Source organism: Accipiter gentilis, chromosome 6 (assembly GCF_929443795.1).
Source record: "Accipiter gentilis chromosome 6, bAccGen1.1, whole genome shotgun sequence".
NCBI lineage: Eukaryota > Metazoa > Chordata > Aves > Accipitriformes > Accipitridae > Astur > Astur gentilis.
This window is the reverse complement of record NC_064885.1, coordinates 32,763,632-33,331,514: the sequence shown is the minus strand read 5'-3', so window position 1 is coordinate 33,331,514 and position 567,883 is coordinate 32,763,632. Positions and strand designations below refer to the sequence as shown.

The following is a 567,883-nucleotide window of genomic DNA, read 5'->3' as shown; positions in this document are numbered from 1 at the left end:
CCATCAGCGTTTCAGACACGGAGACCTGGAGGTGAAGCAGGCACTGGTGCTGCCACAGTGCCTCAGGAGCATCGCACCCTGGCGTGCAGAGCCACACGGTCCCCATGATGGCCTGGTGGCTGCCTGGGCCCTGGGGCTATTGGTGGCCATGTCTGAGCCCCCAGCCGGTGCTCCTGCCCTCGGGGGCTATAGGGTTATTGCCCAGAAAATCTTGCTTCAAAGCATCCTCAGGAGGCATATGGCCTGCTGCATCCTGCCACAGCAGTGGGACCAGATGGTCCCCTGCCACCACATGCACTGGGGGCTGCTCATCCATCCCTGCAACCAAAACTGAAATCCACCGCCAAACTGCTTCTTGCTCAGCCTGCTATCACCAGATCCCTAAAGAGGTACTCTAAAACCAGTAAAAAAAGCGTAAACTAAAAAGCTCCTGTTGTGGCACGTCAAAACCTCAGTGGCATTCTCTTGGCAAACACCAGCACACATCTTGTTCCTGGGGACTGGTAGTTGGTAGCTGTGCTGGAGGGGAAGTAGCTCCTCCATCCTTGTACCTCCTTGTACCTCCTCCATCCTTGTACCTGCTCTGTCCTTGTACCTGCTCCGTCCTTGTACCTGCTCCATCCTCATACCTGCTCCACTACCCTGGCTCTGCCCCAGGTGGGTACCGAGCAACGCAAGCAGGATGAGCAAAGAGCAGCAATGTTTTGGGGCTTGTTCCAAAGCCACTGGTGGACTTCGGGACAGTGCTTAACCAACAGCTCCTTGGGTTGGCCACTGGTTGTGGGAAAATGTTGGCCACTCCAGCATCTCCACTGAATGCATGCAGCCTTCTGATGTCTCTTTTTGCAAAGGGACAACCAGCGGTCACACAGCATCAGCTGAAAATCCTCACAGTACAGTTATCCATCACTCTGTTGGGAAATGTTCCCTGGCCCATGGCAGCAGAAGAGACATAAGTCCAGGGGATTTCCCCAAATCATACAGAAACACGCTCCCTAATGAAGAGCAAGTAGAATTAAAAGGGGACAGATTGCTGGCTGTTTGCTGCTGTGGCACAGCTTTCTTCAGGCTAGAGTCCACATTTCTGTCCTGTAAACCTCGTTGGGGTCATCCTCTGGAAGGTGCCCAGAACCTGGCTCCTGACTTCAGCTGAGAGAGCCAGGGCCCCAGCGCTGCCCAGCCAGGATCCAGCCTCACCCGCAGGCATCGCTCACCCCTCCCTTGTGATGGGGCCAAAACACCCCGTGCTGCTGTCACACGTACCCCCATGACCCATCTCCTCCCACCCTCCAAATCATGCTGGCACCAGTCACACTTTGATGAATCCCTCTTCATCCTCAGGCTTGGGGACCTGTGTGCCCTCTTGCACACACACACGTACCGCTCCCTTCCCCAGTCCCTACACACTGACAGTCCCCCCGAGTCCCCCTTCTCAGAGGTCACCCCCACTTTGGTAAGCTTAGTAAGCTTTGGTAAGCTTTGGTAAGCTTTGGTAAGCTGGTATCTCCCCTAAAAATAGCCATACAGCAGTGATGTTCTGCATCCGGGCAGTATTTGTCAAATGCAGTTTCCCACCCCGCCCCAGGAGTGGGGCTTTCTGGAGGGCAGGATACATCCTGACTTTGGGTGATGCCCAGCAGGACACAAAGGGGTGAGAGGCTCAAATCCAGGCTGGACAGAGCCAGGACCTCTGCCACCATACAGACACTTCTGAACAGCCCTTAGTCTGCTGTCACATGGGGAAGTGTGCTGGGGACATTATGTGACATGATGAGCAGTCAAATATGGATTTTCACACCTTTCTTAGGTCATCCCGAGCCACCCCCCTCACCAAACACATCTCAGTCTGCCTCCCCATAACCCCTAGGTCAATGCTGGTATTCATCAGGGGCAGACCAGCCCTGGAGCCCCTCTCTTCCCCCCAGCTCTCTTTGGGTCTGTGGGTGTGATGGGAAGGGGTGGTGCCCCCTCCAGCCTGGCCCTCTGTGCGGGATCCCCCTTGTTCTCCAACTCCCAGGAGAAGCCCCCAGTGAGTGCAGCCCTTTTTGCCCCATGCTCTCAGCTTCCACACATGCTTCGAGCTTGCCAGTTCTCAGCCTGGGCAAGCATCCTGCAGGGCCCTGGGCTAAGGAAGGCACATCCCTTCAAGGGTTAAAAACTTGCCCCAATCCCATGAAGCAAAAGGGTTTCATGCTCTTAACCCCTTCCTGGCCACCTCTTCTCCCCCCCTCTGAGCTTTTGCCACCCTGGTGGATCTGATCTGGTTTGAGTTAAGAGAAGGGCTTTGTGTGCGCCAGGCTCTGACTCCAGCGACTTTCAGCAGAAAAGGCAGAGTAATTTGAATAACAAGACTAATTGGATTTATAAAGAACAGCCCCCCCCAAACCCGAGGCTCTGCACAGTGTGACAAAGAAAACACACTAATGAAAACCACGCTGGTGAAAGCAGAGGGACGAGCCTCCTGCGGGCAGGCGCTGGCTGAGACCTGACCGCAGTGTGGCATTTGTGGCAACACTCTAATGCTCCGGGGCCAGGGGCTGGTGGAGAAGCTGTGATACAGCTCCCGACCCCGCATCCCGCAGTGTGCGGGGGGGCTGGTGGCAAGCAAGGCAGCTCTTCCTCCCCACACCATGACATTTCCCCCCAGCCATCCACCCCGTCTTCTTCCCCATCCCGGGTCCCCCTGGGAGAAGCCGCAGGACAGGGCAGGAGCCAGCACAACCAGGACGGTGACGGCAGGACCCTGTGTCAGCTGCTGTGCCACTGGTGACATTGGGCACCCCAACAGCCCCAGGTTGCGGAGACGGAGGGCTCGGCTGCCTGCTGCTCCCCTTTCCCCTGCGCAAGCCCTGCCGAAGGGACTAGTGCTGCAGACCCCCCTCCTTGCACCCCAGCGAGGCTGGATGTCACATCTCAGCTATACTTTCGGTGGGACGAGAGCTGAACCCCAAGAGAAGGGGCCTCTCTCTGCTCCTCGCCTGCACCCACACCTCCCTGGCACCTGGGGTCAGTTCTAATCCCGACTCCATCACCTCGCTCTGCCTGCACGCAGACAAATGCCCAAGCACAACTTTACACTCCAAAAAGTCCAAGTTGTCTCCACCTGGCAGGCACGATGGAAAAACCACCGAGACCTTCTCCTTCCAGCTCCCGTTCACATGGAGCTGAAAAGCCAATCTCCTTTGAAGTGTCCCGTGCCCAGTAGCCCAGGCTGTGGAGGAGGAAACATCTCCCTGCTCCCGAGCAGGAAAACCACAGACCCCCAAAGAGCCATGGCTCCCCAGCGGGCGCAGCTCCCCAGGGATCTGGGGATAAGCAGAGCCCAGAAAGGGCAAGAAAAGGAGCAGGAGGAAGGGACCAGCCTGGAGCTGACCCTGGGGAGAGGGGGAAGAACAGAGAATTTCCCTGGTCCCAGGGAAGGGATTTAGGGTGCAAATCCAGCCTGGTGCAATCCAGCCCTGCATGCTTCTGCAAAGAGAGGTGTCTTTCCTCTGGCCTGATCCCAGTAAGAGCATCCCCCCTGGCGGGGGTGCCAGGGATGGTGCCAGCTCCACGGGCAAAAAAGCAACGGGAGCCCCAGAGCTGCCTGGTGCCAGGCACACCAGTAGCAGCAGCACAAATCCTTCCCTTCCGGCTGCTGGAGGGGAAGGGTGAGGCAGGGGGAGCCCCCACCGAGTCCCCAGAGCTCCTGCAAGCCACAGGGATCACATCCTTCTCCCGCACACCCTCCAGCTCCAGGAGGAGGAGGAGGCCAGGATGCACAGCCCTGCAGTGGCTCAGCCCTTGGGATCCTGTCCCCAGCAGGGACCCTGTGACACTGACTGTGCCCTGCAGAGTACGTCCCCAGGGTGTGTGGAAAGTCCCATCTCCCAGACCAGGGACACCATCCAGCCCTCCCAGGAGAGCAGAGGGAGCAGGTCACCCCCTCCAAGCTGAGGAACCCACCTAGGTGCCCTCAAACAGTGCCACTGCCCCCTGCATCCCTGTGTCCCCAGCATCCCTGCCAGGGAGGGCAGTGTCCCCCCTCCTGCCGAGCAGGGACCTGGGAGAGGAGTTGGGGGACAGACAGGTTCAGATTTAATCCTGGATGTGAAAAAAAGTGCTTTTTGCGCTCATTCCTGTCTGTTGGGCTTAAGCCCCCACTGGGACATCCCCCCCCCCCCCCCCAGCCTGCAACAGCCACCCCAGGCTGGCCCATGTTCTTCCGTGGGGGGGTCACCAGGGACGTGGGGGGGAGTGGAGGGGCTGTGGGGTGGCCGGGCAAGAGGAGGGCAGACAGCTTGCAGGGGGGTCTGGGGGTGGGGGGCATGAAGCCAAATGCCCCCCGCTTTCCCTTTCTGCTTTCCAACTCCCCGAGCCGGTTGCCTTGGGCTGATGTGTCATTTGTTCCTGCCAGGGAAGAGGGGACACCCCCCACCCCCCCCCCTTTAAATTCCTGCTATTGTGGAGTGGGAGGCCGGGTTGGACCTGGTTGTTTAGATGACATCACCGAGCAGGTTGGGTTATAAAATGAATGAAGCAGAAAGCCCAAGTTCACTAGCTCGGCACTTCGCAGGCGGCAGGAGGGACCTCGGGGCTCCGCTCTGAACTTTGACTCCCGTCGGTCCCAGCCTCTCCCCGGGGCTCCCCTTGGCTTCCCACTGCCCCCCCCCCCCCCCGGCCCCCCTCTCGCTCGGCCTCGCAGGATGCAGATCTCACCCTTGCTGGCTGGTGGACTTTTACTCGCTCTGCTCTCCGTCAGGCTGGAGGCGAAGCCGGCATCTCAGCTCCCACAGAAGGTATGGCTGGAACTGCCCCCCGGCTCTCCCTCCTCTCCCCGTCCCGCTGAGGGTCCTAATGGCACAGGGGGGAGATGTGGGGTGACTTTGGGGTGGCAGAGTCAGTGCAAAGTGGGGTCCTTCTTCCCCGTGGGCTTTTTGAGTTGCTAGGGGACCCCCCTGCTTCTTCTCCAGCCTGTCCCAAGTGTGCGCGTCCCAGGGATGTCAGCCCCAAACCAGGGGCTGGAGGGGAACGCCGTGTGCCCCGTACCCTGCGGGATCGGGGCCGGGGAGGGCGGTAGTCTGCTCCCCGGTGTCACCCCGGGACCCCACTCCTGGCTGGGCACTGGGGAAGGGAAGCAGACCTGGAGTGGGACGGGCAGCAGGTGCACGGCGGGCAGGGTGGCGAGGCCAGAGCCCTCCTGGCAGCCCTGCCCAAACAGGCCAGGCAGGGGCACCCGGGGGATCCCCCGGGGAAGGGGCAACCCCAAATGGGGGTGTCCCAGGGAGCTGGGTGTCCTGCGATGCTGAGGAGGAGGGATGCACCGGAGGCCACCGACACCGGGTGGCACTGCCCCGAGGGCTGGGCGCAGAGACAGGGACACGGACTGAGGGGTGCCCCAGGACAGCGGTGGGACAGGACTGGTGGTGTCCCTGTAAGGAACTGGGGTGCAGGCTGCAGAGAAAGGGGTGATACAGGGGATTTGGGGAGATGAATGGGGGTGAGTATCCCCAGGGCTTGGTGGGCAGCAGCCCCGAGCAGGGACAGAGATGGGGGGCCTGTGCCCCCTGTAATTGTGGGTCAGAACTGGAGGAGTGGGGGGACCCAGAGAGCATTAATTAGGGGAGTGGGCATTAATTAGGGGAGGGGGCAGCAGGGAAGGGGAGCCCTGATCTCCCCACTGCTGCTGGGGACACGCTGCAAGGCAGGGATGTGGGGAAGGCTGCTCATAGTATCACTCTCCCGGAGCTGGGCTGGGGGCAGGAACTCCCCCCCCATAACTTGAAGTGGCCTGAAAGATGGCAGGGGACGCAGTGCCCCCCCCCCCCCCAAATGGTCACTGCGTCCCCTGCCAGCTTTCAAGCCCCTTCAGATTATCGGGGGGGGGGGGAGGCGGGGGGCGTGTGCAGTGACAGCAGCACGGCTGGGGGTGTTGCACCAACCAGCCCTTTTTTTTGGGGGGGGGGGTGCGGTGACCCCAGGCGGGATGGACACGCAGTGACCGGGACAGTGCCGCGGGGGGGGGGGGGGGGGAAGGCACCGCTCCGGTGTGGGCTGAGGGGATGCTGCAACCCCAGAGCAAGGAGCATGGATTTGAGGAGGGGGGAGGATGCCCTGGGCACAGTCGCGGGGTGCTGGTTTACACTGGCGGGGCGGGGGGGGGGGGGGGGGGGCGACGTGCGCACAGACCCCAATCCCGGCCGTGCATCGCGGGGGGGGGGGGGGGGGGAATAAACCGACCCCGCTGCGCGTCCCTAACGGCGGGGTCCCCGCCCCTAACGCGGGGGGGCTATCCTGAGGGGGGCGGCGGGGGGCGCTGTGGGGCGGCGGCTTTCTGACCCTCTCCCCCCCCCCCCCCCCCAGGCCTCCCGCGGCTCGACGGCAGCGGCGGCAGGTCCGCCCGAGGCGGCGGCGGCGGAGCGGGAGAAGGAGCGGGACAAGGAGCGGGACAAGGAGCGCGGCAGCAGCAGCAGCGGCGGCGGCGGCGGCGGCGGGTCGGGCCCACGGGAGGCGCGGGAGGCGCGGGCCGAGACGCGGCCGCGGGCGGGCTGGGCGCGGCTGCTGCAGGACCCGCCGGGCCGCCGCCACAAGGGCCTCCATAAGAAGGGCCTGGGCAAGGGCTGCTTCGGCCTCAAGCTGGACCGCATCGGCGCCATGAGCGGCCTCGGCTGCTGAGGGACCCCTGGCGGTGAGCGCACGGACGGGACGGGACGGGACGGGACGGGACGGGACGGTGGGTGGGTGGGTGCTGCGGGGCGCTCGGGGAAGGATGCGCCGCTCCGCCGTACGCGAGATGCCAGCCGGTAGGGTTGCAAGTAGTCAGCCCGCTGAGCCGCCTGCAGACCCCGGCGTTGCTCTTGGGTAGAGAGGAGGACCCCAAAGTCGGCCTCGGTTGCGCTCCCACCCTTCCAACAATGCTCCCGCCGCGCGGCTTGCCTGCCACTGCAAAGGGTCAGAGCCCCCGGCCGTAGTTCATTGCTCCCGCAGCAGCTCAGGCTAGATTCCCCTTTCTGCGTGAGCTAGACCCGCAGGCTCCGAGGGGGATGCAGAAGGAGCTCCAGTGCAGCCATACATTCCCAGTTGCTGCCTATGCTTGACAGACACAGGTGACCTATGGACGCATGTTAGGAGGGCAGGGTACCCCCTACTCGCCTGTGATGGGAGGATTAGTGAGGCACCTGTCTCGGCTATGCTCCAGTTCCCTTAATTTAAGGAAAAACAATACACACGTGCCCCAGGTGTCTCCTAGTTGTGGTGACAGCCAAGGGTAGCACTTTCCTGACTCAGACTTACATCTGAGCAAGTTACAGGACGCTGGGACAAGTTCTTCCCACAGCGCTCCACAGCCACTGTGCTTAGGGGCCAGTGGGCAAGAAGCATCATTTCCCTGCAGTGACCAGTTTAGGAGGAACACAGCAGCTCCTCCCCTGCCAGCTCTTCCCAGAGGTGATGGGGGGAAGCCAGGCAGCGAGGCACCGGTCTGGCCTGGTCCCTGCCAGCAGGTCACAGGCAGATGAACTCACACCTGGGGAAGCGCTTCCCCACTGCAGCCCAGGCCACTCACTCTTCTCCCCACGGCACAGTACTGCCCCACCCACAGGGACATGCCTTGACCCTGCAGTAACGCAATCAGGCACAGAGGGGACCAGATCCAGGCATCCTGCTGCTCTGCAGAGCAATGGGAAGAACAGGGCCCAACGGTGCCCACAGGACGCCAGTGCTGGTCTATGGCCCTGCCTGGAGGGATGGGTGCTGCTCCTCTGCTCCCTCATGTAGTGGCTCCTCAGTACTCCCAAGGAATCACCCAACTCAGGGCTCTAAGAAGCACACACACCGTGCAGCCAGCTCGCACCCATCCTCTCTTTTTAAAGTCTCATCAGAAAAAAAAAAAAAGAAAGAGATCTCTGCTAGACCCTGGGCCAGGAGGAACAGCATGCTTCCCTCAGCCTCTCCGCTAAATACCAAATAGCCAGAAAGCAAAGAGTGAGCTTCAGCTTGAGCAAAAAAGCTGAAAGGTCTTCTGTTGACTTCAGCATTCCCTGACCCCATGCTAGAATTATTCTCGCAGGGGTTTCAGCTTGGGACGGGTAAAGGTGTTGTATGGCAAGGACTAACAGGCACTTTGTTCTCATTCCTCACAGGGCTTTGAATCCATAGTCCATTTTCTCCTACCGTGGCCAGGCAGGGCCATCCCCCAGGCAACGCCTAGAAAAGCAGAGACCCCCCCTGGAATGGACAAAAGATGTGGCTGTGTTTTTCTTTTTGGTACGAGGAGTCATGGCACCAGCTGTTTTGGTTTTGTTATTTTTTAAAAAAGTGCTCTCTATCTTATATATATTATATATACAAACACTCACCAAGACAAGGGACAGTGCTTTTTCCAAGAGACTGATGAAGCCAGCTGTATAACGTTGCTGTTTGTAAATTCATGTCATGCATAAATGTATTTATGTTGTAAAGCTATTTATATATTGTTTATAAAGAGATATTTATAAAAAAATTATTTATGTAACTAAATGAAAAGTCAAGCATTGTAACATTTTTTGTCCCAAGTAGTTGAAAAACTTAAAAAAAAGTCATTCCATGTGGCATTTTGTAACCTGTCTTTATTTATCAAATTCACATACAATTTAAATGTCAGATTGATTGATTTTAACAGAGTTAACGAAGAAATTGTTCAGATGTTTTAGAAAAGTCAGGAGCGAGAGAAAGGCCAGCTGATATTTTAAGCTTTGATCCCATTTGCAAAAGTAAACTTGCACCCAATCCTGTGATGCTCTGACAGACCAAATCCTGCCTGGTGCTGCGTGCAGCTGCAAGCCTCTGCAGAACACAGCTGAGCTCCCTGAGAGAGCACGTGGCCTCAGGCAACTCATTTATGCCCAGATCCTGAAGAGCACCAGTGGAAATAAGCCCATCATGTTCAATAGCCTAGATCCAGACTAATAGCAGCGCAACAAGAGCAGCGTTTGGCCTAGACGCATTTTAAACACTTCCAGTCTGCAGGTTTGGGTCCAAATTTTGTCCCGTAACTACAGCTTTATCACTGGGCACCGTACGGAGACGCAGTCCCTGCTGACAGCAACAAAAAGACCACGCTGGATCTGGCCCCCAGCTGCGCTAACGGAAGCAGAGCTTTATGCCAGAGGTGCTGTTACTCTAGAATCCAGCAGCTCACTAAGTATCTTGTTGACATTCCCATTCACCAAACCTTTGCCACTAAGCTGTAAAGTCCCTTCCTCCAGCAGAGATTTATTTAACTGTGCCTGGGACAATACATAGACAGACCAAAATATACTGAGGGCTGTCTGGTAAGGATTCACGGACACAGCTGTTGCTACAGCTTCTTGCTATGTAAAGTGCATGAAATAAATCGTTAAAATGACTTGGAGCTCTAAAGGAAACAGCAAGTGAGGGGGTGGGAAGCGCAGCAAACACACAAACTCCTGCATGAAGGCTCTTTGGTCTCATTCTTCAAAGAGGCCTTAGAAGAAGGAAAAAAAAAAAAGAAAAAAAAAAAGAAAAAGGAAAAAGAGTGGCAGGCACCCAGCCCAGCCGTGACAGGAGTCACAAATTATGCCCTGACCATTGTAGTGGGCTGGGAAACAACAAGTATTAAGTTCTGCTGGGCTCCGGTGCCTAGGATAGGGCAAAAAGAAAGTCACCAAGACCTAGAGGCAGAGAGGTCCTTTTCTGTAGCAACCACCAGGAAACCATAGAAACCTCCAGCCAGACTCTCCCCAACTATTACAGAACATTAAAGTTTACAGAACAAGTAGATTCATCCAGACACCCGACAGGTCAATCAGGTTAGGAGCACGCACGTGACATTTCTAGCCTCATACGAGCAAAGCCTCCATCACAGAGAGGTACCCACCTCGCAGTGCCCACAGAGTCCAGCTGGACGGGGAGCAGCAGCTGACAGACGACGAAAGACGTTGCCTATGGGGAACAAAATCAAGACCCTGGGAGGCTGGGAGGGAGGCAGGCAGGACAGGCAGCTGGCAGCTCATGCCCTGACTGAAGGTCAGCTAGAACCCTCCAGAGATGTCTGTAGGTAACGACAACCTGCTGTCAGGGCTCTGTGAGGCAAATATAACACCCATGAAGGTTTACCAGCTCTGCACACCTTTAGAGGGAAGGAGAGGCTGTACCAGGAGCTCCTAAAGAGATGCCCATTAAAGGGGACTGTCCACTGTCACCCAGCACACCTAAGGGGCAATACGGAATCACTTACTGTGCAGACCTTGCATGTCAGGTCTGAACAGTGGTGTAAGAAGATGTTATGCAGGTCCCCCTCAGGGTCCTGGTCCTTGAGCATGAAGCCAGAGTTGTGAGCGCAACAGAGTACCAGGCTGGGACCAAGGTGGGGCCAATTCCTCTTCCAGTTTTGGCTTTTTGCTGCAAAGCCAGAGCTGGAATGAAACCATCTGCCTGGTGACAGAGGGCCTCTCCTCGACAGAGCAGAGGGAACTCAGTCTCAGGAATTCAATCCACAAAATATGACCACCAAAGTGAGGCACAACCTGAGTTTAGGTTGGGGGAGATCCGAGATCACAGCCTGGGGTTGCGTACAGTCTGGATTCCCGTTTCTCCTCTGCAGCGTAGTCCAAAGGGAAAAGCGCAGCCCCACAGCACGGGTTCCTTCTGTCCACTGGGCTTCCTGGAAAAGAGCAAGCCCAAGGAAAAGGACAAAGCTGCATTGCAAAAGGACACAGTTTGGCAGAAGAGGAGCGATCAGAGCAAGAGCTCCCTGTGCAGAGGGATGGGATAACAGCTTGGCTCCTTGCTTTGCTGCTTCCACTCTGACCAGGGATAAGTCACCCTGTCCCTCAGCATGCTGGTCTCCCACCTGCAGGACAGGAACACTGTGCCCATGGCAGGGGTGTGAGCTGATGTGCAAGAGCACTCAGGGGTGAAAGAGCACTTGGGAAAACTTTCAGATCCACTCAACCTTAGCATCCACGTGGCACAGCCAGACCGGTGGATCTGATGGGCAGAGAGTGGCATTGCGAGTACAGGTCAGTTTTCAGAGTGCTGACAAGCACTTTCCTCGGTTCGGTGGACAGGCCAGAATGGGAAATGGAAACGGCTCATTAGAGCACAGCAAGCACCTGATAAGGCCACAGTTGGGTCTCCCTGACAAGGCTCAGTAGGAAACAAGGCCAGCAGGAAAGAGGGGCCACAGGAATCTAATTAAGAGGGGAGGAGGCATCACGTGCAGCATAAACAAATTGACCTCACGTCACTGCCTCCCTTGCGGGCCAGCTAGGTCAAATCCTCATGACATCCAGTAAAAGGATCCAGGGCTGGCACTGGAAAACTCCCTTGCCACTTCCCAGCCCAGAGACAGCATAAATGAACAGCAAGAGCCGTCCTGGATGCAAGCTGCAGCCTCACAGGAGTGGCATCTGACACCTCAACAGCAGGCTCAGAGAACGGCATTTAACAGAGGTGTATACACACACCTGGAGGCGAGGGTAGCAGGAGTCCCAAGCTCCTCTGTCCACACTTAGGTCAAACTAGCACCCATGGGACCTACAAGTTTTCTGCATTACCAGCTGAACAAGCAGTAGCCACATTCAGCTTCCAAGTGGGAGCACTTGTGACACAACATAGGAACAGTCTTGATTTCTCCTCTCCAGGAGCTATTCCTAGCATGAGATGAGCCATAGGCCCCCAGCCTGACAAAGCACACTGCTCTTTAGTGAAAAAGAACAAGAGCTTTCTCCAGCACTGTTGTACAAGTGCCTTGCAAAGCCCAAACAGGCCAGAGTAGACCTTGGAGCCCCCACAACAGGGACACAGCTGCCCTCTTAATGTGTGGGAAATCAGTTCTGTTCCCCCAGCCCACATTGCATGTTCTTCCCTGGTACCATTAATGCAGCCTTTCCAAGGCATTTGTTGCTGAAAGGTTACAAAGCCTAGCTCAGGTGACAGCAAATCCCAAACCAACAAAGAAAAAAGAAAAGCCCAGAGCCCCAGAGCAGGAGAGCAGTGGAATTTTCCAGCTGGAAAGGGACTTCAGGCATTGAGCAGGGAGTGCCGGGGCAGCAGCACACATGCCCCTGCCACTTGCTCTAGGACTTCTATAAGCATGGGCTGCTTCCCTCAGAATGCAGAAAAACAAAGGGAAGGGATCACAGGGCAGCTTCCAGAGGGAGCCTGCGCTTGACACAAGCGCAAGTTGAAAACAAGAAGGGAATTGAATTCAGGCACCTTCCTGTCAGTCAGCAACTAACCTTGTCAGAAGGGATGGCAGCACTAACCGAATCAGGCAATTCATTAGGTTGGGGCACACAGCAAAAGCCCACGCTCTCTGGAGCAGAACTACAGTGAAAATCCAGGGTAATGAGTTGCAAACTGCCTTTGTAAATGACACTTCTGCAGTGACTCTGGCAGGCTGGGAAAAGAGCTAATAGGAAAATCATTAGGTAGCATCCCTTTGATATTGTTGAAAACAGCACAGGCTATTTTTCCTGCCCCCTCCATAATTAACCTGGTATATTACCCATAATACTCCAGGCCTATAGTCCCACAGTGGACCACCTCATTTGCATCAGGGAAAAGAATGGTATGGTATATAGGAGGAAGATGACTTCTAGAAAAGCTTAAAAAGCTTTAAGATTCCCCTCCTCCTGTACATACGCATCTTCAATTCCATTAACAATGAACCTCTGCCCAGCCAGGAGACCAAAGCACTTTACAAATCTCTGTCACAAAGTCAGCATGCAAGAGAGAGGCTGTCCTGGGAAATGCAGCTGAGGAGCTTATTTGCCCAAGGTTGCTTTCTGCAGCTGTAGCAGAGCTGGAATAGAACAGAGCTCTGTGCTTTGCCCCTTATTTGTAACACTGTCCTTGTCCTTGATTTCCATTATGCTAAACCAGGCAACAGCCTCCGCCTCCCTAGATGCAGAACAGCTCTGAGGAGCAATGCCTACCCACCTGGCTTGTCTGCCAGCAAGGAGAGGTGTCATCTCACAGTCGTGATGTAAAAGGAATAGCATCACAGCTGGCGGGTGATCCTGTAGGAACTGGTGCTCTCTAACAGCTGCGAAGGTGACAATGAAACACCAAGACATTACTTATTGCATCAGTGCAAGGCACCCTTAGGACTGTGCTGATCATGAGACAGCAAGTGAAACATTAGGGCTGGTGAGATAAACAGCATCTTCAGGAAGAGTCTGGAGGGCTAGACAGCACAACTGCCAAACTTCATACCCATGAAGATACAACCCTACAGTCAGAGAAGCTCAAAATATTGGCAAAAAGGCCAATCTCTGACGGACCAAGGCTTCACTCACCCACCACAATCAGCTGTTCTGGAAACACAGAGGTATCACGTGTGCACAAGCATTTGAAAAATGCCCTAATGATACTGAGATTTACAAGTCTTTCTATAGGAGACCTGGAGCTGTGGAAGGATGTCCTATCTTCTACTAAAACTACTTGAAGCAAGGACTACTGGCACAAATTATTTTGCGCTCTGTGGGGAAATACACATTTCAGGACTGTTAAATGACCTTATGGCATCGTACTACTACCTAGAATTTCCAGTGTGCATGCTCATTCACCAGAGCAGGGACATCCTGTCTTCTTCTTGACAAGAAAAAGCCATGGTCACAGCTATCACACTCATGCAATTTGTAGCCTGTAGCAAATACATCAGAGCATCTCACGAGGTCTACACACTGTGGGAAGAAGCAGCATGTGTGCCTGTGTATTTGAAGACAGGGAGCAAAGTGCTGCTCTGCCCAATCCTTTGCCTGGTTCACTAATCAGAGATGGAGGCACCACCACAGTGCCACTAAGAAGCAGGGTACAGCAAGTCAGGCTATGGGGTAAATACGCTTTCTTTACAGTACACCTCTCTAGCTTCAATCACTTACCTCTGGTAGCTCTGTGGTAGGGCCAAACTTGATGGAATATCAGCAAAATGTCAACAGTCCCTGAGAGACACCGACCTTCGCCATGGAGCAGAGTGAAACAATGACATATTTCTAAAAACTCTGCCGAGAAATTCAATCAGACTGTCAGGTTAAAATTCCATAATAAAAACACAAGGTTGAGGTTACAAGTAGGAACTGAGATCACTCTAAACTTTAATTTACATTTCCTGATGCCCCTAGGTTACTCTCTCTCAGATAACAAAAAAATAAACTAGACAGATTCAGGTTTTGGTTCCCTCGCATTAGGTCAGATGCTATAAAGGACTTAGCGGGGCGGGGCAGGGCAGGGAACCAACAGAAAACTTCGTATGGGAGTAGGTGTCAGAGATCTGGCTAGCTCAGTCCTTATACTTGTGAGGCAGGTTCTTTACTTTCACCATTTGCCCATTATTCAGAATAACAAAGAGCAACACTTTCTCCCCATTGCAAAGTTTGCAACACTCTCAGATACTGAAGTAACAAACAGCAGCACCAACACACCTAGGAATGCATAAGCTTTGACTGTTTTACCCCAGCAGGAAGTGGGCTTTATGTGGTTTTAAAAATCGGAGGCCTCTCTAAACAGCTTAGATGCACTCCTATAAACCCGTACAGAACTGAAAGTTTAGGAAAAGTCTGGTGCACCCATGCAATTTGTTACATTCTGATACAGTTATCAAAGCTGATGGCACTCTTCCTTCTGCCTCCCCTGCAATGAGCAAGCCCAACTTCCTTTCTGCACATACGGACCAATGCATTTGCATTTTCTCTTCATAGGATAAGCAGAACACTACAAGCAAACACAAAGACACCCACTGGGTTCTTTATCATTTTCCATTCTTCCAGGAAGAGAAAGCTGTTCAGCAAAATCCACTTTGCAGTGCTGGCGGGAAAATGGCCATCTCTTAGCACCACTCTCTTCTATAGGAACAAAACCTTCACTTTCCCCAGCTTCACCCTGTAGAGCAGCTCTGCAGGTCCTACTCCTGTAGCCAATCCATGGAGAGAGACCTGCAAGCCTGCATGCAGCTTCACAAGCACCCATGGGATTTCAGAAGTCTGCACAAGACTGATTGCAGGATGGGTCTCAAATCTGAACACAAAAGGGTCTGTCAGCATCACTGATTTTCCCTCCTGCTCTCGACAGAAGACTAAGCTAGCATTCAACTTATCTAAGGAGGTGAGGAGGGAAATAAAAGTACAATAGATTTCAAGCCAAAACTTTTTTCTGTAAAAAGATTTGACATCAGCACTGCTTTATCATGTTCCAGAATTGCCTGATGTTAGCTGGTATCAACTGAGTCACAGCAGGAATGCCAGGGACATTTGTTAGCATGAGGCACAGCTTTAGGGCTAGGGCAGTCTACCAGCACTGCAATCAGCTGAGATCCTCTCTTCCATTTTCCAGCTCAGTGCTCAATTCCATATTAAACAAGCACTAGTACAAGTGGAGCTGCAGAACACGAAGCTAGACAATAAAGCCCTGAAGAGCAGAGGGAAGGCAGCTCCATCTACTTTGTCTCCCTCCGGGTGGAGGCTGCAAACAGAAGTTCAATAGCTCAACTCTGTCCTGCTGCAATCTTGAAGTGAGCTGCAGCTGGAGCAGCCCACTGCTGCCATAAAACAAAGTAGGGCAGGATGCTCTCCCCACATCAGGGAGCAGTGTCCAGCAGTGCTCAGACAAACGACGGTAGCTGCCTCCAGCAGGCACAAGCAATACATGGGAGTTTGCATCAAATCCACCTCTGCTTCCATCTCCCTCTTGTCCCTATAGCACAGTTAGGCTCCCCAGGCACTTCCCACTTGAAATTTTCCACAGTTTAGCCCCCACCAGCCCCTAATTCACACAACTCCACTCCGAGCTGCTGCCCTCCCTGCACTCACAGGGAGTCAATGTAGTCTTTATCTGTTGTCCTTCTCAAACAGCATAGCACCTCCTGCATCCTTCCCTGTTAACAACTATGCCTTCTGCTTCATTCCTGGAATAGCTTCTAACTCTTTCCTTCAAGCCAGATTCATTAACCAGCTGCTGCAGAGCTGTTTGCCTCCCCCAGGTACTCTGTGCATGTCATTTGTTAATGACTCATCTCAGACTGGGCTTATTGCAAAGACACCCCCCTCCTTTTGCGGCACCAAGCGCATTGCTGGCACACCAGGAAAGCCAAACATGCAAACAGCTCAGTTCCCTCCAATACCCCATTCCCTTCTCTGTCCTCTATCGCTGTCAAGCATGGGACAGCTCTTTATTGAAAGTGCTATTTCCTCCCTTGCTTCTTTGCTGATCAAAGGCAATGTGTACCGAAGCATAAATAAGATCTTCACCCCCAGCCAGGCTTTGAGAACAGCAAAAACGTAAGAACAAACTCAGAAACTTCCAACACTAAAGAAGCTTCAGCAAACTAATGTGACTCCTGTAACTGGCAGGGAATAAACACCAAGGATGCCAAATTCACATCTATTTCCCCAGCAGACTGCGGCTTGCTGAGGAGCTAAAATGACTTCCAATGGCATTTGTATTCCTCCTGTCTCTTTGCAGGACTGATACTAAAAATGGGAAGGAAAGAAAACAGCTAGTGAGGACCACAGAACCCCTCCTCACTAGTCAAATCTAGTGAAGAACTGGATGACCAGTACACTGCAGCTGTTCACGCAGGAAGCCAGAAACAGACTTAGTTCATTTCCATCACACAGATCTATTAGACTTGGGTACAAAAAGTCGACCTACACCTCCTGAGAAGCTGTCAGCTAAACACTGGGAGAAGCTAGTACAGAAACTAGTACTGCCACTGCTTGAGAAACAGTTCCCTTAAGATATAGGGGAAGGCTTCGTGCTCTGGGTTTATTCACTTAACATCCTTCCCTAGGAATTTTTTGGCTAGTATTTCTAGGGGGAGAGAGAGTTGGCAGAGAATCAGAAACCAAGGGACTTGACCCAGAGGCAACTGGATGGGAGGTATTTAGATCCACCTCCCAAGATTAGAAGCTGGTGTGCCTGCACTGCAGAAGAAAAGGAGAGGAATTTACTTTCACAAGTGTACAAGTCCTGTGACTGAGGACTAAAAACACACAGATGGCAAAGAATTCTGGTAGCAATAAGAGGAAGGCATGTGCATTGCACAAGCAAGTGCAGGTGACAGCTGGCTGCAGGACTGGAGCATTGTCACAGTCCTTTGCTTAAACAGCTCTCCTGCCTGCTCATGGAAAGCCCTTCTCTTTACAGCATGGAGTGAAGTGAAATGCAGGGGCTGAACTACAAAGCAGTGCTCTGCTAGATCTAGAGGAAGGAATCGATTGGCCTAAGACAGAGCACAACTACAAACCTTCCACAATCAGGCATCAAAGGTGTTCAGGCTCAGGACATTGGGCTCAGCTACTGGCTTTGCCACAGATCCTTCTGCACAAATTTGGACTAACTAGTGACAAAATGGGAGGAGCAATTCCCTGCCTCCCGACTGCACCAGGGAGATTAGTCAGACCTTCTGATACCATAACATCAAGAACCAAGTAAATGTTCAAGTGAACATGTGCTGTTGGACTACGAGCCTAAAGCAGCCTCAAAGCCAAGACTCCACACTCTGACGTTAAATCAGAATTTTTAATTTTTTTCTAAAATGTGCTTTTTTGTGAATTGCTGTTTCAATGCCAACCCCATCCTCCCCCCTAAAAAAAAAACCCCACACCTTGCCAAACTAGGTGCAAATCATCTGAAGTTAGTCTGTAACAAATAAAAAACACAAAACAAAGGCTGAAATGCTTTAGAATCACAACAACGTACAAAAAAAGGGAGGAAAATACAACCTGAAAGTGTTCAAAATTCAGAAAGCCTAGTCAAGTCCATTGCTTCAGCAAGGGGATGCTGCTGCGACCCCTGCCAGTGGGTCCTGGGCCACTAGCCTGCCACAATGCTAAACGGGCTCTTCTCCCATGCAGACCACTGTCGCTAGCATCCAAGGAAGAGCAAATGCATTACCCTTTGAAGATATAAATAGGGGAAACAACTCACAAGCAGCTCTGGGAGGTCACATCACATTCAGAAGGAACACAGTTTCTAGTATGCCCCTAACCACCTGCAAGAAGGAAGGCTTGAAAGAGCAGCCTGCTTCCTCCTTATAGTATTGATGCCTCAGAGATGCAGAACAGTGCTTTAAATCTGTGAGAGATTAAAGGGCTTAGTAAGGGCAGTAAACAAACAGTTAAGTAAACAGCCCAGCACTGGATCTCATCTTCACAGGGCGAGGTAGTGTGAATTTCACCCCAGTTTAAAATAGACAGGGGTAGTGGAAAGGCTGAAGACTTCCTTGTAAAGCAGTTCCTGGCCTAGAAACCTTTCTGCGGTCCCTTTGGGAATGAAAAGATCTGTGTTGATGGCTTCCTCACTCCCAGCCTGGCTTTGGTAGCCACACTTCAACCCTGGGATTCAGACACTTGCTACAGAAGTTCTCCCAGGATCTGATTTAGTACAGCATAGTAGAGCAGCTTCCTCAAGGTTAAGCAGCAATGAGACTGGCTGGGAGGGAGCAAAACTGTTCACAGATTTCTTTTTTTTTTCCTGCCCCTTTTCATTAGTCCCTCTCTTTAGAAGTCCCTCTTTACAGGGCCAGAACAGGGACACCCTGGAAATTAATAGAGGCTGCACAGTGTAACTTAGCCAGGTGCTGCTAACTGGGAGCTGTAATCAAACAGGGCTTTTATTTGCCAGCCTGGAAGTGACTGGCCCAGAACCCACTGAAAAAGGAGACACAGGCCCTTTTTTGCTCCTCCTGTTGTCATTCCTAGCTGAATGACATTTAGATGGTATGTTCTAGTGACGGCTGGAGACCAGCCCTTTGACTTTGGACATCTTCTTTGTGGGCTGCCTTTGTTCTGTGTGTGGAGGGCATTCTCGCTCTACCAGCTGCTGTTCCATCTCCTGTGCCGACGACGAGGCTGTAGCTTTTAATGTTTTCTTTATGTTTGTGACCTGGCCAAGAAGAGACAGTGAATCAGCACCTGCTTCTTCCTCCCCTCGCAGTAGAAACTCTGTCCATAAACACATTGAAAAAACCCTGGAGTATAGAGTGGAGATTATGAAATAAACTCTCCCACCAGAAACACGCTCTGTACTTGAGTTTATCAAAGGTAATGTTTCATCCTCAGTTAGAGCCAGGAGTTGCTAATATTTCCAGTCTGGGTCCAATATGGAATAACTAGAGATCACTGTTTTGTTGGTTTTGTGGGTTTTTTTTTAACTAAGGGACAATGGCACAATATTGTACCACCTTTCTGGCTGCCTGCAGGGACATACTGCTGCCTTGGTGCAGAGGGCAGCCACCCTACCATTACGTTGGCCAGAAGCAGGAAGGACAAAGGAGATTGTGAAAAAAACAAACTTACACTTAGGACAGCACTTGAAAAGGGAGAATGCCATTTGGCCTAGCTGGCTGTCTGAGCCACAGATATTTGCTAGAAGCAGGAACAGAAATTGGTTTTGTGGGAGGCAGCAGTAAAGCTTCTACTACTCTAGCTGAAAAGGAGAGATACAGCACCAGGCACCACACTCTGTCCCCTGGAACCCTGTAGGGCTCACCAGAAATACAATGAGCAAACCTTAAAAAACAAACAAACAAACAACCCCCCCCACACACCAAACAAACAAAAAAACCACAGGCCAAAACAAGTTTAGGAGTCAGGTGTGCCAAGCCAGGGCAAAGGCATCTGGCAAACCAAATGCACTATGGATGCCAATCAAGCCACCAAGCATATGCTGCTTCAGAAGGCAAACATAAACCTGCAGGGATGCAGCACTCTGCAAGAAATAAACCCTGAGCAAGTGTCTCGGGAGGACCATTTTCACCTTTACAGCTGTATTAGCCAAGATTTGTTCTCACAAGTAAATACACATCAGCAGGGGCTAAAATCATGTGCCCGTGCTGCCATCTACTGCCTAGCTGCATATCCAGCAGAGGCAGGAGCGCTCCCAGGTCATGCTTTTGAAGACAGCATGTCAAAGCCCTGTCTGGGTGCTCAACTTGACCCCAAGAGAAAGATCCCAAAGGAAGCTGTTGAGAGCACTTTTTGCAAAAGCAATGAGACTCGAGAGATTTTGTTAATTACACTTTCAGGTTTAAAACAAAAAGAACTGGTTTTTCCTTCCTGCCTTGTACAAAAGGAACAGAATTGCATCAAAGCTCTGTGTTAAAAAGCACACTTTTCCTAACAAATCAATTCAGGAAACCACAGCTAGTGCAGCCACCTAGCCTAAATTTATAAAAATTTATAAAGAAAAGTACCAACCTTCTCGGAGTGGGCAAGTTTGATGTTTGTGGTGTTACTAACAAAAAGAAGCAGATGTGTTTTCTTCCTACCCCAAACTACCACATCTGATTTGCATGATTGCTAGCCTACTTCAGAGAAGCCATGACCATTAACCAGGTGTTACCAGCTTATTTTCTTCAGTAAACAAACATTTATCAAAAAGGATAGACCAGTATGAAGTGACTCTGTACCCACCTCCATCTCTACCTGCTGTTGAGTTCGGTGATGGTTCTCTTTGTATTGGTTGGCTCTAAGTACTTGCTGCTCAATTCCTAGAAGAACTGCTTCACAACCATCGCACCTGCAAGATACAAACAATGTCAGTGTTTACGAGTCCTCTCTGGAGCAGCTCAATCTGGCAATCTGAAAAGTCATGATCAAAAGTTTAGGAGATTATTAAATTTATACTTCCTGCTTAAAGATTAGAGTTCCAAAAAGCTGGCAAGAAAAAGCTTTGCTGTTTACTCAAGGTATTTCACAGCATTCTTCAGCTAGTCTATGTTAGTCTTACCTGCCCATCAAAAAGTGCAGGTTCAATGCACTTTCAACGTCCTTTTCAATCAGAATTACTGCTTAACAGGGACGCAATGCATTTTTCAAAAGCAAGTAAAATTTTAAAATTAAACAAAAAAGTCAGATTGAGAGAATCCCCCTGCCTGTTAAGTGTTCAAAAGACAAGAGCACTCCTCCAACACAGAACTCGTAACTGGAGAGGACAGAAAAGAAATTGGCAGTGGGTTCACTGTTAACCTTCCAAACAATGCTGTAAGGCCCTGGAAGCTGCCAGAGCCCTCCCGCCGTGAGGGGATTGAGGGAATTGGAGTAGAGAAGCAAAAAACCTGCCCCCACCTCAGGACAGCATATTTTCCCAGCAGTTTAATTACTTTTCATGCACTCATTACCACAGCAACTAGGAAGCACTTCCCAGTCAGCTCAGAACCTGCCACAGCTCCACAGTCTACAGGGGAATTTGGGTGAGAAGGGAATCCCACAAAAAGATGAGAAGCAGCTTCCTGGCAAAGGTACAAAAAGATAGTACCACAGTCCCAACACGGTTGCATGCAGCCTGCATTTGCAGGAACAAACAAAAGGCAAACAAAGGTATCTGAAACTTCAAACTTGAAGAGACATCCCCTCCAAAGAACTGTGGTTCTCTAGAATTAGCCCATGCAGTTCTCATCACAGTGAAAAAGGCTGAAAAGTAACAGACAGTTCTGTTTCCCTTATCAAGTATAACAGCAGAAAGGAGAGTGGCTCCCTCCATAAGACCATGAGTCCAGTTTGGCACATCTGTTTGTAAAGGCCTTGACTCCTTGCTAGGGTTCTGCCATGTAAAAACTACATACAGTGAAAGCAGAATCTCAAGACCTAGTATAGTTTGGCTTGATACGTAACACAAATCAAACCCTAGATGGGATCTTGGAAAACTTGCCCAATAGACTCCTCCTCCAAGTGCCTACTTAAAACATAAGACTCCTGATTAATGGAACATGGTGAAATTGATCCAGCACTTGAAACCTTGAGGAATAAGAAAAAAATAGGACAAGCTATGTACAAGGAAGGTGAAGAGACTGACTTACCATTCCTGGAGCGTTTTGACAATGTTACTGATGTCCTTCTTCTGAATGTCTCTGCCAATACAAAAATCCACCTCTAGCACCTGGTTTCGTTGATCCAACTTCCCCTGGATAATATCTGTATAAACTGCTTCAATAATCAGATCTTCCAACTCCCTCAGATTCCTCATATCCAGGTCCTTCAGCAACACAGAATAGGGAATGCACTAAAAACAGCAAGTCCAAGAATAAGTTAACAGTCCTAGAGCCAAAATGAACAGCTAAGTCTCAGAAGGTCAAAATACAAATGTTTATGGTATCCTACACTTTAACCTGCAAATACAGCAGTAACTGATTGTGGCAGAACAAACGCCTGCTACTAGGCTACATAATATTCTGACACAACCTTGGTAATTCCTGAAGCTTTGGCATAACACGTTCTGAAGGAAAAAAAGGTAATGGGATTGTGGAAGAAATTAAGAGTATTGCTTAGTTTTCTCTGAACAAAAAGTCAGTGTTTTTAAGAATGATTCTACATTTCCAGCAGTGAAAGAAGCCATACAAAGTTTCCCAGGCCTTTCTGACCAATTTGCATGGCAGTTCAGACACCCCCACATCTCATCCATGGAAGTCCATTAAGTTAATGTCCCAAATGCCCCATGAGAGGACACTGTACATTACAGGTACTTTCCTAGTTGCAGGATTTTTTCATGAGTACTCACGCAGTCCGATACAACTTCAACGCTGTGGAATTGATGCCATTTTCAAAACCAAAACCAAACAAGAAGACAACTGCTATCATACACAGTGTACTTTACCTTCATTCTAGAAGCCAGGCTTACAATCGTCAAGTGTTTGAGCTTGTTCTTCTGAGTCACTGTTAATTCAGGCAGGTTATCTTTGTTTGCTGTTAATGTTAAAAAGACAAGATTCAGGACTTTCCTTCAAGAATTATGTAATCCAGGCTGCAGAACTTCAGGCTAGTTATACTACACTAAACCCTGAAAGGCTGAATTCCTCCAGCTACTGTGGTGAGCAGAGAGAGCTGCTGATGATGACAGATTAGCACACCCAGGGACAGAGGGGAAAAGTTAAAAACAAGTTGGCAATTCCATTCTTCTCTGCTTCTTTAGTAATTCTAGTTTTGGAATTAGAACATACTTCACATCTACACAAGTGATGTCCTACCAAAACAGTTGGTCAATGCTTTGTTTCTACCACCAAGTCATTTTTATTTCATTAACGAGCTGACAGAATAAAATCTTGCCCCTTTGCTCATCTGGTTGTAAATACAGTAAACATTTTATTTCTCTGAAGAGCTGCAGAATTTAGGGTTGAAAGTGTAAAGTACCAGGCAGAGGAAGAGAGGAGAAATTATTAATCTAGATGGCCTCACTGTCATCCATGTGCCTCATGAATATTTAAAAACAGAAAGGAAACTGGCAGCTTTCCAAAGCAAAGAAACTCTTTAAAATATCTGCTTTAATGGAAATCAGTGTTTCAGGGCCACTTCTTCCATCCATCCCACCTCAATGCTCTACATTTTGACTACTTTTCCCCCTTTCTCTTTCTTCACTAGAAAAGGAAGAATGAACTGCATTGTCACATGCTGGGACGCAAGACTCATCCACAGCAAACATGCTCTAATCAGTCACAGAATTCATGAGGCTCATATTGTTCCACAGCCACTGGAATTTCCAGTCCTTGCACTTACAGATGCCATTTCTCCTTACAGGAACTAGATAGCTTATCCACCACAGTGATAGCCAGCAGTATGACAGAATTATTTGTTACACTCTGTAATGGTTTGGATTAGGCTGCTACTCACAAATGAAGTATTCAATTGTAGCAGAATGGAAACATAAGCACCAGAGATAAAAGCACACCTTGACAGATAGTAAGATGATTCACACATAGTCCTTCTGAAGCTGTATAAAAGTCATTATTTCGATTTGTATTCTAGCTAAGAAATGCTTCATTTTGTTTCAGCAATGCCATCACAAAATAAAAGGTTATCCCATAAACTATGTAGGTTTTTATAAATAATGCAGAACAATTTTGTCTAAGTTTTCTGCAGCTTTCATAACCGGTGTCATCTAAATTTCAAAACGGATGTCTGAAATTGCACTCTGCAGAGGTAAGTGGCCTGTGAACATCAATGAACCCTGCTACAGACCAATTCAATCCAGTGCTGCAGTCCAATCCAAACCAGTAAAACACCATAGTCTCTAGCCCTTCCTCCACATTTCAGCAATTAAAAAACACATATGACCCAGAGAACCCCTATGAACAATTCTCCTCCCAGGCAAATTCTGTTCTTCGACACTTTCACCCAGCCACACTACACCAGGTACCACAGAAAGCAAAGAACTCCTCTGACAATTCTAAAAGGCAAAGCAGTCTTGTACTCTGCAAACAGGCAGCAGTCTCTTACCGACATAGTCTGGGTATGTTCCATATGCAAACAGGTTCAGCAACTGGAAATAAGCAGCATTAGACCCTTCAGCAAGCTGGATAGGAAGAAAACAAAAGAAATTCCATGTAACGCGGTAACAGCCAACACAACCCCGGTAGGCAACTTCTCCAGAGAAAGTTTTAAGTCTACATAGGGCAAGCAGTACCCAGAAGAGCAATTATGTCCCCATCTTAAAGAGCTGAACCCTTTGCGAGGCCTCTTGAGCAGCAGCAAATTTCAGCAGTTTTAGAGTCAAGACGATCCAGCCATTTCTATGCACCAGAACTTAACTACAGTTTGGACTGTCGACTGCTTTGCGCGGTACCTTAGGAGGTAAAAGAAAAAGGCAACTCTTAATTTCAGCTGACATCCTACAGGGCCAGCTCTTCTCATCAAGTGACAAGGAAGCAGGCAATGGTGTTGGTTGGTTAAGCATCCTTGCCATTACTGGGAAAACTGAGACAGCTTACCTGCAGAGGCACAAAAACTTCAAAGCAAAGCAAGCTAGAATATTTTAAGTGGAGTGTATTTGAAAGTAATAGCACTCCTCTCACATGCAAACACTTCACTGGAATAACTGCAGCACCAAGCAGTGATTTTTATTGAGTGTTGGTGGTTTTTTTTAATACCATTTGCTGCACACAGATGCAGGAGAAAAAACAGTACTTGCAAGTTGATGCTGAATAACCATAGAGGCATTTTTCGGCATATCTAAGAGCCCGTTTGGAAAGCAAGACTTGCTGTAAGTCACATTACCCCAGCTGCAGAGACACTCAACCTAGATTCCCTCTTTGTAGTAGAGGGGGGTGCTGGCGAGGCATTCTCAGTAAAAGCTCTGGAACTCACTTTCCACCTTGGTTTGAAATGGTTTGGATTTGGTTACCACCCAGGCCTGATACACTAGACGTCTATTCATGAAGGCTTTTGGAGAGCATTGAAGTTATGCTTTCCAGGACATCGAAGCAGTAGAAAGAGATTTTTTTTTGTTGTTGGCTGGCTAGGTGCCTTCTAAAAATTGTTACTGTGCTGCTGCCAGGTTTTTGCTGTATTAGCAATTGCATTAAGGTAGCAATGCTTTATATAGAGGCAAAAGCAACGTCAGTCTCTCATACACAAACATCTCAGAGCCAGGGTAAGTTGTACCAGGCCCTTCCTAGCACAGAAATTTCATGCACAAGCTGTCTGTGGAAACTTCTAGGGATTCCTTATACTGGGAGTGCAGAAGGGGTATTAGGATAGAAACGCATCTCTTACCTCTCGCACATTTGTTAACTCCAATAGTTCTCCAAAGACGTAAACCCCAGGAGCCTCCAGCACTTGATTTATAAGAGCAGTCAGAGCTGAGCCACTTGTACCTTTGGCTAGTAAAATAAACTGCTCTAGAAGATTGCAGGACGGTTTCTGCTCTCCTGCCATTCTAGGTTTTCAATCTGTCAATAAAAGAACATGATATTAATACATCCTTTCTCTGCTAAATTCTGTCTGGCAGTGGATGAGAAGGTACACTCAGCATAGTAACATTTTGGTGTCAGCAGAGCCAGGTTTTTCTTCAGCATTCAGAGGGCAGGCCAGGAACCCAGCAGGTTCAACTGCTGATTTACCTGGGGAGCAATAATGATTCACACAGTATCTGAGCAAAATTTCTGCAGACTGTCTGGTCAATTCCCTAAAAGGATCTACTCCTGGCTAGCAGGAAAGGAGTTTAGATTCCATGTTGTTTTCAGACTATTCCTTCTACTGATGCTGCCAAATAATGCCAATTGCAAAGGTGTTTATTATTACACCTATTAGAGGCCAGCTAAGACTTCCTCCTTCCTCATCACACAGCTTCAAACCAGCAACTAACTTAATTCTCTATGAAGAACTGATCCACCTTGCAGGCCCATACATCGTACCTTTTCCTTTGACATCAGCTATAGACAAAGCGTACATATATAATTCCTGTTGCTTTCTGATCCTAAAAGGCAAAAAGAACTGTGGCCTCTAAGTAGCTTACCAGTCTACATTGTACAGTTAAAGTGTTCTGGGTTAACTGGAAAGCTTACGTGATAAAAATACCCTTTCTACAAAGGCTCTATTTCAGTCCCTGTAAAGAGAGGTTCTTTGTCTTTAGCTGTTGCCTGACATTTCTGGTGTGCATGTTGTCTCCCAGCACCCAAATGTTGCTTTTGAAATGCAAAACACTGTTTATTAACAAATTCAACAAAACAAGTTGTTTGTTTACAAACAACTAAGAAAAAATTTCTGAAGTGTATTATTCAGACGCCAAATAATTTAGCAGACAAGGGGTTTTTTGTGTTATATTTGTATGGGATAATTATCAAGTATAGCATGTAACCTTTACTCTGGTGAAGAAAACCAAACACCAGAGAACCTGTCTCATTCTGTGTGACCACTGGGGCAACATCTGTCTTTGTGGGGGTAGTATAGTCACACAGGTGTTTGCACTGTTTTACCATGCCTAACCAAATCAAGACTTGCGAAGGCAACGCAGCCAGCTTCCTGTATTAGTCAGCTTCTAAAAATACAAGTTAGTCTATTCCATTACACCTGCAGGTACAAACGGTCCCAACCTGAGCAGGCAATCTTTTGCACTCTCTACACAAAGATTTCTAGGTTCTCAGCGTAAAGTCTCTTCGGGATTCTTTTCATCAAAGGCACATGTACAGCCTGACTGAAGAGTACCTCAGTTTGGACCGAGAAATTCCTGCAATACACTAAGACTCACTGTGGCTTCCTAAGGATACCTGAGGATACATCAGTACTGATCTCCCAGCTCACAGATAAGGAACAGACACAGAGGACTGACAATTTTCGCAAGAGAGCGCATGAAGTGACTGAGCTGGTAATGAAATCCAGATTTCACGGTTCCCGAGTTATTGTCCTCCCTGACAGGTAATCAAAACACATGCTGGTGTATGAGGTTACAAAAGACTGGGTGACTTTATCCATGCCCTGCTAGGAAAGGAATGCCAGTTCTTTGCCCCCTTCCAAGTTAACGTTCAGACAACTGCGTTGCAATTGCAACCGGTCTGCACAACCGTGTTCACCGGCACTACCTCGCTGCTCTTTCCACAACCGACTCATCCTGGTGAGAAGCGACTGAAATACAAACGCAAGACACTTCAACGAAGCTTGCCCAAAGGCTACAACCACCCACACACGGGGATAAACCGGGTTTCTCCCCTCAGTCACGCCTTGCTACCGCCTTTCTAAGGTACCTGAAGGGCTTTCAGGGCGGGAAGCTTCACGCAGACCCCACAGGAGGGAGGGAGGCGGGCTGCAGGGCACGGAGGGAGGCAGCCAGGCCCCGGCGACCCTCCCGTCCCCACAGACCCCCGGCAGGGCCCTGGGGCCCCGCCGGGCCGGGAGCCGTGCCCCGCCGCAGGGGGTGATTTACCCGAGGTCCCGCCGCGGGGCCCTCTCGTCCGTCACCGCCCACCCCGGTCCCCGCTCGCCTCTCAGGGCTCGGGGAGCCGCACGCCCGAGCAGCGCCGGGACGCGGCCGAGGAGCGGGGAAGGGTCGGTGCGCGGAAGGGCGGGCTGGCGGCTCCTCCCTTCCCCCGGCGTTACCTCTCAGCTCACGGCCTCCCCGCCTGGCCTCCCGCCCTGCGGCTCCCGGCGCCGTGCCCGCCGCGCCTCAGGCCGCCATGATGGCGGCGCCGGTGTCCCGCGCGCGGCTCCTTCCCCCGGAACGCGCGGCCGCGGGCGGAGCGTTCCGTCCCCGGGCGGCCACAGGGCCCGAGCACCGCGCCCCGGCATCCCTCGGCAACCGGGCGGCTGTGGCCGGTGCACGCCCGTTCGCGGCGGGGTTGAGGCTGGCTGGGCCCCCCCTCTCCCCCGGAGCAGGGCACGGCAGGCTGGCTGTGCTGGCGGCGGCTCCCGCGGAGCTTTGGCACGGCAAATGCCTGAGCAAATGCCACCTCTCCGCCTCCACCGCGTGCCGAGGAGCTGTTTTCATGACAAGCAAGCGAAGTTTCTGCCCCTCTCTCTTGGGCACGTGAGGTGCCGTGGCAGCGTCGTGGGGTTTTGGCACTCCAAAACGGCCTGTGCGAAGGGCCGCCGTTGTAAGGCCACGCTGTAGCGCGTTCTTTGTTCTGATGGCGTGGCAGCGCGGGTCTGTTTCACAGGTACGGGTCCCATTCCTCTTTCGAGTCCTTGCATAGGCCACAGCCTTCAGAGAGGATTACGCTTCCATTTTACAGCAAGAACCGGGCAATGTCAGAGAAGCTGAAGCGGGGCCGTTACTAGATTGAACAGTTGCGCGGGGCAGGACGATGGAGGCTACGAGCTGAGCCCCTTGGGCCAGTCCTCCAGGGGTGTGAATGGAAAAATGCCAAGAGATGGGGTGAAAGACCACAAGGTGCTAGAACGGATTTTAAACTCCATAGAAAAATGGCTCATACAAATGACAAACCAAAGGCCAGAGCTCGGTCTGTGATGTGGGGGAGCAGGGAGCTGGAGGGGTTGAGGTCCTCTCCAGGACACAGATCTTGACGGTGTAGAAGACCAGGGGTAGAAACAAGAGGGCTTTTGGCGTTGTTACTGTCCCTGAGGTCTGTACACTCATCTGTGCCACGCTGTGAATAAAGTGTGCTTCTGTTAAAAATCCTTTAGCTGAGAGCAAAGCGCTTCTGGCTTTCAGTCAGCTAGTCCCTGAAGATCAAACCATGGACCAGCACTGTCAGAAGGGGAGAGCTTTCAGGGAATGCACATCAGAAACTATTAGGAAAACTGATGGGGCTTAGCCTGTGCCTCAGAGCCATCCGCAGTGGGTCCCTGGGGTCCCATCTTCCAGAGAAGGGGTGTCAGGCAAGCACAGAGATGCAGGTGTCGGGATGCTGTTGTGACACTCTGGGCTTCAAAGCAAATTGGATGTAAAAAAACAGGCCCCGCGCAGCAAGGGAACGCAGCCAGGGCTATAACAAGCCATTCAGTAATTTACTTAAGCCACGCTTAGATCTCATCTGCACAGGGAGGGAGAATTACCTCTTTAATCACATCCTAAACAGGCCCTCCACCACACTTCGTGTCACCCTACAGACATGCTGGAATAGTTGCCTTGGGCAAGCAGTGCGTGGCCTCGTTTGTCTCAAGAGTCGTTAAAGCTGAAATCCCAAGCTGAACTAGAAATGGAAATATATGATTGTGAGCTATTTCCCATGGATCACTTTTGCAATGTCTCGCTTGAGCCTGCAGGTGAAAATCAGCTGCGTTATAGCCCTGTGTAGGTCAGCCAGGAGGGTCTGTTAGTCAGGCTGTCCTTACACCTCCTGACTGCGGACAGCCGGCCTGGCTGACTGATGTGGACTTTGGAGGATAGCGTCAGCTAAGCTCAGCTTTTGGGATGGATTTCTTTTTTTTAACAGAAAAATACGAGGATGCCCAGCTGTCTCATCCCCTTTTAAACTGCTATTGCAACCTCTTGCTCCACCCACGCAGCTTTCTGCGTGCAGAGAGATGTTAATCCATTTTATCTTTTAATGTTGGCATTATCTCTTGACTCACCCCGTCTCTTCCCCTTGTGATTCTGCAATCCAGGTCCCTTTTAGGCAGCAGATAATGCACCTTATTTCCCTGCATTGCCCAAGAAAAGAAACTGTAAATCCAGAGTAATCTCCCCAAGCAGTGGGGTCGTGCAGCCCCAGAGAGAGACTTTGAGAACATGGTTTCTCTCAGTCAGAAGCCAAGGCACGAGGCTGCAAAGTCACCTGTAAGGGACAGAGACAGGGAAAGGGTGTGATTAACAGCACAATGACACCCCTCTGTCCTGTAGTTTCTATCATACTGAGTTCAGTGTCTGGTTCTTCAGGCTCTTGTGCACCCTGTAACTCCAGCTGCTCAGTCTGTCAGTGTCTGCACCCGGCCTTGTGTCTGCCTCCTGCCTGCCAGGCCAGCAGCACTAGCTTCACCCCTTGTAGGTGTGCACCTCCCAGCGCTCTGGGACATGATTCCAGGGCTAGTTTTTCCCCTCCTGAAGTCCCAATTCTGATGTGTCATTGGCAAGAAAATTACCACCTGGCCTTACCAAGGAGAGGGCTGACAGTGAAAGGGGGTACTTTTGTGTTTCTTACCTTCTTCCTTAGCTTTCATAAATAAGGCAGTTTAAATCAAAAACTCTTGTGAAAAGAGGTACATTAGGACAACATAGGACCTTACCAATAACCCAGATAATACACATTACATTGAGAAATCATACACTAGGCTAGATTTAGCTGCCAGGATTAGGATCTGGTTCCTAAAGTGTCTGTAATAATTTTACTTCCCAACGACTCCAAGCAAAATAAAATCAACTGTTGGCACCATGGTCATGTTAAAGCAGGAGCAGGTGCATCTGCACATAACTGAATGGCCTGTAGCTCTAGGGGTAAGCTAGGCTGCGTAAATGCTAACACAGTCCTGGATGCAGTTTTGTTCCTCATCTGTGCATGCTTTCACTGTACTTCATCCATTTATCTTCTCTCCTTCCAGGCTTCCGACCCCTACAGCTGCCAGCACACATCTCCAGAGCACAGGGTGATGGAAGTACCCACGCTCTGCTGAAGAAGCTGTCAGGCTCTCTGCATTTCCCAGGATCCAGAGACTAAGCTGCTTGCTGGACTCTCATCTTGCACCTTGGCCAGGCGAGGAGTGATGTGTGTGTCTGGGTGGTTGCAGATATGCAGTTGTACAACCCCTTCCATCAAATGTGGGGTGGGATGAAGCCCCAGTTTATGAAACTATCTCCCAATTACACTGATCTGCAGAAACACCAGCTCCTTTATCTGCACCTTGAGAGAACAGCTTCTGGGGAAGCAGAAAGCAGGCTGGATGTGTCTTCTCACCTGCAATGGCATCTCAGAAACTGTCACACCTGCCAGAGATGTGAAAGCAAAGGTGAAATTTTCAGTACAAAGTGGCACCAAGGGATAGTGATACTTGCAGCAACTTTCTTGCAAGTAGATTGGAAAGACGATGTGCTCAAGGGTGGTGTTTGTGTTAAAGCAGCTAAAGGATTTTGAGAGGAGAGATCCCAGGGCTTCTGTCACTGAGTTACGGTGTCACATGTTCCACTGTTGCTCGTGCCCAGAGCAGTCACAAGGACTTCACTCTTCCGCCATGAGCTCTTCTGTAATTTTCAGAAATTAAAAAATGCGAGGCCTGTGCTTCCCTGCACAGCAAGGTGAATTCTGAGATTTGGCCAGAAAACACAAAGGCCCCAAATTCTGGAAACACTCCTACCCCCGTGCTAGAGAAGCCCTTCAATGCTGCAATTGTTCCTTGCTGGGAGATCCATTTGGTCTCTGTCTCTTTCATCTCTGAGGAGCCTGAACAGAGGCAGGATTGAGTGCCTTATGTCTTGTGGGAACTGGCATGTCATACTGCTACCAGGCAGGCTCTTCCCCCCCCCCACACAACCATTTGTTTCTGCCTTCTTCAGGTCTGCTTTTTTTCTTGCTTGCCTTTTCTCCCTGTCAGTCTTTTTTGTTGGGTGATCTTCAGTCTCTCTTCCTTAAATAGGCTGTGTAATTGCATGCTATCTAAAACCCAGGAAGGACTCTTAATAAAAGATAGATATATATTAGCATAGCGTACCCTGGCACTCTGCCCAGATTCAAAATGATCTGTTCATACACTTTTAAACTGATGGTGTGGAACTGAGCATGGATCACATACATCAGGGAAATAAATGCTACCTATTTTTATTATTAAGATCTCTTATTGGTTATACTGGCAGTGGCCTTGTCCTTATGCAGTAAATGCAACCTTTATTAATGTTCATGTTCTCATTTGTACAGTGGCTGATCTGGAGGCAAGCAGAGCCATGAACGTATTGATGGCACCCTGATTATTCACTGTTCTTGTTCTGAGCCTGGATTACAACTGCTGCCTTTATTTTTCTCATGACTTATTAATTATTTGTATTAGCTGCGCTCAGATTGTTAATGGAGGACTTAATTTGTCGTGCTCATATTAAAGAACAGCCTGGCTTCTGGGGTGCACTAACGAACCAGAGACTTTCCCCAACAAGCTACTTTGCTACACAAACACAAAGCCCAAATTTCCGCAGCACCAAGGCGGCTGCTTTTGTCCGAGGGAAAACCAACTATTTATTTTAAACTTTCTCCATAATGCTGGTCCTGTCAGCTCCGGCCTAGGCACGCACAGAAGTTGCTCTGGGTCTGAACGCAGCAAGCACCCCGGTCCCCAGTACTACCCAAACTCACGACTGGAGCTCGGCTCCTCACCGCGGGAGGAGAAACGCCAACCGAGCTCCGGCAGCTCGGGCACAGCCCAGGCGGCGTTCGCCCGCTCGCTACCCGAGCCCTGAGGGCTGGCGTCGGCCGGGTGCTGACCAGGCCTGGGGGGGCTTCTCGCCCCCTCGACTACACCCCCCCACCCCCGGAGGCCCCCCCTCCCCTCGCCTCGCCCGGGCCGCCGCCGCTGCCTGCGGGGGCGCCCGCTCCCTCCGCCGCTCCCGGCCCGCGCCCCCCCGTGGCCCAGCCTCACAACGGCGGAGCGGAGCGGCCGGGAGAGGTTTGTCCTGCGGCGACTCCCGTCCCCCGGCGACGTCAGGCTCGGCCGGGGAGTACGCCTTAACGACCGCTGCGCAGCCGCCCTTGAATGGGGGGGAGGGGGAGCGGAGGGCGCGAACGCGCCGTCTGAATGGACAGCCGCGCCGTCCTTCATGCGCCAGAAGGCGGGGCGGCGAGGCGGCGGCAGCGGATGATTGGCCGGAGAGGCGGGCCGGGGGGCGGGGCGGCGGGAGGCCGCTCGGGTTGGTTGCGCCGGCCAGTGGCGGGTGCGAGGGAGTGAGGGGGGAGGGGTGGGGGGGGGTCCTGAGGCGCCGCTGTCACCGCCGCCTTCCCGCCCAGGCCCGCGCAGCCAGGCCAGCCCGGCCCAGCCCCGTCCGCCCGCGGCGCGGCAGGACCATGTCGGCCACGGACGAGCGGGCCAAGGAGATCCTCCGGGGCTTCAAGCTGTATCCTCCCGACGGGGGCCGTGAGGCGGGCGGGAGCCGGCCGGGAGGGATTGAGGCGGCGGGGGGGGTGGGGTGGGGTGGCGGTACGGGGATGGTCGCCCCCCTGTGGCGAGGGCGGGTGCAGGGCCCCCGGGGCGGGAAGGGGGTTGTCATGGAAACGCCTCCCCGGCTGTGCTGTTCCCAATGGCGTCCTCCCCCTCCGGTGGTGGTGGGGCGGGTGTCCCTCCCCCTGGAAGCGGCTGCACCCCCGCGGGGCTGGGACAGGTCCTGAGCCGGCTGGGGAGGGACGGGCGGAGGACGGGGAAGGACCCCCCCCGTAGCGCTGGGTGCCGCTGCGAGGAGCGGGGGGGTGGGGGTCCCCACCGGGGCGGCGGCGGCAGATGGCCAGAGCCCCCACCAGGCTGACGGCGGCCGCCGCCTCCCCGGAGCTGTCCGCCCGGCGGCTGCTGATGGGTGGCCGGAGAAGAGGGGCTGGGCTGGAAGGCGGGGGCACCGGAGCAGGGGGAGCCCCCCGCCTCGGCCAGCGAGGACAGCTTACAGAGGGCAGGTGAAGCAGCTCGGCACCCGGTGCCCTCGGTCCCAGGAGGATCTGATCCCTTCCCCTCCAGTCTGCACTTAGGCACCTCAGTTTGGAAAGGAAATACCTGGTCTTCAGGTCCAGAAGCAACTAAATATCTTGTTCCTTTTCATACCGTGAGGTACTGGCACACGTTGTGTTGGTCATACAGTGTCTTTTATGGCTAATGCAATTAGCATTCTAGGCGTTAATGCCTTTCTGTGCAGTTAATTTTAAAACTTTTCATGTTGTGGCTTTCAAAAAGCATTCTCATTTCCTATCTGTGTTTCTGAATATCAGTTTAACGCTGAGGACATGAAATAGATCTGAGCTCGGAAGCAAAGTGAGATCCTGCATGCACCCTTCCAACCCCGAATTTCAGTGGAGAAAGGCTGAACCTAAAGGCCCATTTGCAATCTAAGGGTGGGAAAAATATGTCACATGTAAAATAAAACTACTATAGTAGATTCTTCTAAGCTTGGAAGACAAATGCAAGCTTGCTAGTTTGACCTTTAGACAGCAGAAAATTGTTGTGCCTTGGTTGGTGTGGGGTTTTTTTTTTTTGGTTTTACAATGAAACAGAGAGAAGTGAACAGAATAACCTCTTCATCTAATACTATTATTTCTAAACAGGGGTTTTTGTCCAGTAAGATGCTCATGATCTCTATGCCAGCTGTAGCAGGATCTAATTTTCTAGGTTGGATTTAGACAGATAGCTGCTATCAAACTAGGCAGATGCTTTTCTTAACTTTTGAACCATTGTCCCCTCCCCCAGCTTTTAGTACTGCATCTGGTTCCTTTGCTTCTGCACTAGTGCTATTGACAGTTCTTTTTATTTATGAAGATGTAATATTTCAGCTGTCAAAACATGATTTAAGAACCTTTTGTGCCAGCAATTAGAAAAAGAATAAGCTTCTGACAAGACAAGTCTAAGCTGTTGGTAGAAGTGAGGAGTGCTTGGAAAGTTAAGCCTAGGGAATAAACTTTCAAGTGCTTTTTGCATGCATTTGTATATAGTCTTTCCTGGGTAGCAGAATTTACATGAAGGTCTTTGTCCAACTTTAGATGAAATAACCCATTTTATTGTCTGTTGGCTTAAGAAGAAAATGCTTTTTGCCCTTTAAGAGGAAGGATGTTAGACAAACCTAAGGTAAACTTCTATTATCTCAAGCATCCATAGCACAGGCAAGAAGCTCTAGTAGAAATACTCTGGAGTTCCAGGTTGAAGTACCTCAAGTTTAGTCTTCCTTTGCTTGTCCTTGCAAAACACCAATATAAACTTTACTTCTGACAGGACAGTTCTAGGCAAAAAACCATGACTGCTCTCCGAAAACATGCTAGAGTAGTTCAGTAGTTGCCATAGGGGCCAAGTAGTATAGAGTCTGAGAAACAGGAAGGTTTGGAGAAACATGTCACAATTGGAACTTTTAGCAAGTTAAAAATAGCTGAAAAACATCTACATATGCCTTTAGTAAACCAGAAGAGCAGCTGAACAGACATTCCTCATTTATGAGGGGAAGCCTTGAGACACTATGCCATCCACACAGGAAACGACTCATGCCCAGCTGTGACCATGCTCTCTGCAAGGCAGCCATCAGCTCAGACTTCTACTGTGTGTGTATTCTGGAAAGAATTACATTTTAAAGAGATTCTTTATCTCCCATCCACTCTACTGCTGTGTGTGCTAATTTAATTTACTTAATAGAAAGGAAGAGAGAAACATGTTCCAAAAAGCTGTTGAGTTAATAATTTGAGTACTTGAAAACTTTCTCCTCTCCTTCCAAGAGGGAGGGAGTTCAACTCCACCAACTTAAGCACACCCTGCAAGCTTGGCACTTCAAACTGAACTTGGTTTTAGCACAAGAAACTAGCACAGTATTACACCTAGGTTCTGTATGTATCAGATTCCTTGTGTGGCAAGATCAGCCAATAGGGCAGAAAGCATCATTGAGGAAGCAGACTTCCACAATACTTACTTAAACACAGGAACAGGCACTCTAGCTGGAAATCCAGTTCGCATTGGGTAATCACAGTTTCCTCAAACAAATTCTGTTTACTTGTGGTTCCCAAGAAGAGGTTAATTACAAGCTTTCCAACTCATTGGGACATGCTGCTGTGGGAATTAAATAATAGCCCAAATTCACCCTCTAACTTTAAAGCAGATATGCTTTCCTTCCTCTATGACACTAGTGCAGAAACATGTTGTGGCTAGTGTCCTGAAATTCAAGCCAGAAACATTTACTGCCTCTTCCCATAGATTTTGCTATTTTAAAATGACTAAAACCAAAGGAGAAATATTTGATGCTTGCAGGCAAATGAGGATTTTCATTATACTTTATGACACTTGCTGTAAGAATTTTTACAGCACCAGTTAAAAATTGAACACTGACAGTCCAGTAAATATGGTGCAGTGGAAGATTGAAAGCAGACAACAAAAACTTTTATAGCTTGTCACTTCTTCAGGGACAGTATTTGTTAACAGAGCTTGTAAGTACATTCATCAACTCCCTGTTTTGAAGGCACTCACCTGAACAGCAGTTGTTCACACTTAATATCTACAGGTAGTCTAGTACTATGAAAATACAGACTTGTCATTTGACTATAAGCAATATCAGTTCAGTTGTAACTGAAGATTCATTCCTCTGGAATATTAGCCAAGTCTTATTTCCACAAGTATTTATGCACAGCTGGTCCTATAATCTCAAATGCATGAAATTTGATTATGCCTTTTTTCTCCAGAAGATGGGACGGTTACTCTGTCAAGCTACAGACTAGCATTTTACTTGACCCTCACTTCCCCTTTCAATACATTCTTCAGGTTTCATTCTGTCATTTTATCTTTAGACTTAGTGTGAACTATTACATATATGCATTTAGCATCCTTTTTCAGAAAAGTAACACCGATAATGTATTTCCCCAACAGTCAAGACTCGGGGCAGGGGGGGTGTTGATGGCTTATCCCCACCAGCCCCCTTGATAATTTGTGGGTTGCCTGTTTATCTTTGTTCTGATATGGACTAGCACAAAATGTTTTTTTTGTGCACTATATTCACTAGAATAAGGACACTGTAGACAGTTACCCTATTTAATTTGGTGTGCCAGCATTTGGAAAGCATACATGCTTTGCTTTCTTATATAGCATCCATGCTGTAGATTAGAAATATCCAGTCATGGTTTGCAACAACAGATTCACATCCAGCTTTTGAGGCGCCACAGTTCAACTTCTTTATGCACTTCTTCCTGTAATGTTTCAGCCAGAACAGCAAGGAAGAGAAAACCCGAACAAATCAGTTGGGTCTCACAGCATAGTTAGGTGCCAAGTCTAACCTCTCAACATATGAGTAAGCACATCCATTTTCTATTTTAAGTCTTACAAGTCAAACAAGATATCACCTATTTTATTTGCTTCTGTACAGAGGAGTCATCGGATTTGGATCTCCATAGTGTTAGTTGCCCTATAGATATTTATCAGTTTAAGGTAAGCTTCTCCATGAACTTCCATTAAGGCTATGCAGTATAGCTTGCTGTACTTCTGAAGTCTCCTGAAACAAATTAATATGGTTAACATAAGCATGAAGAGGCAATATTAACTGTAGGTCAGAATAATTATGGAGTTATGAAACTAGTATTTGTGGTCAGTATAAACATATATCCGTAGCTCAGGCACTCCAACATTCACAAGTAAAACTTTATATGTCAAAGGCTGTCCTACTTTCTGGGATCCTCAAAGTTCCCTGTGCCACATCCTCCTAGCTCTCAGAGCTGCTTCCAATCCTCCTCTCACTATTGTCTTTCTGTCTAGAAAATAATTCTAGCAGAGCATTAACCTCTTAGAAAGATAGAGCTGTAATGAAAATATAGTTATACCAGAAACCATTAAGAGCATCTATGAACTTTATATTACTCTGCAGAGACTTCCATTTCCAACTTCTGCCTGGTTTCTGCTATACACACAGAAACTGTAGTCAATGGCAATCTTGCCTATCAATTCCTAGAATAGTCACTGAAGTTTTGAACTAGTTTGATGCAGCATTCAAAAGTTGAGAAATCCAAATGGAAGCTCCATCAAATTGAGTTTCCAATTTAGTTGGTAGGCCAGTAGATCCTTAACTGCTTATTCATTTAAAATGCTTATCTGTTTCAGTGTTTACAAAACTAACAAGGTAGCAGCTTTAATTGGCTTAAAAGTTCCCCTTTGTTTTGAGGTTTCCTCTGTGCACTTCCCTCAGATCTCAGTGTGTTTAGATTTCTTGCAATGGAATAGAAAGATGAATCACCAAATTCATGGGTTAAAAGGAGACACTGGCCAGATAAGAGGGAACAGGGCTGCCCAGAAGCTGGGCAACACACTCTATAGACAGCCAATGCAATTTTAGAACACTCTAGAAAACATGACTTTATGGTCCCTCATCCATGTTTCTGGTTTCTAAAAACTGGACTGTTCTTCCACCTAATGCATATAATTCATTATTTATATCATATGAAAAATTAGTCTTCTTTTGTTCTTGAACTTTCATTATTGCTTTCCTGTCTACAAACCTTAGAGTACTTTACAAGCAAGAGCTGTACACATTCCCAGTTAGTCTGACTGCAGAACAAGTTCCCAGCCTGGCAGTGTCAAGAGATCTTTGGTTCAAAGAGGCCAGAGTTTTGCAGAGAAGCTTTAGCCAGGTTGTACTTGGTAGTTAAGTAAGTGTCACTGTGGTCAAGGTACCTTTACCATATGAGAATTGTTTTCAGCATTGACACAAGTTCCACAGTATTCAATGATCTATAGTTCTGGCATGCTAAATACAGACTCATCATGTTTCTTATGCATAAGTCATGAGGCATACCTGCAAATAAAGCAGGAGCAATTTTACCAGGTTTGGTTTGTCAGTGAACACCAAAAAACTTCATGTTCTCTCTTTGTTAACTTTAATTGAAAAAAGTGTACATATTTAATTATGCTTAAACTAGTGATTTGCATTAACTTTATACCCGAGTGAGCTGCAGTCAGTTTTCTGCATTTCAGATTCAATGCAATCCACTTGTAGTGTTGGAAGTAGTGCTTTGTGCCCTTGACAGTGGAAAGGGCATCAAGAGCTCCACCATCACAGGAAACAAATGAGTTGCCAGGTGCTACAGAGGATACATCTAACTAACACTGATTTAAAAATGTAAGTTGACATTGACATTTGGGTTTTTCTTTTTAGTCAGCAATATTACTTTAGCACCTTGTGGTTAGAATTTTATTTCTAAGATTTATCCTTTCATCTCTCCAAAGCTTACCCATCCAGCATTTCACTGGAATTATGGTTTCAGTATTTTTAATTGCTTGCTTAGTGCTGACCTAACAAGGTACTTAAAATAATGCAGTTGTCATTAGAAAAATTATTCCCCCTTATTTCCTTTATATCATGTTAAGATAATATCAGTTACTCTTTGCATCCTTGGAAGTCATTGGTGCTTCAGCTGTTGTTACAGTATTTTGATTTTCACACAGGAGAAGACAGTTATTTAATCCATCAAGTGAGAATTGATACAGCTTCTTCCCCCACCATACATCTTCACAGCCAACACGTAGGAAAAAAGCCAAGCTTACGCAGATGTAGACAAGCAGGGAAGGCAGCTAAAAATCTTCAAATTAAACAGATACTGTTCAGAGTAGGGTTTTTTTTTTTTTATATACAGACATCTGATGTGTCTCCCATGTCTCTGAAAAAAGTAGTTTTCTTTTAGCTAAAGCACTTAGTGTGGAAGCAGATTCAACTTGCTGTTACACATGTTTATCTCTGAATTTAAGTTGAACTGGAAAAAATGTTGAATCAAAATTTTACATGAAGTTCATAAGATAGCAGGCCACTGTACTTCAACTTCTGCCTTTGACTTCCACATGTATTTACACTTGATGTGCAAAAAATTACAGTAGTGAGTACTAAATACTAAAAACCATTCTCAGGGGCTGCCTTTTTATCCTGAGACTACATCAGGAGCACCCACAGAAACAAGAGGTTTGGCATCTGTGTAGCATCACTCCCAGACCAGCATTAAGAGTAGATGACAGTTTTTGAGGAAACACCCCCATACATTCATTGGGCATTACTATGAAGTTTTCAAAGCCATTTGACATCATGTCAAAGTAGACACAGTAGGACTGTTGGGATGCCATGTCCAGAAGACACCTCACAGTAACCAAGGTTCTCATGAGCAACAGTAGGAACGACTTCTCAGCTGCATATTGCTAAATCCTGATTGACAGCCAGGATTTTCAGTTGTGAATATGAACTTGAGATTCAATTGTCAGATTTCTCCTGACCAGAGTTCTCACTGTGACAGAAATGTTAGGTATAGAAGAGACTTAAGGGAAACAGTATCAGATTAATTCAGCCACGAGTGAAACTGAGTTGATTGTGTTCATGACTAGAATATCAGGCAACATTCTTCTGGAAAAATGACAGGCTTAGGTAAAAAGCAAGAGAAGTAATTTTTTATTTTCAGTCAGCCTTTGGGATAACAGTGCACAAAAGCATCATGTTATTAAATTTATCCACTCCTGTATTGAAAGAATTGCTTAACTAACTAGGAGCAACATTTCCTTCCATTAGAGGAAATCAGAGTGCAGGGGATTTTACTTTAGTAATTCTATAGAGGAGTATTTGTATGGGTCAGTCTGTATGCTACACTGCATACATAAACCTTATCTACCCTGTAGTCAGAAGCTCATTTGGTCCTTGGGGCAGCTGATTATATCCATCTTTTCCTATGTATTTTATCAAGACAATGGGGGGATTTTACACTTTAATCACCAATGAAAGTATACCCCACCTAAGCAGATCATCTGCCTGCATGCCTCTTTCCTCCACATTTCAGATTACTTGATTTAAGCTTTTCCAAAAGGAAGGTTACACATGCTTGGAACCAAAAAATCCATCTGATGTTTTATTAAGAGTATCAGAACCTTCTGTTTGGGGACAGCCTGCCAGGCAAGTGAGAGTTAACATCAAGTCACTTTGGTTTGGAAAGCTAAAGGAAATTCTATTTTCTGTTCATCTGTTGGCATGGACTGTTGCTAGCTCTGTGCTTGAAGGGAGTTCTGCAGCAACCCCAACTCCTCTTGAAGGAAGAGGTTTGCAGAGAGAGGGTAGAACCACCACCATTGTCCCCATTAGCGTACTGCCATGTGGTGGAATAGACCAACTTATCTGGAAACTGGACACCAAGAAATACCTACTGACCTTTAACACAGGGGGATCTTCTGGAGATACTTTAGACATTTGACTTCCAGTTTAAGTCTTTAGGGTAGACTCTTTAGTACATTAGAATACTCACCCTTCAGTCCCAGTCCTACTGACAAGACTTCATTGTTTCTCTAGTAAAGTTATTTTCCCAGAAGCTGAGATAAGGAGGAAAAAAGTCCTCCTGATTGTTATGTCACTTGAACTTTATTAGCCTTTAAGTGACATTTAAAAATGCTCAGTCCAGGAAGTGGTATAGGTTTGTTGCATCTGAGGGAAGATTACATCTGAAAAATATCTGCCCTTACATTCTTCTTGATGTGTGCTTCTGTCACAGCAGCTGTGCAGAGCACAGATTACCATCCCCAGCTGCTTGTTACCTCATTTTCAGATTTACTAGCTGAGCTGCTCAGATGAGCACTGCAACCTCCTGTTTCAGTCAGAATAAGGCATGCTAGCTTAAACAGCTTAAGCAATAGGTTAAGGAGCAGAGACCTGTGCTGGTCAAGTAGATCAGGTTAGCAGTTTTACAAACAGCTCAGCTGTTAGATTTGAGGGAGAAAGTAAGAAGCAGCTGGGAAGGGCTGTAAACAGCAGTCTTCTCCAACCACTGCTGCTGTTAGGTGTCATGCCCACAGCCTTAGTCTTAGATCAGATGAACTTGTTCTCAACATAGCTTCATGCGGTCTTCTCCAGCACTCACCACCAACTCACCTGAGGGGGCTTCTCACATTACCATGCTTAATTACCCTTGCAGCACTAATTCTATAATCCTAGCATAGCATTATTAGTTGAACATTTTAGCTTCACGTCACTAGGTCTGTGGTCACATCTTTTAAGAAAGAGAAATGCATTTGAGATGACTTCAGTACGGTAGTCATCTTCTTTCCCCTTGTTCCATGCAAGGGGTCTTTAGCATTACTGTACTTAGTGACAAGTTACCAGGCAAACACACAAACAGGGTCTGGGACCACGTAGCAAGTGCCATTAGAGACTCTATTCTCCTGCAGCTCTCAATGAGCCAGACATAGGAAATCATTGGCTGAAAATCCCATGCAGCCTTGGGGAGCAGATGCACATTATTTTTAAGATATTTTTTCCAGAAAGAGAGAGAAGAGCCAATAAGTTTCTCAATCCAGTTTGGGCTGTTCATGTATGGCACCCTCATTAATCCACAAGGAATCATTACAGTTACACTGTTGCCATAAAAATGCGCTATTTAAACAGCTCCAGGAAAGAGTTGGTTTATGTGCTTCCCCCTATAATTCCTTCAAAGGGAACTGCATTATATTAGTATAACACTGACCCTAAGCTCAGCTTCTGCAGAGAAACATTTAACTTCATAGAAAGAAAGAAAAAATGGTTTCCCTGGTTCTCCTAGAATCTTCCATTCTGCCATTTGAATAAGTTCCTTAGCATTTTAAGCAAAAAACCTCCACAAACCTATACATGTATTTTGAAGTAGCCTGAAGTACTACTTACAAAATAAAAAACAAATTCCCCAAGGAAAGTTGTAAGCTTACCTCTTCACAGCTCTGGTCTATTCCTCAGAGAAGGTTAAAGCCCCCTTCTTGCCACTGGCAGTCACACCCTGACCTTCTCCCTGCCTATACAAAGCAGAGGTGAGGCATTAATCAGGCAGCTGTAGAGCAAACCTTAACTCCTCTAAGACCTCTAGCCATACTGCCCTCAGTAAGGCCCTCTTTCTCATTTAAATACAGCCCTGCCAGTGGCCAGGTGGAGTTGTTTCTTGGTTCGTGATGGTCTCTTGCATTTGTTTCACTGATAAAACAGTAGTTCCTTGTTTTCCTGCTTTATAATGTTGTTTGCACAAGTTCCAGTTTTGCCAGTTCTTAAATAGTAAATGCAGTGAATGAGGCAGATGAATGCTTGAAAAGGTGCAAATGTAAATAAATAAAGACTGTATTTTAATGTAGGCACACCTGTAAATGGTGCAGATAATGCTAATTACAGCATTTTTTTGCATGTAACTTAAAAAACATTAGCATTCAACTTAGCATAAATGCTTATGAAGTTCACACTTTGAAACACCAAAATAATATTTTAAAAACATATTTGTATCAGCTGTAAGTCTAGCTTTTTAATAACTAAATTTTTATTGTTTTGTTATTATTAACTAAATTGCAAGAATCCACTTGTGAACTGCAGCTGATCGTATTATTTATACATGCTCTTCTTTTTTGCAGCAGGAATAAGATTTTCCACTGCTTTAGCTGAAAAACATATTAATAAATTTTGATTAAAATTATAAAAAATGTATTTCATATACTCTGAAAATTTAACATACAGCTACAAGCTTGTTAAAATAATAAAATTTAAAACAGTATAAACAACTATATTTTATTGACAATGAAAGCTATAGGAGCTGCTTGGAATTAATAGAGGTCATTGCATTTTTGTCATTTCACTGGAGATTTTGTTATTGTATCCCCACAGTGATGTTTTTCATCTGAATTCCAATGTGTGCTAAAGCAGGGAGATGCTGTTTTGGGCACGGACCCTACATCTTCAAGAGATCTTCTAATGACATGCTCAGAGGTTCACATCAGTATAATTCATATTAGTATATCTGTAGAGGCTGATTAAAGTACAGCATTCAGAACCAAATATTAGTATTTTACCTATTCTAAACTAGTTTGGAACAGAATTTTTTACTTGTGATTTCTGTGTTTTGCTGTAGTGCTTTTCCAAACAGTTTACTCTCTTTTCAGACTGCTATACTGTCTAACACTGTAAAATGTTGGGATGGTTAAATTGTCAAATCACTAATCCACACTGCAAATTTAAACACTTGTCATATTCTAGTAGGTTCCTAAAAAAAGCACAGTAATTCTGATATGGAGTCCTTGTTTTTTGAGAGCTCTGCCTCAATCTGCATAAATCCCCCTTTATTCCTCCTCTCTGCCTCCGCTTTCAACAGACTCTGGTCCATTTACAAGATTAGTTTCCTCATGCAACTGCCAGTCATTCCCTCCTGACTGTATTTTCAATTTTGTTTTGATTCTCCACTTGGTCTGTGTGCTCTAAGCTTTCCTCCTTTCCTCAGAAGAGACAAGATAATGAACTTGTTTTCCTTGAATAATCTTAGTCCTGTCAGTTTTCACTGGAAAACCAGAAAACTGTTTGATTGATATTGTAGCATGTGGTCCTGTCTGCGTAGTGCTCCAGAGATAAAACTACTTTAGTGGCTCAGATCCATGACCTATTTTTCTCTTGTCCCTTTGAGAACTACATCTGATTCTCACTGTGGTCTTGTCCTTTGAGTCTAGAGGGCCACTGACATCCACCTAAGTATTCACATCGTTACTTAATCCCTCAGCTTGGTGTTGAGAATGTTCATAGTCATGTTTTGCCAGTTCATCCATGAAAAAATAGGGTATCTGGCAGTGAAGATGCTCTTCATGTTTAGTCATGGAGGTCCTGGCTGTAAGGGTTGTACTGTTTGCAAGGCTAAAGCAATGCCCATTTCTCATGCACACATAGCCTAACTTAAGAAAAACAACAACCCCATACTGAAGTATTTGTAGCTCCAGTGAAATTCAGGTCACTACTGTCCCTATGGATTGTATATCCGAGGTATCATTTAAGCTAATGCCAGGAAAACGGTGGCTTGTTCCCCTGGTGTGCCGTGTCAGCAATTAGGAGATTGGCATTTGTCATTGTGGACTTTTTGAAAGTGCTTGTCATAGCTGTTTCTCTAGCTGATTTGAATTTTTATTTTGTTTATTAGGTGGAGAGTGTTAGTGCCAGGGCTAAATACTGTTTTACTATAAAATCTCAATAAGATTAAATCCCCTTGTGATTCTCTAATTACATTTCAAGGATACTGAGTTGCTTTCCCAGAGAACCTGTGGTGATCTCTAGACGTATCCCTGGTTACAGAACAACACTGGATTGAATCAGTGAAAGATACACTGTGTGTGAGGTATTGTGAGACAGTTAAAGGTGCAGAGGTTCAAAAAAGCCTGAAGTGCTTTGAATAAACCACTTTTAGTAGAACTGAGTGACTTCTGCCCTACAAACTCCAGTGTCACATTCATGCTGGTGCAGATGTGCTGAGTATCGCTATGAGATTGAACAAAACAGTAGAACTGTGTTCAGCTGGTATTACTTCTGCTGCAATAGTTAGTTTTCACTCTTGTCATAAACACAAATCCTTATAGACTAATTAACAGATATACTGCAGCAGCAGCACTTGTTTCACCTTTTCCCTGAAGGCCGTAATTGGCATTTGCTTTCAAAGCTATGTAAAGAGTCTCTTTTCAGGTTTTCATTCATTTTTGCCATTTTTTAGCATTACTTGTGAGAGAGGGCATATGAGCACACCTGGAAAAGAAAATTCAATTGTCTGGCCTATTTTTCTGAATAGCACACAGAGCTGTAACCCCACCCTGAGGGAATACACACCATCTTTATGCCAACTGGCTTGGGCAATATGGAGCTTTTCAGTGCCAGGAGTTTTTGAATGGATGTAGCTACACTATGTAAATGTACTGCACTGAGATAAAGCAGTGTCTATGGTTTTCTTCCCTAGTGTCAAAGAAGAGGTGGCTATGCTGTTGCAAAAAGCTCTAATCTAGATAAAACCATATGGTTTGTATGCTTAAAATTTACTCCAGCTTAACTATTTCTGCTTGATTTCTCCACTGTGCATACCTTTATCCCAAGATAAATGTGTCCAGTTCCAAATCACAGAAGTCACTTCAAAGCTTTGGAATTGGGACTCTCTTGATGCAGAACAAGAACATCCAGGCAAAGGTTAAATAAGGGATAGTTAGCTCAACTCTAAATTCACTCCATGCCTTAATCTGGATTGGCTCCTATGCATTGACAAACTCCTAATTAATTCAATTGCTGATAAAAGGTACTGCTTAAAAATTAAAATTGTGTTGATAAAGTATTGAGGTACAGAGTCTCTTTTGGTAGAGCAAGGGGAGTTTAGACAGAATCAGTGTGTGAATGCAAGAGAAATTCAGTGCTTGACCTTTTATTCATACCTTCTCTGAGACTGCCAACAAGAATCTCTGAGTGCTCCCATTACAGTTGACTTTGGTGGTGTGAACACCTGCCTATTAACAGGTAGAATAAAACTCACAAGCTCATTTCCTGGAGGGTAGGAGCTATTGGACATAATGACTGCAGGCTTTATTGATCTGATGGGGATTTGGAATGCTAACAGACAACCTAAACTTTCCATGGCCAAATAAAAATCCCTGAGTCCCTGAGGTCCCTTGCACAAATGAATTCTTCCTCTTTTACAGACCCCTCTGAAATCAAGACATATCGCTGTGAAGACTGAGCTACAGATTTTCCCTGAAAGTTTTTTGCAAACAGTCTTTTTCAATAGTGATTTTTTGCTTTGTTCTGTATGGGTAGATACCTCACTTAATAGTAACTCTGAAGTCTCCCCTGGCCTAGGTTCTGTTCTGAGCAGCACAAGTTAAAGTATGCTCTTGACAACAGTTTTATTTCTGCTCTTTCCTGATTCCCTGGAAGAGCAAGAGGCTAAGCAACATCAACATTGTCAGAAATATAAAAAAATCAAGGGCAGGACTTTCTCCCTAGGGACAACTATCTGTCCCTCATGTGAAAGAGGTGGGTGAACAGCTCTTGATATGAAAGATGCCTACTTTCATGTACCAAACATTGACCAATTATATCAGATTGCTGGAGAACAACAAACTACCACCTGAGATAAACTTATGGCTCTTGAAGGCTTTTGTGGTAGCTGTTGTTCCTTAGATGTCCAGAGTTAAGGATAGCTGCCCTCCTCTGCATGGAGGAGAGTTTTAAGGGCCAGCTCAGAACAGGATCTCTCCTCAGTAATAATGCAGCATGCTTATAGCCTCTTCTAGTCTTTGGGCAGTTAACCAGAAGTAAGAAATCTTTAAAATGTACAAAATCTGTACTCCTAGACTGCCCTGGCCAGTCTTTCTGCTGCAGAAGATTTTAAAAAATTACAGTCCCTCCCAGTTGCTAGAGTCGGTGTTCAAGGACCTGTGTCACAGTCCTTGCTAATACTGCTCTACACCTTGACTTGTCATGTCATATACACAAATTCTAATTTGCTCCTTTTTTCTCCTAACATCTTATTGTCCAGTGATAGCACCATTTTGGTGTGGGGTTCTCTTTGCCAAGGTGGGTATTTTAGAATATCTAGGAGTCCAAGTCCAGGGAGTCTGAGTCTTTTGGAAGTCAGAGCAAAGTTGTGGACCTTTTGTTCTATGAAGGAAGTACCCAGAGACTGCACCTTCCCACACACTGTGTAGAGAAGAGAGGAGTGTGTTTCAAGAAGACATAAAACTGTACGTATAGCACATTCATTAACAGATCCATTTAGTACCCTCCAAAAGAGAAGGTGAAGGCAAACCTGCTTATCAGAGCCCTTAGGATATACAGAAGCAGTTCTTCAAGCTAACATCATCAGTACCATCTTTTATAGATAAGCCATCAAGTTAACAGACCTTGTTGTGTCCAAACAAAATCGCAGGTGTTGAGGTACAGAAGCAGGTGGATATCACTTTCTCATCTCTTTCTGTTGGGATGTAATCAGTGTCTGAACCATAAGGAAAATTGACCCAGCAGAGTAAATGTTCTTGTAAGTCCCAGGGAGGCCTTAACAGTTATTTCTGAGCCTCTGTATTCACTGCCCTGGCTTCAGATTTCTTCATGCTGCTTGCTACTGAGAGAAGAAATTAGTGTTCATCAACATTGATTAGGATTGCTTTTCCAATAAGTTAATATTATTTATTTTGTCTATAGTAGTTTTTATCAGCTTGTCATGGTTTAACCCCAACTGGCAACTAAGCACCATGCAGCCACTTGCTCATTCCTCTCCCCCCCAGTGGGATGGAGAGGAGAATCAGGGAAAAAAAAGTAAAACGCATGGGTTGAGATAAGAACATTTTAATAATTTAAATAAAATATTATTGTAATAGTAGTAGTAGTAATAATAATATCAACAACAATAATTGTAATGAAAAGGAAGATAACAAATAGAGTGAAATATAACCCAAGAAAGACAAGTGATGCACAATACAATTGCTCACCACCCACTGACCGATGCCCAGTCTCCAAGCAGCGATCAGCCCCTCCCAGCCAACTCCCCCCAGTTTATATACTGAGCATGATGTCCTATGGTATGGAATATCCCTTTGGCTAGTTTGGGTCACCTGTCCTGGCTGTACTCCCTCCCAGCTTCTTGTGCACCTCCTCGCTTGCAGAGCATGGGAAACTGAAAAATCCTTGACTTAGGATAAGCATTGCTTAGCAACAACTAAAACATCAGTGTGTTACCAACATTATTCTACTAAATCCAGAATACAGCACTGTACCAGCTACTAAGAAGAAAATGTAACTTTGTCCCAGCCAACACAGCTGGGACAAGCTACAGCTTGTCACAAGCTACAGCTACAGACAAGACACAGCTACACGAATGTTTGTGGACATAGTGCTGAACTTCAGAAGAAAAAGTATCCCAATAGTCTTTGTAGATGTGCATATGTGATCTAGTTCTTCTTGCACATCTGAAGAAATGCTTTAATTTTAGTCCAGAGAGGATGACTGAAGAAAGATTTATTTAAAACAGGTGACAGAATAGTCTTAGTATTGAAGCTGTTAAATTCTGGAATTTACAATTAAGGAGTCTCCTGGAATCTCAGGAGTTCTGCAGGAAGCTTCTTAGATTGCCTTCAAAATCTGTTATTTTTCTTCATAGGTGGAAGCATTGCTTCTTGTTAAGGCTTTATTGGTTTAGTTATAGCTCCAACAAGTAGAATCCTTTTCTTTCCATTTTAACAGGATGAATCAATTTACTGCCCTACACCAAAAATTTAACAGGAAGCAATGTTCCCACTGATACCTTGAATAAAGATTAAGTATAAAACTTGATCTGAAATTTATAGGTAACACTAACTAACAGTTATTCTGGAAGCTAAGAAGGTTTCACACTTAAAGCATAGCTAAGTCAGCTAGGGTTAAAATAATGTGTTCTGTTTTCAAGACCCATCTCCTTTAGGACATGTTCAAATTATGTGAATCTGTCACTTGACAAACTTGCTGCACTCCCTTCATCATTGAATTAAAGTAGGATTGTAAAGAGATTTGGTCTCGAGATTAGCTCTTTTTAATTATTTAGAGTTTGAATGGCCAAGTTGTTTAGTTCAACTGAGAAGAATGCTGGGACTAAACTATTGCAGACAACTGCTGATTTTCCTATCCAGATTTCCACTATCTCACATGTTAATCCTCTATATCAATAGGGTTACTTTGGTAGAGAGGAGAGAGGTGGCTGCTTCTGCAGTAAATAATCTGTTTCTTCTCTCTTCTCTTAGTACATGCATCTGTGTGAGAACATTTTCATGGCAGGCACCTTATTTCTCTTACCAATAGTTCTCTGCAGAACAGTGTTTCTCCAAGGGATATTTAAGGGGCATACAGTTCAGTCTGGGAGGACTCACATGTATCTCCCCTTTATTTTGCAGAATTTGTGTGTCTGCAGCTGGTACAAGTTTGGTTTTTTGTTTGTTTGGGGTTTTTTCCTTTTGTGAGTGTGTGTGTTTGTGAAGACTGAGAAAAAGGATTCCACTAAAAGATAGAATATATATTTGTGGAATATTTTTTGCCAACAGGGATTACAGTAAAATTCTTGAGTAAACAGTATCCATCTGAGAGAAGTAACCAAGCTAGCAGACTGTTTCCTTTGTGAACACTCTAATCACCTATTTCATGTTAATTTATGGCACTACAGGAATGATTAGTAGGAGGCTTTATAAACATAGATGTCGAGGTAGTATATGCATCTGTATGTGTGAGCTATGTGGTGCTGATCTTTGACATGGGCAGCAGTCCAAAGGAATGGTAGTATGAAGAACCAGATGTTATTGAACTGCTAGACATTCAGTGATGCTACCATACTGTGCCTTTTTTATCCTTGGAAATGGAATAAATAAATGTTCTCCAAAGAGAAGAAGCCCAGTTGAGTTCCTTGGAGTACAGGCACAAAGAATCCAGAAGAATTGTTGCACTGTTGAGGACGGCAGCATAGTAAAATACTGGGGTTTGAAATTAGAGCTCTTTTGGATTAATAAGGGAAGCCTTTATGCAAAATATTACTGTAATTGCAGGCTCATATTCTGATTGCCTTATCAGGGGAGATGCATCCTCAATGGCATCTTTGTTTGTCTTGCAATGGGAAAAGATAGAAAATAAGCAATTAAAGCAGACTTATTTAAATGAAAGGCTGTTCAGATGGCACAAATCTGAGCATTCAGCTATGCACTTCTAGCTAGGATTGTTGGTTAGTTTTTCTATTTAAAAAACCCTAATTTATTGCTGCTGTGTGTACATGCTTTGTAGTGTGGCCAGACTACTGACAAGAGATAAATTTTTTCTTTTTGTTTCAACTGTGATCTTTTCTCTCCTCCTGCTTCTTACCCTAAAGCCGTCTCTTATGAATGTGAACACAGAAATGAGAGGTTAATTACTTCCATTATGTTCCTGGGATCCTTGTTATACCAATGAAACTTGTAAAGAAATACTACAAAATCTGGTACTGGTAATTTCAAAAATAGATGGACTTTGCTCTGAATGTATATCAGTTGACATTCTAGTAGCGAATAGTGTATTTATCGGCTTTATGAAAATGAAAACCAAACCCCTTGCTCCCTAGCTTGTGGTCTAAGTGCCAGCTAGGCATGAGGAAGTCCACCATTAAATTCGTATCTCCCAGGAACAGAAGATACCCTAGGGAAAATCAGCAAACATCTTTTATATAGCGATAAAGAAATATATTTTCAAAAGGAAATGGTTTGTTTTGTCCTGTAATACCTATTCATAACAGCAGTCTAATATTAGTGGAAGATTAACATTATTCAGTCATTTAAACATCAAATCTTTATGGCAAACCAGCGTAGATTTTGAGTTAAATCTCAAAGACTCTTGCTTTCTCGTTTTTTTTTGTGTGTGTATGCTGCTTAATCTCCCTGGCCAGTATAGAGGATGTTGTGATCTCCTCGGTAAAGACGTCACACTGAGAAGATTGTGGTAGAGGAATAAATAGAACAAGTGTTAGGAAGCCAAGCAGCTCATCTTGGTTGAACTAAAATGCACTCCAGACAAACTGGCTGCCATAGGTTTGTTTCTTCTAACTTTAAGTAAGATTCAGTTACTATTTCGCAAAGTTCCTAGGTAGCTCATTTGAGGCTCTTCTAAGTACATTTGTATCCTTTTCTGAAATGGTTGTTTTACCTATTTGTGCAACTAAGTAACCAGTATTTTTTACAAGAAGTTACTCCTCTGGTAGTAAGAGCAGAGAAAGGCAATGGCTCCCAAAGTGTGAAGAGCCTCAAAATTTTACAGGTGAGGTTCAGCAGGGAGCTTGACCATTTAAAGTTCTGCTGTATCTGGACTGGCTGTGTGCAGGCCTATCTTGTTATCATTAGCTTAGTATCCCTGGCCTATGGCGCTGAAGTGTACAGCGCTAAAACACTGGAGTCATTCTGGGTAGGGGCTGCCAGACCCATCCAAGCTGATTCTCTCTTTGTGGGTGCCAGCTGTATAGTCACAGTGTACATCTTTGCAAACTGGTCTGCTCTTTCTCCTTATAATTGGCCTATGTGGAGCAATCTGATGGAATGGGGCTATCAAATGTTCAGACATCCTTCATGAATAGATGAGATCCATCAAAACAAATATACATGTTTCTGCATGCCCTTTTGTGGAAGGAAAAATGGCAGCCCAATGTTTAGGAGTTCAACTACAGGTAGATATCTAAGATTTGAAAGATTTCCCACTAAAATGTTAAACCGTATATGTTAATACATTACATAAAAACAATACAAGAATGAGTGAAAATCAAGTCCTGGCCCATTCTCAGCTGGATCTGGTGAGGCTGGAAGTACTGGAAACTTTTTCAATCAAAGTTAAGTTAGGAAAAGCTTACTGCTTGAACTTACTGCTTTTTTCCATTTTTTTATTCTGGGACTGTGCTCAGACTTTGTTTTGCTCTGATCCCAACATATTCTGAAAGAATGTAATGAAAAAAGGAAACAAGGCAAGATGCAACAGGGTGGACACTTCCCCATAGTGTCTGCCTGCTTGGAATCCAACTCTGGGAAGCTTCAATGGATATGGAAACAGCTAATCCCAAAATTCAGTTCCATTACAATACAGTGTAAGGGAATATCTCAGTGTTACAGGTCCATTTGTGGATCCTTGTAACAGAGCTGGTCAGGTGGCATTCATTTTGGAAGCACAATTCTGCCTAGCACAGAGAGTTTATTTTTAGTTTATTTTAACCAAACAGCTTCAAAATTGGCATTTTCTCTGAAATTTAGACTAATGGCTTGACCACTGACTGCCCATGTTCAAGGAATCTAACTCTGAGAATGCTGATGGAGTGAAGTGGTATCAGGCTGTTTGGACTTACTTAAGCAAAATGTGTTTATATTGGTTCAGCTCTTAAGAGTCCTTTAGATAGTAATCTCTGAATGTCATTCTGTACAAATGGATGGTCACTTTGTACAAAATGGTGCCTGCCTGTCCCTGCCAGCAATGAACAGCCATAGCATTTGTCCTAAGACTTTGTCCTTTCAGATTAACTGCTGACTACATTTTACAAAATTATTGCTACAGTTCCCAGAGCTGGCAATTTTGAGGACAATTTGAATACATGAAAATGCGCTGTGTTTCCATTCATTCATTACACCTAATGAAATTTTGTGGAAGGAAACCTTGTACATTAAAGGATGTTAGAAACTGTGTATCAGGGGCATCTATAAGTTTTAGAGTGGGTGAGATTTTCTAACTTAGCTGATTATTTGTCTTAAATGAACAAAGAAACAACCTGTGATATTAAGCATGACCCACATACGGACTTCACTGAAGCACTTTGTCTGAGCTCAAAATACACTTGAGTGTCCAGAGTTAAAAAGGAAAAAGAAAAGGAAATTGAGCATTTTCACAGGAACTGTTTGAATTAATATGAACCAAGAAAGGAACAAATGCGGTATTTTCCCCCATGAAAAGCTCTCCTGTTTTGTATTTCTGGTGTTTTTAAGTTGTCTTAATGAACAAGAACATTATTGGTAAGTTTCAGAGGTTTACTCATTTTTCTAGCTAGAAGCATTTTGCTTCTATTGTCAGAGGTAATACATCTATTTTTTGTCCTGCTTTAATATGCCATTTTAGACACTAAAAAGTACTTCTAATTCTGCAAGTAGTCATCTTTATTTCCTTCCTGCCCCCCACTTCCATTAGTAATGCTTGGCAGTGATTCAGAACCACCCTGCTTTCTAGTTAGGGTGAATGAGAAACCACCAAAAGCAAGAAAAACACGGAGTGAAGGGAACCACTGGCACCCGCTCCATAGCATGATTGCAGCAATCTGTGCTACTGCACAGTGACTCCAAGTTAGAGTAAGTTTCCGTTAGCCAGAGAGCACAGTTCCTGGCTGTGTAAAGAGAGAGGCAGTATTGTTTATTGAAGCACGAGACTTGAAGCCAAACACCTCCTGAGACGTCTTTCCTCTTCTTTTACTGATTCATTGTGTGACTGTGGGCAAGTCTTCATGCTTATTTCCCAGTCTCTACAACATGCAGTTATTAAAAAGCTACTTTGAGAACATTATTTGAAGTTTTTGAAGCACAGCGTAATACTAGGAATTGTTTAAGTTATTAGTCGCTGAGCTGTAGTGTATTGCCCATTCAGTGGGACATCCAATCTTTCTAGTTAAATTATAGGATTCATCTCCTTTCTGGGGTAGCCCAAGGTAGATGGTAGTGACAGTGTGAAGCTGTGCAAACTGGTAGCGCAGGGAATGAGTTCCTGCCAAAGCCCTGTCTGCCGTCAATTTCCAGCCTGCAGATCTCTTCTTAGAAGTACATGGTATATTAATACCTCCAGTAAATTACATATTCTTCTAAAATACATGAATCTAATAAATCTGTGGATTATCGGAAGTAGTCTTTGGAGCTCAATAGGCTGGTATGCTAGAGAGCTCTGTAAGAAGAGACATGAGGTGAAGGAGAAAAAAAAGAAATTAAACATTAATGGATGAAAAAGCACATAGTCACAACATACGCACTGGCAGTTGGAAGTCATCTAGGCTTTTTGTGTTGTCAGTTGCTTATTTTACCAGGGGGACACTTTCAGACCAAGATGTTGCTTGGAGTTCAGAGGATAGATAAACCAAACAGCAGGGGAACCTGCTGATGCTCAGCTGTGCCATTTTCAATAAACATCACTTAGCTCAATAGAGAAATTACTGCAGAGGCCTTCAAGGAACAAAGGCATTGACTGGCCACAAACAGTGCTGTATAAAACTGCCTTTTGAAAGCCTTTTAGGTTTGGGGGCTTTTTTTCACTCTTCGCACAAGGCTACAGGTCATTCAAGTGAAACTATATGAAAATGCCAGCTAAGCAGCCATGTTTATCCCATTTAAAAATTTGGTCAAAGAAGTCTTTGTTCCTGTGCTCAGGTCTGTGCCCTCTCAGTATGGGGAAGTGTGAAGATCCTTTTAGACATGTAAAAAAAAAATCGACTCCTTACAGTGTTGCAAAAATAACATGAAATTAAGCCAAGCTTTCTTTTATAAGCAAGCCAATATAATGCATATTTTAAAACAACTGAATAAAGATATAAAATAAAGAGGCACATCAAGGTTCAAAATACCTCATTCCATTAAAGCTAATATTGTTGCATGACTGTCATGACATCCTGCGTTTCAACTCTGTAAGGAACAATAGGCCATAATGATTTACAGGGAGGTAAATTCCTCTGAGGTCTTCTGGTTACAACCTTATCTATGAAAATGAAGTTATTCACCAGAACCCTGTGATAGATTATTTCCATGAAACTCCCTCTAGTTCACTTATTGCTGAGAACCTTGAAATATTATCATAATAGTTCAGCTGTGTTGAAATGATTGAATGTTCTGAAGTAGTTAAGATGAAATGAAGTTGTTTCAATTGCTGAATCACTTTTAGCATTCACTTGCAGAAGGGAAAATTGTTTGATATGCTAAAATAAAAAAGTGGGCAAACTTATTCCAAATTGTTTGGGGGTTTAAAGCATTTAACTTAGTTTTAAGCATTCTGGATTAAAAAAATCTCTATCCAGCCAGATTTGAATTGCAGGAATGTTCTTTTAATTGCCTTTCCCTCATCATAGCATTCCTTGGAGTGGGTTCTCAAGCTGTCCTGCTAGCTGCCTCACCTTTTGATATAGGTGAGGCATCTTCTGTAAGGAGGTCCCAGTGTTTTATGTTTCAGTTGTATTTTTAGTTTCCCTGGTATATGTGGTGTCTCTATTAGCTTTCTCCTTAGTTACATTCAGTTTTGTTCTTTCCACTGAGCTACAAGCAACCCACTTTAAAATTGCGTTCTGATAAAGCCCTATGGATTTTAAAGGTCACATTCTTTTCTCAGATGAATACATCATTCCCATTGATTCACCTGCTGTTTCTGCAAACTCAGAGTATTACTGATGACATTAATTATGTTAATATTCAAAGGGTTCTTAGCATGAGCTCAAGCTTTTCTAACATGCTAATTTTTGAGATCCATTTAAAATGAAGGGAAGATGGGGAGGAGTTGAGTGTGATCACACTGGAAAACAGAAAATAATTTTCTTTGTGCGATTCATGCTTCCAAGATGGTTCTGCAAGCAATGATGAGTTTTTCTAAGTTATTGATTGTTTTACTACCTAGGATGTAAAGCCATCTCCAGATGTGATTGCATGTTGTTTTTCCTGCTGAGGCATTGGTATAAAGGAATTCAAGCCTATTCAGAGAAGCCAAAGAAAAACCTAAAAAACATAGGCAACAGAAAGCGACATAAAACCACTACATTGCTTCAGCTTGCTTTTATTTTGACACTGTTATCTGGTTCTAGGAACCATTTTAACCTCTGTTTCTAGAGGAAACAATACACATTTCTAATAGTAGAAAACAAAGCGCTTCCACAGATCTGGCATAGAAAACAGCTTGCTCCCTCTGACAGGAGAACCTGCCCCATAAGCTGGCAATCTGTGTGTGTAGATTTGATTTGGAGCTTATTCCCACTTTAAAGAACATCTTATTCTGTGTACCACAAATGCATTTTGGTTTTTGCTTTAACTTTGATTATTAGGAATCTCAAATCTTAGGTATTTTCTTTTGGAGCTTAGAAGTGGTTAGTTTTTTTAGGTTGAGCTCAGTTCCTAGAGAAGTGCCTAGCACATGCTCTGGAAGTGTTGTCTATGTGGTCTTTGCTGGTACATCGGGGTAAAAAGGCAGTCTTCTCATCTGATGCAGGCAGGGGCTGCTGGGGGAACATCACATATTGCTGCTTTTGTCTGAAGAAATCAAAGGTTACTTGCAAATGCCTAAATTGGCTCCTATTGCTCAGCAGTGACAAAAATTGCTGGAATTTCTGAGAGTTAAGCTTCTACAAGACTAAACTCATCTGGACAGAGAAATAAATCCTGAAACGATAGTGTCTACATCTGTCCCTAGTTCAGCTGTTTGCAAACCACAGTAATTTACTCTTTTTTACCTTTTTCCCTCCTGATGACCCTTAGCTTCATCTCAATAGGTCTATAACTCTCTCCTTCAAAGTGTACATCCATTTGTTTCTTGCTTCTTTGGTTTGAGGAAGAGAGAACAAGTCAGTGAAATGGAAGCCTGGCTTAATTTGCAATATTGCTGTGTTTTACTGAAGAAACAAAACACATTCTCCCACCCTGCCTGCCCATGCTGGACACGTCTCTTTCCAAAGCCTAGGAGCTCTCCATCTTCATTGTTTTTATACAGGTACCTGCTTTTGTCAAGCCTACTACAGGTATCACCAATCTTGATTTAATTATTTAAGATTTGGAGAGATTTCACTCTGAATATTTTTGGACAGTAAATTGATAAGAGTGAAATTTAAACATAAACTAACTGAAAGCAAACTCTGCCTTATTCTGCTACATGATGTCACCAGGATGCTATGGCATAGAGAGGTATGCTAATTGTTCATTTTGATGAAAATACTGAATAGTAACTGTATTATTCAACCTAAATGGTTTGAAAGGCACAGATATTAAACTGGATAGTCTGCATAAAATTTTTATTAACAAATGTTGGACATGGTTTTACTGCACTTCCAAAGCATGCAGAGTTAAATGGCTTCTGTATTTCTCTAGTTTGATTAGCATCTCTTTGCAGCCAATCTGACTATGAATTGACCTGTGCTGCATTTTTGTTCTAGACTTCTGCAGTGTGCCTCAACATGAGCCCTGTTAATATATATTCAGGGGTTCAAGCAGGAAATACTTCGTGGTGGGAACATAGCTCATCTTCAAAACAGTTACCCAAGGTACAGGGAGAACGTGACAAATAGCAATGAATGCTGTAGCTTAACAACAGGACCAACCTTACTGCATAGCAGAAATTATCTGAGGTCTACTTAATACAATACAATATAATGTAGCAATATTAACTTCTGCCCTATTAGCATAATTTTCTATTACAATTAGGGTAAAGTTGACATGGTATTCAGTAATATGTGTGACTGTCTTTCCAAGTGTGGGCCAAGAACAGGTTAATCCAGGACTGTTTGATGGATGTTAGATGAAAATGTGTTGTGGTGATATAAGATCCATATAGGCAGCATCTGCAAGCAAAGATGTAAGGCGGAAAGTAAAAAGGAAAGTACAAAGTACACCAGTATATGATGTTGTGTTGATTTTTTTGCTATGATGCTATAGCTGTTAAATATATCCCTCTGATTACATAATTTGCTGTGAAATGACTTTGTTGGTTGCTGAGGATTTTTGCTGCATTTTGTCATGTGGTTCACATTAATCTGTGGATCTCCCTAGCTTCTGTTGCACAGCAATTTGTTCTGTGCAGGAGACTTTAAAAGTAGGCTCTTTTACAGTGAGTACAGGAGTGTCAGGAGTGCTTTGAAGGGATAATTGGCTTCCTTCCATTTGAGGATTTAATAGAGCACCTTTCCAGTCCCCAGCACCTCCCATCATTTGGAGAAGCACAGTAACCCATATCTTGTGCGTCACTCCAGGAAAGTTGTTTTATAATAGTGGAGTTTTACAAAATACCTGCTCCTGTAAGAGCTGTCATAGCACGCTTTCTGACTAATCAGGAACCCAAGAGAGTGTACTGCTGTCTGAAAGCAGGAGAATTTGACAGTCCTATACCCAAAGGCTCCAGTAATGTTTGAGGAATAGCTTCCAGTTTGTGTGTTTGTTCTGGTACTTCTGTTACTAGACAGAATGGATGGACGCTCATTCAGTTCCTTCAGATATGATTTTGCACTGAATTTCACTCTTAGACTAGGAGGAAACACTTCTTTTCTCTTAACACACTGTCGACATGTATGCTTGTGGTTTATTAAACACCAAAACCAGCAGCATTTCTCTTGATTGCGAACAGAGTGAACTCAAAGACCTGATTCAGCAGAATGTCTGTGCATATGCTTAAATTTAAGCACATGATTAAGAGTTCTGTGGAAGAGAGATTTGGGAGTTGTAATAAAAAGTGAGATTAGAGATTGAAAAGATTAGAGGATGAATGGCATGAGTGGAGTAGAAGCATAAGGCCATTTGGGTGGTCTACTTCGTAATCCTGTAGTTTGGTAGCGATTTTGTGTAACTTATTTTGGCCCTTACCCCTCAGATTGGATTGAAACAACTGAGATGCAAATATTCTTCTGGGAAAATATGTCTGATAAAAATATAACCCCTAAAGGTTGATCTTTACTTACCTATAGCATTCTTTAAAGTAACATGCTCACTCAGGTCATGAGTGCCTGGTTGTGTCTGCTTTTCACGACAGATGACAGACAATGTAAAATCAAGAGTGGAAGTTGGGCAGTCCAGATCGGAAGCTTTTCTGGGTCTGCAACAGAGATATAAGTCTGAATTGTTCAGGGCTTTCAGCTCTACCTTCTCTTACCTTCTCTCTGTCATTTGTCTCATAGGACAATTCTTATTAACACATTAATTGTTGAGATCCTGTTTGCACCTGGCATGTAGTGAACTGTTCTTAATGTTGCATTTCATGTAGAAAAAAACAAAAAAACGAACAACAAAAAAAAAGCTGGCAAAGATGATGAAAGTCCTTCCCTTCCAGAAGTGGTTATGAACATTAGGTTTGCTTTTATTATGAAAGATAGGAGTGCAGCAGTTCCTAAGGTTTTAACATGGTGTAGACAGCAAGGAATAAAGTTAAAAATGGACCATTTTAATGGAAGAAATTACACATACTGTTTGCTGCAGCCTTTGAGATATTCAAGAAGTGCTAAAAATTACAATATACAAATAATAGTCAGGGAGATTAGGGCAGAACTTCTTTAACTCCATACTACTTTAATGATTCATTTTGTTTATACTCATTCTCTTCCTTCAAGGTTATTCTTAATTACCACTGTGGTAATACATTGGAATCTTTTGCAATGCTAAAGCACTTAAAGATAAGTTTGTATATTTTCATTTGTTTGAACAAAGTGATCTCTGTGACAGATACAAAAAAGAAAGAATTTCTGTTCTGAGATCAGAGGTATTCAGGACAACAAAACTTGGATTTAGAAATGCACAAACCATTTCCCTTCATCAGGCTAAGCAAAGTAGGTCTGTGAGGAAGCTAATTCATGTCATGTATATAAAGCAAGTCAAATTCCAGCTACTACAAAGCTTTTATGTAAGACTTTACTGACCCAATAGGTGGTGGAATATAAATAGATCAACAGTACACCCTTCCTTCTGCTGTTCTACCTAATCCTTCCTTGCCTTCAGGATTGAAGAGTATTTGATCTATTGAGTCTTAAATCAGACATTGTTTCCTACAAAAAAAAAACCCAAACCACAAAACCCCCCCAAATCCAGGAGAAAATTTAATAGTAAGATGGTGTTCTTGTGATTTTAGAATGAGAAGCTGAATTAGGAATATACTATTGTTCTTCCTTTTTTTTCATATATATTAGCTTCACAAAGCTGTAACTGCCTGGCTCTCTACTTGCTCTCCTTAGTTACCCCTGCCAGGTGGTTTGACATGAACCTCTTCAAAAAGAGTAATTGTGTTAAACCTATATTAATTTACTTTCTCCTTTTGAATAATACTTAAAATGCCCTCTTCATCCTGCCTGCAGGTCTCCACTGCTGCTCAGAAGATGGAGCACTTTTTATTTTTAGTAACAATATCTCTCATGCTGGGATGGAAGAATCTTAAACCAATTAAACACATTAGAAGATAACAGTGTGTGTGGGTTTGGTTCAAGATCTCCATTTTCTTCACTCTGGGGTATGTTCTAGTACCAGTCTTTCTATCCAAGATGACAGAAATAGTGTGATAAGCTGCTAACTAGGTAACAGTACAGCTGCTGCTTTGTCAGGTATTCCCTTGCCAAGAAATCACTTGTGATGGGGTTTGGGGTTTTTTTGGGTTTTTTTAATTCCTTTACACTAAAGTTTTATAAATTATCTCAATTTTGACTTAGGAAATTTTTTTCAGATCCCTTTTTCTTTTTAAACATTTATTTTTTAAAAAGAATTAATTTCTTGAACATGAAGTATTTTTTCCAATAGAAGAGGATTGTGTGTGTGCACTTTCAAGATTTGGTGATTTATTCTTCCCTTTTAATAGTGCTTAGTTACTGGGAGAAAGGTTGTGAACTGGCTAGACTATTCTGATCCCTTAATATATGTCTGGATACACATATTTTAACTCTGCATATACACTCTGAATAGCAGGTTTTCATTTTTTTATTTGCAGAAGTTAGAAAAGCATGTCCTGAACCTGTACATAGGCCAGAAAGCCTTTGGCTACACTGATGCTAAACCTTTATTCATTTGACATGGAATTTATGTGGGTTAGCAATGTCCAGATTGTTTAAATACAAGATATTTCCTAGGAACTGTGGCATGCATTGCTGACCTGCATGCTTTCATCAGCAGAGATAAAGTCTTGAGCTTTTTATTTATTCTTCATCTTTAATTTGACAGTCAGAATACAAAGCATGGTGCAGGCTGTCCTGCATGGATTTACTCTTACAGTGGAACATCAATACAGAACAAAGTCTGATAGCACTTTATAGAAGTCTAACACCCCAAATGTTAACATGTCTAGCATTGTTCAGCATGGCAACGTAACGTATCATCTCTCTTGGACTACATTGAGAGATAAATCCTTATAAGGAGAAGAAACAGAGGTCAGTAGTCTACAGTAGTGTTTTCTCTCACCAGAAATAGTAGATCACTCTATAACTACCTATTTCAAGTAAGGATAACAATTAAGCTGTGAGACTACATATACTCTTTGAACGGCACTTCCAATGTAATACTTCTGAAAATGGTGAACGTGATTTCAAAGTACTCCAGAAATTGATAAGGGAAGAGGGGCAGGAAGGTAAGGTGAGGCAAGGCAAGGGATGGCAAGGAAAAAGGAAGATAGTGCATTAGTTAGAGTACTGGTATAGCACTTGGGAGGCTGTATCAGTTGCTGTGCAGTGCTGGGTTTGCTGTTCTGGTTAGTGTTTCATCTCCAGTTCAGAGGAACTTGTCTACTCCTCAGTTTGTCACTACACAACCTATAGCCAGACCTGTGAGCTCCTAACTCCCACTGATATTGATAGTGAACAAATAGCAAGTAAATATTTCTGAAGGGATTAATTTTTTAAAGGTAATACAGGTTTTTGATAATCAAGTGCCCAATTTACTGAATTACTGTAGAGCTAATAGTCAAGAGTGTTTGCATCACAGGGTGTTGTGAAGATAAATGAATTTGTCAGTGAGATGCTCAGATTGTCTCATTTGTTATTTTTTCCCTCATACATGGCATTTGATAGATTGCACACTGCTCTGTATGCAAATAGCTTCACCTTGGCTAGTTTGTATGTTTGTCTGTGGGAAGAGGTATCGAAAAATGGTGGATTTTTTTTGACATTTTAAATTATGGTTGGGGTGGTTCCATCCTGCAGGTTGTGTTGGCTGGGGACTTGGAGTCTTCCAGCCAGCACCACATGAAGTGCCTAGCCCTGCTGCAGGTTCTTCTTGCCATGCTGCTGCTCATTTTCTCTCTCTGACTTGCCTGCCTACAGTCCCCATCTCCCTTGGTTTGCTAGCTGGGGAGAGATCTCCACTTTCCAGCTTTCTGCCAGGATATGGAGGTGGCATATGGGGACCCCCAAGGATGATGCTTTCCATCTTCTCCCTTTCACTTTTGGCTTAATCCCAAAACAAGTGGTAGATATTATGTGTTTTAGAACAAGTCCAGAAGGATGTGAGCAGGCTGCCCTACACTCCCTCTTCCTGTGCTCCAAGTTGTTGCTAAGTTTTGGAAGCTGTAAGGCCATGTCTGTGTAAACGGACTCTGTGCACACACTCCCACCTTTCTCCTCCCTCTTGTCTTTTCAGTGGGACATGAAAAGTCTGGCCAGCCTTCAGGAAGGGAAAGGCTCCTCACATCTGCGCTGAAGCAGCCATCTTCCCTTTCCTCCTCCACACATGTAATTTTAAAACAAATGTTACCCTGTAATGCAAAATTTGCTAAAGCATCTGTTTCTTCCCTGGAGCTCTGGGAAAATTTGATCAATGTGACGAGTTTGTGTGAGTCTGCCTGGAAACTGTGTATGTTAGAGGATGAGTTCAATATGCCTATCTCTGACAGCTCCTATTTATACCTACATCAAGGTCCATATTGTCCCTCTTCTGTTTCTCTACCTCCCCAGTCAGTTCCTTGAGCAGTTCATCTCTCCCCTTCTCCCAGATAGTTTCCAGTCTCTTGGCTAGGAAGTACTGAGTACAAAGGGTGCATTGCCATAAACCAGCAGAAGGAAACACCTGGAAAGGCACTGGTTTGCATGGCCTTATCTCACCGATCCCGCTCTAGTCTGGCTGCTTGTCTTTATGCTGGTGACTCCTTGGAGCCACCCTGATGGGCTGTGGAGCAGGAGACTGCTGAGGGCCTTGGGCTTACTGATGGCTGTATCCCTGTTCAAAATGACATCGGGCAGGTGTGCAGGCTCCTTGTTCTGATGTGTCGATGTCTGAGTTATGCTGTGAGAGACATTTTTCAAAGGTGTACTTAAGATCATTATTAATTGTCCCTTTGAAAATATGCGTATTTCATACTTGCCTATAACTTTAATGGCTAATTCACCTCTCTGGGCTTTTTGAAAGCTGGCACATCCTCACTTGCTGAGAGTGAAAAGAGATGGTCTCTCTTTGCTTAGCACTCGGCAGCTGAAGAATTCCTGTGAGTGGCAGTGGGTCAACAGCAATAGCAGAACCTTTGATATTAATATTTTGTAAATGAGGAAAACAAGCTCAATCGGGTGTTATTCTTTTTCTAATGTTATATAGGAAGCACTTCTTTTTCTAGCATTTTTCAAATGCTGGAGAACAGCAATTGTTTGTGTAGAATTATCTGTTATTGTTAGCAAAGTTCTTGCTTCTCTGCAGCACAGTGACATTGCCTTTATCCTTTAGAAGCAATGGAAAATGATAAATGAGGTTAACAAGCTTCAGTCTAAAGTGAAAACTAAATCTGTGACTATACAACTCTTGTTGCATTCATTCTGGTCAAGGGTTGGTTTGTTCATTTATTTTCTGGGAAAAAGCATCCCTTTTCCTTGACCTCCTGAGAACCAGAAAACATGATTGAAACTCAGCTGAAGTAGGCTATTTCAGGGCTTAGCAAAGAATGCTAGGCACAGCATTTAGGGATGTAGATAGCTTGTTTTCCTTAATTGCTTCCCAATCAGAAATTGGATGAACCTTCGGGATGCAGAAACAGGGAAAATCCTCTGGCAAGGAACAGAAGATCTGTCTGTACCTGGAGTCGAGCATGAAGGTACTGTGTGGCCTTATTGTGCATTTTGGGGTTGGGTGGTGCTGCATGTCTAGGTCACCAGAGTTGCAAGCATACCCATGCTTTGAAGGACAGATGTCCTAGCTGTGACTTCACACCTTCAGAGGCTTCCACCACAATGACCTGGGGACATGTGGAGAAGGGTGGGAGTGGATCAGTGGCTGGCAAAGGGGACAAGTTAAACAATGCTAAGCAGGGAGCTCAGCTGGGTAAGGAATGAGTGGCCGATCTTTGCTAGGTTGAGTGTTAGTTCCAAAATGAATAGTATAAAAATATATTGACTTTTCTCGGTATAACAACAGGGTTTACTCAAGGTAGAGGTCAAATGGAGAACCAGTGGAGTAGAAGCATACACAGTTACCTTGCCTGACCACAACAGTCCTTATATTCTCCTGCACTAAATTTGACCTCTGCTTTCAAGTGGCATACATAGCACATTTGCTCTGCTCTCCTGTCCCCCTACCATCGATAGGAAGGCCTGTTGCCTTTCCACTGCTGTCCTCGCTGAGTAGCAAAGGACTTCACTGTCCCTTGCTCATCCCCATTTGTGACAAAGCACTGTGATAGGTAATGTCCCTTGCCAAGAGCTTTGCTTTGGCTCTGTGAAGAGTCTGACCTCACTGAATTAATTTTGAAGGCTTTTCTATTATGTGAGTACCATAGCTGATCTCCAGCAAATGGAGTGAACTTGATCATTTAATTGTGCTGGTGACATTGATGTATTTTTGGTTAAACATCAAGGACTGAGTTCTGCCTGTCACTACTAGGACTTATCTCTCCCATACATTGGAAAATCCATTGTGTCCAAAGGAAGCAACCAGCATATAAAGATTCTCCTCTGCCCAGCGAGCGTACGGAAGATCTGTGGCAAAACACCGAGTCCAGTAGTCTTCCAGCAATATACCTGGTTTCAAAGCCAATTTAAGGCACAAGAGAAACAAGTTGCCTTCTCTTCATTTGGCCCCCAGTCAACATTCATCTGCTTTAATGACAAGAGTTCATTAATAGGACCACTAGTAGGTTATCTCAACTTAAGAGGAGCCTGATGCCAGGAATAGAGGATGCAGGTCAGAGTTAGAGGAAAGCAAAGCTGTGACTTGGTGATTACCAAAAGCATTTTCCAAGCTTTGTCTCCTTCAGTCTTGCTAACCTGTACTGCCATTATCATACCAGTGCTAACAGCAAACAGTTCTGCCAATAGGCCTTAACAGATATTTACTCATGCCTATCATACAAGATACCTATATTAAAGAAAAGCATTCCAGCACATTCATATACAACTGTAGGAAAGCAATTGAAATACAACTTTCAAAAGAAATGTGGTAATTCATCAGTGTAATACTAAATTTCTTAAACTCCAGGTTAGTGATGCTTTGCTTTCTTGAAATAACTGTGTAAGAGGAGACCTAGGAGAAATGAGGAATCAGACTTTAAAAAGCAGAAGAAAATCAGCTAAAAATATTCAGTCTTCCCAGATTTTGTGCTGTTAAAGCTTCTCCTTGGACACATGACTAGTCTTTGAATCCTTTTCACTCTGTCTCAACAGACTGTTGCACTGCTGTGGTTCAGTGTAAACTGCAGAAAGGTGGGCTTTGGGGCAAAGAGGACAGCTGGACCTGTGTCTCAGGAGGGTTTGTTGTGTTGCCCCATTTCCATCCTGCCATCTTTCTCGCTTTGGCAAATCATATCACCTCACTGTGACTCAGATTTTCCTCACATACAGAACAGGAACCCTCACCTCCATCAGAGGAGCTTGGGGAATTAATTAAAACATACTCTGGCATGAGATTAATGCCCATTGTACAAGGAATTGTTAAGACCTTATCTGGTGTGCAGTTCAGTCATCCATCTTCTAGATGGATGCAAACTGGAACAGGTGCAGAGAAGAGCTATTAGGAGAAGCCACTGAAAATATTACAGGTCGGAGGATGGTCTTCCTTAGGAGAAGAGGAAAAAAGCTGTTCTTGTATGGCTTAGCAAGAAAAGAAGGCTGTGGTGGATAGATTATTCTCACTAAATAGGCTAAGAAAGGGGAGAGCTGTCCAACAAAGGATAACCTGACTCTGTATTAAAAGAAGGTGTGGGGAAATGCAGTTCTGGTACAGTCCTGCAACAGAAACAGTGAGGGCAAACAGGCAGAATAATTGTTTTGAAACGAAGGCCATGTGTGTCTCAATGTCATTATATAGTACTTGTGTGTGTGTGTGTTGTGTGGCCATTCAGGGCAAATCACAGTCTAGACATAGCAAACAAAGAATCAAATATATAGGAGAGTAAATAAAACATATTTTCTTTAAACAGGACTTCTATGTGATTTAAGTACCAGTTTCTTTAAAAAAATGAACTCTTATGTTTCAAATCACGATACTGCATCACTACCTAAACTTACCATTACCACTTAGGTTAAACAAAAATATTAATGTGGTATTGGATTGCTGCTGAAGTCTTAACCTTAAACTGCTAAAAGTAGTGAAGATCACTGCCTGAGCACCTGCAACTGGAATTAACCATCTAAACCAGCTTTTGACAGCTGGAGCTTTTCCATGTAACCAGTCAGCTCAATCCAGTAACAGTGCATTCAAAACTGGGAGGCAGTCTGGGAGATGCAAATCCATAAAGTTTGGTTTCTTCCAATATACAAGCAAATCTTGGAGTAAGCTGCTAAGGTCTAGCACTTGTAGAATCCCCAGTGTTGTTTCCAGTCACCACAGCCAGTTTTCATTCAAGAAATACAAATAATCCTTTCATTATCTAAGAAAAGATGTAGTTTGAAATATAAAATAAGTTTGGCTAAGATGGCTTGCTTTCTTACATGTTGCAAATATTTAAGGTAATTTTCTTAAACTATATGAAAACATAATGATACGGATATTTTAATTGCATTTCAGTTTCTAACTAAATGCAGTTGGACCCAAAATTACTTGCTTAGTAAATAAGAAATGTGTCTTTCATCACTTTCTAATCTAATCAGAATTATGTATCTGACTAAATGTATGTTAGCTATATAAGTGCTTAAATAAATGTGCAGGTATAGTATATCCTCAAGTTAACAAAAAGCAGTAGTAAATTTAGGATAAAGTCTATGCTTACCTGCATTTCGGTATGTTTTAAAATGGACCTAACTGACAGGAGTCAACCTTCTTTCTCTTCTGTCTTTTTAATGGAAAAAAAGAGGTATAAAATTAAAATGAGTTTAAAATAAATAATTTCAATTAAAATTTTCTGCTTGATGATATCAATTAAAATCTCTTAGATCAGGAGTTTAAAGACTACACAGTCCTACTTTTATTAAAAGTAACCTTTTATTTTGTAGTTTTGCAATATTAAAGCAAACATTCTCGGCAGTCTGTTTTGGGGATGAAAGAAATGTAATTACTAAATTGCAGAATAGCTTTAACAAGTCACTTTACACTTAACTGCAAAGGGATGTTTATTCACAACAGGCTGTAGTCTGTACTTGTGAGGGCAGTAAAGGATGGTGCCATGCAGATTTCTAGCTGAGAAAACCCTCAAACCTAAAAATAATTAGAGCGCCTTTACATTTAAAACTCTTCCCTTTCACTTTTAACTTTCTTTTTTACCTTTTTTTTTTTAAAACAAACTGTGGCTGTGTACTTCTCCATGGGACAGGATGGTAGCTTACATTCTCTAACCCTCCAGCTCTCTAGATTGATTTCATTTCAAAGTCCTACTCCATTAAACTGTTCTACATTAGATGGATTTGCCTGGGGTTTGGTAGACTCTTCCTTTTATTAAATAGTAGCCTGCTGTCTGCTCGTGGATGTTTTGATAACGCTTCCCATTTAGGAACAGTTTGGCTCCTAAAGCACATGCCAGCTGTATTCTCTCCCCTCTTTATTTCTAATAAATTTACATGAAACATTTTCTAAAATGCAGGAAGGATTATGTACAATCACACCACCAAAGTATGACGGGCTTGGGAGATTTTTTAGTATATTGACTCCCCTCCTCATTCTCCTGATTAGGACTTTTCAGCATATTAATCAGTGCTCCCAAACTGTCCCTTCTGTTACTCCTCCACCTCTAAAAAAAGCCTTATGAAATATCTACCAGGTACAGTTTGCCACTTGCTGTTGGTGTCTCACCCATTGCAAGAGGCCAGAAACTCTGGACTGCCAAATTACTCTCTCTCCTAAACTCTCCAGTTTGATACTGACTTTACTGCCTGTGTGGGTCTCAATGTTTAGGGAACAGACATTTTGTATACTTTTACAGGATGGCTTACCAGAGCTATGCGAGATGGCTGAAACAGTGCTGCTGGGCTGAGAAATAGCCGTTTGTGGTTTGCTGGGGATGCACAGTCTGAAAGGGAAGGAGAAGTGAGAAGAGCTAACACGCTTGGTGTACTAAGCAGCCCTTCAGCTGTTTGTGATCTTCAGCACACTTCCTAAAGTAAAAATTTAAGTTGTGCCTCATATTTCGACATGAATAATTGTGGGGTTTAGCAATAAACAGCTAAGAACCAGGAGTCTGAGAGATCAGTGTTGTATCCCTGTTTCTGTCACAAGTTTCATTCCTGGCTCTGGGCAAGATACTTAACCTATTTGCATTTTGGATTTCACTCCTGCAAATGTGAAAACAAAGTCCTTTGTGTTTGCATTTCTCCTGCTACTATGTTCTTGTACTAGCACTAATCATTATTTGAAGTATATTATAATAGCACCTGAAGCAGCTGAGTTGTTTTATTGTGTCCAAATAATGCTTCTTTATCTGTTTCACAGCTCGAGTTCCTAAAAAAATCCTGAAATGCAAAGCAGTGTCTCGGGAATTAAACTTTTCCTCAGCAGAACAAATGGAAAAATTCCGACTGGAACAGAAAGTTTATTTCAAAGGGCAGTGTCTAGAAGGTATGCATCTGCTCTGTGTGCAGTCCTGCTGCAGTGCAGGGAGTGACCCCCAGTGCTGCAGGGATTAGGGAAACTAAAATGGGTTGAATGTGGTGATTTTAATTTTTCAGAGTAGCACTGAAGCAGTCATCCTGTCAGGACTAATGGGCCACAGTATTAGGGATAGCATTTCATAAGTGTATTAACACTTTGTTATGTAAGCAAAAAGTCTGGGTAATCATGCTTCAGGGCATAAATCCACCGCAGGCTGCCTGAGGCAAGGAAACAGGTTGTTTTAGAGTCACCCATTATGAGGATTCATGCACCTTCCTCAGAAGCACATAGAGCTGGCCACTGCCAGACTGGAGGCTGGACTAAAGGAGCCTCTGGTTTACCTTGGTTACAGCAGTGCCACTGAGTATTGTCCGTGTGACTCCATAGCTGCACATATGACCTCCCTCACTGCAGTATTACTCGTAATCTGGAGCAGAGGAGGGGCAGATAAAACATTGAGCTCCTTGTCTTTTGGGCAACCAGTTGTATACTTCATCTCAACTGGATCTGGGGGATGTCTGCAAGAAGTGGAGTGTGATTTCCCTGTTCCCAGTTAGGTGTGGTGAAATTTTCCACTGAATGCTAAGGAAGTGGTGTGACTATCATTACCATCAGCTATTTTAGAAAGGGAGTATCTGCTTTAAGAGAAGGGCAGGGTTCAGTGCAGTTTAAGCTGTACAAAGTAATTTCAATGTAAAACACATTGGCAGCATGGCAGGACAGTTTAGGGAGTTCCCCAGCCTGTCAGGTGAAAAGCAAAAGGACCATTTGTGGATTTTATCTTCTTTCAAATGCCTCTGGATCTTCTTTTTACTTTGCAGAATGGTTCTTTGAATTCGGTTTTGTGATTCCTAACTCCACAAACACTTGGCAGTCCTTGATAGAGGCAGCACCTGAATCACAGATGATGCCAGCTAACGTTTTAACGTGAGTGCCTTGGGCTTACAGAATCTGAGAGCAGGCAAAGAAAAAGCAGTGTGTGGCATTTTCTTGGGGGCCACAGTGGGAACGAAGAGAGGGAGCTGCTACCAACTCTGAATCACCCTCACTACTGTTAGCTGTTGAGAGATAAAAGGGGCTAAACCAACCTCATTACCTTCTTTCCCATAGGTCCAATTTGCATTAATATAGCAATAAAAGTTTGGAGAAAGTGGAACTGATCCTTTATTAGAGTTGCGTAATTTTTTTTGAAAGGTGAACGGTGAAAGGATTTCAAAATGCTTTGCAGCTTAATACCCAGGAAAAAAAAAAAAAAAGAAAAAAAAGAGATGTTTAGGCCATTTTCAAATCCAGCTATTGATCACTGACTTTTGACCAAGGTGGTTGTTTTTCATGCAATATATCACCCATAAGAGCTGTTCTGGCATTTGTTTCATCTCTGTACCATTTTGCTAAGCTCTGCATCTTTTACATTGGCTTATAAACTATGCATTTAGTCACACGGAATTGTATCTGGGGATAAAATATCCTTAACAGGTAGGAAACAGTCATCTGTAGTGGGATTCACACACCTTCCTCAGAAACATCTCGTCCTGGCCACTGTTGGCACATTGACTTCTGAGTAGATCACTGATTTCTAGGACTTGTCCTGGAATAATGCATGCTGGGCGTTGCTCCGAGTGTGGACAGCAAGGCACAAGCTTTGGTGGGATGACAGAAAAGGCTCCTTGAGGGAGGCCCTGGGAAGCTGTAATCACTGACAAAAAGCCACCCTCCCTGCAGTGCTAGATGGGTGCTGGCAAGCACATGAGGAGCACGTTGCCAGCAGAGACAGAAGGGTATGGGGACCCTCCTGCCAACAAGAGGCAGACAGGGAGCAGCCAGTCTCACTGCAAGGTCACTGTGTCCTCTGGAAGACCTCCCTCTCCAGTGTTTTCCCTCTTGTTCCCTGTCTGGAGGAAAGCCAGTCGCATAGAGAAGGCACTGGGATGGGAACTACCGTCACTGATTTCTATTCACAGCACATTTCAGAGAGAGCAGACTCAGAAGAGAGCATCAGTGTTCAAATAGTGCTCCCTGACACAATCTGCTCAGAACTTTGTAAGTACTACACATGTCCTCGGCTCCCAGAGCTGGTGGCTTTCAGTCAGTACAGGAGGAGCCAGATTTGGGAATCAAAGAAAGAAATAAAGACATCTGACAAGTTGGTTTTGACCATCTTGGAAAATCAAGGCCCTTTCAGGACTGGGAGTTGTGAGAGTCCAGTTCTCAAGTGACCTTGAGGATTTTCTAGTGTTCTATTCTTTCCCTGGAGTCTGTCCACTTGTCAAGGGCAGCCCAGATCTCTCTCCTATTCATGGAGGTGTCCTAAAGTCATTCTTGAGGCTTTTCAGTAGAATCACCAGCTCAAAGAAATCCAAAAGTTTTTTGTGGCCCAAAGAAATCAGCTTTTTTCAGCTGCCAAGACTTGGAGAGCCCCTCACTTTCTGATACTCCGAAAGGCCTCGTGTTTGTCTTGGTGTTTCCATAGCAGGAGAGAATGGAGATGTGGTATTTGGTTCAGCTTTGCCAGTGTTACAGATACCAAGAGCCACAGTGGAAACGGAACAGCTGCTTTGATTTTCAAGAGCCAGGTTATTTAGACATGGTCCGATCACACTGCTCAGGTCCCCAGATGTTGTAATGGCCCCAAAGTTCTTACTTTCATCTACCAAAATCTCCAAGTCAGCAACTTAAATCATCAGAGCTTTGTCACACCCAAATCTATGTTTCCATTGCAGTTTGTATAAAATATGCTTGTTCGTTTGCATTTAAGCACTTCTTGAGGGAAGTGACATGTTAAGTTGGTTGAAGTAGCTTGCTCAGCACTAGAGGACAGAGATGGGAAATAAAAAAAGAATTCCCATCAGTTTTCACAATGCACTGCAAGAGAGAGGGGCCTGAAGGTGCTGGGACTGCTAGTTTAATTTTAGCCAGAGAATTGAGCAGAATTTGCTGTTCGTGAACATTCTCTGCAGCCTGCGTGGTACTGTGCCCAGAAAGGGGGCAACAAGGGAGGGATGGGGGGGAACTGCTCCATGTAGGAATGCAGTGGAGAGATCCTTCAGCCCTGATGGCTCCCGGATGAGTACACAGTGCTCAGTGCATGCAGCTCCAAACCAAAGCTCGTGTTGCATGGGGTAAGGTGTCAGCCTAGGCTTGTGAGAGCATTGAGAGGGGCAGTTGTTTTCTACTGTTCATGAACTTTTCTAATATCTCTTTTTTCTCCTCTTTTCCTTCCACAGTGGTAATGTTATTATAGAAACCAAATTCTATGATGACGATCTTCTCGTAAGCACTTCCAGAGTGAGACTTTTCTACGTTTGAGATGGGGCTTTTTGGAGCTGTTTTAGTTTTCCTCCATGCAGTTCTTGGTGCAGAACCCCCCGACTATCCAGTGGAAGACACTACTCCTGTAGGCGGTGACCCTGGGGACCAGCTCAACGTGGGTTGTGACCTTTGCCCATCAGTTATTTTGCTTTCTCCTCTGACAAGACCAGACCAAACCCTCAGAGACAGGACCATCTGCTCAGCGATGCACTGGGGAATAGAGGCTGTCTCTGAACATGGGCAAACGATGGTCAGGCAGAACCAATACTGTAAATTACATTAGTCTCATCCTTTGTACTTCTCTGGATCCTGGTGTAATCTCCCTTTTCCACTCACACCAAACTCTCAATGCATTTCATTTTTGGGGGATTAAGTTAACCTTTTCATTTTTCTCATGTTGTAGGTTTTTATCCTTTCACTGGATTTCTGTGTAACTGGTCCACACATCCTCTTACCCTGAACTTGTAAAATAGACTGTGATATCACCTAATGTAATTAAAACAAATTTCTCAATTAAAACATTCCTACCGTCCAAAGAAGGGAAGAAATGTTAGTTCTGTGCGTTTTCCTTTCTGTTATAAAAACGCCTCGCAGCAGGCACAAACTCCTATCACTCAAGCCAGCAGCAGAACAGGGCTGTCCACAGCCCTGCTTCTTCTACAGCCCCCATATCCTTGTTAAATTTCTCTTCCTCCAGATGACCACGTAGGAAATGTTTCCTGACTGCTCTGATCAACGCTTCTTCTTGGCCTCATTTCTGTCCGTTAATCCCTCAGGGCAGTTTGTCGTGTTTGCCCAGCGACTGGTTTCTTGAGCAGGACTGCACACTTCTGCTTTTCTAAGTTCCTGGGGGACACTCAAACCCCTCCAGAAAACCTGTGTTCCCCTGAGCCCACCAGTATCAGTCCTGTGCTGGGCTGAGCTCCCTGAAGCACAGCTGTGGCTGCAGTTGCTGCTACCAACAATCCCCAAGTGTGCGTGGCTTTAATGACACACAGCAGCAATTTTGCTATGACGGGCTTCTCGAGCCCCACCGCTACTCTTTCCCCTTGTCCTTTCTAATTAGCTCTAGCAAGTGCAAATCTTGGGAAAGGGGCATCTCCAGTTTCTGCTCTTAAACATCATGGGCAGCTTTATGATCGCTCAACACCTTTGTCAGCCTGTCCTGTGGCTGGCATTGAGATTCTCGGGAGAGTCACAGGGAAACAAAATGCATCATTTCAGATCCTGGATTGAGCCACTGGGTGTATGTGGGAGGGATACAGCATAATTATTTTTTAGGTGAATTGAAATTTGACCATTAATCCCCATGGGAAGAGCATTAGCCATTGTAGCAGCTTTCTCATGAGACCTCACTGATGGATTTCAGCCTCCTGGAGCCACAGGGCAGAGTCTTCTCAGCAGCGTGACCCATCCTAGGCCAGCCTTTATACAAAGGGATCCACCAAAACCACCTTCTGCACCCAGCATGAACGAAACCCAGTGATGGTGATCTCCATCAAAGAGGAGAGACAAAAGCTATCCAAAAAGGAAAAAAATGAAATGTTGAGGGTCTTGAGAGCAGGTACCTCTATGTTCTAGGACAGATGCTCTGCTAGACACACACACACGAGGTATCTAGCAGAGACAGGCAGAAGACGTCTCCTCTTGCCAAGCTGAGCTACAACCAAGTGCTGGGGAGCCTCTGGCCCCGTAGCAGAGGGATGCTCCCAGCGGGACTCAACCTAACCTGGATGCCTTTTCTTCTAATGGCAAACTCCGAATTCTCGCACCCACTTAACCTTATCGGCAAGGATGGCGCCCGGGGGGGTTGCCCTCCCTGCAGAGCCGCACACCCTAAGGGTCTCCATGGGGGTTTTGGCTGCGGCTCCCGCGGGGTGAGCTGCCCTGGGTAATGGCCCTGGAGGGACGCGGATCCTGAGGCGGCCCGGGGGAAAATCTGGAGCCCCTTTCCTCCCCGCCTGCCTGGCCCGGGCTGTCCCCAGTTCGCCCAGTTCACCCAGTTGGAGCTGGCCGGTCCCGCGGCGGCGGCTCTGCGGCGGGTCATTGCCGCCCTCAAGTGGCACCGTGGGAAATAGCTGGCAGCTCACCCGCTCCTGTCCCTTGACCAGGCCTCTCCCAGTACCCCCCCCCCCAGCCTCTCCCAGTCCCCCCCAGCATCCCTTAAAGAACGGATGAAGCAAACGCCGGAGCCCGGTGAGAGCAGAGGGCCAGATCCAGCCAGCAGAAAGGCCCCGGTAGGGCAGCGGGGTCTGGCTAGACACCACCCAAAATCCAGGCAAAGGGCCCCCAGGGGCTCAGAGCAGGAGCCCGTGCTTGGTCCAGGCAGCTGCAGGCCCCCTCCCCGTGGGGCTGACAGGGATTTGGGACCCCTGGGAGAAGAGGCAGGAGACACTGCCAAGGCGCTGCCCTCACCACATCCCATCCCCAGGGCCCGAGCGTGGTGCGGGCAGCTCTCGGCTCCCTTGCATGGGGTCACCGGCACTGGGGCACCAAAGGGAAAAGTGGGGCTGGAAAGGGCGAGAGCAGAGCAGGAGGTCCGGGATGTGTGTCACCACTGCCACCACCCATCCATGTGCCCAGGGTGGTTCTGGCCACGGCCCGAGGGCAGCCCCATGCCACCCTCTGTGCAAAGGCAGGTGGGGGGTGGAGAAGTGGGAGTGGGGAGCAACAGAGCAATCCCCCCTTTTATTTAACAAAAAAGTTCCCACCTGGAAACTCCCAGCTTTGGTAGGCATCTCTGGGGCAGGGAAACATCCCCCAGCCTGGTCCACATGCCAGGTTCTGCATGAGGGGAGGGCCCCATGGTGGCGAGAGGGGCATTTTTTGGGGGGGTTGGACCTGGCTGGGCCAGACAAGAAGCTTCTCACCACACAGGGCCCTTCCCAGAGCCCAACTGCTTGCAAAAACCCTGGCTCACCTGGAGCTGCTGCCTCCCGGTGCTTGCTGGAGCTGTTGGCATCTGACTAGCCAAGTGGCACTTTGGGAGAGGGAACCGGCCGCATTCAGCAGCGGCAGCCACCACAGGTGAATCCCAGCCAACAGCCACGGCTTTCCCCAGCTTATTGTTCACAGCCATGGTGTTTTGGCCTCGGCAGCTCCCGTGGCAGGCACGAGTGCCTTCCAGCTGCCAGCATGCAGAGGGCATTTGTTTCTGCAAGAGCCTCAGGGCAGGGATCGTGCTCGGGAGGCTGCTCCCCACCAGCCAGACAGCTGCCACATGGGGGTTCACCCCCCCACGTTGAGAGGGCTGTGAGCCACCCCAGCAGCCTGCAGAAACCTGGCAGCAAGGGCAGGACAGCCCTGCAGAGCCCAGACATGCAGTCAGAGGCCACAGAGGCGCATCGGGAAGCAGAAGGAGGGAGGGAGAAGTAGGTGAGGGCCAGGGCTGTGCACAGCCTGGGAGGCTGCCATGGAGAGATTTAGGGTGAAGCTTGTAAAAAGCAAGCTTAACCCTCACTGCCCTTCAGCCATGTCTTCACTTGGGAGCCCTCCAAGCTGGGGTCTTGCACAGCCACTGGGTAAAAGTGGCAAGGTAGCACAGGAGGGCAATACAGAAGACGCTTTTGGCTTTAGGTAGCTCTCTGCGTGATTTTGGGGTCCATCACACCACAGAGGTTCCCTGAAGCACAGGCATCACTTATGGCAACGAAAACCACCCATCACTGGGATGCAGGGCTGGCTGCGAAGCGGGACTCTGACGCTGGGTGCATTGGGCTCTTGCCTGCATGCTGCGATGGGGAAACAGGGCCAGCTTCTCTCTACCATACAGCAAGCACCAGGCTCTCACACCCTTGCTGCTGCCCATTGTCAGCACTCCATCAGGGTGTTACTTACCCCAGCTGATGCCCAGGCACCTTCCACGGCCACCGCAGGGGCTCTCAGCTGCCTGACCGCCTGGCAAAGCCGACCGGGGCTTCCGCTGGCGCGCTGCCCCAGATCTGCCCTGCCCAATAACGCTCAGGCAGGGAAGCAGAGCCGTCCTAATGCGGTTAATTAGCTGATTCACGAAGGTTACTGGCGAACAAAAGGCGCACAAACAGCCCAGGGCCACGTTATGTTCGGTGCCTGCTTCGCTACTCTTACCTTCCCATGGGTGCAGGCAGCACGGGCAGGCAGCAGGCAGCGCGTGGCAGCAGGCAGCATGTGGCAGCCTGTGGAGTCAGCACCTTCTCATCCCACTTCACCCAGCTCCATCCTCCCCCAGCAGCCCTGGGAGGGGGACAGGAGGGCTGGGAAGGTTCAGGTCCCTCTGTCCCTTTTGGGGGGCACCGATCCCACTCCTGGGTTGCAGGGACAGTGCAGAGTCCCAACCAGGCATTGGAATGCTCGGACACCAGGACTTCAGGGCTGCCAGGTGACTTGGGGACAGCCCCATCCATCCCCAAAGACAGTTGGGCAGCCAGGGCAGAGGCAGGACCCAAAGGGTCCCTTATCAGTCCAAGGTGCTCAACTCCTCCTGCCCTAGTGAGCCTCCGGCCAGCAGTCCCTCGGTGCTGTGGGACCTGGGTGCAAACTCTGTTGGGGCTCAGCACCCACCTCACCCCCCTGCACACCTGACATCCACGTCTATGGCAGTGCTCCCCACCAGCATGGCCCGCTGCGGGAGGGGAACGGGCCCAGCCATTGCCACAGCCCCTCTTGCAGAGCATCCCGTTATGGCATCCAGTTCCGTGCCAAAATCCTGCCTGCACCATTCTCCCCATGCCAAAATCCTTTCTGCTTCCCCAACACTCGACATCCAGGCAGGGTAGGGAGTGTGGCAGGCACCCAGAAGGGATGATGAGCTGAGAGGGGACAAGCTGGGGACATGTAGAAAGGGGAGGAGGGGACAGCAGGATGGTGCTGCAGAAAGCTCTCCTAGTGTCCCAAAATCCATGCTGGAAAAGGCTGGCATTGCCCCGGGTGTGCAAAAGGGGAACAGTGACAAGTTGTGGGAAGGGACCACACTCACACCAGCTATGGAAGATGGATACCAAGAAACCGCCAGGGATGCAAGGAGGAAGCCACAAGAGTGATGGGAAGACCCTGATGGTGAGGGACTTACAGAGCTGGGGTCACCTGGCTGATAGAGAAGCAAAAGTCGCCAGAGGAGAGGGCAGAGGCCCAATTTCCACGGGAGAAGGTGGCAAAACCAGCAGCTGAGGCCAGATACGTTTGGCTCAGGAACTGGGAATGTCTACACCCCTGATGCTTCCCAGGATCCTCGCAGGAAATTCCCTGGCATGGAACAGTGGCATGGGGAGCGGGGATAGCTCTGGCTGCTCCAGGCCAGCAGACACGCTGTGCTGCCTGCTCATCCCCATCACCAGCAGCCTGTTTGGGTTTCCTGGCAGGTTGGCCTTGGCAGCAAGACCTACGGACACCGGACAGCCATGGCCTGTCCGCTCTCGAGGGGAGCGTTGGGGTGCTGGGCTTCCCCATCCCACAGCACTAGATGGTGCTGCAATACAGCAATATTGCCTGGACTGCACAGTGCCGGCAGCCGAACGGGGAGGACGCTGGTTTGGGTCACCCTGTCGGCTGGGGACACCCGGAGAGCCATCGAGGGCCAGCTCGATGCCAGGTAGGCTGGCGGGCCACCCGGGATGGGACGTGCCACCAGCTCTACCCCAAGAGAGAAGTGGCCCTTACACTGGGCTGGACTCGCCGAGCCCCGTGCCAGCCTGGAGCCCCCGGGGATACCGACGGGCACATGGTTAGGACCGGGGCTGCTCCCGCCAGGGGAGCGAGGTGTCCCAGCATCTCCCACAGGAACCAACGCCTCCATGCCACGTGCTTGCCTTCGTCCCTCCTTCGGCCCTACCCTTGCCAAGCTGGGGGATGCACAAGAAGCCCCAAGAGCCTGAGGCCAAGGCTAACAGGTCAGTGGGGCTCCCCACGGCTGAACGCAGCCCCCGGCCTTTGCTGGGGACCAGCCTGCTCTGTGGGGTGCCCCACAGCCAAGCCATGGTGCAGCATGGGGGGCAAGGAGCAGCAGCTCTAGCGCCTGCTTGGGGGCAGGTGCCCCTCACGTGCCCCTCACTTGCCCCCTCCCACCACAGAGCCCCACAGCCCCGCTCCTGCCTGCTGCTCACCCCACCAGGACATCACCCCAGAGCTGCAGCCTTGCTCCCGCCGTCCGTCCCAGGGACTGGCCTTTGCGCTGGGGGGAGCGGGTGTCCCCAGGGAAGCAGCACATCCTTGCCTTGGGGGGATAAGCAGGGCTAAGGGGGATTTGCCTCAGGGTAGGGAGCCAGCCCCTGCAACGGCCAAGGTTTGGCTCGCCAGGGGTCTGGGCTGCTGGCTCTGCACCCCACCACTGCGCCCATCCCTGTGGGGCAGGCGCACCCCACGGCAGCCGCTCTGAGACCCCATGCTGCCTTTGGGGCCTTGGTTGGCAGCAGAGCCAACCCCAGGCAGGCTCAGCAGGCTCCCCAGCCCCACACAGGACCACACTCCCTGCCACTCCAGCCAGACAATTTGGAGCCATGTCCCTTCTTGGCCTGTGGATCTGGAGGCTGGCAGTGCCCGGGGCTGCCAACTGGGGAGTGGGTGGCTCATACTTGCTATGGGTTGTCCTCCTCAGCATTGCCCATGGGTCATGCACCAACTGAGCATCCAGGTCTCTGGCTTCAGGAACAAGCTGCATCAACCCTCACACCTTCTGCCCTAAGCCATGAAAGAGGGGTGCTGGTTTCCAGCCCCCTAACAGACCAGGGCCAGGAGCCTGCTCTGCCTGCAGCAAAGGAGAAGGGGCCAGAGAGGTGCCCACAGAGCCCAGGGCACCCCCATACCCAAAGCGAGCTGGAGGACCCACACACCTTCACGACACCCAGCTGGCATGCAGGGAGAAGCAGAGCCCCTCACCTTCAGGCCTCCCTCCTGGGCAGGAAAGGACATATGCAAAGGCCCCATCTGTGATGATTTACAGCCCGAGGTCTCCATCCCTGTGGATTCTCCAAGGGCAAATTGGGTTGACCTTTCTCATCCCCAAGCTGCCTCCCTTGCACTGTGCTTTCTATGAAAGCAATGCAAGAGCCTTGTCAGGTCCCCATGTGCTCTGAAGTGCAGCACTTGCCGCTTCCTCTGAGCCCACCACCCTGGCCACCCCCCACCCTTCCCTCTGGGGCTCCCCAACCAGCCATGAACAGGAGCCATGGCCCTCCTTGGGGTATGCAAAGCTGAAGATCCTCTGCAGCCCTTCCTCCTGCTCTCCTGCCCTTTGGAGAGAATCAGCTCAGTCAGAAAAGACAGAGCAGCCATCAGCACAGGGAAGGATGGAGAATTCCCAGTGTCTGTGCAGGAGGAGCCACAGGCACCCCACCCCTGCTCCCTCTCCAAGGCTTCCACCCCAGAGCGGGGAAGGATTGGGATGGTGGCCCCAAGGAGACCTGGCAGCAGCGGTTAGCATCCAGCTGGGTTTCAGATCTCAAGGACCTCCACTGAGCTGGGGACTGCAAAGTCAGGGTCCAGGACCAGACCTGCCCTGGCTCACCGAGGGGGAACAGGCTGTGGTGCATGTGGCAGCCAGGGATGAGACACAAACCAAATCTCCCACATCTGCTCTTCAGCATGGGCTGGGCTTTCCTGCCCACACCAGACAGCTCTCAGGGCAATCACACAGACATCCCTACACCATTTAGGAGGTGCATCTTTGCTACATGGGATGAGCCAAGACTGGCCAAAGGCCCTGGGCTTCCCCAGCCTGCTCCCAAGAGATCTGCCACCTGGTTCAGGGAGCAAGCTGTCCCAGGGGAGCAACTGCTCTGCTAGAGAAACAGCTCTTCATGTCTATTTTCAACAGCAACGCCCCAGAATTGCTTCTATGTTTGTGATCTTGAGGAGTCGTGCCTGGAAGGCAGTTTCACTCATCAGACTCTTAAGTAGATGCCAATTATTTACCCAGACGCAAACTGCACCAGTAACCCCAGCCCATGTCTCATTTGGAGTCCAAGTCCTGCATTCCCCCCAGGCAGGTTCTCCACAAAGCCCTCAAGGTGCTCCAAATTTCAGGAAGGTTGTCAAAATGCAACAAGAAGAGTTTTGAATGAGGCTGACCAAAAGCTACAGCTGGTGCAGGACAAGCATGAGCTAGTGAAACAAGTCCTAACCTACTACAGGCAGGAGGTCAGGACTGGAGAGAGGTCCGCTGGTCCAGACCCAGTCCAGTTGCCCACAGGGCATGGGCTCAGCCCCACTGGTTACGCTGGCTGTGACCTTTGTCAGCACAGCTCCACTGGTGCATTGCATTTCAGGCCAACCACGTGGAAGTTGCTCTCAATTCACCTCCTTGTTCAGCCACATGTAGGACACCATCGATCCAGCTGAGGTTCAGCCACAGCAGAGTCCTTGGGAAGGGCTGCCCTTGGTCCAAGCGGCCACCTGTACACACCAGCACAGCCTAAGTCCTTCCAGGCTCATACGAGGCACCCTGCAGCTCTCCTGATGGCTACATTTGGGAGCTACCTGGGCTACCTTCAGCAGTCAGCAAGCACACACCAGAACAGCTTCAGCCCTTCACCTCCACGGTCTCCAGGACCAGCGTGATCAGCAGTCCAACCAGGAGTCAAATCACCCGTGACACATGGGTCATGTCTGCAGGCAAGGGGCACCACAAGCAGTACTTCTGCTCCACAGATTACAGCAGAACATGTCACCTGTGAAGCTCTGTGAGGGATCCAGCAGCATGACACGATGCCTGAAGGCACAGAATGGCCACGCACGTACTCTTCACCTCCAGTCCCATGGCACCAGCCCCCCCCAGAGTCTTACTCTGGTCACCAGGCAGTGGTGGAGATCATCTTCTGTGCATCAGAGGTAGGTGGGACTCCCCAGGTCCCAGCTGTCAGCCCCTGGCACAAGGCCAGCTCACCAGGGAGACCATTTCTAAGGTCCTTGAAGGCACCTTCAGCTGGCATGACTCCTGCAAGCCCTCTCTCACTGAGGGGGACCTGCTGCTCCCGGTCCCCATCTCAAGACATCATCCAGGTGAACGATCCCTGTAGCATATTGGATTCACCCAGAAGGCCCTGTGTGGCATCAGGCACCAAATAAGATGAAGAGCCACCTTCAAGCCTACACACACCCCAGGACCTTAAAGGCAGGAGACTCTTACAAAAGACCATCATCTCCCCAAGCATAGGAGAGCCCCAGCACAGAGGGCCTTTTATACCCCTTGGGAGGCTGTGTCTGCCCCTGATTGGCTGGGACAGCTGATAGGTGGCAGCTCTGGATTGGCTCAGAATGGTCCCCCTCTCCCTGCAATTGGTGAGCTGCTGCTGCGAAGGTTGAGACAGCAGCAGGGACAGGTGGCGGCACATGGTTGGCTGGGGGGAAGCGCTAGGTGGCAGACCATGATTGGTCAGGCCTGGGTATTGCTTGATTGTGGTTGGTGGAAGCAGCATGAGGGCGGGAGGGAGGTGGAGGGGCATGGGAGGGACAAGTGGCAGTGTGGGATTGGTTGGTAGGCTGTGCTGGTGTGCGGGGATTGGCTGTGGCTGGGTGGCTGGGCAGCAGGGCTGAGGCTGGGTTCCCTGCAGTGGCCCATGCACTGAGCTGTGCCTGGTCTCAGCCCCCAGTGCTGGGACCAGCCCGTCCCCTCCCTGCTCCGCGCCCGTGGCAGCATCTGCCCTCTCTGTGCTGAAGACACAGCAGCACGTCCAGGGGGCATGGGGTGGCAGGGGGCTGCCAGACCCCCCAGAACCCAGCCACAGAGGGGTAGAGACAGGGTGCAGGAACACCAGGGCTGCCCTGCACAGCTGGAGGTGATGGAGCGGGGCTGCCCCTCTCCATCACCAGTGGCCACGGGGATCATAGCAACCCGGTGAGGACCAACAGCTGTGGGGCTGAGGGGTCCCCCAGGCCTCCCCTCTCCTCCCACCCAGCTGCTCCGTGCCCTATCCATCACCAGCCTGTCTGGCTGGGAACAGCCTCCAGTTTCACCCCACACCCCAGACCAAAGAGGACCCTACTACACAAGACCCCCAGGTTTTGGGGGGCTGCAGGCCATAGGACTGGTCCTGCTCTGCAGTGGGGGGCAGTAAGGCCACTGCTCCCCCAAAATCTCCCCCTGGGGGCCTCGCGCCAGCTGTGTGTGCAGGGTCCCCATGTTTCGGTGACTGACAGAGCCTGCTCTCACCAGCTCTTCAGCTGCAGAAACTTATTTGAATAATTTGCCTCGCAAATCTGCAACCACCAGCTCGAATCGCACGTCAGAGTCCATCACGTCGTCGGAGTCCATCGCGGCGCACGAGCCACGCACGAGGCAGCTGCGGCAGGGACACAGGCACAGCTGCCGGCACTGCACAAAAAAAGCGCCACCCAGCCGTACGGTGACACTCGGCAACAACACTCAGCAGTGCTGTTTGCCGCTCCCATGTCGTCCATCCCATCAGGGACATCAGAGCACCTGCTAATCAAATCTAGCTCTGGCCTCCAGCCCTGCCATGAGCACCCCATCACCCTGGCGGGCAAGAGGCAGGGCTGGATATGGCCTGTAAATCGAGGTGGTAAATCTGATAAGCTATCAGCTAGCACCATGATTAGTTGGATAATTAAGGACAAGGAGCCAGATTTTGAGCTTATTTGCCACCAGTGTAAATACAGAGTAAGTGACCTGGTTGCTCCCAGAGATCAGGAGGAGCTGTGATCCTCACAGCCAGCATACTAAATGCACGACGGTTCCTCTTCTTTTTTAAAAATAAAAAAAATAAAAAAATAAAGAATAAAAATCACCCCCCAGCATCTCAGTACTAACTGCCCGGATTGCAAGGCGAGAGGAGGAAATAAGGCCATCTGGCAGGACTTCAGCGGGGGAAAGGGGACTCGCCAGAGCCAGGGCAAGGGTTTGGGAGGCACAGATACAAGGTGGGTTCCTGCAAACATGTCTCCGCATACCTGGAAGAGCAGGCTGAGCTATTCTGAGCTCCAACACCCTAGAGGAGGGAGGAAAAATAAGTTGGAGGAAGGTTAGGAGCAAAGCAGCAGAGGTCTAGGCTAAATTACAGCATTTTGATTTGGTTAAAGTGGACAGACAAACTCCAGCCTGCCTCCCGGGGTCCCACCACCAAACCTCTGCTAACCTGTCACCCCAGAAACTGCTGGATGGCCAGTGCAGGCTGGAGCATCCCTCAGGGATCAGTTCTGGGTGAATTCAATCCCTGCTGAACACTGCCTCCTCCAGCACACACATTCTAGCCCACTGCCAGTGATGCTGTAAACAAGCCCCATGCTGCCTCACACAGCCTGAAGGAACTGAGGCATTTGCACAGCCTCAGCACCCACCATCCCACAACCAGGGGGTCACCCACCCACAGCAGACAGCGCGAGGAAGGATTTTTGGGATGGGTTTCCTCAACCCCGCACTAGCCACACACAATTCCCAACGAGATTGTAGAGGGACAGCAGGATTGCTGAGCACCCCATACCCACACACCCCAGCTTGCCTTCATTTAGCCTCTCTCTGATGGTTTCCCAGCCTAACCTGTCCCTACCGATCCCAGAAGCAGCCAGGCCATGCAGGATCATGCAGAGACCATGCTGGGGGCACAGCTGCAGCTCTCCACGGAGTACAGCCGTGAGAACTTGCTGCCTCGCCTGCCCTGACAACAGCAGCAGGGGGGTGGCACTGCGCTGCAGACACCAGCTGGGACCACAGCCTCCAGACCCTCCCCGTCAACACCCTGCACCCCTCTACTCCCTCTCCAACTCTCTTCCCAGCCCAAGTCCAAAGCAAAGAAAGAAAGGAAGGAGAGAAAGGAAGGAGAGAAAGAAATAAAAAAAACTAAAACAAATCAAAACTAAAATAAAAAGCAGCAGTTGGGAGGCAGCCTTGTTAGGACAACTCAGCAAAATAAAATTCCGGTTTATTGTTGGACAACATTGTTTCACACATACATCAAACAGGCCAAAAAAAAAGAAAAAAATAAAAATAAACAGCAACTTCATAGACAGAAAAAAAAAAAAAAGAAAACCTTTTTATCTTTGGCCTTGCCACCTCATACAAACCACGATCTATGGTACAGCTAAAGTACATACACAAAAAAAGTTACTGGAATGCTCAGAATAAGATTGTAAATTTTTTTTTTGCATTTTTGTCTTTTTTTTTTTTTAATTTTTTTACAAGGTTTTGTTTTATTCTCCTTTGAGATAATGGTTTGGGCCTGGTCACACCACAAGTAAAGTCAGAGATAGGTAACAAGAGAGATATACACTTCAAAGCCCCCCTTTTGGTCAATCCGAGATCACTTAAAAATGGCGGACCTCCTAACAATATGTACAAAAATATAAAATGTAAATAAAAAATACAAACAAATTCTCCTTTAAAGTACTTTTAAGAAAGAAAGCAGGGCCTTGAAGTTTTGGTGCTTGGGGGGAGGGGGTCTGTGGGGGAAGGGGGGGGTTTCTCTCCCCGCTAACAGGCGAATCGTTTCGTATGTTCGTTGAGTGGCAGCGCCGCGCCGGGGGGCCGGGAACGGGGTTCACTCTACTTGGTGAGGATGACCACGGCGGAGGGGGGAGGAAGGGGGTGCGTGTGTGTGTGGGGAGGGGGTTGCAACGGGAGGGAAGGGGGGGTCCCAAGGGTGAAGAGGACGCGCTGGCCTTTTTTGTTGGTTTGTTTTCCTCCTTATTTAAAAAAAAAAATAATAATAATTTGCTGCCTAGTCATCTTCATCGGTTTTCTGCTTCTTGGGATCGACGTCGTCGTCCTGGGGGGAAAGCAAAGCCATCAGGAGAGGGGACAGGGAGTGGGGCTGCTCGTGAGAGCCACGCCAAGGCAGGCAGCAAGGCAGGAGGGTTTTGGGTTGCTCTCCTGCCTCAGAGAGAAGGACAGAGCAACACAAGTGGTTCCCCCCTCATGCAAAATCCTCTTGCAGCCAGCTCGGGGAGCCCCTGAGCGCCTCTGCCCTGGCCAGCCATGAGCACCCCGGGGTTCCCCAACCCAGGGCCAGTGGTGGAGCCGGAGCAGACACCCTGCTAACCAGGCCAGTGTATAAACAGAACTGGGCCACGTCCCCAGAGAGGCACAGGGAGCGCACAGGCAGGGCGTTCCAGCCCCAGAGCCCAGCCCACCCTCTCCAGCCCCACCGATGCTCCCTCCAAGCCCTCTGGGGACACGGGTGGCTCTGAAGGGCTGGTTGCTCTTCCTACCTCGTCATCCTCGGCTGCCCGTTTGCCTGTGGCTCCCTCAGCTTCGTCGTCTTCATCGCCATCCTCTTCCTCACCTGCATGGAGGACAAGGGGAGGAATGTGAGACCCTCTCAGAGGGTTACAGCACCATACACCTCTCTGCTGGGTTTAATTCTGGCTCAGCCCCACACTGCAATGTCCGGTGTCCTGTCTCCCCAGCTGGCATGGCCGCTGCTCAGGACAGCAGGTGCCCAAGGATATGGGGGCTTTCAGGGCATCCCCCAACTGGCTTGACCCACCAAAGAGGAAATAAGGATTGGCAGCATTGATTCTGGCTCACACCACATTTGTAGTGCGGACAACAGGACGGCAAAATGAGCAGCCACTGCGAGCACTGAAATCACAGCAAAAAGTTGGGGGGGGGGGGGGGGGGGGGAAAGGGAGAGGAAAAAACTCTTTCTAGTGGCTGCTCCACCTAACCGCTCCAGATTACTTCTGCTTCCCTTCGCAGCTATTAGTCCATCTTTAATGAGTTAAGAGAGCCAGAACGCATTAGTTCTGAGTCAGAACACTTTCTAATTATCAGAACGGCAAACAAATGCTACCAACTTATCTTACAGCCAGAGGAGGATGAACAGAGAGCTCTGGGCTTTGACCCACTTTGAGCTCAAATAGGCCAGTGGATCAGAACGACTGAGTCCATTGCCTTTGGCCAGTTTTGGGGGGTCGGGGGCAAGACTGGAGGCTCCAGGGGAAGAACAACCTCTTGGCTGCCAAGACGAGTCTCTTGTGTAACAGGAGACCCTACTAAAACTTAGAGTGTTAAGGCCAGTAAGCTGGCTTTAAACCACTGCCACAAGCCACACGTATAGACAGCCAAGGGGATTAAGGTCAGCCCATCCTCCCTTCCCCTCTCTTCTCCCCAGCGTGTGTCCAGCCATGGCATGTCCCAGGCGGCGGGAAGGGCCGAGATTAGCTCCCAGCGATGGATCAACACACCGGCAGCCATCACATGCACCAGGCTGGCCGGCGGGTCAGGTGACAGCGCCAAGCTGATTGGGAGCATTTTTAGTTCTCTGAGCTGCTTTAAGCAAAGCAAATAATGAGATGGGATGGGGAGAAGGGTGAGAAAAATATACCCTCAAGCTCTCCTCCGCTGTCAAACTCCAGGATGGAGTTTGGAAACAAGTGTTGGAAAAAAAGCTGATGCAAGCTGCTCTTGCTACCTTTAAATCTCTCTCCTGCAGCGTTCGGCTGCTCAGGTGCAGCTCTCAGGCAGGGATCACCTGAGGGCAGCAGGCACGGACAGACAGAGCCCATGCAGAATCCCTGCAAGCACTGCATGCCAAATCGTGCCTGTGCTCAGCACGCTGGAAGAGCAGTGCTGGCACTGCGGGACCAAAGCTCCCCGGGCTTGTCACAGCAGTATCCAAGCAACACTTCCACCCCACACACATACGCCTGTGGCACACACATCCCCCTCCTGCCCAAGGGGAGCAGGGAGAGGGAAGTATTCCCCCCTCTTCCACCCCAAAGCAGGGCTGGATGTAGATGGGCTCATGACAGCACATGGCAGCACTGCACTCTGTCCCCAAGGGTTAAAATCCCAAGCATGAAGAGGGCCACGATTCCCAGTTTTTCCTAGTGAACCAGTTCCTACCAAAGGGCACAGCAGACAGCAGGCTGCCGAGAGCAGAATGCTACCCCAAAGGGGGCTGCTGTCCCTGCTTACACTGTCTGAATAGGCGCTGGCCTAATGGTCATTAAATTTCCAGCCTTGTCCCTGTCTCCCAAAACTAACCAACAGGTTAGTAGGTCAGCACATAAACTGAAAATTCACAGGGGATTAACCTAGTAACAGCTATCAAGGGCCCTGAGTTCATTTCAGCGTAACAAGAATGGTTTTCTCCCAGCCTTAACAAGCGATAAAAATAAACAATGTTATTCATCCAAGCAGATCTTGGGAAAAAAATAATAGCGGGGAGGGTGAGAAGTGATTCGGCAAGTCACTGCTGGATTTCTGGTCGCTGCTGCCAAAACCCACTTCCAGGCTGGGTCAGGTCAGGAAGCAGGGGAGGGCAGGGAGATGCGGGACACTGCAGACAGAGAAGGTTGAAAACAAGCCTGTCTGCTCCCATTGGGAGGAGGAGGGAAGAGCCGCAGGTTCCTCTGCCTGCTTTCACACGGCATCCAGCCCGGGAAAGGCCCAGGAGAGGGGACCACATCAGCCTCTCGGCATTCTGCTCCACAAACAAGGATGATGACCTATCCTCTGTGCCTGGGCCAAGGCATGGCCATCCAGGGCTGTCCCCGTCCCACTGGTCGGCACTCACGTCTGCAGCAGCCGTTGTGATCACAAGAGTCAAGGGCAGATTTTACTACTCGCACGGAAGGGCTAATGCGCTTATTCAGCGCCACGGTATAGTGCCGTCTGGCTGGAGGAGGGAGGAAGGAAGGAATCTGTCCTCAACCTGCTGGAAGGGATTCAAGGCTGACTTCACTCCCAGCACTGGTGGCCCAGGCGAGCAAGGAAGGACTGAGTCTGGCTGGCGAGAGCCGCCTGGCCGCAGCCGCGAGGGGGAGATGCTGCTCTCTGCTCTCCTCTGCTTCTCAGGAGTCTGCTGTCCAGGGCAGGACAGCAGCCATGGGATGGGGGTGGGGGGAACAAAGAAAGTTACCATCACCCTCTTCCTCCTCGTCCTCTTCCTCACCACCTTCCTCTTCCTCTTCGTCTACTTCGTTGTCAGCCTCCTGCTCTCCGTTTTCCTCGTTCTCCTTGGCAAGACAAAACATCACTTAAAAAAATACACTGGGGAAGGGAGGAGGGGGAAGAGATGTTCAGCAGAAGTGCGCGTCCCCACCTTTCCTGCCTTAAGCAAAGCACCAGCCCAGCGGAGCCCCAGGTACGTGCCCTGCTTCCTGCCTGCCTCCACACGACACGGACAGCCCAGGCACGAAGGATCAAGTCTAGAGTAACTTGGGGCTGCAGCTTTGGGGCGAGGACAAAGACTGCAAAGGCTCTTGTGACACACTGAAATGCAGCAGAGTGAATTTTCCCCAGCATGTTAAAAATAGGAAACCAACCGGTTTATTTGTACACAATGTGTTTCCCCACTCAACTGACTGTAATGCTGTAAATCTGGGGTTACTTCCCCCCCCCCCCCCCCCCCCCCCCGCCTTTTCCAGTGCCTAGGGAGGTGGCAGCACAGGACACAATCTCACACGGCTTTCGGGGAGCAGATCCAAGCCCAGCCCTTCCTTTCTGCACACACATGAGCTGCCCACAGGCTTGGGAGCATCTGTTGAACCTGGAGCCCTAAAGGCTTGAGGGCTCTCTGCACAGCGCAGTGCTGCCACTTGGAAGGGTCCCCTCCGAGCAGGGCTGGGGACAAGATCGCAGCAAAAGCAAGAAGGGAGAGGAAAATTAAAAGGTGTTGGCATAAGGGCTGCCTCTCCCTGCAGATTGTAGCCATACTCACAGCATTGCCGTTGGCCGGTGCATCTCTGCCATTTTCTGTTTCTTCAACAACTTCCTTCTTCTCTTTTAGATCCTGGAAGGAGCAGAAAAGCAGAGAAGTCACCCCAATTCCAGGTGCCTGGGTCACAGAAGCTGCAGATCAGGTGTGAAAAACACGGTCCAAGACAGAGCGGGAGCTGGTTTCTCTTCACACCGATTTGCTCTGCAATTTGGTCGCCACATTCTGGCTCCTCCTTGGGAACGGGAGAGCGTGGGGGTGAATCTCAATTCAAGTCAGCCTTGCCAGAGAGCAGCTATCTAAAAAAGAGACTGCTCTGTTTCACCTCTGAGCTCCCAAACAGAGAGAGCTGGCCGTCTGCATATGCTCAACAGCAGCAGAGCTGGCTGATTGCCCATCTTAGCACAGTCCACGCAAGCTCCTGCAATGCCACGGAGAGCCAGCAGCCCTGTCCAACGTAAGAGCTCCGCCGCCCCAGGGCTGCAGACATCCACGGCTGCTCGGTACCTTCGCAGCAGGAACAAATCCCAGGAACTCATTAGCAGAGACTGTGGTCTCTGCCCTGCCTGGGGAAAATCATACGGCAAATATTACATGCCTGGTCTTTCTCGCAGCGGCAGAGGAGACTCCAGTATCCAGCTCGCAGCTTTAAGTGTAACAGGATGGGGTGGGGGAAGAAGTCTATTTTTATACTGCTCCAAGAGCCGTGCCTGGCTAGTTCGGTTCAAATCTCCACTGCGAGCAGAGCGAGAGGAGAGCGGGAGTTTGTGTGTTTTTGCTATTGATCACTGTCAAAATGTCATGCCAAGGCGCTCGGCAAACAGGCTGAAAGGATCCAACTTTATGTTCCTGCATAAAGAACACTTGGATTTAACACTGGCATCTCTGCTTGCATCCTCCTCCCCTTCTGTTCCTCCATCAGCTGGAGCGAGATCCTTCAGCACAAGGAGCGTTACCCCAGCCAAGGAAAGCAGAGAGGCCCTTCCCCGGGGCCAGCAGCACAGCCACACAGCCGGCTTCGGCAGCGACCACGAGGTGTTTCAAAGTTGCTGGCAGCTCCCTGCTTCGCTGCAGCAGCAAGCAGCCTTGCCCCCCTCCCACCTGCCCTTTGCGGCTGCCTCGCAGCCCACAGCGAGCGGGCACTTTCACTCCTGCTGAGCCACTGTCACTTCCTCGTGGAAACACCAGTGGGTAAGAGCATGGCCATGGCCCTGGCCCTGCTAGCGTGGCCGCTGCTCCTATTTCAGGAGGGTTTCTACTACCCTGCAAGCTGCTTCAGCGAGACAGCGCGGGGGTTTTAGGCCACCAGGTTACCTAAACCACTCAGACCCGGACAGGCACACACAGATGCCGTTAGCGGAGGCACCCAGGCTGCCAGTGCAGCGAGGAAAGACTTTCTTTGGAAGCAAGCTTTGGGGCAGCTACACCTGTTGATCGAACCTCACCTAATCAAACCAGCATCCCAGGAGCCTAGGGTAAAACAAAAACACAAGCTCCCTCCTCCTTTCACTGCTGACATACAACTCCCAGGCCATCTCCTCCACACTGCCCAATTCCAGCACAGTTTTACACTGCCAGCGGCTCCCGCTATTCCCTGGAGGCTGATCGCAACCACTTAACTGCTCACGCACCATCGCGCTGCTGCCTTCTGCAGCCACTGCCTCACATCAGGCACATGGGCATGAGGGCGACAAAAGCATTTCCTAAGTTAAACACGGAGCAGATCGAGCAGTCAGAGTTTCCACATCTCACTAAGCCCGACGGTTCTTTTCAAAAGGAGTCGTTCACAAAACGTAAGCAATCCTCCCGGCAAAGGAGCAACGCATTCTTGGGGATTTTAGCTGGACGGATCTCCAGCCCTGACCTTTCCCGCACCACTGAAGACGCTCTCAGTTTAACGACCATCAGGATGCCAGGTCATGAAGTCTGTGCTAGCAACAGGGTTGCAGAGAGGACCACAGCTTCTCCCTTTCCCCAGGCCCAGTCCAATACAAACAGACGGATGTCTACAGCAGCCTCCAGACCAGGAGTCCATGCAGCAGGACTGCTTTAGCTCCAAAGCTTTGACAGAGCCTCTAATTATAGGTGTGGCGAGGCTGTTTGTCCATAAAATAGCAATGGTGTTTAGTCATACACCAACTGCCCGGGAAGCTCTACCTTCGCTCCTGCTCAGCTCCCGGGGCGCCAGCGCCGGCAACTGCCCGCGCAGCAGCTGCTCCCGACGGGGAGGGACCGCGGCAGAGGGCAGGATCCCGGCAGAAAGGACCGGCAGCCCGCTGCTCGCTCCCCCAGCAAAGACCCCCGGCCGTCCCGCGGAGGAGCCGCCGCAGCCCGCGCCTCCCGCCGGCAGGGGGCACCCCCATTCCCCCACCCCATCCACCCCCTCCCCCGCGCCGCCACGCGCCCGGCCGCCGTTCAAACCGCGCGCCACTCTCCGCGCCCCTCTCATTGGCCGTCCGCCAGCGCGCCGGCCCGGCGCCCCGCGGGTTGCCGGGAAGTGTAGTCCCGGTGGGGGCGGCGAGGCGGACTCCAGCTCCCAGGGGGCGGCGCGGGCAGGGCCGCACGTGGTGGGCGCCCAGCGGCACGGCGGCGGCGGCGGCGGCCGGGGGCGGCGCTCGGCGCGGAGCCGCCGCCCGGGCGGGGCGGGAGACACCACCCCCTGCCCCCCCCTCCCCCCGCCCGCCCGCCACCGCCTCCCGGGAGCGCTCCGGACGGCGAGGCAGGACGAGGGCGAACGGCCCCGGTGCCTTCGCGCTTCCCCCCTCCGCCTACCGGGTGTGTGCGTTTGGGGGGAAAGGGGGAGGGGGTCACCTTGCCGCCGTGCGCGCCTCCGCCCGCCCCGCAGCACGGACCCCCGTTCCTCCCCGGGAGGACGAGCCGGGGACGAGGCCCCCTTCCGCCACGCTGTAAAGGGCAGGGGAAGGTTAACGGCAAACTTGGCCCCGTTCCCCCAGCGAGGGATGGGGATCGACCCGTCTCGCCGCTTCCCGGCTCCGGGGACCGAGCCGCGGCCCCGGAGCGGAGGCAGGGCGGGCGGGCGGGGGGGGGGGGGGGGGGTACGGCTGCGGGAGCGGGAAACAGAAGTGAAATCGAAATCTGCCAGAAACGGCGTTTCGTTGGTTGTTTTTTGTAAACCCTCCTCCCTGTCGGATTTTTTTTTTTTTCTTCCCCTCCAGCCCGCTTCCCCCGGGAGCGGCACGACCTGGTGCCGGCCGGGGCGCAGGGTGAGGAGGCCCCCGGGCACGGCTGCCCCATCCCCCGCCGCCTTCCCACGCACCCGCCCGGGTCGGGTCGGGTCCCCCCGCAACTTTCCCGGCCGCGGGTCCGGACTCGACGGGGCGCATCGCCGCCCACGGCCCGGCGGGGAGCGCAGCCCGCCCCGGTGCCCGGCGCCCCCGGGGGACGCTCCGCCGCGTCTCACAGACAAAGGCGGGAGCCGGGAGCCGCAGCGGGGACTCCCGAGAGAGCCTCTCCCGGCCGGTACCGGCGATCCCCAACCGCTCCCCATCACCCCCGGCACCGACTCGCAAAGTTATCCCGCTGCGAGGAGCTCGGCCCGCGACCGGAGTCCCCAGCCCCCCGCCGCCCCAGCGCACCCGGGGCAGCTCCGCCGTGGGGGCTACCCCCGCCGGGGCAACTCCAAAAATAGCAATCGCGACCCCCGCCCCCACCCCCCACCCCTCCCCCCAGGGGTGCAGCTCCGGCGTACCCCTCTGCGCCCCCCCCCCCCCCCCCCCCCCCGTCTCCGGGGTCGACTCCAAAATAGCAAACCCAGCTCCCTCCACCCCATCCGGGGCAGCTCCGAGACAGCAATTACCCCCCCCCCCCTTCCGGGGGGAGCAACACTGAAATAGCAACGGCCCCCCCTTCCTTCGGGGGTAACACCGACACAGCAATTGCCCCCCCCCCCCACCCCCCCCCGCATCAAGCGGGCGCAACTCCGAAACAGCAACCGCCACCCCCAAACACCCCCCCCCTTCCCCCCTTTTCGGGATCAACTCCACAACAGTCACTTGCCCCCCCCTCCGGTGCATGTTCCGGAGCGCGCTACCCGCCCCCCCCCCCCCCCCCCCCGCAGGGACGGGGCCGAGCGGGACCCAAGTTTGACGGGGCTGTCAAGCTCCCGCAGCGGATTGAATGAGACGATCGCTGCCCGCCGCCGCCATCCCCCCCGCCGCAGACGGGTGCCGAGGCGCAACCGTGCTTCCCCCACACACACTCCCCGAGCCCCTCCACGGCGGGACGGCCCCGCAGACCGCCGCTGCTGCTGCTACTGCTGTCCCCAGGAAGGCGGGAGGCAGCGGGCCGCGGAAGCCGGCGCGGCACGGCGGGGCTCGCAGCACCGGCGAGGGCGGCGAGCACGTTTCCCGCACGCTGTAGACAAAGAAACGGCGCAGGCAGCTCCGCACGGCGAGAGCGGCGGCGGCAGCGGCCCCGCACCGATCCCCACCGCGAACTTCCAACGGGAAGGGGTTGGGGACGAGGGACGGGCGGGAAGGTGGGGGAGCAAAAAAAAAAAAAAAAAAAAAAAAAAAAAAAAAAAAATTTAAAAAAGAGAAAAAGATAAAAAGCCGCAAAAAAAATCGCTTGGGGAAAAAAAAAAATTACAGCCGGAAAAAAGCGGCGAGCGGGGTGTCGGGGGGTGGGGAGAGTGGCGGGGCGGCGGCTCACCTTGGCGGAGATCTCGGCGCTGGTGTCCACGGCCGTGTCGGACATGGCGGGGGCGTGCGGGGCTGTGGCGGGGCTGTGGCGGCGCGGGCGGCGGCGCGGGCAGAACAATGCCAAGATGGCTTTGCGCGAGCCAGTGGGGACTCACGCGGCGCCACGGCCCCTCTTATAGAGCCGGGGGCGGCGCGCGCGCTGCCCCGCGCCGCGCCCATTGGCCGCGCGCGCCGCGGCCGCCGGCGCCCATTGGCCGCGGCGCAAACAATGGGCACGGCCGCTTAAAGGGGCAGGCGCCGGCGCCGCCGACACTGCGGCGATGAGTTCGGGCTCGGCCTCAGCGTGGGCGAGGCGCGGGGCGGTGGGCGGCAGAGCCCCGCCCCCTTTCCTCCCCTCCCTTCCCGCTGCCTCCGCCCCCGCCGCCTCCGCCCCGCCCCGCCGTGTGAGGCGGCGGGCGGGCGGGCGGCCCCCCCCACTCCTCCCTTCCCCCCCCCCCCCTCCGTTCCCCGCCGCAGCCAGCCCGCATGCTTGCGGAGGGGCGGGAGGCGTGCGCGCCCGCCCGCGGAGGGGAGGAAAAATAATAAGAGTTAAAAATAATAATAGTAATAGTAATGCGGGAGAACCGGCGCTGCCCCCCCCCCCCCCCAGCTCCCCCGGGGCCTCCCCGCGCCCGGGGATGCGGCGCCCGCCCGGGGCGGCCGGTGGTGCCGGAGACGGCGGGTGGTAGCGGGGAGCCCCGTCCCCTCGGTCGCCGCCGGGGTAACCCGTCCCCCCTCCCCCGCGCAACCTGCGCCCCGTTCTGAGCGCCGCGGAAACTTTTTTTGCCACAACAACAACCGCCGCCCCCGGCGGGGAGCGGGGGAGGGGCGGCCAGCCGGGGGTGCCGGCCGCCGGGTAGAAATGCGGGATTCCCACCCATTTGCTTATTTTACAGTTAAAAAAAAAAAAAAAAAAAACCAACAAAAAACCCACAAACGCATCCAGGCGGCCTCACCGCCCTTCTGCCCCCACACACACACACCTTTCGCGAGCTCACGCCTTGGCAGGCACCGGGAGCTTCCCCACACTCCCCTCTCCGCAGCCCGCCGTTACACCAGGCCGTGCCCCCCCCTCCCATGCCCGCGAGCACCGGGGCCACCTCTGCCACCCCACCCCCCCACCCCCACCCCGGTAACGGGGCACCGACGCGGCGAGTGAGGGGGCTCTGCCACACTCAAGATGGCGCCGAGAGCCCTTCGTGGGGCAACCACACGGTTTTGCCACCCCCCGGGAGCCGCTCCCCAGGCCGCAACTGCCCCGCGAGTGATGCAGCGCCGCGCGTAAGCGTGCCCGGGTGCGGAAGGCGATAGGGAAGCGGCGAGAGAGTGAAGAAAAGCACCCCCAGACGGAGCAGCACCTCTGCCACACTCAATATGGCCGCCAGGCTACGGCAATAGTCGGCAGAACCTGTCCTCGGAGGGCGGGATATAGGGATCGAGCGATGCGGATTGGTCGACAACACTGAGCGAACGCTGTGCTGACGCTTTGCGGCTTCTTAGTGGCTGAAGCCCCTGTCTGTCTAAAGCGGAGTGGTTTTGAAAACCCGGAGCGGGCGTGGGGCGGCGCGTTGGAGTGGAGCTGGGGCCACCTGGCTGGGCGTACGGGGCACTCTGCGGGGAGGGGCGCGACCCCCGGCGGGGTAGGCTGCTGCGGGCGGAGGGTGCCCTTCTCTCGGCCGCTTGGAACCGGGCTCCTCCCGTCCCCCAGCTTTTCAGGAGAGCTGCAGAGCAGCAATGGCAGCCTCTGCACTGCCTGGCACCAGGCCTGGCAGCACGAGGCGTCATGGCGCCGGCCTCCCTCACCCCATCCCCACATGCGCCCAGCAGCTGGACACCAAGGCCACAGGGCCCTGTTTCCAGGACAGAATGTTCCTTCCACAAAACGTAGTAGCACCACAAACAGGCTGCTCTGTGCCTGGTCACACCATGGAACACTTTTCTCCTCAGACTCAAGTGTCCTGCCCCTCCTGGGAGCAGCCCTGAGGTGATGAAGATGGGGGGGGGGGGGGGTGTCAGGGCCTCAGGGTTGTGGCAGGAGCGGGAAGCACCGTGGCGGCTGAGACCTCGTGTCAGGCACTGACCGTCCGACTGACCTCGTGCCGGGGCTGGCCGTCCCCTGCCCTGACTGTCCTCCAGCCCCAGGGGCCACCTCACCGTCCGTGAGCGCTGCCACAGAAAACTCTCGCTTCGCGTCAGAGCTGCTCTCGGCACAAGGGTGCCCCGCTCGCGGCTTTCGGGCGCCAGCGGCGAGCCGGTGTTTAGTCAGGAGGGGCCTTTTGGGGACAACGAATTTCTCACGTTGGATGTCCCGCTCTGACCTGGCGGTGGGAGCAGGGAGAGAGCCTCTCCACCCGCTCGGGGGGAAGGACAGGGCTGTGGAAACCGGGATTTCTGGTCGCTGCTGGCTACGCCTCTCGCTTGGTGCGTTCAAGACAAGGGCAGCTGCTGTCTATTCCTGGAGACCACACTCAACAGCGGCTGTGGGTTTGGGGCAGGTTGCTTACAGGGCTGGAGGCAGGAGCGCCCTCTGCCACTGCCGAGCCCGGGGCTGGCGGGGACGGTGAGTCTAAATGCGTCCGAAAGAGGAAAAAAAACAACAAACCAGCAAACCAAGCCCAGCCCTAAAATAAAACACTTCTGGTGTAACTTGGCTTTAATGTGTGCCTTCTCCTCAAACCAGGGATGTTCCTTTGAGCTTGGGGTTCCCACGTTTCATGAACAGTTAAAAAAAGAAAAAGAGATGTGGGATATTTGGGGAAGAAAATTAGGAATCCTCAAGGGATGGTCACACTAGGATCCCACAGAAGACAGAGAGAGGGGGGAGATGAAAAAAACTGAGCCTGGAGTGGAAGCAAAACTGCCTTAAACCACTCTGCGTCGGAAATCCATGTATAGTCCTTGCCGTCATCCCTCCGTCCAGCGGGATGACCCGGCTGGTGAGTGCCCCTGCGTGTAAGGCAGAGAGAAACTGGCTCAGCTTAGCGTTTCATGCCTCAGCAGTCCAAAAAGAAACAACAACAAAAAACTGTTGCCTGTAAAAGGCAGCTGCCGCTTTACCTCTTCTCCACCCCTCCCGCCGGCCGGGCTGGGGAGCGGTTCCACAGGGAGCAGCAAGAGGAGGGTGGAAGGGGACTTTGCAAAAGTGTCCGAGCATCAGGCATAGAAGTTTCCAGGGCTGAGCTCTGCCTAGGATCTCGCTCCGTCTGCAGCAGGCGATCACTTTGGCAAGGGAGTCAAGGTGCTAGAGGAGGCAGTAGGACTTCTCCCTCCTCGTCGGCTGTTTCCCTAGCTCAGCAAGTAGCAGCCTCTCTAATCCCCAGCGAAGATCCTGCTGCTCGGGCGATTATTTCATCGCAGCAAGCTGCTCCTCGGAGGAAATTCTCATTACGCTCTTCGGAGAGGCAGGGGAGGGGCGACTGTCACTCAGCTGCTCTGGAAAAAACAGAGGGATGAGCCTGCAGCATCCGCGGGCTTCGGCGCACGAGACGCGGTAGTGTTTCTAGGTCAGGCTGCTGATGCGGGACATGAAGCCGGCAGAGATGACATCCTGGCTGTTTCACCTTCTGTTCCTCGATGGGCAAGGGTTCCACGCGGGGGCTGTGGCTTTGTGGATGTTTGCTCTGTGGGGCCGGGAGGATCACTTTCGGGTGGGGGCTGGAGGGCGATGGGAAGGTGGGAAGGAGCTTCATGTGCGCTCACAGGAAGAAGTGGAGGCGTGTAGAGCACTGGGGCCGGCTCATGGGTCCAAAAAGCATCTTTGTGAGACTGTGGGGCCAAGGCTGAGACCTCATCGCAGGAGACAGAGACTGCCCTTGGAGAGCACTAGCCACCCCAGCCCACAGAAGGGCCAATGACACTGTCCTCCTCCTCACGTCCCAGGCTGCTGCTCTTCTGTCCATCCCCACGAACCACGTAAACAGGAGGGAGCGGGTCCCTGTGGTGCACTTTAATTAAGGGATGGATACAGTGACTTCGCCTTTCCCCAGAGGATTGCAAAAGGCCCAGGCGGGCCCCACACTTCAGCTCACGGCCATCCCTGCTCCGACACGCGCTCTGCCCCCTGCGTTACAAAACAGGGCTCTGACTCACTGGCCTTTCCCAGCCTGCTGCTCACTGAGCCTGGAGACATTTGCAGGGATCCCTCAGAGGGATGAAGGGAGTCTGGCTGCTCTGCACCCTGCTGCCAGCACCCAGAGCGGGGCATGGCAGGCAGGACATGGCATTGTCACACCAATGTCCTCTTCAGGCTTCTGCCTGGAGCCCCAGGGCGAGGACAGCTTTCTAGGGAGGTTAACCCCCATGACTGGAGAACACAGAAAAGAGAGTGTGACCTCTCCAGGTCCCCTGACCCCAGCAGGCAATGACACCATGGTCCCTTGATGTCCAAGATGCTTGCTGGCTTCTCTCCAGCTCTGCAAAGCCACTGCCCCGGCTAGCCAAGAGGTGGTGACAAGGGAGGACCCTTTTTCTGCCTCCCTCTGCTGGGTGCTGACAGGAGCCAGGGCCAGGTTGAGGGCAGCAATACACCCCAACACTGCTGCTAATCCTGCCCCTGCCTATGAGCAGGGTGATGACACGATGGAGGGACGAGGGAAGCCTCCGGTTTGGGATGCTGGCTTTTCCAGGGAGCCCAGCATCACCTTCCTGGCTGCAGAGGGCCAGCGCCGGTGATGCCATGGTCCTGGAGCCAGCACTCAAATTCCTGTCCTTCCCTGCCTTCGTGCCAGGACGACACTGGCTTGCCCCCGGCAGGCTGCCAGGGCCCCACAGCTGGGTTTAAGACAGCAAAGCTGATTATTGCCTTTCTCTCAAGTGAAGGGTGAGGAGGGCTTCGGGGCAACCTGCCCCAGAGGCAGGGGAGACAGACCTGTGCCCCAGGGCGCGAGCTTGGTGAAGTTGGAAACCAGTTGTTTCTCTCTTTTAATTATTTTTCTGTTTTTTCACCCCCTGGTTTGAAGGTTGGTTGTGACCATGAGCCCGAGTGAACAACGCCGTGGATCCGACTCAGGGCAAGGGCCCATCACACAGAGATTACACACCCACACCCTGCCCCAGGCCTGGGCCTTGGGCCAGAGACGTGGTTTCACTCCTCAGGGCTCTGTCCCACTGCTAGAAGTGATGCGCGGAAGAGATTTAAAATGAGAGAGAGAGGAAGGTGGGAGGGAGGAGGCGAGGCCAGATTCTCTTCCCTCCCTGCCTCTCCCAGCGCTTTGCAAACACAATGTCTTTGCAATGTCCTCAGGAGGAGGGAAACCCCCCCTGCCGCACGTGCCCGAGGCTGGATGCGTGTTGGGGCAGGGATTGCTGCATGGTGTGGCCAGCCCTGGGCACATGACCCCGATCGTGCCCTGCTCTCCGTCCTCCTTCCTCCTGCTGTCCCCAGCAGGATACCCCCCAGAGCCACTCCATGGGGGTCTCCACATGACCAGGGCCCCGCTCCTACCCCATGGGGTGCTGATGACCATCATCCTGCAGGGACAACAGCATGGAGAGCCACCACTCCTTGGTCTCATCCCTCCTTGCCGCGTCGGCACACCTGGGAGAAGATGGACATACAACGCGCACGCACACACTCACAAAACCAACCCTAAATCTGGATCAGTATCAGAGAGAATTAATTACTGGCTCATGCATATTCAGATGAGAAACTCAGCTGAACCTGGCGGCAGTTCGGCGCCTGGGGCGGCCCTGGAAAGGAGAATTCCTCTGGAGAGATATAAATCACCGCTCCCCTCTATCGCTTCCCCCGTGGAGCGCTACCTCCTGGGGAAGACTGAACCTTGATTTCCTTTTTTTCCTCCTTCTTCTTCGTTTTCAATCTGCGCGGGGCCCCTGTAATTACAATGGGCTGCTTTAGGGCTTGAGTTATTTATTGGGTAACAGTGACACACCTACCCGGCTCCAGCGCCTGCCTGCCCGCGTGTTGTGGCTTGTCCTGCCTACCCAGCAGCGCCCGCCATGCCGTGCCGTGCCTTGCTGCTTTACCTCGAGACGGCACAGGCAGCGGCAGCGAACAGGGACCGCCAGCCTTAAGCAATCCACTAAAGACACATCCATGGTGGTGTAGCCCCTGCGAGCAGGGGCGAGAGCCACACTCTTGTTTTATTGCAAAACACCATCTCTCACACACATTTGTGTGCTGCTGTGGTGGTCAGTGGATGCCACCGAAGCTCACACTGGCTGTGAAATCTTTGGCCCCATTTTACAGGTGGGGAAAGTGAGGCATGGAGCAGGGAGATGATTTGCCTGGAGTCATTCTGGAAGATCAGCAGAAGAACCCGCGCCTCCGGCCAACATGCAGCTGGGCAAGAAGATGCTGGCCAAAGCGCTCAGCTCAACACTTCAGCTGGCAGAACCCGTCCCCCAAGCCTCTGCTTTGCTTCCCGATGGGGGTCCTCTGCCCAGCCTCGGCTCCACATCCCCCTGCCCAGCCCTGCTCCCCCCACATGCAGGCTTGTGCGGAGGAGGTGAGCACTTAGGGCTGGAGACCACATGGCTGGAGGGAGTTAAATAATTGATGGGCCAGAAGTCTCGAGCAGCTACTGAATCTCCAGGGACAGCATTTGAGAAGCAAAGCAGAACCCCAGACAAGCCCCTTCTCTCTGATACGATGCCAATGTGTGTCACTCCTTCCTGGGGCTTCTGGTGGGCTGAAGATGTGGAGTGCTGGGGATGGGAGCGCTCCTCCGCTCACCTCGCCTCCCAGCTCGACCCCTGCACTGCTGGAGAGCTGGAGGGACTGGCCGCCTTCCAGCCAGGCGGGAAGGAAGCCGCTGCTTCCAGGCTGAAACTCTCCTGTATGGGATGGTTCCCATTGAGCAGCACCCTTGGAAAGAGCGGGCTGAGTGGGGAGAAGGAAAAAAGCCTACAAAATCAAGCCAGGTGCCCAGCTCCTCCCTGTACAAGAGCGTGAGGCCACAAGGAAGCAGCAAGCTCCACACCAGTGGAAGGGACAGCGCTTCTGCCATTGCCAACCTGCAGCCTTCTTGCTGTGGGAGCATGGAGAATGGCTTTAAAATTTACAGGAGAAAAGCAACTGGATAAATTCAGCATAGAAATCGGAAGGAATTAAATCCAATGGTCCTGCTCCCCGCTCTGGAGGTCCCTTGGCTCCAAAGCTTCAGCAACTGGGAGAGGGTCACTGCCGCACGGCCCCATTCCTGCTCCCTGCCCTGAGCATCAGGACAGAGGGGATGGTCACGCACTGCTGGCACAGCCACACCTGGGCATCGGGGGTTCCCAAGGCAAGAGGGGTAGCCCCTGTGCGATGGCCACGGCCACGTGGATCCCAGGCATCAGCCTTGCAGGGTCTCAGCGTCAGGAGGAAGAGGTTTTCCCACCTGAAGCGTTGATGCAGAGCTGCCATGGGATTTGTCAGGCGACGGCATGAAGCATGTCCCTGCGCTAGACATATTTGTCAATATTTAATCCACCAATAAAAGTGGTGCATGACCAAATTGAATATTTAATTTAATATACGCTAACCAGGAGCTGGTTGGCATTTCATCCGATGGAAAATGTTTACTGCCCTCTCTCTCTTTTTAACAGATTTTTCATTAAAAGTTGTTGATTTTTTTTTTCCTTGGGATTTATTCACATCTTTTTTTCTTTTAGGTGATGCTGTTGTGATCTGAAAATGACGATTTTCATTTACCAGCTCAGGAGTTTAATGAACAAGCTATTTGAATAACCATTTGGACAAGTATTAAAAAAAAAAAAGAGAGAAAAAAAGAATCCATTTGAAATCCTCAGAAATAGCCCCCCCTACACCAACTTCAGTAATTTGCAGAAGAGCAGTTTCTTCAATTTTTTTCCCCAGTATACTAGATGAAACAGTTGAAAGTGTTTGAAGCTGGCAAGAAAAGCATTTCTAGCTACTGATGTCATGAAAATATAAATTGGCAGATTTTTCACGCTGGGTCAACGTGTAGCGATAAGCACAATACCATACCTTTAGGAGCAGTATTTGTTGGTAAACAGATGGGAAGCAGCCTATAATGTCCGTAGTCAATAATATACAGCCAATGCGCATTGGCAGGGTTGCTGTTGGAGCAATAAATCACACATCTTCCTGGCCGAGCCTGGACCATCCTGTGTGCAGACACCATTGAGCCTGTTGTGGGTAAAACACACAACGTGGAGAATCACAGTGAATAATTTAGAGAGCACCCTTGTTCATCTCTCTTAAACTGCCCATTGAGTCATTTCTGCTGCTCCCATTTCAAGCGGCCAGAGGAATCCTTCCTATTTTCCATGCCAAATATAGCAGTTTTTCCAGAAATGCTCAAACACACAAGCCAGGAAGTTTCCCTTCTCCGGGTGAGTCACTGGAAGTTCAGGCTGCACTTTCACGATTGCTTCAAGCTGATCGAAATCTGTGCCACTGCCAAAAGGAGCCATCCAGCCCTGCCTGGTGAGCGACCTCACTCCCTCCTTGTGCAATGAGTCAGATTAGGGAACGGATCAGGCTGAAAACAAATCCTGCTGTTTTGTTGGGGTTTTTTTTAGAGGAACGTTGATTGTCAACCAAATCATTTGGCCAATTCATCTCATGGCTGTGCAGGCTTGAGAGGAGTTTTGTCTCATCTGAGAGGTGTGTTATAAGGATGTTCCTTACATCAGAGTGACTAAAGGCAGAGGCAAAGGGGATATTGGCAGAAATGCCGTGACCGTGGGATCACAGATGGGTGCGTCCCCTGTGTCATGCAGCTCAGCTGCAGAGCTGATGGGGGCTTTGCTCACACCCTAACCCCAGGATGGGAACACAGGGAAGATCCCTGCCTAGAAGGGATTTTCTTGGGTGCCATTTCTCAAATCCAGGACAAGCATGTGATTGGGGACATCGGCACCAATCTGTATCTCTTGACTGTCCCCTGCTAGGCCAGGATGCTCAGGCATCCTACTTCAGTGGAGATACCTGTGATATGCAGGATTTCAGAGAGGAGGGATATGTCAAAAACTCCTCATTTAGGAGCAGGACCACTCTCTTCCTACTTCTCTCCCTTCCACCCTCCCGCATCCCCCAGCACTTTTTCTAGCTACTTTCCACATTGCTTTCCAAAGAAAGGGAGCCTTCCTCCCGTTTTTGCTGCCCATTCCCTTCTAATTGTTGCAAACCCATGGGACCAATTTTAAACAAATTTGATGGGGAGGCAAGAGGGAGGTCCTAGATCTTCTTGCAAGTGTCCTGGAAACAAGTGGCTAAGTAGAGGGAGGACGCTCACTAGCACCCTTGCCAAGAGACTGGCCGCCACAAATACAGGGTTTTTATTAGTAACCAGAGAATCCACACCAAGCACCAAGTCTGAAGCATGGTTTTGAAGCTGCAATTTCCCCAGCGCTGCTCATCCCTGGGGGTGCACCTCAGCTTCTCCCAGCTTCACTGGGCAACCTCCTGCCCCCTTCTTTAGTGGCTGTGGGGCAAGCATCTCTCTTGCAAAGGCTGTGCCCTGGCAGGCCTGGGGTTTTGGGGCTGCAATCTGCTTCATGGGGCTCCTGCATGGGTAAACCAGCCTGGTTTGTTTGTTATGTGTTTCCAGTGCTCTCGAGAGCTGCAGCTTTCGTGGCTGGGGGATCCCCGTGGCTCCATGGACTGCTTTTAAGGAAGGGCAACTGAGGCCAGCAAGCATCTTGCCAGGTGGTGTTGGTTTGCTACAAAGGAACTTGCATCTCTAGTGGGATATTTTTGGAGATCAGCAAAGCAGAACAGGTTGAAAATCCCTGCTCTAGAAACCTGCATTATTTTTTTCCTCCTCCCAGTGTTTGTTCCGTTATTTCTCAAAGACAATGCTCGCCTCTTACCGGAGCAGCCTTGCTGACGGGCAATTTCTCTGCCTGCTTTGGAAAGGCATCCCTACTCGCCTCCAGTCTCTCCCTCCCTCCTCCGAGGGAGCCTCATGGCCAGAGTTTCCTCCTGCTGGCCCTGATCCAGGCAGGCACTTACGCAGGTCACTGCTCCAACTCGGAAGCTAGTGGATCGCTCCCAGGCTGCCCCGGGGACTAACAGGTTTTCCTGCTCCATCTCTTGGAGAAGCTGAGGAAGGGAGAGGGGGGTCCGAGCTAGGGCCAGAGCTAGGGCTCCGGTGCCCATCTCTGGGTGAGCTCTCGCAGGCGCTGGGGTAGTTCTTCCCTACCATACATGACACTGCTGTCCTCAGGTGCTGGCACTGCACTGCAGGGTGGCAAAGCCACCAGAGTGGGACATGACACCTCCTGGGCAGGGCGGGCTGGAAGGGTGCCTGGCAGGGCAGGCTGGAAGGGTGCCTGCGGGCAGTGGCAGGCACCTGGGCAGCCCCAGCGCCAGGCGGGACAGCCCCGTCACGGACTGCTGGCTGCCACCAAGGAAAGTTCTTTCTTCCAAGGGCTATGCTTCCTATCTCCAGCATTTTCCATCTGCCAGGGGAGAGCAGGGCCAGGACTCACCCTTGCTATGAAAGCCTCTAGGCAGGATTTGCCACCACACCTGCCTGCCCGCCTTCTCCCCAGGGTCCCTGGGAGATATGGCAGTGAGCAGCCATGCTCAGACTGCGACTCTCTTGGATCCCTACAGCTCCTGCCCTGCCATGGGGATGCCTCCCCACGCAGGGAGCCAGGCAGGCGCTGGGACACTGATGGTCCCTCCCCAGATCCAAGTGACTCAGGGTATGGGGACACAGTTTGAAGGGGCCACCCCGCAGTGCTCCCCTCTCCACTGCTCCCCTGCAGCAGGACCCAGCAGCTTAGCTCAAGCAGGCACCTTGGCTGCACTGGTGCAACAGGGACCAGCCCCTTCGTGTCCCCCTGCAATGGGGGCCTGGGTGAGATGCACAAATCGCTCAGGCTAGACACCTTGCGACAGCCAAAATCCACGGCTGAGAGCAGCGACGGGTGTCTGCTTCGAAAGGACACAGCGGGAGCCAGGAGCAAGCAGGACCAAAAGGCACTGCTGGGGGATGAGACCGCTCAGCACGTGCTGAGCACATTGCAGCCCTCACCCTGCTGTCTCTCCTCTCTGACCTGTGCCATCCCCCCATGGGACAAACCTTCCCAAGACCACAGCAGCCGGGACTTAGCCACCCACGTGCACAAGCCAGGGAGGCTTTGGCACACGCGATGCTTCAAAAACCCATCAGGAGGAGGGGACGGGGGGGGGAAGACAGGGGAGCAGGATGGTTCTGAGTGCTTGGAGGTCAGCCCGTGCGGATGAATTCAAGGGGTGCTAAGCCATTCCACTGCATCCTTGTGGCAGATGCCCCTGGGTCGAACAGGCTCTGCCCGTGCCGGCGGTGGTGGGGTCCCCGTGCAGACCCTCCGGCTGCGGCGCGGATCTGCCTCGTCCCTGGCTCCACGGCTGCCCCTGGCAGATCAGTCACGGGCTGGGCAGTGGGTGCCGCGGGACGGAGCGGAAATGAGGCAGCTGAGGCCCTGCGGATCTGCTGTTTATCTCCACGCCACTCGCACACCCTCGGTTGGGCTCCGGAAGAGTAAATCACCCCGGCCTTCCCCAGCCGTGTCGTTTCCATCCCCGGCTGGGACAACGGGGTCCCCGCCAGTGCTTCCCGCACCCCACGCATCCCACAGCCAGCAAGCTCGGGCTGAGATCTGCTCCCTTAGCACGGCTGGGACTCCGTTCCCATTCCCATTCCCGTTCCCTGGCTGAGCTGCACGGGCTTTGCCCCAGGATGTGAATTTGGGTGCTGGAATTTATCCGCGGCTGTTTTGGCTGTGGCTGAACTCCACCTCCGGGCAATGACATGTTGTTTCCATAGTAGCTAATGGACTGGAGATGGAAGGGGGGAAACACATACCGACACTAAAAAGGGAGTCGTGAGTAATGTGGTTGCTCCCAGCACAGAGTAGGAACAACTTTCTAGCACTCGACGGAGCCCCTCCTTCGCCCGGCGCCTGTGAAGTGTCAGGAGGAGAGTGTGTGTGTACAGAGCTGTGCAGGAGCGGGCACGGGGTGGGAGGAAAAGGGGATGGATCCCTGCGGGTGCTGGCGGGTTTGGGGTACACAGCGCTGGGGAGGGGGTGCGTGGCAGCTGTGCAGAGGCAGCCTGTGCGAGGAGAGCGGGGACATGGCGAGCACGAGAGCCTGTGGGGAGGGTGCAGCGCAGGTGCTGGGGACACGCATGGGTGGCACATGTCTGCAGGGGTGTCCGCACCCTTTTGCGTGCAGAGGGCAGTTGCCGGAGGGAGGATGGAGCAGCCCTGGGCAGGCTCACACCGTGGTGGTCCCCCGGAGCAGAGGCTGTCACGGGCAGTAGCACGGATGGGACAAGGCAGGCCATGGGTGTCTGAAGGCTATGCTCACCCATGGGACAATAAAGGGTGACAAGGACAAAATCTGGAAGGTGCAAAGAGGCAATGAGGGGATGTCAGGACTCTTCGTCCCTGCTGGACCCCCTGTGCAGGCACTGGGTGGGTCTCGGTGCAAGAGCAGGGGGCAGCCCCGGCTCTGCTGCCAACCCGCTCACAGCCCCCTGACCAGCCCTGAGTCCGACAGCTCTCCAGGAGCAGGCAGGACTGGATTTTCCTCCCATGCTGCAGCCCTGGGCTCCCCCCTGGCCAGCCGGGCATGGCACTGTGGGGCTACCACCTTTTGACATTTCCATTGCATTCAGCTCCGCAGTGAGCCAAATCTGCCCTCAGGGGAGGACAGCTCCGATACTCCACGTGCAAACTGAGGGTAGCTCCTGGGGACATCCTCGTGCCCATCTTTGGCAGGCAGCCCTGGCCGGATCCCTGCACCCCGGCTGCTGTTAGCATTTTTCTTCCACTTGCACGTTCCCCAGCTTGTTTGGTTGCGTAGCTCCCGCCGTGTCCGGCTCTTTGTGTTGTTTGCTGTTAAGTAAATCACTGGCAGCTCCCCAGAGCGCTGGGTAATGGCAGGATAATTCCCAGCAAGACCCTGGTAATTCACTTGAAGGAAAGCAGAGCAGAGGAAAACAGCACTATTAACCATTATCCCGGCCTCTCAAAGGCCTCCTCGCCTGCAGAAACGCGGCGTGGTGCAGCAGGCATGCCTGCCACGGCTCCCAGACGCTGCGGGTCGTGGGAGGGCCACAAGCAGCAGAGAAGGCCAGGTTTCAGCCTTCTCTTGCCAGCCTGAACCAGCAGACGAAATGCAGGCGGGCACTTCTGCCTGCCGTGGGCACGAGCAGGTTGGTGTCAGTCCCAGGAAAAGCACCCTGAGGACAAGAGTCAAGCAATGCAGAAGTGCCCATCAGGCAGCGCAGACCTGCAGGATGCTTCCTGGCTTTGGTCTCCTACTGAGCGCACGGGACGCATAGCAGGGCTGAGGTCTTGAGCTGCAAGAATGACCTCTTGGCCAAAAGCCCCAGGCACCTGCCCTGCTGCTGGTAGAGGGCTGACAGCCAGAGCAGGAAGGAGGGTGGTCACGATTCTGCTGGTGGCTCATCTGGACCTGGGGGAGCTTTGCCACCTGCATCAGCAAAGATAACGTCCCTTCCAGAAAGCCTCAGCACCTTTCGCAGCTCCCTATTGATGGGACACCCCGATCCTGGCTGGGCCTCACTGGTGACCAAGAATGGGGTTTCTGTCGGGGGTTTGCCAAGGACAACTCAAGCACCTACCCTGCCCCACTGAGCCACTCCATGCCCACTGGTTCTGCATCTGTGTGTGGATGTCAATGCCAAACAGCTTCACCTGGGCTCTCCAAAGAGCTCCCATCTGTGTTTCTGAGTTGCACAGGTGTATGGCATGGTGGGGGGACACTGGGAGGGCAGACCCTCCAAAGAGCTTGGAGGGGGACTTGAGGTGACAGGCTCCCTGCAGAAGCCACCCGCTTCCTTCCAGCTCTGCAACGGGGCGCTGAGCTCCTTCGCAAACCTGCCCCTGAAGTGGCTGTCGGTGTTTCTGAGAGAGGCCTGTGTTTGTAGAAGTGCTGAACTTCCCCCCTGAGCCTCCTGGCAGTAGGAGAGAGCCTGCAGCCGCTGGCGGCAGCCCCCCACCTGGCTCCCCACACCGGCACCCGGGGAGGGCGAGGTGTGCTCCCGCTCCACCCAAACCCATGCTCACACCCCTCGGCATGCTCACACACACACGGACACCCACACACAGAGGAATGCGTACACAAAGGTGCAAGCACACTTATATATATAGGCGCAGGTTTTCTGATGCTTCTCGTTGGTTGGCGTTAGAGCAAAGTCCCGGCTTCGTCAGGAGCAATAAAGGCTTCCAGGCCAGGCTAGTAGTAAAAGTAGTAAACTTTAAGGGGAAAAGGGTTCTCTGACTGTTTCCGCAGTGGCTGTTGCCGTTGCCTGACAAAGGCTTTCCCTCTCTTCACTTTATGCACATGCACATTTGGTGCTGATTAAGTGTGGGGGACTGCAACTCCAAGTGCGTGGGGCAGCTCTGCTCCCAAGCACCCGCAGATGCACCCACACCCACCCTGCACATTTGCTCCCATCCAAGTTTCCCTTCCCAGCAGCCAAGTGGGATCTGGGAGACCCTCCCCAAAGTGCCATGGCTTTGGTTACTCTCCCACGTGCTCCCCAGGAGTGGCAAATCCGCGGAGGAGAGTTGTGTTTTGATAGTCAATGCCTGCACGTGTTTCAATGGCCCTTGCTCTGTGCTCGTGTAGCAAGAAATGAATGGCCCAGGAAAAAGAGGGGGTTGCAGGGACATTGGGAGCAGCCTGTCCCTCTTCGAGAAGTGGGTTCCACCGTTTTGGGCTGTCTGCTGGGGAGGTCCTAGGAGCACTATGGTTGCCCTTGAATGTTTTGTGTCAAAGGAACACATAATGGCCCTAACCTTGGCTTTCAAGCTCTACCACAGCCTCACACCATGGAGCACCCAAAGACATGGAGAGCTTGAACTTGCCTCAGTAAAGATGTTGGAAGTCCATCCATTTGGAAACCAAGGGCTTTCTTCCATTTCAAAGATGCAACGATCATTTCCATAACAGCCTCAAGGGCAAAGCATTCACCCTCATCAGCTCCTGTGGCCTCCAACCATGAGATACCAGCATGCAAAGCATAGGACAGGTTTGATGTACTTTGCATGAGTTCCTGGAGATAAATATGGCAATGCCATGTGCTGACTGCTGTCTCCTCAGGGCAAAAGTCCTCATGTCCAGGGTACTATGCTGTTGTGGGGCAGCCAGACATGGTGGTGAGAAAGGGAGAAGATGGCAGACATGTGGCAATGTCCAGAGGGACCAGATGAAGTCTGCCAGCTGCAGCAAAGCTTTTCTGAGGAATGCTTCAAGGTGATAGCTGAAGGTGGGATTTTACCACACCTAGTATAACCATCTAATACTGGGATGCCCACTATCATCAAGCAGGACGGAGAACAACCTTCAGTGCACAGTTCAACCTCCCACCTTTCACCCATCCCATTGTGTTAGTGGCCTTCCACCAAGTAGCAAGGAAAAGGAGGTGCTCTGTGTCCAGAAGTACCTCTCAGTTAATAAGTCATCACAAGACAACGTGTTGGGTCACTTGTGAGAAGACAATAGCTGCCGTAAGGCATATGAGCAGCTCTGATCTAACAGGACTTCCCTCCAGCACCATGATCTGTGGGTTCAGCCTCAGGCTGAGGGCTAGGATTTTGAGAAGGAACAAGTTCTCCAAGCTGAGACCTCCGAGGAAGGCCCTGTTCAGTCTTTCGGGTTGGTGGCAGTTCCAGACACGTGCCTAAGATTTACGTGTCAGAGAGGCTCCCAGGCCTTTGCTGACTCTGGGCTGGGGTTAGCCACACTTTGGCTTTCTGCCCTTGACTGTTTTACACTGCATATTAAGGGATCCCTTGAAGGTAGAGAGGAGGGCAGGCTAGATGAGCTGTCTCCTCAGCCTTGATTTCAGGGAGCCCATTTGCTCACCTCCAGGTCTTGGTGAAGCAGATGGAGGTACATTGCGTTTGGGAGGATCAGAACAGAAAGAGTGGCCATCCCTCCCATGTGGCCTTTACACCACAGGCCATTGCATTTTGCTCACTTACTCCTACAAAGGATGCCAAATCAAACACCTCTTCCAGAAGGGAACCGATTCTTGATCTGGAGATAAAACCATAGGGTCTCGGTCTCTCATGAACTGGTTGGTTCTGATGATTAACCATGCTTCTTGTTGAAGAAGCCTGATCATTTCTAATGTGGGTTTACCCTGGCTTTGGAATTTAGGCATTGGTTTGTTGCCTATGTTAAAGCATTTAGCATTGAAATGGAGGCAGTTAGGATCCTGAGAGCATTTTTAATTTAAAAAACTTTAACTCCTAGTTAAGGGTTTTGTCAGTTAGTATAAAGAAGAGAGTCATAGGACCTCAGATGAAGACTAAGGCGGATGATTTTGTTACTGGAGCAGTAAAACAATAAATCAATGTGTAAAGGTGCTAGATTAAAATGGGCGTAGATGGAGCAATAAGGATATTTTAGCATCAGCTATCCTTATAAGACATTAACAAAGTCAGACTGTATGAACCCCACCTTCTTAAGACACTTGTGAGATCAAGCACCAATAATGAAACATTAAGTGGCCCTAATGCTTCAACTAATGCGGAACTGATAGGAATATGATGTTAGCCAGCAGAGGTAAGTATCCCAGGTATGTGCTGTGGGATACCTGCTTGGGGTATGTTGAGATGAATATGTACGTTTGGATTGCTGTAGGGGATCAAAGGGCGTGTCTGAGGCTTTTGTTTCCCAGGGTGAGGTCTCCGACACCTGTGGTGCATCTTCCTTCTGCCAAGCCAGAGAGATTGGGAACACGATGAGAAACGGCTGGAGGTTTTACTTTGTTAGAACGCGTCCTTAATGTCGGCAACAGGCTGTAGAGTTTGTGTTTTGTTGGTTTCTGCTCTGTAAATGTTCGGTGTTACCTACAACAACTGAAATTAGCTTTCCCGTGGCCTTAGGAAAACACTCATACACCTCTTAATCTCTGTTTCATTTAGATAACCAGACTAGGCATGTGTGCTCTCGTTCTCTCCCATGCTCAGACTTCCTTGCAGTGACTCTTTTCTACATCTTCTCCCATATTTCATCACCATTAAAAACAAAACAAAACAAAACAAAACAAAACTGAAAAGCATAGGCAGGACTTCTGCATCAGCCATGTCATTGCTCTCTACTTAAACATCCCAAAATTGTGCTGCTCCTTTTAGTCCCATATCGCAGTAGGAGCTCTGGTTAAGTTGGTTGCTCTGAACATTTCCACCCTCCCACTCAGTACGTGAAGTCCACAATCTGCTCCTTGCATTTGACTTGCTAAGATGTTTGGTTTGAACAGGTTGAGTTCACCAAAGGAGCAAACCACTGCGCAGGACTATGATGCCCTGATCTCATTACCCGTCCTTCTGCCATGTGCCAGCATTATCAGTGGTAAGAAGGATTCAGGAGCATCCACCTTCTAGGGGAAGCCTGTGGGGAAGACTCCTGTGTGTCAACAGAGGTCAACTATTTCTGAGGCCCACCTGTAGCTGGCTCCTGTAGGAAATACTTTATTGTGTTGTATCACAGAGTTCTCAGTCAAAAAATTCATGAGAACAATGTTGTGGTCATGAAGTGACCTTCATTTACCAAATCCAGGATTGTTTTTGTGTACCAAACCTCATTGCCACAAAAACAGGGCAATTCATTATTTATATTCTTGCCTGTTAGTTCTGTGTTGGTTAAAGCTCAGATTCTCTTCCACTCTTTTGCATGATGCCAGGTTAACAGGTCTGATTTATCCAGTGATCTCATTTGCCTTTTTTAGAAATTCTGGCAAAACATTAGCATTTCTCTGATCTTCTTGCAAATAAAGATTAGTAAGGCAGGACACCTCTGCCAGCTCTCTAAGGACTCTTCTGGGCTTGTGAGTTTACCCTTGTATGTGCTCTAATATCTTTCCAAGATTCCAGTGGTCTGTATGATATCTCATCTGATACGAGTATATCCCCCCTCCTGCTTTCCAAATGGAATTACTTACCAAGCACAACAACTTTTACATATCATTGTTAGTTTTATCATCTCCGTGGTGTTAGGTGGAGACTGTATCAATGCTGTCACTTTTGTTCTCTATCTACCTGCAAGTATCTCCTGTCATCCTCATCCCTGCCCAACGTGGATTTTTTTCCTTGTTCTTTTTTAGCTTTCTTAATCAATATCTTAAGTTTCCATTTTACTGACTGATTTTTAGTGTCCTCCCTCCTCTCCAGTTGTGATGTGTAGCTCTTTGGTTTCCAATTCACCACTGAATCAGAATGGGCTTGTAGCCAAACCCGTTTCCTCTCTGTTTGCACTGTGACCTGCCAGCTATCAAAAACTCTTTCTGAAGAGCTCACAAAATTTTCTCACATTTTTTCTAAATTATTCCTCCCAACGAGCTTCTCTCCTACTTTCTCTCAGCTTTGGAAAAATTAACCCTGTGGAGCATCACATGTAAACTGCCCTTTTTGCCCAGAAAAAGCAGAATCAGGTCATGCTGACTAGTCCCCAGGCAACCACTGCCTTCCAGCCCAGAAATGAATGTATCTGTATCTGTCATAATGAGGTCTGGAGTCATGTTATTTTGTGTCCTGTGTGGTTCCTTTATGTCAGATTATTACCTACAGTTTTGGCAACCTTCATTCTTTGTTTTTTAACTAGTGGATGTGTCATACCTTCAGGATGGTCTTCACCGAGGTGTAATTTCTCTGAACCCAGTGTTTTATCCCGGTTCCCCCGATGGCAGGCCAAGGAATAGTGAACCTCTCCTGCTCTCTGGTTCAGCTGCCTGGTGCAGAGCCTGGCAGGCAGGACTGCTCTTGGATGTTGGCGTTAGCACATTGCTCCATGTGCGGTCCAGATCTTGCACTTCACAGTTATCAATAATTCTAAACCAAGGAAACAGCCCATTCATAAAGCGTTCCCTCCCATGCGACTCTCACGCAGGCCATCCTTCTTAAACAGTTCCCCTCATGTGAACCATACCAGTGGCTTTTTTTCCTGCCAATGGCATCAAGTTTCTCCTCATCAGGGAGGGCTTCCCATTCCTTTGGCTTGGTAAGCACACATCTAACCCGGGTGTCTATGTGACCAAGATCTCTTCCAGCCATGTCCTCTGCCACATGGCCTCATTCTGTTGATAACACATTGTGTTTCAACTGCTTTTATCTCCTCAGCATCTTTGCCTTGCACTGTCAGCCCAATCCTTCCCCAGACTGTCACCAGCTCATCTCAAAGCCATGGCAGTTGCCAGCAGAGCCCCAGTCTACATGTAGCTCTGCCTCCTGCACAGCCCAGGGCTTCATCTGACAAAACCAACGCAGCCGGTCATGTCTGACACCTTCCTTTTCTTTTGGGGCTGGAAGAGTCTCCACGAATCCCCCTTGGACTTTCTTCCATAGGATGTTCACCATACTGGTGTGTGTTAACACCAACAAAGACTTGTCAGATGACTTCAAAATCCCACCCTGCCTCACTGCTACATCTTCCATCCTTTCTTCCAGGAGCAGGCACAGCATGTCCTGTAGCTCCTGGGCTATTTAAACATCTCTGTTTACTTTTCACCTCTCAGCCCCAGACTTTAATTCTCCTTCTCCAGTGTATAATCCTTCTCCTCCAAATGCCTGTGGCACCACTTGTCTGGGTGCCCAGAGGGTCTCTGTGGTGGCTCCAGCCTTTCCCCAACGCCGTACCTGCTGGCCTGAGGCAGCACTGGGGGACAGGCACCTCCAGGTCTGGAGCTTCTTCCCCTTTCCCTGGGCTGTTTGAGGGATTCTCAAATTCATGAGCTCCCCGGAGTGTCTCAGTGCTGGACCAGACACCATGAGCACCTCCTGGCATAGCAAGCGTGGGATGTTTGTTGTACTTAACAGCCACCTAGCCAGACTGTGCAGCAAGAAAAGGGGCAAGAAAAAGGCAGGGGGGTGTCATTTCCAGAGCAAATCACTCGGCCTCAGGCTGACAAAGCGTGTGTGGGAACCTCCCAGCCCTGCAGCCAAGAGGCCAAGGTGATGGACTTTCACATGAAGCTGCAGGCAGCCAGCTGTGGGGGGAAAGACTAGGGAGAGGAAAAGCCTGAAGCATCTCCTAGCAGCTCAGGGAGACCAGGGGAGCACAGAGAGGAGCAAAGCAGCATCCTCCGCTCTTCCCGTGTGCGCAGGCAGCGGGGAGGCTGTTGTGATTCAGATCACAGCCCAGCCAGGCTCGGTGTGCCTTGGCTTGCTGGAAGAGGCTGGCAGCCCCGGGGCAGCGGGTTGTCTTCTGCAAACAGAGATGGCAGCCTGGGGCACCAGACCCCACACGCAGGGCAGTCTGCTTGGCCTTCCATGGACTCCTTCCTCTTTGGGGCCAAACAGCCCCCAGGAGGGACGTCCTTCACTCCTCCCTGCCCCCTCCAGTGTGTCCCCAAGGGCTTTTGCAAAGTTTCCTGCCTGGCAAAATTTTCTGCCAACAGTCCTGCAAGGAAAACTGCAACAAATCTTTTCTGTGTCCCAGCCCTGGGAGGGGGACAGGAGGACAAAGGGGATCCAGAGCAGAGCGGGCTCTTGCTCGGAGGGGACACACAGTCCGTGTTCGAGTCTGTCGGCTCCCTCACCATGATGCCAGCCGTTGTCCTCCCAAGTGCTGCCTTCTGCAAAGTGGCTTTTCCTGTGGTGTCCTCTGTCACCCCAGTCCTGTCCCCAGGGGACCTTTCTCACTCCTGAGCAATGCTTGTAACTCCTGGCCTTCAGGCTGCTGGCCAAAGGCTTGCCGGCGCGCCTGGGCAGCATGGGCTGGCAGGGGAGGGTGGCTTAGCACGAAGCTTTCTCTTTCCCTGCCCTGTGCACTTCATTGCCGGGGAAGGTGAGAAACACAATGCACAGCCAGCAAAGCCAAGCTGGAAACAACTGCATCCATAAAAGCAGGCAGCCGGCTGTACCGACTCCCCCCGGGCAGCCCTGTGTGGGCACCAGGCTGCAGTGTTAGAGGAAAGATCAAGCTGCTGGTAATCAGCTCAGGACTCAGGCCATCAGGATCAGGCCAGAGTCCGAGGGCACAGTGCCTGTTCCTCGGCCACTTCTTTTGGTTTCTTCCCCAGCCTTTCCCTCCCTTAGGCAGCGGGGACTGATCGCATCACATAGCACCAGCAGCAGCTACGACAGGCTGCCGGAGGGTACCATGCCAGGACGCCGATCCATCTCACTACAATCTGGAGCTAATTCTTAATCTGGCGATGAGCTTCGGGGATTTCCCAGCACTGACACACTCTGCAATTGCAAGAGCATCTGAATTACAGCACCGATCCTCCCTCTGTGCGAATGCGGGCCTCTGTCCCTGCAGCAGAAGGAGGTGGTTTATAGTCTAGATCCTATGACACCGGCGTCCCCTAAAGCCACCTCCTTTGTGTATCCAGGCTTCCCAGAGAGGTTCAGCTGCAGGCAGTTATTTTTATGGTCTATTTCTTGGTCCTTTGCTCATGCAATGAAAACGAGCGACACAGAAGCCATATGGGACAGGTATTCTCGGGTAGGAGCAACTGGCCTCTTTTAGGGGCAAAAAAAAAAATAGCCCAGAAAATTACATTAGCTTTTAATGTGGAGGGAGTCTTGGTAGGACATAGTGCAGCATGAAATACAGCCTGTGCAAGAAGGAAACAGAGGTCCATCTCCACCACTGCCCCATGGTAGCCAGCCTGGATGTCTCCCAGATGCACAGGGAGCTGTGCAGGAGCAGGAACTGCAGGGTGGGATTGACCAGGTGGTCCTTTAGCCTCTGGCCACCAGCAGCACAGGGACATCGGAGCTTTCATATCTAACAGACTTCTATGGATATTTCTTCCATGACTTTGTCCTCTTTTTCATCAGCCATGTGCAAACCTCCGAGTGCCCAAGGCCTCCTGCAGTGAGGAATCCTGTGGGGAGTCCTTGCATGACCTACGCTGGCATCTCTACCTTCAGTCTCCGTTTGCTGCCCCAGTTGTTCTTCTGTTACAGGTGGCAGGAACAGTCACCCCTCCTCACCTTTTCCTTGCTGCTTGGGATATTTTAACTGTCTATCATCTCCCCTTGGTGTCTTTTCATCCATGTCAGCATCGCAGCCGTTCCCTGCACAGAACATCCTTGAAGCGCCACTCCGAGCCTCATCCAGCTCTAGGAAATCCTTAGGAAATGGGAGGACTGGAGCAGTAGGGGCAGGACCTGCCATGGCAGGGATGCAGGCTGCAAACCACCTCACCCTCCATGGAGCAGGGATACAAGGATGCAGGGATTCAGGCTGCAGACCACCTCGTCCTCCCCGGGGCAGGAATGCAGAGGTGCAGGGATGCAGGGATGCAAGGATGCAGGGATGCAAGGATGCAGGGATGCAGGGATACAGGCTGCAAACCACCTCGCCCTCCGCGGGGCAGGAGCTGAGGCCCGGCCGGGGTCCCTCTTTCGGGAAGCAGTGGGGTTTGCTCGGAGCTTTGGGAACCGGCCGCCCCCCTTCACCCCGTCCCCGTCGCCCCCACGCGTTGTCGCGACTCGCAAGCGTGGAGCAGGGCGCCCTCTGCCGTGGGAGAGTGGGGCTGCCGGGAGCGGGGCCAGCGGTTTTGGGGGCGGCGGGGGGGAACCCCCCCCGCCGCCCCCAAACCCGCTGGCCCCGCTCCCGGCAGCCCCTTTACGACGGGATGGTGGGCAGAAAGGCAGACCCCCCCCCCCCCCTTGCCTCCACCGCAGCAACCACTTGGAGAGACTGGACCCCCCCACTTAGCCCCCTCCTCATGCTCAATCCCGGTCCCGCATTCCCAACGAAGGATGCTGTGACAAGCCCCCCCCCCCCCCCCGCCACGAGTGTCTTCCTCCACGCGGGGTGCAGCACCCTGCCGTGGAGTGGGACCTTTCCCCCCCCCAGGGAAAGGAGGAGAAACATGTTTGTGCTCCCCAGCTTTTCCTCAAAGGCTCTTTTCAAGCCGCGGCTCCCAGCGAGAGATGCTTTGCGGCGTGTCTGGGCTAGTGAGTTTGGCTGCTGAGAACTTTTCCGAGTGCTTTTTGTCTCGTGCGGCTCTTTCCTTTGCGCCCCGCCGTCTCCTGACCCTCCCTGCACATCCCATCTCTCTCAGGTGCCTCCTCAGAGGGAGCCGTGCATCCTTCTGAGCATCCCCAAGTTACTTTATGCACCCTGGTTTAACAAACCAGCTGCAGCAGCGGTGGCTGCAGCGGTGAGCTGAGACATCACAGCGGCCAACTGGTTCCTCTCCTCCCCTGCCGGAGGGCTCTGCGTGTCCCCAGTCCCATTTTTCAACCTGAACATGGCCGTGGATTTGTACTCAGGCCCCAAGCTGCAAACTCGGGCTATGGAGAAACATCCCCTGCGGCTGCCTCCACTTCCCCAGGGGAACGTCTGGCAGAGCCCGACACCAGCCACAGGCTGATTTATGCCGCCGCCTGAAATAAAGTGTTGCCCGTCCTGCTCTTCACGCTGGGTGAGCTGAGCTGGGTGAGCTGAGCCCGTTCAAAAACCAGTTTCAGGAGGAAACTTCCGTGATCCCATGGTGTGAACCAGGCCTACACAGACAGGTATGGGGGCACGCTGTACCCCGCGGGCAGGGCGTGGGAGGGGTGTTCACAGCAGGCGCAGCAGGGATGCAGGCAGCTGTGGGGGCAGATGCCCTGATTCTGCAAGTGACCATGGGCAGGGGGTCCTCACAGCTGGCTTAGAAGAAAGGGAATGAAGGGGCTTTTACTAAGTCCCCAGGTCCCCTTCATCTAGGCGGATCGGGGTGTCAGCGCTCTGGGGGCACAGCATCCCGCAGCACCTGGTGGGAAGTGGTGTGGGGCACCGGGCAGCACCTACCCCACTCTTGCCATGCACTGGGTGCACGGGGACAGGGACACAGCTGGCCCCACATCACAGCCGGGACCTGTGTGACTGTCCTGTTCACAATTACATCCTCCAAGTGATGTGCGCTGCCTCCCCAGCAATGTCTTGCCCTCTTCCCCCTCCAACCCCAGGTCCAAAACTGCACTTTGGGGAAGGAAGAGGTGGTCTTTGTGCGCCTTTAAGACACGGCGATGCTTTGCCAATGCCAGCTGCTCCCCAGCCCCACACGCTCCCCTACAATGCCCTTTTCATGCGCAGCGGCCGTCTGAGCAGTGAAATGCCCCTTCAGAGCAGTGCCGTGCCCGTGCCAGCTGTGACTCTCGCAATGCGGGTGCTCTCTCAGCATGGCACAGCGTCCTTGCCAGCTCTGGCGTGAGCGATGCCAGTGAATACCCCTGGACTGCGGGAGCCCGCTCTCACTCGGTGCAAACACGGCGTCGGCAAAGGTCACTGGGCATCGCAGCTGGCCAGTCCTCCCAGCATCCCCAGGGATGTGGGTACTGGTCTCTTTTCCTCTGCACTAAATGCCTGTCTCTGCTCCAGGTTACCCGGCAGCACTGCAGTCATAAATCCCGGCCACCTGCCCTCAAGGGCCGGCACAAACGCTGCCTCGTTAGGTTTAGCTAATAAAGCAACAACAACAACAACAAAAAAGAGCTAATCCCCCAGCGCTGGCGCTGGGCAGCGAGGTACCATATTGCACCGGGGAGGAGCCGCAAAGCAGCCGGGTTGGGCAGGCTGTGAGCAGGGCGGAGGGGAGCCCGCGGCCATATGGAGCCGACCTTGGCTCTGCTGGGAATTACAGCAGCGATGTTTCCAGGGACGAAGCTGGTATCCCAGGCCTGGTGGATTTATTTGCAGCCTCCAGAGAGGCAACGCATCCTCGGGTGCAGGGAAGGGGAGGAAATGGGTTCAGGAAGAGAAGCAGCATCATGGAGGATGCTCGCAGGGTTGGAGGGGTGGGTGTGAGCCCCCACCAGCCCCGTGGGGCTGCTGCTGTGGGCAGAGGGGTATAAAACCCAGCACCAGGCATCTGTAAGGGCCTATCTCGAAATGTAGAGTGTGGCTGTCCTTGTTGCCTCTCTCAGCCCACTTTTGCCCCCATTAGGACCCCTCTCAGCCCCAACGCCAAAGCACTTCCAGCCCGACGCGCCCCAGCACTGCGTCTCTTCCCAGCCCCAGTCCCCTCTGCAGTGTGGTGGCATCACGTCAAGTGCCATAGCGAGCGGATGTCCCATGGGTCACCCAGCTGCCTCCTGTTCCAAGGGATGCCTGCAGTGGTGGGGAGCAGGTCCCACGGGTGATGCTGCTGTCACACCACTGCCCCTCGCTGCCCTGACTGCAGCTCCCCTGGACAGCTGGGCTGAAGCTGGTGTGAATGTCGTGCCCCACTGGAAGGGGACCTGGCTCTCAGAGAAACCCTGGCTGGCCAGGGATGGGCTTTCCAGGTGCTTTGGTTGCTTGGACATTTTGAGAGGAAGGTCTCTTTCTTGGTATCCTCCCCAAAGCCTTCCAGAAGCGATCAGCTCTGGGGACCGCATCCACCTCGGGCTGTGACTTCTATGCTGAATCACGCCTGATGTGAAGCCATGCAGATGTCCTCATCGTGTGCCCCTGCCTTCTTCTCTGTCACCCTTCCCTTCTCTCAGGAAAGTCTGATGTGGCCCACATCCCTTGCTGCTGAGCGTCGTGCTCACATCCAGGCTAGGAAGCAGAGTATCCTTAACTTGCTGGTCAAGATGGAGCATCACTTTCAAATGAGCCACATGTGCTTGCAACAAGGACTGGGGTGTCCCAGCAAGGAGAAGCTGCTCTACCCTTACAGAGAGCAATGTTGGATCAAAACACTCCCCAGTGTGATGCACCGTTGGGTGCTGGGACTCACCCACTGGCCAGTCTTAGGTGCCATGAGCATTAGTGGATTTGGACAAGAAAAGCCAAAATGAAGCTGGTACACCATGACAGCCTACCAGGGTGTTTGATGAGCTGGAGCTCATTCTGCTGCAACGCTTTGCAGCGCTGAGGCTGTCTCCCCTTCCTTACCATGGACAGACCTGGCCACCACACTCCATCCCTGGCTTGCTGCAGGCAGCCGGCCTGAGGAGGTGTTGCAGAAGAATGAGATGTTCAGCATCTTGGCTTCTCCCTCAAAATGCCACCAGCCTCAGATGGGGGCTTTTCAGCTCTCACAGGCATATTTCCCAAGAAGTGCGTGCTCACCACTTTCTCCTGAGCTGCAGCCCGGGTTGGTCATGAATAATGTATCGGATGCCTCCGATCAATGTGCCTCACCCAGACGGACTCACCTCCTCTCCGCCAGCCTTTCCCCAGCACCTTTCTCATTCTGCACAGCTGGACCAGCTACTACTTGTCACTTGTTTGATGGTGGCATCATGCAAGGACGGTTGGGACTCACACCTGGTGGATGAGTGGAGTCAGAGGTGCCAGTGACCATGGCCAAGCCAGGGACTGGCTCCATAGATCATTTCATATCCTATTTCCAGTGGGAAATTTAGCAGATCCAGGATCTTCCACCGCAGAAGGGGTTTCCCTGTGAGGCAGAGCTTGGCAGCAGCAGTAGGTAACTCTCCCCTCCACAGCAGCAGGAACAGGAGATTCATATCCAGTGGCCTCAGCTGGAGGAGAACATGGACCTGGGGATGCAGGACCAGCTCCATCAAGAGAGAAGGCAGGATCAGTCCCTGAGGAGCTGCATGCGCTTAATGAATTGGAGATCAGCCTCTTGCCACCACCAAGCCATTTGCTGTGAGGACAAATGGGTGATTTTTATTGCACATCCCCCTTGGATGCTCTGTCACCAGGCAGAACTCCCCAGGTGAGAGGGGAATGGAGCACAAGCCTTCTGAAAAGCCATCTGAGAGGACGCTGCTGAAGCCCAATGGGATTTGAAGCTAAGGGAGCTGAGCCAGGAGCAGGAGCGAGGGCTGAGACAACCTTGAGCAAAGGGGGATCAGCAGAGGTGGATATGGATAAGGAATGGCCTCTCCTAGGGGTGCGTGTCTGAGCACACGCACAGCCGCTTGCCTGGGGTTTGCAAATCCAGACTGATTTATCCTGCCTCCAGGACTTTGGCCAAATAATGTCTTGGCAGGAATTTCTTGGACAGACATAGAGACAGCTCTGGCCTTGGCAAGGCCAATGCTGAACCTTTTAGAGAGGCCAGGACCAAGAAAGCCTCCAATCGCCTTAGACTTCCAGTGGGATGCAGGTACCAGGGCTCCAGTCGTCCCTCTTAACTGGGCTGTGCCCAAGCATCCTCCTCCTCTGCAGCAGCCCGTTCATGGGGCTTGTGCAGCACCTCTCAGGTAGGTCCCAGCCAGCGAGGACAGCAGAGGGATGCTCTCAAGGCTCGGATTGCTGCAATTCGGCTGGCTCCCATTGCATTTCCATGTCGTTTTGCATCGTGGTCACCTCTGTCTACCGCCCACCCAGTCACCACCTTCACCGGCTGAATTGCAGCCTCCAGCCTCACCTGGATGCGGTCAGACCCCTGTCCCTTGCTCCACCCTGTCTTCTCCTGGAGCTCAGTGGCTGGCTCAGCATCTCAAGTTCTCTGTTCCCAAAATGTTTTGGGATCACACCATTACCAGCAGGGCCAAGACTTGATCTCTTGGCGATGCTGGAGATTAGCTCCAAGGCCTTGAGTTGGCAACAGAAAGAGAAGCAGAGGCTGCTTGGGGCTGTTTCCAACTGGGCCAGGCACACAGTCAGTGGTAGAGGTAATCCCTCCCCAGAAGTGCCACTGACCCAAGCTTGGGCAGCTGCGCTGGCCTGTCGCTCCTGAGCGCTTCCTGGGGTATCGAAGTTGTGAGAGGATGTTCCTCCATCCAGGTGATGCTGTCCAATGACGGTACCATATCCCCACCAATTCACAGCCAGGAGCAAACCCCACAGGCGCTCTCCTTCCCAGGGAGTTAACCTGCCTCATCCCACCGTGCCTGCACAATTTAACCCACTGCCTGCTTTTCCCAGCTGACACTGCTTCACTCCATCTTTCTGAGAGCTTCGGCTCCCTCCCTTTCCTCCTCCTGTCTCAGGGGAAAGTGGTTCCCAAGGTGCTCAGAGCAGTGAGACCAGAAAACCAGGGCACTTCTCCAGCTCACCTAATTGTTGGTTACTGTCCCTCTCCCTCAGTGCCTAATTAAATAGAGCAGGAGGAAAGCCCAGGAGAAGCTGCTGAAGGCACAGGAGCGCGTGTGCATGTTACGGAGAGGCTGGCGGGGACCCTCATCTAGACAGGCTGCTTCAAAAACAACAGGAGGTGAGTGATGCCAGGGAAGAAGCAGGAGCAGAGACCAGACCTAGTGTCCAGACCTGGACGTGCACATATGACACGATGCGCGCTTCACACACACTTGCTCCTAAGTGATCCGTGAGACAGCTGTTAGGTTAATGAGAGCCGAGAAGAGAGATCATCCTAGAGGTGATACAGTAGGGATGAGCATGTCCAGGGCTGGTGGTCAGGCTCTCTGCTGGGCTCCCAGCTCCTGGGCGGAGTGTCACCTTGCTTGTGTCCCACCCCAAACTTCAAGCCAACCCTTTCCTATTGAATTTTCATCATGGCTGGCTTGAACCCAATCCCAGGAGCGCATGGGACATGAAAGACCTTCTCCAAACTGATTTCCTGGCTGCCTCAGCCTTGTAATCCCTCAGAACCGTGGGTGGACTTGGGCACTGGCCCAGGGTCTGGCTGAAGAGCCCTGAACAGATCTGACTCCTTCTCCCATTGCTTTGGGAGGATTTCAAAAGACCCATTTCAGCTTTGAATGCTTGACTCAAATTTGCTGCAAGCCAGGGCTGCCCAGCCCAGCTGCCCGGCTGAGGTGTGTTGAAGGGGAGGAATCCCTCTCCATCAGTGCAATAACTGCAAAGTTGGGGTCCTTGAGAAGATGTCGCTGCAGGCAGAGGAAGAGCCCAGCTGGTATTACAGAGGAGTCTGTCCCAAACACGATGCCAGCCCCAGCTCCTTGCTGGGTCACTGCATTCCCATGGCCAAACCGGCTCTGGTGTAGTTCCCGCTCTTGGCTGGATGAAGATAAGCAGCCAGACTGCTGAATTCACCCACGGCGTCCCGATGGAGGTGGTGCACGTGCGCGCGTGTCGCTGCATGCAGGCAGAGCCTTACCCCACACACGCCCAAGCTGCACAAGAGCAGTGAAGGCAGGAGCCCAAGCGCAGGCAGGACTCCGTGCTGGGAGGCTGGAGTCCTGCCTGCACTCAGTCACGCCTCCCTGCCTGCTCGCCGGCGAGCACGGGACTGGCTGCCTCTTGCTTTTCTGCAGCTTTTGGCTCTCCTCCTGCCTCCTGCCAGTGACATCACGTGCATTTTTCCTGATGACAAATAGTCCCTCAATGTCACCAAGGGTCGCGATGCTCTTACACTTCTTGCTGAAAGAAGCACTAAGGTCCTGGGTGGGGTCAGGCCTTTCTGGCTCCGCGTCTCCCTCCTGCAGCCAGGCTGGCCCCCCAGGGATGCTCCGATGGGCGGCAAAGCAAACTTGTCAGGACCCCATTTAATAAAAAAGGGGTCTTCGCACGAAAGCTGGAACAAACGCTAGCGGGAGCGTTTGCTTTGCCAGGATGCTCTAGCCAGCTCCAGCCAAACTTTCCCTGCTCAGTATTTGTGTTTGTTTTCTCCTCGTTGCCTGGGCTATTGTGGGAGATTTATCTTCAGGAGAGAAAAGGCAGCTGGGTTTGGTGGCATCCCTCTCCTTCAGGCTCCAGCCCATTTTGGGCCATGCACGGATGAGGGTGAACCTCATGTGCGTGGCCTGGGCTGGGCAGTGACTTTCATCATCCTCGGAAGGGTTTAACCAGTGAGGTGAGTCCCAAGGATGGACAGGGCATCCCAAAGCATTATGCTGCCCTTCCCTGCCTCCATCCCTACCCAAGCAGGGCTCAGGACCCTTCAAACTCCTGCTACCCACCTTGCCTTGTCCCACTTGTGCCAGTGCTGGCAGCCTGGACGCCTGCCATAGCCACCAAAGGGACTTTTCAGAAGCGCTTCTGAGCAGGTCTGGTTTCACACATGGGCGCTGCGGCAGGGCTGTGTGGTTTTATATACATGGTGATCTCGTTAAAGTCTGGGTTTTAACGAGTCTTGAAGGTGATGCTGTGTCATCATTAGCAATGTCTGATGGGGTGCCCCGAGCACTGCTAACCCAGACAGTTCAGCTCCAGAGTTAATTCCGGCCCCCAAAAAGCCAGCCTGATCAAAATCCCTCTATGGCTTTACGTACCTGCAAAGTAGCAGCAGAAATCCAGATCCGGGTCAGGTTCCCTATAGGAAAAGAAAAAAAGAAATCAAAGAAACAGAGCCTGGACACAGCCTGTGTACAATGTGGCCTTATGGTTTTTGACTGTATAGCCACTGATCTTCAAGGTGGACTCGCCACAGATGGGTCCGTCCCTCTGTCAGCAGCCGCAGGAGCCAGCTTGCCCTTAGCTTAGATCCCTCGCAGCGTGGGGATGAGCCCTGCTTTGGGAACCAGTACAGGGGCTGGAGGGGAAGAGCAGTGGGGATGGCTCCTGGGTCACTGCTTTGAATTAAAATCTGGGGCTTTTTTGTAGGTGAGCAGGCTCCACTCAAGTTGGCTGGTGCCAGCCTGGCTTCTGTTTCTTGGTTTCCCTCCCCTGGAGGATACCAGCTGCTCAGGCAGAGCTACCCATGAGTCCAACAGAAGACGCACGGAGAGGGGAAGAGGCCACAGCATCCAACTCCATCTCCGTTGGCATTGCCCAGGGAAATTCTTCATGAGGACATGAAATGACAGCCACATAGCACAATATCGACAGGAATATAGCACAATATCGAGAGAAGAGTCACTGAGTTAATTTGGCTGCCCAGTTAACAACAAGGGGAGTCTGAACAGTTCGTGGCCCTCCATCCCGGCATGCTGCTGCCCAGGGCCCAGGGAGGTGAGCAGAACTCAGCAGCAGAGCAAAGAGGATGTGTCGGGGGTCCCGGCGAGGCATTTGCCCCTTGCCCCATGAACAAATCCCAGTGCAAGCGCTGCCACTGCAGAAATTCAAAGCAAAAGAGGGGCTTGGGATTGGTGTTCCCAGTGGCACCCACCCTCCTGCCTGCACCGAGACCCCTCACTTCCCCAGCAAGTCCTCCCCTTCCTGCGGCCATCCCCAGAGCATCCATCCTGCCTGAGCAGGGCCTTGGAGTTCCTCTGCCCTGCATGCATCTGCACACATACACACACGCGTGTGCACATGCTTTCTGGCTGCACATGGACACCTCTTGATGCTTCCCCTGTAGCTTTGCTCCTGCTGGAAGGCGCCCGGCACCAAGGGGTGGTGCTCCACATGCAAACCCCAGAAATTATTAAAAGAAAACAGGTCATGAACACCTCAGACTCAAGCCTGGGACACTTTTTAAAGTACCCAGGCTGAAGCACAGTGGGTCCAGATACTTTTCCCATCAGGGTGGGATTTTGCAAGGTTTTGGACACTGGAAAAGACCCATTTGGTTTTCCACCCCTGCTCTTCCTCTCTGCACAGTTGCAGGTCAGGACCCAGGGGATAGGAGGGGTAAAAAAGGCCCCAACCCTGCTGCTGGGATGAACACCCCAAAACTCTTTGGTTCATCCCTGGAGAGCCAAGGCTGGTGGCCGGCACTGCTTGGAACTTGATGTGTGCTGGTGCCGGAGGCTCAGCAGTAAGAGGTTGGTTAAAGCGGGGAACACAGTGTTGGAGGTCTGTGAGAAGTGCAGCTCTGCTCTGAGGCACTCCGGGCTGGGGACAGGGATGGCAACAGGGGCCTGGGGCTGTCCTGGGCTGTCTCTGCATAAAATTTTCCCTGTGCCTCAGTTTCCCTCTCTGTAGCTGGGTCAATAATGTGCCCAGAGCCTGTGAAGCCAAAATAACCCTTGGCCAAACATACGGCTACTGAAAAAGTGTGATGCACCAATACAGGCATCCCTGACTGTACCTGGTGCAGCTCGGGACTGTGCTCTGTCTCCCTGCAGCAGCCAGAGCTATCCTGCCACCCTAAGCACTAAATGTGCTCCATCCAGGCCACCGAGCCCCAAAACATCCCTCTCATGCCCAGTGCCCTTCGTAGCAGCTCCAGCGGGGTGGGCGGCACCTTCCCACGGGTGGGACAGGGTGAAGAGGATTGCTCTGCTCGCCCATCACCCGCTGGGGTGCACCCAGCAGCAGCTCAGCTCCTCCGTGCCGGTGCTGGTGTCGGTAAGGGCAGGTTCTCCACCGACCCCGGGGTCTGGCAGCTCGCAGGGCTCCTGCCTGCCCGCAGCCCCGAGGAGCCGGCAGGAGGGGGACAGGGATGGGGGCCAGCATCCTGGACAAAAGGGCTGGATTATTCGGTACAAGCATACCCCCTGCCGACGAGCCGGAAAAACACAGCTCCCCGGACATCCCCCCCCCCCCCCCCTCCCAAAAAAACCTAAAACCAGAGGATAAAACGCGGGGGGGAGGGGGGGGGGCGGCCCCGGGGTGAAGGCCAGCGACTGGAGAGGGGCCGGGCGCAGGCGAGGGGCTGGAGCCGGGCGTCGCCGGCAACACGCGTGAACACCCGCCCATCCCCGCTTCGCCAGGCCCGGCATTAGCAAGTTTTTTTTCCGCAGGAGGTTTGCGGTTTCCAGCCTTTCCCGCCCGGTCCCTCCACGCAACAGACGGGCCCCCCTGCGAGCCCCCCAGCAGGCAGCGGGGGGGGGGCGGTGCCCGGCGGTGCCCTGCCAAGCCTTGGTTTTTCCGGTGCTTGGGGTTGGTTTGCACTTTCCCCTCCGGTGTTTGCTTTTTTGTTTCCTTTTTTTTTATTTTTTTCTTTTTTTTTTAATTATGCCCCCCCCCACCCCCCCCCCTCCCAGCGTGGGGGGGGGGGGGTGCCCCACCGGCAGCGCTGCCCCGGCCCAACCAATCAGGGCCCTGTGGGGTTGGGGGAATCGGGCCGTGGGCTTTAAAAGCGGAGCCCTTTGTGCGGCAGAGCCCGGCCGGGTCCCCGCACCGGCAGCCGGCGAGGCTGGGATGGGATGCGGGGCCGGGATGCGCCGTCGCCCGCAGCCGCCGCCGGGAGGAGCCCTGGACCACGCTGCACCGGCGGCTTCAGGACCCCAGCTTCCCCCCTCTGCAGGTATTTCTTCCCCCCCTCCCCTGCACCAAAATAAATGTGCGGCAGCCCGGCTTGCCCTGCTCACAGTTTTGCCGGGTCTGGGGTGGCTGGTTTTTTTTGTTTGTTTCTTTTTTTTTTTTTTTGGTTGGTTTTTGGTTGGGTTGCTTTTTTTTTTTTTTTTTTTAACCGTCTTGTTTCCTTCCTCCTTTGCACCTGCTGGTTTGTTATGGTAGGGTCTACCGGGTGGGGCTGGGTGTGTTGTGCTGGTGGCGCAAAGGCCAGAGCAGGCTGGGGGGGGCCGTTGGTGGAGCCGGGGGTGCTGCCCGCTGGTGGAGGTGTTGGGGCCAACTTGGTATCACCGGCTGCTTGCGGGGATGGGGTGAGTGTAGAGCTGCTCCCTGGGGCCTGTCTGTTATTGTAGGGTCACTCGAGGGGGTGGGATCAGCACTGCCTATCCCTGCTGCCCCAGGCCGGGTGCTGTATGTGCACCTACAGGCTCTCCTCCCAGTGTCCTTGGGCAGACCCCCCCAAACCCTTTGAAATTTGGCCCTGAACCAGCAGCCCAACTCAGCCTCTTCCCAGGTATCAGCTTTGGGGGGGCTCTAACCTGACCTCAGATGTCCCTGCAGTGGCGCTACCTAGTAACAAGGCAACGAGTGGTGGCCCCGGGCAGCGGCCACAGCCCTGCTCTGTCCCCAGCCAGACCCACTGCAGTGGGACCTGCCTGCATCCCCCCCCCCCAGCTCAGCCTTGGCCCCCCTCTGCATTTTGGCCAAAGCCTTGCTGCAGTCCCAGAGCCATACCATGTCCTTGATGGCAGAAAAGTTCCCTCCTGGGCTGAGCGGTGACAGGTACGTGGTGGTTAGCCATCCCACCTGGGTTTGCTCTTTGCTCCTGGTGGGGACCCAGGAGTGGTGAGGAACCGGCAGGCTTGGCTGGGAAGCACAAGGGGCCTCAACCTTTGCACCGTGGGAAGTCACCCAGCGAACCACCGGTGAACTTGGATGCCAGAGCTGCGCTTCTGTGCCAAAGCCACTGGCCTTGTGCAAGCAAAGACGTCGGTCACAGCCACCCCACGGAGCTACCTCTCCTCACCCCTCTTGTTACAGGGATGCGACCACCCCGATTGCTGGCTGGAGTGTGGCTGAGCACCCACGCAGCCCAATGCACCCTGGTGGGGCTTGCAGTCTCCCCCCACGGCACTTGAGATGGGGACAAGCCCTGGCTGGGGACCAAGGGCAGGCGCTCGCAAGCCCCCACGTGCAGGCAGCTGTTTGCATGAGCAAGAATGAGAGCTGGGGCTGACCGCAGGATCTTGTGGTGGCTGCGGGGGGCCTGGTTGCTGCGGGGGGCCTGCTGGCCCCAGGGAGAAGCTCAGGGGCTGTTACGCAAATCGAGAGGAGCCAGGAAACCGGTCGAAGGGCTGCAGGGGAGTGAGTCTGAATTTCCTTTCTTGTCTCTAAGTCACTGCAGCTGACTTCCCTGGCTCTGAGATGCTGTGGCAGTGCTTGCTGAGAGCCTTGGCTGCGTTCCTTCCAGCATGGCATCACTCTTGCACCTGGGCACCAGCTGGTCCTTGTCCCTGTGGCTAGGCAGGGCTGGGCACTGAGGGTCTCCCTGCTCCCAGACTCTGTCCGCATGTAAGGCACAGCCCCATGCTCTCCACAATGGATCCGCAGCTGCTGCAGCCATGACCAAGACCATTTTGGGAAGGGTCTGGGAGCCATGTGCAGTGGTGACTGGCTGGGGGTCTGGTGGTGAGACAGAGTGGGGGCAGTTTGGGGAAAGGACCAATTCTGGCTGTTCTTGGCTCAATCATTGTTCCTGGGGTCCTTCCACACATGGCTCTGTAACAGCCTCTGGGGACAGTGGGACTGCTGCAGGATGCTGATGGAGGGGACACCCCTGTGGCACCTCTAACCATGGGATGCAAATGGACAGATAAGCTCTTTGGAAACAGAGAGGCTGGAAAATGGGCACTAGTGGCTGCAAGCATGAGATGTCCAAGGATTTGGCCCTGGTATGGTCTCCTGGAAGTCACCCTGGTTCCTTCTTTGTGGCATATCCCTGGGGGTACAGGGGGTTAGCAGTGGGTTTGGGGAGGCTGCTGTCCCCCAGGAGGACAGGGGCCGGTTCCCCTCTGCTCTGTCCCAGGACGGTCCTCTTGCACAGTGTCCTTTGTCACAGCCACCTTGGCAACAGCAGGGGATGGATGTCCTTGACATCCCAGGCTTGCCAGAGAAACCCCACAGCCCCACACATCCCCAGGTACCATCACAGCAGCACTGCCACACTTCCCCCTGCTGTTTGCACCCTGGTGGCACAAGCAGTGGCCATCCCCTGCAAATCAGGTGCTGGGGACACTGATTTCACATGCAAGTGGTGGCTGGGCTGGAGGCAGCTGCCTCCTGTCAGATACAAAAGGTGTTGCTTTGCCTGCCACAAAGGAGGAAGAGTGCGTGTGTGCGTGCATGTGAACAAGAGTGGCCAGCAGCAGAGCACGCCCAGGCTTCTGCCGCTTCCTTGCCCCACAGGAGGGACACGATGTCCAGGTTCTGAGGGATGGCCACCACCAAGCACACCACCCCCGTGTGGCCAGCTCAGCAGCATCCCTCCTCCCTGCAGGCCAAGCCACAGGTGAGCACAGGGGATGTCACCTGCCTAACACAGAGGAGCAGAGCCCAGACCTTGGAGCAGCTCCTGGTATGTTGGAAGGGGACAAGTTCACCCAGAGCCTGGCCTGGCCTGGGGAAGAAAATCGGTTCATGGCAGTTGAAGGTCCCTATTGCCACGCACTCTGCCCCACTGCCTGCTGGAAGCGCCCTGGCAGGCAGATTTCCTCTGGCACAAGCAAAACACCAGGGGGTAAATGCCCTTGTGCCAGGGGAGAGGAGCATCCCAGCAGGATGGGGCTCTGCAGGAGAAATGCCCCGTAATGATCCTGAAAGCGGCTTTGGGTGACGTGGCCCTGGGATGCTGCCCCCAGACTGGCACTGTTGCTGCAGTGGGACGTGGTGACCAGTTTTGCCACCCTGAGGCGAGGTGTGCAGGATGAGCCCCTGTGTCACGCTCTGGGCTCTGGCTCCTGCTGCAGCCATTTGCCCTGTGCCTTCCTTCCCAGCTGCCTTCCCGCGCTGCAGGGAGGCAGAGCACAGCTGAAAATACACCCACCGGGTCCCCCCCTTTCCTGCCAGTTTGCTTCCTCCCCTCCTGGCCTTGCTTTTCAGTGCAGCTTCCTAAGAAAACAAAGGTCGTGCTGTCACGCTTTGCCTATATATACACACAAACACGTGTATGTGCGGCTGGCGCCCTTCTAATAAACTTTGACCACATTTCCATCCCGGTGGACAGAGGGGCGGCAATCTGCAAACATGCTTAGGTCAACAGGGCTGGCAAAAATGAGCAACTGGGGGAGGGAGAGGCTTTCCTTTCCCTTAGCACAGAGGCAGGCTGCTCTGCAGCTCAACCCCTTATTAGACAGTGGAGAAGTCACACATGGGGCACCCAGCATACTCCGCCTGCAGGAAGGGCTTTGATCTGGGTTCACACCTGAACCATGCTGCTGTGTGAGCTCCCTGGGGACCGATGGCACGACTGCCAGCCCCACTCATCCAGGCTGAGCCCTGACAGACTCATTCCACAGCTGGAGAGGAACTGAGGTGTTGGATGTAGGTATAAAAAGATGCTTTTTTTTCTCTGAGGGTCATCTGCTGGTATCTAAAAATGCTGGTTTTCTTTTGTTCAGAATAGGAACGTGTCCCTCTTTGGTCACCGTCTGAGTCCTCCCTGCCTGCACCAAGAGCCTGTCCTCTCCCCACACGTCTCCTTGGATGTGTTCTAAGCACTGGCAGGGCAGGAGTACTGGGGGGCCGTCCCCCTGTCCAGCCTGATACAGAAAATCCCCATATCAGACTCTGGCTGGGAACAGGGCAATGGGGTACAGGCTCTGGCTCCAAACCCCCTGGCAGCCCAAGCCTGTACCCCATGTGCCCCAGAGATGCTGCTGGGGCAAGCTGAGCTCTACCAACCCAGAGGCAGCAAGCTACCACCAAAGGCGCTTGTCCTGCAGCTCCATGCTCCATCTTACCTCCAGAAAAGCCCCAACTGCCTAAAACCCACTGCAAAATCCACCCATCAGTATTGGGGTTGAGAGCGCAGGGGCTACAGTGACTTATCTGCTGTAGTTTTCCAGAAACTTCCATGCTGGACTTGGCATTACCACAGTGTTTCCGTGCTGTCTCAGCAGCGGGCTGCCAGCAGGGATGGTGGCTTCAGCCTGCACCATGCTCGGCAGAGCTGGGGACAGCGCCAGAGCTGCCCGCAGGCTGGGGACAAGTGGGTAACCTGTGATGACCCGCGGGCTGTGCTTCCTTTGCCCCTTTCAGTCTAAAAAGTAGTTTAATTATTAAAATACACTTTGGGAAGAGCTTTAGCTTGAGCAGGCAAGGACAAAACCCTCCCAGGCTGCATGGCAATGGTGAGTCTGGAGCATCAAAGCACCCTCACTGCTTGGTGGAAGTGTGACTGCTGGGCATGGCTTGGGACAAGTGTCCCTTTCTGTCCCCAGGCTGCAGCCGGTGCTCAGGGGGAGGCATTCAACGGGGGCCAAGCTCCTCTTCCCGGGATGCGGCTCTTCCAGGGCTGTTGCCTCCCAGTCCTGGGTGAGCAAGGGCTCCTGGGCATGGGGAGACAGGGCAGCCATGTGCTGAGCTCCAGACCCCCAAACGCACCACTCCATGCTGCCGGCAGCTGCTGCGTTGCCCCACGCCTCCCTCCGCGGCACGGCTGCCACGCGTGCTGCCCACAGCTCGACACGCAGGCGTCTGCTACCCCGCAGCAGCCGCCCGGCGCGAACCAGCCATTCCCTCCGCCCTTCCCCATCATCACACGGGCTCCAAATGGGGTTTTATTGCATCCTGGTTTGCAACGGCAGCAGGAACGGGCCCATCATGGGGCTCCGGCAAGTCGTGTGCCTTCAACCCCGGCAGGACTGGCTGAGCTGGGGTGGGAGGGGAGGCTGCAGCTCTGCCGGCTCCCAGCTTTGGCCGCTGACCGTTAAAGCTGCTTTTTTTTTACACTCAGTATCACCAGGATGTGGTTTATTCCCAGGAAGGAAGCTGGGCAAAAGCACACTCTTAAAATGCTCTGGTGGCCTTTGCAGTGGGAAGTCCTCAGGCTTCGCCAAGCAACCGACTCAAATTAGGGTAGGGGGATGCAAGGTAGTGGCCTTTGAGCACTGCGAGGCTGCCCCAGTGCCCCCCCTCACCTCCCTCCCCACTCACCCCAGCCTGGGGGTTCCTCTGGGCTGAGCAAGGGGAGGCTCGGCAGCCCCCCTCACCCCAGTGCATGGAGGCAGGAGGGGGCAGATTGAGTTATCTCCTCTGCCGGGGGGGGGGGGCTGAAGGCAGGCGCTGCTCTGGCACCCAGCCCAGCGGCAATTATTCCAGCGGCATCGTGCGCAACGATGATGCCACGCTGCAGGAATGGCAGGGGTGGCTCGCCTCTGCTCCTGGAGCTCGCCGGAGCCGCCGGGCTGGGACGGGGTTCATCCGGCCATGCTCCACTTTGGGTTCGCCCAGCCCTTGTGGGGGGTGCCAAATCTTCCCGGCTATGACCCCCCAGTCTGGTGCTGCCCTGGATGTTTCCCTTCCCGGCTGCAAACAGGGCACTTCTGCCTCGCAGCAAGCGGGTACATGGGGTGCGCCCCATGGGGACGTTCCCATTACCTGGTGTCCTGGTCCCCTACATGCTTTGGGCCCGTGAGCAGGTTTCGGGCTCTCATTTTGACCATGCCCAGCACATTCCTGGTCTCTGCAGTCACAGAGAGAAGCTTGAAAATGGACCTGAAGGCAAAAAGTAAAGGAGCCCCTTGGGCTGGTGCTTTTTCCCAGGGGTTTTGAAGACAGCGTGGTGACGGAACCTGGCGTGGTGCTTTCCGGCCTCCCCTCAGCCAGAATTCACTTCTCTTTGCCCAGCTATAACATTTGTTTCTCTCTGAAAAACATCCCTGCTGCCGTTGTCACCCTTGGCCCCGCCGTGCACCCAGGCAGCAGGACGTGGTCCCTGCCCCACTGCAACAGCTGCTTCTTCCCACCGCCCTCCCTCTGTCCCTGTTCAGCACTGACGCCCCGGGCTCCCAGTTGCACTGTTGGATACTGGAATTATGGCTCTTGACCAGCTTCCCTCCGTCGCAGCCCGGGGTGCTCGCTCAGGCTCCCAAGGCTGGGGGTGCTCACACCCAATCTCCCTTCATCCATGGGCACCCACTCCCTGTTTCTCTCTCCAGCCTTGGCTCTGGGTCAGAGTTTACTGCTGCTCTGCCCCGGAGAAGGGACCCCAAACCCCAGCATTTGTCTAGCACTCAGGGCTGACCCCCCCCAAAATAATATTTCTCCCCTTGCAGACCCCCACTAGCTTTGCTCCCTATGCCTGCGGGCCAACTCACAGGATCTTGGTGGGGGCACAGCCACCCACCGCTTAGCCCACTCCCACTATGGCACGCAGGGAGCCCCCACCCCTGTGTGACCTTGTTTGGGGCCCAATGGTTATTAATCCCAGCTCAATAGGCGACTTTTCTTGGTCAATAGGCCAGCTGGTACTTGAGGGGTGGAGGTGAATGAGGGTAGCAAAGAGGGAGCAGCTCCTGGCCAGATCCAAACCTAGGAGTGAGATGCACGGAGAGCTGAATCCCGTGTCACAGCAGCAGATGCACAGGAGAGCAGTCGGGGGGAGGTGGGGGGGAAGGTGACCCTGGTCCCCAGGGCCATTGCTCGGCCGTGTGCTGGGGGATGTGGCTCTCCTCTGCTCCCAGCTGCTTCTGCAGGAGGCTGGCACACAGCACCCTCACAGACACATCCCGCCAGGGCATGAGCAGGCCAGCAGGTTCATTGCGATGCTGAACTCCTTTGCAGGGAGGGGATGGAGAAGGGAACTGAATATTTAATGCCAGCAAAGTGCCTTGATGCTGGTGGCTGGAAGGCACCGGGGAGGGGATGGGAGCCGTGATCGGAGTGCTGCTCACCACAGGCAGCTCGCATGGGATAGCGAGCCACTGCCCGGGGCAAGGTGGCACCAGGGCACCCGCCGTGTCTTCTGCCCTGGCTTTTTGGTCCCTCTGCTGCTGAAGGCATGGGCTGACAGCCCTGCTTGGCACCCAGCAAAAGCACCGTGGGGTAGAGGAGGGGAGGCACAACAGGGGCTGGGGGCTTGTACGTGCAAAAGCAGGGGCTGTGAGGCTGAGGACGGCACCGGGCTCTGGTCCCAGCCCGTTTGTAGGTTTAAAGGTTGGGTGGTGCCGAAAGCCAGGAATAGCAGGGCAAGGCTTGTGTGCAGAGGGAGACAGAAGAGATGGGGCTGTCATTGCCGGGACAAGATAAACCTGAACGGGGGAAGGGAATCAAAGGCGGGTGGAAGATGAACGAAGGAGCCGGGAACAGCGCCTGCAGCAGGGTTTCGGGGGGGGGGGGGGGCAGGATGAAGCCCTTGCAGGCGGGTCCCCGGGCCGTGGCGGGGAGGACAGGGCAGGGGCTGGGAGCCGCATCCCAGCCGCCACCCCTCATTCCCCGATTCCCAGCCGCCTCCCCTCATTGCCCGGCCTCGCACGCCCTCCAGCGCCGCCCGCTCCCTCCTCTTCCTCTTCCCGGCAGCGGCTGGGAGCCGCCTCCGGCCCGGCCCCGCCGTTCCCCCGCAGGCACCGGGGAGCAGGACGGGGCAGCGGAGACCCCAAGCTCCTCTCCCCCCCTCCCCGTTCCTGATGCTGGTTTCTGTGGGATCAGCAACGGGGGGGGGGGGGGCACGGCTGGGATCGGGCTGTCCACCCGGGAGGGGTCGGCGGCGGGAGGGACGCTGCTCCCTTAGCACCCCGCTCTGCCCGGAGACCCCGCTGCCTGTCCCCACGGGGTGAGGGGGCCAGCCTGTTCTCCCCCCACCCCGGGCACCTTCCCCGCCGGGTGGGGGGCAGAGCACCCCCTCAGGTTGCACCCCCTAAAACAGCGCCCCCCACTGGTTGCCCCCCCCAGCACAGTGCCCTTGCTGGCTGCCCCCGGAACAGCACCGCGGGGAGGGCTGGGGGGGTCACGGCTCCTGCCTTGGGGAGGCGGGGGGGTGGGAGTGTCGGAGCAGCCTTTGCAGCACCCCAAACCCTGCCTGGGGTGTCCTTCGATCAGCCACCTCCCCTTGGGGGTGCAGACACACACACACACTTGCACACAGACACACATGCACACCCACTTCTGCGCCCTCACACCGAGCCCTTGCTCGCACGCTGGGGAGGAAACGGAGGGCACAGCATGGACATACAGTATGGGTGCCAAACATGTGCCCCCACATGCACGCTCGCCCCACCCCCACCCCCAAGCCACACGCAGACTCCCATGTACACCCCCCTGATACTTGTGTGCACACTCACACACGCTCTTGCTGTCGCACCCCCACAGCCTGGCACACAGCCATGTGAGCACACACAATGCCATGTGTGCAGACACATGTGCACTGTCACACATGAGCACACACGGTGCTGTGGGTGCGGCCGGTCGTGTGTGCATGCACCTATGTGCAGGCTGTCACACATCAGCAGTGTCCCATGTGCAGAATGTGTATACACAGCGTCACACGTGCACATACAGTGTCGTGCGTGCAGAATGTGTACTCAGTCACACGTGTGCACAGTGTCATGTGCAGAATGTGTAGTGTCACTCTGTGAAGTGTCACATGTGCAGACTGCCGAGTGTGCACAGACACATGCACGGCCACACATGAGCACATGGTTGTGTGTGCTCTCACGTCATCACACACCCGTACACGCAACTCACATGTGCACACACTCTCCCATGTGCACCACCACATGTGCACAAACCGTCACACGAGTGCCCAAGTCATGGACACACACGGTCACATGTGCACGCATCACCTGTGCACCTCTCTCCTGTGCACACGCAGCATCCCTCTGTGCCTCCCTTCCATGTCCCTCGGTGCCAGCTCAGCCCTAGGGCAGTGCCCCGTGCTGGGCTGCGGTGCCGGGGCAGGATCAGACCGGGGTGGGGGGGGGGGGGGGTGGGTACTGGGGTGAGGAGGACCGGCAGCACGGCCCCAGTGTGGCTTCCACCAGGCTGAGGCCGGAACAAACTCATCACACGTGGGCGTGAGCCAGGCCTGAAATAACGCGCCTTTTCAAATACAACACGCACATAGCGGGGGGGCGGCCGTGGCGCGGGAGGGGCCGGAGGGACACACGCGTGTCCCCAGCCGCGGGGCACGGGGCGGGTGGGCGCTCTTTGTTCCTCCCGCCGCTGGTCCTCCATGATGTGGAGAGGGCGCGGGCGAGGCCGGCGCTGCGAAATGGCGGCCGGGGGGGGGCGGGGACCGGGAAGAGGAGGAGGAGGAGGAGAAGGCCGGGCGCCCTCCCCGCGCACGCCGCCGCGCACACAAAAGGCTGCAGGGAAAACACGGAGGGCAGCGGGGCGTCGTGCGGAGCGGCCTCCCCGGGCCCCCGCCCGGTACGGGGCTGCCCCCCCCTCCCCCCCCCCCCGCCTCCCCGAACCCTCACCCGGGGGTGCGCCCGGTCCCGCGGCGGGGCCGCCCCTTCCCGCACAGGTGTGTGTGTCCCTCGCCCCCCCCGCGGCACGCACACCCGTGGAGGGTGAGCCCCCCCGCTCGGGACAGCCCCGAGTGAGGGATGGGGCGGCGGGAGCGGAGGGGCAGGTGGATGGACGGATGGATGGACGGAAGGATAGGGGAGTTGCTCCATTCCCCTAACCGGTGCTGGCAGAGTGCCCCCCACAGCCCCCGTCTCTGGGCTCATCCCTTGGCCCCCCAAGGGGAAAAGAGGGATGCCCAGCTGGCGGGTGTCCCATGCCCGGTGCGATGGCTGGGCGAGCACCACGGGGAGCAGGATCTTGTTGCAGGTCCTGCATCCCAACCCAGTGGGAAACCGCGGTTCCTGTGCCCAGCACTCCATCCCCATGCCCACGGGTCTGTCTCGCTGGGGAGGGCTGCAGGCCCAGCACCGGCGGCACATTGTGGCAGCACAGCCTTCGAGCGGCTGCCGCTGGGCACTGGGACACGCTTCTGCCCATACATGCCCCGGCTTCTCCCGGGACAAAGCCGTGCTCCAGCAGGCAGGGAAAACTCAGCAAGTCCGGGCACAAAGCAGCTTTGTGCCGGGCTCTTTGTCTGAAGGGGTGTAATGGCTCTCCCCTGGGTGGCCAAAAAATGTCCCATGGCTGGCACCCCATGGGCAGCGCATCCCCTTCCAGCCCCAGGTAAGGAGGACGCGTGTTGCTGCAGAGGCTGGTCCCTTTGCTTTTTGGGATGGCACCCTTCCTGGGAGAGAGGCTGGTGGCAGGGAAGGAGGGAGGAAACCCAAAGGAGGGAGGAAACCCGCCAAGCAGGGAAGCCTGGGTCTCCCAGCAGGTCTGGCCTCCTCGGCAGGTTGGGCCGGTTCGGAGGAGCCGGGGGGCCCAGGTGCCTCCTGGGCGGCCCTGAGCCTCCTGCCCAGCCCGATGACAGCTCCTGGGGGCTCACGGCATCCACAGCAGGGAGCTGGTGGGGTGGCTGAGAGTGACTCACGTGCATGGGGTAGACTGGCGGGGGGGGGGGACGGGACACGACTGAAGCCCATAGAGCTGGGAGGGTGATGGATCAGAAATTGCGACTCCCACCCCCCCCTTAGTCGTCCCCTTCTTCTCTGCTGCGCCCACATGTGATGAGTTTGTTCAGGTCTCAGCCTCATGGAAATGAGAATGGGGGCAGGCTGCAGCCCCTATCCCATGCATGCGGGTGTGAGTCGAGCATCTCCTGCTCTGGGCAGGTTTGGAGTCGCTGCGGGCTGGGGGCCATCAACACCCAAAAATGCCACGTGTGGCTAAGCCACTGGCAGGGCTGTACACAGTAGGGGAGGGGGGGAGCTGCCCACCCACCCAAACCACGTACAGACCCCGCAGCTTCCCCAAGCTCTGCTTGATTCCCTACCACGAGGGCTCCCCCTGCAGCAAGGTCCCCTCCTCCAGTGCCACCAAGGGGCTGATCCACCACCCTGATCATATCCATAGACAGCGTCCGCACTGGCAGGTGTCACCACAGCTGTCACCCTCCCCTGGCTGTGGTGGGGGACTCTGCCTGGCTGGAGAGGCCAAACACCTATGGGCCAGGACCGGGCAATGTCATTAGCCCACAGAGGGCAATGTCACCCTCCATGCACCCTCCATGTCCTTCCACAGGGTGCAGGTTTGGGTCCCCAAAAGGTGACATGGAGGCAGGGCACCATCTGGTGGTGCCTGGGCACAGCACATGCCGCCTGGCATGCACGCTGCCCACCCACACGCTCCCACACCCACTTACACAGTGGGGCCCCCGCGCGCTTGTGGATGCACGCGTGTGCGCACCCTGCTACCCGTACACTCGTGTGCATGTGCACACGTGTGTGCTGAGCACACATACACAACCCCACACGTAAACACACACCTCTGTATTTGCACACCCAGTTGCACACATCCATGCTGCACACATGTTCACCCACGCAGGAGTGTGCACAGCTGCAGGCACACGCAGGTGGGTGCACGGGCGAGCCCACGGTTGCACATGCAGGCACGCGGTGAGCGTGAGGCTCAGTGGGACACCTGGACCCACACATGGGCTGTGTGTGTGAGCACGCACAAACATGCAGGGTGATGGTGCGTGCACACAGGCAAATGGTGCCGCACTCTCCAATTTTCAGCCAGGTGGGCAGTGCCGATGAAGTGAGCACATGTGCACGGCATGCCTGCAGAATTCCCCTCTCCTCCAGGGGAGCAGAGCTGGACAGGGATTTTATTTCTTGAGCCCAGCAGGGATTTTCCTCCTTGAGCCTGCGGTCATTTTCAGCTCTGCAACAGCTTCCCGGGGAGGGGGAGATGGAGACGACCTTGGGCATGTCACTTAACCCTTCTCATCCCCTCCTGCTTGCCCAGGGCAGGGGCTGGGGTCGCTGCAGGTGTGGGACATTGCGGTGCTGGGGGAGCAGCTACAGGGAGCAAGGACAGGGCACAGGTCCTTCCCAGGACCCCAAAGCCCCCCAGTGCAGGTGGCTGCTCTCCAAAGGGTGCGTACAGCTGCAGAGGTTTTGGCCACCGGCCTGGCTCACACAACCAGAGACGGAAGAAGAGCTAAATATAAAGACATCAGGGCAGGGGGGGCAGGAGAGGCCAGCTGGCACAGGGCTTCTCTGCGGCCCCCTGCACGGGAGACGTGGGGCATAGGCATGTTTTCGGCCGCCGCACCCTTTTTTTCACTCTGGAGTTACAGGCCTGGCAGGGAGAAGCGCCTGTTTCATCGGTGGGAAACGATGCTGGGGGCCGAGCTCGAGTGGTGCTGCATGCCCCAGTGGGGATGTCCCTTCCCCTGCGTGGCCCCAACATGTTCACAGGATGCACCCACAGATGCCCGTGCCCTCCAGCAGCCCTACTGCGCACACCCAGACACACACACACACACAGCCAGACATGCGTGCACATGCACAGCTGGACACGCGGACACAGCTGGACACATACAGCCCCCAGACCCTCTCACCCAGGGCCAACCACTCTCCCATCGCAGGCACTGGGTGCACACGCACCCCCCCATGCCCCCCACAGCCCCAGCCCTTCACCCCCCACAGCATTTTGGGGTAATAAAAGTACCATTTGAAGGTGCTTACAACTTTTATTAAAAAAATCCCTTTCCAAGATAATTTTCAGGGCTGCGAGCCAGGCACAAAGAGCATGTGTGAGCCTCTTGCAGGCAGGGTGGGGAGTTAAAAAAAACCCCACAGCTGAAAAGTGGGGGCTGCATCGAGCCCGGAAAGCTGCCTTCAGCTGTGCTGGCCGCCAAAGCTAGGAAGCCCTGGGGTCAGCGGGAGCACCCGTGTTTTGGGGAGCAGGAAGGCATGAAGCTGCTGGGATGCCCACAATGCCCCCCCAGCACCTGCGGGTACTGAGGCAGCTACATGGGTGCTCCTGTCCCCTGCCCCCCCACCAGACCCAGGACCCAGCAGACACCGCAGGCTTGGAGTTGGCTAAAATGAAAATAGGAGAAAAAAAAGCCTGGGACGCCATCCAAAACTGCTTAGCGTTAATTAATTCGTACCCACGACGTGATCTGCCCTCAGCCCCAGAACATCCTAACATAGTCACGGCCACGGCTGCCCGCCCCAGCCCAGCTGCTGGCCACTGCCTTATTTTAGGGAGGAGATGGTGCGGCTGCTCTCCTGGCCCTTGAACATAAATTGCTGCTTCCCATCGGGTAGGTTTCTGGTGGGTGCCGGGGGCTTTTGGACGTGGGTGGTGGAGGGTAGGCAGCCATCCCAGTGCGCACGGCCCCAGCTATGGGGCTACAGCCCTGGTTATGGGGCTACAGCCCCACTTGTCCTATGGCAGCCTGCCAACTCCCCGAAAACCACTCCAAAAACCCCGAGGGGGCTGGGGCAACACAGCAGTGGTGCCGCAGTGGGACACCCCATCACCCCTGGGAGGTGGGAAAGGGTCCCGTTCATCCCTTGTTCTCCCATGAGATGGGATGAAGGGCACTGATGTGCTGAGTCTGGCAGGCACCCGGTGTTGACACCTCCCTCACGGGCAGAGCAGAGCTGCCTCACTTCCCCATGCCCCACCACTGCTATTACCCCAAAACCCCCTTCCCCTGCTCATACACCCCGTTCCCCTTCGATGGGATGAAGGCGTCGGGTACAGCACCCCAAGCCTGGCCCTCGCCACAGGGTGTGAAGAAGCTTTTTCTGCCTCTGCCTACTCCTGCCCAGCTATTTTTATCCCCGGCAGTGGGCAGGGGCTGTGCCAGACCCACAGCCGCCGGCACGTCGGGGGGCGAGGGATGGGGCCGTGCTGGCGAGCCAGGCACCGCTCGGGGTCTGCTTCTCTGCAGTGGGGAAGCAAGGGGACATCCCGGTGTCATGGGGTTGAGGACAGCGATGCCACTCAGCAGAGTTTAGTCCATAAATCTCCAACTACTGGAGTCCCGGGATGGGGGAAAGCGACACCAACCCCGAGCCTGGCCCTGTGAGAAGCAATCCCCCATAAGCGGGAGAAGCTGGCTCGGGGGACACCAGCTCCCGCTTTTGGGGCCAAGGGGTGGGAGGGAGGGAGGGGGAGGCAGGGGCGAGGGGAGCAGGCAGCGCCGTGACTCAGCCGGGGGTGGCAGCCGGTGAGGTGTTTGTATTTAGTTTCTAACGTTACCGTTTCCACAGCACCGGGAAGCAGCCACGGGGGGCCACGGGGGGCCTGGCGGCACCGAGGGAGGGATGGGGCAGCAGTGGGATCAGAGGAGCCGCTCTGCCGCTAACGCCACAACAGCTAAAAATACTGCGGGCTATTGTCGCCGGCAACAAAGCGGCTGGCGTATTTTTAGCGTTATCTTCTCCGCCATCGGTTCTGCCGCCCTCCCGGGAAGCGCCGTGCCCGCTCCACCCAGGCACTGCCCTCCGGAGAGCCGGGGCAGAGCTTCCCACCTGCCCCCGGGCGCAGCCCCCGCAGCCGCCGTGCCTCAGTTTCCCTCCTGCTCACTGCGCTACGGTGCCGCCCCCCATCCCGCTGCTGTCACCCAACTCCCTCCACCCCACAAATGGCCCAGAGGTGCCACCCTCATCCCCTGCATGTCTACAGTATCCCCTGCCCCTAACAAGTGCCCGGGGACGCGTGGCTTGCAGGGCAGCCATCTCAGGCCGGGCAGCTCCAGTCCAGCCCAGGCAGCTGGAGGGGAAGGGCAGAGACCGGATGCAATGAGTTGGCCAAGTGTCACCAGGAGACCGGTGACGGTCCCTCCTCCCTGCCGGCACACCAGCCCTCCTCCTCCTCCGCTCATTCCAGCAGGCAAAGCCAAGCGAGGCTGCTAAGCAGCCCCGTCCAGCCCTGCTCAGCAGGGAGCTGTCATTGCTTGCCCTGGGTGAAACGAGTTGGCGCGGTCTCAGCGCCGCGGCCGGGTGGCCAGAGAGGCAGCAGGGCGGGCTGTGCCAGGCTCTGCCAGGAGCTGGACACAGCCCCAGCCCCAAAGCACCAGGATAACACTGGATTTGTGCAGATTTCCCCATCAAAACAGGGAGGGAGGGAGGTTTAACTTGCCTTTTCCCTGCCAGAGCAGCTCAGCTTTCCGTCCTTCCGGCGAGTCCTTCTCCGCCATGGAGAGCAGATCGGAGTGGCTCGTCCTCAGCAGCTCTGGGGCAGGGACAGGGTGGCTGCGATGACCCAGAACTGGGCTCGGGATGTGGGTGGCCAGAGACAGGTTGGATCCATGGGTGGGCTGCGGCTGCCAGCATGGCTGCCCGCGGGCGCTTTGTCGGGCACGGGCACAGACAAGGCAAGCAACCAGCCCGTCTGGTCGTGCTTGGATTTCACAGCACAGCCTGGAGCTGGGGCTGCTGTGGACCCGCTGTGATCCCTCCCCAACCAGCTGGCTGCACCCCCCTCATTGCCCACGTAGGAAACTCGGGACCAGGGGACTGCTCTCAGGACGGCACCGGGCAATTAATAACTCCCCCAACGCAAAGCAGGAGGGATCGGTCACCCCTTCCCTCTGCTCCTCGAGTACCTGCTGCTCCCCCCTGTCCCCGGGACAGACCCAGCATGTCCCTTACTGCACACCAGGAGACCCTGCTGGTTTGCATGGGGGGGGTGGCTCTGTGCCCCCCTCCCCTGCCCCGTGCTCCCTTGGCATCCTGCCCCGCTCTCAGCTTGGGGTCCTGCTTGCTCCAGCTGCAGAGCCCCGGGCAGAGCAACCTCTTCCCACAGCACAGATGGTCGGGGCGGGGAAGGGGGGGGGGGGGGGGGGGGGGAGTCCTTATTGCAAAGGGAAAGGGAGGTGAAAACTGCTTCGGAGGGGCAGGGAGTCCCCCTTCCCCGGGGGGTTGGACGGCCGACGGATGGGGCTGTGTCTCTGCCGTGGGACTGAATGCTGCTGATGGGGCATCTATGGCGGGAGGGGGGGTCATCTACATCCCGGAAAGGGGAGAGCTGGGGGGGGGGGGGGCAGCCTGCCAGCAGCACCCCTGGAAGCAGAGATTGTAGGGCGGGTGGTAAGAGCTCTGGTAAGAGCAGAGCTGTGCACGTAGGTGCAGAGGGGTGCTGGGGAGTGGAGATCGGGGATACAGGAGACAGCAACACCCACAGGAGAAAAGGCGGGGGGGGGGGGGGGCAGACCTTGCAGGAGCAGAGATTTGGGGCGGGTGGGGGAGGATTGCAGCGGCGGGGTGGGCTGGGGGGGGATGAGACCAGATCCCCCACTGCAGCAGGGATTAGGGGCCGGGGGGGGGGGGGATCGGGGTCCTTCCCCAACCGCAGTCCTGGTCCCCGTCCCCCCGGCAGCGGGGCGGGGAGCACGCAGCCAGCCCCCCCCCCCCCCCCCCCGGCCGGGCCCCGCGGTGGCGGCCCGGGGGAGCGGGAGGCAGCGGCTCAGGGCGGGGAGAAGCGGAGAGCGGCGGCGCCGAGACCGGCTCCGGCGGCCCCGGCACCGCGGCGGGTCGGTACCCGGGCGGGCTCCGGGGGCTCCGGCAGCGCGGCGGCTCCGGTACCCCTGGGCGGCTCGGTACCCCATGGCGGCTCCGCACCCCGGCGGCTCCGACGCAGGGCAGAGGCGAAGGAGGCAGCGGCCGCAGCCAGGCAAGCGGGCGGGGACGGCCGGGCCGGGGCTCAGCTCCCCCCCCCCCCCCCCCGCCCCGGTACCCCCCCGCCCGCGCCCCCGCCGAGGGCAGCGGGGCACCCCGGGGGGGATTCGCCGGGGGAGGGAGAGATGTGAATCTTCGGGGGGCTAGGGGGGTGCATGCAACCCCCTTGCCGGGAAGGGGGCCGGATCCGGGATTTGCAAAGAACAAAGGACCGAGGGCGGGGGGTGGAAAAATACCGGCCGGAGGGGAGGGTTGTTCGGTTGCAAACCGGGCTGGGGGCGACGGTGCGTCGTGCGAGGGCTGGGGGGTGTCAGGGCACCCTGCCCGCTGCGTCCCCCCAGGCTGGGGGGCTGCTCGGAGCTGGGGGCTCTGCAGGAGACAGGGGATGCAGCCATCCCGATGGGTGGGGTGAGGGGGCTCTGCCCCTCCCAGCCATCCTACCACAGGTTTTGGGGTACGGAGGGTCTGCAGGATTTGCACATGGGTTGGGGGGCACAGAGCGCCCAGAGTGCGGCAGGGAGGGGTGAATATGTGTGTGGGCATGGGGGTGCCATGCGGGGGCTTGGCAGCTCTGTACGAGGTGGGTTTAGGGGTGTTGTGCTTGTAAAGGAAGGTGGGGGTGGCAATGGGGAAAAAGGGTGGCTGGGGGGCAGATGTGGGATTCGTGGGTCTGCCATTGCCCCCTCCTTGTGCTGGTGACAGAAGTGCCGCCTGCGCTTGCTCGCACGGTCCGCCCACTGCTCTGCCAGCCACCTTGCCGCTCTGCACCCCAATGCCCTCGCCGTGAACCTGGAGATGGGGGGACTCCGGGAGAGCGGGCTGTGCTGCGCAGGCACCGAGGCTGCAGAGGACCTGCAGGAGGGCAGCGCTTCCCCTTACATGATCTCGGCTGCGTGACCGAGTCTCGCAAAAGGAGATATTTATAGTGCTGCTCCACTGGCCTGAGGTTTGCATCGCCTGGAACGGGGCTGGCAGCTGCCGTCCCCCCACCCAGAAGCCTCTGGATGCAGCTGAGCCGTTTTCCCGGCGGGGCTGGGGTGGGTGGGAGCCTGCCCAGTTAAATAGGTTGCATGGAACACACCAGGGCTTGCTGCCAGACTACAGGTCCCGGCATGCTCTGCTGCCTGCTCTGCTGCCTTCGTGCTGGGTGCTGCGGAGGCCTCGCAGGGAGGGTGCATGGAGCACCTTTTCCTTTGGCTTGGGCCAGGCAGGCTCTGGCAAAGGAGGACAATGCTGTGTGAGGATGGGGACAAGGGGGAGAGGCCGTGTTTTGGTTTTGCTGTGAGATACAGATTGGCCAGAGCTATTGCAGCCTGTGGGAGAAGGTGAGAAGACAGGCTGGACTACATGTCTGGGAGTGTTTGCCACATGCTTTGTCCCTGTGGCTCCAAACACCACGGGTGCCCAGGCCCCAGCAAAGGGAAATGGGAGGTCTGGGAAACGCCCCGAGTCCATCCGTGCCGTCCTGTGCTCTGTGTCTGGAGCAGCCTTCTCTTGGGTCCTTCCAGAGCCACCAGCACGTGAGGATGGCCAGAGCTGGAGCCGTGCTCCCTCTTTGTGTCAGATGGTCCTACAGATGTGGTTCTTTCCTGACGGGGCATCTACTCTGCTGATGTCTCTGGGCTCTTCCCTCCCCTGGCTCAATGCCCCGCAGTATGCGGCGACGCTTCTCTGCGTGGCCAGGCTCAGAAGAGCCCTAGGCCCCCGATCTGCACAGTTTGCATGTGCCAGCCAGATGCCATCGCTGTGCTGCTTTCGCCACCCCATCCCGGACCCCCCCCCCCCTGTTTTTTACCCCCTCCACCCTAGCAATGCTGGCACCAGGCTGGCAGCTGTTTTCCACCCTCCTGCCATGCTCGCTGGGTGGGTGGCATCTGCTCGCCCTTGGGTGGGGGGGAGGAGTGGGGCAGGGCGAGGCGGGAGCAGGAAATCAGGGCGAGGGATAAAGCCGGGCCTATTTTTATACTGCAAAGTAATTACCAGAGCTTTCCAATCCTTAATCTGCCGAGAGCACCCCGGTGCGATTGGATCCCTCCCCGAGCCTGGCAACAATTCTCCCATCACACGTCTCCTGCGTCAAAGCCCCGTAAACTCCCACACTTGGGCTCACGCTGGGATATATGTGCTGCGGAGCTGCCAGCACGTCTGCCCCCTGCCCCCCAGCAGCCCCCGGCCCAGGAACAGGGATGGGGATCCCATTTGGGACCCCGGGTTGTGGCTGGGAGGGGGTATCTTACCGCCAACCCCAGCGGGGAGGGTTGCAGCCTTGGCCACCTTGCTCAGCTGCTGTGGACATCTTTGTCGCTGTACCTTGTCTGGACCTGGTGGGTAGATTTGGATCCCAACCCTGTGAACACACTAAATCCACGTTTTCCCCTAACAGCTGCCTCCTGAGGGTTTTTGGCCAAGGTTAGTGACCCACACAGCATCCTCCAGCACCCATCCAGCTCAGCTTCCCGCCAGCATGGCCGGGGTCCAGGGTGCCCCTCTCCTGTCGGCACGCAGGGCGACTCTGACCAGCAGTACCAAGTCTCAGCTGGCACCTTTCCCGGCCTGTCCCTGTCCTGTCATCGTGCCAGGGGGTTGCTGAAGAACCTGTTCTATAGCTCCCGCCACGGAGGAGGAAATGACGGGTGGTGTTTGTGGCAACACCTTTCATCCCTGGGGCTGGGGGACTTCTCTGCCTCTGCCTGTGTACAGCCGGCTCCTGGGGTGGAGCACAGGAGCTTGTCAGCCCCGGGGATGGAGGTGAGGGCTTGGGATGGCTCTCGTCTTCCTCCACCCACCCTGTCCCTGGTGCCCACCATCTCCCTGGCACCTTGCCCCAAAGGCAGGCTGGGCTGTTCAGCCCTGCTCCATGAGGGGGCGTGGGGGGGCGAGGGCTTTTTGTGCCACAATTCCTCCACTCGGGACCCTGTGGAGTTCACAACACTCTTGCTGAATATTGGGGAGTATCCCTCGATTCATCTATCTCAGTGCACGGCAGCAGGCACAAAGTAAACTTGGCAGCGTACTGGACGTGGTGCCCCCCAAAATGCTGCTGTTCCATGGCAGAACCCAATGTCTGGGATTGCGGAGGGTGAGGCGCCTTCAGGCCATCCCCGGGTGACCCCACCAGTGTCCCTTCCCCCTGCCTGGCAGGGACCCAGCAGGCTGGGAAGCCACTCCGGCTGCCGCTTTGCCGGAGCCGATGGCCATAAAAGGTCCTGAAATGGAGGAGCTGGGCAGGGGGCTGGGCTGTTCCTTGAGCCTGAGCGGGATCATACTGTCTGCCCACGCGGGCCAGGCTTGCCAGGATGTGGGAATGGGGGGCTGGATGGGGGAGAGTGGCCCCGGCAGCCTAGAGTGGGGTCAGGGGGCTGGGGTGCACCATGCTCCCCTCTGCTTTCCCCTGCTTCTCGGGGAGGCATGTTTGGGCTGTGCCCCAAGATGCCGGGGATCTGCATCGCCTCCCACGGGGGGGCTAGAAGCCGGGGGGGATAAAGCTGCCTTTTCATCTGGCACCTGAGCTGCGGGGCGGCAGGGGCCGGGGGGGGCTGAGGGGCACGCAGCGGGCTCCCCCGCCAGCCCCCCACCGCCTCTCCTCAGACAATGGCCGCCCTTTGTTGGGGTTTTACGCGCCCGGCCCCCTTCTCCGCGGCCCAGCTGGTGACATTTTACCACCTCCACATTCACATGGGGATTCAAAGGGCACAGATGCACCGTGAAACCACAAAGCGCAGCCTCCCCCCACCACCGCTCCCCCTCCCTCAGCATCCCCAGGGAGGCAGGGCTGGGATGCAGGGCCAGGATACATGCACCAGGAACCTCCCTCAGGGGCTATTTCAAGGGCAACCCGCCAGCCCTTGGGGCTCTCTCCACCCGCCTGCCCTTCCCCTGCCATCAGCCCTCAGTCCCTTTGCGACTCTGTTGAGGTCCTTCCCCACCACCCCTGGCCCAAGGGGGCTTGGCATGCCAGAGAGCCACTGATGGGAGATGAAGGGAGGCAGCATGGGCACCATTTCCAGGCTGGTGATGCTTGACCTTTTGGAGATGGAGCCATGTGGGTGGTATCACCTTCTGCCCCACAGGCGCCCGGCTGCCAGCCCCGGCATTGCCCCGGACTCCTGGTTGTAGCCAGTCTGTGGGTGTAGTTGGTCTGTGGGATACGCAGTGGCCTCTGTCCCTTTGGAGAGGTGCCAGCATGCAGGTGTCTGACTCCTGCCCCTTCCCTCCTACTCCCAGACCTCCGGGGGCTTTCCCTCAAGGACTTGGGCAAGCAGCCCAGTTCTTCCCAACCGGTCATTGCCTCCGCAGGGACCTTGGGAAAACAGCCTGTAAACAGGCAGACGGAGAGCGTGAGTCACAGCGACCGAGAGGGAAATAAATGCACGAGGGGAATTTGCAGCGTGCATTGGGTCATGGGGATGGATCCAGCCTCTCCCAGGGGTGATGAGTGGCTGGCACATAGGAGCTCTCCTGTGGAGACGGCTGTCCCAGGAAGGGGTGGTTATCTCACTGACAGGACTGTGTCCAGGTGAGCTGCAAAACGGAGCTCTAGCCCTCTCCCCCACCCAAAGCATCCCCTGATCCTTGCCGCTTTCATCCTAAGGGATGAGAAGTCACCGCCCCGGAGGCAGCTGCGTTTCAGCGCGCAGTACCCTGCCCCTACAGTCATGCAGATCGCTTCCCCGCTGAAAGTCACCCTGCCATGGTTATTTTTGGCTGGCGGTGGGGCTGGAGGAGCTGGCTTTCTCCCAGCTGCTGCAGCACACCCCGTTTGGGATTATGTCTTGCGTGGTGGGTAGCGCTTGGGTGAACAGGCTGCCTTCAGCATCCCCTCTCCCTGCTGCCAAATACCTGCCAGCTCCCTCGCCCGTGTGTAAAGCAAGAGTGCTATCTAGTGGCTAATCCCACTGGGGACACCAGTGACACTGGGAATTAACTTCTGCAAAGGTCTCCGGTGACGCCGGTCACCCCTCTCTGAGCCATCCCAGTTTGGGGACTGGTAGCCCAAGGTGGTGAGAGCTTTAGGCCTCCCTTGAGGCTGAAGGGACATCCAGGGCTCGGAGCCACGGGAGAGGGTGCGCAGGGCCCGGGGAGCGTGTTTGCCGGGGTGAGGGGTGCCCACATGAGGTGGGGGGAAGGATGCACCTTAGGAGGGATGAAGGGTGCGCATTGGGGGGGCAGGAAGCATCTCACGCCAGATGCTTCGTCCGGGACACGCTCTTACCCGGCTGCACCCTGAGGAGCACCCGGCCTAAACCTTTTCCGTGCTTCTCCTTCAAGAGCTGCCGATGCGGTGTCCCCCACGGTGCGTGGACCCCCGTCCCCCTCCCCAGCAGGGCGGGGGGAGCCGTGTCGGGGTTGGGGTTGGTGCCCCCCGCCCGGGGAGGGTTGGGGTGCGGCTGGGTGATACTGAGGGGTTGGGGGGGGGGGGGATGCACTGCCCCTTTTTACCCCCCCAAAACCCCCGTGAGGGCCGGCCGGGGCTCATTTCCTTATCCACACACACCCCCCCCCCGCAGTTGACTGCAGCGGGGCCCCGCGGCTGACGTCACTAAGATATGCTGATTTATGCTCGTTAACCCTTTTCCCGCCGGGCTCGGGACGGGAGGCGGCGGCTGCGGGACGGGGGGGGACCCCGCCTCTGCCCCGGCCCCCCCCCCCCAAAAGCCTGGGGTCCCCCCCGCGAACGGCCCCCGCCTTCCTCCCTGCCCCGCGGGTTTCCGTGGGAACCGGACCGGGCTTCTGATGTCACCGGGACGGTTGCTACGCGACCGGTCCGCTCGCCCGTCCCCGCGTGAGGTCACTGTCGCCATGGCGACGGGCCGGTGCGGCGCGGGAGGGGGAGATGCGGGGCCTCCCGGGGGGCGGCCGGGGGCCGGGCGGGGCGGTCTGCGGCGGGAGGGCGGTCTCCGGGGCCGGCGCCGCTCGGCGGGGGGAGCCGCTGCCCCCCCCCCCCCCTCCCGACACGGACCCCGGCGCCCCCTCCACGCCGGGCGGGGGACAGGCACGGCGGGGCGGGGGGGTGGGGTGGGGTGGGTCTGCCCCCGGGGGAACAGTAAAAGCTTCGTTAAAACAGTGAAAAAAGGAAAATAAAGATTTTTTTTGGTTTTTTTGCTCGGCTTGAGTTGCTATTTTTAGAAATCCTGCCGGAAAAAGCTGCCCGCGTCGGGAACGATTTCTCATTCCACGGGAAACACACTTCCCCGTGGAAACAGGCAGCGGTGGGGCCGTGGGGAGCGGGGCATGGGTGGGCCGGGGCAGGCTGGGGGCGGTGGGGCCTGCCGGGGTGGCATTGGCCACGTACCGCTTCTAAAGCCACAGCCCAGTTAGTTTCCGCTCTGGTCCCAGTCCCCGTGGCTGCTGGGAGGCCGTGGGTTTTACATTTCCCCCAGCTTGCATTCCTGCTGGAGGCGATTTATTCCTAAGCCCTGACATCTGCTTCGTGGAAAGTGACGGAGCTGCTCCTTCCGAGGCACAAATCCCTGCTCCCCTCCTGCCGCTGGCTTTGGGACTCCAGCTGGGCCGCACAGCGTCACAGCCGTATGGCTTTGGTCCGCCGGGCTGGCAGCAGTGGACCCGCGGGCATGCCCGCTTGCTGCCCCTTTTCCCTGGGGACCTGTCCTGTCCCTCCGTCGTGCCATCCCCAAGCCTGCTGCCCGCTCCGGCGCTGCCAGTGATCCAGCTGGCCACGAAGCCATGGGGATTAGTAGCTTCCTCCGGCTGGGGATTTAGCTAAAGCTACTTAGAGCCGTGCGGGGCGGGCAGCGGCCAGCTTGGTTAGATAAAGGGAGATGGGGAAAGCCGGGATGTGCAGCCTGAGCCCTCCTAAGGATGCTGAGTGGGAAAGGGGTTGCCCAGGGTTAATAGCCCAGAGTCTCTTGGTGAAACCCTGGGTTCGGCCAAACTGCGTGTCCTGCAGTGTCTTCCTTGGCACCAGTGAGCCCCCAGCCTCTGTGTTATTTCCAAAGCCTTGTAGAGACCTTTGAGCCAAATCTCCATCCCACACAGGCAAGATGGAGGGATGGGGAAAGGGCAGACCCCGCTCGCAGGGCACTGCCAGTTGAGATGTAGGACAAGAGCCGGCAGATGGAGGCAGGCAGACGGAGGAGCACGAGGGTGGGCCCAGACGCTGTTGGCTGTGACTGGATCTTGGCTCGTTGCTGGTTAAACAGCTGCTGAGCTTATTGGGGCTGAGGGGCTCTGGGGCTCCTGGGGGAGGAAGGGGATGGGGACAGGGACAGAGATGGGGATGGGGAGCTCGGATGACTTTCCAGCGTGAGGGGCAGCTAGGGAGAGCAGGGAAGAGCTTGTCTGCTAAAATCATGGAGATGACAGGTCTGGCTGGAGCTATGGCTGGGGGATGGAGCAGGGGGTGGAGGGGTCTTGCAGCCCTGTCCAGGGGATGCGCCTGTCCTGCTGATGGCACAGGGAGCGCTGCGTGCATCGCTGCTGTGTTGGACCCCCTGGACTGCTGCAAAGACCTACAAGGAAAACTCCCCACTGAGCCTATGCAAACTTGACGGCAGGCAAAGTTGTGAGCAGCAGAAAGCCCCCACCCTGCTGAAGCACATGGGCAAAGGGGGAGCTCCATCAGAGGGACCCCTGAGCCTGTTCTGGGCTCCCCAATGTCCCCTCTGGGGCCTCATCCCCTATTGATGCACATTGCCTTATGGGGAAGGGCTCAGGGGAAAAAATCTGGCTGCAGTGGGGCAAGAGGAGGGCCTGCATATCCCTTGGGAAGAGTTCAGGTGGAAGAGCTGGGGGGGATCCTGGCCCACAGCCACCAGCCCGAGGCACAGGGCTGCGCTGGGGATGGATGAAAGCCTGGCTGTCTGCTGAGAGGTTTGGGGTCTAATCCTGCTGGCACTGGGCCCATGCAGGATCACTTGGGACCCTTGCATGGAATGCGGTTTAACCCAGGTGATCTGTAGGGATGCCATCAGCGCAGTCATCACGCTCCCAAGCCCTCTGCGGTGGCCTCCAGCCTGGCCCCTTCTCCTTGCCCAGGCTACCGTGGGATGGGACAGGATGGTCAAAACCGTCATCTGCCAAATCCAGAGCAACGAATCCTGGTCGCCTCCATGTGTCCTGCCAGCTGCTCAAGCACGGGGCAGGATCCGTCCCTCTGGCCCCTGCTCCCTTGCATCCACCTCGCCCACCCGCTGCCTCCCTCCTTCCCAGGGGAGGGGGTTCTGGTTTGTCTGGTAGGGTGGGGAGGTGGGAGGCTCTGTCCCTGCCGCGGGGAGGTGTGTGCCAGGCTGAGTGGCTCTGTGCACACCTGAGCCAGGTGAGCTTTGTAGAGAGAAGTGACGGCAGATGAGACCAGGCAACGGAGCAGAGAAACAAGGACCAGGTTTTAGATGCTTCCCTCCAGTTTTACACCCGGAGCAAAAGCAGGAGCATCCAAAGCTGGAGGGATGCTGAGAGGAGCTGCTGGCAGGCAGCTGTTGCGCAGCCCTTACCCTAAACCCCCTCCGCGAGTGGGGCACTGCCAAAAAAAGCCATCGTCTCCCCCAGGTGCGATGTCACACAGCCCTGAGGCCCGGGAACAGGGTCCTGCCGTGCCACCCCGGCTGGGGACACCGCTCCGGGTCTGGTGCCATCGTGTGGACACACGACACTTCCACAAACCCCTCGTTCCTGTCCCTGCGCTCCACAGCCTTCCCCGGCCGGAGGGACCGGACTTGGCAGCGCTGCTTTCCCAGGCTGTCCTGAACACCAACTGGGTTTATGTCCCCCTCCCACCACCCCATGTCCCCCAAAACCTTGCCCACTGCCTGCCTCTCCCCCTCAGCCACCGGTGCTGTTCCTTTCCTCCCCACCTCGTCACCCCACTGCTGTACCCCACCTGCTCTGGCCACCCCCAAACTGCGACTGCATTAAGAAGTCAAGCTCCTGCTGATCTGGTGAGGACACCACCACCACCCCACCCCCCAAGTCCCCTGGGCAAGGGAAAGGGGGAAAATAAATGACCACAAGTGGCCAGACATTGAAGGATGGGATGGGGCTGGGGGGATCTGCTCTGCTCCCCCCATCCCCAAGAGAGGCTCTCCCCTGTATGCAAACTTTCTCTCTCCATTTTACACCCCTTCTCCCCCCATTTCATGTTCTTTCTTCCCCATTTCATGTTCCTCCTTCCCCATTTTCCAGCAAATCCCCCACACCTCTCCGTGGACAAGCCCAGACCTGCTCCAGGCCCCCCTTTCCCCAGGGGGTCACCATGCCAGCATGTCCCCAGTGTGCCCCCATCACCAGCTGCACCCACGCCCAGCCATGTGGGCATTGCTATCCCGATCCCTGACACACGGCCACCCCCCCACGCCACCCCCCCCAGCCCACCACGGCGGTGCAGCGGGGATGCAGGCAAATGCCTGCCCTGCCCGGGAGCCTCACATCAGCGGGGCCAGCTGGTGGCCTGTGGTGGCCCGTGGTGGCCCGTGGCTGTGGGACACGCCGGAGCTCCCACGTGTTTCCACCAGAGGGAGCCAAAATGCCACGAATCGTGGTGGCGGCACGGTCGCGGCCGCCCGTCATTGCAGCGTCGGGGCGCCGGGCCACGCCACAGCCCTGGGAGGCCAAACGGGCACTGTCACCCCTTCATGTGGCTTGCAAAGCCAACCTGCCAGGAAACCCCTTTCCAGCCGCCACAGGCTCCAGGGAGAAAACCTGCATGTCTGTCCCTGCGTGGGCTGGCCGGGGGAATTTGCAGCCCCCCGTCCTGGGGGGCCGTACCCCACTGCCAGCGCTCTGCTCCAGCCCAGCTGCCTGTGCAGTGAATTTGAGACCGGTCATGTCTGGAAACAGCAACTGCAGCAGCAAAGAGGCTGTTCCCCGCACCTTGGGGCTGCCCTGCATTGCCTCTCTGACAAGTGGGTTTCTCCCAGTTCAAATCATCACCCAGCACCACATCCAAACCCAGAGCAGGGATGAAGAAACTCTGCTCTGATTACTTTGTAGTGGATATAATCAGTCTAAATTAATGCAGATGTAAAACACCAGAAAGGGAGGGTTTTAAATGATGCTTCCTGTGCTCTTGGAACGGCAGCTCGTGGCGTCGCACCAGCAGCTCTTTCCCGTTCACACCTTTCCGTTCCCCAGGTTTGGGTAGTGTCAGACACATTATTGGTGGGAAAAGGGAATGGGATGGAAATAACCTGCCAGATGGGGACGGGATGTGGGCGGAGGAAGAGTCAGAGAAGAAATATTGCAGCCAATGCTGCATGGTGCCAGAGGAAAATCTCTCCCAGTTGCCAAGCATTTGCTCGTTTATTTAAAGCCTATCATTAGCAGCAGCCACATGGGATGGGATTCACACCATTCCTGAGTGAATCAGGTGCCACATTTTGGCCATGTGTCTAATCCACCAAAGTCCTCTCCAAATTCCTGCTTTCCACAGAAAACTGGCGCTTTCTGCAGCGGCCGGGAGGTCTGGGGGTCCCAGCCCCTCACCTGCATGAGGGAAATTTGGGACACATTAGAGGCTGGGACTGAGAGCAGGAAGCTGCCACGGTGTTGGCAAGAAGGAGAGAGGCCGTGGGCCAGGGAAAATCATGGGATAAATGGGATCTGGGCCAAATCCAGACAGGCAGCGCCAGGCTGCCACCCAGCACTGCTGCCAGAGCAGCCTGGCATGGCTGGGGAGAGGAAATCCCAGCCAGCTCCGGCATTTAATCCTGTCTTCCTGGTGGAGCGGCTGGAAATGGCCAGCTCCTGGGGTCTTTGGGCCATGGGAAGCAACCAGAGGCCAAGATGCTTCTGGGACGCCACTAAGCTTGGCTGGAAAGCCCCATCCGAGAGCTGCAAGTTGGGGAGGGAAAACCTTTTATGGGCTGAGTTTGTGCCCCAGACCCTTCACACCAGTCCCGGAGATGCTGGAAGCAAGGTGTGCATGCTGCAAGTCTTGTGGCAGGCTAGCTGGGATGGCGAAAGATGCCTGTCTGGGAAACACCTGAAGGAGGGAAAAGAGGAGAAAACAGGAATTTCCTCAGAACCGCAGTGACAGGCAGGAACACAGAGGAAACTGAGGCACGGGAGAGTGGACTGGTGGGATGGGATGGGACAGGCCAGTTGAAACTGTGGATGCACAACTGTCCCCAACCCTTTCCTCTAGAGCTGCTGCTGCTGAGGGCAGTGTTAGGCTGGTGGCTGGTGAGCACAGGGTTAACTCAGCCCATCCCCTCACCCAGGTGTTGCCCAGCCTGGCCCAGCTGCAGGTGCTTCCCAGGGCTATAAAGGAGCTGAGGATGGATGGGACTGGTTCCCTGGGTGGTTTGGGGAGAGGCTGTAGGAAGGGCTAATAGGGCAGCAGGGGATGCTACTGCCTCTGGGTTTGGAGTGGGGGGTAGCAGCAGGTCCAGGCAGAAGTGGAGGTGCATGCAGTCACCCCAGAGCCTGTTGCCTGGTTTGGGAGCCTGTTGTACTGGACAGCACTGGGAGTTTCCTGCAGTGAGGCTGTGCCAGCCTGACGGCTTTCACCCACTGACTGCCATCCTGTTGGAGAGGGGAACTGGATGGGCTGGATCTGCTGTGCTTGTAAGATATGGGTTTGGGGTTATCCTCAGTGCTTGCAGGTGGGACGTTTAGTTATTCATTCTGGTTTCTTTCTGAGTGTGGAAATCAGGTTGAGAGTCTCTCATCTCTATCCCTCCACTTAAAGAGAATTATCATCCCTAATCTTCTTCCATTCCTTGGGTGTCCCCAAGGTCTCAGCTAACGGCAGGGTGATTTTGGTGTCTTGATGTGGTCCCCCAGGGTGAGTATCATCCAGACCTGCTACCCTGCACATGTCCACTTAACCTGCTAGTGCCCATGTCCCCAACTCTGGCTTTACTTCATCGCCATACATGTCACACCATAATTAAGCTAATGTGACTTGGCCCTGTGGTTTCTCATTTAGCCCCTCCTGTGCCACACTGAGTGGGTGTGTTTGCCAGCATCCCTGGGTATGGTTACTATGTGTTTTATCTTGGTGGTAGACAGAGGTTGGATCTTCTCCCTGTGCCCCTTCCTGAATGAATGTGGCCAAAGAGGGGCTGGTGAGGGTTGCAGAGGCAGGGAGGAGGCAGTGGGTGGTGGGGTTGTGGCTTTGGGCTGAGGGAGGTGTGTTACAGCACTGAGGGGCTTGGTGGGATGGGCAGGCTATGGAAAGCAGTGTTGGCCAAAGGCAGTTTCATCTCAGAGGGATGATCCGCTGGCCTGAGATGTGGTGAGCTGTCACCCTTGGAGGCCATTGATAGAGGCAACTTTTGCCTGTCCACCTTGGTGACCTCTGCTTGCTGCCAGAGGAGGTGAGGTGATGCCAATAGCCCTGGGAAGTGCAGGTGAGCCCTCTGGAAGGCCCAGGTTGTGGCATTTCTCCTATTTCTGCTTCTTGCCCATCCTGACATGATATAGCTGATCCATCCCAGAGCAGAAATCAGATTTTCTGGATTCTTCAGTCTCCCAGGCCTCCCCGATGGTCCCTTAACCCTGAACACCCCAAGGGAACAGGCAGGCAGGTTATACAAGGAGCTGGGAGCTTGCCCTAGAGCTCTCCTTGTATCAAGCTCCAATTTGCTGGCAGCAAAACACTACATGTTTCTGAAGGGGCGGGGTCTGCCATCCTCATCCTCCCCGGTGGAGCCTGAGCATACTCTGCTCTCTAGCAGGCAGCGCTGCCAGCAGCTGTCTTGCAAATTGAGGTGCTGTTTGCTGCCTCTGCTCAGAGGTGAACCCTGCCAGCTCCCCCAATTTGCTAGATTTCTTCTCAGTGGGCAGAAGTATTTCAGGCTGTTTGTTCACATTTGTGGGTTTTATCCCTCCTGGGGCTCAGGCCACTTTCATGCTAAAGTTGCCACATAGGCATCCCTGAGAACTCGTGGTATGCTTTAAGTTTTGATTCTCTCTAGCTGAAGCACAAGATTGCTGCTGGAAAAAATGAAAGCGTTTGCATGTGTATTGGCTTTGTGTGGCAAGGTTTTGGTGGTGGTGGAGGTGGTTACAGGCGTGGCTTCTGTAAGAAGCTTCTGGAAGCTTCCCCCTTGCCCGACAGAGCCAATACCAGCTGGCTCCAAGACGGACCTGCTGCCGGCCAAGGCCAAGCCAATCAGCAATAGTGGTAGTGCCTTTGTGATAACATATTTAAGAAGGAAAAAAAAGTTGCTGGGATGGACAAAAACAGCAGCCAGAGAGAGGAGTGAGAACATGTAAGAGAAACAACCCTGCAGTCACCAAGGTCAGTGAAGAAGGAGGGGGAGGAGATGCTCCAGGCACTGGAGCAGAGATTCTCCCGCAGCCCGTGGGGAAGACCATGGTGAGGCAGGCTGTCCCCCTCCAGTCCATGGAGGTCCACGGTGGAGCAGATATCCACTTGCAGCCCGTGGAGGACCCCACGCCAGAGCAGGTGGATGCCCGAAGGAGCCTGTGACCCCATGGGAAGCCTGTGCTGGAGCAGGTTCCTGGCAGGACCTGCGGATCTGTGGAGAGAGGAGCCCATGGAGCAGGTTTTCTGGCAGGACTTGTTACCCTGGGGGGGACTCCGGCTGGAGCAGTGTGCTCCTGAAGGACTGCACGCCATGGAAAGGACCCATGCTGGAGCAGTTCATGAAGACCTGCAACCCATGGGAAGGACCCACATTGGAGAAGTTCATGGAGAACTGTCTCCCGTGGGAGGGACCCCATGCTGGAGTGGGGGAAAAAATGTGATGAGTCCTGCCCCTGAGAAGGATGAAGCAGCAGAAATAACATGTGATGAACTGACAGTAAACCCCAATCCCTGTCCCCCTGTGCTGCTGGTGGGGGGTAGGTAGAGAATCTGGGAGTGAAGTTATGCCTGGGAAGGAGGGGGGGGTGGAGGGAAGGTGTTCTGAGATTTGGTTTTATTTCTCATTACCCTAATCTGGTTGATTGGTACTAAATTGAGTTAATTTTGCTCAAGTTGAGTCTGTCTGGCCTGTGGTGCTAATTGGTGAGTGATCTCTCTCCTGTCCTTATCTTGACCCACAAGCCTTTTGTTATATTTTCTCTTCCCCCTCCAGCTGAGGAGGGGGAAGTGATAGAATGGCTCTGATGGGCACCTGGTGTTCAGCCAGGATCAACTGGCCACAGCATGTGTCTGACTTTTTTTTGAGCTGAATTTATCTTTTGAATGTAGAACAAGCCTGGAAAAGTCCAGCCCTGAAGTTTATCAGTGCCTGGAAAGTGAGTAAAAACCTGTCCCAGGACCTGGAGCAGAGCCTCATACTTCTTGCATAGAGAAGATGCAGGAGAGCATCTTGTCCCATGCCTGGCAGCCGGGCTTTGTGGCTGTGTGAAAAGGGCTTTGAATGTGGCATGTGGCACAGGCGGGTCTGTAGGGAGGGTTGGCAGCACCCTTGGCTGCCAGCTGGGTAGGGAGGTGCTGGGGCCTTACTGGGCACCCTAAGACAGGAGATCCCCCCACTTTACCATCAGCACCAGGGTCCATACTTGGTTGAAATGCCGTGTCTGGGACTGCTGTGATGTTTCAGGTCACAGAGTGGCCATCAGGTCAGTGTGACCCTCTCTGCAGCCTTCTCACCTCTCTCACCTGCCCCATGCAACTTTTCCTGTGCCCTGGGAGAGGATACTGTGGATGCAGGGAGGGCTCCCTGCTCCTCTCCCCGAAGCAACAACCCTCTCACGCACAGCCCTTTTTTTCTCCCAGTGAACCAGTAAAGGTGCCAGCAACCAGTGTAAGATGCTCCCACCCTCCCCAGTTACCAGCAGTCACGCTCCAAAGGCACAAAGCAATAAGGAAAATTGCGGTGCCGTTAAATTATTAAATCGGTGTCTGGGGGTGAGAGCGAGAAGAACAAGGCACTTGCAGCAGACCCTGTCCCTCAGCCCTGACCCATGCCAGCCCTGGGAGATGCTCATTTGCAAATGAATTCAGGGGTAAGCACTGCAGACCCTGTGATGAGTTTCCCTCTTTCTAGCCTACATCTCTATTTGCTGCCATGTTTGTGTTTCACTGGGGTGGTGGTGTAGCTGGTTGGGGTTCTTTTTATGGCTGGAGGGTTTGATCTTGACTCGGAGAGTGAGTCACTATGTGGCAAATAGAACCCCATCACAGAGACGTTATTTCCTTGCCTGGTGTTTTTTGCAAACAGGGTTTTGTGGAACTTGAGCAGCTGTTTTTTCCTTCCAGCTGAAAGCCTCTTCCTAGTCAATTTAAAGGCTTATGAATTGGTGCCGAGAGCCACGTATAGGCAGGGAATGAATATCTACCATGAGTCAGGTGGGAGAGGTAATAAAAGTCCTGGCAATCAATCCTGGGAGACCTAGGGGACACCTCAAATCAACCTGCAAATGCAAAGTGGCTCTGAACCAAGGGTAGGAGAGAAAGACTGTCCCTCTGCTGTGCCATGTAGTTATCTATTTTTGATAACTGGCGAAGGAGGAGGAGGTTTGGAAAGGAATAAATAGAGCCCATAAAGTGACTTCTTGGTGCTTGGGAAGATGTCCTGGATCCATGCTACATTTAAATGTGCTTCAGGGAAGGTCTTTCTGTAGCTGAGGTGATCCCAAGCTCATTATGGGTTGGCTAGGATATTTTCAGCTGGTGAAATCCTCCTTTGGGTGTCCCCTGGCTTGGCTGTGTTGCTGAGCAAAAGCAGAGCTGGTTTGGCCAGGTGCCGAGTCCCTCCTGCCCACTGAGCGTGCTGCAGCCTTTGCCATAGACCAGATTGCAGCCAGATCAAGGGATTTTCATCACAGCTTGTTTGCTGCCCCTTGGGCCCACAAAGTGCTCTGCTGCAGCTCTGGGACCTGCTATGGGCTGCCTCTCATCCTCCCTAATGTGGGATTTCCCCAGTTAAGGAAAACACGGTGGTAGCTGTGCCCCGAGCATGGGGCTGGCAGCTGTAGGACTCCCTGTCTTGCAGCTGCACCCCTCCTCTCCAGGTACAAAATGCCATCTCCATTGCTGGTCGTGATGCCAGCATCTGCTCTGCCACCTCTGCTGACTCTGTGTGGAGTCATGGGGCAGCGTCAGACAGGAGCCGAAGGAGGCAGCGAGGGGGAGGCAGGAAAACAGCATGTTGTTAGCAAAGCCCTGGCCAACGGATGTGTCTGCAGCTCGGGGAGAAATAACCTGATGCTTTTCTGATCTTGGGTGATTCATCCTGGCCTCGGTAGAAAAACACGGTCTCCAGCCTCGTGATGGATGGGGGATGCAGTGTTGGGGCTGTGTGACTTCTCATCGGGATGCCCTGGCTGCAGCCAGCCCTTGTCCTGCTCTATCACTGCAGGGGACACAGCTGAGACAGCACCCCTGGGCAACTCGGCCTGATGGGGACCTGCAAAAGCCTAGTACTTCTGCCAGGTGAAAAAGCACTTTTTGTCTGATCCAGTCCTGATTAGCAAAATTACGGTTGCCATGGAGCCCGAATACCTGCTTGGAGAGTGCCTGCTTTCCTCGTCCCCCCAGCAGACCTGGGGGACACACGCTGTGGAGCAAAGGCCAATTTTGTTGCTTCTTAGAAAGCTGATTGCTTTTATCCCAGTGAACATTGAAATGGTCTCTCCCCCCCCCCCCCCCCCTTTCTTTTTTCCTTTCAGCCTAGTTTGGGTTGGAGGAGAAATGCCCCTTCCCAGCAATTTCTCAAATAACCTGTGGGGCTTTAGGTACAGCAGTTGCTGCAGGGAGAAACCCTAGGCTGAGAGGGGGCTTGTGGGGTGACTGTTGTGAGCAGCACCCTGGCCCCCTGTTCCCACACCCGGGGGCAGAACATCCCAAGGTACCAGCCCTGCATCCACAGGGATACAGTTACCTGTCCTGGTAAGGCTCCTTGCTGGCTCCTTTGCCAGGTGCCTACACCCTGGAAATGGTGCTGGCAAGTTATGTCCAGCTCAGAAAGGGGGACTTGGAAATCTAGAAAAAGCTGCTACTACTGGGAGAGGTTAAGTTGCCTGCTTTGACTGCACAAGAGGGGAGAGGGAGGTAGTGATGCTGAGATAAGATTTTTGGGAGCAGGAACAGCTTTTGCACAGTGGTAGAAGGCCTCTAGAAAGTTAGTGGCTGGAAATGCAGAGTGGCAATGGCCAAAAAATTACTAGAGGAGTGTGTTCCACACCAGACAAGGATGTGTGGGTAGGCTCTGCTGGGTAACTGACAGCAGCCCTGCTTTGGAAAGGCCACCCCACTGACCTGCATTCACCCCCAGCTACCGTACTGCAAAATTACCCAGATCCAGGTCTCGGTTTGGTGTCTTGTGTGTCTGAGTGGCCATTCCTGGCCTTGGGAACCAAAAGGAGTATCCTCCTGCTCTGTGAGATGCACCCTCTGGACATGTCACCTCCAGGTGACCGAAGAGGTTCACCTTTGAGCAGGCAGCTCCCAGCAGGGAGACAAACCCTCTTACATCCCTGTGGCCAGCGGTTTGCTTGCTCTCCAAAGGGAGAGGGTTTATTCCTGTCCCAAAACTTCATAACCCTGGTCTGTCTGTCTGTGCTGGCTATCCCTGGCTGGGCAGATTTGTTGCAGCAATACCCTGCAAAGGGTCTGCTCATCCGCTTGCTTCAGTGGCAGTGAGGAATGCACCCAGGGGGCTCTTGCCTGCTGGAAGGTGGCACAGAGGGGACAAGTGACTGTCCGTGCCTCAGTTTCCGTCTCAGATGCAGTGTCACTCTGTGTGTTGGTGGCTTTTTGTGCTCAGGACCAGAGGGTGTTAATTAAAACTGCAAGGTAGGGGGAGAAATGGGGGGATGGAGAACAGACAGCTCTGTAAAAGGCTGCACTGGTCTGCCCTGCAATTACTGTGAGTGATGTGCCCTTGAAAAGGGCTGGGAGTGGATGTAGTTGGTTATTAGGGCTGCAGCTTTCAAGCTTCGATGCTGCTGTTTGTCTTCTCTTTTGGCCTCTTAATTCTCCTGGCAATGCTGCAGAGCTGGCTTTGCTCAACCTCTCTGTGCCAGCCTTAACCTGCTTGTGGAGGGACTTGGCCATGGGCAGGGATAGCTCCTGCACCAGCTGGCTCGTGGGGTGGGATGGATGTGTAGCGGGGAGTGGGAGGAAGATCAAGGAGATTCCTTGGGCTGGGGTTATGTAGGGAGCCTTGTGGGTGTCCCTGGCTTGCCAACTTGCTGCTGAAATTTCCAGCCCAGCCGAGACATGCTCCAGCCATGGAGACAGCCGGGCTGTGGCTGACATGTTGTGATGAGGAGCAGGTTTTGGTGTGCTGCTGGCCATCCCCCGCAGGCAGCATTAATGTAATAAAGGGCCTGATAAGGAGAATAGGCTGAAGGGTCATGCTCCCATGTGCAGTTTGCCCTCTTTAAGTGGCAGGGGAGCAGTAGTGGAAGATGGTTGCCATCTCCTGGTTATTTGGTTTATCAGAAAATTGAAAACCAGGATGGATTGCTCTGAAGCACTGTCAGGCCTGTCAGGACTTGGGGGGATAGCAATAAACAGACATGCCGAGGGAAAGAAGTGATGTGCAGTCCCTGAGAGCCACCAACTCTTCCCAAAGAGACAAGACAGCAGGTAGGGTGGGAGCAGCTGTTGAGGCCCCAGTTACGGGGGATGCTCCAGCAGGCTGATGCGAACAGTGGAGGAAAAGGGGAAGCAAAGGCAAAAGGACCCCTGGTCCATTGGTTCTGGTGTCCCGGCAAAACTGGGGCTGGGAGAGCTGGACCATGGGCAAGCAGGACAGAGAGGTCTGTTGCCACCTGGAAGCCAGGATCTGGCAACTTGAAGGGGATGGGTGGACCCATGGTTCACCTCTGAGTGAACCAAGCTCTGCCCAGTCTTTGCTCCTTGCATACCATACTTAGCATGTGCCTGTTGTCTTCAGCTAGGAAAGGAAACTTCAGGGAAACAGATGTAGAAGTTTGGTTTGAGCTTGGCAGTGTCTCTGTTGCTTCGCCCCAACACCAGCAACCTCCAAACACCACAGTTCCAGCAGACATCCCCTCGTCCCCATGGGAGTGCAGAACAAATAAGCCACGAGGGTCCCTGCAGGGACAAGATGCAGGTGTAGAACTCCAGGGGCTCTCCAGGGGCTGCCCTGCAGCAAAGCCCGGGCAGAGGTAAGGAATGGGACAGGGGTGGGAGGCATCATCGCTGCATGCAGGCAACAGCCTCTGCTCCAAGGATGAGGGAGATGGCTGTGCCACAGTGCACAGAGCCTGGGGAGCAGCTGGGACTGTGCTGGGAGCCAGCTATGTGTGTGTGCTAAGCACGGTGGCCAGAAAATGAAGGGAGGCAGATGAGGGTTGGAAGGGAGAGAGAAAGGATGGAGAATGAGAGAGATATTTCCAGGAATGCTTCGTCCCCTGATGCAATTTCTCAAGTGGGCTTTTGCTCAGGCTCCTGACACCTCAGCGGTATGGTACAACCTGCCTCTGCACCAGCACAGACCTGCGCCCTGCCTTGGGCATCCCCCAGGGAAAAAGCAGCCTGCGCACCATCCGGAGGCAGCGACTGACATCCATGCCCGTCAGCTACCATTTCTGGCTCCACCACCCAGGTGCTGTGGCCTGCAATGTGCCAGCACCATCGCTCATCCTGGTGTCCACTGAAACCAGGACACCTGGCATCTGCCAAAGCAGCCCTACCAAATCCCTGTCAGCATCGCCTGGCTGCTGTCCCTGGGTCCTGTCCCTGCTGTCACCAGCACTGCAACCCCCGTGTTTTAGCATGTCTCCATCCCCAGAAGGGATGAGGTTTCGTTGCCTTTGTCACTCCTGTAGGAGCAGGCAGCACCTCTTCTCCCTCCCAGTTTCTGATGCTATTTCCAGCTTGTTGGGTTTTTTTTCCCTCGTGTAATGTCTTGTTTACACCCATTTACCCTCCAGCCCTTTGACTTCAGTAGCATCTCTCCTCTGCTGTGGGAGATGATTTACTGAGAAAGTCTCATCTCAGGGCAGCCCTGGACCTTTCCTGCCCTCTGTGTGTTTGCTCTGCCAGCTCCCCTCTGTTTGCAGCCAGTTTGCTGCTGGGAGCAGGGGCAGGGCCAGCTTAGGGCTACCAAGCTGGCCCAGAGCTTTGCTGGTCTTGTCCTATGAGCCCTCGCCTGCTATGAAATTTCTTTGAGCAAAAGCATCGAGTTCCACTACAGACCTGGACACGTGGCCCTTTGGGGCTGGCACTGGTGTGCAGTGCCATAGTGATGGCTCCATTGGCATCCTCATGGCCTTCTTGCCTGCCCCCCCCATCACTGTCCCCCAGCAGGGACAGAGCTGGGCATGGATCCATTGCTCCAGCACAGCGGGCCATGGGTCAGGGAGGCTGTGGACCGTTTTTGCCTTTGCTGCCAGCCCATGCAGAGGAGCAGGGTGTGCAGAGGCCAGGCCAGCCACTCTCAAAGATTTTAGGGTCTTTGTGTCTTATTAAACTGGGGAGGAAAAATGTCTCCAGGGCTTTGGGGGATCACTTGGGCTGGTCTGAGCACATTGTCCCCATCTGCTACCCCTTTCTCCCTGGGCACTGTCCCCTGCTGCTCTCCTTTGGCTTTATTTCACCAGCCAGCAGGGAAATGGGGTGCCATGTCCCCCACAGCCAGCACCCCACAGCCCAAGGGTGCTCTGGGGCGGTGTGCCAGGGTGTGCGGTCCACATGGGTGGCTCCTGAGCAGGAGCTGTGCTCAGTGCTCTGCCCCAGTGCCAGGCTGTGCCTGGTGACCTTGGGGATGTTTGTGCCCAGCCACATGCTGCCAACCATCTCTGATTGCAGCCAGGCCCTATTTGCTTTCCTCTGCAACACCGGTGAGGCAGTGCTCCTGCGGGCACTGAGCCTCCCGGGAAGGAGGGTACCACTGGGAACTTGGTGCCTCAGTTTCCCCCTCGGGCCATGGGAGGGAACAGGAGTGAGCTGTGCTGCTCCTGACTGCTGTGTGCTCTGGCATCAGGAGGGGAATTTGGGGGTGCAGGACCCCAGGGGCAGTGTCCTGGTGCTGGAGGCCACTGGATCCAGGCAGCTCCTCACAGCCCAGCTGCAGGTGCAGTGCTCGGTGGTGCAGTGAGCTGTGCCAGGGCTCAGCCTGGGTGGGAGTGGGCACAGACCTGGAGGCAGGCATCTCCCGGCAGGTCTCTCCAGGCTCTTTCTCCAAGCTCCCTGTCCCACCTACTTGAATCCAGCCCTGCCGGAGCCTCTTCCAGCTCCATCCTGCCTGGCTCAGCCAAACACCTCTGTGCACGATGAGGATGGCGCTGGGACAGGCTGAATGGAGGAGGGTCCCGGGGATGCCAGACCCCTTCAAGGTGTCATCTCCAGAGAGAGGAGGACTGGGTCCCCCCGGGCCCTGTCACCTTCGGAGGGAGTGAAGGGACCGATGCCTGTACCCGTGCCCACGGGTGCCTGCCCGTCCCGCGGGGTGGCCGTGCCCTCTGCCGTCTCACAGAGCTGCGGAGCGATGTGCAGCCGCCTCCCCCCTTACTCCGACCCCTTCCCCGCCAGGCACAGCCCCCCCCCCCCCCCCCCCCCCCGGTATCACCCCGGGGTGCCGGGGCGGGCTGGAAATCCCGGTCGTGGCGGAGCCACGGAGCCCCCCGCCGCGCTCCGCGGCCGTCAGCCCTTCTCCTCCGCAGGCGGGGGAGGCGAGGAGGGGCCGCCCGCGGGATGCGGGCTCGGGGGCGGGAGTGGGAGTGGGCGCCCGTGGGCTCCGCCGGCTCCAGGCTGGGCTCGGACCGGGAAAGTACGTGTTGGAGGAGAGAGGAGCCGCGGGTGGAGCGGGGACACGCCGCCCTGCCACGCGTCCGTGGGGCTCAGGAACGCGTGAGTGTGTGTGTGTGTGTGCATCTGCGTGCATGCATAGGTGTGGGCATGTCTGTGGGCATGGAAGTGCATGTGTGCATACACGCGTGGGTGTGTATGCGTGTATGCATGGGTCTGTGCACAGCTACGGAGCAGGAGCGTTGCCCTGAGAGCGGCGGGGGGGGGGGGGGGGGGGGTATCAGCAGGACCGGGTGCCGGTGCAGAGGACAGGCGGGAGTGCAGACAGACAGACACACAGACAGACACCGGGTGCAGGGAGGGAGCAGACCCCGGTGCAGAGCGAGGGGTGATGCTGGGAGCACAGCAACTTTCTTGCACCAAAGTGGGACGGGAGCCGGCTGGAGCCACCTGCTCCACGGGGGAGTGATTCGGGTGACCCAGGGGTTGCACATCTGGAAGCAGGGAGACCCCAGGAAGCCGCTGGGTCTATCTGCAACTCCCCCAGATGAGCCCAGACAACTGGGCGCTGCGTGGGCCCCCACGCCTGGCAGGGACAGGATGGCAGCAGGGCTGATCGATGCTTTACCACGGAGGCCACGCAAGTGGCAAATCCCTTCATTGCGAAGGCTGCTGGTGGAGCTGGAGATGGCCGCGCCGCTCTAGCCCGGGACTCTCTTAGAGAGTTAATGGAGTTTATTACTTAAACATTTCTTCTCTCTTTCTGAAGAGCATCTTTTCAGCAGTGCTGCTTTGCGAACGAGGAGCCAGCCCCCGGCAGGGGTAGGGTCTCAGCACCGGCTTTGTTTGCCCTACAGTGGGAAAGGAAGCCCCCGGCACCCCCCGGCTCACCTGCCAGCCTCTCCGCTAACAGAGGACGAGAGGGAGAAGGTGGATAAGGGGAGGAGGCTTCTCTGAGCTGAGCTCCGAGGGACAACAGCAGCAGGATTTCATTAGTCTGCCTCTTAAGGCAGTGAAGTCTCCATCCCCTCCCACACTCCCTCCCCAGTCATACCCTGTCTGGTGCAGGGCTGGTGGGATCTCAGCCTTCATCTGGAGCTTCCCCAAAAGCCGTAAGTCCTTCTTGGGTTGGAAAATCAGTTTTCCCTTTGGCTGTTTTACTGTCACTCCATCAGTCCCTCTGCATGGCTGGTGGAGTTGGAGCTGGGATCAATTTTGGGGGTTGGCTTTGGGGCTGTGTCCTGCTCTGCTTCAGGAGCAGGGAGAGGGGACACTCCTGCTGGCACCCCCCGGATGGTGGAGTGAGAGGGCCAAGGTGGGCTGGGGACTTGCCAGGGCTGTTTGTGGATGGGAAATGAGGCAAGGGGTTCTTGGGAACCCCGGAGGGATGTTAGGGGGAGATTTTGGGTGGTTTCCCAAAGGAAAGGCTGTGGCTGGGGCAGGATGGGTGCAAGGATGCAGAGCTGCATCAGCAGCATCCTGACACCCTGACACCAATAAGGAGAGGGGCAGAGGGAGCAGGGGCAGCAGAAGGGTTGGGAAAGCATCTTGCAAACCTCCCCATCTCTCTGCAGCCATGCATCCTTACGTCAACTGCTCTGGCCCCGAGTTCCCCGTGCCCCAGCAAGACTTTGTTGTGGAGCCCATCAGCCCTGATCTGTGCAACAGAACTCACCCAGAGACCTTCTTCGACCCCAAGGATGCCAACCTGACAGAGGAGCAGCTGCGGGATAAGTACCTGGGACCTCGACGGTCCAACTTCTTTGTCCCTGTCTGTGTCATCTACCTGCTGATCTTCGTGGTGGGGGCTGTGGGCAACACGCTCACCTGCATCGTCATCCTCCGGCACCGGTTCATGAGGACGCCCACCAACTACTACCTGTTCAGCCTGGCTGTGTCCGACCTGCTGGTGCTGCTGCTGGGGATGCCGCTGGAGCTGTACGACATGTGGAGCAACTACCCCTTCCTGCTGGGCGCCAGCGGCTGCTATTTCAAGACACTGCTCTTTGAGGCTGTCTGCTTTGCCTCCATCCTCAACGTCACGGCCCTGAGCGTGGAACGCTATATTGCCGTGGTGCACCCGCTCAAGGCCAAGTACGTGGTGACCAGGAACCATGCCAAGAGGGTCATCGTCACCATCTGGGTCTTGTCAGTTGTCTGCTCCATCCCCAACACCAGCCTCCATGGGTTGCAGCCTCTCTATGTGCCCGGCCGAGGGTGGGTGCCTGATTCAGAGATCTGCACCCTGGTGAAGCCACGCTTGACCTACAACCTCATCATCCAGATCACCACTGTCGTCTTCTTCTTCCTGCCCATGGGGACCATCACCATCCTCTACCTGCTCATCGGCCTGCAGCTCAAGAAAGAAAAGATGCTGGAGGCCTTGGGAGCCAAGTCCAGCAGTGACCGCGACTGCCACAACCCCCGGGGGCAGAAGAAAGTCAAGAGGAGGCAGGTCACAAAGATGCTGTGTGAGTCCAATGCTGGGAATTCCGATGCTGGGGATGGGCGGAGCCAGGGGCTATCTCCCAAGGCTGTGTTGGGAGGGTGCTGGGGGGAAACTGAGGCACGGCCAGTCCAGAGCACTAAGGCTAGGTCGTCCTGGAGGAAGGCTGCAGGGCTCACTCATGGGGTGTCGGGGCAAAGGCAGATCTGGTGGCTCTGGTCCAGTGGTGGGGATTGCTCATGCCAGCTCCCTCCCAGACACGAGATCTCCCCTCCTCCAGGAAAGTGCTGGCTGAGAAAGGGAAAGGAGCTGGGATGGGATGGGGGAACCTGTCCCCCAACCCAGACCTCATGTGCTATTGGTGGCGGTGGGATTTCCCAAAGACGGACCAGTTCCTACCCCGCCCTGCAACTGCTGTGACTGTCCTGGGGCAGTGATGTACTGACCCAAGGCTTGACTGGAGCATCCCTCTGTCCCACTGCTCTGCACCCTTGTCCCCCTCCCCAGCTCCAGCCCTGCAGCCTCTGGCCCCCTTCCTGGCAGCAGGAGCTGGCTGCCCCTGGGTAGCCATCTCTCCCCGGCACGCTGACCTCCGTGTGCTCCCAGCCCCGTGACTGCACAGCGATGGCGGGTTGCCCAGCCTAGTCCATTGGCAGGGCCAGGGCTGCTTCCCCGCCACGTCCCAGAAAAGTGGTAACTCTGCTTCTCCTGGCACCGGGGCTGGGAAGGGGATGAGGGAAGTCCTGTCCCCGCGTGCCACAGACATGCAGCGTGTTACAGGTATGGCAAGGCTGGTGACCCCAGGACCACCTATACATCACCCCCCTTCCTTTCCATCAGCAGAGCTGGATTATAAAAAAAACCACAAGCCAGAGCACAGGGAGAGGGTGCAAATAGCTCTTACTCCTTGGACTTTGCCGGCAAAGGTGGCGGGGTGCCAAGAGCCTGGATGCCCACAGGGGCATCCCCCCAGCCGTGCTGTGTGGATGCGGGGCTGTGGCAGTGCCAGCCACCTGCCGATGGGGAGCAGAGACGCGCGGTGCAGCAGTACCTGGAGCAGCCCTGGCAGGAGATGGAGGGAGGAAGATCCTGTCCAGACCTCCAGCCCCTCCATGGCGAGTCAAAAAGGCACTGGGGGGGCCCTTCCCCTCTCTCCTGTGCTTTTTTGGCTATTCTTTGCTATGGCTAAAGCCAAAACGGCAGTGCTTGGCCAGGGACTGGAGGTCCCTGAGGGGGTGAGCCCTATCCCCCCCAGTAACACCAACTCCTCGGCTCCCCACAGTTGTGCTGGTGGTGGTGTTCGGGATCTGCTGGGCCCCCTTCCACACTGACCGCCTCGTCTGGAGCTTCATCTCCACCTGGACCAGCCACATGCTCCACATGTTCCAGTACGTCCACATCATCTCAGGCGTCTTCTTCTACCTGAGCTCAGCTGCCAACCCCATCCTCTACAACCTGATGTCCACCCGCTTCCGGGAGATGTTCAAGGAGGTGATGTGCCACCCTGGCCACAGCCCGCCGTGGTCACGGAAATACTCACCCAGCGTCACCCACGCCACCACCCGCAGCACTGAGTGCGAGCCCATGCCCAGTGCCAATGGGCTGCCCTTCTCCTATGCCGAGGAGTATGAGCTGGAGGAGGTAGAGGCAGGCCAGGCCACCACCCACGCGACATCCCTCTGCTGAAGAGTGGGAGGATACAGGGGGACTGGGACCAGCTTTCCTCACCACCAGCATCCATCTGACCGTGGCACCCATCCCATGATGGGCAGTGGGGCAGGAGCGATGGAGGGGTCCCCGCCTGTCTGTGCTGCCCGCTGGGATGCAAAGGCTGGTTTTCTCAGCAGTACTGCTCCAGGGACACGGTGGTGGTGGCCGTGTTGTCCCCTGGATGCATTGCACCCACTGTGTTCAGCATCAGGACTGGCCAAGGCTAGGGCATCCCTCGTGGTGTGAGGATGGCTGGCTTCTATGTCAGGGATGTGCCAGCAATCCCCCAAAACATCCCATCCCTCCCTGCCCATGGGTGGATCCACGGGTGTGGGTGTTGAGTGTGTGAGACACCGAGGCTGTTTTGGGACTCTGTGCTGGATGGGTGCCCTGAGAGGTGCTTGCACCCAGGCTGAGACCCACAGGGGTGGGAGAGGTTTGCACAGGATGGTGTGGGAAAAAAAGGGTCTGTGGGTGCCTTCTCCCTCGAGATCTCCCCAGGGCCCTCTGGCACCAATGCGCCCCTGATTTTCTTGCACATCCCTTCAGTGGTGCCAGCCGGTGTCCAGCTGCAGAATGCTGGTACAGCTCCTTGCTCCCAGCCTTCCTCCCAACCCAGCCCCGCCAAGAGCAAGGGAAGGAGCATGGCTGCTCCCTCCAGAGCTGGAGCCTGCAGGGGAAAATACAGGACAACAGGAGCCCTAGGCTGCCTGTAGTGTCGAGGCACAGCTCTGCGCCTTCCCTGTGCCCCACAAACACGCCCCACTCTCCCCCCTCCAACCCATCTGGTGGGTGCCACCCTTCTCTTCCTCAACCCGCTGTGGCCCCCTGCACCACCGGGGAATGCGGGAAGCCCTCCTCTATCCCTGCCCTGCCTGGGCCAAGCCTCACTGAGAATTAAAAAAAGCCGTTGGACTGATTTGTGCTCCGGTTGCCTCCCCCAGGACCCAGCTCTGTTCCCAGCACAGGACTGAACCTGGGCCACCCTTCTGGGGGGTGGTGGGCAGGCCATGTGCCAGGGTGATGGGCACCAGGGGTGTCCCACCGGCTCTGCCTGCGGGCTCTGCTGCTGCGGCCGGTCTGCAGGGCTGGGAGGGCTCAGGGCACGGCATGGCAGGGAAGGCATGAACGGCATGCACGCAGCCTCCCGTATCTCTGGGATGCTGAGGCCGAGCTGGGGCTGGGGCCATTGCAGAGGGGGAGCTGCCTTCGGAGCAGTGGTGATCAATCTGTCCCCAGACACGCAGCTCGGTAAATGTCACGAAAATGCCAGGGAGCATGGGCTGGCTGGTCACACTCCCCCAGGCTGGAAGGACCCATCGATTTACTGTCTGAGATCGATGCCACTGACTTCCCGGCACACGCCAGGTCCTATCACAGGATGAAATATCGAGGCTCCAAAATGCCACCTGAGGGGCTGTCCGAGCAGCTTGAGCTCTTGCCTCGCATGCCTTCCCCAAGCCCCAGTTCCCCACAGCCAGTCGGGAAGGTTCCCCTGGCTCGGCATCCCGCGGCTGTGCCCCTGGGCAGCATGGATGTGCCAGCGGGGTTCGCCTGGGCACCTGAGCAGAAATACCAGAGGAGCAAGCCCCAGGCAGAGCTCTGGCAGGGACATCTCTGCCTGCTGCTGCTCTGCTTCCAGCCCCTCCTAAGCACATCACACGGGCCACGGCCAGGCTAGCAAACAAGAATGGGCAGGATTTGGGACTTGCAAACTCTCCTGCCCACATCGACCCAGTCCCTGGCTTGGGGGCAGTGTGGACAGCTGCCCTCCCCACTCCCCATCCCCACAGCAGGGTCTGCCGTGGGCAAAGCCCTTCTTTGGCCCTTGTGGGTTGCTGCTGGTGAGGGTGGGCGTGGGGCTGCACTTCAGGGTCCTGCCAGCTGCTCGTAGCCTCTCTCCAGAGGAAGTCAGCGTGGCCAAGGGCATCAAGAACTATCTATTTCCTTCCCTCTCCAGCTCCCATCACTGATAGTCCTGGCAGGGGACAACACCCTGGCAGCCATGTGGGGTCCCTCACCACTGCTGTGCATGTGGATGTGACTGATGCCTTCTTGAAGGCTGTTATTGCACCATCTCACTTCACCTGGCCGCTTCCCCGGCCGCAAATCTCCAGGGAATGGCTTTTTAATAGACAGCCAATAGCCTTTTATTATGCAGCAACAGGCGCTTGCATGGAGCTTCTCGGTCCCTCATGCCATGAGTCAGGAGGACTTGTCCCCGTGCTTGTGAGGAGCCAGGCTGTGCAAGGGTATAGCTGTGGCTGCTCCAGCTCAAGCTTCTTGGTCAGTGCCAGAGGACAGTGTGCGGCCCCCTGAGTTTTTCTGGGGGTCCTGGGGCTCAGTGGAGCTGAAGTGGAGTTCAGAGCAGCCAGAAAGTTGAGGCATTGGCTTTGCCTTCATCCAGCCTTGTGTCCCCAGCTGCCCTGCCATCCCCTGATCTGGGACTCCCCGTCCTCCTCGGTTACCCCAAATTCCCCTGTCTGAGATGCAGGAGGGGAATGTGCTGCTGAGGCCCCGGTGAGTTGGGCGGCGATGCTGGGGGCTGCCCCACCTCCTGCCCCCCATGCACAGCTGGGCCAGGGATCACCCTAAAAATCATCCCGAAGGCTCACCAAAGGCGCAGCTGGAGCACGGCCGGTGGCACCTCCTGGGTGGAGATCTGCAGGGAAACTTTGCTCCCCTGGCCCAGGTTTTGTGACAGCATGTGGAGACAATCCCAAGTCCCTGGGTACCCCATGCCAGCCAGGCTCAAGAGAGATGCTGCAATCAAAGGTTCCCAGGCAAGTCCTTTAACCCCATAATTAATTTTAGTAAAAGCTGCAGTCAGGGCATGAAACCTAATAAAAAAGGAACGGATCTCCAGGGAGAGAATGGTTTCACGGAGAGGGTTTTACACCTCTCCATCACTGAGAAGGCAGTGGCTGCCGGCTCCTGCCTGCCTTGGGCTCATTGCAGCCCCCGGGAAGGGAATTACAGAGCCTGTTAGCTCCAAGGATGATGGTCCCCACTGCCCTTTGCCCTCAGGGTCTGCCTTGTCCCCTGCCACCTTCCCAGTATAAATTAGAGGGGTTATTCCTGCTGGTGAGGTGGTACAGAAGCAAAGAGCCCTGGGTGGGGGAGGCAGCAGAAGACAGGAATGGGGCAAGTTGCTTCCACTGCTCCCACCCATGTAACTGGCTGGGGGGGGGGGGGGCGCCCAGCACTTCAGGATGGCTGTGGGGGAAGGAGAATCCCAAAGCACTGCCTAGGAGTTCTCACCAACTAAATGATCCTTTCAGGACCCAAGGGAGTCCAGAAGGGACAGAGCAGAGGGACATTGGGGGTCCTGGAGCTGGGGGGAGTGTGCGGATGCTGTTGCTCCAAGTCTTTCCTCAGAGCTGGGGGAAGCATCTCTCTGTCCCTGCAATACAGAGCACGCGGCCAGGTCGGGCTCCACGCCACCATCTCCTCTCCAAACATTTTCTTTCCAAAGAGCTGTTCCCCCAAAGTCGTCCATCTGTCCTCCTGGATATAGAGCAGTGTCCGTCCAACAGCCAGTTCCTGCCTAACCACCCGCTCCCAGCCCCGGGGGAACCCTCCTGCCACCCCCACACCCATTCAGCACCCCCACGGTGAGCACCCATCCCTCCTCCATCACCTCCGACCCAGCTCCCAGGAGACTCCCTCCCTCCCAGCAGCTCACGGAGCTGTTTTCGCCCCGCACTGCCGCACGCCCTGAGTGACACAGTATCTCTGGAGCTTCCAGTAAAAAGATTTATCACTGTAGCTTTGGGGATTAAAAAGCAATCCATCTATGAGGCTGCCCCAGCCTTGTAAGGCTTTTTTTTTTGTGCTGTGGTTGTTTGCAACAGGCATGGGGTGCGTTTTTTTCCTTTACAGAGCCAAACTCAAGTTTTACAGCGATTGCCTCATATATTTGGAGCCATGATAGACGGCTCCAGAGAATGCCAGCAGATTTTTTGCCGCCCCTCTTCAATAAACCAAGGAAAGGGTTGTTTTTTGCTTCCTTCACACAGCCATGGTATGGGGAAAATTCATACAGCGTGAATTTGGCAAAGCCCTTGCGTGCCTGGGAGGGAGCGATCCCTGGCTGGGGCCGGGCGGTGGGGTGGATTTGGGCTGCCCGGCAATGGATGTGGCGCAGCAGCCTTTCCCACTGAGATCCCGGCTTTCGTGAGGGGAGCAGGGAAGCAGGAAAATATAAATGTCAGGAAATCGCAGGGATGTGCTGGGTTTGGGCTCGGCACTGATTTAAGCTGCTTTTCGAACCACATTTAAATTCTTTCTCTTACTCCAGGATACTGATGGTGGTGAAAAGCTAACACCTAGTGCCTACAGGCTGCTGATAGGCAGCATAGGGGTAGGCAGGAGATCAAACGGACAGTGAGAGAAATATATATAGGATTTGATTCTGTTCCTCAGGGACACCCATGGGCTCAGTTTTTAGCCACACACCAAAGGCAGCCCATCTTCCCACCCAGCTCCCCAGTGGCTTCCCAAAGAACCAGGGCTCACGTAGGAACCAGTTTTCCAGGCAAGCTGCGTGCTGCGGGGAGGTGAGCGGGAGGCTGGGAAGAGGCGGCGTGGGAAGCACAGCCCACCCCAAGGGCCTGGATGGAGGAGCTCAGCCACGGCTCTGGATGCTCGGGCTGACTCAGCTGCGGTGCGGTGTGACTGTCACCTGCGCTGGGGACGGTCTTCTCCACGTCACAGCAAACCCGACAGCCCTGGAGGGGCCAGGCCACGTGCAGGGAAGGGATGGGCTCCCTGTACCCCACCTCTCCCCACCTTAGAGCACACAGGGAGGTGACACTGTGGGGCTAGATCTGCAAAGGGCATCTGCAAGAAGTGAAGGTCTGTGTGGTATTTAAGGACCTCCCTGCCTGAAATCCCACCGTCCCCATGGCAGGGTGACAGAAAGGACAGAGGTGCGATGCACAGTGCCCTTTCCCACAGCCTAGCAGCAACGTACAGGGACAATTTCGGGGACAAAGTGGCGCATAAAAGCCACCGGGCACCTTCACAAGCATCACCTATGCAGAGTTAAAACCCCACCGCAACGGGTTAGAAGAGACAGACTGGCTGGTTAGCTCACACCTTCTCCCGTTGCAACGTGTTGCTGCTAAAGATGACAGAATTTATGTTAGAGGAGCCTGTGTGATGCTTAATTTGGTTCATGGGAACACTCTGGTTAAGAAATGAAAGTGATGCATAATTAGCACGGCAGTAAGTGGTTTAAAGCTGGCTGGGTGGCAGAGCTCCGGGGCAAGCAGAGGCTGCTAACAACTGGCTGCCATTGCCAGCAGGGCTGGGGGGATTGGGCTCAGCCCAAGACCCCCACATCATCCCTGAGCAGGTCCCCAGGGCTTGGGGACTGCAAGTGGAGGACCCCAAGACTGACCTGGATGTAAACAGTCTGCAAGGGGCTTCCCCACAGCCCACAAAAGCCATGCTTAGGGTCCCCAGCATACATGTCCCAGGAGGCTGCCCTAGTCCCCTGTGGGGGATGTGGGGGATGAGGGGACAACAGCACTCCAGTCCTCTTTGGGGTAGAACAGAATTCCAGCATGAAGAGGAAGGCTGGGATGCCCAGAACTGGAAAAGCTAACTTTTTTCTAGTTTTATGTATATTTAGGACCAAGTGAAATGTGAGAACAAGTTCCCCAGGGTGGTGGTGGAGTCCCTCAAGGGAAAATGCCTCCCCACGGATTGGGTGCTTTTCTATAAGCTCAGCTCCTCTTAAAATGTGGTTTTGAGGGTATTTGCTTCTGCTAAGGCCCCAGTTTGCATTACAGAGTCAGGAAGGGAACAACAGCCCTTGCTCCTCCACCATGCCCAAAGAGCATCTTCCCCTCCCTCCTGGCACCCAAAGCACCTGGCAGTACCTGGGCTGACCCTCTCCAAAATGAGTTTGCAATGAAAACAAGTAAAAATCCAAGACATGGACCCATGCTCAGGGCTAGACCCCAGCTGTCTCTGCTGCAACATTGTTATAGCAGCAGACTTTAATTACAGGGTTTTATCGCTCTTTGTGCTTATCACAGCAGCCAGGGCAAGTTTGCCTTCTCAGTTCAGGACTATTTAATGTGGCACATTGGAGAAAGCTGTCTGAGAGGCATCCAGAGGCCAAACACATCTTTTTTGTTATCTTTCCTGGGCAGGTAGAGTGACTGTCTCACATGAACAACCATCTCACGTTAATGATGCTGAGACCAAGCTTGAGACATCCCCTCCCACTCCCAGAACTCGCATCATGCACAGGATGGTCCCAGCTGGCCCTGGGGCTAAAAGCCAGGCCAAAAGCTGTGTTTCACAGAGGAATCAGCCTGGGGCTACCAGGAGGGGAGGACACAGGTCCCCAGCAGATATTTGGCAGAGATGGGACAGAGCAGCTTCCCCAAGCAAGCCCCTCTCCACACCCTGGCAGGCAGGCAGGTGCAGGAGCTGTCAACAGGCAGCAGAAAATAAAGACACAGAAATAAATCCAGTTTTCTTCAGCTCCTGTGCCTGACCTCTGCAGGGATGGCTGATAAAAAACCTTTGCTGCCTGACACTTGCCTGTGCAGGCTCAGAAAGGAGTTCAGCAGCACTTGCCAGGTCACGCTCCTGGGAGGAGGAAATCCCAGGGGGACTGCAGGTTTATGGCAAGTGGTGGACAAGGTCCTGCTTTCTTTAGGGTGGGCTTTTGGCTTGTTGGTTCAAGTTGATTTCAGGCAACTTTCACCCCCAAAACATCCCTACATGTTGCAACCTGTGTCTCTTGGCTGGGCCAGACTCCACGACCCATCAGTCTCCACGTGTCCTGTTCCAAGGCTGTGGCCTCAGCAAACACATGGGTGTCCCCTCCCTGGTCAGACCCCACTGTGGCAGGCGCTTGCTTTTCAGTGTCCTGCCTGCAGTGAGAAATGTAAGCCCTGACCCCACTTCTCCCTTCCTGGCATCTCCCACTGCCCCCATTACTGCAGCCCTCAGATTATCACTAGCCCAAAGCACACTCCCCCTCTCCCCTACACATCAACCCCTCCAACACTTGGCTTGGTTTAATTCCTTTTTAATTTCTAATCCTATGCTCAGAACAGCTGGGACCAATTCGCTGCTGCTGTCACTAGAAAGAAATCAAGTTAATGACAAGAAAGTCATTATAATTTAGGAGACCCATCAAGCCTTACTGCTGTTTTAATGAGGAACAGGGGAGGGTAGTACTGCTGCCTGCCCTGCTCTTCTCTCCCACACCTACAGCTCCTAGCTATCCTAGGGGCCTGTTAGCAATCCCAAACTCAAGATGCCTTTTTCCAGGTACTGCCTGATATTTGCAACATAGTCTGGGCCCCTCTGTTTGAGAGCTCTTTGCTCTTCCCGGTGTCTTCAAGTGATTTCTGCTACAGTTAAAGTAAGATCCACATCTCTCTCCAGCTCTTCACTTGTCCAAACTAATCCTGGCCCCAACTCCAAACCTCTCTGCTGGGGCTGATTTAAACAACCGCCTTGCACAGATGGAAAAGCAAATGGTTTGAGCTGGGTTTCATTTCTATTTTTCTGCGGCAATCCTAGCTCACAGGTGGTGAGTCCATCTGGCAGGAGCCCGAAACACAACAGCAGCAAGTGCCACGCAAAAGCATCATCTGCGTAAGCTGGGAGCCCCGCAAGATGAAGGCTGGGTGAGGATTTCTTCAGCCCCCTGCCATGGAGGAAGGGAGATAGATGAGAATGATTTCTACTGATTGTGTGGTGGGTAGCTGAATTAAATATACAACAGCAAAAAGCTAAAAGAAAGAAAACACAGTGAATGGTGATAATGTGACTGAAAAGCACCTGTTTGCACCCCGTCAGGATGGGTGAGTGTGGCAATTGAAACGTTTAAAGGTTTTTCCTCCTGGAAAGAGGATTTGTGCGTCTCTGCTGATCGTCCCTGTGCAGATGTAACTGGGAGATGCAACAGAGTTTAACCCTGCTCCAGAAGCCATGGGTTGCAGTAGGAAACCACCCATCCTTGGAGCTGAGATTGGTCTGATGGGTCATATCTGCAAGCATCGCCTCCCTTGCTGGGAGCACCAGCCTTCCAGAGGTCTCTGCGTCTGCCTGCTGTTCCTCTCAGCTCCTGGCCTGCTTCCTTGCCCCAAAAGTTTACCATCCCCCTGGCACAACAGCTCAAGGGCTCCCTTGGGCCTTTGGCCAACACTTGCGCAATTTTATTGTGCACGTGTAGGTTGGGAGAGGCTCGGGTCAGCAGTGAGACACTCTGTGATTCCTTCATGATTTTCCCCCAAAACCTACTAGAAACAGGTATGGGGATCTGCAGCTCCATTCAGGAGGTTCCAATGCCCGGCTTTTCTGTGCCAGTGATAATTCTGGTCACAGACTGTGACTGTGCTTGAGCCAGGAATTGGGAGAACAATTTAAAACAATAGGAAAGACCAGGCCAAGCAATGTGGTATCCTTTCAATTTAGCACCCGAAGGGAGCTGGAGCATCTCCAACCACAAGCTGCAGGGAGACCTGGTCACACCACAGCCCTGCTCTGCCAAGGGGCTTGCTTTGGCCACGTCCCCTCCTTGCCACTGAGGATGGGTCCTCTCCTGTGCTGTGGCACCAGTGGGTGCAAATTCACAAGTCACCCCAGGGTAACTGTTTTTAGCAGCTGGAACGCTCATGGGTGTGATGTGGCCGACGGGCACTTGCCGGCACCTTCAGGATCTTCTGGTTTAATTTTCCCTCATCCAGGAAGTTGCTCTGTGCCCGGTGCCATCCCCGCAGAAACAGGCTCATCCCCCAGGAGAAGGATTTAATGTTTTTTTACAGAAAACAGCCGGGTGCTTTCCCACAAGCCACCACGTTGCTGCTGTCCCATCTGAACACCCCCCCAGTTTGCTGCCTTCGCTCCAGCCTCAGCGGTAGCAGGAGGAGGATCTCCTTTCTGCAGGTGAGAGAAAGGCAGAAACAGAGGTAGAAAAACAGATTCTGATTTTGTGCAAATACCCCCTTGGGTCTGAGGCACTGGGGGAAAAGAGAGAGGGCTGAATCTGAGTGAGCAAAGCGGGACTCTCCCTGCTTGGTGCATTTTTGCACCCTCTGGTCCTTTCAGTGCTAAATGCACCTTTTAATACCTATAGGGTGAAGGTTTATGCTACTCAGCACTGCACAAATCCTGCACTAATGACAGTGTAAGTACAGCTCGGTGCTCTTTTAGACCCATTAAGGTTTGCCTTTAGCTAGTTTTCCAGCAAAGCCAGTGTCCAGGGCAGGGACCTGGGATGCGCTCGTGTCCCCTGCCTTTAACTGGGGGGGAGCAGCTCTCAGTCCCCCATGCTTGACCGATGATCTGCAGGATCATTTCATTAGCCCCAGGGAGGTTTTTGGCCAAAGCTTTGGCAGAAGCTGAATGGTGAGACCAGGCTCCGTGTTAACCCTTGCGCTGCCACTGCCCTGGTGTGCAGGAGGGCTCTGGCCAGTCCCATACAGAAACTGCCTGTCCTCTCTCTGTGCACAGGCAGCCTTCACCTGCAGTGTGATGGAGCTGCTTGAAAACTGAAGGCCAAGGAAAACCCATTTAAATAAAGAAACCTAGCACTGCTGTGGCTGGAGACGTTTGGGCTTTCCTTGAAATTCCCCCTTTCCCTTCTGGACCTTTCTCCCAGCACAATCTCCTTTCACAGACAGGTTTAGCCCCCTCCCAGGCTGTGGCTCACCTGCCAGGGGTGTTTTATCACCTTCAAGGTCTGGGTGATGTTGGCCCCGCCAACAAGGGAAGTGCCTTGTGCGGAGGAGCTCATTTTCCCCAGGACCGATGCCCCGAGCCAGGGTGAGGATGCAGGCGCAGGGTGAGCCCCAGCAAGGCGGCAGGACTGGTTTGGGTGCTCCTCAGCTGAAAGGCGCAGAATGATGCTACCCACCTTGCAAGAGCCCCAACCGATTTCAGCAAGTTTAGGCACGAGGCTATAAGGCTCACAGCCCAGAGGGTGCTGGGTTTGGCACCCATAGCAGTGATGATTCATTCTGCTCCGGAAAATGTGTGCAGAATGAGCACTGCTCCATGGCACAGACCCCGACCTCTGCCCATTGCTGCACAGGCACGTCCTGAAGCCTCAGAGCAAAGGGCTGCCAAGACCCAGCAACAGCAACGTGCTTCCCTTACCGGCCCAGCCTCCTCAGAAAGCACGTCTTGCTCCTGATATCCCCAAAACCCCTTAGCAAGGCTTTTATACACGCATACGTACCAACATTGGTATGTATTTAGCCTAACCTTGGACTCAGAAAGACTTTTCTAGAGGAAATGCGGCAGCTCACTGAGTCAGGGCTGCCTTACCTGGTGAGGTGGGAGACTGGGAGCATCATGCGTTCTTCCTCCCCTGACTCAGTGTCCCCCTTTGGCCATTCCCAAAGAGCTGGAGGCACCTTCTTCCTCATCCCGGGAGGCTGTAGGAAAGCATCTTCCCTTCTCTTTCTTTCCAGCCTTCTTTTTTTTTTTTTTTTCCCAAGACTCTTTAAAGGAATACACTTAAAGAGGCTGGATTTCAAGCCATGAATCAAATCTTTGGAAGAAATGTAACTTTACGAAGCTAAATCAGGCAATAAACAGTGCTTGGAGGTTACTTATCCTGCTCAGAATAACTGTAAAAACAACCCCTTTTTCCAAGCAACAGCGTACCTAAGGAGTCCATTCTCCCAGGCAAGGCAGAAAGTGCCAGCTACTTGTAAATTATATTAATGGACCTTTTATTGGACAGCTGCTACATTATTGGACTATCGCATGGGGCAGAGAAAGCAATGAAGGCAAATGGTGCAGAGCCACCAGAGAAACAAATAAAATAAGGGTTTGACAGCATGATCTGCACTTGTGTTTGCTCAGAGAAAATTGCAAGTGCTTTTGGTCTTCATGCTGGAGGTCAGGAAGAGCTATGCCGTCTCTCCTGATCCTTAGGCAAGGAGATGCTGACATGGATTTGAGAGCTTGGATGGAAATTGTGCTTCTGGTGGCTTTTGGGGCCATGTCTGCTTTGTCCCTCGAAGGGGTTGCAGGTGAGGTGCGGGGTTAATCCAGCATGTTGTGGCTGGAGGGGCGATGCTTCACTCATGGGGATGTGGGAAAAAACTCAGCAGAGGATGGTGTTGAGAAGGGTCCCCTCTTCATGCTGCTGTGGGTCCTTCCTTCCTTCCTCCACATTCTGTAAATGGGGCTTATCCAGCCTGCTTGGCCATGGGAGATGAGAGTCCTTCCACATGCTGGGCTCTGAAAGTCCCTGCAGGTGGGATGCTGTGAAGCCGCCACAGCAACCTCTATCCTTTGCTGGGTGAGACCCTTCGGGAGTGCACGGTACCTACCAGTACGCCATGCTCCGAGGGTCAACGCTACCTTTCCCAGCGAGGAAATCGCCCTCTCTGGCTTGGAGCAGTGCCCGCTCGGCCACGTTTTGATGTGGTTAATCCCAGGCAGCGTGCAGGCTCTGCCCTGTGCTCCACGTAGTCTGCATAATAAATATGCTAAAGCAGCCAACTAATTATTGGAAATACAGAGCCTGGCAGGAGGTGGGCAGACCCTTCTCATGTTTGCGCCGTGGCTTTTTATAAAAGGGTTGTGCTGCTCAGATTTATCTTCCTTATCCCATGGCTGACAACATCTCATAGCTGTGCCAGGGGCAGCACTGGTGCTTGGAGCCCAGACCCCCATCCTCACTGCCCATCCATCACAGGGCTGGGGGGCCTTCCCTGGGGTAGGGGCTGCCTGCCCCCTCCATGGTCCTTCTAGCCCTTCCTTGGCCCCAGGCTCCCCAGGAGAAACTCTTGCTCCTGCAGGTCATCACGGCACTAATTCAGGTCCTAAGGATTTTCACTGTGAGCTCCCATTCTGCCTAACTACCATGTGCCTGGGGAGCAGCTCGTGCCCCTTCCTCACCATGATATAAGTGATTATTAATGCATTAGTGTTTGGCTGCTGAACTATAATGTCTTTATAGTCAATAGCATTAAGTATTTAATTACCCAGCGGGATGAATCGATGGGCTTCTTTCTTTGCTCTACAATTAAAACTGAGCAGGAGAGATGCAGTGTAATTTTCAGTCTGCCTTAAGCTTCCTCTGCTGTTTTGTGCACAGGGAGATGAGCTGACAGCTAGCAAGGAATGGGAAGGAGAGGACTTTTCCCCAAGAAACCATGTTCTCGCCTCCCTCCCAGGATGCAGACGTCATAATCGCACGCTCATCCAGCTTAATGAGACACCACTGGGTTGTTCAGGACCAGGTTTTGGGTCTAACACCACCAACAGTGGGAAAATTATTCCTCTGAGTCTTATTTTTAACTACAGTCATTGCAAGTTTGAAAGCAGTGGTTTTAACTCACACCCTGCCAGTGGGAATTTCCACTGCAAGAGCTGGTAAGTGAAACAGCCCGACGTGCTGCTGGGATGAGGCACAAACAGCTTGAGAGCGGTCCGGGCTGGGGAAGTACTTCCAGCCCTTATTTTTAACCTCCTTTTAATGGAGCTTGCTGCAGAGACCATGGCAGGCGGAGGGTGAAAGCTGGGTGGCCTCAGCGTCCCTTGTGCTGTGTTGGTGAATCCCAAGCTCTGACCTTCCCCGGGGTTTTGGGGTGGTCTGCACAGCTCGATGCCAGCCTGGGTCGCTTGAGCTCTGCACATACAGTCAAGTTCAAAGTGACCTTTTGCAAAAAGCTCAGCTCGTGGCTGGACCTCCCGATGCAACCAGGAAAGCCCTTGGGGTGGCCGGTCCCTCATGCTGGCAAGTTGGGGCAGGAGCTTTGCAAACCTCATGGATGGGGCTCAGCAGGCAACTTTTGCTGGGACAACACAGCATGGGAGCTCCAGGGGAAACATCAGACCATTTCCCACTAAGATAAAGAAGCCACCGGAGCCAATTCCTGTTTCCAAGGGCAGTTTTGACTTGGCTCTGATGGCAGGGACCTGCCAGCTCCCCTGGCAGAGGCTGGGACACGTTATGTTGGGGACACGTGTGTGTGTGTGCCTGGGGGCTGCAAGGGGGGCCCTGAGATCAGTGTCGTACCGTGGGTCCGCTCTCCCCAGTTGCATTTAGCTATGTCCTGGTTTTAGCGATAAGGCCACAGGGAAGCCCCGGGTCTGCTGTGCCATGCTGCTCACTGTCTTTGCTGAGCGGTGGGTGCATGCAGCTCCCAAGGCAGGGCTGTGCTCACCCCGTTGCTCGGATACAAACACAAAAATGGGGGGAGTGGAGGGAGACTCCTGCTTTTCCAGTTTGGACTCAACAAAGATTCAGTTTTTTGTTTGAGAAGGTTAAAAAAAAAGAAAAAAAAAATCCCCTGGTTTGGGTTTGTTCCAGGCAGAGCGTCTGCCTTCTGCTGGCCCCATGCCCAGGAGCTGCTGTGAAATGGAAATAGGCCAACACAAGGCTGTGAGCAGAGGGAGCTTCCAGCAGGTAAAATGTGAGTGAGCGGAGGCGGATCCCCAGGTCACTGCACCGTGGGCTTGTGCCAAGGGGCAGATGTGCTGAGCCACAAGCAGTTTGCAGATGTTTTACTTGAATCTCTCAACAGTCATCCCCAGGGACGTGGCACTTGTCTGGATCCTGTTCACTATTGCTCCGTCTCTGGGAGACGAATAGGATGCACAGAAACGCCTTGTGCAAAGAGGAGCTTCCCACTCTGGGCTGTCTCCACAGAAGTCCTGCAAAACCTTCCCAAGCGCTGCGGAGCAGCGCAGGGAGATGTGCAATTGTGTGGGGCCGTGACATGTGCTGGCTGCTGGCCTGGAATCACCTGTAACTTCTCCCCAGGTTGGCCTCCCCATGGGTTATAAAGGCATTTGCATGTATTGGTTTGAAATGCCTCCCTGTTCCCATCTCACCAACTTTCTCTGTCCTGATGGAGGAGAGGAGGGTGCTCCCAAGCTCCCCTCTCACCACCCGAATTGCTCCACATATCCCTAGCCCGGTCTCTTTATCTCACACCTAATGCAAGTCCTCTTTGTTTCAGTCCTACTTCTCTCCTTCTTGCACCATTATTTCCAGGGCTGCACTTGTTCCTCCTGCTAAGCAGAGCTGGAGGGGAGTCCTTCCTGGCCCAGAGTCTCTGGGAGGCTGCATGGTGCTGCTGGGGGCTCACAGGCAGGCTGCAAGGTGCTGCTGCTCACTCCAGGCAAGGGGTGTTAGGGAGAGGAATGGGGCTGGCAGAAGGGACATCTCAGGGGAATCAGCTTCTTCTGGAAATAGAAAAGCCCTTTTTCTCTGCAGGGTACCAGAAATGATCGCTTTGAGGGATCCTCAGAGGTCACAGAGAGACTAAATGCTGCATATATGAAACTCCCCATGTGAGTGACCAGGACATTTCCTTGTCACAAACCTCAGCAAATGGCACAGCCTCATCCCGGAGGGATGTGCTGGGTTAGCACCCACCATCAGCTGGAGGGGCAGAGGGTGTGTCTGGCTCCAGGCACCCATGCCAAGCCCTGCTGCATCCCACCTCCAGAAAGGGTGCTCTCCAGAGAAGAAATCCCATACTCTGCCAGGCACCATTGACTTTCATCCTTGCAGCCCACCCACCAGGTCCCGAGCTGCCCATTTCAAGCCACAGGACATGGGCTGGCATGCGGCTGCTCAGATTAAATGCCATTTCTCATGGCAAACCTTGTGCCCACTTCACACTCATCATCCTTGAGGGCTCTCCCATTGGCACAGCCAGGTGGGTAATGAAGAAAAGGCTTAATTAGTGTACAACACAGACCTCTCTCATTTGATGCCCTGCATTAATCAGAGCAAGGGGAGAGTTTTCTCCACCCTCCAGGTATTTAGGTGAGGTGTGTGGTTGGGAAGTGAGAGGATGGGTCTTGTGTGCCTGGTCCTGCTGTGTTACCATCCATCAGCTGCTCTGCAGTACCTGCTGGGGTGGCTCTGGCTGGCAGCAGGCGATGGGTAGGGGAGCAGCGGGATGGGGTGAGGTGGGCACTGGTGGCAGGGGAAGGGGCTTTGCTGGTGGGACATTGGGATGCTCAAGAGTTTTTAAGCAGTGCCTAGGCCCGAGATGAGTAAATTTGCGTTGCTTTTGTGTGTTGTTTTTTTTTGTTTTTGGTTTTGGTTTTGGTTTTTTGGGGTTTTTTTTGCTGTCACTGTTGCCATGCCATGACGCCAGGGAAACTAGGCTGGGGCTGGGCAACTCAGGGCCGCATTTGATGGCTTTTCTAGCCCGTTTCTCCCCTCTCTGGGCACCTGCATGATGTTTGGTTGGAGGTCCCTGACCGTGTTCTGGCACCAGATGCCTGCACAAGCCACAGGTAAAATATTCCCTCTCCCAGCCGTGCTTGGCTGCTGCTTTTATCTGATGGGTACCAAATGCAAGGCTCGTCTCAAACCCTCCTCCGCGTTCTGACATCTCCTGGGAGACATGCAGCAGGCAGGGCAGGATGTCCTGCTCAGCTGCACCCACGGAGGGGTGTTTCGGGGAGCCAGGGTAACCCCGCGGACTCCCACTCGGGACAGGCACTGCGGCCTTTTGTCACCATCTAGTGGAAACGCGCAGCTGCGACCGGGCACAGGCTGAACAGGACGTCTGGGGACACTCACTCCCCTCACCTAGGGTCTCTATGGGGCTGTCACTCCCTCCCCGGGCTGGTCACCCGTCTTGCCTGGTTTTGGGGAGCTGCCTTTGCCTCGCAGCCCAGGTCCCTCCCAGCCCTGGGCAGCAGCAGCCGGGCAAGGCGTCCCCAGCGCTGCTAGGTTTGGGGGGAAGCACGGGGGATGAGTCTCTCCTGTGCGAGAAACTGTGAATCCTTGGCATATCCCTCCTGGGGTCTCCATTAAACCAGCTAAATTCCCTTTAACTGTGGAGTTAGATCAATGCTCCCAAGCTGCAGACATGCTACAACAAGAGACAGCCATAAAGGCACCTAAAATACATTTACTCTACAAAAAGAACTGTTAAACCTGCTCTTTTGGCCGAATTACTCCTCACTGATGCTGTTTTGCAGACCTCCCTTGGCCCTGAAATTTCTGGTGGTGCCTGCAGAGGAGCAGGGCTGTGCCGTGCTGCTGGGACAGCCTTGCAATGTGGTGTGTCCACAGAAAAAGGCTGGTCTTGCTGCTGCTTCGGCAGCCTCCTGCCCGCTGCTAGGGCTGCCAGGAGGTCCTGACCGCAGGTGGGATACAGGGAACAGCCCGGCCTAAATGCTGGCATCTGCCGTGCCCCAGCTACCTTCCTCCCTGTGGCATCCCTGGCCCTTTACAGTCACAGCAGTGGCTGGCAGCGTAAGACTGTATCTGGACCTGTTCAACGGTGTGTGGATTAACACGGTGCGTGGATTAATGCAGTGCCGCGGGCAGCGTTGGTTCTCGCTCCTCTGCACATGGGTGCTGCGCTCCTCCGCCCAAACGCTGGGTCCTGCTGCAGCCTTAGAGGTGCCAGCGCCGAGGACAACCTGCCAGCTGAGCATGCTGCTGGGAGAAGAGATGGAGCACAGACCACAACAAGATGTCCTCTGCCAGGGTACCGAGGCTGGCCAGCTGCCAGCCCAACCCTTTGCTGATCCCACCGCTGGCACCGTGTTATTAGACACGTGCAGTGTCCTGGCTGCCAAAACTGCCCCTGGCTGAAGCAACAGTTGTCCCTTCCCCATGGCAAACCAGTCCTCCCGCTGCATGGAGAGGAACCAAGGCCAGCCCCAGCACTGGCAGCACAGCTGTATGAGCAATGATAATACGGGATTTTGTTGTACCACATGACGGCACGGTAAGGACCGTACAGCTCTTGCTTCAGACAGTTAAAAATTCCTGCCAGGCCTCTACTTCCTCCACCTCTATCACCCTGCGTCCCCATGGGCCACCCTGAGTCTGTGTCGCTGCGTCATCTGGGGATGGCTCCTGCAGCACGCAGTGGGACATGAGCCAGACGTTGCAGTTTCAAATGCAGAGTCCAGCTGCCCTGTACAAGGGGTTTCTCCACCTGCCTGTGTGTGTGACCAGGGCTGGGACATGGGCAGTGTCCCCCTCTGATCCCATCACCTCTCTGTGAGCGAGTGCCCTCAGCTGTGGCTCTGCCTGCTTAGAAGCTGCCTCTCCTCACCCGGCAGAGGAGAAAGAGGCACCAGGACACCCAGGTATGTTGCCTCACCCGCCGTGTGTCCCTTGCTTTCAGATGGCACTGAACAACCTAGGCGTGTCCCCTCAAGGCCATCAGGGTTCTGCAGGACTACATTCACTGAAAGTCTGGGGATTTGTTTTTTTTTCTTTAGGGCTCCCTAGGATCGTGTTCCCCAAGTTAAGGGCTTCTCTCAAGCAAACTGCTACAGTCACACGTGCGTGAGTCAGGAGCCCGAGGAGCTGGCCAGACACCCAGTTTGAAGTGGGAGGGGATGTAGGGCAGTGGGGAAACCCCATCAACAGACATCACCCAGGTCCTTGAGGAACAGTGTGTCAGGCAGGGGCAAGACAGCCCCCAGCCCTGCCAGCAGACTGGCACATTAAACAGGGGTGCTGTACACTGCCCTGGGGTCGTTCCTACCCCGACTTTACAGCCACTGGGGTAAAACCCCACAGGGAGAAAGCTGGTGTCTTCTTTCAATGAATGAAGTCAAAAGCATTCACCAGGCAAGCACAGGTTTATTTTTTTCCCCCAGCGCTGGGCCTTTTCTCCCCACCGGGAGCTAGTGGAGTGTGGCAGCTGCATGGCACGCCGGTGCCAACTGCAACCCCAGCAGCTGCACGCCGACCAGCTCCTGGGGATGCGGCTTCAAGCTGTCCGAGGGGGCTTAGTGCCTCCCGAGGGTCGGGGAGGGGATGTCGGGGGACGGTGCGGAGGGGAGTGGCAGAAGCAGCGCTGGGGGAGGGGGGCGTTTCCCGGCGCCGGTCCCTTTGCCAAGGCCAAAGGAAAAGGCAGAAGCGTGCTCAGGCCGAGCTCCATCTCCGGAGCCGAGCTGCCGCAGGGCAGGCCTGGGAAGCCGGCCCCGGCACCCCGCTCCCGACCCCGGGACCGCCGGGACCCCCGGACCCCCCGCCCGGCCCCGGCCCGGCTCCACCACGTGGCCCGCCGATCGCCACGTGCTCTCCCGCCGTCCCGGCCACGCCCACCCTCCGTTAAGCCCCGCCGCCCAATCAGGGCGCAGGCGCCGAGCTGCCGCCCTCTCATTGGCTAACGCCGATTCCTCCGGGACGGGCAGCGCGTCCCCCCGGCTCTCGCCCCCCCACCTCACAGACTCTCTCTCGCCGGCGGCTGTAACGCGCTTTCCCGTTGGCTGATCGCAAGGCGCCGGAGATTGGCGGAGGGGCTCGAGGGGCGGGGGCGGCCATTGGCCGGGCGGCGCGGCGCGCGCGGCGATTGGCCGAAGCGGGGGCGGAGGGGGCGTGGCGCGGCGGAGGGCTAGGCAAGCGAGCGGAAGGGGCCCGCGCTCGCTCTTTCGTTTCAGTCCCCGGTCCGGGTCGCCAGCGCCTCGCCGCCGCTCCCGCCGACCGCCCGGGGCCCGCTCCGCTCCTCGCCTCCGCCCCGCCGGACGTGCCCACCCCTCTCCCGAGACAGCTCGGCCGCCGCCCCTGCGCCGCCAGGCACCGCCGCCATCATGGTGAAGATCGCCAAGGTGAGGGCGCCGGGCGGGGCTGCGCTCAGCCGCCAGGCGGGAAGCGAGCGGCCGCCGCCATGGCGGGGCGGACGGATGGCGATGGCGGGGGACGGGGGGGTGGGCAGCGGGGGCGGAGAGCCGAGCCGCCTTCCTGCTGCTGTCTCCACAGGCCGTGCGATCGCTTCCAGGCCTCCGCTCTCTCACCGTGAAGATGGCGGCGAGGGGAGGGGCCGCGCGGTCGGTGGGAGCGGTTTCGGGGCCTCGTCCCGTCCCGTTCTCCCCCGTGTTGCCGCTCGCGGGGGCCCGGCCGCGGGAGGGGGAGCGGGGCGGGGGCGGGAGGTGTGAAGGGGGGGGTGGGGGGGGGAAGGGGGCGCACCTCGGCGCGCGCCGCGTGGGAGCGCGCGCGGCCCGGGGAGGGGCGGGGCTACGCCGCCGGCGCGGCCACGTGGTGCGCCGGGGAGAGCGAGCACGTGGGAGCGCGGGGAGCCCCCCGCCCGTCCCGGGAACGTCCCGCCGAGGCGGGGGGGGGGGGGGGGGGGGGGCGGTGGGAGAGCACCCCCGGGTCCGTCCGTCCGTCTGTCCGTGGCCCCCGCCGCAGCAGGGCTGCCCCGGCCCGGCGGGGGCCGCCACGTGGTGGGGCCCGATTGTCCGCCGGTGCGAGCGGTCGCAGGTGTGCGGAGTGCCTCAGTTAAGCGTGCTGCTCGCTGCCCAGCAGAGAAAGGAAGGTCGCCTCACAGCTCGCTGTCTCTTTCAGACTCCCAAGAATCAGATCAAACAGAAAAAAATGGCTCCTCCCCCCAAAAAGGTCGAGGACAGCGAGGAAGAAGAGTCCTCTGACCTAGAGGAAAGCAGCGGAGAAGAGGTGATCGGTCTAAAAATGAAGTCAAAAGCGTGCACGTGTTTACTGAAGTGTCATGACGGTTGGGGGGGTAACATAGTACGTGACAGAGAATCAGCATTAATAAAACAATGGGTGTCTGTCAGTTAACTGTGGCTGAAGAATAAACTGGATTTCCTAAGAGAAAAGCAGCATGGGGAAAACTAGCTTAGCTGCTAAGTCTGTACTTCCAGGCTTTGGAAGGACTGCTGGGATCTTAAGGCTGTCCTAGTACCGATGAGCAAATGGATGATTAATTACTCTAGTAGAGCATCAGCAATAGGTGATTTATCACGCAAAAATACTGTGCAAGACTGAAAATTTCAAGCTACTGAATGCTACTAGAGAGATCACTGGTCTTGCTTCAGGACGGGGGAGCTTGGAGATGCTTCAATGTTCCATAAGTAGTCTGTTAAAAGTATGAAAAAAAACTGGCTCTGAGCTTCACTAATTCAACAGAATAGGCAATTAACGTCATTCAACATAAACTAAGTCTGTCAGAAGGATGTGCTGTAGATTGCAGTTGCTATATATTTGTCTGACATTGGAGTAATAGTAGTTAAAAGGCCATGATAAAAGTCTTACACTAATGCGTATTTCAGATGATCCCTCAGAAGAAACAACAAAAAGCAGCAGTGACACCAGCCAAGAAGGCAGCTACTCCTGCAAAGAAGGCCGCTATTCCTGCAAAAAAGGCAATTACACCTGCTAAGAAGACTGTGGCTACTCCAGCTAAAAAGGCTGTTGCTCCGTCACCTAAAAAGGCTGCTGTCCTAACCAAAGGAGCGAAAAATGGAAAGAATGCCAAGAAAGAAGAGAGTGAGGAGGAGGATGAAGATGACGAGGAAGATGAGGAGGAGGAAGATGAGGAGGAGGAGGAGGAAGAAGAGGAAGAAGATTCTGGTAAGTTAATTTTGAAATACTTATTCATCCTTGTATAAGTTGACTAAAGCTGTTCCAATCAAGTCACTGAATTTGAGTACCTTTGGAATTGAAAGTTTAGTATGATTTAATACTTGTAAGAGGGGGGTTCATTGATTAAAAGGTGGTGAGGAAGGAAAGGTGGGGAATTGGTGAAGTTTGGAGGAGAACTTGGGCTGCAGCTGCATTACATGCAGCATGTGAAGCATCTTCTAGTTTCCTGATCATTCTTTCCTGAACTTTGCCAAAATCTTGTGAAACAAAGTACTTTACTAGTAAAGTTTGAAGGCCGAGTGGTATGGGTAAACACTTGCTGTACTGTTGGTGCAGATGAGGAAGAGGAACCAGCAATGCCTGTAAAGCCTGCAGCCAAAAAGCCTGCAGCAGTACCAGCCAAAAAGCCTGCAGTTGTGCCAGCAAAGCAAGAATCTGAAGAGGAGGAGGATGATGATGAGGAGGAGGATGAGGAAGAAGATGATGGTATGTGGGATTTAGGAAAACTTTGCCTGACGCGCTTTTTTTATTAGATGTTAAACCAATAAACACAGGGAGCTAGAGGGGGTGTGACTTAATGGATTAGTCAAGTGATGCAGAGTGTGTGTCTGTCTCCATTCAGTGCCCACCTGATTTTAGCTGGCTACTATTGTCCATCAGATGTGGCTGACTGGGTGATTATTTCCCTATTGCTAGTAAAACTTTTTACTCTTGGGGAACAGGTATTGTTTTTTAATGCAGTAAAACTTGAGGGAGAGCCAGCTTTTGTAAACACTATAAATATATATATTAAATGCCTTTCCTAAGAACATAAAAACTTAAGGAGGCATGAAAAACACTATTTTTCTTCATAAGATTTTATTTTCTTAAGTCTTAGAAGGGGCTTAATCTTGAACATGTCTGAAATCTTGTGCTCAACTTGTTTCAGAATCTGAAGATGAAGCCATGGACACGACCCCTGTTCAGGTGAAGAAACCTACTCCAGCAAAGGCCGCACCAGTGAAAGCCAAGGCAGACTCTGAAGATGAGGAAGATGAGGAGGATGATGATGATGAGGATGACGATGAAGAGGAGGAGGATGAAGAGGATGCCGAAGAGGAAAGTGAGGATGAAAGTGAGTTTAAATGTTTTTGAGACCATAACTCTATAATAGCAGGAAAGATGCCTGAGTGAAATTTTTGTCCTGTCATGGTCTTTTGGGCTGAGGAACAGTTGCTGTAGTGACAAGAGAAGGTCTTGTGTATGACTGGTGTAAAGATCAATGCTCCTGTATTGATCCAGTATAGAAAAAGTTGTTTTGTACTTATATTTCAATCTTGTTGCTTTTTCTTTATTACAGAACCTGTCAAGGAAGCACCTGGAAAGAGGAAGAAAGAAATGGCCAACAAAAGTGCACCAGAGGCCAAGAAAAAGAAAACTGACGGTAGGTGGTGTGGGATCATCAGACAATGCTTGTTTGATGGACTGTTACTGGACTGTTGGGCAAGGCATATAACTGTGAAGGGACAGGATGCTGAGTGGGGTTTTTTCCAGCACAAATGATGATTATAAGGGACTTAATACTGAAGTATGATGTCACTTTTGAGCAGAAACTGATGTGCTAAATAAAGTTGCCTGGAGTCTGGCTTCTAGTTCTTTTAACTGCCTTTAAAAAACTTTACTACCTTTTAATTTAAAGGGCCCACTTCAGCGTTCTCCCTCTTTGTGGGAAATTTGGTCCCCACCAAGGAGTACGAAGAACTGAAGACTGGCATCAAAGAATTCTTCGGGAAGAAGAATATTGAAGTTTTAGATGTCAGAATTGGTGCTTCCAAGTGAGTTCATCAGTAGAATTTTGCTGCTTATTTCTTTTAATTGGTAGTAACTTGTTTGGAGAGGTATAACTGTGCTGATGCTGGTTCGCATCAGGATGCTGGGATGGTTGCTTGATAGCGTATGGAAACTGGAAGAGGCATGGTATTGATACGGGTACAATACTTGCCTGGCTTGCAGCTTTTTCAGACAGTATCTCCCTAAAGGGAGAGTTGGCACTTCAGTACAGAGCTGTTGTTCTCTACTATTGTTTTGGTTATGTGGACCAGTTAGCATTTATTTTATTAAGTCTAACTTGACCAGTGGGGACCTCCCTGGTTCTGGGTTTCTCTTTGTGTTCTCTGCTACAAGAGATAGATCAGCTTAAATAGTAAGGTTACTCTTCTTTCAGGCGATTCGGCTATGTAGACTTTTCATCTGCTGAAGATCTGGATAAAGCTCTCCAACTGAATGGAAAGAAGTTAATGGGTTTGGAAATCAAACTGGAAAAAGCAAAGAGCAAGGAAACGATGAAAGAAAATAAGAAAGGTACGGCCCATAACTCTGAATACCTGTGCATGTCAAAGAAGTTGTCATAATTGGGCCATGGAGCAGGCTTGCAGTGTTACTGATGGCTGCTATTCTGCTCTTCTAAGGCAGATCTTCCTGGTTTGGGCTCTGTATCATAAACAGTTTCTCAAATGCTAATGGATATGCAAGTTCAGACTGGAATATCTGGAGATGTGATCCCAAGAAATAGTGCGTGCTGGGGTGGCTGAGGAGGAAGTGGCTCTTCTGAAGCTTTAGGACTTGTTTTTTGAACTTGGTGCCCTTAAAAGAAGTACAGTGGCAGCCTAACTAACTTTCATAATATTTGCTTTTTCAGCTTTTGAAAATGTGAATGCTTATTGTCGTTTATTTTCTCACTGATTCTCACTGAACTGGCAGTGTAGACGAGAAGGGATTTTTAGCTGGCAATGTGAAAGTAACTGTTCTCTCTTTGCAGAGAGAGATGCTAGAACACTGTTTGTGAAGAATCTGCCCTACCGCTTAACTGAAGATGAAATGAGAGAGGTGTTTGAAAATGCACTAGAAATCCGAATAGTAATGAACAAGGAGGGGAACAGCAAAGGGTATGTAGCTGAGAGGACTGTTCAACGTTTGCTGTTCCTCAAACTCTTGGCATATTTTGATAAGCTCATGTGTCCTTTAGCTACCTTAACGAACCTGCAGCATTAGGTGTACTGAAAATGCTAATTTTTAAAGCATTTTCCTTCCACTTCCTTTCCCCCACCATTCATGAACTTAGTTGTTCCTGGAAGGAGGCATTTGCTTATGTGCTTTTCTGTGCTGTAGGATGGCCTATATTGAATTTAAAACAGAAGCTGAGGCAAACAAAGCTCTGGAGGAGAAGCAGGGCACAGAGATTGATGGTCGTGCCATGGTCATTGACTTCACTGGTGAGAAGAGCCATCAAGAACATCAGAAAGGTACTTTTCTAGATCAATAACATCCATACAATTGACGTTCAGGATTTAATTCCACTTGTTTCAGAAGGTTGCTAGGGATAGAGCAACTTGAAGCACTGCAGGAAAACTAAGTTAGCAGGAAGGGACCTTTTGCCTAACTTGTCCTCTGCATCCTGTGCATTTCATGTCTCTACTGCATGTTTTGGATAAGGGTGGGGCAACTAGTCTAGGTGGCCAAAACAGTGTTGCACTTAGCCTTGTGCCTCACCTTGAGGGTGGGGAGGGGGCAACAACTACTCTCACCCTAAAGAAGGTCCTGTGACTAGAGGAAGAGAGCTTTCCTTCTCCAAACTTGCACTTACAGCACTGCGTTTTCTCCATAGGAGGTGGAGAGAGGGAGTCAAAGACCCTAATTGTCAACAACCTCTCATACGCTGCTTCAGAAGAGACTCTCCAAGAACTGTTCAAGAAAGCTTCTTCCATCAAGATGCCACAGACCAACCAGGGCAGGCCTAAAGGGTATGTTGTGCCTTTCTTCCAGTTCCTGAGTTGGCATTGCAAATGACTTACTTCCACAGATCGCTTGTGCTCCCAGGCTGACTGAAGTCTTTCTCTCCAAATAGGTACGCGTTTGTAGAATTTCCCACAACCGAGGATGCCAGAGAGGCATTGAATTCCTGTAACAACACAGAGATTGAAGGCAGAGCAATCAGATTGGAATTCAGTTCACCGGCATGGCAGAAAGGGAACATGAACGCAAGAGGAGGATTTAATCGTAAGTGTTCCATATTTGACCACTTGATCTTGAGACAGCTGTGGCAAGAGTGTACCATTCATGCTAACTTAGGGCTGCTTTTTAAAAAAAAAAAAAAGTGCTTGTGGAGTGAAAGACTCGCATCATAAGCAAGCGTGCTGGATATGATGACTGATTATCTGAAATGCTGATGAAACTATTGCCGAAGTCCTCTAGATAGTCAAGTGCTGATCCAGCAGTGTCTGTCCAGTTAGCATCCCTATTGATAAGATGCAAGCATCTATTTAAAAAAAAATTACTTTGACAGTGTACCAGGTTGGCTGATGGAGATACTTTGATGTCAGGTTGTAACTGCAGTCTGGAAAAAGTTTTCAAGGACTTCTTCAGGTGCCTGAGCTGTTACTTCAAAACAAACCCCTTAGCCCTGTGAGCTGTTCTAGAAGCCAGTAGTGCAAGCTGGGTGTGATGTTAAGAAACTGATGGTTGCCTTGCTCTCAGACGTGGTGATCTCTGAATGTATTCTCTTCCCATAGAACAAAGCAAAACATTGTTTGTCAGAGGCCTTTCTGAGGACACCACAGAGGAGACGCTAAGAGAATCATTTGAAGGCTCCATAAGTGCTAGAATAGTCACAGACAGAGACACTGGATCATCTAAAGGGTATGTTAAACTTCAACTGGGATTAGTTCAGTTGCTACAAAAAGTCTCGCTTTAACTGATGTATGCAGTGCAGGGTGTTTCTAATGCTCGTGCAGGTGATTCTTTGAAGCTAGTAAACTGCACAGAATCAGAACAAGCTTACAGCTTTGGGTCTGTTTGTAGAGGGCAGCGCGTGCTCACTTCTCAATGAGCTCCTTCCTGCCGACAAATCCGTGGCAGCCTATGGATTCGCACGAGAAGAATATTAACTGTTCAGTACTGGCAAACTCACAATGGGGCTCCATCGATTGTGATTAGCCACTGCTGTTCTACAAGTAGCATGGTCCTGATACCTGTGTGGTTGCAGAAGTGCAGTTGTTTGTTTCTGAAGGGACTGGGATCGAGTACCTGTAGGTGGTGCTACAGCTTGTGGAGTTTGACTGTCTTTTGTTTAACCCGTTTCCTAGGTTTGGGTTTGTGGACTTCAGCTCCCCAGAAGATGCCAAAGCAGCTAAAGAAGCCATGGAGGATGGAGAGATAGATGGAAACAAAGTGATCCTTGATTTTGCCAAGCCAAAGGGTGAATTTCAACGTGGCGGTGGATTTGGTGGTCGTGGCGGCAGAGGAGGAGGCAGAGGAGGAAGAGGTGGATTTGGTGGCAGAGGTGGTGGCAGAGGATTTGGAGGTAAGAAGAGGCAAATGCTGCTGTTCTAAGGGGGCATGTTCAATAATTAACCCAAAGCTGTTCTTGGGATTATCATGTGGTGCCACCACAGAGTGCTTGATGTGAATCTATTTTCTGTCCTGTGGCAGGATGGGTTTGGAAGGGCAGTGGTATCTGTGCAGGGATACCTGTAACTCTGCTTTTTGTAATAATTTTCTTTCTAGGTAGAGGAGGTGGCTTCCGAGGAGGCAGAGGAGGAGGTGGAGATCACAAGCCACAAGGGAAGAAGATAAAGTTTGAATAAACTTCCCCTTTCCTTTCCCTTCTCCTGCTCTCTGAGACTATCTGAAAGGACTCCGGGGGTTTTTATTCTCCTTTGATCTTGGCGGAGCCTTCGGAGGACATTCCAAGATGCAAAGCAGTACTGTGAGCCACTTGGAAGATACAATTTTCATTTCAAGGAAGAGAGAGCAAGCCATTTTGACTGCTTGCCTATTCAAATGAACTTTTTAAAAAACGAGCGATAGATGTGGGAATTTACCCCTTGTCTGTGAGTTGTCTTGAATTTATAATGTTTTACCCATGTACAAAAATATTTTTTTTTCCTATAAACTTCTGTAGCATTTTTGCTGTAAAAATGCAGAATGTTTTATCATTTGTGCTTCAGCACCCTGTCTTGGACAGATTAAAGGACCTAAACTGGTTCGTGTTACTCCTGTGCTGCTAAGTGAAGCAGGGCTGTGAGAAGTTGTCTTGAGTCTTCTCTTAAGGTCATTAACGTCACAGGCAGCAGCTAGTGTCCTGCTTCGCTCTAGCCTACATCAGCTCCCAACAATGTATGTGTGCTATGCTTAGAGTGTTTGTGTGTAGGAAGGAATAGGGGAGAAGGACTACGATGGCTGAGGTAACATGCCTACAACCCTACTTTTAACTGAAGATGTATGTAATGTTATATAGTAGCCAAATGCTTTTTTTACTTTCATTTGTTAAAAAAGAGTAAGTGGGATCTTGCACTAAGGCCCTGCAGCTTGATAACACTCTTGTACAGCTATTGCCTCTTGTGCTTCATTCCAAATTGTCTCCTCTTGAGTTGTACTGAACTGTGAAGCAAATATATTGAAACATGGGGTTAGGGAAAGTAACTGCTTGCTACCTTGACCAAACACAGGCTTGGCAAAGGTGATTGCCTCTACCAGAGTGGGGATGAAGGCGCTTGGTCCTGGCCCAGTCCCATAGCAGTAGTTACTGGTCTCTCTTTCCAGCCATGCACTTGGCTGGTGTCCTGCAGTGGCAGCTATTAGGGGACAAGGCTCCTTTTGAGTGACTGCAGCACGTGGGTACAAAAAGCGGGGGGGGGGGGCGGGGGGGTAGCTGCTGTTTTGGTTTAACTCGGGCAGTATTGGCTGCAGGGCTGCGTAGCTGTCAGTTCAAGCCTCCCCTGGGCACAGGTACCCGCAGGCTCAAATGTCAAGTGCCCGTGTCCTGCTGGATGGTTCTTCTGCCAGCCTGTCCGCTGGGGGCTTATCTTCCTGGTTAGTGGGCAATGACCTCCAGCCTCAGCTCTGGCTGTGGTTGCAGACAGTTCCACCTTTCTTGCATGTTGTAGCTATGCTGGGATTTTTTTATTTATTTTTTTTTAAAAATCCTTGTGGCCCCTTGTGTGCTGATGCAGTCATTTCTTTACAACATACAGCCCCCTGGAGGGGGGAAAAAAGGGGTTCTCTACAGATAAAATATTTTATATTAAACCCGTGGGAGAGCGGTTGCTTTTGGCTTGAGGGTCCTGCTTCTGCTGGAGACCTGAGGACGGGTCTGTGGGTCATTTCCCCCCGTCCCTTGAGCAAGGGTTCCTCCTCTCCAGCCCTTTGGGCATCAGCCATTTTGGAGCCGCCACCCGAGCCCCGCCGGCAAATGGTCGGGAGGGCGGTGGCGGCGGGGCCGGCCGCCAGGGGGCGGTACAGGCCCGCGCTCGGGCGGCGCGCCCGGGTCCGGCGGGCTGAGGGGTCCGCACTGGCCGCCAGCCCCGCGGGGCGAGGAGCCGAGGCGGGCCCGGCGGGACGGTCACCCCCCTGGGGGGGGTGGGGGGGGAGATTTCCCGCGAAGAGCTCGGAGACCTCCCCCGCTTACGTGTGAAAGAGGATGAACAAAGGGATTTGGGGGCTGCGGCGTCCTTCTCCCCCCCCCCCATCTCCCTGCTGTAACTCGCCTCCTCATCCTGCAGTCGACCTCAGACCTGCCCGTGGGACCCAGACCCACTTTCACATCGGAACGCGGGACACTGGATCCCTGGCTGGAGCATTTGCTCGCACCCTGGTACCCTGCGGAGTCCCACGGCCGGAGGAGACAGCCCTGGGTCACACCTGGGGGGAGAAAGAGCAAGCATCTGCTGGGCATTTGCCTTTTGTCCTCACCTGTGAAATTTTTGAAATTTTTGGCCCAGCCTGCCAAGTCCAGCATATCCTGGTCCCCTTTGCTAGCCTCTCCGCTCCCCATCTCTATGTCAAGCAGCCAAGCTGGGTGCCAGCCCCAGAAACCCCCAGTCAGTACCCAAACGCCTGGCTTTCCTCCTCTTTACTCCAGCCAGGTTCAAACCTGATGCAGGTCCTGCAGACACGGCTCACTCTGATCTGGGGTTGCTGCTGGCCCTGTGGCCTGTGTATCCCATTGCGGTATGGCCAGGGGATGTGTCACCCTGGGGTGGTGCTTTGGTTGGGGGGGAAAAAAGGCAGTGAGCGGCGTCCTGCCATGGAGAGGGTGACAGGGACAGCGAGGTGGCGACCTCCTTCAGCACGAGGAGAGGGTGTTCGACAAAACAGGTGAGTTTCCAAACCTGCCAAAGTGTCTCTTCCCACAGAGGGCGAGGTGAAGAGCTTGTTGCTGCGAGGTGCCAGGACAATCTGAAGTTTAGCTGGGTTTGAAATGCAGCTGGAGGAGTGCATGGAAGAGAGAAAAATATCCACCGGCCCTTGTTAAACACCATGCCAGGCTCCGCGAGGAAGCCATGCCAAGCCAGAGCAGGGCAGCCACAGCCCCCAAATGCCCACTCCAAGCAGCAGTTTTGCCACTGTAGCCCATTACCAGATTTCATTCCCAAACAGCCTGACTGTCTTGGCCAGCAGAAATCCTCTAGCAGTGACACAAAGTGAGGGCTTGTTTGTTTGTTTGTTTTTAAATTCTCCTTCTTCTTTTAACCTTTATTTAGAAACTAGAATATTCACCAAATCTACAAGGTTTCTCTGTACAGGTCCCACCAGGTGAAGAGCAACACTGAGAGATTTCTGCACGCAGCCCTGGCTCGCCATGTGCATTCCTACAGAGAGCGAGAGCTGTCCCTGCATATAGGATTAATATACAGCCTAATGTACTGTACCTGACATAAATTACAGAGGTGTCAATTTGGAAAGTATTTCTGAACTCTCTCCCGTTGGAAGGAGGGAGGGGACGGGAAAATGAAGGAGTGTTCTGTACTGCCTAAGCCCAGCAGGCACCAAAAATGCCCTTGGGGCTCTGCCCTGTGCTGCCAGGACTTGCCCCAGGGACACGGTGCCGCTGGGTGCTTCATAAATCAAAGTTCACAGTATCGCTGCCAGCCCTGGTACCAAGAGCTCAGCCCTGGGCAGCAATGGGCTTTCTCTTCCTCCTCTTCAAATCTGCGTCTTGTCTGAGCAGACAAGGGACATTTGCCGAGAAGCGGCATGGCTTGGCATGAGGGTGCCTATTTTGGCTGGTTTATGCCCTTTTTTGTTTGTTTTCTAACCTGGGGAACATACAGACTTGGAGTACATGAAATGGGCCTGTTTCCAAAACACATTAAGAAAAAGAAAGAAAAAAAAGGCACTGCACAGGGGGACCTTTGAGGTAGTCGAAATTTTTTCCTTTCAACGTCTGGCACCAGAGAGGGAGAGAGAGAGAGAGAGAGCATATGTGCCTGTGTTTCACTGCGCGTGGTCAGGGCCATGGATGTGGCTGTGTGTGTGTCCACCCGCACGCAGGGACAACTGGACATGCAAGCCCTATGCACGGGGACATCTGCGTGTGCAGCGCCTGTGCCTGCGAGCTGGCACGCCAGTGCCCGTGCACGCGTGTGGCTTTGTACATGCCTTTGGCTTTCCTCACGCCTGCAGTCGGTGGCTGGAGAGCAGCCGTGGCCCCTGCATGGCCGCATGTCTCTCTGTGTTGGGGGGGGGGGTCCATCATGGCAGCTGGCTCGAGGCTCCCCTCGACAGCTCCAGTAGCCCTTTCAGCCCAAAGAAAAAGGGCCATGTCTCGTGATACCGCTCCCTGTCATGCTCCTGGGCTTCACCCTGTAGAATAAACACTGCAACAACCCCGAGAGGAGCAGACGTGGTGTGAAACACCAGCCCTCCTTCACCTTGTCCCCTCGTCCCCTGCTCTGCGTGCCAGGGCGGGACCGATGCTCTCCAACCTGCCCTGGAGCATTGGGCTCGCTGCAAAACTGGGGCTGAGCCTGAAGTGGCCATGCATGGGGTCTTTGGAGTCTGTGGTCCCCTCTGAGGCAACCCCACCAGGGCAGCCCTGCTGCAAGGAGAGGGTCTCCCCGCAGCAAGCCCCTGGGATGCCTGCACCCGAGTTGGGGTCCCAGATGTGATAAGCCCCTGGGCCGCTCCAGCTGGGGCCAACCATGTTTCTCTGCTGCTTCCTTGGCCGTGGGCAAGGGCAGCCCGCCTCCTCCCTTCCCTTTTCTGCCAGGAGGAACAAATCCCTGAGGAATTTCGCCTGGGTGCATTCCTCTGAGTGCACGCACAGCGAGGCTGGCAGAGGGGCTGGGGAGCCAAGCACAGCCCGGCCTGGTGCTGGGAGCCACCATCGTCTGGGACCCTCTAGCAGGGACAAAGACTCCCATCCCCCAATTGCCTCACTGAAACCCTAATGGGGGCTTGGGGCTGGCGAGGTCCAGCCTCGGAGGAGACCTCCTTTACCCAGCTGCATAGTGGGGACACAGAGAGGACTTTGGTAGGGAGTTGAACCAAACGCACAGAGGGTCAATGTCACTAAAACCTTGCATGGAGGAGAAATTCAAAATGACAAGTAAAATCCCCTTGACTTTTGAGTCATGGGGGGCTCACGCACTTGTAAACCGCTCAACTCCCTTGAAGCAGCTTCCCTGGATAGCCAGCCCCTGAACGTCTTCCAAAAATGCCTGTGCCGCATCCCTCCCTGCCTCCCCCCCACCCTGCCATTCATCATGCTCCGGTGGACGTGGTACCTAAAGCAGAGCACAAACCCCTTTGTCCTCTCTCTCTCTCCCTCTCCCTTTTGTGCTAGATTTGTTGTGGTTTGTTTTTGTTTTTTTTCTCTCTTCTTTTTCAGCAACCCCCAACCCAGCTGGAGATAAGCGAACCACATTACAGTACAAGAACAAACATTATCGCAAACCCTGCCCGCGAGCGCAGTGTCTCTGCCCTCCTCGTCCCGGAGGGAGAAGCCCCCAAAGGACTTGTGTGCCACCAGCAGAAGCTCACCCCATCCCGGAGCAGGGATCAGTTGTCCTGGCCCCTCCAGTCCCAGCTCTCCAGAGAGACTGAGCTAAAGGATGTTGAGTTTTCTCGAGCACGTCAAGTTACTATGGACCAAGTCCCACATTTGGAGCAGCTCTGGAGGCAGCAGTTTATGAACCACCAACATACTCCGGAAAAAACATGGCTCCTTGTTCATCTTGCTGTTCTTGTTCTTCACAATGCCAAAAGTTTTGAAGCCCTCGTGCCCAACAGGTGATACTTTAAGAACCTCCAAGCACATCCCTAGGAAGACATCGTCGATGGGGTACAGCTCCAGTGTCTCCGAGGTCTTGTGCAGCCTCTTGGCCAGGGGTCCATCCATGATGAAGCCCCCACCCCCTGCATAGGGCGGGTAGTTGCTTTTGTTGTAGAGGGCGCTGGGGATGTAGTACTTGTTCTCCTTCTTCCGGATTGGCTTGGCCTTGTAGAGGACATCCCCCACAAAGAGGTCCTCTCCCTCCTTCTTGTCCTCCAGGAACTCCAGGATGTTGCTGGGACTCACAAACACGTCATCATCACCTTTGAAAATGAAGCGGACGTTGTCGCAGTAGATGTTCAGCCACTTCAGGAAATGGACCTCTTTGAGGGTGAGGTTGAAGAAGCTGTCCAGGAAATCCCACTGCAAGATGTCCCCATAGATGTGGTTCTCGTAATCCAGCAGTTTCTGGTAGTTGGCTCTTTCCTCCTCCTTGGAGGCTGTGCCCAGCAAAAACAGGGTCTTGATCCTCTTACCCTCCACCTCCTTCTCCTGGCCCCAGGTCCTCCGGATGGCCTCACGGCGGTCGTGCTGCGTGATGATAGACTTGACCACAATGAGCAGGTAGACGTCCCCGCTGCATTTCTCAGGGTGGTTGATCAGCATGGGGAAGTAGCGGCAGTGTCGGTAGAGCAGGAACTGCTGGAAATTGGGCTCCAGCCCTTTGAACCAGTCCACCTTGCTGAAGTTCTGGTTGGCTGAGCAGTTGGTAGTGGTGATGTCCCAGGATTTTGCTTGCTTTGCCATCATGCTCTCCTCCTCTTTCACAGGAGCTTTCTCCTTCTTGCTCTTCCAGAAAGTGCTGGTGATGGAGAAGGCGTTGTCTCTCTTCTGTGTTTTTAGAGGCTCCGGAAGGGGCAGCTCTTTCTGCTGCTGGCCCTGCATGAAATGGCTGGGGGCCATTCCCCGTTGCAGCACCGTCACCGTGATCACCAGCAAGAAGGAGAGGCAAACCGTTTTGTAGATGGTCTTCTTCCTAAAGGGACAAGACAGGGGGTTAAGGAGAGGAAACAGCAGGCTGCAAGATGCTCGTCTGTAAAACCATCTGCTGGAGAGGTCATGGGATGCTCACAATCTGCGTCCCATCACCTTTTGATGGGCAGCAGCCTTGTGGGAAGATCTGTGGGACAACTCCACCCACACTCTTCCCACCTGCATCCCGTTTGTGGGGCGGGTCTGGGGCCACACTTAGTGGCAGGGACAGGCACAAGGCAGGTGGCAGGTGGCTGTGGTGTCATCTGGTAACCCCATATCTGCACAAAGAGCTGGAAAAGGTTCATGGGAAAGAAGAAAATGGGTCGAGCGAGAGAGATGAAGTCAGGATGAGAGCTTCAGTATAGCAGCTGTTTTGGAGGAAAGCCCCAAGGGAAACCCCTGTTTCAGCCATCTGAAAATTGCAGTTTAGGACAATAGCAGAAGGAAGTTATCTTTTCCATGGAAGCGTTAGCTCCAAAACACAGACGTACTGCTCACGGCCCTAGATTGGCATCACAGGTTACACAACACTGAGAAGCTGGAGCCAGGAAGACCACGGGAGTTGACATGAAACAGGCATTGCCTTTTCATTTTGAAATGGCAGATCAGGACAAAAAAATTGCAATTTGAGACGAATTTCAAGGTTCAGTGGGAAAAAGACACTCCTAACCCTGCAATGACCTCTGGAAACAGCATTTCTGGGAGCACTGCTGGGCGTTTTGGCCAGCTCTTGGGACCCATCAGTTCTCGAGACCCATCGCTTCGCTTTGTGGTGACAAGGATAAGGCCGGTGGGTGCACCACTGGGGATTGGCACCACTGGGGATTTGCACCACTGCAAAGCTTAGGTTTGGAAGCAGATTTTTTTCCCAGCCTGCAGCAAATCCGATATTGGCATGTCCAGGGTGCACAGGGGACTGGGGGTGGTAGATCAAACACAGCCTCTTGCGGGGCCATCCTGCTGCTCTCCTGCTCTGCAGACCCATCACCTGGGGAAGTCACTGGCTCGTGGGACAAACTGTGGAGCACACCGAGGGCTCGAGAGGCATCCTGCGGTGGTCCTTGGGACAGCGGGAAGGCTGCACACAGAGATTACCGATGCACGAAATACCCCTCCCCGCCCCCCACTTTTCCACACGGTTTAAGGTGGGTTTCTCACCCTGCTGCTGTGGGAGAGGAACTGCCCACTCTGCCCATCTGCGCTGTTGCCCCCAAGTGCCCTTCTCCCCCCCCCCCCAGCTAGCACATCTGCACCAATTTCCTCCTGCCGCAGTCTTGCTTGCTCCAGCTGCCTTGGGCCATCTTCCACTGGAAATAAGCACGGGGCACTGGGGGCGGCAGCTGGGCTCCACGTGCCTACCAAGGTTCTGACCAAGGTGCCTTCCCCAGGGCAGCCCCGACTCTGGCTGCTCCCACGCAGGAGGGGACACGTGAGATGCTCGGTGGCCCCTGGAGCCCCTTTCCCTGCCGGCGGTCGAAAGGGACCTCCTCTGGGAAGCTGAAGGAGACAGATGTGGCATGGGATTCACAGCTCCCCTGTGCACGTCCTCTCGGTGACAGAAAGCACGTCCCAGCCTGGGTGCCACCCATCGGGGACAGCCTTCAGCCTCCCGCTCTCCATTAGATCCAAGATCATCTCTAGCGGGCAGATGGCACCTTCACTTTGGGGTAGTCCAGAGAAGGAGCTTGGGGCTGAAATCTGAAACATTTAACCCAAGTAATTTCCAGATGGCCAAAACCCAAAAAGAAGCCTTGAAACTCTCCTGGCTCTGGTGGCCAGATTGTGATCAGCACTTCCAGGAAGCTACTGGGGTTTGGGGGCACAGGCTGCACCACAGCACCTGCTTGGTGGGACACCCCAATGCCCCTCGGGCTCCCCAGAGCAGGGGGCAGCATTGCTTTTGGAGACTCCGGCCACCCTGAAACGCAGAAGCCCCAACTGCAAACTGGGGGAACCAGGAGATTTCAGGAGCTCCTTTCTCTGGCTTTGCCCTCAAGCACAAAGAACTTTTCAGCCCCACATTTACGTGGGAAAACTGTGATCGCTAGCGTGGACTGTGAGAGCGAGCGTGGAAATAAGTAATTACGGGTAAATGGGTAGATATTCCCCATCCGGTTTTATATGTGGCCACTCATCTGAGACTGATGAGGGAGCAGTTCTGATTAGATCTCACCATTCCCTTAACCCTCTCCAGCCCCAGCCACACGGCTCTGAGCTTATTCTTAGAAACCCTTCGTCCCAATACAACTTTAACCCCTGCACAGCCAAGCAATGGGTTTAAAATCTCTCATTTCTGGCACTATAGCAGAAATAACCCCAGTCACCCCTGTATAGTAACCCCAGTTGCACCAATCCCATCCTGACAGCCCAGCCTTGCTCCCACCCCATCCCACCCTTGCACTCCCCACCACCCCAAGGGCAACACGTGATAAAATACCCAGCCTGAAGCGTGGCCAGAACTTCCCCAGAAGCCATGGGCAGGGAATTACTGATATAATTTAAAAAAAAAATTGCATAGATAGGACTGTCGCTAACTGGCACGGATGGGTCCCACCCTTGGCGGGCTCTGCCCACCACAGATGGGAGCTGCACAGAGCTGCTCATCCCTGTTACCCTCCTTGGGTCACTGCTTTTTATTTCAGCCCAGGCAGAAGACACAGCTCTGGGGCTGAGGGGAGAGCTCTGTCCTTTAGTAAGAGGCGGACGGTTGGGTAGCCCAGCTACATCTAGGTATATCAGTGAGGTATTGCACAACAGCACAGAAACTTATTCCTCCTTCCTTCAGCAGACAGCATTTCCCAACTCTCACTGGCAACGTGCTACTTTTGCTTTATTACAAAAATCTCTTTGAGATTTTTCCTATAGGTCTGACTTTGCAAATCATGAATGGGGCCACCACCTGGTCCAGCAGGAGCCAAGAGACCCACGGCTGGCTTCTGCCCCACAGAAATCCTGTCCCTGCACTGGCAGGAAAGCAATGGGGGGCCCTGACCCTCAACCGCAGGTGATTCCCACATCAAACCAAGGATTTTGGGGGCAAAAGCACGGCCATCGTGCACTTTTCTGATCTTGAGTCTTTCTGCTCTGTGGTCTCCTCAGCAGGGAAGTACTTTAGGGGGGGGAGAAACCAGGTCCCGCTCTCTGGAGACCCCAAGAACCTCCTGCTTTGCAGGAGGCAAGGGCGAGGGAGGTGCTTCAGGTTCAATACCATCACAGAGAAATCACCCTGCTGAGCCCCACAACCCTCAGCCTGTCCCTGGCAGCATCCCCAAGAGCCCGGGGCACCCGCTGCTGCGGGGCCCAAGAACGGCAGCAACCCGTGCCCATCCCGGCTGGGCTCCCACTGGCGCCAGCCAGGACCGGCTGCCCCAACCACCGGTGTCGGTGCCACCGAGAGAGCTTTGAAAGGGTACCAACCTGCTCCTCCTCTTCCCTTTTCTCCAGCAGGAAAAGCTGAAAAGCCTCCCTGTGAGACGGCCACACCACCACCAGCTCTGCCCCAGGTAGATAAATATAAATCCCCAAATTAGAGGTGGGCAGTTTTCCTTTCAGGTGGTGATGCTGTAGGGCAGGCGAGGCCCCAGGAGACTGGGGCTCTCCATCCCTGGTCCCCGGAGAGGCACACAGCCACTTTTGATCCGCATGAAAACCTCTTTGATCGGCCGGGGCTATCTATTTATTTGGATTTTTCTGGCTTCTCAATTAGACCCAGTCACTGAGCCGGCGGAGGCACCACCAGTATAGAGCCCTTTCTGTTGGCGGTGCCAAGGGCTTGGGAGAGGGGATCTTATCTAGGAGCAGATGCTGGGCGAAAAGCACCCAAATGTCTCCCAAAGCAGCCTGCGCCGGCTGGCTGCAAGCGCCAAGCGGGCCCCAGCTCACGACGGTTGTCCCCACTGCCGGGGTGTCCGGGGACACGTCCCCTTCTTATAAAAGACATCTGGTTTAAATACAAGGCGGTAAAACCACAGGGCTGGGGAAGAGGCAAGAGCCCAAACCCTGGACGGTTCCTCCCCACCACCCCACTCCCCCCACCGTGGGCATCTGCCCCCCAGGCTGGCGCTGCCGAGGGACAGGGACCCCACGGGCAGGTCTGGCTGCCCTCCTGCCCGCGCTCTCCCCGGCCCCGCCACACACAGCAGCCTTTTCCAGGGAAGGGCTGGGAAAGGCATCCCCCGGGGAAGCGCGGAGGGCGGACACGGACGACACCGACTGCCAGCCCCTGCCCGCTGCTCCCGGCCCGGCCGGAGCTCCGGTGCCCCGGGATGGGGCGAGGTTTGCGCTGGGAGCGGACACCCCGGGAGAGCCTTCCCCGGGGTACCCCGGCCCGGGGGTGGTGGGAGAGGACCCCCGCCTGGGAGCCCTCAGCAGAGCCGGGGAGTGGGGTGAGGGAGAGTCGCTCCTGGGACGGGGAACAGACGGACAGGGGTCAGACGGACAGGGGGACACGGCGTCTTCCTTTGTCCCTTCCCCATGCGCACCCTCCCCACCACAGCCGCCCCCGGGGCAGCCCCCCGGGAGGGAGCCGGTGGGGAGGGAACCTCGCAGCCCCCCCCCCCCCCCCCCCCGCCGCTCCCCAGGCCCCGGGCAGGGCGCAGCGCCGGGACGGCGGTGCCGAGCGGCGGGAGCGGAGGGCAGGGGACACGGGGAGTGGGACGGTGCTGGAGCGGGGCAGGAGCGGGGGTCGGGCTCCCCCGCTCCCCGGCGGTCACTCACCACTGGAACATGCTGGGAGTGGGACGGGGCGGCCGCTCCGCTGCTGGCCGGGGCTGCCCGCGGTCCGGGCGCTTCTCTCTGCCCTCCTCCTCTTCCTCCCCCTATTATTTTTTTTTTTTTTTTTTTTTTTTTTTCCCTACTTTTTCCCTTTTCCCTCCCCTCGGTCTCCGAGGTGGAGCCAAGAGGGATGGCAGAGCAGGTAGGTTAACTCTTGCCCTGCCCCTCCGTCCCCCCCCCCCAGCCGCATCAGCAGACTGAGGCATTCCCAGTGCTGCCAGGGGAAGGGGTTTAAGGTTGACACCCCACACTCCCCCCCGGGGATCCTCCCCGCTGCTGATGGGACACCCACCAGGAGCTGGGAGCTCGGGGGCTTCCCACCCGGGGGGGGTCCCACCCCACGGGGTCTTCTACACCCCAGGCACAGTTCCCTCTCTGGGGTGTGTTAGCCCTGCCCCTTAGCTGTTAACTGTAAAGGATCCCAGTTATGGAAATGGGATTCCAGTGCTCACCAGGAGAGGTGCTTTTGGCAGCTAGGATTCGATCTCTGGTAAAGGAACGTGGGTCTCTTCTGCCGTCCTAACACAAGCGGGTCACTTTGGGCTGATTCCCAAAAGGGAGCTGGGGCCCAACACCAGTTCCTCATGGGGACACTGAGATCCCAGCTTCGCCTCTGTGCACAGCATGGTTTGGGATCCCTGGAGCAATGGAGCCACACCTCCCCTGGGACCCAGACCTTACCTAGGACCCCCACCTCTCTTTGCCCCCCCCCCCTCTCCTGGGACCCACACTTCTCCCAGGACCCACATCTCACTCAGGATCCACACTTTGTTGGGAACCAACACTCTGCCTGGGACTCCCACCTCACCAGGCACCCACGCTCTGTCCAGGACCCACACATCTCCTGGGACCCACACCTCACCTGGGGGCGCAGGGAGTTGAGAGGAAGGGTTGCTGCAGCAGGAAGGTGCCTGCTCAACATGCCAGGACCTGTCTTAACGAGTCAAATTTCCACCGGCACCACACGCAGTGAGGTTTCCTTCCAAACTCTTCCTTCAGCCTTGGTTTGGAGCAGTGTTTCACCAGCATCCCTGCTGCAGCCATATCAGCATGGGACATCCCATTGCCCATTGAGAAGCAGATTTAAGACCTTCTTTTCCTCTTAAACATAGCATTTCAGTTGAGGGTCTTTTTCAGCCACAAAAATCAGTCCCCATCATTTCTGATGTCTCCCTTTTTGTCATCCTCCCATCCCCACCAGCCACTCGTGTCAACCACGAAGCCAGACTGGGAAGCCTGCAGGAAATCCTTTGGGATATTTCCTTTCCTGCCCAGCAGAGATATCCCAGTCCCTTTCCCACAGGCCCTCTGCATTTTGCACGAGTTCTGAGAGTCAGCATCTCCCACAGCCCCTCAGACACACTGCGCTTGTCATGGAAGAGGCTCTTCTGTTCTGAAGCTGGACACATGATGGGACCCACACAAACTCTGCTACTCAAATAGCATTTGGTCCTGCTCCAAGAAAACCCAAAGTCCAGCTCAGTTTGGGGGAGGGAAGTTGCATTGCTTTCTCCAGACCCGCTTCTCTCTCTCCTTATCTCAGTTTATCGCTTTCCCAGATGCCCGGCAGCTCCATGTCCTGGGGGCTCTGAAAGCTCCCCAGGAAAGACTGCCCAAACAGGCTGCACCAGCTCTGCAGCACCCCACAACCTTATCACCACCAAAGGTCCCTATGCACCTTCCCTGATTCCTTTTTAGTTTGTTCCCACTGCCCATAGGAAAGTCTATATCTGCTGAATTCATTGCCCCAAGAAAATCATGGCCGTGAGATACACAGAGGAGGGGTGTCAGAGGTACAATGAAGAGCCACGCTGAGTATCAGCTTGACCAGAGCGGGGTGTGAGAAGGACTCACCTCATCCCTGTGGCACAGGAATGGTAGGTGCATGCCAGCCCACGGCTGGGAATTCACCCCACTCTGCAAAGAGGGGCTCACAGTGGAGGGGGACCCCACTGGAGAACCTCCCCTTCACAAAGAGGCACAAAGGGGTGAGAACAGCAAAGCCGCAAAAGCACGGCCACCATCTCCTCCTTCCAATGTGCCCTGGGACCATGATGGAGACAGGAACTGCAGCATCCCTGCTATGGGGAGCTGGAGTAAAACCCAAAACACAGTCCTGGAGCAGCTGCTGCAGCCGCAGGGGATACCCAGATGCTGTGGGCGTGCGGCAGGCTCCTGGGGCACTCGATCCCCCGGTATCAGCACGTCCACCCGGCAAGCCCCGGGCTGGCTGCGGTGCAACGTGCCTGAGGGCTGTGCTGCTGTAGCATGGAAGTGGCACTGCTGTGGGACGAGAAGGGCTCCTGGCAGCCTGCCGCAGGGAGCTCTGCCAGCCATGCACCCAGGCTCCCACTTCTCCGATGGCTGCTTCTGTGCAGGAAAGCGGCAGGGCTGCGAGCGCGCGGACTTCCCGGATGCTCCCGTGCTGCTGTGCAGGGTTTCAGCTCAAATAAGCCCCTCTGTGCAGGCAGACCCCACTCCCACCTCCCCCTGCGTGGGAGAGATGCATGTCCAGCTGTGTGAGAGCATTGCAGACCTGGGGCGTGATGGCTGTGCAGAGCTTTACTTCTGATATTCATTAAAGACTCAAACAGTGTCAGGTCCGGGACTACTAATGACAGAGATAAACACTGTCCTAGGCACTCCTGGCACTGCCAGCTCCTGTTTCAAAGCTGAATCTTAAGATGAAGCAGCATTTTTTTACATTTGTTTCACCATTACATAGAAATGTTTAGAACAAACCCAAGTTTTCACACTCTCCGGATTCACCCTGGGAAAGCAGAAAGGTGGCAGGAAGGCTAAAACCAAACCGAAAGCATTTTTTTTATAAAGAAGTTCTCCTCCACACACCTCCTCCTTGCCCCTTTCCAGTGCCTAGCAAAAACAGGTTTTACCCGGGCAGCCACAACCCCTCTGCTGAGAGCGAAACCTGAAAAAGAGAAATCTGAATTTTTTTGTTTGCCCAAAACCAGAGACGGGGGGCAGCATCACTTTGCCACGAGCAGACCCAGCCACCAGCAGATCCCTGCTACTCCTGCCCGGCCTTGCCTTCAGCAAAGCAGCTGGATCCATCGCCCTGCTCCTCCTTCGCTGCAGCACCCAGTACCCTTATTTCTTAGGTCATTAGACTGAAATTTGGAGGCACCAGGTGCCTTTTTAGCACCATTGACAGAGCTGCAGGTGTCTGAAGAAAGGCTCTTGGGTGGCAGGTGCTGCTCAGGCATGGAAAAGCCAAGCTCCTTTGCCTTGCGCAATACCGATGATATTTCGAGGTGCACCGAGCCACCGCAGTCCCATGAGAGCTGGCAGGGGACCTGCAAGAAATAACACTCGGGCACGTTATCATTGCATTGTATGGAGAATGCAGAAAGGGCGGTAATATACTGACCTTCCCAGGTGACATCCGAGTCACAGCTGGGGTGACATCAGCTCCTGGCAGCAGCAGCCACCTCTGCAGCCACTGGCTCCCGGGACCCATTTGGAGATGGCCGCTTCCAGTGTATCGTGGTTTAACCCCAGCCAACAACTAAGCACCACACAGCCGCTCACTCACTCCCCAGTGGGATGGGGGAGAAAAATTGGGAAAAGAAGTAAAACTCGTGGGTTGAGATAAGAACAGTTTAATAGAACACATAAGTAGAAACTACTAATGATAACACTAATAAAATGACAACAGTAATGATAAAAGGATTGGAACGTACAAATGATGTGCAGTGCAATTGCTCACCACCCGTTGGTCAACACTCAGTTAGTCCCCAAGCGGCGATCCCCCCACCCCCACTCCCCCCAGCTCCTATACTAGGCATGACATCACATGCTATGGAATACCCCCTTGGCCACTTTGGGTCAGCTGTCCTGGCTGTGTCCTGTGCCAGCTTCTTGTGCCCCTCCAGCTTTCTCACTGGCTGGGCATGAGAAGCTGAAAAATCCTCGACTTTAGACTAAACACTACTGAGCAACAACTGAAAACATCAGCATTATCAACATTCTTTGCATACTGAACTCAAAACATAGCACTGTACCAGCTACTAGGAAGACAATTAATTCTATCCCAGCTGAAACCAGGACACAGTGCGACACACTCGCCTCCCACCCAAGCACCCCTCCTGGAGACGAGGGCAAGTGACCTGTGTGGACACGAGGCTTTGGAGCTGGCATCTAACAGGGCTGTGGGGCATCGTTTGGTCAAAGGGAAAGGGCGAGGACTGGCGCAATGCCGAAGGGGCTCATTTAGATGTTCTCAAAGCAAACCACAATGCTTTTTTTGTTTCAAGAAGCCTCTTTTCATTTTGAAGTGGACCTGAATTAAAATGTTTTATAAAAAAATAAGTACAAAGAAAGAAGTGAGCTTTTTTTATGAAGTTTATGCAATCCCAGAAGACTGACTTGTGGCAGGTTGACCCAGCCAATGTTTTCTCACTGATGGTTTGGATTTTGTTTCACTGGGAAAAGCTGCCCTGGTTTCTTTGGTACAGTTTTTTGGGGGTTGTTTTCTTATTTCTTTCTATTCCAGCAAATTATACGTACACAGAAAAAAAAGTCTCATCTCTCCTCCCGGCGACTGTCATACCTCCCAGCCACTCGTGCCAGCGCCGCTGTCCCCGGGCTGTGTTTCCCACCCAAGCCAAGGTCCCGTTGCCCCGCGACCTGCAGGGACACCCAAACCATCCCTCTCCTCCCCAAACCTCTGAGCGCCTAGAATGGGACCAAGGGCTCAGCTTGACCCGAGACCAGCCTGGGGTGGTCACACATTTAGATTTTTCGTCATTAAACCACTCACCTGTGACATACCCTGAGGTGGGGAGGGAGGCCAAGGCTGCTATTTGTTTTAGCTGAGCCAGACTCACACCACGTCAGGACTTTGCACGCACTTGCAGGCAAACATCCTGAATGCGATAGGACAAGGAATGTCCCTTTCTCCTTGCAAATTTATTTTCTAAGCACCTTTTGTGATGCTGCTTGGGCTGTGCCAGCAGGTAGAGTAACCCTGGGAGGTTCACCGCTGCTCCCACGTGGGATGCTGGGGGCTATGGCCAGGGACTGGCACTGCCTCCCTCCCAGCCCTTGCTCTGAGAAAGCCCCCTGGGTAGTTAGGATTAATTATTACCCTGGTTTATTGCTAAGCGAACACCACCAGCCTGGAAGCTGGGGCAGATGTCATGTAACCACCGGGTCTGACGTGGGATGACAGGAAAGACAGCCACCCCCCCCCCCCGAAAGCTCCCTCTGCTTGCCCATCTTTATCACAGCCATAAACCAGACCCTCAGAGTGGGGTGGTTTATTTTACACATTAACCCCAGGGCCCCACGGCCATTTCCATCCCAGTGCCTCTGCCAGGGCTGGTTGTGCTGGCTCCTGGGCAGAGGCGGGAGGAGATTTTCTGCCTTCCAAAGCCGGGCTCTCCCTCCCGCTCCATCAGCCTCGGCAGCTCACGCCGAAACACCTCAAGCCACAGCCAAAAGCAATGCCTGCTGCCCTGCTTGCAATCAAACCCCCTGGGATCCGCATGATTTCTTCCAAAAATGGGGGCAGGAGGGGAAGTTGCTTTCCAGGGCAATTGCCAGGCCAGGCCCCCCAGCTGCAATGTTGGGGAATAGGAGGAATGTTGGGGTGAGACTTGAGTGCCGCGGGCTTGCGAAAAGGCAGGGGACAGGGTGGTGGGATGGTGTTGGTGGAGGTGATGCTGTTGCAGGTAGGACACGAGCCGGGGCTGGCAGGGAAGCGCTGCCCCAGCCTTTGTGCCAGGAGCCGCAGGAGCAGGGCAGGGGGAAGTGCTGAGCAAACCTGGGGGCTGGATCCACCCAAGTGTTTGCCTCCTTGGGCTGCCCCTTCCTCAGTTTCCCCAGCAAAAAGGCCCCCATCTAGCTTCGGGGCTGCTGCCCGGCAGGAATGCTGCCTTCTCTCCCAGGGGATCTGTGCCCCTGGGACACCTGGGTCTCCTGGGGAGCCCGGTGTGGCCGTGCTGTTGCTTTAAATCAGCAGCTGGATCCAGCTGTGACTGCGAGTAACCCTCACCGCAGCCTTGCCCAGGCCTTTTATGCATTTTCCAGCGGTTCCAGAGGCGCTTGGCGGCAGCGCGCAGGGGAAACCGGACTCATGCTGGCGAGCAGGGAAGGGAGGGGAAAGGGAAAACATTTCCCTTCCCAAAGGAGCAGAGGGAGCCCAATGCTGCAGCTCTGGCAGCAGGCACAGGGGGAGCAGACAGCTTGCGGGGCTGCCTCTGTGGCATGATGCAAACAGCCTTGTGGTTGGACACAGTGAGCCAGAGGCCATGGCTTGTCTCTCCGAGCCCAGCGTGCCCCTGTGAGAAGTGCTTACCCCAGCGTGCCTCAGTTTCCCCCTCTCTACTCACCTCAACCAGCCTCACACAGAAAGCCCCAAGGTCTAGGTTTGTCCTGTGAATTCATGGCAGGATAGCATCCAGGCACCGAAGAAAACAAGCCCATGAGGATGGAGGATAGAGAAAGCCTAGAGGGATGGGAATGCAGGGTTGAGAAGGGAGACATTCATGCTGCCCAGATCCAGAAAGGAGGGAGGAGGATGTTGGTGTGCTTGGCTCCGGGAGGGGAAGGTCCCTGGGAGGGGACCCATCCTGCCACTGGAGGGGTCCGCTCACATCCCAGACCCTCCTAAAGAGCAAAGCTGGAGGAGAGGGAACCAGGAGGGAGAAGTACCCAGGTTGTAGGGTTGGGAAAGCAATGTCATGCCAGCGCTGAAGCCAGCAGCCCTGCCCGTAGAGACACTCCTGCCCATCGCAGGGACCATGGGCCTGTCCTGCTCAGCCTTGCTGCCCTGACCATCCTGCAAAGCCGGCCACGGGCACAGGCTAACGGCGAAGCCCCGGTTGGGCATCAGCCCACAGAAACCGCTCTCCAAGCTCCAGCCTGGGAAGGGCTGGGCTCGGGGTGCCAGCATGCTGCGCTTGCAGCCCCGGGAAGTCCTGCTGCCCTCAGGGACTGGCACAGACCCAGAAGCCACAAACTGCAAGGCGACGTGTTTTCCGTCGGGCAGAAGAGTGCTCGCGACGTCTCTCATGAGTCAGATGGAAAGGGCGGCTCAGGAGTCACCTGAGCCCGGCGGCTGCCTGCCCGCGGCCCCTCTCCAGCCCAAGTGGAAAAACATACGGCCCCGGTGCAGCGCATGCCTGCTGAGACCCCGAGCTCCGGCCGGGCCCCCTCCTGGGCCGACATACACAGAAACGCTCACGTTAGCCTTTTTTGGCCAAATCGGTTTGGGAGGGAGGCAGAGGCGACTCAGACATCCCTGGCCCTGTGGCTCTGCTTGTCATTAATCATTGCTCCACTGCTGCTCATCGCCTGTGCCAAAACCTGGGCTCTGCTACAGCCACTGGTGGGTCTGTCTCCAGCAAAACATGGAGAGAGGGAGAAAGAGGGTATGCAGAGTACCAGTTTCCCCCTCTTTGGCTGGGGCTACTGGACTAAAGCCAGGGCAAAGCTTCCCGCTTCTGCACGCACAAGAAGGGAGGGCAGCACCCATGGTACCACCTCCGGGCAGGCACCCGCCCAGCGCAGGGGATGACCCTTTCATGGGCATTGCTCCCCAGCCCAGCTCAGGGAGCTGGTAGGAGAGGTGGCAACAGCAATTTGCTAGCCTGGGAGTATTTTAGCCATGCAAGAGTCCTCCAGAGGGAAGAGGAGAGCCGGCACACCCAGCTGCATTCCTGAGGTTTGGTTTCCATGGTGGGATGTTCACCCGACGGTGAAGTCATGCTGTGGGCTGAGATGGCCAGTGAGTTAATGCATGGATCCAGCTCCTTCCCTGATTCACAGCAAGCGCAGCTACAGCCCCGTGCCATCCATTGGGCTGATGGTTCTGCCATGCTGCCATGGCTCTGGTGTTTCTAGCATCTTTGTCCGGGAAGGCTTCAGACACCGTTGCTGTGTTGATCCCTGTCTCACCATGGGAATCAGCTCCTGCCACAGGGTGGAGGGACAAACTGATGGCTCTCATGGGTCCTTCCAGCCCATTTGTATCATCACACTGTGCTCCCAATAATGTTTTACTTTCCTTCATCCTACTGCTGCCACTGGTGACAACAGGATAGAAAAGCACCACCCTAAGAGGTCGTTCCTGTAGGGCCAAAGCCTTGAAGATCTGCCCAGTGTTAGGGAGAGGTGGGGAAGGATGGAGAGCTGGACAACATGGAAAGAGGAGGATGGAAAGCCCATCGGTCCTCGGGGTGAGGTAGCAGGGACTCTCCCTGGCACCAGCAGCTCACAGTGCCAACACAGGGCACGTGGCCATAGAGTTTGTCTGTGGGGCCCCATGGATCAACAAACCAGAGATCTGGTGGAGGAACTGGTCCTGGGATGGCAGCCAATAAACTGATAAGATTATTTCCAGCCTCTGGAGTGGTTTTCTGTAGGTCTGGAGGCACAGGAATGTGGCCGGGCTGTCCAGGACCATCAGCCACCCTCCCCGTTTGCTCAGCTGGTGAGACACAGTGCTTTTGGGTTGTGGTTATTTGTGCTAGAAAGAAATGTCTTAATGGGATTTTTCAGTAAAGTTGGACTTTTTTTGCAGTTCAGTCAACTAAAACCCCATAAAAAAGCAACCTGCTTAGGATACATTTCCTGATCAACCACCACTGGAGTGCTTTCTGAGCACACCCTTTCCACATCAGTCCCAGCCTCCAGCTGTACCCAGCAGCCATGGGCCTGTGGAGGGGGCAAGCTGAAGCTCAAGGGACTCTTTCTGTCCTCTTGCACACATGCTGGTGTCTCACATGAGCACATGATGCCTCTGGAAGACAGTAGGACATGGCTAACCCTCAGACATGTCAGAGAGGACGTCTCTGAGTGCTGACACTCCTGTGAGCAGGGGTGTTTGCTTTTGAGATGGACCTAGACCTTCCCAAGTGTGCTTGTGTTCAAGGTAAACCAGAAAACCCTCCCTACTTCTCATCTCACATGCAGCCAGACATGGAGGTCCTAGCTGGGAAGTCACCAAGAAGCCAAGATCCCTTTAGGGGCCAGCACCAAGCCACCAGCAATGACCCTTGCTCCAGGAGGGGACAAGCCACCTTCTGAGCCTGCCACAGCAGGTGACATCCCTGGGGACCAGGGAGATGATGTTGAGGATGTGTAAGGGGCTGGCACAGCCCCGCAGCCGCCTGGGTGTGTATCGACCAGTCCGGGAAGTGTGCAGCCAAACTGAGCCTGAGCTACAGCCAAAGAAAACCGGCGTTTCCAGGGCTGTTTTGCACCAGCCAGGATGGAGCACCAGCCTTGCAAGCTGGCGCTCAAGGCACCGAACGTGACAGAAGGCAGCTCCCTGTCTCGAGGACAGCTTTCCTGGGCTCTCCCAGCTCTTCTCCAGGCTCCACTTCAGTTTGACACCCAGAACCACATGAAGGTTAAGTTACATACCTGGAGGCCGACAGACCCAGCCCCTGCTACCCCCTCCCCGTTCCCATCCCTGACCCCACGCACACACCCAGCTGCGACGCGAGGGCCCCTCAAACCCCTCTGCCCCTGGAAACGCTGCCTCCCAGCCTCTCTCTTTCCTCAGGCCCTTCTGCCTCCACTCCACACTAATGATATTCATTTTGCCGCCTTTTCCTGGGGCGCCGGCCCCTCCTGTAGCAGCTCTCTGCTGCTCTCCTCCACCGGCTCCCAGCTGCCCTCCAGCCTGGGTGACTCACGCTCAGCACACACTGAGCCCTTTCAGCAGCCCTCAGCCCCGAACACTGCCCCAGTCTTCCCAGTGCCGGTGTGCCGAGCCCCCCCCCCGCCAGAGCCCACTGCCGGCACAGGCTCCTGGCCAAGGGGAGACATCCGTGCCTTCGCTAAGAGAGCGGCTTTCATGGCCGAGAAGCCAAAGCCCTTCCCGGTGTGATCTGGGCCAGGATGAGGCGAAAGCAAGCGGTCGACCGGCTGGGATGGACTCGCAGCCTGGGTCCCTTTGAGCAACGGCCAGCAGTCTAAAAAAAATAAATAGATGTATTTGAAAAGAAGAAAAAGGATCACAAGCTCCTAACGGGACCGTTCTTGGCTCTGACAGACGAAACCTGCCAGGAGCCTTTCCCTCCCTTCTGCCTTCACCAAACTTCCTCTGACCAACAGCGGGGCTCTGTCTGCTGTGCGGGGACAGGGGCAGAGAAGGGGCTTCTCTGTTCCCCAGCCCCCAGCTGGCAGCAGGGTGGGCACTGCCATACAAACTGCCCCTTTGCCTGGAAACATTGCAAAATCCTCCATCAGAGAAGCCACTGAAAAATCCATTTGCAGGAGTTCCTCCGGGCCAGGGCTGCACAGAGAGCGGGCCAGAGGCACACTGCCTGTGGGGCAGCACCATTCCCTGCACTGCACCGGGTCCTGCTTGTGCAAGGGGACTCGTTGCCCTCCTCAGGGACTTGTGTCTCATGGCCTGGGGTGAAGTGCTGGAGCCTGGGAAAATCCATGCATGGCATTGCAGGGGAGGATGGGGCTCAGGTGCACCTCAGAAAGAGCCTTACCCACCTGCCACAGCCTAACATCAGGGCTTTTCAGCTGTCACAGCCTCTCCAGCAAGGTGCATGTGCCCCCAAGGGACACAAAGAGAAGGATGAACTTTTGTGACCATGGGTGACACGGTGGGGATGCACACAAACCCAGGGGAAACCTCCATGCGTGAGGCTGCACGAGTCCTCTCTTTCCTTCCCACGTCTCACTGCCTTTTTTGCCTGTGCTTTTCTGATCACTTTGCCAAAATACCCAAACTACCTGAAAAAAACAGTCACAAACTCCTCTATGGCAGAGGCAGAAATGTGTGCGTGTGTCTATCCATCTGTCCGTCATCGTTATCACAGTTCTAAGTGCAGACCAGATGAAGGGGCTGACCCTTGCACCCTGGGCAGCACTGCAGGATCACCCCTGTTGCTGAAGCTGTGCCGATTTACACTTGCAGAGCATGTGGACCTGCATGAAGCCGAGCTCTGGGCTAGGGAACAAGGCTAAGAAAAAGGGGAAAAACCTACAACTCTGTGAAAAACCACAAGAGGCAAGCAGCCAGACTTGAAGGGAATCCCCGCCCGGGTTTGCTACCAGCTCTCTGATGAGCCTCCGCTCTCGCCCAGGGATCTCTCCTTGGAGGCGACAGCAGTAGGATGCTGCCCAGGGGCCAGGCTTGTTTGTTCTCTTCCAGTAGGGCCAGAGACGTGAAATCTCAAAATCTTGGTGGGAGGAATGCAGTATCTGAAGTGCTGAGATGTGCATTGCAGCTGCCCTGCCCTCTGGGTGTTTGCCAAGTTTCGGTAGCAAAGTCCCTCTTCAGCTATCTCCAGTGAAACTGCTACAACTCAAATGAAGTTGAGTTTTATAAGCCCAGAGAGAGGTGTGAGGGTTTTGCAAGCTGTTCTTAACCCAGGAAAGGTCACCCAGAAGCCACTCTCCTGCCCATGAGGTCAAGCCACCAGTGTGCAAACACAACTGCCAGCCACCAGCAGCCACAGAGAGCCCTGCGACCGGTGGCAATAGTCCCACAGCCCCAGTGTGGGGGAATGATGTGGCTCATCACCAGCCCCCTGCATGTTGCAGCATTGAGTGCAGCCCATGGGGCCGAGCTGCCTTGGAGCAGAGAACAAGTACTGCTGCATCAGGCTGTGGCAGAGCATGCAAAACTTTCTTCCGCTCCCTCCCTCCCCAGTTGTCCTTCTACCATCACCTGGTTTTGTTAAGTTGCTGGGGGATGGATTCCAGGGAGTGTGTGGGGAGGACAAGACCCACCATTGGGGGGCAATGGCAGCTGTGCCAGATGTTATGATGCCAAAGAGGGGTGATGGCAGCTACAGGGGAACAGCTGATGGATAAGGCTTCAATATATACAGACCCCTGGGAGTCCTAGAACGCAGAGGGACCCCATTTCCCAGGCCCAGTGTTGCAGAAGTGGGGAAAGGGCTAGTGCACATCTCCCACACCCCAGCTCTTCAGGGCACTGGGTGCTGGGGTGGGCAGGGAAGGAGGGGAACCCTGCCCCTGCAGGCAGCTCCATCCCAGGCTGGTCCTCCATCCCAGGTGGCTCCCAGTCCACTGGAGCAACCTGGAGGCACCTGCCACCCGCTCACAGGGCTGAGGACAGTATCGCTGCTCCTCCCATCAGCCTTGGGATCAGCCATCCAGTGGCAGAGCACTGAGCCAAGCCGCAGCGCTGCCAACAAAATATTCTTCATTGCTTGCAAAGGGAGAACCAATATGTTTCACGCCCAGAAAATACAGAGATTCTTTTCTCAATAATCTGGAAAAGCAACTGATATGTGTGTGGAGAAAGGGGAGAGGCATAAGAATGTACACTGTATTTATGGAGCTTTTATTTGTCACTGGTTCCTGCACGGCCAGGCCAGACAGCTCTAACCTGCTCTAACCCACTCCCTCCTTTGTGCTGGAATAAATTGTCTGAATAATACTCAGCAAATGCACTGAAGCAACAGAAACCTGACCAGATGCCGCCTGCATAAAACTGCGGCAGGAAAAAGTAAAATTCAGGCTGCGAGTAAAAGGGCAGTGCATAAGACCATGCAAGGAAGAGACGTGTTGCACTGTTACTTTGCACCCCATTAACTGTGGGTGGTATAACAAAGCAAAATCTGGGCTGGGTTTATGCAGCCCCAACCTTTGGCATAGGTTGCATGTTCAGTGGGTGTGGAGGAAAAGCCAGATGGCGTGTAACAGCCTTAGCTGATGCAGGTACAGCATCGGCCAAGTTTATGCTGATGCAAGATCAAAAGTTTTGCAATTTCACTGTGAAACTACTAGGATGTAGGAGCTATCCCCCTCTGCCTCCCCCCTGAACCACACAAGTGGGGGAGACGTGGTTGTCCTGACAAAAACTATTTCTAGCCCTCAGGGTCACAAACAGTAGCTTCAAACTGCCTGGAAAAGAAAATAAGCATAAGCTGGTACTGATAATGTTAATATTTTAAGTTTCCAGGCAATCTCCAGCTGCAGCCCCCTAAGCACAACATTGCAGGTCTCCCAGTGCAGCAGCTCTGGTTACTCAGCTGCACCCTCCCTACGTGCAGAGCAACCCTGGCACCTTCGCCTCGCACAAACCGTTTTACCCTGCTGCAAGAACACGTGACAACACTAAGGGACCACAAGAGTCACCCCTACCAACAACAGATGGGAACCTCAGATTAAATAATAAAGTAGGACTATCCCTAAAACTCACTCTACATTTTTGCAGAGCTCCTACCCAGAACTCTGCCCAGTCCCAGCTGCCCACACTCCAACAAGGCTCAGAGGCAGTCCTACACCTCCCCTGCTCTGTCTTTTCCAATCTCCCTATCTACCCTGAGGCAGATGCAAAGTTCTCTCAGGCTGGAAGGACTTAAATAAGGAGACATTTTTAAGCTACTATATTTGCATTTGAGACAACCACCTAGCACTGGAGCTACAACCCTATTTAACTTCTTTGTGATGTTTGAGGAGGTCTGAAAGTGGGTGTGGTGGTAAAGATTCCATTCCTGATTCTTACCTTATCAGGAACAACCTCAATTTCATATTGATTCAATCCTTACTGCACCTAGACTATCATACAACCTTTGCCATGGTTAAGAGCCTAGCAGAAACTGATCTGTGCATATATGCTTAAAGGTGTGCAGCTCAAACTCCAGATTTGAGCTGCTGTAAGAGAATCCATGCATAAAAACAGCACTGGGTAATAAGCAGTTTTCTTGCTAATCTGGTGTTACGTTAGGGCGCTATAGCCCTGCACCAGCCCCTGCTGCCATCCACCCAGTTCTGCTGGTGCACAGCTGGGCTCAGAAGAGCTACTGCCTCTCCTGAGTCATCCTGTGCTTCTACTTGTAGCATGCCATGGCCAGTTCCATACAAAGCACAACAAACAGTCATGCACCCTGTCCTGGCTGTGGCTGGGACAGAGTTAATTTTCTCCAGAGTAGCTGGTATGGTGCTGTGTTTTGGATTTGGGACCAAAACAGTGCTGATAAGGCAGGGATGTTTTAGCTATTGCTTACACAGCATGAAGGCCGTCTCTGTTTCTCATGCTGCCCCGCCAGCGAGCAGGCTAAGGGTGCATAATAAGCTGGGAGAGGATAGAGCAGGGACAGCTGACCCCAACTGACCAAAGGGATATCCCAGACCATGTGCCATGGTGTTCAGCAATAAAAACTGGGAGAAAGAAGGAGTTACAGTGTCTGTCTTCCCAAGTAACGGTTATGCATGATGAAGTAACTGTTCCTGCTTTCCTGGAAACGGCTAAACACCTGCCTGCCTGTGGGAAGCAGTGAATGAATTCCTTATTTTGCTTTGCTGGCACACACGGCTTTTGCTTTACCTATTAAACTATCTTTATCTCAACCCATGAGTTTTTTCACTTATACCCTTCTGCCTTCTCCCCATCCCACTGGGGAGGAGCAAGTGGCTGTGCAGGTCTGAGCTGCCCACCAGGGTTAACCCACAACACACTCCTAAGGTCGTGGTGGTAACACCCCCTCCCATCATCTCCAACGCGCCCAAGCAAGGACATATTTCCCCAGGAGCTGATTTTCTAGCAAGGACAGGGTATTCCCGGTACAAACCACACTTACAGCCCAGAGGAAGGTCATTCAAAGAAACACGTGGGCAACACCAACAACCATGCCAAGCAGCAGGAGCAGTCAGCTTCACAGAAGGTAAGGCAGTTTGTGACTTACTGCTTTGCCCAGCACAACTGCTGGTGTTGGGAGAAAGCAGCAACATACTCTGCCAGCTCATCTGGCAACCCACTGTCCCATTCCCACTGCCCAGGAATGGTTTGAGAGGCCTCTAAATGAAGCCCAGAGGTCTCACCGTTGGCATCGTAACACTTCAGTGGCTGACTTGCCCAAAACTGTTCTCATTAGGAAATGGTTTTGCATTAAGTACTGGCTCAGAAGGTAAAGATAATGAGAGATTTTAATCAGTCCCAGCACAAAAAGGAGGAGATTCCTGCATAATACCAGAGACCTAAAAGCTGTCCTTTGGGATTCAGTCTGCGCTGCAGGAAGAAGCTGTGGTAAGGGTGAAAGGAAAGGGGCTACAGCCAGCACGCACCAAACATCCAGCCAGTTTTCAAAGCACTCCAGCCTGGGATGAGCACCTTTCAAAGCCTCCTTTGCCTCTGTAATGCACAAACATGATCCAGCCCTATGGAATAATTCCCATTGCAGGAAAAAAGAAGGCAACCCCCCCCAAACGAAACAAAAAGTTAGAGCGAGGGAAGGAAGCAGAGACAGGAAACTACAAGGATGCTCTTCAGAGAGGCCACTGCTGCAGGGCAAAGGGCCAGATTTTTATGCACATGCTGAGGTTCCTTCTGAAACTCATTTCAGTCACCTGAACAAAACTATTAGCTTTCCACGAAGGCTCAAACTATCCCCTGCTGCCAGCAAGGAGAGAGCACTTGTAGAAAACTACAAGTTTTCTTGTAGTTTTCTTTTTTTCCCTCCTCACAGCTGCTTGGGGGAAGCTGGACTAGGTTGAAATACAGGATCTCACCAGCAACAAGTAATGAAAATAATGAGATGTACAGCAAGGATATCTCTCTTTCAGATTGGACTCTACAGACACAAATGTGTTAATGTCACCAGAAAGGTATAAGATCACCTGGGTTGGTTTTGGTTAACAAGCCTTGGTCTCTGCCCTGCGCATGAACACAACCCAGGAGCCAAGACACCCTGCTGGGACTCGAGGTGGAATCAGTTCTCACTGCAGCCACGTCTGGGTGACTTGGGAAGCAACGTACAATTGCTGACATTGGCTTCTGCTTTAGTTGCTGTAAAAGTGGTTGCACAGAACCTCGGAAGTCCCAACAAGATTTGTGGAAGTTCACAGTTGCTTAGACCCACCTTCCTGCAACGTTCAACATGACTTTGTGAAAACCTGTATCCTCACCTCCTGCATCTTCAGAGTCTAGAGGATAACAAGGATTAGAGAGAAACACAGTCTTATGATGTTCTCTCCTTGCCCCTGCCCAAAGCATGCTGAAGTTTTAAACTATGGTACAGGAAACAGCCGTTTAGCTACTCAATGTTTTTCATCTATGTGGGAAAAAAAATAAAATCAAAAGTAGTAAATTATTTCTCTCCAATTCTGCACAAATGGGGAACCATGCACTGCAATGGTCAAGTCCTGAATTCGAGTGAGAAGATGACACTAAACTTCAGGTCAGCTCCACGTACATACGACTGAAAACTCAACCAGACCAGCTTTTAAGTTTTGGGAGAAACAAGCCAAATTCTTCTTGCTGTTACTGTGTATTGTGGTAGGGCCTAAAAGCCTTAGTTATGGGCCAAGCTGCTCGTGTCCTCACATCACATAAGCACTGAGGGGTTGACTATGAGCCATGGGACCAGTTGTGGTGGCTCATAATCTATGATTTGCCCCCAGTTGCAGTGTGGCTACACTGGCGCAGCCATTCCGGACAGTCCCAATCCCTGGATCAGGGCAGAAACAGGGCAGCGACGGCTGCTGTAGAGTGACAGGACTCTTGAGAACTGCCATTGTACTCTGCCTGTGGATCACTCCCTGAGGTGGTGGCTCATGACTAGGAGCTCCCTGGCATGGAGCTTTTGGTACAATTAATCAGGATGGAAATTTTGGCTGTTTCAAACAGCCCAGTTTCCACAGGACTTGAGGATGGAAGGGGCTTAATCGAAACAGAACTGTTTTCCTCAAGTCCCAGAGCTGCCTCGTTTCAGTTCCCAGCTGCTCACTTGGAAGAGGAGGAAAAAGAAAGGAGCCAGTTTCGTGGAAAATCATGGTAGGCCACAATCTGCCGAGTTAACAGAAGAAAAAAAAAATAAACAAGCCATCTGCTTAATAGGAGCCAGTCCATTAGGATACTGCAAATTCAATCTGGGGGAAAGCAGTTGGAGAAAAGGGTAAAAATTTCAGTGAGACATGCTGCTTGACAAAGAATTCATTTGGTGCTAATGGTCCTGCTTCTTGCTACCAACATGAACCACGCTCCCAAAAGGCAGTGCATGAGCAGACATGAACAATGAAGTGATTTGTTTTCAGGAAGCATTCAACCTCTGCCAACAGTCAACCGGATCCAGACAACGGCTAGGGCAGTCAGACCGGCACATGGCAGACCAAATGAGGAACTGTATCACTTGGCAGAGAGCTGCTGTTTCCAGCACTTGCATCCCATCCTCATGTTAGCTCAACTTTTTCACTCTTCAGAGGAGGAGGACTATGCGTCTGTAATGAAATCTGGATCTACAAAGGCCAGAATTTTTCCTTGAGATCAGTATAGGGAGGTATCCTTGCCTTCTAAAATCCCTTAGTAGGTGGTCTGATTTTCAGATGGCCTCAGCATTCATAGCTGTCAGCTACAGCTTAATATATAAGGCACACTAAACATCTGCAGGATAAACCTTATTGTTTCCGGTATCCACTCATTTTTATTTGTCTTGTTTTTTCTTTTACTTAGTAGAATTAGTTCTCAGCATCATTAAAAGAAAAACAAGTAAAATGAAGTAACACTTTAAAGACATTTAAGATGAAAACCAGCAAGGCATACTGGAAACCATTTTTTAAATTGAATACAGTGCTAAGTCACTCACACTCAGTGTAAATGAAATAACTGACACTCCCTAAATCTGTGGGCTTAAAATCATATTGGAACAGCATTTCCCATATTTGAAGAAGATAAGAACAAAACAAACATTTAAAGCTGTCACCTGGATTTCTTTGTGTGAAGCATTTTCACTTTCACCGCAATAAATTACTGCCCTAGTTTCTTGGAAACTTGGACCACATGCTGAGGACTGCTAAGACAACTTGTAATAAAAGGAGGACATGTTCCAGAAAGTTATTAGATGTCCTAGGGTGTGCCACTCAGCCTGTTGTTTGGAGAGCATCAGATTCTTAAAGAGCGGAAATTTGGATCATGATCCTGTAACTGAATACAATGCCCTTCCACTGCAGGGTACCAAGCAGCCTGGAGTTGGGAAGAAACTTGCTTTGAAACATCAGATCCCAACCACTGAAAAGATGCCAGGCTAGAAGAATTACTGGTCTGATAACATAGTAGGACAATGTTCTATGTTCTGCACCCAGAAGTCAGTTTCTTTTTAAAATCTATTAGCAGCAGATTCCCATACAGCTTGGACAGAACAGTCTGGTCTTAAAGTCTGTTTTGTTTGCCTTGAAACATCTTGCTATTTCTCACCCGTCAATAAATTCTCAAGAGTCCCACTCCTTTTACAACTCATGTGAATAGCAGAGGTTAGGAAAGTGCAGCATAGCCTGAAGAAGCTCACATGGTTTAGTCTCAGATGTATTTTGGTACTTAGCTCCCACCAGGGTCAGTGGAGGTTTTCACGGCTACGTCTATATCCTCTTTCCTAGCCGTGCCCAGACACCTCCTCGAGCTCAGCGTGCCACACAGCACAGGCAGTTGTGTCCAAGGTGGCCTGCCGGCCTCACACACTGCTTGGTTAGATTACGCTTACTGAGCAAGGCGCACCTCCCAGCTCTCCAACATTTCCTCTCCTGGGAAAGGGCTTGTTCCAATATTGAGCCAAACTGCAACCATGAGGATGGTCCAAACTGCCAGGAAGTTCTGGCTCAAAGATGAATTCAAGCCCCAAGCTAAAAGGTAAGTCTGGATGTACTTAAATACCTGGGAGGAAGGTAGCCTGTTTGCTTTTCTGCTATCACTACTCAAAGATGTGCATGAATGCAACGCGGGACTTTTTATACCTCTACACTGTAACCTCTACCATGATTTATAAAGACTAGTAGAACTTTGTTTAAAGTAAACAACTCAAAGCCAAACCAAGCAACCAGTCGCTCATCACAGCAATAATTTTCCTCCAGAGAATTTCCTTGCTTGTCTTCCCCTACACACTTAAATCCTCTAACAAATAACATTTCTGACACCAAACCAATGTCACCGGTGGCATCCCACATGCCTCAGCTCTCCTCATGAGAGATCATGAACAATAAGTGGTTCATGCCAGCTTTGCAACACTTCTGAGTAAACAATTCTACCTCTGCAGAGGCAGGCCAGGCTGAACAGAAGGGAGCTGTGTTTTCAAACTCAGGTAGAGATAAAACTGTTGGGGACAGGATTTGTCGATAATAGAAGAGAGTGAAATATAAACAAATGCACACCCAAAAAGCTCATGAAACCCCAAACAAACTTATCAAAAAAAAAGAAAGAAAGAAAAGAATCCCTTTAAAAGCATTTTTACCCAGTAACTGCCAGGTAATTTTAAAGCACTTGTACAGAATGAGCCCTTCATGCAAATTTAGACTTGTGCAGTTTATGTCTCATATAACACTGTCCATAAATAAAATTACACCGAATATAGAGAAGTTATATCCAAAAGGCATGCTAGCACCACATAGCACTTTGATCCCGGAAAAACTTCCTTGCAGATCTGTGTCATATGCAATAACTGTATTTTCTTATGTGAGAGACTGAAAGAGATAATGTCTCAAACCTTGTGGTGGGGCAAGCTCTGCTTAATGACGAACTCCGCGTAAAAACGAACCCTGCCTAGCAAGGAGCCAGAGGTGAAAAGAAGCTAATCAGCACAGATCAGCACCAGGACAGGGAGGGCTTGCTATGTTCTGCTATGCTGAGCAGGGCCGCTCACCGTGCACGGCCAAAGAGCAAACAACGGTCATGCCTGCAGGGAAGGGGAAGTTACTCCCCAAAGGACCCCCAAGCCCACCGACCCATTACCTGAAGGCTCACAAACCGCTCATGACACCTAATTAGCCCAATAAGTTTGAGTGCCCACCTGAAGGAGGGGCAAGGATGATAAAAGGGCACAAACTGAAGCCCCAGGCACAAGAGCCCACTGGGACCGGATCCCTTGTCTGACTAGACCCAGGACCGGTGACATCTTCGTCTTTTCCTTTTTCTCTCCCTGTCTTGCTCTCTCCTTCTCTTTCCTTTTCCATAATCCCTACACTTTATCCCTTTAAGACATAAAACCGTTGACCATATCTGGGACTAGGAGCGGATCCAGCCGCCCCTGGGCTCCTCTCTGAGGAGGAGCCTAGAAGTCAAGGGGGTCTGTTCTGAACCTCCTGACCCAATGGGAATGATCTCCTTATTCAATTCCCTGAATTGATGTATATGGGTACCACGGGTTATACCGTTTACTGAGGTAGTTCCATGCCAATTCCTGTTGTGAGAAACCCCGCCACCTGCTGTTATGCCTCCCAAGTTCAGTTTGCTTCTGCCATGAATAAAATGTTTAACTGATCATTCGATGTCGTTTCACCTTAATTTAGCCCAAGGGAATTCCGAATTCAACAGGACTCCCTGGTCTGTCCAGCCCGGGTCCTGACAGCTTATTGTAAACAAAATCACAGCCGCTTTTAAGTACAATCACACCCTCTCATTCAGGCAGGCAATTTCCACTGCTCTCGTTATGAATTTATCAGGGTGGTGTTGTATCTAGCAGCAGCCTCTACATGGCATATACAAAAAATCCCTAACAACTTTTAAGAGCAAGGTGCAGAATTTGCTATGTGTGTGTTACTGACCTCTATCCAGGGACCTTTCAACCCCAAATAGTGGACTCCTACTAACAAAGCCAGAATCAACATTTTTCATTAGCTTAAAAACCTTCAGACTGGTATCACAGTGGCTTTTTGTCAACAAGACAGAGAAAAGGAGGACACATTACTTCATTAGCTTCTCAAATTACTGCTCAGCTGATAATTTATTTCTAAGCATACCCAATAGCTTCTCTCAAGTATTTGAAAAATGAGGTTTCTCAAGCATTAATATAAAAAAATAGTCTCAGTTTTCAAACTATACTCACACTCCAAAACATCTAAGAGTTGAACATGGGAAAATGTACACAGAGTTCTGCATTGCAATAGGGCTGAGTAAGAAACAAACACACAAGTAGATAAACTTCATTTTTTTCCTTTCAGTCCAGTTCTGCAAGATGCATTTTGTTTTTCACAAATCTTGATCTGCTGGGGCAGTTGTAGCTGTACCTACCAACCACCTTTGGCTGACTTGTAAGGAGTGATACAGTTTTGACCTCAACTAATGGTAAAGCCAGTGAGGTTTTGGGGTTGTTGTTGTTCCTGCCTAACCCCCCCGCCCCCCCAAAAAAAAGTCTGCACTCAACACCTCAAAAGCTGCTCTGCATCTCAGACAATCAGATCTGCTCCAACATGAAACTCAGCACTGCTGTAAAATAAATAAAACTCAACTCCTGTTATCCGCATATGCAAATGAATGTGCTTAGCACTTCAGTGTTAACAACTTGGCCATTGATATTACATGCTGGAAAAAAGATAGCATTTCAGAGGAAAAAGAAAAGCTGCCTACCCTGGAAAACCACTAGGTGAGTTTTTATGGCTGTTTTCCATTCCTGCCCTTTTGCAGAGGACATTTTTCCATTAATTGTGTTGTGTTTATCAACTCTGAGAGGAGGTAGATGAATCTAAGCACAAGTCAGAGATTTTCTGTGATTTCTTTGTCTAGCATGGAGGTCTATGCAACAGGGGCTATCAAGTGTCTATAATCACTTTACATCCTATGTAGTTTGGGAGTTAAAGCAACACCCATACTCCGCATGCTTTATGTTAGGCCTGTAAACACCCTGAAGCTACCAAGCAGTAAATTGTAACTTCCACATGAATATAACTAGATTTTAAGCTAGGGGATGTCTTCTCTTACAAAGCATCCTGATTCCAATTTAAAGTCTATTATCCAAAGGGGTTCCCGACCTTGTGTGTGGGAGCCCTTTCTGCAAACACCTGATACAGAGTCACTGATCTTGGTGGGTCTCATGGCAACTACATCAGGCAAGAAAATGGCCTTGGCTCTTCAGTTGCTACCACATACTAAGAGGCACAATTCAAGGTCACAGTAGAAGCGTAAAGCTTTTTTCTGGTCCTATGGAAACGATTGGTAGCTTTACAACTCTTTACTCTAGGGGAAGGTAGTGTAACTACTGGAGTTACTTTACCTTTTAGCCTGTGTTCCACTTGTTTGTTTCTCAAGGTGAAACTCCAAAATAAAAGCCTTACCTTCTCCCTTTTTGTACCTGTTAAAGCATTTGCTTTTGAAGTCTGCCTATGGCAGATACACTGCCTGCTTTTTGTGCATTTCTGCCTCAGCAGCAGCCAAGTTCCAAGGTAAACTGCATTTCTGGAAAAGTTGTTGCTGTTGTTCTAACAGCTGTGTCACATGAGGGGATGTTACTGAAAAGCCAACCTTCAGTGAAGACTTTAGTGTTTCCTTGTCACTGTTACTTTTGAGAGAGAGAGAGAGCAATAAACAGCACTAGCTTCGTAATTCACTGTCAGGACTAACTGCTGTTTTTTTATTTAGTGGAGGGCTTCCTGATCTCTCTTGCCTAGTCAGCACTTCATATCCACTGAAGACCAGCACAAACCAGTCACTGCTCAGAAGTGAAGAACATAAAGCAACAAAGACCAAAGAAGATTGTCCACAGCCACACGTAAAAAGGAAGTAAGTTGCTTCTGATCTATTCACATTCTCATGATTTCTTCTACAAATGAAGAAACAAAGTTCTTCATTCCAGGGGAAAAAAATGGATTATTCATTCCACAAATGTTGAACAGTAGAATTAAGAAAAAAAAGTGGAAAGAAGGAATAGGAGTAATTGCTGCAGATAAGGATGCTGATCAGATCCTCAGAGGTAAGCATGGATGCTGCCTTCGGCACTGGCACAGTGTTTTTAAACTGCCACAGGTCAATCAGAAGTTGATGAAATACTCTTTCCAGTCTCTGGCGGCCAAACACAGATCTCACTCCACACAAGACTGCTCCAGGCAGTAAGGCTCTGCACATATGGCATACATTTTCCCTACTAGTGCAGGTCCTTTGAACAGATATCTCCCAACACATTCCTAAAGGCATAATTTTAAAAAAGCAAGTGGCAGGCTAGTTCAGCAAGCAATATGTAAAAAGGACAGTTGCTTGGTCAGACTCCTTGCTGAGCCCTACATACCATCTCCAAAGGGTGTTTACTCTGACACAGAAGGCAGAGAGCAAGAGTTTCTTCTCAAGGTGGCAATGTCACTTTAGGGTAAAGTATCGGAGACACTGGGACTATATCCATCTCCTATATCAGTCCTGGGCTGCTGCTGAGACCTTGAATTGTAATAACAAGGCCCTTGTCTTAGCCAGCTTTAGAGACGACAACAGATGCATCCCATCAGATAATCCCTGAATCATCATGCAAGGTGTACACCGTGCAATGCCAACAGCCTCACTCTCTTCTCAGTAGGTTGCAAATAAAGCTCATTACAGGAAGCTGGCTCTGTCCTTCAACAATGTGACAGGTGATTCTCGAGGAAAGGAACTGTTCTCACTTCCTGTAGGACTGGCTGCCTGCAGAAAAACAGCAAGAAAGGGTCTGTCAGCTGAAAGCAGGATTTATTATAAGACAGGAGCTGCCTGAGGGCAACACTTGTTCAACCTGTAAAGTGACACAAACACCACAAAGAACATGCACAAAGGCACCTTAACCACTGATGTTGCAACTTAAAAATGCAGAAAGTATTTATAGCAACCACTTGTCAGGGGACACTGAAAGAACTTGTGGAAGAGCGGGGAGTCACCAGGGCCCAGTCGCACTCCTGACAAAAATCATTCCTCATTCTTCTGGTAGAGATTTTTGTACTAATCTAGCTCCACTGTGCCCTAGACAGAACTTGGTACACTACAAACAGCTTGAGCATGCTCATGCAGAGTTGCTTGGAACAGAGGCACAGTAAGGAACAGGGTAGATTAAAACCATTCAACCATGTCCACATGGAGCACATAAGCACAGTTGAAAAAGTCTAAATTTGGAGGTCCAGCCTATGTTCTAGCCCTGCTGCCAGTGTCATCCCTGTATCAGCTAGAAAGTAGAATCCACAGAAAATCCCAGCATGGCTGTTTTTATTTGGAGGAGCTTGGTTTTGCTTTAAGGTACAGCTTTAGAGCTCAGTTAACAGCAGTGGCTACATCTCAGGCAGGAATCTGGCCCCAGGCCTGTAGCTGCACTAAGTACCTGTGCTTCCTCTACATTCCTCAGGCATTCCACAAACTGCATGCTCCAAGAGGAGCAGTCCAGCTACTTCAGCTAGGTTTATGTAAAAACAACTTATTTCCAGAAAATACACCTATAATAAATATTAAAAACAAGCTAATAACGTGCCTGTAAAATAAGTTAGCATATCAAGTAAGTACAATCAGAAATTAATCTTTTTCTCATCACACCCATCAGCTATAAAACCTTGTATTTCTCCAGAAATACCAAGAAATCCCCAAACTAAAGACAGTTTTCCACTGTCTCTTGATATGTAAATCCTACATACCTATGCTGCAGGCAAATGGGAGGCAGCAACTCCTGAAATCTACTGATTGCTGATATCTGTACATCTGATACCATTTTTGACTTAAAAGATGAGTCAGCTAGGAAATTAAAGGAACAGTAGCACAGAGCTGTACTAGGGAAACATTAGGGGCTCACCTGCTTCAGATGCCTTCCCTGCACCTTTAAGTAACAGCTGGGGATTACCTTTGAGAACCTCAAGTTTGGACATAGGTGCTTGAAGCCCTTTTTAGTCCTTTAAAAAAGTGGTCCTGATCCTCTCACTTTTCCCAACCTTAAACACCTCTGTGAAAGCCCCTGCAAGATAGACAATAACTAATAGGTGCTCTGTGACAGCAGACAACAACACAGGATACGTACACACAGAGTGAATGGAAGATGACTTTGCGAAGTAATTTCTTTGCTATTTTTAGCAGGAAGATAAGAGTTTAACATTCAATTGCTGCCACCAAGTCATGGCACAGATGTGGACAGATAGGAAACAATTACATGGAACACCAGCAGAAAACTCAGGAGAAAAGGTAAATGGACACATAGTAAGATGTGATGCCTGCTATACATTCAGCTTAGGACGGACAGACACAGCAAAGGTAAGAGGTATATTGTAAGATGAAGCCAATAGAAGTTAGAAGAGCCCAAGAGTCCGGACTTACAAAACCCAAGATGATGTAGAACTCTAATCACACTCTGCTTTAATGCAATTTCAAAATAAAATACATTATACACTGTGCCCCTGGAAAAGGAACTTACTCCAGAGCCCTACAAGAGCAACATCTGTATGTTGCATCTTTCATAGAACACAGGCACCCAGGAGTGTAAAGCTGCCCTGGAGAAAGTAGAACATGCGGAGGAGTTTTTGTGTAAGTGCACGCGCTATGCTTTTCCCTTCTTCAGCAGACCTTCGCCTCTTCAATGGGTTAGTGCTTTTGTAAATTAACCGAGACAGGAACCAGGGAGAGACTCTCGGGTGTTAACACCGTGTTCAGTCAGGGCAGAACAGTGCTCCTATCACAGGAAACGGGAAGTACTGATGTCAGAGGTAAAACACAGGGCACGCAGCAAAAGTAAAGCTGAAAGAGCTGGTAATATTACTTAAGCACAGGGCTCTTCAAGCAAGTACTCTCTAGGTCAAAACCTCCCTTAACCACTGAGGACATTTGCTTCCGTTGCCTCACCTGTACTCCCTGAATGAAACCACCCCATCTCCCTGCATACGCAACTGTGTGGAATGACAATGAGCGAACAACGTTGAAGACTTAGGAAGTCTTAGTCAGCTCTGTTGCTGATTTACTAGGTTACTTCAATTCTCTGCCTTTCATTTTCTGTACCTGTAATGAGGAGCTAGTGACATACACATACCTCAAATTTCTTGGGAAGGTTTGCAAAGTATTATGAGTTGCCATGTTTTTGTGAAATGTTTAAAGATAACAGTTACAGCTAAAGAATAGAGTTGATGTTATATTATGATCAAATAATCACCACTAAACTTCTTATAATATGTTTGGAGTAAGAATATACGGCATATAGCTTCTGCCATTTTCATTGATGATGGACCCAGAGGTGTATTTGAATCCAGCTAGTCCTATCCACACTCCAGGGAAAAAGCTTACTCATTACCGAAGAATGCATCTTTCTTCCACCCCCCCACCCCCCCCAGCTTATACACCATACACGCGTTTACTGTTGTGTGAGCATCTGAGATGAACATTCCCACTTTATTTGGCTTGTGTTGGCTGGCTTAAAGCAAGCATCCATCCTTTCCCTTCAACCTCAAGTCACAGCCTTCCTCTCTTCTGAGCTCACTGCAGACTAGTACTGCTTAAACTTCTTCAGGCAACAACACATCCATATGGTTCTTAAATACAAGTCTCCAGCAGGATGATGACTGCCACAAGCAGCACACGTTTGGCTGTCTGCTTGCTAGGCTGCCCTGAGCCCATCTTCTGAACTGCCTGACATCTGATCTATGTTCAGTTGCCGTATAGACACACCCAGGGATCCAAATTCAAGAACATTAAACAAGTTACACAGCAGAGTGGACAAGCGTCTAAAGAAAAGGAAAAAAGTATAAGGACATCTAGAGAAAGTCTAATCTGAGACTAGAAGCTTCCCCCCAAACTTCTGAGAATTTGGGCCACTTTTCTCCACCCAGAGACAGGAAAAAGCATGTCTCAACTGCTCACGTGACAGCCTGGATATAGGAGCAGTGTTCAGCAGGATATAATTACATGGCTGTACATCCTGCAGATGACAAGTACAATGTCATATACTCCTGGCATATTTGTAAAATACCACTTCATTCCTGGAGAGCTACTACAGTGCTCCCTTCCTTTCCCACCCCAAGGACTGACAAACAGAATGATGATTTTTTCCACTTACTCTGTCTGCTCCTTGTGGATGATCCTGAGGAGCTGGGACGGCTTGTTTGTTGGGGTCCAGACTGAGAGAACTGAGGGGCAATGGCTGGGACCTTTCCCTTTCTAGGGCTGGCACTCTGCACTTCAGGAGTGCGAGGGATCTTAGGTTTGCTGGTGAAGGCTGAGGGAAACTCGCTGTTGGAGGAGATGGAAAGGGTTAGCAATGTATGGAGAAATATGTATGCACAGTAAGTCTGCAACCAAGTGAAACCTGCAGTACGTGCTGTGACAGCATGACAGACTGTTCAAAATTCAGGGAGACTGCAAATGGAAAGGAACATGGCACCACAGGTGCTGCCCTGGGGCATGTACTCACTGCACAGCCTCTAAACACGGCTCTATTGACCTGTCTATCCTACTCAAACCTGGTTCTTTGGACAACAGGATTGAACAGGTTCAGTTAAGTCCCCTGCAAACAAGTAATAGATCTTTAGCCTGTTTTCCATTGTGTTTATCACACACAGACTCAATCTGAGGTGCAAAAATCATATAGATATGCTCCAACACAGGAATACATCCTTTTAGGGCACAGACACTAATATTTTTCCCAGTTATAGGTCACAATCTTGGCAGACACAGGCAGTCTCCCTGGCTCCCAGCTGCCATAAGAGTTGTAGAACTCCCTGAAGGCTTTGTCAAAAGAGCAGAGAGCTGCTATGGCATCTATGAAATAAATTCCCTAAGCACACAGGTTCCTTGTTCACACTGAGAACATAAAACAGCTGCTGCTATTTCACAGTCTGCATGTGCTGCAAGAATACCATTCTTTAAAATTTAGTCCATGACTCTGTGAGGCTACACTGTCCTTCCCTACCCCCAGCACCAATATATTCCTTCCCAGGTAAAAAAATGGAAGCTACCAGGAAATAGCAACTCTCTAAAATAGTTCTGAATCTATATTCATGTTTGCTCTGGTAAGTCAATTTTCTCTTAAAAGGAGAAAAGGTTAAACTGAAATAACAGCTACGTGAAAAAGCTCATCATATTTAAAAAAAGGAAGTAAAATCAGAGCCAGAGGCAGGAGATCGAAAAAGGTGCCATCTAAAGACAGGCGATTAAAATGGAAAGTCCCCCTGTTATTACCTCCATCAAAAGAACCCTTTGTGACCATCAGAAAGGGTGATTAGGAGGATTTTCAAGACATTTAATCTCTCCTCCTCCCTGGCAATGCTGCGGAGTCAGTGCTGATTAGCCCTTCCATACCCCTGCTTCACCTTGCAGGGAGATTTGAGCAAGTGTTTCTTTTTTATTTTAAATAGCATTAATTGTCTGTATTTTGCATATGTATATGCTAACTATTAAGGACAGAGATGTGCCAACTGGTCTGCTAAGAGCCATCTCTGCAGCACTCTACCTACCTCTGAGTATTACAAGTATTATGCTTGTCTTATTTCAAAGGAGGAGGTGGCAGCAGAACCATACTAGCAAAACAAAACCAGAAAAGTAAGATTGGCTAGATAAAACCCCAAGCCGTGGACCACAGACATATTTAAAAATCTATCTCCATAAAATAGTCTCATTGTTACTGCTTTTTTGTAATTTTATTCACTTTAGTTCAAGAGCTGGGTTTTCAATTCACTAGTGCTCTTCGCGGTAATCTTATGTGTACTATTGTATGCTAATGTAGATAAAAAAGGAAGATCCAACAGCCTCACAGCAGTTTTTGAGGCATAAAGGAGCTTTTTTTTTCCTTACTCAGCAATAGATAACAAAACCCTGGATCTGTATTCCCATACACTAAAAAGGCGTTTTTATAGCCATCAACAATCTTCAGAGTTTCACTGCAGTAACCTAGGCAGCCAGACTATAAGCACTTTGGAGACAAGGCAAAGTAATGCAACCAGAGTAACTATACTTTACCAAAGAGAGACATACACAGTAGTCACACAGGATGATTCACATCTTTGCAAACTCTTCAGGAAAGGATTATATGAAATAAGGTGGTAGAAAACACTGTAAAGTTAAAAAAGCCCTGCTGGATGCAGGATGCAGAGCAGGTCTCGGTCTCCATGTGCCCAGGTGGACACAGTAACACCTCATCTTTTACTACATCAATAAATAGGCCAAGATCAACAGAAAAGAATTAACCCTCAGAATAACACAGAAAACTGCTATTTGGCATCCTTTGGAACTTGATGAGATGAAGAAAGAAGCAGCAAAATTTACTGTGGGAAAATGTTCTGTAGTATTTGGTAAAGGAGTCATTTATGACAAGGTGTGGTAATTTGAGAGCAAGTGCTGGGAAAAAAAAAAAACAAAACCAAAACAACCAAACAAAAAACCAAACCCACAACAAACTCACACAGAAACCTAGATTTGCACTGAGAAGAAAGAATACTGTTTACTTGCAAAAATGGAAATAATTGTTTATAAAAATGTGCACAACAGACTGATACTGGGATCTGAATAATCAACCAGGAGACATGGCAGGACTGGAACATACAAAGATGAGTTAGACCATTTTCTCCATGAGAAATACACTTGGACTTTTGGCCATTTTTATCAGATTATCAGAAAAGCAAGACCATTAGAGACCTAAGAAGGCCCTGCAGAGTTTAAGCTCTTCATTATAATGATACTAGACATAGTCACAATAAAAAAATAAGGGCTTTTTCAGGCAGCCACAATTGTAAATTCAAGTCTGTTACAAATTTATCCTTGATTAGCTAAAAAGCACAACAGGTCTATATTCTTACATGATCAAAATGCAGCAGGGAACACCAATGCAGGGCCAGCTGCCAGTCTGACATGCATCAGCTAGAACAATAATTTGTTCCTGTGGAAATAAAACAACTGCAATAGACATATCACTACTAGGGCTTCATTCTTCTCTCAGACTAATTTAGCATAATTTCACTGATCTCTGTGCAGTTAAATTCCCAATTTATACTGCTAAGGAAGAGGGGAAATAGCAGTGACTGCTTCATCACCAAAACTCAACCCACCCTCTTTCTCATACATGCCTCTTCTAGGAACGTCTTGGTATTTGCCTAGCTGGAAGGAGACATCTCTTACCTTACAATGGTCAAAAGTATGATCAAAGCAGCAATTTATTTGCTCTGTTTGTTTTGCAAACAAATTAAAGTATGCTTCTAAGAACGAGAGAATGAAAAGGCCAGGTCTAGCTGTTGCAACACCAACATATTAACAAAAGACCCTTGACACAGGAAACCCTGTATTTGCTTGGACTGTGAATGGCTACATTCCCATATCCGTAACTCGAGGCTGCATTTGTAAATACAAATTACTGTATGCATGCTAAGGAAGCAAGCAATGAAAAGATATTATCTTCTTCTGCAGGATACTGCACCTGTGCCTTCAGTTACAGATCCACCTATTACTGAGATTTAGACATACATTTATGAAGAAAAAATAAAGATTACTGGGGACGTGTCTTTTTAATAATAGATTATGCCTGTAGAGAAGCAAAGCCTCTCACCAAGCTGGGGGGGCAAGATGCTGCCAATTCGGCTTGCTTCTTGCAAGCCAAAGCCTGAAAAATAATCTCTCTCTCCATCACAAAGCAAGCAATTTGGCCATAAAATTCACATGGTCTATTTGTATTTGTAGTATGTGCTTAGCTACTGTTAGGACAGACAACAGAAATAAAACCAGTAATGCTGGGATAGGGGTATGACTACTAAGCACTTCAGCTGTTAACCAGTGATAATTCGTTGACAATATGTAATTTCTCAGATCTCACCATGGAAACAGCATAACTGGGGAAAAAAAACCCTCAAAACAAAACCCAACAAACCAAACCCACACCACCACCACCCCTGCCCAAAACTGCACACAGGCATCTGTAGGCCAGAAGGAAACAAAGCTCTAAGCACAGAGTTCAGTTTTCAGAAGTGCTAGAGCTTTAACTGACACAAATAACTAAGCACTTCTAAAAAAATCAGATCCGTAAAGAGTTGGTAAAACCTTTCCTTTAATACAGCTCCACCCATTCTGTGTTTTACTTCTGGAATGTACTTGCTTTTAAAATTTCTCTACACTCACTGTTTAAAACTTGGCCCAATCAAATTAGTTATAGGAAAAAGCTGTTAATGTCTGAAGGACACATGTGGGCCCTGAAAAACTTTGCTAAACCTTGGTCCAATTGCTAACGAATTCCTAGTCCTCATCCAAGTTATAACATCACAGTCCTACATACGACAAAGGCTTCACAGAGGGCTCAAGGTACGAACAGGAGGAGAGCAAGATCTTTCATCTTCTTTTAACAGAAACTGTTTCAAGGAAGAGTTGAAACCCATTGCTGGGAGAACTCATAATATTGCCTCCTTTGCTATACCCATCTAGTGGATAAATCAGGGACTCTTGTCAGCAGTGCTAGCAACTCAGCACGTTTAAACACTCTGAATCTACTTAAATGCTTAATTTTTCTTCCTTCTGCAAGTTAATTCCTGCCCCATTCCCACAGTCCTACCTATTTCTTTACTAATAAATGATTTTTCATGGTTTAGAATCAAGTCATCTAAGGAAGCAATGAGGAAGTTTTATTTGCAGAAGACTGTGTTGTGCGTACATGTGAAGTTCATTAATAATGTCTTGCTTGAGATTTCTCCCATTCTGGACCAGATGCTTAGAAATTGAACTGCTGCCTCTGGCACAGCTAAGGGTATTTTGTTTGGCAAGCACCACCACAGCTGTCTCAGACCAGACTACATCATACATCAAATGACTTCACAGATTGTCTTTACAGCAGCATGGAACTAGCTGCTAAGTCCCCTCAGACTCCTCTTGCACTTTTAGATACTCCTCTGGATAAATCATACCTATGCAATTGCCCATTTACTTTGTCCTGGGTGAAGTCAGTAGATCGGGAAACCAAGACATTGTCACCAGCTGGCATGCTTCGGTCCATTCTATGGCCTGATGAGAATACTTTAGACGACTTCATTTCAACGGCTATTTGAAAAAGAAACACAGTTCAGTGAGGACTTGTCTCTCTACAATTTTACTAGAAACGCAATCAGGTCACATTTCCTGCTGTACGAAGGAGACCTTGAGATAATGGCAGGCTACTGAGTTAGCATGGCAGAGTGCATTACAGCTCATCAGCTGAGCCAAGCCAACTCCAAGCGTGCATACTTACAGCCCTTTGCAATTGGAAAGTAAAACATGCTTGGATCGTTTTCAAAGCAGCTACACTCTGCATTTGCAATGGCCTAGGAGCATCCAGACGGTCAGCTAACATGTATCAGCTAATGACCAATATCTCATTAAAGCCCCATGAATGCAAACACTTGCAGTTGTCTGTACATATCCATAGTAACAGGCAGTTACTGCAGACAAAAAACCAGTGTTTTACACTTCTGTCACACTTCAGGTCTGTTACATTAGTTCCATATACCTCACTTTCTCCCTTGCACTAATGGAGAAGGGAAGGACAGTCAGTTTGCCGAGAGACACAAGGCTACCAAAATGTGCAAGATCAATAAAAGTTTAGGGAAAATCCCTAGCTCCATTCCTCCCATGCTCAGGACAGGTTGCCATTCTCATTTGCTCTCACATGCTGATATGGATGCAGATCAGGTCACTTTCAGACAAGCATTTGGCTGCCCAGCACATGTTCTGTCTGACATTCAGCATAATAAGTGTAGTAAGATGACCAGGGTTCATCTTTAGTCCACAAGTTTTCTGCTCACAGGAGACAAAAAAGGAGAGCCAGAATTATCAATTCTTTACCAAAGTGATAAAAAGGGAGGATGGACCCAGACAAAACCAGACTGACTCAAGAACAGCTGAATATATCCAGGCATGAAGGACATTAAGAACTGTTCTCACTTTTAGAAAACAAAAGAGGATCAAGGTTTCCTGATGTTAAACTTAGTTTCCATGAGATATGACCTGGACGATACTAACTGTTCACATGAAGCTTTTATGCTAACTGTTTTTTCACTCTTGGTTGCTTACTGTTCCTTTCATGACTTGACTGCATGAAACTCTGAATCCCAAAGTATTCATGCAATGCTGGAAAACATATTCTGAAATGAGCAGGTTCCTGGTACTGCGTAATGACCATCAGACCCAGATCAGAACTCAATAAACTGCATAATTATTTCACAGCAAAGATGTTTGGCAGGGCATGATGAGAGTCTCTAGAAGCAGTACAATTATTTTTACACCTTTCTGTTATGTACTGTTCTCTGCCATATCTTAGAAGGCACTAGAAGAGAAGGCGCTTATTTTCTATTGTCTTAAATTAAAGCCTTTCCAATTTAAAAATTACAAATCCCACTGCCTTTTGGAAAACAGGGGATATCCAAAGACACAATCGAATTATTAGACAGAACGAAAGTCCCGTCACTGACATGAACAACCAGGGGATCTAGCAGTGCAGTCCCTCTTTCCTCTTCTCTTTGTCTTCTCCTCATTTCTAAATCCCAAAAGGTAAGAAAGACAAGCATGTATTTCACTGGCTACTTGCAAAAACCTGAAACAAACCTCTGGCAATCCTTCAAGTAGCTCAGTGTTGTTTTATAGCCTAGACTATTGCTAGGAAGAATTGTCTCTGCCACACACAAAAATTGTATGTCTTTTTACATATATAATGCTTATAAACTTGAAATATGCTCTGTGTTCTGACCTTCAAGATTTTTCTACAAGAGAAGAGTATAAACTAGTAGTCTTATTAGTATCCACCTGCATATAATTTTGACTGAAAACAGCTAATGAACTGTTTTAGACAGAGGCTACAAGCAAAGTTCTGACAATCTGAAACATTAAAGTTGGCAGAAACTTCTTCAGCATGAAGGCTTTAAATCAATATTTTCCATCAAAAATGAACATTTACTTTGCTGACTTTGTCAGGCTCCTTGTTTAAACCTCCCCACAAATCTCTACAAGCAAACTGTCAGACAGCATCAGCAGCACAGAAAAACCGAGAGGTGAGTGAAAGCATTTGACTGGCAAGATATTATCAAAATGTGGTTCAGAAAGCCTGCTGGGCTCCTGGTGGCTGCATAATGCCTTAGAAATTGCATCCAATTACACTTTAAAACAGCAAATAGGAATACCTTTGATACCTGCTTGGCTTTGTTTCCTTTACGAAGCATGATTATGTAAACCTCCATTTTTTATTTCTATACAGGAAAACTGTCAAGTAAGTATGCCTTTGATTAGTTTACAACCTCTGTTGTTCTGAGTTGCTGCCTCTGGCCAGCTAACGTCCCTGCGGAAAGGGCTCAGCTATACTCAAGGTGCTACTGTGCAAAGCGAGGCTTGAGGACAGCAGTTCTCATTCCTACACAACAGCAAGAACCTAAGTGCCCATCTTGAACAGGAGCTTCATCTGCTTCTATCATACGGCTTTCATTCAGCATGTTATATTTATCAGCTCTAGGCATTACGCAAGCAAATTCCTGTCTGCAAGACCTTGGTTACTTTTCTCAGAATCCTTTTCATTTCCTCTAGGAAATTTAAAAAAATAGAAGAGAGAGTAAAAAGTATGCTATTCCTTTACTGCTTCAAAGCATATTTTTCAGCAAAGTAAAGGCATGCTTTGTCCGAACTTATTAATAATTCTGTACCGGATATGCTGCAAGATCCTTTACCTAAGACTGCAGAACATTTTGCCTTAAATCCCTAATTGGAAATGTTAATGAATCCCTGCAAGAAGGTTGAAACACCCACATCTGAAGTTCCATGATCCTGTGGATATCAGAAGTTCAGAAAGAAAATATTTCAGAAGCCTATAACCTTTTAAATTCCATCACATGTTTCTGAGCTCTCAGGTCCAGCTGAGTTTGCATTCATTTCAGTTTAAGTTGCAAGGACAGAATCTTTAGCAGCATTACCCACAATGTAGCTATACAGCACGGGGCTTCCCATCCTCCACAACCTTTTATGGTTTGAATGTAGTTGCAAATCTAAGCAGATAACTGCAGCTGCCTTCAACTTTAATAGAGAGGTCTAGCCAACAGAGCCTGCAGGTGCCAGCAGACAGTGATTCATTTAGATCCAAACAAGGGTATATTTGATCAAGTAAGGGGCTTTGCCTGTTGGGAAGTGCACTGTCTCTGGGCTGCAGCTCTTTCCTTAGGCAGAGGACATCGCTGAGTGAAATAACAGTACACATTGGAAACGCTGGGTATGATCCTTGGCGCTTCCACAGGAAGCGACATGGAGCGAGGCAAGTGAGACCATTGGCCTCTGCTGACCGCACATTACCTTCTGTAGCCATTCATTTGGCTTGAGCCAAAATCCAACTGTGTGGCCCAAGGTCTTGCAGCCTGCCCCAGGGTCTGCAAAACAGAGGGCCAGTTCCAAGGCTGCATTTAAAAAAAATAAACAATCTACAACACACCAGCTAGGCCCCCAACACCTGCCCCAGTCAAGAAATACAGCAACAGTTAACAACAGCATTCACAGAATATGCTTACATGAAGGGGAAATGCAGAGGTCAGAAACGCTGGACCTGCTCCCACCACAAATGGGAGGATGACCACTTGGAAGAGACTGCAGCTTCTCATCCCTATCATGACAAGAACTGGTATCGTTTTCTGGCCTGGAGGAGAAAGGAGAATACGGAGCGATGAATTCTTGCAGTATAAAAAGTTGCATGAGAGTAAATTATAGTTTCTTCTAATTGCCTGCAATGACATAGAAGATACTGAAATTATTTTGTATTTAATGCTAAGGACATAATTTAACTGCATGACTGTTGCTCCTCTAAACCAGCTGATGTTAGATATAGTTGAAATTTAACATATTTTTTTTCCTACTGCAACAAAAGAGCTGAGGAAAGGAAACCGTAACTCCTTGCAGTCTGAAGATCCAAAATACCAGCAGGACACTTAAAGAAAAAGACTGTAGCAGTGGGCCTGAGAGGTCTTCAATACTTAGCTTTTTCAAGGATTTAAGATTTGCTCCTGAATATTACAAGGATTTCACTTTGCAGAGCAATATGCAATACAGACTTAAACCAAAGTAGATAAGAAGCACAACTGTTGATTTCCCAGTGAGGTGGATCAATGAGAAACTGAAGTAGCTGAAGGACAGAACAGGGACAAGATTGCTTAGTAATAAGCAATAAAACGCAGCAGAAGCAAGAGGGGTGTGAAAAGAAGTTGGCAGACACAGAAAGTTTCCCTGCCCAATATCAGGTTAAGGTAACTAGACTATATTTGTAGTTAGAAAGGATGCATTCCAAGGAGGCAGTTAATGATTTCACAGCTAAATCAGTTTCTAAGGAAACAGCTAGCAGAATATTAAGTAGTTCAGTCCCCCTTGAGCGATCTCAGCCAGTGAGTCTTTAAAGAGGAAGGGGTGGGAGGGGGGAGGGAAGAGGCAGCTTCCAGTATTTCCTGGCTCCCTCAGCTCCAAACAGCAAGAGCTTGTCCATATAGGATCCCATGACAATTCCTCTAAAGTAACTAGAGCCTTGTCTGCACTGGGAAGTCATAGAAAAATTAGCATGGAATAGCTGCTACATGTGCAGTGGCTATTCTGCATTAATGTTCTGTGTGAATACTTCTATTCAGCACTGGAAATATGTCTGCCCCCCACTTTTGGAGGTATGAACCAACAACTCGCAGAGATACGTTACAGTATCTCCATCATGCTTCCTCTTTCACAATGTTTTTAAAATGGAATAGGTTACATCAAGTCTCACGTGAAGAACTTCAAACAAGATGCATTCACTTCAACTCTGAATGCAAGAATTTACACAAATGTTTAATGTAGTTTAACTACTCTGCTGAATCCAAAACTTAAGATAATTCAGATCAACTGTCCTGGACTGTTGGTGAGTAGACAAGCTGCATACGAGGCTAAAAGTCTGACATTTTTCATGCCATTTCATCTGATACAAACACAAGCCACTTAAATTATTATTTAAAAATATGAAATTCATCCAGTTCAGCTATTGCTTTCAAATTAAGGCAGCTAAGATTTGGTCACTTTTATTGTCTTCTTCTTGCAAGGCTTCCTGAGAGAGTATTTCCTCAATTTAGTAAATTAATTCATACTAAAATCAGAATAGCATAAAAGCCATCAAAGCTTGTCCTTTTCTGTTGTAAAATCTGGTTCAAGAATGTCTTCATCTATTTACAGTTTTCTTGCACACAAATTAGTTAGATATAAAGTACAAACTTGTCATTCAGGGTGGTATCTCATTCTTCCTGCTTAAAACATGGGAGGACCAAACACTCATATTATTTCTACCATTTGGCCAGAGCAGGAGGGAAATTAATTTTCACATTTTCACCATATTAGATTTCTGCTGTTTACATTTTTCCTCCCTAGTTTGCACAGTAAGGCAATCTGCTTCACACCATCAAACTAACACTTCTCTTAGACCCAAAGCTACTGGAACCAGTATGGTAGAAAGGTGTTTTTAATTTGTATCCAGCAGTGACCTGAAGTTGTCCTGTGCAGGCATGAGCTGCACAGCTGTTCATAAGGAGATTCAAGTTTTGAAAATATAGGACTAGCGTCACTCCGGTATCCTGGGATATTGTTAATTAAACATACTGCCTGGGTAGATGGTGGTAAAGAAGAGGCACGCAATCACTTAGAGATTGTTTCTGATGCATAAATTGCAGCGCACTACATGGCACCAGGAAATAAAGGCCACTCCCCTGGGTTTGCCACTGTTTTTCTGACTTCCCATAGGAAAGTCACTTTATTTTCACAAGTTTGTTCTTCTCTCCACTTATAAAGCAGGAATGTAATGCTTAGACACTCCAGTGGTAACTAAGATTTATTCCTGAAAAATACTTTCTAAATAGGCTGTAAGGCTACCCTAACAGCCAATTCCACAGAATCAGTCCAGGTCTCCCAGCCCACCATGGGCAAAATACTGTGCAGGGAAAGTGAGGCCTTGAACTTGGTAACACTGACCCCACAGTAAAGTGGCACTGTATATTTGGTAATGTATTAGCCAGTTTAGATTTTTAAGGCCTGCAGTTCTTTTGGAGGACTGCAGGAAAATGATTAGATAATTAACTATGCTACTAATATAAGCTTATATTAATTAGTTGCTGTTTTCTTCTTACACACACACATTTAATATATAGGGAGAGGGCTTGCAAAAGCTGTGGACACTTATGATGGTGAAAAAGTTGACCACTGTGAGAAAGGACACAAAGTAAAAAATCCAAATCTGCATTCAGGCTACAGCAGGCAGAAGAAGTAGGTGCCATGCTCAAACAGATGCCATTCTTGCCAGGCTAGTACTCAGAAGAAAAATCAAGACTGTACAAGACAAATGCTGCCCTGGGATAGCCAAAGGTTCTTTTCCTGCTTTGGTAGTGTGTGTTTCATCCATCTTGCTTTTTTAAAAATAAGAAATGTCTTCCAGGGCTTTTTCCATGCCCAGATCTGGTATGTTACACTTGTCCATTCTAAGGCCCTGGTAACATAATCAATATAATCCCATATGAATGGCACAGCTGATAAAGAGACATATTTGGATGACTCAGGAGGGCTCCCAGTCAGATCACCTGCTTGTACGAGTGCTAATACCAGCACAAGATAGTGGGGGGGAATAAACATGGGCAGGATAAAGCTGCAACCATACCCTATGTAAAACAGCAGGCTTCGATCAGATTCAACTACACCTGTGTAACTACAGCCTAAATCAATCCCCACTGCCTTCTGTATGGATCTTCCACACTAAAATGGGGAAGAATTGTATTTTAAGAAATAGAAAATATGAACATGAAAGCAAAGAGTGGCAGGGGGGATGACACAGGACAGTCTTCAGACTTCAGGACTGATACGTTCTCCTAAGAACCACCTTTGCATTCTAACTTCATTACACTGTTGTATTTCAGGTTACCCATTCGTTTTAATGTACTTAACTATACCAATAGTGTGACTTTTGAGTACTATTATCTATACTTCGTTAGAGTGACTTGTAGGGTCTCAGCTTAAGTTTCTACAGAAATGAAAACATTAAATCCTCATAATAAACTGCTGCCTGTATTGCAGCTACCTGGATTTGATCAAATCCCAAACTGTATGCAACTAAAAGTAAACAACCATTTAAATTTGAGATCTCATTGGTATTTTACTTCCTCAGTCAGGACAATGAAAAGGAGAAGTATCATCTCAGAAATTAAAAGATTAAGATATACTTGTTCTAACAGAAAGCAGAGCATATTCAAGGAGCTCTATACTGTAAGATTTCTTTATTCCATTTACAATGCAGCCTTCCAACTCTGACACCAATCACACCAAAAGCAAGGTATCACAGACCCTCCTGCTGGAAAACACATTTCTTCCAAAGCAGGAAATACAACATAACAAGATTTTTGTCTTTCCCCTTTTCTTTTTAATCTGTCCTCTTATGGGTGTGTAGCAAATTTCCCCAGAGCAATGTACTTTCTTGCTTATAAAGTGGAAGATCCCAGGCATTTTAGACACTCCATGCAACTTACGAATAGATTATGAGAAGATGAAAGGACCATGAACACGCAGGATATAATGCAAATTTAAATCAAACTGATCAGTAAATATTTACTCAATTATTCCAAGTATGTGACCTCAACCAATGGGCATTTCTCTGCCTACAATATTCCTCTCCTTTCTTTTTTTGAAACAATCTTTAAGAAATTACAGTGGCAATGCACTTTTAGGTAGGGAAGGTTTATTTATCAGGCATTGTTGGGTTTTTTGTTCTTGTTGCTTTGTTTTTTAAAGGAGCTTAAAAAAATATCCAACTTGGTCTCATTTGTTTGGACTTACATTAGGTACACAGCTCTGTGATAACCTGGCGTCACAGGTCTCTGGAGGGGCTCATCTATACTCTGATGGACACCAGGAAACAGCTTCTTCTTGGTTTTTGGAGTATGAGTCATGATCTGATACACAGGAAATAAAGAAATGGAAAAAAAAAAATGCAGTGGAAAGATAGGTAACCAGAGCCTTAGAGAAAGTTCTATAGAAACATTGCATCAGAAACTAAGTTGCATTCTGGTGTCACTAGATAAAATTCCCAGGAATCACTGTGGGCTGTTCCATGACATCTTATCTCAGGTCACATTTTCATCATCACTGGTAGACATATGGACTCCAGGATCCAGAATGTATACAGTCACATTTGTCTCAAATTAGTCACAGCACACTAAATGGCATTCATGCAAACTTTATGCTTTTTTACTTAATGGGGTTTTGCTGCTTGAGGTAAGACACACAATACTTGATCTGGTGTAATGCCTGCAGGACCAGTTAACTTTTCAACTATTTTTTCAGAAGAATTTCAGACCAGCAGAGTGTTCCAGTATTAACTTGCGCAGCACTTTGCTTTGTGTGCCCACAGAGTCACTGATATAGCACTAGAACCCTAAGGCTGCCTTTAGCTTATTATTAAGCCACAGCCTGACCACCTCCTGTGAGAGGGTAGCTACGTTTCTCAAACTTACTCTACTTTTTCTGAACAGCAGCTAAGAGACTGTGAAAGATTTGGACTGCTATGGAGGTAGAACCCAGCTTTTCAAGCAACAAATTGAAGAAAAGATTTTAGAAAGTGATGAAACTACTGAAATTAAACAACCCAGCAAATTAATATATTCCAAGATCCTAATGAGTGGTACTCACTCCCAAGTACTCAGTTGTTAGCAGCTTCTCTCCTGCAAGCTCTCCCAGCTGAGGCTGCAAAACCTCATCTTTGTCCAGATCAGCCTCCATAATGTCATGGTCCTCCTGCAACAGCAACACACATGTTATTTGATCCCAGGTTCCAAGAATTTTTCATTTCAAATTTAGTTCTCACTTCAGTAGTCACTGGGATGATATGTACTGTCCAGATACATGACTGTTAGCACTGCATATGTATGTGGTAACTTACAAGCATTTTCCACCCAAAAAGCAGACACTTAAAGACAAACTCACCTAAACTTTTGATATAACCAGAAACTAAAGAATCCTGAAAGAAGAAAAGAACCACACCTTTTTCCACAAATGCTATGCCAAAAAGTACAGTATGTGTTTCAAAAGTTCTTCTCCTTCAAATTTCCAACCCCAAATAATTATTCCTTGCTTGTCCTAATAAAGGCTCAGGAAAAATCTTGGTCATTAGTATGTTTATAGAACTAGTCTGCATGCTAGTCTGAAGAGATGCAATGCTCCATCCTTATTAACAAGCAGCTGGTGTGAAGTTCGGAGGTTTAGTTTTTGCAGATCTGCCCAAGTCAATCTAGTCACACAGTACAGACTGAAAAAACCAACCTGATGGCATTTCTTAGCCGCATTGGAGGCTGAGAAAAGGCTACCCTTGTTTCAAAAAAAAAAGTCAAACCAAAACATAAGGTAAGTCAATCTTAAAAAAAAAAAAAAAAAAAAAAAGGCACAAGAAAGTTATCATTCAAGCAAAGAGGATGGTAGGAAACTTGATATGGATCTTGTTACGTATCAGTATAATCTGGCAGTAATAAAAGCATAAATTTAAGCTAGACTATAACAGCTTAACGGTAAAAATAAAGTAAGTGCACCTTAATACAATTCATAGTCTTTCCTGAACATAATGCTAGCATTCCATGAGATCAAAACACCCATATGCATATTCAGCACTTTGGGGTATGTCCCTCTAGCTTGACAAAAAAAACCAAAGTAATTTATTGCTGTTTATTCCCCAAGAAGGTGGGGGACGGGAAGACCAAACATTTTATCACTAATTTTCAAGAAATACAGGCATAATTTCTAATCGCTCAAGAAAAAGAAAATCCTTATTGCTGGGCATTCAAAACCCCTCCTCAAGCAGTGGTTCCTGAAAGGTGAGACTACAGGGGTCTGACAGCAGCTGTTTTTAGAGCAATGTGAAGCAGCAGCAGCAGCTACTCAGGTTTGCACGGAAGCTTTAAAGCTGACAATATGGGACTGGTACAAAATTCTTGGAATCTGTACTTTAGGATACAAATATCATACAAGAAGGCAACAATCCTCTGTTGACTTTATTCCACAAAACCCAAATATAATCAACTTCTCAAGTGATAAGTACCAAGAATTCACTCTCCTGTGCCTATTTCTAACATATCTATGGGTGATTCATCTTTCATGGAAGTTCTGCAGCTTCTACAGATCTACAAGCCAAGAAAATTTAAAGTTTGAGGGACTCCTCCAGCAAACCGAAAGTAGTATTACAAGAACAAGATAGTATTTTTGCTCATGTTTTGCCACTGAAAAGAATTATCTCCTGTGCCACACAAGATACCCTAAATAAGGCCCACCCCAGATGAAGAAAATGTGCTTTGATTTTGAAACAGGTTGTGGCAGTAAATGTAAATGACCGTCAGAAAAAGTAAATGAATAATTCTAAAAACGTATATTGTAATAGTAATGTAGAGAGCCTGGCACAAACTCCATTAAAAACCAATGGCCACTGAACTTTGATGAGCCCTGGAGCAGAAAGAAAATGAAAAGCAGTTTCGCTTTAGTGAGATTTAGACTCAAATATTTTTAAATAGCCAAATTAAGAAATACCCTCTGCCACAAAGATTAGCCAAGAATATGGATGCTTGGACAGTGCTTTACAAAAACAGCATGAGGAAAAAACGACTGAAGTGTGTACAGGGAAGGTATTTCCTACAATGGAAATGGCTGCCTGATTCCAGTCTTTGGTGCAAAATAATGAGACTACCATCACTCAGACCAAGTAGGTGTTGGCTTCCCCAGAGCTCTACAGGCTTGCCTTTTTTCAAGTTCAATGACCTCTGTACCAAATGGCTTAAAACCCATAATTTTTGTTTTGATTTAGTTATTGTCATTGCTCATCACCTCCTCATTCACAGGCATCAAGCAGAGATAAAAAGTATAGACGGAAAGGGCTCAATTCACTAGCCCACAGCACCATCCAGTCCTACTTTGAAATATCCTGCCTGGTCTTCCACTGCGGCTCTGAAAGGTCACAAGCCTTCCCACAGGTCCCAAGTCATATCTGACAGCCTTGTGCAGGTGCTTCTGATGCTCTTGTTAAACTTAAGAGACATTAGATACCTGAGTGGGAGCAACTGAAGCAGTTACAGAAATACTGCCAATAATCCACACAGTGTTCTAAGGTTTAGTAAAATTTTTCCATATGTATTTGTTCATGTGTGGATTTAATAAAAAACCCTCATTCTTCTGTAAGGGCTTTGAAGATACCAGATTGTTAATCCTCTTCATCCCCCTAAAGATGCATTCTCTAGACACTAAGCCATAAAAGATAAGGCTGTATAGGACCTCAGGAAGATGTTCAATCTGCCTTTCTCTCCAAGGCAAGGTAAATTGCAATTAGGTCCTAATTGCCTGGGTAGCTAGGTAGGTGTAAAAAATAACCCAGAAAATGGAAAAACACAGATAAAAACTTGTAGACAACAATCATCTGTATCAAGCACAACAAAAAAACCCCACACTCCAAGCTCCACAACATCCTGTACTTTGAAAAAAAAAAAAAAAGTTGCAAAAATGAGCTTTACAAATAGTCTGCTGGAATTTTTTTTTATACGGTATGTTAATCCAGCATCAAGAGCTAACAGTTTTCTCCAAGGACGCTTTACAGAAGACTGCCTACACTGGGTAGAGTGTTACACATTACAGTCAGAGTGTCACCCTGCTCTTTCATCCAGCTGTCTACATGCACGATGTATTTAACTTCTCCTCACAGATTGCCTTGGCTTCCCGACGTTCCACCTCTTCCAATATTCTGACTGACACATTTTGTCAGACGGAGAACGCCAGTTTCTGGTTTCTGGGAAGCACCTCTCCCTGCCAACCTTGCTCCCTGACTTTATTTAATATACCAGGTAACTGAACCTGAACGTGGCCCTCCTCTGCCTCCTCGTACATAAAGAGAGCTTTGACAGATATGCCGTCATTCCACTGCTGAAATAATACAATTGGTGCCCTGTTCACCATTGCTCACAGACTGCAGCAGACATTGGCAGCAAAGTCCTCTAATGTAATGGCTTGAAGTCCTGTGATCAGGTCTGCAATTAAGCTCTCTTTCTTTTGATGTACTCTCTAGCTGAAGTGTATTTTCACACGGCAGTTTACTGATTTTATTGCCAGGTGCTGAGTGACAGGCAATCAGAGGGTGCCTGATAAATTGTCACTGTACAGTTATCTAATGTAGCTCAAGTTCAGTTACAAACTTTTGAGTTAGAGCTACAATATCACATACTCACTTTTACAAGCAGCTTTTAAAGATGGTCCAGGTCAAATAAAAAGCAAATGTAGAGATCAAATACTGAAGACAAATTAAGTTAGTATTTAACAGAACAGTTGAGAGAATATTAAGTGCCAGAAAATATGCACTGTGACTGTGTGTGTCAACACACCCCAGATGGCTAACATAATGAAGGTGAGTACGTACTCCAGAAGCCAGCATCCTGAGCTCCACACTAGTTAATTTAAAGCTCAGCAGACAAATCTGAAAGCCAATTTATTTCTGAATAACAGTATAGGCATAGACTTTTTTTTTAATTCAGTTGATATACTCCAATGTCACCATTACAGAATCTTAAATTTCTGAGTGTATGATGCCCTTAGAAATCCCAGAATTAAACTCCAACAGGCTCAACTGCATCTTGGTGCCGGTGTTTAGGAAAAAGTAGTCACTACCACAATATCTGCTCAAAGCCAAGAGAGAATTCAACAACTCTAAATTAGACACAGATAAAAGCAAAAAGCCATGAAAGGTAATAGTAACAGCATGGGGAACCTTCACATGCTCTTGGAAATGATCAAAGCTGGGGCAAAACCTGCAAACTAAGTCTGCATAGGAGTGTCCTTCTGTTGTTTCTTAAGTTGTGAAGGTATAAATACTGGTATTGAGTGAATCAGCAACAAATTATACTATCAGTAAGCAGTCTGAATGCATGTCACTAAATTGGCAATATATGGACATATTCTGAAATACACTCAGTCTGTAGTAGTTTAAAAGTTACGTAAAGGCAAGACTTCTGATAAAGTTTTCCAAAACTTTCTGTTGCCAGATCACAACATCAGATGTTATCATAGAACCCCATCAAAGAACAATAACCCACTGCATTTCCAAAATACAAAAGGGCTCCAAGGACTGAGGCAGTGAATCAACAAACCTTTGCTTATTTAACAAAGTAACAACATTATGCATTTTGTGTAGCATTTTGCTGCCAAGCTGTTTATAAACTATTTTCTAAACTGAGGGACTAAGAAACCAGGCGTCCTTGCAGCAGAACAGAATTGTAGTTCCCAGCAGCAATAAGGATTTAGAACATGCCACAATTAATGTTACACTAGAAAAAGTTTTAAAATTGGCTTAACGAGACTTTTTCTTTTTAATATAATGGCAAAACTAATGAAAAACTGGAATCAGACACTTCTTTGTTTCAAAAGCCTACTGTTATTTTTGAGTCAAATAATAAGAAGTGACAAAAGTCTGTTTTAATCACATGATGGTAAAAATGTGGTAAAAATGCATTTCAAAATGCAGCCTCAGCTGGGATCGTGAGCAGCAGCAGCTTGTCTGGGGGGTATGACTGAATATGAGAATTCACCTTCCTTTCGTTCCCAAGAGCAGGTAAAGTAATGAAAGCGTTCAACACTATCATGCAATTCAATGCCACACCTTTCATGAAGGAGTTCCTTATCTCTGTGCTTGCCCAACAGAACCCAGTATCCTTCAGAAAAGCATGCTAGAGTTCAAGCAAAAATATCACCACCTTGAATTCTCGCAATACACCTAAGACACTCAAAGCCTTGGAACATCAGTTAAAGGGTGTTAAGCAGCATATTAAACAAAGGGAAGTTATAATGATTAATCCCCAGAAAGCTCATCTTGCACATCAAGCATTGATTTTTGGGTGGGAAGAGTGTAAAGATTACTGAAAACTCTTTTCAAGACTGCAGGAGGTGAAACAATTACAATAATCTAATCCTATTAGAAAAAAAAAAAAAAGAATACTGTACCCCCTTAGGACAAAAGGGGGAGAGCCGATTGTTAAATAAAACTTCCTCGTAGCTCTAAAGTTAGAATTTCCACATAGCTCTGAATTTAGGCAAAGTCACAAGGGTAATTAGTTCATGTGTTCACCACCTATTGTGCCACAACGCAGAAACTAGCTAAATAACACAACCAGTGCAAAACTTCCCTGGACACTGCCAGGCAAAGGTTGGATCCTGCAAGGTGTTGCACCCCATGGCAGCTGAGAGCACACCACACCTGTTAAAACTGGGATATTTACATTTTTTCTTTCCTTTCAAAACACAAAAGGCTCAATGTGCACTTGAAAATGCACTCAGTCACTCTGCAGTAACAGGGCAAGTTTTAGACTGTAGCATGGTTGTCACTGTTCTCTAGTATTTGTGTTAATGTGCAACAAGTTAGTAGAACGTGGACGCAACTGTCTTGGTAAGTTTTATGTGTCTTATTCTTTGTTGGTTCAGGAAAAAAACTTGCATTTTGTCTAAAAACTTGGTTTTCAGTAAATACGTTCTCTGGTAATATTTCTAAGACAAGAACATTTTGCAAAGATCATTAACTTTCAATGTCACTATCTTCTTCAGGGCAAATACATGATTATAAACGTACATGCACATATACACCCACCTAAGTATGTTCAGACACTGTTCCAAGGACATCTACTATAGCTGTTCTTTTAAACTTCTCATGTAACACTTTTTAATAAAAGAAAAATTCTATGCGGTAGACTTCTTTTGGATAGAACTGCCACGTAACTGCCTACACAGTGTATTTTCATGCACCCCCCACCCCCCATGCACTTACCACAAAGTAGCAATGGCAACATCACCAGTGAAGACTGGGTTTAACATTCCCTCACATCATTTAACACCTTGCTTTGCTTGTTAATTTAGATGATTGCATACACTGTGTTACCTACGCATGGGATTCCATTACTCTATGAAGACAGCTTCTAAAAAAATGCTGAAGTATTGGTATAAAATGCATTTATTAGTAGAGCTGGAAATACACAGCTTTATATTTACTACAGTTTATATTTACTATGTTATAGTTTCTCATGCTTACTTTCTCAATTTTATTTTTTTTTTTCTCTTCTTATGGGACTTATTTCTTAATTTGTAATTACTGTTTTCCTTCATTACATAGACACAATTTATTAAATCTATTTCAAAGTTTCTAAATAGCAAAAGAAGAAGTCACACCCTGAACAGATAACAATACCTTAAGAAAAAGTGACAACCTGTTCATAAACTATTCTGGTAATAAACTGGTTCATTTGCTTCCTTTATTTTTATTGCCAAAATGGGTCTGCTTGAAAGCAAGATTTCTACTGCTACAATATCTCATCTCTTCATTCATTTCAAGCTATAATCCTTTAGTTATCACAGAGGTGGTGACTTGCCAAAATAAAAGAGTAGGACTCAAATGAAGAAAAGGCAGTGGAAACAGATCCAATATTCTTGTTAATGCAAGAATAACTAAAGTAAAAAACAAAACCAAAAGCCACCCAAAAAAAAGCATGGTTTATTGACACAAATATTTTCTGTCTAGCAGGTTAAGGATTTTTCTAAAAGGTGCCAGAAGGCCTTTATACTTACTTCCTCATCCTCCTCTTCCTCTTCATCATCAGACACAATACTATCATTTAACGGCTCTTCTAGAAAGAAGCAAACCAAAATGGTGTAAGAGTACATTTACCACGTAAAAGAATCTCTAGTCATTGCCCCTCTTTTACAAGAGTATTATTTAGCTTGCATCTCATATAAACATCCCATTCTTTTCAAGATAACCATTAGAATTATTTGCTCCTATAAAGCATTCTACAAATCACTGAAATCAATTCATATCTGAGGAAGTGTCAGAAACAGACACACTCTGGAACAGTTCTTTTCTCATAAATCCCACTATGATGTCTCAGTGTATTTATCAACAAGACTTAAATGAAAGTGTGTGCACTTGCAAGTTTGTCTATTTTTCAACTAATTGTTAATAAAAGACTCTACTTCTCCCTACAAACACTTCACTATTATACTGCTTTTACATGTAAAAAGATAGCAGTCATGTAGAATACTTATTGCAGCTTTTGGACAAACTCATTTCCCTAGGAAAAAAGCAGCCAGGCTTATGCTGGAAATCTGTACACTCAACTTTTACTCACCAATCAGACAAAACCTTTTAAAAATACCATTCACAAGTAGAAGAGGAGCGATTCTGTAGCCCTGATGAACAAATATCGCATAGTGGCAACACAATGCTTAAATACTTTATTTGTTCTCTTACAAGCTAGAGCCATAAGATATGCTGTCTTCTGCTTTTTCCAAAAGCCAAAGAAAGCAGTCAAACTTGTTCTATTTTTACTGTACAGAAAGATTTAATCAGAATTCACCTCCTTTTCATTATTTGCTTTCTCTATCTTCAGCCTTCCTTTCAGCCACAGGGAACATAAAATAAAATAAATATTCCACCTCCTCATACTTGTCTGTATTAACAAAGCATCTACAACTCCTCAGACCCATCAACATACTCTCCAAAAAGGATGGTCTCTGCGCCCTGTTCAGGATAAGATTAACAAAGCTATATTTCTTAACAGAGCAAGAGGTGAGCAGAGACAGATCTAGTCCCTAAATCCTGCTTTACAAATTGTATCACCTGTTTATTTCTGCCGTTGAGAGCAGTCTCTCATGCTAGTGGCCTCACAGTAATGACAGAAAACAGTCAAGGTCATTCTATTTACTGTCCCAAAACTTTGGAATTGACACTACTTAGCCTTTTATTTCTCCTTTCTAATTGTAACACAAAAGGAAATTTTAAAATACATCTGACATTCAAATCTGGACATTCACTATTCACCCTCTCTCAGACCATCACACTACTGTTATTCTTTGAGAGTTTCAACACCAAGTAAAAACATGAGCTTTCTTATGGCTTTTGTGAAAGATTTACAGCTCAGATAGCTGCATCTGTTCTTCTGACCTGAATTGAGCTGCTTGATAATAAATTCAATCTGTCGGATCATCTCTGCATTTCCTTCCTTGATAAAGCAGCGCAGAATTTCTTCCATTCCCTGGAAGTAGTGGAAAACATTGCTAGATCAGTATTTCATGTGACCACAGTGACAGAGTTTTATTAGCTAAAAAGCCATTGTTTTGTCAGGAAAAACAAAGGTAGTGTGAAACAAACCACCGTGTCCAGCTCTAAGCCCTCCATTTTGTCCATATACTTCCCAAAACCAAAATAAATATGCTGTCTAGATTGCTTCTAGGTTTAAATACAAAGTATCCATGACGAACAGCAAATTTTTACAATAGATCTGCCGCTTCTGCCTTCTGAACTCAGTACGCAGTAGTCAACAGAAAAGGGCAAATTTGCATTCACAGATACAACAGTGCAAGGTCCAGAGAAGGAAAGTAAAAAGCAGGACCAACTTTGACCTCTTAAACCCAGCTTCTCTCTTTGTGGCCCCTTATAGGTTTGATGTTGTGTCTTTAATCATTTAAGATGACTTCCAATCCTCTGTGCTTTGTGAGGTAAAATGCAGACATAATTGTTGTCAGATGTAACTCTCTAGGTTAATCCTTAAGATATAAAGATACACTGCTATCCCAGGAACAGCTTCCTCAAATCCAGAAGTCAAAACACATTCATTACCATTAGACTAACTTTCACAGGAGAACAATTCCTAGTTCTGCTAAAACCTTCCTCCTGCTGCCTTCCCCAGCTAGCCATGTCTAAGGCAGAAACAAAAGCAGCAAGAGGAACTCATCCTCTTAGTGAGTATTCACTGGTGCAGAATGAGTTAAATAAGGGGAAGAAGTAGGAAGTCAGGTGAAAGCATCTCCTGGGCCACATCCAGTCTATGAAATTCTAGATGGACAACACTATTCTAAAGTAACACCTTTAATTTATAATTTCACACTGCTGGGGCTCCACTTCTGGGAAAAGACCAGCAAATATGGCAAAAGCATTTGAGACATACGTTCACACCTGCCTGAATACCAAGGGTGGAGGGCCTCTTGTGGATTCCCTTCTGAAATGCCATGTCTCCTACCTCACAGCCCTGCTGCGCACTGCTCAACAGGTACCTGTGTGCATGCCATATGTGGCATATGCCTTGATCTTTGTGCTATGCAAATAGCACTTCTTACCATTGCTCTGGCTTCTTCTCGGACAGAAGGGATGGTAAGAATGCTATACAGCGCTCCATTCACGTATGGTTGTATCTAAGAGGAAGAAATAGTCATATCACTTAGAAAAACTCTTACATTCACCCCAGCTGACTATAAGCAAAATTTAAGAGTGAAGGTGCAGAACAGCTATGTTCAGAGAGTTTAAATCAGGCTAGCCTGCACTTGCAAAAATTCTCACTTGGGAAGCAGTGAACTTTTAGAATGCAAATATATTGTGATATGATTGATCTAAATCAGTACTGCTGCATGCCGATTCCCCCCCCTTCTGAAAATGTATTCTTGCAAATTGACATAGCCCTAAAAAAAAAAAAAAAAAAAAGAGAAAAGAAAAATGAGAAAGAGAGAGGGAGAGGGAGAAAAAGAAAAAAAGAAGGAAAAAGGAAGGAGGATGGAGGAAAAAAGAAAAAGAGGAAAAAATAACAAAAATTAATAAAAGGGTTAGTTTCTGACAAACACTAGTGGCAGTACAAAAAATAGGACAAATAACAGGGACAAGACTGTGTCCTGTGTCAGCATGAGCTCAAGACAGACTGCAAGCATTGTAGCCTTAGGCAGGATGATAAAAGCTGTAGCAGTTTTCAAACACTCTCTCACTTCGCTGCCTGTTACTGTCCCTCAGCAGAGGAAAAAAACCCCCAGCTAGTATGAAAGCTCTATATTATTATGGTTAGTGAAATCCACCAGATCTATCAAACTAATTTAATCAGCACTTATGTGACCCTTTGTATTGGCCAGTTACTGTTGGAGCACAAAGATTTCCAGTCATTCTCTGTCTATACCTTTGGAAAAATGAACAATGAGCTAGGCTGGGAGCGCAGGAAGCAAGATAAGGGATTGGGATTTACACAAGGATTCCACAGCTTCTCAGAAAGCTCTCCTGGCACCCAAGAGCGTTGCCTTCTACTTTTGACTTTGATAACAAAACTTCTATCAGCTGTGCTGGTGCAAACTAGGTTGTAAGAATGCACTCTCAGAAATTTTAAGGCCATTCTAAGGCACAGAGTTCAACAGTACAATAGCATTTTCCAAATACTTCAGTCTAGGGACTGGGATGTTATTTTGTATTAGTATGTATTGTATTAACTCTCATGATTCATAAAAAAAAGCCAGTGAAACAGTACAATAAAGATATGCCAAGTTTCATCCTAATCAAAACAGTGCTAGTAAAGAACTGATCTACATCTTCTAATAAATTCATAAAATGTGGAGTAAACACTTCCTCCAAATTTATTCTCTATTTTCAGTTTAAGTGATAAACAAAAAAACCTGATGATATAATCATTGGGTATAAACATGAGACACCAGAGCTTATATTTCATTGCACCTTGCACCATCATCAAGGAATCAATCTAGAATGGCCTGGTAAAAATGCTGCCTCCCTATGACTTCAACTTCATACAATATTTGCCTGCATTTTCTCCTGCCTTGAATTTTACTCCACAGTTAAAGAAGTGACCCTCTGCAGAGACAGCTAAAGCAATGCTTTATACAGCAGACAGCAGATAGAGTGATGTGTTGAAAAGCATTGGGTAGAAATAACTAATAATTTTTAGCATTTTCCTCTGAGGTAGTTTAATTCAGCATCTAAGATGCAAGCATGTCTAGAGTCAGAAAAGAAACTTGAACCACAAAAGGGTTACATGGCAGGTTAAACGAACTTGTAGATAAAAAGATATTAGGGCTTGAATGACACAGGTATACTGCTTTCTTATAATATTCCTTAAAACTACTAGCAAATTTGCTTCTTTGCACCTGATGGTTTTGCATAATGGCTTGCACCACACATTTTTCATCTAATGAACTAGTTAAGCTTGAGATGATTTCGTGTGAGATGACATTTAAACAGCATCAGAAACTGCAATCAAGAAGGCACATGGACTGCATGATAACTATGCATCTGAAATACTTTGCTTCTTAGCTGCCAACATTTGTTAAAGGAAGACATAATTATGTCTAGAAAGACCAGTGCCCAACAAAAAAAGAAAAATTACAGAATTGTGAATTTTAGGAAAATTTCATGCAAATTAATTACATGAGGGTCTAACAAGAGAAACAAAACCAATTTACTTTTTTCCATTTCTTCCTTTCTTGGTTTTTTTATCTTTAATTTTTCTTTCCACCTTTTCCTTAACCCAAAGTTTGCTGTACAAATACCTCATGATTCTCGTGGCCAAGAAGATCAGAGAGGACTCTGAGCACATGGTTTGCGATCCTTGCACACATTTTCTTCCCTGCAAAGGAAGCAAACATAAATATGCTTAAAAAAAAAATGTAACAGATCAGTGAGCTGCTTACTTCTTAAAATTAGTACGAAATATAATTTACACAGAGCAATACTGTTCCTTGTCCCTGCCAAATGCTGCTCAACATAACTGAGCTGAAATCAGTGGAGTTACTCTGGATTTATACAGTTGTAATCTTGGACAGGATGCAACAGAAAGGCATTTTTAAAACTTTAACAAAGACATTATTTTGCTTCTGGCAAGCAGTCAATTTTTCACCCCTACCTTACTTTCCTTTTTAAAAGGAAACTTACTTTAAGCTTCTTTTAAGTCTCTTGGGACATTGACAGGACCTTATTTTCTGGGGAGGGGGGAAGCTCTGTGTTGTAGAAACAAAGCATGCAAGTATTTCACTCCACAAGGTGAAGGTTAAGCTCCCTTGCCATTACTGATCAACTCAGTTCTGACTTCCTTTTATGCACACAAATCTCCCACACAAGTAAAAAGTGTCCTTTGAAAAGTGGGCCTGGAACATAGGAATGGCAGTCCTCACATATGGATATGAAAAAATAATCAAATCTTAGAGGCTTCCATTGATTAACTGTTTTCTTAATTCTTTAGATTTTGGTCAAGCTAACCTCCATAGTTTGGGACTCTTGGGAAAGAGATCTGCTCAAAAGCATTGGTTAGAACACTCAAATATCTCTGGTTATGCAAGTACCTGCTACTAATTATAGTCACGTGAAAGAATCCAGGTATATCAGAGAAAAGGATTCAGTTTTCCCTATCTGTTTTTTGGAATAAGGTTGTAATTCAAAATGTAAGACACCTGCACTCCGCAGACAAAGATTCATGAGCAAGGCAACAGAATACTCCAGCGTGTAATCAGACAGGCAATCTGTATCTGTTAGAACATCAACCAGCCAGAAAATGAGCCCATCTTTGATCATTGCCGACTGCAGTGCACGCCTAGGATTATAAAACAAAAAGCCCACAAAAATCAGACCACATCATAAATAGCTTTTAAATATACTTATAGCTAATATAAGCACATTAAAACCCTGTTTCATCTACCTGCTATACACTAGCCTGCCAACAAAAAAAAACCCCAAAACTACCCATTTTGGCAGAATCAATTAAACTGAGGAGTTAAAGCCTGAAGAAATTGAAGATGCAGATTCCTATAGGTTTAGAAGGCTAAAATGTTGTTGAGTGGGTTTGGTTTCTTTGTGTTTTGTTTTGTTTTTTCAAATCTGCAAACTGCTGAGGTAAGTTTTTTTACTCTTTTCTTAGGTTTCTAACTCCACCTAATATTGCATTTTCAATTGTCTTACAATTGGTAAAAAAAGCCAGCTACATACAACAGACCCATAAAACAAATTAATTGCTTCTTCTGCCATAGGTAGCCATAGCATTATAGCACACTTTTACTGTTGATATGACAAATGAGATTTTTTGCTTAAATTTATTTGCTCTTTTCTCTAGAGATTCTTAAATCACATATTCTTTTAACGCAGTCTGCAGCTGCCCTCAAAGAGTATACAGAATAAAGTGCCAGGTGGTCAACTGTGAGCTCCTAAAACAGAAATTCCTTGCTTTACAATACAAAAAAGAAGTATATACATGTAGAAAGGTCTTACTGAAGAACACCATTTTTAATCACATTATTTCCAATGGGCAGTAAATCTAAATTACAAAGATCAAACAAATATTTTCCTGGTCTTAGTACTTGGGATTTGGATTACTCCTGAAAGCTCATACACTTACTCAGTCCTGGATCTTTCAGTAGGTCTGTGGCATGAACTGAACAAAACAAGGGAGCATCTGACCACACATTAAAAAAAAGTCTCTCACATCCAGTGTCTGGAATTAACCTACTGTAATATTAACCGTTACCTTCCAGAGAGTAAAAAAAACTTTCAGATTTTCAGTAGCTTAGTGCCTAGGCCCCAAAATTCAAGCTAACTTGTACTATCAACAAGTGCTTTAATAGAAAAATCATTTTCTCTAAGATGGGTTTAGGATTTCAAGCAGTAAGGTATGAAGATTTATTCTCTTTCATCTCAAATATGTATAAGGTATCATGTCAGGAAGCAGTCCAGATTTTTACCCAAAGCACATCTACATGTGTTTCATCCAAACAAGTTCTAAATAAGCCAAGTCCGAAAGCAGCCCTCATTCTTCAACATGCCCAAACAAACAAATAAAATAACCCCCAACACTTGCAGTCTTAATTTAGAAGAAACATGAATGAAAATAACAAGACCTAAACACATCCATCTACCTCCTTACATTTAGTTAACTATTCAGGGCTGAATATTCCTCCTGAAAACAGAGTTCCTAGATCACATTTATTTGTTAAATGGAAGCAACATCATGGCCTTTACTGCTTCTGCATGGTATTTCTTTTGTGGTGGGCATTTGAGTCAGACTGCTAATGCAAAAGTAAAGAACAAGACAGGCCATGCATAGTCAGCTCCAGGAAAGAGGATCAACAGGATAAGGATGAAATCCCTGAAAAATATTTGCAGAAAGGATGATGAAAACCTTATGCTTTGGAATGTAATGCAGCTCTTTTTATTTTTTTTTCTATGTAGGATTTTCAGAACTTTCTACATTAAGATTTTCACTCTGTTCAATTAAGGAATATATATAAAGCACACAAGGCTATGGCAGATATACATTTACTTGAGTCTTGACAGCTGGTAGGAAGTCAGGTTAATTCAGTCAGCAAAACCGAGTTCTCCTCCATAATAAATAACACTGTTTTCATCAGTCATCAGAGGTTCTGATGATTGTTATGGGAAAACCAAGTGCTCTTCTTTCTTCCCTGAACAGAGCCTAACTAGCCTGCATTTCCTCTCCTGCTGTCACCACTGCGTGCTGTGCTTTCATCACCTGAGGCTGAATTTCTGCAGAGCCCCCAGAACATTCTCCCATGTAAGGGAATCCTTGTCTCCAGCTTTCAGTCTCTCCTCCAGCATTCGCAGCAATGTTGGGTTCTGAGAAAGGTAGACACGACCTGGTGCAAAAAGCGATGAAAGAACAGATGCTGAGATACCAGCTTATGACAGAAAAGTGCCTTCTCCTTGAAAAAGTAAGCAGGATTGACCTCAGTTCCTTCTTGACAAGCCACAATCTTGTGCCAAGACCCAAACAAACCTGCACAAATGAGTTGTCTAGCAAACCAGTTGCATTCAATCCAGCCACTTGGGGCATTAGAGGCCCCCACTTGCCAAGTTAGTACCACACAGAATTCACTATTCCTCTTTCAGTACATGCTTTCTGATCTATCACAGTTTTGTATACTCTAGGAAAAGAGCAGATATGTCCAAAGAGCTCAGGAAAGTCAGGTGTCCTACTGCTATTGACTTCAAATGGGATTTCAGTTCCTAGCAATAGTTGTTAGCTCCTTAAGTAGCACCAAACCAAGGGCTAATTTGGGACAGGCAGAGATACAAAGCTGCATATATATGCAACCAAACAGCAGTGATGCACAAAGATTTATTCAGGTGAGGACCAGGAAGATGCAAGAGCAGCTGTACTAATTACTGTTGCATAGCCTGGTAGCAGGTCTGCCTACAGGACCCTTAATTAATGGGGATTTTTCTTCTTCCTTTTTTTTTTTTAAACCCTCATGAAGAGATTGAAGGCTGTATTAAAGGTAGCACCTGGGTGAGTTCCCACATGGACCACAAATCATCAAAAGAAATTAGAAATACTGAATCTACAGTGTCAAAAGGAAAGCTTTCCAGGTACTGAAAAACTGTTTTGAATGCATGTAACAAAATACAGTGAAGCCCTAGAAAAAGAGTGCAAATAAGGCTCTAAATTCCCACATGCAGTGACATGCATTTGTGAAGTACCTATAAGCCAGCCTTATATGAAAATGCTGTCTTTTTTTTGCAGCAGATCTCTTACCTTCTGCCAGTGAAGCAAAAGCATTGATGAGCCTTGCCATATACTGTCTGACTACCTCACTCTTAGAATGCAATAATTTGAGGACACTCCTCTGAAGAAGAAAACAAACATTAATAAAAACTCACCAAAGCAGGAAAAAAACCAAAGTTAGTCTTCCACAATGTTTTAAAAGCTTCATTAAATTTTCACAGCAAACCACCTTTGAATGCATATCGATATCTTAAACAATGTCAATATGATTTAAAATTTCCTAGTTTCCTTTTTTTATTGGCAGGAGGCTAAGAGAGATGGAAAATTAAAAAAATATAAGCAAATCAGAGCTCTTCAGCTCAGTCTGTTATAACACCATTAAGCTCCATGGTGTAGGGTGAGAATTACAATGAACCAACACAGTTATTAGTTAAAACTGATACCTAAAATTAAGTCAGTGACAAAAAAAAAAAATCTGTTAATTTTGTTGATGAACTGAAATGCAGTAATGTTACCTGAAAAGAAATGCTTTTGTTTGACAACTAAGAGTGTGGGAAAACAGCTCAGTAACTTACCAAGAACACCACATTGCAAAACTATTTTTAATCTGTTTTACTTCAGGCATTACTTACACATAACTTTCCTCTTACAGAAATTTACAGGGAGAAAATCAGATCATTGATTTAATAATCCTTTAACTTTTCTAGTGAAGTTACTGTTGCAATAACAATGCGAGCCACAACATAACAAGTAGGCCCACTGCTTCAAACAACTGGGTAACTCAACTATGTACAAAATTCACTACTACAAATGAAAAAATGTTGTGCTTTTGTTAGCAATAGTATCGGATTATCAGTGACTGAAGCAACCTTTCAAAATCAACATACCAGCAATTCCCCTTTCTAAAGACAGGTAACAATCTATTCCAAATTCACGGAAATACTGTTGAACATGTTATTACAAGTGCATAAACAGATATTCTATAGAGGTACTGAGACTGAAGTCCTAACTTAGTTCTTATCCTAGATCAGTGAAATGGATTGAAAGTATTATCTAATAATACATAATCACTCAAAAAGAGACATAGCATCTGATACGCAAGAGCTAACTCCTAAGGGGCTCAGTAGCCTTCTGCTAAACTCACGGACATCAAGCACCAGGAGAGGTGACAAACTTCCACTTGTAGACAAGAACTGTATATACACTGAAAGCTCTTATAACACAAAGCTTTGTCCATCACATTTAAAGACTGGGATGCAGAAGTTAAATGTGTCACATGATTTTGGCACTACTACTACTTTTTTTTCCCCCTCCAGAATCTGATAAATTTTTCTGAGCAGCACTTTATAGAAGCAAATGAGCAATATCACATAGAAGTTGGGGGAAAACTCTTTCCAGCTGACCTGACAGCTGCTGTGGCAGTCTAGGAGGTCATTACTGATGTAGGCTTGCAGGACAGTGTCTCTCTGTTCCCCAGGATATGATGTTGTCAAGCGCTAAAATAAACAACATACATAAACCAGTCAAATAAATAAACGGTAATGTGAATTGATGACCATTGAAGATCTTAAAGGTGCTGATACCCCATAGCTGAGAAACCTCTTTTTATGGGAAGGAGGAATTAAAGCTCAGTGATCTAAGGGAAAGAGATGAAATGAACTGTTACTTGGGAGCTGTCATCACCGTCCATACAGGAAGGATACAGCATTACTTCCCATAAAGTTAAAAAGCCCTCTAATAGCCACAGATGTGGTGCTTTTCTAAAACATCTGAGACAGAGTACTGGGCTAGAAGAACCACTGGTCAGACCCAACGGATGTTTTTTTAATGTGAAAATGGACACTGAAGCTTGATCAGAATTCCACTATTATCATCTTTCACGTCTGTCACTTTGAACACATCAGCTTCCTTTTCAGCAGGAAAATGTAACTTCCTGTTGTCACCTTTAATTTTTCCGAAATATCATTACATGATCCGAGTCAACCAAAAGGTAGGCTCTTGTAGAATACCTTGATTATAAAGGAAAACTGGTGATTAGAGCCAGGTATTTCTTGGATACAGCAATATTTATATAAATCTAAAACAGGGCAATACATGGAAAAAGGAACTGCCTAAAACAACAACAACAACAATAATTTCTTTGAAAACACATCAGAAATTACTTCCACTGAAGATCCCAGTAATTCCTATCTGGCTTTCTTCAGATGAGGAGGACACTACTACAAACAGATACCTACTGCCTGGGCTTTCTTCATCATCTCAAGAGTCTTGGCAAGCTTCATTGACAAAGAGAGAAGTTGCCTATAATGCTGAAGTGATCACCAGAACATTCATCTTCCTTGCAAAATGGATTTTAGTTCTGGATCCCTCCAGAAGGGACCTATTTCTTTATTTCTACAAAGGCCCTCTCCCTTACCCATCGCAGAGCCTGCAGCAAGAAGGCCTTGAGACGATCATTCCCTGTAATCAAATCTTTCTTCAGCTTCTCATAATCCAAAGAGGGCAACAATGGCACATCCTGCATCTTCCTACAATGGAAATGGGAAAGGCAATCATCAAAACTCTCTCCTTATTCAGTGCAGCTGATGTTACTGAGATGAGAAGAGCCAAAAAAGGAAGTCTGCTTCAGAAAAAGAGCTTCCACGTTTTTACACCTCTGTTACTTTTATTACCATATCAGAACAACAGACTTTTTAAACTTGGATTTATTTTTTCACCATGCATGCAGCTCATTTACCATCATAACTTGCAGACACTAAACGCTGACAACTAGCCAATTGATGATCTGAGCTTTTTAGTGGCACAGAACAGTACAGTACCTTCCTTTTTTGCCCTCTGTTGGCCACAAGAGCATGGGGGCAGCAACTTGTGGCTCTTAGCATATGGTTATAAACAGACACAATAATAAGCTGCAGCTCTAGCTTTACCTTTAAGCCCTCACGCACACAGAAGTGTCTTCTCCAAGGCAAAGGAGGCAGGCTGAATGGATTTTTACAGGCTGGACTACGCTGGTTTAACATAAGACTTAATACAGGATCACTTCCCGTGCACCAGTACTATCCTGCTTCTTTGAGTTTTAACACTGCAATAGAAGTTTCCCTTAACAAAATTATTCCTGTCAATGCTTTAATATTTAAATATATTCAACTAAGAAATTTTTACTCCTATCTTCCTATCCTATCAAAACAAATTATATATATAATTGTCCCTTTAATTTTCTTGTAAACAACAGAAGGATCAAAACAGTTTCTCAAAAATGTAATAAAACCTTCACCTCAGATATATCATCTCTGTTCGATCTTATAAGCCAAAACTTAAGTCAGTCACAAAAAAATTAAACTTGAAGCACCCAAAAATCCACATTACCAATTCCCCTCCTTTTCCTGGTTTTGTGAGAAGCAAACCAATTACAACAACAGGACTGTAATGTGCGGAAACAGTAAAGAAAATACAGCAACAACTCACAGGTGTGCAGTGACAGATTTACTGGATTAGCAACATCCTGCTGAAATTAGGATGTTACTGAACTTGCTCAACAGAAGAATACAGATCACACAATATTTGCATACAGCATTCACTGAGATCAGAGGAAGCACACAGAAGATGAGTGATTCCTATTTGCAGACAACTGGCAGTGCACTTCAGTTTACAAACCCCTCTTCTTCTCTACAGATACAAATGAAGCTCAGCAATAAATACTTACACAGGGGCTAAAGATGCTCTTAACATCGTGGAAGCCTGCATCAGAAAAATAAAGAAAAAAAGAAATCACAACAGATTAGTCCAAATTTCACACCAACAGTGTTACTTATGAGGTCCACAGTGTATTCTTTCACTGAGGTTCTACAGTTCTTTTCCTATAGCACCCATGTTGAAAAATAAAAGCACAGCTAAAGGAGAGGACTTCAGAGTTTATCTTTCTTTTCCCTTAAAGTGTTTCACAGGTAAAAACCTCCTTTGTTATGATCTGGCTATGTTATCTTCACTGCCATACACTACCTACACTTATTACACCAAAAATTACCTACACTTGAAGCATTTTTTTTTTAAAAAACATATAAAGGGAAAAAAGTGAGTAGAAACTACCATCCAAAGCCCACTGAGGAAGATGAAAAACTTGCTAAACACATTTATTGACTTCAAAAATTTTTGTACCTTAAAGTTGCAGTAATATTTCACTGGAGGCCTAGCATGTATTACTGCATTCAAATTTGCTGGAATTCTTTGTTTCGACACTAATGTTATCAGAGTGCCTGTTGCTACTAATGTATATCCCTATATATAACTACTACTATGTGAAGAAAAGACTAGGTATTCTAGTATGAATAAAACCCAATATGGAACAGCATGCCATTTCTCAGTGGTTTGGCCTAGGATAAGTTGTATTTAAGCCTGAATATTTCCTCTCTGATGCAGTGCGACACAGAGCATATGCAGGCACCACTGCTGAACAAGTAAAAACTTAAAAACATCAACATCATATAAAAGTTCCATATAAAAGTTGTCTGCTTCAGTAAATATTTTGTGCTAGAGCTACTTGTAGGTGAGCCAAGCAGCAGCAATTCTGGCATAAGAGTGCTTCATATCATGCATTCTGATGTCAACTACATGCCATATTCGCAGAATATTCAGTGTCGTCTCTTTGTGTTGATCTCCCTATTCACTTTCTAAAAAAATCTCTCATTACCACTTATGCCTTTAAAACTGGTCTTTTCTTCTAACCTAGCCTCTTTCAGTGGGAGCTATATAAACAATGTCTATTGTCAGATTTAAAACTGAGGGACTGAGGAGACAAAAAGCATGAAATACCATAGAGAATATTGAATTACACCAGCTGAAATATTCTTGAACACACTACCTCATGGGTATCCTTTGTAATACAAGGAACTGCTCTCTTAGATGTGAAATAAGCTTATACGCACATTGGAAAGCATTTTATATTAAGTCAATGAATGACTTGTACACAATAGACAATTAACAGGTCATACACTTCAAAATTAACCTGTCTTGACAGCAGTTCTCAAATCATGGTTTATTTTACACAATACAAAAGTCTTTCAAAGTATCATATCTTCCTAAACTGTTTTCCCCACGTTTATTTGTATTAATTTTCCTTAACATTTTTGATAAATAACAAAAGCTAACTTCTGTTTAAACAAAACTTATTTTCCCAGTAAAAAGCTATCATCTTGTACCCGAGTGCACAATGAAATCACAGATCATTTTCATTGCCTTCCTCAGCACCCTTCTCCGTTAAAGGAAATGGGGAAGAAAGTGACTATAGTATGTTAAAGCAAAAGAAATGAGGGAGCCCTTGATGATGAGAAGAACCGTATTGAAAAAAGTAATAGAGCAGGTCACTTAGAGTAAATAGATGTACATAAAAGCTCTCTGCTTCTCAGCAGAGTCCTTTTTACCCATCAGTTCTTTGCTGCCTTAGAAAGAAAAACATGTGCTCCAACCAAAATCTAACTAAAGGATATATAATTGGTAAAGACACATGCATCACCCGTCCATACAAATAAAACTTTTTTGGCAAGTGTAAGATTTTGCAAGCCTTTATACATTTCAAACTCCAGAAACTTCAACCGGAAAAAAAGTTCAGATTTAAAAAAAATCAGTCAGATCAAGCAGGACAAAGTCCTATTAATTCCCAAATTACTTTTTAAGCTGGCAGATGGAGCACAGCCAAGCATTTAGTATGATTTGGCTCTGCAGTCTTCCTGCACCAAAAAGGCACCACACAGTGAGGCAGACCCTATACTGGAGCTCTGTGGGCTGGGTGACCAAGATGGAGAGCCTTCTTGTCCAGTGCTCGCTTTTCTGATCAGACCCAAGTTCATCAGTCTAGAACCTGCACAGGAGGAAGGAAGCGCTCTCAGGCTTTTGGTGTTTCTGGGAAAGCAGTAAGGATACAGTTCATACTACGTCAGGTTCAATGAGGCAAAACAGAAACAGGAAAAGTTTTTCAGGGTTAGTTTGCCCTTCACTGCACCTTCATTTCTGAATCTGACTATGGTCAGCAACACTGATAAGCAGAAAGAATGCCACCATGTTACAGGCAGAGATTTCCTTTCTTCATCTTCATCTACATGATTGCAATTAGTCATAAGCTAATCTGTACCCTCCAGTATGGCACACTGAGTAAGACACTGGCTTGGGTCTCAGGGGATATGCTTCTAGCCCCGATTCAGCTACCAACTGCAGACAGAATTTAAATATGTCATTTCACATCTCTGGACCTTGATTTTTCGCATCTGGAAAGCAGACACAGGCATCAATCTCTTGAATAAGCTGGTTTTTGAGATCTACTAATGAATGGCAGTGTGCAAGAGCTAAAAATTATTTTGCAATTAAACAATCAAATGCTCATCACACAACTACCACAAACAGAAAACCAGCAGATTTAGTGTTTGATTATGACAGAATAATTCTGCAAAATAAGTTAACAACAGCTGATACAGTACAGTAACAACTCCGGTACTAGTATTTTCCTGTTTTGGAATTTATTTAGGCCTCTATTTTATAATACAATTTATGAGAACAAGGACTGCAGTAAAATATTGCTAGAGAATTATATTTCTGGGCATTTTTTGGCAGTTATGCAACGCAGCAGCTCTCCTGTGGCTCACAGGGCTACAATTTCAGGGTCTGCACTACTTTAGGTCAGACAGTTGAGTCACCCTGTGAAGCACACAGCCACACAGCATGCTGAGCGACAGCATCGCACACTCTCCATCTATTGCTAAATGGGTCTGAAGAGAATTTCAGTCAGTTTAGTTTTCCAACAAGTGATCCAAATACAGTACCACCAAGTGCTGATCATTCAATTTATCATCCAGGCTACCTCTTGCCATAGATTCTCAACTTTTCATCTTTTTATCCTCGTTTTTAAAGAGGAAAGACATGCAGTACCCCAGACCCTCAGAATCCCGCTACCCTGCCAGCCTTTCTCCTCCTCATGCCATGGCCTCTTCAGCTCTCAGTCCCAGACTACTGCCAGTTTGGCTGGCACCACCTCTGCACCCATTCCTTGGCTGCTTTCGCCACCTCCTGCAGCAGCATCAAGGGGTGCCTGTCCCAGCACAGAGCTCGAGCCGATACCCCCAATGAGCCATAATTGGTTTGTACCAAGCTCCACGCCTCATTTCAATGCTGGCAGATTTGACCAGTTGGAAGCAGCACTCTTGGGAATAGGAACCGCTGGGTTATGGACTCGGGTGGAAAATAAGCCTGGGAAATATGACCCAAACTCTGCTGAAAATTTCATGGCTTCCTTCAAATAAACATTTCTAATTAAGAGGGCGAAATACAGACCCATCCTAACACTTCATTTTAACTTGGTTTAATATTCTTAATCCTTAAGCAGAGTGCTCTTTTCCACCTTACAAAGTGCCCTGCCCCACACAAGCAGGGAAGGGTAAATGCACATTAGCAATTCCCTAGCAGGCAGCCCACCAGAGCAAATACAGTTCCACCTCAGCACCTCCTTTTGCATTTCACTAGGTAGTATTTGTTTGTCTATTTCCGTTTCTCCTCTTTGGTACAGAACCCGAGTTGTCCCAATCTCAGGATATTTACCAAGTTAAATATCTTTACATAACCTAGCCCCAAAAAGCTGTCTTAAGCTCTAGTTCTTGATTTGCGCATTAGCCTTAACAAAAGGAAAGCCACACCTTAAATAGAGCTGCATCCTACAAATCAGCTCTTGGGCTTACTTACGTCAGCACACTTACTTCATTTAAGACATATAATCTAGCCGGTGGAAAAAGGTCATTGCCTTCACCATTATCTCTGTACACAGCAGATCCAAAGCCAACCTTCCACATGCATTACTTCTGGCGGGAGTGCCAGTGGAACCAGCCTCCACCCCTCTCAACACGTCAGTACCAGGGAAAGCAAAAGCAATAGATTCTTGGGAACAAAAACCTGCCTACCACCAAATTAATAAAAAAACTTTTAAGTTCTTTGGAAAACTGTAGCTATATGCTTTTAAAAAATGGACTTCTATGTTGCAGATACATGTAAAAGCATGAAGCCCTTTAAAATTATTCTTAGGAATAAAGGGATACATTTAACTGAAGAAAAGGTTAATACTGAAGCCTGGAAGTGGGCAGAACAGAGCCCACCAGCCTTTTGGTTTTTTGATCCTCACAGATCCGTTCTTCTCTTTCCTGGTGTTCGTTCTCAAATCTAAACAGCTGAACTCTGATATCTTCTTGTTTCTGTGGCAATAGTGCAAAAACTCCAACTGTACTGTGGTTTTGAGAGAGAGTATTTGGATGCTGGAAAGTTGGGACTTCTTTATAACAGCTGCTTTTAAATAACTGGACAAGAGAAAGTAAAGCCATCAGCACTGTGCATTCAGAGCCCTCAAAGCACTCTCTACAGAAAGTAAATTCTTCATATTCTTATAAGGTTAATAGAAACCTTATGATCTTCATCTCCAGGTGATGAATCCAAGGCCACAGACAGAAAGGCAGAGTTAAAGGCACTGCTGACAGATAACTTCCTCATTACACATACATCATGTCAACCACCAGATGATGCCTCAATCAGCCAAGTTTACATAGCTTCTCTTTACTACTAGTTTTCTTAGGTTAAAAAGCATTTATTTCCTCAGCATTTTTTCCCAAGCCCTTTCCCCAATCTTACCTTTCCTGGAACAGGTTAAATACTAATTCAACCTTTTGAGTAACAGTATTCCTCAAATTGCCAGTGAATGACAGGAAGTGAAGAACATGGGACATACATGACTCATCTGTAATACATGACTCCCAACATTCACAGACTTAATCTTGAAGAAAATAATTTTCATGCAAAACCTATCTTGAGACAGAATCATATGTCATAATTGAAACACATGCAGAAACCAGGTGTCTTAAGGAAAGGAAAAGAAAAAAAACACAAGAAAACAACAGCCCAAGCACAGCTTATTCTGGTAGGATCATGGGGTATGACTTATGTTTGTGTTGGTTCTTGCCAAAGCCAAACCAGGTGCCATATTAAGACAAGTAATTCTGTCACGATGCAGACTAGCCACAGATGGCAGCCCTTCATTTTTGAACAAAGCGAGGCATGAATACGAACAGCATGGAATAAAACAAAGAAGTTCAAAGGGGGAAAAAAAAATAAAAAAAATCAATATTTATAAAAGAAAACAGATGCATTTCATGTGCAAGCCAAAACCACAATTGATTTTATCAAATACTGTAGCCCTGTATTCAAACCAACTCCACTTTGCTATTTGATGTATATATTCACAATATGCTGAAGGCTAAAGCTGAAAGCCAGATTCTGTCCTCTGTTACCACTCTGAAAATGTGCTATAAGAACTCAGTGTAAATTCAATGCAGATTCAGAATTAATAATCAAAGATACGTGATATGTGAAGAGTAAAACCAAAGTTTGAGCAAATTTGTACATATCATTAGAACTCAAAAATTTATGTTGAGCTCATTTGTTATATGCTAATGACAACAAGCCTGCTACATGCAGCCTATGACAGATTAGACTTCGAGCTTGCGTAACCTGGCAGATCTACTGGGGCTATGCAAATTTACTTTGTAAGAAGATCTGCAAGTGTTTTTAATTGTTTTTTTCCTTACTTATACTAGAGATATCCTGTTGTGAAAACTTTCCACTTGCCATATAAAACAGATTCTCTAAGACATCTGAAGTGTACATAAAGTCACACTGTAATACTATGTGATAATGCAATGACAAGACAAAAATGTCAGAAAACAGTATAAGATACTGTATATAAACAGTGAAGGGAGGCTGAAATCTATCTATGAATTCAAGAAATAGCTCAGAATTAGATAGCTTTACAAAAATCTTATAAACAGCTCTGCATTGTATGTTATTACATTCTACATCGTATAAAGTTACTTTTAACTAAAACTACCTATATAAGGGCAAAACTTCTCTTAGCAAAGATCATTGAATTTATAACTTCTCATTTATAATCAACTTTTACTCAATCTCAAAACAGACCATTATGAGAGGGAACAAAATACTAAGCATCAAGCAAAAGGTGTCCATTATGACCATTCACATCATCAACAGGAACAGGTTGATTGATACAGGTGATTTTTTAACACAGGTGAATGTGGATAGTAATCTCTACATCAAGATAAAAAGAAGCATGAAAGAAATAGTCCCTTGCATTCAAGAATTCTATGACTATTTCTCAAAACAAAATGTTGTTTTAGGCAGGAAGTTAAGTGCCCACAGGGGTTACTGTAATTCCAGGTGACAAATACATTTGAAAAAGAAAAAAAAAAAGAGAGAAAAAAAAGAAAAAAAAAGAAAAAAAAAAGAGGTGGTTTTTCTTGAAAGATGAAATTTGTTTCACACAAAGAAAGTGATAAAAACATAAATATGGATTATTTTAAAGTAGAATACTGACCAACATTTTTCAGGATTGGTGTCAATCACTTTTATGAATGGATTACATACAGAGTTACATAGAAGTAGACTCATTTCCTCTCTTTTCAAAGAATGCACTGACGATGGGCAAAATTAGATACTTATGGTGTACTTGTAATAATGCCAGAATACAAACTTCCATCTGGGTTACAGAAGTCACAGGCAGTACACAGAACACTGTTTTGCTTTTTCAGTTTTCAGTGAAAGAAGACCCATTTTAATTGTATGCAAGAATTTTATAGTCTTTACTACAGAAATAAAGTTTCACTTTAGAAATTAAAAATACAAATATGTAAAATATGACATACCTCTGGGGAGCACAATTCATTTTGCTGTATTATCTTAAGCAATAATACTTATTTGCTTTGTCAAAGGTGTTGTGGGATCAGCTGGTGTTGGCACACTTCAGAGACATTGTATGATATATACACTGATGTTCATGTGGAAGAAACAATTGCTTTCTGCATGCTGTAAGAAGCTGTGTTTAACGTCAAATTTATGGACAATGCTGCTCTTTTGTTGACATGCTGCGTTATGCATATTATGAAGCCATAAGATTACTCAGAACTTCTGTTCTCCATGCAGAAATTCCAGGCCTTGCACATTTTTTGGCTCTTCATAAACCATACGAGTTAATGTCATGACAAGTTAAAATGCACAGAAAATTGTTATACATTGTGAAATGAAGAGAAATATAGACTGTGATAGACTGAGCAGGCAATGTGAAAGGATATAAAGATATAGACACTTACATATCCGTCATCACAAGGGCTCATAGAGTAATATCCCTTTATAGGCAAACAGGCACACATTAAAATAAAGAAGATTAAAAAAATAAGTTAACAGAAATAAATCACAGAGAAATGCACAGTTCTAAAAAAACCCAACAAATCAAAATTAGCTAAAAATTAACAGACTATTAGCTTTGGAAAGAAATGTATAAGCACCTTCTGTCAATCCACATACAAGTATTTTTTAGGACTGAAATCAATGTGTCTCTCTTATGATATATTTACAAGTTCCCCTTTCAACACCTAGCAAACATATCTAGTCTGCACATTATTCCATTATAACTGTCAGCTTGAATAGCTACATACCAAGCACTGACACATTTATGTGTATATACTACTTCTATAGTTCACTACACCGAAGCAGCTAAGAGAGATACCAATGAACATGATATCGATCAGAAGACCTCAGCTTCTGAGACAGCAGATGGAAGTATTCTCCATACTTGCTTTGATTGGAGTTTCTCACCAGCACATAACGAAAGCTGAGAGAGACAATTTAAGGTGTTTGAGCAATGTTATCAATTCCTCATCCCAAAAGGCTCCAAGGATAAATTAAGAAAAAGTCTCTGGAAGGAAACCTAAGATTTAGTTACTAAAATAAAAAATGGTGATAATTAATGGTTTGAGTAGTTTGGTACAAAATATGCCATGTTCTCTTTAATTAGACTAAAATATTTCACTTAGAACAGCTTTGTATCTAAGAAGAAGAGTCTTAATTCAAAATAAAAGTACACAGTTCAACACAATAAGACCAACATTAATTATTCTGCTTCTAGTATTTTTGTGCAAACCTGCCAATATTTACTTTAGAGGACATATTTGTGCAGATGAATAAGCACATAAACACTGTATTTAGCAGGTTCCTGTTTAACGGATATATACAGCCTTATATAGAAGGTATAAGAAACTTGCCACTCTTCACTGTGAGCAGAAAATAAAGTTCTTTCTATTCTTTAACCATTTTAAAAATCTGACATTATTCTTTTTATTACCATTACACTCTGAATTCCCTTATGTGAACAAGTATTTTAACTTTCACAGTGCTATACAAACATATAGACAGTTTGTGGCGAAGACATTTTAAAATTAAATTCAAGACAAAGGACAACATCAATAGAGACCAGTAAGTGAGCAAAAGAAACCAGGAGATAACCTGTATCATGACGAGAAGACATTTCAACATACACATGACCTGAGCCAGTGAATTAAAAGAAACCACAAAAGGTTGGACCAGGCAACCTTTCAAGGTCCCTTCCAACCTAGTCTATTCTGTGATTTGAGGACAATAACAGGAAAAGTTTCTGCAAACCCCTACTGATGGCAACACCTTACCTTTAGAGATGAGGAATTTATGCAAACAAAAAAACCTGCCCAAGTTGCTGCAGTTAGTTGTATCACCTGCAGCAACCTGTGAAAAAGGCATCATATGCCATATCAGCAGAAAAAAACCACCTCTTTGCTTACATAAAGAGGTAGGTTTGTTTCTTCCTTACCATATATGAGTGGTAACATACAAGAATCATCCCATGGACAGCGATGAAGAAGACTGATACATTTCATCCTAAGAAAGGCTTGCTTAGAGTAGATGCCGTTTGCTGTAACGTGCATATTACTTTTAAATGAAAGAGCATATATCAACGTAATGCTTGGTGAATCCACTCCGAATGGTTCAGAGTGATTAAAAAAAAAACCAAAACAAAACGCTTCTACTAGACTGTCTCCTAGGTTTTATGTGATCTCTTGGTGCAGAAAACTGTTTCATGAGTAAGAAACAGAATACCTGCCACCAACTATTGCAGCTTGATGGCATGTTTGCATTTGCAGTAAAAAGCGTGTTTGAGGAAAAAAGCACAGAGCACAAGAAAAAGATTAGCCAACACTAGTCTTTACAGCTATCCCAGAAAATGAAAAAAAATCCTCATTTACAGTTTGTAACTTCCTTTTATAGGAACTTTACAGAAGAGCTGGTGCTTTTGTCCAGTGACAGAACTAAAAAAATAATAATTTTTCCACAGCTTCAAGAGTTGTGCCAAAAGAAACCTAAAACTTGCAAGGGACATTAATTCACCTAATTGTATCTACAGGTAAATGTAATCAGACTGAATAGCAGTAAAAACATAATGGGCATTTATTCTATTCCATGACACAGGAGCAACATATGCAAAGAACTATACAGCTTTCTAGTCACAGAAAGATTCTCCAGTGGTTAACACACATCTTGACTATTGACAGAAACCATGCATCTGAAGAAGCAGTTCCTGTTTTCCCTTTAATCCAAAGGTTAGAGAATCTTACTACATTATCCCTAATCCAAGAAATTCCAGGAAGGCATACATCTTACTTGAATCTGAAAATATATTTGTTTAAGACTTGACCCTATGCCAACTTTTGATGGGGAGTGAATGTACAATGCTTCAGCAATAAACAGCCAGAATCCTCTTGGCTTCATGATATGTGTAAACAGAAAATTGCAGGCATCAAAAAACTACAATCCATGCTTCTTACCCACCAGACAAATCACTAATAGTAAGAAAAAAAAAAAGTTAAAAAAAAGTAAAGCTGAAGTAAACTCAAAGAGTATTAAAGACATAAGGGACTATGATAGATCACTGTATTTAAAACTATTCTTTTCAAATTTACCATTACCCACATCAGTTCCCTGTCCAAACGAACATTAGAAAGTCAGGAATTTGATTAAATCTTCAAATGAATGTTTCCTCAGCTTGTCAGAGCTGGTGCTCTGACCTCCTGTTCTTAGATCCAGACCTTTTGCTCTGACAATTCTCTCGGGTTTCTTATCTCCCAATTCAGGACCACACATGTCAAATTACATGATGGAAGATGACGATAACATTCAACTGCAGCTAGAAAAAAAGCCTTATGGTAGAACAGGGCTTTAGAGAAGCCTTGGAAACATCTCCCAACTGTAACACAGTAGTGTGGCCTCTCTCCCACTACATGCAGCAGATGCATGGTGTTAATGGATTGTAGATCAGGCTCACAAGCTGACCCAAGAGGTCACAGACCTGGCAAGAGGCATGAAGTTGCTCCACAAAAGAATGAGATTCAAGCCAGCTTACTGGAGAGAACAAAGCAACAGCCAACACTAGAAGCCATTGCTAAGTAAGATTTCATGGGTATGATTACACTGCGAAAGTCTTTTGGTTAAGAGATGTCATTGCCTCAGGTCCTAAAGCCAGTTCAGTAAGAAAGACTTGTTCTGGGATTTGTCCTCCCAATGTGAATTTCTTCTAGTATAAAAAGACAGGCCTTCAGCCATGGCATGGGGGGCAAACCAGGAAGCTGATGTTTGTACAATAACAGCACACTACCTTTATTGTAATTTCAAAGCCTGAGACCTCAAGGCTTTACATTACACAATACTACTTTCCTGACATTAAAAATTGAGCTCAGAGTACAATGCACTGGGAACAAAATCAAGTTTGCATACAAATAATGCCACCAAGGGTATAATCTTTAATTAGCTTGGGCAATACTTCATTTTGGTTACAACACTGGTGCAGTTCTCCTTCCCAGCATAACTTAAAACTACTAGCGTAGCGTAGCTGATTTACCAAAATATACTGTAGAGCTCAAGTAAACATCTCCGAGAATGATGCAGCTTTAGCATTTTCTGCTCTTGTAACCCACTCCCAAACCTGGACTGTCCCCTGACTTGTGACAGTATAGATGACTGAACTCAAGCACCTCCTTCTTCCAAACTATGTCATGTACATCCACTCATCCCCCATGTAAAAGTGGTAGAAATTTAAGGCTGCATGTCAGTAAAACAAAAAAGTAATTTCCTTGCTAATGATTTTCTTTTCTGCTCATCTATTTAGAGATATTGATCTGCCAAAACTAATTTATTTAAGGGTCTGGTCCTGACATTGGTGATGTCAGTGAGACAGGGTCAAATCCTGAATACTCAAGGTGAAGTGGGGAAAAAAATAGAACAAACCAACCACCATATTTAATGCCTGCCAAAACTCTTTAGACATTGACCTTTTTTTTTTTTTTTTTTAAACCTCTCGCTTATCTTGCCTACACAGTGCCGTAATGGTGAGGATGAGCAAAGGAGCTGCTCCTCTGCTAGTCTCTTCCCTTTGCAATTATACAGGTGACTGTTCCTTACAGCAGCAGGAGTTTTGTGAAATGGAATAGCTGGAAAGACCACACTCTAGTGTCTGTAATTAGTTATGAGCAAAAAGTGAAGGGACCTTCCAACACAAATCCAGGACAGATGCTGCAAACTCATGCTACTACTTAGTCTGGGTCATGATGCCTCCAGCTTTATTCCAAAACTTATGTGAAAACCTGAAACCATTTAAGAATAGAACAATAACATCTAAGTGTATTACAATGAGGTATTTTGAATCCTTGAAGGAAAAGTAATGGGATGCCTTAGTAGCCTAGTGGCAAATGGAGCATTTGTTTTTTTCGGCCATCTCATCTGGCTTCCTGAATAAACAAGGTCAGGGAGTGTTTAGAAGTATTTTGGGATAATGAATAACAAGTTTCATTTTTCTTCTTGAAGATGGGGTATATATGGAGTTTTTTTCTTCTTACACTTATTTGTGTTTCTACATGTTTGCTATTCATGTATAAAACCAGAACTCTCTACATGGGAAACAAACAAGAAAACATGATCAATCAAGCGTGGACAAAAGGGTAACATAAGGAAACCTGGTTATGATGCAGTGAAGGTCTACAAGCAAAGACTGTGATTAACCCTCCAAAGCTTGGCTAATGCCTCAGACAGCCTGAGTGTGTGGGTCTGCTTGTGTAAACAACCTTAGATTTCAACCACAGTAGCTACTATAAACTCACTGTCAAGGAGTGACCTAAACCAGTTGAGAAACCCTTAATCTAAACAGTCTCAGTGCTGTAGCTATCCTGGTCCTTCACTAGAGAACTTAGCTGGCACAGCAACTACCTCAATAGTGTGGATAAAGGAGCAATAAAGTCACACAGAAATAGTTACACACGTAAAGCCTAGTATAAAAATTAATACAACTGTGCCAGAAGAACACAGCCTTACTCAGCTTAACCTGGCTAATTTGGGACAGAAGGGAGGCAAAAATTACTTCCAGGAGGGAAAAAAATCCACCACCACCAAATCCTCTTTCTCTGACCTATCTACATAGCTGGAGACTGTGCTAAAGTGGCCATAGTGGCATAAGTATAACGGCAAAGACACTTCCAGAGCAGAAATGCTTTTAGAGACACTTTTAGAGAAGCAGGAGTAAATAAACATGATGCATAAGATCATCAATCATTTCACAGTTGAGCATCTTTTTTTTAGTAGAAGGAAACAGAAGAAGTATGGCTGCAAGAGATTTTGAGCGGTCACCTAATCTGTCCTGGAGGAGCAGCCAAGCATCAAACATTCCTGGTAAATGGTAACCATTTGTCTACCTTGTTCTTAAAAACCTGTAGTGACAGAGATTCTGGCTGAAATACTGTGCTTATACACTGCTGCTTACACACTTCTTCAAAGATCACTTATTGTTCTTACAACTCTTAAGTCTTTTTTTCATAGAGAAGGAAACAGATGCCTATACCTAAAGGCTAAACCATGCAAGGACAGATGTTTATGCTAAAACAGCATGTGATAAGGGTGCAGAAAGACATACGCAGTCTAGCAATAATCCACCCAGATTTTATCAGTGAAGACACAGCTTCAGCCACTTCTGCACTCTCTGCAGAGTGGATAAAAAAAACAATTCAGCATCTTGCACAAGGATGACACTCTTCCCTCTGCCCCCTTCCCAAAAGGGTTCAAGAGATCAGAGGATCAACCTGAGATAGAAAGAAAAGAAACAGTAAGAGTGAAACCCTGGGCAGATGGAGCACCTTGAAAGCACAGGAGAAAAAGAGAAGCCTTGATGCAAGTAGAGGGCAGGAACAGATAGAAGAGGGCACGTGGCCATACAGAATGGATGATCTCAGTACAGGGAAGGGGACCTGGGAGACACACACAACCCCAACGTCATATGGCAAAAATGCAGAGGACTACTGGGGTACATAAAGCATTATCTTGAAAAGCCACTAGCAGGGAAAGAGGGAAGACCCCTGAAAATTGTTGGTTAGAAGAAAAATGCAGGGGGAGGTGGGTACATTATGGAGTGGGATGTGGCATAATCATGCACCATGGACAAGGTGTAAATCTGAGGAGAGAGGAGTTACAGACAGACCCTAATGTTGAGGTAGCAGACAGAGATCCTTGTTCCTTCCTGAAACCCTGGGATATCCAGCCTCCAAAAGCTGCTAAGAGTGCACCTCCTAAATACACAGGAAGTCAGAGAAAGGAGTTCTGACCACTGACAGGGACATCAGGGCATTTAAACAGCTTGAAGAGCAATAAGGAATACTGTTTATCTCTGAAAATATTAGCACATAGAAAAGGGAACATTTTATTATCTCCTCATCTTTCTGTAACAGATTTTCAAGAGGAACAAAATGTACCAATAGCGTCATTGTTATTAAAAGCCTTGGCTAGAATAAGGAGCAAGAATCTTATTTTCTTCTGCTTTTCCTTTGACACTTCACAAAGTTCTCCTACTACAAAGTTAAGTATGCATGAATGTCTGCCACAGCAAAAACAATAAGCACAGTTTACAACTTTGGCTTGTCTTTGTAAAGCAGTAGCACACAATATTTTAATATTAAAATGTGTTAATGCAGCTTTAATGTTAATACTTATTTGAAAAATTTGAACAAGCTAGGTATTAAAAAAGATTGTACCACCGAACAGCTCTTACACTATCTTTAAGTAATTTAAAATTTCACACCCCCAGGCACAGTTTCACAGATACTAAAAACTATCATCAGCTGATTCTGCTGCTGGGGTTAAAAAAGCGCTCCGTCTCCATTTAGGCAGAAGAGATTGAGCAGAACATTAATGGGTAGAAGCAGCTAGGTATACTGCAGGCATCTGAAAAGGAACAAGAGGCTGGTGAAGCGGGAAGTTAAAAAACATAGGGATCCTGAGCTGCTTATCAATAAGATCAAAGATCCTTACATATAGGGTTAAAGCCCATCATGTAAATCAACAAGGTGGCTTAGGTGTATCGTCTAACTACCCATCTATCAACTAGCTCTTACAAAAAAGGGAAGTCCTCCCTTTCTCCTCTTTTCCCCATTTGTTCTCATGATCTTGTCTGATGCTTCTCCTTTAGATGGCTAAGCCAATAGACTCTAGGGTTATAGGAGCATCATTGACAGCACAAAGGAACAGAGCATATGTCCAGAGCTGAGCAACACCACCACCCCTTTCTAGCTAAATTGGCTAAGATGTGCTATCAAACCACAGTTTTAGGGGTTTGGGTTTTTTTGGTTTTGGTTTTTTTTTTTTTTTAAACATTCGGTTAGCATTTTAACAGATACACAGCTTACTGTTATCATAACAGAATTAACCATACTTACACAGCTATAACTGTGTAACCGTGTCATTCACCAGCATTTGAGATCAACAAAACCTTATGTATTACCATATTCTTATACATGCTTAGGACACATTATGCTTTGCCTTTACTATCTCACATTCATTGTTCAATATACAGCTTAACTGGTATTGTCTTTTGAGATAGTTACTGTAAAAAACCCCAAACATTAATACTTACAGTTCCAGGCCTTGTGAAGTCAATACTATGTGCTACACTTTGTCTCATCTGATTGCTAAACAAGCGAACACAAACACTTTGAAGATACTCTGGTGTGATCTAAAAATTAGTAAACATAAAGAGAACAGGATTATATAAAAGTTACACTTTCTACCAGACAAGTGTTTTTATATTAAAGGTTATTTTGTTTTCTAAGACAGCAAGAAATCACACACCTGAGACTCATCAATGTAAGCACAAGGTATATACTGCAACTGCAGTTCTGTTTAGAAATAAAGAAAACTGTAAACTCTTTTCATCTGGGAATAGTTATGCTATTCACAAGACTAATGCTGAACACTTTCAGAAAGTCTAGAAGAAAAACAGAATTTGTCACATGTAGGTTTGCATACAGATTTTCCTCAATCAAAAGGTAAGTTGTCCAACAGTAAGTATGAAGCAGTTTTGTGCTTTAGACTTAAACAATGATATGCTGATGTGTTGTCTAGCTAAAGAGCAGAACTTACACGACACTCTTGTGCAGCAGGGAGAATAAATATGAATTACACAGTACAACACTTTGTGTTTCAATGCAAAACATCTCAGGGCGTTTAGGATTTTTTTGTTTTGGGAAATCTATACCACAATAGAACTGCTTAATTTCAGAACAGTTATTAGCTTCCCAGAATAGAGGCGAGAGGACTAAGATTATAGAAACGCAAATGGGGACACTTCTGATATTCTCAGACCTACAGCAAGACAACAAAACCCTTCAAATTCAGAATGCTGTAACTTCAACATGATTTTATTCAGTACCCAACTCCACTTTGGATTCAGAAATGACAGAAACCAAGATTCATAATGAAAGAGCACCCTCAGCTGGACACACTTGGGAAGGATCAAATGACTGCCCAGCCCAACGCTTACAAAGGAAATTAAACGAGCATCCATAACAAAAGATAACCAGTGCCTGATTCCTCCACCACAAAAGGTAAGAGCATATCACCTTGCAGAGCACTGAAGTGTGGAATGTGAGGCAGCAAATGAACGACTATGTGTTTCTTATTGTTATCGAAGTTCATGTGAGCAGATACCTTTCCTAATCTGCTGTAAACCAAAATCCACACCTAAAGGTAAATTCTTCCCTGCAGTAATGATGTGAGCAAACAGTGATCGCAGATGCAGAGTAACAAACTACAAGATGTTCACGCTGATGACAGGAGGAAGGTACATACTGACTTCTCAGCAGGCAGCGCAGGAACTTCTAGGTCATTCTCTCTGCTAACAATTCACAGCTCCTTTAAAAGCATCTAGAGGCCACTAACATCTGACATAAGAACAATCTTCAGATTATACAGAAATTATAGCAGAGAAGCATGCTTGCAGATAAGATGGCACAAAAAATAAAGCATAAAATCATCTTTGTATAAAAAAATACCCATAAGAAAGTTGTACCTTCTCCAGTCACATACATGTGACTCATTTCACACAGTGAATAACTCATTCACTCCTACCCCAATTCCCTCTACCAATTAAATTAACAAGTTCAGCTTAGCAGAACAGAGAGCAAAGTTCTTCCTCAACAAAATTTTGGATGAGAAGATTGTTTCCACCACAGCGTAACTTAAAACAGACCTGGCAGCAGTTTTAAATGTACAACCACCTCTGATGGGCTGGATTGCAGTTAGTAATCACAGAAATGCCTCTCACAAGAGATCTGAGATGTCTTGTGAGATGGTGATAGTTTCTTCAAGATTTCTGAGCCAGCACAATTCAACCCATCTTCTGCACTACCTTTATCCTAGTACACAGGGGCAACAGAAGAACACTCCATCCAAAGTGCTGTGTTTCATCAGTAAAGAGACACAGTACTTACAGAAATGCCCATCACTACCAAAGCTTAATTCACATTTTAGTGGCATTGTCTCTCCATTTTCTGGGGGGTGGGGAAGCAAGCACACATTTGAGTCATCCCTTACCATCTTGCCACTGACCGTGGCCTCCAAGGAATCCACCAGCTCTGCAGTGACTCCAATGAGATTATGGTAGTCCACCTGCATTTTGTTAAATCGTTTCAGGTAGGTCATGGTCCTGTGCTCAGATTCCACTAACTGTTGATGAAGATGTTGCAACATTTCTGTCAAGAGAGTAACAAAAAAGAAATAACATCACTTTTTTAACCAAAAGGACAAAAGAACCCACAAGCATTTTTACTGCTCTTAAGGGACAACTTCAACTGCTGCTGTGGAATTACTTTTATCCAAGGGGTGGAATTTCACTGCAAGGATGATTCCATGCTACTAGTGTGATTTTACATCATTGCAACAGCTACAAGTATTTATTTTACCTTAATTGCCCAAAGAAACAATTGCTTCACAGTTACAGCAGCAATACAACTATTAGACAGTAAACATCACTGAATACTTTTGTAAAGAAGATACTGTTTTAAAGGTGTGTTAATACAAGAAGTTCCGTTCTATCAGAGACAAAACAAGTCTGTGGACATAGAATCAGAAAAATATATGACAAAATGCAGCTCAGACTTGGTTAATTGAACTTGCTATCTGCAGATGAGATTCATGCACTATCTTCTACACTCACTAAAGTAACAGTGGGTAAAAACTATTATCACACCGAGCAACCGGAAAGGTCAGGCAGCCACTTCAAAGATAAAACAACAAAACAGGAGAACAACAGTACCCAGAGATTCATGCCAGTGTTTGTCAGATTACACTGTGAGGCTGGGTGTTTTCTCCAGTTAATTTATAGAAAAAGACCACTGATATTTAGGTTATGTAGTGCTTTGCTTATTTTAAAGTAAATACTAAGTATGCTATCTTTTAAGGAAAATGGTACAACTCATAGAAAAAAAACCCTAAACAACAATCAAGTTATCCAGTTCCTCATCTGCTATTGAAATATTCATTGAATTCTTCGAAGTTGCAGGGAATTCTCTACTTCTTCACAAAATTTTTCAGGTGATTCCATCATTTACTAGTTGATAGTAAGCTATGAGTTACTTTTAGTACCTTCAGTTCCTGAAAATAACTCCAGTTTTTCTTTTATCTGTCTAAATTAAAAAAAAAAAAATTAAAAACCCCAGTTACATTCCTGATACATTTTGTTCCTTTGGGTTCAATTAGAGACAAAAGAAGCAAACTAAGCACCAAAATCTGTATCCTCCAGCCCAGTCTCAGAGCTAGCCAAATTACCATTCTACATGGAAGTCAGGCATAGAATCTGGAGCTGTGTACTGCAGTGCACAAAATATGGAGTGCACAAAATATCTGCCACAGTGGACAAAAATATGAAGGAAGGCACAATAATTCTATTGTTACTGCTGATGTTTATGTATTTTGCTAGAACATTATGTTTTAAATTAGTTTGGTGAGAAGCCAGTATTGGTCTAGTGTTGTGAAAATGGCATTGCACCCATCTGCAAACAGACTGAGTATCTACCATAGGACTTTCTGTTAAATAATGGGCAGGAATCAGCTTGACTACAGAGTTTAAAAAATTCTGGGGTTAGAGTAGAGCATTCCAAACAGCCCAATTTGACACAGTTTAGGTCCAAATAGACCCAAAAGGAAGAAAAACAAAGTAGCTAAGATGCAAAATTGGAAACTAGAAAAACTAGTTCCTATTCCTGGCTTTGAACAGACTTTGCCCACGATCTTTGAGGAAACCATTATCCTCTTTCATGATTCACTATCTCTTTCCATAAAGATGTAGGTCACAAGTTACTGTAACATAGAAGCATGCAGCTATGATAAACAAGCTCTGGAGAATTTAGGTGTAGTTATTAAAAAAACTGTCCCTTGCCATTTTCTCCCCTGCTCTCTGAACTCAGGCTTGAACCTCTGCTGCCCCACAGCAGCTGGCATAGGGGTGGTAATCTTCAGCAGAGGGAAAAATGGGGAATGGAAGTGCGGTATTAGCACCATGGCTTATCTGGTAGACCTTCACAAATCATCTTTTACAATGGCCATCTAGTTATATTGCAGGTAGCAATGTACTAATCATGGACAAGTATCTGCCAAAAAACATCCAACAAAACACTTCAAAAAGCAATAAACACATGGACGTAAGAGATGCAAAACTGCCAGGAAAATTTCAAACAGAACTGTTTGTAAAGCTTTCATTACAAATGAAAAAGGTCAAAGTCATTAGATAGCTCTATGAATTCAGATGTTGGAAATTGCTTTAAAAACTTGTCACATCTTATGGATTTTAGGGTTTCTGAAATAGGCTGCTTTTATCCCATTTATATTAAAAGCAGTAGATGGGAGAACAACTTATTTTTACTTTCAGGAAGTTTAGCAAAATGATCTTTTTAATGGGACCTTTTAGAGAAAATGTGCATGAATAGACTTTAGCTGTAAACTTTAGCTATAAATTGACAGTCTTAAAATAAAGCATGGAATACAGAGAAGGTACATTTTCTTACTTCTAATCTGTACTTTTTCAAAATCTATGAGTTTTCTATGAGAAAAAAAAAAGACAGTTATTTCACTCTCTCAGCCTCCTCCCCTCTAAGAATGGCTGCTTTCTGAGAACCATTCATGAATCACAGCATTCTGCACCTGCAGGATTTGTGACTGACACCTGATATCAAACTGCAAATCAAGCCACCCTAATGATATTTTTCCTATACTTTCTAGGAGGGAGCCAAAACTGGTGTGAAATAACAATAGAAGCTGTGACAAGCCACAGATCCTGTTCACACCCAGCAAAACCCACTTGGGAATTAAAAAAAAAAAAGAAAAAAAGGAACACTAGAACAGCTCCTAGTAACATTAAGTAATCTTGCTGAGAGCACCAAACTTGTTACAATTCTTTAAGCTGTTAAAAACCATCTCAACTGCAATCAATATTCATCAACTTAAAAATCAGAAGAATTAAGATAGACAAAAGACAACCCAAATTATTCTTCCTTGATAATAATCATTCAACTTTGATTTTATTTTTATTCCACAGCCATCACTGCTAAACAGCTACCACAGCTTTAATATGATACAGCTCCAAAACAAGAATATTTTTCTAAACTAATAAAGATTATGAGAGCAACCGCTGCACAGAACTAGCCACTTTTTCAGCACTTTATTCCTTTGCTTAGATAAGCAAACTGGAATACATTTTTATTTAACTGTGATACAACACATTTGATTCAGAAATTTCCAGTGGATGTATCTAGAGCATGACTTTCACCCAGAGGAGAGTTGGAAGCACCAAGTCATGAAACATAAACCTACTCACAATTTGCTTGCTTTTCATAGCCCAGTGGGGAAAATTTCCAGTGGTAAAAATCCATCTTCCAACTACAGTCAGCAGCAAAAACTACATAACCAAAACTCAATGCAGCTCATGAACACTATTGACAATTAAGAAACAGGGTCCAATGTACCCTTGCCTGTTAAATCCAGGGATTATCAATTATAACCACTGCTCTTTACTGAAAAAAGAGAGTCAAAGAGAGGAATCACGAAGTCTTGACATATCTTGCATTTTTATATCACTATCTTCTCACACATAAGTAATTTCACTGAAAAAGGAAAAGTATTTCATGAAAATTTCTCTTACTGAAAGAGAAGGAAGCTTTCATCATTGACATGTAGCTGACCCAAGTACAGACAGCTGTTGGAAGAGCTAGTCCTGTGCTGCCCCATTTCCCCCTTGCATTCCTGCCATATCCCCATTACCAGTAACAGCATTCATGCAGACAGATCAGAGAACTACAAGTCCAGATAAAAATTAATATTTAGTTGCTTAAAATGTTAAATCATTGTCATCTGAGTCAGGATTAGGTAAAAGGAAAGAGTGCCTTTCAGCAGCAGTTCACATTTATGTCACCTTGCAGCAGTGATCAAACTGCACCCGTAACAGGAATCAGAGTAACACAACACATTCGGCTTCTTTCTTTCCCTCTCCCAGATACACCTCCCAGCACTGACAAATGCTTTCTACATATGGTAAGCTTATAGAGGGGGGAAAAAAAAAGCGCTCTGGACCTAATACCTACCAGACCCATTATTCATATCTGGAGGAAAAGAGGGGAAAATAAAGGACAGGGGACTAACCTCCTGGTTTAGGAGGATACAGTGTACAGTAAAGCTTGTGACTTTGCCAAATGAAGATGCTGGCATTAGGGATCATCTGAACTACTGCATATTTCTACCAGTATTCTTGCCTCCTCTCTCATGCATGTAATTGTCAAGCCTTTTTAATGTTTTGACTCCACTTCCTATGAGCAGCCAAGGAGTTACACATATGCACATAAGCTTTTCTCTCTAAGTGAGAGATTGGTTGTTATCCTTTACAACTTACCTACACCTCAAACATGCTTCCTAAACTTGTGCTTGCTCTCTCCCTCTCTCTCTCTCATCCCAGCCCACCCTCACCTGCTTTGCTAGAAGCACGGACTCCAGCCAGGCTGAGTTCCTGCATACAATGCAGCAGAGCTCTCAGCAGAGGAGTTGCAGTCCTAAGAACTGCTATCAGACACCAAGGCTTCTTAGGTGACACCAAAACCTTGCCCTTAGGAGACACAGTAGTGGCCTTGTCTCCTTCTTGCTTACCTCATTTCCATAAAAATTACTATCGGTATTCTAAACTGACATCTTTCCACATTAATAGTCATTCAGACTGTAGCAGATCTTGACAGACAGGTAGGTCGCACTTCACCTTCTCTCGTGCAGCAGCCTGACACACTTTACCCGCTCTTCCCTTCCCCAAAACAGTGGAAGAGTGGCTGTGAATTAATCTACAGATTTGTAATGAGACAGTGAAGGGGACAGTAGCTGAACACGTTTCCACATACTCCATTCCCACCACTCCTGTAGGCACAGAGGACACACAGAAAGTCTGAAGCTTGCTGTGCAAGATGCCAACCATTCTGCAAATCTTCACTTTCCAGTCAAACTGAAAACATATGGGAGAGCTGTAAGTTAAGTACAACTGCCACACAAAGTTTTGAAAGTCACACAGGTATTGAAGTTTTTTAGCAAATGGGTAAAGAGCCAGACTGTAGCAGGTTTATCAGGCAAGGTAAACACACTAAACTCTCCAGGACACCTCCAAGAGCATATGCACCTCACCACCCAAACCTGAAGTGCTTCAGTATGTCAGACTAATGACTGGCAACTATTTACAAAAGGCTGTTTTCAAGACTCTGCCATACCGGTCTTCATTCACGTGTTGCCTATCAATTTTCTTTGCATTTCTCCTTCACTGATAAAGTAAACATTCTCCAACAGTGCAAAAATAACCTCTCAGATCCAAAACTTTCATACAAGACAAGCCTCAAGTAACCTTTATGAAAAATCCAAACCTCCAAGGCAACTCAGCCTCTAAGGCACATAACAGATCTACAAATCAAGACTGACCTGCATGAATTCAGTACCATGACAGTCCCTGTACTTGTACAAAGCCCAGAACCTGCCCAAACAAATGATAATCAGGCCCAAAATAATTCAGGCCCAATCGTGTAGTTATTTCTTTTTAATCAGAGTATGGAATTATTGCCTTCAGGAAAGTCCACCACAAGGAGAAAGAGTAACTTCTGGAAAACAAAAATCCACAGAGATCTTTCTATTTTTCAATAAAAGTCTAATGCAACACAAAGCACAAAATAACAAAGAAAATACCTGGAACTCACACTGGGAGATGAGCCTAACTTTCTCCTTAATTCAATCTACAAATAGTAAATCCTCAGTGTAAAACTACAGATTAAAATAACTCAAGAGGAGAAGTTTTTTAGGAACCCAGCTGGGCTCATAAAAATCCCTACTGATAGAGTGAACACAGAAAGTCAAATGAAAAAATGAGTGCAATCTAGTTGGGAACCTAAGTTCTATTTATTGAACTGATTTTTAAAAGGCACATATTTCAAGGGCCATCAGCATCTAACAGGATTCAGTGCTGATATTATTATTTTTTAAAGGGCTCCAAGTCACTAACTTAAGTGTGTATGAACAGCTTACCTAAAAAGGTAACACATCAGAAAGTCATACTTAAATTAACACATTCTTATTCAGGAGATACCAATATGTACTATTTTAGGAGTTTAAACAGGATGAGTGAATAGGAACAAAAAATCAACTTTGTCCAAGATCATCAGACAGTCATCAGAACAACTGAATAAGATTTGAAATCTGGAAGGTACAGATAGGCATAAGCAGGTATGGGAAAGAAATCTGAGGAAACTTACTTTCATAATAACTAAAAATGGAGAGCTGGTATGCACTTTATACAGAGTTCTCCACTTGTTTTTACCACATTTCAGGACAGAATAGACTTAAAACACAAATCCTACGACTAGGCCCTTTCCCATTTCTAGTACACGCGTGTGCTCAACCCTACTGAGCTCAAGCAGTCTAGCGATAACTATCACCAAGACAGGGGTCTGGATTTCAAAGGACTTTTTGCCATGCATCACTAGTTTCCCCGTCATTGCAGGTGTACTTTCCACTACTATTACAGCCCCTAATAATCATAATCTTACAGAATATCCTTACCACATCTCAGCATTTACCTTTGTTGCACTGTCCATTCTCCTTCTGTTGTACAAGGAGCAGTAGTTCAGGAAAACATGCATCCTTTCAGTATGTGTTTGCTCCTGAGACACAGAATGAGAAATTCAACCAACTGGCAAACCTAAGCAAGCCAAATATTCCTACTGTCCCAGCCAACAGCCAATGCCTGATGCTTCTCAGGAGAGCAAGAATAAATGAATCAATAATAAACACATAAAAATCTCATAAGTGCACATTGTACAATGTTGCATGGAGATTTGAGACTTTTTGCTGACCTTTAAAGATACCAGATCCAGCCCTGAAGTATAAGATAAGGTAACTCCAGTCTAAATGTATTAACACCAAAATCAAAAGTCAAACCGCTGATTTTACATAAAATCAACATACAAATATGCAAATGTTTTAGGGCAAGTGATGTCTTATACCTTCAGGGCTCAATTAAGATCCAGTCCATTACTCCATAAAGAGGAATAAGCAGAGACAAAATTTTCTTCAACTGTTCTGTGCCAGACTCCCACACAAACATCCGTAACATGGGAGTGAAATGATCACTGACCCCCATCCTGGCAAATGGGCAGGAATGGAACAGAAGAAATATAGTTTCCAGCTCATCATTCAACACCACCATGGCAACATGCTGCTTTAGAATAAAGTAAGATATAGCAGGAAAAGGACTTTCAACTTCTCCTGTTAAAAGAGGAAGCGGGAAACAAAGAGGAAGCGGGAAACAAAGAGGAAGCGGGAAACAAAGAGGAAGCGGGAAACAAAGAGGAAGCGGGAAACAAAGAGGAAGCGGGAAACAAAGAGGAAGCGGGAAACAAAGACTCCAGTTCAGTTCTCTCTATCTTGCCTTTAACTAGACTGACCAAAAAGGGAGAAGAAAATTTGTCAAACAGCTAGTTAGTTTGCAAATCAGGCCTGACAATGCAGCTTTAACAATACTGAAGCTTTAACTTTACAATACTTTAACAATACTGCCGTCTGAAGCACAAGCCATTTAGTAAAACAATAATTTCTGGAACCCTTAAAAGCCCTGGAAAACTTTCGGCTAGTCCCTGAAATGGCTAACTGAAAAGACTAATAGCTTTACAAATCCTCAGAAAGCAGCCAGTTCAGGTTGGTGCCTTTGGGTATCCTGTACTTTATACATGGAAGCAAAGAATGGTCATACGATAAATATGCAGGTTTATGTGCATCTATACAGTGTCTTTACATAACTTTTTCAAAAGTTGTGGGGTTTTTTAATGTGGCATATAAACAATGTTTCCTATCACAAAAACACTGAGCTGCAACATTACTGCTGCAGTAAATCTTAGCAGCACACACTTCAAATAAATTATACTGCCTCTTTACAGTAATTCTAATTATCTTCAAAGCGTTTTCTCAAAAGGATACAAATAATGTGAGAAGCCGAGGAGTCTGCCTGGCTTTGACAGTCAGAGACAGAAACTTTTCCAATCTTGTCCTTAAATCCAATGTCCAAGAATCCTTGAAAAGAAAAACAAATTATGACAGTTGTTCACCAAATATGTACACTCTGCTGAAAGTACTGTTTGGATCACAGCAACCTTCCACTAGTAAACAAGGCAGCCAGCATTGTATTGAAAATATTTTCCCTTCACTGTTACTGAAGTGAATGCATTTGCTAGCTACCCATAAAAGGGTACAGAAGTCAGAAGAGTTTAGTATTATTCCTAGACAAGAGTTCTAAGAGCACGATGTAGCTTTATTTCAAGTGTAAAACTATCGTATAGTGTTGGTGCCTCGTACGCACATGCAACAACTGCCTCTAAATTAGAAGTAGCTTTAAAATACAAGCAACTTGAGAAAAAGATTAAAAGATTAATGTGAATTTTAAATTTATTAAATAAAGTTAAAAATGAATAATTTTCCATCGCTCAGTTTTCAAAAAGTAATCATTGTAGTCATTTTTCACTCCTAACAAGATCTGGGAATTGTAAATTTTGTCATGATATGACATAAGTGATCAGCGTAAGAACATTTCTAAAATAAGGATTTGGAGAAAAACAACTCACATAAAAAATAGACCAACATATCAGTTGCTAAATGGAATGCTGTCTTCTGCTTGACATAGTGTCTCATAAGCACAGGAAAATAATAGTTAAGGAAGAAAGCCAAACTACACCTAAGAATTCACTGAATACTCATTTCTTCTATTTCAAACCTTCAGTTAAGCTAGTTTCTGCTTGATGAGAAGCTAGCCAACAGATGAAAAAGTATCTTCCAACAAGTAGCAGGAGCTTCCTAACTTACTGCTGTATATGTGTTTTTTGCAAGCTGTTCTTGCAGCTCGGATTTGCCCTCATTTCACCGTGCTGGAGAGCATACAGAATTGACTTGCTGTTTTTATGAATTCAGTATCCAGACAGTGGTGCACCACAGTATGCTGCATATTACCAAAGGAACTATGTCTCCTGCAGAGAGGAGTGTTTATTATGTTTCAAAATGTATTACACAAATAGACAGGAACTCCAGCTATATAAAGCATCAGATGCCCAAGAAAAAAAAAAAGCCATAAGAACACTGCTTAGTAGACTAGTGACTCACTGCTGTTCTTTCTCAAATGTAAAACAATCTGTGTTTCAACACTAACATGGAATGAGCTGTACAATTCCCACAAGAAAATATGAGTGATGGTGGACTAAGAGTTTGGACACTGGGTTACTATGAATAAACCTGAGAATCTCGTCTTAGATAAGGCATTCAAAAAAAAAAACAACAAAAAAGCTGCTAAGTATAATTAAAAAAGGAGTAGTCATATCCCATCTCTGAGATCAACCAGTACATCTCATTATTTATAGCTAGTCCCAAAGGAAAATGGCAGTATATGCCTTTTTTTGGTGTTAAACTGGAGCTCCTTATCAGCTGGTACATCCAAAGTCTGCCCTAGAGCAAGTACCACTTAAGCTTTGATTTGATATCAAAAGTGTGTGGCAGCAATGCAGGCTGAAGATACCTCCTCCCACCACAGTAACTGCCCACAGCTACTTAGATAAGCCAGCACAACTGTCCATGTGGTAGGATGGTTAAGCATTTCAAGCATATAACCCTGCAAAACATTATGCATATTTTACAAACAAATTTGCATATGTGCGTGTTTGTGCATGTACATGGGACGTATATACACACACATTCACAGGCAGCAAAGCAGATCAGTTCCTTCATCCAGTCCAAATGCAACCGCATAACCAGACGCTTCCAGCAAAACCAAAGCATAGTTTCGCACCAAAGGTGAAACAGTGGCTGTACCTTCCCCACAGGTATTGCCACCAACACTTCGGAATATCAAACCACAGCTCTGGACATCATCTCCTAACCATCTACCTGCATGGTGCCCAGAAAGCAGTCAATGTAAGGGTGTTGTATTACCTCTTCATCAATAGAATAACTGTAGATCATCATCACATTGAAAACACACCTGCTAATGAGATCTATTTTGAAGTTGAAGCACACTAACTTTCACACTCTCTTCTCACCTTGCACGTACAAGCCTAAGAACTGAACTCTGAAACAGCCATTCAAAGGCAAAGGCTAAAACTTATTTAAGAAAAAAATTAACCAGGAAAAATGCCTGTGGCAAGAGTCACCAAACCAGTAACCACATCTATGCTCTTCCAGCATTTTTGAGGAGGAGGGGAGAAAAGTCTCAGAACACAGACAACACTGGCTCATTTTCTGTTACAGGAGGATTACTTATAAACTTGACTTTCTCTTTTCCACATGAAACGAAACTGTTTCAGTCTCCTTATGTCTAGCTCTCAGGTTTTAAATCCAGCCACATATACACAGATAGTGGGGTCCCAGAAGCGTGCATATTTCAGGGTTGTGTGGAAAGGAAGGAGAGGCAGCAATTCTTATTTATGGACACAGAGCTGGCATACGATTCAGGACTCAAGCAAACATAAAATATATATTTAAGATGGTACTCTCTTATTGATAGCACTCTCACAACCCTTCCTTCATCAAATATGTCTTCTTTTATTATTGTACAGTTTCTGTTAAAGGAAACAATAAAAGCAATTACCAAACTAAACATAATTCCATATCTATCATCCCATGAGAAAAATCATGATAAATACCATCTCTGCAAAATTGATACTTACCTGGAAAAGTTCTTTAAATGAAGGATGTACCATGGGGTTTGGAACAAAAGGCAAAGCATAGAAAGGAAGAAACTCTGTAGTCTGGCTCAGTGCAGCTCCTTTTGTTTCCAGGTATGCCTTAAAACAAGAAATCCTTTCCTCAAGTTCAGCTTTGTCCTAGGAAATAAAGCAGCATATTTAGAAAACTACCACTCTGTATGCACTGTAAAGCTGGCAAATACAAGCAAGAGAACTAAATACATTAATATCAAGTTTGAAATCAAGTTTGAGTATTTGTTATCTAAAAAGCAACATTTGTTTAACTAGAGAGTATTGTATCTTGTTTTCACCACTCAAAAAAGAAAATTTAAACCAGTGTTGTCGTTTCGGTCATCCAGGTCCAACAAAAGAAGAGAGGGACATTTGCTTTTTGAATGTAAATTATTCCTGCCCACTTCCGGCTAGATTTCTAGAGCAGAGTGCCATTTCCACACTCAGGTCCAAGAGGAAACACCTACTTTAAACATGCTTTATTTCAGTGGTAAGTGCAGAACTGTAAAATCCACTCACACAGCACCAGGAAGGGGAGCTGGCACACAGAACAGACCAAAAGCCACCCTGAAGGTATCCAAGTCCTCCTGTAGCAGCTGACAGGTGTAAGGCAGGAGCTCTTAAGCCCTGGCTGACCTGGCTGACTCCAGGCTACTTAAATGTCTCTTCATCATAAAAGTCCTATGTAAGAGAGTTTTTATTTTATGACAGCTTGGAATTATAGTTTTCAATATGATATACTGAGCTGGTCAACATTCAGCTTTCCCATTTCATCAGAAATGTTTATACTTCAACACACAGCTTCAGTCCAAACTGGAAGCAAAGTGTTTTAAGAATCTCCTGTGGACTACAATTAGAGGTGTGAAAGTATCAGCATACTGGTATTTTCCAAGTTAAAATACATCAGGAACTCCAAGATAAGGACATCTGCAACTTCCATCTCTGTACTTCACAATACAAGGGGTCTGGTTCAACTAAAATGCAGACTGTGGCTCAAAAACTGGATACATACTCTGGGAATTCTTACTAAATACCCATCCTCATCCACACTAAATACAAATAAATGAGGTAAAACAAACAAAAACAATTTGAAGTTTGAACTGTGAACTGAACTTACAGGCTTTCCCATAGAGTGTTTTAAGAGGTAGGTTGCAAAGTGTATGTGAAGATAGAACTCCAGCTTCTGAGCAACCGGTTCATTGTCCCGGACTGAAGACGAAATATGCTCCTCCCAGAGTTGGAAGAAAACTTTCTGCTCACCATTTTCAAATGCTGTAAGCAGATCTTTCTGCAAAAGGGAAAAGCATTCAGTGGAAAAACAAACACAAAACAGCTATATTTTTCCAACAGTAGATTAATGAATGAAGAATTCAAGTGCCATCTTAACACTTTAAAAGTTTTATCCAAAATCTGTCACCATTTGATGACCACCTAAATATTCTTTCTCCACCTATCTTTAATATCTCCAAGAGCCTGAATCAACCATCAATACAAGTAGTAAAGCTCAGATTTTCAAGCATGTCAATCTGGGGACCCACCTTTACCATAAGTGAAAAAATAAATGTCTACAGCATGTGAAAATCAGTCTTACCAAAGCATGGCAAACTAAAAACCTAAAATAGTATGAACCAAACCTACTGTCGCAGGTTCAAAAGGACTGGAGTTCTGAAAAAAAAAAACACCCAAACAACAAACCAAAAAAAGAACCCCAAAAAAACACAACCAACAACAAACCACCAACTTGAAGGTTCCTGCACTGGAAGAAGACTTGCTAGCAGACTTCTTCAAATAATCAAGAATCTGTTCAGACAGTTCAGATAATCTCACTGCTGTAATAATTCACATGGTGGTTAGTGGTCTTAAACTGGTTTTAGTATTACTTAAAGTAAGCATAAATGATGCATTACCTGAACAGGCAAAGCTTTTGAATCTCTTGAGGAAACACCTGCTGGTTTAGGCAGTGGCTTCCCTTTTATTTTACATTCCTTTGTAAATACTTTCACTGTTTCTTCAAATTCAGCAAAATCCAAATACTACAAGACAAAAACATACAGGAAGAATATTTTTTTAGATTATTAATGCTTCAGTGAGTGACCCATGAATTGCCAAAGTCCTTTAAAGTTTCTCTGTAGCAGGGTCCATAAATGCCAAAGACTGAATAGCAACAAACCAAGAACTGGTACCTCGTGGTAGGAAAATACTATCTCTCAACTAAATTTCCTGCTGCATCCTAGAGAATAGTGCTGACAACTGAGTGCATCCTCTCTGAAAGAATTATGCCCCTCGATTTAGTCAGTAATTTCATTCAACCAAAGAAGAAAAAGAAATAAATCCATTCATGTTATACCTTGGTTGAAGAAACAAGTAAATAATTTCCTTGCAAATAATGTTCTCAGGGGGCAGAATTCTTAAATGTGACTCTCATCTCCACGGCAGCAGTTGGACAGCTTGAATTCTAAGCCAGGTCACTGAAGCTGTGCAAGCCAAACCAATGAACAACTAATTAAGTACTATTCTTCTGAGAAAGAGATAAACAGCCCTGCCTCTTCCTCCCACAATGTACAGTCACTATATTACATGCAACTTTCCCTTCCTCCCCCCATCTCAGGAGTCTTAGTTATTGGTTGCCGAGGCAAGACATTACATTTCATTTTGCAAATTTGATCTGGGTTCCCAACATTGCCACAGAGAACAGGAATAATTTATTTTCCCTCACTGTTAACACAAATGGTAGTATAGTAATGATTAAGTACTTAAACCTCTATTTAGATTTGTTTTCCAAGATCCACAAATAGATTTAAGTTGTGTATGATTTTGCCATTTGGTAGACTCTTTAGGCAGGCAGTAACTGTCCAGGCTTTCAACAGACAGCCTGGTGAAAGCTGGGCACAGTGACAGCTGACTGCCGCTCTTGATCACGCCTCCATAGCACCAGCATCTGTGGAACCCTGCAATAGGTTGGGTCACACAAGGCAGGGGGATTAGGTTGTTGGTTTGGTGTTCACTTAGGGCTCTAAACCAGGCTACCAACACAGTGTTGATCAAAGGAATGAGACAGTAACAAGCAGCAGAGATCACAGTTTGTGCTTTCGTTCCAAATCATAACTATCCCATTTTAGTCAATTTATCCAGAAGACTGAAGCACAGACTACCATAGAGGCACCTGCCCTTTAAAGTCTGCCTCTTTCACACTTCACAATATATTCTGATTACCTCTTATGGGCAATATGGGTAGAGGAGTGCGTAGCTGGAAAATCCTGCTTAGGCATTAAACCATGGAGATAAGTAGTCTCAGGACTTCAGCCTGGGCTTTGTCAGCTCTAGGGTTTTTATATGCCTCCATGATTTTATACAAATATGGAATGAGGTAGCAGCTAAGCAATGTTTTAAAGATCTCACCATTATCACAAGGTGGACCTGAGCCCCAAAGCTGTCTGTTGATCTAATCAACTTCACTGCTCCTTTAATGAAAGCCTCATTTGCAATGAACAATGGATAATTCTAGATTGATATGATGTTTGACTGCTAGCATTTAATGGACATTGAGCCCTTTGAATCTACAGAGCACAACAGGAGTCAATATGATTTCAGGGTGTAGCAAACACTTGGCCAGATAAATAACTCCAGAATTTAAACCACATTTACAACAGCTGGCTCTGAATACAAGCATTACAAAATTTTGCCTTGCTCATTTCAGCAAAAAAAAAAAAAGAAGAAAGAAGAAAAGAAAAAAAAGAGCGAAAACCAACCTCTCTCACTAGTCCGAGCAACTCGGCTTCACAGGCTAGAACGTCACCCATCGCTAAGCATTACTGCTACATCTCATCGTTGATAAACCTCGAAAACTGTAAAGAAGGGGGGTGATAGCAGACAGCACAGCGGTTCCTTCACACAGCCCCACCGCAGCCCAGCCACGCACAGCCCGTTAGCCATCTCATCTCCAAACAACCCGGATGAGGAGGACATCCCACCACCACCACCACCACCACCACCACCACCCCGTAAGGCACCTCCAAAGAAGTTCCGAAGCTGGTCTTCTCCGACCGGAACCGCCGTTCTCGCCAGGCCGCGGGCGGTCACACCGCCTCCTCACACAGCCGCCTCCAGGTGCGGCCCGGCGCCGCCGCCACCCATCCCCCAAACCGGGCCGGGGCGCTGCGGCCGCCCCCTCAGGGCCGAGAGCATGCGACCCAGCAGCTCCTGAGGGAACCGGCGGGGAGGGAAGAGAGGAAACCCCGGGTGCCACCGGCACCACCGCGCCGCGGCCTACCTGCCCTGCCCTGCCCTGCCCTGCCCTGCGCCGCCGCCGCTACCGCCGCCGCCTGTCGCCTTGGCAACCGCGGCCAGTCTCCACGCCACACCGCGCCCCCTCCCGCCGCACATGATCCCTCTCAGCCAATCCCAGACCGGGAATGGCCCGTCACGTGACGAAGGTGGGTCTCCACCGTGCCGGCGGGCAGCGCCCCCTGGAGCGCGCGGAGCTGCAGCTGCCCGCTGGTTGTGAAGAATGGCTTTTTGCTGGTTTCCACTCTCTGACGTAACTTGGAGGGAGTTTGGGGTCAAGTTAATTTTTAAAAATTATCTACTCTCTTAACATACGGGTTTGTACCCCCTTGCCATCCTGGGCCAGCCAGAAGTCTTCTAAAAGCGCACCACACTGTGTGCTGGTCCGTAGGCCCATAGCTTTCAGTTGCACAGTTACATGATTTCTTAATTACAGTCATTACAGCCATCTGGCAGTATTTGCCTCTGCCACACCTGCCACCGAGCACTGCACTCTGAGGGGATGCAAACGCAGGGAGTAATTCCGCTCTGGCTAAAACAACCCGTGGCCAAGGCCACCCGCTCCACTTACCTCACAGCTTGGAAGGTTCGTCTGAAAAAGTTGTCGGGCAAAAAAGGCAGAGCCTTGCCGAGACTGAGCACTGCACCATGAGCCTGAATCGCAGCCCCAACATAGCCAGGGTTAGGGACACCAAGACCAGCCCTGTGGGTCGTGCATGCATGGCTCCGGCAGGCACGCGTCCGACATGTCGGTATTTCATGGAATCCTGACCAAAGCAAACAGGGAAGATTGGCTGAGCCCCTTATCGAGGCTTTGACCCATTTTTAATTAACGGCGGTGTTAATGAACCTCTTGCCATTAACACCAAGTTACTAGGAAGCATTTGCTAGACACAGCAAAATGACATTGTATCACCGTTGATGTCCTGCCCGGGATTTTGGTCTCACCCCATGCAGACTTTTTTCCGCCATGAACACTTAAGACTACCTGTGTCCTCCACATGTCCCACAGCCAGACACAGCACGGTACCATCCTTCTTCCTTTACAAGGCTCCTAAAGCAGGCAGCAGAAACTGAATGCAGAGATTTGCATCTGCACCCCCCCCTCCCCAAACCCAAATGCTAATCTCACCAGCCAGCTCAGAGGCACTGCTCTCCACCAAGACCATTTCCCAGACAAACCTTAACTTTCCAACACCAACATGGGTGGATGGGACGCAGTTCAGGGTATAGCCTTCCCTTGGGTCATGATCTAAGGGTATTCTTCTCCTTATGCAATTTAAAAAAAAATAATTAAGGAACAGGAAAAAAAAACCCCACCTTTGAACATTCTTGCCAGATCTAAAATTATCAGCTTGATAGAGGAAATGTTTGGGAAGACCAAGGTGATGGGAGGAAGAGTTATGACAGATGGTGAGCAGGCACTAGCACTCCATGCATAACCTGTTGGAATTATTTTACCACTGCTCCATGGCCAGCCAGCAATGGGTTGGTGTTTGTGAATAAAATACTGAAGCAGACTGTCGCTCTTTGGGAAAAGAAAGGAAGACGTTAAATATCTTATGAAGGGCCTTGACAAATCTACACTCCCTCCCATGCCTTGCTTCTTCAACTTATGGCTGTCCCGGTAAGGGACAGAGCAATGATTTGAGCCAGGGTTGTGCCAAACTGCCCAGTTTTTACTTGCATTTCATGTGATGGATGAAAAGGTGCCAGGAACAGGTCAATTCATCCATCACCTCTGTCTATGCCAGAGGGCCTTGAAAACATCTCATTCCCCAACTCAGTATCCCTGGGAGACGTTCTCAGTTAAAGAAAGCCTGCTAGGGAAGGATCTTCTCTAGGAAATAGGGATAAACCTCAGCAGTTTTCTTCAGGCTCCCTCCTTTCCCAGCACTCCCAGCAAGCGCACCACAACAGGCAAAAGCAAAGGGACAGAAGGGCAGATTCCTGAAATCCTGGTGAGGACTCCACTCTGCAATCCATGGAAAGCACTTGGATATCTCTACAAATGGCTCTGTCATTCCTAGAAAGCACCTGAAAATTTCTAAAAAGCACAGGGAAAGGCCTAGAAAGCGCTGGAAGAAAAGTGTGTGAGAGCTGGCTGGAATTGCTAGGAAGAACATCAAACTGTTCAAAAGCACCCTGGAATTCCAGTCTGTAATCCCTACAAAGCTCTCTGCAATTCCTAGAAAGAACAAAGATTTTCCTGGAAAGCACAAAGAAATTCCCAGAAAGTAAGGGAAAATTCCTAGAGTTCAGTCTGAATTCCTAGAAAGTGGTGGGAAATTCCTAGAAAGCCATTGAAAATCCACAGAAAGCCCACTGAAATTTATAGAAAGCACATGAACATTTTTAGAGCACACCAGGGAATTTCTAGGAAGCAACAGGAAATTTCTATTCTAATGGTTAGTTTGTGTTCTCATTGTTCACCTTGTGACAATGAGCATTCAAATTGGCTTTGTAGTTACTGCATGCACTGGTGAAGTCGTCAGGTATGTACATGATTGAGTTGGTAATTGGAATTTCTGGGTTTGGTGAGTTGTATACTAAATACCAAAGTTTTATGTATCTAAACGTAACGTTTACATACATGAAACTTCTATACTTAATAACACAAATAGTAGGCATACTCTGCATATATAGAGAATGTGTCTACAGCCAGAGGTTTCTTCTTTCTGTTGCATATACTTCTATGGAGATCTCACAATAGCAAACTTTAAATATTTATGTTAAGTTTTACCGTGCTAGAGCCAGTCAGGCATTTAGTCATTCTCCAGCGGGAGGAAGGACTGGGTCCCTTGGCCATTTATACCCCACTCACCGCCGCTGTGTGTGCAGCCTACAGGACTCCTTCTTGCTCCAGCTGAAGGAAGGTGATGGGACTGTGAAATCCTTCTCCTGTTTGTCACCTGTCCCTCTAACTTTTTAGAGGAGTAAAATACTTCCTTAGAGAGTGGTCCCAAGGTTTTAGAGCAGACCAGCTGCAGCTGTCCTCCTTTGTAAGGGCAGCTGCACTATCCTCTGTGTTCCCTCTCTCCTGCTTTGCTTTGGTGATGATCAGGCACTGCCCATGGGGAGAGAGAGGGATTTATGCCAATTTTCTCCTTTTCCCATCTTCAGGATGATGTGCATCCAGCTGGCTTTATCTTCTGAGCAGCCAAACAGGACTGACATCATGTTCTGGGCAGGATGGTGGGAAGGGCTGTGTGGGATCTGGGCTTTGCTTGATCATATTTTTTCTCATTTCTCTCCTCCCATTCTAGCAGAAGTCCCCTTCCAGCAGGCAGGCAAGGCTGCTGTGCACACACTGCCTTGCACAGGCTTTGTCATGCTCCTAGGGTGCTTGGTCAGAAACACCTTTTCAGAGAGTTGCTGCCCAGGGGTAAACACCCACCCACTGGCCAGCACTGGGGTAAGGTCAGGAAGATGCAAAGCTTGTGCCTCAAACCTGAAAAGCAGGATTCCACTGTCCTGCGTGTCCAAGGGAAGACACACATCATCACCTGGGGTATCACCCCAGCTCCATAGTTTAGGTTTTTCTTGGGGCAGGTGTCACTGCCACTTCTACCAGGGGCTGAGCATTCCTGTGGCTGGGCCACCAACTCTGCCAGCTGGAGCTCCCAAACTGGATCGTAACCTGTTGTTTGATTAAAAAACAGAAGGCTATTCTTTGTGCCCAAGTGGAAGATTTTGCAGGAAATGTCTTCTTGCAGTAGCCTTTCCAAGTGGTTGCATTAAAAATAAAAGCAAGCAAGCAAGAGAGGAACTTTTTTCAAAGCTTAAACATCCTGTTATTTTCTGAGTGAAACTTCAGCTTTTAGTTGCCAAAAAAGATTTTGGTTTGGATTTTCAATAAATGCTTTGAAGGAGCATTTAGGCAATAAATAAAAAGTCATTCGAGTTTTTAGTTGATGACGCATTATTGTTGGTTGGGTTAGAGCATGGACTGGCTCTTACTGGGACTGGCTGGGGGGCAGAAGGATTTGCTTGGACCAAAATCCTGTGCTCAGGAAGGGCACTTGCCCAGCGGTTCAGATGCTGCTTACATACCGAATTACACAGCAATGCTTCCCCAGGGCCCTCTGCAAGGAAAACCAAGGCAATGAAATTGCAAAACCTCTCTGCTCTCCCCAGCAGCAGGCTATCATAAAGCTGCTCTGTCTCCCTTGGATGGGTCTTGTTTAGCTGCTGCCGAGCCTCAAGTTTCACCTCTCCCCAGAAGGACGCAGTCATCCCATGCCAGGCTATTTATATGCAGACCTTTCTTCAGTAGTTTCCTGTAACCAAAGTCCCTGAGCAGGAGAGGCACAACAGAGACTTTGATTTTGTGCCATGGGATGCATGAAGGAGGTCACAGGGTGAACTCAGCTCTCCTTGAGATCCAGAAGCCTCTTGGCCTGCTCAGCGCAGAGCAGGGAGGGAGGAGAGACTGGCTGGTGGCCCCCAAAAAAGCTCCTTTCAGCTCCATTGCAAAATGGTGAAGGAGGCTCTCAGGTACCTTGCAGCCTAGCATCGAAGGAGCCAGAGATTTCTTCTCCCAGCAGGACTTTACAGATGAGTCCAGGAGCAACCAGGGCTTAATTTATTGCCCTGCAATGTCAGGGCCCCACACCCCTCAAGTGCCCACCTGGAGAGGAGATGCAGCTTTCTCCAATCTCTGCAAAACCTTCTAGCCACTGCCACCACCCTGGTGGAGGTTGGCCAAAGCCAAGCCCAGCCCAGGCTGGAGGAAGGAGGGAGTCCTCCAGCACTTTCTCTGCTCCTCCGTCCCAATAGATCAACCCATGGTACTTTCCAGCTGTGGCAGAGATCACCCTTCAGAGATCCCTACAGGGACAGAGCTGACAACCAGGAGAGACTGGCTGCCGTTGTGGGGCAGGGTGTGCCTCCATGGGGGATGATGGCAGCTCAGTGGCCTGGGCCCAAAGGGGGCCCCAGCTGGGCTTTCTGGCATGTGCTCATCTAAGGTGGGTCATTAAGCCCCCCAAACAAGGTGAACATCCATGAGTGAGAAGTCTTGGCTTGCAATAACAGCTAGGCTTTCCAGCCAAAAATGACAGGGGGCTGGGAGGAGGAAAGAGCTAGAGATGCTCCATTAAAAAAAAAAAAAAATGGAGAAAATAGTCTGGGAAACTGGGTGCACAGAAACAGCAGGACAGAGCTTCATCGTCAGGAGAAACATCCCCACTCCCACAACAGCTCCAGGGAGCCTCACTGCCTGCATTGCATGGGCACAGCTTTGATGCTTGCTGCCAACACAGACCGATGGCCATCTGTCCCATGCCACTGACACAGACCAATGGCCACCTGACCACTCACTCAGGGACAAATTGCAAAGCCTCTGGGCCTGCAAGAGGAGCAAGCAGCAGGTTTCATCTATGAATGAACCCATGAACTCTGCTGTCCAATGCAGATGTTTCCAGCAAATTATTTTCAGCTGTTTCTTGTTCATCCCTGAACCCCAGATTTCATGCTTAAACTAAAAATAAAAAAGATCTCTGTATGAAGTTAAAGTAAACAGAGAACGTGCCCAGCCCTACAGGAGCTATCTCAGCTTCTCCTCTGGGAGGACATGGTGGGGAAACAAAAAGCTAATCCATCTTGGTTCTCATTGACACAGAATGGAGATAAACAATTAAATAGGAGAGCCAGCCTAAAGCTGAGAACAAAGACACTGCACCAATATTTCAGGTCTTTTTCCTTCACTCTGAAGGGGAAAAAATTGCTCCATACTTCATCCCTTGCAGGTTATCTTTGGAGGAACAATGTCTCCATAATTTCTGCTGACAATTAACCTCGTCTGTGCAGCAATTCTTCCTTGGGTCACTGGAGCAGCTATTTATACCCTTGGCCAGGGATGCTGTTGCCACCAAATGACTGCCCTTCCCCTTGGCCAGCCCCGCACCAAGGTGGCAGACAGCGAGCCCCAGGGTGTCCCCCCATGCGCCCTGCCCTGCTTGCCAGGACCCACTTCACCTGGATCCTGACAATATAGACCCTCCAGTGTCCATTTTCTGCGCTTGCTACAGGAGTCAGGCAGCAGGGTCCATCAGACCAAGTGCACAGAGCTGGGACATCTAGGGTTGTGGTCTCCAGGACCCCTGATTAGCTGGTCTCCAAAGGACTTCGGCAGAAAGAAGATTTGCCTTGAGTCACCTCTCTGCAACATGTGGGTAACGCCAGTTCCCCCATGCACTGGAAGAGACACCGATGGCTCACTCGAGTACCTACGCAGTACTTCTGAGCAAAAACCCAGAGCTTTAGTTGTGCAGCCCGTGCCAAGAACTGGTGTACAGACCTCAAAACAAAACTCTGGACCTGGGCTGCTGCCAGCTGGACTATTTGCCCACACAGAGCAGGATTTCAGAGGCCAAGTCAAGCCAGTCCTGACCTGGAGCCCAGCAGCAGGGGCTGGGGCAGCTTCTCCTCCCAAGGCACAGAGTGTGGGCCAGCCCAATCCCACCAGTGCTGGAGAAACACATTGAAACAGGTCTGCCCAAAACAGTTATCTTCACTGAGGGAGCAAAGACCCTTGCTCCCACATGAAGCCACCCTGGGGGAAGATCAGCACCCTTGGGTGAAGGTCTTCAGGCCCACTGGTCCCATCAGAGGTTGCAAGCAAATACCACAAGCCTTGCACAGTCCCGCAATGTCCGTGCTCCCCATCTCCTCCATCCTGCTGCTGCTGCAAGGTTAAGATAGGCCCAGAGCTGGGCTGAAAACAACCCGTCACCAATGCTGAAAGCAGCAGGCAGGGGAAGAGCCCAGGGCAGGCTGGGGTCTCGCAGGGGCGAGGGTGGGGGACGCTTCAGCCTCCAGGATGTAGGGAGATAAATGGCCAACATCGTCATCGTTATCAGCAGCACCCAACCTTCGTATTGAACGGCGAGGAGGAAGAGCTTTGCATGGCCCTGGAAGGAAGGGGAGAGATAGGGAGGGCGGCACGGCTGCGATGGGGAGAGAAGGGAGGACAAGACTTACTCAGTGCCCACCAGGGCCCTGGAGCAATGCCAGGGGGCTGTCGGCCCCCTCCGCTAAGACCCCTTGCCCTGGGAGCTTTACCTCCAACATCCCCATCCCTGTTTCGGTCCCCAGCATGGTGCCAAGCAGGGGGCTTGTACCCAAGTTAACGAGTGGAAAGGGGAGACTGAGGACATGCCCAGGGCCTCCTGGAGGGACTCGGATCTGTCAGAAGCAGCATGCTTTTGAAGTGATTTATTTCTCACCAGGGTTAAGGGGGATGAGACCCATTAGTCAGGAGGGACAGAAGCATGCTTCCTGTCACCTCAGCCTCTCCCTCTAACAAACCCAGGAGCATTAGGTCCAATTAGCCCCTGGCAAACACCCCAAGGGTGGGTCCCTCTGCAGCATCCCCGGACAGGCCCAGGAGAGCAGCACTTCCTAAAAAATCAGCGCTAATGAGTCACTGTGGCTAAATGATATTATTTAAAGCAGCAGCGAAGCTTTCCAGGCTCTCACCATGACTTCTCCAAACTGGAGATCAAAAAGCCAGCAGTGGCCTCCCTCATCCAAGCACAGCACCGAGCCAGTCCTGCAGTTACCAGCCCCATCTGTCCCCAGGAAAATTGGTCAGATGCCTTAGCATGGGCGCAGGATCCAGCCCAGAAGGCTTTCCAGAGCATTCTTGGAGGTTTTCTAGCATCTTTCCAGAAGATTTCTGGAGGTTTCCTGGCCGTTCACTATTAGTTTTTTTAGTCTTCTGGAGGTTTTCTGCTCTATCTCCAGAACATTTCTAGAATCTTCCTAGAGGTTTACTTGAACTCTCCTGGGGCTGTTACAGCCTCTTTGTGTAGTTTTTTTACAAAGTCATAGGTTGGCCATTTCCAAATTTCTCAAGTGGCACCTTGGCAATTGAGCAAAGCTCAGCACCTCAGCCAAGCGCCATGCGACACCTCAGGTGGTCACAGAGCAGCATCCTGAGCAGCCTGATTAGTAAACTTAAGAAATACACAGAAGTTAGGAAAAAAAAAAAAAATCACATGTATGGGATCAGTCTATAGTCAGGACACATTGTTTTGTACCACAAACTCTCAAAAACGCCCCGCAGGACCTCTTGTCCTTGTGCTGTCTGGAGTCTTTTAAGCAGTGCCCTGAGTGAAACCAGCCTGAGCTAGACACGTCTCACCGAGGCATGGGACCAGCATCCTCCCAAGCTGCAGTGTGGGTAGAAGAGGTTTATCCTTTATGAACTTAGGGCACCTGAGCACACCTACCTGAGGGGTTGCCCACTGCGTGGGAAGCTAGGAAGAACCTGGGTGCTCCACAGCAGAGCGGCTCCAATTGCAGAGCTCAGCTGAGGAAGTCCCCAAAGGGAAACCTCATCTACTGATACCAAATGCATGAGCAACCAATGAGCCGTTCATTGTGTGTACAGCCTTCTCTCCAGAGAGAGGTGCAAACAGGCTGAAACCCCTGGAATCCACTTACCACACATGCTCCAGGCTAAGAGAGGAGGCACTTCTCAACCATCAGCACTCAGGCAAAAGGTCGATTTGCACTTGCTAGAAAACACTCCTCATGGTTGCTCTATCCAGAAGAGCAGTATGTTTGCCCTCGAGCACCATCCCACCGAGCTGCTCCTTCCCGCTCCCGGCTCAGCTTACAGCAACTCACAATTGACTGCATGGCTGTCACCTCTCCTCCTTCACATTGCCAATGTATTTGCTTCACCCTTTAACCAGCAGCCACCTCTGTCAACACTCCTCCAGCTCCTTTCCCCCCTCCCCTCAACTCCTGTCCAGGACATTCTCCCAAGCAAGAAAACACAGAACAGCCATGGGGGAAAGCCAAGGCAGTGGATGCTTTTCTGCTTGTGTTCTCAATCCTAAAACATGCAGTTCCCACATGCGTTTACACAGTGGAGAGAAAACACTGTGAGCAGCAGAGCTGGGGAAGCAAGAACAGACAGGCCAATTCCGAGATGTCTGTCCTGGTGTCCCCAGCCTAGCACACATGGCCTTTTTTTTTCCCCACAGCCACCAAAAGCTCCTCTAAAAATCTGACTGCCTCAGTGTAACCTTACTGCATGGCCCCAGAGCAGCAGCTGAAAAATCAGTTCAGGGTTATCTGAGGTGTTTACATTCACTTGTGCCAAGAGGGCTCTGGGAAACATCACTGCCAGGGGCAGAAGTGGTCTTACAGGGACAAGAAAATCATTTAGCACAAGACTCAAGTCTCCTGGATGGTACCCCAGGCAGTACCTGGCTCAGTGGCAACTGCTCTGTGCATAGATTTACACAGCCACACTGAGAACCAAACCTTTCCAAGCGCCAGGAATATACTGGCTACCCTGAAATGTCTGTTACAGTATGAAAGGCTTAGCAAAAAGTCCTGTGAATAGAAGCAGCCTGTTCACAGCTCGGCCAAGGCATAAACATAGGACTTCAGGTCCTTCTGAGCCAGTTATTCCCAGCATTTCTACTCGGATTCTAGAAATCTCCCAACAATATCTAGCTGTCTGGCAGGTTGCTGAATGACCTCAAATGAGTTTTCATTTCTCCTCCTAATGTCCTCCCCTCTACACAGTATTTTATAAGATGACACAAGGCATTTCTAACAAATTACCTGAAAAACACCACATACCACACTGGTTGGCATCAGCAGAACACACAGGAGTAAGGGATATAGGTACCCATTCAAAGGGAAGGGATTACAGCACCAGAAAGACACACAACACACATTTGTCCAGTTTCTGTTTCTTGCACCACAATACCAGGTCTCACTTTGAATGACCACAGAATTGAAGCAGTGATTCCCTCTTTGTTTCCAGTTTCACTGACAGTAACACTGTCTATAGCCATTTCAGGTTAATTCTTGGCTCTGCTCCATGGGAGAACAGATCTGGATCATGCTGAGAGCTGCGAGCTCTGACCAGCACCCTCAATGAAACAACATTTCAACTTCAGGGATTTCTGACTGAAGCCTAGGACTCAAAATTGGCTTTCAGTCCCATACCTCTGCTCTGTATTGCTTAAGCTTTGTGGAGAACAAAGGCAGACTATTCTACTGCTATAGTAACATTCACCAAAATAAACCATCTGCTGGAAAAGGTCCCAGGCGCTACATGCAAGATTTGTCTTCCATCCTTACCAATGCATATGAGCTTGTGGTATGTTCACATGGAACAAAATATTCCCAACATACATACAACAAAAATCTCATTTCATTTATGTGCTGTTTCAAATGATGGAGCTTTGCCCAGCATTTGGTTTACAGCTGACCAGGGCTCACTGGTGACGTACGCTTTGAAGCGTTACAGCCCAACAGGTGAGAGGCCGGCTGGTCAGCAAACGGTTGAGCAGCATTCCTTCCTTCTGACTGCTGCTCATTCCATACCCCTGACTGTAAATCCTGCCTTGGCTAATGATGCACATCAGTGTAACAACTTGCATGTCTGGATTCACCCCATCTAGGCCTGTAATGTATTTCTAGCTGCCTGCTCGCATCAGTTATGTTCATATTTGGTGAAAACAGCGAAAGCACACAGGAAAAAAAAGGGGATTCTGTGAAACAAAAAGAAACATGCCCCCATTTCCCCATCGCTAACACCCAGAGCCCTTCTCTCAGCCCCATACTGTCACACACACAAAATACCAGGATGAGCAAGGGGGAAGATCAGTGCAAAGTCAGTATCACAGAGGTAATGTGGAAGCAGACCTCATCTGGACAGCTGCTGGCAAGTAGAGACCTGCCCTCTCTGTAGCATCAGCGCTACATCTGGGCCAGACTGGAGTTGGTGACCTTGCTCAGCCTAAACAAGTGCTAGAGAAAGCAGAGACGTGCACAGATCCCGACGACTCTACAGAAGAGCAGAGTCAGCCAAGCTTTGCTGGAGGAGAATGCAGGACTTGGGTCTAGTTTTTAACATTTGGGGTGAGCAGAAAAGAAGGTTGTTAGGCTTCCTTTTTTTTTTTTTAAAGCAGCAAGTTTTCTGTCAAGAGTTTTTAATATATTTATTTGAAAACAAGGTTTTGTGAAAGAGTACACTAAATAGCATATATCTGTTCTTCAGCCATAAAACACGGACTATCAGCTTTAGCTCAGCACAGATTGGGGCTGCATGCACTGAACAGCAGATCTCGATAGGAAGGTCTTCATGTCTGTCTTTCTGGTATCAAGCATAGTGTCTTCTTTAGAGGACATGATCCTGGAAGAGGGGGAGAGAGAAACCAGAAGAGCAAACATATTTAACTAAGGCTTCTTGTGGTTGGCCCCACACACTCACCCGACCCTGCCACTGACGCAACATTTACAGTTATTAGCAAGGAGTTTGTTTTCCTGCCCATCCACCAATTCAAGTGCATAATCTTTGCTCTTGGGAGCACTGGGACATGCCAGCCCATATTTGGAAATAAAGCAACAGGGTTTCTGTCTTTCAGTGAGAAACTTGTACATCAGTTCAGGCACTTTAACCAAGTACCTTGAGAACTGCACCATTCATTGCCTGGAACAAATCTACAAGTATCCTTATGTCAGGCCCAGAGAACACCACAGAGCCCATGACTGGACTGTCTTTAAATTCTGCTAAGAATTGCTGGAAAGACAAGACAACCCCAGAAAGCAGAGTAGCAGTTCTCTTTTGACCAATCCTGCCACACTGAGGTCAAGTAGATGACAGCTTTGTTACATAAACCACTCGCTCCTCTGGGACCATCTTTCATGAGCTGATTATTCCCAGCTCAGCTGTTGCCTCTGACACCATGCACTGCTCTAACTCTGCCCAGTGAGGCTCTACTCAAGAGCAGCCAGGCTTGTGAGATTAGAGACCAGAACCAGTACAACTGGGTCAGGCCTGATCCAGAAGAGTGGACTTCTCTTTTATTGCTGCCAAACTCTTCAAATGGGTACAGAGCATATTTCTGAATCTGGTGCAGAAGCTGCCAAAGAGCTAAAACAAGAGTGCTGGGCGCTGGTGACTGCTTCAGTTGATCCAAAGAGGCTTTTCCTTCATTGGGATTAATAAAGGTGACTCTGCGCACTGCACTGTACCTCAGGTCTTAATCATCAATGTACTCAAAGGGCTCTGGTGGTTCAGGTTCCTGCTCCTCTTCCTCGATCTTCGGACCATGAGCTGCCACAGGTTCAACCAGCTCCTCCATATCCTCACTGGTGTCCTTCAGAATGATGATGCCTCCAATGGAAAGCTGCAAGACAAGTGCAGTAAGCATTAGAGCTGCTTGCCTCTGCCTCATGGTGGAGTGTTTGTGGCCACAGTGTTTATCCTAGGCCATATGAGACACCATAGCAGGAATGAGCTTCAGAGAGCAAAGTGTCTGACACTCACCTGGATCCCTCCCTGATAAGGGGATGGAACAGACAGAGCCTATCCCAGCTACCTTTTTTATTTCCACTACCTAAGTCTCAGTTCAATAGAAAATGGCATCTGGATTCACAGCTTTACCCCAGTCCCAGTCTGGGGCTTTCCACATGAAAACTAATTGAACCATAATTGCTTTATAAGGCTCATCTTTTCAGGGCAACAAAGCTTACTGAAGCCTCTCTGTGTAGCTGCCTCCCAGGAGGCTATCTGAAACAGAGACTAATCTGATCACCAGCTTCCACCAACTGAGGAATCCTATTAGCAAAGCCTCGTAAAAACAAAGGGGAATTAATTACAAAGATCACAATCAAACATCCTGGCAGGCTGAAGCAAATCTGTGTGTCCCCAGGACTGAAACGCAAGGTACAAAGAGGCAGTGCTGTGTCACGCCTGGATGGGATCAGGGCTTTGACCACAGCAGGATTCCAGGCTATAAACTGCATTTCAAAGAGGCCTTTTACTCTGGCATTCCCCAAAGCAGAGCAAAGGTCCAGAACAGCTCCTTTTCAAGAGCCTCCTTGGTTACACACCGTAACCCCAGCAAAAAATTGCACTGCTCTGTTCTCTTCAAAATCTATTTATGGGGGTTTAAGGCTGGAAACTGCACTCCCCTCACCAAGGACTCGGCTTTTTTTGAAAGTGAAGCAAACAGCTACATATGTCCACATTTCAGCCGCATGAGCAGACACTTACTGGACCACACAGCAGATCTTCCCAATTGAAGTATCACTTGTATCACCTCCTCTTTCTTTTTAATGGGTAGAAACTAAAAAATCCTTCCACAGCTTTGCTAAAGGAGACATTTCAAAAGGAAACGATGCACAGCGAATTCCAATGTGCTGATAGAATTCCAGGAAATACATTTATTAAAAACATGACTATTTTCCTGGAAAAAAAATTACTACTTCTGAACACCATTTTCCCATGCATAATCCTGCAAAATGGGGAAGTCAAGGGTGTTATTTCTTGAACAAAAATAAAGGCCAGAAGAATTTGACTCAGGAGATTTAGAGGTCAGGAGCAAGCTTATTAGCTTTGCAATATATTTGAGCATCTCACAAAAAAAGTTAGTTGCCCCTTGGGCTTAATGCTAAAAGATCTTTTTCATTCTCCATCTGACAATCACATGCTGTCTCTTCTCTATCGTAACAGGAGATGAAGGTACTTTTCTAAGGTCAGATGTCACCAAATAGGAAATCTACTTAATGAAAAAACCTCCTCCATTTGGGTATTAATCCCACTGCAGGATAATAAAACTCCAGTACAAGTCCTAATGTATTTCACTACTTTGACAATGAACCTGTACAACTTCTCAGCCTGTTGTAAAGATGATGGCTCCTTCTTTACGCTCTCGGCAATAATACACAGAGTATGTCTGATTGGTTTCCACATTGCAGCGTTTGACATATGCAGAAGAATAAGGAAAAATAAAGCAGCATTAGCAGGGTGAAAAGGTTTGCAGCAGCTCTGGCTTTCTCCCAGCTAGAAATGCATGTGAACATTCGGAGAGTGGGGCATTAAAAAACAAATATGACAACAGTGAAGTTGCAAATCTCTGTAACACATCACAGTGATGCACCAGCTGTGAGTAGCATTCTCACATACCTACAGAACTTCTGGGTCCTTACGCACAAGCCCAGCACTGGGAACGCTCTGTCAAGCACATGGACTAGGAAGGTGACACTTACTGGTTTGAAAGGCTGGTATCGACAGCTCTCTGTCATAGTGAGAACTTTAAGCTGAGCAGGCATGACTCTGGCTGGGTTGTCCAGAAGCTGGAAGTTGGGTTCAGGCTCTTTTTTCTTTTCTTTTTCATCCTTCTTTTCAGTCTCATCCTGTGGAGGGGGAGGAGAACATTAACATGATTTTAACAGTAATCTCTAAACCTTTCACAGTTCAGGAGGGTAAGGTACAGCCAGGCAGAAATTCCAGAGTGAGGTGAGAAATGATTCTTCTGCTGAGAACAAGCTAACAGTATCTATCAGCTGGCACAGGCAATGCCAGTGTGGATATAAGTGCCCTCATCAAGGCAATGCCTCCCTCTCAAATGCAGGTGAAAGTAAGTTCAACAAGACATGGTAGTGGAACAGTTTACCTCTAGCTTCCCTTTCTAATACTTTTTCTGTAAACCCAACCACCGCTTTTTGTTCACAACTGAAGATTCTTTAATATCATTACTGAGCACATGAAAATTGCCAGAAGCTGCCCTTGTATTTTCACAGCTCTAAAGCTATCACTGACATTTCACACTACTGGTAGTGACAGCAGCTCAACCAAAATGACTCGACCTCAGTGACTCCCTAGGGAATTGCAGTTAAGTCCTCCTTTACCAATGACTCAGCAGCTAGAGGCAAAAAGCTCAGAAGGAAAAAACACAGCATCCTTTACATACTTAAGAACATGGATGATGTTTTCCCTCTTGCTCAGGAACATCTGGGTTGCAACCAAAAAAGACTGCAGAAAAGATGGTAACAACCAATAGGAAATGATCTGGAACACCACCAAATGCATGGCACGCCCTGTAACAGCAGACAGGACTTTCTCTGGTGTGGCAACTGCTCGTTGCTGTGCAGATCTCTTGGAAGCTATGGACTACTAGTCATGTAACAGGCATAAGAGAAAAACAGGAAAGCAATTATAGCTCTAAAACATTAGGACAATGACAAAACACTCAACTCGAACACAGCAGGTGGCAGCAAGCTCCCTTTTTACTGTCTTCGTTTTTCTGCTCGATTCAACCAAGAAAACTTTTCAGACATCTGGAGAGTACACACATACAGACACGACAGTGAATCCCTTCTAATATATTGCTTCCTCTCAACACCTGTACTTAACTGTAGGTTGTAGCAATTTTAGGAGAAAAATGCATCTGTTAGGCACATTTTGCTTAGTATATAGCGCTGTAAGAGTAATTCTACGATAAGGCAGAGCTTGGTGACAAGGAAGCTTTGATAAAGGAGCAAAAAGACAAAAACCAGACATTCTACCTTGCACACATGAGATGATTCATTTTCTGGGCCAACTGGATGAAGTTCAGTGCCTACAACATGGCCACACCTAAGTAGGTCTAGGAAGGTTATTTTACACATACACCTTTGATCTTAGGCCACAACCCCTTCACATACCATTTGTGTGTTTCTTTTTAAAATTAAAGAGGCCAAAAATTCCCTGACCATGCTGCTTTTCTAGCGTAGATGTTACAGGGGAATCAGAAAGGTTTCTACTGAGCTTGTCAGCATAACTCATTTTCAGCTTACAGTTGTTCTTGGCATATTTGCATCTGTTAGCAGAGCACAAAAGGAAGGGTCCTTTGTTAGGGTGCAGCAAGGATTTTAGCTGCCAAATGTTTTTCAAATTACAACAACCACCAAGAATTCATTATCCAGTCATTTCTCTAGCCCTCAGCTTGCTCCAGGATGACACATTATTCACAGATGAGGATGACAAGTTCCAGTGTCAAGTCTATGAGCTGAAAGAAATCAGAGGACCAAAGCACTCAACATAACCACCAAGCAGCCTATGGATCCTGTGCTCAAAGCTCAGCTGGTTCCGAGCTGGGTGTGGATAAATGTTTCGCATTTAGATAGACGGGCAAAGCACCTAAGAGATTGCTGCCAAAAAGGTGAACATTTCAGAATAGGGGGTTAAGCACGAGCACAACCAGAAAGTTTAAACTCTTCAGCACTCTCAACTGAATTAGACACCGCCAAACAACTGCTACAATGTTGAGTCCTTTTTAAAAGGTCAGAGGTACCAAGGACATAAAACTACTAGGATTTTTTCCACTTTAATAAAAGTACATGGATAAGGGCTAAAATTCCCTTGGTCTAGAAACAGCAGGCAATGAAATAATACACAAAAGGTTCATATAGTTAAAGGCACATAAATTTTATCAAAACAAGCTTCTGCCTTTAAGGAAGTCAGTTAATTAACAATATTGAGAAAGATTTATTTCTCAGAAATAATGGATTCACAAATAATACCACCTCTTGCTTTTAACAACACACAAACACATACACAGAGTAAAGATGCTAACCTATGTATGCAGTACACTGAAACGTGTACTTTTAACGTTTTGCTCAGAACTAACACGGGTGGCAGGGGGGACAGCGTTAAGTGGGTACCAGCTTTCATGACACACCTTCCACATTTATAAAGGTGGGAAGAAGACATTTAAGTTTCAATGTTTGCACCCACCACTTCCATCTTTTCCTCTTCCTTCTTCTCTTTCTCCTTCTCCTTTTCCTTCTTCTTGGCTTTTGCAGTGATGGACAGCACAGCAGTGGAAACCTGGATATGTCAACATAGGAGGCATTCAGCATGACAGCAACACTGTACACTGTGCTTCAGCTCCCAAGGCAGGGGAACAAAGGGAAATCAGTATTAGGTCAGTTCTCAGCGGAGGTGTCAATAAGATCAATTCCATTTCCTACCCACTGCTCTGTTTGAGACACAAATACACCACCATTAAAGCAAATAAATGGCACAGATGGGACAAAAAAATGCCATGAATGCAGACTGGGTCCAGCCACATATGCAGCAGGAGAGCAAACTTCCTAATTTAGAGATTAATCATTACTGTCTAGGTCTCTATATGAGAGGTTTATTTATTTATTTTTAACAGAGCAACAAACAGAATTGTTGTTACTGGAAAACCTGTTGCCAGAGTCTCCAAGGTAAAGAAACATGTATACAGATACTCTTTAGAATGACCTAAAGCTGTTCCACTGTCCTAATCACACAGCTGTGTTTCTCATTGATCTAAAGAAGTAGGTACGAAAAATGCCCTATGGAGGAGCCCTTGGGAGGCTTTGGCACTCCTGAGCCAGAAAGTACCCATAAGCAACACTCGAATACAAGAATTCAGCCCATCTCCCTTCCGGTAAGCATATCTCTATCCACAGTAACTGTCTCTGTAAGGCAGTAACTTTCTGAGAGGACAGGGAGCAATTGCATTTGTCATGTTGCTGGTGAGGCTTTCTAGGCTAAATGTGGGCTCTTGGCACATTTTAATCAGGGAAGTTTAAAAGAGAAAGGATTTGTCCAATTCCCACCCTATTCCGAAGGTGAGAAAGCAGCTATGAGCACTGAGCTTTGCCTTTCATTAGAGTTCATTTCTGGGTTTCTTGGTGGCTCAGAAATCCATCCTGCCCAGCATTCAATTCTGGTAAAATGTTTTACAGTTTTCACACAATGTCATTCATCAGCATGACATGCCTGAGGTCTCCACTGCTGCAATTGCTCCCTAAGGGCTGCTCTGCCTGCTGCTGTGGTCTGCTCAACAGCTTTTATCATCCTGCACCAGGAGACAAATTACTTCCACTATTGTCCCACTTGTCATCCCACAGGTCTCATCTCTTCCTTTTCAATACCTAGATATTCTCAGTTCCACACTTACCTTTTTGCAGTCCATGGGCCTGACAGCTATTGTTCTAGCACATGAGCCCACTGCCCTGAGACGAGGTATGCTTCTGTCCTTCCATATGGGACTATTTGAGAAGCATCCCACTTAACATTCTCAGTGTTTGTACTGCAGTAGCACTTTGGAGCCCAAGTCACCGACAATGACCCTGCTGTGCTAGGTGCTGCATGATACACACATAGAAATCAGTAGGGCATGGAAAGCAGTTTTTTTAATCCATGCTTCTGCTTGACCACTGGAGATGAGGGAGGTTCCAGCAACTCAGTAGCACCACCGTTGTATGCCATGATCAGCAACAGTCCAGGGCACAAAAATAGGAAAAAATAGCTAGAATTCTCTTTCAGAGACAATCGCGCCTGCCAATTTTTCTTTCGCTCTTTAGATTCCCTGTTATTGCCACCAAAGTCAATATTTATCCTAGGTGGGAGAAACAGGGTTAGTCTTTACAACACAGAAAGCTAGCCCAAATACCTTTTCTTTCTCCTTTTCCTTTGGTACCTCAAGAGGTGGGGGGTAGGCAAATGTGGACGGCTTACAGTTGGACTTGTACTGGACTTTTGGCATCTAAGATAAACAGTTAAAAAAATTGTTAGAGATGAGAAAAGCAGGGGGAAAAAATCCACAGACCAATAATTACTTTAGCTTCATTTTCCTTCCAGCAGAGACATACACAGATCCTCTAAAGAATACAAGCTTCCCCTTCTCCCCCTCCGGAAGCTGAGAAACTGTTATCAGTGGCAACAGTTCAACTAGAACAATGTTATTTAATTATTCTATAATTCGACTCTGGCAAGCTCTCCTAGCTTTCTCCATACACTCCACGCTATTCACACCATGCTTTGTTTTCATTGTTTCGAAGCTTTTGTGGTTTTGATGTTGTTGCTGTGCCTGCTTGTATTAACACAAAATTGGTTTAAGATCTAAGTGAAGATCTGCTCTGTCAACGCACGCTAGGACAAACCAAGCACTGACTGACATTCACCTCTTGCAAAAGAACAGTACATTTTGGGGGTGGGTTACCAATGTCACATATTCTCTTACTCTCAGCTACTTAAGCAAGGGCAGAAAGCATCTTTTGACAGCCAATCCAAATTCTTAAACTGAATCAATTTCTGCAGTATCTCAACAATAGAACAGGGACTCTGAGGAAGCAAGGTGGGTGTGGTGCAGCCCATAACATACATCCAGCCAGTAGCTGGCTTTAGTATGCAAGCCAAGTTATACAACATAACCTGACCTACCACTGTTTGGACTCCCTGGAAACTCTAAGGGATGGGGAGAGGGAGTCAAAATGGCAGTAGAGCTAAGCAGCCAAAAAGGCACTGCGCCCATCACCACTGGGGAGGCACAGAGACAAGCAGCAATGCAACCCCTGTGAAGTATTCAGGACAGAGAGGAGAGAAAAAAGGAGAAAAAAAAAAAAAGGGCATTTTCGTGCAAACCTCTCTCTTCAAACACAGTGAGAATTTTGAGCTGTGTGTAGATTGATTTGATGCTCAGCCCAAGGCAGGTGATGAAGAGCAACATAGAGCCCTAAGGTTTTGGTTCAGGGGCTGCAATCCAGCAAGCTGGCTCAATCCCACAGAGGGACTGAGAGCAACCCAGACCTATGCATGCTCTGTGCATCACAGAATAACCCTGCAGCAATGACCGGAGGGGGCTGCACACCCCTGCACTGCCACATTCAGAAGCTTTTTTTGTGGAAGTTACAAGCTCAGTTCTTCAGCACAGGAGACCCAGGATGGTATACAGCTTGCAGGGGCCATACCACAGCTGATCAGCTGGAAGAATAGATGCATAAAAAAAGTGCAGTACCCATGACTGCTTGGTTTAATGTTTATCCCCCAAGGAATCCAAACAGATCCTGTTTTCCCACTGCTAGCTTTCCTAGCAGAGAACACCACATGATTTATTTGGGAGGGCAGGGGGGAAACACTTTTTTTTTTTTTTTTTTTTTTTTTTAAAATAACCCTGAACTTCTGGAGTGATAATGGGGTGGTTTCTGTCCACATGTACTGACTAGAGTTCCTTTCTTTGTAAGCTACTTTGAAGTGAAGGGGTCAAATTCTGCTCTCTACATTTTTCTTGTCCCCATTCCCACCACCAGCTCTGCAATTTAAGCCTGCTTTTCAGAATTCTTCCAGTTAGTGGCTTTTCTGGCACAAACAGGCTGGAGACATGCAAAGAAGACCAACAAATCAATGCACACCCCTCCCAGACTACTGAGTCCTCAAGCAGCTATCAGCACCTCTTCTCCTCTCTGCTCATTACATACCTTAAGATCCTTGTTAAGGCCAATGACACAGGTTGGGGTAAAAGCCAGTGACAAGAAGTGTGACAGGGGGAACCAGAACCAGAACTGGGTGAATACCAGAACCCCCACCACGGAAGGCATGTGAGTATGTCCTGTCCTTGACTGCAGTGAAATAGTTACATTATGGCCCCCTGTAAGGAATCATAAATTAAATAAGTTAATGAATGCATTCCTAGGTACTCCACAAAGACATCTGAGCAATGCATCTCTAAAATTGCTGCTGTGAAGAGGACTACACAGCAGAATCCAGGCCACAATGCTGTCAGCTTTCTCCTCTGGAACACACCTCCCTCTTTTACTGTGATCTCAGCTTACACAGTAAAACAGACGGGCAGCATAACAACCAAACTACTCTATCTGCTAGATATTACCCAAACACAATCAACGAATACAGCCCTTCCACACTCATTTTGCCAGGATACAGGCTAAACAAAAGTACAATGCAAAAGGCAGGGAGAAGGGGAGAAAAAGGCAAGCCTTTGCAATAAGCCATTTTAAAACATAGCATATAGATGATCCACAAGTCAAGACTCACAAGAAAAAGAGTATATACAAAGACAGTGCATACAGAAGCTTTTATTTCTGTGGCTGCCTCCCTGAACTGTCAGTTATTCAGAAGAAATATGCCTAGGTTTTCATCCTACACCATCTCAGTAGAAAAAAATGTAAACAGCAGCAACTTCAGAAGTTGTTTCTAGAGGTTATCAATCTCAGCAGCGAAGAGACAAGCTCCTGCAGTCTTTGCAGCAAAATTACATCTCTGCCAGACAACCAAGTCTTAGCTTGGTACTTGCAAAGTATAACATATACATACAACTCCACATGTTGATGTAGTGCAGAAACATCCAGTTAGAAATGAAATTGAAAGACTGGGCTTGCAGACAGAGTGAGGAAGTGTTAATCTGATCAGTCTTCTGATGAACACAGTGAATTGAGTTGAAGAGGGCACCAGGCAAGACCATTACTGCTGACAAGACCAGGTGCAGGGAGGTTAACTTTGTTAAAATACAAACACCCACTTGTTGCAAACTTGGGACGCTTTGTAGCTGAAAATCCCAAACTGGAGTAGCACTCCCCTGCCTTGCACAAACAGCCACCTTGATAGGGCCAGGAAGCAATGGAGCTGTCTGAGTTTTAAAGACAAGCAAAATTAATTTTTGCTGCCAAAACTAATGAAAGCCCTGAACGAAGCAGTAATCTCATCTTGGGTATCTGTCAGTTAGTCCCAGGAGAAGCAGTGTAAAATAGGGGATTTTTATGCCCTCCTGTAGGATACTCTGCATACATACTGTCTCCTTACTTTTCCTTTTGTGGTAGCAATAGATCTCCTGCTGTTTGGCTAGATAACTCCTTCCAGCCGCCTCTTTGAAAAATGGCAATGATAGGGTCTTGTCTTTTCCTACTACTAGGTCTGTTCTGCTTCTCATTATTTTCTCCAATACCAATCTCTCACCCTTGTACTTGAATTTGCCACAGCATTAAGGAGGGACTGCCTGAGGTCTTGTGCTATCCTTAAACACGTCAAACACCACACACTCAAATTTCTGGTCTTCTCCCACATCTTTATTTTGAACTTTTCTTCACTGCATCACTGTATAAGGGCCAAGTCAGTAACCTGCAGATATTGTGGATCAAGCAGCCAGTGACTGCTGCATAAGCAGCTTAACTAGACTTTGTAAAACTTTTGGACTTTAATTTTCAGAATTTATTTCAACCTTTAGAATTATATTAGCCAATCTCTGGAATTTCCTGGATGAGTAACAGATTTCATACTCAAAAGATGCTGTCATGCAACTTCTTTCTGCTGTTTTACACCCACACAGAGCCCACCCTCACTCCCAGGATTTTGCAGGGAGCAGGAAAGGTGGGGAGACATGATATTGCACAACTGTGATTTATCTTCATGATTAAGTAGCAGCCCTGACAGCCTGAAAGGGAACACATTCCAGATCTTTGGCTGGATGGATGAAAGCTGTGATATGATGCCTGAAAAAAAATAATTAAAAAAACACACAAAAAAAATTTTCAGGGCTCCTTGGGTAGTACTGTAAGGTCCATCTCCCAGAATTCACACTGTCACTGTGGCAAGGTTTGCTGGAATTAAAGTGGCTGTTCTAAAGGCTATGAGGAGAGACAGCAATGGGGAGATAGACAACTCCTTCCTCTGTAATTTGGATGACACTTTCTTTTTCATCACTCTTTACAAATGTCTCCAAACTGTGGAGAATCCAGTACAGTCACCATCAGGCTGTCAACAGCATCTGTGGCTTCAGTCTGCACTGCCCAATGCTACACTCTGTCCCCAACCCATTGCCCTGCTGACCCCACCCAAACCCTTCCCAAATATCAAGAAAAGGATTTTCCAGATATACTACATAGATATTTGTGTAGTGACTGCCACTCTTCCTTTTTTCTCACTGATTGAGAAATGTGGCATTAAGAACCAGAGAAGATACCTAGGGTCCAGAGGGCAAAATAGTTTTCAAGCAGGTAAAATGCTGACACCATAATTACATCAGTATATCCCTTTCGTACCTCACATTTACAAATACATACTCCAGAGAATAAAGCACATTGATTTTGCAAAGAACAGAAAGGGAGTCATCAGCTTGGAACAAGAGAGCATGTTTGTACATGAAGGGTAGCATTATAAAAGTTCAGAGGGGTTTTTTGGGGAAAAAAAATCTCTAAGTTAAATTTAAGTGTCTACATTTTTCTTATTTTATTAAAGAAGTAAAAATGTAGCTGCTAGGGCCTAAGAATTAGACAAAGACCAAATTCTTCATTACCACTTCAGTGCTCCCAAGGTACCTGCTCCTTCCATGAAACCACCAGTCTAATGACTGCCTCATTGTCAGAGCAAAAAAACCCACCTCCAGTGCATCATTTTGCAGTCATGCACTGGAAATCTTGCACTTCTAATCAAAGTCATTGGAAAAGAATTATACTTTTCTCCTTCCCCCACAAAACAACCCCCACAAAACAACAAAAAACCCCAAACTCAACTGCCCCAACTGTGGCAAGATGACACAAAGAACCTTTTCTTCCTGGTAGTGATAATTAAATTCTATAGCTCATTGTTTCAGATAAGCACTTGTAGTTGTATGGGAAAGATAAAAAGAATTTATTCTTTTAAGAGGCTCTAATGAAAGTTACAGTAGGTCAAGAAAGGGTAGTTCACAGCCTTCCCCCAGTCACTCAGCAAGAAATAAAGAGGTTAAAGTTGGCACAAATTCACATGTAGTTTATTAAAATTGGATGCTTCTGGTTCCCAAGTCATTATAAAATACATGAGTGACACAGGAAGCAAATAATGGTTTAGCTGCATTTTTATGATTTAATCTTAAAGATCAGAATTCGAAGCAGGTCTGTACTGCTGAGAGAAAAAATCTGAGCCACCTGGGCTCTGGCTTCCCAGCAACACAGTATGAGTATGGGAATGACCAAAATTATTCAACAGTCTTGCACCAAGAATATTGCTCAGTCTGAGATCCAGGAGGGGTACCTGGGAGGCAAGAAAGATAAAGAAGGTGGTTCCCGTTGCTTTCTTCTCTGAGTAGCCCTAGTCATAGAGCACAGAGCAGCCTGGCTGCTGCGTGCCCACCAGGAAGAGAGCTTTTTAATCATGCTTCCACGCAGATAGGTGCAGGCAGCCCTAAGTTCTTCTCCCCCCACCACATGGCTTGGAGATGTAGTAATTTCATACAGACACTGTATAACCATAGTGCATGCTGCTGTGCTTAAGCCATGCCACAGAGACAAATATAGGAGACTCCTCTGCTTATGTGACTTCAGGACTAACCTTGATGTCAGAGTACAGGGAAAACCAGCTTGTTTCTACCCACCACAGGGAAGGAGGTACACGGCAAGAAAAGGCCACAGCATGAGAGACCAGATGGGAGAAACTGTGCTTGGAAACTTGGAAAGGGGGTGCTGTTGACACACACAGCGCTGCACTGCACAAGTCTTAACTCCAGCAGAAGAAAAAATTCAAAACAAAACATTGTCTGTCCTCTTTGTTTACAGAAACCTTCCTTAATAGGCCCTGCAGTTTGGTCCTTGTGAAATGCTAACGCATTTAGAGAATCCTACCCCAGCTCAACATTTAGTCATTTACACTCATGAGGTGATGTTTTCTATGATGGAAAAAGATAGTAGTCTGTGAAACTGAGTCTTCGAAGTAACACTGATGCAGTTAACTGTGCTTCCCTCTTTGTGCAACACCTCTCAATAAGCAGGAAAGAGGCAAAACCTAGTTATTAAAAACATATTTAATACATATATATATAAAGTGGTTATGTCAGGTTTTAACAGAAAAAGCAAAATATGAAGACTGGATACTACAGGGTTTCCAAATTTCTGGAGCAGCTGCTTAGAAAAATAAAGACGCAACCTATTGTGCTATAAATCAACATTCAGGGTGACAAAACAGACTTAGAGCAAAAAGATCATATTTGTCCAGACTTCTGGACACGAGTTCTGCCCCAATGACTGGGTTGAGTCTCTCCTAACAGAAGCACGCTGACAGAAGCTGAGACTACAAAACAGGGTTTATTTCTTTCGATTAACTAAAATTACTTGAAATTTGAGATTTCTTGCTACTATTACACAACAGGCGTAAAGCCAGCACCTCATCTCCCAAATGAAATTTGCTATTACAGCTATTGTAGCCAAACAAGTTTAAGAAATTTTGACTGCTTTAAATATTTGGGAAATTACCTGCATCCAGAATGCCTTGTGCCAGGATTGCTCCAAACTTTGCCATAACATCATCATGCTTATCATTGATCACTTTAGAATAGAGCTGTCTGAACTGGCTGACCTGGATTAAAAAAAAAGAAAAAAAAAGAGAGAGAGATTATAAAACTGATTGCATGAGCCAATATTCTGTCTTTAATGGAAGCATCCTGGATTTCTGCATCATAGGACAACGTTTGTCTTTCAACAGCTGTAGTCACTGGTGCTACAAGTCATCCCAACTAATAATTAATTACAGAGGCTTTCGCCACTTGAAGATACCCATATAGAGATTTTAAAATAGTCAGGACGGACACGCATTTCCAAACCACATTTTGCAGGCCTTACAGGAATAGCCTGAGAATCTCTGGAACGTCACTGGAATAAAAGACCAACTGATGGGTTTGTAGCAAGAACTACTATATGTTCTTAGGTGTGTGATAGGACACTTCATTAAATTTCCTCCAATTCCTACTGCTGAAAACCTCAAACATATTCCATTTTTCCTGTACAATATTTCTGCTGTATTGATAATGCCCCTACAGTGTGTCATGAGCAAATTTTGCTACTGCATTCCTACCTTTCAAGTGAAAATCATTAACAAAAATATTTAATAAAGTAACAGTTTATGCCACGGTATGTTCACCACAATTTCTTAAGTGCACATTAGTAAGGAAAATTGCTAAACCTTTGCTTACGTTATCGTCATTGCTTCGAACAGCTTCAACTTTCACTGGTTAAGTGTTGAAGACACCTAACAGTATCACATCCAGCAATATCTAAGGCTTTACCACAAATTAGTAACTTACATCATTTAATATATACAGTGGAGCAACAACAGAGGTCAAGTAATTTTTATAGCTGAAAAAGCAGACCAGGAAATCCCAATCTGCAACCCAGTCAAAACCTGGGAAGCTGCATCCCATCCACAGCATGTCTGGAAGAATCTTTTTGACATGCTCAAAACCAAAGGGTGGGTCTTTTCAAAAAGGCTCCTTCCAAGATGTCTTAAACAAGCTTCTCCCCACTACTGGTCCACTTTGTTGCTGGTATCCCAACTCCTCTTCCTACATCTGCAGCCACAGGTGAGAGGGCAAATTTCTAGCTCAAGGCAGTAGGGCCAGACACAGCCACTGGAGACAGAGAGCAAGCAGTTCTAGTATTGCAAATGCAGTTAGAAGTTTCCAAGTATAAAACCCTAATACCACACAACGCCCTAGCCACTTTTCACATTCAAAGAGTATGTGCCTCTCCATGAGACTGGTGATATTTCCTCAGTGACAAGCATCTGAAAAAAGGTCCTATCTTTCAGCTGTGAAACAACCTAGTGTCTGCTGTAGGCAGAGGCCAAACTTCAACACCACCACTAGGGATGTACTCTTGCACAGCCTCTGATGCTCCCACCACCTAATTGTACCAGCGAAGGAGGCTTAAACACTGGCTATGACACTCAGGAGGCCCTTCTGGCTGCTAACAGCACCCAGTGAACAGCCAGAATCCCGTCCATGCAGGACACCACAAGCTCCAGAGCTATGCTAAGGGTGGGCAGCCCTGAGCACCAGAGGAGCAGCCTTCAGGCATCACCCCTAGCACATGTGGCCTGTCTTGGGGTGCACTAGGGAATCTCAAAACGCTTACAGAAAGAGTTTTCACACCCATGAAAAACAACAACCATTCATACAACTGAGTCAGTTACGTGAGAACTGTGCTGGGAGTAACGTTTTGTTAAACTGGGATTCATCAAGGTAAAAAAAAACCAACCACCAATCAAAACAGAACGGAGAGCTGACTGACGGGATAAATCAAACTGCAGGGGTTTCTCAGCAAAGCACGAGATGAGATTCTCCAGTAAAAGCACATCAGAGCCATGAGGTACTCCTGCAGCCAAGGTAATGCTAGCAATAAATTTCACCACATTTCACCTGTGAATTTTTGACCAGAGGCAATAAGAAGTTGAGACTGTACCTTTGAGAGATTATGTCCAATGTCTGGGATGGAGAGAAGACAGAGGTTGCCTCTCCAACCCACGAGCATTATACCCAAGAGCCACAATGCTGCCTGGCAGCCCTATGCACTTAGTGCAAGCACTTAGTGGTAGGGCACGGTTAGCCTTTCAGATTAAGACTGCGTGTTTTCTGCAAAATAGTTCTCAATGCACATTAACTCATCACACCACTTAAAACACAGGTGCCCTAAAGGAACAGACACTGTCTGGTCAATACCTTTTCTGCCTTGGCCCTTTCAGCCACTAATCCAGCTGTACAACCTGTCACCTCTTCAGCACTAACAGGTTAGATGGCATCTCACCTGATGAGATTTAAACCAGCCTGTGACAGTCAAAAGACACTAACATTCATATAAGTAAATCATGACCTGCTAAACATGACTGTATGAAAATTACTTTGTTTCACACAAATGAACAGTTCCACAACCATGAAGTACCAGAGCAGACAGCCACTTTTGAACAGGAGCAGCGAAGCTGAACAAAACAACACTTCTCCACTAGAGCAGGAGGCATTTATTAAAACTGACAGGGGAAAAAGAGCAGCTATTTCCATTTTTCAGTCTAAGTAAGTCCAACAGTTTCTGTGCTAATATGAGTTTTCTATTCACCAATTCCCCTTCGCATTAAAAAGTTTTTATTTACTAGTCCCTGTCCGCAAAAAAGAGGTGAGTGAAATTCCCTTGCATTTATTAAAGCTAAGAAAAAGGAGCAACATACATTTTCAGGGCAGCCACACAGACAGATGTGTGGCAGGGAGATACTGCACACACAATACAGGGTTTATTCAGGATATACTGACCAAACTCTGCCCTTGCTTCATTCCATTTATGCTTTTTCATGCTCTCCCAATTTTTATTTATAAAAGCTTACAAGGAGGTTTACACATTTAATAAAAATAGTTTGTTTCTTAGGCCTGATGCCTTGTACACTGGAAAAATACCTTAGTTTGAATTTGCAACCTTGAACGGGGCCTCGTGCAGTATCAAGGGCAACCACATGCAGGCTAGATGAACCAAAGCCTTCAGATATTGTTTGGGACAGACACACAGAGACACAGAAATAACATGTAAAACTATTCCTCTGGTTGAACTGAGCAGTAGGATTCCAGTGCCTCTGTTTAGAGCACATCATTCCTATGACTCTGGGCTCAGCTTCTGGGTTTGGAGTATTTAAAAACAGACGGATGTTACAAAGCTTGTTCAGTGGACTGTAATCTGGAGTTTATACCATAATCAAATCTTCAGAGAACGAAACCCTGGGTGAAGTGAGAAGACATCCAGCAGAACTGCTAACGTTCATGCTGGCATCTGAAGTCTGACAGAGCAGCACCTTGGAAGAGAGGGCAGAAACGCCTCACTCGAGGAAAGGCAAGGCAGAGCTAGCAGGGGGAGTCATCCACCTCCCCTGGTTGTGGCATGCTGCCCCTGTGAGCATTCTTTCCCTAATACGCCTTCCACAACTCCTACTCACACGTACATTAGTCCAGAGCAGATTAAAAAACCCCCAGAAACCACAAACCAGAAACCAAACAGCTCAGGCACCAGGACACCGTGCAGGGCAGTGAGCTAACCAGGACACCAACAACTGACCGAGGAACAAAAACCTGGCTGCTAAACCCGAGCAGATCAATTGCCAACTCTCCAGGAGACATGGACAGGTTACAGCAGGGAATCAATGAGAGCAGGTGTTCAATGAACAAGCGCCGAACAGCTACCATAAGACATAGTCCTTATACCCTCTACTTATAAGAATACAAAACATGTAATGCCATATCAAGACCATTCTGCTTTCAGATAAATTCTGCATACCTGTGCATCGTGAGCCACGGACCACTGCCAACCCTGGAAAATGTATTGAGCAAGCATGCCCTTTCCAAAGTTTTACTTTAACGTCAGTGGAATTGAAATTGTTCTATGAAAGGGTGGGAGACTACCCCATCTGTCCTTAGGAACCAGGCAAACCCACATCGAAGGACTGCCTCAACATTCAAATGCACAATAGGCCTGCATGCTTTTTCAGGCTGTTCCTATAAAGCAAATGCTTCACAGGAATGGGATTTTTGACTGGATCAGATCCCAGCTGAAAACTTTCCTTTCTGTTGGGGAAACGGTGCTTTAGCAGCCTCACATGGAACCATTGCTCCATCACTTTGGAGAAAGCAAGAGCAGTACAGACAAAAGCTCAGTTCTGCCTTTGCCGTTGGGGCACTCACCTCCTACAGAATGGAGCAAGATGTCAATAGACAGCAATTTCTTAAGCTGTTGAAGCAAAATGTGCCAGAGTTTGTGTAGTAGAGCCCTTTAATCTGCTACTATTCTTCCTTCAAACCACAGCAAGAAGAACATCCCAAACTACTGAATAGGTTTATTTAATATGCTATGAAACCCACAAGCTCTGTTTCTCCCTTGAAATCTTCAAGCACTTTAAAAATTTTAGAGCATTTGGAAATGCTATCAAGAAATTTATTTGTGTGACTTCCAGGAGGAACACTAAAATGTAGACAGTGACTCATTTCATCTTTACTAACAATACACACACACACCATTCGGATAATTAGTCCTGGCCAAAACAACATGCCACCGATTTCAAATGAAGCCAAATGCACAACCTTGGAAAGGCTGAGGAAACAACACAGGCTTTAAGACACGAGAATGATACAGCACCATTTCCTACCACAAACCCGAGGGGCTATCATTTATCAGGTTGTTTACCACTTCTCCCTCCACCAGTCAACGTTCACACACATGAAGCCCATGAGATTGTTAAGAATAAGATTTAATAAACAGTAACTAAGGGAAACAGTGGCAGATGATGTACATGATGCCTTTTGTAAATGCAAGGTCTTAACAACAAGAGTATTAAGGAATCTGTTTTTAATAAAAAAGGTTTTAAACTGTTTGCATGTTCTGTCTTCTTCAAAAGCTGAAGTTATTCTGCATACGCTTGCTCTCTTGAAAGAGCATACAGTATGCACAAGCATCTAACAGTAATAGGCTTATACGAAGGAATGTGAAGGTGCTACTAGAATATAGCAAAAATCATTCTTGTATCCTAGCAAGACCTAGTATTTCATCTAAATGGGGTGGGGAGCACTCTGGTCCTGGTTTCTTCACAACATCTTAAAGATAACAGGCCAAAATGATTGAAGGAGGGTGGAGGAAAAGCCTTGACCTTGCTTGTTATCTTCTCATTTTGCCAAGATAACTATCCTAACACAAATACAGGAAAAAGTAAATTTGATTCAAGATGTTAGACATGTAGTTTGTCTCCAAAATTGCTGTCTTAATTGCCCTGCAGGTCACAAATACATAATGAAGTTGTCATTGATTTCTGTTACAATGATCTCACCACATCTATAATTTAGGATTCCATTTCACAAAATAAACCTGTTATTGTTCTATATACTGCACTAATATGGTTCTTTAATGTATCAACAGAGGTCAGGAAAAGTCATGCTAGCTGCACATGGAGGAATTGTGTTTCAACTCCAAAGAGGCCAAATCAGCTTTACATGAGATTTGCTACCCCTTTTGGCACTAAAGCAACTTGCAAGTTCAAGGGACTTCCATAGAAAGACAATTCTTTATTTAAACTCTTTATATTATTTGTTTAAATAAAGAGTGAGCATGACAAAGAGGAAGACAAATACAAAGGAAAGAGGACAGCAAAGGTGATTCAAAGGCATACATCTACATTCTCTCACAAGAAAAATGGTTTCTTTTAAACCAAAATACTTTGATTCTTAAATCTTTGTTTATTGCTGGCATATCAGCATTGCAATGCTCAGCTCTCAAAACTCTGAAGTTATTTTATTTCTGAAAAATCTAAATCTATTCAAGGAAGATTGTTTGCTACCGTTTTCATCCCAAATTATCACCAGAGAATTTAAAGTCGTTCCAACCCAAAACTCATAAACAAGAAGTTTAAAAAAAATAATAAATAATCCAAGAACAGACAAAACTGAAAAGTAATGACAGGAAGGTGGTCAGACTATAGGTCACAATCTTTATTAAAATCACTATCTCTCACATGCAAAGCATCACAAAGTATTTAGCTGTGGTGAGATGATGATACGTAAAATTTAGCTTCTCTGTAACCCCATCAAGACCACATGTACAGCTTGTGGTGTATGAGATCCATCATGGTCCTCTTACTAGCTGCTTAACCAGGAATGCAAATACTCACATATATCAGGTTAGACACTTTGTCACACAGTGCACCAGTGTGCCACTTAGGAATCTAATCAGAGCAAAATAAGTCACTGTAATCCAAAAATGGCTAGTTTTCTGAATTCCACCCTTTCACATCAGAGTAAATTAATTTTTCTTCAGACTGGCAGAGAGCTCCAAAAAAAGTTTCCCATGGATAATAAATAACTTCATTGGCAGCAGATTCCTCAAAATACTCCTTTTACTTTTGAGCAAGAAACTGTGGTGGTTATATCTAACTTTTGGGGTGTTCAAAACAAGTAGATTTATATATTCTCTGTTTAGTTCCTAAATTAGCAAAATATTTCAGGGATTATTTATTACCTTATAATCTGTAGGGTTTGGGGTTTTTTTGTTTGTTTGTTTTTTTAAGATCTGCAGCGCTTCTATGACTGGGTAATGAAATGCCTTCTGTAAATATATTATGTAACACCACACAAATTTGGGCTCAAACAAGGCTCTGGCATAAAGCTTTTTTGGTTCCTCTCTCCATTTTTAAACAAGCCACTGAACCCCAGACTATACATCTCATCCTGTATTTGCTAGACAACTATTTTAATCACGCATTTAACAAGCCTAGATATTACACGTAGCTCTGAAGTCAAGGTTACCAAGCCTCTTTGGGGAAAGAGTTCTGACTTATTACACACCTAAACTAATCTGTGTTTTTGCTACCTGTTTTCCTGTCTGCACTTTTCTTTCACCTATCATCTCAAAAAGACTGAAACTCCATTAGACACACCCAGCAAGTAATCCACAACCATCTCAGATGTCTGACTGATTCAGAGCAGTCTGCAGTTGTCATCCCAAAAGGATTAGGGTACTTTGCAAACTAAAATGAATTTATTCTCATAATGTCCTTTCATAGAAGAAAGTATCACCCTTCTTTCTTTCAGATGGGAAACTTAGGCACAGGAGAGCTATACAATTTGCCCAGCATTAGAGGAGCACAGAATGATTAAACCTGATCGATACTAAGGGCTGGCATTCCAAGCATCTGACCAAGGAAGAAACAATAAAAACAACAAGCAGTTTCTTTCCATAGAAAGATAATTCAACTTCACATCGAAGAGACTTTGTATCTTGAAAGATGAGGGGATCCAACAGAACTCTAATGTTCTCCACTGGTTTATTCAGTTGAACTACAATTCTGATAATATAAACAACACTCGCAGATTCTGCTCAGTGAAAACTAACTGGTTTTGGTTTTTTTTGTTGTTGTTGTTTTTTGGTTTTTTTAATAATTCAAAGGAAGAAACTGTCTGCCAGAAAATCTTCATGTTCCATGACTTGGAAATACCCAAACACCTATATTTGTAGCTCTCCTTTGCTGACTTTCCCAAGTAAATGGACGAAGAGGTTTTTTCTTTCTCCCCACCCAAATGCAGTAAAAAAGTGGCTGTTTTTATCATAGTTCAATTTCTAAAATGACATCAATAAAAGCAACCCATATATGACAGATGAGTAGCAAAGTACCAGCTACTGCTCTCCCTCAGTGCTCACCAGAGCAGATGAAATGTGGAAACTCAAAGCTTCTATTAATGTAGACTTTTAGTCTGTACAAATGTTTGCATACCATCATCTGTCATATATTCACAGGGCAAACTGTTTTTAAAAGCTGAACACAGCACATGCAATCCTTTTTGCCTTCTGAGCAGAAAGAAAGGTTCCATTAAAAAAAAAGGTATTTGCTATAAAGCCACTAAGCCAGTTCTGACAGCAGAAACTGTTTATGCTTTTCAGGTGAAGACTAGCTACAAAAGAAATATAGTTAGAACAGGACTTCCCTGCAGGGTGACACATCTAAAACTAAGCCTACTATCATCAAAACCAACTTCTTTACCAAATAATGGTGTGCACATAAATCATGAGCATACAGGCCTCAGCGCGTGTTACTGGAAGACAGTCACTTTCATATCATTACAAGATGCTTTTAGACCTTTTAAGAAAGAGCATTTGTTCTTGTAACATCTAGAGTTAAAATGCTGTCATCTATCAGGCATATTTGGATCAGCATGCATTACTCTTCCATTCAAAAGTGCATGCTCTGATCCATGCATGAGCTTCCTGCTGTGCATTCAGCTCTGGCTCTTTAAAAGGCACATACACTCTCTTGCCAATGCTTACATGCAGTGCCAATCACTAAACATTTGGCAGCCAAGACCATTTTTCCACCTAACAAGCCAGTATGTAACGAATGCCACATTACCTTTGGGCAGGTAATCTCAGTCTGCTGGATCATGATAAGGGCAGATGCAATCAGAGCTCCTTGACGTACATAGTTCACAGGATCATTTGTCATTGGCTCCAGCAAATTAATTGCTTCCTGAAAAAACCCCAAGAAATAAGCAGTTGCAAAGTTAATACTATTATTTTCAGTATCCCAGGATTCAGTACTCTAATAGAAGGTTATCAGACTGATGCTATCAGATATACTTTTTAATATATTTTGCCTGTTCTTGGTAAATGAAGCAGAAATCTGTATTTCTGTGGATTTTAATCTAACCGCACAAAAAACAAGTGATGGATGGAACAAGATCTACCTACAGAAATAGGGCAACAGATAAACAACAGTTGTTGTTAGCAACAGATGCATTAATCACATTAGAACCACTGACATGCCTTAAATAGTACATATAAATTATTTGTACACTTTCTTTGCCATTCTTCCCAACAAAATACATCAGGATTACCTTCATTTTCTGCGTAAGGAACAAATGAACCAGAGATATCAAACAACATGTTGGAGGTTAGAAAATAAGATGGTAGAACAATCCAGGTCCCAAATTCTTGGCGGTACACTTTATGGTTAGAACCTGTAACATTTAGCATCACATGAAAGCATTCATTTCAAACCTACATCAAAAGGGGCTGCCTTTGAGCACTCGTATAGTAAATCTACGTTTTAAAAACATTTCAAAATGCTCTATTGCTTCTTCAAATTCAGTAAGTTCCCAGCTAACTGCAACAGGAACATGATCTGCAATGATCTATCAATAAGCATTCCTTTCAATGTAGTCATTGATTATGAAAAGCTGTAAGAGAGTCTATTGCCATAAATGCTGCTTAGATGTATGCAAGAACAGCATGGGCAATTTGCAGGCATCTCAGAGTAAATCCTCTCTTTAGGCACATTTTTTCATCTCCAATATACTCAGAATTATTACAGACACAAATTCATTTCTAACCATGCAACGTCCTCAGCGTACATTACACAGGACAACTGAGCTCATCTAAACTTACTGCTACCAAAAGGAGATCCTCCTCCTTCCTCAATTTCCCTTCAGCTACCCAGTCCCTCCCCTTTCCCTGTGCTAGCTGCAGCCCTTGTCTCACCTCTCGGTGAGCTCTTCCAGCTCCATAATTCAACCGAGAACTGTTCCCTTTTTTGTTGTTGTTATCTGGGTCAGTATTCTGAGTTTGTGTCTGAATCCGCTCACTAGGGAGCTGGACATGAGACAGAGCAAAAGGTGACAGGAGGGACCAAGACTACCTGTTTCAACAGCAGCAAGTTGTTAGTGAGCTCAGCCAGCCTTCAGCAACCATGCTCTTCAGATCTAAGCAGAATAAACCTAAGATAACAGTTTGTACAACCATGGGCTGCACAGATAAATTTGGTCTGTGGCAACACAGGGGCTTTCTAAAAGCACTCTAAAATGGCACGTGAGCAAGCTGTTAGACACTCTTTGGAACAGGAAAGACAACAGACATCCACCCTAAGAAGTTCAAAGAGTTCTTTTAATCTGTTATGTGATACTCTAATTACAGAAGTCAGAATCACCTGGCAATCTCTTGTACAGAGCTCTCTCCTGGCCATACTTAAACTGAGGACATGAGCAAACACAGTTGAGTGCATGAGTCTCTCAGCACTGATCCCTCCCGGTGTTACTTCTGTCAGGGTGAGGCTTTTAAAAACAAGCTGATTTTATACAAAACACTATTTCTAAGAACCACTTCTAGAATAATATCATGCCTTTGCTTAAAATGCTTTTCCGAATTGACCTATCTTGGAGGCTATGCATCTCCACCTGAAGGTGACTCGTTAATTCTTTGCACGCATTCAATACCACATATGGAAGATCCACTATGGCAAAAAGCTGAACTTTCCAATCTCCAAAACTGAATATATTTGGGCCTTCAAAACCTACTAATATAAGCTCTGGAAGACATGTCTGCATGTAATCAGATGGTTTAGGTCTTTATCACACAATGTATCTGGAAATAAAACAGACTTCTTTTTGTGTGACTAAAAGCATTTCCACTTAAATCAACTTGTTGGTGCAGCAGGTTAAAAATAATTAGCTCTTTGATTCCACCTTCCACTTGAGAATAAAGCAACTTGGATAACAATAGGACATTCAGTTTGCTTTCAAGCCTGCGTGCTTTAGATACTAAAGATGGCAGGCAGCGTATGTCAGTGTTCTGTGCAGTTCACAACACAAGTGACATGCTGGGGAGCACTCACTTGCAAGAGACACAGACCAGATGTTTAATACCAGTTGAGGAAGGGATGGTACAGTGTGGGATTTATCAAAGACTCAGAAGCATAAAATATTACTTCTACATGAAAGGTCTGTGCACCTGTTTTGAAACTGTCATCCAGTACCAGTACAGATTATATACACGTGGGTGAAGTAGAGTAAGCTTATCCCCAAGTTTACTTGCCACTTGTCCCAATGAGCACTCACTTCCCACAGCAGAAGTGGGAATCCTACTCCAAAAGGTCCCTGCTATCATCTGTGAGAATTATCCTTCACTGACACTTACAAAGTGAGAATAAAGTTTACTGGCTGTGAATTCCACACCTGAAACTACTGTAAATTTAATTAAATTTCATTGCACTTGGCTTTACTACATGGATCTTCCATGAACTGCTTATCACAGGAAAGAACAAAGGAGCTAGAAGTTGTGCAAAACACCTGCTGTTTTCCTGTCACTGGCACCTCCTTGTTCCCCCTAAAGCAATCTGTAAAAGATCAACTCCAACGGCAAAGGAGTATTGATTTTGGAGTACTGAACATACATTTAAAGTTCAGTGGCAACTTGACAGTATGAAAACTCTAAGAAAAGTTTTGAAGACAAAATTCCAAGAATGTGGCAATAATGTATAGAAACATTCTTCTACTTTATCTATTCTGTACAAGCAGGAAAAGAATCTCTATGCCCTTGACAGTTAAAGAATTTAAAGAAGTACTGCTCTACTCCAGCTGCCTAGTGGTGTACACGTGTGAGAAATCTGATCTCCGTCTGTGACGTTTCCACACAAATGTCTGTGGCAGGAGAGAGCAGAAACAGTCTTGGCAATGGATGCTTCTGGTCCTCACCTTGTTTCCAGTGCCCGCACAGCAGATACCCAAAGCCATGGCAGCCCCATAACGCACATGGGGATTGTAGCTCTCTGACAGCAAAGAAACCACGCTCGGACACTGCTCAGGAGTCCTAAAGAAAGGCAAAAAAAGATTGTTGTTTATTGCTATTGTTCTTCCAAATATCAAGACTTCACTGTGTTCACACTGGAAAATTTAAAATTGTCCTTCCACACCGTATGTTTTGCATTTCTCAAAATGTAACTAGAGGAGTGGAACAAATGGACTAAGAGAACAGAGAAGGGCACAAATGAATAAACTTCCCTATCACTGCAGATACCACACACAGTTCCCACTAATAAAGTCTTCCTTTTTAGTGCATATTTTCTGCCGTTAAATGATTACCCAGCAAATGACATACCTATTGAGAGTGAGGACTTTATCTCTAGAAATCATGCTGTTGTGACAGACTTTCCACGAGCAGAGGTTTATTCTTCGTGAGACAGACACACAGTACTACATCTCCCATCAGCAGACACAAACCCCAACTCCAGTATTCAATCAACCTTTAAGGTTGGTGGATCCCAAACTCCCTTTTGCAATCACTGCTTCTGCTGACTCCTCCTCACCCTCACCTACTGCTGTAAATCAAAGCATGTGAGGAAATGCTGATAGAACACACACTTCCAATCAGTTTATCAGCAATGTCTACGGTTGCCTTACAACATGACGCTGCGATGTTGCTACCTTTTAAGAGATCTGAAATGGGAGTATATGCTCCATGCCTCACCAGCTGGGAACCAGTGTCCTGTTGGTCATTACAGCAAATGAACTTCTAGCCCGGTGCTGGGGGAGATGAAAGGGAACCCTTAATTTCCTACACCAAGAAGCACATGTTGCTAGTGCAAACAGTCTTGTGAATATTGAGTATTTCTGAAGTAGGGCAGAACTCACTTACAGGTGTCAATATATTCATTTCCCTCCTGTCTTTGTAGTCGTATTTATCATTCCATCAATTTTGATGCCACACAAACCACTTCACAATATCGTATACTGCCAATTTTAGCATTTCTAATGCAGCAAGGGCAAAATTGCTTGTAAAATAAACATCCCTGAGTCAGACAAGTCTGCATTCTGAACTCATAGGCATCACAAGCACATCCATCACAGCTAATCCGTTAAATTTACCCAATGTCATGACACCATGAACACAAGAGCAATGCAGGAAAGCTGTTGGAAAGTAGTGTTCATGAAAAAGAAATACAGGAAACTATAAATTGCAAGTGATTTAACTGTATCTGTTTTCAAAGTAAAGTGCACATCATCTGGTTATCTGTTCCATCTTGCTGTATCTTGCAGCCCAGACTAGCTTTTTAATTGTCACATTCACAATCCTAACAGCAGTCCTGCAAGGTATTTACTTTGACTATAAACTGATTTCAGACTGAAATGTACAAAGGAAGAGCTAAGAAACACCTTAGTTTTAGTTTCCCTTCTTACATTTGCTATATGGAAAGGAGGAGGTTGGAGGGTGGCGGCAGTACCTGTTGTACACAGGAATTACAGCATCACATAGGATCATTAAGTGTATATCGAAAGCACTCAACTCAGGAGATAGAAAAACCATTATAGAGTATGCTCCAGCATTAGTTTTATTTATATGAATACCTGAATCATAGAAAACAGAAGTAAAAAAGACCTTAAGCAATAATCTCGTTCATTCTCTTCTTTCATTGTGACTGGTGACAGAAGACATGTTCATATATCCACTCAGACTTCAGTTATACTCTACACGCAAAATCAGTTAATTTCTACTCTAGCTGTTTTGTCTTCCCATAGTCTCCTCTCCTAACTAGTCCTAAACTCCTCTTTACACTCCTCTCTCCTGCTCCATTTGATCACGGACAGGTAGCACCACCACACAGGCTACTCAACCCCTCAGCAGTAATGGCAGCAAGTAGCCAGATCTCCTACCTCACCCCTGCTTCCAACAGTCTATTTCTTTATGAGATTTCCTAAAATGTCCGCATGGGGAAAATATCCCATCTACCACCACCACCTTACAAAAACCTACCTCTGAACAGCAGAAAAAAAACCCAAAACAAAACAAAAACACACCACACAAAAGAGAGGAACAAACACAAGTTGCTGGAAACTCTGCTGCCTCTATGATGCAGCCATGATGACAAATGTTAAGAAAGTAGGGAGACCTGGGAAACGGAACGATTCTGTCCTGCAAGCAAGCATTAGAAGTGAAGACTATGAACTAAAAGACACATTTAAAACTACCTGTCAGTCTCTTGCTCAAATAACAGCTTGGATGCTGACAATGTTTTTTTAAAAATGAGCTTATGTGGAGACGGAGTCACAAACCCTCTAATAAATGAGCCCAAGCGTTCAGCTGCACAGAAGACTTTAGCTCTTGCACAAAGACTTTTAACACCTTTGTGTTTGCTTTACTTCTGCAAATGTTAAACAGGAAGACTGTGAGCCAAAGAAGAGAAAAATATCTTCTGGCAAAGATGTGATTATGCACTTTGAAGCATTAATCATTAAATTCCTGTTCAGAAAGCTGGATTTTATAGAATCATTAACTTGGACACATCAAGCTCAGAAGTTCCAACACAGTTTTCAGTATAAAATCAGGATTAATGTACAATAATTGATTATGGAATTCTTAGCCAGATTTACATTATTTGTGGCCATTATTTTAAATGCTTTTATCTCAAATCTATCCTTAAAATGGTCAAACATTTTGACGAGGCCTTCTGTAAAACCACTTTGGGAGTTAAAGCTACATAATGGGTCCCACCACTTTCCTCAGTAATGCAGTCTTTTCAACTCCGCAATCTTCAAAAAGTGTCTTCCCATGTAATAGAGAACTAGAAGGCAGAACCACAAGTAGGTTGAGGAAGTGAAAGAATCTTAAAATGCTTATCAGAGGAACAGGACTTCAGTACACAAGAGCATCACTGGCATCAATGCTTAAGCAATAACATTTGCTTGCTCGCTTTTCTGCTGAGATGCTTTACAAGTCCTACACACTGTTGCCAAAGGTTAGCCCACATAAACCCAAACCCACACTTAATAAAATTCATAAAATGCAAACCAATTCTGTTAAGTGATCAAAAGAAAAATTAAAAAGCCCTCATAGCAGTTACAGGCTGCAATCGTGCTCCTGTGGCATTACTTCCAACTGGCAATCCAGCTGGGGAATATGTTTAAAACATGATCGTGTTTCTCCTCCCCCTGGACTGAGCCTTTCACCCTGCACTTAAAGCACAGCCATATGAACTGCTGACTTGACATTCAGCACAATGCAGGGGCAGTCCTGCTGCTGACAGAGGAGTTTCCGCATCACCAGTACCAAGCCCCACGCAGGTTCCCAAACCAAGTCCACCCCTCCGGCTCCCTGACCGCCATGACGCTGTTGTGCTGATGGCTGAATCAGTGTGGTTACTGAGTAGAAACCTCTGGTGGCAAAGGGAGAGAAGTAATGAAGAATGTGAGAAAACTTAAAAACAGTACTAAAAAAAGATAAATGGTTTATCAGAAGTCACACTCAGCAACAGGCTACTCTTAGCCAGTCCTAATACGGACATCTGTCGTTACTATAAGTTAAACACAGAAGGTAACATTGCATGAAATACCAGGATAACATCTGGAGATTTAGTGGGCAGAAGTTTCATCTCCAGACACAATTCTGTCCCCCCTCCTTAAAAGCCATAATAAAAATCCTAAACATGGTGTATATTTAATATATTTTGAGGACAGAAGCAACATACCATAGTCCTCTAGTCTGACCTTCCCATAACACAGTCCAGCAATTTCATCTAAAAATTCCTACACTAAAGCCCAAGGCATGTCTCTAAACTGGGCTGTATATCTTGGAAAGATAGGCAATGTCTATTTTTGAAAACCAAATTATCTTTAATGCACTGGTTCCTTCCTTTTTTCCTAACACTGGTTTTGCTCAAGCAGTTTGCTTTTGCAATTACATTTTACTACAACAGCAAAACGATAACAAAAGAACAGCCTGATTATTTCCTTCATTTTCATCTGAAAATTGCTCAACTGCTTGTACATAAGCCATCAAAACACAGATGTCAGTGAGCCCAGACCCATATACAAAAAACCCCATCACAACTAGCTTCAACTTTGTTCTGTTACCAGGAAGCTAAATGAATCAAGAAGTCAAAAAAGCCTAAAAGTTTCTTCTATAGGACTTCAACACAGTAGTCAGCCACAGCTTTGTTTCCACCCTACACCAGGGTAAGTTTTACTGTTGTGATCTACGGGCTGCAGATGAAGGACTTCCTCCAAGATCCAGTTTGGTTTGTTTTCAGAAGTCATAAACAAAACCATAAAGAAAAATAAAGATGCACCAAGACAGTAAAGAGAGATTCTCAGCAAAACATGATAGCTAGCATTTTATTAGTTTTACTCACCAACCGGTTGCTCTCAAAACCTCCATGACAAACAAGTACCGTACGCGGCTAAGGATTTTGAATCTTCACAGAAACCAGAACAAGAGAGAACACAAAGGAGGTGTCTAACTGCTGCCCAATTACCTTAGCTGTAACCTCAACTTTGATCTCATTCCGGGGGATGTTCATCTCCTGGGTATAAGTGACATTTATATACATATACATGTTATCTTCTCTACATAAAAGCTGATATCTCACTTGTAAGCGCCCTAGAATTTCTGAGAAACCAAAGAAAGTTTTGGATTCTTCATTACTTCCAAAGACAAAGGAAAGGAAGTTTTTCTTAAGTCTCCAGTGCAAAAATTCACAAAATAAAAATCAGGATGTCAATTGTTACTAACACAGACTAATATGAACAAAACCACCAGGACAGATCAGCTGGACAGGGAAGGTGGTCAGTTTTCCCTTCAATCCATGATGTGACCATGGAAGGTTCTCCATAGTTTGCAGAGAACTCGGAAATTGTATTTCCTTTCCACCATGAAACATTTTTTACAGCTGCAATTAGTAGGAATCTGTAAGGAACATAAACTGGTTTTTTTTCTTAAGGCAATTACAACTGCAACATCTGCAGATACTGTAATTCTGTTAGCCTTTGCCTACAAGAGCCTTATGGGGCTACTGAAAGTTGAGGAACACTGTTAAGTACATTGACTCTATTTAACAATCCATTTTAATCTTTTTTTTCCAAGAGGCATGCAACAACACCACAAGGCAAATTAAAAACTTGGATAGCCACAGCTTGAAGCATATTCCACTTAGTTTCTTAGATCACAGCCCAGTTAGAATCACATCCAAATACCTTTCTGCAGTTTATCTCCAATTCTGGAAGTTGCACATCTTGAAGGTTAGAGGACTATTGCCATTTCTCTTTATGTTCCAGCAATATTTAAACATTAAACCCTGTATATGTATATAAGGTAGTATAAGTAAATAAACAGAATACTGAAAGTAAACCATCACATTGGTCTTGTGATTGAGACTAAAAATGGAAGTGTCTGAAGCATCGCTAACATATGCTTATTTTTTAGTCTAAATATTTAAGGACTTTACAACTCATTGAAAAATGAAATGTCAGAGAATTAAAGAACAATGTCTATTAAATTCCTCACTAAGTCTCCCCAGTCATATTTCAAAAGATTCTAAATATTTATGACTTTCTAAACTATGGGACATGAATTAATCATTTGATACAGAACTATTTCCACAAGTTGCTTTGGTAGTGCAGTGACAGATAAAAAAAAGAAAACCTTAGCAGAAGTTTCATTTCATCCATGAATGAGTTAATATAGGAGGAATGCAGATATCCAATTGCACAATTTGCAGTCATTTCTGAAGGGGGTGTGTGTAGCAGAGGGGGGGGAAAACACAGAAGATAGAAAACCTGCAGAGAAAAATGCAACAAACTGACGTATTTAGGTGTAGACTAAGCATGGGTGTAAACCCTGCCTCTTTGTCTCTTGACAAAACACATCTGAGCTATTCTCGTGCCAGGAATTTCCCGCAACTATCTTGTGTGCAATACAGCCTCCTTCTCCACAATGTTTTTCTCTGAAATGCCTCCTGGTTGCCTAAGCAAGTCTTCTTAAGAATAAGAACTTCTAGGAAGCCTTCCACTGTCAAGAAGACGAGGCTGAGTGCTGCAAACAGGTACAGCAAATGAACTTGAGGGATAAGCACCGACTGAACAACACTGTCACCAGTGTCAGCTCACATCTAATGTAGATGTGGCTCCATTCAAATAAAATAGTACTGGCAATTTGAAAACAGAAATAACAGCAGGGGGTGGAAAAAAATACCTATGCATGGTTCAAATATTCTAGTTATGGTGGACCAGGAGTGGGGTCTAGCAAGGTTTAGGGTTTAACACTCTTTAACACAGGAGAGGCACTGGACATGGGGGCAGGGCAGTGGCCTGCACAAAAAACCTGGCCAGAAGCATGCAGTGAAGAACCTGCTGCAGATCTGTAACAGATATACAGGAGGATGTGTTTCTCAGAAATAATTCAAACCTGGCAAAGTTAAAAAAAAAATAAATCACAAAAGGCAGGTAAGTTTTCTAGCCACCTGAAATGAAACAATGCACCAAGCAGGTATATATGCTACACAAGCCTACGTGCAACTAAACTCATATCATCTTCCTCTACGAGTTCTTAAGAAAACTCTGATTTCATCTGTATTTAAAAAAATAATTTCCTTTTCAATTAGATAAATGCATTTATACAGCTTTCATCAGAGCAATCTGCAGGGAACAGTACAGCCTTCGGCTGGTGCTTCAAGGTGCCTCCCCCCCCCCCCCCAATTTATTTAATTTAGCCATTCTAGTGACTAAAGAGATTATTTTGTCATATAAACTACATTATAACATCCACTGAGGCATTCCAGAGAAGTGGGAACACCTGATTTTCACTTTGACCAAAACAGCTCTTTACTGCAGTAACCAACAGTAATGCTTCTCAGATGGTAAGATCTGTGAAGAAATTTTATAAAGAGGTAATACAGAACTCAAGTTGACAAAATTACACTTTTATAACTCTGATACTTCCCCCACACTGAAGTGACTGAGGTATACTGTCTACTGTGCTGTGAAAGAGAAAATGCAAAGAGTAAAAAATAATAAACCAATAAACCTCTTTCAAGATAATGCTTCAGTTCCAACACATGCTTGAGCAGTAACTCATGCTGATGATTAGCAGGTGGTTCTGATAGATGCATTATCTATTTTTTTTCTGCAGAAGTTTTAATTCTGTTTCTTAAATTCAGAGATGTGACATGAAGATCTGCATCTGGCATACACCCACAAGGAGACCACTGAAGTTAAAGGATTAATCTATCTTGTACTAACACTTTGGTGGTTCTACTCCAGAACATTTTTTTTTCCCCTTTGTGATTCAGACATATTGCCGATAGCTCCATCTCCAGAAAGCGCTAATAATTCCAGCTGCCTTTCAACAAGAAAAAAGTAGCTCAAGTGTCAATGATGAAGGAAAACAAGCTTCATCTGTACAGTGAGAAAGAGTGAACGAACACTGGCTGTGTTTGATCCAACAGATTGGTAAAGACTTCAAGTACAGTTAGAATAATACCAGGAGAGCCTTCAAGATTTATAAAATAAACCAGAAGTGGATTAGACATAGTTGAGTTTAAGGAAAACTGAATCCAAATGCTCATTAGTCCTATACAGTACTTTCCTCTCTTGATTTCTGCTTTTTGTGTGTTTTCATGTGCTCTACTCTCTCAGTACTGTCAGGGGTGACAATAGGGGGGTGGTCAGATAAGGAAACAGAATTACCATAGTTGGATTAATCTTTATTTCCTAATATATATTCTTCAGAATAAAGATATCAAAAGTCAGCTGCAAATGAATACAGCATGGAATCTTACTGAACGTTTCCTTTAATCAGGAAAATCAACAAGTGAAAACTACTTTGCTGGAAATTCTATTGTATGATCTGAACACACTTCAAGTCAAGCATTTCTATTAATTTCTGGCAGCAGCTTGCTTTCTTTGGCCCCAGAGTAGCTGTATTCTAAAGATGTGAATGTGTTTTAAATTTTTTTAAACAAATATAAATTGATTCACACTTCACTGAGGACCCGATTCCCAGCTCAAGCCTGGTGAGCACTAGCAATTCATGGAATGTAATGGCCAGTGACATCCAAGGGGTCAGACCATGATCTCATGGTCTCTTCTGGCCTTAAACTCAAAGACTCTATTACACACTTGTCCAGCTAATGTCCTTGGAAGTGAACTCTATTTCCATTTTAATGTGGAACTATAAGACATAACACACATCTGACAAAGTTGGAAGGTAACAAAAGAAAACACTTGTGATAATAAAAAGCAGCTGCATGAAGAAAGATTTAAAGTAACAGTGCACACACTTAAAATAGCATGCTAGACAATAATTTTATAAAATTAGTCAAGAAAAAAATTGGAGTATTTACAGGGCAGCAGAACTTTTTAGGGTTAACTGTGCTTCCGTCCAGAGAGTAAGCAAGCAAGCAAGAGCCAGCGTGCAGGCACACACAGACTATGGTGCGTATAGCTACAACATTGGTCGTTTACAGGATCTGCACATCCTGATACAGCTACAAGGAGCACACATTATAGTACTGGAACACTGAATCAGTTAACCCTCTCTGGCTCTTTTCCAGCCAAACCCCCACATTTACTTCCTTGCTTTTCAAGCACTGGAGCTGGATACACTGGAATGACTCAATCAACAAACAAGGGTAGCAGCAGACTGCAAGCTTTGCTAACGAACAAAGAGAAAACTGCACATACAATCTGCTAATCACTTAAGTAAAATCGTCAAAAGAATGGAAGAGAAAGGACAGCAAAACAAAGAACACAACCGTATTTCTATCTTTTTTAAATACGGCAAGAATGTTTCTTCTCCTCCATTCAAGAGTTGGAGAAAATACCTGCATAAGAAATACAGTGTTCCCAAAATAGAAATTCTTAATCTTGGTGTTAGAAGAAACGGAAGTGCAAAACAAAAGCATGCAAAGAGACAAGCTTTAGAAAAATTATAAAAATCAAACCAAAGTGAACAACTTGCTTTCCAGAAAGCAGTGAAAAATCTTATCTTAAAATCCACCATGTGATGAAAACGAAAATTACAAAGGATCTTCCTGGATGCAAAGTGGACTCTACTAAAATTCAAGAGAAAGAGGTAAGGCTTTCTTCACCTGAAAATTGCAACATATCGAATCTTCTCAGTAACGGAGCGTTCGTTCAGCTTAACGCCGTGACAAGTGTTTTAGTCTCTGCTTGAAGGGGGAAATGTAAGCGTTAAGTCTTCAGCAGAGTTGAGAGAGACAGAGAGAGAGGGGGAGAGAAGGCTGTGCTTAATAAAAGCCCTTCTCAGATTACAAAACCAAGCGGTTTACTCACCCCCCTCACCCCCCAAGTAATGGGTAAATTTAGATGTCTCAGTTCCATAAATCTTTACGGTCCCCTTGAGACTGTCACCAGTGTTTTATTGTCTACAGCTTCCTGCCCCTCACCTGATAAATTAGGAACTGTAGACGTTAAAACGGAAACCTCATACTTCATTTCTTAAGATATTTTTGGGGTGACCCTCTGTGGAGAAATAGGATTCTTAATAAGGGGAAATATGGGAACTGCCGTCTGCCTACGCACACGCTGCTGGAGACTAGACACTCGGGAGAGGAGGAGTTGAATACACTCAACGCAAGCATCTGCCTTTCCATCAGTTTGTACTTACAAAGAGCAAATTTACGTACACTGTATCTAAAGGGAACAATTTGGCATCCAAATTCATCTATCGCTTTTCACTCCTGTAGTAAGACAAAAAAAAAAAAAAAGGGAAGCTAATGCACTGCTTACTTTTCACAGCTACTGAATTGTCTCTTATAATCTTATGAAACCTGAACCTCCATATAAAGGGGAGACCAGACCACTGAACCCTATCAACCAGAGATGGACACAAGACAGGACTTCCATTTTTAAGACCTAATTGCGCCCAGCAAGGCACAGGAGAAAAAAAAACTGGATACCAGTTCGGACATGGTTACAGTATCTCAAAATAGCAGATGACCAGTTTACCATACTGACCATGCTGGCCTTTCTTCAGGACCATCCTGGACCAGAGAGGAACAGTGAACTCTTACACCATACACAATTCCTGCTCAAAACACAGCTCCTGAATACGTTCTGCTGGACACAAAAATGTCCTATCCTTTAAATTTCTTGAACGGGTCTGGAGTTGGCAATGGATCTTTGTCACCTCTCTCAGTAACAGGAGAACCCAAGCAGGACTACTCAAGTGACGAACAAGGAAACAAAGTGCAAGTGCGTTGGGCAGCTTTACTGATCCTCCTGGTGATAATCCCCACCATTGGGGGGAACATACTTGTCATACTGGCGGTGTCTCTGGAGAAGAAGTTGCAATATGCTACCAACTACTTTTTGACGTCTTTGGCAGTGGCAGATTTGCTCGTGGGTCTGTTTGTGATGCCGATTGCCCTTCTCATAATATTATTTGGTAAGTACAACATTTTTGTTTCATCAGACTAGCATATGGGGTACAATTTGGGGAGGTCTAATTTAAACAGAAAAACTGTTTGCCTTCCACCATTACAATTTTAAAAATCACTCAGATGAGGGGTGCTAAATCTCTCCCTCTCACCTTAATATAGCTTAATGTCTTTATGGGGAATATACCCATTGTTGATATTCTTTCCTTTGAAACAAACCATTCAAAAATCACCCGAGACATAGAACTGACACTAAATTGGAGCTGGACATGGGAAACTACATTTTGTACAGTTTAATATTACTTTTAAAAACATCAGCACCATGTTGGTATCTATTCTAATGGATATCGCACTAATTGGAGGCAGTCTTTAAAAAAAGTGAAATAAAGACTAGGTATCTGTTCAGTACACCGAACAGGTTTTGAACTTTCTAGGAGTCAGGCACCTGATTTCACCTTAGTATTGACTCCAAGCTCCACGAGCAGTCAGAGATGGACCCTAGCGCCATCAGTAAGAACAAACTTTATCAGTACCAGAGAAACTGATTTTCTCCCACCCTAGGGAAAGCAGCAGGTTCGTAAAATGTCCCAAAGAATTAACTCATCTGTCAGCCCAAGGAAGCCTGAATCCGTGTACCTAATATTTGAGACTCAGATTATCATTTGGTCTGGTTCATATGGAATAAAATAGGTATTTTTTATATGAACATACATTGGGTGTGACATTTTCTTTCTGGTTAGTCATTACAGAACAAGCACAGCTTTTTCATATTCTCTCATGCCCAGTTTTATTTCAGATATTACTTTTGACAACTAATCAGAGGCAGCTCCATGGGGAAGTCTCTTTCTTTTACTCCTAAAATTTCTTTAAGAATACATTTTAAATGGTCTATTTTCATATCATACAAATGGGGTGGGGGAAATCAACAAGATGACTTTTTTAATAAACTTACAGATTTACATAATTATCATTAAGTATAGATACCACTAAGCCCTAGATAATGAAAGGCTGCAGGATTTCATTTTTCCTATGCTAGATCTCTAAGAGTTGCCTGAGCAACAAGCAAACACAATCATAAACTTTATTTCAGAAAGGCCATCAGTAGCTTTTGTTTGCTGCAGAAGACTGGTATCACTTGATTAACAAATGTGCTTATTCACTAAACGCCTTGAGATTGAATTTCTGTATATTACAGACTGCTTCGCCCTAAACAGATATGAACTGGAGGTCAGAATTCAGTGTTGAGATCATAAAATAGTCTTTTTTCAAGCAACAGTTTCTAAAAAGAAAAATGAACGTACACGACCAGGACAGTGATTTCTAACTTGAAAAAAACACAGTCACTTATAAAAAAACCTTTGCATGTCATGTATGTGCACGTGTGTGTAGTGGCAAGAAACAGATAGGTATATACATACTTACACACAGATACTGTAACTGCTTAGGTCCTGCCAAAGGTCTCATTAATAATAAAAATAAAACTACTAACCACAAGAAGTACTAGTATTGCACTAGCCATCAATACAAAAGGAAGGCAAGTTCTGGATTTTGTGGAGTTGTTTTTTGGTGGTGGTGGAGTTTTTGTGTTTTGGATTTTTTTTATGATTATTTTCATTTTGCTAGACTAATAAATCTTTTCTTTTTAACTTTATAAAGGGACTATTGCTCCCTAATCTCTCAATTAATCCAGTGCTAAACCCTGTTTACAACAGTTTAAAGCATGCTAGGAATCTTAATTTAAAAGTCAAACAAAAGCATCTTTCACATTGCAGAAAACTGACAAGAAAGTAGCAAAATTAGTTATAATTAACTAAGTGAGACTGCGACCAGCCTTTCACATAGCAGTGGTTAAAACTGAAATTTCTTGCATAAAAACCTCTCTTTGGCAGCCAACCAGAAAAACTGCTTTGCCTCTTCACCGATTGGGAGAAGATGCTGAGGTGTTTATAGAAGTTCAAAGCATGAGCAAAACACAAGGAGTTACTGGAATGAAGCTAGAACAGCCATTTAAATACATAACAAGTCTAAATCTTGAAGTTACATTAGCCAGATAACTACTTGAACATAGAATAATCATTGATAGCCAGAGAGCCGATTAAATCCAGCCTCCTGGCACTTCCACACAGGAATGTTTCCATAATAATGAAATAGCTGGGTGCAGCCTCTAGATACAGAATATAAATATTATGCTTCTGATTTGGGACCGATATCTAATTATGTGGAGACTATCTGAGAGAAAAGCTGTAAACTAAAGTACAGTCATATTAAATGATGCTGACTGTAAAAACTAATGTGTCACAGAGTGTTCAAATTCAAAACCTACTACAGACATTGGCTCCATACCCTGGCGGTACACTTACAGAAAAATCTTCAGAAGTAGACTGTCTCTGTAATAAAGAGCTACCCCTTTTAAAAATAAATAAATCTTTAACTCGCTCACAGGTATAATACCATAAGTAGCAGATTATTTATTCTCAGCAGAGCAACTGAAATGTACTCTGGTACAAATATACACTGCAATTTTAATTTAGGAGTGCAAATGTCGGAATATACAAACAGTTCATTGCTTTTACTGCTTGCTAAATTCTTCTCATTTCTTCAAAAAAAAGGAGCGCATGTTAGGAAATAATTGCATTCTCTGAAATCTAGCTTTCAAAATAGTTATCCAAATTTCTAACACTCAGAACTACTGAAGGAAAGCAAAAATGTTGCTATTTATCAGATGGTTAAATTAGCAAATAAACTGGAGAGATCCTCTCATTTGCAAAGCCTGCAGCAGGAAGAAGTCTGTTGTCCATGGCTTGGTGGGCAATGGGTTACTTGGAGACAGTGCATGTACCATCTTTTAAAATATATTCTCTATTCCTGACATTCATCCACTTAAAAATCTGAATGCTGATTGTCCTAGGCTGTAAACCATTATTTTTAAAATCTATCACAAGCAATCGCCGTCTTAATTTTCCCACATTACTGATGACGAACCACAGAAAATCTTCCCTTCCTGCCTGTGCAAACTACCAGAGAAAACTGCTTTAATTCAGGGCTACTTTCTAAAAACTCAAATTTAAAGATAAGATGATAAAGCTTTATTGCTCACAAAGCAACTCAAAAAAAAAAAAAAAATACTTTGGCTAAATTAAAAAAACTACATGACAGTGAACAGCTACTGTTGAAGCTGTAATTGTAGCAGAGAAAAAAAGGCAGACAGCCATGGGGTTGAAACAGCAAGACAGCAGCCTGGAAACGCCAGGCCTATGCAGTCCACGAAGCTGAATACTGACACAAGGGTGAACACCACACACGCAGGCTACAGATGCTCGCTCACCAATTTGAAGATTGAAGCCTAGGCTTAAGTCAGCTAGTGATTAAAAATACCTGATTTCCACCTCAGTAAAAGCATCGTTATCTAGCAGCAACAAAATCCTTTACAGGCAACACGTTTCAGCAGCCTGTAACAAAAATCCTATAACAAAATCCTTTACAGGCAACACATTTCAGCAGCCCTTACAGCAGAACAACAAACAGTTTCCAAATCTATTTAAAGATCTCTCTTAATCATGCTTACATGTGTACAGAAGCAGTGCCTTCTCACAAACTTTCAAAACCTTTTGGCTTATAGCAAGAGCAGCCCTTCTTAAGGATTACACATTTCCAAGGTATTTCCTATAAATAAAGCTTTTCTTAAATAAAGATTAATCAAGGGTAGACAGTTGTGGTAAAAGCTCATCTTCTCTTAAGGTGCAAGACAAATCTTAAAAAATGCATTTTATCTTGTATTGTCTCAAAATAAGGAAAATAATCTGCAACCGCAGGACTGCTGCAATGCTGGGAGGATCCGAGGCAAGGTTTGTAGGAAGGAGGAATATCTTTTTACCTTATACCACCTGACAGTTGCAGAAACCAGACAAGTTTTCAGGCAGACACATCTGTCAGGTAACCTAGGCATTTAAAAAAAATAATGCTCTGGTCTGCCCAAAAGTGTGCATCTATACTAGGAGGATCAGAACTTGTAACAATCCAAACTAACCATGACCTGCAATGGGTTCGTATCACTTGGAAGGACTTACTCATTTTACCTTCAGTCTGAATTATAAAGCAGGGCAACTAACAAGCAGGTCACCATCACATTCAAGGGTCTGAGATGCTTTCTTAATCCTGAGGGGAAATTAATATTCCATCTTTTCCCTACTTCCAAACTAACAGAATAGGCCAACAGTGATACACACCACCAGGAAAGCACAAAATCTCAGCCTGGAGCAGTCCCTCAAACACTAGGCACAGAGCTTCTAACACAGGTGTAACCAACAAATCAAAATAAGTAAAAGCAAAATACACCACAGTATGAATCATAGACAACTGACTCTTATCAGTTTCACAGTATTTGTTTTGTTTAAATAATAACCATATTCTTCAATTCTTATCACCTACTGCATTTAAAGTCTACTCTAATTTTGTTTGGATAAAAAACACCATCTCATACACACAAATTTAATAGTACACAATGCTATAATGGTGAATGTGATAACTTACTGCCTTCTGCACCCAGTTCAAAACAAGACAAAAATAAAGACATAAGCTTTCTGTTCAGTTGCATTTATCAACTAACAAAAGCTCTTACAACGCATAAAAATGTACAAGGTTGCTTTGCATCAGATAGCTGTTTAAATGCATCTATATTTAAAAGAAGAAAAAGAGCTTTCTGTTGCAAAATATTTGAGGGTTTTCTTCTGCAAAGGGTAAATTAACTACAAAAGGAAACAATTTATCACACTGCAATTCTCCAGAAAACAAAGTAGTTATAATCCAGGGAGCAGCATGTAAGTACTTTCCAACAGAAGTATTAGCTGCTCACTTGAAATCCAGCTGTGCCATCCTTCATGATGTAGAACACACTTTTCCATTGTCCATGTTTTATCTGAACTAATCCTTCATCACAGAGTCAAAAGAAGTAGTCTTATTTTTCTGGAGTGAGCAAAAACATTTAAAGCTCATCAAATAAATTATTTCTTTTAACTGTATTTTTCTCTCTTTTTTTTTTTTTTTTTTTTTTTACAGCGGCTTACATGACCCACAAGACATTTTGGTTTTCTTTTTTTTTTTCTTCTGAAAGGCACCATACCTTACTGCCAGCTGAAAGTGTAGATAGAAAAATTAAATAGGAGTAAGCGTTTCATAATATACTAATTACAACTTTCTCATACCTGCCTGACAGAATAATTTTTTGAGGCATAATTTCAACCATGATATCTATTTTAGGAAATATGCAGCTAGATACTAAAATTTACTGGTTAATGATTTGAAAATAGTTCACCTCTTTCCCTTCTGCCTCACTGCCTACATCATTCTCACCTGGAGTCCACTGCTTTGGAGATGGGTGAAGTTCAGTTCAGGGCTCCAGCCATCCCTTCTCTGTGTTTAAAAGACAAGGTTTTCCAACATAGGTAAGAGTGCAGACAAGTATGTGCTATGTCTGACTTTATAAAATTTTCCATCCTCTGGAGTTTAAAATTCATGTCAAGACAACACCATTATCATTTCTGTCTATCAGTCACATTATGAAAAAATGTTTTAATCAACCTACTGCAACATTACCACATTGATAACACTGCCAAATAAGCTGGACTATTGTAATGCTCATTCTCAGCATGCAGATATATTTATTCAGAGCAAGGAAATTAAAACCAATCTGATATGTTAGAAATGTCTTTTTTTTATTTCCTTAAGCATCATTCAACAAAAAACTGACTTCTCTGGCAATACTATTGATATGCCTACTAATAAGAGTACAGCTGAATTTTGTAAGGAAGAAGAATATATTTAGTAGATCAACTTCTACCATTAAGAAATAGGAAAAACTTTTGCATTCACACATTCTTCCCTAGGACTACAGAACATTCTTATAGACACACAACACTAAGGTGCACCTCAAATTGAACGCTGCTAGCACTGGATTGCAATACAAACTACCTGTGAGTGAAAAGTTAAGAAAAAATAATCAGAGTTTCATTAAAGTTCATTCAGTTTGGTACTGTAAACATTGATAGGGGAGACCCAGCTCTCAAAAATACAAGCCTTTTGGAAAGTTGAACACTACAAAACCTTTATCTTGGACACAATGCAGTTGACAGATCCTATGTTTGCTATAAAGATTAATATTAAAGGCAGGTATCTACTGTAAGAAACAGCATGCCAGACTTAAAATCCAAGCCATTGCTCGGGGCGGGGGGGGGGGGGGAAGGAAAAAAAAAAAAGAAGAAAAAGACACACACATGAAAGCCCTTCAGTTTTTATAAAATCATTACTGAGACAGAAGAGCCCTGCTTTGCCACATTAGTGCTCAACTGTATCTGGTCAAGTGACACAGTAAACTAATTTTAAAACTGTGTGAACTAGATTCTTCAATATCACCACTAAGATTCAACCATCGTTCTGCAATGACTGACTAATACATTGGTTATGACCCACTATCTCCTCCATTTAATACAACCTTGAACCTTAGGACTATGAAGGAGACATAGCTGAAAATCATGTAACAGCAGGGCACTAGGACCAAGCACAGTCATGGCCCATTTTTTTTTAAACTCTTTTATCCAGAGTCCTTGCCACAAAGAGCTTATGATCCAAAAAGGACAAAAAGACAGGGAAAGGCTTATGATACACAAACAGCCTGATCAATATGATGGCAGCAACATGCCAGTTAGGAGCTAACTAAAACGTAAGACAGAATTCAGCTGAGGCAGTGGTGAAACTCAGTTCCTGTAGTATTATGAAATTCTCAAATGTACTGATGCCAAGGGAAAAACCACACACTGAAAACTCTCAAAAAGCTTAGATTCTAATGAGTTTTCTGTTCTCTTTCAGACAATGCCTGGCCTTTTCCAACTGCCTTGTGTCCCATCTGGCTGTTCCTTGACGTCCTCTTTTCCACAGCTTCCATCATGCACCTCTGTGCCATCTCACTAGACCGATATATTGCAATTAAAAAGCCAATCCAGGCTAGTCAGTACAATTCATGGGCTACAACAATCATCAAAATCATCGTGGTTTGGCTCATTTCAATAGGTATGTGAGACTCGGGAGACTGGAAAAGGAATGCAGAAGATTTTCATGTCCAAAACAATAGGTGAAAGCTGGGCAGAATGGAAAATTTGGCCAAGTACTATTGATAAGCAGACCCTAACACCTGGGCTGGCTTAAGTCCACCTCTTGGATCATAAATAGCTACATCATTAAAATCTGCCTGAACCACTATTCCTTATCAGGCTTACTAGAAAGAGCAAGATTGAGTAGGGATAATCATCGCTCTTCTTCATGGTCCTAAAAGTCCAAAAATCAAAAGACAATATCTGCATGCATAGCATGTCTCCTGGAAAAGCAGATTTCATGTTTCTGTGGTAGTATATTCTGTCCCAAACACCATTTTAAGCCTTGAGTAGATGCTGCTAAAATCTGTGCCTTACAATTGTCCCATGAAGCAAGTAAAAAAAGGTTAATTACTTACATCAAAGATTGTAAGATAAATGAGTGGCTGGTAACATTCACACTGAAGACTGAGATGCACTGGTAATATAGCATATAGAAAGGCTAACTTCTAAGAAAAAAACCCCCCAAAACAAAACCCCACAAAACCAACACCCTCACCCCCAAAAACCCCAACCCCCCAAAGCCCCCCAAACCCCAAACAGTTTCTATAAAGGATGCCAATGTATAAACTTTTATGATATTAGCACCTCAGTGACGTGCATATGTCACCTCACCTGTCTTTAATGCTTAAAAAAATAAATCTGTTAAATGAGCTAAGGACGTGAAAAGATTCAATTCAAATAACTGAATGCACGCTGCAGGCAGCCACAGGCATAGTGCAAGTGTGTGCAAGAGAAAGAACAAAATTATTCTGGATTATTAAGGCCAATGTTGCCTAGGAGAATGGGTATATCCACCTTCTTGGCCAAGGCATACATGCCTAAATCCAAAAATTCCAACTTGAAAAAAAATCTGGAAGAGCTGTGATTGATGATAGGAGAAAAGATGCTATCTTTACCACAAAAAAAGGAAGCTGTTAACATGACAAGACACTTACAAGTTGACCTTTTAATGCCTGATTTATTGGTATTAATCAGTGCTGTACTTTTTCATTTCTTTTTTATCTAACACAAAAGTACTCTGCAGCTGAGCCAGGGTTCTCCAAATCAAAGGTTAATTTGGTTCAATCCTCATTTTAAATGCCTGCTGTATCTGAAGGTGTGCCTCTTATTAAGAAAGATATCAAATGGCTGAAGGGTAAACCATTTTGCTCTTGCTGCCTCCAACCTACTTCAGTAAGCAGAGTAGCAGAGAAATAGAGTAAATCCCTAGATCTCATTAAGTGGTATCAGGAAACATAGCACAAATAACCTTCACCAGACAGCAAGGAACCTGTTGTTTTTGTTGTAATGTCAGACTGCTGGCAAATGAAGTGCTGACTGTAATTTATACAGTCAGCAGTGGTTATAAAAAAGTCAGCAGTGGTTATAAAAAATTCATTTAAAAGACAAGACTGCTAATTTTTTTTTTTAACGAGTGGTGAATTACAGAGCTAGCTAGCCTCATTTAAACACTTTTAAATATGCAAGAGACTTTAAACAACAAATCCATCTCAAACACACACTGCATAATTCTGGCATCTATTTAACTACTAGTATATATGAAAGAAGTCAAGCAGGGTGAAAAAAATCAGCTATGTCCAGTCACTTGTTGTGGTTAAGATAAGAGGGAAAGACAAATTTTATGTATTTACAGAACTGTCCTTCAAAAAGTGCAAAGGTTACCCCAGAGGAGGAAAAAAGCAGATGGCATTAGGGAAACACATTTCACTGGAGGAAAAGCCATACTAATTCTAACAACTAGAGTCAAAGCAATTCATGTGTTTTACACTTGAGAAGTTGGCAACTTTATACTGCTTCCTCAATGACTAAGGGTTAGGCCCAATCTCCTTAGAAAGGGCACTCTGTTAAAGCTGAGTTTGCCAAGTCTCACAAAGTACTCTTTGCCCAATTACCCACATGATGCTCTCAACAATTCATGTTCTCTCTGTCACCCTGTGCCTGCTCCAGAGCTCAGGAACTACCTTCTTTAGAGACACTGAGGCTTCAGGCCCAAAAAAGAGATTGCAAGTGATTACCATATGCTGAAGTACTTGGTTTTTCTCCTGTAGGCATTGCTATTCCGATCCCTATAAGAGGCATTGAGGAGGGAAATGGCAACTCTACAAACATCACATGCGTCCTGATGCCCGATCGTTTTCATGACTTCATTCTGTATGGGTCAGTGGCTGCGTTCTTTATTCCCCTCGCTATCATGATAGTCACTTATTTTCTGACAATCCAAGTGCTACGCAAGAAGGCCTACTTGATCAACAAACCACCTCAGCGTTTCACTTGGTCAACAGTGTCCACAGTATTTCAGCGTGACACAACGCCCGCCTCCTCACCAGAAAAGGTGGCCATGCTAAATGGCTCCAGGAAGGACAAGACTTTGTCTTATGACATGCCTATCTGCAGAACGTCTATGATTGGGAGGAAGTCCATGCAAACAATAACCAACGAACAAAGGGCATCAAAAGTTCTGGGGATTGTCTTTTTTCTTTTCTTGTTGATGTGGTGCCCATTCTTCATAACAAACATAAGTTCAGTTCTGTGCAACTCCTGCAACAAGGAGGTTTTTCAAAAGCTAATGGAGATATTTGTTTGGATAGGATATGTATCTTCAGGAGTAAACCCTCTTGTCTATACGCTCTTCAACAAAACATTTAGGGAGGCTTTCAGCAGGTATATCACTTGCAACTATCGGACCACAAAGCCTATCCAGACCCTTCGGAAATGCTCCAGCAGGATCTCTTTCAGAAGCTCTGTGGCAGAAAATTCCAAGCTCTTTGTCATGCATGGGATGAGAAATGGGATTAACCCCATTATGTACCAGAGCCCAATGAGGCTGAAGAACTCACCCATCCAAGCATCATCGGTCATTCTGCTGGATACACTGCTGCTCACAGAGAATGAAGTTGATAAAACAGAAGAACAAGTCAGCTACGTATAATGGAATGGCAGCCCTGTCCATATCATAGTATTACTGTATGTATTATTCTAGGTAACTGTGCTATAAAAGGGTATAAATACTATTGTTTCCTGTTATTTATGCAAGCAATATCTTATAAATTCATATTAATTCCTCTCTTCCAATGTCTCCTCTACTTTAACCCCAACCCCATGGCAGCAACCACAACTTCATTCCATGATAAATGACTAATGCAGAACTGTAGCCTACAGGTAGAAGAAAATAAATAAAAGCTAAATCAGTTTGAGTATCTGACTTCAGTTCTCATCATCTTCAGCCTCTCCAAAGTACATTTTTATAAGAAAAGCGTCTCTGTACAAACACTACTTTAACATTCGCTCTAGCAAGAAGACAGAACACTCTGTAGGTTGATGCTCTACAATGAAATTAGCAGGGGGATACAAGCTTGCTAGTTTTAATTTAAATCCACCTTTACTCTGTATGAACAAAACAGCACACAAGCTCACGGCATTGCATCCTACAGATACATTCCTCTGCTCAGACTGCATATCCAAGTACGAGCTTTTCTTGTTCTCTGAGGGTATGTGTATCACAAGCAGAATCACTTGCTCCAGAGACCAAAAGGCGTATGTGCGCATTCCACAAGGGGTAAAACTGGTTCTTAGCAGGGTAAGGAAAAATTCCTTGTGCTGAAATTATCCCTTTGTGGTTTTACTGTGGGGTGGGCAGAATGTCTTACCCACCTGAATTTCATCTCCATCACTCTCACATACACATAAGCCTGGTATTGTCAGATTTTCCACAGAAAACTGCTCTGTTCTTTTCATACTAAGAAAATGAGAGCATTTAACCAAAATAGGACAATATCACATCAATGATCGAGAGTAAAACAGGACAGGCAGTGCATACGTTTAATTTATATGAACAAACTTCCCCTTTTATGACCACTGGAACTTCAGTAAAAGCCTTCCCTCATCCAATATAGTTCACACAAAGTAGAAAAGTCACAGATAGAATAGCTATTTCACTTGAAAATAAGAGCAAGTGTTTAAGAGACAGCAGAGACAACATTACTATCTAGACCTGCATACATTCGCAGTTTAGCTTAGCTCAAAGTAATTTCATTGGACTAATGGCATAAGATTACAGGTCCCAGTCTGCACTCTCAAACATGCTCAAGCCTTCCATCAGAACACAAAATTAATAGAAAGAATTGTTCCTCACAATCTGTAAAAGCTACCAGAGTCTATCATCTGGGAAATGAGGAGCTTCTGACAGTTCCAGACCACCTCTCTTTGGGAAGGGAAATTGGATTTCCCCAAAGTACTGGAGTTCTTACAGCAAGCAGACAGCTCACCATTTTTTTCGATAGTTTCCCTCTAAAGTAAAATTTTCAGCTTAGGCTTCATTTTCATTTTTGTTTTCAGAACTCTTTAGTTACACACTAAAATTATGTAGAGCAAAAGGCTTAGGTTTTTTTTCATCTGCAGAAAGGGAAGTACTGAAGATAACATGTCCTTCCAACATTTATTCATATATATTTAATTTAAAACATATGCAAGTTCAAAACAGAGCCTAACATAACAACTGCCAGAGAGTTCCAGGAGGAAGCATTACAAATACTTCTGTGATACTTACAGTAAGTTGTCTCCTTCCTCCCTTTTCTGGTGATAGTCACTAGCCACTTAATTTACAATAAGCTCTAGCTGGTCTTACTCCTCTTTCATTGATCAGAATTTAACAGGATCCTGTAGTTAAAAGCCAGAATTCACGGATTGCTATAGCTGCGTAAGATGCCTACATCTAAAAATATTTGAGAACCAAAAGCCTTTAATAAGACCTAAATTACTTTGAAGCTCAAGGGGGGAAGGAAGCAGGAATAAAACAAATCCAAAAAAACCCCAAACTTCCAGGTACATAGCTGAAAATGTCACAGACTAGTATCTCATTTAACCTAAAGCAGCTACTCTGGAACCAGGTGAAAGTGCAATCACATCCATGCACAGAGCGATCACAGCAAAAAAAAAAAATTAAAAGCAACATTTGCAATGCAGGAACCAGCCTTCATGAGGAATAACACCAAAAGGCAAATAGGCACAGCACTGTTCTTGAGGGGTTATTTCCCAGCAGCCAGAGAGCAAGAAGCAGTCATTTTTGAAAACTCTCTTGCTACTTAAATAAATCCATGCTGATTAAACAAAAACCATTCATAGAGCAGGCAGCAATCATCTATCTACTTTCAGCAGCAACTTAAATTTTCCCTTTCCAGCAGGAATAACACAGCTGGCTCACAACACCTGGAAAGAGCAAGAGGTAAGTTAGTTCTCTTCAGTCTGAGCCTGTTCTTGTACAACTGCCAGTCTGCAATAAGCAATGATGCAAGGAGTAATTTGCTCTAAGTGTCCCACAGAGAACAATTCCAAGGGCTCTTTGTAATCAATGGTTAGACTCCACCAAGAGGAAATAATCCTTGAGAAAGTGTCACCCAGAAAAGATGTATTTTGTCAAGCCAGCATATAGATTTCTCAGTTTTAGTAACCCTAAATAGAAACAACATATTCCAGTTACTGAATTTAGTCAGCAACAATAAACCTCAATCAAAAGGAGTAGTGACTAATAAAAAATCCAGTCTTCCTACAGAGAAATTTCTCCATACACAGAAACATATAATCAAGAAAATATGCACATTCCATTTAACATGCTAAGTATAAGAAGAAATTGCTTGTTTGCTTTTTCAGTGGACAAGCTTAACAATTCAGGTAACAGCCTTGAAAGCATAAGGACAGAGGGAGAAGAAAGATGAAGAGAAAATGCAGAACTATGGAATAAAAAGACAACATAACGGACGGCAGAGATCTTGTTTTAGCAACTGTATCTACAAGAACAGATTTGAACAGAGACATTACCTTCATTAGCAAGACATGACTGAAAATAAGAGTCACTGCAAGCTACTATAAGAAAGCAAAAGTTTGTTGTATGGTAACTAAGGACAACACTGCTCTTGTGGTACCAACAAGTGAGACAGGAGGCTCAGGACTACATCCATGAGCATCATCTTTAAGTAACACAAATACATAAAATATATTTTTACACACTGGCTGCGGAGTGAGAGTATTTTTATAGCTTCCGGCTTCCTTCATAAAGACAGCAGCCTAAATAATAATTGATAAAAGGTTTGCAGTCACTTGCTAGCTGAACACAAGATCTTTTTACAGGAGAAAGGGGTCATGCACTTTCCATTTAACCAAAAAAAAAAGACATTCCTTTCTCTGGAGTCAAATGCTCTCAATTCTTTCGGAATCTGGCCCATGCCAAACCAACCACCTGGCCAGCTCTACGGCCTCTATATACCACATAAAAATAATAACTTACACAGTTACCTAGTTCAACTTTCCTCATTATCACAGAAATTTTTATTTGGCATATTTAATTTCTTTTTTATCTACCAGAGAAGCAAGATAGACAAAAGTCAAAGATGATCTGCGACTTACAAGCACTATGGGAAGAAATACATTTTAGAAGAACAATAGACAAGTATGGGGGTTTTTGTTGTTTAATTATTTAAAATACATTAGGAGATATTTATTCAGTGTTCTGGCTGCCTATCTAATTAAAAATTACAGCACAGACATGGACATAAGGACTACCTATAAATATATCCACTTCAGCAGTCTTGCAGAGAAGAAAATAATGGAGTTTGAAGCCTAACAGAATGAGTGCCTTGAAATGCAAATAAAGGGAATACCTTAAAACCAACCAAACAAAACAACAAAAACAAACAGACAAAACCAAGCAAAACCAACCAAACAAAATCCCAACCTTCAAGCCACTCTAAGAAATAGAGAAGCAAGAAATTCAGCTAACCTCAACTGTGGTGGTACAAAACACATTTAGTGAAGCCAGTCCCAAACTATCTGGGGTTCTATAAGCCTTTAGTTCAGATTCTATCAGAAAACTTGTAGGCAGCCAGAAAAATTTATTCATCACTTATCTTGTATTCTCCAGGTGTAAAACTCTTCCCTACCACATCACACCTGGGCATACTAGCATCAATTTTCAAATGCATCAAAATACAGTTAAAAAAATCCAGTGTTAAGCAGAAGTGAAGGCACTGACAAAGAGACACTGGTGCTATAAAGCTGTTCACTAGCATACAGGAGGCACACTGAATTTTTATGGTGCTTCATAGAAAATGTCATTTTCTTACACCATTTTCTTATTGTGGAAAAATCGACAGCACTGCAAGCTGGTATGAGAAAGCAAAAGCATTAGTCCCCTAATTTTTTTTTTCTAGGCTGCCATACGTAACATCAGCCTTAAAAGGTAAAGTATTGTAGGCACAGTAAACCTGGTAAAGGCATACTGAACAACCTGGGACACTATAGCCCAAAGAGGCAGGATGCTTGCCAGAGCTCTTCTGGCTCTTTGCCTTGCAAGCTGGAACCAGGAGTCCCAGAGTTCTGGCCAGTTCTCAGGACTGACTTAGTCTTACCATGAAGCATTAGATTTCTTTCATCATATTGATAAAGATGCCTACATACAACCGCTAAGAAGCACTCCTTTGTTTCACTTCCCCTTTGGCTCTCTAGGTAACCATCAACATGGCAAAAACAACAGTCAGGAGAGAAGTAACTTCCATATTTTTGCTTTGGCATTTGACACCATGGTGTTTACTGTCAGTATCTGTTCCCATGAGACACACTGTTCTCCCCAGTTGCAAAGAAAGGCTTTTGCCCTGCAGAACAGGAAAGGAAGCTTTTTCATTTTTAAATGGGAAACTAGTTACAAAAATAGGCAAGATGGCTTGCTGAAATGTCCATTTTTACTCTTATTTTTAATAATTCATGTCAAACCCTATTTGTCTAGCCACATCTAATATGCCTTGCATCCAGGTATTGAGGTCCTTTCCAACTTCTGAAAAACATCATGCTCTTAAAAATTAGAAGCCTCTTGCTCTCTGAAGGATCCTCTTTACAAATACACTAGATAGGTGATAGCAATTAATTTTCAAATTCGTTAAACCCTGCACAATGAGCCTTTTATTCTGCAAGATGCACATCAATATTCCCTAATAAAACCCAACAGGAAGTTTTTGCCATAAAAAAAAATTCATCAACTTCAATTAATAGCTGAAAGAATCTCAGCATTTTTGATGACCTAATTTGAAACTTCAGCTGCTGAACAGTAGTTTTAAAGCAAATTCAGGGATTTGGTCAGACAACCAATTTCGTTATAAATAGCACTGCTTAAAATGTTTAGTTACTCAGTTAAAAAGCCTTAGTGTGTATAATCTGAGAAACTGAAAATATTTTTCTGGAATTAGACAGGGGAGGAACATACTAGACTGGTTTTTCTCCCTCTTCTCAGGCACGCTGTGATTCAGTGATCTGAAAATCTTTATATAAAAGCTTATAGGCTTATTATAGGCATTATTGGCAGTGTTTTTAGGTCCTAAGGAGCAAGTGACTTCCTGAAAGCAGACTGTTGAGTTTTCAGCAGGGTACAAGCTAGGCTGAAGAAACTATCTCAGATTTAAACCAATCATATTAATTTACTTATCTGTGTAGACATTCCAGTTTACATTAAGAAGTTAAAACACTTGCTGAGATTTTCAAAAGCTCTCAAGTGATATAAGGCTCTGAGCCCTATTTTCTGAACTAAGTAAAATCTCATGCATACAAATAGTCTAGAACAAAGATAAAACAAAAGCAAGGAAAGAATTAATGCAAGATGTCATAGTGCACCGTTTGAAACAATGAATGTATTTGTGCAATCTGATTGTACAGCTACGATTTGCATTAGAAGTTATATTAGTTTTGCCAGAGATACCAAGGGACTTCTCCAATGCACTACAGTTTGGTTAATGAAGACACACAGCTCTGTTTCCAGTTTCAGACCTGCAGATAAAGGCATTTTCAAATTTGAAAAGACTTCACAAAGTCTAAGGCTTCTTCTGATTATAATAAGATTTCTGCTACTATTAACTTTTCACTGAATCAGACCCTCATTCTACTCCCCCAGGAAGACTGAATAAGACAAAGATAAAACGGGTTGGAGGGTAAACAAAACCCTTTTAATCTTTCCTACACAAGAATTAACAAGCAGGTACGTTTCACTAAAATCCTCTTCTTCACAATTAATACCCTGAAAAAGTCACTGGTACAGATCACGTTAGAGTGACCGTTAGCCTGATACTCAATTACCCAGAAGATCTGCCATCTGCCTAGTGCATAAAGGTAGGTTGTAGGAGTTAAAGAAAACAAACTGTCCAAGTCTTCCTGGAACAAAATCCAAGTATCTGATTTGTGTTTGCTTTAAACCAAATATATAGCCTTAAAATATCAAAGGCTATGTAAACACAAAGAACACAAAAGCAGGAAACATTAGTATTTAACTTGCATCATCCTAAAATGAAGAACTGAACATAAGCCATGCAGAGTTCTCCATGTTTGGGTAGCCCACACTTATCAGCCAGGACTACATCTTCCTTTCAGGACTCTCTAGAGGCTGCATTGTTCCCTCTCCTACCCTTAGCCTTTTCCCAACAATATTGCACCAAGGCGGAAGCAGCATCCCACAACTTACTCATGGGTCTTATTCCCCTGGACTTAACAACTGCTATGACAGCATTAAACCTTTTTAGTTCATGCTTTCAAGCACTGCTGTATCCCACATTGAAGCCTTCTCCCTAACCAGATTTGTCATATCTATAAAACATCTACGTCCTCATTTTGTATATAAAGTGTTTAGGTACACTGCAGCATTGCTCTAACACATAACTATAAAAATAAAGCTGACTACATAAACCAATCATCTCACTCTGCAATATAAACAAAGATCAGTTCATAATCTAAAGTGGTAAAAATTAAGATAAAAATAATTCTTTCAATTTTTAAAAACACTTTAAATGTATCGTGTTTTCCATCTCACTGTAATAGTCTTAGAAAAAGGCTGACCAGAAATAACAAGCACCTTAAATGCTGTTTTCCAACAGCCATGATGAATATTTTATAAACCACTTCAGTATAAAGAACTTTTAGTATAAAACATGAACAATAAGTTTGCTATCTACGATCACTGGCAAAAGTATCAGGACTGGGAGAACAGAGACACATTACAGCAGCCAAGTCAATCCATCAGTTCACTTCTTGCTATTTCACAATACAGCTTCTTGTAGAGCCCTGCATCCACACTGCAGTCTCCAAACATCTCAAGCTTTAGTCAACGCATCTGTACCATTTTACAATAACATTTTACTTAAAAGTGCCTCCTGTAAGAGGTGGCCATTTTTAAAAAAGAAAAAAGATGTAAAAAAGACTCAGGTTTTTATACTGTACTATTTTCACTGTCTTGCTAGTTGTAAAGGGGAAGAAAGGAAGAGATAGTTTTGAAACAATTCTCTAGCACCAGAGCATTTTCTGATAATTTAATATAGTGGCATGAAAATGATCAGTCGCAACATCCGTAACTAGTGCCTAATTTTTGTAAGGCACTAAGCCAAGAGGGGAGAAAGCCATACCAAGTCCTACAGCCAGCAAGCTGTGCTTTCGATCCTGTCTGCAGTCCTGTGGACTGCTTCTAAACAGTCAGCAAAACCAGAATTAACAGCAGCAACACTGCTAGTCAACAAGCTTCAATTCTACATACATGGCCCCCTGGAAAGCTTTAGGGAGTCTAAGAACAGAACAAGGAAGTTTGTTTTGTGCTATATAGACAGGACCCCACAATGTATTCTGCAGCTCAAGCAGTATGATTGCTACTGCTTTGCTCCCAAGAGCAACTTGCCTGCAGACGTTCACACAGCCAGGCACACATGCATCCCACATCCAAGTGTGTAACTGCTATAGCAGCATTAATCTCTTCTCCCCTAATCCCTTCAAAACTCTTGTACCACAGCTGATGTTTTGAGCTATGCACAGAGCCCATCAAGCGCTCCTTACATGGCTTACCCTCAAAGCACCACAGGACTTGCTGAGCAAATACAGCTAGGGATCCTGTTGCAGAACCTAGAATTTCACCAACTCCTCACCTTTGCTCCAGGCAACAAAGACAACTTTGGAAAAGAATGTAGGAAGAAAACTCCTGAAAGTGCATTTTATCATTTTTAAATTAGCTGAGAAGGTAATAGGTATTGCAGTTACAAAAAACCGCAGCTGATACTAATTTAAAGACAGCCCTAACTACAGACTGTTTTTGCTTGATATGTTAAGGAATATAGAAATTCTCTTAAGGAATTATATACTCAGGAAAGTACTGAATGGTGTAACTGGGTAATTTGATATCTTTCATAACACACTAGAAAATTTAATCTTGCAATTCTCAGGCAAAACTTAATAACCTAGACTAGAACATCCTACCTAAACCTTGATTTATGAATTTTGAACAATGAAGTAACCACACACACTCTTTTGTAGACTTTTCCAGTAATTAAAAAGTTCAAAAACCAAATCTAAAAAAATTCCTGCTTGAAAAAAAATAAAAAGTTAATCTTCAAGATAAAGCAAAACCTTGTTGCTTTAAAAATTAAATGTCATGGTTTATTACATTATGTCCTATCACATTTTGCTCTGTTACTGTGCTGCTTTCATGAACTCTAACCATAAAAGCCAAGCTGTGCTCTTTAATGTACACAGGGTTGCATGTATGTGCTAGCAAGGAAGACTCACAGAGGTAAACAAGGACAGAAAAGCCTTACAGAATGTTCTGCTATGCAAACGTATTACCTAAAAATAGCTGGCTTTGTGACATTTATGACACTGTTAGTTCAAATCCAAGAGGAAGAACATTTATTCACAGACAGCTGTAACAAAAGGAGAAAACAAACTAGGTATTTATGACACAAAGTAAATTTGTGGGCTCTAGCTCTGTCAGGAGCTCTGTCATGTTCACCAATGGTGCTTTTAAGGCAATTATTACCCTCTGACTGCGTAACTTCCAACTTCCTGTAGGAGGAACAGACAGAAGCACAAGTCTGTGCATATTCCTGCTGCTGTAGTGTACAACCCAGCAGATGAACTTACACCTCCAGCATGTTTAACCTTACAGCAATGGCATGAATTCCGGAAGAAAAATGTAGACGACATTACACAAATTTATTCTCTTATTTCAATCCTGACTCCACAGTTCCCTTTCTGGAACCACATACAAAGAATTCAACGAGACCTCATATAAGCTTCAGTCATGTTCCTTTACCTAAGACGAGATAAATTTCTGGGGCTTAGCCTACTGTGTTAGGCCTGTTCACCTCCCATCACAAAACACTTCATTCAAAAGCTCTGTACCTCTAGCAGCTGACTGATCACTGACTCTTGCCAGTATTCAATGCTGTATTAGTGGTCTTTAAGAAAAGTAAATCCAGTTAGGCTTCAACAAACACCAGTCCTAAGAAAGAGATGTCATTTTAGTCATGAAATCTGACAAACTCACAGCCCACTTGCTCTTCACATCACTGCACACCTGCAGTGTTGAGATTGGCCAGAGCACACAATTAGTGCTAACTAGCAGTTTCAGCAAACAGGAAAGGTAAATGTAAAACCAGCTTCTAGATCTCTATAGCAATGGACAATATTTATTTCCAGGAACTGAAACATGGCTTTTGGTTTATAATTAGAGAAATACAGGGGGTAGGTGATCTGTGGGGCCCTCTAAGCAGAAAAATCTCTTCCATCGCTGCATGTGAATGCAGGGGTCTGGGCTAGAAAAACCAAGGGCTCCCTCCAGAATTGTGTCTTAAACCAAAACAATTGATCATGTATTTTGTGAAAGTTACCAAGTGAAAAGTGTTAGCAACTACAGCAGCCTAACACAAGCCTTTTGCCTCCAGAAGCCAGTGATAATCAGCTAAAAAGTTTCAGTCTTTGCCACTAAGTAAGGTGGACAGTGGAATTTACAAGGAAATGTTCTTCCCTAGTGTGCAAGCAGGGTTTGGACTGTACACATCCAGAAAGGGAAGGGAAGAGGCAGGATAAGATCTGAACCACTGCAGAGCAGGTGAAAAGATGATGTCATTTGTTTCCTCATTGCTGGATAGGGAGCGAACAGGCCCAGAACTATCTTGCTCCAACAAGATGCCAGCACATGGTAAATAGTATAGCTCAGAGCCTTCAAAGCTTCTCATTTTGGTAGGAGCTATCAATGTCCAAGTATGTTTTGCATTTGTTGAAGAGAAAAATTACACTGAAATCAGAGATCAAAAGTGCTTTGTCACAACCTGTTTGGAAAAAAAAGATGCCTGCAACTATGGAAGGCCTGCATGGAATTTTCCTTCTGTACACAGATGCAGAAACCAGTTAAACAGACCCTTTGGCTTCAGGAAAGGCACAGATCGCTATGCAGGAAAGAACGATCTGTACTCATTGAAAGCAACACAGCAGAGGCTCTTGGGAGACGCCTGCTGCCCACAGAGGGAATTCATTCTGTTTGTAAACTACATTTAATTGCAGCCAGAATATGCTTCAGGTAAAACGGAATGGAGCAAAGTAATTTCTACGTGAGGAACGACTTGGTTAATGACAAATTGAGTGGTCGTATCAGTAACCCAGTTCTTTAATACCAGCTTTAAGCACCTCTTATCCTGCTTTTTAGCATGAATTTACAGACTGCCACTAACCAAAAGAAGATGCAAACAAAGATTTTTAAATTACAGTCCTGGGCCCAAGTATGCACTACCTCCTCTCAGACACACTCAAAGGCTGCAGCTTGGCTCAGTGCTCAGATTACACAGATTACTGTATTAACAGAGGAAGGTGTAGTCTTTGAGGAGCCTTCTAATTCCCCAATCTAATAAAAAAAACCCAAACACCTCTTACCTAGGGAACTACAGAGCACTACAAAATACCAGTTCAGCAACAGATTTCACTTTAGAGAACCAAAGCAAACATCATTACTATTTTGTGATGGGCCTACATTACCACAATCTAAGACCAGTAACCTGTCAGGGTTTACAGTGGATACTTAAAAAACAAAAGACTATTTCAACATCCTTCTTCAGGTTATTTTTACTGAAGTCACAACCTCCAGGAACATCTTAGATAGCAGTTAGGCAGACATATTTGTCTGAGTACTGCTGGCTTTAAGAGGCCTGGCACAAGCACTGTGTATTTAATTTTTAATTAACTTTCAATCCTGCAAATATTAATTTTTCATTCTATTTGTCAACTTCATCTAACTCTATTCAGACAATTAAGCCGTAAGACCAGAAACCTACAGAAAGGCTCATTAAGCATCTGCTGAACATTAAGGAAGGCTTCCAATTCTGAACCAAGCTTTATTCTCTCTCAATTTTTTGACTTTTCAACCTCCATTCAGTTAGCAATTGAGTCATTTTGTGAAAGCAATAGCATACACATTTCCTGAAAATGTAACAGACATCAAATTGAAGGCTGTAGAAGTGACCAAGGAAGATACTGTACCTGAACAGAATGAAACCAAGTGACTCAACAGCTGCCCGCCTCACGTCATCATTCACATCACTCACCTACAAAAGGGAAAACAGGATGTTCAAAATACAGTTAAAACACTTGAGGACTCTGCAACATTTCAGGCCAGGTGTCAGGCACACAAGTTAATCAAGAAGACAGGATTATAGAGAAAGAAAGTTAACAGTCGTGTTTCATCCTCAGCCAAAACAGCCTCACGCTTGTTCATACACTGACTGCAAGCCTATCAAAGAGCAGACAGACCTCATCTTTTAAAGCTTAACTTGTTTTTTCCCCAGCCCATCATTATACAGGCTATTCACTGCAAATCCATTACTAACTACTTTAGGATCATGTTTCATTTTTTAATAGGTTCCTTTTTTGTGATAACAGGTTGAATATTCTCTTGATGAAAGTCTACTTATCCTAATGTCAGAGACGCTGTTATTTCTACTCATAGCATTCAGGAAAGCTTTCATCACTTCACAATCTCAAATTTGGACCAAACATCAATACTGTAGACACAAAGCCTGCCAAAGTGATATGCTTACGCCCTCACCACAAATTTCTTGCTATGTGCTCCTAAGCCCGCAGTACTTACAGCCACATGCAGTAGGCGTCTTATAGCCTTGTTGTTCCCTGAGCCGCAGTATGCCATAGCAACAGTGTACATGCCAGAACGACGGAGAATTGGATCCTGGAAGAGAAAGCATCAATATTTAACATCCATCAAACACAGACTCAGTAATTCTGACTTTAAATCTGTTCCACTCTTGGGCCTGGAATCTGCAAACAGGTAGCTTCGCTGCATAATTGTTTATTAGGAATGAGTAACAGGACAATCACCAAAGCAGGGTTGCCATTACCAATTTCAGGGAGACAGAAAGTTGCTATGCCACAGCCTGCCAAAGAGTATCTGGCAGATGTGTCATTCTGCTTCTTACTCACCATCTGCTATTGACCACTACTAGATCCTTGAGAATGATCCACCTACAGCAAGCCTCATCTGTATTTAACCATTACACCCTGTTCTGCTCCTTGTTGCTGCTCACAGGACTATGGAGACTGAGTATGAGGCTAAAAAAATACACAACTAAGCACTGTTGTTTGTGTATTTTTGATCAGAGTGAAGCAACCTGTGAAACTGCCCCACTTCAGAACTATGTAAGGATTTCCCTGGTTTTAAACAGCCAACCCACTGTAGCTGGAGATTTCACAAAAGGACAGGAAGCTCAAGCATGTAACAGAAGAGCCAGGGATTAAGTCATAGCTAAACTTACCTTATCTCTGCAGAGACTCTCAATGAGAGCATCTGCCTCCTCCATCCTCCCATACATGACCAGAGCAATTCCAACCGCAAGGCCTCGCAAAATCTTTTCATGCTGGGTTTCCTGTGCATAGCCAACCATGTCCTCAATAGCCTGAGCATTTTTGGATCCCAACATAACCAGTCCCAGTGCCAGACCAGCTGCCTCACCTGCACAGCACAGAAAAGCAAGAAATCAAACAAACTCTGTTCCCAAAAGCAGTAAATATTATATCTATAGAATCACACAAGATGTAGGCCAACAGATCGCTTCTGGACACCACCACACCCAGCAAACCCATTATTCATGGCCAAATGTGCTTGTAATGATAACCTACCAGCCACAACTTAGTGCTCTTCCCTACTAAGTTCAATTTTCCCTTCTTTGGGCCAAGAGCTGCTGAGATAATTTTCCTGTGAACCCCTGCCAATACAACAGTAACCCCCAGAAGCTTCTCCAAGCCTTTCTCTCAGCCAAAAAGGGCACACGGCTCTGGAGATCAACCACACTAAATAAAAAGCATATGACAAAGGAAAGAATAGAGCAAAATAAAGGACTGTTTCAAGACCTTGCATGTCTTATCAATATTGGGCATAGCGCCACAGACCAGTCCTGACAGGACCTCTGAACATTACTGCCACATAACTAGAGAACCATGCTGATCAGAAAAAGGTCAGTAAATAAAACGCAGCTAAGGCAACCTAGAAGTGACCTATGCTGCTAACAGAAAACCTGAAAAAAAACCCACCAAAAAAACCTAGATGCCTGATAAGGCCTCAGATGGTTATTTGCTTTGAAAACAGAACATTTACCTGTCACTGCATCATCCTGGTATAGATTTGTTTTCAGCAAATCATACACATCTTGACGTGCTGTCCCCATGGCAGCCAGACCCAAACCCAGGCTGCCGCCATGTCGGACAATCTGGAGAAGCATATGCAAGTTCAGTCATCACAAAACAGGGAACAACACAGCTTCAGCTGAAGTAGACATCTTTCCATCAATATAAAGCTGCCAACTTTTAGCCCCAAAGCACCCAAAATGATCTCTTGACCTGTTAGAAATATCACTTTCACCATCTCAGGCAATAACCCTGATGAAAGAGGCACTAAATAGAATAGAAACAGCAGTTCAAAAGCCCATAAACAATGAGTATCAGAAGCTTTATACATAGGAAGAGACTTTCTAGTCTTAAGGTCTTCCTCCCCACTGACTGATTTATGTAAAAACATAAATCGGTGCCATGTGTAAAAACTGCTGCCCAGTAATAGCTTTTGAATAGAAAGGTAAATCTGTACCCAATTAAACAGTCTACATCCTCTTTTGTTGTAACAACAGATACAGGAAAGGCAGTACATTTGCAATAAGACATGTGGTATCCATTCACAGAATTTTTAAAGTAGTAGTCTAAAATTCCCCAAAGAGAAGGGAACATGCTCGGAAAATACTAATCTGTTCCTAACTTAAAAAGAGACTTTTTTGTAGAGGTCTACAAACAGGAAGTAAAGTAAAACACTTCTTTTTGTACAAGATGCATTAAACCTATAGGGCAGCAGAAGCATTTTGTGGCTTATTCCTTTGACAGCTAAGCTGCAAGCAATAACAGTGCCTGAATACTGCAGGTCCACTAGCAAAACAAAGTAGATATACAAATAGTAAGAAAGACAAAGCTAGATTCACTGTCAAATATGTAAGAATTTCCTAAAAATCCTACCTGAACTTTGAGCAATAGGTTGTTAAAACCAAACTTCACATTTAAGGCCCACAGGAGGTGTAAGTATCACACTACTGCCACGGTCTTAGTTACCTCTAACCCCCACTTCTAAACCAGCTAGCACCCTTCTGGATATTCCCAACAAAACAAAGGTTCATTACTGAACCCAGTACATACATCATTACTGGCATTCTTCAGCTGGTTCAGCAAATAGTCAATGATGTCCCCACCATGGTTAGCGTGAATGAGACCCAGGGCATAAAGACCTCCACCTTCCTGGTAGGCAGACCCTGGAGAGGTGTCCTTGGGTAGGTATGTTGCCATTAGCTGTAATGCCTCTTTCTCATGACCCTGTATGTCCCGTGTCCAGCAGGAAGGGAAGACAGTGGGAAGTGAAAGGTGAAAAAACAGTAGATGCAAACACTTCATGATAATATTTAAACAAGTCAGGAGAAAACATGTTACGGCCATTACATTCTCCACAAAAATCAGCCTTTCAGTGCTGTACAATCAGCAAAGAATCCTTCTGTACTGGGGTTTTACTAACCACATTACACAAGTATTCATCAATTGCTTGGTCACTGATCCAAACCAGGACAAATTTGGCCTGAAGCTACACCAATTCATTCACCAGAGCACTTGAATGAGGGTTGAGGCACACAAAACAATTACAAAGACTTTTTGCTATTTCAAAACAGCTTTAAATATACCCCCCTGTGAATGAATTTGAAGAAATTCACAATTCAAACTTACTGAAACTTACTACAGTAAGGACTTTGGTACCATCCTAAAAACCTTAAGAAATATATACCTCCAATTTTAATGGCTAGAAACTATTGACTCTGTTCAACTCAACAAGGAAGAGAAGAGCTAGGAAGACTCTCTCCTTGAGCCATGTTATCCTACCACCTTTTTGATGCTTAGCAAAACATGCCATAAACTGCATCAGATATCAGATGAGATGGACTTGATAAAGCACAGATTTTCCTTAGTGCAAAGACACCAACTATGTTATAAACTGGAGTGCAGGTGTCATTCAGAATACCCATTTCAATGTTTTCAGTGTTCACAAGTCAAGCATTTATATTAAACAGAGGGAAATGAATGCAACATTACCTTGTGTATAACACCCAAGCTGGCAGTAGCAGTAAACTTAGCCCAGTTAGTGGCCCTGGCAAGCCACTCCAAATTGTCTCTGGAAGACAAAAAGAGAAAGGTCATACAAAGTTTTTCATAGAGCCCGTTCCTCATCCTGCAAGCAGGGTTTCACAGCACTAAAAAAGACTGCTTTCAAACCAGACGGCAGCTCCAGAAGGCTAACCACATTTCCACTTTATACCTCTCTCCCCTTCATCAGCCTTGATTTTTGGCTGGTTCTAAGTCAAGCTTCCAGATACTCTCCAGATACTGGTGATCTCGGTGAAGGATGGAGTACAACTGCTCAATATGCAGCATCAACTCTCTGGAAGAAACTCTAACAGAGTTTCTGGAACGTTCCTCAAGTCCTTGGTAAGGTCAGCCCTGACATTTCCCTTCCAAGAGTCATTCAGCACTGTCAGTCTCTACCAAAAAGGAAACATCATCTCAGAAATTCTCCAACTATTAAACAAAGAGAACAGAAATTCCAGATCTCCACCCTCCAAACTGCTCATATGGTTAGCAGTCAAATAAAGCCAGTTTGTGAGGACAGAGAAAAGGAAACGATTACACCTTCTTCCCTTTGCCTCCACATTAGTTTTTAGACCCTTTGTTTATTCTTCTTTAAGCCCATCAGAGTTCTGCAGCCACCCTTTTGGAAGTACAAAGCTAAGTAGGGCAACAATGTTGTTTAAACACCGCTAAATGACATTGGAGCTTCCCTGCCATAGATTTACCTAAGGAACTGGTCACTGGTTGTACCACAATGCATAAAGGAGTTTGCTATAACCGTTGCTGTATGACACACGGAATTCCGCACTGCATCCTGAAAGAACAAAAACAATCAGTATCACCAGTCAGCAAAATATATGCCCTGGGTCACTTAGCATGCTTGCCAGTACACTAGAAAAATGGATTGTAATTATGCTCAATTTAACCAGCAATTTCCCTTTAATCTAAGTTAATGGATTGTTAATACATTCTAATACATCCTCAACCCATCTTTCCAGTGCAAACCAATCCTTTCTGAGTTTGTCAGAGATGTGACTACTTCAACTGCAGCTTATCCAGAGAACCCTGCTTCTGGTTCCCAGAACTGAGCACTGCAGAGCGTTTGCTGCTGACGTTTTCAAGCCATCCCTGGAACACTATGCATGATCACTCCCAAGCACTTAACCAGCAGATGGAAAAGATTTTCTAATACATTTGAAGTGCCTCCTGAAAGAGATGAACCCAACCCACCAACAAGCATCCCCTACCATTTGTGCTGATGATGTGCATCTCATTTCACATATAAAAAACTTCTCCTATGGTTTCTAATAATCATTTAGCTTAAGAAAGTCTAATTCACCTGTAAGTTTTCATTTGCCCACTTTTGAGTAACACCTTCCAAAACAAAATCCGTTACTCAATTCACTAGCACTGCCTACATTATAATATCTGATTGGTTTTGTCTTCAGTGTGGAAATATTAGTCTCTGAGCACGTATTTCTTTAGTCAAGCTGAAGGTGTGGTTTCACATAACACCCCAACCAAGATACCAACATACTGTAACCTACAGTCCTGGCTGACTCCCTGCCTCCCCAACCAGCAGCATTTGCAATGGATCAGTCATGGAGCTGGAGGGTGAGTTCTTCCATCTTACTGACCAGATGGAAAACAAACCCACCAAAAAAGGGGAGGAGAAAAGGATCAGTTTCTATAACCAAATCGGGGGAGGAAAAAAACAATAAAAAATCAACACACTAATAGCAGCCTGTCATTAGGTCATACTAGCTGTAAGTTGAAACAATCTGATTACATGGCCTTCGGGTGCAATCAGCTCTCCTTCAGCCTCACAGGTCCAAGCTTTAAATGTTAATTTATCATGCCTAAACCATAGATTTGTAACCTCAAAACCCAGGAAGGCCAAGCTAAAACGTAAGATGATGTTGTAAAATAACAGCAACGTGGTCAAAACAAACACAGGATGAGTCAGATGAATCCAAGACAACCATATCTAACAAAGCCTCTTACCTTTGTGTTTTTGAGGATCATGAGGTCTGTATTGTTGTTTCGTATTAAAAACTGCAGATGTAACTCAATGGCCATTTCCCCACTCAAAATTTTAATCATTTTTGAGATCTGGTCCTTAGGCTCTGGATTCTTCACATACAAGCAAAACAAAGGAAAAACATGAGAACCCAACTACGGTTCTGTTAAAATACAGTTCATGAGAAGCCACTCTGGTATGTTCCCATCACCATATTCCAATATCTATCAGGTTTTAGGACTAAAAGGACATTGTTTTTGCCCTTGCTGCACAAGCCCAAATCTCCCAGATAATCAAGTCCCTTTGTGCACAACGGTGCAGGTGGGAGAAGAGACTCTTTGAAAAGAAATGTATTCTTTCATTGAAAGCAAAAGGATATGAGTAACACTGGATATTCTGCAAGCTGCTGTTTGGCTGGCCTTACAGATACAATGACTCTCCAGCAAGAGGCAACCACTTTTATAAATGTGAACCTGTATTTCCATGGAAGTTTTAATGGAGAGGATTGCAAAGCCACAACACTTTGCATGACCCTGCTGAGCTGCAGCATTATTCTCATGAGCTACAGGCTTTGTTTAGAACAATGACTAGTAGAACTAGGTATCTCTAATACATTCATCTTCCAGAGTGATTTGAGAAAGCCTCCTTCTTCCTTATGACAGAACAGTTTCCACAGATTAAGTTTCAACTGAAGTCCCTTCTGAGCAAGGTGAAAAGTACACTGCACCTCTTCGTACTGACATTGTTAGCTGTTCAGTGACCAGGCAAGCATGAGTAGTTCAGTCCTTAAACTAATCCCCTCAATTATTTCTTTAGTAGTCAGCATTCTTAACTGTGGAAGATTAAGCTCAACAACATTTCTGGCCACACAGATTATTTTTATGCATGTGTCCTCCCTTGGCACAGTCAGCAATGCCAATGCAGCAGAAACTGATTCAAGACACCTTTCCTGCACAAAAGCACTGTTTACTGGCTCCTTGATGGGACAAGAAACTTGACCCCTTCTGTTTTCCTTGTGGAATACAATTTCAAGAAAACACTTCTGTTTGCCCTTGATTAATTTTTAAGTGATCTGCAAGAATCTCTCAAAGATTCCCAAGTCTAGTTTGCAACATGCACCATGGGGAAAAAGAAAAAAAAAAACAAAACTTGTTTGGATTTTACTTTCCTCTCTAGTAGCATTTCCTTTTCTCAGCATTAGAAGCATCAGAATTGCATTATGTATTCTACATGCTGAAATGCAATTGTAAGTGCATGTTAGAAGTGAACTCAACTTTCTCCAATACGTGGGAAAAGGAACTAAACAAGATTCTAACCAGCTGGCCCAGGAATACAGCCACCATGCTAGCCAGAGGCAACATATTCCTCCTTCATGGAAAAGAAACTATGTTACAGCAGCATCCCCTCCTGCCATTCCTGCAGAACAGCACCACTTCTATCAAGCCAGAACTACAGCCAAATTTCAGAAGGAGAAGAAAAAAAATGCCTCGAGCTAATTTATCAGCTAAAGCTCTCAGCACCAGTCAAATTTCAGGCCCTTTCTTCTGGAATGAGTTAATTACTTCAGTATCAACAAAAAGCAAACATGAGCCAGATCCCTCTATCCCCTTTTTCAGGGCTCAGTAATTCCTGCTGAAATCTACCCACTTCCCACTCTCCCCCAACTTTCAGTATCTGAACTGCTGGACTTTCAGACTGTCATATATTTGGTTCTCAGATATCATCTGTCACCTTGTCTCCAAACAAGACAGAAGTGGAATTCCATTCTTTGTTAGCCAAACCAATTTAGCAACCCCAGAGAGTCAAAGAGAATACACAAGAAAAGCTAAGCAAGGCGTATTTTGGAAATGGCACTCACAATTTCTGCAGACTTCCCTGCACAAGTGCTTCCTGGTTTCTCTTCTGCTTCCATAGCATCACTGAAATAAAACAAAAATGCAACCCAGTTGATCACTCGTAACTAGTCAAGCACTGTAATTATGACTGAATACTGTCCTGGAAGAGTAGCCTGGGATTTGGAGATGATGACTGGAAATAGGACTTTGACAGGACAAGGGCTGACTATCTGGAGGTCACTGCTGAGAAGCAAACTCCTCCCCAATTATATTTTCAGGGAACTTGAAGACAAAGGCCCAGAAAACCCCACCCTCTTATTCCATCTATAGAGACAACAAAAACAGAGATGCTTGTAGGGAATGAACAGGCAGAGACAGGTGAGAAAACAAGGTCAACAAACAAGGCAGAAAGGATAATTATATCCTCACCCAGAAGCCTTGAGCTCATCACTATTAGGATGGATGCTAGAGTGTTGAAATGGAAATGAAACATATTAAGCTGTTGTTAGCACCTTGTCCTAATGCTTCACAGGCTGACTTACAAATTATTCTGTGCCTTTCCTTTTATTTCACTGGAAAAGAAGAGAGGAGAATGCTTGCTATGCCCGTATCACTGATTCAAAAGCATTTAGACCCAGTCGCTCAAAGCTGCATAAGCCCTTGTATTTAACAAGCCTTGATCTAGGCAGCATTCTCCATCACACACTATCAAAGACAGTGCAGGGATCGGGTTGTGTACAGACATGACAGCTCTGGTGATTAAAGAGCAGGTGGAGCACAAACTTTTTCCACGCTGCCCCTGAGCTGGGAAGCAGCCTTAGCATGGATTGACCAATCCCCTAAAAAACAGAGGTTTAAAACAAAACTATGTCAATTACCTATAAGTCATCAAAAGAAGAAATAAAGATGATGGAACGGTTAGTGCCAACTTTGGTTTTCTTAACAGCAGCTTCCTGCAGCTAAGACCCAGTGATGTTGACCAATGAACAAGTTTTAAACATCAGGACTTTCATGAAACTCAGACTAGATTTGAACTAGCTCTTTTTAACTGCAAATAGAAAAGGGTCTATAACACTACAGTATCATCTGAGCTCACTCCTCCCACAAGCAGGTAGCAGACCACAAGCTGATGTGAAACCAAACTTGCACATAGCTGTGACGAGCTTTTTGCTTGAACTCTCCCCTTCCTTAGCTTTACAAGTTGCTGCAAAGACCACACAACATCAGAGTGTTCCCGAGCAATTCACACACTATGACTTACTGAATTACTGCTCATTAGCTGAGCCACAGTAACTGTACAACACTTAACTGCAAAGGAAAATGCATTCTTTCAAACAACAGTGGATTCTGGCAATATACAATTTTGTCCTGAGCAAATAGCATGTCTTGTCTATTACCCTGACTTAAATGAAGGGGAGTAACTTGACTGCTTGTAATGGGCATCCATACACAGAACAGAAGGCTCCATCAGTTGTATCTGAACAATTACGCCTCTTCTCAAGCCAATCTCCCCACCTGTCTTTCTCCGATCCAGGGACGGTTCCTGTGTTGGTGGATCCAGGCACGGAGGCAATTGGAGTGCCAACCGTGCGGAGATTCTGGATCACAGAAGACAAGAACTGCTGGCTAGCACTTTCGTACAGATCAAAGCAAATTTGGTAGGCCATGAGAAGGTTATCTTCCTTCACCAGTTTTTCCAAGATATCACTCACAGCCTGCGGGTCATCCAGGAATATCAGGCACTGAGCAAGAGGAAGGGAAAGAACAGGAAAAAAAAAAATCAGGAGAAGACATTATATACTTCAGAATGAAAAAGCAACACTACCCGAGGCCACACTCCATTTTCACCATTCCCTCATCTACCGCTTCTGCAGAACACCCCTTCAAAGAAAGAAAAATTATCTCTCTCTCTCATAGGAAATAATAGAAATCTTTGAAGTGTTTTCATAGATCACTTTAAAAACAAGACCATGTATTATGAATTCAAGACACACCATTCAAGCCTTCCTATTTCTGCACCTTTATCTTTGGAAAGTGACTATGTTGTCCTACTAAACTAAACAGAAATTTCAAAAGAACATTAAAGAAGTATCAATCATTTAGTAGGGATGTCTCAGCTAAAATGGAACAGGTGTAACACTCCTGAGTCACATGTACGTGGAATACCAAGATTGGTAAAAGCCTGAGAACATCTTGAGTAACTTCATAACTGGTTGTTGAAACACTTTCAGACAATGGCTTTCCAAAAAACAAAGCACTGTAAATGTTCTTTGGAGGAATAAATAAAATTCCAATCTGTGAACCTAACATCTGATACTCCTCACATAGGCTTGAAATATTCTGTCAGAGTTGTCTACATCCCCAAACTGCCTCTGAATGTGTTTCTTTCTCTATAAATTGACCAAATGTGCAATGTTTGCATCTTTTTCAAGTTGATCTCACTTTGATATCTATTTGAAGCATGCAATCAGGAAAAGATGCTTAACTGAATAAAAAACAGAGGTCAGGTAGATGCCAAGTCAAATGCATCTAAAGAGTAACTTTTGATTGATCTTTAAACATCACTCTGAGAAGCTTACCTGGCACACATTGATGAAGTCTGGTTTCTCCAGATTCATGTAGATTTTGACTAGAACTCTCAAGACTTTGTTACGGAACTGTTTATTCTGCATCAAAGACATACAGAGCTTCAAGCTGTAAGCTAGCATCCCAGGAACATCATTCTGAAATAAAATTCAGGGATATCAAGTCTGGGTTTGGACTGACAAGGATTTAGAAATTAAAATGAAGCTACCTCCTTTCTATTTTAAAAAGCAGAGCAAAACACATGCACATATAAACCTTCAGTTTCCTTTCCCATTTTCAGAAAAGCTTATATGCAGGTATGTTGCACTTTAAAGAAAAAATACTACTAAAAAGGTACAAGACCAGTATTTAATTCAGCTAAAACATGCAAAAGCTTAATTTAAAAGTTCAATACCTATTTCCCCTTCTTCACCTTTCTTGTTTGAATAATCATTCTCGAACGCAGTGAAATTCACTGCACTAACATAAAATGTCAGCAAAACAAACCATGCACCAAGAAAAGATCCCCAATACACCTATTTCTTCCTAGAGACTAAGAAACAGATTTGACTACTAGACTTCAGAAAGGTAATTTGAAATGAGGGATTTATAATGGGCAATTAAGTTAGTAAGTGCATAGGACAGCAAACAGAACTGAGAAAGCAAGATGGATGCCTTATCATTATCATTCCCATATACAGAAGTGGGATCCATCCAAAAATATGGGAAAGCTGTAAAGTGGTAAAATGTAAAGGATTTAAACCACGTGTCGGGCACATGATTGAGATACTGCAGCATAACAAGATTACACACAACTGCTGAGCTGCTGCAAATGACTACAGGCATGTTTCTCTTACTGCCATTACCAGGTAACATGACTTACCTTAAGTCCTCAGTGAAAGATGTTAAAGCCAGACTGCATTGCCTTGCAGTCAGGGCAGGCTAAGACTACACACAGCCGCTTACTGAAAATTAGAGCAGCTCACACAACCACTGGATTTTTTTGTTTTGGCTGCCGTAAATAAATCACTTACCTAGCCCTAAGGATCCCTTCCCACAGTGAATTAAAGCAGATGACAGGCACAACAAAATAAAAGAGCTGTTCTTATATTATGCCAGACCTAAGGTCTGCCTAGTCCAGTATCCTACCTCTGCTGGTAGCTGACAGGGAATACCTTAAGAAGGGGGCACACAGCCAATTCTCCCAGTAACTTGCAGCTCAGAGATTTCTTAAAGATAGGGTTGTCTCTATACTTGATAGCCCTGAGCGACTCTGCCTTCCATGAGCATGTTGAACCAAATACCCGAGTTTCATGTTTTATTTCGTTCATAAAAAACAGGGCAAGTTCCATAGCAACATGGATCTTGTACTTCACTTGTGGATCCGTACCTGGAAGAGACTAGCTACACACACCTCCTGTCTCTTGCACATACCGATTCAAGGATGGTTTTCTCAAAGATGTCCAGTCTGCGTGTCTCTAGAGCAATGCCAATAGCCTGCTTGTACTTGTGGTCATCCAAGCACCGCTGGAACATTTTGTTCACTATCCCTTCTAGCCTTTCATCAACAGGTTTCTTCTCCCCTTCTGGCAGCTCTGCATTCTCCACACACTGCTTGGTGTAGTGGTCGATACATTTTGCTGAAAAAATATTGAACAAACATGGTGGGGGGTGAAAAGTCAACTTCCTAGACGTTTGCAGGTTTTTACAGATGAAGAGACCAGTATGTGCATACACACATTCTACCAGCAAATACAGCATATAGGAAACTACACAAAGGTGAGGCACAAGAACTATTTGTGTAGTCATATACAGACAGTAGTGGAAGATACTTATTCTCGCCTAACAAACTCTGATTTTAGTGCTGAAACAAAGTAGATATTTTCAAAATGGAACCAAGGACATGATCTTTTTTCAAAGTGGCACGATATTTTAACTAAATGAGGAAAGAGCAGCAGGAGACATCCTAGCTCCACTGTAAGCACTGGCTGGTGAGACTGAAAGCCAGCCCTGGTCCACCATATCCTGTACAAGGTAAGTGATACCAGCAGACAAGACTTTTAAAAAGATATTCAAATTATACATGCATTCAACATCTGACTTGCTATACTGTTAAGGGTGGTTAAAAAAAGAATTGTACCCCTCAGGTGTGCAGTTACACTTATTAGCCGATTATTTCCAAAGTTATGCTGAAATTGCTAACAACATTAGCACACAAATGAGAGAAAGGACAATAAACAAGCAATGCAACTTTCCTATTAGGAACTCACAATAGAATAAAGGTTAAGAATAGGAAAAAAAATGCCAGAACTCCTAAGTCAGTTCCATTACAGAATGCCAAAGCAGGAGAAGCACAAATAAAGTGGGTAAAATTAGCTGCAGCATCAGTTTAAATGAATACAAGGAGAGGAAGAGGAACATGGAGAAAAGCAGATATATCAACTAAAATCTCAAAGCTACAGTAATTTTGACAGCACATGAGCTTTTCTTTTGCAAAAACAGTTGTTTACCAATGATCGTCTCCACATATTCCGAGTTGTCGTTGACATTGAAGAGGTCACCTGCTCCCAGGGCATAGTTCAGTGATTCCTCAAAAGCTCCCAGGTGGTAAAAAACTTTAGAAGCAACTAGAGCAGCAAACTGCCGGCTCCGAAAGCCCTCGTCTTCATAGAGAACTTCACTGCAAAGAAGAGAGAGAAGATCATCAGCTCTGTGTGCTCAGTTCTCTTTAAGGCCACATGACAGCTTGATCAAACTTGCATCTTTGGGACTACAGCTCCAACCCCACATCCACTTATACTAGTGCTTTCTGGAAAATATGGACCTAGATGCTGCACTAAACAGCATCAAGCAACCAGAACTACATCCACTTCATATCTCATGTTCTTTTTAAGCTGCACACCCTGAAGTAATAAGTGTCTTCTCTTACATTTTGTCCACTGACTCAGAGATTTCTGCCCAGAAGTCATTGACAACAGCATTCAACTTGTGAAGAGCAAACTCCTACAAAAAAAAAAGTTACATTACATACAAAATGCATTTATTACCTTTCTCCAGTAAAAATAAAGTACCACCTAAGACTGATACCATAAACACTGACCCATTTCAACTGCAAATTCTACTTTAAAAGATCTTTGCAACCATTCACTAATCTTTGCAAGTCCTTTGCAAATAAAGGGCTGTTCACTTAACAGGTAAGACAATCCTGAAGTTCCTTCCCATGGCCTCTCTGTGATGAATGACTGGCAAAAATGACTGACAGGTGAAATTCCTTAAAATACAAAGTTTTCAAAGTCTTTGTGGCAACCTTTGTGTAGGACACAGAATTGACCTGTGGTCTAAGCCAGCAAACTCTATTTGGACACAGTACTTTAGCAGATAAACAATATCCAGACTAGAATCAGCCCACCTGTAATCAGTTCAGAGCAAATGCAGGGCTCATTCACCTCTATCACCACCTAAATCTGTTGCCAAGATTACCAATATTAAAAGATGCACCTCCCCCTCCTAAAAGGGGCTATGTTAACTGTTTAAGTAACTAGCAAGCATCATCAATACATTACCACTTTTGAGTGTTTGGTGTTGTCCTGTGGATTCATATACTCTGTGGACTGTAAAGTTTCTGTTGCTGTTTTCTTCTCCTACTACTGTAATTTTTTTTCCAAGTGAAAACTGTAACTGTGATTTTGTTTTACATCACTTAAATTATATTAAAAACTTGAGATGTTCTTCAGCTTTGAATTTTACATAGTCAAAATGCAGTCTCTGGAACGCTTTTAAGTAGCAAAGCCCCATTATCATCAGAGAGCTGGGAGCTTTGGTGAATAGAGATCTTTGCATGTGAAGCTCCAGTTTGATCCATGTTCAAAACAAGGAAGCTTGCCATCTGTTATGTTATTTAAGCCCCTCCTTTCAGCTTTCAGGCTAGATATGATTTGGGGCCCACCTGGTGCTCCCCAACCACTAATTATTGAGATCCACTAATTTCTGATTTTAAGCTCTCAACATAATGCACTTGCTGTTATTTGCTCCCAGATGTAAGAGCTTACCTTAAGCTGTGGCTCTTCTTCATCCAGAAGAGAGATAATTCCAGCTGCAAAATAAGATCATAGTCAGTTTTGGACTCTCTCTGTTTCAAAAGTGAACATCTCATTTAGTTCAAAACCAACAGAACAGGAAATGCAGCTCTCTGGAATGCTGGTTTAAAATCTTCAGTATTAAACTTCAAAGATCAGATCCAGGTTTGTATTAAACATGATATAAAATAGTTCAGAATTTATAACTTAAAAGGTACACGGTTTATAAAAGATGATCCTTCTTAGAGGAAAACATATTAGGCAGGAACTCGGAGAATCTGGGATTTACTGTCAGTTCCCTCCCTAGTTTGCTAACTGCTTTCGAGCAAGTCACTTCCCACTTCCTCAAGGGGCATAAAGACGACCTCATGGCTAAGAGAAGATGTCTTATCTCGCAGCTTTAGCAAGACTCCTGACACTGTCAACAACATTTGAACAAAAACAGCTATAGAAATATTGTTTAACTGACATAACTGAGAGGTTCACAGTTATTTGGTGAGCTCGATCTGAAGAATAGTTATAGATGGTTTCATTGTCAGGCTGCAAGGATGCAAGTGAAAGGGGCGGAATAGGATCTGATCTAAGTCCAACACAACTCACTGCTTTCAGTCTTTCACCTGTTGTACAGATTGATAACCTTTTAAAATCTAAATAAGACATCAAATTGGAAAGGCCAGCAAGCCTACTGAAGGGCTGAACTGGGCTTTCAAAAGATCTTGACAAATCTAAAAGGAGAGTGTGCAGGTCAAAAGTAAAATGTACAAATATAGAGAGGAATCTCAGTAGTAGAATGGATTAAGATGAAACATGATCATTAATATCATATGGCTGCAGTGAGACACAGAGAACCCAAGCTTCACACTGAGGTGTGTAAGTGAGAGCATTTCTTGGTACATATATGAGGCAATCCTTCCCTCTGCCTGGCACTGACACACCTGAGCCAGACTGCAGTGTCCGGTGCTGGGCAGCATGTCTTAAGAGTCATGAGAAAACCAGGGTGTTCAGAACTGAGCAATAAGAACAAAGAGGTCTAGCAACTGGCACTTACAAAAGTTGACTGGAGGTCTGTAACTGGCTAGTCTACAGAAATCTGGGAAGGGTACACAGTGCATACATGTACAGGGCAGCTGCCAGCAGAAAGAGAATAATTTGATCTTTGTGGCAGACATTAACAGGAATAGTAAGACCAAGCTTTATTTGGAGCTTCAAAGATTGAGGTTTGATGATTAGAAAAGTTTTCTGACCATAAGACAGTTATTCCCTTTGCCTAACAAGGCTGTAGAATCTCCACTATCAGAGATTTTTTAAAACCAGGTTAGACATATGTCTGCCAGTAACAACAACTGAAGGAGCAGTGTTGTGGCCCTTAGGCAAGGAAGGCAGGTTCAGTAGCCCACACCACAGTGCTCCTTCCAGCCGTTTTCTGCAACTCTACTCCAAATGTATGATTTTTTTTCTTTTTTAAATAAGCTCCTGCATTTACCTGATCTATCAGGAGGAAGCAATCTCACTCCTATTCAAGATACTGTTTCTACATTTTTAAAACTCCTCTGAAAGGAATACCTACTCCTCCTCAATTAAAGTAAGACATAAACATAAAGCAAAGGGTTCAGAAAGAGAAAGCTACTTGTGGACTATTATCCTCCGCACTGTTTCTCTCAAAGTCACAACTGCTCACATATTAATTCCTGGCCTGAGTACTTTCAGAAATACTTCTCATATTTTCTTACACTATAAAGTTCTCCATAGATCCAGAAACAGTGTTTTAACATCTAATTCCTCACACACTTCGGTAGCCTGGACTCTTTAGGCTGGCTTTTCCTCTGCAAGGCCTTTGCCTTTCTGACCCCCTCCAAAGTTCAAGTCTGCCTCTTCCCCCTTTCTCACTCCCTGCTGTACCTCCTACACACCCCGACTGCCCGCCTGTTTTGTACCTCCTACGCGCTATTCACTTTAAGCAGGTGAAGACCTTCAGGTCACCCCAGTGTCTGCCAGGGGGCCGGCAAAGCCACCGCAGTGCCCTCCTCAAGTACCGGCAGGAGCTGGACGCGGCGCCGGGGGGAGGCGGGCGGGCAGCCGCCTCTGCCTCCCGCGCGTCCCCACGGAGCCCGCCGGAGAGCCGGTCCCGCTCAGGCCGCCGCAGCACCCGGGGGAAGCGGGGGAGGCCGCCCCGGGACACGGGCGGGCACTGGGCAGTTCCTCGCCTCCCGCGGCTCAGGCTTAAAACGCCGGTTGTGGCGAGCCGCCGGGCACCGGGGCGGCCTCCCGCTCCCGCCGAGGCGCACGGCGACTACCGGCCAGGGGTGACCGGGTCGCGGGGGACACCTCCGTGACGGGCGGCCCCACGGAGCGCTGCGGCCGGCGCCCCCGCGGCCTACGGCGGTGCCCAGTCACGGCCCTGACTCAGCGAAACCCCGGCGGGCAACGCTACTCCGCGCCGCTCCCTCACCGGCCGAGGTGATCATGGTGCCGCCCGGCGGCCCAGCGGAGGGAGGTGGGGTCCGGTCCGGTCCGGCCCGCTCCGGCCCAGGTGCGGTAGTGCCGCCGCCGCCCGGGGTCCGCGCCGCGCCGCTGCCGCTCCACCGCCGCCCGGCCCGGAAGTGGCGCGAAGGTCCCCTTCCGGCAGAACCCCGCTGCTCCCGGGAAAGGTGCCCGTGGCGATCGCCTGCGCGGGGCGGCGGAGAAACAGCCAGGCGCGAGCGGGACAGCTCTGCCTCCCGGGGCCTCGCACCTTCCCCGGCCCCCTCAGAGGCACCCCGCGCTCCCCACAGGCCTCTCCGGCCCCCCACGGGACCCCACGGACTCCCCCCACACACTCCGCAGACCCCACACCGGGCCCGCAGGGCCCCCACCGCATGCTTGGCCTGGGAGGGTAGGCAGCCTTCCCCTGCCTGCGCCCTCCTGCCTGGGGGCGGCGAGGGCGGGCAGCGGGGCCGTGGGATCCCCACGGGTGACCCTGTCGATGCCCGTGTTTGCGCTGTGCCCAGACAAACGGCTGCCCCCTTCTGCCAGGCTGCACCGCCCACCGCCCCCCCACACTGCCGGGACAGGCTGCCCGCGATTTTACCCCACGGATTTAGCACCTCTCGCAGGCCGCCGCTGTGGGCCCCGACTCCTCTCGCATACCTTGTAGCCACGGGGAAAGGCCTCACCCAAACCCCATTTCTCCCTTAAAAAGGGAAGCAGGCGTACAGATGCACCTGGCAGCCCCTAACCAAATAATTTTCCCCGTCGGTCACTTTGCAGCACAGGGCAGCGTCCAGATCTCCCACACAGAGGCGTACCTGAAGGTGCCGCGGTTCTGGAGGGCCACAGAGTCATTTTGGCTCCTTTGGTTCCAGTACGGACAGATGGGAAATTCAAGCTGGTGGATTCGCACCAAGGAAAATGCAGCTCAACAGCAATGGTGCTGCACAGCAAGAGATCAAAGCGCCCAGACATCAGCGGCATTGATTTCTACCTGTTTCTACTAAATAGGAGAAAAGGGCTTGAATTCCTGGAGGAAACCTGATGGTGTCAGTTAGTGAACATTATTAATGAAAGCTATCAGAGCCTTACCCATGACACTGAGAGGCTCAGCTCCGCTCTTCTCAGACAACTGAGAAGATCTCCAGCCTTCCCCACTGGCCACAGGTGAGCAGCCTGCCTGAGCTGCACACAGACCAATTCTGCTAATCTTCTGGATACTGGGGTCACTTCCGTTCCCTCCCAATATACCTTTTATTTAAGTTACGAGAAGTATCAGCCAAACCATGCGTAATGCTACTTTAAGGCAAACAAAAACCGAAGCACATTCCAATTCAGAAATTAATTGTCTTTATTCTTTACAGCAAGCATGTAAGGTAACAGTGCCCTTAAATTATTAAATTAATTGAACATGTAAAACTATCATCTGCTGCACCTTGACATGCCCAGCTAGTGGGAAAGAAGAAAAAAAAAAAGAAAAGAATTCAAGTCACTTTAATTCCTCAAAGGAAAACAATACTTTTGGTCAAATGTATTGCCACTTACACTTCCTAAACCCCAGGCAGTTCATCCACTTCCACAAAAGTCTCACTGCAAGGGTAAACTTGCGTGATTTACTTAAAAATTACCAGTAAATAAATCCATTGGATTTGTAGCTCTAAGATAGGTTTAACTGCAAATCTGTACTCTTGGGCTGCGTCTTCATTGGTAAATTCTAGGTGGCAAAGGCCAAATACTGCAAGAAAATAAAGATTCACCTGATCATACTGTCAAGTCCTACTGGACTCACCTAACCAAGGACTTTATCAGGAAAGTACATAACTGCCCAGCAACCTCTGCTGTGAGGATGAGCAGAAGGAATCCACTGCACAGCAGACCTACGCGCTCATGCCAGGGACAGAGCAGAAGGATACCTTCATCTCGCTAAGGTGAATGCACTTACTAAGTGCTGAAGCCTGCAGTCATGAATACAGCCACCCACACCAAGTGACTTTATTAAGTCACCTAGTTACATTTGTATTTTCCACCTGGTCATAAGCAAAGAAAACCTACAGAAATCCTGCAGGCTGGAAGGAGAGCAGGTTTGGTGCCCTCTCTGCAGAGCAACACACACTGACAGTGTCAGCTGCCTCCTAGGTTTGCTTTCCCCAGCCCACACCCACACAGGAAAGTGTTTCTGCTGTGAAGAGATGTGATATGCACTTCCCTAAACGCTGCTCGCATGGACTTGGCATCCACCTACCCCTTCCCTCTCACCGCCTTTATGGGGCAGCTACAGCACCTCACAGCTGCATTTCAGGCAAAACTTTCCTACGTAGGCCAAGCCTAACTATCCCAACACATTCAAACGAGCAGCATGGTAACACAGAGACTTGCTGAGCACACCTGGAAACACTCCCCATCTCTCCCACTTGATCCCACCAGCATGCCCCAGACACCCTCAGCCACTCTCTCCCAGCCAAAAGGGCAAAGCAGCACCATCATTAAACGGACTGACTCTAAACCCAAGAGCTGCTAAGTGCTGCTCCAGTGTTACCATCATAACCTCAGTGAGGTAGGTAGGCTTTGCTGTCCCCATCCGAATGGTGGGGAAACTGAGGCACGGAAAAATGTTTTGTTGAAAATTGTTGATGATCACGGTCATGGGCAGAGCTGGGTAAAAACCATCCCCTGCTCCAGGTAAGAGCTAGAGGGATGCTGAAGGCACACTGCTGGGGGAGAATGCTGGCTGGAGCTGGCAGGACTGCAGACACTTCAGCTGCCACTGGGAAAAAAGGAGCCAGAGAGAGGACAGACATGCACGGAGGACGTAATGACATAATTCAGTAGCTAACCCAGAGAAGAGGTAGGCAGGACATGATGGGTCAAAGTTTCTGGTCTGAGCTGGATGAAACTCCAGAAGGACAGCCAGCCCCAAACAAGACCTGTTTTATGTTGCGTTAAAGTAAGAATAAAAAAGGTATTCTTAGCATTATAGTAATATTCCTCATAAACCAAGGCTTTGTAATTAATTGTGTTGCCTCACAGGCTACAGGCAGCCCTTTGGAACTACTTAAATAGATTATGTTTATATTTTTGTAGTTATTTATGAAGCAGCCACCTCTTGTTGTGCTGCAGGCCACCTCCAAGACCTGCCACCACATGACTGTGGAGATGTCCTAGGTAAGATGGGCCTCTCCCATAACCCCGTCTAGCATCAGCCACACCTTAGCGTCCATCTGCCACCCACTCCAACCCAGGCAGTCCATCAGTCAGTCTATGAGCACCAGGACAAGCCAGAGGGATGGATGCTGCTCCTAAACCACGCTCTGCTCCAGCTGTCATTACCATCAGTATCTTTTGCATTATTCTTGCTACCCACAGTGGGCTGTTACTGCATTCTTCACATTACACAGTTACATTCAAGCCTTTTCAGTAGCTGGTAGATCCAAGGCCTCATATTTAGTCCCTCTGCAGTCTCCATGCCACCGTGTTATTTGTCTTTTTTTTTTTTCTTGATCAGAGAGAGAGCAGGAGCTTCAAAGCAGCAATAAAGCAGGAACACAAGGCAGCACAATCTGTTTGCTGGTGAGGCCAGCCCCAGCAATCTCAGCAGGGAACTTTGCTCAGAATTAGAAAGCATTCCTCATTCTTCAAGCAGGTGGCTGCATTTCACGCTCAAAAGTCCCAACGTCATCTCGCCCAGGACGCGGGATACATCCCCAAAGGGCTTCTCAGAAGCCCAGCGTCCAGCAGCAGCTCCAGGCACCCCTGGGCAACAGAGTGCAGCAGGGGATGGCTCCCTAGCATGGACCTCAGAGGCTGTCGGCAGCTATAAAAGACCCTGGTGAGTTAAGCCAAGCAGCTTCTCCCTGGAGCGGTGGGTGCTCGGAGGAGAGGGTGAGTGAGCATGCACCAGCTCCTCCTCCCACTGCTCCAAATCCATCTGGCAGATCCCGGACACGGACTGTGCTGGGTGCCCAGCAGCTCTAGGTGCCCGTGCCTCCAGCAGCTTCTTCGTAGTTTCCATTGGGGGACAGGCTGGTCAGAGCCACTTCTTCCTCAGGGTCCTGCAGGTCATCTGCAAAGAGCAGAGAGAGGTCAAGGGAGATCTGAATGGGAAACCCTTCTTCATGCAAAATGCAACTTAAGATAAAAAGAAAGCATGGGACGAAGCAATTGATATTTACTCTCAAGCTAAGCACAGCTGATTTTTTCCGTAACTGATTTTCATTTTGTTTTACAAACTCAACATTGCTTCAACAAACAGGGGTGATCTATGAGCAAAGGAGCACAAGGCCCAGCTCTCTGGCCTCCTGTGGTCTCGGCAGTCTCAGAACAAGCTGCGTGGCCACAAGGCATCACCTGCCTGGCACTGACAGCAAGATCAGGCACTTAAATTTTCTGACCCTAGAGGTGTCAAAGCTGCACAAATTGGGCATTTCAGGTGTTTTCTCTAACCCTTAAGCTTTTTAAGCATTTTATGTGTTTAAGAGGCATTTGGACAGTGGCCTTAATAACATGCTTTAACTTTTGGTCAGCCCTGAAGTGGTCAGGCAGTTGGACTAGATAGGTCCCTTCCAACTGAAAATTCTATTCTTTCTATTCTATTCTATTATTTCTTTTTACAATGAATGAGCTTCCCCTCCTCTAAATGCTCCATAGAGCAGTCTGGATCTCCACACCATGTGCCTTTTAGCCTCCTACATGGGGCCACTGCTGGGAAAGGCAAGCAGAAGTGCTAACGGTACAGCAAAGGCTGAATGCTAGGCCATTCATTACCTGAACAATTTCCTTTAGAATCAGAGAGCCCAATGCTGACTGCCCTCTCCCTCCTCTCTGCCAACCCCAAATGTAAGTGGTTTGGGAACGCTACTTCCAGCCGTGTTTGCAGAAAACATCACGTAAGATCAAGGTGATTCTTCCAATTCATTGTTTAGACAGACAGCAGTTCTGCTGCCAGAAACTCGGGCAAAACACGGTTGAGTACAGCAGTGTTCCCAGGGGTGTAGCTGGGCACCAGACCCAGCGTGGTTTTATTTCGATAAGCAAAAGGTCAGAAAGCAGGGAGATGGCAACACAGCAGGCAGATGTGCACTGGTTGTCTTCAGGTTCTGGCCAAACCACAACCAGGGAAGAGATGTCAGCTGCAGGGCTGGAAATAGCTTGAGGAGGCCACCAGCAAGGGGTCTGGACACCAGGACCACCAGGGAGTTGGTGAGAAACCTTTGACAGTCACAGCAGGAGCACAAGGGAGGGAGCTGGGCATACCTTCATGAATGTTGTTTGCAGCTTTTGCTTTGTGACCTTTTCTCTGGCTCCTCCGGCTCAAAGAAATACACCGCAGGAAGGATGGGAGCCTCCACCTCTCCTGGTCTTTCCCCTCTTCTGGATAAACCAGAGAAGATGAGTTCAGACTGGCAGCAGGTCAGCCCTGTTGCTCCCCCACCTCCCTGCTGCTGACTAGGAACATCTCTGCTTCATGAGCGCAACTCCCTGCAGCAAAACCGGGTCCACTCCACAGAGCCCACCCTGGAAAGCACAGAGCAGCTCCTGGCAATCCTTATTTCAGGCTGAAACCTCTCTGCTACCCTGGAAATTTGTCGTCGCTGTCAGTTTCTACTTTGCCACCTCACTGCCAAAACCATCCTGGGTGCAGCAGCCCAGAGCAAGCAAGAAACCTGGCAGGAGCTCAGCCAGTACACGTGGCAAAGCTGGGGACTGACAGGCTTAGGGCATTCCTGCAGAAGGAAGTTTTTCTTTTGTATTATCACACAGCTTCTGCCACACCAACCTATTTACTGCTCCCTGCTCTATTAAGGAATTCCTCCCTCCCAGGGAGACCTGCTGGACACGCAGACTTGCAGCACACTGAAAACTACAGCTGTAACTGCTTGCAAAATGCAGAGAGCATGTGGCCTCCATCAGTGTATAGTATTTATTCCAGAGGACAACAAGGGTCACAGCAAGTTACTACAGGCTTTCAAGCCATTATAGTAAAACACTAGAGCAGCTTGTAAAACTACACCAGCATATTTTATACAGTCTCCAACAGCAGCAGTTCAGCATCTCCATTGAAATATCATCCAGCCTTTCACCTCCTAATTAGATAACAAATGATAAACCACTTCAGCGTCCTTCAGCTTATCAAACCATTGCGACACTAAAGGGTTCACAGTAGCAGTCTTTCCTGCCAGTCAACAAACCAAAACCTCCAGCCATAAAATCCCCTCCTCACAGTGCGCAGGGATTCTGGACACCACCGAGGCACAGCAGGATAGCAGCCCAGCACATTCCTGCTTAGACCCAAGAGATGCAGGAACCTCACTGCCATTCCTGTTCCAGCTCTGCTGCACAAATGACAGTGTCCAGGACATTCCCAGCACAGGGGGGCTGCAGCTCCAGAGCAACTGTCACGGGCAGAGCTGAGCAGCGGTGCATGTGGAAAAGGAACAGGCTTTGAAGCACAAGCAAACATACACAGAGCCTTACACTCTATACACCTCCCAGCATCCTTATCCAGATGCAAGATCATCTTTTTTCATCTTAGGACAAGCCTTTTTCAAAGTCAAGAGGGGAAAGAAGACAAGCTCAGCCTTGACTGAGGACATCTTTACAGTGGCATCCCTAGAACCTGCTTTGCAGCCCCACGTCCATTCTTCCCACAGTCATCCCTTACATTAAGTTAAAGACAATATTCCACTTGTGTATTGCTTGTGGGGAAAGTCATAGGGTGAAGGAGACCAGCCTGCAACGAAGCTGGTGCCTGGCACTGCTAGGTCCCCAGCTCTCTGGAGGCACATCTACGCTTGGGATCCCTCTGGCCACATGGAGATTTTGGAAGGTAGGGAAGGCAGGGCTCATAGGGGCAATGGAAAGAAGCTGCCCCTGCCTAAGGTTGAACCCTGCAGCTGATGAGCGTCCTCATTACACATGCAGGTCCTGAGACACTTACATGACTAAAAGCACTGGGCAGAGCATCAGAGGTGAATTAAAGCAACACGCCGAGTCCTACCCACCCACCATGCTTATAAAGCATACACAAACAGGCTGCAACACCTGCCCTGGCTCCTTCTGCTCCTCTTTCTTCACTGCTGGCTGCTATGCTGCTTCCATGTCTGCATGAAGGACAAATCCACAGCTAGCCACAAAATTACATGTACTGAGCCAAGTGCCAGCAATGTGCAGAGGTAGAAAAAGGTCACGTATGCAGGGATGTTTTTCTGTCTCTGAAGCTGCTGTCCCACCAGGCTGCTGTGACAAGAACTGGAGGGCTCACTGGTGTCTGGGAGCACACCAGAAATTCTTGCAGCAGGAACAATGTGAGGAAGACAAAAGCATGCAAAAGGAGAGAAGCTAGAAAGGGGATTGTGCATGCCTCAGTACAAAGAGTTGGCAGGAGACAGCCCTGCACCCTTGCAGTGGGTCCCGGCCATCTCAAAGCTCCTCAATGTTCAGATCCAGGATTCTTTCTGATGGAAAGAAGCACCTGAGCTGCCGCCGACCATCCCCATGTCCCAGGGACCCCAGAGGACCCTGTCAATGTGGTGTTGCAGGCAAGTGCCAGGATCCTCTGGGGTAAAGACAGCAAGACAGCAGAAGAGCAGAGTTCCTGGAAATGTTGGGGAGCAAGGGAAACGTGGGAAAAATGAAAGAAGGGAGGAGGAAAGGGAAGCAGTGCAAGACAAGCAGTGCCAAAGATTAAAGTGAGCCCGGACTGTTTTGTGTGGCTGCCGTGACAGCAGAGCCTGCCCAGCTGCCCATCACCCTGTGTCAGCACACAAACATGACTCGCCTTTCACCCCAGGGCGAGTGCTGTTCCTCAAGGCCTGTTTGACACCCAGCTTTCATCCTGCCATCCTCACGTTCCTTAAACTGGCCACCAACAGACGCGTGGTTTTAAAACCAAACACCCACTTGCTGCTGTTCTTATTCATTATCCAAAGCCAGCACAAGCACCTTCCTCCTGCAGGAAGGTCAGGTCCCACCCGCACCCTACAGCAAGGGCCACACCCCAATTCCGCATCCCCAAGAACACACATCCGTAAGCATGGATGGCTGCCATGTCACACAGACGGCTGCAATGTCACAGCCATCTGCTGCCACATCTCTGCTATCCATGAGCTGCTCTAGTGCTTCCCAGTCCCCTTGGAAGTTAGCCCTCCCCAACTGCTGGGACTGGAAACCCCACTAGAAAGAGACAGATCCCAATGGGAAAAGCCTCCGATCCCACCAGCATGAAAGAGATCCCCTTTGGGAAAGCCAGACCCCACTGGGGGGGGGGGGGGGGGGGAAAGATCCCATCAGAAGTGGTCAGAGCCCAATGGGAAAAGCCGGATCCCACTGGCTGGGGGGGGGGGGAAAACTCCATCAGGAGCGGTCAGGTCCCATTAGGATGGGGTAGATCCCACCGAGGAGGGGAAGATCTCACAGGAAAACGGAGCAAATCCCGTTGTAAAAGCCCACGGCCCCCGGACGAGGGAGGGAGCAGCCCCACCACCCGCTGCCCCCCCCGGCCGGTGCCCCCCCCCCCCCCCCCCCCCCCCCGCCCCGGTACCTGCGGGGTGCTGCAGGGCGGCCCGCAGGGCGCGGCAGGCGGCGGTGCGGCAGTCGCGCAGGGCGGCGGGGCTACCGGGGCTGTACCGGGCCGCCTGCACCGTGCCGGGCACCGGGAAGTGCCGCCGCAGCGTGGCATCCAGCACCGCCGCGTCCTCCCCGTCCCCGCCCGGCAGGAGGACGCCGACGACGGCGGGCGGCGGTCCCGGGAGCAGGCGGCCGCGCACGTCCCGCACCACCTCCCGCAGGCGGGCCCGGGCCCCGCGGCCCCGCGCCGCTCCGCCGCGGCACAGCACCAGCAGCAGCCGCGCCGCCAGCCCTCGCCGCCCGCCGCCCGCCCGCCGCCGGGACCGGCACCCGGACCCCGACCCCGACCCCGACCCCGGCCCCGGCGGCGCCTCGTCGCCCAGGAGGTCGCGGGCGAAGGCGGCCAGCGTGGCCGCCGCCGGGGCTCCCTCCGCCACCTCGGCCACCAGCAGCACGGCCCGCCGCCCGCCCGCCCGCTCCACCAGCGCCCGCAGCTCCTGCAGCTCCGCCGCCGCCATCCCCCGCCGCCGCCGCGCACCCTGCCCGGCACCGCGCACCGCCCCCGGCACCGGCACTCCGCACCGCCCACTGACCCAGCCACCCGCCCCCGCGCCCCGGTCCCTCGCACCCTGCATCAACCGCTCCGTGCAAGGCGACCTGCGGCACCTCCAGCCCCGTCCCGGGACCGGCACCGGCCCCCCCCCAGCTCCCACTGGTGAACAGCCCCTGCCTGCTGCCGGGTGGGCACAGCGGAGAGGGTACACGAGGGGAGCTGGGACCCCCAGATCTGCCACGCAACCAGGCTCGGAGCCCTTGCGCAGCCCTCCTGCGAGGCTGGTCTTGTTTCCAGGGAGGAGGTGATTAAAATTCAGGCAAAAAACATGCGCTGTGGAGGGGCTAGGAAGCCGAGGGAGGGATGAGCAGAGGCTATGGTGACTGCCAAGTGGGGCACACACGAGGCCGCGATAGAGGAGCAGCTGATCGTGCACCCCCAAGGGTATAACGTGCTCCTCAGGGTGTAACATGCCATACCCCAGGGCACTGATGGGGTGGTCTCTCTGGCATCATGTGCCATAGGAGGCACTATGCTGCTGCACAGCCTGGCCAGGCTATAGCCACATTTGGGAAACAATTCCACTTTGAGAAACAATTACCCCCTCAAGGCCACGTGCACCTCACTGCTCACAAGTTCCCCAATTTGTGCACAAGTGCACAGCCGAGCCACAGTCCCCACCCCACATGCTGCACCTCCGAGTCCCTTCCCAAGGCAGTCTCCTTTGGCTGCCCCTCTGCAAACACCACATCCGTTCCCCTCCATGCAAAACACAGCCCATAGTCACAGCCCCACCAGCACTGGCAGCGCTCCGCAGTGACACACACATGTCCCCTCAAAGCACAAAACGTTTGCAGGGATAAGTACGGAACTATAATCAGGGCTTTGGTGCTGGCATGCGTTGCACAGCCCCACCATGGGGAAAGACCCATAACCCACAAGCCGGCTCTGCCAGTCAACGGTGAATGAAAGCCTCGTGACAGCAGCCGCCGTGTGCAGCCCCGGCGCTTGCATGGTGTTGGTGTGTCTCTCAGATGAACCAGGAATCTCCAGTCCACAGCATAGGGTAAATACTTCCCCTGTGCCATATCAGAACAGGCTCCTCTAAACAGGTAATGTCTTATCACAAGAAGTCAGGAGGGGAAAAACAGCTCAAAGGTGCAAACGGCCGGAGTCACCTTGGCCAGCCGCTCTCTGAGGCCATTCAGAACCAAACCATCTCTGTGGGATGGGCGGAGGAGGCTCAAGAGCATTGGGGGCAAAAGCAGAGCTGAAATCCATGTGCCTGCCCTGGATCAATGATTCCCAACATGTGTGTCGGGGCACGCTTGTGCCATGAAGGTGGCTGAGCCAGCGTGCCTGCTCCCTGCCCATCCTCGTGGCCACCTATCCTTGTAGCCACCCATCCCCAGAGCCCAGCAGATCAGCAGCCACCACAGGGAAGGGATGTGCCACAGGCTGGTCCCCAGGCACAACGGAGGTGTGGCAGCTCGGGAAGATTGCTGTGTGCTGTCAATTTTAAACCTGGAAAACATTTGCCCCAGCTGTGACAGGCTTAGCAAACACTGCCCCATGCCAGCATTGTGGGGGCCAGACAGCCCCGGCGAGAGTTTCAGAGAGACTTTCTGCCCTGGGTCCTAGCAAAAGTAACTTACTCATTGACAAGTGCTGATAAGCAAATCGGAGGGAGATAAAACAGAAGGATTAGGTGCCTCTTCCAAAGATCAGGGTCTATTGTTGCAAGAGTCTTTGCTTCCATGCCAGCGTGGTAGCCCTGAGAGCAGCTGTCAACATGGCAGGGCTACAAAGTCAGACATAATTCAGCAGCCAGGTCTGTCCTTAGTGTTGCCCAGATTTTGTATTTACAAGGATTTTTTTCTCATCTGTTCAGAAGCCTGCTCATGGTCCTGTGGAGAAAAGCCCTGGGTGTAATCAGCACCATGAGCTGTGCCAGCAGGAGGGGACAGGAGTGGGTGCTGGTCCCCAGGAGCCCTCACCTTGGGGTTTCTCTGCTCATACTTCCCCCCACTACAGAATTTCGGGTACAGCCCTCACACAGATTTGTTCATGACCCAGTCACAAGCAGAAAATCTCTGGGAAGAGGGACCAGCAGCTTTGGCTGCTCCCTGCAAGGAACAAACCAAAGATAGACACTTGCTTCAGCCAGTTTGACCTGGGAAGCCCAGGTATCTTGAAGTTGGAGGCAGGATGCTCCCTGCAAACTGCCGCAACAAGACCTACAGTATGTTTAAACTGTACACAAGCTGCAAGCACAGCCTGCGGTGTGGTGGTGCCAATTATACCCTGTCTGATGTGCGAAGTCCATTACAGCACAGGTCTTGCAGGGTTCTTTTGAAGCAGTGCTGTGCAAGTCACACAGAGACCCCAAAGTGCCTTGGAAGTGGGCTCTTAACCAGGTGATTCCCCGAATTTATGAAGATTCCTGCAGAGAAGGTATAGAAAAAAAGATCTTCCTAACTCAGGCCAGAAGGAACACCACTGGCTGTTTCTCTGCAGTGGCCCCAATGTTTAAACTGCCAGCACAGCCTCTAAAAACTAATATTAGGGACCAGGTAGAGCTGTTCTTTGTGGCCACTGCAATTCTCTGGTTAAGTTTGGGTACACATGTACCATTGCCAGAAGAGGATGGTTGGAAAGGTGAACATCACCCACAATACCCAACCAACCTTGTTTACACTTCTTTACTCATTAACAGAGGTACGATCTAATAGTAAATACAACTTTATCTTCCTTTGTATTACTTAAAGAGGTACAGCTCAAACAGTTCAGAGGCAGTCATGAGATCAGCAGTGTTTGTAGTCCCTGACAAAGTGAATTCAGAACTCTGGCAGGCATCTGAGTGAAAACACAGATGTATTTACAAGGCCTGACACCCCTTCAAACATCCATCTGACAGTCACATTTGTAGAAAATCTCTGCAGATAGCCCTAAATGAGGGTAATCACATCTCTTACGAATGTCCATAGCTGTTTCAGAGCAAACACAACATCTGCTCATTTTGGACTTCAAAGGAGGAAGAGAAGATGCTTTGTTCAGAAAAATAAATTTACCATGCATATTAGTAGTGCCTTGAAGTCTTAACAAAATCAAAGGTCCATTGGATTAGGCCCCTTAAGAGATGCATGTACCAAGATTAAACTCTCTTCTGAAGAGATTAGAAAGAGGAGGGGAAAAAGAATTCTCCCACCAATTTTGATGATAGGAGGCAGAGAGGCTAAACGAGCATGAGGGAATCTGTGGGAGCAGCTCTGAGACCCCATGTCCAATGACCCAGCCCAGCTCCTTAAACTCTTCCTCTCAGCAGCCCTGATGCTCACAGGGACACTTGGAAAAGCCTCTGAGCCAGCTAGGAGTAGGAACCAGCTGCCGACAAACAGCCTTAACAAAAATTTGCACAAGTGCTCTTTCACAGACCTGTTCTCCAAACCTGCTTCCACTTACTGCTTTGGAAGAAACACATCATTATGAGATGCTGGAAAGCACCTGGTTTACTTGTGCACCGCTACCAGCTGCCACCAGGAGGATTGCTGCAGGGCACCAGCAGCACTGGCTGAGCTCTTCATCCATGGAGACCTTCTTGGGTGCTCCAAAGAAGTAGCAGTAATTGCGAGTGAAGAAAATACCCCAAACCCCACCTATCCTCTTGCCCTGAACATCCCAGTCCCACCGATCCCTTTCTAGCTCCTGTCTACTGTTTACTCCTCCATGGCTCTTCCCATCTCCTCCACTGACCTTCCCCAAAACTTCCCTCAACCTTTCTAGTCCCTGAACTTTTCCTCCACTGAAGGTTGCACTGTATCAAACCAGACACGGATCCTTCCTGTGACAAGTTCAGTCGGAACTGAATCCAAACTGGATGGTCGCTTTGTCCTGTCACAGCTCCCCTTGCCCCAGACCCAGCCACCTCCATGGACTGCTGAGGAAGCCCCAGTTTTGGTCCCCTGGCAGCCTGTGCCAACTCAGCCCTGGCCTGGATCCATCCAAGTCATCACACACCTCTGAGCAATGCTCAGCAGAGGTTACACCCCATAAGCAAATAAAACTGGGATGTCTTTGGCTGTCCCATGGCTCCAACACAGCCTGGCTTTCTGATGGAGAACATTAAACCTTTCCCTGCCTCTCTTCTCCAAAATCCCATTCCCTTTGAAAGCCATGCCTCATTCTGCCTATCTCTGCAGTTGTCCTAAGTTTCCTTATGTTTCCTTGAGTCACCATCCCTTTCTGGATGGCAGAGGGGCATAGGAAGGTAATTCTGAAGAGGAGGATGGGGACCTGGCACAGGGCCATGTGCAGAAAGCCCATGGTGTTGGGGCAGTCCTGACCGTGAAGTAGGAGGGTTGTCTCTGCCTGTCCCCTTAGAGACCGATGAAGGCTGCCCCTCAGCCTACTCTGCTCTTTGCTCCTCTACTGGGAAGATGTCCAAATACTGGCTGGCGATAGACATGAAATCAGACCCAAGGACCAAGCTGCCTTTTCTGGCCTTTTTCTGGATGTCCTGCTGGAGCCTTGCCCTTGCTTTGATGACAGGACCTGGGACTAGCTGTTCACCGCCACCAGCCTCCATTTTTTCCCAGTACACACATGCCTTCAACAACAGCAGTCCAGCTTTATGTATGCTCACCCTTTGCAGAACCTCTTAAAAGTTACCACAGACCCCCACCGAGCTGGAGACCTGTGCTTGGGGACCACTGCATGCAAACGCAGCCCCTCCTGCCTTGCTCATGCTCCCCCTTGCATCCTCCTGCTTCATTCCCACAAAACCCATTCTTGGCACAGGCCAAGCCCCCAGGTTCTCAGAACTGCTCCCTTCATAAAGACAAAGGGCAGAGCCATCAGCTTGCCAGGCTAGAGTTCCTTTGAAGGGCAGAACATGTGGGTTTAGACCTGCCTGCTTTGACACAGTTGAGCCCTGAAAGAGGCCACAAACAACGAGCTGGCAAGGTGCCCTTCTGGTACGCTACAGGGCACCAAAGGGCAGTTGGACTTTGCCCTGGAACATAGGTACGATGTGCCAGATCAGTGAGGAGCAGGGCTAGGCAAGGATTTTTTGGAAATGGGCAAAGCTTGGCTCAGGTGCCTTCTTGATCAAGATCTTCTTCCAGAGGTAGTACTCAGATGCTCATATACCTGAAGCCCACAGGACGGCAGCTCCCTGCTGCTCTCATTGCGTGTGATGCCAGCTGAGCAGAGGAGGTTGTTCTCCTCTGCCCTGTGAAGAGACCTGTTGCCCTCGGCAAACTTCTGGGCCATGCAGCAGTACTCCTAATGCTTGCTGGTGCGTCTGCTCTTTGGGATCTAGCTGAGCTGTCCGAAGAGGTTTCAGGCCACAGCTGCTTGTTTCTGCTTTGCTGGATCACAGTGCTCCTGCTAGCCTGGCACCATAGCTATCGCATGAAAACTCGCCAACTCTGCGTGAGTCAAAATGAGAATGGCGTTCAACGTTTAAAGAGCAGATCTCCCATGACTTGCCTTTGTTGGAGCGCAGCAGGTTGGGGGAGCAGTCACAGCAGCAGAGCAGGGAGCTCCAAGGCTCCTATATGTCCATCCAGGATTAGCTGGAGAATGAAGCATGGATGCAGCTTGACAGCACCCATGGTGTTCTGCCTCCTCTTCTCCTCGACTGTCTGGAGGACCACACTCCTCCCCAACCCAGCCACATATCCCTGTGGCTACATCACTTGCCCCTGCAGGTATCCCTGTGCTCCCAGGTCCTGGCCAGGATTTCAGCCACGTGCCTCAGAGCTTCCCCTTTTACCAGCAGTGCCGCATGTCACCCCATGCAGAAGTGCCTGGACACAGCACAAACATGCTGCCAGAGGGGAAACTTGAGAGAGCTGCATGGACTGTGCCTGGATTTGGATGGTTAGCTGCATGTTTCAAATGCTACAGGAAATAATAGAAACACAGGACCTCATCATGGCTACTTGCTTTAGGCATGTGCTAATGTGCTGATCAGGAGTCTCTTAAAGCCAAACTTCTCGCACTCACAAACAGCCTGAACCGTACATATCTTGCATTGACTCAAGAAAACTATTTCTGCATTAGCTCGATCGAAAAAAAAAAAAAAAAAAAAGCATCCTCTCTAAAGAAAAGGGGAAATTATCCTAAGATGCCCAATTGCTCATGGAAAGTCTCTTCTACAACAGAGCAATTGGGTCAAGTGTGTGTGTTATAATTATATTTAGACAACTGGACAAGGTCATTTTCCCCCCTCCTTTAAAGCAGGTTTTTTCACAGAACCAGCACCTAATCCAAGAGGCTGCCAAGCACCAGCACCATCCAAACACCTGCAGGAAGGTTGTTTTGCTTTGTAAAGCCACACTGTCCTTAAGGATGTGGAAAGAACCCATATTTGAAAAATAACATGGAGGATCCTGTCCCTGAGAAAAGTTGGTTCAGAGGCTCTGTACCACACTCAAATCCCACCCCTTCCATACTATACTGCACAAACCTCCAGCTTCAGCAGGAGTTTCATAGACTTTGATGTACAGCTTTAAAGCTTATAGGTACACACAGACACACAGGGAAATTAAATAAACACCAGGTTTTTAATACTTCTTTTGGAGATTGATAAGATCTTAGGTGGATACAAGATCTGTAAAAAAAACAGAGAAGAAATACATTTAAACTCCCCATGCAAAAATGTGGAACTAACCATAGTGCTTTGCCATGCCCAGAGAGGACGGGAAATGAGTTCAGTTACTACATGGGCCATTGGCCTTCAAAACAAAAATAATCTACTGCTCCCACAGCTTCTCCCATCCAAAATAACCCATCCCAGTAATTCAACCTGCTGGATGTCTACTGGTACCCACTTTTATGGGTGCAAGGTCAGCTGCCTGCAACAGCTCCTTTAACTGACAGTTGGCTAAACGTTGGGTTTTCATCTGCACAGATTATTTATTTTTTTTTACCCAGGAATGAGAAGCGAACACAAATGTACTGTTTTACTTGTAGTGCCTCTAGTTTGACGAGGATGCTGATTGATTTCCTGCTACAGAAGGGCTCAGCAGTGTCAGTCTGCATTTGTGCATAGATGAGGACCGTCCTCGCTCCAGCTGATTCTCAGCCCCATACATGCCGTGGGTTCAGCTCAGACCTCCCACAAGACCTGTGCTGAGACCTCAGTAAGCCAGCACTTGGACCCTGATCTACAGGTCTCAGTGGAGTTTGGGTGAAGATACAGCAAGCTGCTTTCACCCATCGTACTGAAGGGCTGCTCAGGCAACAAGCATGAAAACACAGCATGAATGACAGCAAGGTGTCGCATGTCCAAACACACCACACTGAGCTACCAGGCACGCCTGGAGTGGCCGTCTGTGAAATAGTGACTTACAGAGCATGCTGTGCACATAAACCATCCGCAGGTCCTTCCATCAGGGTAGGTGGGAAGGATCCCACGGATCAGTGTAGCAAGTTTAGACAGCTCATCCCAGACCCCTCAACTGTTCTGGTGTATGGACAGTGTCTTGGCAAATAGCAGTGCAACAGGAGATGGACCTTTGTCTTGTTTGCAGCATCTTGTTCGATAAGCAAGAGGGGGCAGCAAACTTTGCTCTCCCACCGTCCTGTGACTACAAAGAACCCTGGGGAATTTCAGGAGCTTTGTGCTGATGGGAGCTACGTACCAAAGAGCCCTGCATCCAGGCTCTCCTGGGAAAATGTGGTCTTAGCTCTTACCTCTGAGTTTCTTTCACTATCTGTTTTGGGACAGTTTAAAATCCAGAGGCTGCTGGCCTGCTCTGACTCCCTCTCTGTTGACAGCTGGTTTCTTGGGGACAGCCCAGCAGGTTTCTCGGGGACATTTTGATATTCGAGCAAGGCATTTCATGCAAAGCAGAAACTCAGTGATTTTTGATAGAAATTTCCTGGGGTAGATTGTTCAGCCAATGCAGCAAAGAAATCTGAGCTTTGTAGCCAAAGAAATCTGAGCTTTGTAGCAAGGACAGAGTGATGCTGAGGGCACAGTGTCCCCTTCTGGCAGCAGACACATACTGAATCATGTCCATGCAGAAGGACTGGGCAGACCAACAAGGCACCAGAAGGGGAGTATTTCTACAAAGAGACATCCAGGTGAACAGCACTAAAACCAACCTGCCAGATTCTGCTGCCCGAGGAAATTAATTCTCCAGCCATCTTTGATACCTCGTGTGGCATATGTTCAGGTAGGGCACAGCAGTAACTGAACTCTGGGAGCAAAACAATAAATCGACCCTGGGAGTCAACTTGCAGGGGAGGAAACGCACATAATAGAACAGCAGGCATCACCCTGGTCAAAGCTTTGACCTATAGCTTACCCCAAAAAGTTGGCACATCCCTCCAATGAAGAACGCAGGGTCAGTGAGACCGTGGAGCTCTTAACATAAATCATGAAAAGCCCCAGCAGTGGAGTCAGGTCTGCAGTTCTTACACTGAGCAGCATTTCCACAGCCACGTGTGTTTTGGGGCAAGAAGCAAAAGCCACCACCAGCCAACTTGGAAGAGGACACACAGTAGGCTCAGACTCACATTACCCATCCCCATCCCAGCACTTAAGCCCTCACTCTCATTTCTAGGTCCCATTGCCCACAAGGTCTAGTTTAACTTTCCTCCTGTATCTGAACCCAGCCACCACACATCACATTCGTCTACACTGTCCCTCACACCCTTCCATGCCCGACCCTGTGCATGTTTATATTTCCAAAAAGCCTGCCTCTGTGTCCCTTGCCCCTGTGTTTGGCTACGTCCCAGGATACCTTCATGGCAGTTTAAGACTTCTCTCAGTGCTCTACACGCAGCTCTCTTTGCCTCCAGGATACCACCAGGCTGGCCGGGACTGTAGACCGCTGCCTCTACCACCAGTTGCCAGGCCCCATCCAGCAGACACTGCAGCCTCCTAAGCGCTCCCACTGCCTGGTCCAGCTGCTCCTGGGGGCCTGGATGGATCATCACAAGCACCAGCACATCTGGCAGGCAGGGGAGGAGGCTCCTCACATCCCAGAGGGCCTCATCCAGGTGCTCCCACTGCATGAGCTGCTTCAATACAGCGGCTTGCCACAGCATAAAAACCAGATGTGGCCGAACCTCCTCCTCCTCTTCCATCGTCTCCACCTGCTGTAGTTTAGCTCTGACATCAGCTGTGCCACACAGGTCCTGGGCAAAATCCAACAGCACCGAGGGAGCTCTCACATTGTCATTGTCCACCTCCATCACCAGCACCCGTCCGTTTCGTCTCCCCACTACGTCCAGCAGGTTGAGGAGCTCCCAGGTGGTTTGGTCCACGAAGGAGCAGACAGCAGGCTCCTCTGATGCCATAGCTTGCTCCCACGTCAGTTTACGGCACTCCTGGGGAAAGGAGGGGTTTGCTGTAGGAAAGACACTTGCACTCCACAGGCCTTGGAACAGGCTACACCTGCTGCTCTGAGCAGCCACCAGGTAGAAGCAAACACACTGGTTTTGGTGGGACCAAATCCATGTGAAAGGAAGCAGCAGAGTTTTGACACAGAGACTCAGAAATTGTAGCCATATGCTACTTGATGTTGGACCTCCCAGGAACAGGCTTTGTACCTTAGCAGTCTTGTACAGTAGAAGATGAGAGAAAAGGGATCATTATTTTTAGGCCGCTTACCTCAAACTAATTACCTTCTCATCAGCAGAATCCAGCCACATGATAGGGACCAAGTACTACCAACCTGCTGTTACAGTCCAATTTGCCCACTACATTTCTTCCTCCTTCCTCTGGTAATGCCCCAAATGGGAAATTCAATTTTTATTCCACCCCATCCTTCTTTGAATCCTATGTGTACAACCTGTCAGTACTTGCAGAAGACTAAAGCCCTGCTTGACTTGACCCAGGATGCCATAAGCTGCAGTTTCTCTCCACACATTAGAAAAAAAAGCACTTTCCACTGCAAGTGCTCTCCTGCTGCTGGAGACACCAGTAGCAGCAGGTGTAGTTCTTGATCCAAGTTCAGTGAAATAATTTCTATACCAGCACTGAGTAGCCAGGTCCAAACAGTTGTTGTTTGAATTGCCATTCAAAAGAAAGTCTTAATTTACCCAATAATGCACTCCTACTCCACCTCCTTCAGAAGGAAGAGGATTAGTTATGAAATACCAGCCCACCGCAGGAGATGGGAGACAAGCCCAGTCCCAGCTCAGAGGGCTCCCTGCTGCAGGCAGGCAGACAGCAGGGCCAGGCAGGGAGAGGGAAGCTCTCACTCACAGGGAAAGAGGGACCTACACTGGAGTGGGACCAAAGGAAGGTTAGGGCAACAACTCACCTGCTTCACCAACTAGGGATGCCTTCCAAATGATGGAACAACTACACGGAATCAGTGGTATTACCCATCCAGGGTACTGACAGATCATTTTGGGACTGTGACATCAGCAGTAACCATGCTAACTCGCAGCTGCCTGAAACCTCCCTTAAAACTACACAGTATTCTTGAGGCATGTACCGAGAAACTTTGAGGCTTGCACTTTAGGAAGCTTTAAATTCATTTTTTACCGCCTTCTTGTTCAAGAAACCTTAAAGAACTCATGAAAACGATATACTAGTCTAATGTAAGGATCCTCCCCACTCCGCATTACACACTGTGATAAGGCTGGCCAGGAAACCAGCAAGTATTAATACTCAGGCACTACAGAGCTGTGTGATGAAAATGTGTCTAAATAAGTTTCATACAGCAGATACTACAGGCACAAATGCTGCCCAGGTATATATGGTCTCATTCTTTGTGATTCTACTACAACTGCTATTTTTAGATACAAGCTAGGACTTAAACCTGCTAGGATTTAGCACCCCATTACACAGTTTTGTCTCAACAGCAGTCATCGCCAAGTACAAGAGAAACAGGAACAAGAAGTTTCCCTCTACTACGTAGGCAAGGAATTATTTCCCATGTTCTATATAAAGCTTATGTGCACAGTTTATGAGGTTGTAAACGTTTATTGTTTAGCCCTGCAAACCATTCAGATTCCATGATGGGAGGCACAGATAGGTTGCAGTAAAGGCTGACAGTTATTTGCCTTTAGAATGTAGTCTGCTCTACAAATGCCTTGCCAAGCACGGGTGGAATCTCCACTTCGTTATCTAGCTTAGAATCACTACTCCATCCCGTGCTGTGAATTCTGGTATGCTACTGAAGAAGAATGAAATCCCTCAAAACACGTAGAAAGGATAAAAATAGAAAAGTACAAAAATTAAACAGATTCTCCATTTTATTTCCAATAAAAATTTAGATCCTAGATGGATACAGCATCTGTAAAAGACAAGAATAGAATCATGTTAGAAATCCTGTTACGGGACTGTGCTATTTTAAACAGAAGTTTTGCAGTTACAATTTAGATCGTTGATCTCCTCAACTGCTATAAAAGCGATCCTCCCATTTACACAGAAGAGGTGCAAGCTAGTTCAGTGATTTGAAGCAGCACTTCGCTGGTGCATAGGCTCCCCTGTAGTCAGCCCTCCTGCCCACTGACAGAAAGAGTCCTCATGGGTCTAGTTTCAGGATTTAACTGTGCCACTCCTACTGTGCTTTTTCTAAGGCACGGAGAAAGACAGAAAGGAAGGATTGCATCCCCTCTGATGCTCCTTTTGACAACATCACTAGAAAGGTATTCCATCAAAACTCTGGGCAAGGGACCTAAAGGGGCAGCCTCACTGAAGCCTTGTGGCTAAAACATCGACTGTGGAGCAGGTCCTAGCAGACACGTCAGGACTGTACACCCCTCAGTTAAAACGTTTGGGAGGTAGGAGAAAAAATATGTCAACGGGTAGGAACTGGACTAGAAGGGTGCAAAAATACACGTACAAGATCCAGGGAAGAGAACAAGCTAGCTTTAGAATGGAGCTGAGGAAGAGTCCCAGAACTCGCAGAGTCTTTCCAGGCTGAGCAATCATACAAACCCCTTGACAACAAGACGAACCCCCTCAGCACAAGAAGCCAGCCACAAAACTCTCCTAGCTCCAAAAGGAGCACTTATCAAAGAGCCATGCTGAATACACAACCGCAACAGAACAAAACTATAGTTCAAGTTTTCCCTCATACTACGTGGGATTGAAAGGCACCCCAAAAACTGCCAATAAATATCTTCTTGTGAAAATCCGCTTACCACCCGGATTCTGTGTCCAATGGCCTTGGCAGGAAGGTTGGAGCGGAACTTGGCACGAACCATGCCACTGTTCCCATGGGCACGAGTTACCTTCCCCCAAATCACTCGTGTCCTGTTGGGTTTGCCACCGGGGGTTACAGTGTTGCTGAGAAAAGAGAGGAAAAGAACCGCTGAGCACACCAGTCACAGCTCTGTACAGGACCCATCAGGGACGGGGCAGACAATGCAGCCTCTTTAAGGCACTTCTGTAACTTTATTCCTCAGTCATCTTTAATTGGACCACCTTCCACTTTTATTTACCTGTGAAATTTGCTAGGCCTGGGATTTTCACTATACCTTCCAAACAGGTAAGTATTGCAGCTTGTAATTTATCAGAAGCTCCACTGGGGAACTACTAACAAATTATGAAGCTTAAAAATTTGGAAAACACTGATGCTAAGATGATCAAACTGAAAACTCAACAATGTCAACGCCAAAGAATATGCAACATCTCACTTGTAAGATTTCCCCAGATGCACCAAAGGAAAGAAAGGAAGGGATAGACTGCAAAAAATTGCTTTAGCAGAAATGCCATAGGCCATCTTGGAAATGACGGTGGTCAAGTCAACAGTCTGATCAATTTTATTCAAGGCAATTCTGAACTCCCATATCTGAACTCGAACAGCTACACTCAAAGAAAAATTAAGTGGAAGGTAATAACTAACTGTTCTTAAGGCCTCCACCAATGCCAGCACAGCAGAAGTGACAGTGCTCTGACAGGGGCATGCAAAAGCCAGGACACAAATTCCTCCAGGCTTCACAAAATAGTTCTGCTGTTTGAATAACTCAATAGCTCAGAGTACTCAACACAAATTCACTTCAATTTATTCTATCCGCCTTCAGTGTTTGCCAGTCTCAGGCAAAATTTGTTTCTCAACCCATTTACTCTCTTAACACATCATTTATAACAGTGAATGATTATTCCATGTAATTTCACAATCTGAATTAAGAACAACGTAGGCCAATTAAAGCAAAAATAATCAAGGACTTTAAAAATTAAACAAATCAATGAAACTGATCTACACAGTTCTCCATGGACATTCTATTGATAAATTGAGCCCAATTTATTTTTGTTCTAACAAAAGTTCTATAAACAGACTGCTCACATCCTGGCATTTGCAAAAGCTGATATAGGAGTTGGCCAATTTAGCGTAACAATAAAAAGTGACTTACTTTTTAGCTTTGTATACATAGGCACATCTCTTGCCCAAGTAGAAGTCTGTCTCCTGACGGGCATAAACACCTTCAATTTTCAGAAGGGCAGTGTGCTCCCGCTGGTTTCGGAGGCCACGTTTGTAGCCAGCAAAAATGGCCTTGCACCACAGCCTAAGGCATTGAAAACATTTACAAATCATAATTCACTCCAAGTATCAAACGTAAAAACAAATCATGTGCTGTTTCAGCAGAAACTATTTCCACAGCAGTAGAAATTTAATTAAGAAAAACCCCACTGCTTTCACTTTTACAGATTACTGCAAATCCTTATATTCAGTCAACAGAGGAAAGCTAAAAGTAACTGGGACATGAAGTATTTATGAAAGCTTTGTATCTCTCTGCTCGTTATAAACTTCTGGCACTACAGACTTCATACTAAACCCAAAGTGCTTCAACATCAGTGGGTGTTATGTTTTCAAATGTCTACAAACACTCTGTGTTGCAGTAACTGCTGCAGGAGAAAATATTAACTGCTGCTAATTTGTAGCCTCAAAGGAATTAGCTGCAGTCTACAAGGACAGCCAGAGAGACAGCTCCACATACACTGGACAAGTGACATTAGACAAACTCCTCAGCAATTCTTCGCGACAAAGACCTGTGTGTACTACGCAGGTAAAGCAACTATAATGCTCATTCCACGCATCATGTACACATCATGACTGTCTCAGCTGCATCCAGCAACTGTCCCATAATACAGCAATATTAAACTAAGCTGTCTAGTTCTACCTTCCACACGTGCATAACGTGAAGATAAACTCCACAGATAAATATTAAGACAAAAAGCTGTGATTCAGATTCAATCCCTCTACCATTTCCAAACTCAATCCCTGTATCTGTAAAACTCGATGGCACGGTAGCTCTCTTACTCAAGGAAACAATATGTGAAAGCCTCTAAGGTACACTGACAGTTCACAAACACCATGCTAACAAAAACACCTCTAACAGCCCGCATCTATTGACAGGTCAGGGAAAGCGTGGCACACCATATGAACAGCTACAACCAGCTTAAGGCAGAGACTTCAGAATAGGGACACACAACTGTGAGCGTTTAACAGAGAACCCAGCAGGATATTGGGTAAAGGAGCTGTGCTGGAAAATGAGAGAAGCCACAGGAAAACGGATCACTGTCCACAGCTTTAACAACACACTCTCAGAAATGCTCAGTTTGCAAGAGGATTTGTCAAAAGTTCAGTGGAACAACGAACCGAGAGCCATCTCGGGGCAGGTCACTCACCTCCCGGTCATGGTGTCCTCCTGAAGCCCTGGTCCCAGCAGGCCTAGAAACGACACACAAGCCATGAGATTCTCAGGCCGGCAGCAGTGCCCAGCCGAGCGAGCGGGAGCTGCCGCAGGCTCGGTACGGCGGCCAAAAGAGCCTGCCGGCCGGGGGCCACCCGCAGCAAGGCGAAGAGGGTACTAGGGCCGCCAGCCTCCCGCGGACCGGCTCCGCCTCACGGGGGAGGAAAGGCGACCCCTCCGCTTCCCCACAGAACGCAACGCTCCAGGCACCTCGGCCCCCCATCAGCTGCGGGCCCCAAGGGGCGGCCGGGACCATCCGCCGCACATCGGCGCCATCCCGCCCTCCACCCTCTCCGCACGGCGCCAGCCGCAACGCCCCGGGAGCCCCGCGCCCGCCGACGGTCCCATGGCAGGGGAAACTTCACCCCCGGCCCTCCGCGCCGCCGCTCCCCTGCTCACCCCCACGGCGGCGAACCAAGATGGCGGCGAAAGGGAGAGCCGGCGCGCTGCCTTCCGGGATATGGGCCCGGAAGGACCCCGCCGCCGGCGGCCACCGGCACCGCCTGAGCGGGCAAAACCGGGGCGGCCCCGGCGAGGTGGGTACCTCGGCCGCCAGCGCCGTCCCTCTCCCCGTCCCCCGCGTCCCCTTTCTCCTCCGGCTGCCGATCCGGGGAGGGGGCGGCCCCAGCCCCGCCGTGCAGGCACTCACCCCGGGCAGGCCCGTGAGGCCCCCGAAGCGTCCTGGTCGCCATGGAGACGGGCGCCGCCACCGCCGCCGCGTCCCGGTGAGCGCCGCAGCGCCGGGGCCGGGCCGGGCCCCGCACCGGCAGCGGGCGGGCGGGCAGGGGGTGTCCGGCCCGGTACCGCCGGCCCAACGGCTGTGGGCAGGGCCCTGCGGCCGTCCGGGGTGGGAGCGGGGGGGTAAATCCCGGCGCGGAGGTTGAGGGGAGGCCTGACAGGGCGAGGGGGGGGGGCCGCAGCCCGACGGCGAGAACCGGCTACGGCGGTGGAACAAGCCGAGGAGCCCTGCGAGGGGGCAGCGGGGAGGTGAGGGGCAGCGCCTGGCGCTTCTGGGGTGGCCAGGGCTCTGGGGCCCTCTTCTGATGGCTGCTCTCCAGGCCCTACCTGCCTTCCTCTGTTCTCACCTTGAATTAGTGAATCATCTCAACATTTATTTTACTCCTGATATCGCCCTGGTGACAGAAAACATGTATTTCTACGCTCCAATCCCTGTAATGAAGTCTCACATTTCTGTGTTTTCCTAAGTAAGAATAGGTGGAAGCAGGTACTTAGCCATTTTCCCAAGTCAGGGACATTCACTCCCGATTTCTGTCACTTCCCTCACACAGCCAGAAGTTCAGGTGCATTGACTTAGGAGCTTACTCCAATACGAAATGTGCCCTAGCCATCCTGACATTCACTACAACTTTGTTCCGAAGTGTCTTAAGCTGTATTTGAACGTGTGCCCAGAGTGCTTTTATGAAAAATTGGATCTCAGGAGCAAAATCTACTGTCATCTTGTTACCAGCTGGGCTCGGAGAGATTGAACCTGGACTGAGGAACTAGATCCTGACCCAGGAGGAGAATTAAGTCTCTCTGTACTTTGCTGGGCCAGGGTAGAAGCACTCAATGCCTTGTAAGCATGTATAAGCAGAGGTTCTTCTTAGAGAGATGAAATTGTTAGGAAGTAGGAGCAGAGAAGTGAATATTAAGAATCCTCCAAAATATTGTTGGCTTCTACTTTAAGGAAGAGGTAGAAAGCAAAGCAACCCTCAGTAATCTACCCAGTTAACAGTATCAAATGTGCACTAGGAACCTCTGCTCGGAGAAAGGACACAACTTCGAGGAGAATAAACTATCTGTCAAAACACCCTGTTTTCTGGCAGTAGAGATGCCACAGCCAATGAATGCTCCCTAAATCTTATCTTTTCTGGTTCCATACAGATTTAGTCCCATATTGGTCATACAACTAAAAGTAGCGCCATGTCTTTAATTCCTGCACTCGGTTCTCATGGGTTCTCATCAGTACAGCCTCAGAAAGCAGGAGCAGAAAGTCTTTATCTACAGTCAGGATGAAACCTAAATTGCATCTCTAAGCCAAAACCAAGGTTACTTCAGCTTTTCAAGGTTTCTTTTCTTTCTTTTTTTTTTTTTTTTTTTTCTTCCTTTCCTCCAAATGAGCAACTTATGTTCTAATATTTGTAGTGGTAGGCAGAGTTTTTAAGGCCACAACTATTTTGCTTGCCTAAGAGACATTTTTGGTAAAAACTAAGGTATTTCTGATTTCTGGCCCAGCTGCTGCCGCTGTGGATATTCAAGAAGCTCTTTTGCCAATCATTTGCAAAACAGAGCTAAAGGAGATGTGACATTCTCAGCTTTGAATTTTCTCACTGGAATTCATCGGTATCTCCTTAACTGACTAAAAGGAATGCTTGCAAAAAATGCTGCTTTTGAAGCCATTTTAGTTTATCAGGCAGAAGGATGGGAGAAATGTGCATCCAGGACTCTCACACAGCAGAGGGAGTTGCAATCCCCAAAGGAACAGGAGGCCAGACCTTTTATACAGTTGTTTTAAAAATTATTTCTTGATATGTTTTTCTGTCCCTTTAGATCAGTAGGGAAAGAATGTCAACCTAAACTCTTGGGGGAAGCTGAATCCTTCACATAGCTCTTTTTTTCATTATTAATAGAGTTTAATGAAGGAGTTCAGCAAAGCACAGTGGTTAAGGTTGATGCCAATGGCTTCATCAGGATGGTCTGTGGGCACTGCATTAACACTAAAATCCAGGGAGAGCAGCTCACTATTTGTAGTATTTCTTAATGCCCCAGACAGCGGTTTCCTTCTCACTTCCACATCAACGTAAACCCAGAGCATACTGGCTTGGCACATGCATCTGCTGAGTGAGCATATGATTATAAGAGGAGATATATAGGAGGAGAAAACCAGCAGGCTTTAGAGAAACATTCCATCTGTGAGCTTTCTTAACGCACATTAATATCTTGAGTTAATTCTCTCCTGGACAGAAGCTGCTGATGGGATAGAGGAAAAGCTATTGCATCTTCCTTTGTTTCCAAATAAGTCACTTTTTCCTATGACAGCTGCAAGAGTTATTTCTTCTTTCAAGAATGCTGTCATAATCATCTGTCTCAGCTATCTCACAACAAATCTTTTTTCACTGCATTTTTCACATTAGGACTCCACATGTAATAGATTATTCTTATGTTGTTTAGACTCAAAATATGGATTATAGATTTCTTAAAAGGATAAACATGAGTAAAACATATAAAAATTATTTTATTAGTGCCAGTTGACTGGAAAGAGACATTGTCTGACTTTCTCTATGTAAAAATATTTAATTCATGCATCTCCACTTCCATCATTGATTCCAGGGTTGAAAAGAAAGGAAAAGTGATGGGTTTAGTTCATTATACAGATTATTAGCTATTTATTTGTTAATTATAATAACAGATTCCTATCTCAAGCTGCAGCATATTTTTTATAATTAAGAGAAAAGAGAGAAAAAATCTCAGAAGCAAAGGGAGGAAATCAGCTCCTTCTTAGTCATAGGTGATCATCAAAAGCCTTGAACAGTGGGATTAATTAGGTAAGTCAGTATAAATAGTACAAGTAAGATAGTAAACATATTGATAATATTCAGAATCACTCCTTTGCTGCTATTTTTTCCTGCCATGATTTAAGTAAGCTTCTTGAAATAATTTAGGGTGCCTCTACCATCATGTTGTCTGAAAGGCTGTTCCATATCTTCATCCATCCTGAAGTTAGAAACCTTATCATAATTGCCTGGCTTAGGGGAAATTACATTCCTTTGACCCTGGACCAGCATTATCCTTTAACTTAAATAGCTCTGTCTCTCCCTGCTATCTACTCTTCATATGTATTTACAGAGAGTAATCACAGTCCTCAATTCTTTTCACCTCTCGTAAAACAGAACTTCTATTCCCATGATCATGCTACTAGTCGTCTTCTGTACCTGTGCCTGTTTCTTAACACAAACAACTAGAAACATGCACCATGCCTTATCTGAGGTTTTCTGATGCCCTATGCAGCAGCACTAATACTTCTTTATATCTGCTGAAAATACCGGTCCTGCTACATCCTAGCACTTTGCATTATTCATGGTTCATAACATTGGAGTCATGCCACCCCTGAACCCTCTCTTCCACCCTGTGCTCCTGACCTCATAGCAGAAATTCTTGTGAAAATTCTTAATGCAAGACTGTGCACCTGGTAGTCTTGCATTCTGAGATATTATTCAGTTAATTGAAGAAAAGGGTCTAGGCTGAAAGGAGCAATATTCCACTTTCATTGACTATACATGTAGCTGTCATGAAAAAGACTGACTGCCACTTGCACACTGGGCTTTCTAGTTGTAGTCTTATGCACAAGGAGAGCCAAGTCCTGTTACAAAGGAAAGTACATTTCAATACATGTTGTGTTAAATGACTTACTGCAAGAGACAGGGACATCAAGAAGCAAATACATAAAATCTAAGTTATTTTTGAAAGTGGCCCATTTTTTCTGCCCAAGTGAAATTTATTTCATGTTCCAACTGTAAATTACTATATTTTCTTCAAGAAAACAACAAAAAAGGACAAGGACAAATGGCAACAGTTTCAGAGAGGTTATGGTAAGTGTGTATTTCTTTAAACAGTTATAAAGCTGCATATGAGAAATCACAGATTTCCAGTGATCAAGAGCATAACTGCACCTAAACCTCTTTAATTTTCATAGAATTTGGCCATGTCTTATCCTGTTAATCATGCTACCAGGCATTGTCTGATGTATTTCCTTGGCATGCTTACAGATTCAACTGTTATATTCTGCAGACATAGAATATGTTTATTCAAGGGTTTTACAGATGGCATGAATCCGGTTGTAGGTATAGCAGCCAAATGAAGATTTTGTTAGTGGATGCTGATGCTTCCATTGCAATGTCATTCAGGATCTCAGTCATGTCAGACTCCAGTTGTGCTAGGTGTTATACAAGAAATATCTGTTTTGTGAGTGTAGGGTTTGGAGGGATTGTCTAATGGCTTACCAAAACATTAAAAATCTCAGAGAATTTATCCATTGTTATGCAGGTGTTTTGTTATGCATTTTTCTAAATGGACCAATTTCACTTGGATTAATAGTGAATGTCCACCATTCCCTAGATGAGCTTTTACAATATTCTATCTGGCAGCAAGGCAGAGATGCTTACATGTACATCAGAGCAGTTACTCATTTGAAATGCAATTTAAAATAAACCAACATAGAATGTCAAAGATAGTTTACTTAGCCCAGATATTGGTTCTTACTTGACTTTCAACATCTTAAGGTGGTAACAATTCCTGCTGAGGGGATTGGGATTGTAAAAATGTTAAGGCTACACAGTAATAACAAGGAATGTTTAGAGCCTGAAGGGTCACCATCTGAGATTTTATGAGACATGTGGATTTATTGTTTTCCCTTTTAAAAAGGCACTTTCATTCCATTGTTTTGCAAAACCAAAGTCCGTCATGAAACACTGCTCTCCCTTGAACTGAATGGTGAGGCCACCTCACCCAGTTTGTGCCTTCCATATCCTTTTCCTTCTCAGCTTATCTACCCAGATCTAGTGTAGGAAGGACCAGGACCTACTTTGTTTTGTGAAAGCTAAACATTCCCACTGTCCCTGAATGCAGCCATTAGCAGAGCATGGCTCTTCTTATAAACAGTGTATGAAAGGCTATAAACAAAGCTAGGGAAATATATGGAAGGCTGCAAATAAGGCTATTTCAGGTCTACCTTTAGTTTAAACTGCTGTTACTAACACCATACTGTCTTTCTCATTGGTATCTTTTGTCTTTGTTCCTCATAGCAAGAGCACAGAGACTAAAGAAATGGAAAAATTCACTCATCTGGAAGCTCTGCTGTTTACTGCTGTGCTGGAGAATTGTGTTGATCAGCTCTCAATTCTCGGATATATCATGCCGGTTTCATATGAGGGCAAGACAGACATCAGCCATGTATGTGCCTCTATCCTTGCTCTTCAAAGAAATCTCTCTTGGTTTTCTTCTTGTCTTGGTTTTATGTCTTCTAGTAGCATTTTTTAAAAATCAATTCAGATATTTTTTCTGCAAAGTGCTCCATGACCCTTGGGTGAAAAAACACAATAAAAATGCATGGATGATCAAGTTTAATATTTATACTGCAGCATCACTGAAAAGCCTTTGTCAAGTCTTTGTGCAAAGAACCCTACTGGCCCAAGGTGAGGTTCCCGGGCTTGTAATTTTAAAATTGTGGTGTTTAGATGACAAGCAAGGGATTAGGGAAAAGGAAACAAACATGCCTAAGTTCTTATACAGATATGCAGTTATTTTAAAAATGCAGAAGAATAGGACATTCAAAAACACTCAAACACAGGGTATTTCTGTCCCTCTTTAAGTCCATGCTAAAGTTCCTTTAGACCCCACAGACAATGAATTAAGAAAGATTCCACTTCAAAATATATTAGTAACTACCCATTATCAATGACCATTATTAATTAGTTGATTTCTAATAGGCATCATAACTAAGAGAGTCTGGGAAGAGATATCAAGAACAGAGAAGAAATCCTAATGCTCAGGCAGAGGTTTGTTCCTGTGGAGGAAGGTGTGAAATTTCTGGTAGCTGACAGACATACGAAAATTTACCCTGAGGTGTAAATGGTTCTGCGTTCTGTTGTCATATATTTTAAATGACATAGCAGGCTGTTTCCAGTTTAAGCAGGTTTGAAACTCTTTTTTAAAGAAGAAATTAAAAAAGAAAAAAGTGTGTGACCAGGATGAAAATAAAAACCGGGATCCAAGCTTTCAGATCTAATGCTGTTCACTCTGTCTAATGTACCACTTAAGAAAGCAACAGGAAGGTAAATCAATATGTTGTTTTCTACATGTTTCCTTTCCATACTACCTTCTTTTAAAAAAATCCGCTGCAAAGCAGCAGAAGCTGGTATTAATTTCAGGGCGTGAACGATGCTTAGACTGTGCAATAGAGGGCACTCCTCCCCTTAAAAGAGTTCTGTGAGCCAGCCTCGCCTGTTTCCAGAGGATGCTTCTCCTTCACAGAGCTGGGTGGGAAACCTCTTATGTGCCAGCAGCAAAAACACAGAGAAAAACCATATCTCTAGGACAGTAGTTGTTCTTCAGACACACAGACTCAGGTTGATAGACCTACTAAAGGTGCACTTAAATTATAGGGAAAACACCTTACCTTTTCTCTTCAATCACAGATGCTCATTTTTACCAAGTCACTTCTTAAACCACAATTTTCTCACAGACTATAAACCCTACTTGTGTTCTTAAAGATGCCAAAACAAATCGAGAAGGAGAGAATTTAGAACCAAGCAAATGGCTTAGGGAAGCTACTTGCTAACTTTGGTGCTCTGTAATTTGCTACTCCTCCCCATTTCTCAGTTTACATTTGGCTGTTATTGTATTTGTAGAAGGCTTGTATTTGCAAAGCACCCTGGAGCTCTGTCAGTCAAACAAATCAATGACATTTTCAAAGACTGACATCTAAATTTCAGTTGATGACATTTTTGAGAGGATTAATCACAGTGTTGGCCAGCACCTCATTGATTTTCCAAATCGGGGACTCTTGTACATTGCATCACGCAGTGCATCCCCCAGAGGAAGGCAGCCTTTCTATTTGATGAATTTTCGGCAAAAGATAAACAGCTAGGAGACTACACAGATGGTAACACATGCAGTTTACAAACTCCTTGCTCTTACATAGTTATTTGGTAATTATTAGTGTGTAAGTCCCTACTGTTTACAGACAATCCAGTTATAGCCTGTCTTGAACTTTCCCAGACATTAAAAAACATCTATTAGAACATTCATAAAATCTACATGATATTAAAGCAGTTCGTTTGCCAAAATTAGTTCTTTCTGAAGTATAGCCATCACCAGCAAACTATTTAAACCCTTTTTTTTCTAATTAACTATGTAATTTTCATTGGTCTGTGTATACTTTGCATGATTCATTTAATGTAAATTTAACTGTCCAAAAATTAAGCAAGTAGTCACCTGAACTGCTTCTGTAGTCAGTGGTGAGTCAGGCACTGCCAGAGGCTGATTCATACCATCCAGAGATGTCCAAGACACTCAGAATGAAGCAGCCCCTTGCAGTGCCCTGCACACTGCCCTTGTGGATGATGGCAGCATCACAGACCACTAATGGAGCTTTGTTTGACAAGTAACTTCTTGGAAGTACTACTGGCATACACAGTTGCTGCCCTGACCGCTTGTTTTTTACTCTGCCCTCTGTGCTGTGTTGGCACAAATGTGTGTGTAGTTGTGGAGGGATCTGAACTGAGAACTGGTGCTGCTAAAAATAAACATTTTTTTTTTTCCTTTTTGCTGGAAAATATTTCAGCTCAGTGACTTCTCTAATCCATTTCCCCAGCCAGCCAGGGTGGGGAGTAGGCAGCTACAGACTAGGATGAGGCTGGCAGTGACTTCGTTAGCTGGCTTCATCTGTACGGCTATTATGTGTTCAGCCATAGAGATGCTAGCAGGCTGGCAAGAAAATTTTCTCTTTTCTTGTCCCAGTGTATACACCTGCATTCTTACCCATAGCACATAAAACAGAGAAATTCCTAGAAGCAAGGCCTCAGCTGATTTTGTAGTGTGCTTTTGCTTTTCTGGGGATTTTTCTTTTTTAATAAAATTGTACACAGCCACAAGATACCTTTCCATGTAGAAGAGAGCTGCCAATATTTTGAATTTCTTCTTTGAATTGATGTTATACTTCCTCCATTGTCACTCTCTCAAAAAAAAAAACCAGCTAAGCAGATAGCTCATGTCTATCACTTTTATTTCCACACATCTCAGCTCTTGTAATATTGTAGGGAAAGGTTGTGGTGACAGGCAGTGGGAAATGGCTATGATGGAGAGAAGACGGAGGGGAAACAGGCTAACAGTGTTCCAGTACATAAAAGCTGCCGCAAAGAAGGATGGAATGATTTGTTCTCCGTGTGTATGGAGACTAGGACAAGAAGCCAGGGGCTCAACTGCAGCTGAGGAGAAAAAAACCTTCTTATGGTAAAGATCGTTGTGATGTGTTGGCACTGGCAGGAGGGTGCATAGTTTCTATTGCTGGAGGTCATTAAGAACATGTCAGGAATGGCACAGTCTGAACCATCATCTCTTGGGGCAGATGAATTCACCTTTTGAGGCCTTTTCTACTTCTGTCACTTTAGGACTTTTGATCCCATGAACTTTAGTAAGCCTACATTGTAGGTAACCAAGATAAGTGTTTCTGCTCTTCTACTCTTTGCAGAATGTAACATATACTACCAACTGCTCTTAGTATAGCTTAATTCTAGTTTATTATTAATTTTCCTTCCTTTCACATAATGTTGCAGAGGGTTTATTTCTACTGCCTAATGTGCAAGCAGGTCTCTCTTACTCCCTTTTAGACTGGCATCCAGGAAATGACAGAAGTCATAGAGACCCAGAAGGAGCTGGACATAAACTACCAAGAGCTTAGGTCAGCAAGGCAAGGGAGTGGGGAAACAGTTACCTCCATGTCTCTGCAAAGCATCAAACACAAGCAGCAGCTGGGGAAAACTGAAGATCTAAAAAGTACCCATCATCTTTCCAACAGGGCCATGAAACACAGTGCTCTGTCTGTAGAGGATCTCAGGAAAATTCAGGCTGACAGGTGAGTGAAGCGCAAATATGATGGCTATGGGGGATGCTCAGAGCTATAAAGTTCTCAGTCTATCTCCTGAAAGCAAAAATACAGGCTTCCCACACTCCCACTGTTGGTGTACCTCACTCTTGGTCTGGAAGCAATATCTCTAAGGAGCACAGTGGGGTTTAGCTTCATAGGCCATTTAATTCTGGCCTTTGCTTGCCTCTGGATGCCAAGTAATGACAATCAGTTTATTTTGAATGGAGTTGCGAAATGTTACTCAGTTGATAATGGTTGCTAGGGTGGAATTCATACCAATATCTAGCCAGTGCTGATGTTCTGGTATTTGGAGTCAGCTTCCCCTAGCAGAAACACACAGGCAAAGCAAGATCTGAGCGTTGCCTCGTGAACTCGGTTATTCTGCAGAGCACACAGAGCCTCTATGGCAGCTACAGTCATTCTCCTTTACAGAACAGATAATGTGTATAAAGACCAAAGAGTTCCTTTCTTTTTTAAAATAAATTTTATTCCTGCACCTAATCAAGAGACTTGATTTGCAGAGATAGTAACAGCCTTCGGTTTAAGAGACAGATTGGGGAACTGAGCATTCAGTATGATTTTTCTGGCTTCTGTCCTTTAGTGTTATTTCAACAAAGGGCTTAAAGATCCTAACACAAATGAGGAAAATGCAGCTAAAATATAAATACCATATGTACCATGAAATTCAATAAACCGGGCAAGCCCATGTATTTGTTAAGATCCGCTCAGAGCTGTACTGGGATATTTTGGCACCCAGATATCTCTCCACAGACACACTTGTCTGCATCCTCATGTCTCATTGTCCAAGATCTACCTAGCTGTCATCACTACTGCAGGCCAGCAGCCTTCTTCCTGATGGCAGCACAGTCTGGCACAGCATGGATATGTTTGTGCCTCTTTGCTCTTTCCTAGAGTAGCATTCAGGGCAGCATTTTTAAATTATAAACTTAACCAACTCCTAATATAGAGTTCTCCAGATGTACGAGAAGCAGGTACCATGGGAGAAGCACTCCTGGGTTTGATAGATGTAGGAACAGAAATGGGATCTTATATTTCCTTACCTTTTTAGCTGTAAATGATACTAAAAAAAGGTGCAAGACACTGTAGTACCAGCACCTGTAAATTACTGTTGTATTCCTTTTCTTCCTGGCAGGCAGTATGCAAGTGATGTAATTACAGTCACTATGAGAAAGATGCAGGAATTGGGAACATTTAATAGCCTAACAGAAGCTAATGAGAGAGAGAAGGCAAAAAAGAGCAAGTTTCATGACTTCCTCATCAGGTCAGTGTTGTGTTCAGTACTTTCCTGCTTAACTGCTCAAAGCCAAAGTCCATTCCCCCTCAGTACATGCTAAAAAGGAAAACATAAAAACTCCTAAGATACAGAAAGGATTCTGCTTTTTCAACTTGAATTATTCTCTCTGCTTTACAAATTGCAAATTCCCTTTCAGAAAGAAATAACTGATGGTTCTGATACTGATCTGAGCTAGGAGTTGCCTGAGCTTTCACCACAGTGGACACCAGCGTTCGCATTATCGCAAATGCTGCTCCATATCAATGAAAACATAATGTGATGTAGGAACTCCCTGATCTTTAACTCCTTGTCCCCAGTGAAAGCCAGAGCAGCAGAGAATCTGTTCAAATCAGGGCCAGCAACATATGGTCTTTAGGTTATGTGATGCCCAGGAGGATCTGCTCTGACCCATATGCTAATATGCTCCCTTTTCCCAGGAGCAGCAAGGGGCTAGCACAGATGGTGACAGAGGCAGTTGTCTTATTTAAGGCTAATCCACCAGCCACTGCATTATAAATCCTCTTCTGTCTCCAATCTGATAGGGTATGGATTTATTTTAATCTCAACTCAAACTGGTGATTCCTTAGCTTAGAATTCTGTGCACTAGAGGTTTGGAGGTTTTTTTTAGCATGGGAAGCTCTGGTTCAATCCCCAGCCTATCAGAGAGAATAGCAGTCATCAGAGAAGTATTTGACCATATTAAAGCTACTTTGTTTTGTGTAGCAGCTCAGGCCCATCATTTAGAGTAGACAGCAAAGCTGCTGTAGGTCATGATTTGTCATGAGTCCAACCTACTGGAACAACCCCGGTGGTGGCTCAGTGGTCTGCCTCCAGTGCAAGTCCCCAGCTTCCAGTGAAATGTGTGATTTGAAGCATGAAACCCAACTCTTCCACTGTCTAAAACCAAAGGATTTATTGTTTATCGATGGAAGGGGCAGAAAGCAAAATGAAAGCAGCAATTGCTTGTGGAATAACTATGCAATACTGGAAGGTGGAAAGCAGCAGACAAATTATAATCAGAAAGGACATAATTTTTTTTTCTTTCCATTCTATCAATCCTATCTAGCCACTATGTTGTCTGTTCTACTATACATTATTTTCATGGAATGAACTTGGTCTGTCTTTCAATATAATATATACTTGTCTGGGTTTGTATCAATATACTAGTCTGAAGGCAGTCTGCAGTAAAACTGGAACTCCTTATCAGGAGCTTTTGTTTATCACAGTCACCCAGCTAAAGACTCTGAAAATTAAATGCATGTTTGACTGTAAGGTTGGGATAGGAAATGAAGTTTCAGGTACTAATTCTAGTATTTACTGGCTTTAAATCAAATCATAAGCATAAAAGCTTAGAAAAACACTCAGAGTGAAATAAGATAATAATAAGACCTAGAACATCACTGCATCTGTTTTGTTTTAAACAGGTAAACAGCTCTGTAGCTTTTGGCCTTCACTTATACCCCTTCATGGATCTCAGAATCTGAGGCAGTGTTTTTTGAAAGATTTTAAGTCCAATATGAAAAAAATATATTCCATACATATAATGAAACTTACACAATTTGGCACTCTCTGCTGATTAGGCATGCTTCTGCACAGAAACAAGGAGATTTTTGCCTGAAATGCAGAAACTGGCACTCGATGATAGCCTTCTTCCCTCTCTGCTATAGGAATCACATCATCCTTTTTCGTTCATTCTCACTTTCATTCCCACTCTCTTTGCTTAGTGTGTGCACCTCTTCTTTTGGGATTAATTTACCAAGTCACTAGCTTTGGTGAGGAGTCTCTCTTCCTGACTTGCAAATGTGCTGCCTCCCTTGAGGCTCAGAGTGAAGTGCTGCTCAGCCCCAGGAAGGGACTTGTCTTCTGCTGTTCTGCACAAGCAGGCCGAGATTTTGTTTGCACTTCTTTTAGTTCAGTTGTTACAGACTCGTTGAGTGAGCAGGGCAAGCAGGGCAGTGCTCAGCTAGCATTGTATCAGGAGACAGGAAGTTCTCCTTTAGGTAAACAGCTCTTTTTTTGGTATATTCAGGTGATTGTATTTTCCCATTTTTCTTCAGGGAGGAGGAAGGAAAGAAGGAGATAAAGTCACTTGAGAAACAGCTGCAAGATGTCAAGAAAGAAACAGAAATAGAACTTCAGGTGAGATCACTTAACACTGGGAAACACTGCCAGCAGGGAAACTCGTTAGCAAGCTCACCTCTGCTGCCCAGGAACTAGCACTCAGATGAGAGGATGTGTGGCATATATAATGATCCATCATTTAGGAATATAGAAGCAGAATAATTGCAATAAAGATTTGTATTCTGAATAAGCCTGCTAATGACTTTAGGAGCAGTGTCCAATGGTTTTCAAATGGGAGCTCAAAATGCTTATAATCATGAGACTATGATCAAATTAGAGTGCCCCCAAAACACTGCTGTGAGTGGCAAAGCACAGACATCTGAAATCAGTAAGAAAGAGGTTATCAGCAGATAGCAGTATTTAAGGTTCTGTCTTACTTGTGTAGATGTGACACCTGGCACAGAAGAAAGTGTGATGATGAGGGAGTGAGAAAGATAGACACCTGCCATAGGGGCATGTCATTTTTCTACCAACAATTTTGTGTAGGGAAAATGTCATTATTTTAATCTATTTTTCCAGGCTTCCAGATATTAGAAAATGCCAAACATGGGAGTCCTACACAAGGGCAGATCAATGTTACTGCACATATGGTGTCAACTTGATCTTTCTGGAAAGCTTCAGGCCTTCTGTCTGCAGCACGCAAATGGTGTGTGCATGCACAGTAAATATGGGGCATTCTGGAAATGTCAGACTTGCTACACAAGTGCAGATCAATTGAGTGGCATATCGCTGTTCACTTTGATGTTCAGCAGACAGCTCAGACTTGATTCTTATGCATGCTTTAGAGCAAAAGCACACGCAGTTCTGTGCAGAAACATGGAAAGGTAGCCTAGCCCTGCTGAGGCAGGAGAGAGTGTGTGATAGAAAACAAGCGAAAGGCAGGCAGGTTCAGAGCTATACAAGGACTGGACGAAGGTTCAGTACTGAGCAAGAGGACAGCAAGTGCATCTGAGGAAAGAATTGGTATCACTGAATTTTGTCTTTGGACAAAAGTGTGGACAGTAATCAAGCCACGATATAGTTGGCCACAGAGAGGAATTTTAAGCCACTAACATGCTGGTGAAGTACAGTTTATAGAACATGAAGGTTTTGTGTTGGCAGCCTGGATGCATGTGCAGTGGAAAGTTTAATTGTAAATACAGGACGGTTGTAAGAACACGAAGAATCTATTGGCACTGGTAGTGTATGCAGCTATCTATAACTGACAAAACACCAGAACTCCAGGGGAGATATTGGAACAGCAGAGAAGAAAGCAGGAATGTACAAGATGGAAAAATTAATTTAGGTCAGTACTCATCTACTACCAGAGATGCCGGAAATGCATAACATACACAGGGAAGTGTAGCAAGGTGAAAAGTACTCTGGGAAAAACCTGTGGACATAACAGAGAGGAGAAAGAAGAGGAGTCACTGAAGGAAATGGAAAGTTAGCAAGTTAGGAGACAAACCAAGGAAGAACAGTTGTGGGAACTAAAAGAGGAATGCAGGATAACCTTTTTTTCCTACAGATTTGAACAGAACATCTAAGTGATGTAGAGGTCAGAGTCAGGACTGAAAAGGGGAGCTGTATACCTCAATATATACTTACTTACTGCCACTGGTAATGGTATGGGAGCCTATTTCCAGGCCCTATGGGACAAGCCAAAAGTCCCTCGACATCTGTGTGGCAGTTAAAATAAGCTGGACAGTTTGTCAGGCTCAGAGACTCTATGTGGTCCATTTGCTTCTCCACATTGTCCCTTCTCAGTCAGATTCTGAGGGCTCCTGGGAAGCTCCTCTTCTCCCACTCCCCAAGCTAGTGAATATGATGAGATAGTTCTCCTTCTGCGTACTGCTCCTCAAACCTCACTGTGTCCGTGCACACAATATACGTATCCAGTTCTGGTTTAATGCCTTCCCAGAGACTGGTGTATAGAGGGCTGTAATGATCCCGTCTCACACTAGCAGCAATGTCCTGGCACTCTGCAGTCAGGCTGGGCACTTCTCTGCCTGCCCTGTACCTCTCCTACCTCTTGCAGTCATAAGAAGGTGTGTAGCTCTTGTGCTTAGAGGGTGCTCTTTGTGTTCTTTCAGTACCTTCTGCTAATTCAGTTCCTGCTTTTTGCCTCATCAAGTAGGATCTGCACTCCTCTGGGATTTTGTTTTTATATTTCCAGCTTAAAAGTCCTTTTCTGGGCTTCCTTATAGTTTCAGCTTTGATAACAAATCAAAGACAAGACTACTTTCAAGTACTGCTTTCCTCCTGTGCCAAAAATAATGGTGTCTCACTGTTTCTCCCAAGGGAGAATAATTTCTATTCGCTTCATATGGGATTTTCCCATAGGCAGTTTTACAGACACTTGCATGATTTGTCACCTTGCCAACTAATTAAAAACAAAAATACAGCTTGCTGATTTTGGAGTACTTTGAACAATAATAATGCAGAGACCTGTAGACAAAAGCCTACATGGTTGTCTCCGGTCTAGTGGATGAGAAAACAAAAGCGAGCAAATCTAACCATGGAACCAGAAAAACATGGTCTTTGCTTCACACATGTTGCCTATATGTATTTTCAGCCTTGCTACCTCTTAATGAGATGCTAATTAATGTTGTATTACCCTGCGTAGCTCATTTTTCTTTCTAATGGAACACAAATCAAATGCTAAATGTTCTTATTTATTTTGTTTTCTTTCCTCTTGGAAAGCACTGATGTCTCTAAAAGAGCTGAAATGATCAGTCTGGTTTTGCTCTTACCCCTCTGTGCAGGAGCATGACCAGTAGCTCTAGTCTGGCTGCAGGAGTTCTGTTTGCTGCTGCAGTGTTCATTTTCTAGCTTGTACAAAAATACTTACTTTCTCTGGTTTCCTGGACAAGTGATGGCAGCCTGTACAGATTTTGAAACAAGTTAATATCGTATAGGATTATATACTTTAACAGAAAAACTTAGGAAATGTAAACTTTGCGTAAAAATTCCTGCATTGCTATTCACCCAAAGACTTTTTATGTCCTGTAGGTTTTGTGGTATACTCATGCCATACATGTGTGCAGGTCATGGTATAATTTTGTAACAAGCAGTAACATTGCAGGCTACCTACCAGACAGAAAACCAAGACGTTGCACCACTGTACCAGTGAAAACAGGTCCGTAACTTGTATTCTGCGTGGGCTCTCATAACATACCCAGCTCCACTGTATCAGTGCACCACTCAGTAGTGCTTTTAGTAGTGCAACTAAAATCTGTCATGTTTCTTCCCTTATCCTCTCCCAGGCGAACAAATGCATCAATGAAGTGTTCTGGGGGAATGTTTCAAACATACATACGCACTCACGGGTGCATGTTTCTACTGGAGAAATGCACCAGGTGATTACAGTAGAAAGCACAAGGTTCGTGATGGTCCTGAGCTCATGGGTGACTTCATTCCACTGCTGGCAGAGCCCCAGGGCAGCTCAGCAGGACCCAGAGCTGGTGCGCTAGATCCAAACCTGGCTCCAGAGGGAGAGGACTTTCAACAAGAGTGCTGCTGCCAACAGGTCTGCTCCCTCTGGCAGCAAACTGCCCCTCACGCAGCTCGCTCCTGCAGTTGTTGGGATTGGAGGTGAGCTAGTGGAGGGCTGCAGAAGCCGTTATGTCGAAGCTGGGTGACCTTCCAGGCCTGCTCTCCTTTCGGCTGAGGCATTTCTCGGGGGCGTGCAGCACGGGGATGTTCTGGCAGCTGGGACAGAGATGCGGGCTACAGCCTTATTGAAGTGTCTGTAGGGCTGCACTTTGTGGTTTCAGGGGAAGCAAGTCCAGGCTGCAGCAGGTGTGTAGATCTAAGCATATCTTCAGGCTTTGCAAGCTGAGATAGCACAGCTGCCAGTGGAAAGACTTGAGCTCATATGCACCCGGTGTGGAAGCAAGGAGGCAGGCAGCAGGGCGCTCTGCCGGCATGCTTGCTGCCTGCACGTAGCACAGCACCCGTTCCCCAGCCCCCTCCAAGTGCCTGCCAAATGGCGGGTGCTGGGTGTGCTGCTGGCGGCAGGGGGTTTATCCAACTGCTGGAGGAATTCCTCAGACTGTTTACTCCTGTTTGCTATTTTTGTAACCAGATATATTTTAAGTGATTGTAAATACTAATTGCCGTGGAAGAGCTGAGATATCTAGATGGCACTGGCAAGAGAGAGAAATCAAAGTAAATGAACAGGACTGCGCATACCCTCTCCAGCTAAGCGCAGTTGCTTTTGCATCCAAACAGCATCTGTGGGGCAGACTCCTATGGCACCAGCTAACAGCAGCAGACAGGCCTCTAAGCTGATGTCTGTGAGCTGAGAGATCAGAGAAAATCAGCTTGTTTACCTGCTTGCGAAGCAGACTGCCTCTTGACAGCTATTTCCTGGGTTTTGATCTTGGTCTCTGCCAGTTTTGTGATAGTTTTGGACACATGAGGTATGATTTTGCATCTTTGGTTTGGCAGATTCAACGCTGAAGTCATCCCAAATAAGCAGCCCAGAGGTTTACTGCACTAACTATGAAAGCGCTCCATGTCCTGGCTGGGACCTTCGCTATGATAAACCAGAATGAATAAATATTAACTCATTTTCCCAGTGCCTGTCCCTGAAGTTCAGGGAACAGCATACTCTACAGATGGTGCCCACAGCTTGTGGCCATTTAGTGCTGCATTTACTTCCTGCAACCTAATACCAAACGCACCCCAGTTCTGCAGCACCAGGTCCATCAGGTGGGCTGCAGTACCAGCCCACATGCTTGCAGCTGACTTTCCCTCTCCAAGCAAATGCATTGCTGTAAACCACCAGTGGGGTTTTGCATTTCACTTCCCGTCTGCTTTGGATTGTGTACCAAGCCCCCAGACTCCCCAGCTCTAACAATGATGTTTTACAACACCGCAGACCAAATCCAAACCACAAACATGCCATACAACAAAAAGCAAACAGAGCAGATGGACCCCCATCCCAGCTGAGGCCTGGGGCGCTGGAATCAAAAGCACTTTTTCCTCTCCTTACTAAAATATGAAAAAGAAAATAACCTGGTAAAGTGCTCATGCTCTGCCCCACCTGTCTAATACCTGAGTACTTTGTAACCTAGGTTGAACCCTTCTTTTCTGACCTGTTTGCAGATCCTTAGCAGATAGCAGTAACCCACTGACATCAGCAGCACTTGGCTTTGCTGAGCCTCAGCACCACAAAAAATCGGTGCTTTTCATTAGCATCTCCCCAGTCTCTCTGCCAGCCCCTCAATTTAGACACGATTCCACCATGACACAGGAAGACAATCTCAAAATAAAGTAGTACGGTTACCTCCCATGTCTACTGACCAGGAACACAACCCCTCCCAATGCCCACCAAAATTTCATACCAGGGAAAATAAAGGCCATTACCAGAAACCTTAATAGTGTACAGATAGGTCATGTCTGTAGCTGTCTGCATTCATATGATGATATGGCTGTTAAGTAGTATCTGATGTTTGAAACCTTCAAAAAAATGTGAACACATGACTTTTAAATGCACCAAGCAGCATCAGCCAAGGCCCCTAATTGTCCTGAGCCTTATAAATACACTTTGCTCTTTCTAACTATGTCTGACAAGGGGTGCAGAGGGAAGGATTTTCCTTTTAACTGTTCCAAACTCTTCTTATAAGGAAACCTTTTCGAAATGAGTCACACTGCAGAGGCTTTTAAACACAGCGCTATTGAGCTGGCTTCTTCCTGTGGCATTTTTCCATGTTTACACAGCTAAGGAATGTGAGGGTGCTTCAGAGACTAGATATGTGGGCTTCAAAACATTTAAATGCCAGCACTTTGGTATTTAATCTTCAGCTGCAAGGTTTGGCTGATGAATGTCAAACCCATCATAGCGTGGCAGGAAAGCAAAGAGAAAGGCTGTAATGGAGCAATTCGGTGCCAAACCAGGCATTAATTGATCTTGCATAATTGCATAGGAGACTTTGATGACCTTTTTAACTCTTAATACAAAAGTCTAGAGGTCTTCATTTTACAGACGGTTCTTCCAAGTTCCAGCCCCAGATTAATGAACTTCTTTCTGTTACTGAAAGAAATTAATTAAGAAGGAGTAAACAAAACAATAATCCCAAATCAAGCAAATGCACTTTGCTTCCTGAGCATGCTCCAAAAGCCAGACAAACGGGGCATGTTGGCTCAGGATTTTTGCCCATGGGGGAGCTCCTAGGGACAGAATTCCCCCAGGAAAGCTCAGCTCCATTGCAAAGCAAGGCATGAGGAGAGGCTGGGAGCAAACAGCCAGCTTTTCCTTGGCACCTCTTCCTCGCCCTGGGTGTATGCTTTTATAGCAAAGTGGGCACCATCTATCTGGTAAGATTTCAAGAAACTACTGTTTAAACATATGAGCAAGACAAGATTAGATTTTCACCTGTTCCTAAGGTTGTGTTTATACAGTTGCTGCGTAACTAGGAAAAAAATGAATCCAAGGAATAGAGTATACTTTAAGAAATCAAACTACGGCTTACGTGGGACTGAGGCATTATCCTCCTCTTAACAGATGCTCACTCACAGACAGCCTAATCCAAGAGGCTAGTAAAGTCTAACTTAAAGCAGTTGAAATTATTTGGCTTCTTTCATGCTTATAATAAGCTTGACTGAATCCATTCCTGGACCAGAGACCAGAAGGCCTGGCTTCTCATCCCATTCTGTTCATCACCCTCTCTAGAGGTAATCACTCCTTGCTGATGGGTATATTGCCTTCTCTATGGGTTACAAACCAAACTTCCCTTTGAAGTAGAGGTGGAAATGGAGCAATGTTCAGGGAAAGTGTGAAGCCTATAGCCTTGTCTTTTCTGAGTTTATCAAGGAGTGGAGAGATTAAGAAACAGTGAGCTGACCTCAGTCTCCAGGCTTGCTTTTGTGCTTCTTCTGTCTCCTCCACTAGAACCGAGATAATATGATTGTTTACCTCAAAGATGAGCTCCAAGAAATGAAGGCCAAAACGGACATGGAGAGCTGCTACATGAAGAAAAGCACAGACCTCCAGGTCCACCAAACCCAGAAGAAGTGCAACAATGCAGAGAATGTCCTCCACAAGGAAATTCAGGTAAGCCCTTCCCCATGGCCCCTACTGGAAGGCGTCTCTGGCTAGTAAGGAAAGAGTCCTCCCTCACTCCCCAGATGCCCTTTCTGTTCTCCATCACAGTCACCAACACAACTTTTTGAAGTGGATCAGGAAACTCATCCAGGTTAGAAATCTTTATCTCTTCTGTTGCTTCTCTATATTGTCCTGCAAACAGCAACAGTGCAGATGGCACAGCTGCAGGAGACAGTGGCTGGAGGCAGGGACTGCTTAAACTAATACCATCATCAGAGAAACAGACCATAACTATGCCCAAAGGGTGTAGTTACAAGGCTACTTAGCAACAGCAGCCCAAGCTCCCAGCATTGCCCACAGCACATTATGCTGATAAAGCTGTTTGTGTGGCCATAAGGTGAACCAGCCTAGAAAACTGTTCTGATTTTGCAAGCTTTTTTTTTTTTTTTTTTTTTGACTGATCAAGGTCTGATCTAGTTGCCCCTTTTTCATGGATGGTTCAGGAGCAAGAACTGCCTTGGTTCATTTTGTCACTGCGAAAAAAGTCTACACAGAGAGCTCCTGCATTCTTGCTCACCAGCTTGGCTTTCTGCAGCACATGTGCACACACGTATGCACTAACATTGTTTCTCACGTTTTCTGTTTGCGCTGATCACAGAAATTAAGGAGCAAAACTGATGAGGAGATTCGAGTCCACATGGAGATTGAAAATTTCCTCAGGCAACACTATAAGGTATGTGTGACTGTCTGCTAATGCTTAAAATAGCAACTGATAAACATTATATCATCAATCAGTACCTGAAGAAAAGCAGTTACTGCTCCATCAAATTTACCAGGTTCATGATTGCTGCTGTTTGAAGGGCTACTTATCCTCAAGTCTTAATTAACCCAGCTCTCCCAGATTTGGGATTTGCTACATTTGGCTACATTTCCTTAAAATTACAGTTCATGCAATGATTGGCATTGTTTATTCAGGTGTTAGGGATTTTTCCTCCCTCAGTTGTATTCAGCTAATTGGATTTATTTAGACCTTCCTTGGCAGTAGCTGGGGCTCCCAGTGACTCAGTGAAGAGTGCTACTGCATAAAGCGAGGGCAACAGTTTCGCAGACCCAAAGTGTTGCACCATAGGGGGCACTAAGAAGGAAATGAAGCCAACTCTCAGCCCAGTTTTGCCTTATCTTGATCTGGGGAAGAATCAGGGTTGGATAATTGCTAACTCACAATCATGGTACCCATTTTCAGCAGCAACCATTAATGTCCTTGTGCTGTTGATCCAGGGGTTCAGAGCTTTCCTATCATCAACAGCAGTACCCATTACAGTGAGTTACACTGGAAAGCATCTCATAAACTGTATGACTAGAAGAAAACCTATACTCCTGCAGGGTACCTAACATCACTGCCAGTACAAAATTTAATAGAAGATAATAAATTTTTTAAAATGTAATTTGAGGGCAAAAAAGTGCTGTAACTTGTGAGTAATTAAATAGTGTCCTCTATATCCCAGAGCCTTAGTCTCATCAACATTTCATAGTGAGGGGACTTTCCAAGTACAAGCTGCAGCCTATTTGACCTATACCAGAAGGCAAAGTACAAGCCTTTCTGTACTGAGACAGCAGCTGGTGGCTTTATAGGGGCTCCCAGAGAAGAGGATGACCATGCCCTCCATCTCCCTTGTGTGTCCAGCTGTGATGCCGTAATGAGATTGATGCTTTTCCTCAGATTATTTTTCCATGCAGGCAATCATGGCTGTTGCTATGGAGAAGTTATTTGTGAATGGGAGGAAGTCATCTGGGTGACTGTTTCAGCAACACCTGCCCTCCTATTCACAAGTAAGACAAAGCCAAGTTTACAACCTGAAATAGTGTGAAGTGCTGTCCCCTGGGTGCTCTGAGCTTAATCCAGAAGGTGGGTAGGGAGTCAGGCAGACCATAAAAGCTTTTTCACTGACAAACTGTGTTTCTTAAACCCCCTCTCTCTGTATACACACAAAGAATGGCTTGTGGTTGTCTGTCACTTCACCAGGACTGACTGCACAAAACAAGCCCACAGTGTTTCTCCATTCTTCAAGTACCTCTGAAAGCTCAACCTCATCTCTCTTCATCCGCAGTGCAGTGCTGTGGCTTCCGTGATGAACCCCTAGTGAGGGGCCTGCAGGCCACCAGTAATTTATCACTAGTCCTAGGGGTTTGACCCTTTCAAGATGAGAAGGAAACACTGACCGTGCAAAATTTACAGGACTCTTACCACCATCCTGACAACAGGCCGCATAATAGTAGCAAACCTTTCCCCTGTACACTCTTTGTACCGTGCTGAGCACCACTCTATCCCCATGCAGAAGGTGGAAGAGAAGCTGGAATACTGGGTGGACAAGTATGAAAACGACACAGACGCTAAAGATGAAGAACTGGATGCCCTAAAAGCATCAAAGGCAAACAACTTGGAAATGCTGCAGAGACTTGCCAAGGAGGTAAGCAGCATCATCTCAGTGCTCAGCCATGCAAAACTGCATCCTGGCTTTCTCCTACCATCATTCAGATAGGCAACCAGGACCATGGGAAAAAAAAAGAAATCAGTAATCTTGAGGTGTAGGGTGCAATTATAAGCACTGATCCTGGGAAGGCAGGGACCAAGTAAGTCATCTTCTATTTGCCACCTGTAACATCAAGGGAAGATGATGATGTTTTCCCTACTTTCAAATACCAGCAAGTAATCAAAGAGCTATCGCCAGCCTTTGTGAGAGGCAAAGACACTGTTCCATCCTATCAGTATGCCTCATCTTAGTTTGTTGCCTTAGTCTGAACAAATCTGCTCCTTCTAGCAACAATGGGGTAAGACAGGCTGAGACTGGAAAAGGCAGCTCATCCGTTCCTGCAGACACACATTCACAGCTGCTCAGTGCTATTATAAGGGAACTGATTCTGGTTAAAACCATTCCTGCCCCACACTGGTTTCTTGATCACAGCTATGCAGGCACAGCACAGTCTGCAAGCACAGGGCAGAGAGGTGTCTAGAAAAATGGGTCTTTTAAAGCCAGAAGGAATTACCTTGTAATCATTCCTTACTGTCACTGGGTCTGAGACAATGGGACTGACTTAGATGTTTCCCTGCCTGTGGGCTCATTTTTCACTCTGTACACTGTCATCTCAGTGTCCCAAGTGTGTTTGTACATCATCTGCTGCCTAGCCTGGAGGAGCTCGGGTCCTTCCTACCACCATCTGTTGCCTGAGACACCATCAGACAGCCATTTTACACCACACGATCAGAGGGTTAATTACACCCAGGCCGTGAGAGGTTTCACTTTGGCAGCAGCTCTCAGTGCCTTAGGACTGACAGTGGTAATGAGCAACATTTGCCATCTGGATTCAGGAAAGATCAAGCAAAGGAGGTGGGGGAGGCAGGCCACGCTTACACATTACCTTTGGGCTGCCAGGAAGCTCCCCAGTACACGGGGTGGGGATCCACACCACGACCCACCGGCAAGAGCAGCCCTGGTGGGGCTGTGAAAAGCATGTAGCAAGGATGAGATCAATAAGCAGCCAGAGAAGACTCTGCACCAGGGTCCAGGTGAGCCTTGCCCTGCTGTGGCAAGCTGCTGGGCAGAGTGAGCCTTGAAGGCTGGCCCTGCAGTTTAGGGGATGTGTTGTTCATGCGGCTGTTGCCACCCCTGTGCTATCTTGCAGTGCCAGACATTCGAGGAAACCATCATCAGTGACCGGGCAGAAAAGGAGGCTAAAAGAAGACAACTAGAGCAGGATGCCCTGGAGCTGAAGAGCATCTTGAAGGTAAAGGGGAGCAAAGCTGAGGTGGTGCTGCTCCATCAGCAGCTGGGAGTTAATAATTTGCACCACAGGCTTTGTTCAGGCAGAAAATGGCCTGAGAAAGTTGGTTGGTGTGGGGTGGCACAAGCAGAGGACAGACAAAGCCTGTCCCTTTCTACTGGAGCAGGCACAAAGCCAGCAGCTAGCTGCAGGTTTGAGAAGGCAGTGAAAGGGGAGAAGCCAGTCTCCTTACATGATTTGGGGCCCTGCCCGTTACACCAGCCCCACTGCATGGGTGATACAGGGAGAGTCACGGGACAGTTGCCCTGCTCGTGCCCTTGCCACCAGCCAGATGCCCTCAGCCCAGATGTGGATACCTCCAGCATAACCAGCACAGGCCCAGCTGCTGCTGTGTGGGCCAGGGGTTCCCTCCTGCGGCTGGGGAGTGTGCAACAGACCCTTGGGCTGTTGAGCTGTACCAGGTACCCCAGCAAGTGATTTCTTCTAAGACACTTCTCTCAATTCCAGCTGCAGGCCTGGTGGAGAGGTACAATGGTCCGCAGAAACCTTGGCCCCTACCAGACCCTCAAGAAGATTTGGGAGAAACGGCTATCAAAGCAGAAAGAAAAAGGGAAAATAGAAAAACCTGGAGCAAAGAAAAAGACACGATAAGTAAAGAAAGCGGCTGCAGACATGCTCCAGGGCTATTGCTGGGCAGGCCACTACAGTCAGTCTGTCTGACAGGACAAAATAAACCATTTAACAGAGCTTGGGCTATTCTGGAGAACATAGTTCATGACAGACATGGTTAAGGTGAAGCTGCAGTTAACTCTTAGATCTTGAAGCTGCCCTTGTATAGTGAAGACACAGTTTGTCCAGCAGATACACTGCATCTCCCGAAGTGCTTTATGGAAACATGATAGCTAGCGCGAGGTAATCCTGTTAACAGCCCAGTAACTCACCTGCATGGGATGCTCTGCACCAAGGACCTCCCCTGCAGACCCCAAAGCACTGGCCGTGGCTGAAGCGCTGCTGTTTGCTGTGGCGCTGAGTGAGGCAGGGAGGCCAAGTCCCCCGCATCTGGGCTCAAGCAGCTCTCCCTTCTATCAGTGCCAGCATTAGGTTGGCAGGGGGAAAATTGCTGACAGCTTGCAGCATAAACACAAGGGCAGTCAAAGCACGCAGGTTTCCATTCCCACAGTCCTGCAAAATGTCAGCGCACAGACAGAATAGCTCCAAATACCTTCCAACAGAGGGGAGGAACAACGGAAAAAGGCAGCCAGTCGCACTGCCTACAGGAGCTGGTCTGTCACAGCCGTACCCACCACACCGCACAGCAAGATGAGGCAGCAGGCAGGGAGCGAAGCTGGTGGGGAGCAGCGTGCTGCTTTAACCAAGAGGGGAGCCCTCTCTCCTGACGTGACTGTCAATCACATGCAGGTCTGTGCACAAAGCAAAATTAGCCCTGCGGTTGAGCTGGCTGGTTTCTGACACTCCCACACAGGAAAGCAACCTCAAGCCATACAAAGTCTGCTGTGCTCTTTGTGACGAGCCCGTGCTGGCCCCATCCAAACGCCCTTGTGTCCAAGCTGAACTGTGCCAAAGGCGCTACAGTTCACATGAGATGACTGAAATTGCGAGCAGAGAGCCTTCCTCTCTGAACGGGAGAAGGGGGGCTGATGCCCAAATATCAGGCAGAGACGATTGTCAAGGAAGCACTTAAATTTCAGATGCTCTAGACAAACTTGCGTTATAAATTATCAGTATTACCCCTGGAGCACTGCTGCTTACTTGAAACCAGCACACATTCCTGTTCCAGCGCTGGTACCAAAGCCACGAACACATTGCTTGCTTTCCCTGGTCCCCACGCAGTGCTAAGAGCAGGGATCACTCCAGCCCGATGCTGCCAGGACCCGAGCCAGGACTGAACTTACACCCCATGTCTGCTCTGTGGCTCCTTGCAGGAGGCACCACGGAGCAACCAGGGGAGTTATATTCCTGATTTTAACTCTTCTTTTTCATGTGCTGCTGACTTGGTATGTTTCATTTAGGACCAGTATTTTCCGTATGTGGTGGATGTTAACAGGTGGCCTGTTCGAGTGAGGGAATGAAGCTCAATCATAAACTCTTTGGAGATTTTGAGCTAAGGAAAAAGTGGGATAGAATGGAGGGGCAGTAGATCTCTGCTCTTTATATCAAACTCTAGGCACACATTAGTAATACAACCAAATAACTGAAATTTGAAACATGGAATCAGCTGGTCTTTGCTTGATTTTCAGCAGAGAACAAAATAAAACATAATTCTGAAAAATCCTCTGCATCCAGGGGTTCTACCAAGGCTGGACTCCCCTTCAAGCCCCAGTTCCTGATGCCAGCCTAACAGCACTTGTTTTTACAGTACATCAAGTCCCCGGAGCTGCAGTGGACAAGCCAGTAGGAAGTTAACACACTGCACTGGATCATGAAATAATTCAAAACTTCCATTTTGGTGACTGCTATCTCAAAGAAAAAAACCCCAAACCAACCCAAACCCATACATTGCACAGGCACAGCAGTATGCTTCCAAGCTTAGGAAACTCTGTGTCTGCGTGTGTAGAGGAAAGGGTACTTCTTCCTTTCAAAAATGATGTAATAAATAAAAACGCAGCAGCAGAACTAGGTTTGCTGGTCCAGTAAGGTGGGGAGTGCCGAAATCTCTTACAGAATCCCAACACTACTGTCCCATCCACTGGGCAGTAGTGTGACAGGGACAAAGGTTTTTAACCTGACGGAACCCCCGGGAGCTTATGCCTCCCCAGTAAGAGCAGCACGCCCTTCCTTGCCTGGGGACCATGGCCACGCTGCCACCCACCTGTCCAGCCCTTCCCAGAGGCCGTGCTCTCCTTACGAGCCTTACCTTGCTCGGTCAGAAACCGCAGTGGACTTGGTGTCTTGGCTGTACAGCTGCCAAGTAAACAGGCTGAGCGTATCCAGTGATGGGAGCGGAGAGCAGTGTCCCAAAACCTGGCAGTTTTGAGGAACATTGCCAGGGTTGGTACTGCTCCTTTTTTCCAGCTATGGAGAGATGGGATCAAAGTGCACATCCATCATATTTTCTGCAGGGAAAACCAGAAATCCAAAGCCCTTTGAAGAAACTTGTTTCCAGGGAGGTAAATGGAGAAGAGAGACTGGAGACTGAGAAGCTGGTTAGGAGGAGGCTTTAGTCAGAGGGGGAGAAATGAACACCAGGAGAGAGCTGGGCAACCCTCATGAAGGCAGGAATGGAGTTGTCCCAAGTGACCTGTGGAGTCACCAGGAGGTCAAGAAAGGATGCTGAAGCAGCTTGGTGAGCAGGGAACAGTACCACAGGGGTATGCAGCATGCACGAAGTAGGGAGCGTTTGTGGATCTCTGGCAATTTCTAGGCCTTTTTTTTAATTTTGTTTTCAAATAATAAAAACTAGCTACACGGAGGGAAGAAAAGAGGACTAAACATTTTGGCTAGTAAGAACAAACCTTTCAAATGCTGCAGGGGCATGAAGCAGGGGTGCAAGTTTTACAGATCAAACCCAAGATAGGATAAAACCAAGCAAAAGATGAGAATGGCAAGGAGCACCAGTACTGGCAGCAGCAAACTCCCCAAACCTAGAATGTACATTTTACTTCGAGGAGGGGGAACAAAATTGCAGCTTCTCAGTGTCTGCGGAGGGTTAAAAATATCCCCAAGAAAAAGCTTCTGATGTGGCTGCAGAATGTGTGTAAAAATGCTGGAATTTTTCTATCCTGGTTAATTATGAAAACTAGAGAAACAAACCAGGTCCATTAACTGCCAACTGTGACAATGTGGAAGGGAAATAAACACCCAACACAAAGGATGTGAAATTCATTGATGCAACAGAAAAACAGCAGGAAGAAATACTGTAATTCATGTAAGTTTTAAAACTTTATTTCAAATTACCCATGGTTTCCTTTTATATTATCAATGTGCTAAAAGTTCACACTACTGGCAGAATACAGGCAATTTAAAATAAAGTATACAATATTCAGACACATTTATATGTAACAGACTTAGAAATTATGGAATGTATTTACAGACATACAGCATAGGATGAAGCTTTAAAATCCTTTACTCTATTAATTACACGTTTACACTGTTTTCAGAAATAACAAAATTAGATTGCTTTGTAAAACATCACAATATCTATACCAAAGAAATTTTAGATGTCCAAATTCACCTTACAAGTCCTCTGGTTCTAAAACATCTTTTCAAAGAACCATTTATAGTCATAAAAGGGTAAAAATACCATTTGCCATTGTGTCAGTACCAAGAACAACAGAGGTGTTCTCGGCGCTGTAAAAAGTTGTCTCTGATTCACTTTCAGCAGGCCACCGAGGTCGGGGCCTTTCCGAAAGCCTCCCCCTTCACAAGGCGGAAGACCCAAACCCTGGCTGTTTTGCCCCGACCACCGCAATGCCATCAGGGACTCCCTGGTGCCCGTGCTGCTCGATCTCAAGAGTGTAACCTTGCGGAGCCTCAATGCTGCTCATGGTCGACATGGTTTGAGGAAGGATGGCAACACAATGGAGTCAGTGTATAAACACCAACAAGCACGAAACACTCAGATGGATTCCTCCCACATCCTCCAACACAAATGCCCCAGAGAGGAAAGACAATCGCCTCTTCACTTTAACACACAAAATAGAATTTTATACAAGTTTTCTTTAAAATATTCTTTTTGTGGGATACAACAAAAATTGCACATAAATACACTGAAAAATCCCAACTCATTTTGCAAAAAAGAACTGAAGTTGTTTTTGGTATAATACATTAAATAAACCATATGATGAAACTTCAGGTTTGGATTTTTGTCCTAAACATTTAGTCAAGATTTAGTGTTTGCCAGCATGAAAACACAGGATTATAAACGTCAAACTAACATGACCACATACACTGAAACTGCCAGAGTGAACCATTGCTTAGAACAAAGTAAGTGGTACTGGGGACACAATGCCTGCCCAGCCATGCAAGCATTGCGCTTTACATGAACTCAGCTGCTGTGCGTATGCACTGCTCATACGGAAGAGTGAGTGTGTTAACCAGGCACGATAGGAAATGGCCACTTATTGCAGTTCAGGCTCAACTGCCCACCCCATTAATTCCTAAAAACTAGTATTAATGAAATGACAAACTTCCACCAACCTGAATACTGTTAAGTTTCTTTTTCCCTAAGTGCTGGAAGCTGGACTGGAGCAAACAACACACCCTCATGATTCCATGAAGGGAATGGCCTTCTTAAAACAGGAATATTTAAATAGTCCACAAAGGGTGTGCTGTTAAAAAGTTAACATGCCCCTCTAACAACACAAGTGACCTAATGTTGAAAACTAAGATGAAGTCAGTGCCCCCCCTCTTTCAAATTATGTGCAGAGACAAACATAAGAAACACTTGCGGTCTATACTGTTTGCTTGTGAGTGGCAGAATCTTCCATTCAGCAAACTACAGCAGAGACTTCAGACACTTTCATCTAGTCCTTTAAGAATTACCAACACTCCTTGCAAGCAAAATTAAGTGAAACCCAAGACTCACTTAAGGAGGAAAGTATGGCTGTATTTTGCTGCTCTCTTCCTACGTGTATTGCAAGTTATTGGCATTTTCATTTCTTGCAGGGCTCAGGGCAACATGCTTACCCAGTATGAAAAGGCTTCTCTTTTCAGCTGTGCAGTGTTAAGTACCCTTCAGGTGTTCTTCTCCACTTGCAACGTGATCAACCAATGCCAATAAGAAGCAACTGAGATAATTATGTGAAATAAGGGATTCAACAATCACCACAATGGACCTTGAAAGAAATACATGAAGCAAAACAGAGCGCAAACAAAACTGCAAAATCAAAAGAGGAAAAATCCAGCTAAGACCAGTCCTTGCCAGTGTTCCCATGGCAGGTTTACTTCAGGAAAAATGACTTAGCTAGCTTGTTCCCATTTCTTCTTCCTTTATCCCCATGAAATCCTCTTGGTGTATTCTGCTTCAGATATATCCCCAGATGGAATACCTCCGATGCCTGAAGCTGGTCTCAGACCCCATGCACCGTGTTTTAGTAGCAGAAAGTTCTGAGATGCTTTAAATTGGCCAAAACCTAACAAAGGAACTGCATGGGTGGAGAACTGGATTTTGCAAGGTCTTTCTTTGGGGAAAAAAAAAATAAATTATTGTAACTGATCTAGTAGCAAGCTTGGCCTTGTCACTAGGACCAGACCACACAGAGCTAGTCTTTGTTTTGCAGGTCAACTTTCCAGCAAAATGCAAAACTTGTTGGCTGCCTCTCCCATTCCTGTATATTGAATTTCCGTTTTTAGTTAAGAAAAAAGGACGGACGTAATGGTAGTTCTGTAGAACCAGTGCATCTCTACATAAATTCCAATGATAAAAAGCTTTAATTATTAAAGCCTTATCAAACCCACAAACAGAAGCTACCTTTTGAAACAGATTGCTGCTTTGGCAATATGCAGCCCACCTGTGGAAATTCAATAACTGTGTTCTTAAAATGATAAATTTCTCAGTGGCTGAGACACTCTACAGTGCTGGCATGTCTGCATTGGATGTCTCAGCCCCTAATAAACGTATTATTTGATAACAGGTTTCTAATGATTAGCATGGCAGGCTGTAATTCTTCACGCTGCAGTGAAAATACATACATGGTTCTTGATGACAGCTAGTCATCATTTGACAAAACTACTGAATAACCAAACACATCCCTACATGACCAGAAGGGGAGGTGAGAGGAGGTAGATCATCTCCCTCCGCTGAAGTTGGAAAAATTTTCAGAGAAAGACATGTTAAAACCCAAACAGAAAGTGAACCCAGCAAGAATGCTAATGTGATTAATACAATTTGAACAGTTTTTGTTTAGTATCTTTTACTACAATGTTTCTTGTGGAGAAAACATGCGGTATTTTTTCCCTTGGGGAAAAAAAAAATTTTTTTTTCCTTCAAATTTTAAGTAGTGAGGACATGCCAACAAAAGTTACAGCTGCATGGGGTTCAGCCCTGTTATAAAACACTGCAGGTTAAGATTGTGTGTTGCAATTTTTTAAATATATACTAGAAATAGCTGTTGTTCTTTTGAGGCAAAGAAATTCTCTTTCTTTGAACCCTGCGGGGAAGGAAAGAATTTTCATTTCCCATGTGCCCACTGCAGCAACATCCTTTTTTTTTTTTTTTTTCATAAATGAATTCCCCTAGGAATTGCTTTCCAAACTCTACACCCATGTCTTCTGTCTACGAGGTCAGTTTCTACAGCTGGCTCCAACAGCCAGCCACTGGAATTCCCTGCCCTCCTCCCAGTGAACTCAATTTTTATTTTTTTTTTAAATAAGGGGCAAAAATATTGATAATAAAAATGTTATTGGAAACTGTTGTGATCTCCAAAAAAATGGAGAAATGAAGTAAAACATTCCTGTCAGGAATCACGGAAACTCATTTCCTCAGAACAGAGCTCTGTGTGTTTGGATGCACTGCATGGGCAGTAAAGTCTTCACGTCCTTCTGCTTAGCCAAGGTAACCCAAAAGGTCCCGGAGGTCTTTACACAGCAGACAAGTGGTGAAGTTGCTGCTGCTTTGGGGGTGCCAGCTCCAGGAGCGCCTGGACAGTCACAGCTACCTGTGTCAAACCCTTCTCTTCTAAAATATGTAGAGGCAAACATAATTGCTCCTGAATGGGGAACAAAACAAAGACAAAAACAAAATGGATGAAAAACACTCAACTGAAAAGAAAAAAAAAAATTAAGCAAAAGGTGACTGAAATATGAAATGTTATGGACAGCTAGCACACACAGAGGTATGAAATGAAATTTCTGCTTGTAACTAAAGAACCATGAACATGACTACTCAAAGGAGGCGGCCTTGGGGTAATCCTAGTGTTTATTTATTAGAAAATAGTACAAATAAGAATTTGAAAAAGGATTGTGGGAGAAGTGGGGAACAGCAAATTGTTCTCTCTCTCTGCCCACACTGAAATGGCAGCAGTTTATGAAACCAAAAGTAGATGAACTTAAGGAGGGGGAAAGCTTTGCTTCAACAGGATGACCTTGCTACAACATGCAGTAGGAAAGGAACCATGGCTTCCTTTCCAAAACACAACTGTCTTTTTGAGGGAGTCCTCATGTAGCAAGCCTGTTTAGCTGTCAAACATGAGGAAAGACCTGCTTTAAAGCAGAGAATGAAATACTAGTGTGTGCTATGGAAACACTGTGCAACAAGCCTCTAGAGGAAATGTCATACTTAAAAGCAATTCTCATCTCATGAGACACACTGCCCATCTGAAGTCCTTCAGTCTGTATGTATGGGCTGATCTCTATCATTACCAAAATTCCTTGGAAGACACAAAAAAGCAGAAGAAAGTTTTATGGAAGAAAAAGAAAAAAAAACCCAAACTTGCTTCTATGTATGACTGAAATAACCTTGATGACAAATGCAGAAAATGCCATTTCTCCTGTTCAAGGCAATGAGAAATTGACAGTATATTTATAGGCAAATATCCATCCTCTGTTATGTGTGAGTCACTACCACTCATTCATCTTCCAGAAGTACACCCACTTAGCAGGTTACCTCCAAAATAATCCTAAGGAATAAGAGTAATACGCAAAATGCAAAAGGAGGTTTCAAAGTGTTTATTAATAAATGTGCTATTCTCAGTCTAAGATGGATGTAAAGCCTCATCCTATGTAAGTCCTTGGCACATCCTGGCCATCCTCACTCCACAACAGTCAGGATACATGTCCAACAGTTCTCTGTATCTGTAGAAAATAACCAATGTGTGTCCTTCCTATAGAGCTACAGAGATTATTTTTCACATGTTATTTCCATAGCAACCTGCATTTCTCCATTCTTTGAACCTTTACTGATTTTTGATGTTAAAGAATCCTTCAGCATAAACAGTGGCAGCCAACACTCCTCCCGCAAAGCTCAGAGTGGAGAGAAGACAAATGAACCCAGACTGAAATTCTCACAGTAAGTCATATGATTAGGCTGAAATACATTTTTCTTCCAGCAAATTTATGTTTTTTGGAAAAAAGTGTGCTTCTTGAGAAAAGACTTGTAAACTTGAGCAAATATGCCTTATCTTTTTTCTTATGTATGCAAATAGGTAAGGGGAAAAGCTTTGGAATGACTCGATACCACAGACAGTCATGACAAACAAAATTTAAAAACTGGAAGGCACTGTTAGTGTAAAACCCCTTGCAGCTTTCATCACAGTGTTCATTAGAAGAAGTTAAGGAACATAGGAACCGAGTTCATTTTAGTTCATACCAGTAAGCAGTGCAAAAATAGCTTATTTAAAAATAAAACAATCTTCCCCTGTCAAAGGTCCTCTCTTTCCTCAACAATGTTTTGCTTGGACAGAACACTGTGTGATTTGGAAAGAGGGCATCAACTCCTTTACTTGCTCCTTTGTTAAATACTCACTTTACGTTACAAGAGCTTGTGAGATCCATGTACACATAACACATTTTTACTGGTAGGGACCACATTTGCAACTAAACCCCTGTGTATCTTAAACTGTGCTTCAGAGTTGTTACCAGGTTAACGTTGGAATGCTAACACCACTTAAACTGGGCTTACAAGCCATTCACTGTATTTTCAGATATAATGGGAATTTATTGAAAACACATTTGGAACAGCCATTTTAATTAACACTTACCTGTCACTGGTCTCTGAGCAGAGTTCCCTGAATCAATCTACACCCTGAGGAGACATGGTCTTTTGCACATCACATGGGAAGCGCCCTGAAGTTCTGAGGTGTCCCTGAGACATTAAAGCATTAAAGCACCAGAATGCTTTTCCTAGGGAGGGAAAAGCTTTGAAGCTTTACGGAAGACTACCTGAGTTTTGTAAAACAGTGAAGAGCAATCGTGCAGCTGGGACTTGTATTTCTGCAATTGTAGGATACAAAGGTTTCTGAAAATGACAGGATAAGAGGAAGAAGGGAATAACCATGGAACAAGCATGGGTTGGGGCATCCACAATCAAGTAGCGACTCAAGAAGTGTTTGTTAAGTTTTATCCAGAGCACAGTAAACCCCTATGACATTCTGTGGTGTCTGATAGAATCTTAAAGATTTTTCCTCCTGTGCCAGAAAGCTTTTCTCTCAAAGCTGTTGAAGAGCTCAATTTCTCTGAAAATGTCCTGCTTGATCTGTTATGAAGCTCAAGTAGCTCAGGATTCACTGACAGTTATTTTAAAAATCCTGACTTAAAGTAATACACCAGAGTCTACAAATATGAGAAGTCAAATGCTCTCAGAAGCAGGATAAGGGACTGGGGATAAGAAAAAAACCCTATAATTTAAAAAGTCCTGTGGACAAAACTTACCAGACCATGTCTCCTAAGACTGTAAGATCTCATCAGGAACACTGATGTTGAAAAAAATACTTTACATTCTTTAACATTTTTCATCAGATAATCCTCAAGCAATTACCAAAGTGGGTGCAATTCCCATTATACAGACAGGGAAACTGAGGCATGAACTGACAACGCAGTTTTCCCAGTTCTACATCACTCATCAGCAGACTATAGTGTGCACCCACATGTCCTGAACTCAGTCCCTTGCTCTAACCCACGGACAGCACCTCCTCCCTTGTAAAAGCGTTACATCAGCTAAATATGACACAGCAAATACAAATGTGAATTATGTCACAGACGGTTGTGTGGGTGCACCAATGTGTTTACACATCGTACTTGTCACCTCTGTCCCATCAGTGGGAAAGAAAGCACTTCATACACACAGTCTTGACAAAAACCAAAATTCTTTCCCAAGCACCGGAGTGATGGAGGGAGGAAGCAGCAATACTATCCTTCAGCTAGAGAAAAAAGACCCAGCGATAGAACATACAGAGCGTTAGCATTAGAGTACAGTAAAACACCACAAAGCCCCAGAGCTGAATGGAAAGGGAGACAAGACTGGATTCTTCTGAATCTGTCCCCAGGGAAAGAAGAGTCTCAACTGTTCTTTTAACGCTGAGGTTTAGCTGAAGAATGTCAGAAGGGGAACAAAGATTGTCCTGTCCAGAGTGTGTGAGCAGGAAGGGAAAACAGACAGAAAAAAAAAGGTCAGTCAGTTAGCCATAGCAACATCCACGAAGCAGTCAGTCATCAGACATCTCAGATATAACCTACATGTTCAAGAAGCATATCACAGCTGGTTAATTCTTAAAGGAATCTGCAAGACTCCCATTGCAGAGAACTCACTTAATGCAAATATTTAGTGTTCAATGAGGTGCCTGTCACCTGTACAGCTTAAACATGTAACAGTCTTTGTTGTTAAAAACGTAACAGTTTACACATGCCTTAGTGAAAACCGTTTTTCTCCAGGGGAAATGAAGAGGCTACAGGTTTCTGAGATGCTGTTGGCACTGAGTACTCACCAAAGCTAAGTCTCCACATGTATCTTAGTTAATGAAGACAGTAGGACAAGGGATTATTTATGTGTAACTGATGCTTGAATGCAGTGTCCTGCAGAAATATCTATTACTAATTAGAGTTTAAGTGTTCTGTAACTATTCCCATTGTGTATCTTTTCCCTCCCTTTCACACAGGTAACTGCTATAAATCAGTGAAATCTAGATGCACATATCAATGTGTTCAACTGTTGGTTTCTTTTGATGCAAGGGCTTTAACTAGCGAAGTCCTATAGAAATAGCTGCTCCACTGTGGTGCCTGTAATTAGAATTTTCTAAAAGTAGCCTTCCTCTTAGAAGGTAAGCATTTCTACATAGATCCATGCTTTCAGAAAGCCTTTTATTTTTGCAATTAGAATTTAAATGAAAGGAAATACCTGCAGGCATCGTTTCAAGAAAAATATACTAGGCTGCCACGCCATTCTTGCATACAGATATCTTACATTCACATCTCAGTAGGTAAGTAATGTAGACATGTGAGAGCAACTTTAAAGTTCAGGAGGGGGTATTTCATTAAGTTTCCCCAGAGACACTCTCCTTGAACTCTTTTCACATTAAAGCAAGAAATACGAGAAAAACAGGAGGGTCCTAGACAGTAGGTGTAGCAGATGTAGCAGACTGGGTTTATAAGGGACTTTTTCTTCAGTGACTTTTTTGTTTGTTTTTAAACGTGGGTCATTTTGGTGATCTGCTCTGTACTGCAATCTGATGAAAATTACATCTTCATATTTGAGGGAGCTATAAATAGGGAAGCTGGGATGAAATTGAACAATTTTGCCCTAGACAAATTTATATTGTGCAGGCCTGCTGGGAGTAAAAGTCTGAAGTTTCTTAGGGGACCAAAATAGTGCAGGATCTCAAAGTACTAATGATAACTTACAACTCTCTACCATGTTCCAACAGGATTCACCACCGAGTCATGTGAAATTGCCAGGCAGCTCAATAAATATGCTGTCCTAAAATCCCAATGGGTCAAATACTTGCAAGTGAAGCTATCTGCAAACACCAGGAAGTACTGCGTAACTGACTTGAGAACACTGCTTTTAGAAATAGCTGGGAAATTAGCCACTGGGTCTACTCTTCCCTTTCACAATACAAAAGAAAGAAAACAGCACCTATAACAGAAACACTAATGCTTAGCAGTGTAAGAAACCAAATCAATTAATGCACTGGAAGAAAAATTAAAAAAAACATGACGTATCAAAACTATTTGTACTGACACAGCTGCTGAATAAGACAAAGTGGAAAGGACAGGACAGCATAAAACCAGGTGACTGGACTTGGATGGACTATTTTATATGTTCCCACCTCCTACATCTTCGAAGTTTCAGAAGGGGACAATGAATACCAGAAGATAGACTTCTACCACTGGTACATAATAAAAGAATTAGGATCTATGCAAAGATAGCTACCATGAGAGAAAGGCCAAAAATACTGTGACTTGTTGGTAAGACAGTAAAGATGTTCACATAAGAGAATTATTCTGAAGGAACGTGAAAAGCTTTGGGATAGAAATAACACATGCAAAATATCATCCAAATTTTATCCCACTTTTAAGCTGTCAAATATCTAATCTTGAGAAAATGTAATTGTTTTTATAGAAATACCTTGCAATTCTAAAGGCAGACTTGAACTGCATCAGCTATTATGAATTTGAGGCACAGCAGTAAGTGAATCAGACCTCTGACAAACTATATCTGACTTCATTTTGCTCTGGAAGACAATGCAAGGTAAGTCTGATCTACACTGCAAGACATAGCTTATACCTGAACCTTCTAAACTTTTAATAATTTTGTTTTCATCCAATCTTCCAAAGAAGTTTTTACTTTCTGAAGCATTATACAAAACTGCACCTGAAACATTATATCAGGATAGTAGAAATACATACCTGAGGCACTCCAATCCTTCTGCAAGCTTCCAAGAAATTCTCCACATTTCGTCTGCATTTTGCCATTGTAAGTTTAGGCTGCAAAGAAGTAAAGGAGGCAGTGTTCTTAATTGACAGGATTTTAAAAGATCTTTATTTTTTTAAGTAAAACTCTCAATAAATCTCTTTGCCAAAAACATACTGCACTGACATAAGCTTGTCTAATGGAAAGCAGGCTCTGTTGAAGTTTGCTTTTCTTTAAAAAAGCAAGCCCAAATTTCAAAGCTATTTTATGAAAAGCTAATTTATGAGTGCTGGGTGTTTTTTAAAAAAAGACAATTCTAAGCTGTGCAATATTTATATACAAGGTGTTATATAAAACTGGCCAACACTTTCAGGGACTACCGCATGACAATTTAAAAAATATATTTTGAAGAAAACATACATGCAGGGCTTCCATGCTGTGATTTCAGAGCAATTTCATGATATGAAGCAATCTGGAGTCTGTTCTGGATTATTACAATACAAAAATATATATAATATCAAACCATATTTCAATTAACAAAAAGATTAAAAAAATGAAGGCTAGATGAAACCAGAAAACAATGGAAGAAAACTGGAATCGAAGCTTTCTGCTTGTCAGCCTCCTGTAGATGTGTTTGATGTAGCCGTTTGACTTGCACTCACTGGCATTTTTTCAAGCAAGCTTTTTTCTACAGTTAGCTTTCACACCTCTACACAGACATATGATGGCACAGGCTGTCTTGTTTCTATTCTTGAAGCTTATTCTTTTGTGGTTAAAGAGACACAAGCTTCCTGCTCCTTTGAACAAGCTACCCACAGTCCACATAGCAGCAGGCAGCTGCCTCTGTGGGTTCAATACTTTTCCATAAGTGGTGGGGTTTCTGCTCTGTCCCCTCAATGTGCCATATTACCCCACCAAGAAAGCAGGTTAAAGGCTAGCGCTGACTTCCTTCTACCGAAGGATGAAGGGAATACAAAGATCACATTGTGACTGAGGAATGACACGATGCCTCTTCTGCTCCTGGAGCCATGCAGCTAAAGGCTGCCTCTTCCTTGGGATTTATATGACAAAGCCATGATTTAATTCCTAACACAGAATATTCAACAGCACACAAAACCAGGCCATTGAAAAGATATTCTCAATGACGCAAGTCTTCTGAATAGCGGCTGTATGCCTTTTCTCTTAATGATTCCACAATCTGCCTAAAATGTTGGCATGTCCAGTTCAATCGTTCTCAAAATAATGAGGACATCTGCTTGTTCACATTAAGTCCAAGGGAGAGGAACCACAATGATATAGGAGGCAGCCCTGTAAGTGCCAGTTCAAATTCCAACCAACACAAAGGCTGACTCCACAATAAGGAAAAGCAAACACAACATGCATGTTTCAACTTCTTCTCCCAAGAACAATCTTCAGGTTTTTTTCCCTATTCATACAATTTAAAGGTGCATAACAAGCAATCTGCCTGTTCATACTACTTTTAAGTAGCTGACCCTAAATATTTTCACTGAACTTTCTGACTTCCACAAATACAGATTAGGTAAATAATATGTCATTATTTCACAGTTCTTAACCTTTCTCCAATTTTGTGCTTTCCCTACATGATAGAGAGTAATGCACCCAGAAATAGATCATCTTCATTGCTTTCCAGAAACACTGCAGTTAGGCAGGGTAAGAGAAACAACTTCAGAAAATTTCAAACTTCTCTGTGCAATTCCTTCCTTGCTCTGAACAGACCCCAGATACAACCTTTTTTTCTCTTATCACAAAAGTACGACTGAATTTGTTTTGTTCCAGGAGATGCTGTTCTCCAAATAGCTTGAGTGTTCTCTGCTAAAATTCCTAAGCAGAGGAATTTGTAGTGCTGTAAAGCGAACACAGGAATCAGCTTGGCTTCTCTGCCTTTTTTCGCTGTCATGTATAGCGGAAACCTATACATTGTAGAGAATGTTTTATTTCCCTACTATCTGTTTTCCTGAACTTCTTGAACCTTTTGATCTTCTGAAATATTCTATTTCAGTATTTATACTGAACTGTCTCTTATTTCACTAGTTTTAAAGTTAACATAGGGAGGACTTGAAAATGTTAACATTTTCTTACAATGTGGGTTAGAAGTAACTTCAGTTAAATGAAACAACACCAAATATAATTTCTTTTAATGACGCTATATACCTTCTTTTTAGAGAGAACAGATGGTTATTTTTTGTCATGTACATTCACAGAACAGAATCCTCAATTTAGCATTTGTCTGGATTACAGGACTTCATTGGATGTTATTTTGGACACCTATAAAATACTATCATTATTACATACTTACAACAGCAGGTGAGGGGACATGAATGCTGGGAACAGATCGGGGACGCACGTGATTAGCTAAATGGCATAGAACAACACCATCGGTGAGAGCTGCTCCAAGATCACTGGGCAACGACACTTTCAACCGTGATTCTATATTCTGTAGAAAAACGAATATGGACACATAAAAACTAAGAGCTGGTTTCCTCCAACTGTTTAATTCTGCAGAACATTTTATAAGAGGTAGAGTGCTTGCATTAGAACTCTGTCCAGCCTCATGACACTTCCAAACAGCTTTCTAAATAACAGCAAGAAAAGCTCTGCTCACTACTGTGGCCCAGAGCTGACCACAATCTGGGAGCAATTGAGTTCAATGATGAACAGTTTTCATTGTACAGTACAGGGGACTAATACAACCATTAGTCAAAAATAATGGAAATCAGGGTCTAGGAACAGTATATCTAATCCTACGTATTCTCAGAGAACGGTTCAGCCAAGAGAAGTGAAAATAATTGTCTTTGTGGGTTGGAGGATAACACAGTTAAAAGTCAAGACAACTTTTTTGCCTGTAAAGAAAAACCTGAACTACTTGGCATAAATATTTTTTAAAAAATGAGGTAGTTAGAATTTGTGTAAGGGAATGAATAAAAATTCAATTCAGGCTTTTAATCTTCAAACGCTGTGTGAATTTAACTGAGTTGTTATGCTTTATCTAAATTTTTTGAAGTATTAAAAAAAAAAAAAAAAGAAAAAAGATTTAAGCTTACCTGGGAAGCTGAACAAGAGACAGACTACATACAAAGCATTCTGAGATAACAGAAGAGAGGGTCTGCAAACAGCACCAAGTTTTGTTTTATTTTATTTAAGATAACTTTCTCCTTTTAGAGAAAGGAGATTATCCTTACTTTAAAATTTACAAAGAGAAGGAATTCTTTCTGTCCATCTGGGATGCTTATGGCTTTTAAAATCAGCTTCAACAAGTAGGAATTTTTATTTCTTGGGAAAGTTCGAACAATTAATTAGAGCACCTCAAGGAATGCCTTCATGCTCTCCAGAAACAAGCCTGGTGCAAAGCAGAGCAGTACCTTAATGCCATGTGGCATTTGTAGTATTCACGTGTATTGTCATTGCATCCTGGCACAAACCAGGGGTGTGGTGGCCCTGAACAGACAAAAAGCACAAGTATAAGGAATATTTGTGCCTCAGATGTTCTGCACTTAACTAAGGATAAGGCAAGAATCAATAGACGGATCAGAGCAAACAAGGAAACTGTGCCGTCAGCGTGAATGGCAGTAGTCCCTGCACTCCATCTGCTTTTCTGTGGGCTTTACAGCAAATAGGAGTTTAAAAAAAAAGAGATTAAAAGGAAGACAGTAAGGCAACTTTCCAGGGAGTTCCTTAAAAGTGTGAAGGCTGATAAGGAAGAAAGAAAGCACACATTCATTTTAAAAGCAGAGATCACTGGACACTCCAAAACCAGGAGTCAGCACAGTTTATTTTACAGAATTTGAAGCTGACTTTATCCATCACAAGAAACAACACGAACACCACTCCATCCATCTGAAAGAACCACTTAGGCTGTACAATGCCATTTAATTTTGGTCAACTGTGCACCATATTGGTTCAGTGAAATCAGTCCAAAACACAGGGACAGATTTAGCAAGGGCACACACAGTGCATCTACTAAGATGTCCGCAAAGTGGCTCCTGGCAGCGCTTACCTTACGTAGCTGCTCTATTAGCTCTAGCTCCTCCTCTCGCTGTTTGGAGTTTTGTCTTACTCTAGGGTCTGCAGAATCATTAGCAGGAGACAAGGCACGGGTAGAAGATGAAGCAACAACTAAAAAAATAGCATGAAGGAAAGAAAAATCACTAAGCACAGTTTGGCTGATTGTCCTTCACTGCTGTACTATACATGCACACACAAGGCTCCAGAATGGGTACAGTGCATTCCTTTTCACAAATCTGTTTCTTTCATTTGATCATTAATCAAGCTAATGATCTACTAATCTAAATGAGGTGTTCTTTAACACATTTTCCTTTCTGTTTAGATTCTGTTCTTTCTCTAGGATAATAATCATTCAGAAAGAAGGACAAAGTTTTGCCGGATGGCATATGTTGAAACAGCTCAATCTTTCTACAGAAATTGCAATTTTGTCATGTGCTACTGTGCAATGCAAAATTTATCAAGCTGCCTTCATCTGTTGTTAAAGGCTTTTGTGGCATTTACTTAGTATCTTTTTAGGCGTAAGCACAGACCACGAAGAACAAATTCCCACATTTCCCCAAATATGACAAAAGTATACTTGACAGCTCTAAATAAAAAATTGCTTATGCACAAAATATTTAATGCCATGTGTCTACAAATGGAACTCTAAAAGTAGTTTGATGATAATGACCTGAAGTAACAGAACAGTGCAAAACCTAGGTAATGCAGATGTTAATATAATGTAGCAAAACTAACTAATTTCTGAGCTATATAACCTACCTTTGTTTGCTTCATCCCTGACAGCTGCTCGGAAAAGGAAACTCTCAGGTCGCTGGGAAGGGTTTCTATAGGAAGGCGGGGCTGCATGGCCAGGATATGGAGGGGAAAGGTGGACTAAACAAATGTGGAAAGGCACAGGAAAGGAAAGGAGGAAGAAGGAAATGGTTAAATAGGAAATGGGTTCAGCAGTGTGGTAATTAAAAAGAACAAACCAAAAGTTTTAATATAATAATGACAAAATAAATTACAGCCATGCATGATAAAAGCGCAAAGCAGGAAAAGACACTTCCAAGGACACTTGCATGCAAAGCACATTCCACATACCAATTCCAACAACTGTTCTGACTCTTGCTGAATGCATTTGTGTGCCAAAGCCTGTATAAAGGCCTAAACCAGTCAAATCCTATGCTCTGCCTGAGGACATGCTTCACCCCTGTTGTCTCTTCCCTCAAGTGTTGCTAAGGGGACCCAAATAACTGGGTAAATTCTCAAACACAGCAGTGCCACATACAGAGATGGAAACATATGGTCCCTTCTCTTCATAGTACAAATAAGCAAGCAGGCATTTTGATGTTATTTTTCATAAGTTTTTTTTCTTTTCCCTGTTACCTGTCTGAGTGGTAGGTGAGCCGGGGGAAATAGTAGATCTGTCATCGCTCTGTGGACAAAAAAAAGCAGAAGAGTATAAATGGTCCTAATCTAGAAAAGCTGTGACTGCATTTTAATTTGCTGTGTTTTAAAAAAAGGCTCCATCCATCTAAATGTATTTCAGAAAAAAACCAGAAATGTGAAAAAACAGTATGTTGTTCCCCAAGTCTCATGTCTGCAGAAAATGACAAAGCTTTTTCTTTTGCAGAAATGACACAATTGCTTTTTTTCTGAGGAAAAACAACGATTGAAACAGCACTGACTGTGCAATGACAGATCCTTGTTTACTTTTCTGACTGAAACTTTCAAAGTATTCTTTGCAAAAGGGACACAGAAAAACAATTAAGTAACATGCAGAACCTGCATTACAGCAGCACCAATAAGGATACACCTCTGACACCTCTGCTAATGCAAAACTGCTGTTTACTGAACATCACTCTCCCCAGTGAAACACACCATAGTTTTACTACAGTACTTACACAGACTAATGATTTCTTGTGATGAATGCATTCAGTATAGCAGTTTCCACAGAAGAGAAAGAAATATAGAATATCTGTATTCAAAAGTAAGCTGGTAAAGCATACAACACGAGTACTTTTGATGAACTCAGCCTGGTCAAGAGTAAATAGTCTTGTACAGAAAAAGCAACATCAAAGACAACCAAGAACCCCTCAGAGCAGAGACTGGTTACCATATTTTTAAAGCTTAGGCCTCCTGTAGACAGGGCCTAAAGCTAAGATGAGGTAATATCTACTACAGTTTAATCAGGTAAATTAGATTCATACCCTACCTGAACTTTTGATTAGAAGCTGACAGACTAACACCTGTTAAAACAGATGTGTGGATCCAAGAGTTTTTTGTTAGCTTTACTGGTGAATGATAAGAGCAAGAGATACCTTGACAGTACTGAAGGTAGAGGCATTAGGCAGGGTAGTAGCACAGCTTTCTTGATTCAACCCTGAGAGTGACTGAATGCAGAAAGAAAGAGAAGGCAGTAGCAGCGTTAGCAAACAGCTGACAGGTCATGCACAAGGTGGAATGCAGTAGACAAGTTAAAAAGGAAGAGGTGATCACAATCACATTCTCAGAATGGTCAACAGGCACAGATACATACTTGCTGAACTACAGTTAAAGCCTTCCTACCCTCCTGAACTTTCTGCCTGACAAGCTTGAGAGGTGCGATGTTTCTTTTACACACAACACAGTGACATCAAAAGCAGAACTAAGAACAGTAAGTGATGCAAAAGCTTCTTTAGTAACACCTAATGTAATACCTATGCCATCAGGCAAAAGGAAATTTTACCCTACAACAGTTCATTCTGAGTCACTGTTCAAAATAAATAGCTTTCTTTTTAATGTTTCAAGTATGTTATGCATTTTTACTGTGTTATTTTCCTATCAACTTTGTAAAATCAGAGAAGCCCACATCTAACAGGCTCAAGAATACACACTTTGGGTCTGCCACAAACACCTAATGCTGATCCTTGTGAATTACACACAAAGTAAGTAAGATTCCATGGGTGGAATCTAGGTCTCAGCGAAGATGTCAGTGTTAAGATTTACAGTGTTGTCACACATAAAAGTGCAGCCAAATTTCAATTATAATCAATATCAAACCCAACCAAATTAACAACTATTCATGTTTACAGAACAGGAGCTCCAGCATGCTAATCTGTCACTGACAGGTGAATCTAGAAGGTAAAATTCTGTGTCTTACTGAAAGTACAATCAAAACATTCATATTTGAGGACTGAATGCCTCAAGAATGACACTATACTTTCTGAAACAGCATTCAAATAGCAAAGTGGCAGTTCAGCACAGGAAAAGAACACCAAATGACACCTAAAAACTCTACAGATGTGAACAACACACTTGGGTGTGTTAGTGTTTAATGATTTGCAACTATTCTGCCACTTTAGAACAGTACAGCCAGGAAGGACTAGAAGGAGAGGCTATATTCAGGGCAAGCCTTAAATACAAACATCTTTAGGCCCTATGCAGGCTTAACATCTGATCCTCAAGACAGTCTCTTTCTCCACAGCAGTGCAGAGCAAAAAATCATGGGTTTCTTTTTTTTTATTTTTGTTTTGTTTTAATGAGTTTCAAAATATTCCTTGACTTAAGCAAAACATTAGCTAGTATATGAGAAGAGTAAAATAAAACAGAAGAAGGTGGTCTGTAACATTAACATAACTGTTTATTCCTGTATGAAAAGAGCAAGACAACCTTGATGCAGACTGACAAGAAGTCGTCACAGTCCACATACTCAGCAGTGGGCGAAGGGAAGGGGAACACGGCACACCACAGGGTAGGACAATCACAACAGCAACACACTGCATGCTCTTCACCTGTTTCCGAGTCCCTGGCCGCCTTTTAATGGTATTGGTGTTATTGTCAATCTCAAACACAAAGAGAGGCTCAAAGCCATTCTGTCAGGGACAGCAAGGAAAGACAGAGGGAAGAAAGGAAGAAGTAAGGCAAAGAACAATTGTAAGAAAAGGTAGCCACAATACAAAAGGAACCAGGATGCTGCAATTCAGACTTAAAACACCCTACTGCACACGTCACCTTTGGCCTCTAGGTCTAGCACTGAAGTCAGAGAAATCTCCCTGGGCCAGAAACAACTACAGATACAGGGACTGCCAAAGCAGAGCCCAACCAGAACTCTGTACAAACCAAATAAGGATATTTTAAGGGAATTTGATTATTAAACATTTGAATACACAAACGGATGCCAACAGTCTGAGAGAAAACTCCAGGGTACAAGTTAGTATAATTCAAGTCCTGCTTACTTTACCCATACCATTATTATTTGTAACACACTGGTGCCTAAAAGTCTTAATTTAAAATGTTTCAGGGATCCCATGTGCTAACAGTAACACGATGGCCTCAGGCCATGTTTTAGACCACAACAAGAAAACACAAGGCAATGAAGGGAGCACAAGGCACCAATGACACAAAGGTTAAGAAAGGAAGAGGTCACACCAGCTGGGTGACGCTTATCACGTATTTTACAGGCTTTACAACAGAGAAATTGAGCAGCAGTTTGAGAGGATGTTTTGGGTTTTTTTCCCTTCTGTAGTACTCACCTTGTAAGGGACAGTATGGGAGAAAACAAGAATGTATTTGTGGAAAAATGAGATTCACAAGCAATCAAGGCTGAAATCATTAGCCAAGTCTGAAGCCTTGACACTATCTCAACAAGTAATCTCCAATTGTAACACATGGGACTACCCTTGTGAGAATAGCAAACAGGATACGACTAATATAAAACTTTGAGGTATACAGCACATTTTCTCAGAGAAGCCAGTGATTACATTTCTTCAGCAACATTTTAGTTAGTCTGGCTATTACAAGTCAACACAAAGAAATCCACCACAGTGTGCAATGACATACTACAGCCAGTCTCCACTTCATGTCTAATCACAGGTATGTAGGAGAAACATACAACTAAACCAAACTAGTAACATTCATAGAAAGTATGGGTAGTCATTCTGTGAGTTCAAACAGATTGTCCTGAAATTGTTTACAAACTGAAGGAAACGGTCAGAGTAACCTCTGCAATGTGAATACATTTCAATTTTAATTAGTGATAAAAGACAACAAGGAGAAGACCAAGAGAAACATGATGTAAGATTTAAAAAGGAGATTCACAATTTAAATTTTGATTTTAAGAATTTTTTTGTTAAAGCAGTAACGATACCAGAAGGCAGAAGTAGTAAAATAAAAGAAAGCTCACTTGCTTTCTAACTACATATTAGACTTAATGCTTTTTAAATATTTTCCTTACATCTGAGCTGAAAACATTGTTTGGAGCAAAAGAAAGGCAACTGCTCAGTTTAGAGAGTTCTGATGTAATGAGGGGAATGCTGAACAAAAGATCTTTTACTACACCTCTATGTAATATTCTCCTTTTTTGCCACTAAGTGTTATTCCCATACCATAAAGCTAGAACAATCAGTGGAAAATCTAGCATAACTTTTTTTTTTTAAACTAACTTATCTCCAAGTTTCAATGTCCAAGAGTTTTGTAAGATAAAGTTTACACTACTGCATGCAGTCTTTATGCAGAGAGAAAAAGACAGAGGAAACTATGTAAATGGAAAATGTGTACTGAAAACTGCCATTAGCAATAGAATTTTGATATGATATGCCTCTATACTTTGGTGGAGGAAAAAAAACATCCTCAAAAATGAGACCTGGCTAAATTTCAAATCCTTAAGGACAGGGAAAACATCAAATGAAATGCAATAGAAAATAAAAAGGTAAAAGTAATTTCAGCTCTTATGACAGACTTTTTTTTTTTTTGTCTTCCTCTTAAAGCAAACTAATGAACCTTGTTGCTGAACAAGTTTTTACCATACAAAATACATTTGTGGAAACAAAAATGCTACAAATGCATGAGCTAGCCTGGGCTTAATGTTCCAGTTACAATAACTGCCAGAAACAGCTGCCCTGGCATATGTCATCATTAGACACAGTGTGTATTTCCACTACAAAATAGAGCTGCATATCATACTTCAGCAGTTCAGAAGACCCAGTATTTCATATACCATTATAGTTTAGTGCTGCTGAAAAGAGCAAGGAATCAAAAGAAAAACAAACAGAGAAATGATTGCTTTCACATCTAGTTCAATCTTTCCTTACCAGCCTGGCCACTTCTTTATGAAGTGCAAGGATGTAACTTGGTTAAAGACACAAAGGAAACAAACAACAATGGAAGCCAGTTTCAAAATAATTTCTGAAAATTCCAAGTCATGTAATGTAAAATTCTACATATGAATTTACAACAAAAGTCATGGGATCACACAAATAGAAATGGGGTCCTTAAAGGTATCTTTAAAATACATTCCAAAGATGAATTCACTGACAACAGAATATCAACACTTAATTAACCCAAACCACTGCTATTCTCCTGTTTCCTATTATCTAAATATGAAAGCACAGTTTTATATGCTAATTGATTATGATTTCTCTAAACAGGCACATGCACGATCATTAAATCTCTCTCTACTATTACAAACTTTTTCTCTCCTACAAAGTGCTAGTCAGGTGAAAGCAGGGAAACCAAGGAGTCTGAATAAAGAGACAGTAAATATCTTGACCAACATGTTCTGGAGAGAGATATTCTAACTGAGAGCACTGCCTAAAGAAAATTTAGGCAGATAATGGAAGCGCATGAATTAAGAAAATAAATCCCAGGCATGCAGTCATGCAACAGCAGGCAAATCAGGTGTATTTTTCCTTTATAGACATGGATTATGGCATTGATTATATACTTTAATTGTGCTATATTGCTAAGATGCCATAAAGGAAGAAATAGCATAAAACATGAATTGAGTACATAAATGTTTTTATTTTTGCTCAGTGTTCAAAATAGTTTATTTTTAAGATATCTTCACTGATAAACAATAAAAAGGTATGAGGAATATTTCATGACTGGTAGCATTCATAGGTAGAGCAGTTTTTCCCTATGCTATGATATTGTTACCAAGATACTAAGTATTTCCTAACCACCATGTGCAGGACGCAGACAAGTTAAAGTAGAAGGCTGTACTCAAAGCGTTAAAATTGCTTACTTGACACTGAAGAGCACATCGATTAGGAAGCAAGCTAAACGGAGAATAAAACAAACCAGAACTAGAGGTGAATTTTTAATTTTAGAAGCTCTTCTTTACTATCAGTAATTTTCCTCTGCTCTCAGCAAAAGTTAAGCTTTAATTATTTTGTGGAAAAATATCACTATATTATTAACAAATGGCTGACAGTACAAGTATCAACATATTCATAATATTAAAGTTCACAGCTAAAGCTACTTTTCAAAGAAGATGGTCATGTTTTATGCTATTTAGATTAGCTCTAAAATAGTTGGTCTAATCTGAGACAATCATAATACATTATTTGTATGCTCTAGAATCTGCCACACAAAAAGGCTATTACGTGCAGGATCTTACCACTAACAAGGCACTATCATCAGTATGCTGAGACCTTCTGGATGGAAAGGGACACTGGGAGGTGGAGAGATGGAGTAATGTCAGAAACACACAGAATGTCAGAAACACATGGTATGTGAACAGACAGACATTTTGGAACACGTACTGCTTGTTTATAGCACTGTCAGGCATTTTTTAAAAATCCATAAAGTATATGTAACTCTGAAGGAATATATAGCCACATGACCCATGAATTATAGTGCATTCGTATTACTTAAGGAATCAATTAGTCTGCTTTCTGTATTGTCTCAAGCAAATAAGGACAACTATGTATTCACAGCTCTTACTGTGGTAGAACAAAGGACCCTTTAAAAGAATAAATTAAGACCAGAAGAACATTAAGAAGGAAAAGGAGCAAAAACTATTTCAATTACCCTACATTTCAGTAATTTTCTAACAAAAAAGAGTTAGTTGGAAAATGCTGCTAAATAACTATTTATATTCATTATATTATTAAAATTTTTGATCTGATTAACACTGCCAAGTGAATTATCTTCCTCTGGAGGGAAGTGGGGATGGCAAGCAGTGGAAGAGCCATTACTATGCAGAAATCTGATGCAGAGTGAACAGATGTCATTGGCTCAGCTCTGTATATTCTAGAAGACTGAGACTTGTATGATTTGTGCTCCCTACTGACTTACTGTTTTTGATTACAAAACTACACTACAATAAAGCTTTTAAAAATTTTATTTATTTATTTTTCCAATAGCCCTCAAAATTCTAATGCTTAATCTTTCTGGGATAACTGGTGATCTAATGATAGGAAACTGGGAGAAAACTCATCAATGAAGGCTGACTACAACGCAGTAACTTGTCTGAATACTCCTGTTAGAAAGTAAACTGTACTGCTCGCAAGGAGCATCTTAAAATGGAATATGAAATGTATTTTCTGTATAGAACATAGAAAACATACAAGAAACAATAAACCAACACACTCGGACAGGCAATCTACATGAACAGAAATATTAGACTGGTCCCATAAACACAAAAAAACAAACCCAAGAGTTCTCCACAATCAGGAAAATATGTCTGATGGAGAGAGCTAAGAATTCAGGTGCTGACATCCCTAGTAATACTCTTACTGGACTCTTACCTCACTGTCCAGAGGACTTTGCTTCTGAGGACTTAAGGATGCTTTTTGCTGTAGAGAAGAAGGAAAAATGAACGACCAATTTAAAAGAACGTGACAGAGAAACAAAAATTCAGAACAAACCAGCATAATTTAGAAGTGTTTTAAAACATAAGAAGCCTTAGTTTTTAAATAAAACATGCACTGGGGAAATTGCAAGTTTCCACTGAGCTGAAACTTCACTGATACTATTTGTAAAAAACCCCAGCCTTTATTCCATACAAAACCAAAAAAAACAATTTGTTTTTGCAGATTAAAGATGCATAATAAACCCAAAATATAACCCAAGGGAGGAATTGCTGAGAATAAAGTGCTCATGAATAACAAAGGCAACAGAAGAAAAAAAAAACCCAACCCAAACTGAAAACCCCCAAAGGCTCATCAATGAACAAAATGCATCCTAAAGTCTTTAACTGAAAGACTGAGCAGAATCTTTAATAAAAGCAGCTTTTCTACAAAACATTGCCGGGGGTCTGAGATTAGTCAGTGCTAATGAAAAGCCTAGTTTCAGGCAGCTAAAAATCTTCTTCTAAACTAACTTTATACATTACATAAATGCACTCTTCTCCTCTCTACAGACCACCCTAAGCCCAAAATATTAATTATAACATTTCTTAAATTTGTTATGGCAAGATTTGGTAGGTCACCAGAGCAGTAAACAGTAAAATAAATTTAAGTCAACTAGCATATAAACAAGTTTGCATGTTAAGCAGCAGACTACGTCACACTGACTGCACTGAAAGCGAAAGTGAAGGCACAGTGTCCACGGGTCTGATGTACCATATATCTGCACCCATGCTTTACCTGGAGGTAAGTCATTTATGCATCATAAAATACCAAAATACATCAGGCAACATTATCTTCTCGTGCATATGATTGCTTTCTTCTCTGCCAAATTTGTCTTCAAAATTAAATTGCCTCTATGCCTTCTCAAATAAAGACCCTTTCTTTCTTATACCAATCCTGTCACATCTATGCAAATGAAAAATTGAGAGAATGAGGCAGACTATGTAAAATCAGAATTCTTTGCAACAATCATATCTTGGGTAAATCTCTTCCATCCTCCTCCTCAGTTCTAGTTTTGTCTGTGTTAAGCTACAGCACCAATACTGAATGTACTTAAATGCTATCTCTCCATTTTCTTTATACAGTGCATTCCATGCCCAAGAGTGTAACGTACAAGTATTAATGATCTTGGCAATTAATTTTCATTAAGGGATTCAGAAAAGATAAAGTATCAAGTAGGTACTAAAGGAGGTACCTTAACAAAGTCAAGGACAGCTTCTCTCTGAATCTGTTTTGTTCTCATCCTCTCTTCCTCGTACTGAAGCGCTGCTAGCTGGGCCTCCCGACGGGTACGCTCCATGTGTCTGCGGTGCAGCTCAGGATCTGTATTAGGAAGCTGGAACAAAACAATGCACCAGGCTGTAAAGGCAGAGCTACACAGGGTAAAACAGATGTGTTAAGGAGAAACAGTCCAGGTTTTATGGCTGACATCACTTTGGTTTTGCATCAAATTAATCCAAAAGAATAAAATAGTAGAGTTCAATGTGTTACCTGACTGTGGTGACTTGACAGAGAGAGAAAGTAAGGTGAATCAGCTGGGGATCTGACAAATAGAAAAATAGGAGGGTTAAGTATACTTTTTACCTTAAATATAAACAAATTTTCATCCATGAATTGTCAGTGCCAGACAAGTATCTCATCAAATCAGAAGAGTAACTGTTTAGTAAGCAAAGCTGTTAAACCAACTGCTGCAGTAAAGGTTTAACTCATTGTGCATGACAGATTTTGTACAGTCATTTCTATCCTCCTGTATTGTGACAAAATTTTTCTACAGCTCAAGATGTACCAATTGGACTGTACGTTTGGCCTATTACATTGAGATACTCAGTACTTTATACCCATTGTCTAAGAGCTGGTTAAGTAACCAATCCAGGAACTTTTCAGATGATCCTCATTTAGAGGAATAACTGGCTACTATGCTTATTTGTGGGGTGAGGGGATAAAATTAATCAGTAGAAACTAGGTTTCTTTTCCCTACCTCTCTGTCCTGTCCACATAACTCGTTAGTACTTGGTGATGCTCTCTGTTCTGCATCAAATTTAGAGTTTCAGGTCTTCGTAATTCATCAGTATCCCTGCAGGTAAACACCAGGTGGAAGGGGGATTGGCCACTGATGCATATAAACTACTGTCAGATGAATTCTTCTCTAGATTACAGCTGTTTTTCTAAGAGTAATTGCCTAGACAATTAGCTTCAGATAACCACAAAGGTGAAATTTAGGATGACTAAAGAAATCATGTTGTGATACAAAGTCAGATCACTACTGCAGTTCATAATTAACTAAAAATGATTTCAAAATGCACAAAGATGGAATGTCTATTTTAAGACTATATTCTGGTTATTGTAGGCCTTATTCTGCTCTGGAAAGAACAGAATTATTTTTAAACATTAGCACCGTCTGATATTTTCAGAACAAATCTACTCAGTTCAATCAAGTGATGACTTCCTGTCAGTGATACAAGCCATCAAAGTCACAAAGTAAACAATAATGGATCTGTCTCTTATCCATCACATCAACAATAAAAGAGAAATTTTGCAGTCAGTTCTTTGCTAGAAGGCAGCTGCTAGCACTGACAGTTCCCAGGGTCCACAGTCTACAGCATGTTCCCTGTCATGTTGCTGCCTAGAAAGCAAGCTGATGGAAATCAAGTAGCTTACTCTTGACAGCATAGACTCTGTACCCTTTGCTCCTGGGGCACCTATGCAATAGAGACACACTTACCAATGCATTTCCATAAAAAAATTAGTCATGCTGCCCGTGTGTAGACTTATTACCTACTCTGCACAGAGAAGCTTAAGAGATGTGGAAGACCCATATGCAACAGGTCTCCTCTGTTACTTAAATTAGCATAGATGTACAAGACAAATCCATTATTATGCTGTTTTGAACAGGCAGGACTGGGTTCAGCTAAGTGCCAAGAAGCGTATTCAGACCAGAGTACACACAGCTTTTTTGCATCAGGAATGCACCACAGTCTGTCCAGAGGCACAAACTGTATTTACTGAATTAAATCAACCAACGTAAGTACTCTTGAGATGAAGTCTGCATTACATCCAACTCTAAGAGTTTTAATGGCTCCAGCATGCTGAAGAAAAAAAAAAAAAGAGGCTGCCTGCCAAGGCATTTGCACAGAATCATTGTGGAAGCAGTTTACAGCTTGTGGTTGCCACAAATGAAGTATTTGGGTAATACAAGCTTAAAATATAAAAAAATTACACATTGTCATATGGCTGTTTTTACATAATTTTGAAGGCAATAACAATAGGACCTGGTTTTAGTGCCTCATTAAGAATTTCACTCTGCTGCAGCATAAGATGAACAAGCTATAATTCATTTAGATTGTTGATTAACTACTTCCACATAAAGATCTGCTGCCATCCTTAAGTGAAATTTTGAAAACACTGGATACCCTAGTGAAATATAATTTCCTTTATCATTAATATCTATCTATGTAAACAGAAGTTCTGTCCTGGCTAACTAGCCTCTTCCTTCCTTCAGACATGTCATGGAATCCAGTGTTTGTAAAGTCTAATTATTTCCATGTTGACGACAAATGTTCAAATAGAAAAATAAATAAATAAACAAAAAATCAGTCTTTCAAACCAAGAGCACTCACTTTATTTGGGAAGAACATGTCAGACTGCTGTATTATTTTATGCCTCACCTGCAGACACTACAGGACAAGGAATGCTGATACATGCTGAAGGAGTTAACCTCCTTTGTATCGGTACACCTACTGGATCTGCACATTTACTGCACATTTCAAAATGCACATTAAAATGTTGCCATAACTCTAGAAAAATTTACACACTATTCTTGATTTCATTTTCTCTTACAATACCATTAAAAATAATTTCTACAGACAGCATAAGCAATGACATACTTATGGCTAGCAGTTGTCTTTTTGTTTTTTTTTTAACATCCCTAGTACCATTGAGCTGGTTTTCTGCTGAGTCCTTGCACATTCACTTTCAATCCACAGAATACTGAAATGCTTCAGTGGCATACTAAAGGTTCTATCAATTTTTATTTTAGTTCCATTAGCAAGAAGCTATAAATTTGCTCATCTTCTTCTTTTAACTGGACACTGAAAAGGCTTTTCTCAAACCTAACCACCTCATTTATATTCTGTCCAACTCTGACCCATATTTTACAGACAAGCATTCCCTCTAATAAGCCAAGTAATCATTAAAAAGTATGGACACAATTAAAAAAAATCTACTTCATTAAACTAAGCGACCTGTTTTCAGAATTGACTCCCATTCTATCCCTTCTTCCTCTGACGTAAGCTCATGATTACAGCACAGAAAAGCACATTTTTAAATTAAACTAAACCCCCACAGTACTACAGCTACCAAGAGTCAATCAGGAGTGTGACCTCATAGCACATCAGATACTCCATAGTAACTCTCTATGCTTCCCCTAAACCTGCAGTAAATGTGCATTTATCCCTTCTGTCCTTTACGTAATATAGCTTAAGTCAACGATTTATTCAAAGCACAAATTAAATCATGAAAAGCGGATATGAAGTCCGTTTAAAAAGTATACACTTTAATTTGGCAGATTTCATTAACCACCTGATTTAAAGCCGAGCATTGGCCTAGAACAGCCAAGCCTTTTGATCACTGCAATTATTAGAATACAAATTCCTAATCTCAGCAGTAATTCATAAATAAAAGTGCCACGCACACTTCTGGTGAAGCAACAGAAATCAATGTGATTTTCTAAACACATTCAGTAAATATGCGCTCTGCATTCATCATGAAACTTTGGATTAAATTACTGTTACCACATATTCTTACCTGTTTTGATGTAAATATCGTCTTGTATCCTCTGTTCTCTGAAATTCTCTGATGGATACAGGCTTTACTGGTGAGCCCTAAGCAAAATAACAGAGAAGACTAAGTTAACAACTTATTCAGAAAACTATACATTAATGTCAAAGAATCTCTTTGCAGAGCAACATTTGTAACTACTGGTATTCAAAATACCTGACAAAGAACCACAAAACACAACTCAGGGATGTTAATTTCCAACTAGGCAAGCTCACCTTTATTTTTTCCTCCAATTTTAATAAACTTTAGTTTCAAAATTAAATATGCCTACTGGTAAATTTAAGAGTTTAAAAACCTCCACTATTAAGAATCATTCAGGGAAAATAATTAATGAATTTAGCAGTATTCTAGAGTTAATCTCCAAAGAATGTAAATACAAGTGTACAGCAATGCAGTCTAGATTCTCAGAAATACAGGATACAATAGCTGATGGGTCTTTTATGATGGCCTAAAGACAAGTCACAGAGAGACTAAAAAAGCAAAACATGGGATGAATGAGAACACCTTAGGCTTAATTTGAGCTATGAAATCATTTATCCCATTGGGAACAGAAATATATTGCCCTTAGTGTTATTTTAAACATCCATTAATGTAGGAAAATGGAAACTTTTCAGTATTGACTTGCCAATTTTCACTCATGCCTGTATGCACGTTGCTATATTGCATACAGTTAGACTTCCTAAGTAGTAAAGTATTTTGGATTGTCTTTTTAGAGAAACTACTGCTTCAGTTAAAAGCAAACAGTTTAATTTTTGTGAATAGATAAAACCCTATTAATATCTTTTTTGATGTTGATCAATGCCTTTTCACTATCTTGAGTCCTTGGGTTGTATTGCCAATAGGTGCATTTTCTGAGTTTTGCCCTTGTGTCTATGCTTCAAGTGGCGTCAGCTTTTGTGGTTTGATATTGAATTTATGAGATCTGCAAAATGAATGCACCTCTCGGATATCTGTGTCACTGATTTTAAACACAGTAAACAGTAATATGAAGTGGACAAAACAGGGACCAGGCTTCTACATGAATGCTAAAGATCTGGGTTTTTTTTCTTCCTTCATAGACCGAGTATCTTTCTGCTTCAAAACATACAAAACTTTGAAAGGACACATTTGAATCACAGCACAATAAGTACTGTTTAAGCATAACAACCACAAAGATTTTCTCAGACAGGTTATTCACTTAGTATGTACAGTGAACCACTGAACTGTGTACATAGGTATTAATTAAGACTGACAGAACACAGAAAGAAACATTATGTGGCTGAAAATCTGTTTCTATAGGTTCGATTTCTGAGGACACTCTCCAAAACTGTACCATCCAAATGACTTAACAGGGAACAGTTTTCTCCATATGTTCACAGCAGTGGCTGATACAACTGAAACAAAGGCACCTTCCAGTTTTGGCAATCCATGTGATTTCAAAGCAACTCTTAGTGAATTTTATTAAGGCACACTAATTCTTATGCAGCTAGAAAGCAATGAACTGACATGAGCTAAAGAAAAGTGACAGTAACTTTACTGGAATCATTGCCCTTGTCTGCTCCAGGACATCATTTGGATACAGTAAGCAATCAATAAAAGCAGCTATTATTAGGATAGTCTATGCTAAGTTTGCCCCTTTTTAAAAATTATTTTCTTTTTTTCTGTAAGAAAAAACAGAGCAATGTCTAGAGTTACTCACACCTGTTTCTAAACATTTGTAAAAAGCTGTCCAAAGAACTTTCTAACTTGTGTAGCAATAATTTTACTTATTGTTCATTCAACTGTATACTTTTACTGACTGAAAACAGTTTTGTGCCAGGTTTATCTGAAACTACAGATGGTGTTTTGTGCTCAGAAAGGTGACTATATACATATCCAAGTCTGTACATGTAGGTGCAAATCCTTGCTTGAAACAAGGGGAGTCAAACAGTTAAGAGAGAAAAAAATAATTCTCTGCAAAGAGTAGGCTTTCTGAAAAGTCTGAATATTTAAGTTAGTCTAAACTTAAAATGGATGCTCAAGACATTGAGTTTACTGGCAAATAATTTATAATCAACATGAACAGCCAAATTAATAGAGTTGCAAAATTCTTGTACTAAATCTTTATGCTGATAACAATCAACATCTTCCCCTTGAGAAGGTCAGTGTATATTTAGTACTACCAAGTAAATGTTAACAATTTTCTAGGTTTCACCAATTACCAGTTGGAAGCATCAACTTCAATGTCTTTTGAAGATAGCACTCCTTTGGAAAACCCATTTGCTTCATGTATGCCTAAAGCACAAGCTTGCAAGAACCCACAGGACAGGAAAACAGTGTGGCTGCTTCAGACTTATTCCTCATATCCCAGAAGGCACTGGGGAGCAGCTTAACACTCCAGCTCTGACTGTCCACAAAGCACAACACTGTGCTCTTCCTCCAGATCAGACCTATTTTTGTATTTCATTTTTTTTTTTTTAAATTAACACCCCCCTCCCTCCCCCCCCCCCCCCAACAAAACCCCAAAACAACACCCAAAGAAAACCTCTGGGGAGAAGCAGCATTAATACCATCACAAAGGCTTTCCTGGGAGGTATGAATTCAACTAATTTAAGTAAAAGCACCACCTCATTAGAGATTCGCCGCTGGTCAATATATGCCATGAATTGTGAGCTGAGGCTGTCTGAGTCCATGCACTTGGGTTGCCTCACCTCTTCCTCCTCCTCTTCTGTGGCACAGCTATCAATATAGTCGATCTGATCAAGATCATGTTCCACTTGACATAAATACACAAAGAAACACCCATAATTAGATAACCAACAGGAGAGGAAAAAAAAACCAACAAAAAAGCACGTCAGGAACTAACGCCCTACTGTTTTTCTTTTGTCTGGGAAAGCTCAGCCTTAAAGCTCTTGGATTTTGCCAGGCTCACTAACATTTGTTAAACATCAAATTTTGAAATAATGATAAAATTTATGCTTTTTAAAAAGCAATGAGAAACATGTATGAAGCATGTAGTTTTATATTGCTGGCCACAGATACTTTTGCAATGACTGAAAAGGTAAAGTAAATACTGTGATTTTTTTTTCAATACCGAAAACCATCTATCAAAATGTCAGCTAACACCACGACTGTGCAATGATTTGTGTATGTTTTGAATAATTTCTCTTGGTTCTAATAAATCTCTGTCAGAAAATTAGAATGGATATGACAGATACCTCTACTATTTTTACTACTACAACAATAAAACAGAGGGCAGCATGTCTAAGTTATCTGGATGCAATGCAATGAATATAAAAACTCTATGTGGAAATAACAAAGGACAGTACAGAAGGCAAGAAAATCCCTCTAAAACAATATAAAAGCATCTGCAGTTTTATTTTAAAAAGAGGAATTAAAAAAGAAATTAAGAACCACTGAAATGAGAGCAAGAAACAGCACAGTTTGGCTAGCATTGATTTTCCTTTGTGTGGGTGATACTATGTAGGGCAATTTTTTCACTTGTCACTGCTTTTTACACATTCTGCCCAGGGATTCTGAGAGTCATGACATTGAGCAAACTACCCTAGTGAAAAATACCGTGCTGGGGATGCAGGGGAAAGCATAAGCTCCCTTTCTGAGCACTAGAGCTTTCTTTTCCTTAAAGCTCTCCCCAAACTTGCTCCAGACTCTCTTGCAGACATTCTTTTTCTAGTCCCCCGCCCCTTTCCTGCTTGTCTAAAACAGACTTCTCTTTGCCTCACCACACAATCTAGCAACTGTTACTGCCAAAGCCACCTCCTCTGCTACAACCATCCAAAACAGCATTCCTATATACTTTGGCTTCATTAAATCTCCATCTCAGTTTCAAACCGTAAAAGAACCCTCAACAAAACAAACCAAAACAGAGCCCTTTTTTCCAGCCTTGCTTATTAAATAACAACAACAACAACAATAATAATAATACAGTAGAGAGTGAAACAAGTTAGTATCTGTGTTACGAACACAAAATTGGAAGCGATCTCCTGGATCACTGACAGCCACATTCTATGGCTTGTGCCCCTCTCAGATACTCCTACTCATGAACTGATTGTGCTCCATCTTAAAAGAATAGTGAGGCATTTTGAAATCCCTGGTGTACAAAACCCAAAAGAACAAAATAAAGTTAGTCTTAGAGGTGGAGCTGGCAGCACCACCTGTTATTAAGGCTGCCGAGAGCTGCCCATGGCACCATGTCTTCAATTCTTCTAACTTTGCCTAAACTTGACTGTTTGAACTGATTTTTTTGTCCATTAATGTGTAAAACAGTGCAAGTCAACCAAAAGTTTCAGATATTTCTAGAAGGCAGCAAAGAAAACAAAATATTGTGGCACAGAAGAATAAGACCAAGAAAAGATGACAGCAAAAGATAAAGATGGGGATGACGAGGGAAGAGAGAAGAAAAAGTGGGAGTTGGCCAAGGAAGATTAAAAGTAGCTGGGAAGAGTGACACTCAGATAGGGAATATGAATTGTAGCCATTAGGGGAAATGGAAAACGGGGAGCAGCTGAGAAAGAAGAAAAATTAATCAATCAAAGTATATGGGAATGAGATCTAATAATAAGTAGTGCAGAAAAATGGAGAAGAGGGAATGACTGAAAAAACCTAACCTGGAAGAAGGCTAAAATTGGGACATATAAACAAAGAGACAGTGGTAGGTGCAGATTACTGGAAGTTAAAATGGAGAAGGACTACAGAGATCAAGAAACATCGAAAGCGCTATCACCTCTTGAACAAATATGAAGGTGCTACTGTAAGACTGCAGGAAACCAACTGAGAAGGTGCAAAAAAGCAATGTCATTCACAAATACCAGTCCCTCCTAGATGGCTTGCATGTTTGGATTAAAACCCAAGACTGCTGAATGAGGCACTTTTGCTACTCGGAAATACAAAATTCCCTGACAAAATTGCCCATCCTGTTCTGACAGCAGTCAACACAGAGCACTGACAATTTACTACTGCTGTAAATTTTCCCCAGTAGCTTAAGCAGCAAAATTCCATGCACTGAAATTCAATATTCCAAAATACTCTCTGAAGCAGTTGGAGACTTTAACATAGCACATATGCAGAAGCTGACACAATGTTTCCCAAATAATCTTAATTCTGATGCTATTTGATTTTGCCCTGTAACCCCCTTAATACAACAGTCTTTTTACACTATTCACACAACAGTGGTTTTGTATAATTCCACCTAGACCCTTCTCTTTTTTTCATCTTTAGACAACCTAGTATTTATAGCAAATATTCTGGAACTTTAATAATGATGACAATAAATATTGTTAGCCAAAGATCACTATTTACCTCCACCATTAGTTACGACTGTGCTCCCTCGGTTTTCTTGATACTGACTTTCTCTTCGCAGTCTCTGTTCTTTAGTGATCTCTGCTACACGTAAAGGGAGATCTGAGAACTCATCTGTTGGCTTTAGAAAATGAACAGTGAAGTCAAGAAACACTTTTCTTTGGAAACATCATCTAGGAAGCTACTACCTCTTGATTTGACTTTTACTTCAACTGTCCTGTTTTGCTCCTATAAAACTCTAACTTAAAGCAAAATACAGCTACAGTGTATTGTTTTTAAAAAACACGTATTTAAGGTTTCTTCAAAAAACAGCTTGCCTACAGTTTTGTTTGCAATATCTGCAAGTGCTTGAAAACATCCCAGATGGAAACTCCTAGAACCCTCTCAAAAACCAAGCTACGAGTGCAAGCAGGCATATGGAGTATAGCTCACTGAAACATTTTAGGTCTTGGCTGCTGCCTTTTCTAGCTGTCCCAAGAGGAAAGGGAGCTTCTTCCTGGGAAGAAAAATTGACAGTCTCCTTGCTAAGAGATCCCATTTTCCTGCTTCTAAATGGCAAACAGATTTTAACATTTGAAACAAGCTGCAAAGACAGACAACGTAATTTTCACCTGGTTTTCTAAGCTTAATTTTCATGTTCAGATTTATTTTATTGAAACAACTATTCATGAGTAATTGTACTTGACTCAACATTGTAATACGATACTTATAAGCTTTTTTTAAAATGAGGAACTCCATTTTTCCCATCTTTTATGCTCCAGTAAATTAATCTGTCATGCACTGTTTTATACATTCTTCTTATTATTTCCAACTTTGTCTCCATCCCATATAAAATTATGCTTGTTTTTTTCCAATAAAACAACAAATCATTTTGGCTTAAGACAACCTGCACACTAGCGTATACATGTTATCTATTGAATATGCTTCCAGATGTATACTTATTAGTTCTCTTTCCTGTACAATACTGCACTCAACAAAAATAAAGCTGCAACACTTACTTCATTCCCTGACCATCTTTTGTCCCCGCTGTCCACACTATTGAAGCCAGAATCAAGTGCTCCATACGGACGACTGGAATAGAGTTCCTCATGGCTGTCAAACACACAGTTTTAGTTACTTTAATATAAACACCACCAAAAGCTTCTCAGCTATAACAGAACAAAAGCCGAATAAGCTACCAAGCACAGTTGCAGCCTGTTCACAAGCTCAGCATATTAGAAAGCATCATACTGCATTTGCCACACAGAACAAAAAGCACGTGCTTACAACTGCAAACATACTTCAGTCAGCTATCCACCTGCCACTGCCTAGCATTTTAAGAGCTAATCTGATCCAAAGTATATATCCATACTTCAAACATTTCCCAAGCAGAAATTATGATAAAGTAAACTGCGAAGTGGTCTCTTATTTCACTGTTTAACAAGTCAAACTTTCATTTTCTGCTACTTGTGTTTTGGCTGAAAAACACCATCCCACAAACTTTTTCGTAAGCAAGCATAAACCCATGCAAAATTACTAAAAATACAGAATATATTTCTACGCAAAAGTATGCAAAATGTATTACATAACTATCTTCTGTATCATAATTACCTAAGAAACTGTGCAGTAAGCTGGACAACATTTCAAATACTTCATAATATAATAAATATAGAAGTACAGTTTTCACCTACAGAGCCTGACTTTGTCATTGACATGTGTACACAAAGGCATGAGACATGTGCCTAGTGTTACAATACACATGACCAAACAGCCATACAGTTCTTCTCTAAATTTCTGGGCTTAGAAATGACATAATTCAGCAGTACAGCCATCACAGATGTCAAGTCTGGCAACTGCTGCAGATAGCTACAGTAAAGAGACAACGGGACTTGTCTGATCCACTGCAGATGGCATTTCACAATGGCTCAACTGTCCTACTGGCACTCGATGCCCCAGGGAGAACTGCAGCAGTAATTACTACATAATACACAAGGAAGAACGAATTTCAGGAAGCTAATTGCTTCACCCCATCATAACTAAATTGCAGGTCATTTTCTCACTGGTCCTGCTCTCAAGTTGTTGCTCCTTCTGAAATCCCTCTTCCAGGAAATACTTATTTTCAAATCACTCATCATTATTATTATTATTATTAATGCAGCACTGTATGCATGCACCGAACTTTGTGGAACAGCAACAGACTATTATCCTGGGCTATTTGAATTTTCAGACAGACATAAAACAGGAAAACAATAAGAGGAGGGATGGAGGGTTACACATAAGAAACGTTAGGCTATACATCTGTTTCTATGCAGATGTACACCAAAAGACAAGGTCTTGTATCTGCATGGAGTTTTGATTAACTCAAAAGAGTTCCACCTTTATGGCCCTGTATTTAACAGAAAGATCATCTGCATAATAAACCTCTCGAAAGAAAAAAGGGGAAAGAAAAAACATCTCCCTTCTTTTGGGTGGGGAAGAAAAAAGAATGACCATGAAATCGCGCAGTGCAGTTACAGAACTACTAACTTGAATCACTGACAACAGAACCATACTTATGCTAACTGTTCACAGTACTTAAATATTAGACTTAAAACATGGGTCAGAGAAAAGAAAAATTCCATTTTAAATGCATCAATATTTTCAGAATCTCCTGAGAACCCTGTGGTAAGTTGAACAATTACTGCAAATTGAAGAGTATCAAAATGACTATTTGGCTACATCTCAAACATGGGGAAGTATTTTGATACAAATTTTCTTCTTTTAACCTTCCTTTTCAATCAGAGATTTTTAAAAGCTATACATCTAGCACTAAGGTTATCTGGAAGCTCAAAAATTCATAATCACTGTTACCAGGACTCTTCTCCTTTTTAACATGAAAGCTGCTTTCTGTCTCCCCAGTTCTCACATCTAAAAACAACTATTCAATGCTGCACATTTTATATGTATAATAATACAGCAGCCATTCTGAAATCAGTTGAGACTTAAGATTTTTATTCCTCCCTGACTAACAAGCTACAAGTTAGACATTTGGATAAATCAGAGCATTTTGTGGCAACTACAACTCAGCCAGGAAGCTATGGAAGGCTTGAAATCAAAGGATGAGAAGCTAAACGCCTGGTAAGGCCAACAGCCAAAGGAAAGACAATCCTTGCCAACATTTCAAAGACACAGCTCCAAAGCCTACTAAAACATGTATTTTTACCTCTGTGCTGGTTTTGGCTGGGATAGAGTTAATTTTCTTTCTAGTAGCTGGCATGGAGTTATGTTTTGGATTTAGCAGGAGAATAAGGTTGATAACACACTGATGTTTTCAGTTGTTCCTACATAGCTTTTACATAGAGGCAAGGCCTCTTCTGCTTCTCACCCCACCCCACCAGTGAGTAAGCTGGAGGGGCACAAGAAGCTGGGAGGGGACACAGCCAGGACAGCTGACCCCAACTGACCAAAGGGATATTCCATACCCATATGACATCATGCTCAGCATATAAAGCTGCGAGAAGAAGAAGGAAGGGGGGCATGTTCAGAGTTATGGTATTTTGTCTTCCCAAGTAACCATTATGTGTGATGGAGCCCTGCTTTCCTGGAGATGGCTGAACAGCTGCCTGCCAATGGGAAATAGTGAATGAATTCTTTGTTTTGCTTTGCTTGTGTGCGTGGCTTTTGCTTTACCTATGAAACTGTCTTTATCTCAGCCCACGAGTTTTCTCACTTTTACCCTTCTGATTCTCTCTCCCATCCCACTGTGAGGGAGGTGAGGGAGTGGCTGAGTGGTGCTTGGTTGCTGGCTGTGGTTAAACCAGGACAACCTCCTGTAAGAAAGAAGAGTTGCCCAAGTCCCAGAACATTCACTACAGTGGTTCATGCATGAGTACTTCATATTTTAAACCTTTTAACTCCAGACTACACCAGTCTGCCTCAGTGCCAAAAGAATTGCTACACAGCTTCAACAGTTCTGACTCCTCTTCACTCCAGCACCAACCTGAGCTGCTCAGAATTTCAGTGTTTCAAATGAGAGAATGGCTGCAGCAGATCAAAACTTGCTGCAAGATAAAATTCACATTGCCTATGTTCAGAAAAGGACTGAAACATACGAGATTTCACTCTGGTAAGACAGTTTGATATAATTTGACAAGGCTAAAACAAATAACGAGCTACACTAGAACCTCCAAACCACACTTTCTGCCATAATGTTTCAGAGTATCTTGCTTTATTAGCAGTATTAACAACTTTGTTATTAAAAAATGTTTGATCAAGAGTGGACTGACAGCACGACTCAAACTTTCTTAAACTTTAAGAATTTCTGCCTCCCAGTTTCAGATTCTTAACGTCCATGGTATTTTACCCAGCTTATCAGATAAAACATCAATGAAGACTAGGTGTACTGACTGATATCTTACTTCTGTTGGTCACCCTTGAAGATAACAAACATAAAGGTCTTGTGACTTGCCTGGAAATACTAACTATATTGTAGGTGAATGCTTTTATTTCTCTCATCCCAAGTTCCAAAAGAATATAATTTGGGATCCTCTCTTCTACTGGATCATTCTACCATCTTCTAATATTTACTCTGATCCATGGACAGTTCTTCCATGGGTACATGAAGACAGGAGGCATCACCTGCAACACTAAATGCCCTGAACAGCATGGTAACAACAAATAATTCTACCATCAATTTCTATCTCCTCTTGGGGATGGAAATACAGCTAAAAGAAAACCAGCTGAAGCTCATTTCATATGGCTGAATCTGGAAGCAACTCTAGAGAAAGCATCATCAACCAGTTCTCCACTTGTTTTTACATTCATTATTCAAAGCTATGATTAAAATACATTAATTCTTCTCATTTCACAAAAGTAATTAATGAAAACTTCCATAGTAATATACAACTACAGACAATAATAAATCAGTAAGCACACAGCCGACTGATTTTGTTGGAATCTCTCTTTAAAAAACCCACAGCCTACGCTAGAGATAAACAGATCATGACATTTTATCATTTAGAGCCTTTTCAGTAACAGGACAGTATCCTTGGTATTATGCAGAAACCATCTGCAACAGCTTATACTCTAGGAAACTGAGTAACAATCATAAAATGCTCATATGTTGACCTCATCTAGAAAAATAATTTAAGACATTCAGTGCTGATGAGGAATCACTCTGTCAGTCCCTCACGCAAATTCTTCTTCACAAATCTGACTCATGGTAATTTATTGTGAGGCCCTCTGACTTGTGTTTTGTTGCTGCTAAGGCAGCGGTACATCCTTTAGCAACTTACTCCTCCAGACTTTATTACCACCTTCCAAGATGACTGAGGTAATTTTTATATATATTTAGTTTCATACGTCACTGACTCTCTCTCTTCTATATCATGTAACAGAAATAAATCTTAACTCCTGCTTTTCTCTAGACATCTTAATTTAGCAGCTGATATGGCTGACTGTTCCAATATTTGTGTTAGAATGCTAAGCAATAGTGCCAAGTGAAAGCTTGCCAAAAATAAGTTTACTAATGGGGTGGAGATCAGCATTTACACCTGTGGTTTGAGCACAGCAGTTATAAAATTCTGTACAAAAGGTTAAAAATCACAGCAGGGATGTACTTCAGTAAGTATGTGGAAAACATCAAGATCTTATAAACTGAACACACGTTAACAACATGAGAGCACACCCCCTGTACTATGAAGATACCAACACTCTCTTCTTACTGTGTATCATTTCTAACTCTGCCTTTCATATGATATTGCCCAGGTTTTCTTCTGAACTGCTCCTCGCTTCTTACATAGTGGCACCTTGTTAGAACGCACCATGAGGTAACATAAACGGTATTACTGAAAGCCACTTCCATCAATGCACTTACCAAAGAAAAATCCTTGGATCTATTTTTTTTAAAAACTCAGATGACTGACAAAATTTTCCTGAATATCATCAAAACTAGGAACTTGGATTGTGCCAAACTTACCAAGATCCAAATCCCATGGGTCTCCTATCATAATCAGGCAAGTCTGGAGCTATCTTGCATGCTTCTATGTTCAGGTATTTAAATATGTGAATTTTTCCTTTTATACATATCTTAAAAAAGAAAAATAAAAAAAATACATAAGTATAACTTGATAATACATTTTCAAAGTACTCTACAGACATTTAACCTGTAGTTGAGAGTAATAAATGAGCACATTTATGTCAACCAATGAATCTTTTCTTCTTCTGCATTTTAGAAACAGCTATAGTGGAGCATCACGGGATGCCTGTGATAGACAAATGGAAGCTGTCCTCCAACTACATCTGGTCTGCATGCAACTTTGTCAGCTGGATGCTGAAATTTCATCATGCAAACAAGACATAAGCATTTACAAGTACTAGAATTTATACCCTTGGCATCAGAACAGATGCATCCCACCCATGCCCAGCTTTGAACGGCAGTGGCAGACTGCCAAAGCAAGCTCAAATTTAAAGTGAATGAAGCCAGTAACAGCTGTCTTTGCTTTCACAAGGGAAGCAAAACCCTACTGAAACTACAGGCCTTAGCAAGTGCCACTCTTGACTCAGAAGCAGCAGCTCACAGTAGAACCTGTAATACTCAAGGGCTTATATACCCACATTAAAAGTCAAATTAGTCACTAATCATATTGTGGTTTCTAGCTCAAAGGCCATTTTGAGCACTCTGCTGCAAAGTGAACCAGCACACAGCAGAACTGAGGCCTCAGTCAAAATTCTGACATTTGAGTGGCACAAAATCAGTCTTGCCTAACAGAGCTTCCTTTCTCTCACACTGAAAGCAGAAATGTTCAGCTAACATTAGTACAATGCTAACAGTGGAATTCTTAGTAATATCCCATAGGTGAGACTACTAATACAGTAAAGTAAGAGAAGAAAAAGGAATTTTTCAAGCTGTGCTGTATATTTAACACTTTTAGAAAATAAAATTTATTGAAAGTCCTCTTGTTCTTAAATAAAGTTTGTAATATAATCCTTCAGCTTTTAACTTCGTTCTGCCCTTTTTAGTTCAACTATTCACCTGAATTCCTAGCTGCAGTTTACCTGTGCAGGGGGTGACTGGAGAGGGTTGTTCTCCAACATGATGGTCTGCAGATGTCTGAGGTTCCTATAACAAACTGGTATTGTTGTTATTTTATTGCAGGAGAAATCTAATCGAATCAGAGGCAACTCAGCAAGCTCTACAGAGATAGAAAACAAACATACAATCCAGCAGATTAAAAAGGTATAAAAAAAAAAAGCAAGAGTATAAAAATATGTGTTTTACAGAATAACTAAGTATGTTGCTTCTAGTTCTCAGGAGAAGAAAAAGCTATTGAAAATAAAGAAGTGCTTGAAGTTTCTGCTATTATAACTGACGGCCTTTATCTCACCTTCAGGTAAACGCACCAAATTATTTCTTCTGACATTTAGGTCCCTCAAGGATTCCAAATTGCCAATCTGTGGAGGTATTGTCTGTATTTCATTACAGCTCACATCCTACAAAGCAAGAGTAAAGAATGAGTTACCACTGACTGGTAAGCCTCTGTTAACTAAAATATGTAGCACTTTACTTAGGGACTGAAAAAGACAACTATTTACATAACACCTCAGATCCTTATATTCATTAAATCTCATTGCTGATGTGAAGCATTCTCATTTTAAATACATGGGGAAATAAAAGCTTTAAAAGATTAACTTGAAATAAACTTCTTTGTCTGAATGTTTATCTCATTCTAGTTATTCCATATTATTTGAGACAGCACAACTTGCTACGTATAAGTTTTTTGTAGAAACAAATGCACCAAGAGCTCTAATTCCATCCAGCATTCCTTTCAAAAATAGGGAAGACTCTTAAATTGACACAGATCATTTGCTCTTCAGTGCAAAGCATCTTTCCCTCATATAATTTTTTTTTACAATCTCAGAGAATTTCAAACTCTTTTCTAACACCTCTATACAAAGTCAAAAACAGTTGGAGATACTATGGCAGATAGAAATCTTCCTTAGGCTAAGAGCAGATTTAAGTAACTTGCCATTGCATACAAGTGACTGGTTTACAATCACAAAGTTCTCAGCAGAATGAGAAACCAGATGTCTTGCACATGCTCAGATAACATCCTAATTACGGCATTATTTTCATCAGTTTAAAAAATGGTTATTTCTCCTGAAGCACCTCTGAACCTATTAAACACATCAATTAAAAATTAAAGACTGAATAGTAATAGTTAAAAGTAACTGTATACTTACAAGCTCTGTCAGCTGTCTGAGCTGTCCAATTTCTTCAGGTATTGAAACCAACTTATTATTACTTGCTATCAAAACTTTTAGTGGTAGACTGCAGAGGTGCACTGGCAATGTTGAAAGCTGGTTTCGACTTTTTGGACAGAAAGAAAACAAAATCATCAGAACTAATGAGAAATGACCTCACATTTTAATGCAATGAAAGACACATACAAAGAGCACACTTCATTTGGATGATCAACTCTGTTTTTATATAATTACTGCAAAAGTAGTTCCATGAAGTTGTTCTTCATTACTCGCTCTATCTAGTTTTGTGTGAAGAAAGTCTGAATATCAAGTACCAAGACTGATCAGATGCTTTTGAACTCAGAGCTGGGGATTATGACATTTTCATGCCCTTTCAGGTGCTTCTGGTAACTGGTCACCCTCTGTCACATGTTTGAACATACAAGTGCAAAAGCCTTTCTGATAGGTAGCATTGCAGGTCAGCACATACGAAATGCCACAGAAAAAGCCATTACTTACTGAATATTTAAAGTATACTTCTAATTGAGTAAGTCATGTGGATCAAGCATCTTGATATGATGGATTTCCCTATTCCAAAACCCAGTCTCGGACATTTCATAATAAACTACAATTAAAGCAAATATGAGGTCATATGACTGGACCGTAACCTCAGACTAGAATCAGGCAGGACAAGAATGGATTGTAAAAGAGAAAGATTCCCTTTAAAAATAAAACATAGCAAGGAGCGGTGACTGGATGATTAGAAAGAAAGTTATTAGGATCTTAAATCAGGCTTTGATCAGATGTTGACATTTAGCAAAGTATGCTACTGTATTTTTTCATGCTTAAACCCCAGATTTCCCTGCTATTAAAGCAATAAAAAAAAAAGTTCTAAGCAGTAGATGAACCAACAGCAGCTTTTGAAAGAATAATAATTGGACTGCACCTACTAGACATCATAGCAATAGGAAACCCATACCTGATTCATATCCTATTCCTACAATTCTCACCATCAATAAAAAAAATAAAATAAAGAAACATAAGCATACTAAATTGGCAAAAGTGTAACACCAGAAGGAAATAGCCTGAAGTTTTTCTTGATTGATATCACTGCCAATTTGTGACGAGGAACTTTCTAAACCTCTTAAAAGATCTTCTACAAATGGAGGATGCTGTACACAGTTGAATTTCATCAACAGGCTAAGTTGCGCAATCAGCTTTTAGTGCTGGCAGAGAAGTGTTAATGCCCAAGAAAGATCTTTAAAAGCCACCAGTACAGTGAAGGCAAAGGAAAATTGCATAAGCCTTATTCAGCTGCTGAGAGCTGAATTGTAAAGACTATCCAAAAGCTTTATCATCTCTTTTCAGCCTGTATTTCACATGAAAACTACTGGAATTTATCTTGGAAGTCTAAGTTGGAATTAGCTTTCTTCTTCATACCCCACTTCTACAAGCTGCTGCTTAATCCCCACGTTCCCTGATCCACCTAAGTGGGTAAGACTGGTTCAGGTTGCTTTGATTCAGTAACATTCAATATAACAACATGATTGTTACATACCATGTTAGCATTACTTACAGATGCATCAAAATTTATAAACCTAGACTACTGATGCTAAAACAAATTTCTAAGACAATTGTTACCTGATATTTAGAAATGTTAAAGACTGTAAGTTCAAAACAGCCTCTGGGATATATCGAATGCAGTTCTGGTACAAGTTAAGACTCTCAAGGGAGACAAAGTGACATGCTTCTGCTGGAAGCTCTGACAGTCTGTTCCGTGACAAATCTGAAAGGATGGGAAAAAATGAAACATTCAGTAAACCAATCTGAAAACTTCATGAGGACAAGTATTTTCTGTATATTCGCCATTACAGTGGGAACAGTTGGACACGAATCAGTTGTGCTAACCTGCCTGCAAAAGTTTCAGGATTACGAAGTGACTCACTTCACACATTAAATAAATCCAAGATCTTTTAAAATCTTACAGCCACAATGAGAAAAAGAGAGCCAGATGCAACACTCCTTTCATAGTCACACTTTCATATCCCAAACTGCCTTATGCTTAGAGGAAGCCAGTTTAAGATCCTGAAAGCCCAGCTTCAAAAATCTGTTCCAGGACCATCTTTAGATTATGGAGTTGGTAGCGGGTGGGCAGTGCTGTAATGAAAACAATTAGAAAGTACTTTTCTCTCAGCCCCCTTCTAAGGTACTCTCTGCTACATGGAAATCTCAGCTTCAAATTTCTGGTCCAAAATATATACTTTATATATAGATACATGCATATTTAAAGGTAACAGTTCCAACAGGGGAAACATGAAGCACACCTTAAACAAGACTTCTATACTCTAGCCAAAGTATTTCCTCCTTCAGAGACACCAGTTCAAGCCTGTAATCTCAACCAGGCAATGGAAGGATTTTCAATAAAGGGTCTTCCCAGCTGCAGAGAAATGTTCTGCTTTCTGCTACCAGTAAGGTATACTGTTTCTTTATGATCATACATTCCTTGCTTGGCAAGAGACAACAGTTTAACCAAAACTCCTACCAAATGTTTGTATTTGAAGAATCAATATTTTTCCTTAGCCAGTTCCAATTACCAGTCTATAGGTATAAAATATCCGTCAGTATTACTCTCCTTCAAGAGTAAAAGCTCCATTGTGATAACAATGCAGTTGCAAAGGGTTCTTTTTTCTTTAAAGATCAAGGCAACCTCTTGCTTATAAATGCCAAAGACAGTTCTCACAAACACACACTAACAATTCCTGCTTCTTAACACACCCAGCTCTTAATTCTGACAGAAGTTATGCTCACATCAAGAGCACTTTGTGTCAGCAGGGAGTTCCTACAGAGATACTGCCTGTTTAATAAACTGACGCTTCACCTTTATATTTTTAAGGGAGGGCAGACATTCATTGTAAAAACCCATCTAACCCGAAGCAATGTCATGAATGATTGAAAAAAGATATCCAAATTAATTGCTATTTTCTTTATTTGTTTTGAATTTCAGTTTCTCCTCACCAGCATAAAAGGATAAAAGCTCCCACCCCAAAACACATACAATAAACTGACGTAGTAATTTCTGTATCTTTATTCCCCAAAGGAACCATCCAATACAGATTACTTTTTAAAGACTGCAAATGCAGATAGGTCTTGTGTCTCTTGACATTATTTTTTCTTTTAAAAGGGAAGCTTTTCCAGAGTAAAAAAGCCTTCCTCAGAGATATCCTGCCTACCATTGTTCCAATGTATGCTGTTCTGCATTGCCCAAGGAAAAGAGGTCACTTCAAGTGCAGCTGGAACTGACTCTAGGTCTACCTCAATGCTTAGAGCAAGCCATGAGCTACTACTCGTAAATAACCAGTAATTAAAAATCTCAGTAGAAAGAATTACTATGAAAAACTCTGTAGAGAAAAACCTCCAGATGTAGTTCAATGTACAAGTGGGAAGAAACTGCATTATCTAACCTATAGGTACGACTGAAGCTAACTATAGCAGAGGCTATGACGGATATAAAGTTAAGCAGATGTTGCAGGGTGCACACAGATAAGAAAACATGAAAATCATGGAAACTTCTAATCCACTGAAACAAAAAGGTAACGGGAAACATAACATAACTCCTCTGTTCAGCAATAAGTATTTAAAAAAAAAATTTAAAAAAATAAAAATAAAAAAACCCACACAACATGCTTCTTTCCAGCTTGTATCAGGCTAAAACATGACCTCAGCTTAAACTTGTCCAAACTTGATTTTGAAAAAACAGCACTTTTAAATGAACGTTTCCGACCAGCTGTAATAGTGGGAGCTAAAACTACAAAATAATAGAAGTCGTCAGCATTAAGTCTGAATGGCATATCTAGAATTGTTTAATTGCCTTATGACAGAAAACAGAGATCTCTGCCCCCCTTTTCTATTTTTTGAGACCTTTTTTTCACCCGTTTTTCTTTTCTTCTGAGAGTGAAGAAAAACTTTCACTTACAGATTGCTAAAGACAGCTTCCATAAACATCCTAATCTTACCATATGCTAATCCAGATAAAACATCAGATAATTGTGTTAAATGCAAAGAAAGACCACTGTGATGGATCCTGCTTCCTGTTACTGCCAAACCCAAAGTTTTCTTACCGCTGTTGCTCATCCCAAGCCCTTTGTATTGTCAGAATTTGTGGGAAACTGTGATCGGCATTTAATACAACGGCTTTTCTGATCACCTCACCACACAGCCCCACAAACCCTGTGCCAGCACTGGGGAAAAACAATGGTGCAGGCAGCAGAGTCCCTTGTTCTGGTGGTAGGAATTACTTATTCTGATTTAAAACACTTGCCGAACTCCAGTGTAAGTGGAAACAGCAAATGAATCAACACTGATCAGAACCTTGTTAAGAATCTGTGGATAGTAAAGGAGTCAAAGTAATTGTGTATATCCTGCAGGGACACAGCATACATTTTCAAGGGAATTTATGCAATGGACACTTAAGTTGCACAAGTCATCTCCCATAATACACTAGTCTGTCCTAGGGTTTCTTCTGCTTTACTTCCATAATTTAATTCTCATTAATGTTTTAGTGAAAAATGCCAGCAAACTCCAACCCTCTCCTCCTCCAAGATGTAGAGCTGCGGTAGATGTAAAGCAAAGTAATAGTCCTAAAACCATGCAACAATGCGATGTCCAAAATTGCAACATTCCCAATGGGATCTCTTCTGTGCCAACATTGTTGTAAACTGTAACAGGAGAAGAGCGGTTTCCAAACAAACATACTGTCCCAACACAAATAAAAATTATGTATCCTGAAAAATTTCTAGTAAGTGCAGCCAATCATAGTATTTGTAATCCCTGGAATTATCTGTGATACATACAACTTGCCTTAAGGTTGCACAGTACAGTTGTATGTTACCATGTAAGAAAGGGAGAAGAATGCAAATTATTTCAGAGATGACAGGAAACAAGCAATAGTAATTCAGAAAAAATACTTAGCTCCCACATTGACTTGATGTTTAAACATCTATTTATTTTAAAGAATTATTACAACATTGGTTGTAATAAAAAAACCCCACACATAAGGTGTGTCTTTCTTAGGGACCCTGGAGGATGGAACTGAATTCCACCCCTCACAATATACTAACCTCCTTCAGCACACAGCTTTATCCCTCCTTCACACAGCTGTGCTGGCAAAGTCTGTTTTCATACTACCCATTTTAACAAAGAAATAGGCTTCCCAAGTAATGAGCCATATTTTCTGGCAGAAGAGTTGCAAAGAAAAAGTTTCTTTCAACTCTGTTTCGGAAAGGGTTTAATAACTAACATGAGAATTCCCAATTGCTTTTTGTTTCACTTTCTTACCAAACAAACCTAGTGTTTACATGTTGTGCAGACCATAAGGCATGAACTAGTCAAAAAGTTCATATATTCTGAACTATGATTTCGTTTTTCTAAAAAAATAACTCCCTGCAAAATAACATTAGGTATAAAGAAATGAAAATACACTTTTTTAAACAACAGAAGGAGCTCATAGCATGATAGAAAAGAGACACCAAAGCTGGTTAGCAGCAACGACTAAGTTTTTCCACACTTCCCTCAATCTATAGTGATTTTTAAAACTTGGCATTTCTGTTCAGCAATAGAAATTCAGTGGAAAGCAGATTAAATCAGAGCTGAATTTGGATGGTGCAGTATAGTCTCTTAAATCATTCAAAATTGGTCTAATCGATTACAAGTTTGGTTAATAAGTTTGCAGCATTTTTACTCATGATGGCCATGAGAATGCTTATACACAGCATCCATGTTTTCATGTGCTCAAATGGGGACCTAAGAGGAAGGGTCTGCCAGGACCATAAAAAAAAAAGCAAGTGCTAGAAAAAAAAGACTAAGCTATAGTGTAGAAAAAGAATACCTCGAGAATTAGACAGAAGCAACACATGATAAAATACAGTGTGAATTCTGAATCTGCAAATGAAGAACTGCTTTTGGTTATTTGCAATCCCTGCCTTGCCCCACTGCAAATATCCAACAAGTATTTAAATTTCCCAAAGTCCAGAACACAGCATGCCTAAGACTCAGCGACATTTTTTTATTGTGGCCAATTTCTTTGGAACTCTCCCTACTCCACAAGTGAACCTTAAATAGAACCAGAAATGGGGCAGAGAGTACAGAAGTCATTGTATGAAACAATTCAACAACTCCATCCTCTTCCCCCCTTTCTTCCTAAAAATCTAAAGGAGATGAACAGCTCTAACAAAACCAGGAGTGAAGAAAAAAGCACTTCAGTGTTTGGTTATATGTTTACATATATGTTACCCTGCAGTACAGCAGTAGCTGGTGCTTTTCCAAAAGAAAAAGTGGGAGTGAGGTAAAGGAACAAAACCTAAGGTATTTTATTGAAAATATCTTGTCAGTTAAGACTTGTTTTAGTGATATTCTTCTGCTACTGTATGCATGAAATAACTTTTCAACAAGAACCAGAAAATAAAAAGGTGTTACAGTACGAATTATTGTGCAGAAAAAATGACAGAATGTTGTAGTGAGATATTATTTAAACTTTCATATTTTTTTACATATATTATAGCATGAATTATGAAGCAACTCATAACTATCAAATCAAGCAAGGAGTAATCATCGCGATGCAGATTGTTTGCTTTAATATGTATGTGCACATCCTTGGTGCTTGACATACCATAAACTGCAAAGAGCAAACGACTAATTGCACCCCCAAAAGCACAAACACGAATTTCACTACGAATAAGCATATGAGTGAAATATGGCTATTACAATTTGAACTAAGATTGACTTTCTTGTGTTCACATTTCACAGGTTAAAATTACTGTTACCAGAAATCTGCTTTAAAAAAAGGCTCTCCTAGCCTGCTAAAAATGGATGTGTTTCCTTGAAGGCGAGATCATGTGGAATTTTGGCAAAGGGGAAGCATTCTTTGGAACTAAGCTCTTTGTGAAAGATAAAAAAGCGAATGGTATAAATAAAAAATGACATCTCAGAGCAGAGTCAGATCACTGACCTCTTCCATCTTAATTGGGATTCTGTTCAGAAAGCCAGCAAATCCAATGTTAAATGTGACTAGAGAATACACTACGTTCAAAATTGCATCATTTGGCATTAAATGTAAACTCTTCCTGCTCAAAGAAGAATGTTCCTCTAACATCAAACATTAGCACGGCTGTGTTCACACATCTTTGACTTAAGCTGTAACACACATTTTGTCTCCAAAGGAAAATCACTGATGCATAAAGATGCACTGTTTAAGGTACCGGGTACTTTAACCCACTACAACACACCCATACATCTATAAAGAGAGGGAGCTGCAGCTCAACTGTTGCTGGCACTCAAACTAGCTGGGCGGTGGTGAATTCCAATTCATCACGAGATGCTAATATGATCAGTCCATTAATCCTGTTGTGATGGGGATATGGCTTCTGCTCTTGTTCCAATTAACTATGACAATGAAGGCCAGTTCTAGGCCTGGGCTGTGATACAAAATTTTGTTGATAATAAAATCTGCCTTTTGTCACCACAGATCTGTATGTATTCCCCACACTTTTAATTTTTTTTTTAATGTAAACGAGCAAAGCCTAGATTTTTGGCGTCTATTCAAAACCAAATGTCAGCAACTACCGTAACACCCACTGGCAAAACGCTAATGTAAGAGAGATTGTGACATTATGTCAGCAGCTGTAAACTGTGGGCTCCCACCCATGATGTATCATGTCTTCTATAATAACCCAGTTGCAGCTGTGTGACATCAGCCATGAATGTGCTGCAGTGATGCAACAACACTGGTATCTGTGAATTGATTTGAATCCTGATGGTGACACTGGCTGCTATATACTGCCCTCAACTAGGATGACTTCATTTGAAGGGCAAGAAAATGTTCTGTTTTCCCTAAAACTATGAAGCATGCGTTGTAACTTAAAAGCACATTCACAGTTTCCCTTTTATAACAGACAAATCTAAGATACATTAGCTTGCAGCTTACAGACAAGAATACATTTTCATATAAATAATTAGATAAGCCAATCAATGACCAGGAGGCTGACAGCCAGTGTAGTGATAGAAAGCAAAAGGTAGGATGAACTGCTATACGAGGACAAAGTACAGCTGTTCGAGAAGAAATACATTCAAAACCTGAAACTGTGTAAACAGACTTTTTTTTGTTTCCCACATACACAACTTAAAGACCAGAAGCAAACTCCACAGTCTCACAACGATAACTAACAACAAAACCGCAATTACACTGAAGAATATCCTTGAAGGAGTTGATGTAATCTCACAGATACAGAAAGCAGCTCACCTGAACAACTCATTTACAACTACTGCTCCAGAAGAGCCGGGCTGCTCCCTGGAAATTAACTGCTTAGGTTACAGGCATCTTCCAGATAATGTCACTAAACAGATCTTTTGAGGAACTTGATGCCATTTGATTGCTCAGTTATGACATTTAGAATCAACTCTGTTAGAACAACTACTCACTTTTCCAAATGCATTTGAAGCACATTGTTATATAAACACTAACTCCGCTTTTTGTTTGTCATTCATTCTGTTAGCCAAATAAATTCATGCATATTCATCCTGGTTTTATCAATTGATTTGTTTCACCTCCCAAACATTTCAGAACTTGAAATGAAAATCTGAGAAGAGCAATGCTTGTGATCCTACTGATTTTTAGGAAACATTCCCATAAAGCTACTAAAAGAAAATGAATAAGATGAAACCATAGCACTAAGCAGATGAGCTACTGGTATTATTTTACTGACTTTTCTAGCACAAGAAAACCAGAAATCATCATAAAAGAATACCTCTGTGACATAATTCTGATGTTGTTGGTCTCTGTACTCAGTACCTGGGAATGTTTTCCTTTCTAAGCACTGAAAATGTTGCCATCCTTGGAGCTTCATTTCACACCTGGAAGTTTTTCTGACACAGGAGGGGTGATTTTACCTCTTCCTATCTGCTGTGATGTAACACTGCCACTTTTGTCATACCCTAATTTAAAACAAACCTCAGAAATGTCACCTCCTGACTCACCTTCTACCTGCCAGTCCTGTTAAACCTGATCTTTTCTGAACTATTCTCCCATGTATCTAAGATACACTTCTTATAAAACTATTAAGTTAAGGTGAAAGAAGGTGGCATTTACTGAATCAAAATAAGGCTGTTCCTTCCTTGTTTTACCTAGGTAACGCACACTGCCAATGCGATAGCACCACTGCCCAAGCTGGAATACCTAAGTAACAGTCATAATGAAGACTGTTTTCACCCACATTATTTTTGTAGCCCTGTAATGAAATACATCCCCTAATTCCTAGTTTCAATTTCCAGTATTTCATGAAGGAAAATTAGATTCAGATCTGTCCTTGATACGCTTACCACATTTCAGTTCTCAGCAGATCCATTCTTGACATGTACAATCACATTCCTACTTAGCAGCAGTACTAGCAGCACTAAACTGTGTTTTAACCATTTCCATGGACTAACATTTTGTAACCAAGAATCTCCAACCTGCTGTTTTTTGCAACATGAACAGGCTATGACTTCTGCAGTTACAGAAAACGAGGCAAAGGTTAGTGGTTTCTTCCAAATGTCAATTTGGCAGTGCTACACCTGGAACACAGAGGTGCTTACCACCAAAGCCTACCTCACCAACCTGAGAATATACTGCATAACATGCAAAACAAATCGAAAGATTACACTTCCCACTGAAATCAGCCCTCTAGATTTCCTGTCTTGTTTGCTAAAGAAAAGGTTTGTAGCATGCTTTTAACCAAAGCTGCTTAGCACTGTCCTTTATAAAACCTGTTTCAAATCATTGCCAAATCATTGTCAAGTTTCAGATGTGTGGATCAAAGTTTCACATACACTATTTCCTCTGGCTACACTTTTATTTTGGAAGATTCAAATAACAAATCTTCTTGCCAAAGGTTTTAAAAAACAAGAAAACCCCTCACTTCTCTGAAGAGCTCTCACAAATCCCTCACTTGAATCAATTTCAGTGAGCAAGAACTATGGCCAAAGCATTTACCTTCTCCTTCAACACCCAGGTTACCAAATGAAACCTGGCTAGTTTTTTTTGTTTGGTTGGTTTTTGTTTGGTTGTTTTTTTTTTTTTTTAAACTCAGGAGCATCTTAAGAACAGTCACACAAGGGAGTTTTGCGGAATCTGGCTTCCAAATTACTTGACCTACACTAGTTGTTTTTAGCAGTAAATTGTCCCTTCAACTCTTGTCCATTAAAACACATTGCATAAAACCAATAAATAAAGTGCAACTCTCTTATCAAGCCTAGCCTCTGCAACATTCACCGTTCCCTGTTAAGACTAGAAAAATCTATGTACGAAGATCTGTAAGAACTTTAATTACACTAAATAAGAAAACTCAGTCATATGTGGGATCAAAGAGAAAAACAGAAGATTCTAAGTACCAACTCCCATTCTCCCTCCCTTTTTTCTCTCCACATGATTTTAATGCATATTTGCTGTATGTAGTTTAGTTTTCTCTTTTACACATGAATAAAAACCTCACAGGTGTCACCATAAAAAAAACTTACTAAACACAAACGAGTATTTTACAGTCCTGCACTCAATGTCAGCTGTTGTATGTCCTCTGACAAGAAAGCACATTCCCAACGAAAGCATAATTTTTCTCACAGGAGCAGACTGCATGCAAGAAGATGATAAACATTCTAATCAAAGTAACAACTTGGAATACAATGCCACTTCCTCTGTGAAATAATTTCATTTTCCTTTTGCAAGGAATAAAATTGCTGCTTTAAAAATAAAAAAAAACCCCAACCAAACCAGTGGAAACTATGGAACACCATTATACAGTTCTTGCATGGTTACTGGAGAATAGGCAAGAGTGACAAGCTCCAGTCCCTGCAAGGAACTGAGAACTCCTAATATCCCATTGACTCCAGTTACTTTTCTTCTAGTTGGCTCTAGAGCAGGAAAATCAGTAGCCTAAGTGGATCAAACTGTTATGTCAAGTATTATTTAGTAACTTTCCAATGTAGACCCTGGCTTCACAGTTAGCCACTCTAAGCTAGTGAAGGGAATAATTCCTACTGGCCATGTGTTATCATCCCCTTCCTTTGCACAAGCACTCCAGATTTTGCAGCCACACAGCTGGTTGGGTCTCATTACTGAGAACAAATCCTGCAAAAAAACAACGCCACAAATAGTTTTCAGCCCTTCTGAGGCATGATCTGATTCATGCTGCAGTTGTGTAATCTCTAACATCAATATAAGGGAGAGAATGAGAATGTGTGGCTGCACATGTAGGGAAGAAAGGGACCATGACTTTTGGCAGTGGCTAGGATTTGGACTAGCTGGTTAATAATAACCATGAAACTGCACATTTTTTTGGTTCCTTAAGACACAGACTTCCAACAAAACACAGAGTTCTTTTCAGAGTAGCAAATACAGGGTTGTGATCAGGGATTTATTCCCAAGTTTTGCTCATCATAGATATGTACCTGTGTACACAACATGGTATTTTAAGGATGGCACATGGTGAGGCAAAGCAAACACCCCAGGAATGAGATGCAACTACTTTACAGATGAGCAGGGAGCAGAATTCAGTGGCTTTAAAAGGGAGGCAGATGAAGGAAGTCAGACTACAGACAGAATACAAACTGCAACTCATGCACTACTACAACATAGATGAGGCAAAGTGGAACTGTTTATCCATGTTTGAAAACTGGGATTAATTCTAACCCCCTCCTATGGGGTTTGGGGTTAAAGAAGTTTTAAAATATGCTCTGCTTCCAACTTCTGGTAGACACCCCGCTCCCACCCGCCTCAACCTTCTCTCTTCCAACAATTTCATGCCCTTTCCTCACTAAACTTGAGCATCCAGCCAACAGCATCATCATGCTTCTCTTTCAAACAACCCTAAAACATAAAGCCAAACAAACTAAAATAAGTGAAAGTTGGAGAAGCAATGTTGCAAGAGATCTAACACTGAGGAAATGAACCAGAGTCTCCAGCTCACAAAGTGCAGTTAAGTTGGGGAAGTTAAGTTCCTCACTGGCCAGCTGCATTGCAGGTCCCTCTGGGTTTTTTGTGCAAAACATACACACAGTATTTATCTTCAGGGGAAAAAAGCCTTTGGACTACACCTACAACGCTGGTAAGGCAGCATACACCCCTTCATTGATAAACCTGGTTTAAAGCAGGCTATTTTGGTTTGACCCAAACCTATTCCTTGTGGACTTCAAACTAAAAAAGAAAAGAAAAAAAAAAAGAAAAAAAAGAAAAAAGTCAAATCATAGTATGAAGCCTGTATGTCTAGCCTTTTATACTACTTTAAACAAGACAGTTTAAAATTGTATCTGAAAGCCTTGGAGATACACCCTCTGGGATCCGACTATACTGGTGTAAAATTATCACATCTACTGGATACTCCTTACCAGCCCTTTGCTGTAAGCTACTGATTCTGCAATGCTTGTGTGAGCATTTCCCAATTCACATCAGGCAGAGAAACAGTCACATTAGCTCACATGATTTTTTAAGTTGTTTAAACTTCTCTTGTAAATTTTGCCTGAAGCTAACTTGGGGAGGACTTACATGAACTGTATCTCTAGCGTATATGTAAGGGCAGTGACTTCCTTTGGCAGCACAGTCTCCTTAAAGTAGCTGTTATCTGCACATTGACAAACAAGTTGAAGCCTTGCCTTTACAAAAAGGTTTAGAAAAAGACAGGGGGAAGAAAGAAAACTTTTGAAAGGAAATCTTTAATCAGGATTTTCTAAGCAGAAGTTACTTGGAATTGAATCAAAGTCCTCATTACTTCATCATTCTATTTTCTTCTAGCATTAAGCAACCATCTCGGCTAAAACAAAGGACACTAAGCTTGTTTTGTAAATGGTTTGCTGCAACACCATTACTTAGAATCATTACATGGTTCAGATTTGCTGCTTTAACTCAGGCCCTCAATCCCAGTATACACAACAGGAAGTTTATATCTCCTCCTGTATTTCTTCCTCATTTGTTTTTACTTTTAAGACATCTGCTTTTCTCAGTTCTCACACTCAGGATCATGGATAATGACTACCAGTAAACGGACACACTCCCATCAAAAGCATCAGTGCTTTCCACTATTTTTGCTTCCAATAGGCCTGAGCTGGTCTTGTCCCATATTATTCAGGAAAGACACACCCCTCTTCTATGGACTCTTCCAGAATCAGGAAACAATTTCTCATTTTCTTTTACATCTCTTCACTTTCCCGTGAATACTTCAAGACAACTGGCGACTCAAGACTTGAGTGTAACTTCTCACTTTCACAGGGGCAGAGCTAACCTGGTTGTTACTTCATAACCTACAGCAACTTCTTCTTAGTGATCTGTTTTATAGCGCAGAGGAGAAATGAACTGCTGCACAGAAATAGCAATCAATGTGGCAAAGGGCTGCAACTTCTTCAACCTGCTGTGACAGTGTCTCCAGAAACTATACTCAAGCTTCATTAAACTTCAGTTGATGACATTCTTTTGCAGGCTCGAGTTGGAATGCTGAAGCTAAAAGTCAAGTCAATAATACATATTTTTTTATCTTTTTAATTAAAAAGCTTGCTTTTGTTGTTATAAAACTTGCGCTCACATCATGGTAAGTTGTATTAAAAAATATACTTCAGTACAGGACACAATGCAAGCTGCCACCTCCAGTACAGAGGACTGAGCTAGTGTTGTAATGGGAAGACATTTGCCCATTAAGAGAGGACAGAAGGCTGTGTGTTCTACATGGCAACTTTTCATTTCCTTACTTCTACAAGTTTAGAGAAATACGTTTGTATCATGGTCCAAAGACTGGCCAGTAAGCACTCAGAGGGCTTCAGGGTTTTCACACACATTATCATCTCCTTCAACTCCATTTATCATTTCCTTTCCATCTTCATACGGAAAACCTGTAGCATGCAGCGTGTACATAAGGTACCACCCACAGAAGCAGCTATGTAAAATAGAAAAGACTCTTGCCAAGAAACTATACTGCACATATAACTTCTCACAAAAGAGACAGGAAAACAAAAATACGATAAATATTAGTTCCTCCATTTCATGATTAGGGTCTAAGATACTATGCTAGATACCATAGCCTATAGTTTAAAAAACATAGTCAACTTTCAGTTATTCAGAAAAGGAGGGGGAAGGAAGGGCCAGATAACATGGATAAAGCAATACCACAGGTTAATATAAAACATAATGCAGATGGTGTACAATGATAAGTATTGACACTGCTGACAGAAGAGTATCAAGACCTCCTAGGTAGCACTGAGCCAGGTTAAAAACCCCCTCTAAGGTAGCACAGTGCCTTTTGAATAAATTTACGCTGTCCAAGCTGGCACTCCCACAGCCAGCTTAGCCACTCCAAGTACACCTACCAGGTTGTTAAATCACCCTCAACAATCTGTTCATAGCTATCGAGAGTTCTACCTGAAGAGACTACCAGTGAGAAAGATTGTATGTTACTGTCACTTTGTTTAATGCTCTGCTCTGGCTTTCATCTGTATCAGTGAAGTATCTCATATTCAGCAATCCCAACGGCTCTGCGACTAAACTGTAACTTGGGGAAGGAGACCTGGCACAGAATAAAGGCAGGACTAGGTCAGTCAGGAGGGCTGGAAATGTAAACCGCAACCAACAAAGACTTCATATTTCCACGATTCAGCTATTTATTTTACTAAAAGTGAGCAATTACTTAAATTCATTTTAATATTGTACATAAAATTCTCCATCTACGAGTATTTTCACATATATGTCAACCAATATAACAGCTGCAATTTACCTAGTATCACATTAGTTTTACATATTCCCCCTATATATTCCACTGATCAGTTCAAAATATATTACCTTACTCCCTTTTTCCACAGACAGTTTGAACAGAATGATATATTAAAGTCAGCAATAGATGAACAGACCATAAAGAAAAAACATTTTAGCTGTGAACACATTTCAGACTGTCTTAAGTGGAGAGTTAGAAACAATCTAGCTCAAACCAGAACTGAAAATTTAAAGGTCCTAAAAAGCAAAGTGAGTAATTTCACATAAAAAGGCCAATTACTTTCAGAGAAAGGCAAGCATTTCTATAAAATTTTATGCCCGGTATTACTGCATTTCTCTGAAGCTCTTAATAGAGTGCCTCCATATTTATGGCACTTCGATGCAGCTTCATCAGACTATACAGTAAAGTCACCAAATATGTCTCATACCATTGCAGACACTAATCTGTCTTTAGCAAAACGGTATTTTATTGAGGAGAAATGTCAATAAAGTTCAATAGTCAAAAGTCCTGTGTTCTTTTAATGACTCCTTGAGGCCATCTCTCATGCTGACATCATCCCTAACAAAAAAAGTCTGTTACACTTTATACAAGCAACGTTGCAATTTTCAATAGGACAATTACTGCCAGAATTCTAGAAAAAGAGCTGGAGTCTTACCAAATCATCTGTGCAGTATGAACCATTTTAGTATCAAGAAATAAAACAACAGTATAGGATATGTATGGAAAATATCCCATATCAAACAGGGAGAACAGCCAAATAAGGAGATAAATGACAGCAATTGCCAAAACATATGCTCATAATATGAAATAAATTTTGAATCTGGAAACCATAAAAGTCACCTTCAGTCAAAAACACACCATGCAGACATTAGCAGGGATCAAGGACTACAGAACTGGTGGTCACAATTTCATACATCTTCACTTTTTTAAAAGCTAAGCTTGCTAAAAACTAGTAGCAAGGCTATCAAAATGATTGTTACATTCTCAAAATAATATTTGAGGTGAATTATATACATCTTTTCACAAAAAAAAAAAACAACACATTATGAATCCCTGGCAGCAAACATACACAACAAAATCCAAACTGATCTGACTACAACTGAAAATAGAGTTTTTTCAAAACCAAACCAAACCCATCCCTGTTCAGGAAAACACTTAATCAAGGTTTAACAGTAAACATTGCTCTTAAGAGGCCATGATGGAAATTAATCTCAAACTGCAGTAGTCACTTTGAAAGTTTTTGGCTGGTTGGCTTTATCCCTCCAGCTCCTTCTCAGAAACATCAGTTTTGTGCATGTGACAACTCTACCTATACTGGCTTAGTACAAACTGCATGGAGCAGGAGAAAGCATTTTGCCTTGCTAGAAGAATTCTTGACAAACACTAAGCCACAGAAGAAAAGCTGCGTGGTGACTGCCCACGCTGCACAGCAACGATGAGAATTCTGCTTCCACAGATCTCTGTTATTCCATTTCATAATGACTACTTTAACTACTAGGATTTTTAGAGCTCTACATATATACAAAACCTTATTAAAAAAAGTGTTCATTCACAGATGTGTAAAAAATCCAAATGGAAAAATCTCAAAGTTACAAAGAAACTGCTTCATACCTGCTAACACATGGACACAAGCATGACACTGGAAATGTATAAAAGCACACTACTGCTCCTCAGCAACATGACACCCTGCCTTCTGCCCACTGCTTATGAAATATTTGACTGTGTTCCAGCAGAGCAGGGTTTCATTTTACAAGGGTGCTTCACAAAGTTAGCAGTGAGGCAAACAGAAAGTGTGCAGCAAATGAACTCATCCCCCCAACCCTCCAGATAAAGTTTTTTTCAGGTACAAAAGGAATTACCCAACTAAACAAACCGACTTAAAGAAAAAATTCATTTTAAAGCAAAAGGCATTAAAAAAGCTTTGAAAATGGAGCTAGAACTGTTGCCAGATTGTAAGTCCATGTGCAAACCTCTGGATCCATGTATTATTTTTTCCCATTAAAAATTATGAGCATTGTTAAAAACATACATTTAGTTTTTATTCAATCCATTTATCCTTCCCAAAACCTCACTAGGATAACAGGCTTGGGTAAAAAGAGGGGCAACAGTCTTCAACTTAGGTGGAACAGCAGGTAAACTAGTAGTTCCAACACTGCAAAAAAATCCCAAACCATAGAAAATAGTCCCACTGCAACAATCACTCCCTGGATTTTAATCAAGAGACTTAATGGAAATAATTCAACTTTAACAACTTCCAGCTTTCAGAAGTCTGCACAGAGCAGTGGGGAAATAGGAGCAAAGGGCTTTGATGCAGCAAGGGTACTGGATAGCTTAAGAGTCCTGAAATTACAAATGTGATTTTCACTGAATAGCAAAGAGTAAGCCTATGAATCACACACAGCAAAATGGAAGGGTTATACATCGAAAATAATTAGCCCTGATATGCAATGTTTTAATACATTATAAAAGTGGCACAACATTATAAGATTAATTTAGCTTCAGTATATATATGGAAGTGATCAGCAAAAAGCAAGCAGTAAGGACAGGAAAACATGAGTCAAGCAGGATATTTAAAGTTTATGCAAAAAGAAAAATGATGATAAAGCACTAACAATAGTAACAGTACTGAATATTTCTCTTGCCCTGAAAGTAATATTGATGTCATTACTTAAGTACAAGACAGTGAAGAACATCTATCCTGAGATCACTAGAAGCACAGAAATGCACCTATATTTCTAACAGAAGTAAAATAAAACTCTTCAGGCTACTATAAAGAGAATGAGAAACTTATGAAAAGTCTTACCATAAAATATATTTAAAAATAAAACCATTTTAGTTTATATTTCACCTGATAATATTTAACATTCTTTACAAACAAGAATTTCCCCATCTCTGTTAAACTGCAACTACAGCAAAAGAAGAAACAGCTGTTATAATTGTGACAAGAAATACTACATACAGAAATACAGAGCACTGCATTTCATTGATGCAGATTCATTGATGCAAGAGTGGCAGCGATCATAACACAAGATGCCATAAACTGCTGATTAAAAATTTGGTAAATGAAAATTTGCCACTGGAGTTTGACATCCCCTGAAAAAGTCAACACCAACAACGACTCTTCTGTCACAAGAGCTACATGGAAAAGTTGTCACGTGGAAAGTAACATGAAGAAAGCTCTTGAACAGCTGGAGTGAAATAAAGTTTATTACAGTGAAGTTATACTGATGCTACAGGTGTGAAGCAAAATTGAAGTTACATTTATGATCTAATACGCACACACATGTATTAAATGCTTGTTCATTAATCTTCTTTCTCATCAGGAAGATGCTACCTGTCAGATGTAGGCTGACTCTGTTTTATGAATCAAGACCTCCAGAACACCACAAACTATTTTTGCTTACCTCCAGCTTTACAACTGTTAACATCCCCAGTTCCTCCTAAGCACTGTCATCCCTGTACAACACACAATTTTATGAGATTACATCATGTAGTAATATAGCTTCAAACCAACTGGCATGGAAACAGAATACAAAGGCATATAAAAAAACCTTTTTCAACAAATTTAGTCTATGTGCAATATAAAACTTGAAATGAAATTAAACTGAAGTCCCCCAAATAAATGGATGGCTTATGATTTCTTTTTTCCTCCTCTTTTCACAGGGCACAAACTGTGTTTTCTAGCTTTAAAATTATATGACTTTGCCTGAGAAGTAAAACAATCCACAAACCAGTTCTTCTATAAATGCCTGTCACATAACCACGTATCGCCATGCAAACAGCAAGGAAGCAAGATGTACCACACAAATTAGAGAAAGCAAGATGCAAGGACATGGGAAATGCAGTGGTAGGAGGACTTCTTTAAGGTCAAAAACAGAGAATGGAAACAGAATAGGCAAATCTAAAAAGCATCATTTAAGTATGAACACATTTTCTTCTAATATGATTAAAAAACAGACACCAGTGTTCAGCAGACTGAAATATCACCAGTAGAGAAAAACAGAAGTATAAACTGTTCCTCTAAGAGTGAAGTGGTAGCCATGCCAGCCTACAGACAGTTCCTCTCTGCCTCTTGCACTGCATAACATCAGTGCCACGCAGGAGCAAAGAGAAATTCTCATGATTCTACTCCGGTCTTTTTGTTTGTTTGCTTTTGTAATCCCCAACAATTGTCAGGTATCAGATACATTTCTCATTACATACTGAGAAAGCCCCAGAGACATGTGTTGCAGTCATTCATTAGAAGAGGAACCCCCTTCCCCAAAACAGATGAGACAACACCTCATTCGAGTTATCCCAGAATCTGTTCATATAGCTTGCAATGCATGCTTCTAAAAAACCCTTGTATTTCCATTTATGTATTCAACATGGTCAAGAGTTGAAAATAACTGCCTCATATGGGAAGGATACAGTCAGATTTAAAAAAAATAAATTAAAAAAATCACATTTCTGTCTGAAAGTCTAATTAGATAGCAATAATAACAGCGGTTATTAAAACTCCAAAACTATTTTTTCCATTTAAATACTGCAAATCTGGCAGCACTGTGCCAACAATTGCATTATTAATGAAAATATGTATTTTTGCCTTTTGTTTTACATCTCCGAAGAGGAAGAATGTATTTTTAAAAAATACTACTTAAAACGGTCTAGTTTCAAACTGATAACATGTTATTGAAATGGAACTTCCACAGACTTATTTCTTAACCACTTTTTGAAGCAGCACTACTGGGACTGTGAATAGAAATTATACTGCACTAACATTGACGCGAAAAACTTAAGAGATTAACAGATGTACTTCTCATTTTAGCATATATTTGTGAAAGCAGAGATGGCAGATGTTTAAAAGATTACATCTGTATTACTCAGTTACATAATTCACATCCCAATCATGTACACTAGAAATATGTGGGGGGAAAAAAAGTACTACTTCCATTGTGCCTTCCGTCTTCAAAGTGCTGTATACTCCTTAACTAATAGCAGTAAACACAACTCTCTTGCCTGTTCCCTAATAGCAACTTTAATAGAATGTCATGGTGCAGAAAAAGTTAAATTCAAGAAAAACATATGAAGCATCTTAATTTCATAAGGAAAAAAAGACTTCTGGCAAGGAAAGCCATGTTCAAAGATTTATTTTATTAGTACTTTAATACTTTGGTCTAGATGAAATTCTATGAACTGGAAGAGACTCTTGTGTTAAGTAACAAAAATGCTCTTTTGAAAAAAAGCAAGAGCAGCATTGAGCTTTGCAACCTGTAATATAGTACTGCCAAGGTATTTTCAATAGCTGAAAGAATAAATTTTAAAAAACCCACAGTATGTAGAGGTGTTTGTAGCTACAAAAGTATCCTCAAAAACAAAATACAAGTTTCAGATCAAGGATACAAGTAGTTTGTACCAGGCCCTTTATTCATACTTATAATGTTTAATATTTATTCAACATGATCATAACCATCTGCATGCTTGAACTTGTGATGAATGTAATGATATGGAAAGAGCATTGGAAGTTAAATCTGTAAAAAATATGGCATATCACAATCAGTAAAGTTCTCAAAATAATTACAATACAGGTGTGTTTTTGTAACCGCTCACATTCTTGATATCTTAAAGTACAACCCTGGAAAAAAGTTAATTCTTCAAATTACAACACGCCAGGTTGGACAGAAACTATGGCTTTATCTTCATATTAAGGTGTTTTGGGGTTCGGTTGGGTTTTTTTGGGGGGTGTGTGTGTTTTCTGTGTTTGTTTTTTTTTTAAAATAAGCACACTAATACTCTTAAAAGTGTATTTCTGGTAGTATAAATAAACCTTCAGGTAAACAGTAACGGATTGTAAAAAGAATGTTTTCAAACAGAAAACTAGCCTCCTTCTAACTCTACGTGAAGAGAGAATAAATTACACTCAACACCATTTGTTAACATTCACCATATCAACTAGTCAAGAGAAAGGAGGATGTAATACTTCAGGAATATTTTTAAATAGTTGCTGTGCATTTGGCCACTAACAAAACAAATCCAAATCTTCTACCTCTTATTTCAAATTACAAGTTAATGTTTTTTTCCCCTTAGGGAAAATTAAAAACCACCAGGGATAAAAATTGTGAGCAAGTATCTTAAAAACAAAAAAATAAGAAAAATATGTTAAATTGATCTTAGTAAGAAATTTGCAGTTAAAAATTGTCTCATGATAAATGATACAACAGCACCTTTAAATTGAAAATTCAATTCAAAAACCTGATTTTTAAAAAATGTGTTTTCAGGGAGAACAGGAACTACAAAACAGACTAAACAGTATCAGTTATGGGGGGATTTGGGTGGTAGTATTCTCCATGAAAATTTCCTTCACCATGCTCAGAATGAAAAGCTAGCATTTAATCACCAGTGAAGGGTATCGACAGTGAAGCTTCTAGGCTTTCTTTCTTACATTGTAACTTTTAATGGTAATTATAATAATCTTGACACACAGGCATCCCTGAATGATGGGATATCATTTGCACAGCAGCAGAACAGAGCCATGCAATATATAATACTTGAATATTCTGCAACACATTTACAGCTCAACCTATCAATCTGCTGTTTTAGCAAAGATGGGTTCCAAAGATAATTTTTTTACCCTGCTAAGCACAAATCTACCCACCCCTTAGCAAGCCAGCAGAATAAAAGGAAGTAGCAGATGTCTTATGGCTTATAACCACATTCAGTCATGGCCCCCTACAAAAACATTTATTCCACAGCTGAGCTTGGAGTCAATGTAATGACAAGCACCTAATTGTCCTGCTATTATTCTGCTCAGTGACTCCTTACTCATAGAGAACAGCATGTATGATATCAACTAAAAGACCAGTAAAAGCCTTGGTCTATGATTGAACTAACAGGTAATATATATGGCCATTAGTAATAGTAATAATGAATTAAGCAGGTTGAAATTACTACTTGTTTCATCAGCACCCTAAAATTAATGTTCTCCTCAGATTCAAAAGGAATTTTCTACCAGAAGTTTTTTACCATGCGAACAACTTGGATGAGAAGACTGAAGTTGGCAATGAGAGAGGCATTTGAGACAGAGGGCAAGATTAACAAGGAAAGAAGAAAAGGTTAAGACATGGAAGCTGGGATGAAGGAGATGAAAAAAACTAGGGGCAGAAGAGACCGAACTGAGGTAACAACATATTGCTGGGGACAAGACATGTGATGTGAACACATGGAGGAACCACAACCTGGCAGATCACAATCTCCTCCTATACAGCAAGTACAGAACCCAAGTCCTGCACATCCCATCACTCCACTGCTCTCAAACATCTGTAGAACTCTGAGGCAGAGCATCCCACTCTACAAACAGGTCCCAGGGAATGAAACCTACTGCTACCTTATTGGCTCAGGTAAGAGACCCCTAATGGATGTAAAGGTTTGAACTGTGCTGATGAGTCACGTGGAGGCCAGCATGATTCCACTTAACTGAATCTAGAAATTCAGCCTGAATTTAGAATTCAGTGTTAGGAAAGTAACCTGAAAAAGGCACTGGTATATTGTACAGAGAAAACTCAGTTAAAAACTTAAGTAACTCTGCTAAATCAAGCACACAGACAGTATAATCTATAATCAAAAATACCCACATAACTTTAATTGCTCATTTCCTGTGCATATCTACTGTCTACAGGTCTTTAATTAACAACCACATACAACCTTTCTTTCCTCTTCAAGATTTTTCTGTTGAAGTAGATTTCTTCAGACAAGATGAAATTACTCTAAGAATCAGGACTGATCACAGTAACAGTCTTATGCAAGAGACTGTTGTTGAAAAAACGTTAGGGAAAAAGCAGGGAATTACAGAAGGAAAAAGGGATGCCTAACCTGAAAACTGGTGAACGCTGCTTTGGGAAAATAGATCTCATCCTGTCAGTGCCATATATTTCCTTCATAATACTAAGCAAATCTTCTAAACTAATTTTTCCAAAGGTAGTAATTAATCACGTATTTCCATTTTTCTAGATGTTGGGCTTGATTTCCAGTACTCCTCAGGAGTCACCAAGGCATCTGAAGTTATTAAGAACTGCATTTTAAAAAAATTAATAAGCTGTAATAGCTTGGTTGCCTAAAAGTTCAGGCACTAAGTGTTTTGAATTTGGCACCCCAAATCAGCAAATGCTTTCAAACTTTGTAGGATTCCAAGCTTCACACATATAAAATGCAGTAACATTACCTTGCTTCACTTCACAGAGATAACATGAAAGATAGTGCTTGAAACCTTTTCAATAGTAGGGTGCACTACCCAAAAGCCCAAGGCATCAGTAACACATTTCTGTATTCTGAGCTAAGTTTCAAAAATAAGCAGAATAAAGAGACTAAAATTCACATGGGTCATTGAACAACGGGGGGCGGGGTGGGGTATGTATTGAATAGGTGCTCGCTAATCCTACTAATCCTACTGCCCTCTGCAGAGAGCAGACTATGGTTAAAAACTGTATGTTCCAGCAGCCAACACTTGGGCTGCACGGCAAGTTGGGTTTTTTAGGCATATCCTCATTTTGGAGTGCTTAAACTACATTTAGAGAAGACTATGACTGTAAATACTTTAACTTTCAAATCAGTAACATTACCAGCTAGAAAAGAACAAAGACTCTCCTCGTTCTAGAAAGACTTCTGGGCTCTGGCAGTGAAAGCAGTGGTTTGTAGTGTACAATCATAAGTAAGGCTGAAGTAAAGGATATAGGGACAGTTTTGCGGACTTCAAAGTGAAAAAATATAGCCCTCTTCCTGCACATACACAAAAGTACTAACTTAGGCAAAACAATACTATAAAGAAAAGGCCACAATGTATTACCCTTTGCATCTTCTCTAAATATCTATAATTCAGAGTACTAAAGCAATATTTTAACTCTCATGCACAGACACTTTTAACATGAATGGGTTTTCACCCCTCCACTTTGGAGGGGGGGGTCATAGCAGATAAAGAAGAAAGCACACTGCATAGTCCATGACTTCAGCTAAATACACAACTGCAATTCATTCAAGCTGTTTGGCTAACGTCGGAAACCATGAGATCCAAGCCTGATTAGTTATTAAAGAGAGAAGAACCCTTGAATTGAGTTATAGCCTGTTCGTTAGCTACCATGTAGTTTTATTTTTAAAACATGCTATATAATCTCCAGTGTTTGTTGTAACTAATTCTTTACTGCTGGTTCTTCTACTGAAGAAACTAATTATGTCTACTGCATTCTAAAGCTAAACCTAAACCATAAGTTTAAAATTACTTGCATAAAATAATGTATTTCGCCAAATGAAAGCATGAGATCCAAATCTGTCAGCAGTAAAGTTTCATTGAATGTAATTTGGCTCTATAAGCCATACTCTAGCAGAAAAAATTCCTCGGCTCACTGACTCAAAGCTTAGCACATTGCTGTACAGAAAATAATTAGCAAATTTACAACGGGTCAGTGGTAAAAGGTTACAAAATAGAGTTAAGGTGTGATTTCACAATTGACACAAGTCAATTTAAGCTTACATATCTGCCAAAAAAACCCCTCTCATTCTCCTCACCCCATACAGTCTTTCCACCTTTTCTGTTTGCGGGCACTCACATACACATGAAAACATAGCAAGCTGTCCAAGGATGTGCTCCAACTGCAAACTAGTTACTGGCTGAGTTTTCAGCCAGGTAAGTACGAAACAGCTTGCTGGAAGGCCATATGATTGCTGGTGTTGACTGTGCAGCAGGAGATGAAGACAGAACTTCCCTTTTTGGCATCAGCATAGAGCCTGGATCACATCAAGCTGTGTATTTACGACTGACTTCATGGAGTACCTAACCAATACATATTTGCTACCTCCCAGCACAGGTGCGGCCAGAGGAGAAGAGGGCTGGAAACACCATGAGAGAAACACATTTCCTTTTTCCCTAAACTCTAATTTGTCCTTCATGTGACTGCAGAATTCAACATACTCATGTAACAATCCCTATCCTCTTTACTTCTTATGTGATTACAGTTATCTCAAAAAATATAATTAAGAGTGTGTATGCAGACAAGTAGTTTGATCATGATGGAGGCAGGACAGTGGAAGACTACTAGGGAAGTAAGTAGAAACACATGCAATCCTGAACACCACTTACAAGAGTTTACTGGTAGTAAAAGTTTGATTGTGAGACTTTTTCTTTTTGTTTTAAAAGATCAACTCACTACACAAAGGCATTCAGAATGTCACATATAACTTTTACTGCAACAAGGCTTAGAAACTACAAGCTCAGACTCCACTGTTCCAGTTGCTATAAAACATGAGGCAAAAAGACTGCCTGTGTGCCAAGAACCTTTGAGCATTACTGCAGGCCTCAGCTCTCCATCAAAACCCAACCCAACCCATTCAACAAAAACGAACTATCAACTGTGACAGTCTACTGCTCTTTGCATTTTGAGGGGAACAAAAAAAGCAAGAGAACTGACCTCAATTTACCACCTTACCAAAGCACCACTCATAGATAATTTCATTAGCCTAGACTAAGAATTGCCAGTATTTATGCAGAGAACACACGAGATCAAGACTTTCTAATAACAGAAACATAACAAGAAAGAGAACAAGAAGGAGCAATAGTCAAATTATAAAGGGACTGACACAAGTAGGAGGTAAGACCAAAAAATGCAACTGAATGGAACAAGCTAGATTACCATCTGAAGTTTGTGGAAAGATTGTCATCCTCCCTCCTTCTTGCCCCTACAGCTACTAGAACCTCTGGACAGTGTATTTCTGTTTGGGTTTTGATAAGGGTAGAGGCAAGTATACAAATCTGAGCACAAGACTCTGAACTACCCTAATGAAGTGTTAGGTTTTCATTTTTAATACTGAAACTTTAGATAATCTAAGTACCAAACTGTAAACTCATCTGACAAACAGCCTGCGACTTGAACAAAGAACAATCCCATTTCCTTCCAAGTTATCTTAAAGTTCATAATAAAATTACATTCAAGATACAGTAACCCAAAGAGGGTTTTTTTCAAACAATTTAATTTCAGGCTGGTTTGGATTCTGCTGTTGTGGCTTTCAGAACAAATGTTTGGGAAATACATCCACTACTGTAGGAGCCATATTGTACTTCTCAAGCTGTTTTACATTTCATCAGGTAATATCAACTAAATTTCTGGCAGGAAAGAACAATACCAGTGAGACCTGTTACTGCAGAACACTCATACAGTCACTGTAGTCCTTCTAAATGCAAGCAAGCACTTAGCATATAGAAATTTTATTGATACTATAGTCAGATTTTACCATTTCTATGGAGAGCTGCTAAGAACAAAACCATAGAGATACCTCATTGGCAAAGTCATTCAAAAGGTAGTAGCAGACAATTTTTTTTGTTCCTTTTCAGGGTCTTGCTATCCTTTTTCACTATTAATATATTCCAGAAACAAAACATAATACACTGCATGTAATTATCTTACTAGTTGATTTCCATACAACAGCCATTTCTTTTATTGCATAAACCCACATATTCCCATCTTCTCCTTTAAAAATGGAGACAGTGAGTGGTCTAGGTAATTACAGCTGTCATGGAGGGTTTGACAAATAACTTTTCTGCTCAATGTATGCTTTAGGCCACTGGGAAGCTGTCAAATAATGACATCAGAGCCTACATTAACACTAGCAAAATGCAACTGTGCTTCCTTTCATACTTAACTCAGATGGCTTATAGCCCTTCCTTTTCCTATTCCCTGGTCAAGAACAAGAATGGAATGAACAAATGGACTGTAATTCAACCCAGATAAAACATGGATAGATAATGCAGGTTAAATGAAAGAGTATGAAAGAAAAAGAGAAGCACATCCTTGCTTTGTTAATGAAGAAGCTTGCTCATTCTTCATCATCAATGAACGTTGTAAGCTTGAGTCACTTCCTAAAATTCCAATTAAGTTGGAAGGGATGAGCATAAAGAACAACTGCTTTCCCCTCTTTCAGTATCTAAGTTATTATTACACTGCATTTCTTGTACATGAGCCATCCCATATGTACAAGAACGTTAGGTGGACTACCACGTCGGACAGTGTGGGGAGCTACCTTCCCACTAATCCATTCCAAAGCTCTCAATCATAGACCATCCCATCTTCAATTTGATTTTGTATTACGTGATCTTAATTCCAGTCAAAGTACAAACCAACCAGAAACTCACTATTACTTCGATGCCTGCTGAAGTCATCTGCTCAGTTCCGAGAACAACACTGAGAACTGATCTTAGCTTAAAAAGCCACCTCTGGGTCTTCAACACCTGGAAGACAGCAGTGCCCAGAAGCAGCTGAGGCTCTGACATTACTCGAGAATTCACTTTGCAGTGAAAAGTTTAGTGATTAATGAGGAACTTAATTTTGCCACTGATGCCTAATAGAAGTATTATATTAACTTCCAGAATAAAAATGCAGCAAATCTGATCTGGTCATACGGTTTAGTTTTAGGTAGTTGCGAGAAGCAGGGAGTTGGACTCAGTGATCCTTATGGGTCCCTTCCAACTTGAGATATTCTATGATCTGTTTATCAAATATTTTTCCAAAGTTAAGTTACACCTGCCAGAAACTCTGCTCTGATGACTGTTTAGTGAATAGTTAAGAATGGTACCTAGAAGCTATCACAGCCTGAGCACCAGGGTTAGTACTACTGTCAACTCTCAACCCATAAAGATCTAAAGAAATGTGATCGTCCCATTGATTTAACGCTGAAACATTGAAAATGTACCTTATGGCTGACAACTACTTAAAGAGATTCTCCCCTCACCCATCATCAACCTCAAAATCTGCACAGAGCACCCAGCTAAACTTGATCAAGCATCTAATCTCTAACGCCCTGTTCCTACTGACCCGCTTTGCTGGTTCATCTGCATTAAAAACAGCTTCCAGGCAAGGCCAGTCATTCTGTTAAGGCTTAAGGCTATGCTAGATGCTGGTTTGCTGGCAGTGTAGTTACATTAATGAGGGATGTGATTCATTCCCACCTCTTTAGCATTGATGCAGTTACAGTGACATGCAATTTTTTTTTATTACTACAAGAATGGGAATGAGCTACACCAGTATAACATGACCTATACTAGAGAGGTGTCTAATCTTACACATAAAAAGGAGTAAGATTTGCATATACATTGTTTTGTCTTCAGTTTTATCGGGAGTAATTCCAATGATTTTTATGAAACCCCACATACACATGCCCCACCTGATGTGCTTTGAGTCTTTGTGGCACAGCATGCAGGAAGGCACTCAGAGTCTACAGTCTAGGGTGTTACTTAAAGTGTTTAAGTGTTTGTAACACCTAACACACATACACATTATACCATAATATTTGTGGCCGCTTCCATACAAAAGAACTGGAAGTTTCACAAGAAAGAAACTGATGTGGCGAAAGAAGTGGATTAAATTTGTAGCTGAACACCCAACTGAAAACGGGGTCAGAAATGCTTGCATGGATTTTTCTCCACTGCCCAGCCTTATTCAAAACAAAAAAAGCCATAGAACAGACCATGCTAAAAAAAGACACAAGATGAAGTTATTCACAGCAGCCTTCAAAACAGGGAATTTAAACAGAATGTGTCTCGCCCCTCCTCCCACTCCATAAGCTTTGCTTCTTACAACTTAAGAACAGTTCTAGCTTTTTCCTAAGGTTCATTGTGATGATAAATGCACAAAAGTGTATGGTATGCACTGCTGCTTATTAGCATTTAATGCTTCTTGAACAACTACAATGCAAATATTCATCACAATAGATGGGAACCTTGGTGGAAACAAGAATTCCCACAAATTGTTTAAGAGTACAGTAAATGAATAGTGTTATAAACAAAAAGCCCAAATCCCTCACAAATGTGTATGCTGCATTTGGATTAGCCCAATACACATCCATTATGCAACTGCATTTGTAGAAAACCCTTTGAACAAGAAAAATTTTATACCCTAACAAGAACCTTTTTCTATTTATAGATGTGTTCAAGTCAAACCACAGTTGTCTCAAGGCTTGGCTGCATACGTTGTTTTTGGTTTTTTTGTATTAGTGACAAATTTTTGCATAATTAGGATGTTATTGGACAGAGTATGAAGTCAGACAATTTTAAAGGAGGCTGCATTTTTAATTACTTAACTGTCAGTGTATCAACACTAAAGAACATGGTAACTTTCGAAAAGTGATGTTTGGAGTTTATTTCTAAGCTACAGCTCAACACAAAACACTAGAAAAATCTAAATGCACAGGAAGTAATCTAAGCTACAAACAAAAGGCATGCTAACACCTTTTAAAACTACTTTTACTATATTTGCTTTATATAATGCATTAAGAAAACTTCTACATCCTGCAGAAACTCTCATCATTTCTCAAGTCTCATCTCTGTGTTCAACACAGTAATATGTAAACATACTCTGCAAATATGTTTTTATTTATGATCAAGGTGCTTACAGGGTAAGTACACATTTTTAGTGTACTCCTATGAATATATTTGAGGAGCAGAGGGAAAAAACAGTCCTATTGCTTACTGTACCTTGTAAAGTACATCTTAAAAATCTCTAATATTTTTATGCATAACACAGGAGAAAAAAAGAAAAAGGGACATGATTCTGCTCACAGTACCTTTCACATCTCGCTATGGCTATCAGCAATGACAATAATAGAAGCATAAGAGCACAAGAAACAGTTATCTTTAGCATATGCACACCTGACAGCCTTCTTGGAAAGTTGGTTTCCCCTGTCAACAGCACAAGATAAGAGATGGCGAGGGTGCGTATATATGCATATGTACACACACACTCACATATATATACATCAGAACAAGAACGTGGCTGGCTAAAACCACATCAGTGAGCAACAGTACTGAGAAAAACCTCATAACTCTTTTTAAAACAGCCTCCAACAAGGAAAACAGCTCTAGAGTTGAGACGACAAAGAAAAAACCCCAACAAATGGGGAGATCTCATCCGCCAGACCCACAGCGGGCAGAGGAAGGAGGAGTACCCTGCAAAAGCTCCTCCATCCTGCCTCTCAGCCGAGGAGAGGAAGGGCGGAGAGCGAAGGGAGGAGGCGAAAGCGTGAAGGAGAAACGGCCCAAGAAGAGAAATACCCCAAGCATCGCCGCCGGTGAGATGAAATCGTCCTCTACGCCCACATATACACTCTTCAAAAGAAATGGGGGAGACCCCCCCCCAAACATCCACTGAGAAGATTTCTCCTCCTCATGCATCCAGCTTCAATTTACTGAAGAGACAGCAAATTGATCACCTCAGCCTCACTCTTAGCGGGGGGCTGGCTGTCCTCCCCCCCCCCCCTGCCCCCTCGGGTGAGGACAGCCAGCCGCCCCCAAGCCCTCTCTGATGGGGAGCCCCCAGGCCCCGCCACACCGGCTACCCCCGACCCTGAGGCGCTTGTGGGGGGAGGGCAAAGGGTCTCCCCTACCCCTCTTCCCCGCCATCTCGCCCCCCCCCCCCCGCCCCAAAGCCGCGTCCCTCACCGGCCTGGGTGGTGTCGCTGAGGTCGTGGTTGGCGGCGCTGGCCCGCGGGTAGTCGCGGAGCTTCCTGCCGCTTAAACTGAGGGTACCGCTGGCCGCCGCTTCTTCTAAGGCTCGGTCCAAGGAGCGGCTCCACGAACCGGGACCTGAGGAACCAGGTGGCGGAGGACAAGCCGCCGCGTTACCCGCCGGCATCACGGCAGAGCCGCCCTCCGGCGCCGCCAGCACCGCGGCCGCCATTTCCCCCCCGCCACAGCCCGCCGCCGCCGCCGCCGCTGCTGCTCCGGCTTCGCTCGCCACTGCGCAGGCGCGGCAAAGCCCGGGGACTAGCAGGGAGGGCGCATGCGCCAGCCTTGACAGGGCGCGGACCGTGCATGCGCAGCGGGCACAGCGACGGCCCCCCGGCAAAAATAACCCGAAACATCCTCTTTTCGGGTCCGACTTTTCCGCTCGCCTGGGGTAAATCTGGCGTGCCAGGGTGCCCACCTCCCTTTGAGCACGGCTGTAGTGCCTGTACACCTTCTGAAATTCAGAAGAATTCTAGTTTCCCCAAGCAGGGTGGGATGCCACAGCGGGTGCTCAGGCAGAGGTTGGTTGGCTTTTGGGCGAGCACCGCTGACCCATTCCAGCGGCAAATTTAAGGAGAAAACGCACATATCTGAACTAGGAAAAGTACCAGCTGCTTCCTGTTGGGTTTTTTTGGTTTGATTTGTTTGGGTTTTTTTTCCTTGATGTCATCAATCCTTATAAGGTCACACTCTTTGCAACATCCAAATAAATGCCAGCCTTGCTCTGGGAAAGCACCAACCGATGGATCCGCTGCTTGTGCTGGAGCATGTCCGAACGCTGCCTGAAGCTGGCAACCATACAGACTGAAGCTGGTAACGAAGAACAAAGACTGTCAGGTGCTCATACTCATTCTTAATGCCTTATCAAATATACTTACAGGCAGCATTTTTTTTCCCCTGCACCACCAATTAATAGCAGCACTTCTACTGCTTACGCAAGCCTCCTGCCAGCATCGCACTCAGAAACACGACCGCAGCCGTTTATCAGGGTGCTCATGCTAGTCCTGTAATACAAGGTTTAGATTACAGTGACTTAGCAACACATGTCACAGCAACATGAAAACCAATGCCTGGGCTGACAGATTAAGGGATCTGGTACTATCATCACACCAAACCACTAAATTAGATGGTGCTACTGAAAAATACGTCAACAGCTGACACATTTAAATGCAAATGAGCTTATACAGCGTCACTCCGAGAAGTGCTTAATTTTCAAGATATTAAGCTGGGCAATGAATGCAAGCCCTCCTTATATTAGGCTGCTTTTTGGTATATTCTTCAGAACATTTAATAAGAATTTAATCATTAAGAACCCCTTGAAGGATATCAGAAAATTCACATAACCAATATATTGCCCAGGTGGTTGTAACAGGAACAAGACAGTATGAAACCTGTAACTTTTTTATTAAAAAAAAAAAAATTAACAGCTTCAGAATAGATCAAATGTAATAACTTCTCCAAAAAATACCAAAAGGTACAGTGTAAAGCATCTTCTCATTAAATACAAACTAGCATTTTTTGATGCATTGCATCAATGTTTTGCATCTATGTTGATGCAAAAGAATTTTTTTGTTGCATCCTGGCACATGGAAAATGTATACACTGAAACAGGATGACTGGCAACACTTTTATCTACTCAGATTCTAACAGTGGGACATTTTCTCCAAAAAAAATTTTCCTACTAGTAATTAAGAAAAAAACCTTAACATCATTACATTTAGTTTGCTTCTGCTAAGGTATATTTTCAACATTAAAAATAAGGGTTTAAGTACTATATAGCATCAGGATACACCCTGACTTTAAAACTGCTATACAAACAAAAGCCCTTCTACTGTCAAATGCTCTTCAACGTTGAAGTTCCCATTAAATGCTAGTTGACTTGGAATTTGAGATAAAAATGCAAGGAAACCAACTCTGTAAGAAGTCAAATGTAAATTCTTCAAGAACAAAAAAAAAGGAATTAAACCCATTTCAAATACTACAAACATTTCTGGATGCAGCAAGCCAATCATTCTTTTACCTGACTGTACCTAAATCTCATTGCTATAGAACAGTGTTAAGTTCATCAGTTCCTGGTCTGGAAGCAATTCTGAACAGGTGCCTCAATTTTAGGGATCATATAAATTCAGATTGAGGATGCCCCAGTTGTTACCATCCTGCAGATTCTGATGCACAAAGCTAAGCTTAAAGCAAGCTTGCTCCTGCTTAATGCCTTACACATGCTGGCAAACTGAGGGCTTTCTTCCAGCAACACTCCCCAGTTTCAGCCAATTTCAAGATGTCTGACCACTTCTGATCAGCTTTCACGTCTTACCTCTCTTTGGTATATACAAACAAGTGCCATTAGACTGCTTGCCTCTGGCTATTTGTAAGAGCCAGAGAAAACCCTCTGGGGCAAAGTATGCAAGATGAGAATCTTATGTCTGGGAGGGTAAGGAACTCTACCATACCACTGACTTTCTTGTGAACTGTTGTATTTATTCCTATGAAATTATTAAAAAAAAAAAGTAAAGTTATTGCATTAAGTTTGTGAAAAAACTTACAAAAAGAAATAGAAAGCAAAGGTTTAAGAAAAAATAGGAGACAGACATACTCCACTTACAGAGGAGGATAATGAACTTGAGCTATTTGCAATATAAATTACTCTCATACTGCCTGTGCAGTACTCCTCCAATATGATCTGGACCACTTTTAAGGGTAAGAGTAGAATAGTCTCCATCCCAATTACTTATTTTGGGTCTCAGCTAACAGCTTTATTTGTGAAAGTGAGGATGCAAAACATTTAGTTTTCAAGAAAGGAAAAAAATTGAACTTCAAAAGCACAAAAGAAGTACAACCAATGCTCCCATGAAAAATGCCGCTACATCACTACCAAAGTATTCATGGACTGAGGCTCTGTGCCAAACTACAGTCCAAAGGAAAGTTCATAGGCAGTCCCTAAAAAACCCTAAAATGGTGTTTGTAACGAAACACACAAACTTTAACAGAGGGATCAAAAAACCAGATACTGAGCACTCCTAAACAAACAAACAAAAAAAACCCCAAAACAACTTTTAAAATTCATGTTTGTGTTTTGGTTGCAAGATGAACCAAAATCAGTGTTTGTCATCAGCTGGGCAACAGAATCTTTTCCAACCAGGTGATGATGCCACTCCAGCAGATCAGTTTCCCCTCCTTCAGGGCGTCATGTCTTTTACCATTCAAAGTAGAAGTAATAAAGATAGATAGCTCTGCCACCATCTTAGTAAGAACTCTGGAGAATTTCAGTGATGTATGCTGTATTCTTCTGCCCACTTTTATCTCAGTTTCTTAGGTAGGTGGGATCAGTGCTCAAGTCTATCTGTCAGGTTAGCCCACTGTTACAAAACGGCTTCCTTTGTTCTGAGACAGAGCTGTTCTTTGTTCCTTCAGGATCCCAAAACGTTCATTCAATGTCATCCCTGTCTGAAAAATAAAGTCATTTCACTACAAATGTAAAAGATGTTAGGTTAATTTAATCAAAGTAATGGAGACAAGAATAATTTTTCCTCATTCTGTATCATCACATGACTTCTTAATTGCCTTAGATTTAAAAAAAACCCAAAAAGTGGTTTAATTTGATTTCATAATTTCCCACACCATTTAAAAATCAGATTGGACTATACATCCAGAGCTTGCATTTCTCAGAATTCATTAAGAACACATGGTACACAATGTCAAGACTGAAAGTCCACTCAAAATATCACAAATTAAACTGAGGACAGACGGACTGAAAAAGGGAACTTTCACTACACTCGTTTCCCCACACAGACTCTATGCAACTTCAACAAATGCAGCATTTTAACTGTGTAAATGCAGGTTGCTTTCAAGTCCATCCAGTTGAGGCAGTAGACTGGGGTCCAAAAGTTTAATTAATTTTACAATATAGTAGTAGACTATTTTTGAAGGAACAAATCCAGATCAACGCACTGATCCCGTGTAGTTTTCTACAGCCGGCAGTACGGAGTTTATTACAAGAACAGCACCTAACTGTCACCCTGTAAGAATTCCTTCAATGACGGCACTAAGACTCTTGCACTACATCACCTGTCTTCATGAAACCTGCAAAAAATTGCTCATCTTTCAAGCCTTTACGTCATCACGTTTGATTTTTTTTTCCCTAGATGCATAGCAAAAGTTGCCTTATAAATTCAGCTGTCGAGGTTCCATGCAGGCTACACATCTGAAAGCAGCTCATCTCTGAATTACGCACAGTTGTCTATTCAAGCACAGCAGGAACACCAGAAGGCTTTAAGAAATATTCAACATTTTAAATCCCATTTAAAGCATGTGGGCATGCAAAACATGAACTAGAGGAACAGGAACAGTGAGTTTAGTTACTTGCTTGAAGTTACATAGCAAGTTAGTGGAAGAACTGGAAGTGGAAACAAGAAGTAGTCACCAGTTCCCTCTTCCTGTCACTAGTGAGTATAGGAGGAAAGTGCCTGGCTCACTGACTTTTATCTGTCTTGAAAGTACTTCCACAGTTAATGAAAGAAACTGCATTTACCTGTTTTCCAACACTATTTATATCAAACTGCAATGGAACCCCTTTGGGAATCTTCTTCTCTTCAGATTGGTCCCTCTTCATGAGAAATGGTGGCACAGGAGTACGAGTTAATCGTAATTTCTGGGAACTGTGAAAGAATAATGTTACAAAGGACACAGTGAATATGTGTTTTATGCAATAAAGCCCTAATGCTGACAGAGGTATAAATTTTTCATCAAGCCATTTGATTAGGCTGGCTGAATAGCTGGAGGGCACAAATTCAAGTTAAAAGTCAGGCAGAACTATAAAAGGGTAGCATTTGTTATTGTTATCAGACAGCAAGTGTGCTGATAGGAATCAATCTTATCTTTTATCTCTCAATCTTACTGACAAATGCATAATTTGTGGTTAATTATTCCAATAATTACAAAAAAAAATAATATTGGTAGTCTTCCTTACAGATAAAATGCTACTAATGAAAAAAGCTACTCAAGAAGATTTTTAAAATAAAACACCTCATGAAACAACAGTATGATCAACTTCCTAAACACAAATACAGCAATGCTTTCTTTAAGCACAACTCTAGCAGTATCTTTGTGAATCAGGGAGGAACAATTACCATCACTCATCAACTAGATGCTCATTCATTTTCATTCAGATAGGGGAGGAAAACAACTGCAATATGGTCTGATTTGGAAGAGGCAGACAAGGTGAAAATCCACCAGTCCGCCAGTATTGAACTCCACACAGCACATCAAGCTTCTAACTTGGAGGTGCCTTGAGAAAACTGGATGTGATATTATTCAAACACAGCTCAGAAATACTGAGAAAGGGGACAGATTCAGAAGTCTTCACAAGAAGCTGTGACATTGAGGTCATCTGAAATACTACCTGCAAGGAACCTAGTAAATGGCTCAGAACATTGATTTCAGCTATGTTAAGAACATTTCAGAACTTTTTTGAAAACTCACATTGGGGTTATGATTGCTCCTGGGTTGTCAATGGATACAGTCAAGATTCCTCCACTTGTGGTAGAAGTTCGCCATCTAGTTTGAAAACACAGAAATCACTTACAGAAATGTTGCAGAAATTTCAGTCAGAGTACCTTTAGATGTGTGTCCAGAACACTGGATAGTAAAGAATGTACAAGCTTTCGGAATATAGGCCAGTATGAAGACCACATGCAGTCAAACAATCTACAAGAAGCTTGGCCATTGATTCTTGTACCTTTTACATTATCTAAACCTATTCAGGGGAGCGCTAGATCACATGCTGGCAAGGTGTACCAGAACTATAGCACTGACTGAAATGTTCACTTTTTTAAAACGTTCGGCTTCCTTGCCACAGATGAGGCCAAAATGGTCCTCGCAGCAAATCAAAGAGGTGACAGACTGCAGGTCTGTGGCATATGCTGCTTACTCAACCTGTTGTGTTACCAACAAACAAGTTGCGAAGAGCCCAGCAGGCACAGAATGGTATGGGAAGAATACATGGGGGGAGAGCTGAGTGTCCACCTTGTGACCTGCCTTGCCCATTTCCAAACTGCTTCACAGACTTGTACGTGTACTACATAAAACAGAAATTACATCAAGAGCTCAGAAGAACATTGACATTTGAGTTTTTCTTCCAGTCTATGCAGTATTCATGAGTGGTAGAGATTAGTCTGATCCTCTGAAGCTACCACCTTCCCCCTCATTCCTGCAAGTGTCTTATGCAAACAAACTTCTCCTGGTAAAATTAGAAGATAATTTAGGAAATAACTGAGAATAGGGGGAGGATCACTCACTGTCACTCAGTTGATATGCCTACAGGGGAAAAAACCAACCCACTTTCAATTATCATAGCCAGAAAGCCAGAAATAAAACGAGACTCATACGAGTAACCGAAGTGAAGTTTTCCAAATTAAATACTTACTGACGGGTTCTCTTTACTGTCTGATTATCAAGATCATCTGTTGACTGCACTTGGGCCTGCACCTGAAAACACATCAATACAGACACTGCATTTGAATACTGTTTCAGTTCCCACTGTAGCATTCAGAAATACAGCAGTTCAAGAATAGAAGTTTAAAGCTGTTTGTACACTCTGCACAAACCGGATTGTACTTTCAGAGGGACTTCAAAGTTAACTATCCTATTAACATTGTAACACATTGCAAAGAAATTACTTTAAGAACAAAAATGATTTAAACAAAATCGTCAATGACATTAATTTAACCAATAAAGAGATGGAAACATTATTTTTGAGGACAATGTCAGCAAACATACGTTTTACCAAGATACACCAAAATGTTACCAGGCCAGCAAGAAAAACCTGGCTAGTTCCTAATCTGGTCAATGTTAACATAGTGGCATATTGGATATTATGTAAGTCCCACTGCTGTTTCCAGGGTCCTTGGTTTTGGTTTTCTTCCTCCTGCTCTTGTCTGTAATTCTGCAATCCATGTGGATGGAACACAGCAACTACTTACAGGTACAATGATAGCTGATGTAGAATGAGGCCAAAAATGAAAACAGAGAACACCACTATCACTGCACATTCTCTATTCTCTTGGTCTTACTCATAACAACTAAAAAAAAATCCTTAAGTAACTAAAATAATAACATGGATAACTAAAATTAATAACCCGAAAATAACTTAAAAAAAAACCCCAACCCTAAACCCAAACCATAATCAGATTCTAAAATGTTTCTGGTCTATTCTTCACCTGATGGCAACTTTTGAAAGCTGCACCTTGCAACTACCCTCAAACACTCTGACAAGCTCCATGCCCTTCAGAACATTCCAGCTACACTGGAATAGGAAGCCAGACTCAATGGGCTACAGTAACTGAAGAGGACGAGTACATTTCCCTAGAAGAACCCGCACCTATCTCCCAGTTGACCTCAGGTTTCTACTCAAATCTGATATTTGAAGTTGATTCATTTATGTCAGTGTTATAGGTTAGCTTAAAACCTACATCACGATTTTGTTGTTGTTTTCAGTAATTTTTATTACCTTCAGGCCCCTTCTAAACAGGAACGTTGCTTGACGAGTGTCTTTCTGCTGATTTAGTTTGTTTCCAATTCTGGCAAAAGTGGACGGCATGCTATTCCTATAATATTAATTAAGATATAGTTATCAAAGGCTTCACAGATAACATCTTAGAGAGACCGCTATGAAAGTGCCCAACACATTACTCATAAATGGAGAAATCACTGCTTTTACATAGAAGCCTAGCACTCCTATGTCACAGGACAGTATGATTATTAATTCTGCTTTTTACCTGCTCAGTATCCTCCAGCACTTTAAACATTGCTGATTAGATTGAAAAAAAAAAAAAAAAAGGAGCAGTCTTGATATGTATAAAGTCAGTTTACAGTTTCTGCAATAGTCACATAGTGAAAATTTTCATCATGAAGATCAGTTAAGATGCAGTTTATAAGACATGTTAATTCGAGCACAAATAAAACATGCAATAGCTTCCAAAAAACTGAAGATGGCACCAGCTTCCACAAAGGCATTTTATTTAGAAAGTTCATTAAATCACCATTGTCACTTCAAAGCTACTGAAATTCATGTTGGCCATTTCCATATAGGCTGCCTAAGATTTAAAAGAAGGCAGAATACCAGGTGTTCACAAATAGAGGTACTTCCTGAGTGCTCTACACGGTAATAAATATCTGGCTTTGTATCAAGACCACATTTGTCCCATGCTTGGCTTCCAGATTTGTAGAACTTCATACACATGGTAGTCTTGACTGTATTACTACTGCTAGCACCTACCGTCTTCTCTTGGACTCAGTCCTGTCAAACAAGACTCAATATGGAAAGTTGCCAAGAAGAGTTCAGAAAGCAGACTGTGTATTTTACCTTCTGTTTAGTGGCGCAGGCCTCCTGAGGGCTGGAGCTTGTTTTCTCTGCATTTCAGATTGTCTCTGCAGGTTTGTCTTCTTTTTCAAAACTGGGTAATTCCGCTGTGCATTCTTAAAAAACAATAACTATATATAGCATATATGTATACTGTATATACACAAACACTTTTCCTTCAATTTCCATTTCTTCACAAATCCAAAAGCAATCCTTATTCTACAATACTGAATGAGATGGAGCAAGCAATGTTGCATTGGAGGAGCACAGAAGAGGGAGCCTACTGACAGAGTTCAGTGTTTTGCAAAAACTTTCACTTTTGTAACAGGCATATGCTCAACACTTGCATGTTAGCTGAATCATTAGTTTGTAACAAAGCAATGCAAAGACAAGAAATCCTAAAAAGTGGGGTTTTCTTGTAAAAATACAGCAACTACCTCCATACTTGCACAGAATATACTTCTGTACTTCAATTTTCATGACTTGCAACCCAATTAAATGTTAAAAAACTTTCAAACCTAGTCATTAATCACCTCCCTCAAAACAAACAAGAGCTCAGCTAACACATCCCCAATTTAATAAAAGGTTGTACCAGATGTCTCCATTTTATATTTCAGTAGTACTGTTCTGAAGCCATCATGTTTCATTTTTTTAATCTGTTCTTAAGTGAACCACTAGAATTGCATTAATTACCTTCTCGCTAAGCGGCTGTCTGTTCAGAGGACTAATTCCTTTGCGTGAACCCATTGCTTTCTTGGCTGCCAAGCCAGTTATAACTCCGTAAGAACGCTTCTTTCCTGCTATCTTCTTTCTGCGTCCCAAACGATTTTTACCATAACCTGCAACAAGCATGAAGAGTTCAACAATTCTTATTGAAAGAAAAAGCTTATTGCTTTAAGATGCTATGCAGGCAACTCAAGTTATTTGGCCGCACACTTCAAGCCTTAGAGCAGAAGCTATCACTACACTTGAAGACAATTTGGTCATTCAGCTATTTTAGCAGGTCTGGCCCAAGCCCTAGCACAACAATGATCAGCTTCTCCTATAGATCAGTTTTGCTCTAGCTCAATGTATTAATTTCTGTTAAAAATCTGTTATTTGACATGTCTACAGGGAGAACTTAGAGTCATTCTGGCATAGAAAACTACCAAAATACTCTGAAATGGAACTTCATCAAGTGCTTAATAATACAAAACCAAAACCAAACCAAAATAACCCAGCTCCCTACCCATTCAGCAAACTTTAAATTACCAGTTTAATTTAAAGGAAAGAAAAAGAGCAACTTCAAAGCTTATTTATTTAGATCAGTGGTTCCCAAGACGCAACTTAAGAAAAAAAGAACATAGCAATTGGCCCACAAAACCATCTTAAAACAGCATATGAATTGCATCGCATTTAAAGTGTTTTCAATTAGAAGCCTGCATGGCAGTCTGGACAAAACCAAGAATTGAAAGCAGCCTTTGAATATAAAAGGCTTGTAAGTCTGAGGTTGGTAGTATAAACATCTCAAATCTCCAGTTACAAGGGTTTGGTTAACCCTGTCTGGAGCCATTTGGCTTCACGCTATGAATACAGACCATGCTTCAGTTTTATCACCAAGTATCATCCCCTCTGGAACCTCAGACTGGAAGATGCATTTAAGACTAAGGAGTCATCTCTACAGCAACAGACATATCTAGTTCTGACATATCTGACTTTATAGCATCGATAATAAATCTGTGCTTCTTCATGAGACAGGAGCCATCACATGAGGTAAGCCATTGATCAGAACCCAGCTTAGATAAATTTGCCATGGAGAAACTGCTATGTACCCACATTTTGTGGATAGTTAGCAAATGCTCTTTTTTTCAAATACAAGAGCTGAGAAACAGGGTTACTTAGGCCGAAAGGAGCCTCACAAACTCTCTGGACCAACCTCTGCTCACATAAATCAGTCAACCTCAAAGTCAGCTCAGTCTGCACAGGGTTTTGTGCAGTCGCATTCTGTGTATCACCAAGGACAACTTTTATTTAAATGAACAATGTTCTTCTCTCTGTTTCTCCCCCCCAAAGGCTGAAAAGAGTCCCAGCTCAAGTTCCTAGCTTCTTTCCAGAGAGTTTGGCAGCCACTTCTAAAATCACAAGGAATTGAATTCTGTTGATCATTTGTGGTTTCTGTAGCTGTCCACAAACAATAGAGGATTTGCTACTTATCAGAATAACTTCGATGGCAACAGAGCAGCAATAAATCTATTGGTCATAAGCTACTAATAGCTAGAATGGCCAGAACTATTTAACAATACCTTCTGCTCAAAAAAATAACATAGAAGAGGTTTGCTTTCAACAGGATAAAACGTGTGGAGCTGTATAGGAGGGAGCAGTTAAAGCCATTCACAATGTTTCAACGTGTCATGAGTCTGGCAATTTTGCAAAAAAAATGTTTGCTTTTTCCTAGAACAAGGGGAGACAAGGAGGGAAGGTTCCAAGATAGAAAAGTAACTGCCAAGATGATTGTATTTAGAATTTTATGTTTGCAGCTCAAGCTCCTCCTAAAATTCTAAAATCCAATACTTGCTTCTTTTGTGCCCGTTAGATCATAAACAATTGCATTTGACAATGGCGGTCGTAAATAGAAGCCTACATGTTTGATAATCTACAACTTAAATTCACTTACTCTTCACCTACACAAATATTCTTACACTTGGGCCGACTGATGTATTTTCCTGCAGCGTCAATGCATAAGTAATACCGCCATGTTGGCCTGTATAAAAAGCAAAACTCCTCTGAGCCCTGAGCAACACATCATTCCACTGATCCCCAAAGACATTTGTGTCTAAGATGCTAATGACAAGCTGCTGCTACAACAAACATTAAGGAAGACAAAAATAAAATGGGGATCACTGAGAATACACCAGACAGATGTGTATTTGTTTTAAATGAATGCTACTAAACAAGAAATTGCATGTATTAACTTAAACACATAATTAGCTTCTATTGAGGTGGTAGGCTTTCTGATTAGAGGGTATTTTTCCATATTTAGATCATCCAGCACTGAAGAGGTACTTTTCAAAATTAAATGTAAGCAAAACCAGTCTATACTTCATGCAGGTGCTGGCCATGAACTAGACTAAAACCTGGGAATCATTTTAGAATATGACTCCTGTTTATCAAAAACCCCCTGACACTTACTCAGGGAATCTACACTAAAGCTGTTATTGTGCACTTCACTTCCTGCCTATATGATTTTTTTCCCCCCTTTTGTGCTCCACTGTAAAAAACACTGTCTTAAGGAGGCTGACACGATACTGCCTTTGCATCCCAAGCTCTTAACAAGAAAAGCTGACTCAAGATGCTGTGCACTATCCATTTATATATCCCATAGCCAGCATTACAGTCTGCAGTAACAGCTATTTTGGGGAGGCCTACTAGGAGAATTCTACCTAACAAATATTTGCACAAAGCTCTGAGCTTTAGCAAGGCCTCCACATTTCCTGATATACAGGCTTTGGCATAAGCACACTTTCTATCCATCTCTGAGAAGGGACAAAGTATCAACACAATTTCCAAAATTAAAATAAACTTAAAAAAAATCAGAAAGAAAGGCAATCCTTCCATGAGTCAAATAGAGTCCCTCAACACCTAAGTTCCCTGTTGGCCAAACACATCAATTACCTTCTCATACCAAACCAGAAACAAAACCAAACATAAATGGATCACAAAGAACTGAATTATAATCAAACCTGCATGTAACACTATTTGAAAGACACCCGAATTGACCATGTCAATCCATACATTTCATGAGGTTACATTTCAGCTCAAAAAAAGACACTGTGCAATCCACATTATGTTCAGCATACGCACCTTTCTGCTGTTGGATTCCCCACTTGGAGCTTGGTGTCCTGAACTGTCGAGTTCGATTCTGCTGAAGCCCTCTTTTCATTTTGGGGGAATATTGCTTTCTCTCTTCTTTCTTGTTCAGTTTAATTATATCATCTGTAAGAAGAAAATAAAAAGAAAAAATTGACATACTGCAGACATATTCTAGTTCTGAAGAAAAAACCCTAGAAGCTTGGAGTCATGGGAAACAGACCAGTTAATCTTGCAAAGTCAACCCATACAAGTTACGGTTCCAGAAATATTATCGTTATAAAACATCCAGTCCCTGTTAGTCTTACAGTACTTATTCGTACTATAATGCCCTAGCAAAACAGAATCAGTTGCATACATCCAGAAAATTCAAGAGGCTTGAAAGATCATGGCATTTAGCCCAGCACTAAATTTTAAATTTAATAACTCCATTCATTTTTGTATACCATTAAAGAAAAGCTAATCCCATCTCACTCCCAGACTTTGCAGATTCCAAACAAAATGTCAATCACACCTTAGTTCTTCCATCCTAAGTTACTTAAGAAAAAAATCACAGAGAAAACTCAGCCTATCAGTTATCTTCATATGTTCACTGAGGTTGAGATGATGGGAAAAAAGCAAGCACAACTGCTCTCCCCAGGTATCTGCAATCCAAAGCAATCATCTTCTCTATTATCCAGAGAAACAATGTTGAACAAATTATTAATTGGTTTAAAAATATGCGTAAGACAACAAACTGATGAAAAGTGAACAGCAGGTCTGTCAAGTGCAAATCATGCCACACCAGTCTGCTTTCCTTCACTGACCTGGTAGCTGGCTCAGGAGATAAGACTTGGCATGCTTTTATTTGACTAGTAGCTTGTTTATGAAAACACCATAAAGAAAAATGTCAAATTATATTTATTGCATCTAGATCATGAAAGAACATCTGATAAAACCACCGTGTTTCAACAGAGAGGTACCACAAACATGTGGACATCCTTTCTTGAGTCAGGGAGAGATAGGAACAGGGTTACTGTGTTTAACAGAGTTCAAATGGACTTGGATGGGGTAGAACAGAGAAAACAGTGTAAAAATAAAAACCAACCACCAAAATCACAACATTCTTATCCGATGTTTTGTATCCTGCTGAAGTAAAGCTAAGAGAAAAATCAGCTTACGTTGCTACAAAAATGATTGAATATTCAGAAAAAAATCTATTAGGATAAGGAATACTGATACAGGTCACTGAGGGTTTGATTTCTATAGAATCTTTACCAAAAGGATCATCCCTGGAGCAAGGATTACCAAACTATCCTTTTTATACAACAAAGGAAACCAAAGCCACTTCAAAACGGTATACAGCTCCAAAATAGTAGAAACAATCACTGCCAACAGCAGTACTCAACCAGGAGCATTATTTGAACGCAGCACCACTAATAAAGTGATGTTCAACAAAAACTAAAATGTCCAAAGCTGTTAGAGCAGAATATGTAATTCTGTGTAATGGCTACTTCCATTCCTATCTACCAGTGATACAAAACCACCATGGTCAGAAAGCACAGATCCTTGCTTCATAGTTCATCTGCTCCATCTTAAATCCCATTTTTGCAAGTTAGCTGTTGCTGCACACAGGGTTATAAGTTTTTAAACAAAAGAACTTAAGGTTCAGCTATTCTCGCATTTGGGGAAATGAAGGATATCTAGGACTTTATGCATTTGTTAGCCAAGACACACCCACACACAACAGCTTCTTAAACAGAAAGTCATCATGACATCACAACAGTCCTTCGCAATTTGCTATTAGTCAATATCCAGGACATGTCGTAGTGTCTAACCAAAAGGTTAACCTGGCCAAGAAACATTAGAATATATGAATATACAACTAGCTGCTCAGAATCAGTAACTATTAATCTTGGTAACCCTGGAAACAAAGATTCAGTGTGCTATAAGTAAAAACAGATCTATAGAATTAGATGAATGCTGTAATGCTACTCCACATTCAAACAAACTCTAACTGTCATTTCACAAATTATCTCCGTTGCCAAAACAAAGAAATCCTCTGGATTATTTACAGATGGAAAAATTCTACAAATCCTCTTATTTTAAGGTGGTCCACAAAGGCCGAGTCTACCGTTAACATTCTAGTTCACATCACGATTTTGTTTTTTGAAGCAAGTTTCCCGATAGTACGTATCTACCATGCTCTGGTAGCGTCACAGAGCAGTCTTGGAGTGTACAAAATAATTATTTTTTTCTGTTTTTTGGATAAAACTAAACAGGAAGATGCACTCCAGGAAGACACCAAACATGTCCCCAACTGTTAAGGGGATTCAGTGCATAGGACCAGAGCAGAACTACTCTGAGATACCTCTCCAAAATACGTATAGCATAGATGTCAGTTTCTCAGATACGCTCAGGAGACAGTTCTGCAGATCTGTAATGAGGCTGTGCAACTTCCTAACACACACAACCAATGGGAGGACAGGGGAGAAAGGGGTAGATTGCCACAGGAAACTACGTGGTAGAGACGACATCACGCTTGATCTGACTGGTAAAGCATTGCAAAGGGGTTACAAAGGAGACTTGCCATTACCGGCTTCCGAACCTGGGAAGAAAAAAGCAAAAAGCAAGGCCAGCTGAGCGGCAACCTAACCACCCCCGCCCCTGCAATTACGAGCGCCAGGCGAGGCCCTGGGACACTCCCCGAGGGCCACCCAGCGAAGGGCCCGGGCACCGTGGGCCTGACCGGCGCCAAACACGCAGCGCCCCGCTCTTCAGCCTGCTCCGGACACCCAGACGGAACAAAGGGGACCCACCGCAGCTGCTCCCTAGCCAGGGACGGCGACCCCGCGGGCCCAGGCCCCTGGGAGCCCCGCTGCACCCGGGGAGGCAGCCAGGCCTCGCCTCCCGTCCCCGCCACGACGGGCCCACAGGCCCCCGCAAGCCAGCCTCGCATTCCGCCCCCCCACCGCGCTCTAGCTGTGGTAGGGTCCTCCCCCACCCCCTCCCCCGCCCGACTTGGCGCAGGACGCCTCCCTACGCCCCCCGTTGCTTCCGCCCGCGCCGGTGCCGGGCAAAGCCCGTTGGTTCGTTCCACACACACCCCCCCCCCCCCCAACGCCCCGGCCCCAGCGCTCGGTTCAGCCCGCGCCCCTCCGCCCCCTCCCCCACAGCGGCGGGCCCGACGCGCTCTCCTCACCGAGGGACATGTCGATCTTCTCCAGGCTGTCGCTGCTACCGTTCCGGGCCCCCGCCGCAGCCGAGGAGCCCGAAAGCGGCGCCGCGGCCCCGAACCCGCTCATGGCTGCCCGCAGGACCACCGCCGCCGCCGCCTCCCCTCACCGCCTCGGCCAGCCGGCCGCACGCATGCGCAAGGTGCGGCCGCGCAGGCGCCGCAGCCCGCGCCCACCCAGGCGCTGGCAGCTGGCGCATGCGTAGTAACCCCACCTCAGTCCCGGCAGCAGGCGCCTGCGCCGAGGAGCTGCTTCCCCTCTTTCCACCCCCTCCCGCTCGGGAACCAGCGCGCCGCCCCCTGCCGGCCGGGAGGAGCAGCTACAGCGGGGACGGGGGACGGGGGACGGGGACCGGGACGGGGGACGGCCCCGGGCCCGGCGAGGCCCGCAGGTAACCGGCTGGGTGCGGGCGGCCGGGCCGTCCGGAGGCCGTTTGCGGGAGGGCTTCTCCAGGGACAGCGTGAGGACCTGCCTGCCACATCGGACCGGCGCCGGGGAGTGGCGGGGCTGCTGGCGGCGGGGCGCGGGTGCGGCCGGGGACACAGGGCGGTTCAGAGCGCGAAGCCGTGGGGTGGCCGAAGGGCCGAGATGCTGTGGGGTAGGGGAAGGGTGTTCGGCTGAGAAGCTGGACGCGAGGTGCCTTCGCCTGCGACCCCGGTGCAATTGAGACAAATAACCCGTTCCGTAAAGAGCCAAACCAAGGCAGGCTAGTTCCTAGCGGAATTGTGTCTCCACACGTCAAACAGCAGGGTTCAAACCAGATTCCCACTCCAAAATATCATGTTAGGCTTAAAATTACTGCTTAGAAACAGAACAGCATGACTACTGAGGTTGTGTTTTCTTTGGGTTCTTTTCAGAGTTGTTATCTTCCCCAGCTTTTGGTCAGAATCACATGATTCAGAAATTCAGGAGAAATTAACCACTTGTTTTTTGAACAAGGAATCTAGTGAAGCCCTCCCCCCCCCTCCGCCCCCCATATATCTGCATTCTTTGGAGCTGTGCGTCCTGTTGGTGGGCCAACAGTACACATGGACCTAGTGATCATCTGGCTGCTGCCAAGCAAGTTGTGACAGGGCTGGGATCTACCTCTTTTTTACACAGCGGCACTCCTTTACACTCCTTCATTAGGCACTCTCCTTATTAAACTTAAGGGATGGTAATTATATTTGAAATCTCTACATCTTCCTCATAGTTGGTTGAAATTGGCCAGTGAGTTCCAGAGATGGTAAAGGAAGGAACAGATGGGCAGACAACGTGACCGCAGAGGCTGGACTTCCTTCTGAAACCAGGCAGTAAATGCTGAAAGGAAAATCCCTGTCAGTTTCCCCCGCTCACCGTGGTCACTGGGCATTATGGTCCACATCTCCCTCAGCCTTCTCCGGGAGCTGTGCTGAGGCTGCCATTCAAACTGTGACTTCCCTCGCCCTTGGCCTTCAGTAGGCTTTGCAACATGACCAAAGGACAGCTTGTTTTAGGGTTTGACTGACTGCCTCCAGGGAGGGGGAGCTCCATACCAAGACCCCTGGGACTATGTTGCAAATGCCCTTGGGCAGGAATAAATATTTCCATACGCACGACCTTAGATGCAACCTTCTCCTTGCAGTAGGAATGCTCCCACATTTCATGAACTGCCCACATACTCCATATGCTCATTTGCTAAAATAAATACTCTGTGGCAAATGCGAAATCCTAAGTATGCAATACACAACTAACTCCTCGTGCGTGTAATCCCTGGCACAGTTCTGTCCTTCTGTGTTGGGAGGCAGCTGCACCAAAATACCGTACAGGCCTTTGCCCCTTAACCGCAGAACTGGAGATCTTTCTAGGAGTATTATCAGGAAAAGCTAGAATGAGAGGAGAAAGCTGAGGCTTTCTGGCCTCTGCTCTGTCCTGTACTGCAGACTGTTGACAAGGCCTTGTTCTCTCCATTTACATTCTTTACGCATCTCTTCCCTTTTAAAATAAGGCCAGTGACGTGCTTCTGGCTGTTCCTCTTGCTGCTCTCTACTGTCTAGAAGAAAATGGCTCAGTTATTGTCATAGGACATCTTCAGTTAGTGAGAGATTTTCCCTTCATCTGAGCAGGAGGAGCTCATGACCATGGTGGTGCAGGCTGTGAGTTCCACTCTGTTTTCTTCTCTGTTCTCCATGTGCAGTGTAAGTTCAGACATGGAGTCTTGGAGCCACAGTTTTGATAATTTATGCATTTTCCTCCAGATGACAAGTGGGATTTGATGACAAGTGACTGACGACAAGTGGGACTTGAGGTTCTGAAGGTAAGGCTATGTTTCTCAAGGGAAGATGCTGTCGCCAGATGACCAATAAATACTAATAATAGAGGTGTCAAATAAAAGATGTATCTTTTAAAAAAAATTTAAACCAGATTCCTGTATTCCTATAGGGTACAGCCCCATCTGGTGACAGTGTCACACTGATAAACAAATACTCTGTTTACACAAAACACATATGCTAACTGCAAAGGTGGCAGATGCTGCCCACCCTCATGACAGGTGGAAATCAGACAAAATCCAGACTGTACCACATCCATGGTTTGCATTTATTATCCAAACAGCTCACTAGCTGTCTGCTGCTCAGCACAACAGAAAACCAGGCAAAGGTTGTGATCCTGAAGAGTATTTTAGTTCTGTGTTCAAAATGGCTGAAATGCTGTGGGGATCATGAAAGCAACCATGCAAACATCAGCTCTTGGTTTTCTGTCTGGCTCTCAGGATTGTGCCAGCATCCAGCCAAGTGACAAAGCTTCCATGTGGGATTGACAGTTATAAAGAACTAGTACTTTATAAAGTACTGTATGACTGCAGCCCTGCAGCCCTTTGTATCCACTGTAAGAAGACAGTGTGTCTAAAGCATCTGCAGGCTGTAGTAAGTTTTGGGGGTGGTTCTTTCCTGGGACTTTCCCAGACTCTTCCTTCCTGAGCACCAGTTGTCTCCTCAGAAAAATCAGACTTTGCAGCTTGGTAGCGCAGTCACCCCTGTTGTTATGGTACATTGTGGAGGAACTGCAGACTAGATGTTACCTGCTGAACATCCTGGCTGAAATTCCTGGGAGGAGGAGTTAAAATTACCAAGCAGAAAGCACACCCAAAGAATCAGGTACTAAAGGCACTCATAGATTTGAAGCCAGAGAGGGCCATGTAGTCCAAGCTGTATGTCATGAGCTGTGGAACATCACACCTGCATTGATCCCAGAAACAGGTGAGCTATTCAAGTGGATCTTCTAAAAGAGGTCTCCACTTCGCTAGGGGCACAGGCGCTACCCCTATGAAAATAGCTTCTTATTCCCAACATGAAATTGTTTGGCATTTACCAATAACTTCCAATTCTGCCTTCTCTGTGAGGTACTTGTAATAAGTAAAGAAATTAGATTGAGTTGGTAACTATGTCACCCAAACCTTCCCCAAACAGCAGTCGGGTCTGTGAGGTTCCAAATTCTGCTACTGTTCAGCAAAAGGATTCATATATGCTTTCATACACTTAAAACTGTGGACCTCTATTGGCACTCATCAAATTTTACACTGCAGGATTAGTCTCCAGTTTAGTCTCAGCGCAGTCCCAGAAGCTAACACATCTGTGTGTGACTATAGGCTCTGTGAGATCAGGCTTATTTTTGATGGAATCAATTTTTACACGCTCTCTAAATTGGGCATTGACAATAGTTAAGTAAACAGTGTCTATAAGTAACATATGCAAAACAACATAAGGAAGCAGGGGAAAAAGAGAGATTTTTCTGAAGAAAAGAAATTTTTAAAAATCACCGTTAAGCAACATCCAGGCTATTTGTGACTTGTGGAGCTAGAAGAACCTTGTGATTCCTGATTTAGGAGTTAAATTAGATCTGTCAGCTTCATCTGCATGCTCCATTTCACCAGACGGGATCATCTAAAGACAATAGTCTTGATGACTTGATTTTCTCCAAAACTTTTACTGTGAGAGTTAACAGATAGTCTGATGGCCTGATACCAAACATGCCGTGTACAGCCAGTGTTTTCAACCTGTGCAATCTGTGCACTAGGCTCTAAGCAAGAAAATTTCTGCCTGACTGACAACCATGCTGGAAGTCGTTGTTCCACACTTGTATACAATTACTATGTATGGGGAGTCCTAGTCTTTTAAGTAAGTGCCTTCTGAAAAATGTTTTGTTGTTGTCAGTGCTTTAAGAATAGCAGTATAGATCCCTGTTCCCCCAAATGCTGCTGAAGTACTGTACTGGCAAAATAAGCCACATAGAAAGTGTCAGGTCAAGGGGTATGTCTTTGTGTATGCATTTATCATTAAAAGTAACAGTTATAGGAAGTTTCCACTGTGCAAACATCTACCTTTGGTTTCTGAGGCATCAAACAACTCCGGAGACATATCTGGGTTTCATCTCCTATAATAATTTGTCATTGACTGTTCTCAGTCTGATGTCAGCAACATCACTTTTTCCTTTTTCAAGCTTCATTTCACTGCTTTTTAGTGGAAAGTACATAGAATTCTGCCATGTTTTTCACATCCTCTTTACTGTGGGCAATAGAACAGAAACCTCTTTCCATTTCTCTGCCGGTACGTTCAATGCGTGAACTGCCTCTCAGGGGCACATTGTTTGTTTTTTTTCTTGCCATCACAATTTTCTCATCACCTCCGATGCAGGATTTGGTAGGCGGTTATCTCGGCAATTACTGTGGTTTTACACTGTGGTGCAGCTAAGCCCCAGTGCAAACACTTTACTCAGAGGGCGGACAGCAACCCGACTGACAACGCAGCTTTTCCACCGCGTACCGCTTAGGGGTCCTACAGCAGCCAAAGGCACGAACCCGCGTGTAGGTACCTACAGGCGCGACGGCCGGCTGGAGGACGCCGCAGGTGGGCCCGCCTGCCTGACAGTAAACCTGAGGGGCCCTGGCTCCCTCCCTCACCCAGCCACGCGGGGCGTAGACACGCGGGGCGTTGACTCACGGGGCATTCGCTCTCTGAAGGCGGCAACACAGCCGTGACGAAGGCGGAGGACGCCCACGGCACCGCACGGCTCAGGGGCGGGAACCTGAGGTGAAACGCCCGCCCTGGCGCTCGGCCCTCGGCCTCAGCGCGGCCGCGCGCAGTGCATGCCGGGAGCCGTAGTTCTCCCGCAGCGCGCAGCGTGCCGGGCAGCCGCGGTGCACGCCGGGAGTTGTAGTTCGTGGCGGCGGCGGGGCGGGGCGGCCGCTCGCCCGCCCCCACGTGACGGTGGCGCGGCGGCGGCGGCGGCGGCGGCGGCGGGGGTGGGTGGCAGCGGGCGGCGGCGGCGGGGCCGCGCGCGCGCCCGGGATGGAGGTCGGGCCCCGCGAGGAGCGCGCGGAGAGCAGGTAGGGGTCGCGCGGGGGCACGGCGTGACGCGGCAGGGTGCGCGGGGGGAGCGCTGCACGCGTGTGCGGGAGGCCTGGCACACCGCGGGGGTGTGGGGGTGTGGGTGTGCGGCACGTGTGCGTGTGTGTGACACGCCGGGGGGTGCGTGTGTGGGGGCAGGACACGCTGAGGAGGTGCGGGTGTGCGGCGGGACAGGGCCTGCGTGGGCACGCGTGGGAGGCATGACATGGCGGGGGTGGGCAGGGCACGCTGCTCTGCGTGTGTGCCTGTGCCGGGGCCGCGGGGGAGCGTGTGGACGCTGAGGGGCACGCCGGGCGTGCTGGCACCAGGGGCAAGACACGCGTGGGGGGTAGGGTCGTGTGTGTGCACGCGCAGGGGGTCCCCGCGTGGGGTAACGGGGTGCGCCTGCAAGTTATCGAGGACACGGCGGGGAGCACGGGATGTGCGTGCAAGAAACGCGGGTGGCAGCGGTTGCTAGTGTGCGCTTGGTGCCTGGGGAGCGCTGGGGATGCGCGGGGGTGCCCCTGGGGGCCTCGTGTGCTGCGTGGGTGTGTGTGGGAGTGGGGGTGTGTGCGCGCACACCCAGGCACAGATGAAGGGGGTACCTGGGGGCGGTCTGGGAGGAAACAAACCCCCCCGTGCCGGGTGGGGATCGGCGCTTGCAGAACGTGCCGGCCGGCCCCGCTTCGGTCTCTGGTGGGGTGGAAGCACGCTGTGAGCTGGGCTGTTAGAGCAGCGTGTGACCACCGTCACCCACCCGGGGCCAGCGCATCGCTCTGCTCCCTGCCCTGGGCAAGCGTCCTGGCCACTGGAGGGACAGTGACGGCCACAGACGTGTGTGCCCTCAGTCCCCGATGCTCTGTCCCCGCTATGGTGGAGACAGCAACTCTCCATCAGCCTTGGCCAAGACAGCAGCTACCAAGCCTTTGCTTCGCACGCCTTGTGCTTAAGGGCGAAACCATCCCGCCCCGACACCGCGTTGCCGTTCTGGTGGCTCTGCAGCTTGCTGCTTTTGGATCACGTCTCCTTACCCTCCTGGCAGTCGGCTGCGTCGCCCCTTCTAGGTGCTGAAAAGAAATCGTCAGCTTCTTCTTTATTTCTGAAGGCGAGGCCCTGCGCCTGCACGTGGCTGGCGGTGAGAATGGCCGTGCTGCGGTGGCATCGCCTGCGTGGTCTTCGTTTGTGCTTTAGGCGTGTTTTTTCTTGTTAGCGTTTATAAAAGCAGCAGCAGTTGCTCCCTGGAGGTGTTTTGGTGATGAGTCCTATTCAGTTTTTTGCATGTCTTTAGCCTTTGCTTTGCTTTTCATTTTTGCCCTGGTGCTGAAGTGCAGGGTGGGTGTTGGATGGAAATGAGAGTGTTGGCTGGGGAGGAGGGAGCAGCTGAAACTTGATATGGGAGAGAAGCATTCCATATCTGAGGGGCTCAGCTAGCTCCCAGCTCTGTTCCTGCCGGCAATATCGGCCGGGAAAATGCTGCCGGTGCTTTTAAAGCTATAGTGCAGGTGTGGGGTGCCTTTTGGTTTGCACGGTTCAAGCTATTCTCCCTCTTTAGCTAATGCTTCAGACCAGCAGGTTCAGAATGGCAAAAGGAATTGACTGCATTCGCTTCTTTTTCTTTCCAGAATCATCTCTGTGCTTTTTCTTGCCTTTGCAAGTGCAAGTCCTGCACTACCAGACTCTACCATTGTGTGACTAATAGAGCTGACGTGGTGCCACCCCACCACTCCCCCAGGGATGAGGAGGGCATCATCCCCTCCGGTGCTGGCACACGAGAGGGCCTGCTTGTTCTCCTGGCTGTCGCTGATGCACTGGGGAGGATCCTGGCATGTGCCTTGCACAGCTTCATTGTCCTTTGTGCAGCTGGTTTAAAGTTTTAATTCCCAGTGAGGTGCCACTTCACTATAGGTTGTGGTCGTGACTGATAGCGATAGGATAGAGGTGGCCCGATCCATCTTCCCATGGATCACGGGAAACGCAGAAGCAAAAGTTATTTTGCTGAAGTCCATCCTTCTACCGGTGCAGGAGAGGAGAATGAGGATCTCGTGCTGGGTTTTGCTGTCTCTCCTCCTAAGCAGCAGGTCTGAAATGCATCAGGGAGCAGGGGCTGTAACGCCAATGTCCATCGAGGCACGGCAGGAAGGTTAGTGCTCTCCTTCTGCCGGGCAGAGAGCGGGGCTCTCGGTGCCTCGGACCGGCGGGTGGGTGGCGTGGAGGACACAGCAGTCCCGGGGGGAGCAGAGGGGCCGTTGGTCAGCCACGCGGGTTAGCAAAGAGCTGCCGCCTTCGGCTCCGGCACCGGCAAGGGCCCCAGGGATGGCAGGGCCAGAGGAGAGCGTCCCTGTGCTGGGAGCAATGGAGGAAGGTGAGCGGCTGGTCCCAGGGAGGTGGGCTGCCATGGGGGTCTGCTCTGCCTGTCGCTGCCTCTGGCTGCTTGCATGCTTGTCACAGGCAGGTCCTGTGCAGATTGAAGCCCGATGGACAGTATCCTGGGTCAACAGGTTGTGGTCATCTGCTGGTGGGAGGCTTCGCCAGGATGAGCAGGTAAAACTATCTGCCGTGCTGGGAGAAGGCTGAAAAACACTTTTAATCCCTATTTTCTTCCCTCATCCTTTGCCAGTGCAGAGCAAGAGTGCTCCAACAAGCAGCAGCTCTGGGCTGTGTTTGCTGGGGGAGCTTTTTGTGGTTGTGCCCCCCATTTTATACCAGTGCAAGCTTTTACTACTGGTGCAAGCCACCCTGCGTTTCGGTTTCCCAGCCAGGCTGCTTGGCTCTCCCTGCCTGGGTGCTGCAGGGCTGACCTGCCTGGCTAGCAGAGCTCTTCTGGCTTCCTCTGCCTCGTCAGCCACTCCCCACCGCTGCGGATGAATTACACGAAGCCTGCCTTTCTTTTAATCCCTTTTCCCAGCAGTACCCAGCCTGCTGGAGGAGCAGGCGGGGGAGCCCAGGGAAGGGGCTGCTGGTTGTCTGGGAGACCCGGGGATGGCGAGGCGGGAGCAGGCTGTGCACAGCGGTGGTTTACACGGCGCCTTCGGGATCTGCAGGAGGGACCGACAGCCAGCGTGGGAATGTCCTTGGAGATCTGGCAGAAGTTCCTCCACGACCTCGGCATCCTCAGCCCGACCTCTTTAGTGTGCTAAGAAGGATCGAGAGACTCCTCCAGGTAGAGGACAGGGTGCCAGCAGCCATTGCTAGATGTCTCCTCCAGAGCACCAGGAGACACTCAGCAGTTGTTTGCGAGAAAGATGAGCGCTTTTTTTTTTTTTTTTTTTTTTTAAAAAAATACTGGCTGGCTACCCGTGTTACCCGTGTGATTCTGTTTTGGAAAGTAACTAGGGTTTGGTTTTATTTTAAATGAAGAAGTTCACCTGAGTCAGCAGCATGGCTTCCTGCCTCTGCTGTGAGCCACCTTTGCTGACTTGGACCAAGAGAAGTTCCTACCCTTGCTGGCCTGGAGGGACTGAGAAAGCTTGGGAGAGCAAGCAGTGTTTCCCTGTCATTGTCAGCAGCAGCAGCATTAAGCCATTTCTTGCTTCAAGGCCGGATTCTGTCTTATCACTCCAGTGCAAAAGGTTCTGGGACAGTTCCTGGCAGCGGGTTAATGTTGCTGTACCTGAAGACAGAGTTTGTGCTGGTAAAACAAGGAGACCCAGTGCCAATTTTGTGGAGCTGGTGGTTAAAATTGGAGGCTGGATCAGACGTCGTCTTTAAGGGAGGAGAGGGATGCGGCTGAGATCTCACCAGTGCCCCACTAGCGATGGCCCCTGCAAACACCCTCAGTCCTTTTGGCTGGGGGAACCAGGCTCTGCTAGCGCAGGAGAGCAGAAGCATGTGTAGTTCTTGCAGGGGAAGCTCTGCTCGTGTACTGTGACCTCTCTGGGGCCTGTTGCTCACCTTACCCTTCCTGTAAGTCAGGGTGTTTTCATGATGTGATATGAATTGGCCTTACCCCATGTCAGGCTTTTTTCAGCACTAGCAAAGGAGAATTCTCTTTATTCGGAAAAAAACAAGCAGCTCTGAACAAATGCTGAAACGGGGAACTTGAGGGCAGCTGGGACTCAGGCTTTCTCCATCCCTCCTGGCAGCCCAAGCTCAGGCTCTGTCCATGGGAGGGGAGCAAACTCTGCAGCTAATTCAGGGTTAATCAACAAGTCTGGTCAAAGCCAAAATGTGGTTAGCTGTGCTCTCTAGATTTCCCTGCCACCTGCAGCCAGCTGTATGGGTCTTCATTTCTTCAACCTTGTGTCACTGTATGCTTTTCAGTATCTACCGCATTCCAGCCCAGAAACAGCTGGGTTTTGGGTATCAATAGGGTCTTGTGCGTCCAACCTGTGAACTGCTTTGAGCCAACAAGTCCCATGGGATCCTTACTGTCTTACAGGGATTTAATTCACTTTTGGTAGCTTCTGCATCACCTCTGCAAAGGTGCTTTCATTGTGCTGCTCATTCCCTATGTGTTTCTGAGTTCAGTGATTTAACATTTTGAGGTTATTTTGTTCTAGGATTGCTTAACCTTAGTTTCTCTGTGCTAGGAGGGAGCTGTGACTCCAGTCTGTTGGATCTCGGTTTCCTACCTTTGGGGAGACGCACAACTCCTCTAATGAGACAGTTCATTTGGAAAGGCACAGCTCTCCATGTCCTACCCCCACATCCTTGTGTTCATCGCCTGCTTTTTATGGCATGAAATAACATGGGAGGGAGTTCCCCTGACTCACTGACTTGGAAGATCAACGGCGTGGCTGAGCTTTCACTTGCATTTCCTAACTCTGAGCGTTAGAAATATCTCAGGGAGGAGCTGGTGAAGTTTTGAGTTCAGTGGCTGCAGATGCTCTTTGACCGGAGAACGGCAATGCCACTCTAAGCTCTGACTGCTGTTCCCTGGTCAAAGAGCATCTGCATCCCTCAGGGCAGGGATGGGAAAAGCCCATTAATTCAGAAGAGCTGTATCAGTTTTCTGTGCCTTCCTCAAGTCAGATCTCCTTCAGAAAGCTGCCTTTGATTTATATCCATGCTTTCTTCTTCAGTCTCTACTGAGATAAAGCCCTGACTGTGCTTGTTAGTCTAAGTACATCATAAACATATACGTACTTCCACATGCATTGCAGCTCTGGTTTCGAGCTCCTGTGCTGTCAGGGTGACAGGCTTTGCTGGTGGGATGGGTTGGCTTCCCTGGGGAGACCTCACAAAGGGAGTGGATGGGGAGCTTGAAGTAGAGCCAATATTTGATGATCTGCTTGTTCACTTAATTGGTTTGGCAATAGCAAACAAGTCTCAGAAAGAGAGTATTGGCAAGAAAAGCTTAGTTTTAAATACCAGGATTATGTTACTTTTTAGTATCCTTCTCTGTGCTGCAGAAGTGTGCAACCCACACTTTCATCCGCAAAGGATGAAAATGAGAGCAGTTTTAAATAACGTTATTTATTTTAAATTTATTTTCCTTTTTTTTTTTCCTTTTGCTTTGGAAATCCAGTTTGGTTTTGCCTGTGGGAGGGATTAACAGCTGAAACACTGTGGCTTGTTTCTCACCAGCTGAAAGGTTGGACCTTCATTCTAAGCTGTCACCTCGGGTGCTTTTGTTAAAGACCCTGCAGAGGCATATTTTTTTGGCATTTACACCCCCAAATATACCTTGCAACATTCCTGTTGCTTCTGAGAGATTGGCTTCTATCTGAATACATGTTTCTGACAGCTGCTGTTCCTCTGGCAACACTGTGAAGCAGCTTGAGTGGGGACCTCAAGTCATCCAAAGCTTCCTTCCCCAAAGTTGCTTTTGCATAGGCAAATGGCGTTAGCTTTCTGCACCGTCGCTCCTGCTTTATGGTGGATAATGGTGATTTCTTGCTGTATGCAGGGTAGCCGAGGGGCATGATGTCAATGAGAAGAACTGTGCAAGCTCTAGAGAACACCTGCAGTTTGCACTTTGCTAATCTCTGTCCAGAACATGATGAATGCTTTTGCAAGAAAGTCAACTTGCACCTACAGCAGCTCAGGAGCCAAAGAGCAGCTGTACAGATGGAAATGGAGATGAAGAGTTACCAACCTTGGAGTGGAGCATCTCTGCATCCTGACGGTGCTGGAGTGCTCGATGCGGTGCGCATTGTTTGGGGAGTGCCACTCTCTAAATGCAGGTGCAGTGCGGCCAGTGTCTGCTAGATGTTCTGGACATCATGCATTGCCTTACAGCTGCTGTACTCCTGGCAGGCTGCTGCTCTGAATAGTCTCTGATAGAGCATGTGAATGAAGCGAGCAAGGGTCTGGCTGGAAACATGTCCTCCAGCTTTGCTGGCCTGTGCTAAGCAAGTGGTATATTGCAGGAGCCATCAGTCTTTGTTCTGGCTATCTCCTGAGACCACATTGGTAACGGCTACCAGTCATCACAAGAATCATTACAATATGGCTTCTTGTCCACAAACCATGCATGGGAGACCACAGGGAAGTGTAAAGTCCTTTAGCTCACCTTTGCTAGCTTCTGGACCACCAAAGGTTTCAGCCTGACCAGAATCTCCTTGGAGAGAGTGCAGTACTGTGGTCCTGTTTTGAAGCTCCTCTTGCTGTCTGTCTGATGCAACTTGTTGTGTTCCTCTGCAGAAAGGAGCATTGGAAGCTGCTAGGCAACCTGAAGACCACAGTGGAAGGTTTGGTGTCCACCAGCAACCCGAATGTCTGGTCCAAGTATGGTGGCTTGGAACGACTCTGCAGAGACATGCACAGCATCCTCTACCATGGGCTCATCCGTGACAAGGTAGGGTTCTGTCCTGCCAGCATGGCTGTCTGTCTCTTCCAGCTTCAGTGCCTGTCATGAGCAGGTGGGGTAGTCGGATCTGCCGCAGCTCGCTTCAGTGCTCATAGCACAGAGCGGGTACAATGCTTGTAGCAGCGTAGGAAATGACCAAAGCAGGGACTGACCTTGCCTGGCAAGTGCTGTGATTGTCAGAGGGACCTGGGTGTGTGTTCTTTCTGTCTCATCCACCTTCGACGTGGTTTTTCTAAGTATCTGGGGCCCCTCTGCTGAGGCCAGCTCCTCTCTCCTTTCTTCCTGCTGCAGCCAAGCGATAAAGTCGCATTTGCAATGAGTCAGCCCCATATCGTCTGCGCTTGGACAGCTCCCCAGCAAGGTCTGGCAAGAGAAACCTCGCATCTTTTACTGTTTCTGGTTAGCTGTGTTAATAACAGGAGCTGGCAGCCAAATCCACGCTCTGCGTGAATAGGATCTCTCTTTCCAGGCCCTTGTCTGCCTTGCAGTTGCTCACCCAGCCGTTCCCCCTTCCGTGGCTGCCTGGAAGAATTTCTCTTTCCCATTTGTGTGCAGAGGCCTGAAGATGTCCCCTTCAGCTTGCAATTACCAGCACAATTAATTTACAATGGAAAATGGAAGCAAGTCTGCAGGGTGTGCCTGAGGGCAGGCTTCCTTCCCATCCGCAGCTCTGCCACCCAGAGAGCGATGCAGAGGAGCCCCAGGCAGCTTGCATGGGCCAACTGGGTCCAAGAGCAGAAAAACCGCATCTGTACAATGCTGCCCCTGAGCTAATGAGACTCCAGAAAGAGCCAGGCTGGCAGGTTGTCCCAGCAGGGTGCTTTGCTCCCTGGATTTCTTAAGTTTGCGGTCAGCACTCATTACACTACTGCTCTGTTCCCGTTAGTCCCCAGGACCAGGGACCTGCTTTGGAAGAATGGCAGAGAGAGAAGCTACCTTTTACATGTGAGGAGTGCAGTGCGCCCTTCTGATAGACGTGCTATTGATAGGCTTCAGGAAGTGAGATTTAAATGATTTATACTTGCCTGTCTATTGGTAACAGTTCATGCCAGACCTGCAAAGCAGGATGGTGTGTTGCCTTCCTCAATGCTTTTACTATAGTCAAAGACAGCTCTTTTACTTAGAAATGTCTCCCTTGCTTGGGCACATGTCACACCAGTCAGGCTATAACAGCTGCAAAGGGAGGCCCGTAAAAATACAGCTTCCTAGCAGCAGTTTTCTCATAGTTGCTCCAGTGAAACACTTCCTTTTACTTTTCTTATCAACTTGTTTCTTACAACTGGGGATAAATAAAAAAGGTGAAAAAATCCACATGTACATGTTAAGAGAACTAGGGTAAGAGGTTTTAAACTTTTGAGTAAACTTTATTTATTTGTCTATAAAACCCCAATTCAATCTAGAGGACTAAAATTGCCATGTTAGTTCTCTAGTCTTAAAAAAACGAACCCAACCCTCACAAACAAATAAACCACAAAACAGAACCCATTCCTCTGATGCTTGTGAAAGAGGAAATAGAGATGGTGGAAAAAAAAAATAATCAGCCTTTTGGTGAAGAAAGACATTTTAGGGCTGTGTTTACACCCAGTATGGTGGTAGGGAAAACAGCAACTCTGCTGCAGTTCCTCTTTAATGGGTAGAATAACTAAGAACAAAATAACTTATTGTCTGAATAAAGCTGAGGCAAACAGCAGCAAAGAGCTGATAGAAATGCAAGGCCAAATTTCTTACCTGGGGTGCTCAGCCGTGCTGGTGTCCTCAGTGGTGGCTTGCATCAGAAGACAGCAATGGTTGCTGGTTTTGCGGGGATGTGTTTCCATGTTGCCCTTCGTGTCCCCTTGCTAAGGTCTGATTCTGCGGTGCTGAGGCATCAGGGCTCCCCACCAGGTCCTGCTCCGGCAGGAAGGGGAACGGTGATGTGGGAACTTGGTCAACCTTGAACTTGGCAGACCTTCAAAGGACCAAGGATGCATACGTGACACTGCCATGCAAGGAGCGAGTGGGAGGACTCGGGCAGAGCTGAGCCCCCAAACGCTCTTTGCCGTGGGCGCAGCTGGTACCGGAGGTCTGTTCCCATCTCCTGTCTGTGTGCCCTTGCCTGCCTGGCAGTAGAGGTGCAGGCTTTGCTCCGTCATCCACTGATGAGCTGCAGTTGGCCTTTGGGATCCTTATTGCACTGCAGCAGGGGTGTGAGCCCTTTGGTGCCACGTCCCGTCCCTGTCCCAAGACCTCTCCTTTCTCCATGGTATGAGGGACTGGGGTCTTACCTGATGGAAGAAGACAAGCTTGGGGGATCTGTTGGCTGCTCGCTTGTGGGCTGACCACAACTGAGAGGTCACTGTAGGAGGGGCAGGATACAACTTGTCTACATCACACACCAATATTTTTTGACTTGGTCCCTTGATCTGCAAAACTGCTTTGTTTCTCCTCTGTAAAGCAGTGCTGCACTCCCTCTGTCTATTTTCTGGCCCGTCTTGCCAGGTTTAGGGGCTGTCCTCTCATGGTAGCAAGGGGCTAATGGGGTACGTTGTCATTTAACTGCACCTTGGGTGGTGGTATCTAACTGCGCCTGTCGTGGGCAGGTGTGCTGCAGACAGAAGGATTACTGGCAGTTTGTGAAGGACATTCGTTGGCTGAGTCCCGGCTCTGCTCATCACCTGGAGAAGGTGGGTTCTGGTGGGGTGGCCTTGTGTGCCCAGCGAGGAGGGAAGGGGGCAGCTGGGCTGCAAGCCTCCCCAGTGGGATAGCAGCGCCTTGATGTTGGCCTGCTGTGGGTAAAGCAGCTCCACAGCTTGTGGAGGCTGAAGCAGCCCTGTGTTTGTGTATAAGCCATGTCCTGGGAACTCGGCGTGGCTTGGGCTGAGACAATCGGCCGCTTATTTCTCCCAGGCCAGTCTCCAGCTCGGCTCAGCCGGGTGCAGCGGGCATCACCAAGGGAACCGGCACAAGTGGTGCTTGTGTGCGTGCAGGGGTGATTCATGCGTCTGTGCAAATCTCTAAAGGTCTAGGCTGTCCCATTTCAGGGTTGTGGCTTCACCATGCATTTGGTTCTCCCATTCCAGGCTTGTGCTGACCACTGGCACATGGGGACGCTCCTGGTCCTCGGCTGCCCCACACTGACATCCATGGTCCCTGCCATGGATGGACACAAGGGGTTGACCACTGGTGGCCCCTATGTCTCGCCTGCTGCTAGGGGAGTATGGGGTGTGACTCCAGTCCAGCTCTTCAAGCTGCAGCAGCTCAGGCGTTGCTGTAACCTTCCCCAGTTAATGTGTCAGCAAGAACATGACCGTCACCACTGGGATCGGGTTGGATTTGGGAGCGTGGGGGCCCTCCAGGTCAGGGGCGAGGCACATGGGTGGGAGAGCGTGCAAGAGAAATTCACAGTGCTGGTGGTTGTTGGAGGACTTCGGTTGCTGGCTGACCTTTGAAGCGTTGTTCCTGCCTGGTGCTTTTGCCTGCCTGGTGGCTGGGGAGCTGCTGGGACGCGTCCTCCTTCCCGCTGATGGTGACTAGCTCTGGAAAGCTGCCGTTATCAGGGGGAGCAAAGCCGTGAGATGGAACAACCCCTGCTTGCCTCTGCGTGCCTTAACCTGTGCCTGGCATCCCTTCCAGTTCATCAGCCTGCAGGAGAGCAGCCAGCCTGACCCGCAGGGCCCGGGGGACCAGGCCATCGCGCAGCTGTGGCTGCAGCACAGCCTGCAGTGCCACTGCCTGTCGGCGCAGCTGAGACCGCTCCTGGGGAACCGGCAGTACATCAGGAAATTCTATGCAGGTAAAGAGAAGTAAAGGGCCTTTTCCTTCTTATTAGGAAAATATCTAGTTGGTGGCATTTCCAAGCCATGTGGGAGTGAGGGGGGACAGCAGAAAAGGTGGTTTGCGTGTGAGCAACCAGCGCTGTGAAACCGTGTGGGTGATAGGGACACCCCAAAGCAGCAGTTTTCTCTCCCCAGACACTGCCTTCCTGCTCAGTGACGCCCACGTCACGGCCATGCTGCAGTGCCTGGAGGCTGTTGAGCAGAACAACCCCAGGCTTCTGGCTCAGATCGATACCTCCATGGTGAGTTGAGATCCTGGCATTTACATCTGGCTCTCCCCAGATGCTGGCTGGCTGCAGCTGCTTGCGCGAGGTCTCATTCAAGGCACACGGAGCCCTCGGACAAGGGGCTTGACTTGGAAGTCGCAAAAGTTGCTTCAAGAGGGGAGGAGATGGGTGAACTGGTCCCTGCGCTGCCTGCACGAGCTTGGCAGGGGTCAGGGTAGGGAAGGTGGCTGTATGGAGCCTGTAGTGGAGCACCTTGGTGCTGGCTGGCATTGAGGATTTGAGAATGAGGACCTGAGGACCGCTTCCTTGTAAGAGGCACCTCTCAATCCCTCTACAACAGCTGCAGGCTTCAGGGCCAGCAAGCAGAGCTGCCTGGTTGTGAGGGACAGCCACCCTCTGAGGGGACAAGCAGCACCCCAGGACACCTGGGTGCCCACTCCTGCTGGTGACGCCAGTGACTCCCCGTGCAGCCCCATGCCAGCTGCCCCCTCCCCAGAGGAGGGAACAGCGGCTGCTTTCTTTGCACAGAGCTCCCCAGAGGAAGGCAATTAATGAGGCTTCGTTAAATGGGGACTGTGTTCTTTCAGCTGGCCGGCACGTCACTGCCATCCCTGTGTGCGTCAGGTCCTTCTGCTGGGACAAGAGAGATGTGTGACCACGACGCTGAAGGACAGGAGGTCCGTCTGCCTAGGGAGCTGGGCTGCCTGGATCATTTCACTGAGAGCCTGGTAATTTCCTGATGGGATCCTGCTGCACAGCTGCTAACAAAGAGCTGCTTCCCTTCTGCAGCCTGGGTGTTTGTCCCTCCCCAGTCTCCTGCCCCCAGGGCTGCCTCATCCTTTGCTGACTGGTGACCAGGCACTCTCAGGTTGATTCCTTTCTGTGGCTGCTCCTTTGACATGGTGCCCTGTAAATGCTGATTTATTAATGATGCCACGTCTCTTCAGCTTACCAGGAAGGGTGATGGTCCACCTCCGGTGACGAAGAGTCAGAGCCTGACTGCCCTCCCCGCATCCCTGTATGTCCCCGCTGCAGGCTGCGCGCAGCAGCGCTGCTTTGGGTCCTTCTCTAGCCTGCACCATCCAGCCTCCTCTAGCCTCTCAGGTAATGAGGGTGGGCTGGGAAGCTCAGGATAGACCCAGAAAAGACTTTGCCGTTTTTTCTGCTCTTGGATTCGTTGTGGTGGATGGGCGTGAGAAGATCTCTGCCCATGATGGGTGGGAGATCCCTGGCCTTTGCCCATGGTGCGTGGGCATGCTGGTGTGAAGCCACAAGCTTATTGCTGTAGGGTAGTATGCTTGTCCCAGGGTGTTTGACATCCTGCTCCTGCCTCTGTCCAGACAGGAGACCAGCGAGCTCCTCCATCAGCTCCAGCGCCAGCCAGCTCCAGGAGCGCTGCCCGTCCACCCGGTCCTCCTCCTTCAGTGAGGGCAGGTCCCCTCTGGAACAGCCTGGCTCTGTCACCCACTTCCATGTCCCCTCACCCAAAGACCCCTTCTCTCCGGCCAGCGAGATGAGCTCCAGCACCACCAGCCAGAGCGAGGACACTTGGACAGGGAGTCAGGATGATCCACAGAGCGATGTTAACGATGGGCCGGAGTATCTGGCCATTGGAAACTCGGGGCGCCGGGGCCGGGCATGCAGCAGCGCCAGCACCAACAGCAGCAAGAGCAGTAGCTCCAAACTCTTCTCCTCCAGCAGTTCCCAGAAGCTGGACTCAGTGTCATCCCTGGGAGAGCAGGGGGCAAGCGGAGGTGGAAGCAGGGGCCTGAGCCTGTTGCGCCGGTCCAGCTTCTCAGAAGGACAGTCGTTAGCTCCGCAGGGCATCCTCAAGAAGAGCCACGTGCGCTCACACTCTGACACCAACGTGGCTTCAGGGAAATTGCACGGTAATGGGGCAGCTTTTCTGGGATGGCTTTGGGGTGTGGGAGTCCCTGGTACCGGGAGGCTGATGCTGGCCACCCCATTGTCTCCATGGATCAGGTCGGCGCGGGGAACAGTAGACAAGTGGTTAGGAAATTTAGTCTTTGACCTTAGCTTTCCTGCTCCGCACTGGAGTGATGGGCTGACATCTTGCTTCTCGGAATGCCCTGGGCTGGTCTGTTATTAGTATTGGCAGCTTTTACCAGAAACTTAGAAAATGGCAAGTGATGCTGTGGCATTAGCTGTCCTGCTTCCCCACTGGCCTTGCCCGGCTGGGGCATGGGGCCATGGCAGGGCACTGGGTTGGGGCTTGGGCTCGTCCTACTGGTAGGATGTCATCCTACTGGTAACCTGCTGGGTCCCCCTGTGCTCTTGAGTGGGTGAATGCATGGCGGGGGGGGGGAGTGGGATGTGAGGGGACAACCAGTTCGTGGGAGTCTGCCCCACCGGTGCTGCCGTCATGGGAGAAGTGGAGGTCCTTGCTGAGTAGTAACCAGTCTGTCTCTGTTTTCTCTCCCTTAACGCTGCCCTCCTTCTCCTCTGTCTGCCCAGGAGGCCTCAGGGATATCACCATTATAATAGAAGACCCAGTGGCAGGTTTGGGAGCCAGTATAACAGCCCTTCATTAGTGATCATTGCATCAAGTTCAGGATTTCCATCAACCCATTAGTGTCCATTTAGAAAACCAAAAAAATTCTTTCTTCCCTGTGTCCCAGCTGGTGCTCTGAAGTGTGGTCAGGTTTATGCATGCAGCCTGACTGAAGATCCCAGCTTGGGTTTTGGGGGCAGTGGACCAGACCCAGAAGGGTGCCCAGCTCCCCTGCATGGCGTTACGGAGCACTGGCCACCGAGTCCCTGAGCTGCATCCCCTGCCCTTCCCTCCACCCCACTGCCTCAGGAGCCAGGAGAGGTTTTGTCTCTCACCTAGCGAATAAGGGCTGGGAGCTAAGCAGTCATGGGCTTGAACATCTTATTTTTCCTTTGATTTAGCGGATCTGTGACATGGGGAGGTTTGATGTTGGCTGAGTCCAGCGGTGTACCAGCCAGTTGTGCTTGCATCCGCAGCCAGGACTCCGGGGTGCTCTTCTGGGCTTGGGCCAGGTTTCTCCCCAGCAGAGGTGCTGGGGTGCTGCCATCCCTTTGCCCCACATGCAGAAAGAGTCAGCAGCTCTAAAACATGGGTTGTTTTCTTTTGCATCCGTTGAACAGTGGCACTGGGTTTGTCGAGCTCACATCTGGGTGCTGAGGGCTCTGTGGCTGGGAAGGCTCCTTTCTGGAGGTGGTGGGCATTCAGACAGACGTGTCCAGCCCTCTGTCTTGCTCCAGCAGAAGATGTCAAGCCCTGCCTTGCACTGCCTTGCTTTACCCTTCAGCAGTAGGCTCTGTTGTGCATGGCATCCCCCAGGCTGATGATCACAAGGTGGTTTCTGTGCTGGTGTTCAGCAGGGTTGAGGTGGCTGCAGGATGCCCTGCCAGGCTGCAGCGGTTAGCTGTGAGAGCCTCCCACCCTGATGGCTCCCAAGCCCCATTCTGGTGGCTGCTGCTTCATAGTCTTGGCAGGGAGATGCTGGTGTCGGTGGCCTCAGGAGCCTCCAGCCACCTCAGGGTTATGAACCCGAACCTGGGAGCAAAGAGGAGTAGGAGGCTGAGAGGATGGGATTGCCCTTCTGTTGTGCTCGGGATGTCAGCCAGCACTTGCCCCGTGTCCACACCCGTATGCTCCTGCCCCGCTCCAGTCGGGGTGTTTTCAGTCTCCTTCAGCCGTCCTCTGTCACCCAGCCGCTCCGTCCGGGTGCTCCCCAGGCCGTGGCTCTCTGTAGAGCACCAGGTGTCGTGCTCAGGCCAGCTCCTGGCAGTCCCCGCTGGCTCGGCCTGGCAGAGAGTTGCACCACAGTGTGTGGATTGGGCACAGCCCTGCCCACAGCCTGTGTGGGTCGCCCTGAGCGCTGCAGCCCCGGCTCCTGGGTTGTGTGCGAGGAGCCCTGGCTTCTAGTTGAGCAAGAGCATGTCCTTCAGATGCCTCTGTCCACTGTTGTCCAGGCTGCTTTGCAGGGCTGGGAGCCCCACAGATCCCTTGGCTGCTCAGGTTTCCCCTTGTCTCCTGACTCTGCCCTGGGGGATAACTCTTCCCTTGGGGATGCTCCAGCAGGAAGAAGGGGCTGGCAGAGGCGCTTGCTGGAGGCTGTTGTGTCCCCCAGCTCTGCTAGGGGGTAAAGAGAGGAAGGCTCAGGACTGGACTGCTCCATGGCTCTTATGAGCTTCTCTCTTTCTTTCCCTTTCTTCTCTCCTGTCTGCAATGCCCTTCTAGTTTTGTCCCCTGCTGGGCTTGCCCTCAGCCATGGCACAGAGCAGGAAGATGTCCCTCCTTGCTTCCCATCCATTTGTGCCTGCCTGCGTGATGCTGAGCCCCTTTCATTTCACCCTGTGGAACAGCTGGGCACCTCTGGGATACTGACGTGTGTCTGGTGTTATCTTCCCTTTCAGAGTCCCACTGCGATCCAGGTGGAGGGAGAGAGCCAGTCTCTGCTTCCACCCAGAGCAGTGAACTGAGCACACCCAGCTCCCTCTACATGGAGTACGGTGAGTACAGCCAGCCTCTGTGGGGACGCTCACTCCTGGTCAGGCTTTTCCATCAGCTGCGGTGGCCTCAGCTTCTGGCACCTCCCTGTGGGATGCCGGTTGGGCACTGACAGGGCTCGTTAGCATGGGGGTAGCAGCAGGTCCCTCCCTCATATGTTTCTCTCTTGCTTTTCTAGACTCTGGACAGTACCTAAGCTCAGGGGAAGGGATGTTCAGAAGACCCTCAGAAGGGCAGTCCCTCATCAGCTACCTCTCTGAGCAGGACTTTGGCAGCTGTGCCGACCTGGAGAAGGTGAGGGAGGCAACAGCAGCCTGTGTGTGTTGGAAAGTGTATCTTACTGCAGGTTCAGTGATACCTCCCTCAGTGGGGAAGTTAACCCTGTAGTATCTCCTACTATAGAGCTGCGCACAGAACATCAAGGTTGAATTCCTCAATGGTGCCTGGCAGCCAGGATCTGCCCATCCAGCATATACACAGAAGCTTTGCAACATGTTAGGGCTCCTCAGGGACATGTGCTGACACCCCGGAGTGGATGTGTTGCACATCCTCATTGTAGGATGCCCCTTCTGTGAGTATTCTGGTGCACAAGAAGGCTTTAGTTTCTAGGTCCTCATAGAAGAGTCAGGTTTCGTGTGGTTGACAGGGATTAAGGTCTTTCTACCACCCTCCATGAGTAGTAAGCTCTTTCCTGTCACAGGTGGGGAACAAGATTTTATCAAGTCATCCTAGTTTCTCCATGGTACAGCCCTGAGTGCTTTTGCTCTTGCCTTGCAGGAGAATGCCCACTTCAGCATCTCAGAGTCCCTGATCGCTGCCATTGAGCTAATGAAATGCAACATGATGAGCCGGCAGCTAGAGGAGGAGGAGGAAGACAGTGACAAGGAGATCCAGGAGCTTAAACAAAAGATTCGCATTCGGCGCCAGCAGATCCGCACTAGGCACCTGTTCCCTACCTGCCAGGAGTTGGGCTCAGACAGTGGGTGATGTGTTTTGGGCTCATCAGCTAGTGGGACATGGGTTTTCTGTCTGTTGCCTGTCCTTATAGCATCCTGCCTTCCTGCCCATTTGTGGGAAACAGTCATATTGCTACCAAGGTGCTGCAGAGATCCCTGAAACTCTGCTGCTATTGAAGACATAATGGCACTGATACTGTACACTGATAATGCTTGCGCGCTGCTGGCGCTGTGTTATGGAATGTAATTTCATTTTGAACCCATAGTGTTTTCCATCCTTGACCTCCATCCCTCCCTGCCCTGGCCACACCTGGCTATCAACTTCTCCCTTAGCTGACAGTGACCCTTCGGACCACTTCCACTGATAGCCTGGCTGTGTTGCATTTCTCCCAGGTCTTGTGGCAACAGACAGCGGGTCCCAGTTCAGCTCCCATGGCTCCATCCGGCTCTCTGACTCCGGCTCTGCAGAGGATGTGGAAGAGTATGAGATCCGAGGTAGGAGGGAATGGATGTGTTGGCTCCTTGCATAGAGACAGACTTCTCCTTGGTGTAGTTGTGTTGAGGTCAGTCCCGCTGAAGAAGAGCATGTCCCTCTGGCCTTCGGGATGGCTTTTCCCAAACAAATGGCTGAATTCTGAGCATGAGCAGAGTGACCAGTTTCCCTCATGTGGTGGCATGACTTTCCTTTGAAATCCTCTGTAACCCTCTAGCATTCCGTGCCTCTGGCTGGTTTCCATTTCATTGCCTGGTCCACATGGTGGCTGTCACAGCTGGAGAGAGGTGGGAGAGCTGCCATCCTGCTCTCCTCTTCCCCAGGCAGAAGGAGCCATAGCTCTGATCACTTTTCTCTTGGGTGGCAGTGGTGGGCGCTGGTCACATCCTGACCTGTAATACCTGTAGTCTCCATTCCTGGCAGCTTGGGTGGCTGGGCTTATCATCCACAGGAGACCTGTCTGGGTCCCTGGGTGTCCCTTTCCTTCAGAGCCTTGTTCATCCTCCCAGGTGGATGACTTACTTCTCAGCAGTACCTCCATCTCACTGACTTTAAAAAGAAGATGGAACAGTCCCATCTCCAGCTATGAGCTTCTTGTCTCTTGACTGTTGATAGCAAAGCCCTCCTTTCAGTCCCTGAGGGCTAGATTTTGGGCAAAGTTTTGAAGCCCACAGAGGGGTGTGTGAATTTGGTTCTGGGCTTCTCTCGTGTGAGTGCTGCTCTTGTATTATGCCCTTTCTCTTCGGCCTGGCCGGAGCACTGAAGTCAACTGTTTTGTCATCACCGTGTTATACAGATGGTAACGATGGATCTAACCTGATTCAAATGTCCAAGAACGGCCTCTCAGTGTCAATGGCTTCCTTGTTCTCAGGTAGTACCCCGCAGTGTTCCCCTGTGGCACGCGCGTGTGTGTGTGTGTGCAAGGTGTGTGTGTGTGTGCACGTGCACACTTCTCAGAAATCTGCCTGATTTAGGAACTGTGAACAGTATCATCCAGGTGTCAACAAGAAAAGCTGTGGCAGGATGATTATGGCAGAATGGAGCAGAGAAGAGGCAGAGAAGCTCTGCCATGGACTCAGTCCCCCAGGGTGTTTTTCCATGCACTATTTTGGATATACGAAACATGCCTGCTGTGGTGTAGATGTGTCTTGCCTGGGGTAGGACTTGGCAGGGTGATGGCACAGCTTTGTGGCTCTGTAGCTGCTGAAGGCTGAGCCTGGGCTGGATGAGAGCAGAGTCCTCTACAGTGTGGGACTAGGTCTCCATCCCAGGTGCCTTGGGGAGCATTATCCTGCTTCATTTGGCAGAGCTGGCATGCCATAGCTCTGATCCGAACCACGGCCAACCCTTCCCATCCTGCTTAGACTTGACTTGGAGAAGAATCCTTCCAGAAAAAAGTCCTGGAGGGAGAAGTAGTGAGAGCAGACAAGGCACTGGCAGTTTGTTCACACTGGAGGCCCTGGTCACCAGGATCACATGCAGCCAGGTCTTGCTTAGTGTTTTTATTGTTTACAGTACTACTAGATAATCCTTCTGGTCTGCTGGCCTCATTTAAATAACCTTCATGTGCTCCCTGTTTGCTTTAGCAAGGGAACAGCCTACGTGGGCTGCTGCTGATCTCTCCTGTCAAGCGTTCAGCACCAGTTTGTTGCTCCTGCCTGAGATGCTGGTGCTCAGAGCTTCCCCATCTGCATTGCTGTGTCCTGTGTTTACAGACCAGGGGTTTAATCCAGGGGGGCTCCTCCTGGCCTGAAGCTGGCATACGGGGACTGGGGTGACGTCCTTGGGTTTGGGGGCTGTTCACAAGCCTCCTGGGGACTATCCCACCTGGTGATAGCATTGGCAGCAGAGGCGTTTTGGGCAGCTAACTGGAGGCTTTTGGGGAGTGTCTGCAGTTGTTGGGAAGTGAGCAGCAGCAGGATTCCAGTGCTAGCCTCTGTGGGAGCTTAGGGTCAGATTTGGCTCCCTCTACCACCCCTGAGATGATGCCAGTGCCTGAGCGTGCTGGCTCTGCCACCCCATAACACTTGGCCCACACTGTGCAGTGTGTGCCCCGCTGTTTGCTCATGGTCATTGTAGTCTAGGACCATGCGGCACCTTCCTGTGCAGAGCCGAAGGCACCAGAGCATGGCAGGTATTTCTGGCTGATGCCCTATGTGGTCAGGAGGCTACGTTTGCCTGAATTCCCTGTTTTCTGCAGCTAGAAGTCCATTCACGTGTTGGAGGTGTGCGGATTCCTTAGCATTAGGATGCTTTCCTGTGCCTGTTTCTAGCAATGGATGTCAAACAAGGAGGGTCAAGCATCCATGCTGAACTCCGCTAGCATCAGTCTGTAGGTTTAGGGGCCAGACTAGGACTTGCTCCCCTTGCTGCCAGGGCACCCCCGCTGTTCCTAGGGGAGCTGATGGCTTGGGGGTAGCACTCTTTGCTCAGTCGGGCTGTGATTCCCTTGGCCTCAGTGTGCAGCTGGTGCCTGGCTGGGATCGGCTGGTCTCTATGTGGGTCTACTATAGCCGACCTGCTTGGGGTGGAGGAGCAGGCACTCCGAGCTGTCCCTCCTCTAGCTGCAGCCCTGGGCCACTGGATCGGGGCAGGGGAGCTGCAAGCCTGTGTTTGGGGGTGGTGTGGTCACTGCAGACCCTGTTCCTAGAGCTCCCCAGAGGTACAAAACAGGAGACCTGTTGGGCTGAAGGTTGTGGCATTGGCTTCTTCTGTCCTGACCTGTAGTACTTCTCCCTTGCATGCCCTCCTTCCCTTTTTTGGGAGTCTGTTTGCAATGAAGCAGGGTTTCTGCCTGCTTCTGCCTGCCTTTTACTGCTGGAAGTCTCTTGTCCCAGGGTCCTTCCACTGTTGAGATGAATTCCCTGTCAGGTTTTAACCTGCTGGAGTGAAAGATGAGTGATGAAGGAACCGCTGGGTACTGCCTGGTACCCAAGGCTGGCACCGAGGAGGGGTGCAGGGAGCAGGACCCCGGTGTCCTGCACCTTATCTCGGCCCCCTCCCTCCTCAGGAGATGGGTCTGTGGCCTCTGCAGAGGGCTGGAATGTGGCTGCTGGCCCACTCTCTGCATGAATGCTGATGTGTCTCTGGAGTGCTGGGCTTAGGCTGCCAGCCCCGGCTGTGCAGTCACTGACAAGCTGTGGCATGGCCACCGTCTGATCTTACAGTTGTGGTCAAGTAGAGAGAAGGGCTCTGCATCATATTGCTAATCCCCTGCAGCATCTGTACTGCATGTAGAGAGCTACTAAACCTTCTTGCTAACCTTGCTGTCCTGCCCTCCTAGCTCCTGTGTGTGTACCATTCAGGTCATGTCACTGCTAGGACTTGGTGTGTAGCCTGTACCAGCAGCCAATTGTCTCCCCCAAGCCCCAGGCTCACTGTTTTCACAGCATCCCACCATCTCCTTCCCTTGTAACTCTGACAGGTGACTGATTACACTGCACTTCTTGCTGCTCAGTGCCACTGGTAGAAGTTGGTGCTGTAGTTCACATGCTTTTGAACAGTTTGATGAGTTTTACAGTGACGCTTTGGTTTGAAATGAGTGTATCCCCCTGCCTTGCCCCATCTATTTCACCTTGTCTGTTTGTGATTCAGATGCAGACATCAAGAGGAACCCAGACTCCAGCAGGAAGTCCTTTCTGTCCTCGGAGTCCATGTACGTCTTCGACTCATGGCGAGCCATCTTGGTACCAGGTTCCCCTTCCTGTCCTACTGTGCTCTTCCACGTGCATCAGATGCTATTTTGCACCGGAGTGGACATCCTTCCCTCCATTCTTTTACTTAGCAGTGGGGCACTGGGTCCTAGTCTTAAATTTGCTAAGCAGCACCTGGGATGATCAGGATATTCACATGAGGTAGATATGATACGGACTGGCATCAGGAGAGATGCCCATACCTCCTAGTAGTTAAGTTGCTGGGGAGAGGACCTGGCACAACCTGGAGCATCTGGACTCGCTGCTGGGTCTGAGCCTCCCCTGCCTCCCCCCTCTCAGCTGGGACGGCCTGTTAGGCTACATGGTGCTGCTACCTGTGCTGTGACCCAGAGGTGGAACTGCTGGCACACAGTGATGCTCACAAACTCTCTGTGCAGTGCAGCAGCAGCTCAAACATGAAGTGCTCAGTCCTTTCCCAGTACTGCCCTGGGGTGGAGAGATGGGGGCTGTGGGGAGGTGAATCACAGCCTGTTTTAAGCACAGCTGCTGTGTTAATGCTCTGAAAGCAAAATCCCTTTGGGATGCAGGGTCACCTCTGCTCATTGGGTGAGGTCCAAAGCTGTGTCCATGCTTGGCAGCTTCTTGGGTATGTTCATACTGGGAGAGCAGTTACTTCTGGCTTGTACAGACACTGGCTCCTACTTTGCGGCTTCCCCTGCAAACAGGCACAGGCTTTGTTAAGTAAGATATGTTTTGCTTGCCTTTGTAAACAGTTGTTGTTGTGCCATTAGCCAGTTTTGCTTGGGGGAAGCTGCAAAGACAGAAATCAATCACATGTATGGATTTTAAGCCTGTGTAGCAGTGTAGAAATAAGGTACCAGTGTTGAAGGGAACATCTTTGGTTTGAGCTGGGACCGGCATCGGGGATTGTGCGGAGGGCACAGCTGTGAGACCTGGTACTAACCACTCTGTTCACTGTCTAGATCCCACTCCTTCCTCAATTCCAACTCAGCAGAGGCCGTGGCCATGGGCTTGCTGAAGCAGTTTGAGGGCATGCAGCTCCCAGCCGCCTCTGAATTGGAGTGGTTGGTCCCTGAGCACGACGCCCCACAGAAGGTAGGGGTGTGAGTCCCTGGTCACCGATTGCATTTGATCTTCCCTGAACCTCTGGCTTCAGCCCACTGCCGAGGGGCTTTACTAGTCCCAGTGATTCCTCTGTGGAGCTGGAGGAGGGGTTTTGTCCGGGCTCTGGAGATGGGTGCGGCCAAGTAGGGCTCTGCCACCGCAGCCTCCTACAGCGGAGTGCCCGAATCCCTGGGGACATCCCTTCTCCAGCCCCCATTCAGCTGGAGCAGCAGCTTGGTGCCTGACAGTTTTCCAGAGGGCTGCAGCTGCAGGTTTCTGGCAAGCAAGCCAGGTGCATTGCCTTTGTGGTACCCCAGGCATCTGACCGTCTTGCCTGCCTCTCCCAGCTCCTGCCCATCCCTGACTCTCTGCCCATCTCTCCTGACGATGGAGAACATGCCGACATCTACAAGCTGAGGATTCGGGTGCGCGGAAACCTGGAGTGGGCCCCACCGCGACCACAGATCATCTTCAATATTCACCCAGCCCCAACGTAAGGACCCGCGCAGCCGAGGGCTCTCTGGGGAACTGCCCTTTCCAGTGCTTTTCCATCAACACCAAGGTTGATTATCCTCTCCTTCCCGCTTGACCGCTGGGGCTTCTGCTCTGAGCCTGGTAAATCCCACGGTGGTCACCACCAGCAGCTGGTGCTGTGAGATGGAGCCAGTGCCTGCAGTCAGTGCCTTTGGTGTGCACCAGGGCACAACAGGGCTTTTCCCCTTGGATTTGTTGTCCACACTTGAGTGGTAAAGCATGTGGCCATCTCTGCCATCCAGACCTGTGCCAGTGCCTGTCCTCTGGGTGCCAGGTGCCGTCAGGGCTGGACTCATGCATGTTGTCTTCTGTCTCTGGGCAGGAGAAAGGTGGCCGTGGCCAAGCAGAATTACCGGTGTGCAGGCTGTGGCATCCGGACCGATCCTGGTGAGTACTGGGTCCGTGACCCATAGCTGGAGAGTGGGGAAGAACCTGTGAACAAGTGGGAAGACGCAGAGTGGGTGGGCAGTGGCAAAGTTCAGTACAAGGTCAACTGGGGAAGTGGTACACTGCCTTTGCCAGCTCTGCCTGCACATTGGTGTGCACCACCCCCAGGGGAGCCTCCTTCTCCAGAAGGTCACGGGGCTGGTGGAGGCAAAGAGCAGCCAGCCTGTCCTTTGGAGGGCATTTCAGATGTTGGCTCTTCTAGGGCAAAGTCATCTGTTGGTGTCCTAAAGCTCCCAGCAGGTTCTGCTGTGGGTACAGCTGCAGAGCTCTTTGACCAGCCAGCTTTCCTGAATGTATAGGTAGATGTGGCTGTAAGAGACCGGACTGTGGTCCCAAATGCTTTTGCAGTTGGCAGGTGTGCTTGCAGAGCCCAGTGTTGAGTGCTCTGGGGCTGGAGGAAGTACCAGCAAGGCAGAATGCCTTGCTTGTTGGAAATGCTGAGCAACGCTGGGAGTCTAGTATGTGTTTGGGCAGAGCCCGTGTCTCGGCTGACCTCCCTGTCTGCCTGGGTTTGGCCAGATTACATCAAGCGGCTGAGGTACTGTGAGTACCTGGGGAAGTATTTCTGCCAGTGCTGCCACGAGAATGCCCAGATGGTCATCCCCAGCCGCATCCTGCGCAAGTGGGACTTCAGCAAGTACTATGTGAGCAACTTCTCCAAAGACCTGCTGAGCAAGATCTGGAGTGACCCGCTCTTCAATGTGCAGGATATCAATCCTGCCCTGTACCGGAAAGTGAAGTCTCTCAACCAAGTGTGGGTAAGACCCTTTCCACGCCTTCCTGAGTGGGGTTTGGGTGAGGCGAGTGGCTGCCAATTGTAAACCATGTTCCAGGGAAGCTGGGGAGAAGGGGATATTTCAGTTTTTGAGGCTTAAAACCTCAGCACTGTGGGTTTCCATTCACCTCTTGTTTATCCAGTAATGTAAGAATTTCAAAAGGAATTTCTGCCTGGTGTCCAGCTGGGCTTCAGTTTGTCTCCTGCAGCACATAACAGTGGCTGTTCTCACTTTGCCCTGTGTGGTGTAAGCACTTTGGTAGCAGGGGAGCAGCAGCTGAGGAGCAGCGGTCATCTCACCAGTGTAGGAAATGGAGCAGACCTGCTTGGCCAAAGACCATGCTCTGTTTACTGATTCTTGTGTCTCTGCTTCCTCTCCAGCTGCTGCGAATCCAGCTTTTCCACATGAAGAACATGTTTAAGACGTGCCGGCTAGCTAAAGAGTGAGTCCTGGGCTGTGAGATGAAGCTGTTTTGCTGTCCTGGATCTGTCCCATGGCAATTTGCACTGGGCATCTGTGCAGCCTGTGCAATGAGCTGGGGAGAGGGGAGGGGGTGGGGAGAAAAGGCAGAAGCAGTGAAGAGAGGGAGCTTAGTGGAGTTGCTTTGCTCTGAGCTCTGGTTTTTCTGGCCTTGCAGCCTCCTGGACTCCTTTGATGCTGTGCCTGGCCACTTAACGGAGGATTTGCACCTCTACTCGCTGAGCGACCTCAGTGCCACAAAGAAAGGGGACCTGGTGCCTCGCCTGATGGAGCTCCTGAAGGCAGGCAGCCTGCATGTTGAGAAGTGCATGGTAAGGCCTCCTCGTCTGCCTCCTGCACAGCTCCGCACCCTCGGGAGCACCCTTGGGAGCAGACTTTGCTGCAAAGATAACTGATGGGGAGGACTTTGACATGCAGGGCAGCCACCAAATTAAGTAATTCAATGCTAACTGCTCCTGCCTGCTCCACAGAGCTCCAACCCAGCATGGGGATGTTTGTTACCCTGTTTTGGCTCTTCCCCATCCCTGACATGTTGATTCTGCCTTGCTGTGCTCCATGCTGGGGAAGGGCTGTCCCACATGGTTAGAGCAGGGCACCATGTCCTGCCGTCCTGCTCCACTTTACCTCCTGCCCTGCTTGCCAGGGAGATGAGAAGCATTTAGCTGCTTTTTCCTCACCTTTTCTCCTTCCAGCTGTGCCAAGCCAAAGGCTTCATCTGTGAGTTCTGCCAGAATGAGGGTGACATCATCTTCCCCTTCGAGCTCAACAAGTGCAGGATATGTGAAGGTGAGATGCTGGGAAGAAACAGGGAGGGGACAGACCCTGGAGCCACCAAGGTCTGTCTCCAGTTTGAGTGGCATTTGTGCTAGCAAGAGGTACAGACCCAGAGCCAGCCAGACCAGGGTGCCTCCGTGCATGGACTATGTCTGCGCCACGTTATCACAGCAGCATATCAGCATTGTAACAGTGTTTGGCCAGAGCTGCTGGAGTGATGGAGTGTGTAGGTCTCTTCCTGACCATGCTGTGTGCTGCCTGCCCCAGTGGCAAGCAGGCAGTCGGGTTGTGACTGCAGCGAGCGGGTGTCTGGGAGCCCTGGCTTCCCTTCTGCTGTGGTTACGGAACAGGCTGCAGCCTGCATGCAGCTCCCCTGCCCCTGCTTCGATGGCTGGAGCTGACCTTGTAGAGCAGAGAGAGCCTGAAGACTTTGTCTCTGTGCTCTTCCTGCCTGCCAAGAAATCCCTGGGTCCCTTCAGGAGTCATCCTTGTTAATGTCCAGTACTAATGGCCAAGCAGAGCTTGTCCCTGCAGCTTGGGACCAATCTCTGAACTGGCTTGAAATGGCTCCTGACAACATGCAAGCCTTGGTTTGGCAGGCACAGTGTCAGAGCAAACTTGGGGCAGTCACTGTTTCCTTGGAGAGTCAGGAAAGTTTGGGGAGGGACCTTGTGCAGAGCAGTAAACCTCTCCCCTGTGCTCCCAAAGGCTTTGCAAGCCAGTGCCGGGACCCTGCAGCATGACTTCTTGCTGCTTCCAGAACGGTGCTGGACCTCCACCTCTGGCGCTTGTTCTGCCATGGCTTTGGTTTGAAATGTCCTCCTGGACAAGCCTGGAGCATCCCTCCCCGGGTTGCGGAGCGTCAAGCAGTCTGTGTCAGCCTCTGCCAGCTCTCACCCATGCTCTCTCCCGCAGAGTGCAAAGCCTGCTACCACAAATCCTGCTTCAAGTCCACCCGCTGTCCCCGCTGTGAGCGGCTTCAAGCCCGGAGAGAGCTGCTGGCCAAGCAGAGCATGGAGTCCTATGTCTCGGACTATGAAGACGAGCTGGAGCAGCCAGAGGCGGTGGCAGCCACATGAGCATGTTGCAGCGGAGGAGCAGATCATGGGTTTATTTATGTGCGTGGCCTTCGTCACCAGAGACTGAGCCACGTGGACTGGAGCTGAGGAGGACTGTCAGGAGGCTTGGAGTGCTGTCTTGAAGGGATCTGTTTTCCCCTGTGCACTAGTGCTGGGCTGGGGAAGGGGTATCTTCCATCGTCCAGGTCTGCTCCAGGTACTGCTCATTCTCTCCAATGCCTTTGCCTGGGGAAAGGTGGCTGCTCCTGCTTGTCCTGCAGGCAGAACAGGGGCCTTTTCTGAGCAGTTGTTCATGCTGGACCAGGCAGGGCTCTGCTGCCAGTCCCTGTGCCCTGTCCCCTGGCAGGGTCCCCCAGGAGGTCAGCATTTTCTGCTCATCAGCTGTATAATAGGAAGCTCTGGCCACGTCTACTCCTTGGAGGGGGGAATCGGCTCTCTGAGTCCTCCAGTCCCCTGTCCTGCTGCTGTGGGTTGTGTGCATGGAGGGAGGGTAGGGGTTTGGGGTTGGTTGTGTATTTAACAGCTCCCTTTCTCAAATCTGGCTTGGGACACTGGCAGAGCAGTTGCTCTCGCTCCAGAATCAGAGCAGAGGAGGTGGCAATGGCGAAAATGCCAGATTTCTGCCTCACCTCTCCGTGCCATCTGTGCTGAGCTGCTTTCCCTGCCTTCTGCCCGCAGCCTGTGCTGCAGAGGGACATTGCCCCTGGAGCAGCCGCACAAGGGGACCAGTGCTGCTGGGCTTTCAGCAGAGGCAGATCCCCATGGCTGGAGGATGCAGTAAGTGAAGCTTCCCACCCTGCTGCCTCCTCTTGCTGCTGGTCCGTCCTCCTGGGGGGACATGTCCTCCTCTAAGGGCGACGTGGGACATCACTGGTGGTACCAGGACTTGCCTTGCATGCAGCTGCCTCCTGCCTGAGACCTGTCAGGATGTGGGTGAAGGCTCAGCCCCCCGACTGCATCCCCCGAGTCTGTCTCGGTTTGTTCTTTTAGGTTGGGTTTTTGTTTTTTAATCTGCTGGATTTGGTTTTATTTTTTTAATGCAGTTGTTTGTATTTTTAACTGTGTGTTCCCCCTGAAGGAGGTGTTGCTTGAAATGCCTCTTTAGGGGATGTGCGATCTGTTTAGGACTCACTGGTATAAAACCTCCAGGGCTGTCCTGCTCCTGGTTGCTCACCCCTGGATGGGGCTGGCGTTTGCCAGGTGTCCCCTCTCCCAGCAGATCTCCTGGTCCCCTTGGGAGAGGGGTCCCTGACCCAGGCAAAGCCTCGAGGCTTCCCGTCTGCGGTGCAGCGGGGTGGCCAGGCAACCTGCATGCAATGGGGGGTGCATGGGGGAGAGGGGTTTGGCACTAAGGTGCTGCAAAGGGTTGGTCCCTCACTGATGCAGAGCTGCCTGCCACGACTGATGGCTCCACAGGGTTGCACCGGGTGGTACAAGGTGAGCTCTGACCTCTAGGGCTACTGGTCGGTCGAGGAGGTGCCTCTGCATCGCAGGAGGATGCTTTAGCCCATGGCACAGGTGAGTGTCCAGCACCACCTTAGCACGTGTGGGATGTGGGGTAGCAGTGGGGTGTTTGGAAGGACAGTGTGGCCTGTGTACGTGTGAGAAGGGTGTTGAGGGACTGGGGAGCAATACACTGGCAGAAGGCATCTAGGGGCAATGGCTTTTGCAGTGCGTGCCCTGGCTTGAGGCTGGGACGTGACCCGTTGTGGGCTGTCGCTGCAGGGGTGGCAGGGTTGGGGGGGGGTTGAGAGAGGCTGGGACCAGGAGAGGTGGCCACAGGGCTTGGTCAGGGAAGGTGGCTGCAAGCCTTACTGCTGGGGGCCTGGCTGCTGCATGGCAGTATCCCTCCCCTGCTCTGCAGCATCCTGACAAAGCCAGGTCTAGCCTGGGAAAGGGGGTTCAGCTCCTCACTCACTCCCCTGGGGTTTTTGCCTCCTCCTGTCTTGCTTCCGCTTGTTTTCTGTAGGGGAACAGCTTCTCTCCCACTTGCTCTCTGTCTCTGCAAGCCCTGGGGCTGCAAGACGCTGGTCTGCCTTGGTCTTGCCTGTCCCCAACCCCAAGCTGAGCCCTCCCGCTGCTGCCCAGAGCTGGCACCCCCTTCCCTGGAGCTGCCTCAGCAGCACACCTCCATCCACCCTGTTTTGTTTGAAGCACTTTAATGTCATGGGACAGCAGCTGAGGGGCTGCCTGTGTCCCTTTCTAGAAGCACTGAGTACATTTAGAGAAGAGGGAAGGGATTTTGGCTTATTTGTGGTTTCCACCCTCCGCCATGGACTTTGTCTGGAAGCAGCAAGACTTGCAAACCCGGCAAGAGGTCTCCAGGGCAGGGTTGTGCCCAGCACTGACACTGCTGCCCAGCACTGACTGCTAAGAGTAACACTGGAACTGGGCAAGGCAGTGGGCTCTTTGTAAGGGAGAGCGAGGGGCTGCCCCGGCCACCAAACTGGAGCCCTCCCCATGGGACTATTGCACAGCGATGAAAATGCCGTCCCTAATAAACGAAGTTAATAAGGGGCCTGGTTGTCTTGTGGCATTGTCTCAGGTGGGGTAACGGTGTGTATCCGCCGCCTTGGGGTCAGTGCTGCAGTGCCTGTTCGCCCTTGGGGCGGGGAGGGGGGGAGATAGTGGTGGGGGCAACTGCTGTCACTGGGAGGGGGTTACTGTCACCACCCCTTGACTAATCTCTTTGGTTTGTGGCCTCCCCCTACAAACTGCCAAGAGGACTCAGGGCAGGAGGTACAAGCCACTGAGTAAGGGGCTGTCTAATGCCTGTCCCCTTCCTGAGCCTGCCTTTGCTGCTGGCAGAGGGACCTGGGGCATGGCCTTGGCTGCCCCATCACTGCTTGCATCCCAGTCCCACACAGCCCAGTTCTCCCCTTGCAGCAGTGTCATGCATCGCCCAGTAAACACCACAAACACAGGCGATAAACTGTAAACTTTAAAACAACTGTTGAAGGATGCATGTGCAAGCCCAGCACAGCGCTGGCTCCGCGTGGAGCGAAGCAGGGTTTCCCTGCAGGCAGCATGGCATGAGGAGCCAGTTTCTGGGGGTTTTTCCCCAGAAAAGCCCTGCTCAGCCTAACTCTAAGCTGAGGTTAGCAGCAGCTACAGCAACTTGCGCTTACTCCCGAGCATGGAGGTTGTAGAAAAGGTTTCTGGCAGGCACGGGCACGCTGAGGATGGGCTTTTGCAGCTGCCAGCAAACCCGTGGCAGCAGGAGGGCCCTGCACAGCCCCGTGGGGCTCCCGCAGCTGCCCCAGTGCAGCAGCTCAAGCAGGGGGTGATGGCAGAGAAGAGAGACCTGCAAAACCCTGGGGCTCACGGCTGTTCCAGCGAGTTCTCCAACAGCACCCGGGCCAATCCCTGGGCAGGGTGTAAGGTGCAAGCTGGCACCTCGGCAAAGGCATGTCTGCCCCCCGCATAGAGGGCCACAAGCAATCTCAAGGCGTGCTGTGCCCGTCACTGGGAGAGCGTGCGGGCGGTGTAGCGACGCTCGAACTGGCCCACGTCGAACTTGCGCTTGCAGCCGGCGTAGTTCATGTAACGGATCTTCCCGAAGATGGCCCGCTCTGCCCAGCCCTGGTCGTGTATGCCGCATATGGACCAAAGGCAGCCTGCCGGGCAAGGGGATGGAGTGTCAGCTCTCCCCCTTGCTCAGAGGCAGCTGGAGAGCCAGTGGGATGTGGATGCAAAGCAGGATGGGCTGGATTGTCTGCAGAGAGCCGTCCCCACCCACAGTGGCCTTGGCCATCAGAGATAAGGCCCCGGGCTGCGTGCTCCCCTCCTGCAGCTTGCCTACGTATCCGTTGGGGTCCCTGCCGTCCAGCTCGTAGCGGTCATTGAGGTAGATGGCAAACTGCAGGGCCTCCTCAGGGGAGCGGGTCCACTCCAGGATCTTCTTGGCCCAGTACATCCTCAGGAAGCCGTGCATCTTGCCCTCCCGGACCATTTGGAGCTGGGGGGAAAGGGACAGCCGCAGGGGTCAGTCCGTGCCAGCTCACCTCTGCCCCTCGGGAAAAGGCTCAGCATTTTGCGGTGGAGATGCGGGACACTACCTGGGCAGCATTCCAGAGCGGGTCATGTGTGGTCCCCCGCTCCAGCTCCTGCAGCTTGTAGAGAAAAGGCCTCTTGTCTTCGGCGTGGAGCTTCAGGGTGGTTTGCGCCCAGTCGTAGGCACCTGTGAGGAAGAGAGATGAGGAGCAACATTGAGCAACCCACTCCTGCAGGGCCCTGAGGAAGGGATGGGGGATTGGGCTACCGAGGGCACTGTGCCCTGGAGGCACCAGCCTTGAAGAGGGCATCCGCCAGCTCCTGTCCTACCTCCAGAAAGTACCAAATGATGGCACATTAGTGCCCCCACAGCCCCTCTCCTAGCAGAAATGGGATTGCCAAATTGGGGTGACCAGTTGGGTGCCAGCCTGGCCCCCAGCATTGCCCACCCGGCCTGGGATGCTACCTTGCACGCTGTCATAGTTCTCATTGTAGTAGCAAAAGTTTTCAGCCAGCTCCCGCCGTACCACGGCCTCCTCCACAAATGCGTCCACCGACTCCTTGTACTTGCCCCGGTGCTTCTGCACCTCCAGGATGGCTCGCTGGGTAGAAACTTGGCCTGGAGACGTGGGGAGGGAGCAAGTCAGGCTGCCCGTCCAAGCCACCATGCTCGGTCCTGCTGCAGAGTGGGAAGCCTGGGGCGCTCACCAAAGTGGAACCACGGGGAGAGGTTGCTGAGCGCTGCCTTGTTGGGGTCGTTCCGGTGGGAGCCAAAGGATTTCAGCCGCTCTGCAATGAAGGACTGCAGCATAGCCAGCCCTGCAGCCGTGCCGGGGGTCGCCCATTCCACCTCCTTCACGGTGCGGTCCACCTGCAAGCTGGAATAACAGGCCTCCCAAGCAATGGGCTGGGTGGCGACCAAGCAGCGTGAGTGCATTTGCAGATGCTCTTCAGCCAGATGCCCCGAGTGTTTTGTCCCCTGGATGTCCCCAGCCAGCAAGTCCCCACCTTGTGCCAGCCTCCTCCTCTTAACCAGCCCTGCACAGCAGAGATGTGGGAACTGAATGAAAGAGGTGGGAACCTCCCTTCCCCAGGGCATCCCCATCTCCACACCACCTGCGGGTGACCTCAGACAGGTCACTGTCCCCATCCCCTGCCTTTCCCTCCCAGGATCACAAAGCAGCTGTGAAACTCTCTGGGACTCGCTGCGAGTGGGTGTGGAGGTGTCTCCTGCTGGTACCTCTGCCGGGCAGGAAGGGGGATATGGGTGACGAATGACAGGGGGGAACTCGGTGAGGAACTCGGGGAGCTGAGCATGGATCTTGCCCCGGATGGTCCTGGCGCTGTACTCCTGCTTGGGGGAGGCAACCCAGCAGGGCACGATGTTGTGGGCATCAACCTGGGAAACAAAGCAATGGAGGAGGGTGTGAGCAGAAGCAAACGGTCCCGATGACATGACACACATGCTCTCTGCTCAGGTCACTCCAGTGTACCTCTGCAGGCACGAAATGCAGGAGACAAGTTTCTCCCACATCTCACCAGCTAGAGTCTTCCCCTCCCAGAGCACGGGCGCCCACCTGCGCAAATGGCACGTCTTCTGGCAACCGCTCCCTGACGTCCTCCACCCACTGCCGGGGGAGGCGGAGGGGGCAGAAGTCTGTCACCAGCCCGCCCACTCCATGCTCCACCACGAATGTGGGCAGCACGTCCTTGGCGTACCCCAGCAGCAAGTGGAAGGGGATGTTCAGCTCTCCGCACTCCTGCAGTGAGGGGTAAAGGGCTACGGGGTGGTTCACGGCTCTGCAGACCCCATCCCACCATCATCTGCTGAAGGGATGGATCTGCCTCCCCCCTTCCCCACGAGCCGTGTCCCACCCAACGTGGGCATCCCCACAGCGGCCGTACCTCAGCCACCTCCTGCAAGCCCCTCAGCATGAAACCATAGTGGCGGATAGTGGCATCCAGGAATTTGGGCACCAGGCAGAAGCAGACATGCAGAGGCAGCTCCTGTTTGAGGGCCAGGCGCTGGGCGTAGAGGAAAGCCCAGTTATCTGGGGAGAAAGCGCACGAGGCAGTGTCGGGGGGACGCTTTGCTGAGGGGATGGAGATGGGCTTTCACAAGAGGAATCCCCCCAGTCTCCCCCGCAGAGGGGGGACCAGCTCCAAGGCCTACCGTGGGAAGGGACCAAGGCTTTTGCCACCCATGGGAGCTCCGCTTCCCGGCCCCCCTCCGCCAGCTGGTTCGCACCTTGCACCCGCTGGTCCCGGGACATCCAGTAAAGGATGCACCGAGCATCAGCCTTCAGGTCCGAGCCCTGCGAGACGAGGCGAACCCGCTTTTTGTTGTACTTGAACTCTCGCACGGACGGGGCCGCCCTCCGCCGGGCCTCCTGCACCGCCTCCTCCTCTTCCTCCTTCCTCCTCCGAGACACGCGTGGCAGCTCCCTCACCTCGGCCTTTCGCTTCTCTTGCCCCCGCCGCATCCTTAGGACTGCCCGGGCCAGCGCCCGGAGCAGCGTGGTTACCCTCGGCCGCTGCGAGAGGAAACGGAACCGTACTGAGCTGCCGGTACTCTGCCCATCCCGGTCCCCGGTCCGCCCCCAAAGCCCGGGAGATGCCGGGTCCCGGTCCCGGTCCCGGTCCCGGTCCCGGTCCCGGTCCGGGTCCCGGTCCCGGTCCCGGTCCCGGTCCCTACCTGGCAGCGACGCGGCCCTCCGGGTGTTACACAAGTTGGAGGCGTGGTTTAATGGGCGTGGCGATGGGCGTGGTTTATGAAGAAAGGGGCGTGGCGCCAGCACCTGGGACCGCCCCTCCTGTACACGGGGGCCGGTGCTGCGCCGATGTCCCCGGCGCGCCCACGGGCGCGCCGGGGACATCGGCGCAGCACCGGCCCCCGTGAAGGGTGTTGTAGTGCCCGCCGGTGCTTCCCCTCCCTGTCCCCTGGAATGAGGAAGCGGCTCCGGCCACCTTCAGCTGTCACACGGCAGTGTAGTTCTCCGCTGGCACCATCCCCTCACCCTGCATCCTCGGGTGCAGGGACCTTTCACCACCCGGGGATTGAGGGTGCTGGCTCTGGACATGGCTGGGCAGATAGGAGGGCTGCCCCTGCCCCTGCTGCTGCTGAGCCTTGCTGTGCTGGACTTAACGCTAGGTAAGGGCTGAGTGGGATGCGGTGCTATCTGTGGGGTGGGTGGTGGGTGCGGAGCATCGTTCCCCTGGGCGGTGGGTGGCCCCAGGGTGGCTTCACCCACAGAGGTGAAACAGTGCGGGTGCTATTTGCTCTCCGACATCACAGCCCCATCCCAGTGAGTGAACAGAGCTGCGCTTTGCAACACCAGAGCGACAAGCTTGGCTTTATTTCTTTTGCCTCTCATGTGTGTCTCTGTCTGGGCAGAGAAGACCTTGGTCCCAGCTGGACCCCCTTCCTGAACCTTGGTCCCTGCTGGGCTCATTGCCTTTGCTACGACCTACCCAGCAGCACCAAACACCCCTGCCCGGATGGCAGTATCACTGGGATGTCGTGGGCCTGGAAAATTGCAAATGCCATCCTGATGTTTGGACTTGACACAAAGCAAGAGCAGCGTTGAGCCAAGCACAGGGAATAAACCTGGTGCTTGTACCTCCTGTGAGCCTTGAGCTACAGCCATAGGTCCCATCCTCTTGCGTCCCTCAACCCCCCGCAGAGCAGGGTCACAGCAGGTCTCTAATGACTTGGCCCTGAGCTCCAAGCTGGGATTTGTTCCTCTCTGGCCCCCCTCGGTGGGGCTGGTGCCCCATTGCCATTATTTACACCCAGCGCTATCAGTTCCTGCCTATCTGCAGCAGAGAGCTTTGTGTAAACTGCCGCTGCTGTGATTCCAGTCTGTTTCATGGTCACCAGTTCCTGCACAGCTCTTCCTGTCAGACAGGTTTGTCTGACTTCCTCCAAGGATGGGTGAAAGTGGTGGAATGGGTCTTAGCGCTGGTGCCTACAGGAGTGTCTGCCCTGAAAACGGCGATACCCATGGCTTGTTCCTGCTTTGTCAGGCTGGGAGATTTACGTGGCCTGCCTTGCCAACAATCACGTTGCCGTTCAGGTCATCCACATGCTTGATCTCTGCAAGGACAGTGAATCCCCACTCCCAATGCTCCGTGGCTGATGTGTAGCTCTGGGTCCCTCAGGGAGCTCACGCTGGTGGTGATGCTGCGCCATCCCTGGCACAGCCATGGTCTCAGCCTTTCACCGCCAGCCCTTGCGTGCCTCACTCTCCCACCTTTTTGCAGGGACCACCGCCACAGATGTGACAGTCACCACGTCCCCGACGCTCCCTACCTCCTCGACACCTACAAAGACCATGGCACTGCTGCCCACCACTGACTCCACCACCGCAGCCACTGTCCCTCCCTCCAGCCCTGAAACCTCCGCCCCAGAGGTGCTGACGGATGCCTTCACAGCCAGCGATGCAACGCCTCGCGGGAGCGGCACGGCAGCCTCCAGCATCACCACACCGCAGGCGAGGGGCAGCGCAGCCCGCAGCACTCCTGGGTCGCCCACTGGCACCACGGTGCAGCCTGACCCCACCCCAACAGGACCAGGGCTCACCACCGGCACCCCAACTCCAATCCCCATGGCCACAACACCCGACTGTGCTGAGACGACCATTGTCACGTCTGTTGGGACCAGCACGGCCCTGGCTGTCAGCTCGTTTGGAGTCAAAACAAGCCCTCTGCCTCCCTCCCCCTCTTCTCCTCTCTCCTCCACCTGGGTGGGCACCACGCTTGGCACCAGCACCCGCCAAGCGCCAGCCGTGACCATGCTGCTTGGCAGCACATCCCCAGGGACCGGCAGCACCTCTTCGCCCACCGCACCGGCACCGACAGCCACTTCGGACGAGCCCTCGACGACCCCGCTGGACACCGCGGCCACCCCCGTTACCAGCATGGGGGTCCCCGGGAGCACCTCCGTCCCCAGCCAGCCAGCCGGGACCACGGCCGGGACCACCCCTGGTACCTCCACCCCGACAGCACCTGAGACCTCCAGTGCCGCCGCAGGTGAGTGCAGCCATGGAGCACCCGTGGGGCAGGGGCAGGGTGACAAACCCCCTGCGAGATACCCCACGGCCCAGCCCCCCCACCCCGCCTTGCGGCAGCCGCCCCGTCTCCAGCCTCTGCAGGCCGGCGGGTGGGTCCCCCGCCGCTCCCCGCGCCCAGGCCGGGCTGGCCGCCCCGTCAGGCAGCGGGGACGAGGCGCTCCCTCACACCCCACGCTGCCGGGCGGGGACGGCGGCACCGGGCCCGGGCCTCGGGTCACCGCGGCGCGGCGCTCGGGGGCTCACGCGGGGCGGGGCTGGGGGCGGGGGAAAGCCGGGGGGCGGGGCCTGTGGGAGAAACGTGTCTGCCGTGAGTGTCAGGGAGGGGGCGGGGCTTCGGGAGGGGGCGGGGCATCCCCGCCCCGCGCTGGGGGGGAACCGGAGCGGCTGTAAGCCCGCGGTGTGGTTGTGACCCCGGCGGTGAGAGTGTACCCCAGGAGTGTGGCTGTACCGCAGGAGTGTGGCTGTACCCTGGCAGTGAGACTGTACCCCAGGAGTGTGGCTGTACCGCAGGAGTGTGGCTGTACCCTGGCAGTGAGACTGTACCCCAGGAGTGTGGCTGTACCGCAGGAGTGTGGCTGTACCCTGGCAGTGAGACTGTACCCCAGGAGTGTGGCTGTACCGCAGGAGTGTGGCTGTACCCTGGCAGTGAGACTGTACCCCAGGAGTGTGGCTGTACCGCAGGAGTGTGGCTGTACCCTGGCAGTGAGACTGTACCCCAGGAGTGTGGCTGTACCGCAGGAGTGTGGCTGTACCCTGGCAGTGAGACTGTACCCCAGGAGTGTGGCTGTACCACAGGAGTGTGGCTGTACACTGGCAGTGAGACTGTACCCCAGGAGTGTGGCTGTACCCTAGCGGTGAGACTGTACCCCAGGAGTGTGGCTGTACCACAGGAGTGTGGCTGTACCCTAGCGGTGAGACTGTACCCCAGGAGTGTGGCTGTACCCCAGGAGTGTGGCTGTACCCCAGCGGTGAGACTGTACCCCAGGAGTGTGGCTGTACCGCAGGAGTGTGGCTGTACCCTGGCAGTGAGACTGTACCCCAGGAGTGTGGCTGTACCACAGGAGTGTGGCTGTACACTGGCAGTGAGACTGTACCCCAGGAGTGTGGCTGTACCCTAGCGGTGAGACTGTACCCCAGGAGTGTGGCTGTACCACAGGAGTGTGGCTGTACCCCAGCGGTGAGACTGTACCCCAGGAGTGTGGCTGTACCGCAGCAGTCCCCCCAGGCAGCCATACCCTGGCAGTGCGCCTTCCTCGAAACCTGTGTCCCAGCAGTGTGATTGTATCCTGGTGGCTATCCCAGGACCCTTTACCCTACGGCTGCAGCCGTAGCCTGGTGACACCCCTCTCCGTGCACCTGAACCTGGCAGGGAGACTGTACCCTGCCCCGGTGCCCCTGGCCATGCACGTCCCCCCAGTGTCCCTGTGTCCCAGTAGAGAGACTGTATCCTGCCAGAGTACCTGTATCCCGGCCTAATGCCTATGGCGTGAGAGCACCCCAGCAGAGCGCCTGTACCCTGGTGATGCCTTCAGCGCGCCTGTGCCCTGGCAGCGGGCAGCCTGTACAGCAGCAGGGTGGCTGTGCCCTGGCAGTCCTCCAGTGTGCCTGTCGGCCTGCGAAACGCCTGTACCCTGGCCCAGTGCCTGCGGGTCCCTTTGACTGACCGGTCTTGTCCCTGACCCTGAGAAGAAGGAAGCGGCTCTGGCTGTCAGCGGTGCGCTTCAGCCGTGACATGCTGTGATATGGGGAAGTGATGCCTGTACAGACAGCCCAGGGGACAAACCCTCAGCCTGGAGCACGCCCTTCCTGAGCGCCGCCTGTTCTCTCCGCCAGTTCCTCGAGCTCAGAGCGAGCGGGCTGTTGTCTCCCAAGGGCGTTGGTGCTGGGAGCCATCACTGAACATCACCCCTGTGGCAGAGCGCTGGGACGGTCCCAGGCAGCCTGGCTGCTTCCCTGGGCTTTTTTCCGTTGTCACCATCCCCTCAGCAAGCAGAGGACGGCACGGTCCCCGGCTGAAGGGACCTGGTCTGCTGCAGTCGTGGCCAGGCCGGCCTGCCCTGCCCGCTGCTCATGGCTGCCCTGGGTCCAGCGGCGCAGCTGATGTCTGCTCGGCATTGCACCCGTCCCTGGGAGCATCTGTGTCGGGTGGAAATCCCCTCTTCGCTGCCAACACCTCAGGACCCACCTGGATGCTCCTCCTCTGCTGGGCAAAGAAGACCTGTAAACCCCAGTGCCAGGGCTGTGGGGAGCGCTCGGAGCGGTGCCTGGGGGGGGGCATCGGCTCCCGCCTGCCTGGACATGGCTGGGCAGAGAGGAGGGCTGCCCCTGCCCCTGCTGCTGCTGAGCCTCGCTGGCCTTGTGCCGCACCTCGTGCTGGGTAAGGGCTGAGCAGGACGCGATGCTTTCCGTGGGGCGGGTGGGGAGTGGGGAGCATCATTCCCCCGGGTGATGGGGTGCCTCATCTGCAGCAGGTGCCTGTGGGGTGGGGGGTGTGTGAAATGCTGCGGGTGCTGTTTGCTGTTTGCTAAATGGGTAGCAGAGGTGGACTTACAGCTTCTCTTTTGTGTGAGGATGAGGCCCTTTAGTGCAGACACCCACCCGGGCATGGGTTGGGATCAGACCTTTGCCCTTCTCCACTTTATTATTTAACCAGCTGCTGCCTGCAGCAGCTCAGGGAGGGAGCGGCTGCTACAGACTTTGGGAGTTTCTGGTAGGGTTGGCTGAAAGCAGCCGGCAGCTGGTGGCTTGGTTCTCTATCCCCATGTAAGCAGAGCCCCAGACTCACTAAGTTTGTTCTGGGACCGCTGGGGAATCCATCCTGGCATCTCAAAGCCGCCACCTTGCAGGGACCCCTTGATAGAGACCCAGACAGCCAGGCTGTTTTGTGCATCCTTTTGGAGAGTGTTACAGATGCCTGGGCTTCCCCAAGGGACAGCAGGCTGCCCCATGCGGGCGGAGAGGATGGCCCTCCCACGTCTCTTAAGCCCCCCCCCCGGCAGAACTTTTGTGGGTTGCAGCAGGTCTCTCTCTAATGACTTGGCCCTGAGCTCCAAGCTGGGATTTGTTCCTCTCTGGCCCCCCTCGGTGGGGCTGGTGCCCCATTGCCATTATTTACACCCAGCGCTATCAGTTCCTGCCTATCTGCAGCAGAGAGCTTTGTGTAAACTGCTGCTGCTGCCGTTCCAGCTTGTCTCACGCTCACCAGTTCCTGCATGGCTCTTCCCGTCAGATGCATTCGTCTGACTTCCTCCAGGGATGTGTGAAGGTGGTGGAACAGGTCTTAGCGCTGGTGCCTACAGGAGTTTCTGCCCCAAGACCAGCGATACCCATGGCTTGTTCCTGCTTTGTCAGGCTGGGAGATTTACGTGGCCTGCCTTGCCAACAATCACGTTGCCGTTCAGGTCATCCACATGCTTGATCTCTGCAAGGACAGTGAATCCCCACTCCCAATGCTCCGTGGCTGATGTGTAGCTCTGGGTCCCTCAGGGAGCTCACGCTGGTGGTGATGCTGCGCCATCCCTGGCACAGCCATGGTCTCAGCCTTTCACCGCCAGCCCTTGCGTGCCTCATTCTCCAGCCTCTTTGCAGGTACCACTGCCACGGATGTGACAGTCACCATGTCCACAACTCACCCTACCTCCCCAACACCTATGGAGACTTCAGCACTGCTGCCCACCAGCACCTCCACCACTGCAGCCACAGTCCCTCCCTCCAGCTCTGAAACTGGAGCCTCCACCCCAGAGAGGTCCAGCACATCACCAGGGCCTGGCAGCACTCCCACCATGCCTCCTCCCACCGCACCAGCACCAACAGCTTCTTCGGACGAGCCCTTGACGACCCCGTCAGACACCACGGCCACCCCTGATACCAGCACGGGGGTCCATGGGAGCACTCCTGCTCCCAGCCAGCCAGAGGGAACCACAGCCAGAGCCACCCCTGGCATCTCCACCATGACCACGGGGCTAGTCCCAGGCACCCCAACAGCACCTGAGACCCCCAGTGCAGCCACGGGTGAGTGTAGCTGTGGAGCGCCTGGAGGGCCGAGGCATGGTCAGGGTGACAAATCCCCACGGGGATGCTGGGCAGGTACTTGGGTGGCTTCATGTAGATGGCTTCGTTTAGGCTCGGTCTGACCGCAGCTGTAGGAGCATTGTGCACCTCTCTGCAGACAGTGCTAATGTAATGTTGCTTTGCCCAGGCATGGAGCCCTCTTCCCCCGCCATCGACTCAACCCAGACCCCAGAGGTTACCCTCAGCACCCCTGCAGACCTGCCAACGACACTGCCCATCTGCCCCACCGCCACGTCCAACACCAGTAAGTGCAGTGCCCCGTGGGCATTGCCACCCCCTCAGCACTGGTGGCTTTGGGCTTCCAGAGTCCAGTGTGGAGGGTCCTGGAGCCCCGTTGATTTTTCTGTGCTGTCAATATGGGGCATTGATGCTCTGTGGGATGTGTGGTTTGCTGTACAGGTGGAGGGCTGTTCTCCTGACGGTGTAGGTATCCATGACATGGTTAACCTGAGAGGATGTCCCATGTCTGTGCCAGTGATCCTGGGGAGAGACCCCCAGATCCTTTGGCATAGCCCAAGATTCAAGGGCAATAACCAGAGCCTTGTTTTTTGTCCTTAGGTGCATCTCACCTCTTTTTGTCACTGCGGCTAACTGTCCCCTTGGACCTGGGGAACACCACGGTGCAGGAACTGGTGCTGTCCAAGGTGAGGTGTGCTGGGAGGGGGTGTCACTTTGCATCTGCCAGCCGTGGTCCATCCAGCCGGGGAGGGGAACAGGCAGCCAGCAGGAGGGGAACAGCTGGGCCTCGCATTGAATATCATCCAGACCCCTTTCGGATGAAGGGGACACGCTCCTTCGGCTGCTGTGGCCCAGGATCAGGCCCCTCCTAGGTGGGGAGCGGGCGGTAGGAGACCCCCTCCATCGTGGTTTGACGGCTGTCCTCTCCCCCCAGCTCCGCAGGGACCTGCAGACGGCATTCCCATTTGCTGGCCTGGCAGTGGAGTGGCGAGGGCACAGGAGGACCTGACTGCTGCTCCTCGCCTGGCCGGCACCCGCGTGGACTGGCAAGCCTTCTTCTCCCAGCTCCTTACTCCACAGCGGTGCAGCCCTTCGGGGTAACCTGTACAGCTCCCCTTGAACCTGGGAACCCCCTGTCCTTCACTGCACACCCCCAGAGGACCCCCAGTGCCTCCCGTGGGCTGAGGTGCCCCTGCCCCTTCCACAGCCCGCCTGTAGAGCCCAAGCCCTCCCACCACACTGCACCAGCCGTGGGACCACCCCCAGTGCTGCTGGGGGGCTGGGAGGAGGGGACACTGAAGGGGCTGGGCTTTTACAGCTGAGACTGAGATGGCTCAGCCACAAAAGCCACCCTGGGGATGGATGGATGAGAGCAAGGAGGCCTGGACCCCCTGGTACTGCTGTGCCCAGGGCACTCGGGGGCTCAGTGCTGGTGACCTCTGGGGTTTGCAACCTGGGGAGGCTGCAGTGCCCAAAGTCTTCAAGAGATGCTCCACGGCTGCTTCACATCCAGAGCGGGCCAAGATGGAGCCTGGAGTGGCTCTGGGAAGGAAGCAGGAGAGGAAAAGAGCCCGCCTCTCCCACCTGAGCCCTGTCCCAGGTCCAGCTGAGCTCCTGAGCCCTGCAGCGCAGAGGGCGAGTGAAGCCAGAGCCCCGCACACCATCTGTCCCCGGCTCGCCTACAATATTGCTGACAGAGGAGCACACCCATGCCAACACGGGCTGGGCAGGAAAGGAAATCCCACGTTTTCTGTGGCAAAGATGATGACTTCTTTTTTTCCCGAATTGCCTTCCCCAGTTTTCAGCTTTGCCATCTAGCAGAGGTACGGGCAAGAAAAAACGGCTGAGTCCCAAAAGCTTCGCAGCGGAGACGGGCTCAGGGCTGTCCCCTCCTGTCAAGGGCTGCTGCAGATATTCCCAAGGATGGCTTGGCACCTTGACAGGCTGGGGGGGATCCCCGCTTTCATGCTCTCTGTCCCATGACACCCCATGGCTGCCAGGGCAGCTGTGCACACCATGGGGCCGTGGAAATCCCGTGGGCTGTGCTCCTTCCCTGTTTTTTTCCAGTCCCCACCTAAGGAGACGGCCGCAGCGTCTGTCCCCCTGCAGCAAAGTCATTTATTAACTGATTAATTAGCCAGATAAAATCCAACTGAAGCAATTATTAGCCTAAGCAAGTCACCTCGCCTGGAGATTGAAAACTGAAATAATTAGCAAAATAGCTGTGTTGCTCATCAGGTGTTATTTTCGGCTGATCCCTGCTCCTTGCTGGCAGCCCGCGCCGCCCTGGCATGGGGAGGGCTGGGAGGGGGCACATGGCGCTGTGGGATGCCAAACCCAGGGATGGCTCCTGGGCCCCCCCAGATTGTCACCCAGCTGGGAAAGAGCCAGCAGCCAGACAGGATGGGGAAAGTCACCCTGGGATCACCTGGCTGCCTGCCGGCTGGCAGGGGCTGGGAGAGACTGGGTTGGGGCTGGAGGTTGAGCCCAGGCAGCTCGTCAGGATTGCTTCCAGTTAGGATGCCCCTTGCATCCCAGGGTTGCCCCTTTGCTCTCTGGGATGCTGCCTGGCTTTTGGGGGCTTGTTGGAGCCATCGGCACCAAGAGAGGTCCCTTAGCACCCAGGCAGGGAGCCGGGGAGCAGGGCAAAGCCTGCCGGAAGGGGTCCCCAAGCCAGACGCCTGATGGGGCACTGGGAAAGAAATCCTCGTGCTCTGCCTACGCCGTGGAGCTGGGCCAAGAGTCCTCCTACGCCGCGTCCCACCGGGCTGCTTTCTCCGGCTGTTGAATCCATAACTTCAGGCCCCAGGACATGGCTGAGGGCCAAGACCAGGGTAATGGAGCCAAACTGCGTCACAAAGGGAGGAAAAGGTCCTGAAGTGCCGGGATGAAAAGGTGACTGGGGTACTCGCTGTCCCCTGCCGGCACGGCTGCCTTCCACTGTTATCGTGGTCGGGTGGTGGTGGTGGGGAGAAGATGCTGTGGTGGTCCCACTGAGCGCCTCTGCCTCCCAGCCTGGGAGGGAGAAGAGGGCCACAGTGGGGGGACGTGGCTCCCATGGGGATGGTGGGCACTGCCCGGGTGTTGGGGACAAGGAGCTCTGACAAGCTCCTGATGCTGCCCATGCTCTCTGTGCCCACCGTCCTTGAGAATGCTGGCCACCACCTTCACCCCACAACTGCTTACCTGCCACGGACCCCCTGACCAGAGGGTCCTTGGGAGGTCAGATCCAGGTCCTGCTGCCTTCCCAGCCTGTAAATAATTTCTCAGCCTCTTCGCCATAACCCGCTCCCATCTATCAGCATTGTCCAAAGGAGCAGACCCTGTGCCCAGCAGGACTGTCACCTTTGGAGGGCCCAGCAGCGTCACAGAGTGTGTGTCTTGGGTCCTTTGTGGCTCAGGTGT

At 47.1% G+C, this 567,883-nt stretch overlaps 19 protein-coding genes and 3 non-coding genes across 59 annotated transcripts; 11 read left to right on the top strand and 11 right to left on the bottom strand.

Annotated features, from left to right (window-relative positions):
* The first annotated feature begins 4,671 nt into the window (after positions 1–4,671).
* NPPC (natriuretic peptide C) lies at positions 4,672–8,265 on the top strand. Its single transcript, XM_049803065.1, has 3 exons — positions 4,672–4,778; positions 6,343–6,667; positions 8,121–8,265. The coding sequence occupies exons 1-2, from the start codon at positions 4,686–4,688 to the stop codon at positions 6,652–6,654; spliced, it is 405 nt and encodes a 134-aa protein (XP_049659022.1). The 5' UTR covers positions 4,672–4,685; the 3' UTR covers positions 6,655–6,667; positions 8,121–8,265.
* A 306-nt stretch (positions 8,266–8,571) lies between these two features.
* On the bottom strand, positions 8,572–27,901 carry COPS7B (COP9 signalosome subunit 7B). 7 transcript variants are annotated; one of them, XM_049802480.1, is made up of 10 exons: positions 27,786–27,901; positions 25,467–25,642; positions 24,192–24,267; positions 22,576–22,664; positions 21,782–21,984; positions 20,397–20,502; positions 17,588–18,867; positions 13,869–13,988; positions 12,222–13,030; positions 8,572–10,642 (listed from the first exon to the last, which is right to left on the bottom strand). In XM_049802480.1, exons 2-7 carry the CDS (start codon positions 25,626–25,628, stop codon positions 18,709–18,711), a joined length of 795 nt encoding a protein of 264 aa, XP_049658437.1. In that variant the 5' UTR covers positions 25,629–25,642; positions 27,786–27,901; the 3' UTR covers positions 8,572–10,642; positions 12,222–13,030; positions 13,869–13,988; positions 17,588–18,708. The 7 variants fall into 7 exon arrangements, with proteins under 7 accessions (XP_049658437.1, XP_049658435.1, XP_049658436.1 ...); XM_049802478.1 differs by having other exon boundaries at positions 8,572–12,394; positions 12,925–13,030; XM_049802479.1 differs by having other exon boundaries at positions 12,925–13,030.
* Positions 27,902–33,006: 5,105 nt separating this feature from the next.
* PDE6D (phosphodiesterase 6D) lies at positions 33,007–72,574 on the top strand. Its single transcript, XM_049802885.1, has 5 exons — positions 33,007–33,174; positions 63,710–63,798; positions 68,559–68,684; positions 69,539–69,644; positions 71,942–72,574. Exons 1-5 carry the CDS (start codon positions 33,125–33,127, stop codon positions 72,021–72,023), a joined length of 453 nt encoding a protein of 150 aa, XP_049658842.1. The 5' UTR covers positions 33,007–33,124; the 3' UTR covers positions 72,024–72,574.
* Positions 72,575–83,838: 11,264 nt separating this feature from the next.
* On the bottom strand, positions 83,839–93,445 carry PTMA (prothymosin alpha). 4 transcript variants are annotated; one of them, XM_049802788.1, is made up of 5 exons: positions 93,284–93,445; positions 88,616–88,687; positions 87,815–87,911; positions 85,158–85,231; positions 83,839–84,715 (listed from the first exon to the last, which is right to left on the bottom strand). In XM_049802788.1, exons 1-5 carry the CDS (start codon positions 93,326–93,328, stop codon positions 84,668–84,670), a joined length of 336 nt encoding a protein of 111 aa, XP_049658745.1. In that variant the 5' UTR covers positions 93,329–93,445; the 3' UTR covers positions 83,839–84,667. The 4 variants fall into 4 exon arrangements, with proteins under 4 accessions (XP_049658745.1, XP_049658747.1, XP_049658746.1 ...); XM_049802790.1 differs by having other exon boundaries at positions 87,821–87,911; positions 93,284–93,444; XM_049802789.1 differs by having other exon boundaries at positions 87,815–87,908; positions 93,284–93,444.
* Positions 93,446–165,241: 71,796 nt separating this feature from the next.
* On the top strand, positions 165,242–169,383 carry NMUR1 (neuromedin U receptor 1). Its single transcript, XM_049802657.1, has 3 exons — positions 165,242–165,486; positions 165,949–166,845; positions 168,103–169,383. The coding sequence occupies exons 2-3, from the start codon at positions 165,951–165,953 to the stop codon at positions 168,504–168,506; spliced, it is 1,299 nt and encodes a 432-aa protein (XP_049658614.1). The 5' UTR covers positions 165,242–165,486; positions 165,949–165,950; the 3' UTR covers positions 168,507–169,383.
* Positions 169,384–186,834: 17,451 nt separating this feature from the next.
* NCL (nucleolin) lies at positions 186,835–194,870 on the top strand. The gene is made up of 15 exons (XM_049803149.1): positions 186,835–187,076; positions 187,813–187,920; positions 188,538–188,838; positions 189,187–189,336; positions 189,779–189,964; positions 190,190–190,273; positions 190,529–190,664; positions 191,054–191,190; positions 191,648–191,774; positions 191,998–192,131; positions 192,494–192,629; positions 192,734–192,885; positions 193,398–193,524; positions 193,971–194,188; positions 194,392–194,870. The coding sequence occupies exons 1-15, from the start codon at positions 187,059–187,061 to the stop codon at positions 194,469–194,471; spliced, it is 2,094 nt and encodes a 697-aa protein (XP_049659106.1). The 5' UTR covers positions 186,835–187,058; the 3' UTR covers positions 194,472–194,870.
* LOC126040116 (small nucleolar RNA SNORD82) lies at positions 190,382–190,451 on the top strand. Its single transcript, XR_007506536.1, has one exon. It is a non-coding gene; the product is annotated as a small nucleolar RNA SNORD82 (small nucleolar RNA).
* On the top strand, positions 193,024–193,100 carry LOC126040117 (small nucleolar RNA SNORD20). The gene has a single exon (XR_007506537.1). It is a non-coding gene; the product is annotated as a small nucleolar RNA SNORD20 (small nucleolar RNA).
* LOC126040113 (small nucleolar RNA SNORA75) lies at positions 193,702–193,840 on the top strand. The gene has a single exon (XR_007506533.1). It is a non-coding gene; the product is annotated as a small nucleolar RNA SNORA75 (small nucleolar RNA).
* A 2,485-nt stretch (positions 194,871–197,355) lies between the features above and the next one.
* Positions 197,356–205,746, bottom strand: B3GNT7 (UDP-GlcNAc:betaGal beta-1,3-N-acetylglucosaminyltransferase 7). The gene is made up of 2 exons (XM_049803581.1): positions 205,634–205,746; positions 197,356–200,918 (listed from the first exon to the last, which is right to left on the bottom strand). Exons 1-2 carry the CDS (start codon positions 205,642–205,644, stop codon positions 199,715–199,717), a joined length of 1,215 nt encoding a protein of 404 aa, XP_049659538.1. The 5' UTR covers positions 205,645–205,746; the 3' UTR covers positions 197,356–199,714.
* A 21,028-nt stretch (positions 205,747–226,774) lies between these two features.
* ARMC9 (armadillo repeat containing 9) lies at positions 226,775–297,424 on the bottom strand. 2 transcript variants are annotated; one of them, XM_049803606.1, is made up of 26 exons: positions 297,135–297,424; positions 296,874–296,969; positions 295,032–295,157; positions 294,242–294,412; positions 293,095–293,250; positions 290,366–290,458; positions 288,970–288,994; positions 282,419–282,576; positions 280,461–280,559; positions 272,797–272,832; positions 265,317–265,351; positions 264,030–264,141; positions 263,017–263,109; positions 261,644–261,734; positions 260,621–260,744; positions 258,552–258,691; positions 257,655–257,731; positions 255,459–255,533; positions 254,287–254,377; positions 252,912–252,970; positions 245,973–246,077; positions 245,121–245,236; positions 240,812–240,936; positions 237,203–237,335; positions 232,384–232,556; positions 226,775–229,016 (listed from the first exon to the last, which is right to left on the bottom strand). In XM_049803606.1, the coding sequence occupies exons 2-26, from the start codon at positions 296,922–296,924 to the stop codon at positions 228,994–228,996; spliced, it is 2,487 nt and encodes an 828-aa protein (XP_049659563.1). In that variant the 5' UTR covers positions 296,925–296,969; positions 297,135–297,424; the 3' UTR covers positions 226,775–228,993. The 2 variants fall into 2 exon arrangements, with proteins under 2 accessions (XP_049659563.1, XP_049659564.1); XM_049803607.1 differs by lacking the exon at positions 272,797–272,832.
* A 10,941-nt stretch (positions 297,425–308,365) lies between these two features.
* Positions 308,366–382,959, bottom strand: PSMD1 (proteasome 26S subunit, non-ATPase 1). The gene is made up of 25 exons (XM_049803585.1): positions 382,822–382,959; positions 380,346–380,389; positions 379,226–379,299; positions 378,807–378,976; positions 377,731–377,936; positions 376,311–376,454; positions 375,247–375,473; positions 373,755–373,815; positions 371,881–372,009; positions 370,602–370,690; positions 369,844–369,922; positions 368,905–369,078; positions 367,826–367,937; positions 366,987–367,183; positions 366,308–366,403; positions 365,701–365,765; positions 333,762–333,876; positions 330,647–330,763; positions 322,207–322,309; positions 317,449–317,618; positions 315,645–315,737; positions 313,949–314,041; positions 311,440–311,586; positions 309,421–309,575; positions 308,366–308,578 (listed from the first exon to the last, which is right to left on the bottom strand). The coding sequence occupies exons 1-24, from the start codon at positions 382,835–382,837 to the stop codon at positions 309,429–309,431; spliced, it is 2,868 nt and encodes a 955-aa protein (XP_049659542.1). The 5' UTR covers positions 382,838–382,959; the 3' UTR covers positions 308,366–308,578; positions 309,421–309,428.
* On the top strand, positions 343,929–354,539 carry HTR2B (5-hydroxytryptamine receptor 2B). Its single transcript, XM_049803608.1, has 3 exons — positions 343,929–344,244; positions 351,098–351,298; positions 353,430–354,539. The coding sequence occupies exons 1-3, from the start codon at positions 343,929–343,931 to the stop codon at positions 354,308–354,310; spliced, it is 1,398 nt and encodes a 465-aa protein (XP_049659565.1). The 3' UTR covers positions 354,311–354,539.
* Positions 382,960–384,171: 1,212 nt separating the features above from the next.
* On the bottom strand, positions 384,172–391,918 carry C6H2orf72 (chromosome 6 C2orf72 homolog). The gene is made up of 3 exons (XM_049803610.1): positions 391,375–391,918; positions 388,089–388,205; positions 384,172–386,898 (listed from the first exon to the last, which is right to left on the bottom strand). Exons 1-3 carry the CDS (start codon positions 391,916–391,918, stop codon positions 386,807–386,809), a joined length of 753 nt encoding a protein of 250 aa, XP_049659567.1. The 3' UTR covers positions 384,172–386,806.
* Positions 391,919–398,528: 6,610 nt separating this feature from the next.
* On the bottom strand, positions 398,529–403,023 carry LOC126039863 (uncharacterized). 4 transcript variants are annotated; one of them, XM_049803614.1, is made up of 2 exons: positions 400,710–403,023; positions 398,529–398,569 (listed from the first exon to the last, which is right to left on the bottom strand). In XM_049803614.1, exons 1-2 carry the CDS (start codon positions 401,266–401,268, stop codon positions 398,553–398,555), a joined length of 576 nt encoding a protein of 191 aa, XP_049659571.1. In that variant the 5' UTR covers positions 401,269–403,023; the 3' UTR covers positions 398,529–398,552. The 4 variants fall into 4 exon arrangements, with proteins under 4 accessions (XP_049659571.1, XP_049659570.1, XP_049659568.1 ...); XM_049803613.1 differs by lacking the exon at positions 398,529–398,569 and adding an exon at positions 400,255–400,448; XM_049803611.1 differs by lacking the exon at positions 398,529–398,569 and having other exon boundaries at positions 400,255–401,529; positions 402,237–403,023.
* A 135-nt stretch (positions 403,024–403,158) lies between these two features.
* Positions 403,159–407,102, bottom strand: RPL35A (ribosomal protein L35a). Its single transcript, XM_049803615.1, has 5 exons — positions 407,023–407,102; positions 406,559–406,601; positions 405,283–405,435; positions 404,071–404,215; positions 403,159–403,217 (listed from the first exon to the last, which is right to left on the bottom strand). The coding sequence occupies exons 2-5, from the start codon at positions 406,567–406,569 to the stop codon at positions 403,194–403,196; spliced, it is 333 nt and encodes a 110-aa protein (XP_049659572.1). The 5' UTR covers positions 406,570–406,601; positions 407,023–407,102; the 3' UTR covers positions 403,159–403,193.
* A 211-nt stretch (positions 407,103–407,313) lies between these two features.
* On the top strand, positions 407,314–431,142 carry IQCG (IQ motif containing G). Its single transcript, XM_049803609.1, has 10 exons — positions 407,314–407,348; positions 412,425–412,572; positions 416,010–416,254; positions 417,420–417,548; positions 419,618–419,699; positions 426,559–426,720; positions 427,370–427,444; positions 429,048–429,179; positions 430,393–430,494; positions 430,999–431,142. Exons 1-10 carry the CDS (start codon positions 407,314–407,316, stop codon positions 431,140–431,142), a joined length of 1,254 nt encoding a protein of 417 aa, XP_049659566.1.
* Positions 431,143–434,378: 3,236 nt separating this feature from the next.
* On the bottom strand, positions 434,379–505,231 carry LRCH3 (leucine rich repeats and calponin homology domain containing 3). 17 transcript variants are annotated; one of them, XM_049803588.1, is made up of 23 exons: positions 504,949–505,231; positions 476,365–476,509; positions 474,724–474,850; positions 473,868–473,973; positions 473,539–473,675; positions 472,460–472,569; positions 467,523–467,616; positions 466,525–466,645; positions 463,833–463,981; positions 461,215–461,291; positions 458,390–458,485; positions 457,903–457,954; positions 457,607–457,747; positions 456,310–456,357; positions 455,178–455,231; positions 451,573–451,653; positions 450,121–450,192; positions 449,186–449,234; positions 448,577–448,690; positions 447,810–447,928; positions 446,112–446,249; positions 443,791–443,868; positions 434,379–438,158 (listed from the first exon to the last, which is right to left on the bottom strand). In XM_049803588.1, the coding sequence occupies exons 1-23, from the start codon at positions 505,184–505,186 to the stop codon at positions 438,030–438,032; spliced, it is 2,475 nt and encodes an 824-aa protein (XP_049659545.1). In that variant the 5' UTR covers positions 505,187–505,231; the 3' UTR covers positions 434,379–438,029. The 17 variants fall into 17 exon arrangements, with proteins under 17 accessions (XP_049659545.1, XP_049659553.1, XP_049659556.1 ...); XM_049803586.1 differs by having other exon boundaries at positions 438,041–441,506; XM_049803589.1 differs by having other exon boundaries at positions 438,041–441,506; positions 463,917–463,981.
* Positions 505,232–507,471: 2,240 nt separating this feature from the next.
* On the bottom strand, positions 507,472–520,575 carry FYTTD1 (forty-two-three domain containing 1). Its single transcript, XM_049802842.1, has 9 exons — positions 520,398–520,575; positions 517,211–517,342; positions 514,064–514,209; positions 513,374–513,486; positions 512,519–512,615; positions 511,436–511,497; positions 510,493–510,567; positions 509,543–509,669; positions 507,472–508,458 (listed from the first exon to the last, which is right to left on the bottom strand). The coding sequence occupies exons 1-9, from the start codon at positions 520,498–520,500 to the stop codon at positions 508,363–508,365; spliced, it is 951 nt and encodes a 316-aa protein (XP_049658799.1). The 5' UTR covers positions 520,501–520,575; the 3' UTR covers positions 507,472–508,362.
* Positions 520,576–520,797: 222 nt separating this feature from the next.
* On the top strand, positions 520,798–553,895 carry RUBCN (rubicon autophagy regulator). 7 transcript variants are annotated; one of them, XM_049802581.1, is made up of 25 exons: positions 525,675–525,772; positions 527,796–528,314; positions 528,815–528,933; positions 532,359–532,512; positions 535,104–535,187; positions 536,137–536,296; positions 536,475–536,581; positions 537,154–537,294; positions 537,514–537,670; positions 537,907–538,455; positions 539,042–539,086; positions 540,974–541,069; positions 541,246–541,361; positions 541,845–542,046; positions 542,417–542,518; positions 543,313–543,387; positions 546,111–546,171; positions 547,153–547,285; positions 547,642–547,787; positions 548,151–548,215; positions 548,795–549,033; positions 549,432–549,493; positions 549,689–549,842; positions 550,224–550,317; positions 551,221–553,895. In XM_049802581.1, exons 4-25 carry the CDS (start codon positions 532,474–532,476, stop codon positions 551,382–551,384), a joined length of 2,991 nt encoding a protein of 996 aa, XP_049658538.1. In that variant the 5' UTR covers positions 525,675–525,772; positions 527,796–528,314; positions 528,815–528,933; positions 532,359–532,473; the 3' UTR covers positions 551,385–553,895. The 7 variants fall into 7 exon arrangements, with proteins under 7 accessions (XP_049658540.1, XP_049658538.1, XP_049658534.1 ...); XM_049802582.1 differs by lacking the exon at positions 527,796–528,314 and having other exon boundaries at positions 525,717–525,772; XM_049802583.1 differs by lacking the exons at positions 525,675–525,772; positions 527,796–528,314; positions 528,815–528,933 and adding an exon at positions 520,798–520,822.
* A 423-nt stretch (positions 553,896–554,318) lies between these two features.
* LOC126039856 (deoxyribodipyrimidine photo-lyase-like) lies at positions 554,319–558,105 on the bottom strand. Of its 2 annotated transcripts, XM_049803584.1 has the most exons (10): positions 558,073–558,105; positions 557,626–557,911; positions 557,283–557,428; positions 556,955–557,137; positions 556,618–556,776; positions 556,086–556,284; positions 555,844–555,996; positions 555,443–555,564; positions 555,183–555,342; positions 554,319–555,001 (listed from the first exon to the last, which is right to left on the bottom strand). In XM_049803584.1, the coding sequence occupies exons 2-10, from the start codon at positions 557,858–557,860 to the stop codon at positions 554,847–554,849; spliced, it is 1,512 nt and encodes a 503-aa protein (XP_049659541.1). In that variant the 5' UTR covers positions 557,861–557,911; positions 558,073–558,105; the 3' UTR covers positions 554,319–554,846. The 2 variants fall into 2 exon arrangements, with proteins under 2 accessions (XP_049659541.1, XP_049659539.1); XM_049803582.1 differs by lacking the exon at positions 558,073–558,105 and having other exon boundaries at positions 556,086–556,776; positions 557,283–557,402; positions 557,626–557,784.
* Positions 558,106–558,191: 86 nt separating this feature from the next.
* On the top strand, positions 558,192–566,697 carry LOC126039762 (mucin-5AC-like). Of its 2 annotated transcripts, XM_049803366.1 has the most exons (6): positions 558,192–558,528; positions 559,641–560,408; positions 564,038–564,460; positions 564,648–564,764; positions 565,079–565,164; positions 565,413–566,697. In XM_049803366.1, exons 1-6 carry the CDS (start codon positions 558,456–558,458, stop codon positions 565,485–565,487), a joined length of 1,542 nt encoding a protein of 513 aa, XP_049659323.1. In that variant the 5' UTR covers positions 558,192–558,455; the 3' UTR covers positions 565,488–566,697. The 2 variants fall into 2 exon arrangements, with proteins under 2 accessions (XP_049659323.1, XP_049659324.1); XM_049803367.1 differs by lacking the exons at positions 564,648–564,764; positions 565,079–565,164; positions 565,413–566,697 and adding an exon at positions 562,283–562,826 and having other exon boundaries at positions 564,038–564,286.
* Positions 566,698–567,883: the final 1,186 nt, after the last annotated feature.

What these genes read in the sequence shown, in the direction of transcription:
- NMUR1 (XM_049802657.1), top strand. Translation starts at nt 165,951, where the DNA reads ATGCATCCTTACGTCAACTGCTCTGGCCCCGAGTTCCCCGTGCCCCAG. An exon ending in GCAGGTCACAAAGATGCTGT is followed by an intron (nt 166,846 to 168,102) that starts GTGAGTCCAATG and finishes GGCTCCCCACAG; the next exon opens with TTGTGCTGGTGGTGGTGTTC.
- C6H2orf72 (XM_049803610.1), bottom strand. Translation starts at nt 391,918, where the DNA reads ATGGCGGCGGCGGAGCTGCAGGAGCTGCGGGCGCTGGTGGAGCGGGCG. An exon ending in CGCCCTGCAGCACCCCGCAG is followed by an intron (nt 388,206 to 391,374) that starts GTACCGGGGCGG and finishes TGGTTTATCCAG; the next exon opens with AAGAGGGGAAAGACCAGGAG. An exon ending in TGCAAACAACATTCATGAAG is followed by an intron (nt 386,899 to 388,088) that starts GTATGCCCAGCT and finishes TGCTCTTTGCAG; the next exon opens with ATGACCTGCAGGACCCTGAG.
- RPL35A (XM_049803615.1), bottom strand. An exon ending in TATGTATACAAAGCTAAAAA is followed by an intron (nt 404,216 to 405,282) that starts GTAAGTCACTTT and finishes CTCTTTTCTCAG; the next exon opens with CAACACTGTAACCCCCGGTG. An exon ending in TTGGACACAGAATCCGGGTG is followed by an intron (nt 403,218 to 404,070) that starts GTAAGCGGATTT and finishes TGTCTTTTACAG; the next exon opens with ATGCTGTATCCATCTAGGAT.
- ARMC9 (XM_049803606.1), bottom strand. Translation starts at nt 296,924, where the DNA reads ATGGGTGACGTTCTAGCCTGTGAAGCCGAGTTGCTCGGACTAGTGAGA. An exon ending in CATTTAAAGAACTTTTCCAG is followed by an intron (nt 290,459 to 293,094) that starts GTAAGTATCAAT and finishes TTTCTTTTCAAG; the next exon opens with GATTCTTGGACATTGGATTT. An exon ending in GTAAATGGGCAATTGCATAG is followed by an intron (nt 232,557 to 237,202) that starts GTATGATTTATC and finishes CTCCTCCAACAG; the next exon opens with CGAGTTTCCCTCAGCCTTCA.
- LOC126039762 (XM_049803366.1), top strand. Translation starts at nt 558,456, where the DNA reads ATGGCTGGGCAGATAGGAGGGCTGCCCCTGCCCCTGCTGCTGCTGAGC. An exon ending in TGTGCTGGACTTAACGCTAG is followed by an intron (nt 558,529 to 559,640) that starts GTAAGGGCTGAG and finishes ACCTTTTTGCAG; the next exon opens with GGACCACCGCCACAGATGTG. An exon ending in CACCGCCACGTCCAACACCA is followed by an intron (nt 564,765 to 565,078) that starts GTAAGTGCAGTG and finishes TTTTGTCCTTAG; the next exon opens with GTGCATCTCACCTCTTTTTG.
- LRCH3 (XM_049803586.1), bottom strand. Translation starts at nt 505,186, where the DNA reads ATGGCGGCCGCGGTGCTGGCGGCGCCGGAGGGCGGCTCTGCCGTGATG. An exon ending in TTAACATTTCTAAATATCAG is followed by an intron (nt 474,851 to 476,364) that starts GTAACAATTGTC and finishes CTGTCCAAAAAG; the next exon opens with TCGAAACCAGCTTTCAACAT. An exon ending in ATGTCCCCTCACCTGCTGTT is followed by an intron (nt 443,869 to 446,111) that starts GTAAGTATGTAA and finishes ACTTCTTTGCAG; the next exon opens with CCTAAACTTACAATGGCAAA.
- IQCG (XM_049803609.1), top strand. Translation starts at nt 407,314, where the DNA reads ATGGAGACGGGCGCCGCCACCGCCGCCGCGTCCCG. An exon ending in GCCACCGCCGCCGCGTCCCG is followed by an intron (nt 407,349 to 412,424) that starts GTGAGCGCCGCA and finishes TGTTCCTCATAG; the next exon opens with CAAGAGCACAGAGACTAAAG. An exon ending in TCCTCAGGCAACACTATAAG is followed by an intron (nt 427,445 to 429,047) that starts GTATGTGTGACT and finishes ATCCCCATGCAG; the next exon opens with AAGGTGGAAGAGAAGCTGGA.
- HTR2B (XM_049803608.1), top strand. Translation starts at nt 343,929, where the DNA reads ATGTCCTATCCTTTAAATTTCTTGAACGGGTCTGGAGTTGGCAATGGA. An exon ending in CCTTCTCATAATATTATTTG is followed by an intron (nt 344,245 to 351,097) that starts GTAAGTACAACA and finishes GTTCTCTTTCAG; the next exon opens with ACAATGCCTGGCCTTTTCCA. An exon ending in GGTTTGGCTCATTTCAATAG is followed by an intron (nt 351,299 to 353,429) that starts GTATGTGAGACT and finishes TTTCTCCTGTAG; the next exon opens with GCATTGCTATTCCGATCCCT.
- NPPC (XM_049803065.1), top strand. Translation starts at nt 4,686, where the DNA reads ATGCAGATCTCACCCTTGCTGGCTGGTGGACTTTTACTCGCTCTGCTC. An exon ending in CATCTCAGCTCCCACAGAAG is followed by an intron (nt 4,779 to 6,342) that starts GTATGGCTGGAA and finishes CCCCCCCCCCAG; the next exon opens with GCCTCCCGCGGCTCGACGGC.
- PSMD1 (XM_049803585.1), bottom strand. An exon ending in ACTTCATCAATGTGTGCCAG is followed by an intron (nt 375,474 to 376,310) that starts GTAAGCTTCTCA and finishes CCTCTTGCTCAG; the next exon opens with TGCCTGATATTCCTGGATGA. An exon ending in CCAGGATGATGCAGTGACAG is followed by an intron (nt 367,184 to 367,825) that starts GTAAATGTTCTG and finishes TGTGCTGTGCAG; the next exon opens with GTGAGGCAGCTGGTCTGGCA.
- PDE6D (XM_049802885.1), top strand. Translation starts at nt 33,125, where the DNA reads ATGTCGGCCACGGACGAGCGGGCCAAGGAGATCCTCCGGGGCTTCAAG. An exon ending in ACCTGGAGTCGAGCATGAAG is followed by an intron (nt 63,799 to 68,558) that starts GTACTGTGTGGC and finishes TCTGTTTCACAG; the next exon opens with CTCGAGTTCCTAAAAAAATC. An exon ending in CAAAGGGCAGTGTCTAGAAG is followed by an intron (nt 68,685 to 69,538) that starts GTATGCATCTGC and finishes TTTACTTTGCAG; the next exon opens with AATGGTTCTTTGAATTCGGT.
- NCL (XM_049803149.1), top strand. An exon ending in AGAGGAAAGTGAGGATGAAA is followed by an intron (nt 189,965 to 190,189) that starts GTGAGTTTAAAT and finishes TCTTTATTACAG; the next exon opens with AACCTGTCAAGGAAGCACCT. An exon ending in AAGGAGGGGAACAGCAAAGG is followed by an intron (nt 191,775 to 191,997) that starts GTATGTAGCTGA and finishes TCTGTGCTGTAG; the next exon opens with GATGGCCTATATTGAATTTA.
- COPS7B (XM_049802476.1), bottom strand. Translation starts at nt 25,628, where the DNA reads ATGGCAGGAGAGCAGAAACCGTCCTGCAATCTTCTAGAGCAGTTTATT. An exon ending in AGTTAACAAATGTGCGAGAG is followed by an intron (nt 24,268 to 25,466) that starts GTAAGAGATGCG and finishes CTTCCTATCCAG; the next exon opens with CTTGCTGAAGGGTCTAATGC. An exon ending in AACAGCAGGTAGAGATGGAG is followed by an intron (nt 18,868 to 20,396) that starts GTGGGTACAGAG and finishes CTTCTTGGCCAG; the next exon opens with GTCACAAACATAAAGAAAAC.
- RUBCN (XM_049802577.1), top strand. Translation starts at nt 525,735, where the DNA reads ATGGAGGTCGGGCCCCGCGAGGAGCGCGCGGAGAGCAG. An exon ending in GGAAGAGTATGAGATCCGAG is followed by an intron (nt 542,519 to 543,312) that starts GTAGGAGGGAAT and finishes CGTGTTATACAG; the next exon opens with ATGGTAACGATGGATCTAAC. An exon ending in TTTCTGTCCTCGGAGTCCAT is followed by an intron (nt 546,172 to 547,152) that starts GTACGTCTTCGA and finishes TTCACTGTCTAG; the next exon opens with ATCCCACTCCTTCCTCAATT.
- PTMA (XM_049802788.1), bottom strand. Translation starts at nt 93,328, where the DNA reads ATGTCCGACACGGCCGTGGACACCAGCGCCGAGATCTCCGCCAAG. An exon ending in CACCGGCCAACGGCAATGCT is followed by an intron (nt 87,912 to 88,615) that starts GTGAGTATGGCT and finishes TGTCTTGCCAAG; the next exon opens with GAGAACGAGGAAAACGGAGA. An exon ending in CGAGGAGGAAGAGGGTGATG is followed by an intron (nt 85,232 to 87,814) that starts GTAACTTTCTTT and finishes TCCTCCATGCAG; the next exon opens with GTGAGGAAGAGGATGGCGAT.
- FYTTD1 (XM_049802842.1), bottom strand. Translation starts at nt 520,500, where the DNA reads ATGAGCGGGTTCGGGGCCGCGGCGCCGCTTTCGGGCTCCTCGGCTGCG. An exon ending in GACAGCCGCTTAGCGAGAAG is followed by an intron (nt 513,487 to 514,063) that starts GTAATTAATGCA and finishes TTGTTTTTTAAG; the next exon opens with AATGCACAGCGGAATTACCC. An exon ending in TGTTTAGAAGGGGCCTGAAG is followed by an intron (nt 511,498 to 512,518) that starts GTAATAAAAATT and finishes ATGTGTTTTCAG; the next exon opens with GTGCAGGCCCAAGTGCAGTC.
- LOC126039856 (XM_049803582.1), bottom strand. Translation starts at nt 557,673, where the DNA reads ATGCTCGGTGCATCCTTTACTGGATGTCCCGGGACCAGCGGGTGCAAG. An exon ending in CTCCCCGTGGTTCCACTTTG is followed by an intron (nt 555,997 to 556,085) that starts GTGAGCGCCCCA and finishes CCACGTCTCCAG; the next exon opens with GCCAAGTTTCTACCCAGCGA. An exon ending in CGCTCTGGAATGCTGCCCAG is followed by an intron (nt 555,343 to 555,442) that starts GTAGTGTCCCGC and finishes CTTTCCCCCCAG; the next exon opens with CTCCAAATGGTCCGGGAGGG.
- LOC126039863 (XM_049803611.1), bottom strand. Translation starts at nt 401,268, where the DNA reads ATGGCATCAGAGGAGCCTGCTGTCTGCTCCTTCGTGGACCAAACCACC.